Source organism: Schistocerca nitens, chromosome 12 (assembly GCF_023898315.1).
Source record: "Schistocerca nitens isolate TAMUIC-IGC-003100 chromosome 12, iqSchNite1.1, whole genome shotgun sequence".
Taxonomy (NCBI): Eukaryota; Metazoa; Arthropoda; class Insecta; order Orthoptera; family Acrididae; genus Schistocerca; species Schistocerca nitens.
Window position 1 is genome coordinate 140983506 of NC_064625.1, and position 543252 is coordinate 141526757.

The 543252-nt window shown below is 41.5% G+C and overlaps 1 protein-coding gene, 1 long non-coding RNA gene, 1 other non-coding gene and 1 pseudogene across 5 annotated transcripts; 2 read left to right on the forward strand and 2 right to left on the reverse strand.

The window, feature by feature from the left end:
* The first annotated feature begins 4798 nt into the window (after window positions 1-4798).
* Window positions 4799-43294, forward strand: LOC126215110 (uncharacterized). Of its 2 annotated transcripts, XR_007542087.1 has the most exons (5): window positions 4799-4859; window positions 10471-10974; window positions 19079-19518; window positions 35393-35905; window positions 42743-43294. It is a non-coding gene; the product is annotated as an uncharacterized LOC126215110 (long non-coding RNA). The 2 variants fall into 2 exon arrangements; XR_007542086.1 differs by lacking the exon at window positions 4799-4859 and having other exon boundaries at window positions 9152-10974.
* A 31477-nt stretch (window positions 43295-74771) lies between these two features.
* LOC126215215 (uncharacterized) lies at window positions 74772-449012 on the reverse strand. Of its 2 annotated transcripts, XM_049941881.1 has the most exons (12): window positions 448949-449012; window positions 408628-408675; window positions 342569-342674; window positions 283215-285196; window positions 249557-249607; window positions 188199-188399; window positions 177153-177344; window positions 157212-157403; window positions 133670-133843; window positions 131658-131703; window positions 107785-107857; window positions 74772-75608 (listed from the first exon to the last, which is right to left on the reverse strand). In XM_049941881.1, the coding sequence occupies exons 3-12, from the start codon at window positions 342626-342628 to the stop codon at window positions 75457-75459; spliced, it is 3123 nt and encodes a 1040-aa protein (XP_049797838.1). In that variant the 5' UTR covers window positions 342629-342674; window positions 408628-408675; window positions 448949-449012; the 3' UTR covers window positions 74772-75456. The 2 variants fall into 2 exon arrangements, with proteins under 2 accessions (XP_049797838.1, XP_049797839.1); XM_049941882.1 differs by lacking the exon at window positions 249557-249607.
* On the forward strand, window positions 405527-405644 carry LOC126215450 (5S ribosomal RNA; annotated as a pseudogene).
* Window positions 449013-492141: 43129 nt separating the features above from the next.
* Window positions 492142-492216, reverse strand: Trnas-uga (transfer RNA serine (anticodon UGA)). Its single transcript has one exon. It is a non-coding gene; the product is annotated as a tRNA-Ser (tRNA).
* Between the last annotated feature and the right edge of the window lie 51036 nt (window positions 492217-543252).

Consider the following 543252-nt stretch of genomic DNA (forward strand, 5'->3'; position numbering starts at 1 on the left):
TCCCTCTGGGATTTTTACCCACCACACTGCCCTCCAATACTAAATTAGTGATCCCTTGATGCCTCAGAATATGCCCTACCAACCGATCCCATCTCCTAGTCAAGTTGTGCCACAAATTTCTCTTCTCACCAATTCTATTCAATACCTCCTCACTAGTTATGTGATCTACCCATCTAACCTTCAGCATTCTTCTGTAGCACCACATTTCAAAAGCTTCTATTCTCTTCTTGTCTAAACTATTTATCGTCCATGTTTCACTTCCATACATGGCAACATTCCATACAAATACTTTCAGAAACAACTTTCTGACACTTAAATCTATACTCGATGGTAACAAATTTCTCTTCTTCAGAAACGCTTTCCTTGCCATTGGCAGTCTACATTTTATATCCTCTCTATTCCGACCATCATCAGTTATTTTGCTCACCAAATAGCAAAACTCATTTACTATTTTAAGTGTCTCATTTCCTAAACTTATTCCCTCAGCATCACTCGAGTTAACTCGACTACATTCCATTATCCTCATTTTGCTTTTGTTGATGTTCATCTTATAGCCTCCTTTCAAGACACTGTCCATTCCGTTCAGCTGCTCTTCCAGGTCCCTTGCTGACTCTGAGAGAATTACAGTGTCATCTGCAAACCTCAAAGTTTTAATTTCTTCTCCATGAATTTTAATTCCTACTCCGAATTTTTCTTTTGTTTCCTTCATTGCTTGCTCAATATACAGACTGAATAACACTGGGGAGAGGCTACAACCCCGTCTCACTCCCTTCCCAACCACTGCTTCCCTTTCATGCCCCTTGACTCTTATAACTGCCACTGGTTTCTGTACAAATTGTAAATAGCCTTTCTCTCCTTGAATTTTACGCCTGCCACATTCAGAATTTGAAAGAGAGTATTCCAGTCAACATTGTCAAAAGCTTTCTCTAAATCTACAAATGCTAGAAAAGTACCTTTGCCTTTCCTTAATCTATTTTCTAAGATAAGTCATAGGGTCAGTATTGCCTCACGTGTTCCAACATCTCTATGGAATCCAAACTGATCTTCCCCGATATCTGTTTCTACCAGATTTTCGATTCGTCTAAAGAATTCGTGTTAGTATTTTGCAGCCATGGCTTATTAAACTGATAGTTCGGTAGTTTTCACATCTGTCAACACCTGCTTTCTTTGGGATTGGAATTATTATATTCTTCTTGAAGTCTGAGAGTATTTCGCCTGTCTCATACATCTTGCTCACCAGATGGTAGAGTTTTGTTAGGCCTGGCTCTCCCAAGGCTGTCAGTCGTTCTACTGGAATGTTGTCTACTCCTGGGGCCTTGTTTCGACTTATGTGTTTCAGTGGTCTGTCAAACTCTTCATGCAGTATCATATCTCCTATTTCATCTTCATCTACATTCTCTTCCATTTCTATAATATTCTCTTCCAGAACATCGCCCTTGTATAGACCCTCTATATACTCCTTCCACCTTTCTGCTTTCCCTTCTTTGCTTTTTTAGTAAAATTTTTAGTAAAATTTTCAAAAACTGAAGTCACAGCCATCTGAGAAAACAGTTGACATGAACTAAATTCATATACAAAATGAAATATTTCATTCAGCTGTGAAGTGTGCATAGTTAAATTGCCAGGAAAGTGGAAATAATGTGAAAGGTTTAAGATAACATTCTTTGTAACACAGCTTGTCATTTACTCTTCCTTCTTCCTGCTGACAAAGCTGTGTACCCTGTAGCAAACTGCCTTGTAGCTTGTGCAGTCAAGTCATTTACCCATTCCTCTTAAATCTATATACAGTTTTTGTGTGACGACACTGTATTTCATTATTCAGGCACAACACACAAGTATTCTTACTAATTTGACTGTGATGGAATGAACACAGGAAGTAGTTTTTTAAAGAATTTTATGCTGCACTTGGAGGTTTCTTTAATGGCCCTTTAAAGCCGTTTTTTGTTGATCAAAGTTCATTTGTATGATCATAGAAAGATTCGAATCTGTCCTGTGTGTAGCCAAACAACCACCACTTAAATGTATAACAAAGGCTGCTTCTTCTGAAATATTGTTTAATAATTAACTGAGAAGACTGCAAAAGGCATTAACTTCCTGTGAGGTGTAACTAGAAAACATTTAATTTTTAACACAAGTAACAGCTCTTGGTAAACCAAAATTTCATAATAACTGTACAGGAATGTTATGTATCCCAGGAAATAAAAATTAATGGCCTTAGCACAACACAATTATTAACTGCTTGTTTTTTCCCCCCTAGTATGAGCTGCGTAATCAACAACAAATGCTATTTCTCGTAAGCAATGGCAATGTTTAGCTTCTCTCTATGGTTATACATGATGGTTTATGGAATGTGTTATGGAAGTACTGCATTTATTGTTTAGGTGTATACATGACAAACACCTTTTATGCTACGTATTTGGTCCTCGATGGAATAAACAGATCAATCACAGCAAGGTCAAGAAACATAAAATCCGATAAGGTGAGAATCTGTAAGATTTATTTACTTGTACATAATTTATAAATACATTTCCATTTCTCCGCTACAGTGTACATGTGATAACAGCCACATCTCTTTCACATTACGGTCACATATCAGCGGATCACACTCGTATCAAGATCATTCAGCAGACACACACCAACATGTTAACAACCACTCCAGTGTGGTCCTAAAAATTTCACCTAACTCGATTCTACCACGAATCTTGATCAGTCTACAAGTGTGCAGCGCGTTTGCGTGTACGTCATTTTGACGTCACTTGCGAGTGGTTCTGGACCGCAATGATGTAGTGATGGGTTAAACTGCGATTTTCCGATATCAGTGATTTCTGTGAATGGTACTTTTAGTATCTGTTATTCTTAACTGTGATTTCTCGCAGTTAAGAAATCCAGGTTGTATCCATCCGCACTCTACCACAGCAACCTCTGCGATTTCTGCTACTTCTGCGACTTCTGCTACTTTAGCGATTTCTGCTACTTCTGCGATTTCTGCTATTTCTGCGGCTCCTGAGATTTCTGCAACTTCTCACAGTATGAAAAAGTTACACTTGTTTACACAGAATATTGCATCTCAAGAAAACTGTCATTAGTATGTTTTACATTTGCTCTTCTGTTGGCATAACTTTTGTATTAAAGAAACAATTGTGAAAATCTTAATAGTGTAATTAATATGTAAGTAGCAATACAGTGCCGTAACAGTTTGTGTTTAGAAAACGAATTCTAACGTATTGTTATGTTCACAGGTACCCGAATTACATTTCAGTCACTCAGTAAAGCGATAATTCAAAATATCATTTTCAACAGATCTGGAGAAATTGCCACTGGTTTTGAGACTGTCTTCGTCAGACGAGAGGTTAGTTTCTAAGTGTTTCAATGAACTTAATTACCTAAATGAGATCGTTCTTGCAAATGTGAAACATCCCCCATTGAGTGTATTTCATTGCAGCAAATATTCGTAATACTATTCTGTCAATTACATTGCTTCTAATTAATGACAGCAAAGATGTTTCGTAATCCTTGTGATTTTGCACACGCAGTTCCGACTCTGATTACTGATTGCTCTACGTATCTATCCACATCAAGGCTCTTGAGAGAAAATCATGAAGAATCAAGACAGCTCTTAGCAGTTTCTATTTTGAAAGTACCTTCTTCTTCTTCAGTTGACCCCATGTTTAACGCCATGTTTGCAAATTCATAGACATAAGGTCGAAGAGGAAAACTGAAACAAATAATGTCTGCGACCAAAGTGGGTCTATGTTATATCTTCGAATTAAGGTCTTTGTAAAAGCAAATATTTGTGACTGTGGCATTGTATCTACTACAAACTATATCGTGAGATTGTTGATTTTTGTTATCAACTCTCTCACACTCGCAGTTTCTGTGCGCATGAGGTCAGTGTGAGTGAGCGAACGGTGCCTGGCAGGTATTCATTTTGTCGTGAGGTTTGCTCGGAATATATTGAATATAGGGGTAATTTGGGTGGGCCTGGGGTAGTTGTAGAGATTGACGAGTCGCAATTTGGGAGGAAAAAGTATGGGAGGGGTAAGCCTGTGGTTGGTTTATGGATGGGAAGGGAGGGGGGCGGCGGCTGGGTATTCAGAATGTGTTTCTAGGATTGTTGAAGGGAGGTCTAAGGCAGAATTAGTGGGGTTAATTGAGGAGTATATAGCACCGGGGTCCACAGTAGTTTCAGATGTATTTTCTTCATATAGGGGGTTGGGTGAGAGGGGATGCAATCATTTAGTAGTTAACCATAGCTTAGAGTTTAAAAATTATGAGACGGGGACTTGCACAAATACTATAGGATAGGCGGATGTGGGGGGGGGGGGGGGGGGCGGCTCGGCTCGGCTCGGCTCGGCTCTTAAGTCAGTTCTTGTCAGGGGGAAGAGGCGCTCTTCCAACCTTCAGTCTCATTTAGATTAGTACTGTTGGCGGAAGAGTGTCCCTCAGGGCTATTGTGTTTTTCGGGTTTTTTTAAGGGCTGATAGTAAAATGTATAGGCCAAAAGTGGTTGGTTAGGTGGCTGCAGCTCAGGGTGGGGTGGGTGGTTTATTTCGTGTTAGGGTGTTTGTGAGAGGGGGGGGGGAGTGTGTTGGTTTGTGTTTTAGTTATGGAGGATCTATTTTGTTGACGTTTTTGTTGAGTTGTAGTGTGTGATTGAGAATTTTTTTATGTTGCATTTGGTTTTTGTTTCGGGTTTTTTATTTTCGGGTGGGGGGGGGGGGGGGTGGGGGTGGATCAGGTCTTTCTTTTGGTTGAGTAATTTTTGTGTGTGTGTGTGTGTGTGTGTGTGATTTTTGGGGGGGGGGGGGGGGCGTGATTGTGGTGGCCAACCTAATTTGTGGCACCGGAACTTTTTTGTGGTAAGTTTTTATTTTTTTGTTATTAGTGTATGTGTTGGGGTCGAGGGAAGTGTTTTATTACAATGTGTGGTTGTGGCTGTTGGTGTTCTGATATCGGGAAATGTTTTTGAGCTATATATAAAGGAATTGTTCATTACGTCTTTTGAGGCTGGTTTGTTACGAGGTTGGAAATAGTTAAATCTATATTCAGCAAGTACTATAATGAAACAGTAAATAATATTAAGAGATTATTCTAAGAGTTGGGCATATTTTTTGCCCCTGTGCAGTGGTCTCTTTTTGTTTTGCAATTTTCTGGTTGGTGAGCCTCAAATCTTGGAGCAGTAGAGTACATTCCAGTTCACTGTCGCTCAAAACTGTGAGCACTGTCTGGATTCTGATGTAGGACAGTGCACGTAAACATCATATCAGCTGTGAAAGGTTTGAAATCACATATGCGGAGAACTTTTAGTTTCTGGTAATGGACCGAGCGAGGTGGCGCAGTGGTTAGCACACTGGACTCGCATTCGGGAGGACGACGGTTCAATCCCGTCTCCGGCCATCCTGATTTAGGTTTTCCGTGATTTCCCTAAATCGCTTCAGGCAAATGCCGGGATGGTTCCTTTGAAAGGGCACGGCCGATTTCCTTCCCCATCCTTCCATAATCCGAGCTTGCGCTCCGTCTCTAATGACCTCGTTGTCGACGGGACGTTAAACACTAATATCCTCCTCCTCCTCCTTCTGGTAATGATGAAGTAAAATAGTTTGATTCTCTAACTTTGGTTGTGGTCTTCCTCTGGTCCATTTCTATTGATAGAAGCCTCTCATGTCACATTGGATGACTGACAATCTGAACTGATTCACAATGGACCATAAATGCCTTCCCCGCTGATTTAAGGATTGTGTTATGTCGCCTTGTCATTACATTTGATTTTGAGACCGAGCTTGCAACACTGCCCTTTAAAACAGTCCAGTCTTTTCCTTTCCTCTGTCCCCAGGATCCAGGTCTCGTGCTCATACAATGAAACACTCAAAACATCTGCTTTTGCAATGTTTTTCCTGATTTTCCAGCTGTTAGTTTTGGAGGTTAACATTGTCCTTTCATTGAAGGCTGCTTTTTTTTTTTTAGCAGTTCTCGTTCTTATTTTGTCTTTGCTTCTACCTCCAGTGATGTTGCTTTCTAAATAAGTAAACAAGTCACCTTTGTTGCAGTAGCTTTCCATATGTATGTCCCTACTTACACTGGTTTCCAATATTTTGTCACAAATCAACACCTCGACTCCTTTCTGTTCAAGTTACAATCTTTCCCCACAGCTGTAACCACTTATTTAACATGGATTCGAGATATTGCTCACTTTCAGGTAGAATGTCTGTCGTGTGCATATCTTATCCTTTCTTCTACATTATTATACCTGCTTCTGTTCTCTCACTTTGAGCTTCCTCTCTTTATGGATCAAAATAGTTACTGGTAAGCACATTCTAGGTGGGCTCCTTTCTGAATATGTTCATGTATCTGTGTTGAGCACCCACCAGTAACATCAGTCTCATTTTTATGAAGCTTCCATCTAACTTAAGAGGCTCTGTGCTTTATTCCTTCTTTCTTCAGTATCTCTAACTTTATTTTGCATCTTATAGTGTCAAAAAGTTTCTGAATTTCTATGAAAGCTGTGATCTTTCCATACATTCCTCTGCTACTAATGTTGAAGCTGACATCCCTCCTCTATCAGCGGACAGTGGAGGTTATTATTTTGTGATAGTTTCACAACTAGTGCAAATGTTCCATAATGGTCACATTTTGAGACATTATATATAAAACAAAGATGATGTGACTTACCAAATGAAAGTGCTGGCAGGTCGACAGACACACAAACAAACACAAACACAAAATTCCAGCTTTCGCAACAAACCGCTGCCTCATCAGGAAAGAGAGAAGGAGAGGGAAAGACAAAAGGATGTGGGTTTTAGGGGAGAGGGCAAGGAGACATTCCAATCCCGGGAGCGGAAAGACTTACCTTAGGGGGAAAAAAGGACGGGTATACACTCGCACACACATACATATCCATCCACACATATACAGACACAAGCACACATATACAGACACAAGCACTGCTTGTGTCTGTATATGTGTGGATGGATATGTATGTGTGTGCGAGTGTATACCCGTCCTTTTTTCCCCCTAAGGTAAGTCTTTCCGCTCCCGGGATTGGAATGTCTCCTTGCCCTCTCCCCTAAAACCCACATCCTTTTGTCTTTCCCTCTCCTTCTCTCTTTCCTGATGAGGCAGCGGTTTGTTGCGAAAGCTTGAATTTTGTGTTTGTGTTTGTTTGTGTGTCTGTTGACCTGCCAGCACTTTCATTTGGTAAGTCACATCATCTTTGTTTTTAGATATATTTTTCCTACGTGGAATGTTTCCCTCTATTATAACCATATATACAGGGTGATTCAAAAATGCATGTAAATATTTTAAGGGTGTATTTGTGAGGTAAATATAAGACAAAAATGTTCTATAAATGTTTTTCCATAAACGTTTAATTCCAGAGTTATCGTTAAATACGAAAGTCATGTCCGTATCAAAACGACGGCAGTGCAAGCAGCAGGATGCCATATTCTGGTACGTAATTCACATACGTATCTCCCAACAGTTGATTCGAAACTGCATGAATAGTGTTTGTTTTTGTTTGCACGTGATGTTTACTCCTACTGTACGGAAGATGGCGCTGATGTTGTTGGTAACGGAAAAGTACGTCCTGTCGTTCATTCATCGTCGGAAGGCTAAAGGTTTCGTGCACATGATGTACTCAAACAGTGAGTATGCTGATATGCACCTTGTGTATGGTGCAGCAGATGGAAATGCACTTGCAGCAAGACGAAGGTACAGTGAGCTGTTTCCAGGAAGACGGTTACCAAGTCATCAGACGTTTGTATCTGTGGACAGACGTATGCGGGAGTATGGCATTCGTCCTGGGCCACATTCAGGTCGACCACTTGAGCATGCAGTGAACGTCGAGGAACATGTTTTGGACCTGGTAGACCAAGATCCATCTATCAGTACGAGACAAATTAGTGCAGCTGTACGACTTCCACAATCTACTGTATGGCGGCTGCTTCGGAGACAACAGTTGCATCCATTTCACCTGCAAAAAGTGCACGAATTGACACCTGAAGACTATCCTCGCCGTCAGCAATTCTGCCAGTGGTTACAAGAGCGTCATTTGAATGATCCAATGTTCATTCGGCGGATATTATTCACAGATGAGGCCATGTTTACTCGTGCGGGTGTAATCAATTCGCATAATATGCACCAGTGGGCTGTCGAGAATCCTGGCGCGAGAATTGTGCGTGGATATCAACATCAATTCTCCATAAACATTTGGTGTGGTATTGTGGGGAATTACTTACTCGGACCTCATGTTCTGCCTCCAAGGCTGAATGGGCACGCGTACTGCGAATTTTTGGAGGGAGAATTGCCTGGATTGTTACAGGATGTCCCTCTTGCAACACGAGCCACCATGTGGTTTATGCACGATGGTGCTCCCGCCCATTACAGCCGCAACGTAAGGGCGTACCTCAATTCTGCGTATCCACATCGATGGATAGGTCGCGGAGGACCAATTGCTTGGCCAGCCAGATCACCTGACCTGAACCCTTTAGACTTTTATTTATGGGGCCGACTAAAGACATTGGTGTATTCTTCTGCAGTACCGAACAGAGAAGTGCTACAACAAAGAATTGAAGGTGGTTGTGAAATTATTCGTGGAGAGTTGAACGGACTGTGTAATGTGCAGAGATCATTGATGCGACGAGCACGGGTCTGTCTGCAAGTTCAGGGACAGCATTTTGAACATGCATTGCATTAAGATTTGTGCAAATACAGTACAGTACAGTACAGTCTGTAAAATGCTTCAATTTTCCTTAGTTATTGTGCATTGCTGTAGTTCAATCAACAGGACCTAAATTAATACAGTGTTCGCGAGGAATTGTTTCAGTTTGTTACGTCACGTTTATTTATCAGTTTGCATTGTTAGTCCAAATGCACTGTAATTAAACTGTGAACTCTGGGAATTAAATACCTTACGTTGTATTGAATGTATTATCCTGTTTTGTTCATAACTCTGTAATAAGCCAAGTATGGAAAAAATTGTATAGAACATTTTTGTCTTATATTTACCTCACAAATACACCCTTGAAATATTTACATGCATTTTTGAATCACCCTGTATATATATATAAAGTGGGCATTATAAGCGTTTTTTGAAGACCTGTAGGTGGTTGAAACCTTTTCACGTATGTTACACATACAGTCTTACTCTGGTCTTCAATTTCCATTCCTCCCACTTTGAGAAGCTTTGCAGGAATATTGTCTGTTATCAAGGCTGTTTTGTTTATCAGATTTTTCAGTTACTTGAAATTCTTCTTTCAACATGAATGTACCTAAAATTGCTGTTGGTCGATCCAAGGCATTTTCAAATGAGAAGAATAGCCAGAACGTACATTGTGGATATTCAAGACACTGAGTAAGAAATGGAGCTGAGAATTTAGTCAGTATTAGACCTTGTATTTGAGAATTTATACCAATGACAATTCATACCATCTGCAACATTGGTGGCATGACATCAAGCACAAAATGGTAGCACATATGTTAGTTGAAGGGAAGCCGTATTCTGTGTGACCAGCTCTAAGACATCATCCTACAAATGTTTGGGTGTTGTGCTGTTGGATTCTGTCAAAAGTACTTTGTGAGTTGAAGTCTGATTACACCTAGTAGCCTGAAGCAACGTTTCCTAGAAAGACACCCCAGGCTTTTGTAACAGATGGTTCATCTACATGATTACTCCGCTGGAAAAACGAACACCTAAACCTTTCTGTTCGAGCTCTGATTTCTCTTATTTTATTTTGATGATCATTCCTACCTGCGTATGTTGGGCTCAACAAAATATTTTCGTTTTCGGAAGAGAATTTTGGTGACTGAAATTTCGTAAATAGATCTCGCCGCGACGAAAAACGTCTTTGTTTTAATGACTTCCATCCCAACTCGCGTATCATATCTGCCACACTCTCTCCCCTATTACGTGATAATACAAAACGAGCTGCCCTTATTTGCACCCTTTCGATGTCCTCCGTCAATCCCACCTGGTAAGGACCCCACACCGCACAGCAATATTCTAACAGAGGACGAACGAGTGTACTGTAAGCTGTCCTAGTTGAACAAACTCCAGCACAGCAAGATGCAGGACTAATGATTGTGCGCAAAATAATACAGGTTCCAGTTGTAAAAGTCATTGTTTTCTTAATTACATAGAGAAATCAGGAGGTTGACTTGTTGAATCAAGTACTACCATAGTTCCTTCTGGCTTTGTAATTTTCTAGATTTCCATTTTGAATGACTTCCAGGGTAAATAACTGCAGAATTAAGTTCTGGGGGTTGCTATGCAAATGAAATTTACCGAAACAATAAGCAATTCTTAATTTATCAGATATTTACAGCTATTTGCCTGTGGCATCAATTTGACACATCAAGGATATCATATTATTGCTTTCGACATACTCTTGACGGTTTTTACCATCTGTTGATATAGCTCTGCCAGTAGCTCATACAAGTATACACAAAGGTTTGTTCAGTGATGCCATGTTTCAGAATCATCTCCGATGGAAGGAGTTCGGAAGACTTCAAATGTGGACGCGGGCTCCCCATCAGACACTGGTGACAGCACCGTGATGACGTTGGTAGTAGGTGACGCGTGTCTGGTGACGCACTGGGCGATGCTGCAGCTGTGTTCCAGCTTGACGCATTGGAGAGGCAAGCAGCAGCCAGCTGACAACTCCCAGTGTGGAGGGCCCGGTGCTGCACCAGCTGCTGTCGTACATCTATACACTCCAGGTGCCCCCCCCCCCTCTCCCCGCCCCCCTCTCCCCCGCCGCCAAGCACAGTTCCCCAGCTATTGGTTGCTGCCGACAAGTATGGTGTGTCAGTCCTGAAGGAAGAGTGTGAGTGGCAGTTGGCGATGGTGATGCAGCAGCCACAGCTGTTCTAGTGGTTACGCACTCCTCTGTCAGATCCGCCTCCCGCATAAAGGCCCGTTTAGTTTGAGATGGGTATAATGCCTAAATGGCTGCCATCCAATCCTCCAACAAGAACCAGGTAAGCACGAGACATATCACTTGTCTGTATTGCTCAGTGCTATGTGTGTGTATTTCTAAGTCTACAATGTTTGCCTCTGGACTGTTCTGTGCCAAGTGATGTACTTTTGAAAATGTTGCCATATGATCAGATTCTGTGTGAATTTTTGTGTTCGTTCACAATGAATGATGGTAAAGTTTTACTTTGGTCCACATTATATTTACAGAGATATTCATTTGTTTGACTGTATGCTGCAGCTATCAGCAGTTCACCCATTAGTTTTTGGCAACTTTGAGACATGCCTCCAGCAATATTTTCTTAATAAAAAACTGGGTTACCTTGTACAAGTTTTGGGGGTAAACCGAAGTGTCCGATTCCACCCGTCGGCTTTGGCCCGTGAGGTCACAATGGCGCAGAGTTTAGTTTGTGAGAGTGGTGTGTTTGTAGGTGTCATTTTGATATGATCAGTGGTGCTCTCTGGTGGTGTGTTTATGTGTTGTGTGTTAGGTGATGTTTTTGGTTTAGTTTGCGTGTGTGGCGTGTTTACAGGTGGCGTATTATTGTGGTCGGCGGTTCTCCGTGGTGGTGTGTTTATGGTTTGCGTGTTGTGGTGTATGGGGTTCATTTGCGTGGTAGCATTTCAGTGGTGACTGTGCTTTCAGCAAAATATTTTTCAGTGTTAACAATTTTGGTTTTGTTATGTCGACATTATTGTAGTTTTTTCTGTTCGTCGTGTGTGAATTTTGGTAAATCTCTTTATGTCTTTGGTAGTTGTGGATATGACTGACAAGGTCAACAGTTTTCGATTGTCGGCGATGGTGGGGGGACAATGTGTTGTATCGGTAGTTGCTGTTGACCTATGTAGGTCAAGGGAAATGTTTGATTCCAGTGGATGTTGTTTTTAGTTGATTTTGGGAAGGTTGTGATCATTTTTTTATCTTTTTTGTCATTTGGTTTAGTGGTGTGTGTTTATTTTTAGTTTGTCCCCACCCAGAAAACCCCAATGTCCCTTTCTTGTCCCATTAGTTTCATTATATTTTTGGAGGAATATGTATTTGAGAGTTTTCGTGTTTGTTGTCATGTTTATCTTACGACGTCACAGTCGCAATATGGGAGTTGTTGCGAATGGTCGTTTCCGCCATATTGGTGACGTCATTGGTCAAAGCAGACGGGTCGAATCGGACATTTCCGTTAACCCAGTTTTGGTGCTCTTAAGCAAAATAATAATAAAAAAGATTTTCTGAGTGGTTTGCATATGGGTAATTTGAGGCTAAGTCGTCTGAAAAAATTATGCTCAAAAAAGTGTGAAGTTCAGTTTTTTATACCTGTGGAAGTAACAGATTAATATCATACATGCAAATGAAGTGAAACAACCTACTGCAAAGTGGCAGGAGATAGCGAGGTGGGGTAAGGGGTTGTTAGTTACATCTTGGAAGCCTGCTATGTTGTTAGACAGGGAATAGTTCTGCAGATATTCTGTAAGTTCTCTCATGACACAATAAATAACATTAATAGATTGTTCTAAGAGTTGAGCATATTTGTATATTTTTTTGCCATGTGCTGTGGTCTATTTGTTGCACAAGTTTCTGGTAGGTGATTGTTAGATCCTGGAGCAGGCCAGTACATACCCCTTCACTGCCCCCACAAAACTATCAGCACTGAGTCTGCCTTCTGATGTAAGACTGTGCACACACACATCGTATCAGCTGTGAGAATTTGATGCAGTAAGGAGGAGAGCATTAATCAGAGGCAGTGTGGCACATTGTGGCTGCTGTAATTACACTGAATGCCAGTGTTAACCTACCATGGCTGAAAAATTGAGAGCTGCTACAGGGAATTAAGAGGTTAAATATTGCAATATCAATTACTTACGTACCAAGTATAGTGTATGTGATGTTTTTCTGCCTCCTCCCCCTCCCCCTCCTCCTCTATTTCTGTTTTGGAGTAAGTCATCTTTTGTAGTTTGATCTACGTACTTAAGCTGTGGTCTTCCTCTGGTCCTTTTTGCATTGATACGTCTGTTTGATAACTAATACTCTGAACTCTGTTTCACAATAACATATCATAAACTCCTCCCCCACCCTCTTAAGGATTTTGTTATTTATCTGTTCAGTCCATTTGATCTCCAGGGTGTCCTCGTTACACCACCTTTCAAAGGAATTCAGTCTCTTCGTTTTCTCAGTCCCCGGAATCCGGGTCTCGCTCCCAGACAGTGCAACACTGAAAGCGTATAGTTTTGGAATATTTTTTTCTGATTTGTTGTTGAGCAGCTCATGTACTCGAACATTGATATGTAGTCTTATCTTGCAGACCATCACTTTTGATTTGCACATCCTTATTTTCATATTCTGTGTCATCAGCATATCTGTTCTTTTCTCATATATTACTGTACCTGTCTCTGTTCTCTCATTGTTTTAAGAGATTCCTCTTTATATTGATTAAAAAGAATTGCTGATGAACAAATTCCCACTGGACAGATTTCTGAATGTGAATATGTTCCTGTGTGTCAGTGTAGCACCCACTAGAAACATCTATCTCATTATCATGGTGCTTCAGTGATCTCTGTGCTTTATGCCTACTTTCTTCAGTATCTAAAACTCTATTTTGCCATTTCACATTAGGTATCAAAAAGTTTGAGTTTCTACGAAAGCTGGCATGCTTTTAAATTCATTTTAAAGCAGGCATTCATCCTGTGCATGCCAGAAAACAATGGACATTATTATTTTATGATTACCAAGTAGTGTAAGCATTTGGTAATGCTCGTGTTTAAAGATATTCTTTTTATGAGTAGACATTATAAGGTTTCTTTGAAAATCTGCTGTGGGCAATTGAAACTGTTTAAAATTAGTTTTCTAAAATGAATGCACCAAGAATTGGTCTTGGTTGATACAGAGGAATCTGTAATAGGTTAATAGTGTTAAAATTATATTATTTAATTAATCACCGTGACTATTGAATGTAGATATGCAAGGTGCTGAGTATGAAACAGAGCTGAGAATTTATTCAGTGAGTATAGACCTTGTAATTGACAATTTAACATGCAGGACTAGAGGTAGAGCGGAATAATAAAGATTTCAGTCGTAAAATATCATTTAGTAAATAACTAGAGAAATTGGGAGGATGACTCTTACATAAAATACTACTATTGTTCCTTCTGGCCTTTTAGTATTGTGCTAGATCTCCATTTTGAATGATTTCTTGAGCAGCAACTGCAGAAAGAAAATAAGGAAATAGGCTCTCAAACCATTCTGCGAGTTGTTATGCAAATGAAATGTACTGAAACAAATAAGCAATTCTTTAAATAGTATTATTAGATATTTGCAGCTATTTACATGTGACTTCAATTTGACACATCCTGGATATCATATTGTTCGATACAGCTCTGCATATAACCCATACAAATATAAAGTGCTTTGTAAGGACATAAGGGTGTATATGCCTATGGAAACCAAGAAAACCCCAGGAACTTTTTCATCTGGGACAGCTTTTCATTGTTTTAGGTTTTAGATATATTTTTGTGGTTTTGACTGACAAGAATTGATACTCTAACAAAGAATTTTATTTTAGTCCCCTAATCCAGAATAATACTGCAGCAGTAAACCATAAATGAGAGCAAATCATGAAAATTAAACATAAATTGCAAAGAAAATGAGCCATTTGCCACAAAACAGAGGGCACACAAAAGCTGTGTGCTGACAGAAAATGTGTCAAGTTGTTGTTGTTCTGGTCTTCAGTCCTGAGACTGGTTTGATGCAGCTCTCCATGCTACTCTATCCTGTGCAAGCTTCTTCATCTCCCAGTACCTACTGCAACCTACATCCTTCTGAATCTGCTTAGTGTATTGATCTCTTGGTCTCCCTCTACGATTTTTACCCTCCACGCTGCCCTCCAATGCTAAATTTGTGATCCCTTGATGCCTCAAAACATGTCCTACCAACCGATCCCTTCTTCTAGTAAAGTTGTGCCACAAACTTCTCTTCTCCCCAATCCTATTCAATACCTCCTCATTAGTTACGTGATCTACCCACCTTATCTTCAGCATTCTTCTGTAGCACCACATATCAAAAGCTTCTATTCTCTTCTTGTCCAAACTGGTTATTGTCCATGTTTCACTTCCATACATGGCTACACTCCATACAAATACTTTCAGAAACGACTTCCTGACACTTAAATCTATACTCGATGTTAACAAATTTCTCTTCTTCAGAAACGATTTCCTTGCCATTGCCAGTCTACATTTTATATCCTCTCTACTTCGACCATCATCAGTTATTTTACTCTCTAAATAGCAAAACTCCTTTACTACTTTAAGTGTCTCATTTCCTAATCTAATCCCCTCAGCATCACCCGATTTAATTTGACTGCATTCCATTATCCTCGTTTTGCTTTTGTTTTCCTTTACTGCTTGCTCAATATACAGAATGAATAACATCGGGGGGAGGCTACAACCCTGTCTCACACCTTTCCCAACCACTGCTTCCCTTTCATGCCCCTCGACTCTTATAACTGCCATCTGGTTTCTGTACAAATTGTAAATAGCCTTTCGCTCCCTGTATTTTACCCCTGCCACCTTCAGAACTTGAAAGAGAGTATTCCAGTTAACGTTGTCAAAAGCTTTCTCTAAGTCTACAAATGCTAGAAACGTAGTTTTGCCTTTTCTTAATCTTTCTTCTAAGATAAGTCATAAGGTTAGTATTGCCTCACGTGTTCCAACATTTCTACAGAATCCAAACTGTTCTTCCCCGAGGTCCGCTTCTACCAGTTTTTCCATTTGTCTGTAAAGAATTCGCGTTAGTATTTTGCAGCTGTGACTTATTAAACTGATAGTTCGGTAATTTTCACATCTGTCAACACCTGCTTTCTTTGGGATTGGAATTATTGTATTCTTCTTGAAGTCTGTGGGTATTTCGCCTGTCTCATACATCTTGCTCACCAGATGGTAGAGTTTTGTCATGACTGGCTCTCCCAAGGCCATCAGTAGTTCTAATGGAATGTTGTCTACTCCCGGGGCCTTGTTTCGACTCAGGTCTTTCAATGCTCTGTCAAACTCTTCACGCAGTATCTTATCTCCCATTTCATCTTCATCTACATCCTCTTCCATTTCCATAATATTGTCCTCAAATACATCGCCCTTGTATAAACCCTCTATATACTCCTTCCACCTTTCTGCCTTCCGTTCTTTGCTTAGAACTGGGTTGCCATCTGAGCTCTTGATATTCATACAAGTGGTTCTCTTCTCTCCAAAGTTCTCTTTAATTTTCCTGTAGGCAGTATCTATCTTACCCCTAGTGAGACAAGCCTCTACATCCTTACATTTGTCCTCTAGCCATCCCTGCTTAGCCATTTTGCACTTTCTGTCGATCTCATTTTTGAGACGTTTGTATTCCTTTTTGCCTGCTTCATTTAATGCATTTTTATATTTTCTCCTTTCATCAATTAAATTCAATATTTCTTCTGTTACCCAAGGATTTCTATTAGCCCTCGCCTTTTTACCTACTTGATCGTCTGCTGCCATCACTACTTCATCCCTCAGAGCTACCCATTCTTCTTCTACTGTATTTCTTTCCCCCATTCCTGTCAATTGTTCCCTTATGCTCTCCCTGAAACTCTCTACAACCTCTGGTTCTTTCAGTTTATCCAGGTCCCATCTCCTTAAATTCCCACCTTTTTGCAGTTTCTTCAGTTTCAATCTGCAGTTCATAACCAATATATTGTGGTCAGAATCCACATCTGCCCCTGGAAATGTCTTACAATTTAAAACCTGGTTCCTGAATCTCTGTCTTACCATTATATAATCTATCTGATACCTATTAGTATCTCCAGGACTCTTCCAGGTATACAACCTTCTTTTATGATTCTTGAACCACGTGTTAGCTATGATTAAGTTATGCTCTGTGCAAAATTCTACAAGGCGGCTTCCTCTTTCATTTCTTCTCCCCAATCCATATTCACCTACTATGTTTCCTTTTCTCCCTTTTCCTACTGACGAATTCCAGTCACCCATGACTATTAAATTTTCGTCTCCCTTCACTACCTGAATAATTTCTTTTATCTCGTCATACATTTCATCAATTTCTTCATCATCTGCAGAGCTAGTTGGCATATAAACTTGTACTACTGTAGTAGGCATGGGCTTTGTGTCTATCTTGGCCACAATAATGCGTTCACTATGCTGTTTGTAGTAGCTAACCCGCACTCCTATTTTTTAATTCATTATTAAACCTACTCCTGCATTACCCCTATTTGATTTTGTATTTATAACCCTGTAATCACCTGACCAAAAGTCTTGTTCCTCCTGCCACCGAATGTTTCAAAGGCTTTAGAATAAAATTTATGCTATACTAGGCAACAACAAACAGCTTTTGATGAGCATTACATCACAATTGTTTACATCAGTTTCATTTGATCAGTTTCCAAGGCTCTCAAGTGTGTGCGCAGAGCTGAAGTCGTGCATGAACACACTTCTGGCCATGTGAAGTGTGACTGTCAGCAGCTGAAAAAGATTTTCTAGCTTGCCCAGCTGCCAGACTTCTGCATGCTCAAAGCAGTCGGAGTTGTATTGGCATTCTCCATGTGAGGCGTTTACAGCTCCCACATCAAATGTGAACCAATTGCTAGTCTCAGTTTTCTGGTTTTATTTTATTTCTGTGTGATTGGCATTGTGCAGATCAGTGAAGTTATTCTTGTTGATTTGCTAAAGAAATGTGTTTTCATTAATGGTTCCACAGAGGCAGCCAGTTTATTTGAAACAAAGGGTTTCATTGCGCACTATTGTCTAGTTTAAATAGTTTACTGAATTACAATTGCACGTTTTCATCTTCTGCCATAATAAAGAACCAAATATGAGATAATACATGTTGGTACTCCGAGAAAATCGACATCCCTAAAATTACACTGAAAAAATTAATACCAAGGAGGCCCTTCTTCATTGTAAATCTGGATGCCCAAATGTGCACTTTAATGTGACTTGTGCACTTTAGTATGATGTACGAAATTCCAATGCTTATGGAGTATTCTGAAGTCCTGTGTCTTTTACGACATAATGTAAGATGTGTTACTGCCACATATGTACGAACATACGTAAATGTTCACTTGAATATGACTAAGCAGGCAAGTTGGGTCAGTAGTATTGAATAAAATGTTTTATTTCAGATATATCGAAAGCTTTTGCAGAATTTTACAAATATGCCTTCCGTGAAACATTTTTAAATTACAAGACATGTTTGGACACTTGTCTGGTATTCCTGTAGGCTTGACATTATTTCTTAGTTGTTGTTTACATCACTAATGTAAAGAATAGCATTCTTTGTTAAATTATACAGTGGCATCACACTGTGTTATGTCATTGTAACTCTCCGTACAGTTTTATTTGCTCCTGAGGTAGAATATAAACTGCCAGTTATATAGTTACTTGGCTTAACAGGTAACATTAATTTGTTATACCATTTGGAAAAGTCATGAACAACTTATTGTCCTTAGTTCTGGCACATACAAGCAACTTCTTTTTGCAAAAAAATTTGTATTCATTGTTACTAGCTTTTTGCAGTGCTGTGTGGATGTGAACCTGATTGGAAATGCTAGCACGAATGAAGAAAAGTATGCTAATGTCACCACATAGCAAAATATTAGGGTACTTGGAGGCATTCCTTATCTGGATAGGAAATGATAAAACAGTTGCCCTAAGTACAGTAACTCCATAAGTCCCCTCCAAACAACATGCCACAGTGCGCATCACAATCTCTATTGCGCTGCTTCAGAAGCTACCGCATTGTATTGGGTGGAATTCGTGTTTATACTTACGTAATTGGAAAACACACAGTGTATGTGTTGCTACGCTTCATAGATCTCTACAAATCAGGTTTTTTTGCTGTGTTCAGCTTCCTAAAGTGCCGGGAAGTTCTATGCCAGTGTATAAAGCCCTCACTATTCAAAGGATGGAAAATTTGTACAGTTCTGAAGGAACATATTCTGTCACTTGAAATGGAAAAGGTGTATTTTCACTCAGGAAAAAGTGTGTTTTCATCCAGAAAGTGTTTTTTGAACCTGGAAATTCTTGAAGAATAAGTCCCCCCTCCCCCCGTGTGTACACCTGGACAAAGACTTGCTAAGTGCTTGCGTATTTCAGGGTCATCCACAGTGGAACAAGTTCTGCAGACATCATCCGTGAACTTGGGTTCTCTGAACGTTGCGAACAGTGCCGTGGTGACACTGGTAGTGGGTGACACACGTTAGACGGTGCCTTGCGCCGTCCTGCAGCAGTGTTCAAGCACGACACACTGGATGCCAGCATCAGGTATCACAGCTGTTGGATATTGCCGATCAGTATGGGATGCCCACCCTGAAGGAAGAATGCGATACACAGTTGACCGTGGGGACTGTGGCAGCTGCAGCTGTACTAGCAGTTACGCACTCCTGTGTCAGTGTCTGGCATGACACAGTCTGCTGCATAAAGGCCCGCTTAGTCCCTGTGTTGGCCTCACAGGGCTCTGTAGATGTGGTGCGTAACCAGGCTGAACATTTCATCAAAAGGAGTCTGCTGCCATCTGTTCCACCAGCAACAACCAGGTAAGCACAAGACAAGCAATCGTCTTTGTTGTCCAGTCGTGTGTGTGTGTGTGTGTGTGTGTGTGTGTGTGTGTGTGTGTGTGTGTGTGTCCAAGCCTGTACTGTTTGACACTCTGTTTCCTTAGATACAGGGATAGGCAAAATAATGTGAACAGTATTAGTAATGGGATGGTTGTGTCTGACAGTATACAACGCAGGTAAGGCACATGTCGTGCTGGACTGTACTTATTCAGTACGGACTAGGCATCAGTGCAGGTCGTTTACGAGCAGTGCACCTTTCATATTTGCAATCAGAGACCGAGGTTGATGTGCCATTAAGGGGGGTACGATGTCAAACGGGCCATCTTTGAGCAGGAGACACACCACAGGACATTTTAATTTCCACTGTCTATACTTTTACAAATAAATTCATAAAACTTTGTCAGCATGACCAGGAAGAGTTAAGGATTCACAATCATAGCAGTAGAAGTTCAAAAAAATAATTTTTTTTTACATGTGAAAGTTCATCATTTTTTTAGCTTCTATTTGCTGTGTTAGTTGCTATAGGTACACGTTTCTTCATAAGTAAGAGAGATTCTTCGATGAATTTTGTACAGCATACAAACCATACTTACAGGTGTATGAAACTCTTAGAAATTATTTAATTTATGAAAAAATGAATGTGCTGTTACATTTTAAACTTCATGTTTAGAAAGAACTCAAATTTTATAGTTAAGTATCTCATTTTTTTACCACAGTTTTTAATAGATTTGGAAAATTCTAGAGTTTCATACACATGTACGTATGGTTTGTATGCTGTGCAAAATTCATCAAAGAATCTCACTTACTTATGAAGAAAAGTGTACCTATAGCAACAAATGCAGCCAATGGTAAGTCAAAGAAAGGTGAAATACAAATGTAAAAAAAAAAAAATATATATATATTATTTCCTTATATTTTGAACTTCCGCCACTATAAGTGTAAATCCTGAATCCTTTCTGGTCATTCTGACAAAGTTTTATAAATTTATTTTTAAAAGTATAGACTGTAGAAATTAAAAATTCCTGTGGTGTCTCTCCTGCTCCAAGTCATCCCGTTTGATGTCCTACCTCCCTTAAACACTTAAGAGTTCCAAAGAGGGGAGATTGTGGGGGCCCAGTTAGCTGGAGCATCAGTAACAAGGACAGCCAACTTATTGAATGTTTCAAGAACAACTGTGCCAACAGTCATGACAGCCTACACAAAGCAAGGAAAGAAATCATTGTGTAAACGTAATAGTGGGTGCAAATCAAAACTAAATGAGTCATCCTATGCTAACACACACTGTGTCAAAACACAAAACTACGGCGGCTAAAGTGACTGCAGAGCTCGAGAGCCATCTTAGATTTCCCATATCTATCGACTCTGTCGAGAACTCCATAAAACTGATATTTGTGGACGAGCTGCTATACCGAAACCATTAGTGACGACCGTAGGTGGCAGCACAGTGCACCTGATATGTTTTGGGGAGTGTGCGGATACTTTTGATCAAATAGTATACATTGGCTGGAGCCGTTCCAATGGTGAACTCGGTGACCTACTGCTCAAAACACAGTGTCATGTACTGTTTGCAGCCAGGCACACAAGTGTTTCTTTCTCTGTGTTGTGCAGGTCACTGTAAACCTATGTACAACCAAAGCAAATAAGGGTAAAACATGGTGTCAGGAGCATAAATCCTGAATGGTTGATCAGTGGAAACACTTCATATGGTCTGACTGAGCCAGCATTTTTGTTATTTCCAACATCAGGTTGGGTTTACATTTGGAGAAGGACAAAAGAAGTCTACAGTCCTGATTGCTTGATTCCAGCGGTTAAGAGTGGAAGTAAGATGGTGTAGGCAGCCATATCGTGGTATTCTGCCAGTCCCATCATTACTCTCAAAGGCCGTGTTACAGCCAACAATTATGTGAACAAATAGGTGATCAGGTGCATCCCACGATTTGAATGTTGTTCCCCAACAATGATGCCATATTTCAGGACAATAATGCACCCATTCACACAGCCAGGACAGTAGAATCGTGGTATGAGGAGCGTGCAACTGAACTGCAACATCTTCCCTAGTCAGCACAGTCCCTGGACTTGAACATTATCGAACCCTTGTGGGAGTTATTGGACTGCAGACTCGGAGCAGATTTCCACCTTCCTCATCACGACTGAAGTTACAAGAGATTCTGATCAAAAAGGGTCATAACATTCCACTGGAGATTATAAAATCATTATATACCAGTATTCCAATAAGAATCAGTTGTATTACGGGCAGATGGGGGGTCCAACCCCTTATTAATAAAAGCATTCCCAAGTAAGTACAGTTGTTCACATTATTTTGCCACTCCCCTGTCCATCCTGGATATTCATTGACTTCTCATGGCAGTTTCATCAAATCTGTATTAAACTGAGCTGTGTTTGTTTGCAGATAAGTAAGGTAATGAAAACAAAAGTCAAGTTGTTCATACCACATAAATGATTTTTACCTTTTTTGCAGTCATTAGTTCTGTTAAACTGCATATGTTGCAAGAAGCTGCTGTTTGGATTCTGGCTTAAAGCCTCTACACTATGTGATCAAAAGTACCGGGACACCTGGCTGAAAATGACTTAAAAGTTCACGGCGTCCTCCATCGGTAATGCTGGAATTGAATATGGTGTTGGCCCACCCTTAGCCTTGATGACAGCTACCACTCTAGCAGACATACGTTCAGTCAGGTGCTGGAAGGCTTCTTGGGGAATGGCAGCCCATTCATCACAGAGTGAGGCCCTGAGGAGAGGCATCGATGCACAAAGTTGGCATTCCAAAACATCCCAAAGGTGTTCTATAGGATTCAGGTCAGGACTCTGTGCAGGCCAGTCCATTACAGGGATGTTATTGTTGTGTAACCGCTCCGCCACAGACCGTGCATTATGAACAGGCGCTCAATCAAGTTGAAAGATGCAATCACCATCCCCAAATTGCTCTTCAACAGTGGGAAGCGAGAAGCTGCTTAAAACATCAGTGTAGGCCTGTGCTGTGATAGTGCCATCCAAAACAACAAGGGGTGCTAGCCCCCTCCATGAAAAACATGACCACACCACCGTCTCCGAATTTTACTGTTGGCACTACACACTCTGGCAGATGACGTTCACCTGGCATTCACCATACCCACACTGAGCCATCGGATTGCCACATTCTGTACCGCAATTCGTCACTCCACACTGTTTTTTTTTCACTGTTCAATTGTCCAGTGTTTACCTCCTTACACCACGTGAGGCATTGTTTGGCATTTACTGGCGTGATGTGTGGCTTATGAGCAGCTGTTCGACCATGAAATCCGTATCCTCACCTCCTGCCTAACTGTCATAGTACTTGCAGTGGATCCTGATGCAGTTTGGAATTCCTGTGTAATGGTATGGATAGATGTTTGCGTATTACACGTTATAACCCTCTTCAACTTTTGGCGGTCTGTCAGTCAACAGACGAGGTTGGCCTGTACGCTTTTGTGCTGTATGTATCCCTTCATGTTTCCACTTCACTATCACATCAGAAACAGTGGACCTAGGGATGTTTAGGAGTGGAAATGTCGCATACAGACGTGTGACAAAGTGACACCCAGTCACCTGACTTCGTTTGAAGTCCATGAGTTCAACGGATCGCCCCATTCTGCCTTCTCACAATGTTTAATGGCTATTGATGTCACTGATATTGAGTACCTGGCAGTAGGTTTCAGCACAATGCACCTAATATGGAAAACATATGTTTTTGGGTGTGTTCGGATATTTTGATCAAATAGTGTACATTTGTTGGAGCCATTCTAATAGTGGACACAGTAACCTGCTGCTCAAGACACACACACAGTTTTGTGTACTGTTTGCAGCCAGGGCACGCAAGTGTTTCTTTCTCTGTGTTTTGCAGGTCACTGTAAACCTATGCATGCAGAGTATCTTTTACACACTGGGGAAAAGAGCAGTGTTTGATTACAAAATTAGTCGTTTTTATTACAGCAGATCCAGATTTCGGTTATTGTATAGTCATCTTCAGTTCATGTAACAAGCAACATTAATCTAAACTATCACTTAATAAACAATACCAGTCGATGTAAAGCATACAGGAGTCTAACATTAACTGATCTGCTGTAATAAAAAGAATTTGCCATCGACTGGTGCTGTTTTCTCTGCCGACTATTCAGTAGAGATGGGGGATCCGCTCTTGAACTAATTCATAGAGTTTAATCTTTCAAAGGAATGAACAATCAGTGATTCAGAAAAAAAGAACGGTAGCTCCAAACGTTTCCCACGGCAGAGAGAGAGAGAGAGAGAGAGAGAGAGAGAGAGAGAGAGACGGAGCATATCAGCAGCGCCTCTGCTGGTCAGAGCACAGTGCACGTCACACAACACAGCCAGCGCCGGCCTCTGCCCTGCTTCTACCTTGGCTGCCTGCATTGTGCAGTGCCCCATTGGATTTTGTGTTTCACATATGCCGTGCCGTCTCTGTGCGTCGTCTGCCGTGTGCAGTGTCTGGCGCAGGTTAACTTCGCATCGCACTCTGTCGGCGATCGTTTCAGTCGCACGTCCTGCCCTCTGGGCAGTTGATGCGAGCAACAGGACAGAGAGCCACCTAGCGGATAACATAGGAACTACTTGCAAAAACCTGCTCGCAAGGGAACGGACGATTTGGCTCCGAGCGGGTGAGCTCCCCCCACCCTCGGAACTCGCCCGCTCAACGCTCACCCCACCGTCTCGACTCTAGCCAGAGCGTTGAGCAAAGCGACTCAGGTGTCACTCTGGTCTCTGCGGTCTCAGCTCATGCAGTAATACAGCTCGCGGCTCGACCTGCTCGACTCAGCGCCTCTGCATCGGAGTTCGTCCCCACTGGATATTGTTCTTCGTAGTAATACCGCTATGTATATTACATTATTATGTATACATCAATCGTTTTTATTTTATTTTTATTTGTTTAAACTGATTAGATTAGGTTCCTGATGACTCCTCTTACCATAGGATTTTTATTATGGACACTCGAATTTACGCTTTAATTACGAGCGAACCGATAAACGTATCGCAAAATGTGATACACCAATATTTTCCTTGTTTTATTCTGCGTAAGGCTATATGCAGCACTTTCGTTTTACAGTCAAATTTATATATTTTTTTCTTATTCTGGTACGGATTTTGCGATTTTAGGCGTCTTCGGAAGGAAATGTTCACTTTAAAAATATATGGCTTGCGATGTATTTGTATGAGGTTAATGAAATTTTAATACATTATAGCCAAATATATTGTTAATGTAAATCTCAAGTTACAACATTTTCCGATCACCCAAAAAACCACGATAGTGCAAAATGCATCAATAATCAAAAACTTTGTCATATCGTGGAAATTTCAATAAACAATACAAAATTCTTACTCATTATGTGTGTTACTTCAAAATAATATCAAATAAGATCAAAATACAGGTATAGTACTGGAATAAACCAAGTTTAAAGGGCAATGTGCCTTCCATTTATTTTCTATTGTAAATGAGTGGCGAGTCATGAAAAAGAGCTAATTCATTTCAGGGAGTGAACAGTTCTGATCCAATCTGTGAAAAGAACAGTTTTGCCCATCTTTACTATTCAGTGGTCACCTTCCACAGCACAAATATATGGATTTCAATATAACTAAAGTAGCTTCTATTGTTGTTTGCTGCTGCTGCTGCTGCCGCCGCCGACGACGACGTTGGGGTGCCTATAAATGGTGTCAGACTGGATAAATGGAAGGTTAATACCAACAATAAGTGTGTTGCTCATTACCAGGACTGGGAGCGTGGTTCAAAAAGGGCAGCAACATATTTAACAGTTTCTATTTGTGATGCTGCCATTACTGTGAATCCTATCCTGTTGAAACATCTATATGTGGTGAAGCGAGCACTCGTCAATGTTCCTACCTCTGCCCTCCTGTTGTGTACTAGTATAGGGTAGGGGAGAAAAGGGGCTACAGGACAGTCTGCTATTCCTGAGTGGTTAGGAGCAAATGCAGAAAGAGAATTTCCTGGTGAAGGGTGGTAATTGCCCAGAATAGTGCCAAACACTATCATTGGGCACGTACAATGGGGACTCGGTAAGGATACTCGAAGCAGGAGACTCGAGGGTCTGAATAATACTCTTTTATTGGATTCAGGCTAAGTTTCTACAGTGAAGGCTAATCTTGAACAATAGAAAAAGCAAAGGATTTGACTGTTGGCACAGTGCAAGTCAGTGTCAGAGTTCATTGGGTAAGAGCTAACAGAAGCGGCAGTTAGTAGCAGCACATAAAGTGCAAAACATTGAGAGTGGCACTCGGTGATAAAACAGGAGCTTAACCAGGGCTGGTGGCTAGTGACAGAGTAGGCATCCTATTGGTCTGACTGATCACTCTCTTGGACACGAAACTCCAGAGTTTTTAAAGGATCGTGGTGGTGCATGTTTCTATCTGTAGTCGCCCACCAGTCCATCGGATCTGCGCCTCCGTGGTGCCTCTTGCCAACCGTGTTGAGGTCCTTTTCCTTCTGCTATTCTGTAGGTCAGATGTCCCCATCCTTTACACTAACAAACTCCGTGGTTGGTGGCTAATCTGGCCAGCACCAACAGTGTTTTACATCACTGCTCTGCCCTAAGGGAGGAGACGTCTCTCTCGGGGAAGGGGACTGTTGTGCCAGCAAATTTACACAATTCCCACCTCAGTCTAACCTATATGAATCCATTGATAATGCTGTTCTCAGGAGTAAGTCTTGAGCATGCTTCTTATGCTAAGACGTACCACTATCTATTGGGACACCTTCTAACAGCGTCTGGACAGTTCATTCTTTGAACTCCTACCGTGGAACAGCCGCCTGGACTATCCGCAAGTTTGCATAAATCTCTTGTTACTCTTCACCTCGTGTAACCTAAACACTTCCATTTTTGCCTGCTCGCTGCATTGTCTCTGGTTTACTTTCTTGGAGTGCCCTCACAGACTTCAAACATCCTTAAGCTTAACAATTTAGAAGACAAGTTGTCAATACAAGACACTGGACTCATCTCTTACTTTTCACAAACATCCCACCAGATAGTGGCACAAGTAGACAGCTTTGGAATGACTGGAGAATACTGAAACCCATTACCTCAAAAGTGCGAGAATATAAAATGCATAGTTATATTCAGATTAAAATTAGTTTGTGATAGATTGCAGTGGTGAGGAGCAGAGTTGCTGGCTCACAAACAACATGCCACATACTCATTCAATCAATAGCTGCGTGCGCACAAAAAAAGAAACAAGGTGTCTATTTACCAACAGTTATCAATGTGTTTGTAGGCAGTGGGAATGACAGGGGTGGGGGCGGCTGCTGCTGTACCGACACTGATATTTTAAGATGCCATAATCCCACGTTATAGATGAATAACAGCAGTAAGCAGAGTATTAGGTCACACGTGTCGCAAAGTAATAATTTATCTAAATAAGTAGGGAAAAATTGTAAGGGATCAACACAAGTAAATTTTTGGTAGCACCCTCTACCGCTAATGGGTGCATGCAGTTATATCTGAATCAGTTTTGTAATCGTCTCTGTAGATACCAAAACTGCTGTTTGAAGTTAATGAAATAATAAGTTCGATGTGCTATTTTCCACTAAATATTTGTTCTTCCAAGCTTTCACTATTACTTCCTTATTGTGACTTACAACATTATGCTAATCTGGCTACAAACTTTGATTGTAGCATCCTTGGTCAGTCTCTCCACTTCTGCCAGAGGACAGATTTTGTTGTTTCTTCCCACACAACTCTTTAACTTAGGCCCATATCAGTGGAATTGAAGTGATATGATGGAAGTCTGATGATCCTATGGCCAAATCTTTCTGCTACTTCATCTGTAAGATACATAGATAAAGCTGGTGTATTCTGAGCCGTGAGATCCGGTAATTCGCACTTCCTACAGCCATCTGGTATGGGAACGTTTATTTGCTGTGGCCATTTGACAATGTATTGTTCTTGGGAAGTTCCTGTAGGCACTTACCAAAGATAGTAAAGGAAAATGGGATATTGTTCATAACTGTTACTAACGGTTCACTTAACTTGTTGATGGCATGCTTATATCGGGATGCAAATTGTTTCTCAGATTCCAGTTGCATATTAATACACCAGCAACTAAAACCAATTTATATAAATTCTCAACTTTTTATGTTGAGAATTTATATAAATTCTCAACTTTTTATGTTCACAGATGTAGAACTAAAATAACAAAACAGTTTATTACATTTACAAAATTATCACACTTACTAAAGTGATATATCTAAAAACAAAGATGATGAGACTTACCAAACAAAAGTGCTGGCAGGTCGATAGACACACAAACAAACACACACACAAAATTCAAGCTTTCGCAACAAACGGTTGCTTCATCAGGAAAGAGGGAAGGAGGGGGAAAGACGAAAGGATGTGGGTGTTAAGGGAGAGGGTAAGGAGTCATTCCAATCCCGGGAGCGGAAAGACTTACCTTAGGGGGAAAAAGGACAGGTATACACTCGCGCTCGCGCACGCCCACACACACACACACACACACACACACACACACAAGCAGACATTTGTAAAGGCAAATAGTTTGGGCAGAGATGTCAGTCGAGGCGGAAGTAAAGAGGCAAAGATCTTGTTGAAAGACAGGTGAGGTATGAGCGGCGGCAACTTGAAATTAGCGGAGGTTGAGGCCTGGCGGATAACGAGAAGAGAGGATATACTGAAGGGCAAGTTACCATCTCCGGAGTTCTGACAGGTTGGTGTTAGTGGGAAGTATCCAGATAACACGGACAGTGTAACACTGTGCCAAGATGTGCTGGCCGTGCATCAAGGCATGTTTAGCCACAGGGTGATCCTCATTACCAACAAACACTGTCTGCCTGTGTCCATTCATTCGAATGGACAGTTTGTTGCTGGTCATTCCCACATAGAAAGCTTCACAATGTAGGTAGGTCAGCTGGTAAATCATGTGGGTGCTTTCACATGTGGCTCTGCCTTTGATCGTGTACACCTCCCCTTCCGGGTTACAGGACTGGAGTAGGTGGTGGTGGGAGGGTGCATGGGACAGGTTTTACACCGGGGGCAGTTACAAGGGTAGGAGCCAGAGGCAACCACTTTCTCGAACGCCTAGAATCCTTACCCAGTCTGTTACCCTCGGAAACCATCCTTGTAACCATTGATGCCACTTCCTTATACACAAATATTCCGCACGTCCAGGGCCTCGCTGCGATGGAGCACTTTCTTTCATGCCGATCACCTGCCACCCTACCTAAAACCTCTTTCCTCATTACCTTAGCCAGCTTCCCACAACTTCTTCACTTTTGAAGGCCAGACATACCAACAATTAAAGGGAACAGCCACGGGTACCAGGATGGCCCCCTCGTACGCCAACCTATTCATGGGTCGCTTAGAGGAAGCCTTCTTGGTTACCCAGGCCTGCAAACCCATAGTTTGGTACAGATTTATTGATGACATCTTCATGATCTGGACTCACAGTGAAGAAGAACTCCAGAATTTCCTCTCCAACCTCAACTCCTTTGGTTCCATCAGATTCACCTGGTCCTACTCTAAATCCCATGCCACTTTCCTTGACGTTGACCTCCATCTGTCTAATGGCCAGCTTCACATGTCTGTCCACATCAAACCCACCAACAAGCAACAGTACCTCCATTATGACAGCTGCCACCCATTCCACATCAAACGGTCCCTTCCCTACAGCCTATGTCTTCGTGGCAAACGAATCTGCTCCAGTCCGGAATCCCTGAACCATTACACCAACAACCTGAAAACAGCTTTCTCATCCCTCAACTACCATCCCGACCTGGTACAGAAGCAAATAACCAGAGCCACTTCCTCATCCCCTCAAACCCAGAACCCCCCACAGAAGAACCCCAAAAGTGCCCCACTTGTGACAGGATACTTTCCGGGACTGGATCAGACTCTGAATGTGGCTCTCCAGCAGGGATACGACTTCCTCAAAGCCTGCACTGAAATGAGATCCATCCTTCACGAAATCCTCCCAACTCCACCAAGAGTGTCTTTCAGCCGTCCACCTAACCTTCGTAACCTCTTGGTTCATCCCTATGAAATCCCCAAACCACCTTCCCCACCCTCTGGCTCCTACCCTTGTAACCGCCCACGGTGTGAAACCTGTCCCATGCACACTTCCACCACCACCTACTCCAGTCCTGTAACCCGGAAGGCGTACACGATCAAAGGCAGGGCCATGTGTGAAAGCACCCACATGATTTACCAGCTGACCTGCCTACACTGTGAAGCTTTCTATGTGGGAATGACCAGCAACAAACTGTCCATTTGAATGAATGGACACAGGCAGACAGTGTTTGTTGGTAATGAGGATCACCCTGTGGCTAAACATGCCTCGGTGCACGGCCAGCACATCTTGGCACAGTGTTACACCGTCCGTGTTATCTGGATACTTCCCACTAACACCAACCTATCCGAACTCCGGAGATGGGAACTTGCTCTTCAGTATATCCTGTCTTCCCGTTATCCACCAGGCCTCAATCTCCGCTAATTTCAAGCTGCCGCCACTCATACCTCACCTGTCATTCAACAACATCTTTGCCTCTGCACTTCTGCCTCGACTGACATCTCTGCCCAAACTATTTGCCTTTACAAATGTCTGCTTGTGTCTGTATGTGCGGATGGATGTGTGTGTGTGTGTGTGCGCGAGTGTATACCTGTCCTTTTTTCCCCCTAAGGTAAGTCTTTCCGCTCCCGGGATTGGAATGACTCCTTACCCTCTCCCTTAACACCCACATCCTTTCGTCTTTCCCTCTCCTTCCCTCTTTCCTGATGAAGCAACTGTTTGTTGCGAAAGCTTGAATTTTGTGTGTATGTTTGTGTTTGTTTGTGTGTCTATCGACCTGCCAGCGCTTTTGTTTGGTAAGTCTCATCATCTTTGTTTTTAGATATATTTTTCCCACGTGGAATGTTTCCCTCTATTATTTTCATATTACTAAAGTGATAGCTATTTCATGACTAATTACTATGAGAACATAGTTTTCTTAGATGAAAATAACATTAAGCTTCAAATAGTTAATTTATGATTGTGTGACAAAGATTGCAAATCTGACATTTTTCAGATTTTGTGCATCAACTAAACTGTTTACCAAAGACTAGCAACAGATATCCTTTTGCCTTACTTGCATAAAAATATTTTTATAATGGCACAAGCAAAACTCGCTGTATATTTGGCCCTCCTGTCCTTCCCATCCCACTCTTGTAACCTGCCCTGCCCAGTCCCCTCCCGACCCCCTGCAGGCCACGTCATCTGGTGAGGCTTTGCTGCTCGTGCCCACGGAACAGGCAACACAGTGAGCAAGGAACAGCTGTGATAGGTTGATGCCAAGCTGCTACCACTCAGCTCACTGAAATCTCAATTGCAGAGTAATTTTAATAGGGGTGTAGGAGCTCAGTGCAACAATTGGCGTAATCAATAGCTGATGTTGTACACACCCTGCCACAGAGTATGTCTGTGATTGTACAGACTAGTACTACAGCTTTGAGTATTACGTAGTTTAACATTTTTGTGCTGTCTGCTGGCAATATGTGTAACAAAATTTGCCTCGAGCAATACAAAGGGAATATGATATAACTGCAAAAACACGTCAAACAGAATATACTTGGTCAAAGAAGAAAGGCATGATTGTTGGTAGGACAAAATCCATTAAACAAGGTGGCATAATCACATGAGTATCAGACTGTTGTTGCTACTTATTCCTCCTAAACCTTGTGATCACCTCAAAGGACCAACAACCAGTCATCAGGAGAACATGGCATTTTTATAACATACACTGTATTTACCCATGTGTAAGACAGCTCTGACTGTGATGGCTTGCCACCCGCGCCCTCCCCACTTTTTTTTTTTATAAAAAAAGTGGTTTCTTGAGAAAAATTAATTTTTAATATATTCTGACTAATAAAATTGCAAAATGTTTTATTGACATAAAGTATCTGCCTAAAAAGTTAATGTTACACCCATTCTAAAATTATGCAATTTGTGATGTTTACATTTTGATAACACAAGGAAATATAAAGTAAACGAAAAGAAATCAAACAATAGAAAATCCAGGATGGAATAATGACAATATTACAAAAAGAAATTGCTAATCAGCATATAGCAATGACGTTGAGTCACAGATAAGCACAGCAAAAGGCCTCCATTGGAATATTGGAAACACACACACACACACACACACACACACACACACACACACACACACACACACTGCAGCTCACATACAACCAGTGCCTATCTGTGACTCAACATCTCCACTATGTGGTGAATAGCAGTTTTATCCTTTTCGTAATATTGTCAAACAAAAAGAAATGGTTTACATTAATTTTAATCTTCACTGATTTTTTGCATACTAGCCTGTCATCTGCATTATCCTTGTTCTGAGTAACCATCATCATCATAATTGCACAACTGTGACATATCTTTGTTGTTACAAATATTTGGCTATTTCTTCCAAATATGTTCTGATTTCTGAGGTAGTATAGCAATAATGTCGTGTGACGAGGACCTCCCGACAGGTAGACCGATCGCCCGGTGCAAGTCTTTCGGTTTGACGCCACTTCGGCGACTTGCGCGTCGATGGGGATGAAATGATGATGATTAGGACAACACAACACCCAGTCCCTGAGCGGAGAAAATCTCCAACCCAGCCGGGAATCAAACCCAGGCCGTTAGGATTGACAGTCTGTCGCGCTGACCAATCAGCTACCAGGGGCGGACATTTCTGTGGTTGTAGTTATGGAGGGACCTGAGAACACAGCTGTTTCAGTTTCCGGACAAACAACGGATATTGCTTCTACACTGAGGTGAGACTGTTACAATGTCTGTTGTTTGCAAACATACTGTTGCCCGCCCTGCTCTCTCATTGGCTGCGTAGAAACAGCAGCTGACATGCCCTCTTTCGTTACCAACATACCTCACGTTAAGCATCAAAAATTTTGCTCCACAAAACACGTAAGTATGCCGCTGGCCCCCATCTAGACCTTTACTGTCTTGTGCAGAAATGTCTAGTATTGTTGATTATTTATCCAACTTTAAAGTCAGTTCCATTTCTTGGTCACCATAATCCAGGTCTTACACTCGTACAGTGCAATACTCCAAACATGTGCTTTTGGAATATTTTTTCTGATTTGTTGGCAGTTAGTTCAGGAGGTCAATATCTTCCTCTTATTAAAGGCATTCTTTTCTTGAGCAGCTCTGCTTCCTATTTCGTCTTTCCACCTCCAGTAATCTTGATTCCCAAATAAGTAAACAAGTCAACTTGTTGCAGTAGCTTTTCACATACCTATATTTGAACACTGATTTGTAGTCTTTCCTCACAAACCGTAAACTTTGATTTATGCTCACTTGTTTCAATGTTATACTGTTTCCTCACATTACTATCCTTTTATTTAACATAGGTTAGAGATATTGTTAACTTTAAGGTAAAACAGCTGTGTCATTAAAATCTCTCTTTCCTCATACATTCTCTCTTTCTCTTACTAAAATCTTTTGTTTCAAATATATTGAACAGCTTTAGTAGAATTTTACTGATCTGCTTTCTCTGAAACACAATGTTTTTCCATCACAAGACATGTTTCAACACTTGTATAGTACTTTTCATAGGCTTGATGTTATTTAGTAGTTGGTGTTGTTTACTTTACAAATGTATAGAATGGCGTTGTTTGGTAAAGTATAGATTGGCAGCTCACTGTGTTGTCATTGTGACTCCCCACAAAGTTTTATATTTACTCCAGAGGTAAAATATAAGCTGCCAGTTATTCAGTTTCTTGGCTTCACAGATAAACTTAAAAACTTGTTCGTAGTAATGATGTATACAGTCAACTTTGTTTTTTAATTTTTGCAAGAAATTTGTGTTCGTTGTTGCTAGCTTTTTGCAGCGTCATGTAGGTGTAAACCTGATTGGAATTGCTAGATGACAGTGTTGCAGAGTACAAATAAAAAACGTCACAACATAACAAAATATTAGGGTACTTCGAGTTGGCGAGTCTAGTTTTGAAATTAATATTATGCCAAGGAATGCTTTCTTATTTTACATTGCTCATCTGGATAGGATATGGTTAAACAATTTCCCAAAGTGCAATAACTCAGTATTTCCTTTCCAAACAACATGCTGCAGCACTTCATGTGGTCACTTGATACCCCACTAGGTACAAAAGTCCAAACAGAAATGCAGCAAAATATGTTTGAGTAGAGACGCAAATACAGAGCACGGGCTTCCTACATCATTGCAGCTGCACATGCGCAGTAACGCCTGTTTCCTGTCACTCTCTGGCAACTTTTAAAACGAACCTATTTCCAACAGGTCACGGGAAAATATTGCAAATGCTTCGTTTGAGAAGTATTACAGTAGGAAGTAAATTTTTTGGATCAGGGAGTGTTTGACTATCATTCAAAACTTAACACTTTGAGCATGAGCAAATCTGGGGCCCAGAAGACCAGCCATGTGCATCATTATTTAAAATTTTTGCGGCACATTGGTGTTTGATATATAATAGTTTTTTTGCTAGTGGCTGACATCACTTGTCTTATGCTCTGATTGGCTAATAAAAGTGCGTCACAATCTCGGTTTCAGTGCTTTGGAAACTAATGTGCTGTATTTGGTGGAATTTGTATTTATACTTTCAGATAAGAAAGTATACGGTGTATATTTGCTAGGCTTTGCAGATCTTTACAAAACAGATTTTTTTGCTGTTCTTCATTCTATAAAGTGCAAGGAAGTTCTTCACTGGTGTGTTAAACCTATATCATTCAAATGATTGAAGCGTGTCACATCTCCGAGGCAAAGTATTGTCACTTAAAGTGGAAAAACTGTGTTTAACCTGGGAAAGCTGTTTTTATCCAGAAAACAAGTCTTGAAGCTGTGCCGCAGGGGAGTGTCGTAGGACCGTTGCTATACACGATATACATAAATGACCTTGTGGATAACATCGTAAGTTCACTGAGGCCTTTTGCGGATGATGCTGCAGTATATCGAGAGGTCGTAACAGTGGAAAATTGTACTGAAATGCAGGAGGATCTGCAACGAATTGACGCATGATGCAGGGAATGGTAATTGAATCTCAATGTAGACAAGTGTAATGTGCTGCAAATATATAGAAAGAAAGATCCTTTATAATTTAGCTACAATATAGCAGGTCAGTAACTGGAAGCAGTTAATTCCATAAATTATCTGGGAGTACGCATTAGGAGTGTTTTAAAATGGAATGATCATATAAAGTTGATCATCGGTAAAGCAGATGCCAGACTGAGATTCATTGGAAGAATCCTAAGGAAATGCAATCCGAAAGCAAAGGAAGTAGGTTACAGTACACTTGTTCGCCCACTGCTTGAATATTGCTCGCCAGTGTGGGATCCGTACCAGATAGGGTTGATAGAAGAGATAGAGAAGATACAACAGAGAGTAGTGCGCTTCGTTACAGGATCATTTAGTAATCAGGAAACAGTTACGGAGATGATAGATAAACTCCAGAGGAAGACTCTGCAGGAGAGACGCTCAGTAGCTCGGTACGGGCTTTTGTCAAAGTTTTGAGAACATACCTTCACCGAGGAGTCGAGCAGTGTATTGCTCCCTCCTATGTATATCTCGTGAAGAGACAATGAGGATAAAATCAGAGAGATTAGAGCCCACACAGAGGCATACCGACAATCTTTCTTTCCACGAACAATACGAGACTGGAGTAGAAGGGAGAACCGATAGAGGTACTCAAGGTACCCTCTGCCACACACCGTCAGGTGGCTTGCGGAGTATGGATGTAGATGTAGAAATCTGGGAAGAATAAGTCCCCCCACCTGCAAGTGCACTCTGGACAAAGATTTGCTAAATGATTGCTTATTTCAGGATCATCCACAGTGGGACAAGTTCAGGAGACATCATCCGTCAATCTGGGTTCCCTGTTGGGAACGGTGCCACGGTGACTCTAGTGGTGGGTGACACACGTCCGACATTGCCTCGCGCCGTCCTGCGGCTGTGTTCCAGTACGACGCACTGGTGGACGGCTGGGGCCAGGTGACAATCCCCGAGTTGGGGTACCCGGTACTGCACCAGCTGCTGGCTTACTCCAGGCCTCCCAGCTGCCAAACAGCTTCCCAGTGTTTGGTCATTGCTGATAAGTGTGGGTATCTGCCCTCTACTAGTAGTGTGAGACAGTTGGCTGTGGGGACAGTGGCAGCCACAGCTGTTCTTGCAGTTATGCACTCCTATATCAGTCTCAGGCAGGCAATCAATCTCCTGCATAAAGGCCTACTTAGTCCCTGTGAAGGCTACACAGGGCTGGATGAATGTGAAGCTTTACCAGCCACAATGTTTGATGGCAGTGAGACTGCTGCCATTTGATCCACCAGAAACAACTAGGTAAGCAAAAGCAAGCCACTCGTCTGTGTTGCCCTGTGCTATGTGTGTCCGTTTCCAATCCTTTGCTGTTTGCTTCTGAGTTTCCTTAGATTCATGTAAGATACTCATTGACTTCTCATAGCAGTTTCTTCAAACCTTCATTATATTGAACTGTGTTTCTTTTCAGATAAGTAAGGTAACAAAAACTATGAATGAGTCAAGTTGTGCCTAGCACATAAATTGTTTTGACCTCATTTAAAGTCAATAGATCTGTTAAACTGTGTATGAGGGTAATCCCAAAAGTAAGGTCTTCTATTTTTTTTATAAGTACAGAACTCTGTGTGGCTGTTGGTCACACTGCTATGAAGAGTGCTTCACGCGCTGTGTGTAAACATGTGCACGCTGCGCTGAGGCGCTCAGTTATGGCTTGTGTAATGGATCTGGGAGATGTGTTATTTTCTACCGGATTTGTCTATACCAAATCTAATGAGGGAGGTTGTAAATGTTTTCTTATATTTTTGTCAGAATATTTTTTGTGAATTGTAATTTGCCTTATTTTATGCTAATTTGCTTACATGTTCGAGAGTGACAGCATATTGATTAATATTAGTAGATGTGACGAATAATATCAAAGAGACTGGTTACAAGTGGAAGCTTGTGTGTTGCGTGAAATGTCTGTGACGCTGGAGTCGTCTTTGACCGTCAGTCAGTCAGTCGGCAGTGAACACTCGGTGTATGTGATGGTGGAAAAATGTACAGGTCCCCGTTATAATAATTTGCAAGTGACCTGCAAAAATGAGTTATTCTAGTACTCTTTTTATATAAACATCAAGAAGGAAGCGCATTCGGAAAAAATGGTATTTGAAGCGCCAAAAATGAGGCAAACGCATTAAACCAGGACATTTCTGCAGCCGTCGAAACAGTATTATGGAATCATACTTTCTCTAGATGACTGAAGCCAACACAAAAAAGTCAAATATCATCTTATAAACATCCACGGAAAAGTGAGTACTGTCACGAAATATGCTAAATTCAAGTATATAAAAATAGTGAGCATATTTCACTTGGCAGCCGTTGAGAATGGAGCTCCCGTTGGAATTTACCGCGGAGTGCGAATTGCGCGCAGTTATTCTGTTTTTTAACGCAAAGGGAACTGCACCGATTGAAATCCATCGCCAATTGACGGAAGTGTATGGCGCGTCGTGCTTGGATGTCAAAAATGTTCATAAGTGGTGTAGAAAGTTCGCAGCTGGTCGGACCGAAATTCACGACGAACCAAGGAGTGGGAGACCATCAATTTCTGAGGAGACAGTGTTGAAGGTTGAACAAAGCATGCGTGAAGATTGGTGGATCACCCTGGATGATCTCTGCACATTGGTTCCTGAGGTTCCCCGAAGCACCGCTCACAGAATTTTAACGGAAACATTGAAACCGGAAGGTGTGCGCAAGATGGGTGCCACGCGTGCTGTTTGAGGACCACATGCGGCAACGAGTTGATGCTTCCCGCGCAGTTCTTCACCGCCTTGCATCCGAACAGGACAACTTTCTGGACTCAATTGTCACGGGTGACGAAACCTGGGCATACCACTTTACACTTGAGACCAAGCAACAATCACGCCAGTTCATAACTTTCTGAACAGCATGGTAACGAGTTAGTATGACATGGGCATACAAAAACTGCGACAGTGTCTACAAAAATGCATCAGTAGAAGTGGTGATTATGTCGAAAAATAGCTAAATGTTCAAGCTGTAAACTGATGTAAACCATTGTAGAAATAAACAGATTTATATATGTATAAAAAAATAGGAGACCTCACTTTTGGGATTACCCTCGTATGTTGCAAGAAGTTATTTGGGCTCTGGTTTCAAGTTTCTGAACAAAACATATGTAGAGTATCTGTAACTTCATCTTTATACAGGATGGTTGTGGGACTTTTTAATATAAAATGTCAAATCGAGACGTGCAGTAAGCCATCTATGTTTCCAATTCCATTTTATTTTGTTTCTGCCACCAATTTTGCCATTACACTACACTATCTTCAGGTCTCCTGACCGATTTGTACTTTGCAACTGGTAAACAAAAGGACTGTGTTGTTAAAAAGAAATCTAGAGTTACCAGTGAGTGTGTGCTGGCCCCTGTTTCAATTGTACGGGAGGTGGGATTCTTCCTAAAAACTGTTCAGGGGCCTGAAGATGGTGTAGTGTAATGCCAAAACTGGTTGAAAAATAAAATTGTAAATATAGATGGCTAAACATGTTTCTGATTTGACATTTTACAAGTTACATTGGCTGTAGACTCGGCAGGTGGACATAATGGTGTGTATAGTTTGTAGCCAATGCACACGTCTTTCTTTTCTCCTGTACAGTATAGTTCACTGTAAACCTATTTCTGGATAGTAGTTTTTAGACAATGGAGAAAAGAGCAGCATTTGATCACAAAATCCATCATTTTATTATAGCAGATCTAGATTTAAACTATTGCATAGTCATTGTATTAACACAATTCACGTTGTCCGTCGCACTTCACATAGTGTAGACCGGGAACTGTCTACTAGGCATGCCCGATGTAAAACTGACTGGGCACGGCCCATGCTGCCCGAGTTGTTGTTCCGCCGGCAGAGGGCACAGCTGAATTCTCGCTTGCCCTCTGGTGGACGGGACTTTACATACGGCCACTACTGTCCGTGACGCGCCGTGCCGATGTGCACCTCCCGCAATCTTTCTGGTGGCTACTGCAGTCATCTTCATCGCATATAGCTGGTGACATTAGTCCAAAGTGTCTCGTGGTAAACAATATTGGTTGGTGTCGAGTGTGCAGAAGTTTAACATTAACTGATCTGCTGTAATAAAATGACATTTTGCTATCAAATGTTGTTCTTTCCCCCATTTACTGTGTTCAGCGATCACCCCACACACATAATCTCTAGGATTCCAGTATAATTAAACTAGCTTTTATTGTTGTTTGCTGTCTCTGCTGCTGCTGACATTGACATGCCTATAAATGGAGTCAGGTTGCATAAAGAGAAGGTTAACATGAGGAGCAAAAGTGTCATTCACTAACAGGACAGGGAATGCTGCAGTAGCATGATTCAAGGAAGGCAACAATGTATTTGAAACTTAGTGGCAGATTAAAACTGTGTGCCAGAAGTATTTTTAGTTCCGTATTTGTGATGTTGCCAAACTGTAAATCCTGACCTGCAGTAAAGCAGACAGTCACGATTCGCTGTACCTGCCTCAGTCCTCGTTTTGTGTCCTAGTATAGGATAGAGGGAAGAAGGGGTTTATGGGTCGGTCTGCAATTCTTGATCAGTTAGGAGCAAATGCGGAAAGACATTTTTCCAGTGATGAGAGGTAATTGCATTTTTGTTGGCATAAAAGCAATTTTCACTGATTTTACTATCTCTCTGCTCATTAATGTCGCATTAAAGAATGTGCACTGTATGTGAAAGGTAATAACTTTGAGTGATGTTTTGCAGGCCTGGGTCAAAAATTAAACGGTGTAGCTTGTGGTGCTTATGATTAACGGACATACAGTTGAGACATCTCCCAAAAATATCCAAAATTGACACTCAAAATGTTTCCATCAGATTTGCAGGTGCATACTTCTACCTGTTTGCTAAATTGAAATTTTCACTGAAAGTGAAGCGATTTGCTAGACTGAAGACATCCAGGCAAGTACGGAGAGCGTTCTTAACACTCTTCAGGAAAAAAATGTCCAGAAATGTTTCCAAAAGTGGAAACACCGTTGTAATCGGTGTGTTTAGTCAGAAGGGGACTATTTTGAAGCAGATGAATCACAGTAGCTTGTAAAATTACAAGCCCATTCATAAAACTTTCCAATGACACCTCGTATATCTTGATGGAGGAGGACAGAGGCTGTTGTAAATACAAGATAGCAGCATGGCTGTGCCATACTATCAATTCTTGACTAAATCCATTCATAGAACTATGATTTATGAGCGATCGCAGGTGTGCTCTGTCACGCAATTAGTTTTCTGCTATTTTTTTAAATAAGTACGGAAGTATATGAAGAATACATTCCTAAAGGTTACCAAAAATTGGCACTGCATGCAAATTTGGGACTCCAATCTACAATAGGTTGTCGAAATGGAACCAAAAGAGATACTGAGCGCAAACTGTACGTACCAATCGGTGACTTCTTCGGATCTACTAAAAGTGGAAATGATAGAGTGGAGACCATATCTAGAGTGGGGGGCCCCATCTAAACTCCACTTAATGTAGAATGTGGCCCTATATGCATTTTTCTATAGATTTAACATAGTAACCACTATTCCCTACTTAAAGGGGTAATGTGGCGAGTGCCATCATGAGATCAGCTGTTTGTGTTCCGTTTGCTGGAGATCTTTTCTAGGCATCTTAGTGCCCTAGTATCTGTATGGTGGTTGCAGCAGACCATTTTCAGTCGGGTTTTCATATCACGTCAAATAGAACAGAGACAGTTTTCAACAATATAAATTAATTAAAACAAGCAACTCACTCATATTTGGTTGAACACCTTGGCCACTTTTCCTGACAAATAGTGCAATGGCCACTTTTCCGACTTGACACAAAGTTGCCACAAAGAGGCTCATAGATAAACTGTAGAACCAAAAGATACAGCAAGGAACTACATTTGTAGGCCAAAGGGCATTGTCTAAGACACTGATATTGTTAAAAAGTGTTACTCCATTTAGTGAGGTAACAAGAGTAATATTAGGGTCATTTCAAAAGTATTGCGTACGGCACATGTATGTCCACTGCAGTGGCATAGTAAAGTGGAAATTCATATCAATCGAGAGTAAAACTTTGTGTGTTTGCTGGTTCAGGTGGCTGTGTTGTTAGTAAATCAGTTTTAAAATGCAAGCTGAAACAAAGTTAAGTTGGCTTACACACAGTGACCGGTGTTCCTCCATCAGAATCAAATCCCTATGTGGAAAGAACTCAATGGAAATTTACAGTGCTTTGAGAGAGATGTATGGGAATAGTGTAATGGACCGTAGCACAGTATCACTGTGGTCTGCTCATTTCCGCAAAGGTCAGGCAAGCACTGAGGACAGACCAAGAAATGGAACGCCATCAGCTGCAACCGACTACATTGTGACTTGAGTTTACAGAATCATAACTGAAAAGTTAGACCAGAAAAGTTGCTGTTCGGTGGATTCTGCATCAGCTAAGTGAAGAGCAGAAAGTGTGTTTGAAGTGAATAACAGAAGTGCTTCAACATTACTGTAATAAAATAGAGGGAAACATTCCACGTGGGAAAAATATATCTAAACTAACAGTGAAGAAGAACTCCAGAATTTCCTCTCCAACCTCAACTCCTTTGGTTCCATCAGATTTATCTGGTCCTACCCCAAATCCCATGCCACTTTCCTTGACGCTGACCTCCATATGTCCAATGGCCAGCTTCACACGTCTGTCCACATCAAACCCACCAACAAGCAACAGTACCTCCATTATGACAGCTGCACCCATTCCACATCAAACGGTCCCTCCCCTACAGCCTAGGTCTTCGTGGCAAACGAATCTGCTCCAGTCCGGAATCCCTGAACCATTACACCAACAACCTGAAAACAGCTTTCTCATCCCTCAACTACCCTTCCGACCTGGTACAGAAGCAAATAACCAGAGCCACTTCCTCATCCCCTCAAACCCAGAACCTCCCACAGAAGAACCCCAAAAGTGCCCCACTTGTGACGGGATACTTTCCGGGACTGGATCAGACTCTGAATGTGGCTCTCCAGCAGGGATACGACTTCCTCAAAGCCTGCCCTGAAATGAGATCCATCCTTCACGAAATCCTCCCAACTCCACCAAGAGTGTCTTTCCGCCGTCCACCTAACCTTCGTAACCTCTTGGTTCATCCCTATGAAATCCCCAAACCACCTTCCCTACCCTCTGGCTCCTACCCTTGTAACCGCCCCCGGTGTAAAACCTGTCCCATGCACACTCCCACCACCACCTACTCCAGTCCTGTAACCCGGAAGGTGTACACGATCAAAGGCAGAGCCACGTGTGGAAGCACCCACGTGATTTACCAGCTGACCTGCCTACACTGTGAAGCTTTCTATGTGGGAATGACCAGCAAGAAACTGTACATTCGCATTAATGGACACAGGCAGACAGTGTTTGTTGGTAATGAGGATCACCCTGTGGCTAAACATGCCTTGGTGCATGGCCAGCACATCTTGGCACAGTGTTACACCGTCTGGGTTATCTGGATACTTCCCACTAACACCAACCTGTCAGAACTCCGGAGATGGGAACTTGTCCTTCAGTATATCCTCTCTTCTCATTACCCACCAGGCCTCAACCTCCGCTAATTTCAAGTTGCCGCCGCTCATACCTCACTTGTCATTCTCTCACTGCCTCTGTACTTCCGCTTCGACTGACATCTCTGCCCAAACTTTTTGCTTTTACAAATGTCTGCTTGTGTATGTGTGTGTGTATACCTGTCCTTTTTTTCCCCCTAAGGTAAGTCTTTCCGCTCCCGGGATTGGAATGACTCCTTACCCTCTCCCTTAAAACCCACATCCTTTCGTCTTTCCCTCTCCTTCCCTCTTTCCTGATGAAGCAACCGTTGGTTGCGAAAGCTTGAATTTTGTGTGTATGTTTGCGTTTGTTTGTGTGTGTATCGACATGCCAGCGCTTTCGTTTGGTAAGTCACATCATCTATATTAAAGATGCTTATTCAGAACTGGTTAGATTTGCATGTGATGTGTGGTGGTTTCCTTAATTTTGGTGTGTGTGTGTGTGTGTGTGTGTGTGTGTGTGTGTGTGTGTGTGTGCGCGTGCGTGCGTGCGTGCGTGCGTGGGTGTGTCTGTCTTAAAGGATAAGAATTTCTCTCTTTTCTCCAGGATCCTGTCTGGAGAGGAGAATGGAAGGAAGTTGATGTAGGCACCTGAAAGGGTGACGGTCGGCAAACTGTGGACGCTGTTTGTAGCGGGTGCAGACGTGATAGGACAGGTGGACTGCCCTGTGCTACGTAGCGATGAAGGGATACGTGAATGCAGCGAGGTCACCAGTGGAGAGCGGAGCTGAGGTGGATGCCGGGATAAGCAGCACACTCTGCACACTGCTGTGAGGAGTGAACACACCGCACTGGTGCAACCGCAGCTGGCATCCTCTGCTGACACCGAAACCAGGAATGTGGCGGGGAGAATGCTGCTCCACTGTGCGGCACTTCGAGATTGTGTGCATTGGCTACTGTGTTGGAGGTTGCAGGGACCAACAGATGGCCAGGAGTGATTTGAGAGAGACCCCTCTAAGCATGGCCCAAGATGAGGACAGATGGCAGCTGATGATTGCAGTACTATCATGAAATGTTCAGTCTGATAAACTTCTGTGGAATAAATGAGAAACATTTTCTCCATATACTTTTACTTTTAAAATAAACAATGCAAAACTTCTACAGTCATTTGTACCCATATGTATGAGGTTGGTTTGATAAGTCTGGTAAAAAAGGAAAAAATGTTTGTTTCATAAATAACTCACCTTACTTCTCGGCATAGCCTCCTTTGAGGGATATGGTTTTGCAGATCCTCCAGCTTTTTCATACCACTGGAAAAATAGCTTCGGTCAGCCTCCACAAAATACTCATTGACTGCAAATATCACTGCCTCATTTGATGAATACGTCTTGCCAGCAGACACACACATTCAGTTGAGTTGGCTAGTCTCAGAAATCTCAAGAATTTTTGTTTGGCGCTCTTACTGTTGTGACTCTCCGATCTTTCAAAGTGCCGCCGCGCAGTTGCACGCGTCCTCTACGTGCGGCGCTGTCTGCCAACCGTGCAGCAGCAGCGCCACCTAAGCGGCCGGCCAGCCAGCGGCCGCTAGACTTGGACTCGGTTCGGATTTGACTGTTAAAGTGTACACACGTCTTACTTTGTTTACTTGATCTGTGACTTACATGTATTGTGTCGTCCTTGAAATATATTTGTTAAACTTGACGTTATAACACTTACATTAACATCTTATGTATTTTATCAATAGTTTCCTCTGTGGTGACCTCAGTTGAATGGCCATAGTGTACTTTACCTTTTATGCTTGTCTGACCCTGTTTAAATTCATTAATCCAATAGTAAATGGTTTTCAATGACTGGGCAGAGTCCATCGAGCTTCATCCAGTTCTGTTTTGACTTGTGTGGCAGTCCCCGCCCATCAAATTTAAATGTTTATTAACAGCATGAAACGGTTTTCTCCATTTTCAATCACAGTTGACACATTGACCATTCAGACAGCTGTCAACAATAAACCGTATGCTGGATATTATTGAAACTCCGTATACAATCCATGGAATAATCAAGCTTACTAATCATGAAGGCATAAAAAAAAGTTCCAGTCGTCATGGAGATTCACCAGACTTATCAAACTACCCTTATTTGTACAACCTGAAAGTACTCGGGTAACATTATGGCAGAACTGAGATAAAGGTAAGATAGCTGTAAACTAATTTAAGGAACGAGAGTTAACCTTTTTGAGAAAAAGTCTGAAGTCCCTTTTTGAGCTTATCTCCGGAAAACTCCAGAACTGAAAAATGCACACTTCATTACTGATAAAGTTCTCAATAGTATCTGATTATTGAAAAATATTTCATTCAAGCCTACATGGTCTTGTGTCAAAAAACTAAACTGCAATATACCCTAATTACAACCTAGTAAGCTCCACTGTTTAAAATGTGTCTTCACGTCTGATCTTGCAATGCAGATGGGTTTCACGCCAGTACTCTCACATTATTATGTGCTCATCAGAAATTGTATAATCAGTTCACTTTCAATTAGAGAATCAGAAAAACAAACTTCAAACTCTACAGTTCCAACACAGCTGTAGTGCTACAGTTAAGATATATCATGTAACATGGGTCTCAACTCTCATATCACGGAGTACTACAACAATGTTTAACTCCCCACATTTTTCCTTATGTCACACTCAGGAAACAGTAGAAGTCCCTCAGCCCAGCAACAGAGCATCTGCAGGGGGTCACTGTCACTGAATCAGCCAGCAGTTGGTCAAACTCAACAACTGTTATCAGGAGGTCATATATTTCTGTAGCCAATAGTGTTACAAAACTGAACTGAACACACGATGCCCAGAAAGGAGAAAAAAAATGGTGCTTGTGATATTTAATAAAATGGCCATGCGAGTAGAAGTAATTGTTGTGACCAGGTGATAGAACAATCATCTGTCTACAACAGTGGTTTCTTGGAGTGCCCTGCCAGATGGTTCATTTTTAACTATAACAAATAAAACAGGTCACTGTATCACACGAATGAAGATTATTTACTTCAGTTTTTTTTGCCACGGGAAACTGTAGATATTTACAGCTTGTAACAAGTCATGTGAATGTTACTAAAGTTTCTTCTGCCTGGTCCATTGATGAATGAATGCTAAATGTTCATGCTTCACAAAATTTATTCACATTGACATCGGAACTGCACACTCGTCATGTAAACAAAACACGCACGGACTTCACTGATCTCTTTGACTTCCAAAAGTAACTTCAAAACTGACTTGCCGCAGCATTGCTTTATATAGAATTTTTAACATTAACTTCCAAAGTAAAGCATTATTAATTTTGTACAATTTTGATGTTACAGTTAAAATTTACAAAACATAAAGAAACTGATGTTACAGCCAAATAAGGTATAAAATACAATATTGAATGACAATCTTTTATAGTAATATCTTTAGTTTTCCATAAGAAAATCATTCTGAACTTTAATTACAATAATGTCTTGTATTATTTTAGTTATGTAATTAATTACAGTTAGCGTTTTGTTACTAACATTCAAAGGTACCACAAATAAGGCCTCAAATTCTGGAAATTGGAAAACTGTGAGATGTAAACAATTGGAGAGTTAATTAGAAAGGTAAATTCAAAGTATATTAATTGCAGAGGAAGACATAAAAATAAATAACAAATGAAAATACATCACTTCGTAATAACCTTTAAACTGTTTCTCAAAGATAGTGAGGTCTAAGTTTACTGGATTTTTAAATTATCATTTTGTTAATTAGAAGCATTGATGTTTCATGCAAACGTCTCTGCAGTCTCTTGTTATTTATTGCTGAGGACTTATTGCTTCAATTTCTTGATTAGTTACTTAATTTAGTATGTGTACATGATTTTATCAGTGACAACAATCCACCGACAATTACGACCGCACGTCCTTCCAGAACATTCCACATGCCTTCGCAATGAATATCACATTCTTTTATCAATTAGGACAGAATGATACATATACACACACATACAAGGCCTTAGGAAGCACTGAATTGTCCGATAACTATCCGGATGCATATAAAAAAAGGTGGTATCGTACATTTCCTGAGTCCTTGGGAGGCTGTACTGTTATAAGCTGTCACTGACTATGAAAGCGTCACTTGATGACACAGACTGCTCTCATGCAGTATAATGTGAAATGCTTCAGGATGTAACAATTAAGTAACTTCCTCAGTCCTTGCCAGTGTAGATAATGATTTGGTAGTGCCAAGAGAAGTTCCAAGAAATTCTGGCAGACACAGGGGTCCGAAAAATGTCATTAAGTGGTACAAAACGGAAATTTCACACACTATAAAAGCAGCTCGTGGAAGAGGAATCACCGGCCGTAGTGGTCTCGCGGCTCTAGGCGCGCAGTCCGGAACCGTGCGACTGCTACAGTCGCAGGTTCGAATCCTGCCTCGGGCATGGATGTGTGTGATGTCCTTAGGTTAGTTAGGTTTAATTAGTTCTAAGTTCTAGGGGACTTATGACCACAGCAGTTGAGTCCCATAGTGCTCAGAGCCATTTGAACCATTTTTGAAAATAGTGTCCTTTCACATCTACTGTCTTTTCCCATTTTTTTATAAGAAATGGATTCTGCGATCAGAAAACGCAGGGTCTTTTGAGGTAATTTCCTGATAGAGGCAGTTTTCTAAATCACTGTGCTGCTTCAGTCATACCAATGACATATCTAGGTGTAGCATTGCAAAGCAACATGAAATGGAATGAGCACGTAATGATTGTAGTTGGCAAGATGAGTAGTCTACTTTGGTTACTGGGAGAATTTTAGGAGACTACATATATAACTGTAGTACAACTCATTCTTGTGTACTGCTCAAGTGTCTGGGATCCCCACGAAGTCAGATTAAAGGAAGACATCAAAGCAATACAGAGGTGGTTTGCTAGACTATTACCATTAGGTTCAACCAACATGCAAGAATTATGGAGGTGCCTTATAAACTCAAATAGGAACTGCTGGAGGTAAGCTGATGATCATCTTGTGAAACAGTATTGAATAAATTTAAAGAACAGACACTTGAAGTTAATTCAGAATAATTCTACTGTCACCAATGTACATTTTACTTAAGGACAAGGAAGATAAGAGAAATTAGGGCTCATATGGAGTCATATACAGGGTCTCTCAATTGAAGGTATAAATGCATACAGTTGAAAGTAAACGGGGTACTAGAAGCAAAGCAGTTCCAGTAAAGACAGGTCTGCAAGTGAACTGTTTTCTGGATAATTCTAACTTTGTGGTTACCGGTCACTACTAACACGATTCTGCACGGTGACCTGTGGTGTGGACTTTGTTTCCATTTTCGAGACGTGGAACTGCAAACAGAATGGATACAACAGAGCAGTGTCCAGTCAGAGTGCACATATGTTACTTGTTTGCGGAGCATCAGTTGTATTGTACAAGTGTTGGTGGTAGCAGGGGACATAACAGTAATGAGGGATACATGGCGATTCATTTCGTGTATGATAGGACTCGAAGGGGCACCCTGGTAATTGGATGTTTACAAGTGTGCACAACGCTTCTGAGAGACTAGGAGCTGTGGACATGCTGCGGGAGCAGGTAGGCCTGCAATCATTACACGTGTTTGAAAATGTGGTGCTGGAAACAGTCGAACACAATTCAGGAATCTCAACATGGAGACTGGACGCAGTTGTATTTGGAGAATAATGCAATATCCTATAGCATCTCCAACTACTTCAGTGGGGTGGACTTTGGTCCTAGACTTATGTTCTGTCATTTGATGCAACAACAAGCTGTAGGTGAGCCCACTTTTGACACACATGTGAACAAAGAATTAATCGAGTAACACACACAATATAGTTGAAATTAACAAATCGCTTTGTTGTTAAATGATATCTATGGATTCTTCACAACCTGATTGTAAAGGCCCCCTAAACTATCAATTTGTCAAACCGATTGCCAAATATTTGACCGTGTACGGTGCTGTATGACGTGTTTGTCAAGCAAATATCGCGTTTGTGAGCAATTTTGATTCACGGAAAGTTTGACAAGATGGCGACGTCTGTGTCGATGTTTCACCGTATATATTTATTTATTCATCCGTAGACAACTTGTGTTGTATGGATGTCGTCAACTGTATACATGGAATGAGTATATACATAATAGTACTTCTGGTAGTACATATTTCTATTGTGCAACTTAATCGTTTGTACACAAAACAAATACACACCAATCTTAGTTACAAATAAATATAAATTTACAAATGTATTCTTGTATGGGTTACACAAAACAAATACACACCAATCTTAATTACAGATAAATATAAATTTACAAAGGTACTCTTGCATGAATTGAGGTGAACACATGTCATTTACAGTATTCTTTGACAGTATAGTAACATTTATCTGCTAAATAACTTTTTGCAGCTTTCCTAAAGGCATGTATTCCAGTTTCAGCTTTGATCTCCTCTGGACATCTATTATACATTTTTATTCCATTAAATAATAAACTATTTTGGGTTTTTGTTTTGTTTTTTCGTATGAGATGCAAATGGTGGCAGGATCTAGTCCAGTGTTGGTGTATAGATCTGTTTTGTGTGTACTGGTCAATGTGTTTCTTTATATATATCACAATCTGAAAGATGTATTCAGATGGTACTGTCAAGATTCCCATGGTTTTGAATAAATCAGTTATTATTCGTACAGCCCTCTTTTTGCAGCTTGAAAATTGCTTGTATGTTCTGCACATTTGCACCCCAGAAGGTTATGCCATAACTAATTATTGAATGCACATATGCAAAGTATGTAGTCTTAGCACATGAACTATTACATACTGACATAATTATCCGGAGTGCATAGCAAGCAGTAGCAATTTTCTTTTCTAGTGCTGCAATATGGTCAGTCCAGTTAAGCTGTGAGTCAACATGCATTCCTAGGAATTTTGTGTTTGTGACACAATCTATAAGTTCATCTTTAACTTTTAGGCATATGCTATTATGTTTTTTATTTATGTGGAAATTAATACTGTTTGTTTTTTTTAATATTGAGGGTTAATTTGTTGCTTACTACCCACTTGCATACATGATCGAGAGTTTCTTCAGCTTTGTCTCTCAATTTGTCTGCTGACTCATCACTGATAAGGATGCTGCTATCATCTGCAAATAGTATTGCTTCCCCGTATTTGACACTCTGGGGAAAATCATTGATATATATTAGGAAGAGTATTGGCCCTAACACACTTCTCTGAGGGACTCCTATGTTAATATGTTCTGGTTTGGAAATGTTTTTTGTCAATCTGCTGAACTTCGTTTGTGAGATCTCTACACACTGTACCATATTTTCCAAGTACGATTGAAACCAATTATTTACTGTTCCCCTTATTCCTAGTGCCTCCATTTTGTTTAGTAGTATTTTGTGGTCTACCGTGTCAAATGCTTTGCTAAGGTCAAGGAATATGCCTGTTACATGTTCACCTTCGTCAAGTGCTTCTAAGACAAAATTTGTGAAGTGAGCTACTGCTGAACCTGTGCTTCTTCCTGGCCTGAAACCAAACTGTTCTTTACACAGTAGGTTGTACTTGTTTAGGAAATCCATTAGTCTCTTTTTCATAATATTTTCTATTACCTTCGAAAAGGATGAGAGTAATGAGATGGGCCTATAGTTTTCTATATTTTCTGGATCGCCGTTCTTAAATAGAGGCAGGACTTTTGCACATTTTAAGTATTCTGGGAAGCAGCCTGCAGTGAAAGATTCATTTATGATGTGTGCCAAAGGATGTTGTATGCTGTCAATGCAGTCCTTCAGTAAGCACACTGGCACTTCATCTAAACGTGCTGATGTTTTATTCTTTAGATTCTTCACAACCATCCTTACTTTTTCTGTAGAAGTCGGTAACAGTAACATTGAGTTAGCCATATAGTTCAATTTTTGTTCAGGCTGTGTTCTGCCAAACTTTTGCTGTAGCTTGGTAGCAACACTGCTGAAGTACTCATTTACAGTATTTGCTAGTGTATTTGGGTTATGTATAATAGCACCATTATGTTTAATTCGAATGTTTACTGTTTTTAATTTATTACTGTTTGTTTCCTGTTTGGTAACAGTCCAGGCTGCTTTAATTTTATTTTCTGCCTTTTCTATAATACTGTCATTGTGGGCTTTTTTTGCATCTCGTAATACTCTTCTGTATATTCTTTTGTATGTGTGGTAGTAGTTTAGGAAACCAGGATCACTATGGTAGTTTTTTAACCTGTTCAGTTGTTTGAGTGTTGCAGAGGATTTCCTTATTCCTTTGGTCACCCATGTATTTCTTTTGTGTGAGTGTACTGCAGTTTGCACCTTTGGGAATGCTTCATCAAATCTGAGTTTAAATAGTGACATGAATTTAGAAAATTTCTTATTTACACTAGTTTCAGCATACACTTCTTCCCAAGTTATACTGTTTATTTGCTTGGCAAATTCTGATCTGTTTGGTTTGGAGAAAACCCTTCTGTATGTGTATGTTTTAGTTATATTGTCTATATTTATGTTTAATTTTAGGATTTGACAGGAGTGATCAGAAAGGCCAAGGTTATTTACAATAATTTCACAACTTTCTTTATCTATGTCTGTGATGATGTGATCAATTGTTGATGATGAGTTTTTGGCTATCCTCGTGGTTCTGTTAACTAATGGTGATAACTTATAACAGTGCAATATATTCAAGAATGAGTTACAGAATCTATCTGGGTTTTGTGTGTTTATATTTAAGTCTCCACAAATGAGAACCTTCCCTTTAGGATTCGAAGCCATGTCTAGAATCTGGATTAGTTTTGCAGTGAAAGTATCTATATCACCACTGGGTGAACGGTAAATACATATTATAGTTAACCTTTGTGCCTCATCTGTCTTGCTTATCTCTATGGCTGATATTTCTATGTGTTTTTCCTCACTTACAGAATTAATATCATTTCGAATTTTATAGGCAATTCCTTGCTTAACATATATACATGATCCACCACCTCTAATGGTGGTTCTACTATAATGACATGCTAGTATATATGAGTTTAAATTTATTAATGTTATTTCAGTTCCTCTACACCAATGTTCAGTAATGCATGTGACTGTACTGTTTAAAGTTTGTAGTTCCACTTCTAATTGTTGCACTTTGTTTCTGACAGATTGTATATTTTGATGAAAGACTGAGAAACGAGCACAGCTTACCTTGCCTGTATCTTTTGTTTGCATTTTGTTGACAGTGACTGATGCTTTGCGCCGGTTTGTCCCAGTTTTTTTCTCCTCTTGGTGCTGAACCATAAAAAATCCTCCTTTGGAGTGATGTACTTTCTTGTCCTCTGGCTCCTTCTGATAGCTGGTGGCTTCTCCATTGGTACTGTCGTTTCTGGTGCTACTGCTGTTGTTGGCTTTGCTGTTGTCTGTCCCACTGTTGCTGTGTCTCCTGTTCTTATTGTTGGTGGTGGTGGTAGTGGTGGTGAAGGTTCTGCTGATGTCAGTTCTGCTGCTGATGAGATGACTGCCTTTGTTGATTTTTCTTGTATTGTGGAATGTTCTGTTACTGATAGTGGTATAACAGTTGTTTTTGTGTTGAAGGTGTTTTGAAGTAGTTTTAATTCCTTCATTATCATGTTCGCCAGATATTCTTTCCCAATACTGTTTAAGTGTAGTCCATGTTGTGTATGGAATCTACGTCCTATATTATTTATATTAACACATTTAACATTTTTAAAACGTCTACAGATTTTGGCAAACTGATAGTTGGCTTTTTGTATTTCTGTATTTACACATGATTGGTTATCCAGATCGTGCCGATGTGGTGTATTCACGATTATCACGTTTGTATACGTGAGGTTCTTCAGACACTGTTTAAGATAACGTGTAGCATTTGCAGTTTCATTTTTATATACATCGTTTAAACCTCCGATGAGTATTACACAGTCTTTATCGTGTAGATTTTTAACCTCTCTAGATTCAGTCGTTTTTATTATTTCCGCTAGTGGGGCTCCCGGTTTTAGTGAAAAATTGTTTTATTGCAATTTATCTAACAGTATCGGGCGTTTTCACAACTATGGTGGCGCAGCTTTTCCAGCGATATATTACGCATGAAGAGGTTATGAACGAAATCAATATTTTATGCATAGACTGGGTTCGTTCAAGTGAACTACAGGTGGCAAAAAATAACGTACAAATAACCGGTTATTGAGAAGTAGCAGTTAGTGTTATAACGGCTCATCTGACACTAGCAGTTATTTCAGTAACTGCCTACAGTGCCTCGTGCCATCTGTCTGCCGAAGCTCGTACTAGGGTTTCGCATCAACTCGTGGGCTTTGGATACGATAGAGAGGGATTGATCATCTGGAAGGTGTTCTATACCGCATGGTGACACTGCGCGCCATGTGTTCGATACGACTGCATACTAATTCGTGCGCTCTCACTACTTTCAGGCACAAACGCCATCTTCTACAAGAGCGAAAAAAGCTCTAGTTCGCAGCAACATGAAGTCAGTGCCGATCGTTTTTTTTTTTCCGACATTCGGATATATGGATTTGGGGGAAGGAATGAAAGAGGAAGCCGCCTTGTAGAATTTTGCACAGATCATAACTTAATCATAGCTAACACTTGGTTCAAGAATCATAAAAGAAGGTTGTATACCTGGAAGAATCCTGGAGATACTAAAAGGTATCAGATAGATTATATAATGGTAAGACAGAGATTTAGGAACCAGGTTTTAAATTGTAAGACATTTCCTGGGGCAGATGTGGATTCTGACCACAATCTATTGGTTTATGAACTGCAGATTGAAACTGAAGAAATTGCAAAAAGGTGGGAATTTAAGGAGATGGGACCTGGATAAACTGAAAGAACCAGAGGTTGTAGAGAGTTTCAGGGAGAGCATAAGGGAACAATTGACAGGAATGGGGGAAAGAAATACAGTAGAAGAAGAATGGGTAGCTCTGAGGGATGAAGTAGAGAAGGCAGCAGACGATCAAGTAGGTAAAAAGATGAGGGCTAATACAAATCCTTGGGTAACAGAAGAAATATTGAATTTAATTGATGAAAGGAGAAAATATAAAAATGCAGTAAATGAAGCAGGCAAAAAGGAATACAAACGTCTCAAAAATGATATCGACAGGAAGTGCAAAATGGCTAAGCAGGGATGGCTAGAGGACAAATGTAAGGATGTAGAGGCTTGTCTCACTAGGGGTAAGATAGATACTGCCTACAGGAAAATTAAGAGACCTTTGGAGAGAAGAGAACCACTTGTATGAATATCAAGAGCTCAGATGGCAACCCAGTTCTAAGCAAAGAAGGGAAGGCAGAAAGGTGGAAGGAGTATACAGAGGGTTTATACAAGGGCGATGTACTTGAGGACAATATTATGGAAATGGAAGAGGATGTAGATGAAGACGAAATGGGAGATAAGATACTGCATGAAGAGTTTGACAGAGCACTGAAAGACCTGAGTCGAAACAAGGCCCCAGGAGTAGACAACATTCCATTAGAACTGCTGACGGCCTTGGGAGAGCCAGTCCTGATAAAACTCTACCATCTGGTGAGCACGATGTATGAGACAGGCGAAATTCCCTCAGACTTCAAGAAGAATATAATAATTCCAATCCCAAAGAAAGCAGGTGTTGACAGATGTGAAAATTACCGAACTATCAGTTTAATAAGTCACAGCTGCAAAATACTAACGCGAATTCTTTACAGACGAATGGAAAAACTGGTAGAAGCCGACCTCGGGGAAGATCAGTTTGGATTCCGTAGAAATGTTGGAACACGTGAGGCAATACTGACCTTACGACTTATCTTAGAAGAAAGATTAAGGAAAGGCAAACCTACGTTTCTAGCATTTGTAGACTTAGAGAAAGCTTTTGACAATGTTAACTGGAATACTCTCTTTCAAATTCTGAAGGTGGCTGGGGTAAAATACAAGGAGCGAAAGGCTATTTACAATTTGTACAGAAACCAGATGGCAGTTATAAGAGTCGAGGGGCATGAAAGGGAAGCAGTGGTTGGGAAAGGAGTGAGACAGGGTTGTAGCCTCTCCCCGATGTTATTCAATCTGTATATTGAGCAAGCAGTAAAGGAAACAAAAGAAAAATTCGGAGTAGGTATTAAAATCCATGGAGAAGAAGTAAAAACTTTGAGGTTCGCCGATGACATTGTAATTCTGTCAGAGACAGCAAAGGATTTGGAAGAGCAGTTGAACGGAATGGACAGTGTCTTGAAAGGACGATATAAGATGAACATCAACAAAAGCAAAACGAGGATAATGGAATGTAGTCAAATTAAGTCGGGTGATGCTGAGGGAATTAGATTAGAAAATGGGACACTTAAAGTAGTAAAGGAGTTTTGCTATTTAGGGAGTAAAATAACTGATGATGGTCGAAGTAGAGAGGATATAAAATGTAGACTGGCAATGGCAAGGAAAGCGTTTCTCAAGGAGAGAAATTTGTTAACATCGAGTATAGATTTAAGTGTCAGGAAGTCGTTTCTGAAAGTATTTGTATGGAGTGTAGCCATGTATGGAAGTGAAACATGGACGATAACTGGTTTGGACAAGAAGAGAATAGAAGCTTTCGAAATGTGATGCTACAGAAGAATGCTGAAGATAAGGTGGGTAGATCACGTAACTAATGAGGAGGTATTGAATAGGATTGGGGAGAAGAGAAGTTTGTGGCACAACTTTACTAGAAGAAGGGATCGGTTGGTAGGACATGTTTTGAGGCATCAAGGGATCACAAATTTAGCATTGGAGGGCACTGTGGAGGGTAAAAATCGCAGAGGGAGACCAAGAGATGAATACACTAAGCAGATTCAGAAGGATGTAGGTTGCAGTAGGTACTGGGAGATGAAGGAGCTTGCACAGGATAGAGTAGCATGGAGAGCTGCATCAAACCAGTCTCAGGACTGAAGACCACAACAAAAACAACATGACTTGTGGAAGAACAACAACAACATTCTGAGAACAGTGCACAAGGAGTTTGTTCCACCTGGCCAGACTGTCAACGGCCAGTTTTACTGTGAAGTTCTCAGGCGACTTAAGGAAAACATTCGACACTAACAGCCAGAGTTGTGGAAAAACAAAGACTGGAGAGTGCACCATGACAATGCATCCACACACACCTCGCTTGTTGTGAAGGAATTCCTGGCGGAAAAGAACATGACAAAAAGCCCCCAACCATCTCTACTAGCCAGACCAAGCCCTGTGCAACTTCTACCTATTACCAGAGATCAAAATCTTTTTGCCCATATTTCTTTGATCTTCCGGTTGTGATCTTGCTTGTGTTCTTTGGTCCATTTTACACCTGTTCGTTTGTCACAGCGTATCTCATGTAGTTTACTTTTCTTAATGATATTTCTGAATTCTGTTCTGTCGTATATTGTGTCTGCTGTTATATCGAGTTGGTTCAGGTCGTGTTTTACCTCTGCCACCCATTTGTTGTTTCTAGTGGTTACACAGTCAAAGATCTGTTTGGTCATCCTGTGTGGTGGCATTCTGTATATGTATCCATAGAATTGGTTTATAGGGTTCCATCCAGTCATCTGAAGCACAAGTTGGGCGGTTGATATCTAGTCATTCTATAGAAGTTTCTTGTATTGTTCTTCATGAAGTCCGATTCGATCTCCGTCAGTCGCCGTTAATCATACTGTCGTTTTTCACTGTGAATGATTTTGCTTGATTGTTTCTGTGTTTTCAGGAAGTTCATGCAATTCTCTTGGGATTTATGGCTATTAAATTTTTTCCATGCGCTGATTCGTTGGTCAATAGCTTGGTCACATGTGTGATTCCACCAACGGTGTTTCCTTGAGTATGGTGCTTGTGTTAGTTCCATGGCCTCTCAGATTCTTCCTGAAAGTTGTGTCCAGTCTGTCGTTTTCTCCATTTTAATTTTGTCTAATATTTGTGTCTGGTTTAAAGTAAGGTATTCTGGATCTGGTCCAACAATTTGGTTCTTCTGGAGCTTTTTCTTGGGCAAAAGACGAATCCTGATCTGTAGTAGGTGGTGGTCTGAGTCGAAGTAGCCTTTACGTGGGTCTATGTTCAAAATTCCTTTTTGTGAATCTTTCTGGACTATTAAGTGGTCAATTTGTAGTTCTTGCTTTCCGATGAGAAATTTCCATGTGGTAAGTTTCTGTGTTGGTTTCTTGAATTTTGTTGGCATAATGGTGAAGTCGTGGCTTTTGCAAAAGTCTATCAGGTGTTTTCCATTTTTGTTTGTGTCCTTGTGTGGAGTATGTTTTACTGTGGTATGTCTCTATATCTTTTCTTTTTCCTAGGTTAGCGTTGAAGTCTCCCAGTATTATTTTGATTCTATGTGCAGGAATTTTCCTGATAGTTTTTCCACTGTCGTCCATATAAACATCTGTATATATGATAGAGAATCGCTAATTCATGGGCGAGAAGAATTTCATTGACACTAAGGTCAATAAAACTTCGTTCATTTCAAAAAGGTACAGATTATTTCCACCAATGGCGTCTACTCAAGTGTGATCCATTAATGAATACCAGCCCAATAACAATTCCGACAGGAGCGTACAGTTCTAATTAAATAATTTTATGCTTTCTTCGGAAAACAAGTGATTTCACAGATCTTTCTTTTTTTTGCCACCAGTGATTCTAAGAACTGATGGCAAATCTGATTGCTATGTAACAGAGTCCCGACGAATATTTCTCCGCAACTTTGATTAACACTTTCAGCTTCAATACAACATCTGCAGCAGCTGGAACATATTGCCTTAACAACGGAAGCATATAGTGTGGAAGCAGTTTCACCCATCGCACTGTGTCCCACCAATGGTGTAAGTATTCACACACACAAACACACACACAACCACTCATACATACGTATAAAGCCACAACACAAGGTGGCGTGGGAAACATCTCAGTATAAAAGGCTCAGTATAGGCAAAATACAAATAAAAGTAAGTGAAAATAGCTGAGTGATTTTATAACACGTACCAAGAATGCTTATCAAATTAACCTTAGTTTTGAAGCAGGCACTTTTCGTGTATGCTATATTTTGGCACTTGCGGGAATAGCTACAAATGAAGAGAAAGCATTTCTAGTAGCATGGAGAACTACACTCCTGGAAATTGAAATAAGAACACCGTGAATTCATTGTCCCAGGAAGGGGAAACTTTATTGACACATTCCTGGGGTCAGATACATCACATGATCACGCTGAGAGAACCACAGGCACATAGACACAGGCAACAGAGCATGCACAATATCGGCACTAGTACAGTGTATATCCACCTTTCGCAGCAATGCAGGCTGCTATTCTCCCATGGAGACGATCGTAGAGATGCTGGATGTAGCCCTGTGGAACGGCTTGCCATGCCATTTCCACCTGGCGCCTCAGTTGGACCAGCGTTCGTGCTGGACGTGCAGACCGCGTGAGACGACGCTTCATCCAGTCCCAAACATGCTCAATGGGGGACAGATCCGGAGATCTTGCTGGCCAGGGTAGTTGACTTACACCTTCTAGAGCACGTTGGGTGGCACGGGATACATGCGGACGTGCATTGTCCTGTTGGAACAGCAAGTTCCCTTGCCGGTCTAGGAATGGTAGAACGATGGGTTCGATGACGGTTTGGATGTACCGTGCACTATTCAGTGTCCCCTCGACGATCACCAGTGGTGTACGGCCAGTGTAGGAGATCGCTCCCCACACCATGATGCCGGGTGTTGGCCCTGTGTGCCTCGGTCGTATGCAGTCCTGATTGTGGCGCTCACCTGCACGGCGCCAAACACGCATACGACCATCATTGGCACCAAGGCAGAAGCGACTCTCATCGCTGAAGACGACACGTCTCCATTCGTCCCTCCATTCACGCCTGTCGCGACACCACTGGAGGCGGGCTGCACGATGTTGGGGCGTGAGCGGAAGACGGCCTAACGGTGTGCGGGACCGTAGCCCAGCTTCGTGGAGACGGTTGCGAATGGTCCTCGCCGATACCCCAGGAGCAACAGTGTCCCTAATTTGTTGGGAAGTGGCGGTGCGGTCCCCTACGGCACTGCGTAGGATCCTACGGTCTTGGCGTGCATCCGTGCGTCGCTGCGGTCCGGTCCCAGGTCGACGGGCACGTGCACCTTCCGCCGACCACTGGCGACAACATCGATGTACTGTGGAGACCTCACGCCCCACGTGTTGAGCAATTCGGCGGTACGTCCACCCGGCCTCCCGCATGCCCACTATACGCCCTCGCTCAAAGTCCGTCAACTGCACATACGGTTCACGTCCACGCTGTCGCGGCATGCTACCAGTGTTAAAGACTGTGATGGAGCTCCGTATGCCACGGCAAACTGGCTGACACTGACGGCGGCGGTGCACAAATGCTGCGCAGCTAGCGCCATTCGACGGCCAACATCGCGGGTCCTGGTGTGTCCGCTGTGCCGTGCGTGTGATCATTGCTTGTACAGCCCTCTCGCAGTGTCCGGAGCAAGTATGGTGGGTCTGACACACCGGTGTCAATGTGTTCTTTTTTCCATTTCCAGGAGTGTATATTAGTCCAGCCTTCGGACCGAAGGCTGCAACAATAACATTGACTCTGGCGCGGTGTTTGAATAAGCAAACAAGACGCTGGTCCAGGGAATGGTTTAAAACAGGAGAGAAATATACAACTAAAAACCTGTTAATGTAAATGTTACACTCCTAACCTGGTGATTACGTCCATTTTATGTTGATGTACAGTGAAAAATTTATCATCTTGTTTAGCATTATTTAGCCCTCACATCGAAATGATTTCTCGTCTACTCGGTCCTCCAATGACAGTTGATTAAAATACCACAACTTGGGAACATATAGCCCACATCGTCCGTGGAAGAACAGGAAAACTTCGATTTCTTTTATTTCATCCCACTCCCGCTTGTATGTTACTATAAAAAAGCTAACACCGCAAATATAATAACTAAAAAACGTTCACTTTGTTCAAGCAGTGAAGAACAGTCAGTGTTGTGCAGTGAAAACTGTCCAGATCGCGGTATGTCAATAAATAGCATCACCCAAAAATGCCTATCTGTTTCAAACAATAAAAAATATACAGAAACATGCATTTCGGGTACCGCTATGATAAACAACACAGAACAAAACAATATAGACCAGCTGAGACTGTGCAAAGAAGATCCACAGGTCCTTATACTCGCCGACAGTCACGGTCGTCAAATTGCAGAAAGAGTGTCAAGCCTTTTATCAAGCTACAATGTCATGGGTGAAACCAGGAGCTCGTTTTTCGGAAGTAACAAAACGAGTTGAAAACTCTTGTAAAAACTTTGGACCATCAGATTACGTGGTAATTTTTGGAGGTGCGAACGCTGTTGCGAGGGTTCGAAATAAAAATAGCTCTTAAATGTGTACTGCAGCAGACAATCCACACGAATTGTGTTAGTTATTAACCAACCACAGAGGCATGACCTACCTTCCTGGTCATGTGTGAATCAATTAGTGATTAAGATAAACTCTGACATAAAGGATGTTTGTGGAAAATTTGAGCATGCAAATGTTCTAGATGTAAGCACTCTTGAAAAATCCATGCACACCAGACATGGACTTCATCTAAACTATGCTGGTAAAAAATACCTAACAGAGAAAATATATAATTTTGTAAAGCATTACACTAGAAAACGTAACAGTATGTTGGATAATTGGCTCATAACAGGCAATGAAAGCCCAAAGAACAAAGCAGAACATGTTAAAGGGGTCCAAATTGACTCACAAGGAAGGATGAAACCCAAGAATAGAACGAATAACGGAAAAACGGTCCAAAACACATTGGATAAATAGTTGGGAAGAAACACACACCAAGAGACAGGTAGACGTTTTTTAGAGTAGCTGAGGGTGCCACAGGGGAATGTGTTACAGAACAAACTTATACATACACTTGAAAAGTCGTTCACCAAAACGTACAGTCCCTACCAAACAAACCTGATGAAATAAATGTGCTTCTTAGAAATGAGTGGAAGGAGGTATCTGTTTTATGTTTTTGTGAGCACTGGCTAAAGAAGGACCAGTTACAGTATTCAAACATAACCGGTTTCACTCTGGCAAACTATTTTTGCAGATCAATATCAAAGCTTGGAGGAAGCTGCATTTATGTAAAAGAAAACATAGACTATAAGGTAATAGACTGTGTAAATCACTTAGGAAGCGAAACATACTTTGAAGCCTCACCTATTGAAATAACACCAGGAAAAGCTATAATAACGTGTGTTTACAGATCACCCAACAGCAATGTAAACATTTTCTTTAAAAAAACTTGACCTTGCTCTAGGGAAAATATTTGTAAAACTATAGTTCTGTGTAGCTATTTCAATATTGACCTCTTAACACACAGCTCCCAAAGAGAAAAATTCCTTAATATTATTCAAGAATATAACCTGTGCACTAAAATAAACTCCCCTACACACATAACAAAAACTAGTGCTACAGTTATTGATCAGATCTTTGTAAACACTGACATGCACACCTCAGAAAACTTTAATACTGGCTACAGTGACCACAATGCTCAGCTACTTGCCGTACGCGGAAGTATTGATTTGCCTAGGAATGGAAGTGTTATCTACAAGAGAAAATCCAGCATGCAAAATATTGAGCACTTCAAACATATGCTAAGTACCCACTTGTGGAATAAAATTTACAACAGTTACAACACAGATGAAAAGCTGGATAATTTCATGGAAATTTACAGGCATTGTTTTGAAATTGCATTTCCAAAACAGAAAATAATTTGTAAAGGCACCAACAAACCCAAAACTTGGATTACATCAGGGATCAAAGTATCATGTAGAAGAAAAAGAGAACTTTTTGCACTATCAAAAACAGATAGCAACCCTGAATTTGCTCACTACCTCAAAAAATACATGTTAAGTCTGAATCATGTAATAAGAGAAGCAAAATTAAGGGAAAATGACAAACTTATTATGGAATCATCAAACAAAGCTAAGACAATGTGGAACACAGTACAGAGACTTACTGGAAAGGTGGAAACACGCAAAAATATTGTATTGTCACCAGCGGGCAGCAAGATCACTGATCCAAAATTAATTGCTAACCATTTCAATACTTACTACACCAATATAGCTGGTCAGCTAGTGAAAGAACAAATGGGAAAAACATCAAACAAAATATTTCAGGAAATTTCTGGAAATAGTGTAACAAATACATCCATGTTTCTTCGACCAATAAGTAGGGTAGAGCTGTTAAACAGCATAAAGTCATTAAAAATAAATATTCAGCCGGAGTTGACGATGTGCCAGACTATATTATAAAAGTATCAGCTGAACAGATATTCACATCACTGCTAGATATATGCAATTCTTCACTGTCAAGTGGTATTTTCCCACAACAGTTAAAAACTGCAAAAGTTGTACCCCTTTACAAAAAGGGCGATCGGCAGCAGTCAAATATAGGCTTGTGTCACTCCTCTAAGGTTTTTCAAAAATCATTGAAAAACTAGTTCTGCTACAATTAACTGATTTCTTTAACAAAAAAAATATTATCTCAGGATGTCAGCATGCTTCAGGCCTCAGTGCAGTACTGAAACAGCCACTTTTAGCCTCATGAATCGTATTTTAAATTGAGTGTATAATCACAAAAATGTTTCGGGGATTTTCCTGGATTTAACAAAAGCATTTGATTTAATAGACCATGAAATTCTCCTAAGAAAGTTAGAGTGGTATGGTGTAAGAGGCCTGCCACATGAGTGGCTGAAATCACACCTAGAAAATCGCTCTCAGATAACAGAGGTAAAACACATGGGAAAAAACAAACTCCAAGCTTATCAATCGAAACCTTCCACATTAACCCACGGTGTACCACAAGGCTCAATTTTAGGTCCCTTCCTCTTCTTAATTTTCATAAACGACTTCCCCCTACACGTTCAACACTCTGAACCAGTGCTATTTGCAGATGACACAAGCATCTTAATTGAAGGTGAAAACGAAAAGGCTCTAAGTTTAAATGCTAAGGTCACAAATGAAAATATCACTGAGTGGTTTATGAGGAATAAATTACTGATAAACCTTCAAAAAACAGTCGTCATACACTTCCATACGAAACAAAATAAAAACCCACTAAAACCAAACATGTCCATGGAAAACCAAAGAATTAACAGTGTCACTGAAACAAATTTTTTTGGCATCTATTTACGAGACAATCTTAAATGGAATTCCCACATCACATCATAAAATTCTAAACTATCGAAAATGACTTATGCAATGAGGATTATATGGAACAACACAAGTCCTGAAACAGTTAGAGCAGTGTATTACGCTTGCATACAATCCCTATTGAGATATGGCATCATATTCTGGGGAAATTCTCCTCATAGCATAACCACATTCTGGAAACAAAAAAAAAAGATTGTGAGGATAATGAAAAATGCTAACAGCCAAAAATCATGCATACCATTCTTTAAAGAACTGGGGATTCTACCCCTACCATGTATCTGTATACTAGAAGTTGTCATGTACCTAAAAAAAGCATGCTAAAAAATGGAAATGTCTTTATTCAAAATAAATCTTTACATGAACACCATACAAGGGCATATAGTGACATACACAGACATCATTGTTATACCACACTGTGCAAGAAAGGTGTATATCACTCAGGTTCACATTTGTTTAATAAGCTGCCAAGTAACTTAAAGGCCATAAACTAAATCCATAGCTTTAAAAATTCTGTAACTTCATATCTCTCGGAAAGCTGTTTTTACTCAGTAACACAGTATATTAAAAAATAAGTTAATTTCGGTTGTAACAATATAAAAATGTAATGTAACAATATACCAATTTATAAATGTAATGTATACAATCAGTGTAACAGTATATTAATGTAATGTCATTTTGTCCAACATCTAAGGTATGGTATATGTACTTCAAAGATTCAGGACGTAAATAAATAAAAAATAAATAAAGTAAAGATACAGTATGCGTTCGACTAGGACATTCTCCCAAGTATTGTGGTCTGTGACTGGGTGAAAGCTGCTCCAGTTGCGGCCAATGGACGGTTGCACCCAGTTTCGACCAGTGATCTCTATACTAACTGGAGATCATTAGTTTCGACTGATCGGCGGAAATTCGTCGACTGGCTCCAAAGCCTTTAATAAGCCTGCCCCAAAGAGATAAACGCGCGCATGTTCATGATGTAATTGTTGTTATCGTAACATTCTCGTGGAAGATATGAACTTGTGTGTTCCTGTTAGCTTTTTAAAGGAATTGTATATGCCAAACTTGTGATCATTTAATACATCATAGTGGAATTTTATTCTCCTAACGGTTTTCTGTAGGAATATGTTGCATACACGTAGCCTGGAATATGAAAAGTAAAAGGATCTCACCAACCTTTAACGTCACTTTCAAAATGAGTAAATTGTCTGTTCCATACAATGATCCAGTCACAAGAGCCAATAAGGAAGGGGGTGGGGGGTGGGGGGAAGGTCACATACTACACTCATTGCTCACGAGCAAATCAAGTTGGCTCACTTGAGAGGCTAGGTGGCGTAGATAGAAATCAGTATGCTACGCAGTTACACATACAATAGTGAAATTTTTCTTCAAATTAGATAATTTCTGGTGTTTGTAATGTTTGGGTATTTACCATCTTGTTTTTTATTAACACTGGTATTAATCATTTGCAATGTATTGTCAGTCAGCAACAAAATCAGTGAGGCAGTCTGATCAATTTTTTTCATCATATGCAATTTATCAAAATATGTGAGAGGAAACATGATGCTGGTGAGGAAACAGGTGTCAGGAATAATTACAACGTCTTCAGCTAACATTTTGTATCACTGGTTCTTCAAGAAGTACCGACCACAAGTGGGAAGCAGAAGCGTTTGACACTATTTCATCCATCATAATCGATGCTTTTGGAAAGACAGCGACTGTTATTTATTCTTTAAATAATGAAACACTGCACCACGTACGTATATTTTCATGCTTCGCACGACGCATTTCGGGAATTTATCATCGTCATGATCAAATAATTACATTAGTATTTGTGTGTTGTGCTGCCTGCCTTGCATTGTAGCCGTCTTTTTGTGCTTATAAGATACTGCGTCTTCTCCATTATGGAGAAAATAAGACACACGGACATACTGTTTGTGAAATTTCAGTGTGTTTTTTTTCTGCATAATGCAGTAGGCACAGTACGGTTCCTTAACCTAAAACAGACGACACAGTACAGAGGAAGAGAGGCATAACACATAAAATACGTAAATATTTTGACTTGACAATAAGAATAAATTCTCGAAACGCATAGTGGAAAGTGTGAAAAAAAAATATACACCCGGTACACTTTTCTTACCTCCATGGTAGAGATTAGAGGTGGCAAAAAAATAACGAAACTGATAGAAATAACCGGTTACTGAGAAGTAAAGGTTACTGTGATAACCGCTCATCTGATACTGACTAGTGATGGGGAGCTCGTGAATGAGTCGTTCAAATGAACGCTTCACTCCAGTGAAGTGTGAACTAACCACTCAATTTCAATGAACTGGTACTTCAAACTCTTCACAGATAGCACACTCCACACATTTTTCTAGTTCACTCACTGTCTTCCCCTCTCCCACTACATCGGCTCTACATCACTCATCCTCCCTTCTCTTCAGTCCTCCCTCTACTGCCTGTCGACGAATCGCGCGGTGTTTGTGGGGAACGATAGGTTTAGGAGGGGTTGTGGAGGTGAGGGGCGAGGGGAAGGCGGCGTCAGCTGCTTCCTGCAATGCTGGCATCATTACCCGTGGCTATCTGTGCAGTTATACTTCGCGTCTAGGGTAGCCTACCGTTGGCAGCGCTTGCAGACAAATGAATATTAAAGATACAAACGAAGAGGCTGGTTGTGTGAGCATGCACAGCCAACATGAAAATAAAAGGTTTGTTAATAACACTGAAAGAGGGATTTAACCTGAAATCGTACCAATGACTACAGGTGACAGTTTACGTTTTGAATCTGGAGGGTTATTATTCTCAACAAAAATAAAATCTACAGGAAAAATTATGAATAATTACTTAACGTAGGTATATAGACTTTGTGACAGTGGTAAACATATTCATTCTATTTTGGATTAAATTTTAAAAGGAACATAAAATTGGACTGCATTTCGTTGGTAGCCCTAGTTTTCAGTCCATGAATACAACAAATAATGTTTCATTTGACAAATAAAGACTTTTTTGGGCGCTTCATGAGAAAATTTCGAGCAAGATTAAATGTAATACCTTCTTTGTACGTGACAGGCTTCTCTGTTTATCTTTCCTTTTGTCCCCTTCGACCATGCTCTATATACACTGCTGGCCACCGTAAATGCAACACCCTGAAGGAAGCATCCGAATCAAATGAAATTTACACCATGGGTTTTCAGCGATGAGATATGCAACTGATTAGAATTTCAGCGCAGACGCACATCACGCGCGCCTGTGGCGCCACCTCATATCGCCATTTAAGGCTTGGCGATTTCGACGAGTGTACGTTCGGCACGTGTGTTTACCTTGTGGTTGTTTCACAAGACGATCAGTTATGCCTCGTAGACAACAGCGAACATCTTTTGATCAAGTATCCGAGTTCGACAGAGGAAGGATAGTGGCTTACCGAGATTGTGGATTATCATACAGAGGAATCGCTAGTCGTGTTGGACGAAACCAAACAACTGTAATGCGGATATGTGACCGTTGGATGCAGAAGGGTACGACGGACCGACGTGGTCGATCGCATTCAACTCGGTGCACCACTGCACGTGCTGATAGGCAAATTGTGCGCATGGCAGTGACGGATCGCTCAGTGACATCCCGAACCATAGCACAGCACATTGCGTCTGTAACGCATCATCCAGTGTCTGCGCGTACCATTCGACGCCGTTTACAGCAGAATGGTCTGTCCGCAAGACGTCCATTGCTTCGTCTACCATTGACGCAGAACCACAGACGTCTCCGTCGCCAATGGTGTGATGACAGACGGATGTGGACGGCAGAATGGAATGACGTTGTCTTTACTGACGAGGCACGCTTCTGTCTGCAGCACCACGATGGTCGGATTCGAGTGTGGAGACACCGTGGAGAGAGGGTGCTGGACAGCTGCATTATGCACCGCCACACTGGTCTTGCACCGGGTATTATGGTATGGGGCGGTATTGGATATTACTCTCGCACGCCTCTAGTACGCATTGCCGGTACTTTAAATAGCCGGCGCTACATATCCAAGGTGCTGGAGCCAGTTGTCCTTCCTTACCTTCAGGGCTCGGCCACAGCCATATTTCAACAGGATAATACGCGACCACACGTGGCACGCATTGTCCAAAGGTTCTTCGTCAATAACCAGATTGAATTGCTTCCCTGGCCGGCTCGCTCTCCGGATCTTTCGCCGATAGAAAACATGTTGTCCATGGTTGCTCAACGAGTGACCCAGATTACATCCCCAGCTGCCACACCAGATGATCTTTGGCAACGTGTGGAAGCTGCTTGGGCTGCTGTACCCCAGGAACACATCCAACGTCTCTTTGACTCAATGCCGAGACGTGTGGCAGCGGTGATCTCCAACAATGGCGGCTACTCTGGCTACTGATTCTGGCAGGAACCACATGTCACAGACGTCTGTAAACGTAATCATTTGATACTTGGTCAACATGTTATCTACAAAATAAATCTTGTTGTGCTACCTCTTGTCTTTCTTGGTGTTGCATTTACGGTGGCCAGCAGTGTAAGTTAACTCAGAAGCTGTAAGAGCGTGAAACGTTGCGTGCACGTTACTGCATAGTTCGGCCATCTGTTGGTAAAATTATGAAGTATTACGAAGCTTTATTGTACGAGCGAGGCGAAGCGAGCGTAGCCGCGGCTGAGCGGCGAACTGGGCAACTTCGCCAGGCTTCCGTACTTCGTGAATGAACTACTTCATTTGAACGCTTCACGGCAAAGAGTGAAATGAATGAAGTAGTTCACGGGAAGGAACGAGTTCGACCCATCTCTAATACTGACAGTTATTTAAATAACTGCCAACAGTGCCTCGCGCCATCTGTGGGTAGCATTCATTTCACGCTAGGTGAGGAGAGCCCTACGTCAACGTGACGTAGGCACGCGTCATCATGAGTTTTACGAGTTGTCCTATCGACTGTTGTGTGCATTCTGTATACATCGACTGTTGCGTGCGTCTTGAATCTGCACTGTTCTTTGTTGATTTACAAGATTAAATGGAACTAGATGGTTTAATATTTCCAGCAACATTCGGAATTACTTCCAACTTCAGTTTCGCAGTTTAACGTTTCTGCCCACATGAATTATGTACAATGCATTGGCTTTTATAAAAATACGAAACACTTTAATTTCTCCCTATTTCACGTTTTTATCCACATGATTTATGCACGATTAATCAGACTAAAAAATTCCTAGACACTTTCGTTATAGTTATGATTTCTTCTTTCAGATATTCGTAATGTTCATGACACACACAATAACATCCCACATTCTTTGGATTGCAGCTTAATAATTAATTATTTCATGTTTCTATCCACAGGATTTAGACACGATTCATCGAATTTAAAAAAAAGGGGTAGCATTCATTTCAGGCTAGAAAAATAACAAGACACTTTCGTTATGGTTATGATTCCTTCATTCAGATATTCGTTATGTTCATGAAACACACAGTAACATCCCACATTCTTTGGATTGCAGCTTAGTAATTAATTATTTCACGTTTCTCTCCAAACGATTTATGCACGCTTCATCGGATTAAAAAAAAAAATGACTAAAAGCTTTTTTTTTTTTTTTAACTTTCGTTATGGTTCTTTCGTTCAGACATTCATTATGTTCCTGAAACACACAATACCATCCCAAATTGTTGGGATTACAGCTTAATAATTAGTTCAACTGGGATGAGCGTAACAGATGACTCCTGTCACTTCGTTTGTACACATGTATTTACATTTAGCTTTGACGTTATCGGTAAAACCGCAAAGATCGATATACGCACTCATGTAGTCGATTTAGGTTATTTACGTCACGATGACGTAGTGCTACGTCGCTATGACGTAGGGTTCTCCTCACCTACTACCTAGCGTGAGATGAATGCTACCCGCCATCTGTTGAACGAAGATCCGACTACACTTTCGCTTCAACTCATCGGGGATGTGGCTACGAAGGAGAGGAATAGACCATTTCGAGGGCGTTCTGGTGCTGGTTCTATAGGTCGTGGAAATAACTGCGAGACTGCGCGCCATCTGTGTACTATTTCGTGTGCCTTCGCTACTTTCAGCACAAACAATTAAATAAAGTCAATGTTGGAGCGGTGGCTGATAGGAGCTCCAGCACGGGCATTGACGTGTAAGGTCGTTCCTTAAAGCCACCGCCTTATTTGTCCATTTAGTTTGGGCGGGTAGTACAAATAGAGTTACCATAAGGAATTCGAGGGACTATGGAAATAACTGTCAGATGTCGGTATTTTTATCTGGCAGTTATCATTATTCGCAGTTTTTGTTCTCTGGCAGTTAACGGGCTACCACTGCAGGTCAACTGAAAGTTGGGAACTGAGTAACTGTGTTCCTGACTCCAGTTAAAGGTCGTAGATCCCGGTGATATTTCCAGGGATGGTAGTTACTGGAGTGAACAAATATTTCATACTGCTACAATGTCAGAAAGTGTAACATAAAACATTTGAATATAATGTTTGTTATTCTCATCATTTGTCAGGAGATAGTCAATATATGTGAATATATTATAGTAAAGTGGAGCTACTAATATTTACAGTATTAAAACACTGCCAGAATAAAGCATATTTATGCACTTTTAATAAATTTATCTTACACAGTATACCTGATCTTGAGTGCTGTCAAAACTGAAATATATTTTGGCCATGTTGTTTTCAGCAAGGAATTCCTTCACAAGAAGCAAGGTGTGTGCGGATGCATAGTCACGGTGCACTAACCAGTCTTCCTTTTTCCACAACTCTGGCTGTTTGTGCCGAATGTTTTCCTTAGTCTACTGAGAACTTCACAGTAAAAGTGACTTTTGACAGTCTGGCCACGTGGAAGAAACTCCATGTGAACTGTTCTCTGAATGTCGAAAACAAATGATCGGCACTGACTTCATGTTGCTGCGAACTTGTTGAGCCTTTTTCACTCTTGGAGATGATGGCGTTTCCATTGTGATGATTGCTGCTTCGTTTCAGGGTCATAGCTGTAGACTCAAGACTCATTACCTGTTATGACTCTGGATAACATTTTTGGACACTCAAACTCTTTTGTTACAGCCCAGTGCTCATCTGAATCCTAAGGTTTCTTGTCGGTCGATTCTGAGAAGGCGACGGACAAACTTCGCTGCAATTCATCTCGTGTTCATTTCATCAACTAGAACTCAGTGACATGTACTGTACGACAGCCCACGTCAGTTACAAACATTGCGAATTGTCTCGCTTCGGTCTTTGTGAATCACGTGATTCACTTTGATGATCATTTCTGGTGATGTGCATGTTGACTGTCAACCAGAATGTTTGTCACTTTCCACAGATTATCGGGCTTCCTCGAAGTGTCTGAACCACTCTAGTGTTCCTGCTTGACACAGCACTCTCTCACCAATGCCTCTGTCAGCTTGCAGTGGGCTTCAGCTGCAGTTTGCTTCAACTTGAAACAGAATTTTATGCAAATCCATTGCTCCTTCAAATTATCCGTTTCACAATTCCCGAAAGCACTTAAAAACCTGACATGCACAACTACAACTCATAACTGCATGCACTAAAGACGACGCAACTGTGTGCCGCAGTACCTAAGACGTGTACCGTGAGACATCTAGCGCTAAAATGTTGTGCTGTTACTGGTTTGACTGTTACAATGAAATTCTCAGATATTTCATGTAGTATCTTGTATTCTTATTACCTTGAGTTGCCCCAAAAAATAAAAGCACACAACAGAGTGTAGACATGCACAGTAAACACAATTAGCATTTCATTGTCCAGGGCAATAATGACTATTCATATAATAATGCTTTATCAGAGGTTGAAGATACTGCTACAGCTGTAAGCTTCTTCTATTTAGAACACAACCGGTTTCGAGCATTTATACATCCATTTTCAGGTGTTACTAGTTCGTGCTGTGACTCCGAGTACCGTGGTGGACTAGTACAGGATGCAGAACATGGAGAAGTACTCATCCACCACAATGCTCCAGGTCACGGCACAAACTATTAACATCTGAAGACCCCGAAACCGGTCGTGTTCTAAATAAATGAAGCTTACAACTGTAGTATTTTCAACCTCTGGTATAATGCTCAGTTGCTAACATTCCTCCGACAGGATTGCTTGTGGTAAAGCTTTAGTTCCTGGACAAGAGTGTAATGTGATACTTCCCACAGAGCTTTTGGTCTATCTTCTAACCGTTTAAAATGTGTGAGTCCATCAATGATTTAATTACCTTGTGATGGTAATTTTAGCTTATACAAGAGTTTCATGTCAGAAACTTTTGCCCATGTTTTGCTGGAGTTGTGTGTCAATCCATTTTTTGTAAGATAGCTTTTATCTAGAGCCATAGGGATGTTACATGCTTCTGGGGCAATGTGTGTCATTTATTGTCTGCTTTATTCCATTTATTTTCTATGGTCAAAACTTCATTTAACACACTGTCTCCCCTTCCCCTACTTAATAAAACTCTGCTGGCTGTGTGACTGTGTCATGATGTGATACATTTACCAATATTTTGACAACTATTGCAAACAGCCTTCACCAGGGTGGCTAATACAGGGTGTTTCAAAAATCACCGGTATATTTGAAACGGCGATACAAACTAAACGAGCAGCGATAGAAATACACCGTTTGTTGCAATATGCTTGGGACAACAGTACATTTTCAGGTAGACAAACTTTCGAAATTACAGTAGTTACAATTTTCAACAACAGATGGCGCTGCGGTCTGGGAAACTCTATAGTACGATATTTTCCACATATCCACCATGCGTAGCAATAATATGGAGTAGTCTCTGAATGAAATTACCCGAAACCTTTGACAACGTGTCTGGCGGAATCGCTTCACATGCAGATGAGATGTACTGCTTCAGCTGTTCAATTGTTTCTGGATTCTGGCGGTACACCTGGTCTTTCAAGTGTCCCCACAGAAAGAAGTCACAGGGGTTCATGTCTGACGAATAGGGAGGCCAATCCACGCCGCCTCCTGTATGTTTCGGATAGCCCAAAGCAATCACACGATCATCGAAATATTCATTCAGGAAATTAAAGACGTCGGCCGTGCGATGTGGCCGGGCACCATCTTGCATAAACCACGAGGTGTTCGCAGTGTCGTCTAAGGCAGTTTGTACCGCCACAAATTCACGAAGAATGTCCAGATAGCGTGATGCAGTAATCGTTTCGGATCTGAAAAATGGGCCAGTGATTCCTTTGGAAGAAATGGCGGCCCAGACCAGTACTTTTTGAGGATGCAGGGACGATGGGACTGCAACATGGGGCTTTTCGGTTGCCCATATGCGCCAGTTCTGTTTATTGACGAAGCCGTCCAGGTAAAAATAAGCTTCGTCAGTAAACCAAATGCTGCCCACATGCATATCGCCGTCATCAATCCTGTGCACTATATCGTTAGCGAATGTCTCTCGTGCAGCAATGGTAGCGGTGCTGAGGGGTTGCCGCGTTTGAATTTTGTGTGGATAGAGGTGTAAACTCTGGCGCATGAGACGATACGTGGACGTTGGCATCATATGGACCGCAGCTGCAACACGGCGAACGGAAACCCGAGGCCGCTGTTGGATCACCTGCTGCACTAGCTGCGCGTTGCCCTCTGTGGTTGCCGTACGCGGTCGCCCTACCATTCCAGCACGTTCATCCGTCACGTTCCCAGTCCGTTTAAATTTTTCAAACAGATCCTTTATTGTATCGCTTTTCGGTCCTTTGGTTACATTAAACCTCCGTTGAAAACTTCGTCTTGTTGCAACAACACTGTGTTCTAGGCGGTGGAATTCCAACACCAGAAAAATCCTCTGTTCTAAGGAATAAACCATGTTGTCTACAGCACACTTGCACGTTGTGAACAGCACACGCTTACAGCAGAAAGACGACGTACAGAATGGCGCACCCACAGACTGCGCTGTCTTCTATTTCTTTCACATCACTTGCAGCGCCATCTGTTGTTGAAAATTGTAACTACTGTAATTTCGAAAGTTTGTCCGCCTGAAAATGTACTGTTGTCCCAAGCATATTGCAACAAACGGTGTATTTCTATCGCTGCTCGTTTAGTTTTTATTGCCGTTTCAAATATAAAATCGCACCAGAGACCACAACTTCAGGAGTACATTCAGAGTGTCTAGCACACAGAGAAGTTGGTTACACGACCTTAACTGGCCGCCTCCTAACCAACAGACAGCTAACACTGGTACCAAGGCAGAACCAGCTTTCATGAGAAAACACAACAGGCCTCCATCTTACCTTCCCGTGAGCTCAGATTTGACACCACTAATGTCACAAATGGCGGTGGTTTGGGGTCAATGGAATGTGCACTACAGAGCATCTTGCTCGGAGCTGTCCTAGGAGTAATCAATTTATAACAGTTTGTTGTCTGACTGTGGTGACTACTGCTGCTCAAATTGCTGCTGCAGATGCAGTACAATGCACCAGAGTCATACGCCGAACACGATGGTCATTCCTCCCAGGAGAGCCACATGGCTGTCCGAAGCCTCGGATTCTTGTGACCGAGTATTCCCGTGACCATTGCTGCCAGCAATCCTGCACAGTGGCTACATTCCTACCAAGTCTTTCTGCAATATCGCAGAAGGAATGTCCAGCTTCTCGAAGCCCAACTATACGACCTCGTTCAGACTCAGTAAGTTGGTGTTTAGACATCTTCGTCACTTTAAAGGCATTTTTACTAACATCAACTCACCACATGCAGTCCCAAAGGTAACTAACTCCCACGATCTTTATGGCGCGTAGTTAAAGCAAACCTGAGTTGCATCCTCATACTAGCGCCACTCTTATGCGACTGACATGGAATTTGAATACACATTATCTTTCTGATGTAGAAACATGTGTACCAACTTTCTTCTATGCCCCACAACTACTTCTTGGGGTTGGGATTTTTTTTCTGTCAGTGTATTAATACACTACTGGCCATTAAAATTGCCATACCACAAAGATGATGTGCTACAGACGCGAAATTTAACTGACAGGAAGAAGATGCTGTGATATGCAAATGATTAACTTTTCAGAGCATTCACACAAGGTTGGCAACGGTGGCGACACCTACAATGTGCTGACATGAGGAAAGTTTCCAACCGATTTCTCATACACAAACAGCAGTTGACTGGCGTTGCCTGGTGAAAAGTTGTTGTGATGCCTCGTGTAAGGAGGAGAAATGCGAACCATCACGTCTCCAACTTTCATAAAGGTCAGATTGTAGCCTATCGCGATTGCGGTTTATCGTATCGGGACATTGCTGCTCACACTGGTCAAGATCTGATGACTGTTAGCAGAATATGGAATTGGTGGGTTCAGGAGTGTAATACGGAGCATCGTGCTGCATCCCAACGGCCTCGTATCACTAGCAGTTGAGATGACAGGCATCTTATCCACATGGCTGTAACGGATCGTGCAGCCACGACTCGATCCCTGAGTCAACAGATGGGGACATTTGCAAGACCACAACCATCTGCACGAACAGTTCGACGACGTTTGCAGCAGCGTGGACTATCAGCTCGGAGACCACGGCTGCGGTTACCCTCGACGCTGCATCACAGACAGGAGCGCCTGCGATGGTGTACTCGACGACAAACCTGGGTGCACGAATGGCAAAACGTCATTTTTTCGGATGAATCCAGGTTCTGTTTACAGCATCATGGAAGCGTGTATTCATCATCGCCACACTGGCGTATCACCCGACGTGATGGTATGGGGTGCCATTGGTTACACGTCTCGGTCACCTCTTGTTCGCATTGACGGCACTTTGAACAGTGGACGTTACATTTCAGATGTGTTACGACCCGTGGCTCTACCCTTCATTCGATCCCTGCGAAACCATACATTTCATCAGGATAACACACGACCGCATGTTGCAAGTCCTGTACGGGCCTTTCTGGATACAGAAAATGTTCGACTGCTGCCCTGGCCAGCACATTCTCTAGATCTCTCACCAATTGAAAACGTCTGGTCAATGGTGGCCGAGCAACTGGCTTGTCACAATACGCCAGTCACTGCTCTTGATGAACTGTGGTATCGTGTTGAAGCTGCATGGGCAGCTGTACCTGTACACGCCATCCAAGCTCTGTTTGACTCAATGCCCAGGCTTATCAAGGCCGTTATTATGGCCAGAGGTGGTTGTTCTGGGTACTGATTTCTCAGGATCTATGCACCCAAATTGTGTGAAAATGTAACCACATGTCAGTTCTAGTATAATATATTTGTCCAATGAATACCCGTCATCTGCATTTCTTCTTGGTGTAGCATTTTTAATGGCTATTAGTGTAGTTTTCTCTCATCATGATGCAAATACAGCTAATAACATGTTATTGAAATGGAATCTGGCCACGATGGCTACGCTTAGGCTCATTCCAAATAGCATGAGCAAAGGGGTACACAAACTACAGGATGTAGTATCTACACTTAATAGCAAACAAGTGAGAAGTAATACACTTAGAGACATGACATTTTATTCAGTTCACTGCACTTCCTCATAATGTTTTCTCTGAATATAAATACAATACCAGCACTAGAAAAATAGTATATGTATATTCACAGATCATTTCTTTGTACAGTTTATTACAAGTAATAATAAACACAAAAGTATTTCAAATGTCAGAACAGTAAGTTCTAAAAGTAAATTCCATTATGGAAAAAACTGTATATAGGTTCTGATACAGCACACAATAATCACATAAAAATTTACGTAACTCACAGGTTCTGATACAGCACATAAGTCACACACAATAATCACATAAAAATTTACAAAATGCATAGTTTCTGACACATCACATCTACATCTATATCTACATAATAGTCATATAAAAATTTACAAAAGCAGACACAAAATTTGATACTCACACAATAAATTATTTTTAAAAAAGAAAAAAGAAATAAGAGAGATGAATATGTGTAATGGTTGCACATATCTTGAGCATCCACATTCAACAAATATAACAGAGAAAATAAACTTAAAATAAATTAAGTACTGAAGGGAACAATGTGTAAGTACCTAACATTTCAAAAATAACTTATAATGGTAACTGATCAGAAAACAGTGATAAAACAGAACTGTAGCAATGGTAACAAAAACGATAAAAACACGCAATGAAGAGACTCCCCTTGCTGATCGGTATAAACAGAGTTCATTCTTCTTAAATATCCAGTTGCTTATCATTTCACCAATCAACAATTTTTATTTTGATACACATAAATATATCCTGTCTTCTGTCTCTTTGCACTAAATAATGTCGTTTCATATATTTCTTTAACCATTTTATCATTATATGAATACCATTTGCCTGTTGTCCTATGGTACACATCACAAACATAATGACCTGTGTTGAAGAAACATAACATTAGTAACAAGCTTATTATTTTCAGGAAGAATTATGTCTACTTTACTAGCTAAGCAGCATATCCTCTCTCTCTCTCTCTCTCTCTCTCTATATGTGTGTGTGTGTGTGTGTGTGAAATCTCAATTCAAAAATGATGAAATAAGAACACTACACACACACATACACACCCACAAAATGTTAGTGCATTATACTTAAGATGATGATGATTATGATGATGATCGATCTGCGGGGCGCTCAACTGCGCGGTTATCAGTGCCCGTACAAATTCCCAACCTTCGCTCAGTCCAATCTCGGCACTTTGAGGAATGGTGATGACAGCACAAACACCCAGTACCCAGTCAACTTGAGGCAGGTGAAAATCCCTGACCCCGCCGGGAATCGAACCTGGGTCCCCGTGCTTGGGAAGCGAGAATTCAACCGCGAGACCACGAGCTGCTGACTATACTTAAGAGAATGTACAAGGGAAAAAAGACAGCATTTAACTACAGGTTTGACAGTGAGGATAGTACTGGTCTCAAAATTTCAGCTGAAAGAACACAATTCACTACAAACATAAAAAAGCACCAGAACACATAGGAACATAAATAAGTAAAATAGAGCATCATAGTAAACTTAAATATCTTAGTGAAAATATACAGCAGAATGGACTAGAAAAATTTGCAATAGATGTAAAAGTTAAAAATATGGAAGGAGCGTATGGGATGGAAAAAAATATCTGCAGCAAGAAATGTATATATTGGGGGAAAAAACAAATAAAACACTATACCACAGTGGTGGGACACGAATGTTTACACACAAGTGAATGCTAAACAATGAACTATAAGCTGGACATAACAGACATACCTGGATGGGAGATTATTAGAAAAATAATGTTTGGAATACAAACTACAAATGGTTGGAAACTTGGAAGTAATGAAGATATCTAAAAAAATATAGAGAAAACATCAGAAGTAATGGCAAGGTGAAAATTCATCTTTTTTGGACACATCTACCTGAATGAGACCAGGCTAACAAAACAAATATTTCTGTATTTCTGGAAAAAGAACAAACAATAGCTGCATCACAGAAAAAGCAAAATAACTAGGAAGGAAAATCATCAAAGAATTGAAAATAACAGAAAGAAACATTTTCAAGAATAAAATACCATGTGTCCGCAAAGTCAGTCCATAGTGGATGCTTCGTATCTCTCGCATGCAAGTGTCCCATAATGCATAGATGCATTCCCTTCACGTGTTTAAGCCAAGTGTTATGCATATTTATGCGATCGGGAATGCTCCGTAGCAGCAAGGCTACACATACATTTGACAATTAAGCGTCAGCAAGGAGTATTAGTGATGAAATCATAGGAGGCAATGTTGTGCAAGCTTTGTAGGGACAGGATCCAACTATTTGGGAGTAGAATCTTACAATCTGAGACAGTGTTCGGAGACAAATTTCCGTCACAATGTCCGCAAATGTGATGTCAGATCTGCCTAGCAACAGTGATCTGAACGCCCATTGGCTGAAGATTTGGAGAATATATATATATATATATATATATATATATATATATATATATATATATATATATATATATATATATATATATATATATATATAAAGATGCTGTGACTTACCAAATGGGAAAGCGCTGGTAGATAGATACAATTAAAAACACACAAACACACACACAAATATCAAGCTTTCACAACCCACAGTTTCTTCATCAGGAAAGAGGGAAGGAGAGGGAAAGACAAAAGGATGTGGGTTTTAAGGGAGAGGGTAAGGAGTCATTCCAATACCGGAAGCGGAAAGACTTACCTTAGGGGGAAATAGGGACAGGTATACACTCGCGTGCACACACACGCACACACACACACACACATATCCATCTGCACATATACAGACACAAGCAGACATATTTTTCCTGTGTGGGATGTTTCTTTCTCCATTTTAGCGAGTTTTAACAGGTTCTTTTACTTTTTATTATTCTGATGATGGAAGCTTGACTTTCGAAACGCGTCAATCTTAGTGTTTTACACTATAAACAAGTGGTTGAGCCGATATATTTTTTAACATTCACAGCATCTTTAAACGAAGATGCTGTGAATGTTAAAAAATCCATCATCAGAATAATAAAAAGTAAAAGAACCTGTTAAAACTCGCTAAAATGGAACATGCACCAGGCACAATAAAATGCATTTACATATGTCTGCCTGTGTCTCTGTATATGTGCAGATGGATATATATATATATGTGTGTGTGTGTGTGTGTGTGTGTGTGTGTGTGTGTGTGTGTGTGTGTGTGTGTGTGTGTGTGCGTGCGCGCGAGTGTATACCTGTCCTTTTTTCCCCCTAAGGTAAGTCTTTCTGCTCCCGGGATTGGAATGACTCCTTACCCTCTCCCTTAAAACCCACATCCTTTTGTCTTTCCCTCTCCTTCCCTCTTTCCTGATGAAGCAACCTTGGGTTGCGAAAGCTCGAAATTTGTGTGTGTGTTTGTGTGGTTATTATTGTGTCTATCTACCAGAGAGAAGTGTCCTTCTTGGCTGAGGGAGAAAGGTGGGGTGGTCTCTCTCGTCCTTCGGGAAAGCTTGAAATTTCTGTGTGTGTTTGTGTGTTTTTTATTGTGTCTATCTACCAGAGATAAGTGTCCTTCTTGGCTGAGGGAGAAAGGTGGGGTGGTCTCTCTCGTCCTTCGGGAAGACAGGCCGAGTCAGTCACGAGGAGCCACACAAAATGCACGGTCGAGTAACCGGGGCGGCTCTAAAAGAACGGTCGCAAGTGCATATTTCAGATGTTAAACAAGATATAAAGTAAAGTTATTAGTTATAAGAATGCCACGTGTCGTGGGCAGTATCTATCATTATGTAAAGTCAGAAAACAGTGTTAATGTGTGTAAAGGGTCGAATATAACGGCGTAGTCCAGAGCCGCCGTATTGCAATTGCTGATTCTGTGATGTGTGTGACAAAGCAATTTCTGTATTAAAACAAGTATAGTACAAACGTTGTTGACAATTAACAACTGGCATCCTTAAACACTCCAATTCAGCAGGATCACCACCTACATGGAACCTGGCGACTGAGCGCTAGTACTGTGCTTCGATGGACTTACCGAAGCAGCAAGACACCATGTTAGTGATACCGCCCAGAGAAGTACTTCCTTCTCGCTACAATGCCACTGAGGGGGTTGTAGTCCCAAGGACTTGCAGTGATAAGGTGGGGATAGTAGTGTTCTGTATGCACTGCAGCTGTTAGCTGTATTATTGTCTAGTTCTTGTGTAAACTGTGTGTAATGAGAATTCTTACTGTAGCTAAGAGAGCATTTATAATGGAAGAGGTTTTCTGTGCAGGAGCAAACTTTACGGAGTATGTGAGGCAGCAAGTTATACTGCGTTTTGCTGTTTCGAGGCGCCCACATCGTGTGACACCGTACGTGATTTAATTCGCAAATTCCAGATAACAGGTTCAGTTCATGATGCTCCACAAACTGGCAGGCTCACAATTTTAATAGAATGGAAGCTTGACAACATTTCGGACACCATGTTGTGGAGTTCGAGAAAATCATTGAGGGGATCATTGCAAGAGGCTAAAGTCTCTTATACGACAGCACGTAAGGCTGTAACCAAAGAACTGGGGATGTATTCATAAAAAAATTACTGCTGTGTATTAATTACATTGTATGGACCATGTGAAACAAACAGCATACTGTGAATGGTTTCAGGGATTTGTTAACCGATGTGGAGTTCGCATTTTAGATTGAACCTTTTTCACTGATGAGGCTGGGTTTCACCTATCTGGCTACATTAATTCCCAAAATTCACGGATTTGGTCATCAGAAAATCCACATCCCATAAGAGGAACACCATTGCACGCAGAGAAATCAGAGTGTGGGCTGTCATAACACAAGCGCAAATTATACGGCCAATCTTTTTTGATACTACCATCATTTCTGATGCCAATTGTTGCCAAATAATTTATCCATTTATTGCTCTGCTGAATGAAAATGAGATCAGTCATTCATTTTTCCAAGAAGACAATGCTACTGCTTACACGGAACACCATCCCGTATAACTTTTACATGAAATCTTTTGAGACAGAGTAATTATGAAAGGTCTCTTACCAGACCTGTCTCTGCCCAACTATTTCCTTTGGGGTGCGATTAAAACATTTGTGTATCAGAATAACCCAAACACAATATATGAACAAAAGACAGAGGTAATTGATTATCTGAATTCGGCTACATGTGAAACATTGGTAAAGGTGTTCACAAATATATGTAAAGAGAATGAGATTTTCACTCTGCAGCGGAGTGTGCGCTGATATGAAACTTCCTGGCAGATTAAAACTGTGTGCCCGACCGAGACTCGAACTCAGGACCTTTGCCTTTCGCGGGCAAGTGCTCTACCATCTGAGCTACCGAAGCACGACTCACGCCCAGTACTCACAGCTTTACTTCTGCCAGTATCTCGTCTCCTACCTTCCAAACTTTACAGAAGCTCTCCTGCGAACCATGCAGAACTAGCACTCCTGAAAGAAAGGATATAGCGGAGATATGGCTTAGCCACAGCTTGGAGGACGTTTCCAGAATGAGATTTTCACTCTGCAGCGGAGTGTGCGCTGTGTGCGCTGATATGAAACTTCCTGGCAGATTAAAACTGTGTGCCCGACTGAGAATCGAACTCGGGACCTTTGCCTTTCGCGGGCAAGTGCTCTACCAACTGAGCTACCGAAGCACGACTCACGCCCGGTACTCGGAGCACTTGCCCGCGAAAGGCAAAGGTCCCGAGTTCGAGTCTCGGTCGGGCACACAGTTTTAATCTGCCAGGAAGTTTCATATGTAAACATGTTGAACTAAGCATTCAAGGAGGAGGAAAACGCTTACAGCACTGCTGTGATACTGGCGAGTATAGTGTATTTAAATGCAATTAATATAATTAATTAATTTCATTGTTTTAATTTAATAATACTGATCCCATCTCCAAACATAACTGCAGCCACTAGCAGTGCGTCCCAGCCCACTAGCTTATACAGCGACATGAGTGTGCTGCCAACCTTACACGCCCTGCAACGCGAGAAGTGGAGCCCACCGTTGCAGAGAGAATTTCTGGACGCACTGCATTAAATTTAGAAGGTTTACAAGGCAGAAGAGATAAGAAATTGTGAACAAAATGGACAGAAAAGGGAAAATATAACATGGAGAGAAGATGAACGAGTACTGGAAAAATAGGTACTGGCAATAAAGAAAGGAGAGGAACTGTGTTTGTGATCCAAGCATATCAATATGAAGATGAAAAAGTTGATGGTGACGCACCAGTTATAGAATTTCCAACATATGACATGTACAGTAGCACTCAAAAGTATTTTTTAGTTATGGTGTTATGTTTCCAGTATCATTTGAATGTATTCATAACAGAGCTACACACACACAACTGCGGCACTCCAACAAAAGTTTCCTGTCACTGTGGTTCTGTATCTAGTAAATGACCAAGATCATACAATAACAATGTAAGTATGTATTCCTTTAGCTGAAAGGCATTTTGTACAGTATTGATCAACTATTGTCAATTAAGCATTCAGACAGTATTTGTTTATTTGTAGAGATAACTAGAAGCATGCAAAAACACAAAGAATACTCAGCTGATATAAAACAAGCTGTTTTCCATGCTTTGAAGAAGGGAGATTGGCAATCTAGCATTGCTAGAGATCATTGCATACAACAATTAATATGTGGGTGTATTCGATGGCAAAACAGGAGCGAGGAAAAGCCAATTAGCTGAGGTCAGGGCTCCAGGAAAATCAGCTCGACAAATTAGGGATGATCTGGAGCAGCATCATGGACTGAACTCACATGTCTCAACTGTAGAACATCACCCAGAAGCAGGTGATTTAAATGGTAGACAACCATCACATAAACAATTCACAAATTAAAAAAAAAAAAATAGGGATGCCAGGGTAGAATTTGCAAAGAAACATCGAACATGGTCTAATGTTTTGTGGAGTTATGCAGTACGTACATCAATCAAAAACTAAAAGGACAGCATAAAGTACCAGATTCCAACCACTAAGCACGGTGGTGGCAGCGCATGGTGTGGAGATGCTTTTCTGAATCTGATGCTGATCCTCTAGGTCAAATACACGGCAAAATGGATAGTTTCCTGCACAGTGACATTTTAGAAAATACGATTTCATCTGGGAGAAAGAATATGCCACATGCGTATTTGGACATTTCAGCAGGACAGTGATTCAAAACACACCTCCGACCATTTAAAAAAATTCTTTTCGGATAAAAAGTCAAACTTTTGGAGTGGCCAAGCCAGAGCCTGGATAAATCCACTCAGGACGCATTGTGTATTGATGTGCTCATAATAGAAGCTGCTCAAACAAGGCTCAATTTGCTGCTGCCTTGTTGGACAAATGGTCAAAACTCCCAGTTTACAAAACCTTGTGGATTCAGAGCCAAATAGATCCGCAGCTGTGATCCAAGCCCATGGGCATGCAGTGAAATACTGATTTTTTTCTTCAGATTCTAAAATATCTCTGTTTTTTTTTCTTACATACTTAGACCTACAAATTACTTTTGAGTCAGAAGAATTGTTATTTCTGGTTCGATGCATAATAACTGTTTAAACTAAATGAGGTTTTGTACTGAATGGATTATAATTACACACATTTCAACTATCCACTGTTTTTTTTTCTATTACACACTTCTGCAAAATACTTTTGAGTGCTACTGCACCTCACTTCACAACATCCACAAAAACAGAAATCTACATCTATATAGCATAAGATACCTTATAGTGCACGGCGAAATGTATTTTATGTATCAAAGTCACTTCCCCCTTTTGCTGTTCCAGTCAATATGGTTTTCAGGAAGAAAAATTGTTATTAAGCCTTCGTGCGGTCTCAAATCTCTAATTTTACCTTCACGGTCTTTCCACGACATTTAAATAGGAGTAAGCAATATATTGCTTGACTCTTCTAGGAATGTAAATCCTTAGAACTTTAACAGTAGACCATAACATGATGCAGACCGCCTCTCTTGCGTCTGCCACTAGAATTGGCTGAGCATCTTTGTGATACTTTTGGTCTACATGCCTGGTGTAAAGGGTGAAGTTAATCTCATAGATCATACATGGCAGAAGTGAACCAGTTTGTGAAAACACACACACACACACACACATACACTCAGGCCAATTTGTCTTGAAGGGAAAAAGGAAAAAGAGGGACACCAGTGCTTGTTCGTCAGCTAAGAAGTATAAAAATCATTAGCCTAAAAAATTTGTTGCATAAATAAATGTCAGGTCATATTAGGCACCACCTGGACATTCACACATATACTCTTCTCTGTCATCACTATCTTCAATATTTTCTGTCTTTTCTTCATTGGTGTAATCTGAATTGAAATAGTTTAGGAGTGCTCACAGAATTTTAATTATCACCCCAGAAAAGTAAAGTTACGTAACTGATTTACTGTTTGTTAGTTTGTTACAAGAACATGTCACAAGCTCTGGTACACACCACTGGCCCATAGAATGATGCTAGAGAAGCCAGAGAAATCAAAAACCTCACTGGTAAGTGAAATACCATGTAGAATCTGTACTGAGTTGGTGGAAGCCTGTGCCAACAATGCACCATCATAATGAGACAAATTAGAAAATAAATACTTTATTAAGAATGCTCCAAGTGCTACGCTGGGAAACTGGCTGGTATTAAGTGCCAATAAAAAAGTTCTTATAAGGTGGTACTCAGCAAAGCAGAAAACACCAACCAGCCACTGTCATTAGTGCTCTTTATTTACACAAATAACTTCATTACTAGTTTGAATGGACAGGTTCATCTTCAGATGGCTGAACACATTCGTTATTGCTCACATTAGTTGTTGGCTGTTTTTTGTTCAACTACTGATGCAGACAATGATAAATTTAATACAAATGTGAAAAATCAGTCTGAAGATGAACCTGTCAGTTCAAAACTAGTAATGGAGCTATTTGTGTAAATAAATAGCATAATGACGGTGGTTGGTTGCTGTTTTCTTCTTTTAAAGAATCAGTTTGTACGAGGATGTGCTGAAAAGTAACACGTCCAAATTATTTATGTGAAAACTATTAAATCTCTTTTAAACCAACATTATAAACATTTTACATCTGTATTCTTCATTCTACGAGGAGGTTTTTTTTTTTTTTAAGTAAGTACCGTTTTGAAATTAAAAAAAGATGTGCTGAGATATCTCAATAATTTTATTTTTACATGAAAGCCTGTACCTTAATCTACGCACTGACGCCATTACAGTGATTCTTCCTTGTTTACGTTGTGTACTGAGTGTTTAAGATGCCTACGATAATTGTGAGTTCCGCCGACTGTGAAGCACAGGCTGTTATAAGATTTCTTAGTGCTAAAGGCCTAAAAGCGATCAATATTCTATTCATCATGAGATCTGTGCAGTTTATGGAGAAAACATTATGAGTGATGGAATGGTAAGAAAGTGGGTGAGAGTATTTAAAGATGGCCGCACAAATGTGCACGATGAACAACGGAGTGGATGTCCTTCGGTCGTTAATGAAAGTTTGGTGCAGGAAATGGACAATAAGGTGAGGCAAAACAGACGCTTTATGATCTCCTCCTTGCGGGATGACTTTCCTAATGTTTCTCATAGTGTTTTGTATGGCATTGTGACCGAGCACTTGAATTACCGAAAATTGTGCGCACGTTGGGTACTGAAAATATTGACGGATGTGCACAAATCCAAACGTTTAGTCAGTACATTGACTAATTGTTAAGGGTGACGAAACACGGGTGGCCTACGTCACACCAGAATCAAAGCAACAGTCCATGGAAATTGAGCAAGGGCATCGTTTTGCTGCAAGACAATGCCCGTCCACATGTGGCGAATCAGACCAAAGATCTCATCACATCTTTTCGATGGGAAACTCTAGATCATTCACCGTACAGCCCCAGTGACTACCATCTGTTCTTGCACTTGAAGAAGCACCTGGGCGGTCAGCGTCTTCGAGACGACGACGAAGTCGAAACAGTGGTGATGCAGTGGTTAACGAGTCAGGCGGCAGACTTATATGAGGAGGGTATTCAAAAACTGGTACAACGCTATGACAAGTGCCTCAATATTGACGGAAATTATGTAGAAAAGTAGATTCAGGTACAGGCTTTCATGTAAAAATGAAATTATTGAGATATCTTAGTACGTATTTTTTTAATTTCAAAACGGTACTTACTTGAAAAACACGCCTCGTATATACCTGCAGCTCTCTGCTGCTACAGGGCACCGAATTGTAGTGTGCAACACGGTTGTGTGGAAGATAAATATGTTGGTGTGTGCTAAACAGCATGCTGTAACTGAGTTTCTATCCACAGAAAATATTTGTCCACATATGGAAAATCCTCTCCTTTTACACAGTAACACCAGACCACAAATGAGTGCAGCGACATAATCCAATGCTTGGATCACTGTCATCAATCATTCTTCATACAGTGATGACTTCACCCCATCTGATTTTAATCTGTTTCCGAAATTTAAGGTTAGGTGGTTCCTCCGTCAACACAGTCTAATATTCTACGGTGATGGTATCAAGAAATTGGTCTCTTGTTGGGGCAAATACGTTCGTCGCCATGGTGACTATACTGAGGAAAAAATAGGTAGACGTGAAGAATAACAATGTAGAATGTCAATAACATTTGTTTTGTTGAAAAAGTTTAAGGAGTTTTCACATTAAAAATTCAGAGGCATTGCTTTTCAAACACACCATTATACAGGATGAGTCACTAACTATTGCCACTTAGATTAACTGTGAAAGTATGATAGTAGCTGAAAAGTTTGTGGGACAAATGTTACACGGGACAAGGGGGTCATAATATGACGGTGGTTTTTTGTTGCTAGGAGGGGTTACGTCAGAGATATGAAGGTCAACTTTGTTTTTTCAAATGGAATGGTATAGTTTGGTATTTATTTTCTGATAGCGGCTTTCGAGACAAATCCAATTATGTGTAACCGTAAGGTCTTTGTAGGTCAACGAAGGTCGAAAAGGTGGCACGAACATCAATTTACAGAAGGTGTTTGAAACAATGACCACTGGTACCAATCCAGTGCTGCAATCTTCTTATCATGGACTGAGTGGGATTCCTTATCATATCAGCACATGCTCTGACAATTCTCTCTCGTATATCGTGCTCGTGCAAATAGTAAAGATTTGCCAAATATGGCGTATCCATCTAACGTGCCTTTGACATGCAAACACCATTCGACAGTTTTGCAATATAACACTAACAGTAAGATTAGTATCGTCGAATCAATGATGTATTCCTTCGAAGAACAAGTCGATATGCTTCTCACTTACAGAGAATGCCAATGAAATTCAGTGAGAGCTAGAGACTTATACGCTGAAAGATATCCTCAACGTACTCACCCTACACATTGTACATTTAAATATGTGTATGACAAATTGAGAACCACTGGATCTTTGACACACTGCAAACATATCCGGCAAAGGAAAGTTACTAACGAGGAAACAGAAATTGGTTCTCTTGCCACTGTGATTCGAGATCCTTGTGTTAGTTTGCATCAAATCACAAGGGAACCTGGCATGAGCCACAATAGTGTTGTTCACGTTCTGCATCAGCATAAATATCACCCTTACTGTATTAACTGGTACGGATTGTATGCAAAGCATTCAATTATGCCGACGGGCTCAACTTCAGATTCAGAAGGCTGACACATTTATTAATTTGCATAACATGCATTATTGGGCAACTGAAAATCCGTGTTGGCTGTGGCAAACTGCACACCAAAAAGCGTGATCGGTGAATGTACGGTGTGGGATTCTGGAAGGCAGAATTACAGGCCCCTATTTCATCAAAGGAAATCTTAATGGTAAGAAGAACACCACATTCCTGCGAGAAACATTAGGTCTGTTATTGGAAGAAACACCTTTAGGAACAAGGAACAGTATGTGGTATCAACACGATGGGTGTCCGGCACATTTTTCGCTGATGGCTAGAAACCAGTTGCAGAGACAATTCCCAAATCATTGGATTGGACACGGAGGAGATGTTGTACATAATGTGAGTGCACTGCAAGCATTCCTCATAACAAACCCCATCTGCTTAGACAGCAGTTCCATATTGTGCAAGTTTCCATTGAGAGTAGCATATATGTTGCATGCCTATTGCCTTACTGGCACAAGTTTCATTGGAAAGCAGAGTACACTTCCAGATAATGAGCCATTTAATGGCTGCAATGGCAGCACAAAATTCCAGTATTCAATGTATTTTTATTCTGCGATTTTGTTTTGTTGTTATTGCTGTGGTGGTCAAGACTGATTTAATGGAGCTCTAAACGCTAGTCGATCCTGTGTGAGCTTCTACAACTCTGGGTAGCTACTGCAACCTACATCCACCTGAAGATGCTTAAAGTATTCAAGTGTTGGCCCCATTGTGCAAGTTTCCCCCCATACTTCCTTCAATTACCAAATTGACAATTCAATGGTGCCTCAAGGATGTGTTCTAGCAACTGGTCCCCTGTTTTTACTCAAGATATGTCATAAATTTCTCTTTTCCTCAATTTGATTCAGTACTAACCCATCTCTTATTCAATCTACCCTTAAAATCTTCAGCACTTTTCTGTAGCATCACATTTCACATGTTTCTATTCTCTTTTTGTGTGAACTGCTTATAATCTCTGTTTCACTTCCATTAAAGGCTACATTACAAATACCTTCAGGAAATATTTCCTAAAATTTAAATTGATATTAGATGTTAACAAAATTCCTAATTTTCAGAAATGAATTTGTTGCTATTGCCAATCTGCTTTTACGAGTGTATCTGCTCTGCTTCAGCCATCGTCAATGATTTTGCTAACCAAATAGCTCAACTACTTTACTGTCTTATTTCATGATCTAATTTCCTATGCATCATCAAATTTAATTAGACTACATTCTAATAGCCTTGTTGCTAATATTACACTGTCCAGTTACATTAATGGGACCAACTGTCAAAAACTCGTATAACCATCTTTTGCAGAGCAGACCGCTGCAAGATGTGCTGGAAGACACCAAGAGGGATGGCCAGCTGCACTACATTTCTCCATTGAGGATCCACGGTGCAAACAGCCTGATCGACATGTTCCCACAGATTCTCGACTGGGCTTACGTCTGGGGAGTTTGGTGACCAGAGGAGTACAATATACTCACCGTGCTTCTCATCGAAGCGAGCTGTGTGCCACATTGCATTGTCCTGCTAGTAGATGCCATAGTGGTGTGGAAAAACAAACTCCTTGCAGGGCAGGACATGGTGCCCAGGGATAGATGAATACTTGTGTTGATCATCGTGCCTCACAGAATGACAGGATTACTCAGGTAATGCCGTGAAAACATTCCCCAGGCTATAACACTCCAACGATTGTTGCAGGGTGTTTGCTTTCAGACATTTCATGACCAAAGGAGCATAAAATGTGGTTCAGCTGAAAAAGCCACCAGTCACCACTCACAATGTTCGATGAATGGTCATTGAAAAGACACTATCAGTCTTCACAATAAAAGGATGACAGCCACAACAGTTACAGGATAAAATTTTTTTATTAAAATTCTTGACCAAGGTTTCGGTACATATAAATATACCTTCATCAGAAGTAAAACTTCTAAAATTACATCATGCAATGGAGAATAATAAAACAATTATGCCAAAGGTGTCGTCAGTAACTAAGACATCATCTCCATTTGTACAACATGTGTAATGGGCGCAGGGTCAAAGCGAACAGTTTAGCACCATTACTTCGCCTATGAACTATTGAAACACACTCATGTTTCAATAGTTCATAGGCGAAGTAATGGTGCTAAACTGTTCGCTTTGACCCTGCGCCCATTACACATGTTGTACAAATGGAGATGATGTCTTAGTTACTGACGACGCCTTTGGCATAATTGTTTTATTATTCTCCATTGCATGATGTAATTTTAGAAGTTTTACTTCTGATGAAGGTATATTTATATGTACCGAAACCTTGGTCAAGAATTTTAATAAAAAAATTTTATCCTGCAACTGTTGTGGCTGTCATCCTTTTATTGTGAAGAATTTTAACAGTTGCTGCTGCAGCCATGTTTAAAATCTTGACACTATCAGTCGTGCCTCTTGGTTCATCTGGATGGTCAGCTGCCAAACAGCTGCACATCTATTCGCACCACGGTTGCCTCAGTGCTAGTTTTCGATTGCCACACATGGTATACTTTAACAATGGCATCATGCGAACTGTTTAAAAATTTAGCCATTTCAGAAATGCTTCCACCCTTGGTCCAAAAAGCCAATGACCATGCTCTTTTCAACATCAGATGAATTATTCCATTTCTGCATCACAACAAGACCTGCACTGTTTTTCACATCCCATAATGATGCCATTCGTTGGATTGGTATTTCAGTTTTGGCTCGTAAGATGTGGCCCACGTCTCATCCAGTGTTACGATATGGCGTAAGAAAGCCTCTCCTTTGCATTCGTAGCACTCCAAGTGCGTCCATTCATAGCACTCCAAGGTGTCTGAGCAGCGTCATAATGCATTCATTTCTGCATTTCCATCAAGTCATCGAGAACCCATCGTGGTGCAAGTTTTCTCATGCCCAGGCGTTCCTTCAGGAGGCGAAGCACAGTTGCATGTGCTAATCCAGTTTCTTGGAGGAGCTCACGAATCGTATGGCATCAATCACAGTCCACTAACGCACAACAGCATGCAGTTCTTCTTCAGAGATGCTGCCACAGTTTGCCGACCACTGTTGAAAGCTTTTACCCGACGTGCCACTGTTCTGTGCGGCAATGGCGATTCCCCGCGCGCCTCTTGCAGACCTTGATGACACTGTCGTGCTGTACGAACTCTGGTACATTCAATCTTAATCCAACTCCACTGCTCCTGTTTCGAAAACATAGTGACACCGTTATGTAAGACCCCTCGCTCACAAGTGACTGTGTGTCCCTCGATTGTGCGCACACTGGTGATGTGGGACGGGCGAGTCCATTTGCTCCGAGGTAAGGTAGCTATGTCAACAACGTGTGCTATCATCGACAATCATAGATTCCATTGCCTACTGTCTCCACAGCAGTGTTGCCACTATTTAAGTTCCAACCTACATACATACAATATAAGCCTACAGCACAGTAAACCTGACTCACCATACGATCAACAGACATCAGAAGCGTGAATAAATACTACAGTCTCACAATCGACGATGATATACTTTAGGGTTCGCAGCATCTCAAATGGATTACTGTGTGATAAAATCCTAAACTCAATATGCTATATCTCATTCAGAATCCCACAAAACAGGTTTTTCTATAGTGTAACTATAACATATGCTGATGTCCAATCTAATTTTACTACATAGCAAGGGAATTGGCATATCTGAGGAAAGCGCTACCATCTAGCGTGATTTATATCAAGCTGTGTGCTATCATGTGGTGGCATTGATGTAAACTTGTAGTTGAACGGTAAGGGCTAGTTGCACACACTGTGAACCGTACACATTGTTTATCTAGTCCATAAATATTTCACCCATAAGTCAATTACACCACATCAGTTGCGCAAGTGCAGAAGCTCCTTAAAACTTGCACAAGTGAAGGCGTGTTCGCGACCCTGATCCCAAGTTTCGACATGTCTAGAGGAGCAATATGTAGCACAGTGTGGTAGACTTAGTGCTGTGTATTTCAGTTTACGGCATCTACATTACATTTAACAGCATTGAAAGAAAAATAACCAATAAATCCACAAGGTGTCAAAAGTTAGGATGTTCATGTACTCTTGTGCTCTTACACAACAGCCGCCATTGTCTAAAGGCATTTCCTCAATATCTTGCAAACCTTGTGGAACAATTCTGTCATGACCAACTGTCCCAAGGATTTCAAAAATTCTGAGGGAATGTCATCCACTCCAGGGGCCTTATTTCTACTTAGCTCTTTCAGTGGTCAGTCAAATTCTTCTTACTGTATCATATCTCCCACCTCATTTTCATCTACCTCCTCTTCCTCTTCTATAATATTGCCTTCAAGTTTATTTACCCCGAATAGCCACTCTATATGTTGCTTTCACCATTCTACTTTCCCTTCTTTGCTTAGTATTGTGTAGCAATCTGAGCTCCTGATTTTTATACAGTTGATTCTCTCTTCTCCATTCACCTCTGCAGTTCACTCGTCAGTGTGGCTGCTATGTGGAGAACCTGGATTGATTCTCGTTACTGCCAGGGATTTTTCCTTGGTGACTGAAATGGGGTGTACTCAGCCTCTTGATGTCAATTGCGAAGTCAGTTGAGTGTAAAGTCGCAGTTCCGAGTTCTAGAAAACTGACAAGGACAGTGGTTTCATGAACTAGCGTCCCTCTATGCCACATTCAAATGATGCCATTGGAGGTGAATAACATGTCAGTTGGTAATTCCCAATTGGCCTGCCTGGGCCTGAATATGGAGCACTGCTTGCTCTCTCTTTGTAGGTTTCTGTGCTTCAATCACAAAAAACAAACCCCTTACAGGATCATTTTGTTATCCGCCCGTTCGTATGTCTGTCTGTCTGTCCATCCAACTGTTAAAAACCTGTTTTTTCACAAATGGTTAGACAATGATGTTGAAATTTACGTCACATACTACGGTCTATGGTCTCTATGTGGTATAAAACATTGGAGCTTCTAACTGAATGTAATCAAAATATACTGCCATTTATGTCACACTTTTTTATGCAAACTCACACATCAAAATGTATATAGTACTTCCTGTTGACCTAGAATCATGAAAATTTAACAGGCAAGGTTTTACAGTACAAGTAAAGGCAAAAATCTGAAAATTATTGCTTGGTAAATATACCACATGAATCCCCCCACAAAAAAGTCTTGCAGTTCCCAAGGTGATATCTTGCCAGTATTGATATCAACTGGCAAAAATTGTTGAGATTTTTTATTCTCATGCTGGATGAACTATCTATACACATAATTAAATTTGTGTTGAATCCACAGTGCATGAGTTCTACTCACACTAGTCCAATTTCTTTTCTTTTTTTCTGCTCCCCAAAGGTATCTCTCTAATTTTCCTATTAGCACCAACTATCTTTCCCCTAGTTATACAGGCTTATACAGTTTTGCATTTCTTCTTGAGCCATTCATGCTTAGGCATCTTGCACATCCTGTCAATCTCATTTTTAGAGTGCCATATCCACTTCTGACTGCTTCACTTGCGGCATTTTCTACTTTCATTAAATAATTCAGTATTTCCTGTATTATCCGGGGATTTCTTCTAGGACTTGTTTTTTTTTAGCTATATGATGATCTCCTGCCATCCCTATTTCATCCTTTAAAAATTACCCATTCATCTTCAGTTGTATTCCTTTGCTATGTTTCAGTCCAATGTTGCCTAATGCTCCCTCTAAAACTCTCAAGAACTTCTGGTTCCATCTATTTATGTAGATCCGATCCCCTTAATTTTCTATCTTTTCACAATTTCTTCAATGTTAATAGGCAGTCCTCATCTGCTCCTAGAAATTTCTTACAGTTTAAAATGTGGCTTCAAAATTTCTGTCTCACCACCACATTATCAATCTGAAACCTTCCAGGGTCTACAGGTCTCTTTCACATATACAGCCTTCTTTCATGATTCTTACACCAAGTGTTAAACAATGACTAAGTTATTCTCTATGCAAAATGCTACTGGGTAGCTCTCTCTTTCATTCCTTTCCCCCAGTCCATATTCACCTACTGTTTTGCATTCTCTTCCATTTCCAACCACTGGATTCCAGTCACCCATCACAATTAAATTTTTGTCCTCTGTTCTGCATAATTTCCTTTATCTCATCAAACATTTTTTCAATATCCATTTTGTGATAGATCTACAAAAAAGCTACATAACTGAACTTGTCTCATTGAGATTTGCAATTCTAGGAGCAAAAAATAACACAAGTCCATTTCAAAAAACCGCACTGATACCTTTATCTTAGTTATTAGTGAAGCTATGAGAACACACTGCTGTTTGTTTCATAAGTCCCTGGTTATTGTCCATGTGGAAATTAATGTCTTAAATGGGTCAACAGTAACTGTACACGAAAAAGTTAATGAGCATCACTAACTGCTACAGGTATATTTACAAATTTCTTTTTCTTTTTTTTATTTGTAGTTCACTGCTGCTATTTGAGTTTACGTATTGCCATTTTGTCATATGTAGATAGTGAGTGGAGCTGTGGATGCTAGACAATAAAGTGTCAAGTGGAGAAATCAGAGCATTTCAACATATTCTGGTTTAGTTCGAAAAAGGGTGGCAGTAGTGGAGGCGGCTACAAACATTTGCTTCGTGCATGGGGATAATTCCATTCAACAGAGAACATGGGAAGAAAGCAGTTTTCCCATTTTAAGGGGGATCGTTTGGCATCTCCACATTCAGAAAGACCTTTGGGGTTTGATGAAGATCGTTTAAGCAAATTAATCCACAATAATCCACATCAGTGCTTGAGAACTGGAAAATGTGATGAACTGCAATCATTCCACCATCACGTGACATTTGCATGTGATGCGATCCAAAAATCGGTTGTACGGATACCACATGCTCCGAGCCAAAATCACAAAAATCAGTGGGTGGCCATATGTGCATCTTTGCTTGCTGGCCATTAGTTGGCTCATGAACACCACCAATCATTTCTATTCCATATCGTTACTGGTGACAAGGAATGGTGTCTTGGTGCTAACATAAGGGAAACAAAGGAATGGTTGAGCCCAAACAAAGCAGCAACTCCCAGTACAAAGACATATACATATATATATATATATATATGATAGAGGGAAACATTCCACGTGGGAAAAATATATGTAAAAACAAAGATGATGTGACTTACCGAACATATACAGACACAAGCAGCACTTCGTTTGGTAAGTCACAGCATCTTTGTTTTTAGATATATTTTTCCCACGTGGAATGTTTCCCTCTATATATATATATATATATATATATATATATATATATATATATATATATATATATATATATATATATAGTTTCAATTCTTTGTCTTTAAATATGTCTGCTTGTGTCTGTATATGTGTGGATGGATATGTGTGTGTGTGCAAGTGTATACCCGTCCTTTTTTCCCCCTAAGGTAAGTCTTTCCGCTCCCGGGATTGGAATGACTCCTTACCCTCTCCCTTAAAACCCACATCCTTCCGTCTTTCCCTCTCCTACCCCTCTTTCCTGATGAGGCAACAGTTTGTTGCGAAAGTTTGAATTTTGTGTGTATGTTTGTGTTTGTTTGTGTGTCTGTCGACCTGCCAGCACTTTCATTTGGTAAGTCACATCTCTGCCCAAACTCTTTGTCTTTAAATATGTCTGCTTGTGTCTGTATATGTGTGGATGGATATGTGTGTGTGTGCGAGTGTATACCTGTCCTTTTTTCCCCCTAAGGTAAGTCTTTCCGCTCCCGGGATTGGAATGACTCCTTACCCTCTCCCTTAAAACCCACATCCTTCCGTCTTTCCCTCTCCTTCCCCTCTTTCCATGTGAGGCAACAGTTTGTTGCGAAAGCTTGAACTTTGTGTGTGTGTTTGTGTTTGTTTGTGTGTTGGTTTGGTTGGTTTGGGGAAGGAGACCAGACAGCGTGGTCATCGGTGGTGGTGGTGGTAAGTGTTTAACGTCCCGTCGACAACGAGGTCATTAGAGACGGAGCGCAAGCTCGGGTTAGGGAAGGATTGGGAAGGAAATCGGCCGTGCCCTTTCAAAGGAACCATCCCGGCATTTGCCTGAAACGATATAGGGAAATCACGGAAAACCTAAATCAGAATGGCCGGAGACGGGATTGAACTGTCGTCCTCCCGAATGCGAGTCCAGTGTGCTAACCACTGCGCCACCTCGCTCGGTGTGTTTGTGTGTGTCTATCGACCTGCCAGCGCTTTCGTTCGGTAAGTCACATCATCTTTGTTATGCATCTGGTGGAACAATGATGGTGTGGTCTACAATGAATTGCTTCCCCAAGGTGTAACCATCACTGCTGATATTTATTGTCAACAACTGAAACATCTTGTAGATGCAGTCTAAGAACAATGACAAGCAATCTGAGAACAATGACCAGGAAGACTGCATGAAGAGATGCTACTCCACGATAATGCACACCTGCATTCTGTTAGACTGACAAAAGACTCTATGCAGGAGTTGGGTTGGGAAGTCATTCTGCACCTGATCTACCACCCTCAGATTTTCACCTTTTCCTCCTTATCGAACAACCTTCAATGAACTTTCCTTCTGGATCAAAATGCTTTCCAAATATGGCTTGATGAGTTCTTCACCTCAAAACTACGTGATTTCTACAGTCGTGGAATCAAAAAGTTACCCCAAAATTGGTCGACTGCTGTAAATAGTGAAGGAGAATATATTATTGATAACTGAATTTACAGAAAAATGCTACAAACTTACGCACCAATGTAATAATTACGAAATTTATGGAAAAACAGGACCAACATCACACACAATGAGGAACAGAAAAGATGTATTCTATGGGTACCTAAAACAGCTAGATGAAAAGAGGACTCAAAAAGAATTTTTAACAATTTTGATAGAAACCAGAAACATCAATGATGTGGACCAAAGAAGTTAAAGCAGACCTGAGAGAAATGAAAGAACGGAGGTAGAAATAGGAGAAAGAGGAAAGTTCAGAGCAAAAGTAAAAAGTTTCAAGGGCTTCCATGAGGAAACAAAGAAAAATGCAGGTGCAGTATGGATGGAAGAAAGAAGAGAAAAATATTGGGAAAGAATGAAAAACTACTGGAAAGAGATATTCATGTAGTCATTAAGAGGCCAAACCAAATTTTATTTATTTATTTACTTACACACACACACACACACACACACACACACACACACACACACACAAACACACAGAGAGAGAGAGAGAGAGAGAGAGAGAGAGAGAGAGAGAGAGTTAGTTTCACAAGTCATGTTACATGCTTCTAGAGACTGTAGAGGGGACTTAGTAGACCATGTTTTACAGAGGAACCCACGTCTGGAAACGTCATCCCTTGACTCCACAGTGCATCAAAGTTTTAGGCGCCAATGCTTGTAAATGTATGTATACATAGGGTGATTCTGTGATGAAGTTATGAACTTTCAAGGATGATGGAGAAGGATAAATGTATCAATTTGAGATAAGGCTCCCTGTACTAGAAATGAACATGTCAAAAGTTACAAGCAAAAACTGTTCTGACACCTCTGACAGTGGAATGTGTGTACTGGTGCTCTTGTTGCTAAGAGTGTAGAGTAGACAACTTTCAGAGCTGGTAGTGTGAACGCAAAAAAAAAAGAAAAAATGCATACCTTAAGAGCTATGAGCACTTGTTCATCTTCACTACTGTGAAAAACGTCTATTGAACATCCACCCATAGCTCTTAATGTAAGCATTTTAGAGCCCATATTCGCTAGACCTTTTTTTCCTCGTTTTGGTATATACTACCACCTCTAAAAGTTGCCTATCCTACATTCTTAGCAACAGTAGTACCAGTACAAGTATTCCACTGTCAGAGGTATCAGAACAGTTTCTGCTTATAACTTTCAACTCCTTCATTTCTGGTACAGGGACACTCACCTCAAATACATTTATCTTTTATGGTATATTGATAACTTTTACTTATGGACCGTCTGACAGCAACTGAATTGAATACAATTTTAGTGACATACGCGTTTCGCCTTTATTTTCTGCAAGGCATCATCAGTGGCCTGGAATATGTACATATGTTAGCTATTTTATTTACATTTTTGTCACTGTGCCTATAGGTTATAAACAGTTCTGGTGGTTGGTATTTCCTATTAAGTAGTAATGTTTTGAACTGTACTTACAGGTTGCGCTCCTGTTGCATTTTTGGTGTTGTTGTTCTTGTTATGAACGCCAATTTGCGGTTTTTTCCACATTCCACAGCACTATGCACTGAACGCTTGTTTTAATGCAATGTTTTGGTTTCTGTTGCCGACTGTCAAATGTTTCTGCCAAAGATCAAATATTATTGCCAAACTTATGAGTGTAACTATTGAAGTATCTGTGGTCTGTTCGTGTATGCATTTGTGTGCGTGTGTGTGTGTGTGTGTTTTGGTGTGATATTAATTTTATTTTATTTTTTTTGTTTTTGTTTTTGTCCTGTGTGTGTGTGTGTGTGTGTGTGTGTGTGTGTGTGTGTGTGTGTGTGTGTATGTGTGTGTTTTGGTGTGATATATATATTTTTTGTGCTGTGTGTGTGTGTGTGTGTGTGTGTGTGTGTGTGTGTGTGTCTGTATTTTGGTGTTATATATATTTTTTTTTGGGGGGGGGGCTGTGTGTGTGTGTGTGTGTGTGTGTTTTCAGATGTTGTGGGGAAGAGTTTTTTTTTTTTGTTTATGTTATCATTTCCTTTATTAAGTGTAGTAGGGAGCCTGTGCTGATGTGTGTTTGTTCATTTATCACATGTTTGTTTTCTGCTATGGATTTCTGGATGTGGAAGTTTTCTTGCATTTGTATGTTTGTCATGGTTGCTTATTCTCATTATTTTCATTTCTTGTTCCATGTTTGTAGGATGATGGTTGTAGTGTTTTAAATGCTCTGCAAATGTGGAATGGTTTGTTTCATACTTCCAACATCTGATATGTTCTTTGTATCTTGTTTCAAAATTCCTGCATGTCATGCCTATGTATACTGCATCACAACTTTGACATTTATCTTTCTCCATCATCCTAGAAAGTTTGTAATTTCATCACAGAAACATCCTGTATATACATATGTTTACACCTATAACTTTAATGCTCTGTAGTGCCGTTCAATGTTGTTTCCAGACAAGGATACCTATGTAAAACTTGATCTACTAAGTCCCCTCTATGAGCATTATAAGTGGGTAAGATGAATCATAAAACACTCAGCGTGTGTGTTTATTTTCTCTGTCCACCCTGTACTAAATTGCTCTGTGAAAGTAGGGAATAACTACACAACCTACTGAATAGAATGAACTGTCTACTGAGTACACAATTTGGATTGAGAACACGTGAAAGAGCAGAAAAAAAAACTGAGATGGTGACACAGCAGATGAAGTGAAGGAATTCTGCTACCTCAGGAATGAAATAATCCATGACAGATGAAGAAAGGAGAGAACAATAATAGGACTACCAACTAGTATCAAATGTTTCAATAAGATTGTTCAAAGAATGGACATTTGGAGTACAACATTGTATGGAAGTAAGTCAAAAAGTGTGGTAAAAGCTGAAAAGAAGAGTGTGCAGCTGTTTGAGATGTGGTGCTATAGAAAGAGGTTGAAAATCAGGTGGACTCATAAGAAATGATGTGGTTCTCTATGAAATCAGGGAATATGTAGAAAAGAACACTACACAAGAAGGAATGGCTCAATGTGATGAGTCTTAAGACAACAGGGAAGAACTCCCACCACACTAGATGGAGCTGTAGAGGGTAAAAATTACAGGACAAGACAGAGACTGGAGTATATAGGGTAGGAGAAAAGTTTCTGTAAAGATACTCCCAGAAACCAGAATCTGTTGAGATATGGGCTGTTTTAACTTGTGAACAGTAATGTGCTCTATTTGGTGGTGTCAGTGGCACAGCTTACTATCACAGTATGTACATGTGGGCAGATGCAAGTTCTTGAGCAGTTGTGGACACGAGGCATCACAATCACTTCAGTACCAATGTATAGACAGGAAATGTCACTGACAGACACTTAGCGTCATACACTTTACCAAAAAGTGTAACAGACACTGTGTGGCACCAATTACTGAGCAATTAACTGCCACTGCTATTGCACAATATTTCTGCAAAGAAAGACAATTACTATGTTTTATGCACAACAGGGTAGCGCCCCATTTTCTAAGAATCATGCAACAGAATCTCGCAGCAATGTTTAGGAATAGCAGATCGATCGAGGTGGTTCGCTACGATGGCCTCTTCATCCACTGGACCTGAATCAGTTGAATTTCTTACTACGGGGACATTACATGCGTTCGTGCATACCTAACTGACCAACAAGGGCAAATGATGCCAGATGCACTTGAAAGAGTGCACAATTCAGTGCAGAGAAGGTTGAAGGATTGTCAGGATGCATGGTACTCATATGCACCACAGCCTGTGGTGTCCAACATCTACATACATACTCCACAAGCCACCATACTGTGTGCGGTGAAGGGTAATCTGTACCACTACTAATCATTTTCTTTCCGGAGGGGAAAAATGACTGTCTACAAGCCTCCATTGCACCATAATTTCTCATATCTTATCTTAATGCTGCTTATGCAAAATGCATGTCACTGACAGTGGAATTGTTCTGCAGACAGCTTCAAATGTTGATTCTTTAGATTTTATCAGTAGTGCTCCTAGAAAAGAATGCCGCCTCCTCTCCGGGGATTCCCATTTGAGCTCATGAAGCATCTCCCTAACACTTGCGTGTTGTTTGGACCTACCAGTAACAAACCTAACAGCCCTCCCCTGAATTGCTTCAATGTCTTCCTTTGATCCAACCTGGTATGGATGCCAAACACTTGAGCAGTAGTCAAGAAAAGGTCACATTTGCATCCTATATGCAGTCTCCTTTACAGATGAACTACAATTTTCTTAAACCGAAGTCAACGATTCAGCTTCCCTATCACAGTCCTCACATCCTTGTTCCATTTCATATCACATTCCAACGTTACGCCCAGATATTTAAGTGACTTGACTGTGCCAAGCAGAACACTGGTAATACTGTATCCGAATATTATGGGTTTATTTTTCCTGTTCATCCACATTAACTTACATTTTTCTACATTTGGAGCAAGCTGCCATTCATCACACCAACTAGAAATTTTGTCTAAGTCATCTTGCATGTTCCCACAGTCACCAAACTTTGACATCTTACCATACACCACAGTATGATTAGCAAACAACTCGGACTGCTGCTCACCCTATCCATCAGACCAATTATATATAAAGAAAATAATAGTGTTTCTGTCTCACTTCCCTGGGGCACTCCTAACAATGTCCTTGTCTCTGATGAACACTCGCTGTCAAGGGGAAAATTATGAACCAGGGACCTCCCCCCATGAACCATGGACCTTACCGTTGGTGGGGAGGCTTGCGTGTCTCAGCGATACAGATGGCCGTACCGTAGGTGCAACCACAACGGAGGGGTATCTGTTGAGAGGCCAGACAAACATGTGGTTCCTGAAGAGGGGCAGCAGCCTTTTCAGTAGTTGCAGGGGCAACAGTCTGGATGATTGACTGATCTGGCCTTGTAACATTAACCGAAACGGCCTTGCTGTGCTGGTACTGTGAACAGCTGAAAGCAAGGGGAAACTACAACCGTAATTTTTCCCGAGGACATGCAGCTTTTCTGTATGATTAAATGATGATGACGTCCCCTTGGGTAAAATATTCCGGAGGTAAAATAGTCCCCCATTCGGATCTCCGGGCGGGGACTACTCAAGAGGACGTCGTTATCAGGAGAAAGAAAACTGGCGTTCTACGGATCGGAGCGTGGAATGTCAGATCCCTTAATCGGGCAGGTAGGTTAGAAAATTTAAAAAGGGAAATGGATAGGTTAAAGTTAGATATAGTGGGAATTACTGAAGTTCGGTGGCAGGAGGAACAAGACTTTTGGTCAGGTGATTACAGGGATATAAATACAAAATCAAATAGGGGTAATGCAGGAGTAGGTTTAATAATGAATAAAAAAATAAGAGTGCGGGTTAGCTACTACAAACAGCATAGTGAACGCATTATTGTGGCCAAGATAGACACAAAGCCCATGTCTACTACAGTAGTACAAGTTTATATGCCAACTAGCTCTGCAGATGATGAAGAAATTGATGAAATGTATGACGAGATAAAAGAAATTATTCAGGCAGTGAAGGGAGACGAAAATTTAATAGTCATGGGTGACTGGAATTCGTCAGTAGGAAAAGGGAGAGAAGGAAACATAGTAGGTGAATATGGATTGGGGGAAAGAAATGAAAGAGGAAGCCGCCTTGTAGAATTTTGCACAGAGCATAACCTAATCATAGCTAACACTTGGTTCAAGAATCATAAAGATAATAAAAGGTATCAGATAGATTATATAATGGTAAGACAGAGATTTAGGAACCAGGTTTTAAATTGTAAGACATTTCCAGGGGCAGATGTGGATTCTGACCACAAGCTATTGGTTATGATCTGCAGATTGAAACTGAAGAAACTGCAAAAAGGTGGGAATTTAAGGATATGGGACCTGGATAAACTGAAAGAATGAGAAGTTGTAGAGAGTTTCAGGGAGAGCATAAGGGAACAATTGACAGGAATGGGGGAAAGAAATACAGTAGATGAAGAATGGGTAGCTCTGAGGGATGAAGTAGTGAAGGCAGCAGAGGATCAAGTAGGTAAAAAGACGAGGGCTAATAGAAATCCTTGGGTAACAGAAGAAATATTGAATTTAATTGATGAAAGGAGAAAATATAAAAATGCAGTAAATGAAACAGGCAAAAAGGAATACAAACGTCTCAAAAATGATATCGACAGGAAGTGCAAAATGGCTAAGCAGGGATGGCTAGAGGACAAATGTAAGGATGTAGAGGCTTGTCTCACTAGGGGTAAGATAGATACTGCCTACAGGAAAATTAAAGAGACCTTTGGAGAGAAGAGAACCACTTGTATGAATATCAAGAGCTCAGATGGAAACCCAGTTCTAAGCAAAGAAGGGAAGGCAGAAAGGTGGAAGGAGTATATAGAGGGTTTATACAAAGGTGAAGTACTTAAGGACAATATTATGGAACTGGAAGAGGATGTAGATGAAGACGAAATGGGAGATAAGATACTGCGTGAAGAGTTTGACAGAGCACTGAAAGACCTGAGTCGAAACACGGCCCCGGGAGTAGACAACATTCCATTAGAACTACTGATGGCCTTGGGAGAGCCAGTCATGACAAAACTCTACCATCTGGTGAGCAAGATGTATGAGACAGGCGAAATACCCTCAGACTTCAAGAAGAATATAATAATTCCAATCCCAAAGAAAGCAGGTGTTGACAGATGTGAAAATTACCGAACTATCAGTTTAATAAGTCACAGCTGCAAAATACTAACACGAATTCTTTACACAGATGAATGGAAAAACTGGTAGAAGCGGACCTCGGGAAAGATCAGTTTGGATTCTGTAGAAATGTTGGAACACGTGAGGCAATCCTAACCTTACGACTTATCTTAGAAGAAAGATTAAGAAAAGGCAAACCTACGTTTCTAGCATTTGTAGACTTAGAGAAAGCTTTTGACAATGTTAACTGGAATACTCTCTTTCAAATTCTGAAGGTGGCAGGGGTAAAATACAGGGAGCGAAAGGCTATTTACAATTTGTACAGAAACCAGATGGCAGTTATAAGAGTCGATGGGCATGAAATGGAAGCAGTGGTTGGGAAAGGAGTGAGACAGGGTTGTAGCCTCTCCCCGATGTTATTCAATCTGTATATTGAGCAAGCAGTAAAGGTAACAAAAGAAAAATTTGGAGTAGGCATTAAAATTCATGGAGAAGAAGTAAAAACTTTGAGGTTCGCCAATGACATTGTAATTCTGTCAGAGACAGCAAAAGACTTGGAATAGCAGTTGAACGGAATGGACAGTGTCTTGAAAGGAGGATATAAGATGAACCTTAACAAAAGCAAAACTAGGATAATGGAATGTAGTCAAATTAAATCGGGTGATGCTGAGGGAATTAGATTAGGAAATGAGACACTTAAAGTAGTAAAGGAGTTTTGCTATTTAGGGAGTAAAATAACTGATGATGGTCGAAGTAGAGAGGATATAAAATGTAGACTGGCAATGGCAAGGAAATCGTTTCTGGAGAAGAGAAATTTGTTAACATCGAGTAAAGATTTAAGTGTCAGGAAGTCGTTTCTGAAAGTATTTGCATGGAGTGTAGCCATGTATGGAAGTGAAACATGGACGATAACTAGTGTGGACAAGAAGAGAATAGAAGCTTTCAAAATGTGGTGCTACAGAAGAATGCTGAAGATAAGGTGGGTAGATCACGTAACTAATGAGGAGGTATTGAATAGGATTGGGGAGAAGAGAAGTTTGTGGCACAACTTGACTAGAAGACGGGATCGGTTGGTAGGACATGTTCTGAGGCATCAAGGGATCGCCAATTTAGTATTGGAGGGCAGCGTGGAGGGTAAAAATCGTAGAGGGAGACCAAGAGATGAATACACTAAGCAGATTCAGAAGGATGTAGGCTGCAGTAGGTACTGGGAGATGAAGAAGCTTGCAAAGGATAGAGTAGCATGGAGAGCTGCATCAAACCAGTCTCAGGACTGAAGACCACAACAACAACAACATACTTAAGAAGTCTTGAAGCCATTCACAAATCTGGGCATCTATTGTGTATGCTCATACTTTCGTTAACAGTCTGCACTGGGACACCATGTCAAACACTTCCCGGAAATTGAGAAACATGGAATTTACTTCCATGTAACACCGAGACGGGAAGGAGAGGGCAGATGAGCCCATACATCAATAGGTTTTCGTTTCCAGGTGTATCATTATGGGAACTTTTCTTATAGTGTCAACCAATACCGCCTCCCATAGTAACATAATTGAAGACATTGCATGTAAAAGCTATTCTGAAATGTGGAGGTTGGCAGAGGAGAGGAAGATATGGTAATGCTGGTTTTATAAACCAGTCAGAAGACTGATAATACAAAAATACTGCTTACAATAAAGGAAGAAAAATCTGAGTTTAAAATCATGCTGGTAATGAGGTAGGATGAGATGGAGCACAAGCTTAGACGTGGGAAGGAAATTGGCAGTACACTTATCAAAAGAATTACAAGGTCCAGTCACATTAATGTGACTTCCTCCAATGTTTGACATCAACCTGAAATAATCACTCACAGACGGCTGATACAGGAACAGCAGTCAAGTGTATACACTGCTGGCCATTAAAATTGCTACACCACGAAGATGACGTGCTACAGACAGTGAAATATAACCGACAGGAAGAAGATTCTGTGATACGCAAATGATTAGTTTTTCAGAATATTCACACAAGGTTGGCGCCGGTGACGACAGCTACACTGTGCCGACATGAGGAAAGTTTCCAACCGATTTCTCATACACAAACAGCAGTTGACCGGTGTTGCCTGGTGAAACGTTGTTGTGAAGCGTCGTGTATGGAGGAGAAATGCGTATCATCACGTTTCCAACTTTGATAAAGGTCGGATTGTAGCCTATCGCGATTGCGGTTTATCGTATTGTGACATTGCTGCTCGCGTTGGTCGAGATCCAATGACTGTTAGCAGAATATGGAATCAGGGGGTCAGGAGGGTAATACGGAATGCCGTGCTGGATCCCAATGGCCTCGTATCACTAGCAGACAAGATGACAGGCATCTTATCCATATGCCTGTAACCGATCGTGCAGCCACGTCTCGATCCCCGAGTCAACAGATGGGGATGTTTGCAAGACAACCACCATGGTGTACTCAACGACGAACCTGGGTGCACAAATGGCAAAACGTCATTTTTTCGGATGAATCCAGGTTCTGCGTACAGCATCATGATGGTCACATCCGTGTTTGGCACCATCATAGTGAACGCACATTGGAAGCGTGTATTCGTCGTCGCCATACTGGTGTATCACCCGGCATGATGGTATGGGGTGCCATTGGTTACACGTCTCGGTCTCCTCTTGTTCGCATTGACGGCACTTTGAACAGTGGACGTTACATTTTGGATGTGTTACTACCCATGGCTCTACCCTTCATTTGATCCCTGCGAAATCCTACATTTCAGCAGGATAATGCACCACCGCATGTTGCAGGTCCTGGACGGGCATTTCTAGATACAGAATATGTTCGACTGCTGCCCTGGCCAGCACATTCTCCAGATCTCTCATCAACTGAAAACGTCTGGTCAATGGTGGCCGAGCGACTGGCTCATCACAATATGCCAGTCACTACTCTTGATGAACTGTGGTATCGTGTTGAAGCTGCATGGGCAGCTGTACCTGTACATGCCATCCAAGCTCTGTTTGACTCAATGCCAAGGCGTATCACGGCTGTTATTATGGCCAGAGGTGGTTGTTCTGGGTAGTGATTTCTCAGGATCTATGCACCCAAATTGCGTGAAAATGTAATCACATGTCAGTTCTAGTATATTTTTCCAATGAATACCTGTTTATCATTTGCAGTTCTTCTTGGTGTAGCAATTTTAATGGCCAGTAGTGTATAAAGCACGTCACAGGAATGCAGAAAAACAGTGCAGTTGTCATCATAATGGGGAAACACAGTGATTTATATGATGTACAAAAGGGCAATGTCATTGCCTTTTGGGCAGAGGCTGGAAGCATTTCTGAAATGGCTGAATTTGTAAACTGTGTGTGTGCTGCTGTGTAAAGTATACCGTGTGGCAAAACGGCGCTATCCAAAAGTGACGCTGAGACATTTGTGGTGCACCACGTACCATAGATGACATGGGTGAACAACAGTAGCAGAGATTAGTATGGGCAGACAGATATGCAAATGCCAAACAACTGACTTCCTAGATGAACTAACGAGATACCAACAGTGTCACATCAATGACTGTTCAGCAAACGTTACTACGTACGGGCCTTCGTAGCAGGTACCTGGCTGATGCACCTCGGCTGACTGCTGTTCATTGGCAACGAACACAACTGGACGTCCACGGATTGTGGCGACAGGTGCCCTCTTCAGCTGTATCGTGTTTCATGCTCCACCAGACAGATGGCCACTGTGTACGGGGTGAAATATCTGCAGGCAAACACCCTTTAACCGTCATCAGAAGGGTCCGAGCCAGAGGAGGGCGCGTTACGGTCTGATAAATGTTTTTGCGGCATCTTCTGCTGGATGATCACACCATTCTGTACAGCACAATGGATCGACACAAGTGTGCTACTACCCTCGGCCAACTGTGTCGACCGGAACATGCACTTTTTCCCTGTCACGATGGCACCTACTAGAAGGACAATACAGCATGTCACACAGCTTGCAGTGTATGTGCGTGGTCTGAAGAGCACCAGTACGGGTACTGTACTCCCCTGGCTACTGAGCTCCCCAGATTTATTTCCAATTGAGACTCTCCCAACTGGGTTGTTTGCACCACAGATACTCAACCGAGAAACGAACAAGCTGGCTACATCCCTGGAGTCTGCACGGCACCACGTCTCTTTCTGTACCTTCCAGAACCTCACGGACGCCCTTCCTGCGTCTCTCACAGTGGTCAGTCCGTGCTGCAAAACTGGTTCGACACGCTCGTGACAGCTCGTCACATTAATGTGACTGGGCAGTGTGTAACGGCATTTACCTTTAGCGATTTAGGGAAACTGTGCAAAACCGAAATCTGGACAGCTCGTCAGGAATGATGCCGTCTGCCTGAATACGAGTGCACCACCTTACCGCCACTTTAACCACCTCGACCGATTCTAGTTCCTACGCTTTCTCGGTGACATCGTGGTGAGCTGGTACAAAGGGGGCATTCAAAAACTGTCCGAGAGTCTATGAAAACACACCTAGCAAAACGATGAATATACGCAAAAATAGATAAATATTCAAGCATTAAAATGATGTATCAATTAGTGAAAATAAATGTTTCTTTCTGTATTTAAAAAAAGCGGCTTTTTCCCAACAGTTTTGCTTGCGTATGTTTGACACATACAGGGTGTATAAAAAAGAATCATCCGATTTGGCAAGTGTATATTTCTGAAACTAATAAACATGTACAATGAATTTTGTTTTTTGATGAACGGGAAACTCATAGATGCACAGCATGTGCAGTATTCAAGTTGTTCCCACACTGCAGTATGTTTTGAGTCACACCACAGCTGCTGTTATGTAAAGTCTCAGTTCATTCATTGTTATTGGTAACGGAGGCACATAAACATAGTCTTTTATAAACCCCAACAAGAAATAATCACATGCAGTCGGGTCTGGTGACCCTGGAGGCCAGTAATGTAAGGCCGAATCATTCGGTACAGTGCGACCGATCCACTGTTGGATAATCCTTCGATTTAAAGCTTCCCCCACTTCCAGAGGTCAGTGCGACAGTACCCCACCCTGTTGGTAAATGAAGTCATTCGAATCAGTCTCCAACTGTGGGGAAAGGAAGTTCTCAAGCATATCAAGATACGTGCTTCCTGTAACAGTGTTCTCAGCAAAGAAGTGAGTGCACACTGCTGCTACATAGCATGTACCATATAAAACTCAAGAGTTTGCTCTTTCCAACAGTACATTGATCACGCACAAATCTCAAATAACATAATAGTCGTGATTTTTTTTTATAAATTGGATGATTCTTTTTGATAAACCCTGTATACTGAATATGCATCCTTCATCTCCTCCCTCTGTGTCCATCTCCCCCCCCCCCCAATCCACCTCATCCACCTCTATCTAACTCCTGGTACTCTCTCTATATCTCTTCACCTCCTTCTCCCCCTCTTTGTCCACTTCCTCTACCCCCTCTCTCTGACCATATCCTCCTCTTTCTCCTCTCTCTTTCCATTTCTGCATCCCCTCTTCCTTTTTCACCTGCCCACTACCCCTCTTCACCTTCCACCTGCCTCATGCAGCTCCCCTTCTCCCCCCCCCCCCTCTCTCCATTTCCTCCTCTTCCCCCCTCCCCCTTCCTCAGTCCATAACCTCCTCTACCCATTTCAACCAGTCCTCAGTCTTTCTAATCAGCACATGTAGCCCTTTGGAATGCTGTTCAATGAAGTAGTGCAACATACTCCCACAACACGCCTGTCATGCAGGGCAGCCTACGCACTGGAGTCCGGAAAAATCTTTTCTTGCCCCTGACATGTAGGCTGCCATGCAAAGCAGGTTGATTTGACAGCATGATACTGCTCTCTCACAACATGCCTGTTGTGCAGGGCAGCCTAAGTGCCAGGGGCTGGGGAAAAACATTTCTCCCCGTATCTCTACTCCTATTGGAGCTAGGAGGTTATAACCTCCCACAGTGCTGTTACTTGTGATGCCTGCTGTCCCAGTACCAAATTTGCTTGCATTTGATTCTGGCATTTCAGACGAGATCCCAGACATACACACTGCTTTTTAAGAGATAGGAAATCTTATTTAAGGGCTCACCCGAGGAGGGAAAGGGGAGCCGCAGAGTGAGTGAGTGAGAGAGAGAGAGAGAGAGAGAGAGAGAGAATCACTAAGACACTAAGAACTCTAATGAACCACAGTACTTACCACTGGAAACAGAAAAACCTGAATGGTGAATAATAGATATCAAATTGTAGTCTCCTACACCTCTTCTGAGACTCTGTAATAAACCAAAAGTCACGCTGATTAGTATTTTTTCAGTAAACGGCATTAAGTTACAAATGCAGAGAGTGCATCCACTCTGTTAACACAAGAAAGAACATTCCATATCCACATCTACATACATACTCTGCAAAACCACTGTGAAGTGCATGGCAGAGGATGGTTAGTTCTGTACCACAGTTTAGGTTTCTTCCCATTCCAATTGCATACAGGTCGCAGGAAGAATGTAGGGTGTCAAAAAAGTCAAAGTAGTTCTTCCGAATGCACATCCTCTTAATTTATTCACGCAATGTCAAAACTACTGTAAATAAAATTTCACACATGTAGGACCCAGCAACCCATGCCAACTTGTATTGAAACATATCAGTACCTGCTAAGGAAGACTAACATCTCTATGTGTTTGTATTCATTTGTAACATTGCTGGTAAACATACTGTGTTTTCAATACATGAACATGTTAGAGAACTATGTATACTAGTTCTAATACAGTTATATTTTTAATAGGTGGCATAAAACATCAAATTGAAGGTTAAAAACTACCCTCTAATGGATAAGCTCTGACAGTTTTATTTTATAATATCCGAGAAGTGATTTTAACTATCAACACAAGTGTAAATCTCACTATTTTCAAATGTATCATCTGTTGTGTATACCTACAAAATCTTCACCTAATTAGGCCATGTGGAGAAACTAGTGAACCTATATCAAGTGTAGAGGGAGTTACAAAAAATACACAAAAACCCAAAAGTATTTGAACAGCACTGACAAGAGTTTGTCAATAACTTAGATCATTTGTTTGACCTTACACACGCCAATTTGCTTCAATTATTGAAAATAAATGAAGGTAGGATCATCTTACAGTGACAAAGAGAGCCAGGTCGGTCTGTCACTTAGCTGGAGTGCACAAAACGCTGTCTAATGAACAGGAAAGGGCCCACAGCTCAGAACTATTGAGGAAGAAAAGTGACATGCTAAATATTTCCATGCCAACTTCTTTGATAACATATTACAAACTGTTACAAAAATGACTGATCATCTGATTTTCCAACTGTGATTGATAACATACAACCCGGACCCGGTAAAACAAATACTTGAAAATTAATAGCAGCACTAGATAGGTGTCAATTAAGTAGGAGAGACTCAGTGTTTATTCTTGAAGTGATCACTCAGGCACTTGGATACAATACTGATGGAGTTTCGTATGGAACAATGAATCGTATTTCTTGACAGCACAGGCAGTGAGATATCTTAATTTTTTTACATTGTGTAAAAGAACACTAGAAGATTTATCTTGTCTGTATCAAGAAAACTTTGGAATGAAAACATAAATAATAATGTTATTTTGATGTTAAACAATAAATAAATATGTTTTGGGTATATTAGTGTTTCATGTATCAAATAAACATTAAGTTCTAGAATGCTGACCTACTCCATGAGTACATATTTTTGCATCTCTTGTTTGGAATCGAGTTGGCAGTGTCATCATAATTAAATCACAATAATATTTATTATGTGAGTTATTGATGTTGCACAGAAAAAAATAGAGGGTATGCACATTTGATTTCGTGAAAGAAGAAAATCTCCTATATGCCTTGACATACAGCTCCATATTCTCACTTAATTCCAGCTTCTTCACTTAATGTTGGTTCTTGAAATTCTCTAAACAGGTTTTCATGGGGTAACTGGCATCTAAGTTCGAGCAAAATTTCAGAGATCCTCTTCTCTGAGTCAAACAAACAACCAAACCCATGCCCTGCTCTGTAATCAAGGTTATTACAAATAACTGAAGGAATTTCACAGATTTGCTTTAGCTATATAATTTGACATACTGTCACAGGGCTTTGCACACACATAGAAAAACTCAAAAAGGTGCTTTTCTTTTTGTTTTTTTTTTTATCAAGTGCCCCATATGCGCCCCCTAAAAATTCTGCAGATATCAAGTTAATAATCAAGAGCTTATGTTTGATGCAGCTTGCCACTATCAATTTGTTCAAAAGCACTGTTAATGCGAGCTCACAGTTCTGATAGGTTTCCTGGTAGAGGAGGTATATACACTGAATCTTTCACATAACCCAAACCAAAAAATTGCTTGGCATTTGGTTGGGAGACTGTGGAGTCCGTGACATGAATTGCTGATCACCGACCTCACCACAACCAAAAATCAGTTTCTCAATTTCCTGTTTAATAATTCACTAACATCGTGATGAAAACGGTGTGGAGCACCATTTGGTTGGTAGATAAGCCTGCACTGTCCGTCTACAGTTGTGGCATGAGCCTATTTTCCAGAAATTTCCTGTAACGGTCTTTTCACACAAGAAAAAGGTACCATTTTGAATGGCTTTTCTCGTGCTTAGACTGTCAATGCAATATTATCATTTAAATACAGGGTGATTCAAAAAGAATACCACAACTTTAGGAATTTAAAACTCTGCAACGACAAAAGGCAGAGCTAAGCACTATCTGTCGGCGAATTAAGTGAGCTATAAAGTTTCATTTAGTTGTACATTTGTTCGCTTGAGGCGCTGTCGACTAGGCGTCAGCGTCAGTTGATGCTAAGATGGCGACCGCTCAACAGAAAGCTTTTTGTGTTATTGAATACGGCAGAAGTGAATCGACGACAGTTGTTCAGCGTGCATTTCGAACGAAGTATGGTGTTAAACCTCCTGATAGGTGGTGTATTAAACGTTGGTATAAACAGTTTACAGAGAATGGGTGTTTGTGTAAAGGGAAAAGTTCTGGACGGCCGAGAACGAGTGATGAAAATGTAGCACGTTAGAGAATTGGCTGTTCCCTCAGCTCGAACAAGAAGCACAACAATTCATATTTCAGCAGGATGGAGCGCCACCACATTGGCACTTATCTGTCCGTAACTACCTGAACGTCAACTACCCGAGGCGATGGATCGGCCAGGCAGCCTGTGACAGAGCACTTCATCACTGGCCTCCAAGAAGCCCTGATCTTACCCCCTGCGATTTTTTCTTATGGGGGTATGTTAAGGATATGGTGTTTCGGCCACCTCTCCCAGCCACCATTGATGATTTGAAACGAGAAATAACAGCAGCTATCCAAACTGTTACGCCTGATATGCTACAGAGAGTGTGGAACGAGTTGGAGTATCGGGTTGATATTGCTCGTGTGTCTGGAGGGGGCCATATTGAACATCTCTGAACTTGTTTTTGAGTGAAAAAAAACTTTTTAAATACTCTTTGTAATGATGTATATGAAATGAAATGAAGTCCCATGCTTCTTTACAGAGCGTAGGGGAACGATGCGGGAAACCCGCACCGCCTTACTAGGCAAGGTCCTAATGGAGGTGGTTTGCCGTTGCCTTCCTCCGACCGTAATGGGGATGAATGATGATGATGAAGACGCCACAACAACACCCAGTCATCTCGAGGCAGGAAAAATCTGTGACCCCGCCGGGAATCGAACCCGGGACCCCGTGCTCGGGAAGCGAGAACGCTACCGCGAGACCACGAGGGGCGGACAATGATGTATAACAGAAGGTTATATTATGTTTCTTTCATTAAATACACATTTTTAAAGTTGTGGTATTCTTTTTGAATCACCCTGTATATTATCTGGACAAATGTTATGAAAAGGATAGTTGCTATTCACGATATAGCGGAGATGCTGAGTCACAGACACTCACAAAATAAGCTTTCAGCCAACAAGGTCTTTGTTAAAAATAGAACACACACACACACACACACGTCTGGCAGCTGAAGTCACGCTATGATGAGCAGCAGCAGCAGCAGCAGTGCATGATGGGAGAGGCAACTGGGCGGGGTTAAGGAGGACGCTGAGGTGGGGAAGCAGATGGATTTCAGGGTAGGGGTGGAGGATGGTGATATGCTGCTGGGGAGCATGCAGGGACAAGGTGGGGAGAGGGTAGGGCAGGTAGGTGCTGTCAGGAGGTCAGACAAAGGGCAGGGGAGAGGTGGGAAAGGCGCAGGGGGGGGGGGGGGGGGAGGGAGGAGGTATTAGTCATTGCCTCACCCATCTAGCCCCTTCCCTGTTTCCATTCCATAGCCCTCTATTCCACCAATGCACCCAGTCTTTTTACTTCTCTCCTTTTCCACCAACCCCCCACCTCTCTTCCCCACTCTCTGTCTAACCTCCGGATTGCACCTACCACTCTAGTCTCCCCTTAACCCCCCCCTCCCCGCCCCCCCCTCTCCCCTTAACCCCCCCCCCCCCAGTAACCTCTCCCATCCTGCACTGCTGCTGTTGCTGCTTCTTCTGCTGCTCATAGTGAGGCTTCAGCTGCCAGAGACTGTGGTCATGTGTGTGTAAGTTGCGTTTCTGTGTGTGTGCGTGTGTGTGTTCTATTTTTGACCAAGGCCTTGTTGGCCGAAAGCTTATTTTGTGACAGTCTTTTTGTTACGCCTATCTGTGACTCAGCATCTCCGCTATATGGTGAGTAGCAACTATTCTTTTCATAATATTGTTACATTCCATCCTGGGTTTTCCATTGTTCGATGTTATCTGGGCAATGTATTCCTGAAATTTCATTACTCTACATGAATTATTTCTTGATGTTTCGATTTTTTCCATCAGTATGTCTGTTCAGAAAGTTTTAAATATGTATGTGACATTAAGTGAAGGCCATTATCCACTATTTTGTATGTGGTGAAAAGGTAATGCCTGAGAATTGGTATTCTTGACACTGCGGATCTTTAGAATATTGAATTCCCTAACGATTTCCGAAACGGAATGTCCCATGTGTCTAGCCCCAACTACCAATCCATGTTCAAAGTCAGTTAATTCCCATCATGCATCCATAATCACGTTGGAAACCTTTTCACATGAATCACCTGCACTGCCATTTTATACCTTGTGTTCATGACACTACTGCACTCTGTATATTTGTGCTGTAGTCTGATCAATGAAAGTTAACTGATGTTTCCTGCTTCAATAAATGTTGTTAAGGATGAGACTCGATCAGCACAGCTCCATTCTGGTCCAAATCCAGCTTATTCAATAAGAAGGTTCTGCAAGATCCGTGGGCTAATCTGACTGTACAGAATTCCTTCAAGGAACTGGTAAATAGGCGACTGGACGACACTTCTTAGGCTTGTCTGATGCCTTCTAAGGCTTGAGTATTAGTATGATTTTTGATTGCTTCATATATATATATATATATATATATATATATATATATATATATATATATATATATATATATATATATTTTTTTTTTTTTTTTTGTGGGGTTGAACCAGTTATACTGTCAGAGGAGAAATCGACCAGCCATATTGTTGCATAGTTCCCACTGAGCAGAAGAAATTTTGGATGAATTTCACCATTTCCTGATGCCTTTCTAGGTTTTAGCATTTTAGAAGCATCAGAAATTTGAGATACAGAGAAAGTTTTTGAGAACTCAGATTGTTTGTTAGTGTTCTCTTTGAGCAGTTTAAGTTTGTGTATGATGTATGAGTTTTATCCCTTGGTGCTCTTGATGTGGACAGTAAATGTGACACAATCCTATTAGATGACGTATGGGTGTTGACCCATACTTTAATTTTGTTTCCACCCAGCTTCCTTAGTAATGACCATGCTTCTCTACTTGATGTTTGAAAATTGAGTGTCTCAACAGTCTCTATCCACCTAGTACATCTGGTTGTACAGAGGCTATGAAGTAGATTAATGCTATTCTGGGTCACTGCTTTTCAGAAACTCATCATTCTGTTTCTCTTACTGTCTTTCCAAGTTGGAACATATAACTTCTGGTAGCCCCTATGGATTGCATTCTTTACTGCATTCATCATAGCTCCAACAAGCCTCTCATAGGTTTTTGCTTTTAGGGGAATCTAACCACGACATTTTCCAGATTTTTAGCAAAACACCCCACTTTGCTTATTGTGTGTATAGGTAATGTCAATACTGCTTATTTCATATCTCTATTTTTCCAGACTGTTATTAAGTTACACACTCATCACTGGTGGCTGTTTATTTTGCTTTTATGTCATCATAGAATTTTTGCAGTCATGTATGGAGATGATGTATTTATTTTATCTGGTTTCCAACATGTCCTTGTATTGTTAAGAATGAAACTAAGTGTGCTGTACAAGGGCCGTTTGATGATTCTGGTAAATTTGCATCAAAGAAGGGAACATTTTTTGTGCGTCTTTATGGTTGGTAAGCTTGATTATACCTAAGATGACATACAGAATTTCAAAAATATACAGCATACAGTTCATTGTTGTCAGCTGTCTGAATTGGTCAGCGTGTCAAATGCGATTGAAAATGAAGGAAACAAAGTTTTGTGCTGTAATAAAGATTTTCATTTGAAGGGCTGGACTGCTGCATAAATCAAAACAAAGCTGGATGAAGTTCACACAGACTCTGCACCATCATTGAAAATCATTTACTTTTGAATTAATGAATTTAGATATGGTCGGACAAGCAGTGAAGCCAACACGTTCTGGCTGACCATTTGAAGTCACTGCAAAGGAAACCATCAACAAAAAATGGCTCTAAGCACTTTGGGACTTAACATCTGAGGTCATCAGTCCCCCAGACTTAGAACTACTTAAACCTAACTAACCCAAGGATATCACACACATCCGTGCCCGAGGCAGGATTCGAACCTGCGACCGCAGCAGCCGCACGGTTCCGGACTGAAGCACCTAGAACCATTCAGCCACAGCAGCCGGCCAAAACCATCGACAAAATCATGGTATGGTAATACAAGACTGCCAAATAAAAATTTGTGAGATTGCTGAGAATGTAGGAATCTTAATTCAGCAAAAGCAAAATATCCTGCCTGCAGAATTGGCTACGAAGGAGTGCCACGATTGCTCACAGTCGACCAGAAGAGCACACACAACATTTCAACACAATGTCTAGTGATGTATACTCGCAATCTGAAAGGCTTTTTGCACCAATTTGTGACTTTTGATGCAGCCTGTATCCATCAGGAGACACCACAGTCCAAACAGCAGTCAAAACAATGGAAAATGTACTGAAGAAGACAAAGACCATTTGTCTGCTGGTAAGTTGATGGCCAATGTTTTTTTGGGATTTCCAAGGAATAATACTCACACATTACTTGGAAAAAATGTGCTATTGTGCTTCACTGTTGTTAACGACTAAACTGCATGAACTAAGCTCTGAACTGGTTCCTTATCCACCCTATTCACCAGACTTCGTCCCAAGTGATTTTTGCCTGTCCTATAACTTGAAAATTTGGCTCACAGGGAAGAAATTTTCGTCAAATGAGGAAGTGCTAGCTGCAGAGTTTGACAGAACCTACTTCTCCAGTGGGGTGAAAAAGCTGAACAATTGCTGGACCAAGTGTATATTCCTCAAAAGAGACTATGTCAAGAAGCAAAATGAATTGTTTACAAAAAAATTCTTCCTTTTTTACCAGACTCATCAAACACTCAAACACATCACACTTAACACCATTCATAACAGTACATGGAGGCACTGGCAACCAGATACAATTAATACATCATCTTCATAAACGTCTACAAAAATTTTACAAGGGCATGAGAATAAAATAAATGGCTGCTTATAATGAGTGTGTAGCTTGATAGCAGCCCAGAAAAATAAAAATATAAAACAAGCAGCCTCATCCTTGACTATATATACATATATGTCATTTATATATCTAAAAACAAAGATGATGTGACTTACCAAACGAAAGCGCTGGCAGGTCGATAGACACACAAACAAACACAAACATACACACAAAATTCAAGCTTTCACAACAAACTGTTGCCTCATCAGGAAAGAGGGAAGGAGAGGGAAAGACGAAAGGATGTGGGTTTTAAGGGAGAGGGTAAGGAGTCATTCCAATCCCGGGAGCGGAAAGACTTACCTTAGGGGGGAAAAAGGACGGGTATAGGTGGTGGTGGTAGTTAGTGTTTAACGTTCCGTCGACAACGAGGTCATTAGAGATGGAGCGCAAGCTCGGGTTAGGGAAGGATTGGGAAGGAAATCAGCCGTGCCCTTTCAAAGGAACCATCCAGGCATTTGCCTGAAACGATTTAGGGAAATCACGGAAAACCTAAATCAGGATGGCCGGAGACGGGATTGAACCGTCGTCCTCCCGAATGCGAGTCCAGTGTGCTAACCACTGCGCCACCTCGCTCGGTAAGGACGGGTATACACTCGCACACACACACACACACACACACACACACACACACACACACACACACACACACACACACATATACAGACACAAGCAGACATATTCAAATATGTCTGCTTGTGTCTGTATATGTGTGGATGGATATGTGTGTGTGTGTGTGTGCGCGAGTGTATACCCGTCCTTTTTTCCCCCCTAAGGTAAGTCTTTCCGCTCCCGGGATTGGAATGACTCCTTACCCTCTCCCTTAAAACCCACATCCTTTCGTCTTTCCCTCTCCTTCCCTCTTTCCTGATGAGGCAACAGTTTGTTGTGAAAGCTTGAATTTTGTGTGTATGTTTGTGTTTGTTTGTGTGTCTATCGACCTGCCAGCGCTTTCGTTTGGTAAGTCACATCATCTTTGTTTTTAGATATATTTTTCCCACGTGGAATGTTTCCCTCTATCATAGTTATATGTCATTTATAAACTATGTGATATTTGTTTCCAATATCTTATTTTCATATAGCTTAGAATACTGTTGACAGGAAAGTGATTCACATGGAACTGCAAAGTCAGCAGCACTGTTACACACTGTTGATAAAACTGTCATGTGACGACAGGTGAATTTGATGACAAAAATGTAAGGAGTTACATTACGAAGAGCCAAACTAATATTAACAAACCTCTGTAGAGATGATCGTCACATAATGGGTAGTAAATTTTTCACTCCATTTGGACCCTGAATCTAGGGAATTTCATTTTTGCTGCCTGGAGTCTTGAAGACTGCCTCTTTGTGAGGGTGCATGCTTCCATATTATAGATCAATACTGGTATTAAGTAGCTACTGAACATGACAGATTTTGCTTTTTCTGGAATCATGTCCGATAAGAGAATGCTGGTAGAATTCAGAACCCTTTCAGACTCTGTCGATAATGATCTTTGTAAACACGAATTATCCCTCTAGATTATACTTTCGAGGTACTGAAAACTGTCCTCAGACTCCAGCTAGTGGACTCGTAGAGTCACGCTTACAGTATGCCCATCTGCGTAGACTGCCATCACCATTGTCTTGGTCTCACTGATATGGAGGTTGTATTCTTGGAACCAGTATTTCCACACAATGAGTCCAAACTACCTCTTCTATTTCACCACAGATCATGACATCATTATCAATGGCAACTGCAATAAGATAACCAAAATTTTCCATTACGTTCTTTATTATACACACATCAGAAAAAGTGTAGCATCACCTCATTTCCAGGAGTTACGTAACCTGTACAGAAAATTGGAACAGAGATCAACATGCACATCATTTCCGCCTTTTTAATGCTCACGAAAACCACACATTGCACGTTGTACCACCATAGAGCGAGACCTTAAGAGGTGGTGGTCCAGATTGCTGTACACAGTGGTACCTCTAATATCCAGTAGCACGTCATCTCGCATTGATGCATGCCTGTATTCATCGTAGCTTACTATCCACAAGTTTATCGAGGCACTGTCGGTCCAGATTGTGCCACTCCTCAACGGCGATTCAGTGTAGATCCCTCAGAGTGGTTAGTGGGTCAAGTCATCCATAAACAGCCATTTTCAATCTACCCCAGGCATGTTCGATAGGGTTCATGTCTGAAGCACATGCTAGCCACTCTAGTCGAGCAATGTCGTTATCTTGAAGGCAGTCATTCACAAGATGTGCACGATGGGGGTGCAACTTGTCATCCATGAGGACGAATGCCTGGCCAATAGACTGCCGATATGATTGCACTATCGGTCAGAGGATGGTAGTCACGTATCGTACAGCCATTACGGCGCCTACCACGACCACCAGCGGTGTACGTCGGCCCCACATAATGCCACTCCAAAACAGCAAGGAACCTCCACCTTGCTGCACTCGCTGGACAGTGTGTCTAAGGCGTTCAGCCCGACCGGGTTGCCTCCAAACACATCTCTGACGATTGTCTGGTTGAAGGTGAAGGCATATGCAACACTCATCGGTGAAGAGAATGTGATGTCAATCCTGAGTGGTCCATTTGGCTTGTTGTTGAGCCCATCTGCACTGCACTGTATGGTGTCATGGTTGCAAAGATGGACCTCGCCATGGGCGTTGGGATTGAAGTTGCACATCACGCAGCCTAATGCGCACAATTTGAGTCGTAACACGATGTCCTGTGGCTGCACGAAAAGCATTATTCAACTCGGTGGCGTTGCTGTCAGGGTTCCTCCCAGCCATAATCCGTAGGTAGCGGTCATCCACTGCAGTAGTAGTCCTCGGGCAGCCCGAGTGAGGCATGTCGTCGACAGTTGCCATCTCTCTGTATCTCCTCCATGTCTGAACAACATTGCTTTGGTTCACTCAGAGACGTCTGGACACTTCCCTTGTTGAGAGGCTTCCTGGCACAAAGCAACAATGTGAATGCAATGAAACTGCAGTATTGTCCGTCTAGGCACGGTTGAACTACAGACAACACAAGCCGCGTACCTCCTTCCTGGTGGAATGACTGGAACTGATCAGCCGTTGGACCCCCTCCGTCTAACAGGTGCTGCTCACGCACGGTTGTTTACATCTTTGGGCGAGTTTAGTGACATCTATGAGCAGTCAAAGGGACTGTGTCTGTGATACAATATCCACAGTCAATGTCTATCTTCAGGAGTTCTGTGAACCGGGGTGATGCAAAACCTTTTCTGATGTGTATAGAATCAGTAACAGTGATGAACAGTAGTCGGGACAGTTCACTGCCTCGCTAAGCTACATTCTTGATCTGAAACTGTGAAGATTGCCTGTCTCCAACTTGCACACAGTTAGAGCATTCCTTGTACAGCATCAGTATTTTGCTTGCAAGTTCTTTAGGTATATTTCTTTCCCTCAGGCACTTCCATTTCATCTCTTTTGCAACACTATCATTTTCCTGTTTTAGATCTATAAGGCACGTCCAAAAATTTTCCGTTCTCTTATGGCACGAAGTCAAGCACCGGCACACCAGTCGGAAATGAGACAGCAGAGAGGGCTGTGAAGAAGACGTCAGCCAACTGCATGCTAACTGACCCCTCTCCAGGATGAGAATACGATTGCAGTGTCCTTCGACAACACGATGGCGAAGAGGACACAAGCGCCATGCCGACTGGTCACAGTCCACTTTTACGGCAGCATCAAAATTAAGCACTTCGAGATCAGCGACAGGAATTGCATATCCAGAAGAACATTGTTTATTTGCACATCGCCTTTTGCTTGCATCACTTCTGTGTTATTGTAAAAGTTAAGTATTGTCACTGTCCATTTCATAATAAAACTCATTAATACGATTTGTTTCAATGTTGTCGAGCAATATGAGGAGGCAGGTTTCCTGGACACCCCATATTCAACGAGCAGGCAGGATTCGACACGTTCGATGGCCATACAGTCCAGAATTGATATGCCAACCGGGCAAAATCACTGTAAGCATTCAGGCAATCATTGCACCGATGCACCAAGTTGAAGAGACCCGTTCGGTAAAACGCTGTGTCCTGCTGCGTGAAGAAGTCCATAACAGCCTGTGGCACCTCCTCATCAAATAGGAATTGTTAACCTTTCGAGGCCCTTTTTAAGGGACCAATGGCGTGATAACTGCACGGGGGGAGATCAGGATTACAGGGCAGATAGTCTAGTGACTCCCATTTGAGTTGGCACAACTTCTGCATTACAACATTCCGGATACGGGGATTCTCGATATGAAGCACTAGAACCCCTTGTCACTGTTTTCATACCACAACGGCAGTCTCTGACAGATTTGCTGCTCCGTACATATTCTTCATTCTCTGATGGATATCTACCAGTGTTGGTCCATTGGCAGCCATGAAAAGAATAACAATACATTGGTCTTGTTTTGCCACATTTGGTAATAACATTGTCACAGTTCACATTTCCGTATTTACTGCATGTATCTAAGAGTGGCACGAATGCCGTGCAGGTCCATTGCTTACATATGCAGGTTGGAGTCATGCTGCATTGCATATACGCTGCAACAACACCCTAAATCTGAAACTTTTTGTGGCTCCTTATAGAAACACAAGTTCATGCCTTCCTCCCAGTATTTTTCCACCAGCATGTAGTACTAAAAATTAGGTGCACTGTTACTTCTGAAGCCATACTGTTCCTTTTCAAGCTGTGGTTACACCATCATTCTCAGTCTTCGCTCTATGATCTCCTCTAGAATTTTCTGTATAATTAGTGGGCTTTCAGTTACTGTCTTTCTTAAACAGAGGATTTATAACATCCTTGCTACACTCTGTCGCATCACCTTGTCTTCCTTTCGTAATGCACTGTCTTGTGCAGCCACTGTAGGCCCTGAACGCTCGTTGTCTTTATCGTGCCCACGTTCATTTCATCTGCACTGGGAGATTTTCCTTTAGGCACGGATTTTAAAACTGTCTCTGTTTCTGCCCAGGTGATTAGAGGCTCCTCATGGTAAGTCTGAATATGTGATTCTATGTTATATTAATGACATCCACCACCAACATCAACACGAAGTCAAGATATTTGTGGTCTAACATTCAATTTCAGTCAGCGTATTAGTGTTTTAATATTTCAACATATTTATGAAAATCAAATTTCAATATACCCTCAGAAATATGTTTCTTTCTTTGTTTATTATTAAGTTAGAGGAACTCCAACAACATAGTATCTTTTCTCTCTCTTGATGCAAGTCAGCTCAGTGCTGCATGTCACAATGTATGACGGACTGTCCAAAATGAATGAAGTTTCACCATTGTTTTCTACACGGACACTTCATTGCCCCCCTTAAAAATAAATAAATAAATAAAAACCATGGCATCATCAACTATACACTTTGAACTATTTTTCCAACATAGTTGCCACTGACATTGAGACATCTATTGTAGCATGCAAACAGTTTGAAGAAAACACTGTGGTAAAACTTGTTACCCTGCAGTGCAAGGAATTGTCACACACCCTGCTCCACCTTAGCATTGGTTTGCACCTGACATCTCAAGAGCGTGGCTTCCAAAGCAGGGAACAAATGATTGGAGCTGTAGGCTGGGCGATACAATCTTTCCCACCCAAAGCGACGAATCTGATCCCGTGTGAGTCTCACCGTCCACGGTTTTGCATTGTTGTCCAGAGTACAACACCTCCACTCGAGAGTCCCGATCTCTTTCGTCGAATGCCGGACCCGAGTTTGGCAGGTTATCGCAGTAGTATGCCGCACTGGTGGTCACTCGCTGGAGAAAATCGAGGAGAACCACACTTTTTGTGCCCAGAACACAGTGGCCGTAACCTTTCCCTAGGAGGGTGACACTGAATTTTTCCCTCACTGGCGAACTGGGATTCTTCTACACCGTTGAGCTGGCCTTGGACTCTGGTGTTAACTGGTGCACCTATGTCTCATCACTTGTGCTGTTTCTGAACAGAAAATCATCTCCCTCTCACTTGTACCACACTGAGTGATAAATGCTGATTCCAGTTCTTGCACTCTCGTGATCTGGGGTCAGGTTCCTCAGCACCCATCTCGCAGACACTTTTTGGTAATCCGACACATTGCGGTGCACGGGTTGGGCCAGAGCACTACCCGTAATCAGTGTGGACGCCGTGTCTGACACTGCTATGCATCTGTCTGCTGACACAGTGTCCTGTATTCTAGCAATGTTGTTTTCATTTCTGGATGTACACGGACGCCACTTACAACTTTCTATACTTTGCCTTCCTTTTCTGAAAATGTAGCACCAGGGAGCAACCACGTAATGAGACATGAGCTCTTCACCGTACACAAGCTGCAGGCATTTACGGATGACAGACATACCATTCCTGCGTGCTCTTTCATATCAGGTGATAGCAAGCAATAACACTGGCGACCACACAGTCCGCGATCGTGGTGTGTACTCAAATAACCTCAGGCACGTCACTCTGCTGCTGCTCTCTCTTCTTTGGAACTCTGTGCTCGCATCATTCCTCCTCTGCCGATTCCCCTTCCCTGTCGAACAGGTGTCCGCAGCTCGCGGTGTTGCAGTAGCGTTCTCATTTCCCGCGCACAGGGGCCCGGGTTCGATTCCCGGCGGGGTCAGGGATTTTTCCTGCCTCGAGATGACTGGGTGGTGTTGTCTTCATCATCATCATCATCATCATCATCATCATCATCATCATTCATCCCCATTACGGCCAGAGGAAGGCAATGGTAAACCACCTCCACTAGGACCTTGCCTAGTACGGCGGTGTGGGTCTCCTGCATCGTCCCCTACGCTCCTCGGAGTATGGGACTTCATCATCATCATCATTATCGTTGAACTGGAAAAGGGTGTGGATTTGCATGCCTTTTGTTCGCGTCACCTGATGCACCCTCTTCTCTTTCAAAATCCACGACGAAAGTTACTTTCAAAATGTCCCTCCTGTTAAACCCGACGGACAGCAACTGCAAGAAGACGTGAGTCGCAATGTCAAGAGCCTCAACATGCTTTATTAAAGAATGATAAAATAATTGCATTTTTTATTGTAAATAAACAGTAACTCAATTAAAGAAAATAATCAGTTTTGTTTGACTGTCATAGCACATGCACTACAGTGAAAAAAATAAAGGCATACCTTTTAATATCGTGTCAGATCTGTCACAGTGTAGAAACCTGATGTAGGATGGATTCAACGAGTCACTCAAAGTCCACTGCAGAAATATTGAGCCGTGCTGCCTTGATAGCTGCCCATAATTGCAAAAGTGTTGCTGGCACAGGATTTTGTGCACGAACAGACATCTCAATTACGTCCCATAAATACTCAATGGGATTCATGTCGGGCGAACTGGGTGGCCAAATCATTTGCTCAAATTGTCCCGAATGTTCTTCAATCCAATCACAAACAGTTGTGGCCTGATGTTATTGTGCATTGCCACCCATAAAAATCTTATTGTTGTTTAGGAACATGAAGTACATGGATGGGTGGAAGTGGTCTCCAAGTGGCCGAATATAACTACACTACTGGCCATTAAAATTGCTACACCACAAAGATGACTTGCTACAGACGTGAAATTTAACCGACAGGAAGAAGATGCTGTGATATGCAAATGATTAGCTTTTAGGGGCATTCACACAAGGTTGGCGCCAGTGGTGACACCTACAACGTGCTGACATGAGGAAAGTTTCCAACCGATTTCTCATACACAAACAGCAGTTGACCAGCGTTGCCTGATGAAACGTTGTTGTGATGCCTTGTCTAAGGAGGAGAAAAGCGTTGGTCGAGATCCAATGACTGTTAGCCGAATATGGAATCGGTGGGTTCAGGAGGGTAATAAAGAACGCCGTGCTGGATCCCAACGGCCTCGTATCATTAGCAGTCGAGATGACAGGCATCTTATCCGCATAGCTGTAACGGATCGTGCAGCCACGTCTCGATCCCTGAGTCAGCAGATGTGGATGTTTGCAAGACAACAACCATTTGCACGAACAGTTTGACGATGTTTGCAGCAGCACGGACTATCAGCTCGGAGACCGTGGCTGCGGTTACCCTTGACGCTGCATCACAGACAGGAGCGCCTGCGATGGTGTACTCAACCTGGGAGCACGAATGTGTTTGGCGACCTTGCGGTGAATGCAAATTGGAAGCGTGTATTTGTCATCGCCATACTGGCATATCACCCGGCGTGATGGTATGGGGTCCCATTGGTTACATGTCTCGGTCACCTCTTGTTCGCATTGACGGCACTTTGAACAGCGGACGTTACATTTCAGATTTGTTACGACTCGTGGCTCTACCCTTCATTTGATCCATGCAAAACCCTACATTTTGCAGGATAACGCACAACTGCATGTTGCAGGTCCCGTACGGGCCTTTCTGGATACAGAAAATGTTCGACTGCTGCCCTGGCCAGCACATTCTCCAGATCTCTCACCAACTGAAAACGTGTGGTCAATCGTGGCCGAGCAACTGGCTCATCACAATATGCCAGTCACTACTCATGATGAACTGTGGCATCGTGTTGAAGCTGCATGGGCAGCTGTACCTGTACACGCCATCCAAGCTCTGTTTGACTCAATGCCCAGGCGTATCGAGGCCGTTGTTACGGCCAGAGTTGGTTATTCTGGGAACTGATTTCTCAGGATCTATGCACCCAAGTTGTGTGAAGATGTAATCACATGTCAGTTCTAGTACAATATATTTGTCCAATGAATACCTGTTTATCATCTGCATTTCTTCTTGGTGTAGCAATTTTAATGGCCAGTAGTGTATGTAAAGTAAATAAGTGGTTCAGTTGGACCAAGGAGCCAGTCCATTCCATGTAAACACAGCCGACACTATTACAGAGCCACCACCAGCTCACACAGCACGTTGTTGACAACTCGTGTCCACACTCTAACCCTAGCATCAGCTCTTACCAACTGAAATCTCGAATCGTATCACCAGGGTACAGTATCCAGTCAACTAGCATCTAACCGATAAGGTCACGAGCCGAGGGGAGGTACTGCAGGCGATGCCGTGCTGTCGGCAAGCGTACTTGTGCCAATTATCTGCTGCCATAGCTCGTTAACACCGAATTTTGGCAGACTGTTCTAACAGATACGTTAGTATTACATCCGACATTAATTTCTGTGGTTATTTCAAGCAGTGTCGCTTCTCTGTTAGCACTGACAACACTACACAAACTCTGCTGCTCTCAGTCGTTAAGTGGAGGCCGTAGACCACTCCGTTGTCCCCTCGTGAGAGGTTATGCACGAAATTTAGTATTCTCCACACACTCTTGACACTGTGGATTGTAGAATATTGACTTCCCTATCTGTTTCTCAAATGGAATGCCGCATGTGTCTAGCTCAAACTACCATTCCATGTTCAAAGTCTGTTAATTCTCATATCGCAGCCATAATCGTATCAGATGATGCTGTCGGTTTGTGAGGCGCTCGACACTGAGGTCATCGGTGCCTGTACAAGTTCCCAATCTTGACAGTTCCAATCTCGCCATTTCCCGAATGATGAGATGATGAGGACAACACAAAAACGCAGTCCCCGGGTGGAAAAAATCCCCGACCCGGCTGCAAATTGAACCCGGGACTCCGTGATCTAGAGGTAGCAACACTAGCCACTAGACCGTGAGCTGTGGACATAACCATGTCAGAAACCATTTCACATGAGTCACTTGAGTACAAATGACAGCTGCTCCGATGCAGTGTTCTTTTATATCTTGTATATGCAATACTACCGCCATGTGCATATTGGTATTCCAAAACTTTTGTCATCCCAGTGCAGTTCACTCCAATAAAGAAAGGCAGCCATTATCACAGAGACTGAAACTTCCTGGCAGATTAAAACTGTGTGCCTGACCGAGACTCGAACTCGGGACCTTTGCCTTTCGCGGGCAAGTGCTCTACCATCTGAGCTACCGAAGCACGACTCACGCCCGGTCCTCACAGCTTTACTTCCGCCAGTATCTCGTCTCCTACCTTCCAAACTTTACAGAAGCTCTCCTGCAAACCATGCAGAACTAGCAGTCCTGAAAGAAAGGATATTGTGGAGACATGGCTTAGCCACAGCCTGGGGGATGTTTCCAGAATGAGATTTTCACTCTGCAGCGGAGTGTGCGCTGACATGAAACTTCCTGGCAGATTAAAACTGTGTGCCCGACCGAGACTCGAACTCGGGACCTTTGCCTTTCGCGGGCAAGTGCTCTACCATCTGAGCTACCGAAGCACGACTCACGCCCGGTCCTCACAGCTTTACTTCCGCCAGTATCTCGTCTCCTACCTTCCAAACTTTACAGAAGCTCTCCTGCAAACCATGCAGAACTAGCAGTCCTGAAAGAAAGGATATTGTGGAGACATGGCTTAGCCACAGCCTGGGGGATGTTTCCAGAATGAGATTTTCACTCTGCAGCGGAGTGTGCGCTGATATGAAACTTCCTGGCAGATTAAAACTGTGTGCCCGACCGAGACTTGAACTCGGGACCTTTGCCTTTCGCGGGCAAGTGCTCTACCATCTGAGCTACCAAAGCACGACTCACGCCCGGTCCTCACAGCTTTACTTCCGCCAGTATCTCGTCTCCTACCTTCCAAACTTTACAGAAGCTCTCCTGCAAACCATGCAGAACTAGCAGTCCTGAAAGAAAGGATATTGTGGAGACATGGCTTAGCCACAGCCTGGGGGATGTTTCCAGAATGAGATTTTCACTCTGCAGCGGAGTGTGCGCTGATATGAAACTTCCTGGCAGATTAAAACTGTGTGCCCGACAGAGACTCGAACTCGGGACCTTTGCCTTTCGCGGGCAAGTGCTCTACTATCTGAGCTACCGAAGCACAACTCACGCCTGGTTCTCACAGCTTTACTTCTGCAGAGTGAAAATCTCATTCTGGAAACATCCCCCAGGCTGTGGCTAAGCCATGTCTCCGCAGTATCCTTTCTTTCAGGAGTGCTAGTTCTGCATGGTTCGCAGGAGAGCTTCTGTAAAGTTTGGAAGGTAGGAGACGAGATACTGGCGGAAGTAAAGCTGTGAGGACCGGGCGTGAGTCGTGCTTCGGTAGCTCAGATGGTAGAGCACTTGCCCGCGAAGGGCAAAGGTCCCGAGTTCGAGTCTCGGTCGGGCACACAGTTTTAATCTGCCAGGAAGTTTCATATCAGCACACACTCCGCTGCAGAGTGAAAATCTCATTCTGATCACAGAGACTGTTTTGAATACCACAATGTGTTACTAGGCACGGTCCTGTTGGAGCCCGTATACAATTGTCTTCCTCTGAATTTACTCACCCAACCAATTAATGTGGGCTCTGAACCACAGTACAGAGACATTTAAAAGCCATAATACTGACTAGATATTGAAGCCCTAGCACATCTACATTGAGCCACCAATGTAATGTGCATTCGATTAGTGCTAGACAATGCACAACAGCCAATGTATACTGATACGTAAAAACAATATGACCGACAGCTTAATATCTTGTTGATCCATCTTTGAAACACAAGCAGCAATTATGCACAGATTTGAGACGTCCTCATTAGGTTTCAGGCGGTACATGACACCAGATGCCTATGCATAGGTCAGGGAATTCCCGTAAATTACAGGCCGTAAATCTGTCACCACAGTGCTGGCACCCAAAACTGTCCCAGATATATGAGGTTTCACTGAAAAATAATGGCAATTTTTGTTTTTCATAAAGACTCCTTATTTATTCATCAACATCAACTTTGTTCCTTTCAACGTAATCCCCCCCCCCCCCTCAGCTATAATACAGTTGTGCCAGTGCTTTTTCCAATCTTGGAAGCATCTCTGGAACTCATTTTTCATGATGATGTTCAGCTCCTTCAGTTATTCGGTTTTTATCTCACCAATCTTGGCAAAATGACATCGTTTCACCATTCTCTTCAGGCTCGGGAATAGAAGGAAGTCACAGGGGGCCACGTCTAGTGAATACGGGTGGCTCAGGAAAATCGTGAACAATTATTGAGGTGTGAGCAGGAGCATTATCATGATGCAATTTCAGTGAGTGGTTTTGCTGCAGTTCTGGTAATTTTCTTCAGACTGCTCCATGCAAACGGCGATTAACCTCTGGGAAGTGTTTCTTATTGACATACAACCATTAGGCAGGAACTCATGACAAGCCATCCCTTATTAAATGAAGAAAACTGTGAGTAGAAATTTCACACGTGATTTAAAATTTGAAACTTTTTCAGTCTTGGCTCTTCAGGCAGTTTCTATTGGGACAATTGTGCCTCAGTTTTGATATCCCATGTTTCGTCACCTGTTGTAACATTCTCTAGAAGTTCTGGATCACTGTTGACTTTATTCAGCAATTTCTGAACGATGTCTACATGATGTCCTTTTAGTTTGAAATTCAACAATTTTGGAACAAGTTTTGCTGTTATACATTTCATGCCCAAAACATCCAAAACATTGCTTAGTATGAGCCAAAGGATATGCCAACATTATCAGCAACCTCCACGATGGTGATTCATGGTTTTTGCAGAATTACCATCAGTAATTGATGTGCTAGGGTTTTTTGGGCGATAGCCATCTTCAACGACTTCTCAGCCCTCTTTGAAATGTTTATACCACTCATAAATGCTTGTGTTATTCACTATAGATTCGCAAAAAGCTACAGTCAACATTTCAGATGCGATGCTGTACTGTATTCCATTTTTCGAGCAAAATCTAATGCAAATTCTTTGATCCATTTTTTGAAAACAAAAAACTGGCTGATCACTTGAAAACACATGTAATCTTCTCAACTGTCAACAATAAACTAAATATTCAAAACAGCTGAAAATGCAGACGTACATCACAAAGATGTGTACAAAGAAAGGAAAAAAAAATGTTTGAAATTCAGATGTATAAAGCACGCAAAATTAAAAAAATTCCTGTTACTTATTGATCATACCTTGTATTCTGTTTTGTACCTGATACATCAACATCAGTTCACTATCATTCTTCTCAAACCACTGTAGCATTATTCTGGGCTTGTGACACAGGCAGTTATCATGCTCGAAGAAGCCTCATCATCGAGTAAGACATCAAGTGTAAACGACACAGGCAGTCTGCAATAATATTCACATAGTCGATGATGTCACGGTGTCTTCAATTATTACCACAGTTCTCACAGAAACTGAGACTAACATCTCGCACAGCATAATACTGCTAGCATTGGCCCATGCCAGAGGTGCAGAGCAGGTTCCGAGTAGCTGTTCGCTCACCTCGGATGGCAGTGTATCGGGACGCGATCACTAGTCTTGTGTAGCAAGAAATGCAGTTGATCTGACTGAGTGATACTTTTCCACTGATCCACCATCCAACCTTGATGATCCCTTGCCAACTGCAATCATAAATGGTGATGTCACAGAGTCAACTTGGGAAAACAGAGGGATCATCTGCAGAAAGACCCCACTCTCAATAATGTGTGGTAAATGGTGCAATCCGAAACACTCGTGCCAGCATCAGCTCTGTACTCTGTTGCCAGATAAGTCACAGATCACTGCCTACCCTGCTCTACAGGATAGGTGGGACTCCCAACTCGGCATTCTGTGACGAGGTGTGGATGTCTGACACTGTGTTGCCTACTCGTGGCTTCACCATTCTCGAACTACTTTTTGTAGACGTTCAGACAGTGTTACACAAATATCCAATCAGCTTTGCCATCTCCCAGATGTTAGCTCCCAGGCACAGCACTATAATGCCTGAAGCCTGCATCAGCTCTGTACTCTGTTGCCAGTTAAGCCATAGATCATTGCCTAACCTGCTCTACAGAACAGGTGAGCCTCTCAACTCAGCATGCTGTGGCAAGGTGCGGATGCCCGATACTGTGTTGCCTACTCGTGGTTTCACCATTCTCGAAGTACTTTTTGTAGACGCTCAGACAGTGGTACACAAATATCCAACCAGCTTTACCATCTCCCAGATGTTAGCTTCCAGGCAGAGCACTATAATAATCTGCTTTAGGACAAACTCACGTATGACACTGAATTGTCCCATTTGTTACTGGAATGATTCCCATTCTTCTTTGATCCACTCATACACTTTTTGTACCTGAAATGCCACTAGGTGGAATTTAATATCACACTGGGCAGTGGTCGTAAATGTGGTTCGAAAGGATGGGAGGTGTGGTGGGCCGAGAGGGGTGGTGGTCTGGGAGGGGACATGGTTGGGAGGTGATGTCTATGGGGAGGGGAAGAGGATAGGGTGGAGAGGTTGGTGGAGAGAAGTTGTGAGAGGTGGCGGGCAGGGAGGGATGATGGCAGGGAGGGGAAGTGGAGAGGGATGAAGATGTCAGGAAGAGGAGGGGAGGGGAGGTGGAGCTCGGGGGAGGGGACGTGGTGGGGAGAGAATGTAGAGGGAGAGGAGATCATCACAGATAGTTTTTATGGATGGAGGGGAGGTGGGCGGGTGGGTTGGTGAATGGGGAGGGGTTGGTGTGTGGGGAGAGGTGGTGAGCAGGGAGTGTTTGGTGGTTTGAGGGGGGTTGGTGTGTGGGGAGAGGTGGTAGGTAGTGATGGATGGGGGGCAGGTAGGAATTGGTTCTGGGGAAGAATGGTGGCCAAGGGTGGATGGTGTGTGGGGATGTGACACTGGTGGGAGAAGATGGATGGGGTGGGAGGTAAACTGGGCAGGTTGGTGGAGGAGGCAAGAAGGTGCAGGGGCAGAGGGAAGTGGAGGGGAAGAGGGAAGTGGGGGGGGGGGGGAAGAGGGAAGTGGGGGGGAAGAGGGAAGTGGGGGGGAAGAGGGAAGTGGGAGGGGAAGAGGAAGTGGAGGGGAAGAGGGAAGTGGAGGGGAAGAGGGAAGTGGGGGGGAAGAGGGAAGTGGGGGGGAAGAGGGAAGTGGGGGGGGGAAGAGGGAAGTGGGGGGAGAGGGAAGTGGGGGGGAGAGGGAAGTGGGGGGGGAGAGAGAAGTGGGAGGGGAAGAGGAAGTGGGAGGGGAAGAGGAAGTGGGAGGGGAAGAGGAAGTGGGAGGGGCAGAGGAAGTGGGAGGGGCAGAGGAAGTGGAGGGGCAGAGGAAGTGGAGGGGCAGAGGAAGTGGAGGGGCAGAGGAAGTGGAGGGGCAGAGGAAGTGGAGGGGCAGAGGAAGTGGAGGGGCAGGGGAAGAGGAGGGGCAGGGGAAGAGGAGGGGCAGGGGAAGAGGAGGGCCAGGGGAAGAGGAGGGCCAGGGGAAGAGGAGGGCCAGGGGAAGAGGAGGGCCAGGGGAAGAGGAGGGCCAGGGGAAGAGGAGGGCCAGGGGAAGAGGAGGGGCAGAGGAAGTGGAGGGGCAGAGGAAGTGGAGGGGCAGAGGAAGTGGAGGGGCAGAGGAAGTGGAGGGGCAGAGGAAGTGGAGGGCCAGGGGAAGTGGAGGGCCAGGGGAAGTGGAGGGCCAGGGGAAGTGGAGGGCCAGGGGAAGAGGAGGGCCAGGGGAAGAGGAGGGGCAGGGGAATTGGAGGGGCAGAGGAAGTGGAGGGGCAGAGGAAGTGGAGGGGCAGAGGAAGTGGAGGGGCAGAGGAAGTGGAGGGGCAGAGGAAGTGGAGGGGCAGAGGAAGTGGAGGGGCAGAGGAAGTGGAGGGGCAGAGGAAGTGGAGGGGCAGAGGAAGTGGAGGGGTAGAGGAAGTGGAGGGCCAGGGGAAGAGGAGGGGTAGGGGAAGAGGACTGGCAGAGAAGATGGAAGGGCAGAGGAGCTGGAGAAGAGAAGGTGTTATGGATGAAATGGAGAGGTGAGGCAGAGGAGAATGGAAGATATGGAAGGAGATGGTGAAACAAAGAAATAAAGATGGTGAGGGATATGATTGAGGGGGCGACCACATTTTGGTGACACAAGTTGTTTTATCAACTCCTTTCTTGAATGAAATTTTCACTCTACAGTGAAGTGTGCACTGATGCTAAAACTCGCTGGCAGATTAAAACTGTGTGCCAGACCGAGACTCAAACACGGGATCTTTGTCTTTTACGTGCAAGTGCTCTATCGACTGAGCTACCCAAGCACGACTCACGAGCCGTCCTTACAGCTTTACTTCGACCAGCACCTAGTCTCCTACCTTCCAAACCTCACAGAATCTCTCCTGTGAAACTAGCAAGACCAGCATTCCTGGAAGAAAGAATACTGCAGAGACATGGCTTTGCCACAGCCTAGGGGTGTTTCATTCTTGGGTAGCTCAGTCAGTAGAGCACTTGCCCGCAAAAGGCAAAACATCTTGAGTTCAAGTCTCAATCCGGCACGAAGTTTTAATCTGCCAGGAGGTTTCAACTCCTTTCTTCAAATTAACATACGATTAACTGAACTAGAAGTGATATTTTTAAATATTCCTCACCTTTCTACTGATGTTAAGTTTTGGAGGACTGGCAACTGCTGCACTTCTGCAACATGAATTATTCAGCAATTCAGTGTCATCATTATAGTGCATTTAGTTTTGTTATTAGTATCATAAACAACCATAAAAAATAACATCTAATATCTCAACAGAACATTTTTGGTAGAATACAAACAATAGTATGAGAAAAGCTTGTCCACTCTTTTTATACAGAACATTCTGAGCAATAGATTGACTCATTAATCAAGGTGACATACATTACAATAGGATGGATAAGATAGATGAGTGCTATAGGGGCAATTGAAAACACTATACACTGCTGTGTATAGCAGACTATACTTTGAAGACTATTTAGTGCAGTTCTTAATGCTAGTCTATCCTGTGGAAGTTGCTTCATCCATGCATTACTACTGCAACACATGTATATTTGGGCCTGCCTGCTTACTGCATTCAAGTTTTTGTTTTTTGTTTCCCTCTACAATTTTAACACCCCCATACTTCCCTGAATTACCAAATTAACTTATTATGTACACTGAAGGTGGGACACATCATTTAAGTGGAAAAGAATGGAAAGGGAAGGAACTGATGATATAAGCCGCATCGGGGCTTTCTGCAGAATCGGCGGTGATGAGTGAAAATCTCCTGCTTGCTAGTCGGTTACATTAACCACTGCACCATTCGGACACAGTGTTTATCACAAATGCACAGAGTATCTCGGCATGCTCCCCGGCTGACCCATATTCCCAGTTAGTGCCACCTATCCGCAATCCCTCTCCGTGTCCTCCATGCTCACTACTTTGGATTTCTGCTGGAGATCAAACGATATTATGTGCCCACACTGAAGGTTGTGGATTCATTGCCCAATGAGACAAATCAGTTATATGAACGTGTGGTGACTATTCATTGGACATACCCAAAAAAACAGACACCACACAAAATCCGCAGCTGTCACACATATTATGTAAATTTACATAACATGTATCACAGCCATGGGCTTTGCATGACGCCTGTTCTTTTGGACACATCAGAAGGAACAGACATGATGCATTCATACAATCATGTCATACAAATTAACTTTGCTGCCATGCCTCAGAATGTGGCCCACTGGCCCATCCTTCCTTTTGGTAAAAATGCACCATGGATCTCTTTCATCACCAATTCAATTTAGTGCTCTTCTACATGTCTAACTGTTAGCATTCTGCTGTAACACCACATGTGTAACTTCAATTCTCTTCTGATCCCGACAGTTTAGTGTACAAGTTTCACTTCCATATCAGGCTATACTCCATATAAACACCTTAAGGAAAGCATTCTTGGCATTAAAATTTATGTTCCTTGTTAATACATCTCTCTTTTTCAGAGAAACTTTTCTTGCTGTCACTACTCTGGTAATTTTGTGCCCTCTGCACTATGGCAACTCTCAGTCATTTTCTTGCGCAAATAGCAAAACTCATCTTCTACATTTCAGCATTGCATTTCTTAATCTAACTGTCCCACTGTCACCTAACTTAATTAGACTACACTCTATTATCCTACTTTCACTTTTATGTAATCTCTTTTCATAACACTATCCTTTCTCATAACACTATGCATTCTGTTCAACTAATCTTCCACCCCTTGACAGAATAATATTGTCAGTAATCCTTTATGTTTTTATTTCTTCTGTGTTAACTTCACCTCCATTTCAAAATCTCTTTTTGGCTCTCTTCATTGCTAGCTCTGTGTCAAACTGAACAAGCTGCACCACCTATCTGTACCAAATCCATAGCAGCCTCTACGTACCTTTCCGGAAAGATTTGCCAAGCAGCCAGTACTCACAAAGTCACAAAAAATGTTGCACCATCATTTTTTAAAAGTCTGTAAAGCTACTGCAACAACACATCAATGGCTAGACAAAAAAACTATAAAGGATTCTTAATCTCTGTAGGTTAATATAAAATTTCCTTCCTGCAGGTCTAACTGAACAGTTTGTTACATATTAAATGACAGTCTAAAAGCCTGGTGATACTTACCTCGCAGCCTTCGAGCAATTAGTCTCACTGTTAGGAACTGCACTCTTAGAAATCACGCTGTTAGGAACTGAATATTTTCCCAGAGAGAGTGTGCTGGTATGTCTGACTGGAGTTTCATCACGTATCACCTCTCCGTCCTTCACAGAATACCTCTTCAAATTTATTATTAAGTACCTAAAATATGATAGGAAGAAACATTAGATATTAATCGTGTGCAGATACTAGCAAGCTCAAGAACTAGATACAGACCTTATGTAAGAAAGCAGGAAGGAAAATTAGGATTCATCGTCCCATTAGCACCGAGTTCATTAGAAATGGTGCACGAGCACAAAGTTGGGCAAGATAGGAAAGGAAATCCATGGTGTCCTTTTTAAAGGTACCATCCTGACACTTGCCTTGTGAGGTTTAAGGAAACTTTGGAGAACCTAAATCTGGACGATGGACAGGGATTTGAACTGACATTCTACTGACAGAATTCAGTGTCCTACTACTGCGTAACCTCATTTGGCGACCATTTGCAAGTTGCCTATGAAATCGTAGAGTGGAGCAATGAATGAGAATTATCGTGGATTTAAACATGTAATTCCGTCTAACCTTGACCTTTGTTTCACAGATACTGTAAGTTTAATGACCGTTCAATTGCATTTGAGGTGTGACACATCATTTAAGGGGAAATTATAGGTCACACCCGTGCTCTTGTAGATGAGGAAAGGTGATGACATTAAATCATCATTTTATTTTAGAACTGAGGCAGCAATAACCCATTGTGCAGGAAAAGGCATGCTGTTATGTGCACATGTTGTCAGTTTCACGGGCGCAGCGTTTTGGTTCTAGTAAAGTGATCAGAAGATCAAAACAAATTGCAAAACAATTAAGAAAAAATTTTGTGAAAATTGGCAACAGAACCTAAATAATGAAAAGTATGAGGTCGTCCACATGAGTACTAAAAGGAATCCATTACACTTCAGCTCCACAATACATTAGTCAGATGTAAAGGCTTTAAATTCAAGTAAATACCTAGAAAATACAATTACAAACAAAATAAATTGGAAAGAACACACAGATAATGTTGTGGTGGAGACAAGCCAAAGACTGCATATTATTGGCAGAACACTTAGAAGATGCAACAGAACCGCTAGTGAGACTGTAAGCACTACGCTTGTCCGTCCTCTTTTGGAGCACTGCTGCACTGTGTGGGATTCTTACCAGATAGGATTAACAGAGTAAATTGAGAAGGCTCAAAGAAGAGTGGCATGTTTTGTATTATCATGAAATAAGGGAGAGAGTGTCACGGACATGCTGTAGGATTTGGGGTGGACATCATTAAAACAAAGGCACTTTTTGATACGGTGGAATCCTCTGATGAAATTTCAATCACCAACTTTCTCCTCCAAATACAAAAATATTTCATTAATGCTGACCCACATAGGGAGAAAAGTTCATCAAAGAAATCAGAGCTGCTGTTTGAGATTGGAATAATACAAGATTTATCACGAAGGTGGTTCGATGAACCGTCTGCCAGGCACTTAAGTGTGATTTACGGTGTACCGTGATGATGCAGATCTAGAAGTAGAATGTGGTTAAAATTTGGGTGTAGGGATGAAGGTGAGGCATTTGGATAGGAGTGAAACTTCTGCAGTTGGAGGATTTTGGTGGACAGGTTAACAACAGTGCTGTGGAATTGTTTCAGCTCTGGATTTAGTGGAGTGTTGGTAGGGAGTATACCACTGCCCAGTGAACCTATGCAATATCCTTGTCCGTCCCTACTCCACCCCTGCTCCCAACCGCTTGCCTCATGTTTCGTATCCCTGCAACAGACCTAGATGCGAGACCTGTCCCACATATCCTCCCACCACCACCTAATCCAGTGTGGTCACAAGCATCACCTATCCCATCAAAGGCATGACAACTCGTGAAAGCAGTCACGCGTTTTACAAACTAAACTGCAGCCACTGTACTGCATTTTACGTGGGCACGACAGCTGCTAAGCTGTCTGTCTGCACGATCGGCTACCGACACACTGAGGCCGCCAGACAACTGGAGCACTCAGTTATGCTGCCCAACATAACATTCTTCAATGACAGCTTCACAGCCCGCGCTGTCTAGTTCCTTTCTGCCAACGTCAGCTTTTCTCAACTGTGTAGGTGGGAAGTCTCCCTGCAGTATATCCTACACTTCCATAACCCCCTGGCCTCATTCTCTATTAGTCCCTGTCCTTCGCCCACCTATTCCCTTCCCTGTTCCCACTTGTAACGGTACTCGAATTACGCAACCATTACGGCACCTCAACTCAACCTCTCGATACCAGCAAGTAGAAGTAGTTAACATATTTATGAGACAACATTCAGATTTGATTTCATTTGTGATACATCGGTATGTTTATACTGCAATGATATTATTCTTATGTGTATTCTTTCTTTTGTCACTACGATCTTTGACATACTTCTAACTCTGATTTTTGGGCGCGTAAGCGATTATTAGTTAGATGCTAGAGTCGGACCTTGAAAAAGTCAAGTCTTGGACGTCATGTTGGAAAGACGCATATTGTAGTCAGCTTATAAAATCTGAACTTTAACAGTGACTGTGAGGAAGATGTTTTCAAGTATGTTTTGTATTGTGAAGTGATGTTTTGTGTGTTACGTGCCATTGCAACAAAAGCAATAAAAAAGAAGTGTAACTTAAATTCGGTGGTGGTGGTGGTGGTGGTGGTGGTGGTGGTGGTGGTGGTGGTGATGGTGGTGCGTTGGGGCTTATGGGCGCTCAACATCGAGGTCATCAGCGCCCTGACACACATTAAAAGGAACGAATGTGGACAGACCTAAGAAAACTAAAGCACACACTCAAAGAAAGCAGGAAAAGAAGGAAAATGCTACATAAGAAAGTAAAACCTAAGGAAAGGGGAAACACAGCAACAAGAATGTCACAGGAAATTGTCATTGGCTGGCCACTTACATAAAATATGGGCGAGCTTGTCACACAGTGGGCAAATTAAAATCCTCTCCCTAAAATCTTTGTGAAAACATTTGACATGGCACAGAACTTTAAAACTTTAACCACATTCGTCCGAGTGTTGCCTAAAAGAGACCGAGCGAGGTGGCACAGTGGTTAGACACTGGACTCACATTCGGGAGGACGACAGTTCAATCCCGCGTCCGGCCATCCTGATTTAGGTTTTCCGTGATTTCCCTAAATCACTTCAGACAAATGCCGGGATGGGTCCTCTGAAAGGGCACGGCCGACTTCCTTCCCCATCCTTCCCTAATCCGATGAGACCAATGACCACGCTGTCTGGTCTCCTTCCCCAAAAACAAGCAACCAACCTAAAAGAGATGGCAGGTCCGCTGGCAAGTCAGCCGCGGCCCGCTGGTCAGAAAATAAAATGCAATCCAATAAAACGTGGCGCACAGTGACCTGGACGCCGCAAGCACCACACATCGGAGGGTCCTCTCGCCGGAGAAGGAAGCCATGCGCCATAGGGCTGTGGCCTATTCGAAGCCGAGTGAGGAGAACCTCGTCCCGTCGACGGGGCCGAAAGGAAGTACACCACACACGCGGTGTGAGCTCGACTATACTGAGCTTATCGTCAGTCACTTCCAGCCACTCATCCTCCCACCGACGCATGACCCGTGAGCTCAACAGCGAGGTGAGTGCGTGCAGGGGGATAGCACACTGAGATACTTGTGGGGCGAGACACGCCTCCTTGGCTGTGAGATCTGCCCTTTCATTCCCATTGTGCTAACTTTGAAAGGTTTAATCTTCAAGAATGGTTTGTGAAGCGCATCTACAAAACTTTGGAATATAGCAGAATAAAACCTAGGCCTCTTTGCATCTGAGCTCGGAATCATCACCACCTAGATTTTCGACGATTGAGCCATAATTTTACAACGAGACCAGTGTGGGAAACACGAACAGATGAGTGCCTAGTTTATTCATTATTTCATGAAATGACTTTATTAACTGTGCTCTAATGACACCTGCCACATAATAACTTCGTTGTTGCCCGAAAATGCAGTATTCAGCAGCGTGAGCAACACCACAATCGTTACAAAATTTTGACCTTTGTTGTGGTAGGGTTGTTAGACACTCCAGCACCACACAGCCTCCTATTCCAAGAATACCCCGCAGTCTCCTCTTTCCGCTTCCCTATTTCTCTCTCCCTGCTCTCTCCCAGCCTCTGCCTAACCTTCTGACTGCACCTAGCTGCCTACCCCTCCCCATCTCGTCCCTGTATTATCTCACAAGCAGCACTTTACTGGCCCCAACTCCTACCCTGTTATTCTTCCACCTCCATGCCTCAGCCTCCCAATTACCTGCAGGTTGCTTCTCTCTTCAGGCACAGTTGCCGTACACAGTACGGTCTCAGGGGCTAGAGATGTGGTCGTGTGTGTGAGTTGCGCTTATGTGAAGGTATGTGTGTGTGTTTTCTACTTTAGAAGAACCCTTTTTGACTGAAAGCTCATATGTATAGCAGTCTTTTTATTGTGGCTGTTTGCGACTATGTCCTCTATATAGTGAGTAGCAATCTATCCTTTTCATAATATTGTTGTTATTTCATCCTGTATTTATTTATTTAGTTATCTCTTGTTCCGGTGATCCATGTTGTGACAGTATCACGGGATATGGAACATGTCAATTTTACAAGCTTTTGGCCAGAATTTATGGTAATACATAAAACAAAACAAAAACAGTAAACAGTAACTTAGGTCCCACTACAAAAAAAATACATTTTAGATAGAGATTACAAAACAAAAAACAGTGAACAGTAACTTAGGTCCCACTACAAAAATACATTTTAGAGAGAGATAAAGATTACAAAATAATAAGTGTTACAGAGAAATAAATATTGCAAAATATATGTTTACAATAAAAATATTCGGTATTACAAATACAAATTTGGGCATACATTTGCAATTTACAATACAAGAGATGTTAAACACTGTAGTTCAGGAACTCTTCTAATGTATAAAATGATCCTTGCAATACGAAATGCCTTAAGGTTTTTTTAAACAGGAGATCATCATCTACCAAACACTTAATTCTTGAAGGGAGGGCATTAAAAATCTTACAGCCACTGAAATGGACTCCTTTCTGCACCATACTTAGATTTGGCTGTTCATAGTGGATATCATGTTTCCTTCTAGTATTGTGACTGTGATATGCACTATTCAGCTTAAAGATGGATTTTTCTTTCCTTATGAAGCACATCAATGAGAATATATATTGCGCAGTGGATGTAAGTATTTCAAGCTTCTTAAAAAAGATTCCTACATGTGGCTCTAGGATGGACTCCACACATGATCCTTATGGCTCTTTTTTGTACACACAGTACTTTTTTAGCCAGTGGCTGATTTCCCCAAAATATAATTCCAAATGCCATAATTGCATGAAAGTAACCATAATACGCTGACTTCATGGTTTCCATATTTCTATAAGAAGAAACAATGCGCAATGCATATGTTGCTGAACTTAGTCTTTTGCACAGATCCACGATGTGGTTGGACCAATTCAGTTTGCTATCAATATGCAAGCCTAGGTATTTTAAGGAATATACCCTGGTTATTGTCTGCTCACCTACCTTTACAAATATTTCCTCATCTTTGGATGTTTTCCACTGTTTGATTCTATCTGTTTTATTTGTTTTATTAATTACCTGGTCAAAATGAACTTACAGTAAACAGACTTTCATAGGGGTATATTCTTGTATGTACAACACACAGAGTGTTATGTTGATCCAAAAAGACACAAAATGTTATGTACGCTAGTGTAATGAATAATCATAAAGAAAAAGATATACTGGACAACAGTCCAACACTTTTAATGTAAATAACTGAAGACGTTATCACATTCATATATTATTTATTAAACATGGTTAAGTAGTCTGACAGTTGTTCATTTACATGTGGCAGGCAAGAGATTTTCCGCTATTTTGTTGGCAAGAATTTCGAAAACAGAAACCATCTGATTAATGGGAAAATCCTGTATTGTTGTTGTTGTGGTCTTCAGTCCTGAGACTGGTTTGATGCAGCTCTCCATGCTACTCTATCCTGTGCAAGCTTCTTCATCTCCCAGTACCTACTGCAACCTACATCCTTCTGAATCTGCTTAGTGTATTCATCTCTTGGTCTCCCCCTACGATTTTTACCCTCCACGATGCCCTCCAATACTAAATTGGTGATCCCTTGATGCCTCAGAACATGTCCTACCAAACGATCCCTTCTTCTGGTCAAGTTGTGCCACAAACTCCTCTTCTCCCCAATCCTATTCAGTACCTCCTCATTAGTTATGTGATCTACCCATCTAATCTTCAGCATTCTTCTGTAGCACCACATTTCGAAAGCTTCTATTCTCTTCTTGTCCAAACTATTCACTGTCCATGTTTCACTTCCATACATGGCTACACTCCATACAAACACTTTGAGAAATGACTTCCTGACACTTAAATCTATACTCAATGTTAACAAATTTCTCTTCTTCAGAAACGCTTTCCTTGCCAGTGCCAGTCTAAATTTTATATCCTCTCTACCTCGACCATCATCAGTTATTTTGCTCCCCAAATAGCAAAACTCCTTTACTACTTTAAGTGTCTCATTTCCTAATCTAATACCCTCAACATCACCCGACTTAATTCGACTACATTCCATTATCATCGTTTTGCTTTTGTTGATGTTCATCTTCTATCCTCCCTTCAAGACACCATCCATTCCGTTCAACTGCTCTTCCAAGTCCTTTGCTGTCTCTGACAGAATTACAATGTCATCGGCGAACCTCAAAGTTTTTATTTCTTCTCCATGGATTTTAATACCTACTCTGAATTTTTCTTTTGTTTCCTTTACTGCTTGCTCAATATACAGATTGAATAACATCGGGGAGAGGCTACAACCCTGTCTTACTCCCTTCCCAACCGCTGCTTCCCTTTCATGTCCCTCGACTCTTATACCTGCCATCTGGTTTCTGTACAAATTGTAAATAGCCTTTCGCTCCCTGTATTTTACCCCTGCCACCTTTAGAATTTGAAAGAGAGTATTCCAGTCAACATTGTCAAAAGCTTTCTCTAAGTCTACAAATGCTAGAAACGTAGGTTTGCCTTTCCTTAATCTTTCTTCTAAGGCAAGTCGTAAGGTCAGTATTGCCTCACGTGTTCCAGTATTTCTACGGAATCCAAACTGATCTTCCCCGAGGCCGGCTTCTACTAGTTTTTCCATTCGTCTGTAAAGAATTCGTGTTAGTATTTTGCAGCTGTGGCTTATTAAACTGATTGTCCGGTAATTTTCACATCTGTCAACACCTGCTTTCTTTGGGATTGGAATTATTATATTCTTCTTGAAGTCTGAGGGTATTTCACCTGTTTCATACATCTTGCTCACCAGATGGTAGAGTTTTGTCAGGACTGGCTCTCCCAAGGCCGTCAGTAGTTCCAATGGAATGTTGTCTACTCCGCGGGCCTTGTTTCGACTCAGGTCTTTCAGTGCTCTGTCAAACTCTTCACGCAGTATCGTATCTCCCATTTCATCTTCATCTACATCCTCTTCCATTTCCATAATATTGTCCTCAAGTACATCGCCCTTGTATAGACCCTCTATATACTCCTTCCACCTTTCTGCTTTCCCTTCTTTGCTTAGAACTGGGTTTCCATCTGAGCTCTTGATGTTCATACAAGTGGTTCTCTTATCTCCAAAGGTCTCTTTTAATTTTCCTGTAGGCAGTATCTATCTTACCCCTAGTGAGAAAAGCCTCTACATCCTTACATTTGTCCTCTAGCCATCCCTGCTTAGCCATTTTGCACTTCCTGTCGATCTCGTTTTTGAGACGTTTGTATTCCTTTTTGCCTGCTTCATTTACTGCATTTTTATATTTTCTCCTTTCATCAATTAAATTCAATATTTCTTCTGTTACCCAAGGATTTCTACTAGCCCTCGTCTTTTTACCTATTTGATCGTCTGCTGCCTTCACTACTTCATCCCTCAAAGCTACCCATTCCTCTTCTACTGTATTTCTATCCCCCATTCCTGTCAATTGTTCCCTTATGCTCTCTCTGAAACTCTCTACAACCTCTGGTTCTTTCAGTTTATCCAGGTCCCATCTCCTTAAATTCCCACCTTTTTGCAGTTTCTTCAGTTTTAATCTACAGGTCATAACCAATAGATTGTGGTCAGAGTCCACATCTGCCCCTGGAAATGTCTTACAATTTAAAACCTGGTTCCTAAATCTCTGTCTTACCATTATATAATCTATCTGATACCATTTAGTATCTCCAGGGTTCTTCCATGTATACAACCTTCTATCACGATTCTTAAACCAAGTGTTAGCTATGATTAAGTTGTGTTCTGTGCAAAATTCTACCAGACAGCTTCCTCTTTCATTTCTTAGCCCCAATCCATATTCACCTACTACGTTTCCTTCTCTCCCTTTTCCTACACTCGAATTCCAGTCACCCATGACTATTAAATTTTCGTCTCCCTTCACTATCTGAATAATTTCTTTAATTTCATCATACATTTCTTCAATTTCTTCGTCATCTGCAGAGCTAGTTGGCATATAAACTTGTACTACTGTAGTAGGCATGGGCTTCGTATCTATCTTGGCCACAATAATGCGTTCACTATGCTGTTTGTAGTAGCTTACCCGCATTCCTATTTTCCTATTCATTATTAAACCTACTCTTGCATTACCCCTATTTGACTTTGTGTTGATAACCCTGTAGTCACCTGACCAGAAGTCTTGTTCCTCCTGCCACCGAACTTCACTAATTCCCACTATATCTAACTTTAACCTATCCATTTCCCTTTTTAAATTTTCTAACCTACCTGCCCGATTAAGGGATCTGACATTCCACGCTCCGATCCGTAGAATGCCAGTTTTCTTTCTCCTGATAATGACATCCTCTTGAGTAGTCCCCACCGGGAGATCCGAATGGGGGACTATTTTACCTCCGGAATATTTTACCCAAGAGGACGCCATCATCATTTAATCATACAGTAAAGCTGCATGTCCTCGGGAAAAATTACGGCCGTAGTTTCCCCTTGCTTTCAGCCGTTCGCAGTACCAGCACAGCAAGGCCGTTTTGGTTATTGTTATAAGGCCAGATCAGTCAATCATCCAGACTGTTGCCCTTGCAACTACTGAAAAGGCTGCTGCCCCTCTTCAGGAACCACATGTTTGTCTGGCCTCTCAACAGATACCCCTCCGTTGTGGTTGTAGCTACGGTACGGCTATCTGTATCGCTGAGGCACGCAAGCCTCCCCACCAATGGCAAGGTCCATGGTTCATGGGGGAGGAATCCTGTATTAGCTTTATGCATTTTCAAAGTTGTGAAGTCCTTTTTGTATAAATCCTGTATTAGCTTTATACAAAAAGGACTTCACAACTTTGAAAATGCATATAAATTAATTCAAAGTACCTACATAGGTGACTGTAGTATCAATTTGTAGGGAAACACATAAAGTTTTATCTCGCATAACTCACTAGTGCCGAATCGCACTGTAAAGGTCACTAGCAGCAGTTGCATTTAAGATGGCTGCCTTCACTGGACCCGAGCGTGCTAGTTGTGTTTCGGTTTGAAGAATCGAAGTCGGCGACAACAGTTCAGTGTAATTTGCATACCACGTATGACTGTTTGGCGTGTGTTGAATAACCATTTGCATTTGAAACCGTACAGGCTGATGATCGTACAAGTAATAAAAGACAGTGATAAAACTGCCTGCAAGAACTTCTGTGCAGATATGTTAAATCGATTACATGAGAATGAACATTTCTCGGATAAAGTCATCTTTTCTGACTAGTTGACTTTTCACTTAAGTTGCAAGGTTTACACACATAGCTGTAGAATTTGGGGCACTGAAAGTCCACACCAAACATTGCAACATGTTCATGAAAGCCCTAAACTGAACATTTTTTGTGCATCGACCAAGAACAAAGTGTACAGTCCCTTTTTTTCTGAGAGAGAACCACCAATGGGATAGTGTGCCTGGATACGTTACAACAATTTTTGACACCACAGAGTGATGAGGATGACCAAAAACGAAATGTTTACTTCATGCAATATGGTGCACCATCCCACTGCCTGACTGACACCCAGGGTTTTCTCAGTGATCGCTTTCCAGGTCAACTGATTGGCCATGATATGCCAACTGCATGGCCCCCACATTTCCCAGACTGACACCACACGATTTTTTTTTATGGATCAACAGTTAAAGTTATCGAGAGGGTTGTATATACAAGGTTACTGCAGCATTTAAATTCACATAATTTGCTGTCAAATGTACAGTTTGGTTTTACAAATGGCTTAACAACTGAAAATGCTATAGTCTCTTTTCTCTGTGAGGTTTTGGACGGATTAAATAAAAGGTTGCGAACGTTAGGTGTTTTCTTTGATTTAAGGAAGGCTTTTGACTGTGTTGACCACAAAATATTACTGCAGAAGTTGGAACATTATGGAGTAAGGGGAGTAGCTTACAATTGGTTCGCCTCCTACTTTAAGAACAGAAAGCAGAAGGTAATCCTCCGCAATATTGAGAGTGATAATGATGTTCAGTCCCAATGGGGCACTGTTAAATGGGGCGTTCCCCAAGGGTCGGTGCTGGGGCCACTGCTGTTTCTTATTTATATAAATGATATGCCTTCTAGTATTACAGGTGATTCAAAAATATTTCTGTTTGCTGATGACACCACCTTGGTAGTGAAGGATCTTGTGTGTAATATTGAAACATTATCAAATAATGTAGTTCATGATGTAAGTTCGTGGCTTGTGGAAAATAATTTGATGCTAAATCACAGTAAGACTCAGTTTTTACAGTTTCTAACTCACAATTCAACAAGAACTGACATTTTAATCAGACAGAATGGGCATGTTATAAGCGAGACGGAACAGTTCAAGTTCCTAGGCGTACGGATAGATAGTAAGCTGTTGTGGAAAGCCCATGTTCAGGATCTTGTTCAGAAACTAAATGCCGCTTTATTTACCATTAGAACAGTATCTGAAATAAGTGACATTTCAACACGAAAAGTAGTATACTTCGCATATTTTCATACGGTTATGTCATATGGTATTATTTTTTGGGGTAATTCTTCTGATTCAAAAAGGGTATTTTTGGCTCAAAAACGGGCTGTTCGAGCTATGTATGGTGTAAGTTCGAAAACCTCTTGTCGACCCCTATTCAATAGTCTGGGAATTTTGACATTGCCCTCACAGTATGTATTTTCTTTAATGTCGTTTGTTGTTAGCAATACTAGCTTATTCCCAAGAGTTAGCAGCTTTCACTCAGTTAATACTAGGCAGAAATCAGATCTGCATGTGGAATGCACTTCCTTGACTCTTGTGCAGAAAGGAGTGCAGTATTCTGCTGCATCCATTTTCAATAAGCTACCACAGGAACTCAAAAAGCTTAGCAGTACCCCAAACACTTTTAAGTCTAAACTGAAGAGTTTCCTCATGGCTCACTCCTTATATTCTGTCGAGGAGCTCCTGGAAGAGCTGGAAAATTAAGCGAATTCCAGTGTTACATTGTTGATTTTCTTTATTTAAACTAACGACTTTTCGCCTGAATATGTTTCTTATATTTCATTTTATCTGTTTCTACAATCGTGTTATAATTTCATGTATTGACTCGTTCCATGACCATGGAGACTTCTTCTAAATGTGGTCCCATGGAACAATAAATAAATAAATATCGTGTTTGTACCTCCTGTGCTGGCTGCTCTACCTGAACTTAGAGCAAGAATTTATACTGCCACTGAACAAGTTACGCTTGTATTGCTAGAGCGAGTTTGGGAAGAAATTGACTTACAACGGCATGCTCGAGATTCGAGATTCTTTTTTACGGTCTCTTTTTCTTCTGCGCAAAGATTGTTACAGGATACATGTATCTGGACACACTGGAAAATTGGCTTATGCCACAACTGGAGACTGACAGTGTTGACTTCGTCTATCACCAGGATGGTGCCCACCCCACTTCCATCATGATGTTGTGAATTCTTAAACAGCAAATTGAGAAACTGATGGCTGGGTCACGGTGTGGTTGATGACCAGCAATTCACGTTATGGCCTCCACACTATGCTGACGTAACCTTGTGTGATTTTTATGTGTGGGTCAAATAACACAGCAACAGCACAGCTGTGAAACGGCTTCAATAGTTTATAATAACCTTGTATGAGAATCCCTTGTATGGTATTCACTTAATAGTAGCTTCCCAATTTTATTTGCAATGTAGCATTGTTTGACAGCTCACTGGAAGATTGGATAGCAATTCTTCAGATTCATTATGACTAGAATTTTCAGCTCCCCACAAGCATACTGCAGTTTTTCTTTATACCTGGCACTCAGTATTTGTATTGTATTTGGTATTTCACATCTGATGTATTCATGGATGAAATGCATGTCTTTACCTGTTTCATATGACCATTAAGAGACTGACTCCATAACCGAATAGTCAGTGTAGATGATCACCACAGGTGGACCCAGGTTCGATTCACAGTTCTGCTGAGGATTTTTCATCAGTGAGAGGACTGGAATGAGGTGCACTCAGCCTCGTGATGCCAACTGAGAAGTTACTCAAATGCGAAGTAGCATTTTCACGATCTAAAAAGTTCACAAAATGGCCACTAGAGAAGTGCGCCGACCGTGTGTTCCTCCGTACTGTACCCGCACGACACTGCAATGCAATGGGTGACACAGTAGTTGCTCAACATTCCTTAGGCCACTGAGGCCTGCGCAACAAGTTCATTAAGACAGTGTTTGTTGTGTCGATTCCCTAAGGTCTCGACACAATGAGTGGCTAGGTGCACGCGAAACTAACGCAGACGGGCGTAAATTCTGAAACAGGAGACTGGATGAAAACTATAAAGAAAAGAAGAGAGATTTTAATATACTTAACTTTAATGTAGTCTTGTTCTTGTTGAAATACATCTCTTGCATAGTAGTAAGCAATTAGCAATGATACACATGGCGCCTTGCTAGGTAGTAGCGATGGACTAGCTGAAGGCTATTTAATCTGTCTCTCGGCAAATGAGAGGAATACTTGGTAGGTCTAGTCGCAAGCTATGTCGTCCGTACAACTGGGGCGAGGTCATGTCCGTCTTCTGACCTGCCATGTGGTGGCGCTAGGATTGCGATTACATAGTGGCGACACGCGGGTCCGACATGTACTACAGGACCGCGGCCGATTTAAGTTACCACCTAGCAAGTGTGGTGTCTAGCGGTGACACCACATTCCTCCCCCGCAAATCGGCGAACGGTCGTGAGATAAGGCTTCCGCCCGCCGTGGGGAGGACCCCATGTTGACGTATGCGATGAGGTGGGGAGCCTAACAACAGGCGAGGCTGTGCCACCCGCACCCGGCCATTCGGTCCGAGGGGAGCTAGGAAACGCCTGCAAACCTAGTCCAGGGTGCACGTCAACACGAGGTGTATGCGCACGTAATGAGACAGAAGGGTCGACCTCCATGTGGTCGGAGCACCCGACGGGCGAAGACGACATCTGGTCCGGAGCGGGCAAGAGGTCCATGGCGGAGGACGGCTGGTCACGGGAAGCAAGCGGCGGCGCGTGACCCAGGGAGGCGCCATGCGGTTGCAGCGAAGCGTCCGCTGCGGGCGGCGCCGGCGGCGGCTGCGGCGGCGCGACGCCATGAGGCAAAATGGAAGGCATCGTCGGTAACACCTGGGGATGAGGCGAGCCAGTAGATGGGTCCCCAAGGCGCTGACCGGACGGCTCCGTCGCTGAAAGCAGACGGGGAGCGGCAGAACCCAGGCGACGACAGAGGCGCAGCCGATTGAGATGCCGACGCACCTCACCAGAGGCCCCCAAAACCAAATACATCGCGCGGCCGAGGCAGCGAAGAATGCGCCCTGCGAGCCAACGCTGTGAACCGCGATAGTTGCGATAATAGACAACGTCGCCAGGAGCAAAAGCAGGAGACTGCCGCTGCACAGGAACCTGATGTGGCGGATGCAGCAAAGACATCAGAGTTCGATGAGGACGACCATGGAGCAATTCAGCCGGCGAGCGACCATCGCGAGGCTGAGAGCGATATGAAGACAAAAAGAGCAACAAAGCGTCCTCCCTAGAATGCGACTCTTTCAATTTCAACATCTGCGACTTGAAAGTCCGGACCAATCGTTCAGCGGCACCGTTTGACTGAGGCGAAAACGGCGCGGATGTCAGATGTTGAATACCATTGGCCTGGCAGAATGACTGAAATTCTGCGGACATGAATTGTGGGCCATTGTCGGAAACAATAGTCTGCGGAAGACCTTCAATGCAACAGATAGCAGACAAGGCTTGGATGGTGGCAGAAGACGTCGTGGAAGACATCCGGACAACAAAAGGAAAATTACTGAAAGCATCGACCACCACCTACCATCGAGCATTCCAGAATGGACCAGCAAAATCGATGTGCAAGCGTTGCCAAGGGGAAGTGGCTTTCGGCCATGCAAAGAATTTCCGCGGCGGTGCGGATTGTTGTTCGGCACACGCCACGCAAGAGGAGCACATAGTCGTAATCGCAGCATCGATTCCGAACCAAGTACAGTGCTGACGAGCAAGTGGTTTCGTACGCACTATACCCCAATGTCCTTGGTGAAGAAGCTTTAAGACAGAGGACTGTAACGAACGTGGGACTACGACTCGGGATTGATCATTATCGGAACGCAACAACAAAACACCACGTCGGACAAAAAGTCTCTCCTTGTGGGCAAAAAATCGGCGAACCAAAGGATCCTCGATCCGTGACTTTGCTAAGGGCCATTGCGTAGCAACAAAACGCAAAACAGGAGCAAGGACAGGGTCAGCAGCTGTGGCTGGAGCTACACGACGAAAATCAATCGGAAACGATTCGACCACGTCATCGGCTTCCGAATCAATGAACATGCAAGCAAGTTCGGAAGAATCGAATGCTTGATCCTCAGCAACAGGCAAACGGGACAACGCATCAGCGTTGCCGTGCTTAGCAGTGGACCGATACAAGATATCGTAGCGGTACTGCGAGAGAAAAAGTGACCAGCGAATGAATTTCTGCGCTGTACGTGGAGGTACAGGCTTGTTCGGATGAAAAAGTGATGTCAACGGTTTGTGGTCCGTGATGATGGTAAAGTGACGACCATACAAGAAATCGTGAAACTTTGTTACACCCAACACAAGAGCCAAAGCTTCCTTCTCTATTTGTGAATAATTTCTTTGCGCAGATGAGAGCAATTTGGACGCAAAGGCAATAGGGCGATCATGCGAGCCATCTTTGTGCGCAAGCACAGCACCGATCCCGAAATCCGAGGCATCTACCATCAACAAAAGGGGTTTTCGGGGATCGAATGGCGTAAGGCAAGTATTTGAAAGTAACGCCGATTTCAACTGGCGAAAGGCGCGTTCGCATTCCGTCGTCCAGACGAACGGAACACCTTTACGGCGTAAGCGATGAAGCGGAGCTGAAATGGAAGAAGCATTGCGCACAAATCGGTGATAATAATTTACCTTACCCAGCACACTCTGTAGCTGTTTTAAGTTCTGCGGTGACGGCAAGTCCTGAATGGCACGAAGGTGCTCTGGACTCGGATGTATACCTTGGGCATTTATGACATGCCCCAGGTACGGTAAGGCACGAGCAAAAAACACACATTTGTCCTTCCTCAAGCGAAGACCATTCTGACGCAATACCTGAAATAATGTCCGGAGATTCTGCAAATGTTCGGCTTCTGTCTTTCCTGAGATCACAATATCGTCCAGATAGTTCGCAGCAGTAGGGACCGACGCACAAATAGTTTGTAAATATTGCTGAAATAAAGCAGGGGCGGATGCACACCCGAATGGCAGTCTTTTGAAGCGATACAAGCCAAGATGCGTGTTAACCACTAAGACGCGCTGGGATTCTTCGTCCACAGGTAGTTGCAAGTACGCATCTGCTAGGTCCAATTTTGAAAAATATTTTCCCGGGCACAGTTTGTCAAAAAGATCTTCCGGGCGGGGCAAAGGAAAAGTAGCAGTCACAAGTTGTGGATTCACAGTTGCCTTGAAGTCCACGCAAAGTCTCAGTTTTCCGGAAGGTTTTGGCAAAATGACTAAGGGTGAGGCCCAGAGAGAAGCCTGCACACGTTCAATTACACCTTGAGATTCTAAATCGTGCAATGTTCTTGCGACCTCATCACGCAATGCGTGGGGAACATTGCGCGCTCTGAAAAATTTCGGTTGCGCGTTATCTTTCAGTTCCAAATGCGCTTCATAGTTCTTAGCGCAACCAAGGCCCGGTGCAAAAATGTCTGCAAATTCTTCACAAAGACGAGAAACACTGGCGGAAGGCACAGTCTGATTCACTGATAGGACCTGATTTACAATAGACATATTAAATAATTGAAACAAATCTAAACCAAACAAGTTCACTGCACTAGAGGAACGAAGAACATAAAATGACACAAGTTTTGTCTGTCCCTTGTATGTTGCAATAAGGCTGCACTGTCCTAACACAGGTATATGCTGTCCTGAGTAACTAGTTAACGTAACATTTGCGGCACGCAATGGCGGGGCGCCCAGTTGTTTGTACGTGTCGTGATTGAGCAATGAAACTGCAGCTCCGGTATCGAGCTGGAATGGTATCACTTTTCCTGCAAAGTCTAAGTCCACAAAAAGTTTATTGTCTTGTTGACGACAAGAGCGACTGTCTCGTGCAATTTGAACTGAGACAGGTACAGAAGCACTTGCAACTTTACGGGATTTCCGGCGACGTCGACGCACACTTTGGGTGGGACGAACACAGTCACTGATAGCTAAAGTGTCACTGGACGGGTGGGAATGAACTACATTAATGTCCATGGGCGAAGGTCCTCGAGCCTGATTGTCCTGGGTTCGATTCCGGCGCGAAGCAAAGGGCCTGGAATTTGTGTGATTGTCTGATCTTAACTTTGTCTGGCAAACACTTTGTACATGTCCTTTCTTTTGACAGTAAAAGCAAATAGCTTGGCGTGACGGGCAATTTTCACGCGAATGTCTAGTTGCACACCGCGGGCAAGATTTCACTGCATTTGCTTGCTTACGCGGCGCACGTGGTTGCAAGCTAGGCGGCCGCTGCGAAGTCGGGCGCGAGGGCCGCTTAGCGTCCCGTGCAGCGGGCCCGGCGGGCCGATTAACGTGACACACTGCTGGCGAAGTTTCAAATGATGCCTGAGCAAAGTCAAGTGTGTCTTGCCTGTCCAATATGTCTATCACTTGTTGCAGGGAGGGATTTACGAGTTTCAAAATCTGTTCCCGAATGCGAACATCAGAAACGTTCTGTGCAATTGCATCACGCACCATAGTATCTGAATATGGGAGGCCACATTCACAGGCAAACGCGCAGTCTCTAGTAAGTCCTTGCAAAGTTGCTACCCACTCCCTGTTAGTCTGACCGGCCGTACGTTTTGTACGAAAAAACGTATACCGTTTGGCAACTACATTTACTGTTTCTTTGAAATAGGCATCCAAAGCAGACAAAATTTCTTCGTAGGACAGAGTTGCTACGTCGCGTCGGGGAAACAATTTCACTATCACACGGTAGGTAGACACACCGACACAAGAAAGCAAAAACGGCTGCCGCTCTTTACCTTGAATTCCATAAGCAGTGAGGTGGAAGTTGAACTGATCGGCCCACTCAGTCCAGCTCTCGTTATGGGCCTCAAAGGGCCTAAATGGCGGTGCGACAGCGTTGTGTGGCTGCGGTAGCGATGAAGCGGCTGCCGCCGCATCGGTTTGCAGCGCACGTTGACCCTGGACGAGCTGTCCAAGGGCTTCCAATAACGCCTGCGTCTGCTGATTCTGCAAGCGAAAAAATTCGGACAGTACATCTGGAGAATGCGGCGAAGCCATGACACAAGCAAATTAGAGCAAGTATAACACAAAGACTGCAACGTGGGCGCGGCACCACTCCTCGGCGCCAAAATATTGTTGTGTCGATTCCCTAAGGTCTCGACACAATGAGTGGCTAGGTGCACGCGAAACTAACGCAGACGGGCGTAAATTCTGAAACAGGAGACTGGATGAAAACTATAAAGAAAAGAAGAGAGATTTTAATATACTTAACTTTAATGTAGTCTTGTTCTTGTTGAAATACATCTCTTGCATAGTAGTAAGCAATTAGCAATGATACACATGGCGCCTTGCTAGGTAGTAGCGATGGACTAGCTGAAGGCTATTTAATCTGTCTCTCGGCAAATGAGAGGAATACTTGGTAGGTCTAGTCGCAAGCTATGTCGTCCGTACAACTGGGGCGAGGTCATGTCCGTCTTCTGACCTGCCATGTGGTGGCGCTAGGATTGCGATTACATAGTGGCGACACGCGGGTCCGACATGTACTACAGGACCGCGGCCGATTTAAGTTACCACCTAGCAAGTGTGGTGTCTAGCGGTGACACCACAGTGTTTCCTTTTTTCTGGAACCTAGTAATCACATTTGAGAAGAGTTGGAGACTGACATGTTAATGTAGTTTATTCATATTCATTCCTGAAGAACTTCACGTATGCACTTCAAAGATGAATTATTGGATTGGTGCATAAGTTTGTAGTGTTTTTCGGTAAATTTATTAAACACAACAGAGACTTTAGTCATCAATAATATATTCTCCTTCACTATTTACAACGGTCTGCCAATGCTGGGGTAACTTTTTGATTCTGCAACTCTAGAAATCTCACGGTTTTGAGATGAAGAGCTTATCGAGCCATGTTTGGAGCACATTTTCATATGGATAGGAAATTCTTTGAAGGGTGTTTGAGAAGAGTGTGGAAAAGTTGGAAATCACAAAGTCAGATGAATACGGTGGTGCAGAATGGCCTCAGTTGTTGACAGTAAAGGTTAGCAGTGATGCTCACTGTGGTGTCACCGTCAGACACCACACTAGCTAGGTGGTAGCCTTTAAATCGGCCGCGGTCCGTTAGTATACGTCGGACCCGCATGTCGCCACTATCAGTGATTGCAGACCGAGCGCCGCCACACGGCAGGTCTAGAGAGACTTCCTAGCACTCGCCCCAGTTGGACAGCCGACTTTGCTAGCGATGGTTCACTGTCTACATACGCTTTCATTTGCTGAGACGACAGTTTAGCATAGCCTTCAGCTACGTCATTTGCTATGACCTAGCAAGGCGCCATATTCAGTTACTATGAATGTATACTGAACAGATAATATTGCGAATCATGTACCGTCAAGAGCGACGTTCATCATTAATGGATTAAAGTTAAGTGTCAAACTAATTACGTCCACTTTCTGAATTCTCATTCATTGTCATGTTCCAGACCTCATGTCAGTATAGTTCTTCCCTCTTCACGCCAGCCTGTGTCAGCTAAAACGCGTGTATTTCGGCCTCCATTCGTAACACGGTGTTGGCTCTTCTGCCAACACAACACTTGCACCTCAGGGGAGCAGTTCACAGTACATTACACCATCGCTGTTCCATCAGATTCAAAACATTATCTTTCGTTGATGCATTCAGGTTTTTGTAGGGGAGTTGCTGCTTTGTTTCGACGCGACCATTCCCCTCTTTTCCTTATGTTAGCATAAAGATTGGAACTGTGACCAGAAATGATACACTATAGAAATGGTCTGTGTTGTTCACGAAACAACTGAGGATGGGCAACCGGAGATGCACTTATGGTCAACCAAAGATTTTTTTGTGATTTTGGCATAGAGCATGTGGTACGGTACACTCGATTTTTGAACCTTCCTCATTGCGTGTAAATGTCATGCAATGATGGAAAGATCACAGTCCATCGCTTTTGCCAATTCTCGAGTACATTGACTTGGATCATTATCGACTGATGCGTTTAAATCTTCTTCATCAGATCCCTGAAGGTCTTCCTGAAATAATGTCAAAACGATGCTCCTTAAAATGAGAAAACCATTTTCTTGCCGTGCTCTATGCAGTGGCATTATCCCCATGTTGTTGTTGTTGTTGTGGTCTTCAGTCCTGAGACTGGTTTGATGCAGCTCTCCATGCTACTCTATCCTGTGCAAGCTTCTTCATCTCCCAGTACCTACTGCAACCTACATCGTTCTGAATCTGCTTAGTGTATTCATCTCTTGGTCTCCCTCTACGATTTTTACCCTCCGCGCTGCCCTCCAATGCTAAATTTGTGATACCTTGATGCCTCAGAACATGTCCTACCAACCGGTCCCTTCTTCTTGTCAAGTTGTGCCACAAACTCCTCTTCTCCCCTATTCTATTCAATACCTCCTCAGACATGGCACATATGTTTCTGCCTTAACACATACACGTCACAATACCAGAGGAGGAAAGTCGGTACTCACCATATAGCAGAAATGCTGAGTCGTGACAGGCACAATAAAAAGATTCACACAATTGAAGCTTTTGGCCATTAAGGCCTTTGTCAGCAGTAGACACCCCCCCCCCCCCCACACACACACACAAATGCAACTTGCACACAAATCTGCAGTCGCAGAGAGCTGAGACCTTACTGCGAACAGGACCACCAGTGCATAATGGGAGTGGTGACTTAGTGGGGGTAAAGAGGAGGCTGGGGCGGGGAGAGGGAGGGATAGTATGGTGGGAGTGGCAGACAGTCAAGTGTTGCAGTTTAGACAGAGAGCAGGAAAGAAGGTGCGGAGGAGGGAGGGGGTAAGTAGCGAAAAGGAGAGAAAAAAAAAAAAAAAGAAATTAAAAGACTGGGTGTGGCGGTGAAATGACGGCTGTGTTGTGCTGGAATGGGAACAGGGAGGGGGCTGGATGGGTGAGGAAAGTGACTAACGAAGGTTGAGGACAGGAGGGTTACGGGAACGTAGGATGTATTGTGCATATACGTCAAAATCATAATGTTTTGTTGGTGCACAAGTTTGTAGTGTTTTTGTTTTGCTTGCTAGTAATCCAGTTGCTACGGGTTTATTTACTGACTGTCATGTTTTATTTGTAGTTCACTGTTGCTATTTGAGTTTATATACAACCATTTTGTCATTTGGAGATAGCGAGAGGAAATGTGAATGCTAGAAAATGGAGTGCCAAGAGGAGAAATCGGAAAATTTCCGGTATATTCTTCTGTTTGAGTGCAATAGAGGGGGGACAGCAGTGGAGGCAGCCAGAAACATATGCGCCATGTATGGGGATAATGCCAATGGACAGAGCACAACAAGAAAATTGTTTTCTCATTTTAAGGAGGATCGTTTTGACATTAGTTCAGGAAGACCTTCAGGGATCTGATCAAGATGATTTAAACGCATCAGTCGATAATGATCCAAGTCACTGTACTCGAGAAATGGCAAAACCAATTAACTTTGATCTTTCCATCATTGCGTGACAATTACACGCAATGAGGAAGGTTCAAAAATCGGGTGTACCGTACCACATGCTCTAAGCCAAAATCACAAAAAAATCTGTGGTTGGCCATATTTGCATCTCCAGTTGCTCATCATCAATTGGGTCTTGAACAACACGGACCATTTCTATAGTGTATCATTACTGGTCACAATGTTGATTGGAATACTCTCTTTCAAATTCTAAAGGTGACAGGTGTAAAATACAGGGAGCGAAAGGCTATTTAGAATTTGTACAGAAACCAGATGGCAGTTATAAGAGTCGAGGGGCATGAAAGGGAAGCAGCGATTGGGAAGGGAGTGAAACAGGGTTGTGGCCTTTCCTTGATGTTATTCAATCTGTATATTGAGCAAGCAGTAAAGGAAACAAAAGAAAAATTCGGAGCAGGTATTAAAATCCATGGAGAAGAAATAAAAACTTTGAGGCTCGCCGATGACATTGTAATTCTGTCAGAGACAGCAAGGGACTTGGAAGAGCAGTTGAACGGAATGGACAGTGTCTCGAAAGGAGGATATAAGATGAACATCAACAAAAGCAAAACGAGGATAATGGAATGTAGTCAAATTAAGTCAGGTGATGCTGAGGGAATTAGATTAGGAAATGAGACACTTAAAGTACTAAAGGACTTTTGCTGTTTGGGGAGCAAAATAACTGACGATGGTCGAAGTAGAGAGGATATAAAATGTAGACTGGCAATGGCAAGGAAGGTGTTTCTGAAGAAGAGAAATCTGTTAACATGGAGTATAGATTTAAATGTCAGGACGTCGTTTCTGAAAGTATTTGTATGGAGTGTAGCCATGTATGGAAGTGAAACATGGACGATAAATAGTTTATACAAGAAGAGAATAGAAGCTTTCGAAATGTGGTGCTACAGAAGAATGCTGAAGATTAGATGGGTAGATCACATAACTAATGAGGAGGTATAGAATAGGATTGGGGAGAAGACGAGTTTGTGGCACAACTTGACTAGAAGAAGGGATCGGTTGGTAGGACATGTTCTGAGGCATCAACGGATCACCAATTTAGTATTGGAGGGCAGTGTGGAGGGTAAAAATCGTAGATGGAGACGAAGAGCTGAATACACTAAGCAGATTCAGAAGGATGTAGGTTGCAGTAGGTACTGGGAGATGAAGCAGCTTGCACAGGATAGAGTAGCGTGGAGAGCTGCATCAAACCAGTCTCAGGACTGAAGACCACCACAACAACAACAACAACAACAACAACATCATCATTACTGGTCACCGTTCCAATTTTTATGCTAACATAAGGAAAAGAAAGGGATGGTTGAGTCGAAACAAGGCAGCAACCCCCTACAAAAACCTGCATGCATCCACGAAATAATGTTTTGAATGTGATGGAACAGCGACAGTGTAGTGTACTACGAACTGCTTCCCTGAGGTGTAAGCATCACTGCTAACCTTTACTGTCAACAAGACGACTCCTTGATAATGCCTACCTGCATTTTGCTAGTCTGACAAAAGATACTAAGGGGAGTTAGGTTGGGAAGCCATTCTGCACCCACCTTATTCATCTGACTTCGTGCCCTAAGGTTTCCATCTTTTCCACACTCTTCTCAAACGCCCTTCAATGAACTTTCTATCCATATGAAAATGTGCTCCAAACATGGCTCGATGAGTTCTTCACCTCAAAACCACGAGTTTTCTAGAGTTGCAGAATCAAATAGTTACCTCAGCATTGGCAGACTGTTGTAAATAGTGACAGAGAATATATTATTGATGACTAAAGTCTCTGTTATGTTTATCTGTTGTGTTTAATACACTTACAGAAAAATGTTACAAACTTATGCACCAATCCAATAATTCATCTCTTGAAGTCCATATATCAACTTATTCAGCATTGAATACAAGTAAACTACATTAACACGTCAGTCTACAACCCTCGTCAAGGTTCCAGACAAAATATAGATACAAGGATTAGGTGCCTTCCTGAAAACTGTTTAAGTTCTCACGTCTCTTTACAAATGTAACTTTGGTAGTCATTACATTGTCTCCTGGAAACTGAACATTTGGACACAAAATCCAGATATTTGTGAGTAGTTTGACAATCATTGCAGAGAATGCATGGCAAACTAGTGTTCTTTAGATCACAACTGATTCATTCATTCATTCATTCGACAACTATAAGAATAGAAGTATCAGTTAGTAAACATAGTACTCAATATGACATGAAATGTGCAACAGACATAATTTCTTATTCTTCTAATTAAACTTCAAGAATATCTTAAAAGCAAAAAACTAGAATCTGTTAGTTACCTTGGAACTGATTTAAATGCTGTCTTCACAAGTGACTTATCTTCTCCACAATGAGAGCAAGTCCTCTTGATCGTTTTGGTGGAAGCATACGCATCTAACGCTTCGATAATGGACCGTATTTTTGATGTCCCGACAGAGATATCGAGCATTAAAATCAGGAAAGAGCTGATTTTTACATCATAATTCAGACAACTGCAAACAAATAAAAATGCATAAAGTCATTTTGCTTTAATTAAATAATTGGGTTTATTTGTGGCTTAAGCCAATGTTGCAATTTGACCATTGCTTTGGCTTCTTACAGTGTAACTATGTTTGGAGGGTCTCTCTCTCTCTCTCTCTCTCTCTCTCTCTCTCTCTCACACACACACACACACACACACACCTATCCTGAATTACACAGTGTCACAGAGAAGAAAACTCAAGCACTAGCTGCTTCTGACAGAGGTAGCTGCAATATGTATTGAACCACCACTCAACTTCCACAAATGACCTACCAGGTACAAAATAAACCCCTCACTATAAAATCAGCACACGTTCTAGAAACACCGATCATACAAAACTTGACTCTCAATCTTAACAAATAATATCCTCAGCCACATGGAGAGGAAACTGGTGATTCGGTGCTTCTGGATATTTTTAAAGCTCTCGATTCAGTACCACATACATGCCTTCTAAAAGTGTGGAGCAGAGGAAACACGTTTTTGCAAGTGAATAACTGAAACCTTGTTTTATTTAAAAAATGTTTCATTCAGTAATAGTACTTTTATGCATTTTTGAAATCTAGATACCTTAATTAGGTTCAGAAAATAATGTCACTCAGATTACGTCCTTGCTGGAAACAAATTTAGATCCTCTCCCGAACGTTATGCACGGCTCTGGCCAACATTTCCTTCAACCCAGCTTCAATTTCCTGTCTAATGAAACCTTGAGGTCATCAACTGTGCAGCACCCGTTCACGTACACTCGTGATTTCAAGTAGGCCCAAAAAGAGAAATCACAGATCGATAGATCGGTGAGTGTGGGGACCGATGCACTTCACCAAATAATGAAATGAAATGTCCTGGGAACATCTGCCGAACTACTTATACGGATGCTCTTGCCGTACGAGTTGCAGCACTATCCTGTTGGAACCACTTTTCTCTCATGTTCACTCAATGCCTTTCAAGTTCTGGATGAAGAAAGTTGTTACACATTTTGATGTAACACACTGATGGCACAGTAACTGTGGTTAACAGCTCTTTAAAATGGTAAGGTCCAGCAATCCCTATCTTGGAGATACTGCACCACAGTCTTACTTTTGAGCTGTGGAGAGACTTTTGGTGTAGTTCATGTGGGTTTGATGCCCATTACAGGCAGTTCTGTACATTAATATAACCAACTAGATGAAAATTGGTTTCATCACTCAAATACTGGGACATCTACATCTTCTGCAAAAATATCATCCATTATACCACAAAATTCTCTATGCTTGCACACAGTCTGTTTCACTTAACTGCTGGACAATCATTATTTTGTATGGGTGAAATTTGAGATCATCATGTGAGATCTGATGAGGCATAAGACGTGACATACCCAATACAGCCTGGCACCTAGTGGATAACTTCAGACTAGCAAGAACTGCTGTTCTCACTCTATCTACATTTTCCACAGTTTGAACTGCATCACGGATCCAGCACTTCTAAATGCTGCAACTGATCAGAGTATAGTGTTTCGATCTGGGACTGCATCTTAACATCTGACATCAAATTTTACATGGAAAAGACATTGAACCGTGACCACATAATCATTGTTCCTAAAGAACTGCTCAATCATGAACAAATTTAAGGGTGGCAGCTAGTCAAAAAGTACTTTAGGGAATTGGTTTAAAAAATTTATTTCAAAGGCACAGTCAAATCTTTACAAGTTTCCCCCCAGAACAAATTCTGCTGTGCCTATATGACACAAGTTGTCTGCCTGTCAGAACTGAGGCAGTTCTGTCCAGTTAAAACTGCTGAAGAGATGCCACGCGTCCTACGCTGAAACTGCTAGCAAATTCATGCCATCAGTTTTAGCCAATAGCTTACGTGGGATACAGGTCGTGTGTGAACGCTGGAAGATTCTGCAGTGCAGAGCACAGTTGCTTCGCACTCTTGTGAACAAGACATTCAGCAGAACAGACATCTGTTTGGGAAGCAGAGCCTCTGGCTCTGCACCCCATGGCCAGCCACCGACATCAATTAAAATGAAACACCTCCCCTTCCGTTGCTCATTTCAGTTAGTAATTCAACATCCTAGACTGGCCTAAACCTGGTAGCTTCTGACATTAGGCGCACCTCTTGTATACTGTACACTGAAATAATTCGCTTATTTTATCTAATTTCCTATTCTGTCTTACAAGTCCTGACTGTTTGACCTCCCGTACATTGTTATAATAAACCAAATGCTGCAACCTTCTTCCCCTTTCCCTGACCGTGTATACAAACAATGCTCTACCCTCTGATGGTCCGTAGCAACCGAAATGGCACTGTCTGGGCTGTTCACTAACAGTGCTTCAGATCAGTACCCCCATTTGTCACCAAGTACTAGCAGTTTAAAAAACACACATTCCTTCTGCTCCACCTTATATGTTCCAATGGCACATTTAACACTCTGAGTCCCAAGCCTGAGCACAGTTCACGTGGCAGGACTGCTGCGAGTGTCCCGTGTCCGAGCTCTGCTCACCTCCCACCGTTTGTCCGCGTTGTGGCACTTGCTGCAGCGAGCGATTAGCGTGTGCCCATTACATCCTGCCTAGGAGATACTTTCTGATCCACAGACCCCACAGAGTTGGAAACTTTGTTGTTGACATCTCTAAGAAAATAAGTCAGTCATTGGTTGACATCCAGAATATATGAGAGAAGTTGTACGAAGTAAATGTTTTGTAAATTGAAGTACAGACAACTGTACAAATGCAATGTATTTGTTTGTAATGTAAAGTGAACACGTGTATAGCAAAGACGCAGAGTCCAAAATCATTCAGCGAGCAATAGCCGGTATTTCAAGTAACTCTGCAGGCTGACACGGACATCGCGATGGAGGGAAAGGCGTCTGAAGCAAGATACCTGGACCACAGTATTTCTGCAACTACTTCCAAGTGCAAGAAGGTAAAATTTATAATCTACAGTGACGATAAAATGCACAGAAAATTATCGTTACAAATGCACGATACACCACAAGCCCCACCTCTTAATAGTTCCAGGATATTACCAAAAAATAACCAAGACCCTCCAACTTCATTGAAGTTTTGTATCTTTTATATGACTTTTCCAGATATTTATCGAATGGACCCTGCATATACCAATAAACTGACCTGTACGTTAGTGGTGAATACTGTTTTGTTTTCTAGTAAAAAAATTGAAAATGCTAAAAACATATAATTTGTTTGCACTTTGTATGTTTTCAGTCTGAAGTGTTGACTACAGCATCAAATTTTCTCAAAACATCACTCTTACTGTTGTGGAGCAAATTTACAGTTGTATATACATCGCACACTTAACTTTCATCTTACAACCTCCACACTCTCACAAAACACAGCATCATTAAAGGCCATCTAATCAGGAGAGTCGGTCTTTTTTTCCTCTACCAGTGTTAAAGTACAACAGCAAGATTGTGCATTTGACTCTCATGCTACATTACAGCTTTAAAATCCTGTGCACTTTAGTAAGAGAGAATGAGTCAATGGGTACAAAGCGACAGCAGTGACACCATTCTCAAACTCGTTACTCGTGGGGGCTACAGTGGGAAATGACAAAACTGCAGTGCCTCAATTTCTAATGTATGCAACCCCCAACAATGGACTCGTAATCATGTCACGTATGATCTCCACTGAGCACCCTATGTGCTGGTAACACATACATCTACAAACAGGGTGTATATATGGACAGCAAAAAAATAATTCCTGGATTTTCCCCAGATTTCTTGGTTATCAATTTACTTACTTCTGGGTGAAAATAAACTATACTATGGATGAAAATACACTGTACCGCAGGTGAAAGTACATTTTTTCCATGTTATGTGACGATATCCTTTCCCTCAAAGCTGTAAAACTTATCAACCCTTTGAATGGTAAAAGTTTTGTACACTGGTGTTGAACTTCCTGCATTTTAGGAAACGATATCCAGCAAAATAAATAAATAAATAAATAAATAAATTTGAAAAGATCTTTGACATGCGGCGACATGTACACTGCATATTTTTTTTTTATTACAAAAGTATAAATATGAATTTCATCAACTACGGCACATTAGTTTCCGAAGCACTTAAATCGAGGTTGTGCTGTGCGGTGTGCTTTTGTCAGTCAATCACAGGTCATGACACGTGATCTCACCAACCAATGACAGCAGATATTCAGAGCATAAGACGTGATGTAGTCAGCCAATAGCAGTGTGACTGTTAAGTAGTGTGAACACACAAATAGCAAAAGTTAATTGTTTAAATTAATTTACATACAGTATAGTTACAAGAAAAGCTAAGTTTTCATGTATAATATTGGTCATTTTTAGCATGTGTTACCTTTTAAGACACATAAATTTTTCTAAGTGGCTGGACTTCAAAGTGTTGAGTTTTGTATAAGAATCAAATGCTCCACGATTTAACAAATTCATCACTAACTCCCTCATGTAACATAATTCATCTTGCATAAAAGGAAATTTACTTTGAAGGTAAGGGTTCTCCAATCGTCATTCGTAATATTTTTCTGCGACCTGCTGCAAATGCAAACAGCTGTGAGAACATACTCATCAAAAGCAGTCTGTTGTTACAAAGTATTGCATAGTCTTCATGCTAAAGTTCTTGTCACATTTTGCTGTCAACAGACGCTTGTGTGTGCACTGTGTTTTGTTGTTGTAAATGGCGCATTTTCTTTGCAACTGAAATTTTATTTTGGTACTATTCTCTCATTTGTGTTTTATTGCTGCAGTATTATTCTGCATAGTGGGCTAAAGTAAAATTATTTGTTAAAGTATCAATTCTTACCAGCCAAAATTACAAAAATTTAACTGGGAATGAAAGGAATGAAAAATTCCCATAATTCTAAAAAATTCCTGGGTTTTTTCAATATTTTTTCTGGATGTAAAAAACTCCTGCATTTTTCCTGGACTTTCCGGTTGTCCAAGGGTGTACACACCTCGACATATTTCAAGTTTTGCTTCCTCAGTAAGAGTTGGTAGCACTTTGGTAAGAAATTGTGCACAACTTCCACAATTTAACGTTTCTTCAATGGAGTAATGTTCTACTATGTAGTCTCCAATAATCTCGCAAGAAAAGTTCAAATTCCACTGCTTCTGATGGTCAGTCTGCATCAGTCAACACGGGTTTTAAGCAGCCCAGTAATGCAAACTTCTTACGTTTATATTTCCACGATTTTTAAAGGTAGCTCTATCGACAAAGAGAACTCTCTGAAAATAATAGCTATTGTTCTGACATCACATCAGAACCGAGCAGCAGAATGCTCTGCATCTTCTGCAATAAGTCTGGTTAGCCCTTTCGCTACTACAGACACACTCTCTACCTACTGCACCGAGGGCGGCTTTTGTTATGGCTGAACTGCTCGCCAAATGCTTGGGCCTGTGCTGAGAGATGGGGTTCCAGCCGATAAGAAATACTCATCTGATTTTTCGAGAACTATTGGGTGAAGAAATCTGATTTTTGTGCATCTTACTGTCTGATAGCTTCAAACAATGGAAAATCCAGTATGGAATGTAACTATATTATGAAAAGGATAGTTGCTACTCAGCACATAAGCCGAGCTGCTGAGTCGCAGATAGGCACAACAACAAAAACTGTCACAAAATAAGCTTTCAACCATCAAGGCCTTTGTCAGAAATAGACCACACACACACAAAACTGCAGTCTCTGGCAGCTGAAGCCAGACCACCAGCCAAACCCTCTGGCTTCAGCTATCAGAGACCGCGATCATGTGTGTGTTGGTCGGTTGATTAGTTGGTTGGTTCGGGGGATGGGACCAAACAGTGAGGTCATTCGTCCCATAGGATTAGGTAAGGATGGCTGCCGTACCCGTTCAAAGAAACCATCCTGGCATTTGCCTGAAGCGATTTAGGGAAATCGTGGAAAACCTAAATCAGGATGGCCAGACATGGGTTTGAACCGTCATCCTCCCAAATGGGAGTTGGTTGAAAGATTATTTTGTGACAGTCTTTTTGTTGTGCCGAAATGCGACTCAGCATCTCGGCTTATGTGGTGAGTAGCAACTATCCTTTTCATAATACTGTGTGATATTTTCACCCGATAAAGAACAGAATTACTTTTCATTATCTGTCATCTTTACTGCACTGCATGACATTAAGTAAAACATTGCATGAAATTCTAAAGAGTTATCAGAGGTAAAAAGGCATGGCATAAAGTTTGCGCGTGGTTGATTTCACCTCATCCATTTCAGGGAACTAAATGCAGATCTTATATTGAAATTTTATTTACAATTGAAAGTAGAAGAGTATCTCATTTTGTTCTCGAGTTATAGGGTTTTATATCCAACGGGCAGCCGGGCATGAAATGCTCAGTTCTGTCCGTGCAGACAGGCCAGCTGCTATGAAATACTTATCATCCATTTGTAAGAAAACTGTTAGGCGAAAAAATTTGATGTTTGCGTATCGTACAGTATGATATCTTTGCATGATAAAGGACTGAACTTCTCTTCATTATATGACATAGTTATTGTGCTGCATCAAATTAAGTAAAACACTATCAAAATTTTAAAGATTTCACAGTGGTAAAAAGGCACTGTGTAAACTTTGCGTTTGGTTGATTTTAGTTAGTACACTGCAGTGAATGAAATGTACAGGGTTATTACAAATGATTGAAGCGATTTAACAGCTCTACAATAACTTTATTATTTGAGATATTTTCACAATGCTTTGCACACACATACAAAAACTCAAAAGGTTTTTTTAGGCATTCACAAATGTTCGATATGTGCGCCTTTAGTGATTCGGCAGTCATCAAGTCGATAATCAAGTTCTTCCCACACTCGGCGCAGCATGTCCCCATCCGAAAGCATCGTTGATGCGAGCTCGCAGTTCTGGCACGTTTCTTGGTAGAAGAGGTTTAAACACTTCACCATTAAGAAAAAATGTTGCTTCATAACTGAAAACAAGTTTCGCACTGAACGCATCCTCTTCCATGAGCTGTTGCAACCGCGCAGAAAATTCAAAGCGTTTGACTTTGTCATCGGGTGTCAGGGCTTGTAGCAATTGTAAACGGTAAGGCTTCTGCTTTAGCCTTTTCCGTAAGATTTTCCGAACCGTCGGCTGTGGTACGTTTAGCTCCCTGCTTGCTTTATTCGTCGACTTCCGCGGGCTACGCGTGAAACTTGCCCGCACGCGTTCAACCGTTTCTTCGCTCACTGCAGGCCGACCCGTTGATTTCCCCTTACAGAGGCATCCAGAAGCTTTAAACTGCGCATACCATCGCCGAATGGAGTTAGCAGTTGGTGGATCTTTGTCGAACTTCGTCCTGAAGTGTCGTTGCACTGTTATGACTGACTGATGTGAGTGCATTTCAAGCACGACATACGCTTTCTCGGCTCCTGTCGCCATTTTGTCTCACTGCACTCTCGAGCGCTCTGGCGGCAGAAACCTCAAGTGCGGCTTCAACTGAACAAAACTTTATGAGTTTTTCTACGTATCTGTAGTGTGTCGTGACCATATGTCAATGAATGGAGCTACAGTGAATTTATGAAATCGCTTCAATCATTTGTAATAGCCCTGTAGATAAGATGTTGAAACTTTTTAAAAACTGAGAGCAGAAAGATATCTCATTTCATTCTCAAGTTATCAGGTTTTATATCTGATAGATGGTCACAAATGACATGCCCTTCAGGTCATTGCACGCCACAAATCACGTGGTCACAACAATCGCCATAAACGATTCGAGATATTGAAACGGAGCTTTTGCAAATGCCAGCACACAATGAGGCACAATGTTGTATCATAAATACTTGAAACCTTTTTATTCACCGAGATACAGAAGAAACTCGTCCGCAGCAGTGAGAGTCCAGCAATTCAGGACACATTCAGACATCCATAGCACTGTAGGAAAACATTGGTGCACGTATACACGTCCACAACACAGGAGACTGTTGTAGCAGGACATGTATACATGCCCACAGCAGCAAAAGTGCTAGTGAAGTGACACACAGTATGGATGGAACATGTTTGTGTGGAAAGGTCAAAAAAGTTCAGTTAAATTATTCCCAAGGACTCGCAGTTTCTCTGAAGCCAATATGTTGTTTAGGAGCAACAGCTGCCATTAAATTTATTACATTCACTCCAGTCATTGCAGACTTGCTTCTCAGCCTCTGTACAGCATTCCAGTGTCCTTCCAGTTTTTTGCACATCTGCTGAAATCTTAATCCTGGTCAGTCACCGTCTGTCGTAGAGCTCAGGTGTTCTCTTCATATTCTTTCTGTTTTCTATCTCTCTTTAAGAAGCAGCATATCTATTTCCTCTATGGTTGAAGAAGGTACTTATTTTTCCAGTAGTTTTAACAACGGTTTGCTGCAGAATTCTTGAACACATTCAGAGTTCGAATGTAACAAATTTCCTTGAGATGGAGGTGCTTCTGTCCACTAATCAGCACAGATTTAGAAAGCATCGCTCGTGTGAAACTCAGCTCACCCTTTTCACATGATATCCTACAAATCATGTATGGAGGGCTACAGGCAGATTCCATATTCCTAGATTTTCACAAAGTGTTTGACATGGCGCCCCACTGCAGACTGTTGACAAACGTCTCAACATACGGAATAGGTTCCCAGATATACGAGTGGCTCAAAAACTTTTTAGGTAATGGAATTCAGTAGATTTTCCATGGCAGCACGTGTAAGAGAGAAAAGACATCATCCGGCGCGCCTCAGGGAAGTGTGGTAGGACCGCACTTATTCTCTATCTACACTACTGGCCATTAAAATTGCTACACCACGAAGATGATGTGCTACAGACGCGAAATTTAGCCGACAGGAAGAAGATGCTTTGATATGCAAATGATTAGCTTTTCAGAGCATTCACACAAGGTTGGCGCCAGTGGCGACACCTACAACGTGCTGACATGAGGAAAGTTTCCAACCGATTTCTCATACACAAACAGCAGTTGACCACCGTTGCCTGGTGAAACATTGTTATGATGCCTTGTGTAAGGAGGAGAAATGCGTACCATCACATTTCCAACTTTGATAAAGGTAGGACTGTAGCCTATTGCGACTGCAGTTTATTGTATCGTGACATTGTTGCTCGCGTGGTCGAGATCCAATGACTGTTAGCAGAATATAGAATCGGTGGGTTCAGGAGGGTAATACGGAACGCCGTGCTGGATCCCAATGGCCTCGTATCACTAGCAGTCGAGATGACAGGCATCTTATCCACATGGCTGTAATGGATCGTGCAGCCACGTCTTGGTCCCTGAATCAGCAGATGGGGACGTTTGCATGACAACAACCATCTGAACGAAAAGTTCGACGACATTTGCAGCAGCATGGACGCTGCATCACAGACAGGAGTGCCTGCGATGGTGTACTCAATGTCGAACGTGGGTGCATGAATGGCAATACATCATTTTTTGGGATGAATCCAGGTTCTGTTTACAGCAACATGATGGTCGCATCCGCGTTTGGCGACATTGTGGTGTACACACACTGGAAGCGTGTATTCGTCATCGCCATACTGGCGTATCACCCGGCGTGATGGTATGGGGTGCCACTGGTTACATATCTCGGTCACCTCTTGTTCGCATTGACAGCACTTTGAACAGTGGATGTTACATTTCAGATGTGTTACGACCCGTGGCTCTACCCTTCATTCGATCCCTACGAAACCCTACATTTCAGCAGGATAACGCACGACTGCACATTGCAGTTCCTGTACGGGCCTTTCTGGATACAGAAAATGTTCTCCAGATCTCTCTCCAACTGAAAACGTCTGGTCAATTATGGCCGAGCAACTGGCTCGTCACAATACGCCACTCACTACTCTTGATGAACTGTGGTATCATGTTGAAGCTGCATGGGCAGCTGTACCTGTACACACCATCCAAGCTCTGTTTGACTCAGTGCCCAGGCATCTCAAGGCCATTATTACGGCCAGATATGGTTGTTCTGGGTACTGATTTCTCAGGATCTATGCACCCAAATTGCGTGAAAAAGTAATCACATATCAGTTCGAGTATAATATATTTGTCCAAAGAATACCCGTTTATCATCTGCATTTCTTCTTGGTGTAGCAGTTTTAATGGCTAGTAGTGTATATAAATGACCTGACGGACAGGGTGACAAGCAACTTCCACCTCTTTGCTGCTGACGGAACTGTAGCTTACGGGAAGGTATCATCACTGAGCGATTGTTGAAGTAAATGAGATGACTTAGGCAGAGGTGAATGGCTGGTGGCCCTAAATGTAGAAAAATGTAACTTAATGCAAATGTAATACTAGAATACAGCATTATTAGGGAGTTGCTTGCCACAGTCACATCTATTAAATATCTAGGCGTAATGTCGTGAAGCAATATGAAATGGAATGAACACTTCAGATTGGTGGCAGGGAAGGTGAATGCTTGTATTATTGAGAGAAGTTTGGAAAAGTTTAGCCCACCTATACTGGAGATGCTGCATAGAATGCTACTGTGACCCAATTTTGAGTACTGCTCAAGTGTTTGGGATCCCCATCAGCAAGACATCAAAGCAACTGAGTGGCATGTGCTTGATGTGTGTTACCGGTAGGTTCGATAAGCATCCAATTATTACAGAGATGCTTTGTGAACTCAGATGGGAATCCCTGGGGGCAACACAAGACACCTCTCTTTTCGCAAGGCACTACAATGGACATTTAGAAAACTAGCGTTTGCGCCAACTGCAGAATGATTCTACTGCCGCCAGTGTATATTTTACCTAAGGTCCACAAAGATAGGATAAGAGAAATTTGGGCTCATACAGAGGCATATAGACAGACTTCTTCTCTTGCTCTATTTGTGAGTGGAACAGGAATGGTAATTATTATTATTATTATTTCTTTCCTTCCTCAGACGTTATGTCCGGTTAAAAATGGAAAGTGATGAGGACCTTGATCTAGCGTGACATACTTTTAACTGTACGGTATATGTTACATTGCATTTAGGAACTTTCGCGTAACTGAACATGTATCAATAATTACAGATTTCTGTAGTTGTACATATATATTTGGATGTAGCTGTATTGCATTGATGTACTGGTGGATATTGTGTGGTGTGACTCCTGTGGTTGATAGTGTAATTGGTATAATGTCAACTTTATCCTGATACCACATGTCCTTGACTTCCTCAGCCAGTTGGATGAATTTTTCAATTTTTTCTCCTATTTTCTTCTGTATATCTGTTGTATTGGGTATGGATATTTTGATTAGTTGTGGTAATTTCTTCTTTTTATTGGTGAGTATGATGTCCTGGCAAAACTCTACCATCTGGTGAGCAAGATGTATGAAACAGGTGAAATACCCTCAGACTTCAAGAATAATATAATAATTCCAGTCCCAAAGAAAGCAAGTGCTGACAGATGTGAAAATTACCGAACTATCAGTTTCATAAGTCACGGATGCAAAATACTAACGCGAATTCTTTACAGACGAATGGAAAAACTGGTAGAAGTCGACCTCGGGGAAGATCAGTTTGGATTCCGTAGAAATGTTGGAACACGTGAGGCAATACTCACCCTACGACTTATCTTAGAAGCTAGATTAAGGAAGGGCAAACCTACGTTTCTAGCATTTGTAGACTTAGAGAAAGCTTTTGACAATGTTGACTGGAATACTCTCTTCCAAATTCTGAAGGTGGCTGGAGTAAAATACAGAGATCGAAAGGCTATTTACAATTTGTACAGAAACCAGATGGCAGTTATAAGAGTCGAGGGACATGAAAGGGAACCAGTGGTTGGGAAGGGAGTGAGACAGGGTTGTAGTCTCTCCCCGATGTTATTCAATCTGTATATTGAGAAAGCAGTGAAGGAAACAAAAGAAAAATTCAGAGTAGGTATTAAAATCCATGGAGAAGAAATAAAAACTTTGAGGTTCGCTGATGACATTGTAATTCTGTCAGAGAGAGAGCAAAGGACTTGGAAGAGCAGTTGAACGGAATGGACAGTGTCTTGAAAGGAGGGTATAACATGAACATCAACAAAAGCAAAACAAGGATAATGGAATGCAGTCGAATTAAGTCAGGTGATGCTGAGGGAATTAGATTAGGAAATGAGACACTTAAAGTAGTAAAGGAGTTTTGCTATTTGGGGAGCAAAATAAATGATGATGGTCGAAGTAGAGAGGATATAAAATGTAGACTGGCAATGGCAAGGAAAGCGTTTCTGAAGAAGAGAAATTTGTTAACATTGAGTATAGATTTAAGCATCAGGAAGTCATTTCTGAAAGCATTTGTATGGAGTGTAGCCATGTACGGAAGTGAAACATGGGCGATAACTAGTTTGGACAAGAAGAGAATAGAAGCTTTCGAAATGTGGTGCTACAGAAGAATGCTGAAGATTAGATGGGTAGATCATATCACTAATGAGGAAGTATTGAATAGGATTGGGGAGAAGAGAAGTTTGTGGCACAACTTGACTAGAAGAAGGGATCAGTTGGTAGGACATGTTCTGAGGCATCAAGGGATCACCAATTTAGTACTGGAAGGCAGCGTGGAGGGTAAAAATCGTAGAGGGAGACCAAGAGATGAATACACTAAGCAGATTCAGAAGGATGTAGGTTGCAGTAAGTACTGGGAGATGAAAAAGCTCGCACAGGATAGAGTAGCATGGAAAGCTGCATCAAACCAGTCTCAACACTGAAGACCACAACAACAACATGAAGTCACGTTTGTTATGTGGTGTTGTTTTATCTGTTATAGCGGTTCTGTTCCAGTATAATTTGTATTCATCATTTTACAGTACATTTTGTGGTGCATACTTGTATGTGGGAACGTGTTGTTTTATTAGTTTATGTTGTATGGCAAGTTGTTGATGTATTATTTTTGCTACATTGTCATATCTTCTGGTGTATTCTGTATTTGCTAGTATTATACATCCGCTTGTGATATGATCTACTGTTTCTATTTGTTGTCTGCAAAATCTGCATTTATCTGTTGTGGTATTGGGATCTTAAATAATATGTTGCTGTAATATCTGGTGTTTATTGTTTGATCCTGTATTGCAATCATGAATCCTTCCGTCTCACTGTATATATTGCCTTTTCTTAGCCATGTGTTGGATGCGTCTTGATCAATGTGTGGCTGTGTTAGATGATACGGGGGCTTGCCATGTAGTGTTTCCTTTTTCCAATTTACTTTCTTCGTATCTGTTGATGTTATGTGATCTAAAGGGTTGTAGAAGTGGTTATGAAATTGCAGTGGTGTAGCCGATGTATTTATATGAGTGATTGCTTTGTGTATTTTGCTAGTTTCTGCTCGTCCATAATGTAGGTTTTTTATGTCGATAAATCCCCTTCCTCCTTCCTTTCTGCTTAATGTGAATCTTTCTGTTGCTGAATGTGTGGTGTCACCGCCAGACACCACACTTGCTAGGTGGTAGCTTTAAATCGGCCGCGGTCCATTAGTACATGTCAGACCCGCGTGTCGCCACTGTCAGTGATCGCAGACCGAGCGCCACCACACGGCAGGTCTCGAGAGACTTACTAGCACTCGCCCCATTTGTACGGACGACTTAGTTAGCGATGCACACTGACGAAGCCTCGCTCACTTGCAGAGCAGGTAGTTAGAATAGCCTTCAGCTAAGTCCATGGCTACGACCTAGCAAGGCGCCATTAGCCTTACATAGCTTGTATCTAAAGAGTCTCACTTGTATCGTCAAGAGCGATGTACAACAAGGATGGATTAAAGTTAAGTATTCCAGAAGCTACGTACTTTTCTTTATAGCATTCATTACGTATCCTGTTTCAGACCTCACGCCATCCTTCGTGAGCTTATAGCGTGCATTTCGGTCTCCTCAAACCACACTGTGTCGGCACTTCTGTCGACACATCAGAATGTATGTGATGTATTCTATATTTGTGTCAATGTGATCGTGTAAGTGTATTGTGTGCTTCTAGGTCTAAATGAGTAGGTCAATATTGGTATAGCATAAGTATTTATAGCTTTTGTCTTGTTTCTTGCTGTCAATTCTGTTTTCAGTATTTTTCTTAGTCTATGTCTATATTTTTCTTTTAGTTCTTCTTTAATATTTGTATTATCTATTCCTATTTTTTGTCTGTATCCTAGATATTTATAGGCATCTGTTTTTTCCATCGCTTCTATGCAGTCGCTGTGGCTATCCAATATGTAATCTTCTTGTTTAGTGTGTTTTCCCTTGACTATGCTATTTTTCTTACATTTGTCTGTTCCAAAAGCCATATTTCTATCATTGCTGAATACTTCTGTTATCTTTAGTAATTGGCTGAGTTGTTGATTTGTTGATGCCAGTAGTTTTAGATCATCCATGTACAGCAAATGTGTGATTTTGAGTTGGTATGTTCCAGTAATATTATATCCATAATTTGTATTATTTAGCATGCTGGATAGTGGATTCAGAGCAAGGCAGAACCAGAAACGACTTAATGAGTCTCCTTGGTATATTCCACACTTAATGTGTATTGGCTGTGATGTGATATTATTTTAATTTGTTTGGATATTAAGTGTGGTTTTCCAATTTTTCATTACTACGTTTAGGAACTGTATCAATTTAGGATCTACTTTGTATAGTTCAAATATTTGTAGTAACCATGAGTGGGGTACACTATCAAAAGCTTTTCGGTAATCAATGTATGCGTAGTGTAGCGACCTTTGTTTAGTTTTAGCTTGATATGTCACCTCTGCATCTATTATCAGTTGCTCTTTACATCCTCGTGCTCCTCTGCAGCAGCCTTTTTGTTCTTCATTTATAATTTTGTTCTGTGTTGTATGCGTCTTTAATTTCTGTGTAATGACTGAAGTTAATATTTTGTATATTGTTGGAAGGCATGTTACGGGGCGATATTTTGCTGGGTTTGCTGTGTCTGCTTCATCTTTAGGTTTCAGGTAAGTTATTCCCTGTGTAAGTGTATCAGGGACTGTGTATGGGTCTGCAATGTAACTGTTAAATAATTTAGTTAGATGCGAATGTGTTGAGGTGAACTTCTTTAGCCATAAATTTGCTATTTTATCTATTCCAGGGGCTTTCCAATTATGCATAGAATTAATTGCTCGGGTAACTTCATGTTGCAAAATTATCACTTCAGGCATTTGTGGTATCATCTTGTATGTGTCTGTTTCTGCTTGTATCCACTGTGCATGTCTTTTATGTTGTACCGGGTTTGACCATATGTTGCTCCAGAAGTGTTCCATGTTTGTTATGCTTGGTGGATTGTCTATTTTAATGTGTGTGTTATCTATTGTCTGGTAAAATTTCTTTTGGTTTGTGTTGAATGTTTGGTTTTGTTTCCTTCTATTTTCACTTTTTGTATCTTCTAAGTCGTTTGGCCAATGCTTGTAATTTCTGCTTCTTTTCGTCTAATTGCTCTATCGCTTCTTGTTGTGAGATTTTACATAACCTTTTTCATTTTTTGTCTGATATAAATTGTGTTAGCTGTCCGATGACATTTCTCAGTTTTTCTATTCTGATCTGTAGCCTGTGTTGACATGCTGGTTTTGTGGGTTTCTTCTGTGTGTTGGTTGGTTCTGATCTCTGCCTAGTGTGTATATTTAGTGTAGTGAGTGCTCCTATATAAACCAGTAGTTGCAACTCTTCCATAGTTGTATTTTCATTTATTTTGTTGTCTATGATTGTTTTGATAGTCGTTGTTGTTGTTGTTTCGACTTGTGGGTTATTTGGTGGTCTATTCTTCTATATCTAACATGTGCGTCACTTCGTGTTCTATTTGTGCTTGTTCTGGTGGCTGTCTTAAGATTTCGTTTTCCTTTGATTGTTTAATTGATGCGTGTTGCTCTTTGTTTGTTTGCTCTGGGATGTTTGAGTCCATTACTGTATTTTCTTCTTCATCTGATTGCACATTGTTTTGTTCCAGTATTTGTTGTACTTGTTGTTTGATGTTTTCTAATTCTGACTGGGGTATCCTGTTATTTTTTATTATTACCCGGATCTGATCAGCTAGTCGTTGTTCTGTTAAAAATTTTAATTCTGGGTATCTGGTAATAAATGTTCTGTATACTTGTGATCTGTATCCAGTTGTGTTGGTTCCTAAGTTTGTTGCTTGGTAATAACAGAACATGAGGTGTCAATTAACTTCATCTGACCATCCCATCCTCTGTCTTTGTTTTCCTTCTAGAGTGGTTGCAGGAAGCATATCCTGCAAAACACCTTTATTTGGATTTAAATCATTTTCCATGTGGCTATCTGTGTCGTTACTATTGTGGACGGGCATAGGGTTCAAGCGTCGTCCCCGACCATGACAGCGCTTGTCCGAGGCTTCATTAGTTCTGTCCTGGACCAACTAATCACACTAAAAGGGGGGTTAGCTCTATTAGTGGTTTGTTCTTTTCGTCGCCTTTTACGACTGGCAGAACATACCAGAGGCCTATTCTTTTCCCGGGCCTCCATGGGTTTTATTATTATTATTATTATTATTATTATTATTATTACTAGTAGTAGTAGTAGTAGTAGTCGTACACGGTACCCTCCATTGCACTCCATATGGTGGCTTGTGGAGTATGTATGTAGATGTAGACACAGATGTTTCCACTGATCCATGGAGCAATTATGACAATTCCATGCCCACTGCAATCATAACTGAAAATGTCAATGGGTCAACACGGGAGCACGCAGAGGTCTGCATTGAAAAACGTGCTGATCAGTGTGCTCTGAAACACTTGTGCCTGAACCAGCTCTGTACTTTGTCATCACATTTGACACAGATCACTGTCTGTCCTGCTTTAGCCAGCAGGCAAGTATCTGATGTCTGTGATGAGGTGTGGGCATACAGCACTCAGTTGCCCACTTGTGATTTTACTACTGCGCAACCACTTTCAATAGGTGAACAATGAGTCAGCACATGACATTAACATAGATGAAATAAAATGGAGAAAAATCCTAAGCACATGATAAGCTGTGACTATATATAACCGTAATCAACAATATAACACAGCAATTAGCTTTCCCAGAAATCCCTAACAGAATAGAAAGTGATCCACAATGGAATTGTTCTATTTAGAATTGAATGTGTGTGAAGATTATTGCTAAGATTTTTTAATTCTTGTCGTAGCTTAATGAGAAAGGATGCAGTAGAATACTGCATGCCTTTCTGCACAACAGTCAAGGAGGTGTGATCCAAACGCAGACTGGCCTTTCTGCCTAGTATTAACTGAGTGAAAGCTGCCAAGTCCTGGGAATAAGCTCAAATTTTTATGAACAAACAACATAAAAGAAAATAAATTTTTAGAGGCCATTGCCAGAATTCCTAGACTCTTGAAGAACAGGAGTGAAAAAATGTTCACAAACTTACACCACTTACTGATTGAACTGCTCTTTTATGAGCCAAAAATACCCTATGTGAATGGGCAGAGTATCACAGACTATAATGATGTATGCCAGAAGCGAATGAAAATAAGCTAAGAGGGCTAATTTTCACATTGGACCCTCACTTATTCCAGACACTGTTCTAATGGTACATAGAGCACCATCCAGTTTTTAAACAAGATCCTGAACATGGGCTTTCCATGATAGTTTACTATCTATCTGAACACCCAGATATTTGAATTGTTCAGATAGATAGTAGTACACTATCTGTCACAACAATTCAAATATTTGGGTGTTCAGATAGATGGGAAACTATTACGGAAAGTCCATGTTCTTAGAAATTTGAATTGTTCAGACTCAATAATCATATGCCCATTCTGTTTAATATAAATGCAGCCCACAACATTAGTCCCCGTTTGTCCCTGCCCCTTTTATATACATCTCCTCACCACATACCATGCATGCAACACTACCAAATAACATTCACTCTTGCAATGGGCAGCAGTCATTCAATTTCAGCCCATCAGCGTGTAACACATGGAGGAGAAATGGCTTACAGAATTCATCCTTAGTGTGGCACAGAAAGGTGTGACACATTCTGCCATACGAGGATTTACCTAGCAAACTGGAAAGAGAGAGAGAGAGAGAGAGAGAGAGAGAGAGAGAATTAAATATTAATTACCATGTGTATACAAAAAAGTAAAGCAACACAATAACTCAATCATGTAAATTGTCAGCCAGCATGTAGCCTATTTTTAACGGGTTTTCTTTAGGTCACTTTCTTCTCTATATGTCTGTTCAGTAGAGACTTTGAAATTGGTTTTAAAATAACTTCCCGGTGATTGAAACTTTCTGCACAGCTCAGAGCTGGATGACAATGCAATATTAACTCCCTCTTTTGTCTGATGTGTGATTGAGACACTTTGTCTCTCTCTCTCTCTCTCTCTCTCTCTCTCTCTCTCTCTCTCTCTCTCTCTTTTATGAAAATAACAAATGTATTGATATTTTATTAACAGGTAGGTGTAATACTGTTCTATTTAAGATATGATCACATATAAAGACAATTAAATAAACCTTCAATGTAACACATATCTCCTATATATCATCATCAAAATATTTATAATCCACTGAAAAATTTCATACTCACAAGACTAAAAAGCAGAAAATAATTATCTGATCAAAATCTTTTTAATACACAACATTTTAAAAATGAACTAAAAGCATAAAGTAATGTCTCTTAGCTCCATACAGCTTCTTAACCTCACACACTTAGTTCTGAAAATTGGGACTGTGAATTTTTAATAGCCTTGAAAATACTTGTAAGATTATACCAAAAAACATGGGGCACATGCAATAAATAACTGGTGCATTAATATTTTATTTCCGAACTACAAGTATTATCTATTGCATGCACTCCTCATTTTTCATTATAAATCTTACAAGTATTTTCATGGCTACTAAAAATTTGCAATCGCAAATTTTCAAAACTACATGTATGCTGTCAGTAATCTGTATGGGGCTAGGAGAAATTATTTTATACTTTTTAACCCATTATGAAAGTGTTTTATATTAATAAGTTTTGGATTTAAATAATTATTATCACTGAGATAGTATATTAAATTAAGTAATTGTCACTTTCTGCATCAACGCTCGATGCCACACTTGTTAGGGGTTGGAGTTATCGACCGCAGTCCGTATTAGTATTGTTGGACCCGCGAGTTGCAACCAGCGCCACTCCGCGGCTTGTATCAAGTTTCTAGCAAGCTCTCATCCACTCTTGCTCGGGACGTCCAGTAGTAAAGTAGCTTAGCCTTCAGCTGATAGGAAGTAACCTCTAACAAGGCACTTAGTAACGTGTGGCATAAGTGAGGCCTCAATAGCTATCTGTTTATAATTATATGTTTGCAGCCAAGAAGAATCCTGTACAACCAGTTAAGTACAATATATATTATTTTTTGCCAACGACTTCTAATTATGAAACTTCCTGGCAGATTAAAACTGTGTGCCAGACCGAGACTTGAACTCGGGACCCTAGTTCGAGTCTCGGTCCGGCACACAGTTTTAATCTGCCAGGAAGTTTCATATCAGCGCACACCCTACTGTAGAGTGGAGATTTCATTGTAGACTTCTAATTATTTTAGTCATTGCAGATCCAGACCATGCAGCCATCACCCTATCAATGTTACTGACAAACTTGCTGTGATTTATATGTTTCTATTTAGCATTGGCCACCAGTCAACATTGGTGACAATTCATTCATCGTCACCATCACACGGAGAGTTCGTGGAACGTGCTAACAACTAACGATCTTTTTCTTCACTAGTAACTAAGTGGCAAATCACTTCATCAAGGCAAATAATTACAAAATAAGAGAATCAAAGAGTTCAGAAATGCTTAAGTTCTGTAAAGCTAAGAACTCATATGACTGAAAAACAGTTATCTGTTGTGAAGCATATCTTACCCCATACAACAGGTCCTTTCCTCCATTTCAAATCGGAAATTCTCAGTTATCAAACCCGATGCCCAGCTGGGTCCGTATTTCTCCAGTGCTGGCTCAAATGCATTGAACAGCCAGAGAATGAATTCTGAAGGATCCTGCTGGTCGTTTACATTGTAGTCACTATTCAGTGTGCCAAGTACTTCTGCAAGTTTCCTGAAAAACACATTTAAAAATACAATTTGCAAGGAAGTCGCACAACAGTGTATAAAATGAAGGCAATTACTGAAACTTCCTGTAAGGTTAAAACTCTGTGCTGACCCAAAACTCGAATATGGGAACTTTGCCTTTCATAGGCAAGTGTTCTACCAACTGAGCTACCTGACAACAACTCGTGACCCTTCCTCACAGCTTTACTTCCATCATTACCTCTCTCCCACTTTTATTTCCTTAAAATAAATAAATAAAATTGGAATTGAGTCCCAGTCTGGAACACAGTTTTAATCTGCCAGGAGGTCTCAAATCAGTAAACACTCCACTGCATGCTGAAAATTCGATCTGGAGTGCAATTATTACTAAAACTGTATCTTCAAGGAGAAATGAATCCACTTACGAAATGTCAAAAATTAAATAGCTTAAGGAAGAAGGGCACAAATCTGGGCCATTCCATGTACCATGTCCTAATCAAACAGACTGATATCTGTATAAGCTATTGTAACATTAACACAATATGAAACTTCCTGGCAGATTAAAACTGTGTGCCCGACCAAGACTCGAACTCGGGACCTTTGCCTTTCGCGGGCAAGGTCCCGAGTTCGAGTCTCGGTCGGGCACACAGTTTTAATCTGCCAGGAAGTTTCATATCAGCGCACACTCCGCTGCAGAGTGAAAATCTCATTCTGGATTAACACAATATGTCATAAAGTCTGGGAACATTTTCAATTATTTATTGCACAAGAACCAAACATTGTACAGACATCATACATATGTCATTTTGAAGAGAAACTCTGAAAGTTGTTCCCCCCCCCGCACATTTACTGCCACAGCGTAGTTTGGTAATTTGCTGATAGTCAGCGCTAGTTGCAAACGTGGTGAGTTCAGGTGCAGAGTGAGCTTTCTGTGTGTTGGAGTTCATGAAATAGCCTCCCCAATCACCAGATCTCACTCCATGTGACATTTTTCTGTGGGGACACGTTAAAGATTTGATGTATGTACCGCCTCTATCACGTGATGTAGCAGAGCTCTGGGAGAGAGTATGGGAAGCAACTGCCACAGTCAACGATGCCACGCTGGGACAGGTATGGGAAGAATTCGATTACCGTACTGGCGTCTGCCGGGCCACTCGTGGTTCGCATATCGAAAGTTTGTAAAAAAAAAACTTTCAGAGTTTCTCTCCAAAATGCAATATGTATGAAATCTGTACCATGTTTAGTTCTTGTGCAATAAATAATTGGAAGTGTTCCCAGACTTGATGTACACCCTGTGTGTATATATAAAGAGAGAGATGTTGCTGGTCTATGTATAGTAGTGCACGTGGGAAGAGTGCACGCCAATTGAGAACATTCAAGAAGTCGTACAGCAATTGCCAAACCATGAGCAGCTTTTACCACAGCAAGGCATCACAGTTGCTACAAGTTGTGGAAAAGTCCTTCAGTAAGCAATGGTTCCAAGTCGTGGAAGATGGAAACAACAACATAAGCTCCATGCCATTTGGAAAATTTTGAGAAGTCATTTTTGAGCTGTTTCAGTCCTGGAACTATGCACATGATACAGCTGATGACTATGAAAAATTCCTCCTCCTCAGGCAAAGTACTGATTTAGTACTTTAATGTCTTTAAATGCTTCTTTTAATCAATATATATTGAATGATACATGAACAGTGAATTATCTGCAGCCCATGAGGCCTCTGAATTATCTGCAGCCCATGAGGCCTCTGCCAAAATAATGTCAACATAAAGAACAAAGCACATCAGCTCTTGTCACACACTGAGAAAAACAGCTCAGACATATCCTATAAATGTTGGTATTATAAAGGTTATTTTTATCTCAGTGCACAGTAGCCAGAAATGAGGCAATAAGCAGCATAATAAATCTACAACAATGCTACAGTCAAAAACTAGAAACAAATGATTTAGCTTGTATAAGTATACATCTGGTGACTTGACACTCGACACTACACACGCCATACATGCAGCGTCAGTGCTGATCCTTTCTCTCCCCCCCCCCCCCCCCCCTCCACCATACTGTACCTATACACTGATCAGCCAGAACACTATTGACACCTGTCTAACAGCCAGTATGTCCACCTTCGGCACGCATAACAGCAGTGATGTGTCATGGCACGAAAGCAATGAGGCCTCGGTAGATCCCTCTGCAAGTTGGCACCACATCTGCACGCGCATCACATAATTCCTGTAAATTCTGCAATGAGCTCTCACGCCACATTCAGCCACAACCCAGATGTGCCTGATTGGATTCAGACCTGGAGAGTTGGGGGGCCAGCACATCGACTGGAACACTCACCACAGTGTTCCTCGAACCGGTCCATCGCACTCCTGGCATTCTGACATGGAGCATTATCTTGCTAAAAAATGCTACTGCCTCCGGTAAACGTGACCGTCGTGAAGGGGTGTACGTGGTCTGCAACCAGTGTACGATACTCCTTGGCCATCACGGTGCCTTGTACACGCTCCACTGGACCTGTGGATGCCCACGTGAATGTTCCCCAGAGCATAACGGAACTGCCACCAGCTTGTCTTCGCCCCCCCAATACAGGTGTCAAGGAGCTGTTCACCTGGAAGATAGAGATGGGGGATCCGCTCCTGAACTGATTCATAGAGTTGAATCCTTCAATGGAGTGAACAATCAGTGATTCAGAAAAAAAGAATGGTAGCTCCAAACGTTTCCTACAGCAGAGAGAGAGAGAGAGAGAGAGAGAGAGAGAGAGAGAGACGGAGCATATCAGCGGGGCCTCTGCTGGTCAGAGCACGCTGCACGCCACACAACACAGCCGGCGCCGGCCTCTGCCCTGCTTCTGCCTCGGCTGCCTGCTTTGTGCAGTGCCCCATTGGATTTTGTGTTTCACATATGCCATGCCGTCTCTGTGCTTCCTCTTGCCGCGTGCCGTGTCTGGAGCACCTTAACTTAGCATCGCACTCCGTCGGCGATCGTTTCAGTCGCACGTCCTGCCCTCTGGGCGGTTGACGTGAGCAACAAGACAGAGAGCCTCCTAGCGGAGAACGTAAGAACTACTTGCAACAACCTGCTCGCAAGAGAACGGACGATTTGTCTCGGAGCGGGGGACTGGTGGCCGTTCACCGCTCCCCCCACCCTCGGAACTCGCCCGTCAACGCTCACCCCACCGTTCTCGACTCTAGCCAGAGCGTTGAGCAAAGCAACTCAGGTGTCACTCTGGTCTCTGCGGTCTTAGCTCACGCAGTAATACAGCTCATGGCTCGACCTACTTGACTCAGCGCCTCTGCATCGGAGTTCGTCTCTACTGGATATTGTTCTTCGTAGTAATACCGCTATGTATATTACATTTTTATGTTATGTATACATCATTTGTTTTTATTTTATTTTTATTTGTTTAAACTGATCAGATTAGGTTTCTGATGACTCCTCTTACTATAGGATTTTTATTACGGACACTCGACTTTACACTTTACTTATGAGCGAACCGATAAACGTATCACAAAATGTGATACACCAATATTTTCCTTGTTTTATTCTGCATAAGGCTATATGCAGCACTTTAGTCTTACAGTCAAATTTATATATTTTTTTTTCTTATTCTGGTACGGATTTTACGATTTTAGGCGTCTTCAGAAGGAAACGTTCACTTTAAAAATATATGGCTTGCGATGTATTTGTATGAGGTTAATGAAATTTTAATACATTATAGCCAAATATATTGTTAATTTAAATCTCAAGTTACAACATTTTCCGATCACCCAAAAAACCACGATAGTGCAAAATAAATCAAAAACTTTGTCATATCGTAAATAGGATCAAATAAGATCAAAATACAGGTATAGTACTGGAATAAATCAAGTTTAAAGGGCAATGTGCCTTCCATTTATTTTCTATTGTGAATGAGTGGTGAGTCATGAAAAAGGGCTAGTTCATTTCAGGGAGTGAACAGTTCTGATCCGATCTCTGAAAAGTTTTGCCCATCTCTACTGGAAGATAATGGATTCGCACCCTGCCATCGGCATGATGAAGAAGGTGTGTTGGGATTCATCAGACTGCACAATTCTCTGCCACTGGACCAACGCCCAGTACTGATGGTCACATAACCATTTCAGTCATAGTTGACGATGTCTGGTGTTAACATTGACACAAGTGTGGGTCATCGGCTACAGAGGCCCACCATTAGGCGTGTTCAGTGCACTGTGTGTTCAGACACACTTGTACTCAGTCCAACATTAAAGTCTGATGTTAGTTCCACCACAGTTTGCTGCCTGTCCTGTTTTACCAGTCTGATATTTGCAGTAAGAGGTGGCCGCCCAGATCCCCAATGTCTGGAAGTGGTTTCATCTTGGTTTCACTATGTGTTGAAAACACTCACCACAGCACTGAGTCAAACACCCAACCAGTTGTGCAGTTTCTGAAATGCTCATGCCGAGCCTCTGGATCGCCACAATCTGCCCTCGGTCAAACTCAGATAGATCGCACCATTCTACACACAGACAGCACCCTCACTGATATTACGTGCATCGTGCGTGTGTGTGACTAGCAGGCATTCCTCGACAGGTGACACTGCTATCACTTGGATGGGTTTTTAGTGATAGTAGGTTGGTGGTCATAATGCTCCGGCTGATCAGTCTACATTCCACGAACATTCCACTATGAGCTCTCCATCTCACTCTCATCCACAAACACGTCAAACCAACTCAAAGAATTTTGTCATCACTTGCGCTACAAAAACCTGTGGCATGCAGCACAGAACAGTTCCTACTCAAGTTTGCAATTGCAACATGTACAGGGCTATTACAAATGATTGAAGCGATTTCATAAATTCACTGTAGCTCCACTCATTGACATATGGTCACAACACACTACAGATACCTAGAAAAACTCATAAAGTTTTGTTCGGCTGAAGCCGCACTTCAGGTTTCTGCCGCCAGAGCGCTCGAGAGCGCAGTGAGACAAAATGGCGACAGGAGCCGAGAAAGCGTATGTCGTGCTTGAAATGCACTCACATCAGTCAGTCATAACAGTGCAACGACACTTCAGGACAAAGTTCAACAAAGATCCACCAACTGCTAACTCCATTCGGCGATGGTATGCGCAGTTTAAAGCTTCTGGATGCCTCTGTAAGGGGAAACCAACGGGTCGGCCTGCAGTGAGCGAAGAAATGGTTGAACGCGTGCGGGCAAGTTTCACGCGTAGCACGCAGAAATTGGCTCATGCCACAACTGGAGACCGACAGCGCCGACTTCATCTTTCAACAGGATGGTGCTCCACCGCACTTCCATCATGATGTTCGGCATTTCTTAAACAGGAGATTGGAAAACCGATGGATCGGTCATGGTGGGGATCATGATCAGCAATTCATGTCATGGCCTCCACGCTCTCCCGACTTAACCCCATGCGATTTCTTTCTGTGGGGTTATGTGAAAGATTCAGTGTTTAAACCTCCTCTACCAAGAAATGTGCCAGAACTGCGAACTCGCATCAACGATGCTTTCGAACTCATTGATGGGGACATGCTGCGCAGAGTGTGGGAGGAACTTGATTATCGGCTTGATGTCTGCCGAATCACTAAAGCGGCACATATCGAACATTTTTGAATGCCTAAAAAAACGTTTTGAGCTTTTGTGTGTGTGTGCAAAGCATTGTGAAAATATCTCAAATAATAAAGTTATTGTAGAGCTGTGAAATCGCTTCAATCATTTGTAATAACCCTGTAGTTCAATTCAGCATAGCGAATCCAAACACTGTTCATGGACTGCAGTAGATACGATTTGTATTTGTTACTGACTACAGTAGCAAAATCCAACATACTGTGGCAATTTTACTGTGCATCCTTTTTTGTACTAATGACAATCTTAATATAATGAATGTCATTTTTCTTTCTGGTATTGTAATTATGTACATCATTGTTCCTTGTTTGTCTACAAGATGATCATGCATGAGCACCAGATATTATGAGTTATTCCAGAGCATTATTCCACATGACATTACTGAAAGGAAATATGTAAAACATTTCAAGTTACTGATTTGTTTCTCCCCACGATTTGCAATGAATCTAAGTGCAAATCTGGTTGAACTAAGTCGATTTAGGTATTCAAAAATGTGTTTTGTCTAACTTAAATCCTCAGCAATATGGACACACAAAAATTTTGAGTTTCCACCCTATTTATTATTTCCTCAGCATGTGTTACACATATCACTGATGTAGCACCCCTAGATGTGGAGAACTCAATATGTTGTGTCTTTTTAAAATTCAGAGTGAGACCTCACACAGAAACTGGTCAATGATAATTTTAAGAACATTATTTACCATTTCTTCAGTTGCTGTATGTGTGCTTACATTGATTACAGTATTATAATACTAGTGTCATCTGCTAAAAGGACTAACTCTGCTTTTTGTATATTAGACGGAAGATTGTTTACATATATGAGGAACACTATCAGACCTAAGGTTGAGGCTTGGGGAACCTCTTATGTGATTTTTCTCCAATCAGAATAATGCCCCCCAACATTGGTTAAATTATTAAATATAACTTCCTGTATTCTTTTTGTTGGATATAAAATTATCCATTGGTTGGTTACACCACCAATCCCATAAAACTTCGTTTTATCTATAAGAATATTGTGATTCACACCGTCAAATGCCTTTGATAGGTTGCAGAAAACACCAGCCAGTGCTTTTAAAATTTGGTGAGAGACCATGCAAACAGAATTTTCAGTAGAGCTACTCTTCTCAAATCCAAACTGTGATTTGCTGAGGATATTATTGTGAGATACTATTCTAGAATAAATCACCTTCTCAAAAAGTCTGTAAATTGGATCTTAAGGTAAGCATTTAACAGCCCAAGTTTACTAGATTTATTTGCTTTGACTGATTGTTCCTTTCATATCTCTGAATACTAATCATTCCTTCTGGGACAGCTTGCATGTTCATGAAAGTAGCAAGTGGGCAGCTGGCCAGCTCCACTGCTTCTGAGAAGTTTGTTCCTACTCACAGGACATTACAATGTGATCTTGTCAAAGTTGCTAATGTCAGTAGATCCATATACTTTCCTTACCATATCACATATCATCATCATCATCATCATCATCATCTTCCTTTCAAGTATTAGGCACTTGCCTGTTCCCAACTCACTATCAAAATCATTCCCAGGCCATTGCCTATTCCAAACTCACTAACAAAATCATTCTCATCTTTTCTGATGTCTTCCAATATCTCTTTTCTCATTCGGCTTGTTCGGGATCTTCTGGGAAATTCTGTGTACAATCTTCACAATATTTGTGAATGTTTTCATCCATGTTCAAAATATTTAATTCTAATTGTGTCTCTTCTTTTGCAGCCCTTCATCTTTCTTGGGAACCGCATCTCTGCTGTTTGAATTTTTTGTGTCAACCCAGCTTTGCTTTCACAGGAACCATCATTACTTTATAGATTTTCATGATGGTCTCTTTTTGTACTTTATGGCCCAATGTTCTGCTAATGACACCACAGACAGCTTGGAATTTGTATATTTTATTATCAATATCAGAGTCAAAATCAAAACTTATAGTACGAGCTAAATAAGAGATTTGAGACACTTGCTCCAGAACTGAATTATCCCAACCAATTTTCGATCAGACTGGATATATTCCTCAGAATGCTACTATTTTTGTTTTATTATTAGAAATTTTGAAGTCGTATTTCTTGAAAATTTTGTTCAGCTGGTATACTCATCTTTGGAGGCCATCTTCATTCTTTTGCATAATAATGATGTCATCAGCAAACAAAAGCACATTCATAACTGAGAAACTCATGTCACATATTGTGATGCCATAAAGTGGCATTCAGTCTCATGGTGGGCAAAGGTCATATTGGTTCATCAGTGTATATATTAATGAAACAACTGCACTACGCATTTGATGTTGTCTACAGCTGAAATAGCCTAATAAATATAAAATTAATAATATTAAATAGGATACACTTCACTTCATAACATTCTGCAAAATTATATTTATTTGATCAAAAGCCAGCTTTTGGCTTCGTAGGTCACTGCCAGGTGACAGCAATGTCACAAACACAGGTAAAACGATGTGCGAGTTACATGAATATTAATATAATAGAGTGAAACATTCCACGTGGGAAAAATATATCTAAAAACACAGATGATGTGACTTACCGAACGAAAGTGCTGGCAGGTCGATAGACACACGAACAAACACAAACATACACACGAAATTCAAGCTTTTGCAACAAGCTGTTGCCTCATCAGGAAAGAGGGAAGGAGAGGGAAAGACGAAAGGATGTGGGTTTTAAGGGAGAGGGTAAGGAGTCATTCCAATCCCGGGAGCGGAAAGACTTACCTTAGGGGGAAAAAAGGACAGGCATTCACTCGCACACACACACATATCCATCCGCACATACACTGTGTATTTGGGAATGGATATGTGTGTGTGTGTGTGCGAGTGAATACCTGTCCTTTTTTCCCCCTAAGGTAAGTCTTTCCGCTCCCAGGATTGGAATGACTCCTTACCCTCTCCCTTAAAACCCACATCCTTTCGTCTTTCCCTCTCCTTCCCTCTTTCCTGATGAGGCAACAGCTTGTTGCAAAAGCTTGAATTTCGTGTGTATGTTTGTGTTTGTTCGTGTGTCTATCGACCTGCCAGCACTTTCGTTCGGTAAGTCACATCATCTGTGTTTTTAGATATATTACATGAATATTATTTATACAGAATATACAAAAGATTTAAAAAATGAAATTTAGAGTGCTTACATAGGAAATATTACTTTATTATTTCACACAGAAAGAGCTGTGTTAACTAAACAGGAAAAATTAAGTTTTTAACACGGGGATACATTTGATGCCAGATGAAAAATAAAGCCAAATTTACAATTTTAAGGTAGTATTTGAGGATAAAAGTTAATTTAATATAGATGGAAAAAGGATACCAAGTTTCATCATTTAGAACTAAGCTGGCATTCAGTGTCATATGTTTGTTGATTTCAACATGGAGGGTCATCTTGCTGCTGTTCTTAACACAGTGAAAAACTTATTCTATATAATATCATATTATGACTCAAATTTAAGTTTTACATTCTGTTACGAAAAGCTGAAAGACGACCTTTTTTCTGAATGCCAGCTTAGTGTTAAATGACCAGACACAGTTTCCATTTCCACCCTGTTCAATTTAGTCTTAATTACAAATACCAGATTAAAATAGTAGATTTAACACTACTTTTCAGCAGTTGTTAGATGTAACTCCACATATAAAACTGTGTGTTTCCTTTCTTAGTTAACAGAACTAGTCCTGCATGATATAAAAAAATGTAATACTTCACTATGTAAACACTCAACGTGTTATCATATTTGTATCTTTGGTAGAAGTAATATCTATGTGGGTGGCACATCATTTTATCTGTGTTTGCAACATACAGTTGTCACCTGGTGACGGCAAAAGAAGCTGGAAGCTGGTTTGTGGCCAAATCTAATTTTGCTCATTAGAAAGTGTTCTCTATTCAATAATGTTTATCGTGTTCTATCTAACACCGACAGAAAATTCAGTTAGTGAAATTAAAAATGAAACTACTACTACTACTACTACTGCTACTACCTCTACCATCACCACTAACACTACCACCACCACCACCACCACCACCACCATCACAACTGAATGGTTACTTCTGTCTTTTACTTAAACAAATGGTACCAATACCACAATATACACAAGATGACACAAGGCATAGGATACCTCATAATACTATGTTGGATCTCCTTTTGTCCAGTGTAATGCAGCAACTCGATGTTCCATGGACTCGACAACTAATTGGAAGTCCCCTGCAGAAATTCTGAGCCTGTAACTGTCCATAATTACGAAAGAGTTGCCAACACAGGATTTTGTGCACGAACTGACCTCTCGAGTATGTGCCATAAATGTTCGATGGGATTCACGTGGGTTATATGACTGACCTACCATTTACTCGAATTCTCTATAAAATGCCCTGTGGCCCACTGACATGGTGCATCATCATCCACAAATTTCCATTGTTGTTTCAGAACATGAAATCCATGAATGGGTGCAAATAGTCTCCACATGGCTGTATATAACTAATTCCAGTAAATGATTGGTTCAGTTGAACCAGAGGACACACACCATTCCATGTAAACACAGCTCATGTTGTTATGTAGCCATCACCAGCTTGCACAGTGCCTTGTTGAAAAGAATGGGTCCACGGCTTTGTGGCGTCTGCGTCACACGTCAACCGTAACAACAGCAGTTACCAACTGAAATCGGAACTCATCTGACCGGGCCAGCCCCTTCCAGTCATCTAGAGTCCAACCGATAGGGTCAGGATCCCAGGAGAGACTCTGCAGACGATTTCGTTCTGATAGCAAAGGCACTCGCGTCGGTCACCTGCTGCGATAGCCCATCGACACCAAATTTTGCCGCACTGTGCTAACAGTTGTTTTGCACAGTGTTGCTCGTTTGTTAGCACTGACAACTCCACGGAAATACTGCTGTTCTCGGTTGTTAAGTGAAAGCTGTTGGCCACTGCAATGGCTAAGATGAGAGGTAATGCCTGAAATTTGATATTCTTGGCACACTCTTTATACTGTGGATCTCAGAATACTGAATACCCTAATGATTTCTAAAATGGCATGTCCCATGCATTAGTTCCAACTACCATTCCACACTCAAAGTCTGCTAATTCTCGTTGTGTGGCCACAATCACATTGGAAACCTATTCACATGAAACACCCAAATACAAATGGCAACTCTGCCCTTTTATATCTTGTCTAAGCAGTGCTACCACCCTCTGGTTATGCTCATATCGCTATTTCGTGAAGTCTATCACCTCCGTGCAAAGTGATGAATGTTAAATTTAATGTCTCTTACCTTGCTTGTTCGTAGACACACTCTTGATGCCCGAGAGATCTCGCATAGTGCACTGTTAGTATGCACGAGATCAGTGAATTGTTCTCCACATTCACATTCTCAAATGCTTTTATCATGCTCTGCATGAAATTTTCCATGGAGAACAGTGTCTGTAATGTAACATTCATCCAGCATCTGTTGGATGTCATTGGATTTTCCAGCCTATAAAGAAATTTCATTCATTACAAAAAAAGAAATAAAATTTCTATACAGCTTAAAATTTAAATTGTGATGAAGAAGGCCAGGCTGTAAAACAGCTCAAGAATTAAATACATTGAAAAAAGCAGCAGCACCCAGAATGAGAGAAGGAAATGAAATGAAACCATCTACATCTACAGCTATACTCTGCAAATAAACATGAAGTGCATGGCAGAGGGTATGTCCCATTGTACCAGTTGTTATGGCTTCTTCCTGTTCCATTCGTGTACGGAGTGCGGGAAGAATGATTGTTTCAATGCCTCTGTGCATTCAGTAATTATTCTAATCTTATCTTCATGATACCTATGTAAGAGATACATAGGAAGCTGCAGTATATCCCTAGAGTGATAATTTAAAGCCAGTTAATGAAACTTTGCTCATAGCCCATCTCTGGATAGTTTCCCTCTGTCTTCAAGAGTCTTGTCAGTTCAGTTCCTTCAGTACCTATGTGACACACTCCCATGGATTAAACAAACCTGTCACCATTTGTGCTGCCCTTCTTTGTATTCGTTCAGTATCCCCTGCTAGTCCTATACGATACGGATCCCACACACTCAAGCAATATTCTAGACGTGGTCACATGAGTGATTTGTAAGCAATCTCGTTTGTAGATTGATTGCACTTCCCCAGTATTCTACCAACAAACCGAAGTCTACAACTTGCTTTACCCACGACTGAACTTAGGAAATCATTCCATTTCATTACCCTACAAAGTGTTACATGCAGGTATTTGTATGATGGTGGTGGTGGTTAGTGTTTAACGTCCCGTCGACAACGAGGTCATTAGAGACGGAGCGCAAGCTCGGGTTAGGGAAGGATCGGGAAGGAAATCGGCCGTGCCCTTTCAAAGGAACCATCCCGGCATTTGCCTGAAACAATTTTAGGGAAATCACGGAAAACCTAAATCAGGATGGCTGGAGACGGGATTGAACCGTCGTCCTCCTGAATGCGAGTCCAGTGTGCTAACCACTGCGCCACCTCGCTCGGTGTATTTGTATGAGTTGGTCGATTTCAACAGTTACTCACTGATATTATAGTCATAGAATACTACGTTTTTTCATTTTGTGAAGTGCAAAATTTTACATTTCTTAACATTCAGAGCAAGTTGTCAATCTCTGAACCACTTTGAAATCTTATCAAAATCTGACTCAATATTTATGCAGCTTCTCTCAGTTAGTACTTCATTAAAGATAACTGCATCATCTGCAAAAAGTCTGATTTTACTATTAATATAGTCCGCAAGGTCACTAGACACAACCATGACAGCCAGGGTCCCAACACATTTCCCTGGGGCACACACAAAGTTACTACTACAACTCACAATGACTCTCCATCCAAGATAACATGCTGTGTCCTCCCTACCAAAAAGTACTCAACGCAGTCACAAATTTCACTTGATATGATTGTACTTTTGACAATAAACATAGGTGTGGTACCAAGTCAAATGCTCTTTGGAAATCAAGAAACACTACATCTACCTACCTGGATGTCTTGATCCAAAGCTTTCAGTGTGTCATGTGAGAAAAGGGCGAGTTGGGTTTCGCACTATAAACGTTCTCGGAATCCGTGTTGATTGCCATTGAGGAGGTTATTCTATTCAAGATCCCTCACGATGTTTAAGCTCAGAATATGTTCTAATATTCCACAACAAATAGATGTCAAGGATACTAGATGGTAGTTCTGTGGATCACTTTTACTACCCTTCTCATAGATGAGAGTGACCTGTGCGCCGGCCAGTGTGGCCGTGCGGTTCTAGGCGCTTCAGTCGGGAACCGCGTGACCGCTACGGTCGCAGGTTCGAATCCTGCCTCGGGCATGGATGTGTGTGATGTCCTTAGGTTAGTTAGGTTTAAGTAGTTCTAAGTTCTAGGGGACTGATGACCATAGAAGTTAAGTCCCATAGTGCTCAGAGCCATTTGAACCATTTAGAGTGACCTGTGCCTTTTTCCAAGAGCTGGGCACAGTTTTTACTAATGGATCTACGACAGATTATAGTTAGAAGACGGGCTAACTCGGCAGCAAATCCAGTATAGAATCTGACAAGGATTCCATCGGGGCCTCTCCATATGGGGCCTCAACCATATTCGTTGATTGGGTATGTGTGTTGTTTCAGTGATCACAAAACCCATTTAAATCTACAAGGAATTTGGCGGCATGAGCCCACTTATTGGCATGACAATGCACCCTTTCTGACCTCAAGGCATGAAAGATTTGGTTAGAAAGGGTGTCATTAAGCCATAGTATCCTATCCAGATGCAAGCTGGCCAACAACTGTAGTAACTGGTCCTCGATAACCAGCATACTGACGATTGGACGCAGTTGACATCTGAACTGGTCCCAAACGCGTTCTGTGGTGGACAGATCTAGGGACCTTGCTGGCCACAGGAAAACCTAGGCTTCACACAGACAGTTCATAGATATACATACCATGTGTGGTTTAGCATTGCTCTGTCGAAAAATGGTACCCCAATTCTACTGTGTGAGAGGTAACATGTGAGGATGCTGGATGTCCATGATGTACCACTGTGCTGTCAGGGTTCCATCAATCACTGCCAGCCATGCACTGAAGTCACACCCAATGGGTCCCTGCACTTACGCCAGGAATAACATCACTGTGATTCTCCACAACATTGAAAGAATTGGACCTCTCCCAGGTTACCACCATATTGACTGGTGATGATGGTCGTCTGGGGTAGAGCAGAACCACAATTCATCACTGAACTCTATGTTACATTATTCATCAGCAGACCATTGTCCCTGGTCTCAAAACCACTCCAAACACAGCAGTCTGCATTACGGTATTAACACTCTGCCGTCCGCAAGTCTCGTACAAATTTATTAATTTGGCGCCGGCAGCACTAATTCAGATTACAAGGCTTGTCACCAGCACCTTTCCATTGATGACGAGCTTCAAACACACTGACTTTTGCGCACTTTAATTTTTCTGGAAATCCCATTTTGGCATATCATTCCACAAACTCGAATTTTCTTTTCAAGTAACTTCTCTGCAAGTTCTGCACTGTTATAATAATGATCCATGTAGAGGTGATGCCACTTTCCCATAAGAAGGTGTCAATAGTTCCATCACTGTTTTTTTCTAAAGGTTGTCCGGCGCCGGAATATAACTTGAATGAAGAAATGTATCCTGTACTCAAATCACATGGCATCCGAATGAGTATGCCATATTTCATAATTTTCGATGGACTGTAAACTTTAAAATGTAACTGTCCATGCCACAGTATCATTCCTTCATAAACTGAGATGTTTTGACTTGAATTAAACATTTCTTTAAACTTTTTGGAAAAATAATCAATTACGAATTGCACTTTGAAATGCCAGTCAGCATTATCCAGTTTATTGTTGTTAGAAAAATGTAAAAATGATAATATTTGTCTGAATCAGTTGCAGGACATCGTTTTGCGAAATATCGGTGTGTCTATGAATGGATTCGTTGACCAGTAATCATCAATCCTTGCTTTTTTTACAAATCTCATAAGGATAGTATGCCCAAAACATTTTCTAAGTTCGGGTCCTGTAACGTTGACAAATTTGGCATTTGTTTAAAATCCAGTTTCCTTCTATTGCAATTTTGACTGTAATATTTGTTGGTTTCGTTGCTAATATATTCAAACAGATCGTTCCCAATATACAATTCTACGATATCCACGACGCTCTGTGTATCTTTGGGAAATATGTGTGGACCCCGAGATCCTTCAAATTTATAATTGGTCCTCAGTAAATCATCGTCTGTCTCCTTCATCTGATTCATCCGAATCGGCTGGCAACCATAGCGTTCGCCGAATTCTTCTCGGACATATTTCACTATTTTCTGATGATTCTCCTTCACTTTCATTTTCTTGATATCCAATGTCTTCTTCCCAATCGGCAAAGTCATCTGGAACATCAGACAAGATGCCCGTGTGTTCATCGTAAATAATCGTATCGTCTCTTTCGTCTGCTATGATGAAAGTGCACAAGTACTTATAAAAACAAAAAACTTGTTGACGTATGTAACTTACTGTTACCTAAATAAAACACTAACAGAATGAAAAAGATATTTAAGTGCTGTCACCGGCCACTGCATGATGCTACGTTCACAACACCACTGTGATATCGCCGGCCGCTGAGCGGTACTACGCACATAACACCACTGAAGTGTCGCCGGACGGCAAAGTGTTAACAGTAGCCTATGCATGCGATGGCAATTTCCTAATGTGGCTGCTGATATGTGGGATGACACAGAATGTAGCAGGTAATCCATTACTTGTTCTCGAAAGTTGACTGAACTTATTGATACAAAGTCTGACAAGTTTTGTTGCTGAACTACCAATCTGATTACAAAGTGCAGGGATTTATATCGTGCAAACGGTGTTGCAGATGGCAGGTCATGAGGTTATGATGTGCTCAGAGAACAATACGGTTATTTTCCCATGTGGTTCTCAACCAGAATGTCGATAATGAGTACACCTGTCCTCATATTCCCATGAAGTCCAACATCGGGCCAGTGTCACATCCATATGGACCAGAAATCTCGATACTGAAAGATTTGACTCGTCAGTCCAATCTAGACCCACAGTGAGTCCCATTTCAAACTATGACAACTGGCATTAACAGTGTCTCATTCAACTATGCTGAATGTCTGTGACCTTCACAGTAAACACTCAATATCTAATGCTGTTCACACCTCTTATCTACACTACTGTGCCTAGCACCAACCATAAACATAAACAACAGTGACACACTCTGCTGGCCTCTACACCTGTCAGAGAGGAGTGCAGCTCTATCATTTACATACCTCCCGGTAATGCGTAGATGTACAATGTTATACTGGCATACGACAGTGTTTTCCAGGTGCTTTTTTTTTTTATTTGGTCATGTGCTGTGTCTGAAAATCTACAACTTTTCTCAAACAGTCCAATTCAAAGCTGTCTCACAAAAGAAAAGCTTGCATCATCAACAGTGTACTACTATGCGGAGAAGTAGTCTGATATGTGTAGAGTGAATATGCAAAGACTAAGCAAACAGATGCTGAGCCATCGCTGGAAAGAAATAACAATATGAATTACAAAAGTTAGGAAGTATTTACAAAAGTTGGAAGTTTGAACATTGGAGTCCTTAATGTTATGTCCATATTACACTGTAAAAAATATCTGCCAAAGATCTTTTGTAAAAGACATTCTTTTAAAATATTTCAAGCTTCACTAGGATACTTTTCCATCAACATCTGTAGTCTGCAAACCACTATAAAGCCATACCACAGGATTCTTGCCACTGTATCTTATATTAGGGTTTCTTTTCATTCTATTTGCCTACTGAGAATCAGAAGAAATACTCCTCTGTGCACACTGTAATTACTTTATTCACAGCTTCTCTGTGATACAGGAGAGGCCGTAGTCTATTCCTAGATTCTACACCTAATGCTGGTACTTGAGACTTCATAAGTAAGATTTCTTGGGAGACTTCAGGTGGTGGAGGAGGAGGAGGAGATTAGTGTTTAACATCCCATCGACAATGAGGTCATTAGAGACGAAGCAAACAGTGAGGTCATCGGTCTCATTGGGTTAGGGAAGGATGGGGAAGCAAGTCGGCCGTGCCCTTTTAAAGGAACCGTCCTGGCATTTGCCTGGAGCGATTTAGGGAAATCACGGAAAACATAAATCGGGATGGCCGGACGTGGGATCGAACCGTCGTCCTCCCGAATGCGAGTCCTGTGTGCTAACCACTGCACCACCTCGCTCGGTGATGAGCGAAAGATAGGGAAGGCAATCGGCTGTGCCTTGTCGCAGGAACCATCCTGGCATTTGCCTGAAACGATTTAGGGAAATTACAGAAAACCAGAAATCGGGATGACCGGACGCGAGTTTGAACTGTCGTCCTCCCGAACGCGAGTCCAGTGTGCTAACCACTTTGCGAGACTTTGTATCTGTCCTTTGCCACTGCTGCTTCAGGCTTTTCAATATCCCTGTGACACTCTCCCTTCAATCAAATATGTGATCATTCTAGCACGCAACACAGATGTGTATTACAGGCTGCTACCTCTCCAGGCCACTGGTGACTTCACTGCAGAATAAACAGTACGACCACAAACATAAGCGTACCGTGTTTGTTGTCAGCTGCATCTCCCGCAATTACCAAGGTAACACGTGGTGCCAATGTGCACTGCTAGAGGCAGGAGGGTCACTGCAATTAGTGCTGCTACCACTGGCATCAATTGTTCCTCTGACAGTCTTTGCAGCAGTATTTGACTACCAGGCAGCTATATAGGAAGCAAACCAGAGCCAGTTTGCACTGGGAAGTGCTCCGGCCCGAGAGCCGACCGCCATTGCCGGTCCATCAATTGGAGCTCCTATTGCCCGCACTTGAGTCTGGTACAGGTCCCACACGAGCCAGGAATATTCGTTGTATGAGTCGATTGGTTTCAGTTATGACTGACTGAAATTATAGTCACAGTATATTACATTTTTGTCTTTTATGACATGCACAATTTTACATTTCCAAAAATTTAAAGCAAGTTCCCAATCCTTAAATCACTTTGAAATCTGATCAAATTTCATTTTTCTTTTTTCACAGAGAGTAATTTGTCATATACAAATGCACCATCTGCAAAAAGTCTTAATATTGTCTACCACGTCATTAACACACAATATGAAAAACAAACTTGCCAACACACCTCCCCAGGGTACGCTTGAAGTTAATTTTACTTCTGTCGATGATACTCCATCTGAGACAATGTGCTGCAGTCTCCCTACCAAGAAATTTTCAATCCAGTCACTAGTGATTGTTCTTTCATTAACAGGTATTTTTGTGGTGCCGACTCAATTACTTTGCAGGAGTGAGGAAACATTGAATCTGCACGACTGCCTTGATGCAGTTTTGAGGATGTCATGCGAGAGAAGTTTGAGTTTCTTATGGCCCATGTTTTTGGAATCCAAACTGGACAATAAGGAGGTTACTCTGTTAAAGAGTTAACACATTACTTTTGAACTCCTAGTGTACTCTGAAATGCTCCGGCAGTCGGATGTCAATGATACCGCCAGACTCTTTTGTGAATCACTTCTCATATTATTCTCATAGATGGTACAAACTGTGCTTCTTTGACGTTGTGAACCGAGCAAGAAGCTGCCACCACACAGGCACAACTACTCGCCCGGTGCCTCTCTGTTCCGAGCGGCAGACTCCAGATGGCACTCACAAACCCAAATCTCTTGCTGCTTCCACACCGTTTCCTTCAACACATCGCATATGTCCGTCATAGAGCACATTGTCAACCGTGGACTACATTGCTTCTGCCTAATACTGGTGGACACGGAAAGTCTTCCACCGACAGGCACAAAACACTTAGACAGCTCAGTTCACTGTCTGCACCTCAGTGAAGTATTCTGAAGACTACCTTCAGACTTAGCAGTCACTCGTTACAGACGACTAGGTGCAACACTATTAGAGTGACAATATCATGCACTGCCAAGAGACAGCGAAGTTATTTAGATATCTTTGTATTAGGCTCAGCACATCAGGTGCCACACATGAAACTGTACCAAAGTTAAGTACTGTTTTGTAACACACTCTTCAGAAATGATATTGGCAGTTTCTTATTTTGTTGCCCTATTTCTGTTAAAATGGTGCCCTGCCAGACATACGAGGGGGGATCCAAAAGTAAGTGGGACCGTAATGCTGCACGTCGTGTACTTGTAGTAGCAGGTTGCACCGCCAGAGGTTTGTAGTAGGAGCTCTGCTGAGTCAATCTGCTACGTGGCGTCACCCAACAGTGAGAAGTGTGGTTTCTTTGGCAGTTCTTTGAGTGTGGGTATAGTGCAGACGTGACACGAGGAAACGACTAGTTCTTACGAACAACGTGCGGCAGTGAAGTTTTGTTTCTTGCTCGGCAAGAACGCAGCAGAAACTGTTGCAATGATTCAGACAGCCTACAAAGAGCGTGCTCTTAGTAAAAAGCAAGTGTACGAATGGTTTTCTCAGTTTAAAAAGGGAGAAATAGTGGTTTAAGATCAGACCCGTTCCAGTCGACCTCGAACTGCTCGAAGCGAAGACAACATCGACAAAATCCGTGATCTCATCAGTGAAGATCGACGCAGGACAATCGACCGACTCGAGAACTTGTCCGGGTTGTCCTGGAGCTCAATTCAGCGCATCTTGACATCGATTTGGAGAGGCGAAGAGTGGCAGTAAAATTCGTGCCGAAGCTTCTTACTGGAGATCAAATGGATCGTCGTGTTCAAGCCTGTCTCGAAATGAAGGACGTGTTCAAAGTTGATCCACATTTTTTCAACAAAATCGTTATAGGTGATGAGTCATGATGCTATGAGTACAATCCAGAAAGTAAACAACAGTCATCACAATGGAAGTCACTTGGCTCACCTCGACCAAAAAAAAGCTCGAAAAGTGAAATCAAATGTGAAAACGATGTTGATCTGGTTTTTTTTTTTTTTTTTTTTTTTTTTTTTTTTTTTTTTTTTTTAAATCAAAGGTATCGTACACTCTGTATTTGTCCCTGAAAACCAGACAGTAAACCAACAATTCTATTTGGAGATTATGAAATGGCTTCGCAGAAGTTTTGTCGTGAAAATGTCTGGCTTTGTGGGTTCTGGCGTGTAGTTCCTGCATCACAACAACACTCCCGCACACACGGCTCTCAGCGTTCGCCAGTTTTTGGCCTCAACAAAGACGACTACCTCGACCCACGCGCCCTATTCGCCGGATTTAGCACCATCGGACTTCTTCCTATTTCCGAGAATGAAAAGAGACTTGAAAGGGAAGCGTTTTGCGGATGTGGAAGACGTAAAACGCAATGTCATGAAAGTGCTAGCAGGTATCAAAGAGGACAAATTTAAAAGGTGCTTCAAACATTGGAATGAAAATTTGGACAAGTGTATTACTGCTAATGGAGAGTACTTCGAAGGAGATTAAGGTTGTATTTGAAAACAATAAAGTATATGCTTTCTAGAAAGAAATTTCGGTTATTTTTGGGTCCCCCTCATATGTTTCACTATAACGCATTCAATCAACCACCTTTAAGGAATTATAGGAGGGGAAACACTTTTCTGCTACTGTGGCTGTTGGGAACTGAATTACTGATAGCACTCAGTTACTACATTCACAACATTTGAACCACTGCTAACTTAACTTCAACCTCACAAGAATGGCCACCAAAAAGTGAACTATACACTGGTACAGGAAGTGTCCCAATCTCTTATCTCATGACAGTTCGGGATGTGTGCTATTGATTAAAACTTTTGCATAATTACCAGCACACAGACTGCATCAAAGGGCCGGAGTGCAAATCCATAGTGAGTTTCAAAATCACTTCCACACTTATGTACACAAAGGATATAGATATCCTGGAATTATCTTAGACAGGTAGAAAAGTGAAGGCTTAGAGTTTAATGTCCCAATGACAATGATATTGTTGGAGATGAAGCACGAACTTGAATCTTGATGGACTGGGAATGATATTTGTTGTGTCCTTGTGAACTGAATCATCTCAGCACTAACATAAAGAATTTTATAGATGTTAAGGGAAACATAAATAAATCTGAATGGCTGGATGGGGATCTGAACCACTACCCTCCCAAATACAAGGATTGTACCAAAAGTAAGGTTCCCATATTTTTTACAAATAAAAACATTGTTTATTGTTATTAATTTATACATTGTTGAAAACCTTACACTTTTGTCTATTTTCTAACAAAGTCTCCATTTTTTACACACTTTTGAAGACTGTGCCCCCGCTTTTGTATTCCTAAATTGAGAAGTCTCCCGCCAACCCGTTGAGGAAGCATGTGACCTCTGCTCGGACTTCATCGTCACTCTTGAAGAGTTTGCCACCTACAGGGTGTTTCAAAAATGACCGGTATATTTGAAACGGCAATAAAAACTAAACGAGCAGCGATAGAAATACACCGTTTGTTGCAATATGCTTGGGACAACAGTACATTTTCAGGCAGACAAACTTTCGAAATTACAGTAGTTACAATTTTCAACAACAGATGGCGCTGCGGTCTGGGAAACTCTATAGTACGATATTTTCCACATATCCACCATGCGTAGCAATAACATGGCGTAGTCTCTGAATGAAATTACCCGAAACCTTTGACAACGTGTCTGGCGGAATGGCTTCACATGCAGATGAGATGTACTGCTTCAGCTGTTCAATTGTTTCTGGATTCTGGCGGTACACCTGGTCTTTCAAGTGTCCCCACAGAAAGAAGTCACAGGGGTTCATGTCTGGCGAATAGGGAGGCCAATCCACGCCGCCTCCTGTATGTTTCGGATAGCCCAAAGCAATCACACGATCATCGAAATATTCATTCAGGAAATTAAAGACGTCGGCCGTGCGATGTGGCCGGGCACCATCTTGCATAAACCACGAGGTGTTCGCAGTGTCGTCTAAGGCAGTTTGTACCGCCACAAATTGACGAAGAATGTCCAGATAGCGTGATGCAGTAATCGTTTCGGATCTGAAAAATGGGCCAATGATTCCTTTGGAAGAAATGGCTGCCCAGACCAGTACTTTTTGAGGATGCAGGGACGATGGGACTGCAACATGGGGCTTTTCGGTTCCCCATATGCGCCAGTTCTGTTTATTGACGAAGCCGTCCAGGTAAAAATAAGCTTCCTCAGTAAACCAAATGCTGCCCACACGCATATCGCTGTCATCAATCCTGTGCACTATATCGTTAGCGAATGTCTCTCGTGCAGCAATGGTAGCGGCGCTGAGGGGTTGCCGCGTTTGAATTTTGTATGGATAGAGGTGTAAACTCTGGCGCATGAGACGATACGTGGACGTTGGCGTCATTTGGACTGCAGCTGCAACACGGCGAACGGAAACCCGAGGCCGCTGTCGGATCACCTGCTGCACTAACTGCGCGTTGCCCTCTGCGGTTGCCGTACGCGGTCGCCCTACCTTTCCAGCACGTTCATCCGTCACGTTCCCAGTCCGTTGAAATTTTTCAAACAGATCCTTTATTGTATCGCTTTTCAGTCCTTTGGTTACATTAAACCTCCGTTGAAAACTTCGTCTTGTTGCAACAACACTGTGTTCTAGGCAGTGGAATTCTAACACCAGAAAAATCCTCTGTTCTAAGGAATAAACCATGTTGTCTACAGCACACTTGCACGTTGTGAACAGCACACGCTTACAGCAGAAAGACGACGTACAGAATGGCGCACCCACAGACTGCGTTGTCTTCTATATCTGTCACATCACTTGCAGCGCCATCTGTTGTTGAAAATTGTAACTACTGTAATTTCGAAAGTTTGTCCGCCTGAAAATGTACTGTTGTCCCAAGCATATTGCAACAAACGGTGTATTTCTATCGCTGCTCGTTTAGTTTTTATTGCCGTTTCAAATATACTGGTCTTTTTTGAAACACCCTGTAAGTGTTCCTTGAGCTTGGGGAAGAGGTGATAATCGCTGGGGGCTAAGTCCGGTACATCACCACCAAAGAAATTTGAACAAACACAGTCGGCAGGAAAGGTTATGGCGGCTGTGTTTTGGGATCAGAAGGGGGTACTCCTCATCAATTTCATGTAACCTGGGATGACAATAAACTGAGACAGATATTATGAAACATTGACCAAACTCCGGCGAGCAATCCAGAATCGCCGGAGAGGACGACTGAAGGAGGGAGTGGTGCTTCTTCACGACAATGCTCGACCCCACGTCGCTCGTCAAACACAGGAGCTTTTGAAGAAATTTGGGTGGAGTGTTATGCCCCATCCCCTATACAGCCCGGACTTAGCCCTCAGTGTTTATCACCACTTCCCCAAGCTGAAGGAACACTTAGGTAGCAAACTCTTTAAGAGCAACAATGAAGTCCGAGCAGAGGTCACACACTTCCGTCACACACTTCCTCAATGGGTTGGCGGGAGACTTCTCGACTTAAGAATACAAAAGCTGGAGCACTGTCTTCAAAATCGTGTCAAAAAAAATTGAGACTATGTTGAAAAATAGACAAAAGTGTAAACTTGTCAACGATGTATAAATTCTACATCTAAATATATACTCAGCTATCCACCAAGCAGTGTGTGGCGGAGGGCACAATTTGCACCGAAGTCATATTTCCCCCCCTCTGTTCCCCTCACGGATCGCGCGAGGGAAAAATGAAGTCTGAACGACTCAGTACGAGCTCTAATTTCCTTTATGTATGAATGGTGATTGTTGCACAATTTGAAAGTTGGTGGTAATAATATAACCTTTACATCCTCAGTGAAGATTTTGGAATTTAATGAGCAAACCCTTCCATTTAGCACGTCGTCTATCTGCAAGTGTGTCCCACTTCGAACTTTCTGTGAGATTTGTAATGCCCTCACGATGGCTAAATGTACCAGTCATGAATCTTGCTGCTCTTCTTTGGACCTTCTCAATCTCTTGAATCAGACCCAACTGGTAAGGATCCCATACAGACGAACGATACTCTAATTCTGGACAATTAATAACAATAAACAATGTTTTCTATTTGTAAAAAATATGGGAACCTTACTTTTGGTACAATCCTCGTACAAGTCCAACCACTTACTACTGCACCACTTGTGCAGTTCTGAGTTCGGTCACTCACCTACAAGAATCGCAGACAATATACAGCCTACAGTATCTGCCTGGGACCATCATGCTTCACATACAAGACACCTATTGCAGGCTGCTGCCTCTCCAGAAGGATGCAGTAAACAATTCACATAAACATAACTTACTGAGCTGTTTGCATACCTGGCCTCACACAGGTCAGGCTGTTCACAGTGTAGCTACACACAGCCTCCACACTATTCGCCGGTGACAACCTCATCGACAGTAGCGTGCCTGTCACAGCAGAGATCGTCACTTCTTACGCCACATCACACTCTCACTCAGTGCCACACAGGTATTGCTCCGTCAGAGAGTACTTATGCTATCACCTGGCCTTGCTGCGAACAGTAAACTCCGGGAGTCACGCCAGCCACACTGGCTACTCACTGATCGGAGTCATCACTCTCGCCACGAGCACCTGTCACCGACGCTATGCGAGACCACCTTCCTCCTCTCATTGGTGCCACAACTCGCCACATGTCGTACCGACAGCAGTCGCCGTCATCGAGCCGTCAACTCTGACAACTGCCGACATCCGACATTCCAAAAGCACCACTGACCCACCGGCAGCTATTGACTCTGAGCCCTCACCTCCAACATCGACCAACACCCGACACCCCTGAAGCCTCACCATGCACCGGTAACTATCATCATCGAGCCGTGCTCTGACAACCACCGACATCCCAGAAGCACCACTGTCCTCGAGGACACGCTCTCACATGTCATGTTGGATCGTATCACTTATGTCCATCCCTGGTAGCTGAGTGGTCAGCACAACAGAATGTCAATCCTAACTGCCTGGGTTCGATTCCCAGCTGGGTCGGATATTTTCTCTGCACAGGGACTGGGTGTCGTGTTGTCCTAATCGTCATTATTTCATCCCCGTCGACACGCAAATCGCCGAAGAAGTGTCAAATCGAAAGACCTGCACCCGGCGAATGGTCTACCCGACGGGAGGGCCTCGACACACGACATTTACATTGTATATTACTGATCATCCTCTGTGCCCTTCTCCTCTTATGCCCACTACGACTCAAGATACTTCATCATGTAGGCACATCCCAGTTGGCATCTAGGAGTGATATTTCTGTTTGTACTTTAGTAGTATGGACACCTGTAAATGGATACTGTATTTGAGTTCTGTTTCTTATATCAATAACAAACAGTTGTCTGCATTTCACCGACAGTCCATAGCACTCCTCAGGCAAGGATACAAAACAGCCAAAATGTTGGAGCAGGAAATAGGTGTGCACCAGATGGAGTAAGGCCTTCTGTTCTTAAAAGAACAACCAGTTGTTGTTGCTGTATCTCTGCAGATGAACATTGCTAGTCGGTGAGGAAGAGAGCTGCTCACTGAATAAAGTATGTGTCACTGCTGATGAAATGTGGAGCTTAACTAGCTACATAAAGGCTACATTTTTCGCAAGAAGCAGAAAGCAGCAAGCATTTAGGCTCTTACATTGTGACAGGTAAACTCACTGGACAAAACATTAGTTGCCCCTAAAGAAATCACAACAAGCATCATTTGTTACCGCATAATTCCATCACTGGACTTCCAGGATTCCACTAGTGAGGCAGTCCAAGAGGTTGTGCAGGTATGTCATATCCAGGTTAAGCCACTCACTGAGGATTTGATTGTGCAATTCCACCAAATTGCAGGGACGCTGATATCGGCATCTTGCCTGGTGTTCCATCACGTCCCACAGATTTTCTGTGCAGTTCAACTCAGGTGATTTTGCTGGCCAGTCAAGATGAAACAGTTGGGTGAGTTTCCAGAAACCCAGTCACAATTCCTCCAGCCCAATCAAGTTTCCTGTTGTCATCTCTATAAACGAGTGTAAGCAATAGCCTGTTACTAGATGACCGATTCCAAACGTTCACTGTCATGCAGTGTCCGTCACAATGTTCTCTCACTAACAAGTTGGGATGGACCTTCGTTCACTGCCTGTACCAATTCCTGTTGGATTTGGAATCGATTTTGATTCACAAGCCACAAAACGCATCTCCAGTCCCTCTCAGTCGGGATCTTTTTCCAATCATACTTCTGACATTGTGTTTCGTGGCCAAATGTGTTATGCCACTGCCTGTAGACACATTGAACAGTCCGCCACAAAACATGAACAAATCCAATAACTTCACAGCCATATGACCATGGGCACGGCCAAACACAATTGCCCCCTTTTGCCACTCTGTCACGTCCTTACATTTACCCACATTTACATAAAATGTCAGCATCAAACATAAATGTCTCACTGACCAATAATTCATTATGCTCATGTAGAAGCAGTATGCAGACATTTAGAGCACGTGACTTGATCACTGTGCCATTTGTAACACAGTAACTGTTCATCTGTCCATGCAGACGGAGTGGCTAATTTTTGGCCTGGTGATCTTATGTCATGAATACAATGAGAAGTTCTAGGAAATGTTTTTGGTGATGGACCCACCTGGGTAGCCACATGTGTTAGCAAACCACTTCCAGAATTCAAAGATTCGTACCAGCCCCAAATCAAATCCGTCCACTGGATTAACAATGAAGACCACTGTGCTGTCCAGCCTGGATGTGGCTTTTAGGCAGTTTCCCACATCCGCCTAGGTGAACATCAGGTTGGTATCCGTGCCCCATCTCAGTTACAAGATTTGCAAACATTTCAAAAATGTTTGCACACTTTGAGATGGGATAACACTAGTGCAAACAGATATGGGCATACCAGTTTTGCGTTAGAAGAGTTCCTTGCAATTAGAACACAGCTTGTCATTTTTAATCAACAGACATGTTAAGAAGTAAAAATAATTTCAGTATTAGAAGGCCATTAATATTCCTACCTCCATGAGAATTCTTACAATGAATCTGCCTGGCATCTGCTTTTTTAACAATTACTTTTGTACTTGTTTACTTTGAACTGCTCTGTACTCTCACATATTTAATGGGCATGACTGCTTCCAGTGTCTGTTCAGCAATTATATAATCATTCTAACCATTTATGCACAGTACCTTACATTTGTTTATGTTGAATGTCTACCACTAATCACTGCACAATCATCTGCTGGTTTTGCTGTACTTCACTACAATTTTCAAGCACTTTGACTCCTCTGTTCTGTAACAGCATCATCTATGAACAGCATCACGAAGCTTCTACCCAACCGTGAAATGGTAGTTGGTACTGACAGTGAGGACAGGCATGAGCAGATGCATGAATATTACAACAGAGTAAGGTCAACAACAATTTCAGTCTTCCAAACACCAGGATTCCATAAGCACAGACTACCTCAAATCCAGATTCCATTTCCGGCAGATGTTCAAAGCATTGTGCAAAGCTGTGGAAAGACCTGGGACACATCCAGACCTCCAGATCTAGTGATGATACTCATATATGACTGACCCAGGAAGTAAATTGAAAGATTTCAACCTCACAAAGAATCTGCTAGTGGTGGCAACTGAGTGAGGAAAAGAGTAGGCATGCAGATATAGGAGGATTAAGACAGCTGAAGTTTTACAAGATCAGAACATTAACATGAACAACAATTTCAATCTTATCTTACAGCAGGATTTAACAGGAAGTGGCGACCCCACATCCAGATCCCCACTTTGGCAAATGTGTGGAGCACTGGAGAGCTTTGATGTACATGACTAATGGAAGATCTCAGGCGTATCCAAACCTAGCAATCATACCCTTGTGACTGAACTCGTAAGATGGAAAATTCCACTCACACTCAAAAACTATCAGTAGTGCTAATTGACTGGGGATGGGAGTGTACAGATGCAGAAAGATTGTAACATACTAAGATGTTTGCAAAGAGTACATTATAATCAAAAAATGTCCACTTGCCTAGCTGGGTGGCAATGTGCTTGCCTCCCATGCAAGCGGGCCTGGGTTCGATTCCAGGCCGGGTTGGAGATTTTCTCCACTCGTGAACTGGGTGTTGTGTTGTCCTCGTCATCATTTCATCCACATAACCAGCACACAAGTCGCCCAATGTTGCGTCAAATGAAATAAGACTTGCACTTCCCCGAATGGGGCCTCCCGGCCAACGATGCCATACGCTCATTTCATTTCAATCAAAAAATAATTTCAGTTTTCCTATACAGCAGAATTCCACAGGCACTGCCCATCTCAAATGGACCTAACCACTGTGGCAGACGTGCGAAGTAACCTCCAAGTCACGTACTACAAGGAGCGTTCAGTAAGTAATGCAACAATTATTTTTCTCAGCTACAGGGTGGAGCACGAAATGTGTTACCAATTGTTTCTTTCACAATTTACGACGCACATTAGATAAAGAGCTGGGATCTCTACAGCAGTACCAGCAGAGCTTGGAAAAACAAATGAGTTATGAAATGACATGTAATTCACGATACTGCCACAAGGAGACTAGTAAGCAGCAATGGCTGACAGTGGAAGACTGACGACACAGCAACCATCGGCAATTGTGTTACTTTTTCGTGAAACGAAAAGCCTTGTTGTGACTCAGAGGCGTTTTCGACAACAGTTTAACACATGATGGGTCCCTTGCAAGAAGACCATCCACAGGTTGTACAATACATTTGTTCAGGAAGGAACAGTATTGGAAGCGAAGCGACCTCGGCCTAACCCTGTTTGTTCGCCGGACAATACTGAAGCGGTACGAGTTGCTGTACAGAGAAGTCCCGGGAAATCGTGTAGAAAGGCAGCTGTGCAACTGGGAATATCCAGATGCTCCGTTCAATGCATTCTTAAAAGTGACCTCCATATGTACCCATACAAGATGACCTGTGCACAGAAGCTCACAGAAGAACACAAGCAGCAGAGACTACTGTTTGCTCAGTGGGTGGAGGATAGGGAAGAAACTCTCAACAACGTTCGGTTTTCAGACGAGGTGCATTTTGGTTTAGAAGGTGTGGTTAACAAACAAAATGTACGCTTTTGGGCCACTGAAAATCCACAAGTGCTTCATTAACGACAACATTATGCTCCGAGGACTACAGCGTGGGCAGCAATTTCCAGTTACGGACTTATTGGACCCTTTTTCTTTGAAGAAACTGTGAACAGCGAGCGTTATTTAAGCATGCTTCGCAATAGCTTCATTCTGCAGCTTCTTGCTACTGCCTTGCCCTTCAACACACAGTGGTTCATGCAAGATGGAGCAAGGCCACATACTGCAAACGCTGTATTGGAGTTTTTACACGAGCATTTCGACATGCGGATCATTTCACTCAGGTTTCCAGGTCGCTTCAATGACAGACAAAATTGGCCCGCCAATAGTCTAGACCTCAATCCATGTGACTTTCTTCTTTGGGGGGTACCCAAAGGAAAAAATTTTCCCGAAACGTCCACGTGATTTAATGGAGCTCAGAAGACTTATTCTTCAAGCTTGCAGTGAAATTGCGGAAGACATGTGCATAGGGTAATCACTAACTTCAGTGTTCGATTGAAGGAAGTTGAGAAATGAAATGGTGGACATATTGAGCATGTGCTGAGTTAGAACAAATCTCCGTGGACAGCTCTTAATTGTAGTATATGTTCCTTTCAGATTGTATTGACAATAAAATTTATATTCAAAAACAAAATAGTAACAAATTTCATGCGCCACCCTGTAATTTCAGTTTACAAAATGTAGAATTTGTCACGGGACATTGTGGAATACTCCCAATCAGCACCTACGGTTTCATGAAGTTCCAATAGGTGGCAGTGCTGTATGTAGTCTTCAAAATGGCATACGTAATGGAGATGCGTACCAAGCACAGAGTTGTCATTGGGTTTCTTTAGGTGGAAAACCACAGCATCACAGATATTCATAGGTGCTTGCAGAATATCTACAGAGATATGGTAGTAAACAAAAGCACAATGAGTTGTTGGGCAAGGCGCCTGTCATCATCACAAAGAGGTCGCACGAACCTGTCTGATTTCTCACATGCCAGCCAGCTGCATGGAGCTGTGACTCCACAATGTGTTTGCCACCACAAAAATGCAAACAAACTTATTCTTCTCCATGACGACACAAGGCCTCTCACAAGTCTGCAGAGCTGAGAGGAGCTCACAACACTTCATTGGACTTTTCTTCCTCACCCACACTACAGACCAGATCTCACACCTTCCGACTTCCATCTATTTGGCCCAATGAAAGATGCGCTATGCAGAAAACAGTATGTGGATGATGGGGAGGTTATCAATGCAGCAAGACAGCTCCGACATCAACTATTACGGTGGTACTACTCGGGCATACAGGGCCTCGTAGTAAGATGGAGAAAGGCCATCGTGTTGAATGGAGATTATGTAGAAAAACAGGGTTCTACATCTACATCTACATTTATACTCTGCAAGCCACCTAACGGTGTGTGGCGGAGGGCACTTTACGTGCCACTGACATTACCTCCCTTTCCTGTTCGAGTCGCGTATGGCTTGCGGGAAGAATGACTGCCGGAAAGCCTCCGTGCGTGCTCGAATCTCTCTAATTTTACATTTGTGATCTCCTCGGGAGGTATAAGTAGGCGGAAGCGATATCTTCGATACCTCATCCAGAAACACACCCTCTCGAAACCTGGACACCAAGCTACACCCCGATGCAGAGCGCTTCTCTTGCAGAGTCTGCCACTTTGCTAAACATCTCCGTAACACTATCATGATTACCAAATAACCCTGTGACGAAATGTGCCACTCTTCTTTGGATCTTCTCTATCTCCTCTGAAAACCCGACCTGGTACAGATCCCCAGTATTAAAGTATAGGTCAAACGATTGTTTTGTAAGCCACCTCCTTTGTTGATGGACTACATTTTCTAAGGACTCTCCTAATGGCACCCGCCTTACCAACAATTAATTTTATATGATCATTCCACTTCAAATCGCTCCCTACGCATAATCCCAGATATTTTACAGAAGTAACTGCTACCAGTGTTTGTTCCGCTATCATATAATCATACAACAAAGGATCCTTCTTTCTATGTATTCGCAATACATTACATTTGTCTACGTTAAGGGTCAGTTGCCACTCCCTGCACCAAGTGCCTATCCGCTGCAGATCTTCCTGCATTTCGCTACAATTTTCTAATGCTGCAACTTCTCTGTATACTACAGCATCATCTGCGAAAAACCGCATATATATTGTCAAAAGCAATGGTTCCATAACACTCCCCTGTGGCACGCCAGAGGTTATTTTAATGTCTGTACACGTCTCTCCATTGAGAACAACACGCTGTGTTCTGTTTGCTAAAAACTCTTCAATCGAGCCACACAGCTGGTCTGATATTCCGTAGGCTCTTACTTTGTTTATCAGGCGACAGTACAGAACTGTATCGAACGCCTTCCGGAAGTCAAGGAAAATGGCATCTACCTGAGAGCCTGTATCTAATATTTTCTGGGTCTCATGAACAAATAAAGCGAGTTGGGTCTCACACGATTGTTGTTTCTGGTATCCATGTTGATTCCTACAGAGTAGATTCTGGGTTTCCAGAAACGACATGATAAGCGAGCAAAGAACATGTTCTAAAATTCTACAACAGATTGATGCCAGAGATATAGGGTAACGAGGTTTGGATTGTGGAAAGGGGATGAAAGAAGGTATGTTATGTCTTGACTACACAAAATCTTAGGAAAGTGGACATTTTGAGCAACTAAATATGTTTAGTTGGAGAAGAGCTATACTGTCTGGTCACATTAATTGGACCACCTGTCAAAAAGCAGAATAACCTTGTTTTGCAGTGTGGACTGCTTCAAAATGTACACGAATAGTGCCAGTGAGGTTCTTCAAGGTACCAATAGGTATGTGGAGCCATGCCAATTCCAGTGCTTTGGCCAGCTCCACCAGGTTTCTTGCTCAAGGATCCTGGGCACATACAGCTCGATCCAGGTGGTCCCACAGGTTCTTGATTGGGTTTAAATCTGGGGAGTTTGGTGGCCAGGGGAGTAGATTATACTCTTCCTGGTGCTCTTCATACCATGCACACACCCTGCGAGCTGTGTTACACATTGCATTGTCCTGCAGTAGAGGTAGAAGTGGTCCCCAAAGATAGATGCATACTTGAAACTTCCTGGCAGATTAAAATTGTGTGTCGGATCGAGACTCGAACTCGGGACCTTTGCCTTTTGCGGGCAAATGCTCTACCAACTGAGCTACCCAAGCAAGACTCACACCCCATCCTCACAGCTTTACTTCTGCCAGTACCTAGTCTCCTACCTTCCAAACTTTGCAGAAGCTCTCCTGCGAACCTTGCAGAACTAGCACTCCTGAAAGAAAGGATATAGCGGAGACATGGCTTAGCCACAGCCTGGGGGATGTTTCCAGAATGGGATTTTCACTCTGCAGTGGAGTGTGCGCTGATATGAAACTTCCTGGCAGAGTGAAAATCTCATTCTGGAAACATCCCCCAGACTGTGGCTAAGCCACGTCTCCACAATATCCTTTCTGTCAGGAGTGCTAGTTCTGCAAGGTTCGCAGGAGAGCTTCTGCAAAGTTTGGAAGGCAGGAGACGAGGTACTGGCAGAAATAAACCTGTGAGGACCTGCACGTAGATGTTGCACATAGGTAGTTGTCACATTAATGTGACTGGACTGTGTAATATTTAGCTTTCCAGAATAATTAGTTTCGTCGACTATGCAGAGTGTATTGCAGTGGAGGAAGTGCAGGAGTGGAGGTTGGATATGAGGGAGAGGGGGTAAGCGAATACAGGTGAAAGACCGTGGGATTTGAAGAAGCTTTGATTCACTAACGTATCATGTTTCAAGTATCCGATTCTGAATAAGGGACACATAACTAATGTTGAACAATACCAGTCAGAAGTAATCATTACACGGTAAGAACCAATTATGACTAGTGATAATCAACTCCTGCTGATACTTATGAGAATTACTTCTAAATTAGTTGAGACATGTACATAAAATAAAAGGAAGTACTTTGAAAAAGTCAATGCTCCACTCTTGCATGACTCAGCCGCTGTGTGTATTTACTACTTCACATTATACTAGTTTCAGAGACTACTACAAGCTCACTTTATAGTGCTAAAGTCCCAAACCTACTTGATATGAACATTTGTGTAAACCAGAATTTACTTCTGCAAGTCAAATATTTTGATAAATTATACAAGGTCTGGCTAATAAGATAGCCTTTTCCTTTGGTTTTGAATATTTTCAGATTTCAAATGTCCACCAGCAATCTGCCAGACATTTTTCTCCAGGATATGAAACTCCATTCCAAACCCTAGATAGGGACCTGTAATCTGTACGGAAATTACTTTTCTTTCTGGTATTGTGATTATGAGTTTCACAGTTCATCTTAAATTCACTCATTATTTACCACTGATATCATTAGGGTGTAAATGTATTGCAAACAATTGTAAGAATGGTTGGGGCTTGACAAGTCTTCTCCAAGATGTTTGGTTATCAACTTTACACAATGTTCCTGCTTGATATTTCTGTAGAATAATTACTTTGCTGAGCTCAGATGCATTTTCCTAGATGATTATGCCAAATGACACTATAGTATGAAAGTATGCTACCAATGCTGTCTGTAGATCAACACAGTGAGAGCGGTTTTAAGAGGAAAGTGGCTCGAACTGAGCTTCTTGGTTAGTTTATTTGCATGCTGGTACCAAACAAGTTTGTTATCCACCTGAATACCCAGAAATTTCACATATGGATCCTCATCCAGTGTGTTCCCATTGATCTCTATTTCTGGTATCCGTATCCATTTCTTTATTTCTTTATAGCTACATGATTTGACTTTCTGAAACATTAACGGTAAGTTGTTTTCTATGAGCCTATTGTAAGCCAGTACCATCAGTTGCCTGGTGATGCATGGCATGGGTGTGACAGGGTCCTTATCAGTATATGCCTGTCACCAGTAAACATCACCATTTTTGGAAAGTCTTTCAATGTCTTTGATAGATCATTTATACAGCTGAAGGATAAGAGTGGGCCAAGTATTAAACCTTATGGGACTCCACTTTGAATATGGTTTTATTCTTGCTCTATCATTTTCAATGAAACCCTCTGTCTTCTACTAGTAAAATATGACATCCAATGTGCAATTGGAACAGTCTTAACACTAAGGCACTTTAGTTTGCCTAGGATAATCTTATAATTTACATACATTAAGGACAGTGGTTGATTGACATCCCCTTGCGTCTTCATAGCTCAGATGAGAAGCTCATTACATACATGAAGGCCTTCAGATGATCATAGGAGCAGGGTCTTGTTTTTAGGTCTAAAAGAAGTGAGTTTGTAAGATCATGTACTGCTTTCTTAGTACTGATGTCTTTAAAAAGGCTGAACTGAGTGAGTTGGAAAAAGAATGAAGGGTTAGGTTTCATTGTCCCATCTACAAAGATATCATTAAAGACAAAGTACAGTCTCAGACTGTGGAAGGACAGGGAAGGAAACTGGCTATTCAGCATTAGCCTCAAGTGATTATTTCAGGGAATCGCAGAAAACCTAAATTGGGATGGCCAGACAGGGACTCGAACTGTCAGTCTTAGTACAGTGCCACCTTGCTTGCTTACTGTCACTAGGCCCTAAGGTTGTTTTCTGAAAGGTGGCTCAATACTCTGTTGTAACATTTCTGAGGACTTGGGAAGGCTTGGCGATCTAGAACTTCCGGATGGGGGTTAGGTGACAGACAGCCGAATCTGATCAAAAGTACCTGATCAGAAACCTATTGGTGGACGTTAAAATGGGTGTGCCCACTCTTCACATTTACGACTGCTGGGGACACCATCAGTGAGGCGTCTGAAAGCCTGTGGAGGAATGGCACCCCATACTACCTCAACAGCTGAAACCAGAGAAGGCATTGATGTCAGACACTGGGGACTAGAGCAAGTCAACATTCTGACTCGCCCGAAATGTGTTTCATTGGGTTCAGGTTGATACTCTGGGCATATTGTCCACAAACCATTGCCTCACAGATGTTGATTTATGACAGGGTACACTGTCTTATCATGATGAAACAATCATCATTTCCGTACTGTTCCTCTGCTGCACGCGGTACACAATGCTGTAAAATGTTTTTGTACCCTCCTGCATTTGGTGTTTTCTTAAGCTCTGTAAGGGGATCACATTCTATCCATGAAAAACTCCTGCATGCCATACCACCATCTCCTCCATACTTCACTGATCACACTACAGATACTGTACTCTAGGAATTTGCCAACTACAAATACTTCCATCAGACTGCACAAGCATATATTGTGATTCATCACTCCTCACCTCTCATTTCCAGTCATCCACTGTCCAGAAGCATAGCTTTTTGCACCACCTGAAGTATCACTTAGTGTAGACTACAGAAATGTGTTGCCTACGTGCTGCTCAAGCATTCTACCTCGTTTTTAACTCCCTCAGCACAGTTACTGTGCTACTTGGACTGCTGGTAGCACTTTGGAACCCTCAAGTGATTCTTTCTACTTATTTTGTGCAATTTCTTTACAACAACACTCTGCAATGCTGAACGGTCTTTGTCTGTCAGTACGTGAAGTCTGCCTGATCTCTGTTTCTCTATCGTCATTCCTTTGTACTTCCACTTTGTAATCACTTCACTAACAGTTGTCTTGGCCAGCTTTAGAAGGGTTGAAATGTCCCCAACAGATTTGTCACTCAGGTGACAGCCAATGAAAAATCCATGTTTGAAGCCAGGGAGCTCTCCTAGCTGATCCACTCCCCTGTTACAGCTTATCTCCTGACAACACAATACTCGCTACCTCCTTTTATACTGGCAGATCTGCCTCTCGTGCCATATAGTGCTCAATTTTGCATTATGGGGGGGGGGGGGGTCCCAACACTTCTGATCACACAGTGTCGATGAACATTCTGCTGTGCAATGATGGGAGGTTCAATGTGTCAGGGTTTACAGTCTTTGTCGGCATGGAGAAGTCAAATCAGGATACAGTCTAGTATCACGTTACATTTCCATTCACTTCCATATCAGAAATGCTGTTTATTCTTTTCCTTTATGGCTTCTGCACTTCCTTACCGACAGCACTATATACCACATTCTGTTCTCAGATTTTATGTAAAGCATGTTTCCCCCTTTTTGCTTGTAACCTCTTGATGATATCCTGCTACAGTAGTTCTTTATTCTCAACACATATTTGTAATTAACTGTTTTATTCATTTTTGCTTCATATTGTCATACTCATTTTCATAAAAATTATTTTATTCCTTTAGTACATTTTATACCTTCTTTCTTTTTACTATATACAATTTACTTCATTTAAAACATCTAAATATGTACCATACTGATGTATTACTGTAACAGCTGCATACAGTTTAGCATTTATTGTGTTACTAGTGCCCAGTAAGTGGCACGTTCCACACTGTGCTTATCTGACATTGTAACTAGTCACATGTTCAGTTCAATGTCTGTTCTTTTATGAGGGTGGTTTGAAAAGTTCTCGGAACAGAAAAAAAAAAAAAAAAAAAAAAAAAAAAAGTACTTACATCACTGAAACTGAATTTTTCAATGTAGTCTCCTTGTTGATTAATGCACTTAGTCCAACGATGTTCCAGTGCCTTGATCCCATTTCAGAAATGAGTTTCCTCGAGGACTGCAAAATAGTTGTCAACTCCAGCTATCAATTCTTCATTTGAAGTGAATCTTTGTCCACCAAGAAAAATTTTCAGTTTTGGGAAGAGATGGAAGTCTGACAGAGCCATATCAGGTGAATAAGGCAGGTGTGGCAACAATTCATACCACAGTTTGTGTAATTCTGCCATGGTGACGGCACATGTGTGCGAGCGCACATTGTCTTGATGGAAGATGACTTTCTGTTTTGCTAAACCTGGCCTTTTTTTGCAATATGTATAGGAGGTTAGCATAGTATTTTCCTGTAATTGTATGCCCAGTGGGGAGATAATCTACAAACAGAATCCCTTTCGCATCCCAGAACTCTGATGTCATGACCTTTCCCGTCGGAGGAATTGTCTTTGCTTTCTTTGGTGGCAGAGAATCAGCATGTTTCCGCTGCTTTGACTGTTGTTTTGTCTCTGGGATAGAGTAGTGAACTCAAGTTTCTCCTAAAATGGGCCAAACATTGTTCCAATATGTCCATTGTCATCCGTTTCTGATCCAGCGTCAACAGTCATGGCGCCCATCTCGGAGATAATTTTTTTCATTTCTAATTCTTCAGTTAAAATGTGATATACCATTTCAGATGACATTTCACAAGTGTGAGCAATTTCACGTACTTTCAATCGGTGATCCTCTGTGACCATTTTGTGCACTTTTGCAATGATTTCTGGAGTAGTGACACATCTTGGCCGACCACTGCACGGATAATCATCTAAGCTCTCTCGACCAAATTTAAATTCATTTGTCCACTTGGCAACAGCTGAATATGAAGGAGCAGAGTCCCTGAGTGTGTTCTAAAAATCAGCATGAATGTCCTTTGCTTTCATACCTTTCTTTACGTAGTACTTAATCACTGCTCTAATCTCGATTTTTTCCATCTTCACAAATAACTACATGGGAACAACAACAGTGTCACATCACCGCCACAGCTCTCTTCCATGAGCACTGACATGGAACATGTTTACAGGCAACAGTCCAATGAATATCACATACACAACTTGTTGCGCTGGCGCTGACCTTTCTTGGTGATTCCAAGAACTTTTCAAATCACTCTCGTAACAAGCTGTACCTTTGTAACTTTATTCCATGTTTTCTACTATTTGACTTGAACTCCTTAGTTTGCTGTACCTTTGTAACTTTATTCCATGTTTTCTACTATTTGACTTGAGCTCCTTAGTTTATCATGTATGTTTACAATTTCAACGTCATGTAATTTACATAACTATCTGTTTTATTCCATGTACTCCATTTTAACATTCTCAAGTATTAAATATTTTACACGCTTATTTCACAATATGTTTAAAACATTATAGGTGACTTTCCTTCTGTAGAAGATACCCTTAGTTGTACTGAAACCTGGTCAAGGTTTTTGCATTAAGCTTGTGCAACCAGTTGGTAATATACTTTTACAGGGTGTATCAAAAAGAATCATCCAATTTGGCAGGTCTAATTTCTGAAACTAATAAACATATACAATGAATTTTGTTTTTTGATGAGCGGGAAACTCAAAAATTTTTTCATACCTTTTCATGTAAAATCTTATAATATTGGGGATCAAGCAATGAATCTCCTAACCACATACCTGCTGAATCATAAGCAAAGCACTAAATTGTCATACAAGCTAGATAATAAAATCATGAACTCCCAGTCCACCATTGAACCTGTATTACAAGGTGTACCACAGGGCTCAATCCTTGGACCCTTTCTCTTCCTTATTTATATTAATGACATTGCACAACCCACTAACTCCCATTTTGTAAGCTATGCTGATGATACATCAATCTTATTCTATGGGAGTGAATCTAATGAGCTTGAATCTCTTGTTACTAGTGGTGTAACAGAAGTAACAAAATAATTCAATGATCAGGGACTCCAGGTGAATTTCACCAAATCTCAACTACTGACATTTAAAACAGGCAGTTCTCACCACAACAATATGAATAGTGTAATATCTCTGCAACAGAAAATGGTGGCTGTAAATTCCTGGGTGTGTGTGTAGATGAAAATTTGCGGTGGACATACCGCATTAATTTCGTATGCAGAAATGTCGGTAGTGCCATATATCTCCTCAGTCAGCTCGCAAAGATAGTTCCTAACCAAGCACTGAAATTAGTATATTATGGAACACTTTACCCCTTTCTCAATTACGGAATTGAACTATGGGGCTATGCACCTGATGTACATTTAAAAAGAAGACTACTACTACTACTACTACTACTACTACTACTACTACTACAGAACAGAGCAATAAGACATATACATGGGATGGGACATAGAGATTCATGTCGTGAAGTGTTTGTGCAGCACAAATATCTGACAATATATTCTCTGTACATCTTCAAAATAGTTGTATTTTTTATAAGTCAACCAACAGAAGCTATCAAGGGCAGTGATGTACATGATCACAACACTAGAACAAAGTGTCCGTAACAGAACAATGTTAAAAATGACTGATAGAAGTCCATATATCAGTGGTTTGATTTGGTATAACAAGCTACCAAACTCTCTAACAACGTACACGGGAAATGTTTTTAAAACAAAATTAAAATCTTTTCTAATAGAAAACAAATTTCAACAAATTTTAAGATAGTGATTGTAAAATGAGGCATTAGCATATCAGCTGTAATTTGTTAAATGTAAAAAATAGACATAAGAAGCAACAGCTACAGAATATAGTGTATTTTATAAGTGTAAATATAACCTTAGTATTAAGTCTGATGTTTGCAAAAGCCATCATCACGATGGCTCCATGCAAAGAAAATGTAAATAAATAAATAAATGTGTGTTCTACAGACCCTCCTTTATGTGGATGGCATTTGTCAATGCGGTATTCAAATTTTTCTCACACTGCAGTGACCATGTCATGAGTTACACCTTGCACAGTTGTTGTTATGAGATGTTCAGTCCATCCATTGTTGTTGGTAGCGGAAACACACAAACAGAATCTTTCGTAAATGCCCACAAGAAATAACCACAAACAATCAGGTCCGGTGACCTCGGAGGCCAGTAATGTAAGGCTGAATCATTTGGTTCTGTGAAACCGATCCAGTGTTCGACAACTCCACACACTGTTGTTTGTCACCTTCACAAAGAGCTTGCAGTAGCTGAACTACGTACGGTTTCACGTGTAAACATCGACGCAACACATGCCAGATGGACATCGGGGGCACATTGAGCTGCTAAGGTGCAGGAAAAACAGATTTCTGCAGACTCCTTGTGAAACTATAGCGGATTCATTTGATGTCTGTGTCAGAGACTCAGGCACGGCCCAATAATTTGTCTTTACACAAACAACGTGTTTCTCAGAATTGTTCATGTCATCATCTAATGGTCTATGCTGTAGGAGGATATACACCATACCCAGTATGAAAGTCATGCTGAAGAGTTGTTACTGACCTGCACTGCACAAAATGTAGAAAACAACACACATTCTGTTGTCCCGACACTATTTTTACTAGAACTGAAATGGGCACACATTGCTGCTACCCAGTGGGAACCCTGAAAACTTGAGAGTTTACTCTTTCCAACAGTACATTGTTTACGCACATATCTCAAAATAACATACTAGTTACGATGTTTTTTTACAATCAGGCGATTCTTTTTGACACACCCTACATAGAAAATTTATTTACAGTTGCCACTGTCTGCCATGTTTAGAACTGTGACATAATTATGATTTTAATTAGCAACATTTTTTTGCTCAAATATTGTAAACTTGATGTCTAAGATCACTTCATCAATACTGGCATTGGACTGCAGAACAATATTTTTCACGAGTGAGGATTATTGTTGCAGAATACTGTCAGCATTATGTTCAAAAGATGAAAGATTTACAGTATTCAGCTTAGTGTGCACGCGCGCACGTGCCCACACACGTGCGCACGCGCACACACACACGCACACACACACACGCACACTTATGTGAATTTGTAACATCCATTTAGCTAGATGTTACCGAGTATCATCTACGTGATCATCACACACTGACAGCTTGTACCTCCATCACCATCATCCACAACCACTCCAACGATCTCTGGTAGCCTTTAGGAATTTCTCACCTCTAATACCATGCCTGTCTGCCTTCCCTAGCGCCCCCCTCCCAATGACAATGTAGATCCTATAATTTCCTGAAGAGCTGTCATTTGCGATTTCAAAATTGATCTTAACCTAATGACATACTTGGCAAACAAGGGATGAAATACAATAACTACAACCTTTTGATGGAAAGTATTCACCTGCAGTCAGATAATTCATCCTACAAAGCATGCTGCAGCACTGTATTTCAGGAATACAGTATGATCTTAACTGCTTACTTAAATTCTCATTATCATCCCTAATCCCAATATCTGAGTTAATCTACCTTTTCATCTGTAATAGTACTTACGATTACTGACAAACTTATCATGATCATCACACAAAATAATGCAGGATGATGTAAGAAGCAGACTATGACAGGAAAAAGAGAGAGCCTTTCTCACCAAAAATAACCAACTAGTATGCACATCTACAACTATACAAGTACTCCACAAGCCACCAGATGCCACATGGCATAGGGTACCCTGGACAATTGTTTCACATCTACTGAAACTGCCACTTCCCTAAAGTTACTCAACACCTTTCTGCAAATAGGAAGTTTTATTCTCTCCAGTGATTTCTATATTATTTCATGGAGCATTTCCGTAATACTCCAGTGTTAATTGAACTTACCAGCAAGAAATCTAGCAGCAGGCCTCTGAATTCTTTCGATGTCTTTCTTTAATCTGACCTGTTCGGGACCCCGCACACATGAACAGTACCCAAAGATGGACTGCATTAGTGTTCTGTACATGTTTTACTTAGTGAATGAACTACAGTTCTCTAGATTCTCCCAACAAGCCAAAGTCAACCATTCACCTTACCTGCAACTGATTTTATGTGACCATTCTATTTCATGTTGCTATGTTGCTTTGGAATGTTATGTTTAGATATTTAAAAGGTGTGACAGTGTGGAGCATCAAACACAGACCTCAATTTGGTGGATGGTTTAGGGATGAAAGGGACCAAACCTCAATTTGAGGAAGAAATTTCTCACAATGTATGTCTGCAGCACAGCAGTGTATGAAAATGAACTGTGGGATATTGGGGAAATAAAAGAATCATGGTGTGAGATGTTGGGTTTCACAAGGATGGTTAAAACTAAGTGGGTTAGTAAAGATAAGAAATGATGTGGACATGAGGAAAAAGTAATATTTGGAAAACACTAGCTACGAGAAGGGACGGGACGGTAGGACATGTGTTAGAACATCAGGGAATATTTTCCACGCTGCTGGAGGGAGGCTGAGAGGTCTAAACGTGGAGGCAAATATAGAGACTGAAGTACATACAACCAATAACTAAGGATGTTGGGCAACATGCTCCTCTGAGATGAAGAGGTTGGTACACGAGAGGAATCGTGGTGGGCCAACTGAACACTCCTTGTTTTTCAATATCCACAAGCACATTGACCCCTGTTGTGGAATTTTATGATGATACTGCACTCAATAAAGGCATTTATGACCTGAACCTGCAGTTTTAAGCCACTGTATGCAGGCTACTCCTCTGTCTCACAGAATCCTACACATTCCTCCACTAACTTTGTAGCTCTTATTATACAGTACACAGTCCATCACCTATGATTGTCATCAATGTGCAGTAATTTCTCACAGATGGCATGTGGCAGCACTAGCAGTGGAGGCTATATAAGGCGTGTCAGGATGACGCAGAAAACAATGCAGTCGTCATAATTTGGAAATGGAGCAAGTTATCTGATGTCTGAAAGGGTACAATCATTGGCTTTCAGGCCGAGGGTGGAAGCATTTCTGAAACAGGTACGTATGACAGCTCTTTGTGTGCCACTGTTGTTAAAGTGTGCCATGCATGATAAAATGGTGCTACCCAAAATCGAGCTGAGGCAATCGTGATGCAGGCCATAGATAACGGGTGAACAAAAGCTGCAGAGATGTGTACAGCCAAACAGACATGCAACTGTTGAGGAACTGACCACCCAGATGAATCAAGGAGCTACCAACAGTACCTCCTCAACAACCGTTTAGTGACCATTGCAGTATTTGGGCATCCACAGCACATGTCTAGTTCATGCACCTATGCTGGTGATGCAGGCTGGAATTTGCAGGCCAATACTGTAACTGGACATCAATTTGGTGACAACAGGTGTCATTTTCAGATTAATCATCTTTTATGCTCCAGTCGATAAATGGTTGTTGACATACATGGCATGAAACCTCTGAAGGCAAACAGCCTGCAACAAGCACTGGAAGATTCTGTGCCGGAGGAGGGAGTGCTATGTTCTACAGAACATTTTTGAGGCATTCCCTGGGTGATGTCATTCTGGAAGACACAATTATGTGTATATCCCTGAGGACCATACCTCACCCCTACACACAGTTTGTTTTTCCTCACCACAATGGCATCTAGCAGCACGACAATGCAGGGTGTCACACAGCTGGCAGTGTACATGTGTGGTTCAAAAAGCACCAGAATGATTTCATCATAGTCCTCCGGCCACCAAACTCCTTGGATTTAAATCCAATCGAGAATCTCTGGGACCACTTTGATCGCGCTGTGCACGTCACACTGAGAAACCTACCACAACTGCCTCCATGGTCTACTAAACTGATAATTGGATATTATTCGTAGCTGTCAGTACCTGCTTTCTTTGCATTTGGAATTGTTACATTTTCTTTTCAGTCTGAGGGTATTTCAGCAGTCTCTAACATCTTGCACACCAGGTGGAAGAGTTCAGTCAAGATTGGCTCTCACAAAGCTATCAGTAGTCTTAACAGAATGCCATCTTTCTGGGCCTTGTCTCAGATAATTCAGTGCTCTCTCAAACTCTTCTCACAGTATCATATCCCCCATCTCACCTTCATCTATGCCCTCTTCCCTTTGTATAATATTCTATAATACACTACTGGCCTTTAAAATTGCTACACCAAGAGGAAATGCAGATGATAAACTGGTATTCATTGGACAAATGTATTATACTAGAACTGACATGTGATTACATTTTCACGCAATTTGGGTGCATAGATCCTGAGAAATCAGTACCCAGAACAACCACCTCTGGCCGTAATAACGGCCTTGATACGCCCGGGCATTGAGTCAAACAGAGCTTGGATGGCGTGTACAGGTACAGCTGCCCATGCAGCTTCAAAACGATACCACAGTTCATCAAGAGTAGTGACTGGCATATTGTGATGAGCCAGTTGCTCGGCCACCATTGAACAGGTGTTTTCAATCGGTGAGAGATCTGGAGAATGTGCTGGCCAGAGCAGTAGTCGAACATTTCCTGTATCCAGAAAGGCCCGTACAGGACCTGCAACATGCCGTCATGCATTATCCTGCTGAAATGTAGGGTTTCGCAGGGGTCGAATGAATGGAAGAGCCACGGGTCGTAACACATCTGAAATGTAACGTCCACTGTTCAAAGTGCCGTCAATGCGAACAAGAGGTGACCAAGACGTGTAACGAATGGCACCCCATACCATCACACAGGGTGATACGCCAGTATGGCGATGACGAATACACGCTTCCAATGTGCGTTCACCGCGATGTCGCCAAACACGGATGCGGCCATCATGATGCTGTAAACAGAACCTGGATTCATCCGAAAAAATGACGTTTTGCCATCCGTGCAGCTAGGTTCATCGTTGAGTACACCATCGCAGGTGCTCCTGTCTGTGATGCAGCGTCAAGGGTAACCGCAGCCATGGGCTCCAAGCTGATAGTCCACGCTACTGCAAATGTTGTCAAACTGTTCATGCAGATGGTTGCTGTCTTGCAAACGTCCCCATCTGTAACTCAGGGATCAAGACATGGTTGCACAATCCGTTACAGCAGTGCGGATAAGATGCCTGTCATCTCGACTGCTAGTGATACGAGGCCATTGGGATCCAGCACAGCGTTCCATATTACCCTCTTGAACCCACCGATTCCATATTCTGCTAACAGTCATTGGATTTCGACCAACGCGAGTAGCAATGTCGCGATACAATAAACTGCAACCACGATAGCCTACAATCTGACCTTTATCAAAGTCGGAAACAAGATGGTACGCATTTCTCCCCCTTACACGAGGCATCACAACAACGTTTCACCAGGCAACGCCGATCAACTGCTGTTTGTGTACGACAAATCGGTTGGAAACTTTCCTCATGTCAGCACGTTATAGATGTCGCCAACGGCACCAACCTTGTGTGAATGCTCTGTAAAGCTAATCATTTGCATATCACAGCATCTTCTTCCTGTCAGTTAAATTTTGCATCTGTAGCACATCATCTTCGTGGTGTAGCAATTTTAATGGCCAGTAGTGTATTACCTTCCCTTGAATATCCCTTCTATATACTCCTTCCACCTTTAATGCTTCCCTTCTTTGCTAAGTGCTGGTTTTCCTTCTGAGCTCTTGATATTTACACCACTTCTATGTCACTGAAAATTGACAATCTCATCACTAGTCCAGCTAAAAAACTACTGTTTCCTTCTCATATACATGACAAAACTCAACCTTTTATACAACCTTTCCTTCATACATTCTATACACAAACAACTCTTTGTTACATCTATGATGCAGCTCTAAGTTAACCTATTTATGGATCCTAAGTTAACCTATCTATGGACCAGACTATAACTACTCAGAATTCTATCCTAGATCACAGTCTCTTGCAAAACTTTGTGATATGTCTCTGGCCAAGATGTCTTATACTCAGTCCTCAAAACCCTCAGCACCAGACTTCCAGCTGATTTGTCTCCTGGCGGTTGTCTCTTCTTAGACTCCTCTTAGATGGCCCCGTAACTATTTATTTGCAAGTCATCAGTATTTTGAGTAGTTTTATTGTACCATTTATCTTTTCCTTCTTGTGGTAATCTATCCTATGTAACTATTAGCCTGCACTTACTATGCTCCACTCCTTCCTACTCCTCCCTTCCTGTGTCAAGTTGTTGATTCCTGAATGTTGCTGCAGATATCCCACTAAGCTGTCCTTTCTACCAGTAAGGGTCTACTGCAGTATTCTTTACTCTCCTATTCTTTCTAGAAATTAATTTATTTGCTCATATATTCTTTTTATAACTACTTTATTTTACACTTTATTTGCCCTCATATTTTTTAAAACTTTCTTTGTTCAAATCACATTTCACATGATTTCAGTGTTTCCTTCTTGTTTTTAAGGCCCATGTTTGACATCCAAGCAATGGTGTGATCTGAACACACACTTCGGGAACTTTTTCATTTTCATTTTAATATCTGATACAAGGAAAGATTTCTTCACCTCATAATGCAACTGACTGAGAAACAACACACTGAAATTACTAATAGCAGGATTAATTACTAACACGATCTTTCTGACACACATTTTTTCACATTTGAATATAAACTTTATATCTACCTCCATGAACCATGGACCTTGCCATTGGTGGGGAGGCTTGCGTGCCTCAACGATACAGATAGCCGTACCGTAGGTGCAACCACAACGGAGGGGTATCTGTTGAGAGGCCAGACAAACGTGTGGTTCCTGAAGAGGGGCAGCAGCCATTTCAGTAGTTGCAGGGGCAACAGTCTGGATGATTGACTGATCTGGCCTTGTAACATTAACCAAAACAGCCTTGCTGTGCTGGTACTACGAACGGTTGAAAGCAAGGGGAAACTACAGCCGTAATTTTTCCCGAGGGCATGCAGCTTTACTGTATGATTAAATGATGACGGCGTCCTCTTGGGTAAAATATTCCGGAGGTAAAATAGTCCCCCATTCGGATCTCTGGGTGGGGACTACTCAAGAGGACGTCTTTATCAGGAGAAAGAAAAATGGCGTTCTACGGATCGGAACGTTCGGTGGCAGGACAAACAAGACTTCTGGTCAGGTGAATACAGGGTTATAAATACAAAATCAAATAGGGGTAATGCAGGAGTAGGTTTAATAATGAATAAAAAAAATAGGTGTACGGGTAAGCTACTACAAACAGCATAGTGAACGCATTATTGTGGCCAAGATAGACATGAAGCCCACGCCTACTACAGTAGTACAAGTTTATATGCCAACTAGCTCTGCAGATGACGAAGAAATTGATGAAATGTATGATGAGATAAAAGAAATTATTGAGGTAGTGAAGGGAGACGAAAATTTAATAGTCATGGGTGACTGGAATTCGTCATTAGGAAAAGAAAGAGAAGGAAACATAGTAGGAGAATATGGATTGGGGCTAAGAAATGAAAGAGGAAGCCGCCTGGTAGAATTTTGTGCAGAGTATAACTTAATCATAGCTAATACTTGGTTTAAGAATCATGAAAGAAGGTTGTATACATGGAAGAACCCTGGAGATACTAAAAGGTATCGGATAGATTATATAATGGTAAGACAGAGATTTAGGAACCAGGTTTTAAATTGTAAGACATTTCCAGGGGCAGATGTGGACTCTGACCACAATCTATTGGTTATGAACTGTAGATTAAAACTGAAGAAACTGCAAAAAGGAGGGAATTTAAGGAGATGGGACCTGAATAAACTGAAAGAACCAGAGATTGTACAGAGTTTTGGGGAGAGCATAAGGGAACAATTGACAGGAATGGGGGAAAGAAATACAGTAGAAGAAGAATGGGTAGCTTTGAGGGATGAAATAGTGAAGGCAGCAGAGGATCAAATAGGTAAAAAGACAAGGGCTGGTAGAAACCCTTGGGTAACAGAAGAAATAGAAATATTGAATTTAATTGATGAAAGGAGAAAATATAAAAATGCAGTAATTGAAGCAGGCAAAAAGGAATACAAACATCTCAAAAATGATATCGACAGGAAGTGCAAAATGGCTAAGCAGGGATGGCTAGAGGACAAATGTAAGGATGTAGAGGTTTATCTCACGAGGGGTAAGATAGATACTGCCTACAGGAAAATTAAAGAGATCTTTGGAGAAAGGAGAACCACTTGCATGAATATCAAGAGCTCAGATGGAAACCCAGTTCTAAGCAAAGAAGGGAAAGCAGAAAGGTGGAAGCAGTATATAGAGGGCCTATACAAGGGTGATGTACTTGAGGACAATATTATGGAAATGGAAGAGGATGTAGACGAAGATGAAATGGGAGATATGATATTGCGTGAAGAGTTTGACAGAGCACTGAAAGACCTGGGTCGAAACAAGGCCCCCGGAGTAGACAAAATTCCATTAGAACTACTGACAACCTTGGGAGAGCCAGTCCTGACAAAACTCTACCATCTGGTGAGCAAGATCTATGAGACAGGCGAAATACCCTCAGACTTCAAGAAGAATATAATAATCCCAATCCCAAAGAAAGCAGGTGTTGACAGATGTGAAAATTACCGAACTATCAGTTTAATAAGTCACAACTGCAAAATACTAACGCGAATTCTTTACAGACGAACGGAAAATCTGATGGAAGCCGACCTCGGGGAAGATCAGTTTGGATTCCATAGAAATGTTGGAACACGTGAGGCAATACTGACCTTACGACTTATCTTAGAAGAAAGATTAAGGAAAGGCAAACCTCCGTTTCTAGCATTTGTAGACTTAGAGAAAGCTTTTCACAATCTTGACTGGAATACTCTCTTCCAAATTTTAAAGGTGGCAGGGGTAAAATACAGAGATCGAAAGGCTATTTACAATTTGTACAGAAAGCAGATGGCAGTTATAAGAGTCGAGGGGCATGAAAGGGAAGCAGTGGTTGGGAAGGGAGTGAGACAGGGTTGTAGCCTATCCCCGATGTTATTCAATCTGTATATTGAGCAAGCAATAAAGGAAACAAAAGAAAAGTTCGGAGCAGGTATTAAAATTCATGGAGAAGAAATAAAAACTTTGAGGTTCACCGATGACATTGTAATTCTGTCAGAGACAGCAAAGGACTTGGAAGAGCAGTTGAATGGAATGAACAGTGTCTTGAAAGGAGGGTATGAGATGAACATCAACAAAAGCAAAACGAGGATAATGGAATGTAGTCGAATTAAGTCGGGTGATGCTGAGGGAATTAGATTAGGAAATGACACACTTAACGTAGTAAAAGAGTTTTGCTATTTGGGGAGCAAAATAACTGATGATGGTCGAAGTAGAGAGGTTTTAAAATGTAGACTGGCAATGGCAAGGAAAGCGTTTCTTAAGAAGAGAAATTTTCCTCCTTCTTCTTCTTCAGAGGGATAACAATGATGATTCATTGTGCAAAGATTTTTGAGAAAATTTTGAAAACACAAATTCGGGAAAAATTAGAAGGACGTATGAGAGAAGAGCGACATGGCTTCAGAACAGGTAGGTCCATGGTGGATCTAATTTTTGTTGTAAGACAACTGCAGGAAAAGCACTTTGAATATGGAACAGATTTACTAATAACCTTCCTGGACATTGAAAAAGTGTATGATAGTGCATGTAGAAGCAAAGTGTGGAAAGCCCTGGAGAACAGAGTAGCAGCAAAACAGATTATTTGGAGGATAAGGGAAATGTACCATGGAAGTGTGAGCTGTGTGAAAGTAGGAAGGGAGAGATCAGCTTGGATTGAACAGAAGAATGGCTTGAGGCAGGGAAGTGCACTTTCACCATTACTCTTCATTGTAGGGATGGATGATATAATGAGTACAGTAGCACAAGTAACTGGTGAAAGGAAGATGAAAGCTATGGTGTTTGCAGATGATCTGATGATCTGGGGGAAGTACAAGGGCAGTTGGACGTATGGGAACAAACAGTACAACAATATGGGATGAAATTTAGTATAAGTAAGAGTGAGATGATAATCACAACAAGAAAGGAGGAGAGAGGAACAACTGCAATAATAATTGGTGAGGAACGATTGAGGAGAGTGGAGAGTTTCAAGTACCTAGGAAGCCTGATACAGGAAGATGGAAAAAACGACAGAGAAATAAACGAGCGGGGAAGAAAAGCAGAAGCATTTCGAAAGAGTGTCAGAAGCCTGATATGGTGCACGGATGTACCCCAAATGAGTAAAAATTATATATACCGGTCATTCTATATCCCAATCCTGACATATGCATCAGAAACCTGGGTTATGAAAGGAAGAGAGAAAAGCAAAGTACAAGCTTGTGAGATGAAATTCTTGAGAAACAGTATTGGAAAGACAAAGACAGACAGGTTACTTTTGGTGAAATGTACTGCATACCTTGGTGTAATTATAATATTTTATCACAAAGTTCTCCAGAACTTGATTACATCTTTTTATTTTATAGTATAGTTGCAGCCTTTGCATCCACAACAGAAACTGATACAAAATTTTAATTAATTCCAGATGCAGATTTTAGGTATCATCTAGCATTTAGTGCTTAGTTTCAATGGCAGTTTTTTACACCAAGGTGACAAAAGTCATGGGATACCTCCTAATATTATGTCAGACCTCCTTTTTCCCAGCACAGTGCACTACCTCGACGTAGCGTGGCCTCAAAAAGTTGTCAGAAGTCCCCTGCAGAAATACTGAGCCATGCTGCCTGTATAGCTGTCCACGACTGCAAAAGTGTTGGCAATGCACAAACTGACCTCTCAATTATGTCAGTGGGATTCATGTGGGGTGGTCTGGGTGGCCAAACCACTCACTCAAATCATCCAGGATGTTCTTCAAACCAATTGTGGACCAGTGTAGGGTTGCCATAATCTCGGAATCCAAAACCAGGACAAACCTTACGGTCACCGTACCCGATCGAAGGAGATAAGAGGAATAAGGAGTCCTCATGCCCATAAGCTAAGGGAAATGTGCATTTAATTAATGATCCAGAGTTTAGGAAGGACGGCTTCATTAAGAAAGCATTTATTACAAAAAATAAGAATATGCATTACATTATTCAGTACACGAAGTTCTATTGTCATCATTTGAGCTTTTCTTATACCAATCGTATTTCTCAGAACCTTGAATAGAGCCTGACTGCCCATTGTTTCCATATCTCGAAAGCTGTTCTGTTCTGTTTGGATTTTATATAATGTGAAGGCAAAGAGATAACATATTGATGCTTCTTTGACAGCAATTTTTGAAATTACCGGAAGTTGACTTCAAATCCAGCAAATATCGCGGACATTTGCCTTTTCGGCCCGGACGTTTTCATTTACCCTAAAATCGCGGACTGTCCGTGAAATCCATGGCGTATGGCAACCCTAGACCAGTGACATGGGGCATTGTCATCCATAAAAGTTCCATTGCTATTTGGGAACATGAAGTCCTCGAATGGCTGCAAATGGTCTCCAATGAAGCCATGCATTGCTAACAAGATTTTACGGTTTCAGGAACAACTGAGCCATCATCGACAGTGATTTTTGTGCCAAGGTACTTGAAGATATTTGTTTTTCATCTGTTGACTTATTATATGGAGGCTGCTGAAACTTTGCAATTGACATACGCATTTCAGGTTGTTCGCTTAACTGTTTAACAAGTGAAGGATGAAAAGTGCTAGACAGCAGGCGTGCACCGTAAACCGATCCTAGAACAACAGTTGCTTCTGGTCGTGATAGCAGTTGCTTCTGGTCGTGATGTCAAAGCTCGTGCATTGTCGGCTTTGTTTCGTGTGCACATAAACAAAGTGACTGTGGTCGATTACTACAACGTGCTCGCATTGTTCAGTGCTTTAGAAAATTCTGATATGTGAGAAATGGTACAGAAAAGAGTTTCATCACCTAGTGACGACGCTTTGCGTCGAGATGTGGCGGTCGACAGTCGGGCACCGCAGTTACTACGGAGAACTCGGGAGTTTTACGAGCGGCGGAAAGAATACGCGAGTATTCACGGACAGCCATCAGTTCCTGCCAATAAAGTAGTGGAACACACATCAAAAACTCTTAGAATTAGTGCAGGAACAGTAGTATGGAAGGGAGTGTTACTGTAAAAGTTGAGAGATGCAGACGTGAGCCGTAAAGATTCCGAGGCATCTGGATCAGATAATGTACAAGGGGTGTTCAAAAAGAAACGAGTCCGAGTCTGGAGTGTGCAAACCAGTGACAGGAAGGTAATATTGTGGCACGTGTAATGAGGGGCGGTTTCAACCAGTGTGGAAGTTCACACCCTGTCACTACAGGGTGCGTGTACACGTCACGTAACTATACAGAGCTAGCAGCAGCACGCATCGGTCATCCGACACTGCCAGTTACATTGCAAACAGTGACACGGAGGTGTCAAAAGAAGAGGTGCTGTTCATTTTCTGACAGTAGAAGGAGTAGGAGGAACACACATTCGTCAACGAATGTCACAAGTGTACGGCAAACACTGCACATCCCTTGCAAGGGACAAGGCGTAGCACAAGCGCTTCAGGGAAGGACGGGTGTAGTTAGCCAATGATGCGTGGTCTGGAGCACTACACTGCATTACTGATGACATTGTCTGGCCGGTGGATGAACTCGTTACCCAGGACCGCCGTGTGACAGTGAAAGCCATCGCTGCCTCGGTCGGATCGACTGGCGGAAGTGTTCGCACCACCGTGAAGAAAAGACTGCACGTGCGCAAAGTGTGTGCCCGATGGGTGCACCACAGCCTTCGACCACACCAGAAAGCGTGTCAAATGGCCCACTGTCTTGCTCATCTGCAGTGCTATGCTCAGGAAGGGAATGCGATCCTGGCACGAGTGGTGGCTGGAGACGAGTCACGGTGTCATCACTTCGAACCAGAATCAAAACGACAAAGTCTCCAGGTCTCCAGTGGAAGCATCTGGGGTCACCACCACCAAAAAAAAAAGGCCGAGGCCATCCACAGGAGTGCAGGAAAGGTTATGCTGACATTCTTCTATGATCAAGATTGCCCCCTTATGATTCACTTCCTGCAGCACAGGAGAACAGTGAATGCCCAGTGTTACTCACGAACCTCGACCACCCTTCACCGAGCGATCAAATTAAAACGTCACGGCAATCTCACCTGTGGGGTCGTCCTGCTCCACAACCGTGCAAACCCTCACACAGTCGACACAGTCGCAGCACTCCTGCATAAATTCAAATGGGATGTTCTCGGCCACCCTCCGTACAGTACGGACCTCTCCCCATGTTATTACACCAGTTTTGGTCCCCTTTAAAAGGATCCGAGGGGCAAACGATTCACTCGGACGACAACGTCCGGCTGTACGTGCGAAACTGGTTAACATCGCAGCCCCGGGAATTTTACGAGACAGCCATTCACCGCTTGGGTCACAGTGGGACAAGTGTCTCAACAGCCGGGGTCAATACTTCTAACATACAGGTACTGGTTTCTGTAGTTATGCCTCCGGCTCGTTTCTTTTTGAATGCCCCTTATATTTTTAGTAGCTCCCGGACAGGAGAAGTAGCAGCCTCACCCTGTCATCGACTTAAGATTCTTTCCAGTCTTTCACGATATTGGTCATCGTCAAATGCTTATTTTCTGCATTTCTTTGTACCGTTATCAAAAACGCGTGCTTTGTTATACTTATATCTACAGTAATATGTGGCCGTTTCTTTGCTGTCATTGTGGCAGCAACTCAAAAACTAACTGTTATTGCCCAGTAGCTTACATTTACAAGGTGAAACAGAAACCTGTATTGTCTGCTATGCGTACAGAGGCTGCTGTTGCAACATTGCTATTGCAGTACAGCCATCCTAATTAGACATAACACAAACAGTCGAGTGCAATGTTTCACCAGTGCAGGTATAAATCTTCTTAATGCTGAGGTGTAGTATGGACTGTTCCAGGTGGTTCTCCCATCCTCGGACATGTCAAAGGTGGTTCTCGTCCTCGGCAGGCAGCAGAACACCGTCGGCACACAATCGTGTCTGAGGTGCTAATTCTTGAAGATTTTGATGACTGGTCTATTATTATGGTATAGAGAAGCTGATAAAGAGCCGATTCAGGATGGGCACCCACAAAAGCAGGCAAGACACCTCATACCCTAGCAGCAGGTAGCACCAACTTCTGGGGTTGTGATAGAGCACCTGGACAGATTCCATTACCTTATTGCTGTCTGGTTAGGTGGCACACCTGCCACAAAAGACTTCGCCTCCCATCTAAGTTGTTTTATACTTTTGCTCATTAAACCAATAAAAAAATTCAGTAGAAAAATCTGTAAAGATACTAAAAGGCAATATGGCTCAACTGTACTTACCTTAAGGAGTTGAAATTTCAAGAACTGCCAATAGACAAAATTTAGCAGTCATTATACATTATGACCACATGCCTACTAGCTTGTTTGTCCACCATTGGAACTAAATACATCAATGATTCTGCAGATCAGAGATCCAACAGTTTGTTGGTAAGTTTGTGGAAATATATAGCATTAGATGTCTATGCAAAAATCATGTAATTCACATAAATAACTGGCTGCTTATCTGCATACGCAGTGATGGCGCCCGATAGCGACATAGGCGGGTTCCACAGGATTTACATCATGAAAATTTGGTCGCCGGGACATCAACACGAGTTCACCATAACGCTCCTCAAACTACTGTAGCACGGTTACGGCTCTGGCACACGGACAACTATACTGCTGAAAGGTGACATCACTGCTGGGGTAGACATTGAGCATGAAGGGATGTAGGTGGTTTGCAGTTATCAGCATGTCTTTGATTACTACCACAGTTCCCACACAAGCATAACATTGCTCCCACCACCCCGTGTCTGTGGCAAACTGCATATTTCGAGATGCCGTTCACCTCGCCGATGGCATTTGTGGAGATGACCGTCGACCTAGTGCAGCAAAATGTGATTCACCCGAAAAGCTGACACATTTCCACTGATTGACGGTCGAATCCTTCTGGTCCTGTGCCGTTGCAATTGTAACGGACGATGTCATTGGGTCGGCATGTGAACACATACGGATGGCCTGCCGTAGGGGTTCACGTTTGACACCGTACGATGAATGGTGTGCTTCAAAACACTTGTGAAAGGACTAGCATTGTGCTCTTTCAGCAAAGATGTCACAGATCACCATCTATTCTACTTTACAAAGCAGACAATCCTCTGAACCCCATGCTATGTGAAGAGTCACGGATTAAATCATCTAGCGCCTAGTGGTAGTTTCACTGTCCTCCTGTACCTTTCCGTAGATGCCCACGACAGTAGCATGTGAACATTCAAGCAGCTTCACCATTTTTGAGATATTTGTTCACAGGCTCTACGTAATAATCATCTGTCCTTAGTCAAAGTCATTTATCTCAATAGATTTCCCCACTTGCAGCCCACATCTGCACTGGGGTGATTCCCGTTCTGTGTCTGCTCTGCTTACTTTTGTTACCACATTACGTGTCCACAATGCCACCAGCCGGCATCCAATGTCACAGTGGGCAGTGGTCATAAAGTTTTGGCTTAAAAGTGTGTACATCATCATCTTGACCTACATATTACCTCTGCCAACCGTCATCTACATCCATACTCTGCAAACCACTGAGAAGTGCACGGTAAGAGTTGTTGCTTTCCATCACACCAACATTAGGGCTTCTGCTCCATTCACAGTAGCATGAACAACAGCTTGAACACCTGTGTGTCTGATCTTGTCTTGGTGATCCCTATGAGTGTGATGTAGAGGGGGATATAGTTGTTGTTGTTGTTGTTGTGGTCTTCAGTCCTGAGACTGGTTTGATGCAGCTCTCCATGCTACTCTATCCTGTGCAAGCTTTTTCATCTCCCAGTACCTACTGCAACCTACATCCTTCTGAATCTGCTTAGTGTATTCATCTCTTGGCCTCCCTCTACGATTTTTACCCTCCACGCTGCCCTCCAATACTAAATTGGTGATCCCTTGATGCCTCAGAACATGTCCTACCAACCGATCCCTTCTTCTGGTCAAGTTGTGGCACAAACTTCTCTTCTCCCCAATTCTATTCAATACTTCCTCATTAGTTATGTGGTCTACCCATCTAATCTTCAGCAGTCTTCTGTAGCACCACATTTCTAAAGCTTCTATTCTCTTCTTGTCCAAACTATTTATCGTCCATGTTTCACTTCCATACATGGCTACACTCCATACAAATACTTTCGGAAACGACTTCCTGACACTTAAATCTATACTCGATGTTAACAAATTTCTCTTCTTCAGAAACGCTTTCCTTGCCATTGCCAGTCTACATTTTATATCCTCTCTACTTCGACCATCATCAGTTATTTTGCTCCCTAAATAGCAAAACTCCTTTACCACTCGAAGTGTCTCATCTCCTAATCTAATTCCCTCAGCATCACCCGACTTAACTCGACCACATTCCATTATCCTCGTTTTGCTTTTGTTGATGTTCATCTTATATCCTCCTTTTAAGACACTGTCCATTCCATTCAACTGCTCTTCCAAGTCCTTTGCTGTCTCTGACAGAATTACAATGTCATCGGCGAACCTCAAAGTTTTTATTTCTTCTCCATGGATTTTAATACCTACTCCGAATTTTTCTTTTGTTTCCTTTACTGCTTGCTCAATATACAGATTGAATAACATCGGGGAGAGGCTACAACCCTGTCTTACTCCGCCAGCCAAAGTGGCCGTGCGGTTAAAGGCGCTGCAGTCTGGAACCGCAAGACCGCTACGGTCGCAGGTTCGAATCCTGCCTCGGGCATGGATGTTTGTGATGTCCTTAGGTTACTTAGGTTTAAGTAGTTCTAAGTTCTAGGGGACTAATGACCTCAGAAGTTGAGTCCCATAGTGCTCAGAGCCATTTGAACCTGTCTTACTCCCTTCCCAACCACTGCTTCCCTTTCATGTCCCTCGACTCTTATAACTGCCATCTGGTTTCTGTACAAATTGTAAATAGCCTTTCGCTCCCTGTATTTTACCACTGCCACCTTTAGAATTTGAAAGAGAGTATTCTATTCAACATTGTCAAAAGGTTTCTCTAAGTCTACAAATGCTAGAAATGTAGGTTTGCCTTTCCTTAATCTTTCTTCTAAGATAAGTCGTAAGGTCAGTATTGCCTCACGTGTTCCAGTGTTTCTACGGAATCCAAACTGATCTTCCCCGAGGTCAGCTTCTACTAGTTTTTCCATTCGTCTGTAAAGAATTCGTGTTAGTATTTTGCAGCTGTGGCTTATTAAACTGATTGTTCGGTAATTTTCACATCTGTCACAACACCTGCTTTCTTCGGGATTGGAATTATTATATTCTTCTTAAAGTCTGAGGGTATTTCGCCTGTTTCATACATCTTGCTCACCAGATGGTAGGGGTTATAGTATGTTCCCAGATTTCTTGGTTAAAGCTGAGTCTTTAAACTCTGTACATAGGTTTTTGCTGGATAATCTGCAACTATTCTGAAGCAGTATTTCTGTGATGCTTTCCCATGGGTCACGCAAATCTGTAGTCATTCATGCTGCCATTCTTTGCATACATTCAACTATTTACTATGGGTCCCACAAACTTGAGTATGAATGTCTTGTAACCAACATCTTTCATAAACCCATTGCATTTTCCTAGTACACTACCAATCAAGCAAGGTCTGCCACTTACTTGAGATGATATGACTGAGCCTATATGATGATCATTCCATTTCTTAACTCTAAAGACTGTTACACAAATGTAGCTGTTTGAGTTCACTAATACGAATAGCGTTACAATGATATGGTAGTCATAGCATACTACTTTTTCCCACCAGTTAGTTTTATGTTCCATGGATCACTTTACATGATAAATCATAATGATGTGGAACAAGTCATTTTACATAGACATCACAAATTAATTTATAAACATGCCTATATGCTGAATTTTTATAAGTTGTTTACATATTTTACTTTGTTAGCTGTCAGGTATTTTATAACGGAAACGTTAGTTGTGACACTGTGCCCCTGTTTTTGTGCTAAAGACAAGCTAAATATGGAGCAATGACTGTCATTTTTCCTTCTGGTATTGTAATTATGTACACCATTGTTCCTTTTGGACTGAAGTGGATTATTTACAACAAACATCATGACGTAATATACTGTGAAGCAGTAGTCAAAATGGCTAGCTTCTTAAACAGATGTCTACAAGATGATCATAGATGAGCACTACATACTATTCTTACAACACATTTTTGATCGGTGAAGACTTACTTTCTTAAAGATGAGTTACCCCAGGACATTATTGCATAAGACATTACTGAATGAAAACATGCAAAATATGTCAGCTTACTAATTTGTCTCTCCCCAAGATTTGTAATGATTCTAAATGCAAATGTATCTGAACTAAGTTGTTTTATGAGCTCCAAAATGTGTTTTTTCCAGTTTAGATTTTCATCAATATGGGCAGAATCTTTACGTTTCCAATCTAGTTGTTATTTCCTCATAATGTGTTACACTAATCATTGGTGTAACATCCCTAGATGAGCAGAGCAGACTATGTTGTGTCTTTTTAACACTGAGGGTGATACCATTTACAGAAAGCCAGTCAATGGCACTTTTAAGGACTTTTGTACCACTTCTTTTTTTTTTACAATGTGGTTATAACACTAGTGTTACCTGCAAAAAGAAATAATTTCATTTGTCGTATATTAGATGCTAGCTCCTTTAAATATATGAAGAACAATAGTGGATCTAAGATTGAGCTTTGGGGAAACTCGTACGTGATTTCTCCCCGGTCAAAGTAATTTCCCTGCACTACACTGGTTGGATTATTAAGTGCAACTTTCTGTATTATTTTGGTTAGATATGGCATTATCCAATGTTTGGCTATACCATCAATCTAGTCAGCCTTCACATTATCTAGCAGAATACTGTGATTCACAGAGTCAAAGGCCTTAGGCAGGTGGCAGAAAATACTGAACTACACTCTTTCATTATTTAATGTTTGTAAAATTTGGTGAATGAACAAGTAAATGGCATTCTCAGCAGAGCAACTCTTCTGAAAACTAAACTGCGATTTGCTGAGGATATTATTGTTGTTGCCCTTGTGAGATACTATCCTAGAATACATTACCTTCCCAAAAATTTTGGAAAATGATGCCAGAGGTGAAAAGTATCCATAGTTATTGACAGCTCATTTCGTGAAAAGCACAGTTTTATATTTCTGGACATTTAAAGCACAAAGTACCAATTATTGCACCATTTTGAAATCTTATGAAGATTCAACAACATTTCACTACAGACATCTGCATCACGTACAATACTTTCTAGATTACTATTGTCTACATCATTAATAAACAATGAAAATAGAAAGGGTCTCAATACACTTCCCTGTGGCACAAAGGAAGTCACTCCTACTTTTGTCGACGACCCTCCATTCACGATATTATGCTATAACCTAATCCCCAATCTGGACACAAATTTCATTTTATACTCAGTAAGTCATGCTTTTTATAATAAACATACATACAGTATCATGTCAAATGATACTCCTAGCAGCTTCTGCAAAATTACAAAAGCACAGAAAGTGTCTACTGACAGTACTGAGGGTTCTGCCTCCTGAATGAAAAGTACGAGTCATTCATTCTGTCTGCTTGTAATTTTACAACAGCTCCTATTACTCACCTTCAAATTAATAAGAATGTTCTGTAGGTTGCAGAAATATGCCACTACTATTCAACATTAACTTAATACATTGTTGTTGTTGTGGTCTTCAGTCTTGAGACTGGTTTGATGCAGCTCTCCATGCTACTCTATCCTGTGCAAGCTTCTTCATCTCCCAGTACATACTGCAACCTACATCCTTCTGCATCTGCTTAGTGTATTCATCTCTTGGTCTCCCTCTACGATTTTTACCCTCCACGCTGCCCTCCAATACTTAATACATGTGTTCAAAATTTATTGCTGTGTAAATGGATACAATGCTGAAATGGAGTCAGCAGACTGAACATGTATCAAGAAGCATTTCAAACGTAGTAATAATTCACACTGTATCATCCTACTGACAATAGCAGTACCTTACTTTACATACTTCCATTCCATGTTGTCTTGTGGAAATATCTTCTGGAATCATTCAGCAGACAAGCTTCATTTTTCAAAACAGGACATTAAGAATACTGGGTGGTTGGTCGATTTGGTGTAGGGGACCAAACAGCGAGGTCATCGTTCTATCGAATTAGGGAAGGAAGTTGGTTGTGCCCTTTCCGAAGGAACCGTATTGGCATTTGCCTGAAATGATTTAAGGAAATCACGGAAAACCTAAATCAGGATCGCCGGGCATGGGTCTGAACTGTCGTCCTCCTGAATGCGAGCCCAGTGTGCTAACTACTGTGCCAACTCGTTCGGTTGTGTAAAGCACACAAGTAGGCATCTCGGAAGAATCTTCTCTAAAGACTCTCGAGTTCTAAAATCCTCTCGTCAGTCCTTTATACTTTTGTAATATTTGCAATTACTAAATAAAAATTGGTTTCAGATGAACTGTGATTTACACAGTTGTCAGATAAAAAAATAACAGACTTTCTCAATGGTTCAGCGTGATTTTGCATTCTGGTACATTGGATTTAAAAGAAAACTGCCTATGGGTGTAAAGCAATAAAGTGAAAATCTTCTTTGTTGGATACTCCGTAGCTATATTGTCCAGTCACATTAATGTGACGAAGCCCGAATAATCACCATTTGCAGCACAGGCCACAGTGAGATGTGCAGGAAGAGAGTCAGCGAGGTACTGGAAGGTACTGACAGGAATGTGGAGTCAGGCAAACTCCAGTGCTGTGGCCAGCTGAGCTAGGTTTCCCAGTTGGAGATCCACGGCACGAACAGCCCGATCGAGACGGTCCCACAGATTATTGACTGGATTTAAATATGGGGTGTTTGGTGACCAGGAGAGTGTGGTAAACTCATGCTGGTGCTCTGCAAACCACGCATGTACAATGCAAGCTCTGAGACAGCATGCATTATCCTGCTGGTAAATGCCATTGAGCCAGGGAAAAACAAACAGCATGCAGGGGTGGAGAAGATCGCCAAGGGTGGACGCATGCTTGTGTTCACCCAGTTTGCATTCAAGGGTGATGAGATCACCCAGGGAATGCGCTCTGGCCTGGACCTTTCTGATGATACAGGGTGGCGCACGAAATGTGTTATCAATTGTTTCTTTCACAATTTACGACGCACATTAGATATCCCGCTGGGATCTCTACAGCAGTACCAGCAGAGCTTGGAAAAACAAATGAGTTACAAGGTGACGTGTAATTCACGATACTGCTGCTATGAGACTAGTAAGAAGCAATGGCTGACAATGGAAAACTGACGAAAAAGCAACGATCGGCAATTGTGTTACTTTTCCATGAAATGAAAAGCCTTGTTGTGACCCAGAGGCGTTTTCGACAACAGTTTAACACACGATGGATCCCTTGCAAGAAGACCATCCACAGGTTGTATGATAAATTTGTACAGGAAGGAACAGTATTGGAAGTGAAGCGACCTCGGCCTTAACCTGTTTGCTCGCCGGAGAATATTGAAGCGGTACGAGTTGCTGTACACAGAAGTCCCGGGAAATCGTGTAGAAAGGCAGCAGTGCAACAGGGAATATCCAGACGCTCCGTTCAATGCATTCTTAAAAGTGACCTCCATATGTACCCATACAAGATGACCTGTGCACAGAAGCTCACTGAAGAACACAAGCAGCAGAGACTACTGTTTGCTCAGTGGGCGGAGGATAGGGAAGAAACTCTCAACAACGTTTGGTTTTCAGACGAGGCGCATTTTAATTAGACGGGTGGTTAACAAACAAAATGTACGCTTTTGGGCCACTGAAAACCCACAAGTGCTTCACGAACGACAACATTATGCTCCAAGGATTACAGCGTGGGAAGCAATTTCCACTCACGGACTTATTGGACCATTTCTCTTTGAATAAACTGTGAACAGCGAGCGTTATTTGAGCATGCTTCGCAATAGCTTCATTCCACAGCTTCTTGCTACTGCCTTGCCCTTCAACACGCAGTGGTTCATGTAAGATGGAGCAAGACCTCATACTGCAAACACTGTGTTGGAGTTTTTAAACGAGCATTTCGACATGCAGATTATTTCACTCAAGTTTCCAGGTTGCAGGTAAAAACTGTAGTGGCGGACCCAGGGTTGACAACAGTAAATGGATTCAAATGGATATACATGGTCAAATTTTAAATGTTGCTGGTGCAGAGCATCAGGGAGCATAGTGCATTTGACTACAGAGGATACCATCAATGCTCACATATACTGTTTATTGGCTAAACAGGTTTTGACATAGAGAGGACTGTATGAGGAGAGTTGAGGAGGTGCACTCCTTAACTACACACTGATGTGGCCATTGGCTAAGAAGTAATATGGGCTAATGAGGGCGTCATAAATGTTGGAATGAATAAACAAAATACATGAGCATTGACTTCTAACATCTGTAATAAACTGGATTTAGACTGAACTAGCTGAGACAGATGAAGAGGCTTTTTTAAATTGAGGCTTCAACATTAATTTCCATTGTTTCATTTTTGTTTCACATATTTCCATATTGTATTCTTTGGTAACATGGTTTAATTTATGTAATGCCTTGGGTAGTTTATCCTATGGGGCTACCTTTGACAAACTAACAACCTGCAAATAATTGCGATGTTTTTGTCACAGACTGCGAAGAGTTTGCCACACCACAATAAATTCAGCTAATGACAGGTAGCACCCTTGTCGGACTAATTCAAATCTTTATTCAAGTACTTATAATATGTACACTCACAACATAGATTTCTTCACAACAGACAATGGAAAAGCCCTCTATGTGCTGCAATTGTGGGGCTGTTATTTTTTGGATGGTCGTCACATGCAGAATATTTCAACTTTGATGTCGCGTTTCAGTTGGTCAATTGTGTTAGAGCTGTTCTTATAGATGTTAACCTTTGAAAGGTTGAAGTCAGGGGGAGATACATCTGGGGATATAGGTGGCAAAACGTCATATGAAACAATATGTCTCCCAAAGAAGTCACGCAATATTATCATTTTGCTGTTGCACCATCTTGCTGCAGCCAACAGTGTTGCTTCTCAGCGTCTAACAATGTTACGAACTGCACTAAGATGTTTGCATAACATTCGGCTGTTATCATTTCTAAGAAAAAAAATTGACTCAACAATTCTTTTGCACATAATATGACACCAATCTCCAATCTTCACTGAATGTAATAGGGTCTTGTGGAAAACGTGAGAGTTTTCTGAACTTCAATATCTGTTGTTCTGGCTGGTTACATAGCCACTTAGACTGCACTATGCCTCATCAGAGTAGAACACACAATCCACCACCTAAACACTGCCGCAAATAAATCGCAGTTTTGGAAGTTTTGACTTTTGAATGACTTTGTAATTCACACGTGTTTACTTATTCTTACCACATGACTCGTATTCTATAACCAGTGTATGGTATGACAACTGCCAAGACTACAGAAGAAGAAGAGATGTGTCTGTAACTGGATGGAAAATTCATAACATTGTGAAAAAAAGAGGCATACGGAAAATACACTGTGGTCCTCACAATTTGCTTCACGACGTACATCTTGAGCTCGGATCACTGTTTCTATTTTTCACAGTTCCGCACACATTCTTCTTGATTTCATCCTTAATCTGTGTTCAGATTTTGACATGCTATCCACTGTGCTGTTTCACCCCTAATTCTGGGGGTGGGAAGGGGCTCAGAGTGGAGGGGGGAGGAGGGTGGAGCTTCCCTTGTGAGAAGTATTGTCAACCTTTTAATTAGCAACATGGCTCTCTAGTAACAGTGGTTTTGAACAGCCATCTTAAAGCACTGTGAGTCCAATAACCCATTTTGAGTGACAGTGTTGCTTTCAGGCACCTACGGCTACATATATATACTTGTCAGCATCTAACTCTGGTGTTCCAATATTTTGTCGTCAGGTGACACATACGTGCCGTGTTGCACACAAGTCACAAACTGGCACACCCCACGTGTTGTAATGATGCATTTATCCTGGCTTTCTCAGTTCACTTTTACAAAACATACACTGATACATTTGCATTAAAATAAATTAATATTTACATACTGGAGATATTTAATTGCTAAAGTGTAACAATCTGTTTTCAAAATAAATAAAAATAAGATGCTGTAACTTACCAAACAAGAAAGCCTGGCATGTTGATAGACACAACAAAAAACACACATATTTCAAGCACGCGCTCTCTCTCTCTCTCTCTCTCTCTCTCTCTCTCTCTCTCTCTCTCTCTCTCTCTCTCACACACACACACACACACACACACACACACACACACACACACACACACACACACACACACACACACGTGAGGTACGAGGGGCGGCAACTTGAAATTAGCGGAGGTTGAGGCCTGGTGGGTAACGGGAAAAGAGATTATATTGAAGGGCAAGTTCCCATCTCCGGAGTTCTGATAGGTTGGTGTCAGTGGGAAGTATCCAAATAACCTGGACAGTGTAACACTGTGCCAAGATGTGCTGGCCGTGCACCAAGGCATGTTTAGCCACCGGGTGATCCTCATTACCAACAAAAGCTGTCTGCCTGTGTCCGTTCATGCGAATGGACAGTTTGTTGCTGGTCATTCCCACATAGAATGCGTCACAGTGTAGGCAGGTCAGTTGGTAAATCACGTGGGTGCTTTCACACGTGGCTCTGCCTTTGACTCTTCAATATATTCTCTCTTCCCGTTACCCACCAGGCCTCAACCTCTGCTAATTTCAAGTTGCCGCCCCTCGTACCTCACCTGTCATTCAATAACATCTTTGCCTCTGTACTTCCGCCTCAACTGACATCTCTGCCCAACCTCTTTGCATTTACATACGTCTGTATATGTGCGGATGGACGAGTCCTTTTTTCCCACTAAGGTAAGTCTTTCCGCTCCCGGGATTGGAATGACTCCTTATCCTCTCCCTTAAAACCCACATCCTTTTCTCTTTCCCTGTCCTTCCCTCTTTCCTGATAAAGCAACCTTGGGTTGCGAAAGCTTGAAACTTGTGTGTGTGTTTTTTGTTGTATCTCTCAACATACCAATGCTTTCTCATTTGGTAAGTTACAGCATCTTTGTTTTTATGTATATTTTTCCCACATGGAATGTTTCCCTCTATTATATTCATATAAATAAAAATAAGTTTTTATAACTATGGTCCAGTCATATTAATGTGACCACCACTTATTTTTGATGTCAATGTGCAATAACGACTCACATACAGTGTGTCGGGAGAGAGTGCGGAACGTGGACAACGGTGTAGTTGTTGTCATAATGTGGAAGCACAGCAATTTATCTGGCATCCAAAAGAGCATGATCATAGGCTTTCAGGGCAAGGGTGGAAGCATTTTTGTATGCGTGCTGCCGTATTTAAAGTATACAGTGTATGGCAAAAAAAAACACTACACCATTGTATGGGCAACTGTTGTGCAACACAGGACATAGATGGCGGGGTCAACAACAGCTGCAGACACACATATGGGTGAACAGACATGCAACTGTTGAGTAACTGATTGCCCAGACGGACTGAGGTGTACCAACACTGTGTCCTCAACAACCAGTGAGCAAATGATGTTGTGTACGGGTTTCTGTAGCAGGCACCTGGTTCATGGACCGATGCTGACTGTTGTTCATTGGTGACAGAAGCTGGAATTCGTAACCAGTACCACAGTTGGACATCTGAGTGGCGACAATCGACCTTCTCAGATAAATCACGTTTTATTCTCCATTGTACAGATGGCCGGTGGCAGGTACAGCGTGAAACGTCTGAAAGCAAACATCATGCATGCGTTATGGTATAGGGAATGTTTTCGTGGCATTGCTTAGGTGATCTGGTCATTCTTCATGGCACAATGGATCAACATGTATGCATCTATTGTTGGGGACCATCCGTGTCCATCCATACATGCAGTTTGTTTTTTCTCGGCACAATGGCACTACCAGCAAGACAATACAATGTGTCACATGGCTTGCAGTGTACATGCATAGTACAAAGTGCACAAGGATGAGTTTATCATACTCCCCTGGACACAAAACTCCCAGATTAAAACCCAATCAAGAATATGTGGGACCACCCAATCAGGCTGTTTGTGCCATGGATCCTCAACTGCTGGACACGGCACTGGAGTCGGCGTGACTCCACATCCTTGTTAGTACCTTCCAGAACCTCACTGACTCTCTTTGTGCATTTGTCGCAGTGGGTCCGTGCTGCAAAAGATGGTTATTCAGGCTTTTGACATGTGGTCACTTTAATGAGACTGGACAGTGTAAATACTTTACCATATTCAGAAATCAGCATTACTCAGGAGTAGGAGAAAAACTATAAAATAATTTATTTCTCAAAATTTTTTAATGTGCAAAAAATAGAGGATTAGAAGGCCTTATTTGGAACATAAATCACAAAAGTGCAAGCAAATCATCTACCACTCTTATTCTATGTCCATTTTGATGTCTTGCATTTGAAATACTAACCCTGAAAGAAAATGATAGAAAAAGAATCAAAGTGGCTGATGTGAAGTTAAGTTTTTTAACATGATAGGGGAAGACAAAAAGAGATAGGTATGGAAAGAAACTTTGAAGAACATCAACAAAATTAATAAATGACAGGATTTAGTAGTACTAAAGTATCACTACTGTGGACATGCAAGACATATGCATGCTGATCATTTTTCTGGAAGAGAGAAAAAGAAGAAGGATGTGCAGTAAGTCAAGCAAAAACCTAACAGAGATTTGGAGAGCTGACGGCAAAAGGCATAATAAGCCGAGAACACAACTAGAACACCATATAAAAACAAGAAAAGTACAAGGATAAAAGCTGGTGGAAGTGTTTTCTCTACTGACCTAATATACCGTGTGATCAAAAATTCAGTATAAATTTGAAAACTGAATAAATCACGGAATAATCTAGATAGAGAGGTACAAATTGACACACATTTAGTTTTATTAGAACCAAAAAAATACAAACGTTCAAAAAATGTCCGACAGATGGCGCTTCATCTGATCAGAATAGCAATAATTAGCATAACAAAGTAAGACAAAGCAAAGATGATGTTCTTTACAGGAAATGCTCAATATGTCCACCATCATTCCTCAACAATAGCTGTAGTCGAGGAATAACGTTGTGAACAGCACTGTTAAGCATGTCCGGAGTTATGGTGAGGCATTGGCGTCGGATGTTGTCTTTCAGCATCCCTAGAGATGTTGGTCGATCACGATACACTTGCGACTTCAGGTAACGCCAAAGCCAATAATCACATGGACTGAGGTCTGGGGACCTGGGAGGCCAAGCATGACGAAAGTGACGGCTGAGCACACGATCATCACCAAACGACGCACGCAAGAGATCTTTCACACGTCTAACAATACCCCTTTTTTTTTTTTGTTCTAATAAAACCCCATGTCATTCCAAGCACGTGTGTCAATTTTTACCTCTCTATCTACATTATTCCGTGGTTTATTAAGTTTTCAAATTTATACTGACTTTTTTATCACCCGGTATATTAATGAAATGAGTTTGGGTAGTTAAACATACATCTGATGAACCAAAACATTACGATCACTGCTCACCTTGAGACTGAATGCCCCCTCGTGTGGCACTGCGACTGTATCAAAAGTCTACATATGGAGCAGAGAGGAATAGGGAATCAGTCTAGTGATGAAACAGATCACAAATGGAAAATTCATAGACATAAGCGACTTTGATGAAAGGCAGATTGTTGTGGCCCAACACCTGGAAGTGAGCAACTCAGAAACAGCAGAGCTGGTCACCTGTTCCATGCTATGGCCTGACCATTTATAGAAAGTGGTCGAAGGACTGTGAGACCACAAGTAGGCGACAAGGTGTCGGGCATTCACAGCATATCACAGAATAAGGAGGTCGGAGGCTCATCCACTCGGTAAAGCAGGATAGGTGGCAATCTGTGTCAGATCTGCCAACAGAGTACAGAACTGATGCAGTCAGAAATGAGCATACCATTCAGAATATGCAATAGACAAGCCCTGCTTGTTCCCATGCTGACCCAACAATATCATCAATATTACAATTGCAGTCAGCACAAGACCATTAAGACTGGATCTTGGATCAGTGGAAATGTGTTGCCTGATTGGATGAACCATATTTCTGGTTACACAAAGTCGACTGTCATGTCTGGATATGCAATCATCCAGCCAAATGGCTGCTCTCAAAATACGTTTCACACCACAGGTGCACACCAGTGGGTGCAGTGTTATACTATGGGGTAGATTCACCTGGGTTCTGTGGCTCCTGTGGTAGTAATTGAAGGCACCGTGACAGATGTGGACTATATGATAATTAGAAGGGTGGCTTGATAAGTCTGCTAAAAAAGCAAGAAAAATGTTTGTTTCATAAACAACTCACTATTCTTCTCAACATACGAGAGTTGTTTTTTAAGTAACGGCCGTTTTTATTTTTTAAAAAAGATACAAATACTTTTGTAAAAAACTTTTATTTTCTGATTCTACACACTTTTACCTATTTTTCTACATAGTTGTCTTGTGTATTTAAGCACTTGTCATACCGTACAACAAAGTTTTTAATTCCCTCTTCAAAGAATTCGGTCGCCTGCTCCGACAGCCAAGAGTTCACGGCCGCTTTCACTTCATCGTCGTCATTGAAGCGCTGCCCGCCAAGATGGTGTTTCAGGTACCGGAAAAGGTGAAAATCGCTAGGAGCAAGGTCGGGGCTGTATGGTGCATAGTCCAAAACTTCCCAGCCAAAAGAATCAATCAAATCCCGAGTCTTTTGAGAGGTGTGAGGCCTAGCGTTATCGTGCAGGAACAAAACTCCTTTTGTCAGCATGCCACACCTTTTGTTTTGAATTGCTCTGCAGAGTTTCTTTAGAGTTGCACAGTAGGCATCCGAGTTGGTTGTCGTTCCTCGTGGCATAAAGTCCACTAGCAAAACACCGCGCCGTTCCCAGAACACAGTTGCCATAATCTTGCGCTTTGACAGCATCTGTTTGGCTTTGACCTTGACAGGTGAGGTTGTGTGTTGCCATTCCATCGATTGTCGCTTGTTTTCGGGAGTGATATGGGATACCCATGTTTCATCTCCAGTGACAATTTGAATCAACATCCTCGTAACGAATCAAAAAGTCCAATGAAGTGGCAAATCTCTTCCTTTGTGGTCCTCTGTAAGGAGTCTGGGTACCCACCGAGAACACATGTAGCGGGACTTTGAATTTCGCCGTGCTACGCTCGTTCCCTCGGATAAAAAATATCCCGTCGCAGCGGTATGAGCGCTCGACGGCAGAGAAAATACCAAAATTGTAACCTTTTTTGTTTTTCTATCCGTTTTCAATTGTCTCTTGTTAGCCGAAGCTTAAGGCAGGCGTGATCGGATGCTGACGTAAAAACTTAATGGCTAATCTTGATCTGATTGTAATGTGTAGACATTTTTGGAAGTTATTAAGAAATTCGGTGGATGGAAGTAGCAAAGTGAATTAAATTGCATACAGTATCAAGATGATTTTAATTGGTATAAATTAGTGATCCCTGGACTATTGCAAGATTTCGGAGCAGATTTTTTCACGCTGAAATGAAGGAGATTTTTGAAGACGTGGACGCCGCCTGGTAAAGGATGATCTCTCGTCTACGCCACTTCCCCCTGTCAGTTACATTCTGTTATTCTCTGTTTCTTTTCAATAACTTTTGTAGTGAAAATTGGTTTAACTTTTGCTCAAAAACGCCACAGGGACCACCCCAACAATAGCTTTTCCGAATAACGAAGTCCGATAGATTTTCTGTTATTAATACAAAGTCCGATTTGCTTTTCATTCTTTCCCTTTTTCACGGTCTATCTTCTCCCATTTTTTGTTTATTAACCACTACACACAGTTTCTTAAAGTTTAGGTTTTCAGACACAATTTTGTACAAAACCGATCTTGAAACTTGTGGAAATTCCAAAGAAAGAGTGGAAATTGTGAATCTTCTGTCCTCACGAATCTTTGTTTCGACTGCAGCCACCAAATCATCAGTGATCACAGAGGGCCGGCCTGAGCGTTCTTCGTCATGGACGTTTTGACGGCCATTTTTAAACTCTCTAACCCATTGACGCACTTTACCTTCACTCATTGCATTCGAGCCATAAACTTCTGTAAACTGACGATGAATTTCTGCAGCTGATAGGCTTCTCACAGTCAAAAAACGTATCACTGACCGTATCTCACACGCGGCGGGCGATTCAATAATCGTAAAAATTATAAATGCGTACACGTCAGCTACAGAGCTGCAACTTGCATCAGTGTGAACGGGAAGGATGCCGGCAAGTGGCGCGGTGGCTTGTTGCGGCGTCCGCGCGAACTACGGGACTATACGCGCGAACGGCCCTTACTTAAAAAACAACCCTCGTAGTCTCCTTTGAGGGATATACACTTGGTCGAGTAATCCTCTCGCTTTTTTCATTCCGCTGGAAAAATGGGTTCTGTCAAACTCAGCAAAATACACCTGATTGCAATTATCAGTTCCTCATTTCATGACAATTTCTTCCCAGCTAGCCAAAGTTTTAAGTTAGAGAATAGGAAGAAGTCACTTGGGGGTAAGTCTGGTCAACGGGATGGATCAACAACCAAGCCAAAGACTAACTCATCCATTTTTACCACTGTTATTGCTGATGTTTGGGATGGTGCATCATTCTGGTGAAAGAGAACTTTTTTCCATGCCAACCTAGGTCTCTTTTTTGGCCAATTCAAGTTTCAAATGATCCAGCAATGAAGCACAGCAGGACCAAGTTATGATTCTGCCTTTTTCGAAGCCATCTATGAGAGTTATCCGAGAGAATTCCAAAAAACCTTACTAGCTGATAAAATGGCCTTTGCCTTCTTCTGTGTGCTTTCACCAGCCTTTGTCCATTTTTCTGGCTGCCATTTAGACTATGGTGTGTAATGATGGATCCAGGTTTCATCACCAGTCACAAATTGGTGCAAAAAGTATTGCAGATTGTGATTAAACATTACCACACACTGTGTTGAAATGTTGTGCCAGATGCACTTTTGGTTGACTGTGAGCAACCTCACACACAGCTCCCTTATAGCAAATTCTCGGTGCAGGATATTATGCACTCACTCAGTTGAGATGCCTGCAGTCTCAGCAATCTCACGAATTTTTATTTTGCAGTCTTGCGTTACCATATCATGGATATTGTCATTGGTTTCCTTTGCGGTCACCTCAATTGGACGGCCAAGGCATACTTTGTCTTCGGTGTTCATCTGCCCACCCTTTGATTCATTAATACAAAAGTAAATGGTCTTCAATGATGGTACAGAGTCCGTACGAACTTCATCCAATTGTTGATTTGTAAGGCAGTCCAACCCTTCAAATTAAAATGTTTAATAACAGCATGAAACACTGCTTCTTCCATTTTCAATTGCAACAGACAAACTGACCAATTCAGACAGCTGTCGACAATGATCTGTGTGACGTACATTGTTCAAATTCTTATGAAATCTTCAGACTAATCAGGCTTACTAACCTTGAAGGCTCAATGAAAATTTCCATTCTTTCACAGCAATTCACCAAATTATCAAACCACCATTGCGGACCATGTATACTCCTACAAGTTTCGTGTCTTCCCCGATAGTGATGACCTTTTCCAGCAGGAAAACTGTCTGTGTTATAAGACCATAATTGTGCATAATACCATATTAGCTTGATGTTTTGGCCACCAAAATGCCTGATCTGAACCCAATGGAACACAAACCACTAGCCCATAATTTACAAGCACAGACACTATAGTGCCTCACACCTCTGGAAACCTACCAAACGTTATGTAAAACTTTCTCAGACTTCCTGCTGTGTAAATTCAGTGTAAAACCTCGAGCTTTCAATGACTTCCTCCATCATCATCATCATCATCATCAGGGACAACAGACTGTCGAAACTGCTATTGTGGTGGCCTTAAACAGGCCCAAGATTGCTTCTGATTGGTCGGTAATTGCGTCGTGCTATTGCAGATGCTGTCAACATCTGCATGGGTGGCACCATCGATCCCACCACAGTGTAAACATTACGATGAATATCTCTGGCTCCTCTCTGCATTGAGAGCTCACTTCCATGCATCCCTAAGATTATATCCGCCATCATGGTTGAAGGTTTTTATCACACATTCTTAATTCTAAAACTTTACTAATTATAGAGTCCAAGTATGTCGGAGCCTGAGACAAAACTTTTGTTTCATCAAACAGTATTTTATGTTTGTTTGTGAGGCTGTGCTCAGTAACTGCAGATTTCTCCAGTTCTCGAGTTTTAAAATGTTGTTGATGTTCTGCACAGTGGTTGAGAACAGTGCGGGTGGACTGACCAATGTAATTGCTTCAGCACTCACATGGGGTGTTGCAAATCCTAGGAATCCTGAACCCAAGACCGTCCTTAACAGAGCATAGCATCTGCTTTATCTTCTTAGGAGGTCAGAAAATAGATCTGAACCTTGTTTTCCCAGGACTCTGCCTATTTCACTGGATTTAGTGCCACAGCAGGGAAGAAATGCAATTGGTGGCTCATCATGTGCATGTTCAACACTTTCACATTTCGTTTTCTTGCAAAACGCTGACTTCATATCATGTGATACATAGCCTTTCTTTCAGAACTGATACCTCAGATGATTATGTACCAGTGTATTTAAAGCTGCTCTCCTCTGAACTGGATGGCAAAACTCTGGACACTAGAATATATAAATTAGTGTGTGTTGGCTTGCAGTACACTGAGTGGCTGAGACATCCATCCGACTTTTGTTGTGCCAGAACATCTAAAAACAGCAGCCTTCCCTCTTTCTCTGTCTCGATGGTGAACTGGATGTTTGGGTTCATGCTCTTCATATGTTTCAGGAAGTGCTCAAGAGGTTCTACGCCTTGTGGCCACACCATAAATGTATCGACAGCATAACGATAAAAGGAAGATGGATGAAGTGGAACCGAATTTAATGCACATTCCTCAAAATGTTCCATAAAAAAGTTGGCCACTGCTGGAGACAATTGGGAATCCACAGCCATTCTGTTTGTCATTTCATAAAATTTACCGCCATACAAGAAGTAGGTAAGGTGATCATCATAACACGTCAAAACAACTTCATCGTTTCAGAGGAAACTGAATCCATACCCAAGAAAAATCTGCTGTATTGCATTCCAAAGCTATTAAGCAAGTGGTCATAATGTTTTGGCTCCTCTGAGTATGCACTTACGTACCCATGTAAGTACGGATTTACTCTCCTTCTGACACTGACTGCAGCAGTGTTCTATACTTACCCTATCAGTTCTGGAGTGGCAACTCGGCACATTTCATTTCTGCAACACTTCCTATGACAAACAACAGGTAGAAGTATCAGTAACCAGGTCACAGAAACATCATTTACAAAGGACACATTACAAATCATACTCTCAACTGTAAACTTATGTCCTGCTACTTTTCTAGGTGATTATGTTGAAAATTTGTTGAACAGCTACTACGAGGTGGTTAAGTCAAGAAGAAACCTGCACAACATTTTTCTAATTTACTTGTAACAACATTACAAAATTTATGACATCATTTTTGAACGTATGACACCCTGCTTCTCAGGAAAAAAGTTTTTCAATTGAGCAGCTTCATCTCTTCACTGACGGTAAATCAATAGCATGTTAAACCATACTTCAGTGGGCCAAATATAAGGGGGTACTCAAGAAAACCGGAATTTTTTAAAAGCTACATATTTTCAAATTGTTTACAAAACAATCTTATTCCCTTCAAAACACTCTCCACATCACAACTAATACATTTATCCTACCAATGGTTCCACTGTTTGAAACATTTTTTTTTTTTGCGGTCATCTTTAGAAATATCTCTTCCTTCATTTTTTTCTTGGCTTATTCATTGTTGCCAAATCGCTGTCCTTTTGTGCCCCTTTTCATGTGTAGAAACAAGAAAAAGTCGCAAGGAGTCAGGTCAGGCGAGTAACGTGCGTGAGGTAGCGGGACCATGCCATTTTTAGCCAAAAACTGTCTGACAGAGATGGCTGTGTGTGCAGGTGCGTTGTTGTGGTGGAATAGCCGGTCTCCTGTCTGTCACAAACCAGGTCTTTTTTGATGAACACTGTTGCGCAATCTTCTTAAAACTTTCAAATAAAAGATTTGACTGACCGTCTAACCTGGGAGAACAAACCCTGAATGAACTACACCCTTGCCATCAGAAAACAAATCAGCATTGTTTTGATGTTTGATGTTTTTCTGGATAACATTTCCCATTGGTTTCACTGTTACTTTGTTTCTGTGGCGTAACAACAACACTATGACTCATCACCTGTAATGATTTTCGACAGAAAATATGGATCAGTTTCAAGCTGTTGTTACAAAGCATAACATGTTCCAAATCGATGATCCTTTTGAACGTCAGTAAGAACCTGAGGAACAAACTTGGCAGGGACCCTTTTCATTCCCAAACCTTCCATTAAAATTCGCTGAACCAAGCTCCAAGATAACCAACTAATCTCTGAAGCTGATCAAGTGTCTGTTGGCGGCGTGTGAGCACAGCAAGCTCTCCAATTTTTTCAATATTTCCATCGATTCGGGCAGTTGACGGACGTCCAGAACAAGGTTTGTCATCAATCAACAGATCGCCATTTTTAAATCGAGCAAACCACTCGTGTAGGGTGAAAAATATTTAAATCAACAAACTCTGGGAGGTTGTAGAGGACATCAAAACAAATATTTTTCCTTAATGTCATTTCTTCCTATGAGAAGTATTTAAACTGGTAGCGAAAGATTTCTCTGGTGGCAAATTAATTAAACCAACACTTTCCCATTTTTTTATCTATTTTTTTTTTTTACCAAGAGACGACACATTAACACAACCCAATTTCAGTTACAGTAGATTTTAAAAAATGCCTCCATTGACACAAAAACAAAGGTTACACCGTCGGATCACGTTCTGTCTGACACAGGCAAAAACCCCAGGAGTATCCTGAATTGTTCCTGCTGTTGCTACTATCCGGGCAACCAGATCCTCTTCTGATGCAACAGGAGTTGCGTAAACAAGGTTGTGCATCTCTCCCCACACAAAAAAGTCCAGAGGGGCATATCTGGGGATCGAGCAGGCCATGGTATAGGACCACCTCTGCCAATCCATGTTTCTGGAAACCATCGGTTCAGGAATCGACGCACACGACGACTGAAATCTGCCAGCGCCCCGTCATGTTGGAACCACATTCGTTGTCTTGTAGGGAGCGAGACATCTTCCGGAAATTCTGGCAATGCTCTGGCGAGAAAACTGTAATATTGCCTGCCATTTAATGGCCTAGGTAGCAGGTCCGGCCAAATTAAACAGTCCCCAACAACACCGACCCACACATTAACGAAGAACCGCACTGGTGAGCGCTAGTAACTGTGGCATGTGGGTTATCCTCACTCCTGACGTGCGAATTGTGCATGTTCAAGACTACATCAAGCTCGAACATTGCTTCATCGGTAAACAACACAGAGGACGGAAATGTAGGATGCATTTCCCTCTGTTCCAGGTACCACTGCGAAAACTGTGCTCTGGGTGGATAATCAACTGGTTCCAGGTTGTGGACACACTGTACGTGAAATGGATGTAACAATTGCTCTCGAAGCACAGTTATTACATTCATCTGATTCGTCCCCATGTTATGTGTAATTGCACGTGTGCTGATTGAAGGATCCCACTCCACATGCTGCAAGATAGCTTCCTCGAATTGCAGCATTACTACCGTACGATGGCGCCCTGTCCAGTTAATCTGCTAAATGACCCCGTCTCACTCAGACGTTGGTACACAGCAGCAAAGTTCGTATGATGCGGGATACGGCGATTAGGATATTGTTGTTGATAAACCCGCTGTGCAACTCGTCCGTTGTGGTGCGCTACGTAGTACGCACCAACCATATCAGTGTAGTCACTCCAGGTGTGTCGCTCCATTAGTAAACAGAGACAATGCACTACTACACTGGTGGACAGCAGTTGCCTGCAACTGAAGAGCGTAATACGCCCTCTAAGAACTGAAGATCGTAATACGGCCTCTAACAACGGAAGAGCGTAATACGGCCTCCACCGGTTTAAATAATCCTCATACGAAAAAATGACATTTGGGAAAAATATTTGTTTTGATGTCCCCTACAACCTCACAGAGTTTGCCGGTTTAAATACTTTTCACCCTGTACTTGAGTTTTTCCTATAGTGTCATCTTGCTAAGATGTTTTCAACATTAAAACAGTTCAAGCAACATTCTTACTCAATAGAAAACAAAATTTCACAGCTACATGTTGTTCACTTAAATTTGCCATCATACAAAATGAAACAAGGACAAACCAGCGTTGGCAAAAACAACTACTGTGCATATGGACAGAACAAGGCAGGTTGACAACACAGGCGGCACAGAACTGGCAATGAGTTGCGCTACACATGCCTAGCGGCATAAATGCGTACTAGACAAGCTCCGCACTTGGCAATGTTATTCTGGTTTCTTTCAGTGTCCCCTCATAAATCGAAATCCATGGGCTGAGGCAACTGTAGCGGGATGCACATTCTGAAGAATCTGAATGATCTGGATGGCCTTATGCAAACAAATGTTGTCACGCAAAAAAAGGCTGCCGTTTGACATTAGGCCTCGGCATTAGTTTCCAATTGCAAGCTTCATGTCGTTGCAAAGGATATCGCACTGACTCTTTTCCAGGCAATATTATGGAATAGCCACATGTGCACCCTGGGGACCTGAAGAATCACATTTCCCTGCAGAGTTCAGCCTGGAATTTCATTGTGGTTGGAGATCTGGGGCATTCCCATTCCAGGTTCTAGTGTTTGCTCCCTGGTTTAAAGTAATGACTCCATTTTTTATCTCCACAGATGATCTACTTTAAAACATTTCACCCTCATAAGCATTACAGTCCAGCAGCTGCTGACAGATGCTCATGCAAGTGTTCTTCACTGAGTCACTTTGGCACCTGGATTGCACTGACAATGCGAAAGATGAGCGAGTTAGGGACGAGCAATAATCTCTCTCTCCACTACTGATTCTTTAAGAATCAAGCTATCATGTTTAAAAGTGCTTCGCACATTTAATCACTTTAAAAATGAGTTAATGAAACAATGGAAAATCCAGGATGGAATGTAACAATATTATGAAAGGGATAGTTGCCACTCACTATATAGCGGAGATGTGGAGTAGCAGACAGGCACAACAAAAAAAAAGTGTCACAAATAAGCTTCCAGCCAGCAAGGCTTTCGTCAAAAAACACACACACACACAAACAGTCTCTGGCAACTGAAGCCACACTGTGAGAACCAGCACCAGTGCCTTTTGGTGTGTAACATGGTGGTGTGTAACGTAACTACGTTGGTGCGCGAAAAGCACCGTGCTGTGATCTACAGGGTGGCGCACGAAATGTGTTACCAATTGTTTCTTTCACAATTTACGACGCACATTAGATATCCCGCTGGGATCTCTACAGCAGTACCAGCAGAGCTTGGAAAAACAAATGAGTTGTGAAATGGCGTGTAATTCACGATACTGCCGCTAGGAGACTAGTAAGCAGCAATAGCTGACAATGGAAGACTGACGACACAGCTACGATCGGCAGTTGTGTTACTTTTACGTGAAACGAAAAGCCTTGTTGTGACTCAGAGGCGTTTTCGACAACAGTTTAACACATGATGGGTCCCTTGCAAGAAGACCATCCACAGGTTGTACGACAAATTTGTGCAGGAAGGAACAGTATTGAAAGCGAAGCGATCTCGGCCTAAGCCTGTTTGTTCGCCGGAGAATATGGAAGCGGTACGTGTTGCTGTACAGAGAAGTCCCGGGAAATCGTGTAGAATGGCAGCAGTGCAACTGGGAATATCCAGACGCTCCGTTCAACGCATTCTTAAAAGTGACCTCCATATGTACTCTTACAAGATGACTTGTGCACAGAAGCTCACTGAAGAACACAAGCAGCAGAGACTACTGGTTGCTCAGTGGGTGGAGGATAGGGAAGAAACTCTCAACAACGTTTGGATTTCAGACGAGGCGCATTTTCATTTAGACAGTGTGGTTAACAAACAAAACGTACACTTTTGGGCCACTGAAAACCTACAAGTGCTTCAGGAACGACAACATTATGCTCCAAGGATTACAGCGTGGCCAGCAATTTCCAGTCACGGACTTATTGGACCGTTTCTCTTTGAAGAAACTGTGAACAGCGAGCATTATTTGAGCATGCTTCGCAATAGCTTGATTCCACAGCTTCTTGCTACTGCCTTGCCCTTCAACACGCAGTCGTTCATGCAACATGGAGCAAGGTCACATACTGCAAACACTGTGTTGGAGTTTTTACACGAGCATTTCGACATGCAGATCATTTCACTCGGGTTTCCAGGTCGCTTCAATGACGGACAAAATGGGCCCCCCAAAAGTCCAGACCTCAATCCGTGTGACTTTTTTCTTTGGGGGTACCTAAAGGAAAAAAATTTTCCCGAAACGTCCATGTGATTTAATGGAGCTCAGAAGACTTATTCTTCAAGCTTGCAGTGAAATTATGGAAGACATGTGCCGTAGGGTAATCACTAACTTCAGTGTTCGTTTGAAAGAAGTTAGGAAACGAAATGGTGGACATATTGAGCATGTGCTGAGTTAGACCAAATCTCGATGGACGGCTCTTCATTGTAGTATATGTTCCTTTCCGATTGTATTGACAATAAAGTTTATATTCAAAAACAAAATGGTAACACCTTTCATGCACCACCCTGTAGTTTCTGACCACAGAAAATGTGCCTCCAACTGAAGGATGAAAGATTTGCACGGTGATAATTGTACTGACATCAGCAATGTGCGATGTTTGGTTGTTTGTGCTCATACTGAAGGAAGCGGTGGTGCTAACCTCAACGTTTGTGACAGAGCTCGGAATGGCAATCGCGTACGGGAACCGATGAGACTCATTGGAATCAGTTCATGAACTCATTGGAAAAAAATCATCAGATAACACAGACCCAGCCCTGAATTAAGTGGGGCATATCGAGAGAGCATGTACAGACCATCACTGCAGAACAGAAAACTGTGTGCACGGTGGGTGCCTCGAATCCTCACTCCCGACATGAAACAGAGGATACTGGAAATCTGTCAACAATTTCTTTTGCATTTAGAGCGTAAAGATGATCGGTTCCTTAACAACATTGTGACAGCTGATGACAGAGGATGACAGACTAAAGGCTGAAATACTAAATGTCTTTTTCCAAAGCTGTTTCACAGAGGAAGACTGCACTGTAGTCCCCTCTCTAGATTGTCGCACGGATGACAAAATGGTAGATAACAAAATAGATGACAGAGGGATAGAGATACAATTAAAATTGCTCAAAAGAGGAAAGGCCGCTGGACCTGATGGGATAACAGCTCGATTTTACACAGAGTATGCGAAAGAACTTGCCCCCCTTCTTGCAGCAGTGTACCGCAGAACTCCAGAAGAGCGTAGCGTTCCAAAGGATTGGAAAAGGGCACAGGTCATCCCCGTTTTCAAGAAGGGACGTCGAACAGATGTGCAGAGCTATAGACCTATATCTCTAACGTCGATCATTTGTAGAATTTTGGATCACGTATTATGTTCGAGTATAATGACTTTTCTGGAGACTAGAAATCTACTCTGTAAGTATCAGCATGGGTTTCGAAGAAGACGATCGTATGAAACCCAGCTCGAGCTATTCGTCCATGAGACTCAGAGGGCCATAAACACAGGTTCCCAGGTAGATGCCGTGTTACTTGACTTCCGCAAGGCGTTTGATACAGTTCCCCACAGTCGTTTAATGAACAAAGTGAGAGCTTATGGACCAATTGTGTGATTCGACTGAAGAGTTCCTAGATAACAGAACGCAGCATGTAATTCTCAATGGAGAGAAGTCTTCCGAAGTAAGAGTGATTTCAGGTGTGCCGCAGGGGAGTGTCGTAGGACCGTTGCTATTCACAATATAGATAAATGACCTTGTGGATAACATCGGAAATTCACTGGGGTTTTTTTGCGGATGATGCTGCAGTATATCGAGAGGTTGTAACAATGGATAATTGTACTGAAACGCAGGAGGATCTGCAGCGAATTGATGCATGGTGCAGGGAATGGCAATTGAATCTCGATGTAGACACGTGTAATGTGCTGTGAATACATAGAAAGATATATCCCTTATCATTTAGCTACAATATAGTAGGTCAGCAACTGGAAGCAGTTAATTCCGTGAATTATCTGGGAGTAGGCATTAGGAGTGTTTTAAAATGGAATGATCATATGAAGTTGATAGTCGGTAAAGCAGATGCCAGACTTAGATTCATTGGAAGAATCCTAAGGAAATGCAACTCAAAAACAAAGGAAGTAGGTTACAGTACACTTGTTCGCCCACTGCTTGAATACTGCTCACCAGTGTGGGATCCGTACCAGATAGGGTTGATAGAAGAGATAGAGAAGATCCAACGGAGAGCAGCGCGCTTCGTTACAGGATCACTTAGTAATCGCGAAAGCATTACGGAGATGGTAGATAAACTCCAGTGGAAGACTCTGCAAGAGAGTCCCTCAGTAGCTTGGTACGGGCTTTTGTTGAAGTTTCGAGAACATACCTTCACCGAGGAGTCAAGCAGTATATTGCTCCCTCCTACGTATATCTCGCGAAGAGACCACGAGGATAAAATCAGAGAGATTAGAGCCCACACAGAGGTATACCGACAATCCTTCTTTCCACGAACAGTACGAGACTGGAATAGAAGGGAGAACCGATAGAGGTACTCAAGATACCCTCCGCCACACACCGTAAGGTGGCCTGCAGAGTATGGATGTAGATGTATATGAAAGCCGGGTTCACAATTTTGACCCCAGAAACGCGAGAACATCAATGGAGTTCCACCACAAAGGATCACCAACGCCAAAATAAGTTCAAGATCATGCCCTCAATGTCATGCTTACAGTGTTCTGAAATGTTCGAGGTGCGGTGCATTTGCATTTCATGGTTAAAGGCACCAACAAAGTCTGCACGCTATCCTGGGACCCTCAAACAGGAAGCACGAATTTGAAGAGTCCGTCCACACATGGAGCACCCTGTCCTTCAGCATGACAATGTGAGACCACGTGCATGTACTGTGACATTTGCAGCAATCCGATGCTTTGGGTTCACTGTCATCTGTAGTGTTGCGAAACAGTAAAGAGTTGGAAACGTGGAATACTGTCAAATTTTCGTTGCCTATGCCGAGAGACAGAGGCAGTAGGTTAGCCAAGAGGTGAGAGGATTGCACATGTATCGGAATGTGTTGTCACGCAGGGGCAATGGCCAGGTTACACACAACAGGCGAGAGAGAATTGCTTATCACACGGGTTTGTCTTAGACGGAGACTTTCGTAGAGTGCAAGACAGAGGTATAGCGTCAGCTGTACGGCATTTCATAACTTAGCGTGAGTCTGCCGTAACAACACACAACTCTGTCGCAAGAATACCTAAGGGGCGAGTACGACAGATGAATCAGCAGTGTAAGTGGAATGAACGCGTTCACTACAAACGAGCATGACGTCAGGACGTCGCTCGTGCTTCCTTTAAATACGCTAGCTTTGATGGCAACAAGGCACTCGCAGTTAGACTTGCAGTTAGATGTGTACTGGGTCGCTGCATAGCGCTCAGCTCGGTGATCGACATGTTAATCTTTATTAAGGAGATGTTGCAGTACGAGGTGCATTCAAGTTCTAAGGTCTCCGATTTTTTTCTCCGGACTGGAAAGAGATAGAAACATGCGCATTGTTTTAAAATGAGGCCGCGTTCATTGTCAATACGTCCCAGAGATGGCAGCACCGTACGGCAGATGGAATTTTACCGCCAGCGGCGAGAATGAGAACTGTTTTAAATACTTAAAATGGCGATGTTTTCCTTACTTGAACAGCGTGCAATCATTCGTTTTCTGAATTTGCGTGGTGTGAAACCAATTGAAATTCATCGACAGTTGAAGGAGACATGTGGTGATGGAGTTATGGATGTGTCGAAAGTGCGTTCGTGGGTGCGACAGTTTAATGAAGGCAGAACATCGTGTGACAACAAACCGAAACAACCTCGGGCTCGCACAAGCCGGTCTGACGACACGATCGAGAAAGTGGAGAGAATTGTTTTGGGGGATCGCCGAATGACTGTTGAACAGATCGCCTCCAGAGTTGGCATTTCTGTGGGTTCTGTGCACACAATCCTGCATGACGGCCTGAAAATGCGAAAAGTGTCATCCAGGTGGGTGCCACGAATGCTGACGGACGACCACACGGCTGCCCGTGTGGCATGTTGCCGAGCAATGTTGACGCGCAACAACAGCACGAATGGGACTTTCTTTTCATCGGTTGTGACAATGGATGAGACGTGGATGCCATTTTTCAATCCAGAAACATAGCGCCAGTCAGCTCAATGGAAGCGCACAGATTCACCGCCACCAAGAAAATTTCGGGTAACTGCCAGTGCTGAAAAAATGGTGTCCATGTTCTGGCACAGCGAGGGCGTAATCCTTACTCATTGCGTTCCAAATGGCACTACGGTAACAGGTGCATCCTACGAAAATGTTTTGAAGAACAAATTCCTTCCTGCACTGCAACAAAAACGTCCGGGAAGGGCTGCGCGTGTGCTGTTTCACCAACACAACACACCCGCACATCAAGCTAACGTTACGCAACAGTTTCTTCGTGATAACAACTTTGAAGTGATTCCTCGTGCTCCCTACTCACCTGACCTGGCTCCTAGTGACTTTTGGCTTTTTCCAACAATGAAAGACAGTCTCCGTGGCCGCACATTCACCAGCCGTGCTACTATTGCCTCAGCGATTTTCCAGTGGTCAAAACAGACTCCTAAAGAAGCCTTCGCCGCTGCCATGGAATCATGGCGTCAGCGCTGTGAAAAATGTGAACGTCTGCAGGGCGATTACGTCGAGAAGTAACGCCAGTTTCATCGACTTCGGGTGAGTAGTTAATTAGAAAAAAAATCGGAGGCCTTAGAACTTGAATGCACCTCGTAAAGGCGGCCCATCCAGCAGCAGGTGTGAGGGGACAATACCAGCTCTGGTCCCCTCTGCTGCCGCTGTCAATCATCAACCCAGGATAAGCAGACATTGCGGCAGACTCGTTCGCCGCCAATGCTGACCACATCAGTGAGCCGTCGTCGAGTTCGTGCGGGGCCTAGGCCCTGTGCATCTACCGTCACAACCGGTTGAGCTGATGACACTGGGGGACTGCAGCCCGTTCCACCCGTCCTCTGCGGACAAGCCACCAGGAGGAGTAGGGAAGAAGATGGGGTGAGATAGAGTACACTCCGCACTACGAGAACGCTTTTTGTGCCGACAGCGCCGGGACTCCAACCCGGAGCCTCCAACACGCAGCGGCCTGCTGTCCGCAGCCGAGCCGCCGCTCAGCTGGGCGCTGCCAGCCACGCGCGGCCGAAGTAAGGGTGTTCCACTGCTACATCACAGCACGCGGCGCTGCGCTAGCAAGACTGGTGCAGCCAGGAGCTGGTGTCATCGCTCCGAGTCAGCGAGGACTCGGGGAAGGTCGTTGATATCACCAAGTCACATTGTACTCGGCAGGAATAAAGGCGCTATGAATTAATAATGTTTCTTTGGCGTTTCTGCCGCGTCCACAGTCATTTCCTAGCATCCTGTCAACTGGAGTGGTCACCGCTCGGCTTCCAGTCCACCGTAGGCGACCGGGACCACCGGGGCGCCTACACATCTATCATCCTCCATACAGTCCCAACTTGGCCACAACTGATTTTCGTCTGTTTCCAAAAATAAAGAAAATCTTCCAGTACAGGATGTCCACAATGAGACTCCAATATTTTAATATCCTATATCTTTCTCATTCCAGATGGTGGACCTGAGAATCCTGAAGGGGGCAGACAGAGCAGCTCAACAAGTTTGTGGTGTGCAAATTTGGTACACCAAGTGGCCATAGTGGAGCTGCAATCAATTGTTTTAGCAAAGTGGAGGATATGAAGGAGCGTGCACAAGTGGTCTGGTGGTATGCAGAGACAAAATCGGCGACCCAAGTGCAAAGAAACTTTCGTCGAGTTTCCAACAAAGCGCCCCCGTCGTTCAAGACTATAAAGAAGTGGTGTGATCAGTTTTTGGCTCCTGGGAATGTTGCGAAAGAGCACGGTGGTGGTAAGCCTGGGGTCAGCGAACATCGTGTGGAACAAGTGTGGCGGTCATTCGAACATAGTCCACAGAAGTCAGTGCGACAGGCAGCACGAGAACTTCGTATGAAACGTTCAACAGTGCACAAAGTGCGTCATCAGCGATTATGTTTGTACACATATAAAGTGCAGGTTGTGCAAGAAATCAAGCCTGATGATCGACCAAAGCGAGAAGAATCTGCACGTGTCATGTTAGATAGCACTGCCGCGGACGAGACATTTTTATCGCGCGTGACATTTACTGACGAGACAACCTTTCAGGTGTCAGGGGCTGTCAATCGTCACAATGTGCGCATTTGGGGGTCCGAAAATCCACATGCACCTAGGGAACACATGCGCGACAGTCCGAAAGTTAATGTGTGGTGTGGTTTGATGATAAATCGCATTGCTGGGTCGTTTTTCTTTCAGGAGCCGACTGCGGATGGAGCCATCTACCTGGACATGTTGGAACAATTTGCCGTGCCACAGATAAAAGACCTGCAGCCAAATGTGATGTTTCAACAGGACGGTGCACCACCCCATTGGAGCCTCGATGTCCAAAAATTTTTAAATGACACATTTCCGCAACGATGGATTGGCCGTGGAAGTCCAATTCCTCGGCCGCCACGTTCGCCCGACATAACCCCCCTCGATTTTTTCTTGTGGGGTTCTGTGAAAGACCGGGTATACGCTACACCAGTAAAGGACCTGCAAGACTTGAAACAGCGCATACGAATTGTCATCAACTGTCACAAAACAGATGCTCCGCAAAACATGGCACGAAATCGATTATAGACTTGATATTCTTCGCGCTACCCATGGCGCCCATGTTCAAGTGTACTGAACCGTTCACCTGTGTACGAAAAGTTGATGAGCTGCTGTATGATTTCCCTGTATTTGTTCGTCAATAAATTGTGTTTCTCCTCAGATTTTATGACTTCAAATGTTGGAGTCCCATTGCGGACACCCTGTATTTCAATTTGATAGTGATAACGTGGTGCAAGCAGAGGTAAGATTGTTGCTCCGTCAATGATGTGAAATATTCCACAATAACGATATCAACTAACTGGTCTCCCGTTGGCAGGAATGTTTGTCGCCATTGCTGATTTGGGGGAGGGGACCAAACAGCGAGGTCATAGGCACCGTCAGACTAGAGAAAGATGGGGAAGGAAGTCACTGTGCACTTTCATAGGAACTATCCTGGCATTTGCGTGAAGCAATTTAGGAAAATCACGGAAAACCTAAATCAGGGTGTCCGGACGTCGGTTTGAACAGTCGTCCTCCCAAATGCGAGTCCAGTGTGCTAACCACTGCGCCACATCGCTCGGTCGTCACCATGGTGACTATAATGAGAAATAAATAAACAGTCATGAAGAATACAGATGTAGGATGTTTAACGAAGTTTATTTTGAAATTTCCTGACAAAGTAAAAACTATGCGCTGGATCGAGACTCGAACTCGGGACCTTTGCTTTTCACAGGTACATGCTGTGATGGTGGGTCATGAGTCGTGCATGAGTATCTGCGGTGGTAGAGCAATTGCCTGCGAAAAGGGAAGGTCCTGAGTTCAAGTCGTGGTCGAGCACACAGTTTTAATCTGCCAAGAAATTTCATACCGGCACGCACTACGCTACAGCGTGAAAATTTCATTCTGGAAAGTTTGTTTTATTTAAAAAGCTTTAAAAGTTTCAACATTTCGCAGCCCTGTCAGTAACTGTATAAATATTAATTTTAAAAATCAACAGCCTCAGTTGCACAGATTACCTAGACTTACCTAGGTTTCAGTCGGGATAACCCAACCTCCTTCAGAATAAAAGTAACTACCGTTTGTCCATAGTGGACAAATGGTACTCGTGGCTGCCGCACCGCGGTCACGAAGTGGGGCCGAGGCAGTTTCAGGTAAGTTTTTACAGTATGACGATAATTTATGGATTTGCAGTTTTAGCTTGACGATGTCCACTATGGACAAACGGTAGTTACTTTTATTCTGAAGAAGGTTGGGTTATCCCGGCTGAAACCTAGGTAAGTCTAGGTAATCTGTGTAACTGAGGCTGCTGATTATTAAAAGTTTCACATGAAAAATTCAGTGGCATTACTTTTCGCCACGCCCTCGTGTGGGTTTGTGTGTGTGTACACATTTGTGCGTATTAGGCATATTTCTTGTCATCACGTGGAAAAAACTAAGTACCAATGAAAGACACATAAAAGTACATACACAATCTGATCGAAAGTATCCAGACACCAATCATCGGAGATAAATTATGACTGGAACTCTGCTGGGAACACTTTCAATGAGATGTCTGTGGAGGAAGATCTGAAACGAGAGAAGGTACCGATGTTGGACGCTGGAGTCTGCAGCAAATTCTATGTTCTAAATCGTCCCAAAGATGGCTGCGCGGGGTAGTCGCGCGGTCTTAAACGCCTTGCCACAGTTTGCGCAGATGCCCCCATTGGAGGTTCAAGTCCTCCCTCGGGCATGGGTGGGTGTGTTGTCCTTAGTGTAAGTTAGGTTAAGTAGTGTGTAAGCCTAGGAACCGATGACCTCAGCAGTTTGGTCCCATAGGAACTTACCACAAATTTCCAAAATTTCCCAAAGAGGTTCCATTCCGTTCAGGTAGGAACTGTGAGCAGGCCAGCCAGTTTCAGGAATGTTGTCCACAAACCATTGCCTCACTGATGTTGCTTTATAACAGGGCGTACCGTCATGCCGATACAGTCATCGTCTTGTGACTGTTCCTCTACTGCATGCAGCACAAAATGTTATTAAATGTGTTCATATCCTTCTGCATTTATCGTTTTCTTAAGCACAATAAGGAAACCATACTCTTAACAACAAGACCTACAACCTCTTTCGTACTTCACTGTTGGCACAACACACAATGGCAGGTAACGCTCTCCAGACATACGTCAAACCGAAACCCTCCCAACAGATTCCATTGGAAGCATCATTCATAACTCCTAACCACTCATTTCCAGTCATCCGCTGTCCAGTGGCGTCGTTGTTTACATCTCTTCAGGTGCCGCTTAGCACTGACTACACGAGTGTGCAGCTTACGAGGAGGTCTACAACCATTGTACTCCATTCTTTTCAACTCCCTAGGCACACTCGCCACACTAGCTGGACTGCTGGCAGTACTCTGTAGCTCACGAATGATTCCGTTTGCTGATTTCACGCTATTTTCTACAACCACCCTATGCAATGCTCGACTGTCTGTTGCGAGTGCACAAGGTGTGTGTCTTCGTGGTTTAGCTGTGGTCGTTCCTTTGCGTTTCGACTCCACGATCCCATCAGCGACAGTCGACTCGGGCAGCTTTAGAAGGGTTCAAATGTCCACGATGGACTTGTTAGTCGTTTGACATCCAGCAATTAGTCCACGATCGAAGTAACTCACCTCAACTTACCAAATGGTTCAAATGGCTCTGAGCACTATGGGACTTAACAGCTGAGGTCATCAGTCCCCTAGAACTACTTAAACCAAGGACATCACACACATCCATGCCCAAGGCAGGATTCTAACCTGCGACCGTAGTGGTCGCGCGGTTCCACACTCAAGCGCCTAGAACTGCTCGGCCACTCCGGCCGGCTTCTCCTGAGCAGCCACTTCTACTGCGACTGCTACTGTACTGACAACACGATGCTGCCCGCCTCCTTTCGTGGTGGTGGGTCTGCCTCTCGTGACATTTAGTGGTCCATTCTGCATTGCACAGAGATGTGTGGATACATTTGATCAGATAGTGTATATTATGGTGTTAAATTTACCTGTAGTATTCAGCCATGCAGCATTATAGAGGGCTATTCTAAATGATTTTCGAAACTTCATATTTATTCAAGTACAAATCCAAAATGAACAAGCTTTATACCAATGAAAAGAACTTTCAGAGTTTTTTTTTCCATAATGCTTGATATCAATTTAATAAATTTAATAATTTGTTATAATTTGCAATTAATTATTTTTAACAATTATTTAATAACTAGAAATGTTATAAATGTTCAATGTGGCCACCGCTGGCTGCATGGCAAACATCGACGTGGTAGCCAAACTCGACCCACACACACGAAAGAGCATCTGCTGTTACTAAGTGCACGGCAGCAGCGATCCAGTTCTCCAGATCGTTCAGAGTGGTTGGTAGAGGCGGGACGTAAACAGCTTCCTTCACATAACCCCATAGGAAATAGTCACAGGTTGTGAGATCAGGAGGTCTCAGAGGCCGGAAGTGCAGAGCCAGGTTCTCAAGTCCCCTGCAAGCAATCCAGCGCTGAGGAAGAGAGTCATTTAAAGAGCCTCGTACATCACGGTGCCAATGGGGCGGAGCTCCATCCTGCTGGAAAATGAAGTCCTGGAAATCTTCGATAACTTGAGGGAACAGATATTGTTCCAACATGTCCAGGTATGTGAGTCCTATTACAGTTCTTTCCACTCAGGAAAATGGACAGTAAACCTTTGTACGGAATACGGCACAGAAAACGTTGATCTTCAGTGAGTCTCTTTGGTGTTGCAATGGTGAATGTTGATTTTCCAAACCCCATATGTGAACACTGGGTCTTTCGACTTTTTCACTAAGGTGGAACGTCGCTTCATCGCCAAAAATTACACGCTGAAACGCGTCATCCTCCATCTTTGCTAGCACATAACCACAAAATGCGACACGCTTCTCTTTGTCATTGGGGTTGAGAGCCTGCACAAGTTCTAATCGGTGGAGCTTCTACAGCAAACGCCGTCTCAGAAGTTTCCATACAGTTGGTTGGGATATTCCAAGTTCTCGACTGGCTCTATTGGTGAACTTAATGGGACTGCGCACAGAACTTTCTCTAATCCGTCGGACATCACCCTCTGACACACGCGGCCTGTACTTTTTCCTTTGCACACACTCCCAGTCTGTTTCAATTGCTTAAACCGGCGGCTAATGCTTTCGTGAGTTGGTGGTCGAATACCGAATTTGGTACGAAATGTCCGCTGCACTGAAATTTGCGACTCACTTTCTGCAAACTCAAGAATGCACATAACCTTGTGCTCCACACTCGCCATCCCACTCACAACTGACAGAGAAACGGAATGACGGCCATATTGCCGCGCGAACTCTAGCGGCCGCTTCTGAAACCATCACCGCCCGCCCGCCGCCGCCAGCCAAAAACTTTGAAAATTCCTCGTTTCATTGGTATAAATGTTGTTCATTTTGGATCTGTACTTCAATACATACGAAATTTTGAAAACGACTCCATCATTTAGAACAGCCCTGTGTTTGGCCAAGAAGCGCTGGGATGACTGTTTCTGATAATGATCAATGACCTCCCCTTGTTTATTAGATCCACCACTGTATTGTATGCAGATGATGCGACTTTTCTTCATTGCAGTAACAATCTTAATGATCTTAAAACCTGTGCTGAAAATACACTCACTCACGCAGCATATTGGTTCAGAGCTAATGGTTTCCTGCTAAATGAAAATAAAACTCAGCAGATAATCTTCATTCTAAGAGACAAGCCACTATCTGATGACTCTAGTTCTGTTAAATTCCTGGGAGTTTATTTAGACGAAAAGTTATCCTGGGGCCAACATGTAAACTATATTAGCAGTAAGCTATCTAGAGTAATTTATTTATTAAGACAACTCAGAAATTGTGTACCTGAAACATACATCAGATCATCTTATTTTGCGTTTCTCCAAAGTATAATTCCCATGGCATTATCTTGTGGGGTAACAGTAGTCATATACATGACATCCTATTATTGCAGAAGAAAGCCGTTAGGATAATTACAAATTCTTCACATAAGGCTCACTGCAAACCCTTATTTACTAAACAAAAAATTATGACAGTAACAAACCCCTATATATACAATGTCTTAATCTTTACGAAGAAGAACCTACGAGATGTGAAACGTAGAGAAAATGCACATTGTTACAACACAAGAAGCATCAAACACATATACCCGCCTTACCACAGATTATCAAAATCAATAAATAGCTATGAAGTCACAGGGCACAAACTACTTAATAAGCTGCCACATGCTATACAGGATCTTCCTGAAAGCCATTCAGAGAAAGACTGCACGAATGGTTTATTGCCCACTCGTTCTATGATATCAATGAATTCTTCAACTGTAAAATGCAGTAATCCAACAGATGACCCACTGTACATTTATTGAAATATAAGCTAAAATATTTCACTAGTCAATACCTTATCACACTGTATTATAAATTGTATCTTCATTTGACGTTGTCAACTGCTGTAATGGCCTAATAATAATAATAATTATTATTATTATAGTGCTCATTCTCCTGACTTGGATGACGCTTCGAACAACACACTTAACCCTTTCGTTGTTGTGGGCGTGTATATATGTCCTGCTATGCCGTTCCTCAGGTGCTGCGGATGTGTCTACACACGCTACATGGGTTTCCCTACATTGCTATGGACATCTGAATGCGTCCTGAGCCACCTACATGTCTGTGCTGCGGACGTCATTCCCATACACCGGTGAATAAACTTTTTTTCAATATTTATCATACAACATACGTGTCTCATTGCGTGCTATGATTTGCAAAAAGCTTCGTGTCATTACCTTAAACTGTTTATGAGATGACTATGTGCCAAACAAGATTGTAACAGATGGTACAACAACCGAGTTAGAAAACTGCTGCGGGAGCAAAGGGAACTTCACAGCAAACATAAATATAGTGTGAGGAGGGCTATGCGAGAGGCGTTCAACGAATTTGAAAGTAAAGTTCTATGTACTGACTTGGCGGAAAATCCTAAGAAATTTTGGTCTTATGTCAAAGTGGTAGGTGGATCAAAACAAAATGTCCAGACACTCTATGACCAAAATCGTACTGAAACAGAAGATGACAGACTGAAGGTTCAAATGGCTCTGAGCACTATGGGACTGAACATCTGAGGTCATCAGTCCCCTAGAACTTAGAACTACTTAAACCTAACTAACCTAAGGACATCACTCACATCCATGCCCGAAGCAGGATTCGAACCTGCGACCGTAGCGGTCACGCGGTTCCAGACTGAAGCGCCTAGAACCGCACGGCCACACCGGCCGGCTAGACAGACTGAAGGCCGAAATACTAAATGTCTTTTTCCAAAGCTGTTTCACAGAGGAAGACTGCACTGTAGTTACTTCTCTAGATTGTCGCACAGATGACAAAATGGTAGATATCGAAATATATGACAGAGGGATAGACAAAAAATTACAATCACTCAAAAGAGGAAAGGCCGCTGGACCTGATGGGATACCAGTTCGATTTTACACAGAGTACGCGAAGGAACTTGCCCACCTTCTTGCAGCGGTGTACTGTAGGTCTCTAGAAGAGCGTAGAGTTCCAAAAGATTGGAAAAGGGCACAGGTCATCCTCACAGATGTGAAGAACTATAGACCTATATCTCTAAAGTCGATCAGTTGTAGAATTTTGGAACACGTATTATGTTCGAGCATAGTGACTTTTCTGGAGACTAGAAATCTACTCTGTAGGAATCAGCATGGATTTCGAAAAAGACGATCGTGTGAAACGCAGCTCGCGCTATTCGTCCACGAGACTCAGATGGCCATAGACACGGGTTCCCAGGTAGATGCCGTGTTTCTTGACTTCCGCAAGGCGTTTGATACAGTTCCCCACAGTCGTTTAATGAACAAAGTAAGATCATATGGACTATCAGACCAATTGTATGATTGTACTGAAGAGTTCCTAGATAACAGAACGCAGCATGTAATTCTCAATGGAGAGAAGTCTTCCGAAGTAAGAGTGATTTCAGGTGTGCCGCAGGGGAGTGTCGTAGGACCGTTGCTATTCACAATATAGATAAATGACCTTGTGGATAACATCGGAAGTTCACTGGGGTTTTTTGCGGATGATGCTGCAGTATATCGAGAGGTTGTAACAATGGAAAATTGTACTGAAACGCAGGAGGATCTGCAACGAATTGACGCATGGTGCAGGGAACGGCAATTGAATCTCAATGTAGAGAAGTGTAATAATGAGCTGTGAATACATATAAAGATAGATCCTTTATCATTTAGCTACATCTACAATATAGCAGGTTAGCAACTGAAAGCAGTTAATTCCATAAATTATTTGGGAGTAGGCATTAGGAGTGATTTAAAATGGAATGAAGATATAAAATTAATCGTCGGTAAAGCAGATGCCAGACTGAGATTCATTGGAAGAATCCTAAGGAAATGCAGTCCGAAAACAAAGGAAGTAGGTTACGGTACACTTGTTCGCCCACTGCTTGAATACTGCTCAGCGGTGTGGGATCCGTACCAGATAGGGTTGATAGAAGAGATAGAGAAGATCCAACGGAGAGCAGCGCGCTTCGTTACAGGATCACTTAGCAATCGCGAAAGCGTTACGGAGATGATTGATAGACTCCATTGGAAGACTCTGCAAGAGAGACGCTCAGTAGCTCGGTACAGGCCTTTGTTGAAGTTTCGAGAACATACCTTCACCGAGGAGTCAAGCAGTATATTGCTCCCTCGTACGTATATCTCGCGAAGAGACCACTAGGATAAAATCAGAGAGATTAGAGCCCACACAGAGGCATACCGACAATCTTTCTTTCCACGAACAATACGAGACTGGAATAGAAGGGAGAACCGATAGAGGTACTCAAGATACCCTCCGCCACACACCGTAAGGTGGCCTGCAGAGTATGGATGTAGATATGACGATTGCTATGACCACGATTCGCAATTTGCACGGACGTGAATGAGCGCGTCATATGTGACCATCCTTCGAATATAAAACCCAATTACCCGTGACTGATATGAGATATTCTTCTGTTCTCTGTTTTAAATAAAATTTTGATGTCTTACCTACATTCCACTGTCTACAATGTGTGAAATCAACCACAAGCAATGCGCTTTTATCTCTACAAAATCTTTGAAATTTCGCGCATTGTTTGAACTTAATTTGATGCAGCAAAGTAACTATAGTATACCGAAAAGAAAATCAGTCCTTTCTCAAGCGAAGATATCATACAGTAAGGTGCAAAAATTAATTTTTTCGTCGAATATTCTCGAAAAATCGGATGATAAATATTTTATACTGGCTGGAATATCATCTCTCAACACAGGCACCAGTGTTAGGCGAGCAGTACAGCCACAACAAAAGTCGCTTCAGCACAGAATACAAAGAGTATGCATGTACCAACGAAAGGGTTAAGAGACAGATTTTGCTTTGCAGTTTAAAAAGTGCATACAAGATACAACATCCAGTAATTTTTATGTTTTACATGTGACCTAGAGGTGTCTTACCCCCACAGACAAGTAATGAGTCGTGTACATACCAAATTTGGTTGAAATTTATTGATCAGGCCTTCCTGAGTTTTTATGTAATACCTTTTCATGCCCAGCTTGAGCCATTGTGTTTGCTACGGGTATCTTACCGTCAAAGTTAATTTTTTCCAGATAGCAAAACCTATTTCTTCCAGGTTTGGCAGAAACGGTTTCAGAAGTTTCATGGGTATGCTGACAGGTTAAAGTCAACTTACCCCCCCTCTTTCCCATGATAAGACATCCTCGGGACTATCACGAATGAAGCTAGTGATCCAGAAAATCATAGATTTGATGCTAAATCGGTTGTTATCGAATAATTTTATAATTTCACATGCCATGGCTTCTCAATCGCACATTCACCTCATCGGGTGGTAGGGGTAAATATTACCTCCACAGGATTTTAATACAGTTGCACAGGTTACGAGTCATGTATATACTGACTGGGTCGTTATAATTGCAGTGCAGCTACTCACAGAGGTTCATGTGGACTGTAATTATTGTATGGAACAAACTTAGTAGATATGCTAATGTGTTAATAAGGTGCCAATTTCGTCGGCGGCGGCTGATGCTCGTATCCGAGTTTTCGTTTCTCTCCTGAGATTTCCTTTGTCACGGTTCAGGCGTGGAAGTGTCGTCGATGGCTTAGCAAGCCAATACTAGCGTGGAACAGGCGGCCACAGACATTACAGCTGATGGAAGGTGCAGGACGTGGCTGAGCCTGAGGTTTGTCACTCTCCATTCTTCGACGTTCCAGCTCAAAGTTTTGAAGAGCATTTGAGGTAACTGAGCGCCAGCGACTTCGGTCCTCTGCTATTGTGGGCCAGTTACTCGGATCGATGTTAAAGTTTCTCAGATTTTTCTTGTACTGATCCTTACAACGTTTGGGAGGGGCACCTCGTGGCCTTTTACCTGAGCTCACTTCGCTGTACAGCATTTGGCGTGGAAGTCTGTCATTTTTCATCCGCTGGACATGTCCGACCCATCTGAGTTGATGCCCAATGATAAGAGCTTCCATGCTATACATTTTTGCTTTCTCAAGAACAGCCGTGTTGGATATGAGGTGTCATCCCATTTCAGGTTCATGATATACCTTAACTTCTGTTGGTTGAAGCGTTCTAGTGTCTTCAGATCACAGCAATATAACGTCCAGGTTTCGCAACCATACAGCAGGGTGGAAATGACTACAGCTTTATACACCATCACTTTGGTGTACAGTGTTAGGTCTTTATTCAGGAAGACACGCTTTGTAAGACGTCCAAATGCTATATGGACTGCACGTAATCTATTCTCCACATCTTTTCCAGATAAGCAGTTAGATCGGATCGGTACCAAATTATACAGCAAAAAAGACAGTTCCAATTTTGGCCGCCAGGTGAAAGTCTGGCACTGTACACTTTTTGTATGCCTATGACCTCCAAGCTGTCATTTGACAACCCATAACGTGTACGGCTATCAAGAACAGATATTGTGTTCTGTTAATGAAACTGTATTATGTGAACAGCAGCAATTAGTGTTGTATTGAGAGAGTATCGCCGTCTGAAAGGTCTGACGAGAGGCCCGATGTCATTAAATGATGAAGATGATGATGCAATTCGAAAACATGGATGATCTTGGTGGCACTTGGAAGAGGAAAGCACCATAACCTGGTTAAAGTTACTAACAAGGTTGCTGTTGTTATAACTGGCCATGCAGAAAAAGGCCCAGGTAGTACCAGTGCCCATGCAGTCACAAGAATTGTCTACATTTACATCCATACTCCGCATGCCACCTGACGGTTGTGTGGCGGAGGGTACCTTGAGTACCTCTATCGGTTCTCCCTTCTATTCCAGTCTCGTATTGTTCGTGGAAAGAAGGATTGTCGGTATGCCTCATTTTGGGCTCTAATCTCTCTAATTTTATACTCATGGCCTCTTCGCGTACGAGGAAGGAATATACTGCTTGACTCCTCGGTGAAGGTATGTTCTCGAAACTTCAACAAAAGCTACTGAGCGTCTCTCTTGCAGAGTCTTCCACTGGAGTTTATCTATCATCTCTGTACCGCTTTCGCGATTACTAAATGATCCTGTAACGAAGCGCGCTGCTCTCCGTTGGATCTTCTCTATCTCTTCTATCAACCCTATCTGGTACGGATCCCACACTGGTGAGCAGTATTCAAGCAGTGGGCGAACAAGCGTACTGTATCCTACTTCATTTGTCTTCGGATTGCATTGAATCTCAGTCTGGCATCTGCTTTACCGACGATCAACTTTATATGATCATTCCATTTTAAATCACTCCTAATGCCTACTCCCAGATAATTTATGGAATTAACTGCTTCCACTAGCTGAGCTGCTATATTGTAGCTAAATGATAAGGGATCTTTCTTTCTATGTATTCGCAGCACATTACACTTGCCTACACTGAGATTCAATTGCCATTTCCTGCACCATACGTCAATTCGTTGCAGATTCTCCTGCATTTCAGTACAATTTTCCGTTGTTACAACCTCTCGATATGCTACAGCATCATCCGCAAAAAGCCTCAGTGAACTTACGATGTTATCCACAAGGTCATTTATATACACTCCTGGAAATGGAAAAAAGAACACATTGAAACCGGTGTGTCAGACCCACCATACTTGCTCCGGACACTGCGAGAGGGCTGTACAAGCAATGATCACACGCACGGCACAGCGGACACACCAGGAACCGCGGTGTTGGCCGTCGAATGGCGCTAGCTAAGCAGCATTTGTGCACCGCCGCCGTCGGTGTCAGCCAGTTTGCCGTGGCATACGGAGCTCCATCGCAGTCTTTAACACTGGTAGCATGCCGCGACAGCGTGGACGTGAACCGTATGTGCAGTTGACGGACTTTGAGCGAGGACGTATAGTGGGCATGCGGGAGGCCGGGTGGACGTACCGCCGAATTGCTCAACACGTGGGGCGTGAGGTCTCCACAGTACATCGATGTTGTCGCCAGTGGTCGGCGGAAGGTGCACGTGCCCGTCGACCTGGGACCGGACCGCAGCGACGCACGGATGCACGCCAAGACCGTAGGATCCTACGCAGTGCCGTACGGGACCGCACCGCCACTTCCCAGCAAATTAGGGACACTGTTGCTCCTGGGGTATCGGCGAGGACCATTCGCAACCGTCTCCATGAAGCTGGGCTACGGTCCCGCACACCGTTAGGCCGTCTTCCGCTCACGCCCCAACATCGTGCAGCCCGCCTCCAGTGGTGTCGCGACAGGCGTGAATGGAGGGACGAATGGAGACGTGTCGTCTTCAGCGATGAGAGTCGCTTCTGCCTTGGTGCCAATGATGGTCGTATGCGTGTTTGGCGCCGTGCAGGTGAGCGCCACAATTAGGACTGCACACGACCGAGGCACACAGGGCCAACACCCGGCATCATGGTGTGGGGAGCGATCTCCTACACTGGCCGTACACCACTGGTGATCGTCGAGGGGACACTGAATAGTGCACGGTACATCCAAACCGTCATCGAACCCATCGTTCTACCATTCCTAGACCGAAAAGGGAACTTGCTGTTCCAACAGGACAATGCACGTCCGCATGTATCCCGTGCCACCCAACGTGCTCTAGAAGGTGTAAGTCAACTACCCTGGCCAGCAAGATCTCCGGATCTGTCCCCCATTGAGCATGTTTGGGACTGGATGAAGCGTCGTCTCACGCGGTCTGCACGTCCAGCACGAACGCTGGTACAACTGAGGCGCCAGGTGGAAATGGCATGGCAAGCCGTTCCACAGGACTACATCCAGCATCTCTACGATCGTCTCCATGGGAGAATAGCAGCCTGCATTGCTGCGAAAGGTGGATATACACTGTACTAGTGCCGACATTGTGCATGCTCTGTTGCCTGTGTCTATGTGCCTGTGGTTCTGTCAGTGTGATCATGTGATGTATCTGACCCCAGGAATGTGTCAATAAAGTTTCCCCTTCCTGGGACAATGAATTCACGGTGTTCTTATTTCAATTTCCAGGAGTGTATATTGTGAATAGCAATGGTCCTACGCCACTCCCCTGCGGCACACCTGGAACCACTTTTACTTCGGAAGACTTCTCTCCATTGAGAATGACATGCTGCGTTCTGTTATCTAGGAACTCTTCAATCCAATCACACAATTGGTCTGATAGTCCATATGATCTTACTTTGTTCACTAAACGACTGTATGGAACTGTATCGAACGCCTTGCGGAAATGAAGAAACACAGCATCTACCTGTGAACCCGTGTCTATAGCCCTCTGAGTCTCGTGGACGAATAGCGCGAGCTGGGTTTCACACGATCGTCTTTTTCGAAACCCACGCTGATTCCTACAGAGTAGATTTCTAGTTTCCAGAAAAGTCATTATACCCGAACATAATACGTGTTCCAAAATTCTACAACTGATCGACCTTAGAGATATAGGTATATAGTTCTGCACATCCGTTCGACGTCCCTTCTTGAAAATGGGGATGACCTGTGTCCTTTTCCAATCCTTTGGAACGCTACGCCCTTCTAGAGACCTACGGTACACCGCTGCAAGGGGGGGGGGGGGGGGGGGGGCAAGTTCCTTCGCGTACTCTCTGTAAAATCGAACTGGTATCCCATCAGGTCCAGCGGCCTTTCCTCTTTTGAGCGAATTTAATTGTTTCTCTATCACTCTGTCGTCTATTTCGATATCTACCATTTTGTCATCTGTGCGACAATCTAGAGAAGGAACTACAGTGCAGTCTTCCTCTCTGAAACAGTTTTGGAAAAAGACATTTAGTATTTCGGCCTTTAATCTGTCATCCTCTGTTTCACATGATGATGCAATTCGAAAACATGGGTGACCTTGGTGGCACTTGGAAGAGGAAAGCATCCTAACCTGGTTAAACTTGTCCATCCAATGGTAAACATTACGAATAGTTTTTCCGTCTATTTTTCAATGACATCCACAAAATATTCCAACAGTGCAGCAACTGAAACCTCATCAGCCACAGCAACATTCCGAACTTGCTCTTCACTTAATGACACGTGGCTGGGCAATACTTTATGGACTGTCGAGGCACATTTTACATTACAGGGTGCAGTGAATGCACAGAACTGCCGATTTTGGCATACTATTAAACTGCATGTTATCCACAAAGAGTTAATGCATTCGTCGTATGTGGCTGTGTGGTGTGGATTCACAAGCAACTTAATTCTCGGTCCATTCTTCTTTGAAGGGAATACACCTAGAGGGTCTGTCAGGTCGACCATGACATCTGCACATTATTGAGACCTCCTTGCACAGCATGTGATTCCTGCTTTGGAAGAGTGCAGCTTTGTGGACACTACTGTTTTCATGCAAGATGGGACATCATCTCATGTCACTCACCCAGTTCAGGATCTGCTCAATGCAACATTCCACAAACATGTTATCTCCAGGGGTATTCCAGATGCATGGCCTGCAACATCGTCTTATCTGAATCCATGTGACTTTTGTTCTGGGAAGATCTACAAGTATTTACCTGGGACACGTTCTATGTCTCTGAGTGCCAGTATACATTATGCCTTTCTCGTTTGTTAGACCTTTTCTGCCCACATCCTATTCCTAATCCATTACATATGGAAATATTTCAATGGATGTTGGAAGAAGAAGAAGGAGGAGGAGTATTCCCAAAGACTGGAAAATAGCTAGAGTGATATCAGTTTTTAAAAAGGAGATAAAAGCCTATGCAGTTAATTACAGAGGAACAAGTTTACTGGACTCAGCATACAAGGTGTATGCTAAGATTTTAAATACTACACTTAAAAACATAGCAGAAGCAGTTCTGCATGAGGAACACATGGGTTTTTGGAAAGGACACTCCACAACAGGTGCACTTTTTATTCTACAGCAAATAATAGAAAAACGGAGTGAGTATAATAAAGAAACACACATTGCTTTTATTGACTTTAAAAAAAGCTTTTGACAATGTCAATAGACAGAAACTTTGGGAAATAATGACGAATCGCGGATATCCAAAGCAACTAGTAAATGCGACAAAAAGCATATATCAAGACACAAATATCACTCTAGATCTCAATGGGAAAACAGCTAATGAGGTACCAACTAACAGAGGGGTAAAACAAGGCTGCTGCATCTCTCCAACTATGTTCAACATCTACATTAATGAAATAATATATATAAGGAAATCAGAATTTCAGAAAGGCATCTAACTAGATAGGAACATTCTTTTAAATAATTTACTGCATGCTGATGATGCAGTGATCTTAGCAGATAAGGAAGATGACGTTCAGAAAGGAATCTACTTGCTAAAACAAATGAGTGAAAAATGTAACAGGGAAATTTCAAAAGAAAAACCTAAGACAATGGCTTTCATGGGGAAAGAACCAATCAGAACCAAAAGAGTGATAGACCAAAAGATTTTACAGCAAGTAAACCATTTCTCTTACCTCGGATGTGAAATGACATATGGCTACAGCAGAGATATTGAAATTAAGCTTAGTCAATTCAGTCGGGTATGTGGAACAATCAACAGGAACCTAAAAAACAAACTCAGGAAAGACATTCAAACTAAATTTTACAAAACTGTTGCAGTTCCAACACTGCTCTATGGAAGTGAGACATGGGTGATTGCCAAGAAGAGAGAAAGCCGGGTTCAGGCAAGGTTGCACAAGAGAAGACAGGCTAATCAAGATATTAGAGAAGAACTGCAAATCTTTAGCCTCAATGATAAAATTCGAGATTACAGAAGAAAATGGAATGAACATCTACAAAGAATGGAGAGTGAGAGACTTCCCTTAAAAAGCAAGAAATTATAAGTGCCATGGGAGAAGAGACAGAGTAAGACCCCGACAGAGATGGGTACCCAGTTCCTGCCTAATACCTGAAGAAAAGACGAACATTTCTAAAGGGTGGTCCATTGATCGTGACAGGGCCAAATATCTCACGAAATAAGCGTCAAAGTTAACGAAACTTGTCTAGCTTGAAGGGGGAAACCAGATGGCGCTATGGTTGGCCCGCCAGATGGCGCTGCCATAGGTGAAACGGATATCAACTGCGTTTTTTTAAATAGGAACCACCATTTTTTATTACATATTCCTGTAGTACGTAATGAAATATGAATGTTTTAGTTGGACCACTTTTTTCGCTTTGTGATAGATGACGCTGTAATAGTCACAAATATATGGCTCACAATTTTAGACGAACAGTTGGTAACAGGTAGGTTTTTTAAATTAAAATACAGAACGTACGTACGTTTGAACATTTTATTTCGGTTGTTCCAATGTGATACATGTACCTTTGTGAACTTATCATTTCTGAGATCGCATGCTGTTACAGCGTGATTACCTGTAAATATCACATTAATGCAATAAATGCTCAAAATGATGTCCGGAAACCTCAATGCATTTGGCAATACGTGTAACGACATTCCTCTCAACAGCTAGTAGTTCGCCTTCCGTGATGTTCGCACACGCATTGACAATGCGCTGACGCATGTTGTCAGGCGTTGTCGGTGGATCACGATAGCAAATATCCTTCACCTTTCGCCACAGAAAGAAATCCGGGGACGTCAGATCCGGTGAACGTGCGGGGCATGGTATGGTGCTTCGACGACCAATCCACCTGTCATGACATGTGCTATTCAAATACCTCTCCAACCGCACGCAAGCTATGTGCCGGACATCCATCATGTTGGAAGTATACTACTTGGGCATTATCATTTGTTGCAGGTCGTGGTTGACGTTTCACATGTGGCTGAACACTTCCTGTTTCCTTAAATAACGTAACTATCCGACGAACGGTCCGGACACTTGGGTGATGTCCAGGATACCGATCAGCATACACAGCACACGCCCGTTGGGCATTTTGATCACAATAGCCATACATAAACACGATATCGACCTTTTCCGCAATTGGTAAAGGGTCCATTTTCACACGGGTAATGTATCACGAAGCAAATACCGTCCGCACTGGCGGAATGTTACGCGATACCACATACGTTTGTGACTATTACAGCGCCATCTATCACAAAGCGAAAAAAGTGGTCCAACTAAAACAATCATATTTCTTTACGTACTATACGAGTATGTAATAAAAAATGGGGGTTCCTATTTAAAAAAAAAAACGCAGTTGATATACGTTTGACATATGGCAGCGCCATCTAGCGGGCCAACCATAGCGCCATCTGGATTCCCCCTTCAAGCTTGACGAGCTTCGTTCTTTGTAGTTTTTTCGTTTGATGCTTATTTCGAGAGATATTTGGCCCGGTCACATCTTTATTGCATTCACAGCGCCAGATTTGCACCTAGCAGGCAAGATGGGAACTACTTTTTTCCAATTTAAATTAGTTCCTCATTAAACACATCAGAATATCTACCACGTTCCGCTGTCATACAGTAATTACAGCCAACACTGGACTTCTGTGGGTAGCTGCACTTTAATTATAACCACCTGGTACAACATTTGTTTGAAATTGCTCAGGCATTCCCATGAATTCCACTTCGTCACTCCCTTTTCATACCCACCCTTTTGGGAGATACGTAATTTACCACCTATGCAGCGTTTCTTTCCAGATAGTGAGATTTAGTACCAAGTCTGTAATCCACCTATACCAAACACAGCATATCAAGAGTGTCTGTAACAACAGCTGTTTCAATGAGTTGTCACAAATGTTCGAGGTTATGTGACAGAAGTGGAATATATACACCTTTCTTCGTGTAGCTGCATAAGATAAAACCGCAACTTTTCAGGAAAGCTCATGGTGCAATTTGGCATCATGGTTTATGACTTGCAGAAGCTGCTATCTGAACAGTTTCTCTCTTAACCACATTCTTAAGGGATGTTCAGTTCTGCACTAGCTTGATAGGTCAACTTTGTGGAGCTCTGCAGTATCATGTCCCTCACACACCCAGTCTTCTGAACATTTCAATTGCACAAACAACCCTTCCCTTCGAATTTTCTTGTAACGCTTCACTATATGAACTGGTAGTGTCTTATGAAACTTGCCACGGATAGCTCTTTACACACTCCCTACTGATTGACAAAGGGCAAATTTTTGCGCACACACAATGCTTTGTCTGCGTGTTTCGCCACAATTTTCAGCAACTTAAGTCAACAGGGCCTCTATAGCCTGTTTTTCAAACTAACTTGGCAGTATCTTGTAAAAAAAAAAGGAAAGAAAACTTTGAGAGTCTCTTTCGCATACTCTGTAATTGTTTACATTATGTTTAATACCACATTTTAAAAATACACTCCTGAAAATGGAAAAAAGAACACATTGACACCGGTGTGTCAGACCCACCATACTTGCTCCGGACACTGCGAGAGGGCTGTACAAGCAATGATCACACGCACGGCACAGCGGACACACCAGGAACCGCGGTGTTGGCCGTCGAATGGCGCTAGCTGCGCAGCATTTGTGCACCGCCGCCGTCAGTGTCAGCCGGTTTGCCGTGGCATACGGAGCTCCATCGCAGTCTTTAACACTGGTAGCATGCCGCGACAGCGTGGACGTGAACCGTATGTGCAGTTGACGGACTTTGAGCGAGGGCGTATAGTGGGCATGCGGGAGGCCGGGTGGACGTACCGCCGAATTGCTCAACACGTGGGGCGTGAGGTCTCCACAGTACATCGATGTTGTCGCCAGTGGTCGGCGGAAGGTGCACGTGCCCGTCGACCTGGGACCGGACCGCAGCGACGCCCGGATGCACGCCAAGACCGTAGGATCCTACGCAGTGCCGTAGGGGACCGCACCGCCACTTCCCAGCAAATTAGGGACACTGTTGCTCCTGGGGTATCGGCGAGGACCATTCGCAACCGCCTCCATGAAGCTGGGCTACGGTCCCGCACACCGTTAGGCCGTCTTCCGCTCACGCCCCAACATCGTGTAGCCCGCCTCCAGTGGTGTCGCGACAGGCGTGAATGGAGGGACGAATGGAGACGTGTCGTCTTCAGCGATGAGAGTCGCTTCTGCCTTGGTGCCAATGATGGTCGTATGCGTGTTTGGCGCCGTGCAGGTGAGCGCCACAATCAGGACTGCATACGACCGAGGCACACAGGGCCAACACCCGGCATCATGGTGTGGGGAGCGATCTCCTACACTGGCCGTACACCACTGGTGATCGTCGAGGGGACACTGAATAGTGCACGGTACATCCAAACCGTCATCGAACCCATCGTTCTACCATTCCTAGACCGGCAAGGGAACTTGCTGTTCCAACAGGACAATGCACGTCCGCATGTATCCCGTGCCACCCAACGTGCTCTAGAAGGTGAAGTCAACTACCCTGGCCAGCAAGATCTCCGGATCTGTCCCCCATTGAGCATGTTTGGGACTGGATGAAGCGTCGTCTCACGCGGTCTGCACGTCCAGCACGAACGCTGGTCCAACTGAGGCGCCAGGTGGAAATGGCATGGCAAGCCGTTCCACAGGACTACATCCAGCATCTCTACGATCGTCTCCATGGGAGAATAGCAGCCTGCATTGCTGCGAAAGGTGAATATACACTGTACTAGTGCCGACATTGTGCATGCTCTGTTGCCTGTGTCTATGTGCCTGTGGTTCTGTCAGTGTGATCATGTGATGTATCTGACCCCAGGAATGTGTCAATAAAGTTTCCCCTTCCTGGGACAATGAATTCACGATGTTCTTATTTCAATTTCCAGGAGTGTATTTCTTGGACTTAATAATTACCCTGTATAATTATTTCACATAATGACTGTTATGGTAAAGAATTGATTGACACACCATATCGAAAATTCTTCAAACATTATGAATTATCGTTCTGACCTCAAAAGTTCATACAGTCAGTTCATCATAGGTATTGACTTTCAGGCATTAGTCACTAATTGCCTGCTATTTTGTGGCTGTAGCTACACAATGGTGCACCCCTGACCATTGGTTAATTGGCAAATTTTCTTCATTTCAATATACACTGACTGAACTGATGTTCATACCAGGTTTTTAGTCTGCATCCAGTACATACACATCGCCACAGAATGTGTGGTGGCTGGTAGAGAGTACAAATGGACCTTAATATTGGTCTGGCGTTCAGTTCGAAGACTGATATGAGGCTTCCCAAATACACTATGTGATCAAACGTATCCGTACACCCCTAAAAACATACGTTATTCACATTGGGGTATTGTGCAGACACCTACTGCCAGGTACTACATATCACCCACCTCAGTAGCCATTTGACATCGTGAGAGAGCAGTATGGGGTGCTCTGCGGGACTCACGGACTTCGAATGTGGCCAGCTGATTGGGTGTCACTTGCGTCATACGTCTGTACGCGAGATTTCCACACTCCTAAACATCCCTAGGTCCACTGTTTCTGATGTGATAGTGAAGTGAAGTGAAAACGTTAAGGGACACGTACAGCACAAAAGCGTACAGGCCGACCTCGTCTGCTGATTGACAGAGACCGCCGACAGTTGAAGAGGGTCATAATGTGTAATAGGAGACACCTATCCAGACCATCACACAGGAATTCCAAACTGCATTAGGATCCACTGCAAGTACTAAGACAGTTAGGCGGGATGTGAGAAAACTTGGATTTCATGGCCGAGCGGCTGCTAATAAGTCAAACATCACGCCGGCAAATGCCAGAAGATGCCCGCTTGGCATCTTGGCAAGTAGGGAGCGTAAACATTGGACGATTGCACAGTGGAAAAACGTTGTGTTGAGTGACGAATCACGGTACACAATGTAGCGATCCGATGACAGAGTGTGGGTATGGCGAATGCTCAGTGAACATTAACTGCCAGCGTGTGTAGTGCCAACAGTAAAATTCGGAGGCGGTGGTGTTGTGGTGTGGTTGTGTTTTTCATGGAGGGAGCTTGCACACCTTCTTGTTTTGCGTGGCACTATCACAGCACAGGTCTACATTGGTGTTTTGAGCACCTTCTTGCTTCCCACTGTTGAAGAGCAATTCGGGGATGCCGATTGCATCTTTCAACACGATCGAGCACCTGTTCATAATGCACAACCTGTGGCGGAGTGGTTACGCGATAACATCCCTGTAATGGACTGGCATGCACAGAGTCCTGACCTGAATCCTATGTAACACCTTTGGGATGTTTTTGAACGCCGACTTCGTGCCAGGCCTCACCGACAGACATCGATACCTCTCCTCAGTGCAGCACTCCGTGAAGAACGGGCTGCCATTCCCCAAGAAACCTTCCAGCACCTGATTGAGCATATGCCTGCGAGAGTGGAAGCTGTCATCAAGGCTAAGGGTGGGCTAACACCATACAGAATTCCAGCATTACCTATGGACGGCGCCACGAACTTTTAGGTCATTTTCAGCCAGGTGTCCTGATACTTTTGATCACATAGTGTAGCTCTACTACCTTTCGGGCCTCATTTCTAATCAATTCCCTCAGAAACGCCTGACTGAATTCGACTACACTCTATTACTCTGATTTCACACTTATTGAAGTTCATTTTATGATCCCTTCTCAAAACATTAACCTTCCAAGTTCAACTACTCTCTCAAATCCGTTTCAGTTTCAGAGAGAATTACATCACCAACAAACCTTCAAGTTTTTATTTTCTCTTCCTGAACTTTGATTCCCTCCAATCGTCTCCATGGTTTCCTTCACAGCTTCCTGAATATAGATATTGAATAAGTCATGTCTTGGCTAAATAAAAGCCTGTCGCACTCCTTTCTCAGCCACTGTTTCCCTGTGATGTCCTTTGACTCTTGTAACTGTAGACTCGTTTCTGCACAATTTGCAAATAACCTCTCTCTTTCTCCATTTTATCTCTGCCACTTTCATAATTTCAGAGATTGCAGTTCAATCCGCATCGTCAAAATCTTCCTGTAAATTAAAAATGCTCCAATGTAGGTTCGCCTTTCTTCAACCTGTCTCCTAAGACAAGTCGTAGGATCAGTATTGAATCACATGTTCCTACATTTCTTCAGTACTCAAACTGATCGTCCCAGAGGTCAGCCTCTACCAGTTTTTTCCATTCCTACGTAAATAGTTTGTTTCAATACTTTGCAACCATGACTTATTACTCAATTACACTTACACCTGGCAACACTGCCTACTTTCGAACTCGAATTATTTCATTCTTCCTCGAGTCTGAGGGTATTTCACCTGTCTCATCTCTCTTGCTCACCAGGCGAAATAATTTTGTCTTGGATGGCTTACCCAAGGATCACAGTAGTTCTGAGGAATGTCATCTGCTACAGAGATCTTGTTCCCACGTTTATATACATTTCTGAATTCATTCAATCTCTTCCATCACACTTAGTATCGATCCTCGGCAAATGGTTCAAATGGCTCTGAGCACTATGGGACTTAACATCTGAGGTCATCAGTCCCCTAGAACTTAGAACTACTTAAACCTAACTAACCTAAGGACATCACACACATCCATGCCCGAGGCAGGATTCGAACCTGCGACCGTAGCGGTCGCGCGGTTCCAGACTGAAGCGCCTAGAACCGCTCGGCCACACTGTCCGGCGATCCTCGACACATTGATAACTTACAACATATTTAAAAATAACTATGTTGTTGTAGTAATAGCAAAATTATATTTTACTTACCTGTTATCAGAGGCTGACATTTTAAATGGCGGAACTGCTTCGGCTGAAGAGATATCTGGTCCTACAACTTCTCCGTTGCTGAAACCAGAATTTGGGGACACTTTATCGTTCCCGCGTTTGGAGACAAAGTTCTCTGCATCAGCGCATCCAACAATTTTGTCCAATGGATTTTCTCTCACACCATTACAACTGTAATTCGGTAGGCTGTTGGCCACACTGTTTCGCTCCACATCTGGGAGGCGCAACTCTGTTGCAGGCTTTGGCCATATTGCCCTGCACAGTCTTTCTTCAGTTTCAGATTCTGGACTTTCTTGCTCACATGATTTCCCATTACCTTGGTCTCCAAGTGATGCCGCATCACCTTTGAAAAACTTGCTTTTCTTACCATACGACTTCCTGTAGCCTTTCGTGCAGCCACCGGAAAACATTCTGTTCTCAAAGGAAAGCAGAGACGGTTCACTTGATATCTCCAAATTATCTATGCTTCCGCATTGTTCAACACACTTCTGGGAAGTTTCCTCTCGCGGTGTGAGCCTTTCCGAGGTATAATGTCTGATTTCGTCGCAGGTTAACTTTCTGAGCACAACCACTGGTTGCAAAGAGGAAGACACGGCATATGAAGAGCTCTGACAATCGTCACTACTTGTTTTATTTTCACAACCTGGTACATTTAATTCTCCTGTGCTCTCTACCGTGTTACAGTCTGCAGTGGAAGAATCACAGTCACCATTCGCTACATTCCCAGACAAATGACCGCTAACACCAACTTCTAGTGCGGATGTTACACATTTCCTATTACTGTAAACAGAACTCTCTTGCTCACACTGTACAGCCTCCCTGGTTGGACCAGACTGATTAACAATAGCGCCATTCTGAGAACGTTGCAGTTCATTTACATCTGCGAGTATTTTTTCGCATTCTTCTGACTGATCTTCAAACAAACCACGTACACAACTTCGCGTACCTCTTTCATATTCTTCTGAACGTTCATCTGCCCTCCTAACTTTAACAATGCTGTTGTCTTTAGTGGGAGAAGTCTTTCTCTTTGCACAGCCACCCGGTCCAGTTTTCCTCGAGGGCAAGGTTTCTTTCCAAATGCTGCTCCCTTCGTGTACTCCATTCACTTGGATAGGTGTTGACAGCTCGGCTCTTTTTTCATCTAGCTCCGCACTGCAGTCAGCCACTTGCTTCGAGCCACGTCTTCCACTGCTGGACAACCTAGATTCACCAAGTACAGTTTCCTCGGACCCACTTCCTTTCTCCTGCAAAGCGGCACCTTTCGTTTCTTCATATTGTATAGTATGACCGTTCCGATCAGCTACAAAAAAATTTCTTCTCTCTGCAGGTGTAGACGTAGTTAATGGATTGCCGTTCAGAGCATGAGATCCATTTCTTTTCCCCTGCAAAGTGGAATCTTTCTTTCTTCCAAATTTCGTACGAGGTGAGCTAGGCAAATACCTCCCATTGCATACTCCATTGACTCTCCCATTTAAACCGCTGCTGCGAGTCGGCCACTTTGGTTCAGTTACAAAAAATTTTCTCCTCTCACCGGGTTTGGATGTAGCTACGGTAGTACCATTGACGGCACGATGTGCTGGTAACTCTGTAGATTCATCATGTAATTTATCTACCATCACAACAGGTTGTAATGAAGGCAAAGTATAATGATTTGCACTGTAGAACAGATTAGATAGTTTCAATGATGCCGCCGCTTTCATTAGCAAATGCTCTCTTCCTTTACCTATTTGGGCATCAACAGGTAGTCTGGCACTGGTGGAAGGCCTATTGGTCAAATTCTTTACATTCCCAGAACGAATTCTCTTTTCTGAGTCACTGTTACACTTCCTCCAAAAGTCTTCCTGCCAAGAGTCCGTAATACATTTCCTGTCGGGTTCACCTAACTCCCGGGGGACCTCTGACCTGTCCAGTTCCTTCATCAAAATGTCTATCGTTCTCCGGGTACGACCCTTTTTATGGCTCTCCTGGAATAGAAAAGAAAATAAATTATATGTCAAAAACTCTTGCCATTTTTAATTAACATGCAGAGTGGAAGTGGAAAATGTTGAAGTGTAAAATGTTATGTGCGTGTGTGTGTGTTGTGTGTGTGTTTTTTTGGTGGTCAAAGGAGAGGTTATCAGTGCCTTACAAATATTAGTAAGAATCGAAGTGGTAAACAAAAGGGGAAGAATAAGTCTAACACAAATACATCCATTCTCTCCCAACCTCGTGCATGGTCATCCACACAAGCAATATAAGAAAAAATCAAAAATACACTACTGGCCATTAAAATTGCTACACCAAGAAGAAATGCAGTTGTAAATGGGTATTCATTGGACAAAAATATTATACTAGAACTGACATGTGATTACATTTTCACGCAATTTGGGTGCAAACATCCTGAGGAATCAGTACCCAGAACAACCACCTCTGGCCATAATAACGGCCTTGATACGCCTGAGCATTGAGTCAGACAGAGCTTGGATGGCGTGTACAGGTACAGCTGCCCATGCAGCTTCAACACGATACCACAGTTCATCAAGAGTAGTGACTGGTGTATTGTGACGTGCCAGTTGGTCGGCCACCAGACGTTTTCAATTCGTGAGAGATCTGGAGAATGTGCTGGCCAGGGCAGCAGTCGAGCATTTTCTGTATCCACAAAGGCCCGTACAGGACCTGCAACATGCGGTCGTGCATTATCCTGCTGAAATGTAGGGTTTCGCAGGGATCGAATGAAGGGTAGAGCCACGGGTCGTAACACATCTGAAATGTAACGTCCACTGTTCAAAGTGCCGTCAATGGGAACAAGAGGTGACCGAGACGTGTAACCGATGGCACTCCATACCATCACGCCGGGTGATACGCCAGTATGGCGATGACGAATACAAGCTTCCAATGTGCGTTCACCGCGGTGTCGCCAAACACGGATGCGACCATCGTGATGCTGTAAACAGAACCTGGATTCATCCGAAAAAATGACGTTTTGCCATTCGTGCATCCAGGTTCGTCGTTGAGTACACCATCGCAGGCGCTCCTATCTGTGTTGCAGCGTCAAGGATAACCGCAGCCACGGTCTTCGAGCCGATAGTCCGTGCTGCTGCAAACGTCGTCGAACTGTTCGTGCAGGTGGTTGTTGTCTTGGAAACGTCCCCATCTGTTGACCCAGGGATCGAGACGTGGCTGCACGATCCGTTACAGCCATGCGGGTAAGATGCCTGTCATCTCGACTGCTAGTGATACGAGGCCGTTGGGATCCAGCACGGCGTTCCGTATTACCCTCCCGAACCCACCGATTCCTAATTCTGCTAACAGTCATTGGATCTCGAACGACGCGAGCAGCAATGTCGCGATACGATAAACTGCAATGGCGATAGGCTACAATCCGACCTTTATCAAAGTCGGAAACGTGATGTTATGTATGCATTTCTCCTCCTTACACGAGGCATCACAACAACGTTTCACCAGGCAACGCAGGTCAACTGCTGTTTGTGTATGAGAAATCGGTTGGAAACTTTCCTCATGTCAGCACGTTGTAGGTGTCGCCACCGGCGCCAACCTTGTGTGAATGCTCTGAAAAGCTAATCATTTCCATACCACAGCATATTCTTCCTGTCGGTGAAATTTCGCGTCTGTAGCACGTCATCTTCGTGGTGTAGCAATTTTAATGGCCAGTAGTGTATGTACAGAAAGAGCCATACACGCTATCAGCGCACTGTTACAAGGCTGCATCGCTTCCATGCCACGACACGTCACTGCTGTTATCTCTGCCAAAGGTGGACATACTGGTATATACCAGTTACTAGTTACGTGGTCGTGATGTTCTGGCTAATTAATGCATTTCAACAACTATCATTGCGTCGATTTAAAGGAGGAACTACAATGCGATATCCCTCTGTAGAAGAGTTTTAGAAAAAGACGTTTAGTATTTCCGGTATTTCTGTGTCATCCTCTGTTTCAATGCCATTACAGTCACAGTGTGTCTGGACAGACAGCTTTGACCCAATTACTGATTTAACACAAAACTAGGACTTTCTGTCATTAGAATTAGAATCAATCGGAAAATTTAGAAATTCTGAAGGGTCTTTTTCTCCATGTACCCACACAACGAAAGTGTCATCAACATAGCAAAACCAACACGATGGTTTCTCTTCTTTGCCATCTGAAGAACTGCTCCTTCAGATTTTTGCACACAGAAATTTCCTACAACTGCGCTGAGTAGGCGTCCCATAGCCCCATCATCAGTTCGCTATAAGAATTTGTTGTCCCACTGAAAGTAAGTTGGTGTGAAACTATGTTTAAACAGGTCTGCCACATTCTTTGCGAAAATAGCTCCCAACTTTGACATCACATAATTAAGAGGAACCGTACTAAGCAGTGATACAATTACTAAATGACCATAATTCACCCAAGGACTCAACATGAGGGGTTTAACAAAATGACTAGAATTTCTAATGTGTCAGTTTTTTTCCAGCAAACAACTGTAGGAGAGTGGCGATGTGTTTGGCAATGCCATAGGTCGAACAGTTAATAGCACTAACAATAAACAATAGATCTTAATGAAATGGCAGTGCATTTTAGGCAAAAATATGCTATTATCAGCTTTAAAGAGGTTTAAGTTTTCAGGTAGTTTCGTATACAACATGTTGGAAAATTCAGGACATCTACTGAGATACGAGGCTCTGAAAATCTGCAACAATATCAAGAAATTGCCAACAATTACGTATATCAGTCGTTTCGTACTACCGACTTTTTTCAATGCAGTTTTGTACACAATGTTGTACAGGATTTAATTTCCTTCGAGATGCACACAAAATATTTGTAATTGCTCCACATCCACGCTGAGGAAGGTTTCTTTAACAATTTCAGTGAATGTGGACTGGAAACTGAAAATACCATCCTCAGTCAAAAACAATATTCCTGAATATATCTTTAAGCCATTATGTATGCAATATATTGTATGCACTGAGGTGACAAAAGTCATGAGATACCTGCCTGTATCGTGTCGGCCATCCATTTTCCCGGCGTAGTCCAGCATCTCCATGTGGCATGGACTCAACAAGTCGTTGGAAGCCCCCTGTAGAAACATTGAGCCATGCTGCCTCTACACCCGTCAATAATTGCAGAAGTGTTACCGGTGCAGGATGTTGTACACCAACTGACCTCTCGATTACGTCCTGTAAATGTTCGATGAATTCATGTTGGGAAGTCTGGGTGGAAAAAACATTCGCTCGAGTTGTCCAGTATGTTCCTCAAACCAATAGTGAATCACTGTGGTTCGACGACGTGGCGCGTTGTCGTCCATAAAAATTCCATCGTTCTTTGGGAACGTGGAGTCCATGAATGGCTGAAAATGGTCTCCAAGTAGACAAGCATAACCATTACCAGTCAAAGATCGGTTCAGCTGGAGCAGAGGACTCAGTCGATTTCATGTAAACACTGTCCATGCAATTGCAGAGCTGTACCACTTTACACAGTGCCTTGTTGACGACTTCGGCCCGTACAAACCCTATCATCATCTCTTACCAGCTGAAATCGCAACTCATCCGACCAGGCCACGATTTTCCAGTCGTCTAGGGTCCAACCGATATGGACACGAGCCCCAGGACAGGCGCTGCAATCGCATCGGTCGTCTGCTGCCACAGCCCGTTAACGACAAACTTCGTCGTACGTCCAACATTACTTTCCGCGGTTATTTCACACAGTGCTGCTTGTCTCCTAGTGTTGACAACTCCACGTGAACGCCGGTGTTCTCGGTCGTTAAGTGAAAGACGCTGGCCACTGTGTTGTCCGTTGTGAGAGGTAATGCCTGCAATTTGGTATTCTCAGCAAAATCTCGACGCTGTGGCTCCCGGAATACTGAATTCCCCAACTAATTCCGAAATGGAATGTCCATGCTTCTAGCTCCAACTACCATTCGGCGTTCAAAGTCTGTTAATTGCCGTCGTGCGGCAATAATCACGTGGGAAACCCTTTCATATGAATCACCTGCGTACAAACGACCACCCCGTTAATGCTCTGCCCTTGTATACCTTGTGTACGCAATACTATCGCCATTTGTATATGTGCATATCGATATCACATGACTTTTGTCACCTCGCTGTACATGTAGTTCATTACATTCGTGTAATTGGGGGCAGTACGTAGATTTGAAAAAAGAAAAACTCATATTTTCAACTCTTTTACACGTACTTATATATCAACAAAATACAGTTTAAAATAAATCTCATTTTATTTTCATAGCTGGTCCAATGTTCCCTATCTTCCCTCACTCCCTTCGCTCCACAGGATTCACCCTTCCACTGGACAGCCGTTTGAGTTCGCAAAGTTTCCATCAGTCGACTATTAACTGCAATGAATGCGCGTTGTTGCTGTATTGTAGTAGGCGTTCGTTCGTTCAAAATGTCGGATTCACATTGGGCTGTGTGCTATATCTGTCCTGAAAGTCTTGAGTGATGGTGAAACGCCGCTAGTGAAAGAAAATGCTGTAAAGAGACTACATGAGTCGTGTGCAAAGCGTAAACTTACAGCAGGTGCGAGCTTAATGTGCACACAATTTAATTGGAGAACGCTAATTGTTAATGGCCCAAGCTGTAAATCGTAAAGTGGGCATTTACATAAAGAATAATTAATTTGAGGGGAAAGCGTCTAACAAAAACACGTTGATTTATTCTCTAAAAACATCAATTACCGTATTTTACGGACTATAAGACGCCTTTTTTTTCGAAAAATTGCCTCCAAAATTCAGGTGCGTCTTACACTCGAAATTAACATAAAGATGTCGATATCCACTGTTTGATTTAAAATTCCCGCCAGTATTTAAAATGACCTTATATTCGACGTAGCTTTTAAGGGTGGGGTTGGTTAACGCTACAGTTTTATGAAACGTCATGGACATAGCATGCTAACCAATACCAAAGTATCTCAGAAAATGCCACAACAGTACGAACAGAAAATATTGTATTTTCATCGCTCCATTATTCAAAATAAAAGAAAACCAGTGTGGAACTAAGCCAAATAGTGAATACGGACGAAACTCCTCTGACATTTGATGTCCCGAGTAACAGAACTGTTGTAAGGATAGGTGCTAAAACTGTAACTATAAAAACAAGCGGACATGCAAAAAAGCACTACACTGATGTCCTTCCATGTTGTGCTGACGGTACTAAAAGTAATCCAATGATCATTTCCAAGCGCAAAACAGTGCCAAAAACCTTCTGAAATATCGCCTGGTGGTGTTCACGTACCGACAAGGGTTGGATGGACGAGGCTGGTATAAATTATGGATCAACAGAGTGTTGGAGAGAAGGGAAGCTGCTTTGTTGAAGAAGAGTTCTCCTCTTTTGGTAGATCAGTTTAGTACTAATTTGAAAAATCTTGTGCAAGAGAAACTGAGACACGAAAATACAAAGCATTCTGTCATTCCGGAAGAACTTCCTTCACAATTGCAACCTCCTGATCCCGTCGGGAAGTAAACCATTTAAAATGTATATGAGAGAGGAATGTAACAAACGGATGATAGAGGGAACCCAACATGAATTCACGCCGAAGGGCGCTTTAAAACGACCTACAATCAAACAAGTCCGTCAGTGGATACAACAGTCATGTAGAGTGAGAGAAGACATTACTGTTAAATCTTTCAGGAAGTGCGCCAACGCTCTAGAAGGCAGTGAAGACCATCTTACGTATGAAGGAGGCAACGATGATGGAGAAGAAGAACGTTCAGATGACTATTTTCAGGGGTTTTTAAAGGTAAATCCACAATACATGTGAAAGAAACACAGTAGAAGAAGAATGGGTAGCTTTGAGAGAATACTGAAGGCAGCACAGGATCAAGTAGGTAAAAAGACGAGGGCTAGTAGAAATCCTTCGGTAACAGAAGATATATTGAATTTAACTGAGGAAAGGAGAAAATACAAAAATGCAGTAAATGAAGCAGGCGAAAAGAAATACAAACGTCGCAAAAATGAGATCAACAGGAAGTGCAAAATGGCTAAGCAAGCAAGGCTAGAGGACAGATATAAGGTTTTAGAGGCATGTATCCCTAGCGGTAAGATAGATACTGCCTACAGGAAAATTAAAGAGACTTTTGCAGAAAAGAGAACCACCTGCGTGGATATCAAGAGCTCAGATCGAAACCCAGTGCTAAGCAAAGAAGGGAAAGCAGAAAGGTGGAAGGAGTATACACAGGGTCTATGCAGGGGCGATGTTAGGTGGAAGGAGTATATACAGGGTCTATGCAGGGGCGATGTTCTTGAGAACAATATTATGGAAATGGAAGAGAATGTAGATGAAGATGAAATGGGAGATATGATACTGCATGAAGAGTTTGACAGAACACTGAAAGACTTGAGCCGAAACAACGCCCCGGGAGTAGACAACATTCCATTAGAACTACTGATAGCCTTGAGAGAGGCAGTCCTGACAAAACTCTAGAAGCTTTCGTAATGTGGTGCTACAGAAAAATGCTGAAGATTAGATGGGTAGATCACGTAACTAATGAGGAGGTACTGTATAGAATTGTGGAGAAGAGGAGTTTGTGGCACAACCTCATTAAAAGATGGGATCGGTTGGTAGGACACGTTCTGAGGCATCAAGGGATCACCAATTCGGTATTGGAGGGAAGCGCGGAGGGTAAAAATCGTAGACGGAGACCAAGAAATGAATTTCAGAAGGATGTAGGTTGCTGTAGTTACTCGGAGATGAAGAAGCTTGCACAGGATAGAGAAGCATGGAGAGCTGCATCAAGCCAGTCTCAGCGCTGAAGACGACGACGACGACACAAATTCGGTTTTATCAATAAAGAGCTTTTTTAGTCTGGGTTTGTAATCTAATAACGAAAATAATTAAAATGTTCCTTTAGAAAAACTGCTTAAAAATTAAGGGGCGCCTAATAGTCCGCAATATACGATATATGCATGAATTATCAATAAATGTGCAATGATACGCAAACATAGATTTTAGAAATCTAATTACTGGCTTTAGTTGATTAGCAGTGCTACTCGACTGAACGAGAAAGTAGGCTATACACATCGTAGTATCGAGCAAAAAGTGAATGGCAAAGCTTGTGAATTCTATACGAAAAAACTGTGACTGTGAACCAAGTGACTAACTGCAAAACGGGCACATGCAACACGCCGGTGTTGAATCTGAAACAGGTTCTCGTACAGATGCGCACGTGCGGTCCAAGAATGCCCTAATATGCCGGTGCTGCTGTTTTATGCTCATCGTAATGATGCACGAGCGCCGTGGCAAAGACCACCGTCGTGTGATTGCCTCTCAGCTGGGGTTTCGTCTGCGTACGAAAATCTCTGTGCGAACTCTACCGTGTCTTCCAAAAAATCTTTTATGTCCGAACACTACTGCGTCTTCCGAAGAAGTCCTTCTACATGCAAACACTTGCATGTCGGCCGGCCGTGGTGGCCGAGCGGTTCTAGGCGCTACAGTCTGGAACCGGTCGACCGTTACGGTCGCAGGTTCGAATCCTGCTTCGGGCATGGATGTATCTGGTGTCCTTAGTTTAGTTACGTTTAAGTAGTTCTAAGTTCTAGGGGACTGATGACCTCAGAAGTTAAGTCCCACAGTGCTCAGAGCCATTTGAACTTGTGTGGTCACAGGCGCCTTGTCACGGTTCGCGCGGCTTCCCCCGTCGGAGGTTCGAGTCGTCCTTCGGGCATGGGCGTGTGTGTCGTCCTTAGCATAAGTTAGTTTTAGTATTGTGTAAGCCTATGGATCGATGACTTCAGCAGTTTGGTTCCATATGAACTTACCACCACCACCATCTTACGAAGAAATCCCAACTTTTTGGTAGATTCTAAAGTCAAGCTATCCTTTCCGCTGAACCGTGTCTGCTCGCCAATAGAGAAATATGCAGAAAACAACGGTCCAATAGCGAGCCTTTTCCTACATATGGAATCCCGTCAAAAATAAAACGTTACTTGGTTCAAATGGCTCTGAGCACTATGGGACTTAACTTCTGAGGTCATTAGTCCCCTAGAACTTAGAACTAGTTAAACGTAACTAACCTAAGAACATCACGCACATCCATGCCCGAGGCAGGATTCGAACCTGCGACCGTAGCGGTCTCGCGGTACCAGACTGCAGCGCCTAGAACCGCACGGCCACTTCGGCCGGCTAAAACGTTACTATCTGATGCCAATTGTATATATATATATATATATATATATATATATATATATATATATATGTGTGTGTGTGTGTGTGTGTGTTATTTCTATGAGTTTAGAGTAACACATCTCTCCCTCTAAGGACATCATGAACCATTGCAGCAAATCTTCGGGTGCATGGAAATAATTTTCAAAAACACGACCGCCACGCCGCGCGGGATTAGCGGAGAGGTCTAGGGCGCTGCAGTCATGGACTGTGCGGCTGGTCCCGGCGGAGGTTCGAGTCCCTCGGGCATGGGTGTGTGTGTTTGTCCTTAGGATAATTTACGTTCAGTAGTGTATAAGCTTAGGGAATGATGACATTAACAGTTGAGTCCTATAAGATTTCACACACATTGGAACATTTTTGAACGACCGCCGCATCGTCGTCAGCATTGTCTTACTACGACAGAGAAGAGGTGAAAGGTGGCTACACTGAGCCACAGCGCCAGAGATCGCGCTAGAGAGTATTGTTCCGCCGCCTCCACTGGCAGTGATTATTGAGATGTCGTAGTGGGCAGTGCTTTGGGAGAACTCGTGGTAGTCAGTGCTGAGATGTCGTAGTGAGGAGTGTTTGTTGAGATGAGCTAGTAGGCAGTGCTTGTTTTTCTCTGTTGGCGAGTTCGCCATGTTAACAATCTCGTCATTCTCACTATCCATCATTTTTGCCTTTTTCATTGATCGCGTAATCATTCACAAAATATACAAAACTCGTCACTATAAAAAATTACACACAATGACACTATATCTCCAACAATATCATTCACACGAAATGCTTCCCTCAATCACGATCATCGAACAATTGAAATAATTGCACTAATTGTCAAACCCGTAGACAAGACAACAGAAATGAAATTTTGCAAAAAAAAAAAAAAAAAAAAAAATACCATTAGAAGAATGACAATTACCAAATCTACACATGCAATATAGACTACAATTACTAAACTACAAATTACTACAACAATCCTACTGTCTACTATTTCTACAATCAGAAGAATTCCAAGGGACGATCCGAAGCAGCGGTCGCCACGTGCATGGGGGCTTAATTAAAATAGAATGCAAATAATTTTAATTTTTTGATTCATAGCTGTCTGTTCGGTTACGAAGTCTCGTAACGGTTGGCCCTGACTAGTATTATTACGCTATCTGACTGCAAAGAACAACAACAAAGAATGAAATGGAAATTTTCATTAACACAATTAATTAATTAAGTCCCCAGCAACTATAAAACCTACGAAACCAAAGCACAAGTGTAACTGTTCTGTGTGTGGAAGTATGACTCAACGTACGCATCTGGCACGGTTCTTTTTCAACAACACAAGAAATTTTAAATATCATTTATACTGAATTAATTAAAGAAAATAGAAATACCATAATTACTCAAGAAAACCAGAATTACACTCTAATAGAAGAACACAAGCCAGATGCTTTGTTGACTGAACCTGTAATGACGCATTATTCAGGACATTGAAATAATGAGAAAGAAAAGAAAAGTAGTTTGTTACCTTAATTTATATTGATGAAAAGCACTCTAGACATTACCATCTCTCCACACCGACTCGCTACTATCACATCTCAACAAGAACTTTTCAGTATCACATCTCAGCAAGCACTGCCTACTAGCTCATCTCAACAAACACTCCTCACTACGACATCTCAGCACTGACTACCACGAGTTCTCCCAAAGCACTGCCCACTACGACATCTCAATAATCACTGCCAGTGGAGGCGGCCGAACAATACTCTCTAGCGCGATCTCTGGCGCTGTGGCTCAGTGTAGCCACCTTTCAGAGGTAATCATCATTTATACGAAAATAAGTTTCAAAACTGTTTCTAGTCCACGTTGCAGAAGCCTGAAAGCAGTACCTATCGTCCTCTCCTGTGTGGTGTCTCTATATAATAGAAAACTGTACCAATCGATAGGTGCAGCTTATTATGACACCATCGTCAAACCTTTCTCTCTCGCGAAATTAATTGTACTTTTATACAATCACACTACAAAATTTCCTCATACTATTAAAAACAGCTGCACCTGCCAGTTCTCTCGCCAAAGAACCTTTTTTTGCTGCGTTCCCTGTCCGACCCACCTCACATCCAACGCGCTGTGCCTTCTCTCGCACTCAAAAAATCACCAGCACACAAGAGAGCCTAGCACCACATTAAATGAAAAAGGAAATGCGGTTATTAAAGCTCAGAATTTAAAGTTACTGTTTCTCAGGTATACGTGAATAAGGACGTTTCCCTGTGGAATTCGGTCCGATATCGTCCTCTTAACTACAGAAACAATCTTATTTTCGATGAAACTGGCATGCAAAGTTGACTGCTGCGTTTCAAGCTTACCTCTGAAGAAGGGCTTCCCAGTCTGTCCCTTAGCTCATTGAATGCATATGTCTTCAATTTCAAAGATCACTGGTTTTGAATTTATCTTTTGAACATCACACGTGCCCTGAATCCACAGGATGATCGTCTCTAAGCAGTCTGATAATGACCTGAAAAAATACTTCAAGTACGAACTTGCTCCCTCTCCATTGCCACTTTATGTGAGGAAGGCATTTGCAAAGGGACAAAATTCACATTTTACTCTGCCTTAACGCCCTTACCAAGTGACACAGCAGTTGGAAAGAGCAAAACTGATGTAGCAGTTAGTGCCTTCATCCTGAGCGAATATTTTTGTGCTATTTTTAAAAAGTGTGTGACCTACGTAGAGCGGCGACATAATCGAAACGCTGTGGTAGTATTCGATGGGCACAACACAGAAGGAAATAAAGGAGCACTAAAAGAACCGGAAGGACTACTCGTTCCAGACTACAGTCTCCTGCAGAAGTTTACGGTCAAGAAATCGTTCACACAACAGAATCGTACAAACATACCGTCATTTGACCATCAACAACTTCCGTGTGCATGACACAGTAACAAGCATCCCCAGCGTAGAGAAATAATTGAAAGATGATAAATCTCCAGGTCCGCATGGAACCCCAATTCAGTTTTACAAAGCATACTGTACCACATTGGCCCCTTACCCTAGCCTGCATTTATCATGAATCTCTCGCCCAGCACAAACTCCGAAGCAACTGGAAAAAAATCACAGGTGGCACCAGTATACATGAAGGGTAAGAGAACAGATCCGGAAAATTAAAGGCCAATATCCGTAACTTCGGTTTGCTGCAGAATCCTTGAACATATTCTCAGTTCGAATATAATAAACTTCCTTGACACTGAGAAGCTCATGTTCACGAATCAGCATGGTTTTAGGAAGCATCGCTCTGGCAAAACTCAGCTTCCCCTTTTCTCACTTGATATACTGCGAACAACGGATGAAGGGCAATAGGCTGATTCCACACTTCTAGATTTCCGGAAAGCATGTGACACGGTGCCCCATTGCAGGCTGTTAAAGAAGGTACGAGCGTACGGAATAAGTTCGCAGATATGAGTGTAACTCGACGATTTCTTAAATGCACTACTGGCAATTAAAATTGTTACACCACGAAGATGACGCGCTACAGACGCGAAATTTAACCGACAGGAAGAAGATGCTGTGATATGCAAATGATTAGCTTTTCAGAGGATTCACACAAGCTTGGCGCCGGTGGCGACACCTACAACGAGCTGGCATAAGGAAAGTTTCCAATCGACTTCTCATACACAAACAGCAGTTGACGGGCGTTGTCTGGTGAAACGTTGTTGTGATGCCTCGTGTAAGGAGGAGAAATGCGTACCATCACGTTTCCGACTTTGATAAAGGTCGGATTGTAGCCTATCGCGATTGCGGCTTATCGTATCGCGACATAGCTGCTCGCGTTGGTAGAGATCCAATGACTGTTAGCAGAATACGGAATCGCTGGGTTCAGCAGGATAATACGGAACGCCGTGCTGGATCCCAACGGCCTCGTATCACTAGCAGTCGAGGTGACAGGCATCTTATCCGCATGGCTGTAACGGATCGTGCAGCCACGTCTCGATCCCTGAGTCAACAGATGGGGACGTTTGCAAGACAACAACCGTCTGCACGAACAGTTCGACGACGTTTGCAGCAGCACGGACTATCAGCTCGGAGACCGTGGCTGGGGTTACCCTTGACGCTGCATCACAGACAGGGGCGCCAGCGATGGTGTACTCGACGACGAACTTGGGTGCACGAATGGCAAAACGTCATTTTTTTTCGGATGAATCCGGGTTCTGTTTACAGCATCACGATGGTCGCATCCGTGTTTGGCGACATCGCGGTGAACGCACATTGGAAGTGTGTATTCGTCATCGCCATACTGGCGTATCACTCGGCGTGATGGTGTGGGGTGCCACTGGTTACACTTCTCGCTCACCTCTTGTTCGCATTGACGGCACTTTGAACAGTGGACGTTACATTTCAGATGTGTTACGACCCGTGGGTCTGCCCTGCGAAACCCTACATTTCAGCAGGATAATGCACGACCGCATGTTGCAGGTCCTGTACGGGCCTTTCTGGATACAGAAAATGTTCGACTGCTGCCCTGGCCATCACATTCTCCAGATCTCTCACCAATTGAAAACGTCTGGTCAATGGTGGCCGAGCAACTGGCTCGCACAATACGCCATTCACTACTCTTGATGAACTGTGGTATCGTGTTGAAGCTGGATGGGCAGCTGTACCTGTACACGCCATCCAAGCTCCGTTTGAATCAATGCCCAGGCGTATCGAGGCCGTTATTACGGCCAGAGGTGGTTGTACTGGGTACTGATTTCTTATGATCTATGCACCCAAATCACATGTCAGTTCTAGTATAATATATTTGTCCAATGAATACCCGTTTATCATCTGCATTTCTTCTTGGTGTAGCAATTTTAATGGCCAGTAGTGTAATAGAACCCAGTATGTTGTGCTCGACGGCGAGTGTTCACCAGAGACTAGGGTACCGTCAGGAGTGCCCCAGGGAAGTGTGATAGGACCGCTGTTGTTCTCTGTATACATAAATGATTTGGCGGACAGGGTGGGCAGCAATCTGTCGTTGTCTGCTGGTGATGTTGTGCAGTGCGGTGAAGTGTCGAAGTTGAGTGACTGTAGGGAGATACAAGGTGACTTACACAAAATTTCTAATTGGTGTGATGAATGGCAGCTAGCTCTGAATGTGGAAAAAATAAGTTAATGAGGATGAGTGGAAAGAGCAAACCTATGATGTTCGGATTCAGTATTACTAGTGTCCTGCTAGACACAGTCAAGTCGTTTAAATACACTCATGGAAATGGAAACAAGAACACATTGACACCGGTGTGTCAGACCCACCATACTTGCTCCGGACACTGCGAGAGGGCTGTACAAGCAATGATCACACGCACGGCACAGCGGACACACCAGGAACCGCGGTGTTGGCCGTCGAATGGCGCTAGCTGCGCAGCATTTGTGCACCGCCGCCGTCAGTGTCAGCCAGTTTGCCGTGGCATACGGAGCTCCATCGCAGTCTTTAACACTGGTAGCATGCCGCGACAGCGTGGACGTGAACCGTATGTGCAGTTGACGGACTTTGAGCGAGGGCGTATAATGGGCATGCGGGAGGCCGGGTGGACGTACCGCCGAATTGCTCAACACGTGGTGCGTGAGGTCTCCACAGTACATCGATGTTGTCGCCAGTGGTCGACCATTCGCAACCGTCTCCATGAAGCTGGGCTACGGTCCCGCACACCGTTAGGCCGTCTTCCGCTCACGCCCCAACATCGTGCAGCCCGCCTCCAGTGGTGTCGCGACAGGCGTGAATGGAGGGACGAATGGAGACGTGTCGTCTTCAGCGATGAGAGTCGCTTCTGCCTTGGTGCCAATGATGGTCGTATGCGGGTTTGGCGCCGTGCAGGTGAGCGCCACAATCAGGACTGCATACGACCGAGGCACACAGGGCCAACACCCGGCATCATGGTGTGGGGAGCGATCTCCTACACTGGCCGTACACCACTGGTGATCGTCGAGGGGACACTGAATAGTGCACGGTACATCCAAACCGTCATCGAACCCATCGTTCTACCATTCCTAGACCGGCAAGGGAACTTGCTGTTCCAACAGGACAATGCACGTCCGCATGTATCCCGTGCCACCCAACGTGCTCTAGAAGGTGTAAGTCAACTACCCTGGCCAGCAAGATCTCCGGATCTGTCCCCCATTGAGCATGTTTGGGACTGGATGAAGCGTCGTCTCACGCGGTCTGCACGTCCAGCACGAACGCTGGTCCAACTGAGGCGCCAGGTGGAAATGGCATGGCAAGCCGTTCCACAGGACTACATCCAGCATCTCTACGATCGTCTCCATGGGAGAATAGCAGCCTGCATTGCTGCGAAAGGTGGATATACACTGTACTAGTGCCGACATTGTGCATGCTCTGTTGCCTGTGTCTATGTGCCTGTGGTTCTGTCAGTGTGATCATGTGATGTATCTGACCCCAGGAATGTGTCAATAAAGTTTCCCCTTCCTGGGACAATGAATTCACGGTGTTCTTATTTCAATTTCCAGGAGTGTATCTGGGCGTAACGCTGCCGAGTGTTATGAGGTGGAACGATCGTGTGAGAAATGTAGTAGGAAGAGAACTTTAGGAAAGAGTGGTTCACCTGTAAAGGATATCGCATATGGGACGCTGGTGCGATCTATTGTTGAGTACTGCTGGAGCGTTTGGGGTCCGTACCAAGTCGGATTGAAGGAAGACATCGAAGCCATTCACGGGCGAGCTTCTAGATTTGTTACCTGCAGGTTCGAACAACACGTGTACGGAGATGTTTCAGGAACTCAAATGGGAATCCCTGGATGGATGGCGACGTTCTTTTCGAGAAACGCTTCTGAGAAAATTTAGAGAACCGGCCTTTGAAGCTGACTGACGAACGATTCTACTGCCGCCAACATACACGGCGTATAAGGACCACGAAGATACGATACGAGAAATTAGGAGTCATACGGACAGTCGTTTTCCCCTCACTGTTTGCGAGTGGAAAAGGAAAAAAAAAAAAAAAGACAAGTAGTGGTATAGGATACCCTCCGCAAGGCATAGTAAGGTAGCTTTTGGAATATCGATGTAGATGTAGAAAGTCTCTTTGATGTTACCACGTTTCCACAGATGCCAAAGGATAAATTGTTATCCAATGAAGAAAAAAAAGCAGCTAACAGAAGATGCAGATGTGTTAACTGTGAAAACTGCCATTTCATTGTCTTCCGGACATGGTTCTGTTGTTGTTATTGCAGAAGAACTGATCTTTTGGTTCTGGTAATGGCTTTAGTGCAAGATAATGTGTTCTTTTGCAAATCTGGAAGAGGTAACAGAGACGATGTGCTGTATCCGACATCCTTCAGATTTAAGTATATTGTGAAAAGCATTGTATTTCTCCATGTGATAAGTGGTTGCGAAACCACCTCCATTCTGGAGAAGAGGAAACCAAATTTTGCATGACAACTGAGAGTGATTCTTCCCACAGTATATGTGTTTTTATTTTCAAAGATCCACCGGCAGGAAAAGAGGAGTTCGTGGGAGGGATTGAAAATTTCCTTGTGGCACTTTATAGAGGTGTATCGAACACTTCTATAGGTAGGTTATATTCGCTTTTATAAAGCTGACACAAATACCAAATCAATTTGACTCGCCTGCAGCCAACAAGGGATGCCGATCAATATCATGCATATACAACTTATCTCCAAGTCCAAAAGTGGATGGGGTGTGAAAAAGACGCTCTCAAGTGGTATTGGAAGAAAGATATTTGTAGTCTAACTCCGCCAATGAACAAAGAGTCAGCTCCACAGGCATTGCTGAACACGATTTCACACCAATGCAAAAAGACTTGTGGCAACAAATGCAACTGCAAAAAACCAGCACTTCGAGGCTCCATTGTATGTGTTCATCGTGTATTCGAACCATACGGTAATGCACCAGAAGTTGAATTCAGCATGGAACCGGACGAGTTACACTATTCGTGGTGTACAATTCATATCAATCACATCTGAACCAAAACAACATAAATTAATGAATTTTTAACTTAAAATTCTGTATATATGTCATTAAAATAAAATTTAAGATCTATTTCAAAACTGCATTTTGTTGAAATATAAGTCTATGTAAAAGTGTTAACAATTAGTGTTTCTCTTTCTCAAAAATACTTATTCCCAAAATTTACATGGCTCTCATGAACTAAATGTACAAATTTGTATATGTAATAGCTTAAAGATGATGTTGCAATCAGAAATACCGGTTTTGACTCAGGACAGTACTTTCAGTTTGGTGTACACTTTCACTATAATCACTATAATGCAGCATTTCTCGGCGTGCATATGGAGTAATCAGAAATATTTTGTATGAATCTTGAGGATCCTCTACAACACTAGTTATTACCCATTGTGCACAAAACTGCACTAAAACCACTGACATATTTAAATTTTTGAGATGTAATTTTGCTGATTTTTCAGTAGCACTTCCGTATTTTCCAATATCTTGCCTATGAAACTTTCAGGAAATTTAACGCTCTTTAACACTCCTAATGATATATTTTTGCCTAAAATGCACTGGAAGCGAGATGCTGTGAAAAAACTGAAAGAAGTGCCATTTCTAACGGTTTTTTTTTTCAAGATAGTTAACAACGCACAAGGGGAGAAGAGGTATAAAACTACGATTTTTTCAGGAAAGGCGTAATACATACAACGTATCTGACAATCAAAATTACTCCACCTTCCGCAATGTAAGATGCTATCTCTGCTGGCTTAGTGGTGCAATGGCTTCAGAAGAAGTGACTGACAATGAGATATACTTATGTTGTGACTTGGCAAGACAGCCAAGCCACTAGGAGATGAAGCCGAAAGGCACGGGTTTAAGCTCACGCAGGCTGGCGTGAGGTCTGGAACAGTTAAAGGATTTGCGTCTAGCAAATAAAGTACGTATCTGTTGGAATACTTAACTTTAATCCATAATTGGTGAACATCGGTCTGACGGTACATGCATCACAAGATAAATAGCAATTGATAATGGCGCCTTGCTAGGTCGTAGCAAATGACGTAGCTGAAAGCTATGCTAACTATCGTCTCGGCAAATGAGAGCGTAATTTGTCAGTGAACCATCGCTAGCAAAGTCGGCTGTACAACTGGGGCGAGTGCTAGGACGTCTCTCTAGACCTGCCGTGTGGCGGCGCTCGGTCTGCAATCACTGATAGTGGCGACACGTGGGTCCGACGTATACTAACGGACCGCGGCCGATTTAAAGGCTACCACCTAGCAAGTGTGGTGTCTGGCGGTGACACCACACTTAGCACAACAGCGTTTTGTCGGCGGGAGTACTTCCAGAAGGATTACACGGAGAAGATCGTAAAAATGCCCGACGAACTCTTTGTAAACTGATTTGTAAACCATAAATAAGGGGGGGGGGGGAATATTTTATTTTATGGCCAGATTCGTTGTTATTTTTGCCAAATTAGCTGCCACTTCTGCCAAATGAGTTACCGCTTCTGCCAAATTAGATGTCACTCGTGCCAAATTAGTTGCTATTAGTCAAATTTGGGTTTATTTTTAGTCAAATACATTGTTACTTTTTTGCCAAATTCGGTGTATTTTTGCTAAAATTAGTGATTTTTTGCCAAATTCTGTGCACTGTTTTTATCATTTTCGTGTTTTTCCAAATTTGGTGATCTTTGCCAATAGCGACGTTATTTTGTTGCTATATTCGGTGTTATTTGTGCAAAATTGGGTGCATTCATTTGCTACATTCGGTATTATGCCACATTAGGTGTGTATTGTTTGCAAAAATAAAATACACTCCTGGAAATTGAAATAAGAACACCGTGAATTCATTGTCCCAGGAAGGGGAAACTTTATTGACACATTCCTGGGGTCAGATACATCACATTATCACACTGACAGAACCACAGGCACATACACACAGGCAACAGAGCATGCACAATGTCGGCCTAGTACAGTGTATATCCACCTTTCACAGCAATGCAGGCTGCTATTCTCCCATGGAGACGATCGTAGAGATGCTGGATGTAGTCCTGTGGAACGGCTTGCCATGCCATTTCCACCTGGCGCCTCAGTTGGACCAGCGTTCGTGCTGGACGTGCAGACCGCGTGAGACGACGCTTCATCCACTCCCAAACATGCTCAATGGTGGACAGATCCGGAGATCTTGCTGGCCAGGGTAGTTGACGTACACCTTCTAGAGCACGTTGGGTGGCACGGGATACATGCGGACGTGCATAGTCCTGTTGGAACAGCAAGTTCCCTTGCCGGTCTAGGAATGGTAGAACGATGGGTTCGATGACGGTTTGGATGTACCGTGCACTATTCAGTGTCCCCTCGACGATCACCAGTGGTGTACGGCCAGTGTAGGAGATCGCTCCCCACACCATGATGCCGGGTGTTGGCCCTGTGTGCCTCGGTCGTATGCAGTCCTGATTGTGGCGCTCACCTGCACGGCGCCAAACACGCATACGACCATCATTGGCACCAAGGCAGAAGCGACTCTCATGGCTGAAGGCGACACGTCTCCATTCGTCCCTCCATTCACGTCTGTCGCGACACCACTGGAGGCGGGCTGCACGATGTTGGGGCGTGAGCGGAAGACGGCCTAACGGTGTGCGGGACCGTAGCCCAGCTTCATGGAGACGGTTGCGAATGGTCCTCGCCGATACCCCAGGAGCAACAGTGTCCCTAATTTGCTGGGAGGTGGCGGTGCGGTCCCCTACGGCACTGCGTAGGATCCTACGGTCTTGGCGTGCATCCGTGCGTCGCTGCGGTCCGGTCCCAGGTCGACGGGCACGTGCACCTTCCGCCGACCACTGGCGACAACATCGATGTACTGTGGAGACCTCACGCCCCACGTGTTGAGCAATTCGGCGGTACGTCCACCCGGCCTCCCGCATGCCCACTATACGCCCTCGCTCAAAGTCCGTCAACTGCACATACGGTTCACGTCCACGCTGTCGCGGCATGCTACCAGTGTTAAAGACTGCGATGGAGCTCCGTATGCCACGGCAAACTGGCTGACACTGACGGCGGCGGTGCACAAATGCTGCGCAGCTAGCGCCATTCGACGGCCAACACCGCGGTTCCTGGTGTGTCCGCTGTGCCGTGCGTGTGATCATTGCTTGTACAGCCCTCTCGCAGTGTCCGGAGCAAGTATGGTGGGTCTGACACACCGGTGTCAATGTGTTCTTTTTTCCATTTCCAGGAGTGTATGTACAGTAGTTTACATTAAGATGACAATAGTCATGGTATAGTGATATGCACATATGTAGATGGCGGTAGTGTCGCGTGCACAAGCTATAAACGGGCAGTGCATTGACGGAGCTGTAACTTGTACTCAAGCAATCCATGTAAAAAGGTTTCCAACGTGATTATGGCCGCACGACGAAAATTAACAGACTTTGAAGGTGGGTTGGTCATTGAACCTAGATGCATGGAACATTCTACACACATCAAAAAAAGTTTTGCATCACCCCGATTCCCAGAACTCCTGAAGATAGGCGTTGACTGTGGACATTGTATCACAGACACAGTCCATTTGCCTGCTCAAAGATGTCACTAAACCCGCCCAGAGACGTAAACAACCATGCACGAGCAGCGCCTATTAGACGGAGGGGGTCCGACAGCCGATCAGTTCAAGTCATTGCACCAGGAAGGAGGTACACGGCTCGTGTTGTCTGTAGTTCAACCATGACTAGACGGTCAATACCGCGGTTCGGTTAAATCGCGTCCGCATTGTTACTTTGTACCAGGAAGGGCTGTCAACAAGACAACTGTCCGGGCGTCTCGGAGTGAAAAAAAGCGATGTTGTTCGGACATGGAGGAGATACAGAGAGACAGGAACTGTCGATGACAAGGGCTACTACTGCAGTGGATGACCGCTACCTACGGATTATGGCTCGGAGGAACCCTGAAAGCAACGGCACGATGTTGAATAATGCTTTTCGTGCAGCCACAGGATGTCGTGTTACGACTCAAACTGTGCGCAGTAGGCTACATGATACTCAACTTCACTCCCGACGTCCATGGTTAAATCCATCTTTGCAACTACGACACCATGCAGCGCGGTAGATATGGGCCCAACAACATGCCGAATGGAGCGCTCAGGATTGGCATTACGTTCTCTTCACCGATGAGTGTCGCATTTTCCCCTCAACCAGAAAATTGTCGGCGATGTGTTTGGAGGCAACCCGGCGGTCAGGCTGAACGCCTTAGACACACTGTCCAACGAGTACAGGAAGGTAGAGGTTCCCTGCTGTTTTGGTGCTGCATTATGTGAGGACAACGCACGCCGCTGGTGGTCATGGAAAACGCCGTAACGGCTGTACGATACGTGAATGCCATCCTCCGACCGATAGTGCAACCATATAGCCAGAATACTGGCGAGGCATTCGTCTTCATTGGCAATGACGTTCACCGGGCATTCGCCATACTCACACCATGCCATCGAATCGCCACACTGTGTACCGTGATTTGTCACTCCACCCAACGTTTCTCCACTCTTGAATCGTCCAATGTTTACGCACCTTACACCAAGCGAGCCGTAGTTTGGTATTTACCGGCGTGATGTGTGGCTTATGAGCAGCCGCTCGACCATGAAATCCAAGTTTTCTCTCCTCCCACCTAACGGTCATAGTACTTACAGAGGATCCTGATCCAATTTGGAATTCCTGTATGATAGTCTGGAGAGATGTCTGCCTATTACATATTACGACCCTCTTCAACTGTCGGCAGTCTCTGTCAGTCAACAGACGAGGTCGGTCTGTACGCTTTTGTGTTGCACGTGTCCTTTCACGTTTCCAATTCGCTATCACTTCGGAAACAGTGGACCTAGGGATGTTTGGGAGTGTGGAAATCTCGCGTACAGACGTATGACACACGTGACACCCAGTCACCTGACCACGTTCGAAGACCGTGAGTTCCACAGTGTGCCCAGTTCTGCTCTCTCACGATGTCTAATGACTGCTGAGGTCGCTGTAGGTTGCAGCATAACACACCTAATATGGAAAACGTATGTTTTTGAGGGTGTCCGGATACTTTTGATGACATAGTGTATTTCCTTTGTTGACTTCGTAAAAACCGCGCTTCCTAACAACCGGTCAGATCCAACAACGTTGATATTAGGCGACAATATACGTGATGCGATGCACCGAAGCATCGGCAGAGCACGTAAAAACTTAGTGGAAGGGACTTAACTGGTTCATACTGGGATGACAGTCACGCAATACTGGCAGGCCAAATTTCTTCTGCAATGGTCAACTGACCATTGCCGCTCGCTGAATATGGAAGTTAATAGGAATATAAAAAAAGGGAGGAAGGTTTATCTGTTTAGCAAGAGTAATAGAAGGCAGATTTCAGACCACCTAACAGATCAAAACGAAAATTTCTGTTCCGACACTGATAATGTTGAGTGTTTATGGAAAAAGTTCAAGGCAATCGTAAAATGCGTTTTAGACAGGTACGTGCCGAGTAAAACTGTGAGGGACGGGAAAAACCCACCGTGGTACAACAACAAAGTTAGGAAACTACTGCGAAAGCAAAGAGAGCTTCACTCCAAGTTTAAACGCAGCCAAAACCTCTCAGACAATCAGAAGCTAAGCGATGTCAAAGTTAGCGTAAGGAGGGCTATGCGAGAAGCGTTCAGTGAATTCGAAAGTAAAATTTTATGTACAGACTTGACAGAAAATCCTAGAAGTTCTGGTCTTACGTTAAATCAGTAAGTGGCTCGAAACAGCATATCCAGACACTCCGGGATGATGATGGCATTGAAACAGAGGATGACACGCGTAAAGCTGAAATACTAAACACCTTTTTCCAAAGCTGTTTCACAGAGGAAGACCGCACTGCAGTTCCTTCTCTAAATCCTCGCACAAACGAAAAAATGGCTGACATCGAAATAAGTGTCCAAGGAATAGAAAAGCAACTGGAATCACTCAACAGAGGAAAGTCCACTGGACCTGACGGGATACCAATTCGATTCTACACAGAGTACGCGAAAGAACTTGCCCCCCTTCTAACAGCCGTGTACCGCAAGTCTCTAGAGGAACTGAGGGTTCCAAATGATTGGAAAAGAGCACAGGTAGTCCCAGTCTTCAAGAAGGGTCGTCGAGCAGATGCGCGAAACTATAGACCTATATCTTTGACGTCGATCTGTTGTAGAATTTTAGAACATGTTTTTTGCTCGAGTATCATGTCGTTTTTGGAAACCCAGAATCTACTATGTAGGAATCAACATGGATTCCGGAAACAGCGATCGTGTGAGACCCAACTCGCGTTATTTGTTCATGAGACCCAGAAAATATTAGATACAGGCTCCCAGGTAGATGCTATTTCTCTTGACTTCCGGAAGGCGTTCGATACAGTTCCGCACTGTCGCCTGATAAAGTAAGAGCCTACGGAATATCAGACCAGCTGTGTGGCTGGATTGAAGATTTTTTAGCAAACAGAACACAGCATGTTGTTATCAATGGAGAGACGTCTACAGACGTTAAGGTAACCTCTGGCGTGCCACAGGGAAGTGTTATGGGACCATTGCTTTTCACAATATATATAAATGACCTAGTAGATAGTGTCGGAAGTTCCATGCGGCTTTTCGCGGATGATGCTGTAGTATACAGAGAAGTTGCAGCATTAGAAAATTGTAGCGAAATGCAGGAGTGGAATGATCATATAAAATTAATTGTTGGTAAGACGGGTACCAGGTTGAGATTCATTGGGAGAGTGCTTAGAAAATGTAGTCCAGCAACAAAGGAGGTGGCTTACAAAACACTCGTTCGACCTATACTTGAGTATTGCTCATCAGTGTGGGATCCGTACCAGATCGGGTTGACGGAGGAGATAGAGAAGATCCAAAGAAGAGCGGCGCGTTTCGTCACAGGGTTATTTGGTAACCGTGATAGCGTTACGGAGATGTTTAATAAACTCAAGTGGCAGACTCTGCAAGAGAGGCGCTCTGCATCGCGGTGTAGCTTGCTCGCCAGGTTTCGAGAGGGTGCGTTTCTGGATGAGGTATCGAGTATATTGCTTCCCCCTACTTATACCTCCCGAGGAGATCACGAATGTAAAATTAGAGAGATTAGAGCGCGCACGGAGGCTTTCAGACAGTCGTTCTTCCCGCGAACCATACGCGACTGGAACAGGAAAGGGAGGTAATGACAGTGGCACGTAAAGTGCCCTCCGCCACACACCGTTGGGTGGCTTGCGGAGTATGAATGTAGATGTAGATGTAGATAAGTCACATAGACACATGGAGGTAAAATCTGCTGCCGTCGTTAGAGCCAGCCGATTGCCCCAGTATTTTCATCATCAAGCCAGGTAACCAAATTTTTTCTTCTTACTTAAATTATTTACTGCTTTTAAGCGCGCAGTGTTGTTTGCAATAAGCAGATAGTAGTTTATATGTTTATTGTTATTACTAATGAAAATGGTTTCGTCCAATTAATGAAAGAAGGAAGGCTGGAGTTTTCTACAAGTTGTTTGAAGAGCTGAGACAGGATGACAAGAAATTTCTCAGTGACTTCAGAATGTCAGCGACTTCCTTTGACAGATCCATGAGCAGTTGAAAGATACCATTCAACGGAAAAACATCAAAATAAGGAATTGTATCTGTAGAAAAGCTGGCAGTAACACTAAGGTAAGTGTGGGATAATCATTTTTACACTAATTTTAAACGTAACAGGATTTATTGATTCAATTCTGTAAAAACATACAAAATGCCCACATATATATTACCAGATCTTGATATAAACAAAATGATTTTAATACACACTATACAATAACAAACTGATGTCCATTGGTCTAGATGAATTGAGGGAATTTACTGAAGAACTTCTGTCAGCCTTGTTCGTCAAAATATTTGTAATGTTCAGCTGCTGTACTTTTTTCTATTTTGTCCCACATGAATTGGGAGAGTGGTGTAAGACAATTCATTTAGGGTAGAAACTGAGGGAATCGATGGTGGATCATAAAGTGGGAGATGCGGAGGTTGTGTAGGATACAAAACCAGAGTTTTTAATTTTGGATGGGATGCTTGAGTAATCAACGCATTTTGAGTTTCAACTCAAGGAAACATTGGTGGGACATAAGGAGGGAGGTATGGGGTTTGTGAGTAGTGTGAAGTAATAGGAATTGTGAAAAGTTGTTGAGGTGGCTGTGCATAGGTCTCTGGTTGGGAATGGTATGGCGTTGATTGGCTCTGTTGCTGTTATTAGGAAGCATTGTTTAGTGTAGCCTAGATAGAGAAAAGATGCATCATTTTGGTTCTTAATAGTGGACATTACTCGAAAAACCTCCAACTGAAATTAAAGCCATTCATTACGATCAAAATTCTCTGTATGAGACAACTGACTGTGGTAGAAAAACATTTGTATGTTTGGTTTCTCGAGTGCAGTTTCTTCCAAAGCCTTTAAAATCCACATATCTACTTCGTCTATTTTTTTATGCTTCCTCCATGACTGAGTACTGAAAAGAGGTATCCCCTTTGTTCCAGTTGTTAGGCTTACTTTACATTCTGTGTTCTGAGGCGATTTTTGTCCAGAGCCATCGGTTCCATCTTTGTTCTCTTCTTCTACGCTGAAACTTTCTCTAGTCTCTGTTGTTCGTATAATTTTTACTTATGAATGCTTTAGTCTTTTTACAGCCTCATCGAAGGTCTCAAACAACTGTTTTCCTTACCTAAAAAAGAAAATAAAGTAAAATCTATATCAGCTACGTAAAAATAGAAAATAATAATTGTTTTCGTTCAGAAATTACCCATGTTTTTTTTCGTTTTTCAGGTAGCTAGTAACGTACTTTCCCCTACCTTCATTATTCCTTCTGAGTAGGAATCTCAAGAGCGAGAGTCATAGTTAAGAGATGTTTGTCAAGCACTGCCAAAGGTTATGAAACGCGAGTGTAAATCTCCCTTTACAAGAGCAATGTGGCAATCAGTTGCAAATGGATTTGAAAATGTAGCAAATTTTCCTCATTTGCAGAGGAACAGTAGTCTGCAAACATTTCCGCAACATAATTCCAGTAGAAAGTGAATGTATGTATTTCAATTATAAGAACTACAGAAGTTGATCAGTGCACGGTCAAGGGTCAAATTCAAGGCCACGATGAAATTTTATAGCCCTTCCACACCTACAGGGCAATTTCGTCTTGTCGTACTCGGAAGTCTGGAGTAACCTGATACCAGTCACATGTCAAGATAACCTTCCGCACTCGTTTCTCAGGCAATAGTGCGACAGAAAAAGTAGTCCATTCATCGACAGTGTCGACTCAAGTGCCAAATTCAAGATCACCCATCCACTGTAACAGGACAGGAACTGAAACTAAGGTCACCCTCCCACCCCCTCTCTCTCGGCCAACAGGACAATTTAAAGTCCCTGCCACTAACACCTTGTGTGGTTCACCTATTCAGTACTTATATCCCGGTTAGACATGACTGTGTATCATCATGTACGCTTGTTCTGCTCCAAAGTATATAGCAGCCTTCAACTTCTTGGTAGAGGATGAGTCCAAAGTGACTAACACTTCCAACAGCTGTCTACCTGACAAAGAAGGAAATGATCCAAAGAATTTCAGAACATTTGCACTACTTTGTCATCTTTAAAAATTGCTGGAAAGACTGATTTTAAATCGTCTATCACCTGCAACTGACCTCAGTCATCTGGATTTAGTCCAGGTAAAAGCTGTACTGGACTACTGCTAAATCTCACACAGTTTATAGAAGATGGCTTTGAAGCCAATAACCTAAATTGGAACGATCACATGGGTAATATTGTGGGTAAAGCAAACCAAAGACTGCGATTCATTGGCAGAACACTTAGAAGGTGCAACAGGTCTACCAAAGAGACTGCTTACACTACGCTTGTCCGCCCTATTCTGGAGTATTGCTGTGCGGTGTGGGATCCTCATCAGGTGGGACTGACGGATGAAATCGAAAAAGTACAAAGAAGGGCAGCTCGTTTTGGATTATCGCGAAATAGGGAAGATAGTGTCACAGACATGATATGTGAATTGGAGTGGCAATCATTAAAACAAAGGCGTTTTTCGTTGCGACGGGATCTTCTCATGAAATTTCATTCACCAGTTTTCTCCTCCGATTGCGAAAACATTCTGTTGGCACCCACCTACATAGGGAGAAATGATCATCACGATAAAATAAGAGAATAAGAGAAATCAGGGCTCGCACTGAAAAATTTAAGTGCACGTTTTTCCCGCGTGCCGTTTGAGAGTGTAACGGTAGAGAGACAGCATGAAGATGGTTCATTGAACCCTCTGCCAGGCACTTTATTGTGAATAATAATCACATAGATGTAGAAGCTCGGAAGGTGACAGGAGTGGGATTTGTCGACTTATCAGCGGCATATGATTCGGTCAATCACCAGCTACTACTAGTCAAGGTCTACAATCTGACCAAAGATTTAGGTCTAACCAGACTAATCACCTCTCTTCTGCAGGATCGCAGGTTCTTAGTCGACTTTCAAGGACAGTGCAGTCGATGGAGACTACAGAAGTTCCTCCCACACTCGGCGCAGCATTTTGGTGAATTGCGAATTTGCTGCACGAATGCGTGAGGATTCTCTACCGCCCAGATTCGCACATTGTGTCTGTTCACTTCACCATTAAGAAAAAATGTTGCTTCATCTCTGAACACAAGTTTCGCACTGAACGCATCCTCTTCCATGAGCTGCTGCAACCGCGCCGAAAATTCAAAGCGTTTGACTTTGTCATCGGCTGTCAGGGCTTGTAGCAATGGTAAACGGTAAGGCTTCTGCTTTAGCCTTTTCCGTAAGATTTTCCAAACCGTCGGCTGTGGTAAGTTTAGCCCCCTGCTTGCTTTATTCGTCGACTTCCGCGGGCTACGCGTGAAACTTGGCAGCACGCGTTCAACCGTTTCTTCTCTCGCTGCAGGCCGACCCGTTGATTTCCCCTTACAGAGGCATCCAGAAGCTATAAACTGCGCATACCATCGCCGAATGGAGTTAGCAGTTGGTGGATCTTTGTTGAACTTCGTCCTGAAGTGTCGTTGCACTGTTATGACTGACTGATGTGAGTGCATTTCAAGCACGACATGCGCTTTCTCGGCTCCTGTCGCCATTTTGTCTCACTGCGCTCTCGAGCGCTCTAGCGGCAGAAACCTGAAGTGCGGCTTCAGCCGAACAAGACTTTATGAGTTTTTCTACGTATCTGTAGTGTGTCGTGACCATATGTCAATGAATGGAGCTACAGTGAATTTATGAAATCGCTCCAATCATGTGTAATAGCCCTGTACTTGTACCTGTACGTTTGTGACATGAGAATAATAATATCTCCAACTCTCTCACGGCTGAAAAACCATGTCTACTACTGGGGATGACAACATGATAGTAGAAGGAATGCTGGGTAAAATTAGCAAAAAAGCAACTAAAAGACCTGTGAACAAACCCTATAAGTTGGAGCTGTCTCACAAAATTGGTGCTCTAATGGAACTGCTGTCTGGAAAATCGCAGTAGCTGCAAGCTGTTCTTTGATGTACACGATCAACTGTAGATTTGTCTTACCAACTGTCAATCCAACCATCTCACTCTTCACATTACATTCGAATAGGTTCTTCTAGATGTTGTTTTACTACAATTCTATATGCTACAGCCTAATCTTATTTTCTTAGAATTTCAAGCATCTATTCACACCTCATTGGAAATGTACCTTTCTGAAGTTTAATGTCTCACAGACTCTTCCCAGTGCTGTAAGAATGTGATCAGAAGGCACCTGATAATGGTCACATGTTGGAAGAAACTGTGAGAGTACCAGAAAGCTTAACTCTGCGTTTCAAGATAAAAATTTCATTTACGGAAAAATATGCTAAGTCTTTCGGTTATAGTAGCAACTGTACTGTGAAGTGTCTGATATTCCATATGTATGAGCTACTAAACTCTCTCTCCAACATCCGATCTGTCAAGTCACATGGAATATACGTATGATGGAATAAAACGTAATGCAAATTGTAAAAATATATTTATTCTATTGCACACACTTTTAATGTACATTCTGTACTTCATGATCTGAAGAAAATAAATAACCATCATAAATAACAATGTCGTTCTCTGTTATCTACATCAACCCTATTCACAATCACTCTGTAATACTTTCCAAATAAATGTTTTTTTTTTTTTCGTTTTAAATTCAGCATGTATTTCACGCAAATAAATTTGAGCACTGATAGGCTTAGGAGTGCCATCTGTAAACTCCTCTTGTGTGGAATTTCTGTTAACAGAATTAATATTAGCAGAGACAGGGATACCACACATACACACATTTAACTCCTCATACTCTTTGTGCACTTCCTGTTCCAAAAAGATACTTGACAATATCACTCAAGAGTGGTTTACATACTTCTGTCAGAGATTGAGTCTCTCCTTTGTGGTCTATATTGCATCGTACAGGCCATCCACGTTCGTGATACTTGGACGCTTTAAATATGTACATTGTGCTGAATCTTGACATATTAACTTCATTCTATCAACCCCAAGGTTGTTTACAATGGATGTGTTGGTGCTGTTCAAGATATTGATGTGTCAAGTGAATGGTCTGTAGTCAATTCTTCTAAAATACTCGATATATTTCAGCTTGCTGCACAGTAGTTCCAACTCCGCCTCATCGAACTGCACCTTTGTACCCTGCTGGACATTCTCTATTTTCCCTGTAAGTTCGAAGTCTCTGTCAGGTGCTAAACCAACATGACATGCTGTCAGGTGCAGCAGCAGCACCCTCAGTTCCGCATGAGGGTTCCATACTTTATAATGCTAGTTGGTAGTCTACAAGTTTCGCCAGTGCAATGGAATCTTATATCAGGGTGGTCATGTTAACCAATATATTCTTGATGGGTGGTAAGCTGGGACACTACAGATGAGTAGTGGGCACAGATCTGCTCAAAATGTTATATGTCCTATGTACAACACTTACAATTTATGTGAGTAATGACTGTAAAATACAGTGTTAGCCTGGACAGTAGATCACATGCTGTTTATAGGAATGATGGTAGGAGTTTAATGTTTTGTGAACATCATATTTGCATCACACCGAGGTATGTCTACAGTGAAAATTGGCGTCAGTTCATTAAGTTTTACTGGCACCCATCAATGTTGGGGTCACTATAGTACAGCTGGCTGAGAATCCTACAGTTAGTTGGGGACCTATTTCAGTCGAATTCGAAATGGGGCCTACTATTTGAATGTATTGAATCTACTACTACAAATGTTAGTATGGTACTATACCAACTGACCCAATGCGACTCACAGGTCTGTATGAACTATTATAGCCCATGTTCTTGTACAAACACCATTACAATTCATCAGAAATGAGACCTGTGGTTTGCAGTTTGTGGTGAGTGTTGTGTGTGGTCTTTCATACTTTGATGTTGCCTCGCTCCAGTATATTCTCCATGGGTAGTAAGTCTGCAAACAACACACTGTGGAGAATAACTTTTATCGCTGCTAGTCTCTAGAGGAACGGAGGGTTCCAAATGATTGGAAAAGAACACAGGTAGTCCCAGTCTTCAAGAAGGGTCGTCGAGCAGATGCGCGAAACTATAGACCTATATCTCTGACGTCGATCTGTTGTAGAATTTTAAAACATGTTTTTTGCTCGAGTATCATGTCGTTCTTGGAAACCCAGAATCTACTCTGTAGGAATCAACATGGATTCCGGAAACAGCGATCGTGTGAGACCCAACTCGCTTTATTTGTCCATGAGACCCAGAAAATATTAGATACAGGCTCCCAGGTAGATGCTATTTTTCTTGACTTCCGGAAGGCGTTCGATACAGTTCCGCACTGTCGCCTGATAAACAAAGTAAGAGCCTACGGAATATCAGACCAGCTGTGTGGCTGGATTGAAGATTTTTTAGCAAACAGAACACAGCATGTTGTTATCAATGGAGAGACGTCTACAGACGTTAAGGTAACCTCTGGCGTGCCACAGGGGAGTGTTATGGGACCATTGCTTTTCACAATATATATAAATGACCTAGTAGATAGTGTCGGAAGTTCCATGCGGCTTTTCGCGGATGATGCTGTAGTATACAGAGAAGTTGCAGCATTAGAAAATTGTAGCGAAATGCAGGAAGATCTGCAGCGGATAGGCACTTGGTGCAGGGAGTGGCAACTGTCCATTAACATAGACAAATGTAATGTATTGCGAATACACAGAAAGAAGGATCCTTTATTGTATGATTATATGATAGCGGAACAAACACTGGTAGCAGTTACTTCTGTAAAATATCTGGGAGTATGCGTGCGGAACGATTTGAAGTGGAATGATCATATAAAATTAATTGTTGGTAAGGCGGGTACCAGGTTGAGATTCATTGGGAGAGTGCTTAGAAAATGTAGTCCAGCAACAAAGGAGGTGGCCTACAAAACACTCGTTCGACCTATACTTGAGTATTGCTCATCAGTGTGGGATCCGTACCAGATCGGGTTGACGGAGGAGATAGAGAAGATCCAAAGAAGAGCGGCGCGTTTCGTCACAGGGTTATTTGGTAACCGTGATAGCGTTACGGAGATGTTTAACAAACTCAAGTGGCAGACTCTGCAAGAGAGGCGCTCTGCATCGCGGTGTAGCTTGCTCGCCAGGTTTCGAGAGGGTGCGTTTCTGGATGAGGTATCGAGTATATTGCTTCCCCCTACTTATACCTCCCGAGGAGATCACGAATGTAAAATTAGAGAGATTAGAGCACGCACGGAGGCTTTCAGACAGTCGTTCTTCCCGCGAACCATAAGCGACTGGAACAGGAAAGGGAGGTAATGACAGTGGCTCGTAAAGTGCCCTCCGCCACACACCGTTGGGTGGCTTGCGGAGTATGAATGTAGATGTAGATGTAGTCTGTCTCTTTTGCTGTTCCGCTTGCATCTGGAGCAAATGAAGGACGAATAAATGCCTCTGACAAGTAACTTTAAGCATACAAGTGTGATGAACATTTGCGACTTGTACTCTCCATATGGAGGCTATCTATGGTGGACATAACTGCTCTCAGATTACGTTGTCAAGTATTGGCTGGAACTCAAAGTTACCGTTCTTGACTTGTGGTTGGTGTTAAATTCAAGGTGCACTGTGGTCTAGTGTCTGGCACTGACGACGGCTGTTTTTCGTGTTAAAATGTTGTGGATAAGAAGGGAACAGTCCACCATTAGGTGGATAAATGTGCATCTCTCGATTTTCTCGACACACGGTGTTTGTTTGGATAAATACACACACACACACACACACACACACACACACACACACACACAGGTAAGGACATGTTTTGCAAAGAAAGACACTAATACAATCAATTCTAGAATGCGTGACAAACAGGTATCGAACGAAACTGTAGACATTCTGCTAGGATCACGACATTTATCTAAAATCCAAAGTGTAGCATTATGACGTGAAATTCACTTCTTTCGTCGATTTAAGCACAAAGTTCGGTGATTTGGCTTGGCTGTGTGCTGGATGAGCAAAAGAGGTCTGTGTCATGAGCTGTGCACTGTGTTACTGCTTCCTGCATCAATGCTATTTGTCAATTCGTAATCAAAGCAGATGTGAGCTAGCATTACTTGTGTGCAGCTTCGATGGTGATTATTTAATACCTAATTGTCCTCATTAACGTCTCATGAAAAGAATGCCTGCACACTTCCAAATTGATGCGAACTGGGGTACTGCTGTGTACTATGAAGGGAATAGCATAGAAAACGCTACTACGAACAATTCTAGACATTTTTAAATTATACTTGCGAGGGTTATACATCATATCGAACACTTGCCGCCTTTTTTCAACGCAGTTTGAAGCATATGTGTGATGCTTGTATTCTGATATTCCCCTGCCATTTTAACTTAGGTTACATTGTACTATGGTTGCGGCACCCTAACAAACTTTATAAAGTGGCATACGGATGGTGTGACCGTATCATAATTTCCCCACCACATTTGGACACTAATTTTGTAAACAATTAACCTTATACACCTTCAGAAACCTACAAATGTTTAGCGTCAGAGAAATTCGATGTCGTATTTCACGTACAAATTAGCAGCTTCATTCGCATACAGTTTGCGACCACTGCATTTGGTGCTCAATCACACAGTCATCCCCATAGTGGAGAAATGGTTTGCAGCCATGACACTGTCTCTCACACATGCATGTCAGTGTAAAATTGAATGTTTTTAGTACAATAGACCACACATGTTAATTTGTAGTATTTCGCTGATTGTAATGTGTTATATACAATTCTGAGATGTTACAACATGAGCAAAATTTGGAATGTTTATGCAGGAATTATGAATGAATTGATGAGTTCCTAGCAAATAGAATGTTGTCTCATAATGAGGGTCTCACTATTCAGTCAAGACCGTGAATAGCATAATGTTTTGTCTACATCAATATCAAATTCCCATCACACCAAGGAATATCTACGGTGTAAATCAGTTTGTCTAAGGAACATGTGAAATTATTATGTTATCCCAAGGTACAGGCTTTCACGCTGTTTCCGCTAAGCTATGAGACTCAGAAAAAGAGACTGTGTATATTCTGGAAATCTTTATGCAGCTGCAACTCGTGACAGGAGTCTGTGAGCGCAGCCTAGCAGTGACAGCTCTACACCACAGTGAGCTGGAGAGCAGCCTGTGCTGCTCGCGCGCATGAATCAACCGTGATGCTATGCGGTTTCTTCATCCTTCACGTCTTTCCCGTAAGCCCAAAGCTGCACTCTCAAGGGACACCAGTGATATTCATTCTACCAGACGGCTGTAGTGGTCTCTCATGTGTCGCTAGCGTAAATAGTCATCTGCCATCAGTTACTGCCGCACTCAGTCGTGAAGATAGTCCAGTTTTTCGTCTGGAAATGTGGTGTAGAAGTTCGGTATTGAACGCTATTCTCGAAGAAAATATTATACTTTCCGACCATATGTATTTGTCACGTTTTGGTTGCTACAGTTTTACTCGTAAATAAGAATGCGCCTAAGTGTGTTTCATTCTCAACTGTTGCTGCTACATGTGTAGTTCACATAAGATCACATGTTCGAACACTCTGCTATGGTTGGTTGCGCAACCGTCGGTAAACGGCCACACACTTTTTTTGTGGTGAATCTTACAAATAGCACCTCATTTTTCTTTTTGCTTCAGAGCCACTGCACAAGTGTCCATCACCAGCAGCATGAATGTGCATCTCTAGATATTTCAACTTCCATGCAGGATGGATGTGTGGCTTACAAGTTATTTTATTTTCAACTTAGTGAATTTTGACTGCCTGTCACTCGGGTTAAAGTACAAGTGTTGTTTTGTTATATCAAAACGGTTAGTTTCGATGTTAAACAATATATGTACTTACACTGTTTTATTGTGCTTCATGTGCGCATGTACTCTTCTTAACCCTGCATGTTGCAATTTGTAAGTTTTAAGGACTTATTATGTTTCATTTTCTGTAATGCCAAGTGGTATTCCTTGACATATACATTGAAGAGGCAAAGAAACTGGTACACCTGCCTAACATTGTGTAAGGCCCCGCCGGCCGCGGTGGTCTAGCGGTTCTAGGCGCTCAGTCCGGAACCGCGCGACTGCTACGGTCGCAGGTTCGAATCCTGCCTCGGGCATGGATGTGTGTGATGTCCTTAGGTTAGTTAGGTTTAAGTAGTTCTAAGTTCTAGGAGACTGATGACCTCAGATGTTAAGTCCCATAGTGCTCAGAGCCATTTGAACCATTTTGTAAGGCCCCCGTAAGCATCCAGGTCGCAACACCATGTCGCATGGACTCGACTAAGGTCTGAAGTAGTGCTGGAGGGAACTGAAACCACGAATCCTGCAGGGCTATCAATAAACCTGTAAGAGTACGAGGGGGTGGAGATCTCTTCTGAATAGCACGTTGCAACGCAACCCAGATATGTTCAATAATATTCATATCTGGGGAGTCTGGTGGTCAGCGGAAGTGTTTAAACTCAGAAGAGTGTTCCTGGAGCCATTCTGTAGCAATTCAGGACGTGTACGTTGTCGCTATTATCCTGCTGGAATTGCCCATGTCTGTCGGAATGCACAATGGACGTGAATGGATGCAGATGATCAGACACGATGCTTACGTACCTGTCACCTGTCAGAATCGATCCAGAGGTATCAGGGGTCCCATATCACTCCAACTGCTCACGCCCAACACCAATACAGAGCCCCCATCAGCTTAACAGTTCCGTGCTGACATGCAGGGCCCATAGATTCATGAGGTTGTCTTCAGACGTGAACACGTCCAGCCGCCCGATGCAATTTGAAACGTGACTCGTCTAACCAGGCAACATGTTTTCAGTCAACAACAGTCCAATGTCAGTGTTGAGGGGCCCAGGCGAGGCGTAAAGCTTTGTGTCGTGCAGTCATCAAGGGTACACGGAGTGGGCCTTCGGCTCCGAAAGCCCGTATCAATGATGCTTCGTTGGATGGTCCGCTTGCTGACACTTTTTGATAGCCTAGCATTGAAATCTGCAGCAATTTGCGGAGGGTTGCACTTCTGTCACGTTGAACGATTCTCTTCAGTCGTCGTTGGTTCCGTTCTTGCAGGACCTTTTTCCGGCAGCAGCGATGTCGGAGATTTGATGTTTTATCGGATTCCTGATATTCACGGTACACTCGTGAAATGGTCCCGCTTCATCGCTACCTCGGCAGATGGTGTGAGAATCTTGATAACCTGCCATTGTAGCAGCAGTAACCGAGCTAACAACTGTACCAGACACTTTTTGTCTTATATAGGCCTTGCTGACCGCAGCGCAATATTCTGCCTGTTTACATATCCCTGTATTTGAATACGCTTGCCTGTACCAGTTTCTTTGGTGCTTCAGTGTAGTGTGTGTGTATACTTGATGTTTTTAAATACACGGCTGCGAAGATGGCATTAATGAGATGCTGAAACACGTTTTGTAAATAACATACAGCTTCTTTGGTAAAAACTACAATATTTGTTCTAAGCAGACCCCGGAAATCACAGAAAACCAAAATATGGGTAGCCGGGCGCGGACCTGCACTGCTGCTATTTCGAATAAATGGCCAGAGGGGCGTCTTGCCCAAATCCTAGCATTTGCTAATGATCATGTTTCTAATAGAACTTGTGAGATATGCTTTCTGGTAACAAGTTTCAAGACACTCATTTATGGACATTTTAATATGGAGTGTGTCCATCCGTCACCTTAGTGGTGGCTTGAACTTTGTTAGGGGCTTTCAATGAGATATCAATGTCTGTGGAGAAATGGCAGCCTATTCTACCTCAAGAGCTGAAACCAGAGAAGCTATTGACGTTTGGATGCTGGGGTCTGGAGTGAAGTCGACATTATAACTCAGCGCTTGTGTGTTCCATTGGGTTCAAGTCGGGACTCTGGACAGGTCAGTACATTTCAGGAATGTTGTCCACAGACCACTGCCTCACACATGCTGCTTAATGACACTGTGCATTGTCATGCTGAAACAATCAACATCTCCGAACTGTTCCTCTACCGTCCACAGTACACAATGCTGTAAAAAGTGTTTTTATCCTCTTGCATTTAGCGTTTTCTTCGGTGCAGTAAGGAGACCACTCATGATAAGCACCCTCATTCTGTAACACCTTAGTTCACTGCTGGCACAGCACACGATAGTGGGTAACGTTCTCCAGGCATTCACAAAATGCAAATCCTTGCCCTGGACTGATGCAGGGTAAATCGTGATTCATCACCGGAAATCACTAACTTCCAGTCAACCACTGCCCAGTGGCGTCTCTCGTCACACCACCTCAACCGCTGATTAGCACTGACTACTGGACAGCTTGATCATTGTACCCCGTTCTTTTTAACTCTGTATGGGCAGCCACTGAGCTCGCTGGACTGCCTGTAGCACCTTTAAGCTCATGAATGATTCCTTGCCCAGATTTCACGCTACTTTTTACTACCGCCCTCTGCAATATTCGCTGGTCCCTGTCTGTCAGTACGTGAGGACTACATCGTCTCGTTTTAGCTGTGGTGGTTCCTTCGCACTTCACAGTCACATTACCGACAGTCGACTTATGCCGCTTTAGAAGGGATGTCGCCTGTTCTGCTATTACTGCTTCTCTGCTGACAGCAAAATATTCGCCCATCTTCATTGACGATGAAGTGCCAAAGAAACTGGTATAGGCATGCGTATTCAAATACAGAGATATGTAAACAGGTAGAATACGGCGCGGCGTTCGGCAACGCCTAGATCGGTTACTGCTACTACAACGGTAGGTTACCCAGATTAAAGTCAAATCGAACGTGGTGTTATAGTCGGTGCACGAGCGAGGGCACACACCATCTTCTAGGTAGCGATGAAGTGGGGATTTTCCCGTACGACCTTTTCACGAGTGTACTGTGAATATCAGGAATCCGGTAAAACATCAAATCCCCGACGTCACTGCAACTGGAGAAAGATCCTGCAAGAACGGGACCAACGACGACTGAAGAAAATCGTTCGTGACAGAAGTGCAACCCTTCCGCAAACTGCTGCAGATTTCAATGCTGGGCCATCAAGTGTCAGCGTGCGAACCATTCAACGAAACATCATCAGTATGGGCTTACGGAGCCGAAGGTCTACTCGTGTACCCTTGATGACCGTGCAACGCAAAGCTTTATGCCTCGCCTGGGCCCGTTAACACCGACATTGGACCGTTGATATCTGGAAACATGTTGCCTGGTCGGAGGAGTCTCGTTTCAAAATGTATCAAGCGGATGGATATGTACGGGTATGGAGACAATATAATGAATCCATGTACCCTGCATGTCAGCAGGGGACTCTTCAAGCTGGTGCAGGCTCTATAATGGTGTGGGGCGTGCGCAGTTGGAGTGATATCGGGTCCCTGATACATGAAGGTACAACTGTGACAGGTGACACGTACGTAAGCATCCTGTCTGGTCTCCTGCATCCATGCATGTCTGTTGTGCATGCCGAAGGACTTGGGACATTCCAGCAGGACAATGCGACACCCTACACGCCCAGAATTGCTACAGAGCGGCCCCAGGTGTACTATTCTGAATTTAAGCACTTCCGCTCGCCACCAAACTCCCCAGACGAACATTACTGAGCGTAGCTGGGGTGCCTTGCAAAGTGCTGTTCAGAAGAGATCTCCACCCCCTAGTACTCTTAAGGGATTTACAGACAGCCCTGTAGGACTCACTCAAGGTGCAAGGTGTCTGTTTCCTCCAGCACTACTTCAGACATTAATCGAGTCCAAGCCCCGTTGTGTTGCGGCACTTCTGCGTGCTCTTCATTGGTATTGGCGGCCCACCTCTTATTCAAGGAGGAACGAGCAAACAGTTGGGAGAAGATTGACACAGACGGTTTATTAGAGGCGTCTGATACGTCGCTACAGCGTAATTTAAATTAGTTGGCACCTGGTTGTAACGTCTGCTAATGCTTGGGATGTTTAAGAATTTTTCATAACATGTATTACCAAGGAAGGAGGGTACTTTATGCGCACCTGAAAAAACTGAAAAAAAAATAAAATCGTTACAACAGATACTCATGTCTTCACAGGGTTGTGAACTTTAAAAATATATTTTCACACTTAACAATATCAACGCACTTTCAGAAATGTACCAGGGGAAGAGGGGGGGTTACATATACCCACCCTAAAAAATTATTTATAAAACGCAAATTTTGTTAACTGTTGCTGACTTTTACTCAGAACATAGATTTTAAAGAGAGACTGATGTGTACGCGAGGTCCCGAAACTGAAAATATTGACTATGTCATCCATTGGGAAAAGCGACATCTACTACTAGGACTTAAAATTTTTGGGTTAGGTTGAACTGAAAAGTTCAAAACGTATATGGAATCTGGTAGAAGAATTAATTGAAAACAATATTTTTTCGAAATTTTAAAATATAAATTAAATGACTAGATCACAGTCTTTTCAAAGACGGGCTTAACGTAAGTCCACTCCACCCCTACGTATTGCGAAGGTTAAATCGCGACCGTTTAATGCGCCAAGCGCTGGCTGTTGTCACAAAATCTGTCTATTCGTTCATGCCGCAACAATTTTCCGCTTATCGGACTTAGCTTTATCCGCTGCTTCGCTCGTGTACACTGTATGGCGTGCAGAGATGCTGTTTTTGTTTTTATTTAATCGAATTTTCATGTTGTTCACGAATTACAGCACCTTCTAAGATTTTCATGCTAATTTAGCCCATATTAGCATGGTCTTTTCCGAATGTACTTCTAACGAAAAACGAATCTGGTAGCTGAAGTCCAAACTTTTTGTTAATCATGCCTTTTGGGTTCTTATGCAGGTACTTCCATAGCAACTTTCAAGCCCTAACAAATATGTATTTATATCTAACCGAGAAGTAAAATACTAATTTTCATAAATTTAGCTTTAAAATTTCTTTAATGTACGAAATACTTTCTTAAAAATATTCTTCATCTATTGCACTCCTTTAGGGGTTGAATTTCCAGAAACACTGAAACACGTTTTTTTTTTTATGTCCAACCGAGGAGTCAAATATCAACTGTCGTAGATGTAGTCTTAAAAATCCTTTAGTAGTTCTTTACAAATTATTTATTTTCAATAAAAGCTTTGACCCCATATTTTACCCCCTTAGTGGCTGAATTTCCATAAATGCTGAGACACGGACTTTTTATTTTGACAGAGAAATCAAATACCAGTTATCGTAGCTCTAGCTTCAAAATTCCCTTAATATCAACATACTTCCAAAAAGTCTTTCGTCCCCTGTTACACACCCTTAGAAGTAGAATTTCGGACAATCCCTTCCTAAGCGATACCTACAGTATAAGGTTCACATCCTGTACAATTCCAAGTTTCAATCCCTAGCGATTTGGGCTGGGCGATGTTGATTCAGTGAATCATTCTCGCCCTCTTTCAACCCCTTAGAGGTTGAATTTCAAAAACAGTGACAAGCGTATGTTTTATTTTTAACAGAGAATCCAATTACAAATTTTCATAGATTTAGCTTCAAAAATGCTTGTACGATGAAATATTTTCATAAAAACTTTCATCCCCCGTTTCACCCCCATAAGAGCTGGATTTTCAAAAACCGTGAAACACGTATATTTTTTATTCCTAACTGAGACGCCAAATTTAAATTTTCATAGATTTAGCTTTAAAACTGTTTTCCTGACAAAGTATTTTCATAAACGATCTAATCCCCTCTTTCACCTCCTTAGGGGTACAATTTCCAAAAACAATGAAACACGCATTTTTTTTATTTGTAACCGAGAAGTCAAATACCAATTGTCACAGACGTAGCCTTAAGAATCCTTTCGTAGTTCTTTAGTAATTATTTTCAAAAAAAAACTTTCACCCACTATTTTACCCGTTGGTGGTTGAATTTCCCAAAATGCTGAAAACGTATTGTTTATTTTCTGACAGAGAAATCAAGTTGCAGTTTTCGTAGTTCTCGCCTCGAAATTCCCTTAACGACATACTTTCAAAAAGCCTTTCATTCCCTATTTCACTCTCTTCGGAGTGGAATTTCGGGCAATTTCTTCTTAAACGACGCGCACAGCATGAGATTGACACCCTCTCCTTATGGGTTTGGACTGGGCAATCATGAGTCAGTCAGTCAGAACACTGCCTTTTAGATACAGAGATTCGTCTGTGTGATCAAAGCAAAAGCTACTGAAACGCTCTTCCCCGTAGACAGCTGCTGCACTCTGTTACCCACTACGCTGAGCTCGTGAACGACGTACCAAAAACCCTCTGCCCTTGGCAATAGGCTGGGCTGCAACTACCGCTACGACCACCACCACCACACTTACCTCCTTCAGCTTCCTGCTCTACACAAAACACAAATCGTAGGCCTTAGGACAACATCTCATAAAGGCGACCCAAGAATCTTTGCACGAATCAGACAAGCACAAAAGTTAAGTATAGTCCGATTTGAACTAGTGAATTGACGGGTGTAGCGATCTAGACTGCTCCCACCATCGGCACACCAGGTGAAAGTGTACTGACACTGTTGTAGACCTTCTTTCACCATGTATCCGTATATTGATATGGATGTCCGAAACAACAGACACCATATCCATATAAGTACACTACTGGCCATTAAAATTGCTACACACCACGAAGATGACGTGCTACAGACGCGAAATTTAACCGACGGGAAGTAGATGCTGTGATATGCAAATGATTAGCTTTTCAGAGCATTCACACAAGGTTGGCGCCGGTGGCGACACCTACAACGTGCTGACATCTACATCTACATCCATACTCCGGAAGCCACCTGACGGTGTGTGGCGGAGGGTACCCTGAGTACCTCTATCGGTTCTCCCTTCTATTCCGGTCTCGTATTGTTCGCGGAAAGAAGGATTGTCGGTATGCTTCTGTGTAGGCTCTAATCTCTCTGATTTTATCCTCATGGTCTCTTCGCGAGATATACGTAGGAGGGAGCAATATACTGCTTGACTCTTCGAAGAAGGTATGTTCTCGAAAGTTTAACAAAAGCCCGTACAGAGCTACTGAGCGTCTCTCCTGCAGAGCCTTCCACTGGAGTTTATCTATCATCTCCGTAACGCTTTCGAGATTACTAAATGATCCTGTAACGAAGCGCCCTGCTCTCCGTTGGATCTTCTCTATCTCTTCTATCAACCCTATCTGGTACGGATCCCACACTGCTGAGCAGTATTCAAGCAATGGGCGAACAAGCGTACTGTAACCTACTTCCTCTGTTTTCAGATTGCATTTCCTGAGGATTCTTCCAATGAATCTCAGTCTGGCATCTGCTTTACCGACGATCAACTTTATATGATCATTCCATTTTAAATCACTCCTAATGCGTACTCCCAGATAATTTATGGAATTAACTGCTTCCATTTGCTGACCTGCTATTTTGTAGCTAAATGACAACGGATCTATCTTTCTATGTATTCGCAGCACATTACACTTGTCTACATTGAGATTCAATTGCCATTCCCTGCACCATGCGTCAATTCGCTACAGATCCTCCTGCATTTCAGTACAATTTTCCATTGTTACAACCTCTCGATACACCACAGCATCATCTGCAAAAAGCCTCAGTGAACTTCCGATGTCATCCACCAGGTCATATATGTACACTCCTGGAAATGGAAAAAAGAACACATTGACACCGGTGTGTCAGACCCACCATACTTGCTCCGGACACTGCGAGAGGGCTGTACAAGCAATGATCACACGCACGGCACAGCGGACACACCAGGAACCGCGGTGCTAGCCGTCGAATGGCGCTAGCTGCGCAGCATTTGTGCACCGCCGCCGTCAGTGTCAGCCAGTTTGCCGTGGCATACGGAGCTCCATCGCAGTCTTTAACACTGGTAGCATGCCGCGACAGCGTGGACGTGACTTTGAGCGACTTTGAGGGAGGGCGTATAGTGGGCATGCGGGAGGCCGGGTGGACGTACCGCCAAATTGCTCAACACGTGGGGCGTGAGGTCTCCACAGTACATCGATGTTGTCGCCAGTGGTCGGCGGAAGGTGCACGTGCCCGTCGACCTGGGACCGGACCGCAGCGACGCACGGATGCACGCCAAGACCGTAGGATCCTACGCAGTGCCGTAGGGGACCGCACCGCCACTTCCCAGCAAATTAGGGACACTGTTGCTCCTGGGGTATCGGCGAGGACCATTCGCAACAGTCTCCATGAAGCTGGGCTACGGTCCCGCACACCGTTAGGCCGTCTTCCGCTCACGCCCCAACATCGTGCAGCCCGCCTCCAGTGGTGTCGCGACAGGCGTGAATGGAGGGACGAATGGAGACGTGTCGTCTTCAGCGATGAGAGTCGCTTCTGCCTTGGTGCCAATGATGGTCGTATGCGTGTTTGGCGCCGTGCAGGTGAGCGCCACAATCAGGACTGCATACGACCGAGGCACACAGGGCCAACACCCGGCATCATGGTGTGGGGAGCGATCTCCTACACTGGCCGTACACCACTGGTGATCGTCGAGGGGACACTAAATAGTGCACGGTACATCCAAACCGTCATCGAACCCATCGTTCTACCATTCCTAGACCGGCAAGGGAACTTGCTGTTCCAACAGGACAATGCACGTCCGCATGTATCCCGTGCCACCCAACGTGCTCTAGAAGGTGTAAGTCAACTACCCTGGCCAGCAAGATCTCCGGATCTGTCCCCCATTGAGCATGTTTGGGACTGGATGAAGCGTCGTCTCACGCGGTCTGCACGTCCAGCACGAACGCTGGTCCAGCTGAGGCGCCAGGTGGAAATGGCATGGCAAGCCGTTCCACAGGACTACATCCAGCATCTCTACGATCGTCTCCATGGGAGAATAGCAGCCTGCATTGCTGCGAAAGGTGGATATACACTGTACTAGTGCCGACATTGTGCATGCTCTGTTGCCTGTGTCTATGTGCCTGTGGTTCTGTCAGTGTGATCATGTGATGTATCTGACCCCAGGAATGTGTCAATAAAGTTTCCCCTTCCTGGGACAATGAATTCACGGTGTTCTTATTTCAATTTCCAGGAGTGTATATTGTGCATAGCAACGGTCCTATGACACTCCCCTGCGGCACACCTGAAATCACTCTTACTTCGGAAGACTTCTCTCTATTGAGAATGACATGCTGCGTTCTGTTATCTAGGAACTCCTCAATCCAATCATCCAATCACACAATTGGTCTGATAGTCCATATGCTCTTACTTTGTTCATTAAACAACTGTGGGAAACTGTATCGAACGCCTTGCGGAAGTCAAGAAACACAGCATCTACCTGGGAACCCGTGTCTATGGCTCTCTGAGTCTCGTGGACGAAAAGCGCGAGCTGGGTTTCACACGATAGTCTGTTTCGAAACCCATGCTGATTCCTACAGAGTAGATTTCTAGTCTCCGGAAAAGTCATTGTACTCGAACATAATACGAATTCCAAAATTCTACAACTGATCGACGTTAGAGATATAGGTCTATAGTTCTGCACATCTGTTCGACGTCCCTTCTTGAAAACTGGGATGACCTGTGCCCTTTTCCAATCCTTTGGTACGCTACGCTCTTCTAGAGACCTACGGTACACCGCTGCAAGAAGGGGGGCAAGTTCCTTCGCATACTCTGTGTAAAATCGAACTGGTATCCCATCAGGTCCAGCGGCCTTTCCTCTTTTGAGCGATTTTAATTGTTTCTCTGTCCCTCTGTCGTCTATTTCGATATCTACCATTTTGTCATCTGTGCGACAATCTAGAGAAGTAACTACAGTGCAGTCTTCCTCTGTGAAACAGCTTTGGAAAAAGACATTTAGTATTTCGGCCTTTAGTCTGTCATCCTCTGTTTCAGAACCATTTTGGTCACAGAGTGTCTGCACATTTTGTTTTGATCCACCTACCGCTTTGACATAAGAGCAAAATTTCTTAGGATTTTCTGCCAAGTCAGTACATAGAACTTTACTTTCGAATTCGTTGAACGCCTCTCGCATAGCTCTCCTCACACTACATTTCGCTTCGTGTAATTTCTGTTTGTCTGTAAGGCTTTGGCTATGTTTATGTTTGCTGTGAAGTTTCCTTTGCCTCCGTAGCCGTTTTCTAGCTCGGTTGTTGTACCACAGTGGCTCTTTTCCATCTCTTACGATCTTGCTTGGCACATACTCACCTAATGCATATTGTACGATGGTTTTGAACTTTGTCCACTGATCCTCAACACTACCTGTACTTGAGATAAAACTTTTGTGTTGAGCCATCAAGTACTCTGAAATCTTGTTTTTGTCACTTTTGCTAAACAGAAAAATCTTCCTACCTTTTTTAATATTTCTATTTACGGCTGAAATCATCGATGCCGTAACCGCTTTATGATCGCTGATTCCCTGTTCTGCGTTAACGTTTCAAATAGTTCGGGTCTGTTTGTCACCAGAAGGTCTAATATGTTATCGCAACGAGTCGGTTCTCTGTTTAGCTGCTCAAGGTAGTTTTTAGATAAAGCACTTGAAAAAATTTCACTGGATTCTTTGTCCCTGCCACCCGTTATGAACGTTTGAGTCTCCCAGTCTATATCCGGCAAATTAAAATCTCCTCCCAGAACTATAACATGGTGGGGAAATCCACTCGAAATATTTTCCAAATTATCCTTCAGGTGGTCAGCCACAACAGCTGCTGAGCCAGGGGGCCTACAGAGACATCCAATTACCATGTCTGAGCCTGGTTTAACCGTGACCTTCACCCAAATCATTTCACATTTCTGATCTCCGTCAATTTCCTTCGATACTTTTGCACTTCTTATCGCTATAAACACGCCTCCCCCCTCACTGTCCAGCCTGTCTCTGCGGTATACATTCCAATCTGAGTTTAGGATTTCATTACTGTTTACGTCTGGTTTCAGCCAACTTTCTGTCCCTAGTACTATATGGGCGTTGTGACCGTTTATTAATGAGAGCAGTTCTGGGACCTTTCTATAGACGCTCCTGCAGTTTACTATTAGCATATTAATATTGTTATTCCCTGTTGCATTTTGCCTACTCCTAGCTTGCCGCGTCTCAGGAGGCGTCTTGTCGGGCCTAGGGAGGGAATTCTCTAACCTAAAAAACCCCCATGTGCACTCCACACGTACTCCGCTACCCTTGTAGCCGCTTCCGGCGTGTAGTGCACGCCTGACCTATTCAGGGGGACCCTACATTTCTCCACCCGATAGCGGAGGTCGAGAAATTTGCACCCCAGATCTCCGCAGAATCGTCTGAGCCTCTGGTTTGAGCCTTCCACTCGGCTCCAAACCAGAGGACCGCGATCGGTTCTGGGAACGATACTACAAATAGTTAGCTCTGATTCCACCCCGCGAGCGAGGCTTTCCTCCTTCACCAATTCCGCCAACCGCCTGTACGAACTGAGGATGACCTCTGAACCCAGACGGCATGAAGAAAGTTTCCAACCGATTTCTCACACACAAACAGCTGTTGACCGGCGTTACCTGGTGAAACGTCGTTGTGATGCCTCGTGTAAGGAGGAGAAATGCGTACCATCACGTTTCCGACTTTGATAGAGGTCGGATTGTAGCCTATCGGGATTGCGGTTTATCATATCGCGACATTGCTGCTCGCGTTGGTCGAGATCCAATGACTGTTAGCAGAATATGGAATCAGTGGGTTCAGGACGGTAATACGGAATTGGATCCCAACGGCCCTGTTTATCACTAGCAGTCGAGATTACAGGCATCTTATCTGCATGGATGTAACGGATCGTGCAGCCACGTCTCGCTTCCTGAGTCAACAGATGGGGACGTTTGCAAGACAACAACCGTCTGCACGAACAGTTCGACGACGTTTGCAGCAGCACGGACTATCAGCTAGGAGACCGTGGCTGCGGTTACCCTTGACGCTGCATCACAGACAGGGGCGCCAGCGATGGTGTACTCGACGACGAACCTGGGTGCACGAATTGCAAAACGTCATTTTTTCGGATGAATCCACGTTCTGTTTACAGCATCACGATGGTCGCATCCGTGTTTGGCGACATCGCGGTGAACGCACATTGGCAACGCGTCTATTCGTCATCGCCATACTGGCGTATCACTCGGCGTGATGGTATGGGGTGCCATTGGTTACACGTTTTGTCACCTCTTGTTAAATTCGGGGAAGTTCGGCCGCCGAGGGCAAGTACTTACTGCAATCGACGCCACATTGGGCGACTTGCGCTTCGGAAATGGTGATGAAATGACCATGAGGCCATCACAACACCCAGTCCATGAGCGGAGAAAATCTCCTGCCCCAGCCGGGAATCGAACCCGGGCCCCTTGGCGTCGCATTCCGCCGCGCTGACCACTCAGCTAACGGGGGCGGACTCGAAAACTGCTATTCCCTTGTTACAAAATTTTTACTGATGTTTTATTACAGCACAGCAATCATAAAATAGTAATACAACCAGGGGAAAAAATTCCTATTCATTTGGTCGCTCCTCAAACAAACTTTGTCCTCGGTAGATTCAGTGGCAGTTTCGTTGCACAATAACTCCGGATTACCAACTGTTAGACGTGTTCTATTGGCGACTCCATCACGAATAAGACACAGAGGAAAATTGCCCAGTCGGAATAGCATGTTCGCAATCGGGAGTTATGGCGGAACTTAACTGCCACCAAATTTACCCGTGAAAAGTGTCAGAGGCGACCAAGTCAGAAAGAATCTTTTCCTAAGCTACTTTTATGATAGCTGTGCCGAAATAAAACAGCAGTAAATACTTCATAACTGGAGGACTAGCAGGTTTTCAGAAAGAAAACTTTTTAATCGGGACGACTGGGTCTTTCAGCCCAGTTTATACACTCCTGGAAATTGAAATAAGAACACCGTGAATTCATTGTCCCAGGAAGGGGAAACTTTATTGACACATTCCTGGGGTCAGATACATCACATGATCACACTGACAGAACCACAGGCACATAGACACAGGCAACAGAGCATGCACAATGTCGGCACTAGTACAGTGTATATCCACCTTTCGCAGCAATGCAGGCTGCTATTCTCCCATGGAGACGATCGTAGAGATGCTGGATGTAGTCCTGTGGAACGGCTTGCCATGCCATTTCCACCTGGCGCCTCAGTTGGACCAGCGTTCGTGCTGGACGTGCAGACCGCGTGAGACGACGCTTCATCCAGTCCCAAACATGCTCAATGGGGGACAGATCCGGAGATCTTGCTGGCCAGGGTAGTTGACTTACACCTTCTAGAGCACGTTGGGTGGCACGGGATACATGCGGACGTGCATTGTCCTGTTGGAACAGCAAGTTCCCTTGCCGGTCTAGGAATGGTAGAACGATGGGTTCGATGACGGTTTGGATGTACCGTGCACTATTCAGTGTCCCCTCGACGATCACCAGTGGTGTACGGCCAGTGTAGGAGATCGCTCCCCACACCATGATGCCGGGTGTTGGCCCTGTGTGCCTCGGTCGTATGCAGTCCTGATTGTGGCGCTCACCTGCACGGCGCCAAACACGCATACGACCATCATTGGCACCGAGGCAGAAGCGACTCTCATCGCTGAAGACGACACGTCTCCATTCGTCCCTCCATTCACGCCTGTCGCGACACCACTGGAGGCGGGAGGCGGGCTGCACGATGTTGGGGCGTGAGCGGAAGACGGCCTAACGGTGTGCGGGACCGTAGCCCAGCTTCATGGAGACGGTTGCGAATGGTGCTCGCCGATACCCCAGGAGCAACAGTGTCCCTAATTTGCTGGGAAGTGGCGGTGCGGTCCCCTACGGCACTGCGTAGGATCCTACGGTCTTGGCGTGCATCCGTGCGTCGCTGCGGTCCGGTCCCAGGTCGACGGGCACGTGCACCTTCCGCCGACCACTGGCGACAACATCGATGTACTGTGGAGACCTCACGCCCCACGTGTTGAGCAATTCGGCGGTACGTCCACCCGGCCTCCCGCATGCCCACTATACGCCCTCGCTCAAAGTCCGTCAACTGCACATACGGTTCACGTCCACGCTGTCGCGGCATGCTACCAGTGTTAAAGACTGCGATGGAGCTCCGTATGCCACGGCAAACTGGCTGACACTGACGGCGGCTGTGCACAAATGCTGCACAGCTAGCGCCATTCGACGGCCAACACCGCGTTTCCTGGTGTGTCCGCTGTGCCGTGCGTGTGATCATTGCTTGTACAGCCCTTTCGCAGTGTCCGGAGCAAGTATGGTGGGTCTGACACACCGGTGTCAATGTGTTCTTTTTTCCATTTCCAGGAGTGTATATTGGGAAATTATTCCATCTTTAACTTAAACCAGACGCGGTTCCCACTGAGGCGATACGATACGCGACATGATAACGTTGGTGGAGTGCATAGCGATTTAACAGGTTCACAGTCGAACGACAGCCAAACGACACAAATACGTATCTCTATTGCATTGCCCGGCGCAACAGGGAACAATGTTGCCGGGGAACATTGCTGGACTATATTGTCGGCAATACGCAATTTTTATTGTCTGTGTAAACAAATCTTAAGGGAGACGTTCAACAGACTCCAGTGGCAGTCGCTACGGAAGACCAACTGTACCACTGAGAACTTCGCTGTTGAAATTCTTGGAGCCAATGTTCGATGAAGCGTCGGGCAATGTATTACTTCCTACCACATGTCTTACAATATGGGCACGACCAGGAAGTCAGAGGAATTAGAGATTATGCGGAAGTTTAGGATGCTAGCTCTTCCCTCGTGCCATTCTTGAATGGAACAGAAACGAAGGATCAGATAACGGTACCTGGTGTACCCTGCGCCACACATCGTTTGGTGGCTTGCAAAGTACTGGTGTAGCCGTATTATTACTGTTTCACAAGCACGTCGACAGATTAAGTATTATCGGATTCTTTTGCAAAGAGTTTCAACCTCCAAAAACAAGTATTTTATCATTGCACTCGTCTTTTCATGAGCTTTCGGATGCCAATAAAAAAGTAAAGCAATCCATTTTTAAAACGGCACTTGTTTCAGTATCATGATCCACACAACAGTTAGGACTCTTTATCAAATACCGAAGTAAGTATCTCTTCGCTTACTATCGATTCCTATATATGGAACCTTTTACTGAGTAAAAGAGGTGATAACGTCTTACGTGACCATGTATACAGGATGGTCCATTGATCGTGACCGGGCCACATATCTCACGAAAGAAGCGTCAAGCGAAAAAACTACAAAGGACGAAACTTGTCTAGCTTGAAGGGGGAAACCAGATGGCGCTATGGTTGGCCCACTAGATGGCGCTGCCATAGATCAAACGGATATCAACTGCGTTTTTTTAAATGGGAACCCAATTTTTTATTACATATTCGTGTAGTACGTAAAGAAATATGAATGTTTTAGTTGGACCACTTTTTTCGCTTTGTGATAGATGGCGCTGTAATAGTCACAAACATGTGGCTCACAATTTTAGACGAAGTAGGTACGTTTGAACATTTTATTTCGGTTGTTCCAATGTGATACATGTACCTTTGTGAACTTATCATTTCTGAGAACGCATGCTGTTACAGCATGATTACCTGTAAATACCATATTAATGCAATTTATGCTCAAAATGATGTCCGTCAACCTCAACGCAATTGGCAATACGTGTAACGACATTCCTCTCAACAGCGAGTAGTTCGCCTTCCGTAATGTTCGCACATGCATTGACAATGCCCTAACGCATGTTGCCAGGCGTTGTCGGTGGATCACGACAGCAAATATCCTTCAACTTTCCCACAGCAAGAAATCCGGGGACTTCAGATCCGGTGAACGTGCGGGCCACGGTATGGTGCTTCGACGACCAATCCACCTGTCATGAAATATGCTATTCAATACCGCTTCAACCGCACGCGAGCTATGTGCCGGACATCCATCATGTTGGAAGTACATCGCCATTCTGTCATGCAGTGAAACATCTTGTAGTAACATCGGTAGAACATTACGTAGGAAATCAGCATACACTGCACCATTTAGATTGCCATCGATAAAATTGGGGCCAATTATCCTTCCTCCCATAATGCCGCACCATACATTAACCCGCCAAGGTCGCTGATGTTCCACTTGTCGCAGCCATCGTGGATTTTCCGTTGCCCAATAGTGCATATAATGCCGGTTTACGTTACCGCTGTTGGTGAATGACGCTTCGTCGCTAAAAAGAACGCGTGCAATAAATCTGCCATCGTCCCGTGATTTCTCTCGTGCCCAGTGGCAGAACTGTACACGGCGTTCAAAGTCGTTGCTATGCAATTCATGGTGCATAGAAATATGGTACGGGTGCAATCGATGTTGATGTAGCATTCTCAATACCGACGTTTTTGAGATTCCCGATTCTCGCGCAATTTGTCTGCTACTGATGTGCGGATTAGACGCGACAGCAGTTAAAAACCTACTTGGGCATCATCATTTGTTGCAGGTCGTGGTTGACGTTTCACATGTGGGTGAACACTTCCTGTTTCCTTAAATAACGTAACTATCCGGGGAATGGTCCGGACACTTGGATGATGTCGTCCAGGATACCGAGCAGCATACATAGCACACGCCCGTTGGGCATTTCGATCACAATAGCCATACATCAACACGATATCTACCTTCTCCCCAATTGGTAAACGGTCCATTTTAACACGGGTAATGTATCACGAAGCAAATACCGTCGGCACTGGCGGAATGTTACGTGATACCACGTACTTATACATTTGTGACTACTACAGCGCCATCTATCACAAAGCGAAAAAAGTGGTCGAACTAAAACATTCATATTTCTTTACGTACTACACGAATACGCAATAAAAAAAATGGGGGTTCTTATTTTGAAAAAACGCAGTTGATATCCGTTTGACCTATGGCAGCGCCATCTAGTGGGCCAACCATAGCGCCATCTGGTTTCCCTCTTCAAGCTAGACGAGTTTCGTTCTCAGTAGTTTTTTCTTTTGATGCTTATTTCGTGGGATATTTGGCCCGGTCACTATCAATGGACCACCCTGTATATGAGAAGAAGAGAGAAACGGTCATTTCATACTCGAAATTATTCACGGCGACACTGGAAAGCAAGACTGCAAATACACTGCAGCACCTTAAAGTGCCTTCAGCAAAATAGACATACGTCAGTTAGCCTTCACTGCCGGCCTTTTCAGCATACATGTGAAAGACAAATACAAAATATAGAATAAGACTACCTGAACACGTACAGCACTGGAAAGTAGAAACACACACATTACATTTACAAACAAACTCACACAACAGACTTACCAGTTCACTGCCATAAAAACGCTTGTAAGCAGTAATAATAACGCCTAGACAGCTAATGCCCACCTATGACAACCCAAAAAAAGATCCTGCACATAAACTTTAAACACCAGAATTGACATACGGCACCTCTGACTCTTGAGCATACAATTTTCTGACGCTATAATCTAGACTTAAAATTTCCAATACAGATTTTGCCTGTGTTGCAGTTGGCACGCAAAGAGCAGAGGCTAAATTGGCTAGATAGGCACAGAACATGCTTAACGTAATGTACGGTAACTTTCAATTAATTATTACTGATTTTTTAAGTTGTTCGAGGATTGTGGTTTCCAATAAAGTACGATTTCAGACCATAGATTCACAGATATATCCCTGTTATTACATTTCTCACTCTTAGGACGCCACAAAGCACTCCTTTCTTGTCCTGAACTTTAAAATTTCTCCCAATCCATTTTTAACGTTCTTGAATGTTCCCCCAGTTCCAACGAAGAAAACAGACTGATCTGAATTCCACATACCATCCTCCGAAGTCTGCACGTTCGGGCGTGGCACAGAGACCGCACACTTGCTGGCGTATTGATTTGGAAAGATCGGTCGCCTTCGACCGATGTCTGTCGACGGCGGAATCTCCCGATGTCTCCGCCACTGTGACCGTAGCCGTGAGAGGCTTACAAATGTACAATAATATTGTGAAACCGTCTATATATTAACCGTCTGACGGCACCTATCGACTTATTTTCAGTACTAGAAGTACTGGCCCGCAGTACTGATAGTCCTCAAAATATTCACAGTATTGTCAACACATACTGAAAGTCTGAAGTCAAGTACTGTTTGAGAATATTCTCCATTCGGATGTTGATAGAGCGTCATGTACCAGACACATGGCGTTCTTCATTGTTGTGGCGTAACAAGACAGCCACGCCACTCGGAAGTAGCCGAAAGGCACGCGTTAACTCACGCAGGCTAGTAGATAGGTCTGAAACGGGATACGTAATGAATGCTATAAAGAAAAGTACGTAGCTCCTGGAATACTTAACTTTAATCCATCCTTGTGGTACATCGCTCTTGATGAGACATGCTTCATACGATAACTATCAATTGCTATGTAATGCTAATGGCGCCTTGCTAGGTCGTAGCCATTGACTTAGCTGAAGGCTATTCTAACTATCGGCTCTGCAAATGAGCGAGGCTTCGTCAGTGTGCATCGCTAGCTAAGTCGTCCGTACAACTGGGGCGAGTGCTAGTAAGTCTCTCGAGACCTGTCGTGTGGTGGCGCTCGGTCTGCGATCACTGACAGTGGTGACACGAGGGTCCGACATGTACTAATGGACCGCGGCCGATTTAAAGCTACCACCTAGCAAGTGTGGCGGTGACACCACATTCATGTACCAGACACATGGCGTTACTGCGCACTTTTTCTTTCTTTTTCTTTAATTCGCCTTAGTTCATACCTCATATCAAATTCATTTTTCAAGTAGCCTTAACACAAAACAATTTCAATAGGCCTATGCTAGGGTAAGTTCGAGGTGTATGAGAAAGATATTGAGAGTGATTTTTTTTATCTACCAAAGATTTCACTTCTTTTTCAAATAACACTATTATACCCTTCAAAGTACAGGGTACAACGCGGGAACTAAACTTCCTGGCAGATTAAAACTGTGTGCAGGACCGAGACTCGAACTCGAGACCTTTGCCTTTCGCGGGCAAGTGCTCTACCATCTGAGCTACCCAAGCACGACTCAAGCCCCGTCCTCACAGCTTTACTTCTGCCAGTATCTCGCGTTCTAACTTCCAAACTTTACAGAAGCTAGGTTCGCAGGAGAGCTTCTGTAAAGTTTGGAAGGTATGAGGCGAGATACTGGCAGAAGTAAAGCTGTGAAGACGGGGCGTGAGTCATACTTGGGTAGCTCAGATGGTATAGCACGTGCCCGCGAAAGACAAAGGTCTCGAGTTCGAGTCTCTGTCCGGCACACAGTATTAATCGGCCGGGAAGTTTTATTAGAGACATCAGTTTAATTTTTTTCTTTACAAAGAGAAACATCTAAAGTTTTCATTAAGTTTTGAAAACGGTATCTTGAAGGTGGCCTCCGTTCCGCTCAATGCATTTGGAGATTCAAAATCGGAAGTTTCGGTCCACTTTTTCCAACACTTCTCTGTCGATGTTGGCAACAGCAACACGAATATTATTCCGTAGCTCCACCAGGGTCTGGCTCAGAGCACTATGGGACTTAACATCTGAGGTCATCAGTCCCCTAGAACTTAGAACTACTTAAACCTAACTAACCTAAGGACATCACACACATCCACGCCCGAGGCAGGATTCGAACCTGCGACCGTAGCGGTCGTGCGGTTCCAGACTGAAGCCCCTAGAACCGCTCGGCCACAGAAGTCGGCCCGCCAGGGTCTGCGGACGATTGGTATACACCAAGGATTTGAGATGGCCCCATAAGAAAAGTCGCATGGCGCTAAATCTGTCGAGCGCGCTGGCCACTGGATGTTTACGTTTAGTTTGGGGGGTGCTTAACTGCGCGGTCATTAGCGCCCGTACAAAGTCCCAATTTTTACACAGTCCAATTTTTAACTCATTGCAATCTAGCAACTGTCACGAATAATGATAATGATGATGGTGATGAAATGATGAGGACAACAAAAACACCCAGTCATCGCGCAGAGAAAATCCCCAACACGGTCGGGAATTGAAACCGGGACCCCGTTATCCACAGACAGCAACGCTACTGTCCACTGGAGATCGCCGCTCAAATGGATGAGACGATCGGGGACGTGTTCGCGCAACATGGTCATCGACGTTCGTGCCGTGTGAGCTGTGGCGCCATCTTGTTGGAACCAAACATCACCCACATCCATTTCTTCAAGTTCTGAAAGAAAAAACTATTCAATCATCTGAACATAACGCTCAGAAGTGACCGTCACCGCCTTATCGTTCTGTTCGAAAAACCGTGGGCCAATAATGCCAATTTTAGATAGTGTACACTAAACAGTCACACGTTCTGTATGCAGGGGCTGTTCATGAAGTTCTCGGGGTTTCGTGTCACTCCAGGACCGCATACTTTGTTTATTCACGCAGCCACACAAATGAAAATGCGCCCCGTCGCTGAAAAACACTATGGCGTCATGAGGCAGCTCAACGATCGTGGCTTCACACGCATTTTTTCGTGAAACAAAATCACATGGTGAAGTGTGCGCACCACTGACAGTTTATACGGATGAAATTTCAACTCTTCGTGAAAAATTCGTCTCACTGTGCGTTCAGAAATTGCAAGAGCTACTCGTGTTCGCTTGCAGATAGGTTGGGGGAATTCAAAATCAACATTCTCGCCCTCTCGATGTTTTCGGGCGTTCCGGTGGTTCTTCAAAGGTTCTGGTTTCTTTTTCTGCACACTTCCAGTATCCATAACGGTGTCTACCCACATAGCAATTTATTTCCCATGAGGAACACGACCTGCAAGCGCGATGTTGAACTGTTTCCTGAATGCACGCTGAGTTCTGATGACCGAACGTGCTTTAACTTGTTACCACAATTGTGCATTGGTGTTCACAGGCTTTATACACTGAAGAAACTGCTACACCTGCCTAACATCGTGTAGACCCCCCCGTGAGCACGTAGAAGTGCCGCAACGTGATATGGCATGGGCTCCACTAATGTCTAAAGTGGTGCTGGAGGGAACTGACACCATGAATCCTGCACGGCTGTCCATAAATCCGCAAGAGTAACAAGGGGGTGGAGATCTCTTCTGATCAACACGTTGCAAGGCATCCCAGATATGTTCATTAATGTTCATGTCTGGGGACTTTCCTGGCCAGCGGAAGTGTTTAAACTCAGAAGGGTGTTCCTGGAGCCACTCTGTGGCATTTCTGGACATTTGGGGTGTCGCTTCTGCTGGAACTGCCCAAGTCCGTCGGAATGAACAATGGACATGAATGAATGCAGGTGATCAGACAGGATGCTTACGTACGTGTCACCTGTCAAGAGTCGTATCTAGACGTATCAGGGGCCCCATATCTCTCCAACTGCGAACGCTCCACACCATTACAGAGCCTCCACCAGCTTGAACAGTCCCCTACTGACAAGCAGGGTCCATGGATTCATAAGGTTGTCTCCATACCCGTACATAGCCATCCGCTCGATACAATTTGAAACGAGACCCCTCCGAGCAAGCAACATGTTTCCAGATATCAACGGTCCAATGTCGGTGTTGACGGGCCCAGGCGAAACGTAAACCTTTGTGCCGTGCAGCCATCAAGGGTACACGTGTGGGCGTTTGCCTCCGAAAGCCCATATCGATGTTTCGTAGAAGGGTTCGCACGCTGACACTTGTTGATGGCCCAGCATTGAAATCTCCAGCCATTTGCGGAAGGGCTGCACTTCTATGATGTTGATCTTGAAATGGTCGTACGGGAAAATCCCCACTTCATCGCCACCTCGGAGATGCTGTGTCCCATCGCCCGTGCGCCGACTCATTTAAATCTTGATAACTGCCATTGTACCAGCAGTAAGCGATTTAACAACTGCGCCAGACACTTGTTGTCTTATGCAGGCGTTGCCGACCGCAGCGCCGTATTCTGCCTGTTTACACATCTCTGTATTTGAAAACGCATGCCTAAACCACTTTCTATCGCGCTTCTGTATATATATATACGGTAGTGACACATTGATCTATAGCTGAGCCCCCTTTCAATATTAGGTTGGTTGTGAGTTGGCGAAGGCAACGAAAAAAATTTTCAAATGTGTGTGAATTCTTAAGTGACCAAACTGCCGAGGTCATCCGTCCTAACTTACGCTAAGTACAACACACACACACACACACACACACACACACACACACACACACATGCCCGAGGGAGGAGTTGACCCTCCAACGGGGGGAGGCCGCCCGCACCGTGATACGGCGCCTTAGACCGCGCGGCTAAAGTATACGTAAGTTAGATAAAAAATTGTAGTAACTAACAGCTATATAGCGTATCCCGATGTCTACGTTCGTCGATGCAAACAGCTACTCCACTCGGAATTTGCCGCAGTTTCCGAGGATGTGGGAAACTTGGGACCTAACAGCACGAAATAGCAGCCACCTTCATTTATGAAGCACAAGAAGTAATGACAGAGCAATGTGATTGGCTACCTACAGACGACTTAACGATTCGTCATCTTCACTTGCGAGTGTTCGTCACAGGAAATCGTTACCAACAGCAGTATGAAATGTAAGAGCTGAATGTACCCTGAAGTAAACTTTTGCCTCCTGTTTATGTAGCTTACCACTTGTTTCCCCCCTGCAAGGGCTTTTGTAAGGTGAAAAGTTTCAGAGCCTAATTTAAATTGCAGGTCCCCCCCCCCCCGTAAAAGGTACGCTAAGTCGCTTCAAAGGCTCAGACAAGGGGAAGGAATATGACATCCAATATGGTCGTTTCTACTTATTAATTAAACGGCCTGCATCTATGATACGAACAAAAATTGCTCGCAGGCATAATAGTCCTATGCTATAGTTGATCAAAAAGAAACATTTACGTAAGAACGACGATGAGGTACAAGATGATATGATGTGCAGTCACTGCTCACAAGCCAGTGGACTGTCTAAAAGTTGCATTTTCACAGCCTACTTCTTCAACAGATCCACAATAGTTTAGATGGTAGTCAAGAGAATAACACCTTCACAATTCACTGAGTTGGCGATAGAATGCTCATCCATCAAAAATTCATCTTTTTTATGAAAGTAGAGGCGTTGCAATTATCAAATCCACTGTTCAAGTGTCACAATTAACTATTTGAAGTATCCCGTATGAATTCATACCTGTAACATCAAATTATATAGGTCTTCATTCGATAAGGGGCTCGGAAGACACTAATTCAATAAAAGATATTTGCTGTATTAGTCGTGTAGGAGTGTGTAGTTTTCGTGAAGCGTCCTTGTTGCAATTACATGTAATTTGAAATGCGAGGGCTATTCGGAAAGTAAGGAACTATAGGTCGCGAAATGGAAACCACAGTGAAAATCAAAACTGTTTTAATTGCAACAGTTAGCTACACCTTCCAGCTACATCTCTACACAGTCGTCGTTCAGACATCTGTCATAGCGTTGTACCAACTTTTCAATTCCCTCGTTATAGAAGACAGCCGCGAGGGCTTTTCGACAATTTTCTACTCTGGACTGCAGCTCATTGTCTGTGTCAAAATATTGTCTTCATAGCCAGCGGTTCAGTTGAGCAGAGATGAACCTCAGTTGTAGCCAATTACGGGCTGTATTGTGGGCGATCAAATACTTCCCATCGAAATCGCTGCAGGAGCATCTTCATTGCCCCTGCAGAGTGCGGCCGAGAATTGTGTAGAACGAACCACCTGACAGTTATGTTATGTGGATTGCATAGTTTCAGGCGAAATCTTTCGCCAGGCCCTCATACTTGGCGGGAGGCGCTAATTTCTAGCCATCCTTACGTTCTCACAGTGAGCTCAGAACTAAAAAGAGAGACATGATGCCATCGATGGGCGTACTGGAAAAAGTGCCCAATGCATCTGTGCAAAGCTTCATCACATTTTCACTGTATTTTCCATTTTGCGACAGATCGTTCCTTACTTTCCGAATAACCCTCGTAGAAAATTAAATATATTTACTAAGAGCTTACCTTTTCCCCCATATCGGTCGAATCTAGCCTATCAGGCCGCAACTTCTTTGATCCCGGCATCTTTAATACCAGGAGTGGATCCAGCAGAATACTGCAGCAAACATATCTACAAAGAAAAAGAAAGATCTCTAAATAAAGATAAAATGAAGTTCCTATTACACAGCCAATAGCAAATTGACATAAGAAAAAATAAAGTAATATTTGGCGAAGAGTTCTCGGGCCTCCAGCCGGGTGGCGGTGTCTGGAAGCCCGAGAACTCTTCACCAGCTGTATACGCCAGGAAAGCATACATTCACAAAGTAATATTTGTTTTCAAGATAGGAGTTCATATGACTATTAGTGGTTCAAACGGCTCTGAGCACTATGGGACTTAAAATCTGAGGTCTTTAGTCCCCTACAACTTAGAACTAATTAAACCTAACTAACCTAAGGACATCACACACATCCATGCCCGAGGCAGGATTTGAACGTGCGACCGTAGCGGTCGCGCGGTTCCAGACTGAAGCGCCTAGAACCGCTCGGCCACTCCGGTCGGCTGAATATTAGTGTTTAAATATTTTGTATCGGGGAAGCACAACACACTGGATACAACTAATATCTTGAATTCGTTGTGACATGGAATTAAACAGCCTCGGAATTTCTTGCCGTGTCTGCCACACATCCTGCGTCAGCTCATGAAGGTTGCGGGGTACAGGCTGGTATGAACTTGTGTGTTTTCCCACCGCTTACCTGGCATCGTCATTCTTCTAACAGTGGTTGTCAAATTGCGGCTCGCAAGCCTAATGCGGCCCAAATGAAACACTTGTCCGGTCATAGTGCCCCGTGGCGGGTAAAAATATAAACATTAAGTTTATCATTCACTATTATAAGTTGAAATGTTTGGTAGTGTTGTGCGATTTTTTGGATACCACAGCCTTTTACAAAGGCCTGAAAATTATTTGTGCGAACAGCCAGAAAGTGCTGGAGAACTTGATGGTCAATAATCTTCTGTCAACAAATCAGCTCGCTAAACTGAAATTAAATGTTCTAACTCTAACAATAATTACGGAGGAGCCAGCAACCACACTTACGGTGACCACACTGTGGGTCAGGTCGAAAAAAATCGATTTTCGGTTTTCATCATATTTCGATAGATTAAGGTTTCATTTAAGTACTCTGAAAAGGATTTAGATGAAAAAAATTTTTTCGAGCATTTAAAGAGCATTTTCCTACCATGTGTGTTTATGTGCTACGCTCACTTTGCTGTACCCACATTTCTGCATATATTTTAGATCTTCATATCCCCTACATTGCACATTAGGGATTTTTTTTTTTTTACTCCCGAGTGTGTTGGCTATCCTTGGAATGCAACGATCGGTATTCTTTTGTTTCTGCAGTTTGTAAACTACACGCTTTCAAACGCGCGGTTAATTTTGTTCAAGTGCGATTACGAGTAGTTGTTATAGAAAACTTCCAGGTACACTATGGGCAGGCAATTGGGAGAAATAAAGAAAATATGGAGGCAATGAAAAGAGATGTTTGGGCCATATTCTTCCATAAGTCCTCTACTGATGATAAGCCATGTCATGGATTGTGTCCACCAGGAGAAAATTCGTGGTGCAAATACAATAGGGCTCAGGCAACTGGAGAATCTTATTCCCACCAGCATTCTCTTCCTGCTGCCGTTATTACAGCAATTAAACCTATTTTCAGACACTTGGCTCATCCTGTCCTTCTCAGGAAATGTCTGCATGGGCAGACACAGAACCCAAATGAATGTTTCAACAGCATAATTTAGAACCACCTTCCTAAAACTGTATTTGTAGGCATGCATACAATCAAACTACGAGTTCATGATGCTGTTATTGGATTCAATTGTGGTAATATTGGAAAGTGTTGGGTACTGAAGAAGCTGGGAATTAATGCTGATGAAGATATTATCACTGGGCTGTAATATTGCGATAAAATGGGGATAGCCGATGCAGACAGGTCTGCATCTAATATGGCCAAGAAAGCAAGACAAACATCCTGGAAGGTGAAAAAGAAGCTGGAAGGCCTACTAGAGGCCAAAGAAGGGCCATCATATGCAGCAGGACAGTTTTAATTAACTGTAAGTAACAAATTTAAAAAGTTTTTTCTTTAAAGTCAATTTCCGGCAAACTAAAATTTTCAGTACATATCAGAAACTATCATAGGTAAAGGAATGAAATTTTCAGAGACTCTGCATAAGATAAAAAGCCACCTGTGATACTACATTCATTAATATTCCCCATTAGGAAGTTCACAAAAAATATTTTCTGCAGAATAAACATAATATTTTTTTAATAAATTTAAAAATATTTCTTAAAAACTATAAAATGGATAAAGTAGATTTTAGTACAGTTGCCTCTATTAGCATCATGTAACATACAGCAAAAATATTAAGGTCCTGCATAAAATAGTTTTTCATAAATGGGTCAAATACTTGCTTAAATTAAAATGGGTTAGATAGGCAGGGTGTGGTCCCCTTAAGAAAGCCGACAGTCTGCCTGCCGACTCGCATCGCTGTCCAGGGCAGCTAAACGCGCCTACGGGTGCAGACAGAGAACGCTGGTTAGCCTGCTACACTCTGTTCATCACAAGAAAAAACCTGATGTAAACAAACACAACCGCGAAGATAGGTCACAAATTATAGCGCGCGCACACACACACACACACACACACACACACACACACACACACGTGTTGTTACGCTCTTGGAAGTAGGCCCTACTTACAGGGGCAGTGTCAAAGAGAGGGGGGGGGGGTAGGAAGGCTATGGGGTTTTAGCCCTCCACCAACCCACCCAATGGGGTTTTATTTTACACTGGATAAAATTACTTCAGAAATCAGCTAATGTATTCCTTCCAACAGATTCAGGAGAGCTGAAACTACGAAAGAAAAAGTGGGTTGATGAAAGTAAAGGATCTGAAACACCGACTGAAGATTTAAAGAACTGTGACAAGCAGTTTTTCCTAAATGTACACTACTGGCCATTAAAATTGCTACACCACGAAGATGACGTGCTACAGACGCGAAATTTAACCGACAGGAAGAAGATGCTGTGATATGCAAATGATTAGCTTTTCAGAGCATTCACACAAGGTTGGCGCCGGTGGCGACACCTACAACGTGCTGACTTGAGGAAAGTTTCCAACCCATTTCTCATACACCAACAGCAATTGACCGGCGTTGCCAGGTGAAACGTTGTTGTGATGCCTCGTGTAAGGAGGAGAAATGCGTACCATCACGTTTCCGACTTTGATAAAGGTCGGATTGTAGCCTATCGCCATTACGGTTTATCGTATCGCGACACTGCTGCTCGCGTTGGTCGAGATCCGATGACTGTTAGCAGAATATGGAATCGCTGGGTTCAGGAGGGTAATACGGAACACCGTGCTGGATCCCAACGGCCTCGTATCACTAGCAGTCGAGATGACAGGCATCTTATCCGCACGGCTGTAACGGACCATGCAGCCACGTCTCGATCCCTGAGTCAACAGATGGGGACGTTTACAAGACAACAACCATCTGCACGAACAGTTCGACGACGTTTGCAGCAGCGTGAATTATCAGTTCATAGACCATGACTGCGTTTAACCTTGACGCTGCATCACAGACAGGAGCGCCTGCGATGGTGTACTCAACGATGAACCTGGGTGCACGAATTGCAAAACGTATTTTTTTCGGATGAGTCCAGGTTCTGTTACAGTATCATGATGGCTGCAGCGCGGTGAACGCACATTGGAATCGTGTATTTGTCATCGCCATACTGGCGTATCACCCGGCGTGACGGTATGGGGTGCCATTGGTTACACGTCTCGGTCACCTCTCGTTCGCATTGACGGCACTTATAACAGTGGACGTTACATTTCATATGTGTTACGACCCGTGGCTCTACCCTACATTTCAGCAGGATAATGCAAGACCGCATGTTGCAGGTCCAGTACAGGCCTTTCTGGATACAGAAAATGTTCTACTGCTGCCCTGGCCAGCACATTCTCCAGATCTCTCAACAATTAAAAACGTCTGGTCAATGGTGGCCGAGCAACTGGCTCGTCACAATACGCCGGTCACTACTCTTGATGAACTGTGGTATCGTGTTGAAGCTGCATGGGCAACTGTACCTGTACACGCCATCCAAGCTCTCTTTGATTCAATGCCCAGGCGTATCAAGGCCGTTATTACGGCCAGAGGTGGTTGTTCTGGATACTGATCTCTCAGGATCAATGCACCCAAATTGCGTGAAACTGTAATCACATGTCAGTTCTAGTATAATATATTTGTCCAATGAATAACCGATCATCATATGCATTTCTTCTTGGTGTAGCAATTTTAATGACCACTGGTGTAAGAATAGGAAGCTTAGACTTTATGCAGATATTGCAGTTATCTACATTAAAGAGCCAAAGAAACTGGTACACTCGCCTAATATCGTGTAGGGCCCCCGCGAGCACGAAGAAACGACGCAACCAGACGTGGCATGGACTCGACTAATGTCTGAAGTAGTGCTGGAGGGAACTGACGCCATAAATTTGCTGGGCTGTCCATAAATCCGAAAGGGAACGAGGGGGTGGAGATCTCTTCTGAACAGCACGTTGCAAGGCATCCCAGGTACGCTCAATAATGTCCATGTCTGGGGAGTTTGGTGGCCAGTGGAAGTATTTAAACTCAGAAGGGTGTTCCTGGAGCCACTCTGTAGCAGTTCTGGACGTGTGGGAAGTCGCATTGTCCTGCTGGAATTGGCCAAATCCATCGGAAAATAGTCGTACGGAAACATTCCCAATTCCACGCTACCTCGGAGTAGTTGCGTCCCATCGCTCGTGCACCGATTATAACACCGCGTTCAGACTCACTCAAATCTTGATAACCTGCCATTTTAGCATCAGTAAGCGATCTAACAACTGCACCAGACACATGTCTTACATAGGCGTTGCCGATCGCAGCACCGTATTCTGCCTGTTTACATATTTCTATACTTTGAATACGCATGTCGTTGACGCTTCAGTGTACAACCGAGGCCTTCTAAAGCGGACATTGGTGCATCGTTGGCTGAAATGGTTTATGGCAGTGGTTCCCAACCTGGGGTAATTACCTCCTGAGGGGTTGGTTGGTTGGTTGGTTGGTTTGGGGGATTAAAGGGACCAGACTGCTACGGTCATCGGTCCCTTTTTTCCAAATACAAAGAACACCCACAGAGAATAAAAACGAGGAACAGAATAGATCACAGACGATACAGAACAAGAGAAACTGAGACAAAGACAAGACAAAACGAACTAAAACCACACAGAGTGTGACGGTGGTTGGCCGACCATAGAAATAAAAAAGGAAAAGCCAACCACTGAGAAACACATTAAAAATGTGAGGGGTAAAATGAAATTTTCTGAAGATAAAAACTAAACAATTCGGTTCACCTTCAGTACGAAACTAAATTATCTTGGAAAGATCATTACTACTATCATAATTTTGAAACACTGCAATTTTCATTATATAAGTTACCAATAATTCTTTTTCTGAATTAGCAGCATTAATGCGGCGGAGGTTACAAGTCTCTCACATAGTTCAGTCACCACGCACGCACGTTGTGCTTTGTCCTGTACATCGCTGATGATAAAAGTGAGACATATACGTATTAAATGCCAGTTCAGAAGTAGCAAATGCAGCAATCAAGTGATTTACGAACACTATAGTGCACACATTTTAACTTGTTTGTTTTTAAATGGGGTTGCAGTGTGCAAGTCAAGCAAGTGCTGCACTGGAGAAGAACAATGCAGGAGAAGTATGTTTCTTAACATGAGTCTGTCCTCACTGTGGATAGTTAGCCATCTTATCTGAGAAAGAGTTGTGGGTAGAACCTGCGATGCACCACCAATTCCTTTGTCATTCATTCTAACCCCACACCCACACACAACCTAAAATATATTCCTCTTTCGTCATTTTAAAAATAATAATGTTCCAAGGAAAGTCTTTCATTCTACAGTATAGCTAGGTGCTAAAGCCGGTGATAATGTGGGAGAGAAGGAGGGGAGGGGGAGGGGGAGGGGACGAACGGCAGGGGTAAAGGCGGGAATAGTAGCTAATGTCTAATTGCACTCAGGGGTAATGGTCTAAGAAAGGTTGGGAACCACTGATTTATGGGGACTCATTGAGGATACCGGCAAACTACCTCTCAACCTGCACCACTACCTGACCAGACGAACCTACCACTTCTGGTACAGCAAATTCAGGAACATGTCGCAAGATACGATGGCCACCTGCTTCGAGCCATGACGAACATCCGAATTTTGTGCACATGGAGGACTGCTCTCATGTCATGACTTGCACTGATTTAGTTCGAATGCCTTTTCAGCTTCCTTACACACAGACCATTGCAAGTGTTGCAAGGTGGGGGCGTCTTGCAAAATGACATATATTAAGTCAATTGTGCTGCTACCTACTGCCAGGTACTGCGTATAAGCGACCTCGTAGTCTTTAGACATCGTGAGAGAGCAGAATGGGGCGCTCCGCGGAACTCACGGACTTCGAAAGTGTTCAAGTGACTGGATGTCACTTGCGTCATATGTCTGTACGCAAGATTTCCACAAACATCCCTAGGTCCACTGTTTCCGATGTGACAGGGAAGTGGAAACGTCAAGGGACACGTATAGCACAAAAGCGTACAGGCCGACCTCGTCTGTTGACTGACAGAGACCGTAGACAGTTGGAGAGGGTCGTAATGTGTAATAGGCAGTCATCTATCCAGACCACACAGCAATTCCAAACTGCATCAGGATCTACTGCAAGTACTATGAAAGTTAGGCGGCAGTTGAGAAAATTTGGATTTGGCGGTCGACACATGTCGCCGGTAAATGCCAAACGACGCCTCGCTTGTGCTCCTCTATCTACATTATTCCGTGATTTATTCAGTTTTCAAATTTATACTGACTTTTTGATCACCCCGCGTATTAGGTCAATTGTGCTGCCACCTACTGCCAGGTACTGCGTATAAGCGACCTCGTAGTCTTTAGACATCGTGAGAGAGCAGAATGGGGCGCCCCGCGGAACTCTCGAACTTCGAAAGTGCCTACTGCCAGGTGTAAGGAGCGTGAACATTGGACGACTGAACAGTGGAAAAACGGTGTGTGGAGTGACGAATCACGGTACACAATGTGGCGATCCGATGGCAGGGTGTGGGTATGGCGAATGCCCGGTCAACGTCATCTGCCAGCGTGTGTAGCGCCAACAGTATAATTCGGAGGCGATGGTGTTATGGTGTGGTCGTCTTTTTCACGGACGGGGGTTGCACCCCTTGTTGTTTTGTGTGGCACTATCACATCACAGGCTTACATTAATGTTTTAAACATTTTCTTGCTTCCAACTGTTGAAGAGCAATTCGGAGATGGCGATTGCATCTTTCAACACGATCGAGCACCTGTTCATAATTCACGGCCTGTAGCGGAGAGGTTACACGACAATAACATCCCTGTAGTGGACTGGCCTGTACAGAGTCCTGACCTAATCCTATAGAACACCTTTGGGATGTTTTGGAGCGCCGACTTCGTTCCAGGCCTCACCGACCGACAGCGATCTCTCTCCTCAGTGCAGCACTCCGTGAAGAAGGGCTGCCACTCCCCCCAAAAAATCTTCCAGCACCTGACTGAACGTATGCCTGCAAGAGTGTAAGCCAGGGCTTCACAACATACGTGCTCGCGGAGCAGGCTGTGAGCAGCAAGGTGCGAGCACGGAGCAGCGCGAGCACGCTACCCCCACTACCGGACCAGAGTGGAGAGTGGGGAAAGTCACGTGGGGCACACAACAGCTGCCGCCAGTCAATGTAAATCCGCGGCCACCTGCAGGGATATCACTCACGAATTATTACTGCAACAAATGAAACAAATAAAGGAGAATGTACACGTGCCTCATAATTTTATTAGCTTAGTGTATGCCTCTACATTCGCATTAATTTGTGAACTGTTACACAACAAAAGGTGTCACTGAACTGTGGGATTCTCGGTTATCTTGTACTTTTTGCCCTTTACAATTGCGTCTATGTTCGGAGTAATTGTTCTTGTGCATTTTAGGCGCAGCGTGCAGTTTAAATTTCGATCAGACAATGCGTTTCTAAGCGCGTCTTGTTACATTTCACTGCAGAGAACAGTTGTTCACAAACATACGTGGAACCGAACATTGATATTATTGTAGCCGCCAGTTTGTGCAAACGAGGAAATCTGTCCTGAGGGAAGTGTCTGTAGAATTCCAAAATGTTTTTCTTGTTCTGATATTTGTCTATGTATTCTCTGTCACACTGCAGGTCAATAATTTCCTGCTGCAGCTCAGGACGAATCTCTTAAATATTCGCTGAATATGGAGAGAACAGATCAAAATCACTGTCTAGTGCTGTCAGATCTGGAAAGCGCTGATCAACTAAACTATGTGAATAACGTTCACAGTCTTTGTGAACATCTTGCATGGATGATAATTTAGGAAAATGAGCTAGGTTTCCTGTTTCCAGCTGACTCACCGAAAGTGTCAATTTCTTTTTAAAAGCTCGTATTCGATCTATGAAATGAGTAATTAGCAGATATTTACCTTGTAGTAAAATGTTCAACGCATTCAGATGGCTAGTTAAATCTGCTAAGAACGCGAGATCACATTCAACCGTGCGCGCGCATTTCCCCTCCCTCCCCTCCCACCCTACTCCGCGACCTTGCACCTGCTCGCGAGCAGGTGCCTGAGCAGACGCGAGTACTCGCGCTCAAAACCGGCCAGTTGTTAAGCCCTGGTGTAAGCTGTCATCAAGGCTAAGGGTCGGCCAACACCATATTGAATTCCAGCATTAACGATGGAGGGCGCGACGAACTTGTAATTCATTTTCAGTCAGGTGTCCGGATACTTTAGATCACATAGTGTACGCAGCACCTTAGTGGGCGCGAGTAATTAGTGGATGGGCAAAGTATCTATTAAGAACATTACGTATGTAGATTGTGGACAGTTGAGAATGTGGGTTTCACGGGAAGCGTGCATGGGATAAGTCAAAGCAGTCGCGCTATTATCTGTGTCCTCGGTGGCTCAGATGGACAGAGCGTCTGCCATGTAAGCAGGAGATCCCGGGGTCGAGTCCCGGTCGGGGCACACATTTTCACCTGTCCCCATCAATGTACGTCAACAACACCTGTCGGTAGTTGAGGGTTTCAATTAATTATCATTAATTTTGATGGTAAAATCTACGACCAGAATGTAGGCCTCACAGTGGGCAACAGTATGGCCGGGACACTGGAAGAAATACGAGGTCTATATTAAAAAAAACGGAACTTCGTCCACAAAATTTTTCTACGAATACCAGCTACTTATTGTGATGGTCTACTTCGAAATACACTCCTCCACAACTGATACACCGCTCCAAATGCCGTTTCCGCTTCCGAAAGCAGTCTTGGTAGGCCGGATCGCGCGAAGCGCCGTATGCGACTTTCTTTTATCTCGTATATTCTTGCATATCTTCCGTCCTTTCAACGGATTTTTCAACTCTAGAAATAAAAAAGTCCGCAGGGGCCACGTCTGGAGAGTACGGAGTATGGGGCACCGCAGTGATTTCGTTTTTGGGCAATAGTCAAGCACCAACAGGGATGAATGTGTGGGTGCGTTATCGTGATGCAAGAGCCATGAATCGTCGCGCCACGTTTCAGCCCGTTTCCTTCTCACATTCCCCCGCAGGCGTCGCAACATGTCCCAATAGTACCATCGCTTAACAGTTTGTCCCTGTGGCGCGAACTCATGATCGCTATTACTTCAAAGTCAAAGAAAACTACACTACTGGCCTTTAAAATTGCTACACCAAGAAGAAATGCAGATGATAAACGGGTATTCATTGGACAAATATATTATACTACAAATGACGTGATTACATTTTCACGTATTTTGGGTGCACAGATCCTGAAAACATCAGTACCCACAACAACCACCTCTGGCCGTAATAACGACCTTGATAGGCCTGGGCATTGAGTCAAACAGAGCTTGGACGGCGTGTACAGGTACAGCTACCCATGCAGCTTCAACACGATACCACAGTTCATCAAGAGTAGTGACTGACGTATTGTGACGAGCCAGTTGCTTGGCCACCATTGACCAGACGTGTTCAATTGGTGAGAGATCTGGGGAGTGTGCTGGACAGGGCAGTAGTCGAACATTTTCTGTATCCAGTAAGGCCCGTACAGAACCTGAAACATGCGGTCGTGCGTTATCCTGCTGAAATGTAGGGTTCGCAGGGATCGAATGAAGGGTAGAGCCACGGGTCGTAACACATTTGAAATGTAGCGTTCACTGTTCAAAGTGCCGTCAATGCGAACAAGAGGTGACGGAGACGTGTAACCAATGGCACCCCATACCATCACGCCAGGTGATACGCCAGTATGCAGATGACGAATACACGCTTCCAATGTGCGTTCACCATGATGTCGCCAAATACGGATGCGACCATCATGATGCTGAAAACAGAACCTAGATTGATCCGAAAAAATGACGTTTTGCTATTAGTGCACCCAGGTTCGTCGTCGAGTGCACCATCGCAGGCGCTTCTGTCTGTGATGCAGCGTCAAGGGTATCCGAAGTCGTTGTCTCCAAGCTGATAGCCCATGCTGCTGCAAACGTCGTCGAACTGTTCGTGCAGATGGTGCTTGTCTCGCAAACGTCCCCATCTGTTGACTCAGGGATCGAGACGTGGCTGCACGATCCGTTACAGCCGTGCGGATAAGATGCCTGTCATCTCGACTGCTAGTGATACGAGGCCGTTGGGATCCAGCACGGCGTTCCGTATTACCCTCCTGAACCCAGCGATTCCATATTCTGCTAACAGTCATCGGATCTCGACCAACGCGAGCAGCAATGTCGCGATACGATAAACCGCAATCGCGATAGGCTACAACCCGACCTTTATCAAAGTCGGAAACGTGTTGGTACGCATTTCTCCTCCTTACACGAGGCATCACAACAACGTTTCACCAGGCAACGGCGGTCAACTGCTGTTTGTGTATGAGAAATCGGTTGGAAACTCTCCTCGTGTCATCACGTTGTAGGTGTCGCCATCGGCGCCAACCTTGTGTGAATGCTCTGAAAAGCTAATCATTTGCATATCACAGCATCTTCTTCCTGTCGGTTAAATTTCGCGTCTGTAGCACGTCATCTTCGTGGTGTAGCAATTGTAATGGCCAGTAGTTTATTAGCACGGCTTTGGCATTTTACCTGACCTCACGAGCTATTTTTGGTCCTGAAGAATCTTCCCCGACCCATTGTGAAGATTGAACCTTGGTGTCAACATCATAACCGTAGACCCATGTCTCATCAGCAGTCATGAGTCTCGTAAGTAACATAGTTCTTATTTGCGCAATCATTTAGGCAATCCAAAAGCTCTTCACAGATTGCGAGGCGAAAGTTTTTCTGGTCTCTATTCATGATTAGTGGGACGAACTTGACGGCAACACTATGCATTCCAAGACGCTGTGTCAGGATTTCATGACATGATCCAACTGAAATGCTACATTCTTCTGCAGTCTTTCAGTCAGTCAGTCTGCGAATGGCAAGCACAATTTCGTTGACGTCCCTGAACGGGGATCACCTTTAACTCCCGTCCGGCCATTTTTAAACCGCGCCAACTATTCGTAACACCAAGTACGGTTTAAGCACTCATCACCGTCGGCTTACTGCATCATTTGGAGTCTCTCTGTAAAGATTTTATTGAGTTTAACGCGAAGTTTAATGCAGAGGCGTTGCTCCTCTAAGTCTGTCATCCCGAAATTCGCAAACTGTGCGACACAACGTTCTACTCAATACAGCACCGAACACAAACTAACAGACATACAGCAATTAAACTTCCGGCAATTACACATTCAACAGAGTTGTGTGCAGGGATGGCAACCGCATATCGCTCCAACTCAATTGGCGCGAAATTACGAATGTACCGCAATTTTTTGAACACATCTCGTAATCGTCAATGAGCTGGAGAGAAAGGTTTTTGTGAAATTTAAACCAGAAAATCGTTCATTAGAAACGGTACGTAGATAATACAAATCTCCTCTTTCACTCCTTAAATCTGGGCATCGGGAATTCGCATCATACCAGTGGCATTCGGTTAACTGTCTTTGAGCGCTATTGCCGGTAGGTGCAGATTCTACACAAAGCTACCAACGCTTCTGGCATGTGATGCCACGTCCTTGGTGTTTCAGGTACTTCTACAGCGACGTATTTTTTTTTTCATGAACAAATTTATTGAAGCATTAAACGGCAATAGATAACGTGAACAAACTATGAGTTCATGCACCCTAAAATCAACTTCATTCCTTAATTAGAGCATATCAACTGCGTAATTTCCTAAGCTTAGTTGTAACCATAAAAGATAAACATGTTTTCGGAATCTACAGAAAATCAACTTGGACAGATCTGATGATAAAGGCCCATTCATGTCATTGTCATCGTTACAGAAGAGATTCTTTTATACTCCATGATTCACTATCTAGTACGCCTTCCATTGTAACAAAGTGAAAGAAATGAAGAAGATGGTACACTGATCTAAAATGCTGTAACTAACAGTTACAAAACCACCAACGTTATTAACACTTATAGACAAATCAAGAAACAATTTGAATTACATATGGGTCAATCAGTCACGAATAAGGCCCAGAAAACAAATTAGACATGTTGCCATGGGATATAATAGTAAAAATCACAAACAATAGAACATGCTTAAAAATGTCATACGCTGCAATAGGTTTTCGAACAAATAATACTTCGAAGTTACATCCCTGGCATAAAATCGGACCTATTGTTGTTGTTGTCTTCAGTCCAGAGACTGGTTTGATGCAGCTCTCCATGCTAACCTATCCTGTGCAACCTTCTTCATCTCCCAGTACTTACTACAACCTACATCCTTCTGAATCTGCTTAGTGTATTCATCTCTTTGTCTCCCTCTACGATTTTTACCCTCCACGCTGCCCTCCAATGCTAAATTTGTGATCCCTTGATGCCTCAGAACGTGTCCTACCAACCGGTCCCTTCTTCTTGTCAAGTTGTGCCACAAACTACTCTTCTCTCCAATTCTATTCAATACCTCCTCATTAGTTATCTGATCTACCCATCTAATCTTCAGCATTCTTCTGTAGCACCACATTTCGAAAGCTTCTTTCTCTTCTTGTCCAAACTATTTATCGTCCATGTTTCACTTCCATACATAGCCACATTCCATACAAATACTTTCAGAAACGACTTCCTGACACTTGAAATCTATACTCGATGTTAACAAATTTCTCTTCTTCAGAAACGCTTTCCTTGCCATTGCCAGTCTACATTTTATATCCTCTCTACTTCGACCATCATCAGTTATTTTGCTCCCCAAATAGCAAAACTCCTTTACTACTTTAAGTGTCTCATTTCTTAACCTAATTCCCTCAGCATCACCCGATTTAATTTGACTACATTACTTTATCCTCGTTTTGCTTCTGTTAATGTTCATCTTATATCCTCCTTTCAAGACACTATCCATTCCATTCAACTGCTCTTCCTAGTCCTTTGCTGTCTCTGACAGAATTACAATGTCATCGGCGAACCTCAAAGTTTTTATGTCTTCTCCATGGATTTTAATTCCTACTCTGAATTTTTCTTTTGTTTCTTTACTGCTTGCTCAATATACGGATTGAATAACATCGGAGAGAGGCTACAATCATGTCTCACTCCCTTCCCACCCATTGCTTCCCTTCGATGCCCCTCGACTCTTATTAACTGCCATCTGGTTTCTGTACAAATTGTAAATAGCCTTTCGCTCCCTGTATTTTACCCCTGTCAAAAGCTTTGTCTAAGTCTACAAATGCTAGAAACGTAGGTTTGCCTTTCCTTAATCTTTCTTCTAAGGTAAGTCGTAAGGTCAGTATTGCCTCACGTGTTCCAACATTTCTACGGAATCCAAACTGATCTTCCCCGAGGTCAGCTTCTACCAGTTTTTCCATTCGTCTGTAAAGAATTCGTGTTAGTATTTTGCAGCTGTAATTTATTAAACTGATAGTTCGGTAATTTGCGATTGGGATTATTATATTCTTCTTGAAGTCTGAGGGTATTTCGCCTGTCTGATAAATCTTGCTCACCAGATGGTACAGTTTTGTCAGGACTGGCTCTCCCAAGGCCGTCAGTAGTTCTAATGGAATGTTGTCTACTCCCGGGGCCTCGTTTCGACGCAGGTCTTTCAGTGCTCTGTCAAACTCTTCACGCTGTATCGTATCTCCCATTTCATCTTCATCTACATTCTCTTCTATTTCCATAATACTGTCCTCAAGTACATCGCCCTTGTATAGACCCTCTATATACTCCTTCCACCTTTCTGCTTTCCCTTCTTTGCTTAGAACTGGGTTTCCATCTGAGCTCTTGATATTCATGCAAGTGGTTCTCTTTTCTCCAAAGGTCTCTTTAATTTTCCTGTAGGCAGTATCTATCTTACCCCTAGTGAGATACGCCTCTACATCCTTACATATGTCCTCTAGCCATCCTGCTTAGCCATTTTGCACTTCCTGTCGATCTCATTTTTGAGACGTTTGTATTCCTTTTTGCCTGCTTCATTTACTGCATTTTTATATTTTCTCCTTTCATCAATTGAATTCAATATTTCTTCTGTTACCCAAGGATTTCTACTAGCCCTCTACTTGATCCTCTGCTGCCTTCACTACTACATCCCTCAAAGCTACCCATTCTTCTTCTACTGTATTTCTTTCCCCCATTCCTGTCAATTGTTTCCTTATGCTCTCCCTGAATCTCTGTACAACCTCTGGTTTAGTCAGTTCATCCAGGTCCCATCTCCTTAAATTCCCACCTTTTTGCAGTTTATTTAGTTTTAATCTACAGTTCATAACCAATAGATTGTGGTCAGAGTTCACATCTGCCCCTGGAAATGACGTACAATTTAAAACCTGGTTCCTAAATCTCTGTCTTACCATTATATAATCTATCTGATACCTTCTAGTATCTCCAGGATTCTTCCACGGAGCTATAGGAGCAAATTCCTGACCCAGGTGTGCAGTGACTTTAATCAGCGTTACATGGGTCAAACAGAACTGCTTTTTAAACCATGTTACAAAGAGCACGCGATTTCACAAAATTGCTTTTGGTACAAACATTGTTGTAAATAAACACTTGACAAAATAGAAAAGAGAACGTAAGCGCTACATACAGCAAGTAAAGAAAGACTGATAATCTTATCATGACTGGCTCTACCGTTCACATTCTTTGACTTTCTCCCTAATGCTACCGGTTCACTCGCCCTCCCCCTTCCTCCGTTCTATGCCTATACATGACTGTAATAATTTGTTGTATGCGTAACAGTTGTGGCTTTAGTATGTTATATGGAATACGGGATTTGTACCTTTTCTTAGTCTGTATAAAGCAATCCCTTCACGAACTATGTAACTTGTGTAATCAGTAGTTTGAATATCGTAAGTTTAATTCCTTTACTTATGCCTTCAGTGACTGTACAATGGGGTCTAGTGAAGCAGGGGATACAACCCGTCGGCGTTGACCAATGACGTCGGAATTGGCCAGAGAGCATTTATTACACAAATGAAACAGCCGACAAGAATATTCAGAAACAAAGGAATACGAGAGACGAACAATATAGTTGACATATATAAAGGCCAGTAGAATTTTCAAGTGAAGGATATCGCGTGTTTGTATCGTATTATTTCTCTGGAAAATGAAATGGAAAAATGGATGGAAAATATTGATAGCACAGAATACATCACGTCACATATGTTGTTGTTGTTGTTGTTGTGGTCTTCAGTCCTGAGACTGGTTTGATGCAGCTCTCCATGCTACTCTATCCTGTGCAAGTTTCTTCATCTCCCAGTACCTACTGCAACCTACATCCCTCTGAATCTGCTTAGTGTATTCATCTCTTGGTCTCCCTCTACGATTTCTACCCTCCACACTGCCCTCCAATACTAAATTGGTGATCCCTTGATGCCTCAGAACATGTCCTACCAACCGATCCCTTCTAGTCAAGTTGTGCCACAAACTTCTAAAAAAATGGCTCTGAGCACTATGGGACTCAACTGCTGAGGTCCCCTAGAACTTAGAACTAGTTAAACCTAACTAACCTAAGGACATCACAAACATCCATGCCAGAGGCAGGATTCGAACCTGCGACCGTAGCGGTCTTGCGGTTCCAGACTGCAGCGCCTTTAACCGCACGGCCACTTCGGCCGGCCACAAACTTCTCCCCAATCCTATTCAACACCTCCTCATTAGTTATGTGATCTACCCACCTAATCTTCAGCATTCTTCTGTAGCACCATATTTCGAAAGCTTCTTTCTCTTCTTGTCTACACTGTTTATCGTCCATGTTTCACTTCCATACATGGCTATACTCCATACAAATACTTTCAGAAACGACTTCCTAACACTTAAATCTATACTCGATGTTAACAAACTCCTCTTCTTCAGAAACGCTTTCCTTGCCATTGCCAGTCTACATTTTATATCCTCTCTACTTCTACCATCATCATCAGTTATTTTGCTCCCCAAATAGCAAAACTCCTTTACTACTTTAAGTGTCTCATTTCCTAATCTAATTCCCGCAGCATCACCCGACTTAATTCGACTACATTCCATTATCCTCGTTTTGCTTTTGTTGATGCTCATCTTATATCCTCCCTTCAAGACACCATCCATTCCGTTCAACTGCTCTTCCAAGTCCTTTGCTGTCTCTGACAGAATTACAATGTCATCGGCGAACCTCAAAGTTTTTATTTCTTCTCCATGGATTTTAATACCTACTCCGAATTTTTCTTTTGTTTCCTTCACTGCTTGCTCAATATACAGATTGAATAACATCGGGGAGAGGCTACAACCCTGTCTCACGAGTTGTATCTCGAACCTCATTCGAACTGTACTGCTTAAGTGCAGTACGGGATACAAGTTTGGCGTACGTCGATTCCTTCGTTTTCACTAGCATTAGTGTCCTGTTGTTCAGTTGAACTATGTATCCCCTGCTTCCCTAAACCCTAAATGAAGCACGGCATACAAATTTTACATATGTTGTTTATTTCGCCTCCGCTATTACTAACAGTCTGTTCTTAGATATTAGTGCTGCCGATGGCAGAACGATCTACGTACATAATATTCGTATCCCATAATCCGTTAACCTCTATACAGGGTGAAAAGTATTTAAACCGACAAACTCTGGGAGGTTGTAGGGAACATCAAAACAAATATTTTTCCCTAAAGTCATTTTTTCCTATGAGGAGTATTTAAACCAGTAGAGGAAGATTTCTCTGGCGGCAAATTAATTAAACCAACAAACACTTTTCCATTTTTTTCTGACCAAGAGACAACACATTAACAAAATCCAATTTCAGTTACAGTAGATTTTCAAAAATGCCTCCATTGACACGTAAACAAAGGTTACACCATCGGATCACGTTCTGTCTGACATGGGCAAAAACCCCAGGAGTATCCTGAATTGTTCCTGTTGCTGCTACTATCCGGGCAACCAGAACCTCTTCTGATGCAACAGGAGTTGCGTAAACAGGGTTGCGCATCTCTTCTCACACAAAAAAGTCCAGAGGGGACATATCTGGGGATCGAGCAGGCCATGGTACAGAACCACCTCTGCCAGTCCACATTTCTGGGAACCGTCGGTCCAGGAATCGACGCACACGGCGACTGAAATGTGCCGGCGCCCCGTCATGTTGGAACCACAAGCGTTGTCTTGTAGGGAGCGGAACGTCTTCCAGCAATTCTGGCAATGCTCTGGCGAGAAAATTGTAATAGTGCCTGTCATTTAATGGCCTAGATAGCAGATACGGCCCGATTAAACAGTCCCCAACAACACCGACCCACAAATTAACAAAGAACCGCACTGGTGAGCGCTAGTAACTGTGGCATGTGGGTTATCCTCACTCCTAACGTGCGAATTGTGCATTTTCAAGACTACATCGGTAAACAACACAGAGGACGGAAATGTAGGATGCATTTCCCTCTGTTCCAGGTACCACTGCGAAAACTGTGCTCTGGGTGGATAATCAACTGGTTCCAGGTTGTGGACACACTGTACGTGAAATGGATGTAACAATTGCTCTCGAAGCACAGTTATTACATTCATCTGATTCGTCCCCATGTTATGTGTAATTGCACGTGTGCTGATTGAAGGATCCCGCTCCACATGCTGCAAGTCAGCTTCCTCGAATTGCAGCGTTACTACCGTATGATGGCGCCCTGTCCAGGTAATCTGCTAAATGACCCGGTCTCACTCAGACGTTGGTACACAGCAGCAAAGTTCGTATGATGCGGGATACGGCGATTAGGATATTGTTGTTGATAAACCCGCTGTGCAACTCGTCCGTTGTGGTGCGCTACGTATTACGCACCAACCATATCAGTGTAGTCACTCCAGGTGTATCACTCCATTAGTAAACAGAGACAATGCACTACTACACTGGTGGACAGCAGTTGCCTACAACTGAAGAGTGTAATACGCCCTCTAACAACTGAAGATCGTAATACGGCCTCCACTGGTTTAAATACTCCTCATAGGAAAAAATGACATTAGGGAAAAATATTTGTTTTGATGTCCCCTACAACCTCACAGAGTTCGTCGGTTTAAATACTTTTCACCCTGTATATGTACACAGCTAACGAAAACGTGGAAATGGACGAGCGTTACCTGTACCTCAGTTGAACTACGCGTAGAGACAATAAGACGACACATATACAATTTGTGTCCCGTACTTCACTATGAGGTACAGTTTCTTTTCGCCTTCGGTGCTAATAGTATCCATTCTTTACTTGGGCTATATAGCTAAACGCAACATTTTTATCCTGCTCTCCAGTTGACATATATAGGTAAATCTCATCAATGTTACACATGTCGTTCTTTTCGAATACGTAGTGTCAGTGTAAAGGTCAACTGAAGGACGGGATACAAATTTTAGTTGTGTCGGGCGTTTCGCCTTCAATATTGCCAGTACTGATTCGAAAAACTCTTACTGATACTAGTGATGGGAAACTACAGAAGAACGACAGCTGCGAAATTTCTATTACGTACTGGACTACACGAAATCATACGTATTGGTGTAATACAACAATGAAATACGTCAAAATAGTCAAAAGCAGAAAAGAAGAAAATGGAAAAGTGAACTTACCAGACGGGAACTTCCTAAAAGAAACGAAGCTCGCCAAGAAAGACATCAACAAAAATCACATACCCACATACACAACAAACACAACATTACGAAAACACACACACACACACACACACACACACACATTCACCCCTCCACCCCCCATCGTAATGTGAAATTAGATGGCATATTTCGGACGATACATTTGCCCAACATGTTTAATAAAACATTTAAACGGGCAATATGTTTGGGGAATACTATTTCTCCATGAATATTCGTCTAGGTGAGTTTGAAGCGTCGAAATCTGGCGTTTCCCTTTCCCTACAAGAGATTCCACAGCTGACCAATAACCCTCTATGTTATTTGTGCAAGCCCCTGTGGATAACGATCTGAACTCAATATTGTGATTTATTACGAGATGCTGATAACCCCTTTCCCCTAAATCCCTATATGAAGAAAACCCGTCTGAAATTACAATGGAGCCCTCTGCAACGTGATCTTCAATTAAGCTGACCAAAATTTCTTCCTTCGGCTGGATACTACTTTAAACACATTACCATACTCCTGACCTGAAACTACAGCCCCCCAAACCCATAATCCCACCGGAGGTTCCCCGTGTTGTACTTCCTTTTACCAAAATGTGATTCGCCAATTTCGACCATAACACCCCCCCCCCCCTCCAACGGCCCCCTATATTTCATGTACTCCCTACACACTTCCCTATAAAAAGAATAGCAACCCACAACTGTACGTTTACTCACACGACATTCATGCACACACAGGATATCTCAAACACCAACAGTACGTGATTTTCATGATGTCTCTCAAAGGCGAGCTTGGATTTTTCGAACCAACGTTCCTCTTTTAACGGATCGCCACAACCTATCTCTGCTGCAGCGCCATACGAATAAGTCGTGAGTACGGCGATGAGGTAAACTTGTGAGGCGCATTATGTTCGCCGGACTCACGACATCGAACATGAGGCCACACATTTGCAAAAAAACAAATCGTGGCCAACATGTCTTCGCGCTCGTAAATCATCAAGGTTCATCGTAACAGATAAATCCACACCTACAAACGAAAATGAGATACTAAAAATTGTTCTAAAACAATAAACTAATAGTCCAAATTACCTCAATATCACTAAGAATGAAATTAAGTACCGAATGAATTAGAAACAACCAATTAATTTAATAAATGCACGCGAAGAATATTTACAGCAATATGTAACGATCTCTCTTAAAACCACATTCAATTACTTTAATGTACAATGATAGCGCTTATCCGGAACACAGAACTGTTTTATTATCTATGGCTGGAAGTGAAGACATTACTATCTATGAGTAATGTATGACGTCCTTGGTCAAAGCCGAGGGGTCGTATCCTCTGCTTCACTAGACCCGTACAATGTAACCAAAGAGACTGAGTATTCACTACGTCCTCTGTAACATGGCATTTGCTATATATTTGTTTATAAACATGCACACTTGATTGCCTGAAGTTACTTCCTTTGCGTTTCTGCACCCCCCCCCCCCCCCCCCCACTTTCCTCTCCCACACTTCCATTGGCCGGTGCTAATTTTACATCCCGAATAGAACGTTCTGCTTATCCTATAGTTCCACCTCCTATAATTACTACCCTCCTTCCAGCTCACCCAGTCTTTGGCTTCGGGTCTAGTGAAGCAGGGGATACAACACGTCGGCTTTGACCAATGACGTCATACATTAGTCATAGATAGCAATGTCTTCACTTCGAGGCATAGGTAATAAAACAGTTCGGTGTTCCTGATAAGCGCTATCATTGTCCGTTAAAATAATTGAATGTGAATCTAAAAGCGATTGCTTGCTATTCCTTAAATTATTCATTGTGTGATTTACTTAAATTAATTGTTTGTTTCTTATTCAAACGGTACTTAATTTTATTCGTAATGATATTGAGGTAATTTGGAGTATTCGGTTGTTATTGTAGAACAATTTTTAGTGTCTTATTTTCGTTTAATTGAGGTACAGGTTGCAAATTTAATGTACGTCTATTTCCACCTTTTCGTTACCAGTGCACATATACAGAGGTCAACGGAAGTCTGGTATACATATATTACATACGTAGGTCCTTCTGTCATCAGTAGTGCTGATATATACTTAAGAATAGACTGTTAGTAATAGCGGAGACAAATAAACAACACATCTACAATTTGTATCCCATGTTCCATTTAGGGTTTACTGAAGCGGAGGATACATAGTTCAAGTCAAGAACAGGACAGTAATGCTACTGAAAACGAAGAAATCGACTTACGACAAACTCGTATTCCGTACTGTACTTAAGCAACACACCTCGAATGGGCTTTTAATTCGTATCCTGTGTCTCATTTAAGGTTTAGTGAAGCAGGGGCTACATAGTTCAAGTAAACAACAGGACAACAATGCTAGTTAAAACTAAGAAATCGACGTATGCCAAACTTGTATCCCGTACTGCACTTAAGCAATACAGTTCGAAAGAGTTTCGAGATACAACGTTAGACTGTGATACAACTGAGATACATGTAACGTGATGTATTCTTTGCTAGTAATATATTTCATTTCTTTCCATTGTATTTTGCGGAAATCACTATGATACAAACACGCGATAACGTTAACGTGAAAATACTACTGGCCCTTATATATGTGAAGTACAGTTTTTCTCTCTTGCATTCCTTTGTTTCTGAACATTCTTCTCAGCTCTTTCATCTTTGTAATACATGCTCTCTGGTCAATTCTGACGTCATTGGTCAAAGCCGACTGGTTGTATCCCCTGCTGAACTAGACCCTTGGCTTCCACTTCGTTGACACGTTTTCTATCACTTGCCTGATACTTCCCCACCCATTTCATCCCTTAACTCCATGTCATGCCACCCCCCACCGGCCCCTTCTAATAGTTGTACTTTCATCCCATCGAGAAATCTGCCATCACCTCCCTAACACCCATCCCATATGCTTTAATCCCGACTCTGTTCCAGCTCCTCACTACATTTTTATAAGCGTCCGATCATTATATGAATTATGCTTTTAAAACCTTATATTTCATGCATTATATCTCTTCAACATATTGGTTACAACACACAACATTTTAATGGCTAACTTCCGTAATTTTCTGTATCCAATTTATGTATGATACATAGACCCACCTTATAAGAAGATTCGACGGAGAGTTGTGTCCTGTCACGGTTATAATTGTTCTACACTGCACTGATGGACGGCTGTTTCTCCTTTAAATCAGTATATGATGTAGGGTACTCCTTTCTGCATGCTGTCATATTTTTGTGCTATAAGCATATTATTTAAATCTCGTATTCACGGATAATATAGTTCTTCCAAAGATATATTGACAGATTTATTCATAGATAACACAGTTCTTCCAAAGATGTACGATTTTATATACCTATGATCTATCCATAATCTTGGATTATGCAGTATAGACTGACAACCTACGTTGTTCATATTTGACCAGCAGTCAACCTATAACTTCCATGGTATATTTTTAGACCATGTTGATTGCACGTGTAACTACTGTCTTGATGTTAATTCTGGGGCTCAATTGTTTTATGGCTGGAAAACACGTTTACTAACTGGCAGATGTACATTTCGGTGGTTTTATACTTCCCTACACGCTCGTAAACCCAGTTCAACATATCCTGCCGATGACTTCACTTAAAGACTGATTATACCCAGCATATAAGTAGTATTATTTCGATAATTTTTAATCTGACATCGGTTTTGTGGGGCGCTCATCTTCGCGGTCATCAGCGCCCGTAAAAGTCCCAATCTTTTCATACTCCAATGTTCTACTCAGTCCAATCTAGCGGGCCGGGAATCGAGCCCGGGACCCCGTGATCCAGAGGCAGCAACGCTATCCACTAGACAACGAGCTGCGGACACTGACATCAGAATGGCATATTGATGTTGGGTCAACTGAAGCATGGATATTAATGTCTTTATTTTCGAGCCATAGATAATAAATTGGTTATCCTCTTCGGCGCAGCATCATCATTGTAAATGGAATTAAATGAATGTGTTTTTAGAAGTCAGGGCTACACATCTGTATGGTTTTTGTCGCTTGTTTTAATTTACATCATTTTTTCGCTCCTGTTCGTTCGGTACTTATTTTCATTCTCAGTGACTTTGAGATATTTTGGAAGAATTATTTTTCATTCAGGACAAGTTTTACTTTTCAATTTTCGTTTGTATGTATGAAGTTATCGATTCCTACGAATATGGAAGGCTTTAAGGTAGGTTCGTCAACGGGGCAATACAGAATGCAAATTTTACAGCTGACACTTTTTTTTTCGACTTCGCTAACACTAGTACTACTACTACGTTTTTCAGTCGATACTATTACTATCGAAGGCGAAAAGACCGACATACCAAAAATTTGTATCCCATACTTCAGTTGACATATATAGGTCAACTGAAGAAAAGGATACTAGCGCTAGCAAAAACGAAAAATGCGACATATGGAACATTGGTATCCTGTGCCTCAATTGAATTACGAAGGTTAGTATCCTATGTAGGTCAACTGAAGTATGGGATACAAATTTATTGTTTCTTTCGCCGTCGCTAGTACTACTATGATAATTTTCAATCGATATTATTAGTATCGAAGGCGAGAAAATACTGTATCCCATACTTCATTTGCCCTATATAAGTCAAATGAAGTATGGGATACAAATTTTGTTCAAAATGGTTCAAATGGCTCTGAGCACTATGGGACTTAACTTCTGAGATCATCAGTTACTTAGAACTACTTAAACCTAATTACCTAAGGACATCACACACATCCATGCCCGAGACAGGATTCGAACCTGCGCCCGTAGCGGTCGCGCGGTTCCAGACTGAAGCGCCTAGAACCGCTCGGCCACTGCGGCCGGCCACAAATTTTGTGTATGTCGCTTGTTTTCGCCTTCGTGTAATTCAAATGAGGTACAGGACACCAATGCTACATACGTCGGTTCTTTTGTATTTGGTAACATTAGTATCTCATTCTTCACTTGACCTATATAGGTCAAATGGAGAATGGGATACAAATTGTACGTATGTCGCTCTTTCCGCCTTCGCTAGTAGTGGTATCAAGTGAAGAAAAGGATGGTAGTAGTAGCAACGGAGGCGAAAAAAGCAACACCTGTAAAATTTCTATCCCGTACTTCAGTTGACATATATAGGTTAAGTGAAGAACAGGATACTAATGCTAGTGAACGCGAAAAAGTCGACATACATTAAATTTATATCCCATCCTGCAGTTAGCTATACAGATCAACTGAAGTTCGAGATTGTTGTTGTTGTTGTGGTCTTCAGTCCTGAGACTGGTTTGATGCAGCTCTCCATGCTACTCTATCCTGTGCAAGCTTCTTCATCTCCCAGTACCTACTGCAACCTACATCCTTCTGAATCTGCTTAGTGTATTCATCCCTTGGTCTCCCTCAACGATTTTTACCCTTCACGCTGCCCTCCAATACAAAATTGGTGATCCCTTGATGCCTCAGAACATGTCCTACCAACCGATCCCTTCTTCTGGTCAAGTTGTGCAACAAACTTCTCTTCTCCCCAATTCTATTCAATACTTCATTAGTTATGTGATCTACCCATCTAATCTTCAGCATTCTTCTGTAGCACCACATTTCGAAAGCTTCTATTCTCTTCGTGTCCAAACTATTAATCGTCCATGTTTCACTTCCATACATGGCTACACTCCATACAAATACTTTCAGAAATGACTTCTTGACACTTAAATCTATACTCGATGTTAACAAATTTCTCTTCTTCAGAAACGCTTTCCTCGCCATGGCCAGTCTACATTTTATATCCTATCTACTTCGAGCATCATCAGTTATTTTGCTCCCCAAATAGCAAAACTCCTTTACTACTTTAAGTGTCTCATTTCCTAATCTAATTCCCTCAGCATCACGTGATTTAATTCGACTACATTCCATTATCCTCGTTTTGCTTTTGTTGATGTTCATCTTATATCCTCCTTTCAAGACGCTATCCATTCCGTTCAACTGCTCTTCCAAGTCCTTTGCTGTCTCTGACAGAATTACAATGTCATCGGCGAACCTCAAAGTTTTTATTTCTTTTCCATGGATTTAATACCTACTCCGAATTTTTCTTTTGTTTCCTTTACTGCTTGCTCAATATAGAGATTGAATAGCATCGGGGAGAGGCTACAACCCTGTCTTACTCCCTTCCCAACCACTGCTTCCCTTTCATGCCCCTCGACTGTTGTAACTGCCATCTGGTTTCTGTACAAATTGTAAATAGCCTTTCGCTCCCTGTATTTTACCCCTGCCACCTTCAGAATTTGAAAGAGAGTATTCCAGTCAACATTGTCAAAAGCTTTCCCTAAGTCTACAAATGCTAGAAGCGTAGGTTTGCCTTTCCTTAATCTTTCTTCTAAGATAAGTCGTAAGGTCAGTATTGCCTCACGTGTTCGAGATACAACTCATAATATATGTCAACTGAGGTATTCCATGCTAACGTTACTTCTGTCACTTTTTGTTTCTTTCTTGTTTGTACTAGTACCCCATTCTTCAGTTGAGCTATATAGGTTATCTGAAGAATAGGACTCAAAGAAGTGATATACTTAACGTTATGTTCGAAATATGAATGTATGTGATATGTGTCTGCCATCTGTTTTCTCTGTCTTGCACTCCTTTGTTTCTCAACATTCGTCTTTGCCGTTAAATCTTTGCGATACATCATCTCTGGTAACTTCTGACGTCATTGGTGGAAGCCGACGTGTTGTATCCCATTCCTCAGCGATCCCTTGATGTTAATTTTCAACTGAAGAGATGCTGGTATTGAACAGAGAGGAGTTTAATAAGTCTATTACCTGCAAGCATACAGCTGAGGACTGATCTATCGCTGTTTTTGACGCCAGAGTTTGTTACAGACACGTCCTGATGTTTTGGTTGACAATCACTGTGCAACCCTGGTAATCGAAGGCAATAAACGCTACTACAACAGGTGGAAAATGCTTCACTGTTCTAATTACAAATCTAAATTGTCACGAAAAAGGAAAAAACCAGCGTTCATAATGAATGGGTCATAATGCAACACATGTTCTGGAGAAAATCGTGTCCTACTCTATAGGAATTAGCATGGTTTTCGAAAAAGACGATCGTGTGAAACCCAGCTCGCGCTATTCGTCCACGAGACTCAGAGGGCCATAGACACGGCTTCCTAGGTAGATGCCGTGTTTCTTGACTTCCGCAAGGCGTTCGATACGGTTCCTCACAGTCGTTTAATGAACGAAGTAAGAGCATATGGACTATCAGGACAATTGTGTGATTGGATTGAAGAGTTCCTAGATAACAGAACGCAGCATGTCATTCTCAATGGAGAGAAGTCTTCCGAAGTAAGAGTGATTTCAGGTGTGCCGCAGGGGAGTGTCGTAGGACCTTTGCTATTCACAATATACATAAATGACCTTGTGGATAACATTGGAAGTTCACTGAGGCTTTTTGCGCATGATGCTGTGGTATATCGAGAGGTTGTAACAATGGAAAATTGTACTGAAATGCAAGAGGATCTGCAGCGAATTGACGCATGGTGCAGTGAATGGCAATTGAATCTCAATGTAGACAAGCTTATGTGCCGCGAATACATAGAAAGAAAGATCCCTTACCATTTAGCTACAGTATAGCAGGTCAGCAACTGGAAGCAGTTGATTCCATAAATTATCTGGGAGTAGGCATTAGGCGTGATTTAAAATGGAATGATCATATAAAGTTGATCGTCGGTAAAGCAGATGCCAGACTGCTCAGAAGTGTGGGATCCGTACCAAATAGGATTGATAAAAGAGATAGAGAAGATCCAACGGAGAGCAGCGCGCTTCGTTACAGGACTCTCACTGAATTTTGATAAGACACAGTACATCCTGTTCTGTACAGTAAATGGTATGAAGCCATTAATAAATATAGACCTTAATCAGAAGCATATAGCTGTGTCCATTGATGAGAGATGGAAGAAACACACTGATGATCTGCTAAAACGTTTGAGTTCAGCTACTTATGCAATAAGGGTCACTGCAAATTTTAGTGATAAACATCTTAGTAAATTAGCTTACTACGCCTATTTTCACTCATTGCTTGCATATGGCATCATATTTTGGGGTAATTCATCACTGACGAATAAAGTATTTATTGCACAAAAGCGTGTAATCACAATAATAGCTGGAGTCCACCCAAGATCATCTTGCAGACATTTATTTAAGGATCTAGGGATATTCACAGTAGCTTCTCAGTATATATCCTCTCTCATGAAATTTGTTATTAACAACCAAAGCCAATTCAAAAGCAATAGCAGTGTGCATAACTACAATACTAGGAGAAAGGATGATCTTCACTATTCAAGATTAAATCTAACTTTGGAAGAGAAAGGGGTGAATTATACTGCCACTAAAGTCTTACCAAATAGTATCAAAAGTCTGACAGATAACCAACAAGTATTTAAGAAGAAATTAAAAGAATTTCTGAATGACAACTCCTTCTACTCGATAGAGGAATTTTTAGGTATAAATTAAGAAAAAAAGAAAACCAAACAAAAATTTTAAAAAACAAAAAAATTAAAAAGTTGTTATATTAACTTAATTATGTTGTTAAATTAACTTAATTATGTCATGTATTGGAAAATTTGACTCGTTCCACATCATTACGAAATATCGTATTCATGATCCATGGAACTAGTATTAATCTAATCTAAACCATTTAGTAATCGCGAAACTGTTGCGGAGATGATAAACCCCAGTGGAAGACTCTGCAGGAGAGACGCTCAGCAGCTCGGTACGGGCTTTTGTTGAGGTTTCGAGAACATACCTTCAACCGAGGAGTCAAGCAGTATATTGCTCCTGTTGTGTCTAGACAAGACAGCCTAGAAACTTTACTGACGCAATTCGATCTCTGCCTCCTAAATACTGGGCCCACCACACATTTGAGTGTGGTTAGAGTTAGTTACTTGACCATTGATTTATCAATTTGCAGCCCAGGACTTTTCCCATTTATCCACTGGAGATCACGTGACGACCTATGTGGTAGTGACAACTTCCCCATCTTCCTGTCACTGCCCCAGCGTCAGGCCCACAGATGCCTGCCCAGATGGGCTTTAAACAAGGTGGATTGGGAAACTTTAACCTCTGATGTCACTGTTGACTCTCCCTGACATGGTAACATCGATGTGATGGTTGAGCAGGTGATCCCTCACACGGGAAGAGGTTTCCAGGCCCGAAGTTTGTTGTCCGTAAGTGCAGTCCAATCGGCATGCCACAGCGATAAAATGCGCCGACAAATGACCCTGCTACAATCTGATGAAGGGACACGACAAGAAGCTGTCCGAGGCTGCAGGACCGCAGCCTTGGCCGCGGCATCTGCAGATTCGTTCCCAGGGATACCGACACGGCCAGGAACCCACATAAAGGTAACCGGAGAACTGTCGTCCACGAGCTGCTGAAGAGAGCGTTGGATCCGGTGCACGAAAGGGTGAACCGGATACGGATCACTGAGGCTCTGGATGGCGCTCAGGGAATCGGAGCAGATGACATGAGCAGAATGTCGGTGGCGGCAGATGTAAAGAACAGCCTGGTAGAGGGCAAATAGCTCAGCTGTGAAGACCGAACAATAGCCATGGAGCCGGTATTTGAAACTTTGTGCCCCGACAATAAAAGAACACCCGACCCCGTCATTGGTCTTTGAGCCATCTGTATAAATGAAGGTCATATTAATGAACTTCGAACGAAGTTCGACAAAACGGGAGCGGTATACCGAAGCTGGGGTAACCTCCTTTGGGAGCGAGCTGAGGTCAAGGTGAACGCGAACCTGAGCCTGGAGCCAAGGTGGCGTTTGGCTCTCGCCCACTCGAAAGGTTGCAGGGAGTGAAAAATCAAGGTGCTGAAGGAGGCGACGAAAGCGAACTCCAGGGGGTAGCAGGGCAGAGACATACAACCCGTATTGACGGTCGAGAGAGTCGCCAAAAAAGGAATGATAAGACGGGTGGTCGGGCATTGACAATAGCCGACAGGCATACCGACAAAGCAGTATATCGCGCCGGTAGGTTAGTGGCAATTCACCGGCTTCAGCATGAAGACTCTCGATGGGACTAGTATAGAACGCTCCGATCGCAAGACGTAAATCCCAATGTTGCACACTTCAGTAGGCCGGAGTGCTAGGATGGCTGAGTTCAGGCAGGGAGCCAATCCCGTGGGGTATAACACGGAACCCATGCCCAGGTTTACGGGTGAAGACCTTAAAGGCAGCAACGGCGGAGAAGGAAGACTTCGGAACGGCGTAGCTGCCAGATGAGGCAACCCTCCTTTCTGGGGATTAAATGAGAAGGGAACCACTGCCTTGTAGGGGAGGAGAAACTCCAAAGGCTACGGGAGACAACCCCAACAGAAAATCCTTTCTTGCGTTAGGCCTAGCAAGCCAGTAGGAAAGTCTTCATATATTGCTTTCAAAACACAGAAACACCATTGGAGAACTCTGAATACTTCGAAATAAGACAAAGACTTAAGCAAGGAAGTATTCTATCACCTGCACTTTTTAATGTTGTGATGGAGGGAATGTACAGGTCAGTTAAAGATATAGTAAAAGAAAAAGACAAAAAGATGATTTTTGCAGATGATATGGTAATATGGGGTGATAAAGAGGTAGATGTACAGTTACAGCTTGATGTGTGGAAGGAAATAATGAAAAGGTATGGATTAAAAATAAAGAAAGATAAGAGTGAAGTAATGGTATTTGGAAGAGAGAAAGGGATCAACGGAAATTTTACCTTGAATGGACAACCCCTCAAGTGGTAGAAAGTTTCACTTATTTAGGGACTCAAATATCTAGGGATGGAAGAATAAATAACGAAATTAATAGGAGGCTAAAGAAGGGAGGCAATTCCTACTGTTGTGTACATAGTTATGCGTAGTCAGCGCGTACACAACTTTCCCAATAGAGCGTGCCCTGCTAAGCACAATAGCGCAGGCGCAGCACTCGTCCGTCTCCACACTACGAGATGGCGCTGCCTTAGAGACGGACCAAATTCTGCTTCCGCCGATCCGCGTATTAATATGTAATGCAGCCAATGAGATTGCTGCTTACGTAGAACCTTTTCTCCTCACGGATCACACTCGCGCAGTGATACATGAACGCGCGAGGTATTATAATGTGTGTACAGACCTCCGATTAGTCAGTCTGCATTTGTCTGTACCAGTCTGGATTAGTCTGTACCAGTCTGTACAAGTTCTACATTTGTCTGTATCAGTCTATAGTCAAGTTTCAGTCTGCGCCCAATCAGATTACCATATTCCTGTACATAGCCATGAAGATAAATGTATAGACACTTTTGTCAAGTATCAGGATTAACGTACCAATACCAAAGGAACTTCCGACTGTTAATCGTAAATACAGATCCAGAACCAAGTTAAGTAATTTTTATGCTTGTTATTATTTTAATAAATGTGTGTGAAAATTAATCATGTTCTGTTTAAAGTTGGTCGCCATCAATCTGCTACTCTAACCGTGGAAGTGGCATTTCTATCGTCTGACCTAACGGCAGAAGATAAACACGCCAAGATAAGACCACGAGACATATTGCTGACACTCGCTTACTTCAATAGAGCGACAAGTCAAATAATCTGATGGTGTGTGTACCGAAAGTCTTACAGTACGCACACCACACCTACCAAACAATAAAACAACTGGTTTGGAATAAGGAAGTTTCAGAAAAAGAAAAACTCCTTATGTATAAGAACTATTACTTCCCTATTGTGACCTATGGTGGAGAAACATGGACAATGACAGAAAGGGACTGGAGTAGACTGCAAGCTGGGGAAATGAAATTTCTCAGGGCAGTCAAGGGAAAAACAAAAATGGACAGAGTAAGGATTGTAGAGATTAGAAAGGACCTTAAACAACAAAATATGAGAGAAGACATTGAAAAAAAGAGATTAAGATGGTATGGGCATGTTAAGAAGATGCATGGGCAGAGACTCCCCAAAATTATGGAAGAACTAAAGATGGATGGGAAAAGACCTAGAGGGCGCCCAAGAACACGGTGGAAAATGGGAGTGAGAATATCTGTGGAAAGGAGAGGTGTGACCTGGCAAGCAAGTGGAGGAAGAAAAGTGGTGGGAGGTCCGAGCCAAATGGAGAGGACTCGTCAGCACCCAGACCCGGCAGCAGCTGGAGCGGGATTCAGATATAGATAGATAGATAATAGATATAGTTGGTTCTTACAAGCAATGTGATTCCTTAACTATTAAGGAGAAGAATCCATGTGTTTATCACTACAGTGCTCTGTAGGAGAGTGGACCGATGCCACGTATATCACCCTTAATAGTGTGATGGGCGTACTTGACAGAGGTGGTGTTAGGATGAAATTGCTATATTATCCTACACATGAGCAAAACTATCTAAATGAGACCAGGACCTCTTTGTGCAAAACAAATGATAGCAGAGCCGTGGTGATGCTACAGTAATAAGACTGTTACATCATCTTTGGCTGCTTGTCGTGGTGCTTACTCCCTCGTAATAAGTTGCTGCTTCTTCGTGTTAATTTTTGTGCAGCCGGGTGTGGGTGGTACCTTCGAGTATCAGCTATTGAAAATGTTCGTGTCGGTTTTTCCTCACTCTATTTCCTAGTGATATGTAACAGCATCAGTCAAAACCGATACTGCTACTACTAAGCACGACTAACACGCGAAGTGTGATTGAGGGTACAATACGTTTCCAACTTTAAAAGATATATAAAATTCATTAATTTCCTAAGACATGCAGCAGCAGTCTCCTGACTTTGTTCTGGTTGGTTTATAAGCAGCTTGAGGAGAAGGTATACACTGACGATGCCTCCCTAGGGCACCGGAATAGTATAGATGGAAGTAGTTTCGTCATTTTAAAGTTTGTCACCCTGGTGGTTGAGGTAGGAAACTTGCAGGATGGTTGTATGTCTATGTCTAATGTTGGATTAATATATCCCGCATTAGAGTATTAAAAGTGTTGCATGGCTAATACTTCGGAAACCATATGGCTTTAACAATACAGCATTTTTAGGTGCAGAACCGTGCAGCCACACGAGTTTGTGTTTATGATCTACAATTATTTCTCTCATGCCAGTACCTTCCTGGTGGTGACTCCAGACAATGGAATAATACTTAAGAACTGATAGCACAGTTGATTTACGTGAAATGTTTCAAACTCCATGCCACTGGAGCTCCATCATGTATAAACCACGTATTTCTTATTAACCATCTGATCTATCACTGCAACACTTTCATGCCTACTACACTACTGCTACACCAAGAAGAAATGCAGATGATAAACGGGTATTCATTGGACAAATATATTATACTAGAACTGACATGTGATTACATTTTCACGCAATTTGGGTGCATAGATCCTGAGAAATCAGTACCCAGAACAACCGCCTCTGGCCGTAATAACGGCCTTTATACGCCTGGGCATTGAGTCAAACAGAGCTTGCATGGCGTGTACATGTACAGCTACCCATGCAGCTTCAACACGATACCACAGTTCATCAAGAGTAGTGACTGGCGTATTGTGACGAGCCAGTTGCTCGACCACCATTGACCAGACGTTTTCAATTGGTGAGAAATCTGGAGAATGTGCTGGCCAGGGAAGCAGTCGAACATTTTCTGTATCCAGAAAGGCCTGTACAGGTCCTGCAACATGCGGTCGTGCATTATCCTACTGAAATGTAGGGTTTCGCAGGGATCGAATGAAGGGAAGAGCCACGGGTCGTAACACATCTGAAATGTAACGTCCACTGTTCAAAGTGCCGTCAATGCGAACAAGAGGTGACCGAGACGTGTAACCAATGGCAACCCATACCATCACGCCAGGTGATACGTCAGTATGGCGATGACGAATACACGCTTCCCGTGTGCGTTCACCGCGATATCGCCAAACACGGATGCGAACATCTTGATGCTGTAAACAGAACCTGGATTCATTCGAAAAAGTGACGTCTTGCCATTCGTGCACCCAGGTTCGTCGTCGAGAACACCATCGTAGGCGCTCCTGTTTGTGATGCAGCGTCAACGGTAACCGCAGCCACGGTCTCCGAGCTTATAGTCGATGCTGCTGCAAACGTCGTCGAACTATTCGTGCAGATGGTTGTTGTCTTGCAAACGTCCCCATCTGCTGACTCAGGGATCGAGACGTGGCTGCACGATCCGTTACAGCCATGCGCATAAGATTCCTGTCATCACGATTGCTAGTGATACGAGGCCATTGGGATCCAGCACGGCGTTCCGTATTACCCTCCTGAACCCAGCGATTCCATATTCTGCTAACAGTCATTGGATCTCGACCAACGCGAGCAGCAATGTCGCAATACGATAAACCGCAATCGCGATAGGCTACAATCCGACCTTTATCAAAGTCGGAAACGTGATGGTAGGCATTTCTCCTCCTTACTCGAGGCATCACAACAACGTTTCACCAGGCAACGCCAGTCAACTGCTGTTCGTGTATGAGAAATCGGTTGGAAACTTTCCTCATGCCAGCACGTTGTAGGTGTCGCCACCGGCGCCAACCTTGTGCGAATGCTCTGAAAAGCTAATAATCATTTGCATATCACAGCATCATCTTCCTGTCGGTTAAATTTCGCGTCTGTAGCACGTCATCTTCGTGGTGTAGCAATTTTAATGGCCAGTAGTGTATATACCAATAGGGGGAGCTACCTTCCTCAACATGCACACATCTGGAGACATCTTTTGAGTTTGGATGTGTGCCGTAGGTAAGATTGTTGCGGACCAATCTCAGCTGAAACACAGTTACGAACACCGCTCGTCTTGTTCGTTCACGAGACGTGGAATGTATTGGGTGAAGACTCCCATAATTCTGCTCAGCTGCAGATTAAACTGGGACAGTGTTGCAGAGAGGCTTGATGAAGGATAATGTGGGAGGAATGTCAGTCTCCCACTTTATCCTACGAATGCGAGAATACTCTGAAACCGATCCACACATAAAAAGATGGTCAGTTGTAATCATAAATTCTGCACTATGGCCGAAGTGCTGAAAATATGTAGGTGACCTAATTGCAACAGTATAGGACGCTGTCTGGCAAACTTTGATGTACGAGGGCAGTTCAATAAGTAATGCAACACATTTTTTTTCTGAAACAGGGGTTGTTTTATTCAGCATTGAAATACACCAGGTTATTCCCCAATCTTTTAGCTACACAACACTATTTTTCAACGTAATCTCCATTCAATGCTACGGCCTTACGCCACCTTGAAATGAGGGCCTGTATGCCTGCACGGTACCATTCCACTGGTCGATGTCGGAGCCAACGTCGTACTGCATCAATAACTTCTTCATCATCCGCGTAGTGCGTCCCACGGATTGCGTCCTTCATTGGGCCAAACATATGGAAATCCGACGGTGCGAGATCGGGGCTGTAGGGTGCATGAGGAAGAACAGTCCACTGAAGTTTTGTGAGCTCCTCTCGGGTGCGAAGACTTGTGTGAGGTCCTGCGTTGTCATGAAGAAGGAGAAGTTCGTTCAGATTTTTGTGCCTACGAACACGATGAAGTCGTTTCTTCAATTTCTGAAGAGTAGCACAATACACTTCAGAGTTGATCGTTTGACCGTGGGGAAGGACATCGAACAGAATAATCCCTTCAGCGTCCCAGAAGACTGTAACCGTGACTTTACCGGCTGAGGGTATGGCTTTAAACTTTTTCTTGGTAGGGGAGTGGGTGTGGCGCCACTCCATTGATTGCCGTTTTGTTTCAGGTTCGAAGTGATGAACCCATGTTTCATCGCCTGTAACAATCTTTGACAAGACATTGTCACCCTCAGCCACATGACGAGCAAGCAATTCCGCACAGATGGTTCTCCTTTGCTCTTTATGGTGTTCGGTTAGACAACGAGGGACCCAGCGGGAACAAACCTTTGAATATCCCAACTGGTGAACAATTGTGACAGCACTACCAACAGAGATGTCAAGTTGAGCACTGAGTTGTTTGATGGTGATCCGTCGATCATCTCGAACGAGTGTGTTCGCACGCTCCGCCATTGCAGGAGTCACAGCTGTGCACGGCCGGCCCGCACGCGGGAGATCAGACAGTCTCGCTTGACCTTGCGGCGATGATGACACACGCTTTGCCCAACGACTCACCGTGCTTTTGTCCACTGCCAGATCACCGTAGACATTCTGCAAGCGCCTATGAATATCTGAGATGCCCTGGTTTTCCGCCAAAAGAAACTCGATCACTGCCCGTTGTTTGCAACGCACATCCGTTACAGACGCCATTTTAACAGCTCCGTACAGCGCTGCCACCTGTCGGAAGTCAATGAAACTATACGAGACGAAGCGGGAATGTTTGAAAATATTCCACAAGAAATTTCCGGTTTTTTTCAACCAAAATTGGCCGAGAAAAAAAAATGTGTTGCATTACTTATTGAACTGCCCTCGTATATGACCGAACGTACATACTGTACTGTCATCTATCTGCAGTCACAATTAGTATATGGTACTTCCAAACCAGTGGAAGGGTGATTTAGCGATGATACAGAAATTAGGAAGCAATCTGCTGTGACATTGCCTGGCGCTGAAACTACAAAACAACTGGTAAAATTGATAAGACTGATCATGCTATCAACTGCGGTGCGCATTACGGTACATTGTCCCATATCAATGGTGTCTTTCTCATCCCATCTGTCGGCTGGTTAGCTTTTGATTACCACATAATGATTGACTGACACCACTTGGTTGAGATGGAGAGAGCCTTGGCGGAACACTGGATATCTGCTACTTGTCACTGTGGAGCATGGGATTACATCTACATCTACATGACTACTCTGCAATTCACATTTAATTGCTTGGCAGAGGGTTGATCGAACCACAATCATACTATCTCTCTACCATTCCACTCCTGAACAGCGCGGGAAAAACGAACACCTAAACCTTTCTGTTCGAGCTCTGATTTCTCTTATTTTATTTTGATGATCATTCCTACCTATGTAGGTTGGGCTCAACAAAATATTTTCGCATTCGGAAGAGAAAGTTGGTGACTGAAATTTCGTAAATAGATCTCGCCGCGACGTAAAACGTCTTTACTTTAATGACTTCCATCCCAACTCGCGTAAAAATGTAATTAAATGTAGAGGTCATCAACTTCATACAGTTGTTTGGAAGTGTTTGTCAATGTTGCAGACTCATCCTATTTCCATATGCTGCGATGCCCTCCACATGCTTTTATTTATTTTTTTTTCAACAATAAGATAACAGTACCTGTGGTAAAAAGACCAGGGCTAATAGAAATCCTTGAGTAACAGCAGAGATATTGAATTTAATTGATGAAAGGAGAAAATATGAAAATGCAGTCAATGAAGCAGGCAAAAAGGAATACAAACGTCTCAAAAATGAGTGACAGGAAGTGTAAAATGGCTAAGCAGGGATGGCTAGAGCACAAATGTAGGGATATAGAGGCGTATATCACTAGGGGTAAGATAGATACTGCCTACAGGAAAATTAAAGAGACCTTTGGAGGAAAGAGAACCACTTGTATGAATATCAAGAGCTCTGACGGAAACCCAGTTCTAAGCAAAGAAGGGAAAGCAGAAAGGTGGAAGGAGTATATAGAGGGTCTATACAAGGGCGATGTACTTGAGGACAATATTATGGAAATGGAAGAGGATGTAGATGAAGATGAAATGGGAGATACGATACTGCGTGAAGAGTTTGACAGACACTGAAAGACCTGAGTCGAAACAAGGCCCCGGGAGTAGACAACATTCCACTAGAACTACTGATGGCCTTGGGAGAGCCAGTCCTGACAAAACTCTACCATCTGGTGAGCAAGATGTATGAGACAGGCGAAATACCCTCAGACTTCAAGAAGAATATAATAATTCCAATCCCAAAGAAAGCAGGTGTTGACACATGTGAAAATTGCCGAATTATCAGTTTAATAAGTCACAGCCGCAAAATACTAACGCGAATTCTTTACAGACGAATGGAAAAACTGGTAGAAGCCGACCTCGGGGAAGATCAGTTTGGATTCCATAGAAATGTTGGAACACGTGAGGCAATACTGACCTTACGACTTATCTTAGAAGAAAGATTAAGGAATGGCAAACTTACGTTTCTAGCATTTGTAGACTTAGAGAAAGCTTTTGACAATGTTGACTGGAATATTCTCTTTCAAATTCTGAAGGTGGCAGGGGTAAAATACAGGGAGCGAAAGGCTATCTACAATTTGTACAGAAACCAGATGGCAGTTATAAGAGTCGAGGGGCATGAAAGGGAAGCAGTGGTTGGGAAGGGAGTGAGACAGGGTTGTAGCGTCGCCCCAATGTTATTCAATCTGTATATTTAGCAAGCAGTAAAGGAAACATAAGAAAAATTCGTAGTATGAATTAAATTCCATGGAGAAGAAATAAAAACTTTGAGGTTAGCTGATGACATTGTAATTCTGTCAGAGACAGCAAAGGACCTGGAAGAGCAGCTGAAAGGATTGGACAGTGTCTTGAAAGGAGGATTTAAGATGAACATCAACAAAAGCAAAACGAGGATAATGGAATGTAGTCAAATTAAATCGGGTGATGCTGAGGGGATTAGATTAGGAAATGAGACTCTTAAAGTAGTAAAGGAGTTTTGCTATTTAGGGAGTAAAATAACTGATGATGGTCGAAGTAGAGAGGATATAAAATGTAGACTGGCAATGGCAAGGAAATCGTTTCTGAAGAAGAGAAATTTGTTAACTTCGAGTATAGATTTAAGTGTCAGGAAGTCGTTTCTGAAAGTATTTGTATGGAATGTAGCCACGTATGGAAGTGAAACATGGACGATAGGTAGTTTAGACAAGAAGAGAATAGAAGCTTTCGAAATGTGGTGCTACAGAAGAATGCTGAAGATTAGATGCGTAGATCACATAACTAATGAGGAGGTATTGAATAGGATTGGGGAGAAGAGACGTTTGTGGCACAACTTGACTAGAAGAAGGGATCGGTTGGTAGGACATGTTCTGAGGCATCAAGGGATCACCATTTAGTATTGGAGGGCAGCGTGAAGGGTAAAAATCGTTGAGGGAGACCAAGAGATGAATACACTAAACAGATTCAGAAGGATGTAGGTTGCAGTAGGTATTGGGAGATGAAGAAGCTTGCACAGGATAGGGTAGCATGGAGAGCTGCATCAAACCAGTCTCTGAACTGAAGACAACGACAACAACAACAACAACAACAACCTCTTTTTATTTGTACTAGTGAACGGCACCTTCCAGCGATGGTCAACAATGGAACAGTAATCATGTACATGACTGCAACATGAAGGAACACTGTTTTTCAAAGTGGAACACTGAGACATCCGCTACCCTGTCGATGGGGAAGATGAGATAGAATACCAGAAAGTCTTCGACTTTCCACAATTTTTGCGATGTCTTCCACATTTTTGTCAATATGGAACATCTGTGTTTTATTTTTACCAGCCTGTGTTGTGGTAGGTGTACAGTTTATGCTATGGAATGTTCAGCTTCTGTGAGAACCAAGGGATCGAAATGTGTTAATGTCAGTTAAGCACCTGACAGAGACCTGAAAGTCATAGAAGAAAAATAAAGTGTATGGCGGTGCACCAAGCTGTAGTCGTACAGTGCTTGGATGTGTTACAGCCGAAAAAACAATATGTGACCCTGCTTATGAGGGAACAGTACAGGAACCCTCTCTTGTGACTGATTGACCGTTGGGTGTGGTCTTCCTCCAGTAGTCGACAAAACTTTACGCAGACCTGTGCAAGTGACTTCGACCACTGGCCACATGCTTCAATAGAGAAATACGTGTATATGTAATATGTTCAATGTCAACACGCAGACGGTTTTTGTTTTTTGATGTACTGGAAGAGAGAGTCCAAGTAAAATATTATGTGAGGTTCTATTACAAGGAGTGGTATACTGGTTAAAATTTGAATCCATATAGTTCCCTCAAAACTACACCCATTTTGGTCATGAAACTAACAGAAAGCAGCTGTATCTATTCTTGTGGAATCACGACTCTCTTTGTTTTTATCGCACAATTGTGTGTTTAAAAATACGTGTTACCACAAGTCCTATGTTATTTCATACTTCATAACCTCTAATTATAAAGTAGACATCACTTGAACTAATAGCTCATTATGGAACCTCAAAATAATAGGGTTTTTCTCGACATGTGAGTAGATTGCGTGAAACAGGCTGTGATGATTAAATTGCATACAAAATTACAAGGTGTACAACCTTGCTTCCGCCGTTTGCCGATTTGTGGAGACAGTAAGTAGCGGTCGACAGAAACAAATCGCAGACGTCAGGCAGTTAGCTTGGACCTCAGTCAACATAACCCCATTCAAATATTAGTCAACTTGTGTCTCCATCATATAGTTGTTCTAGATTGAAAATGTCGGTTTACAAGCCTAATTCTTGTAATTTGCGGGAGGTGTTACTGTTTTGTTTCAATATGAAGAAAACAGCGGCTGAGTCTAATCGAATGCTCTCAGGTACGTACGGTAAGGACGCTGTTAGTGAAAGAACGTGGTTTCAAGAATGGTGATTTTAACGTCGTAGTCTGGCATAGTGGTGGAAGAGAGAATGTTTTCGAAGATGCAGAACTGCAGACATAGCTGAGTGAAGACTCGCATCCAACTCAAGAAGAATTGGCACAACCAATGGGAGTGGCTTGGCTCTGAGCACTATGGGACTCAACTGCTGTGGTCATAAGTCCCCTAGAACTTAGAACTACTTAAACCTTACTAACCTAAGGACAGCACACAACACCCAGCCATCACGAGGCAGAGAAAATGGGAGTGGCATAACAAGCCATTTCATTATGTCTCAAGGCCATGGGCATGATTCAGAAAGAAGGAACTTGGGTCCCGTGTGAGCTGAAACCAAGAGACCCTGAACAGTTGCTTCAGAGGCAAAAACGGAAGGGACTTCTGCATAGCCCGGGGGCGAAAAATTGATTCATTACGATAACTCTAAACGCAAAAAATCATCGGGATATCCCGGCCATGCTTCCACGTCGACGGCCAAACCGAACGTTCACGGCTCCAAGATCATGCTCTGCATTTGGTGACACCAGCTCAGTGTCCTGTACTATGAGGTGTTAAAACCAAGTGAAACAATCACAGGCGCTCATTATCGAACGCAATTAATGCGTTTGAGCAGAGCATTAAAAGACAAACTGCCGCAATACAGCGAGAGGTACGATACAGTGATTTTGCAGCACGATAACGCTCGACCCCACGTTGCAAAAGAGGTCAAAACGTACTTGGAAAGTTAAAATGGGAAGTCATTGCTACCTCTGACTATCACCTGTTTAGATCAATGGCGCATGGCCTGGCTGACCAACACTTCCGATCTAATGAAGGAGTCACAAATGGGATAGATTCGTGGATTGCTTCAAAAGATGAACAATTTTTTCGACGCAGGATTCGTTTTTTTTTTTTTTCATCAGTCTACTGACTGGTTTGATGCGGCCCGCCACGAATTCCTTTCCTGTGCTAACCTCTTCATCTCAGAGTAGCACTTGCAACCTACGTCCTCAATTATTTGCTTGACGTATTCCAATCTCTGTCTTCCTCTACAGTTTTTGCCCTCTACAGCTCCCTCTAGTACCATGAAAGTCATTCCCTCATGTCTTAGAAGATGTCCTATCATCCTGTCCCTTCTCCTTATCAGTGTTTTCCACATATTCCTTTCCTCTCCGATTCTGCGTAGAACCTCCTCATTCCTTACCTTATCAGTCCACCTAATTTTCAACATTCGTCTATAGCACCACATCTCAAATGCTTCGATTCTCTTCTGTTCCGATTTTCCCACAGTCCATGTTTCACTACCATACAATGCTGTACTCCAGACGTACATCCTCAGAAATTTCTTCCTCAAATTAAGGTCGGTATTTGATATTAGTAGACTTCTCTTGGCCAGAAATGCCTTTTTTGCCATAGCGAGTCTGCTTTTGATGTCCTCCTTGCTCCGTCCGTCATTGGATATTTTACTGCCTAGGTAGCAGAATTCCTTAACTTCACTGACTTCGTGACCATCAATCCTGATGTTAAGTTTCTCGCTGTTCTCATTTCTACTACTTCTCATTACCTTCGTCTTTCTCCGAATTACTCTCAAACCATATTGTGTACTCATTAGACTGTTCATTCCGTTCAGCATATCATTTAATTCTTCTTCACTTTCACTCAGGGATTCGTATACTGCCCGAAAGATGGGAGAAAGTAGTGGCCAGCCATTGAAAATATTTTGAATGATATATGTGTAACCAATTTGTTTCATTGAAGCCTCAAATGTTGGGGAAAAAAAGAGGCTGAAGCAAAGTTGTACACCTTGTAGAACGCAAGAATCCGCTACTATCGCGAATGGTTGTTTGCTGTATGATACAAACCTTACAGGCAGGCTGGTTAGAGGAGAATTATGGAGCAAAAACGTCAAATGTAAACACGCAGATGGTAATTGGTTTCGATGTATCAGAAGAGAAAGATGCAGTAAAATCTTATCTTACAAGACAGGCTCTCACAATTTGTTTCGTAAATGTCAGTGTGATACAACATCGCATTGGTGAAACAGGACCTGCTGTAGTGTATAAAACAGCATCATTATATTGAATTACAGCTACTTGTCGAATGTCAAATCATTGTGTTTTTTCCGACATGTGAGCAAATGGCATGAAAGGCTGTATTCTGTAATGATATTTCACAATTCTGAAATGTTTATAATCCACATGTGCACGACAGTTTATTTACAGTAACTGATTTGAATGCAAGTGATGCCCTCAAGTCGTGTAATTTGTCCATCAAGCTGAAACAAATTGCTTAACATAGATGTTTTTTTCTTCGGAGTTGAAATTCTCTCTTTTTTTCTTACTCCAATGATGGTTTCGAAACAACAAGGACATTCTGTGGCGACCGGTAGTTTTCACAGCAAAATAGTGGAAGTTATTTATAGGTGATGTATAGCCCGACATCAGCCTGATCATTGTAATCGATAATGGTCCTGTAGGTCTTTTTTTTCACTTTGTTGGATTTTGTAAAATAATGAGAAGCGAATTGTATCCTGCAACAAAATATAAAAACTATACCAATTTTGCTCATAAAACTAAAAGAAAATGGACTGCGTTATTTGCATGAAAAGAGCACATTTATTATCGTCACGATTGTGTTTTCCTTTTTAATGGATACTCGATTATAAGAGATAGCTTGACGTTAAATAAAAGTGTCTCCCTCGCAGAATGGTTGGTGTCGGGTGCATGCCTACTCTGGTACATGCCAATACAGCTGCACACCGACCAAAGGGTGGCGTATGGGGCAATGCAGTGCCACTACATTTTAGACGAACAAACAAGTTGTACTTGGGGTGACCCTCATTTATCACCTACTGTTTAGTTGGCTTTAAATCCTTTTGTGTCAGTAAAGGGGCTGATATGTAGACAGTTGTCTCAAGGCAGGCCGGGTGTGGCCAGCAACCACAGAGGAATGGCAGAAGGCCCGCAGAGAAACAACGAGGCATTCAGTTGCACTGACCATTTGAAAAAGCCGTGTCCCCAGCGTAGTTGGAGGGAGGGGGGGGGGATGAGGGGAGGTAGGACTGATAATTTCTCTAGTTCCTGGCCCACATTGAGGAGAATGCGCATTCAATGCCACCCATTTGCAACCTTTTGGGTCGACGACTTTCCGCAGTAAATGTGTTGCATTATGACCCATTCTTTACAAGTGCTTTTTTTTTCTTTTTCAAGACAATTTCGATGTATAATTAGAACAGTGAAGCAGTTTCCATCAGTTGTGGTAGGCTGCAGGGTGATTGCCGTGCAAAGTATGAGGAGGCACCTGTAAAGAACTCTGATGACAAACAGAGGTAGATACAGTTCTCAGCTGTATGCTACACTTATTGAACTCCTCTCTGTCCAAAACACCAGCATCTCTTCAGTTGAAGATATTTCCCACACAAAAAATAAAGATAGTACTTCTCACACCAGCCTTTTGTGCCTGCCAGCTAGTAGGTGAAGGGTAGAGTTTGAATACGTCAGCCTCAAGTTTCGAGTGGTATTGCGAAATTTTCTCCCAGCAGCCAGCAGGATAACACTAGTTGCCTGGCATTGCCAGTTTTTTAGCTATTTTGTAATTTTAGGTACTCCTTGTGTAGTTCTATGCATATAGTTGTGTAATTAGGCTCAATCTTTATGATTAATTACATAATTAAGACTGATCTTGGGTTCCCAAATCAAAATAAATAAAGTACCCTAATCTAACCCTCCTGCATCTGGGCAGTTTCCATGTGTTAGGATATGCAGTTGGGCTTTCGGTCCAGAAGGACCAGGGTTGGAGTCCCAGAAAGGCCACTGTCATTTTTAATTTCCTGCCAATTCTAACGTCGGGGTGGGGTACGACACCAGCACAGCCCTGGGGCAAAGAAATTCCCACCAAAATTCGAAATTCTCCTAAAATTCGAAATTCTCACCAAAATTCGAAATTCCCATCAATAGACTAAGTGGAGGGGAATGGGATGGAGAGGGGACCCATGTGACTGTCAAGGCAGACAAATGACATTATCTGGGGATAGAAGTGGACCTGGGTGAGGGTGGGGTTAATTAACTGATCAGTTTAATATATTTGCATATCAATTTGATATCAAAAGTGGGCTGATACCGCCACCTCCCCACTACTTAGGTATTTCTAACTGAACGAAAAAAAGATGACCAACGCGAGACTTGGAGCAGCAAGCCATGAACTGCACCAGGATATCAATGTACTATGCTACTGATTCTGCTACCTGTCCAGTCTGTATCTCTGTCGTAACTGGCGAGTGGCAGAGCGGTTCTAGGCGCTACAGTCTGGAGCCGCGCGATCGCTACGGTAGCAGGTTCGAATCCTGCCTCGGGCATGGATGTGTGTGATGTCCTTAGGTTAGTTAGGTTTAAGTAGTTCTAAGTTCTAGGGGACTGATGACCTCAGATGTTAAGTCCCATAGTGCTCAGAGCCATTTGAATCATTAAGAACAACCAGTTTCTTGGCACTTTTTAATCATGTTCCACACGCATATTTCACTATGGAGCAGCAAGCAGTCTCAGCCATTTTCATACTGCATATTAATAGCGCTATCATCAGAGCACAACAGTACAGAGCCTGTGACTGTACACGATTTTTAAAACAAAAACTATACGGCTGAAACGTGTTTCAGAAAAACGTTGATGGCTGTTGATATCAAGAACATCTTAAAGTTTCATTTAATGTAACTTAATGACAAGTAGGGGCACAAAACAGGCATCAACGCGCATTGCAGGTTGCCCACATCAGGGACAAGTATACATTCAGGGGCAAACCTATTGTTGTGTTTTGATTGACATGTCCTTAACCAATTGTTCTGTTAAGAGGATTATGACTCCCTAGGGATAATCCTTCCTTCTAGAATGAGATTTTTCACTCTGCAGCGAAGTGTGCGCTGCCCGCGAAAGCAAAGGTCCCGAGTTCGAGTCACGGTCCGGTGCACAGTTTTAATCTGCCAGGAAGTCTCCTATCAGTGCGCACACAATGCACTGCGGAGTGAAAATCTCAGTCTGGAAACATTCCCCAGACTGTGGCTAAGCCATGCCTCCACAATATCCTTTCTTCCAGAAGTGCTAGTTCTGCAAGTTTCGCAGGAGAGCTTCTCGGAAAGTTGGAAGGTAGGAGACGAGGTACTGGCGGAAGTAAAGCTGTGAGAACGGGGCGTGAGTCGTGCTTGGGTAGCTCAGTTGGTAGAGCACTTGCCCGCGAAAGGCAAAGGTCCCGAGTTCGAGTCTCGGTTCGACACACAGTTTTAATGTGCCACTAAGTTTCAGTCCTTCCTTCTGACTGACAGGTCCTTAACCTAATGTTCCTCCACCTCTCTCCCTCCTTCTCCTCTCCATCCCTCTGGAACCCCCTTGCTGATACAAGCACATTTTCGATATCAATTTGATTGACTAATTAATTACATTGATGGATTAATTAGCCCCCCACTGGGATACCTCCCAATCCACCACCTCCCCCACCCGGAAATTGGAGGGTTGGTTCAAATGGTCTGGGCACTATGGGACTTAACTTCTGAAGTGGTTCAAATGGTTCAAATGGCTCTGAGCACTATGGGACTCAACTGCTGAGGTCATTAGTCCCCTAGAACTTAGAACTAGTTAAACCTAACTAACCTAAGGACATCACAAACATCCATGCCCGAGGCAGGATTCGAACCTGCGACCGTAGCGGTCTTGCGGTTCCAGACTGCAGCGCCTTTAACCGCACGGCCACTTCGGCCGGCTAACTTCTGAAGTCATCAGTCCCCTAGAACTTAGAGCTACTTAAACCTAACTAACCTAAGGACATCACACACATCCATGCCCGTGGTAGGATTCGAACCTGCGACCGTTGCGGTTGCGCGGTTCCAGACTATAGCGCCTAGAACCACTTGGCCACTCCGGCCAGTGAAATTGGAGGGAAAAAGATGCAGCTGACTGGCCAGTTAGTGGGAAATTGATTGCAGCACATGGAATATTGTTTAAACAATTTAGGCAGTGTGTGAAATATCGTTTATTTATGGCAGTGTATGGAATATACACTCCTGGAAATTGAAATAAGAACACCGTGAATTCATTGTCCCAGGAAGGGGAAACTTTATTGACACATTCCTGGGGTCAGATACATCACATGATCACACTGACAGAACCACAGGCACATAGACACAGGCAACAGAGCATGCACAATGTCGGCACTAGTATAGTGTATATCCACCTTTCGCAGCAATGCAGGCTGCTATTCTCCCATGGAGACGATCGTAGACATGCTGGATGTAGTCCTGTGGAACGGCTTGCCATGCCATTTCCACCTGGCGCCTCAGTTGGACCAGCGTTCGTGCTGGACGTGCAGACCGCGTGAGACGACGCTTCATCCAGTCCCAAACATGCTCAATGGGGGACAGATCCGGAGATCTTGCTGGCCAGGGTAGTTGACTTACACCTTCTGGAGCACGTTGGGTGGCACGGGATACATGCGGACGTGCATTGTCCTGTTGGAACAGCAAGTTCCCTTGCCGGTCTAGGAATGGTAGAACGATGGGTTCGATGACGGTTTGGATGTACCGTGCACTATTCAGTGTCCCCTCGACGATCACCAGTGGTGTACGGCCAGTGTAGGAGATCGCTCCCCACACCATGATGCCGGGTGTTGGCCCTGTGTGCCTCGGTCGTATGCAGTCCTGATTGTGGCGCTCACCTGCACGGCGCCAAACACGCATACGACCATCATTGGCACCGAGGCAGAAGCGACTCTCATCGCTGAAGACGACACGTCTCCATTCGTCCCTCCATTCACGCCTGTCGCGACACCACTGGAGGCGGGCTGCACGATGTTGGGGCGTGAGCGGAAGACGGCCTAACGGTGTGCGGGACCGTAGCCCAGCTTCATGGAGACGGTTGCGAATGGTCCTCGCCGATACCCCAGGAGCAACAGTGTCCCTAATTTGCTGGGAAGTGGCGGTGCGGTCCCCTACGGCACTGCGTAGGATCCTACGGTCTTGGCGTGCATCCGTGCGTCGCTGCGGTCCGGTCCCAGGTCGACGGGCACGTGCACCTTCCGCCGACCACTGGCGACAACATCGATGTACTGTGGAGACCTCACGCCCCACGTGTTGAGCAATTCGGCGGTACGTCCACCCGGCCTCCCGCATGCCCACTATACGCCCTCGCTCAAAGTCCGTCAACTGCACATACGGTTCACGTCCACGCTGTCGCGGCATGCTACCAGTGTTAAAGACTGCGATGGAGCTCCGTATGCCACGGCAAACTGGCTGACACTGACGGCGGCGGTGCACAAATGCTGCGCAGCTAGCGCCATTCGACGGCCAACACCGCGGTTCCTGGTGTGTCCGCTGTGCCGTGCGTGTGATCATTGCTTGTACAGCCCTCTCGCAGTGTCCGGAGCAAGTATGGTGGGTCTGACACACCGGTGTCAATGTGTTCTTTTTTCCATTTCCAGGAGTGTAGTTTATTTATTTAAAGAATTTTGTGGGAAATCGACTGCAGTGTATTTTATTTTTTTCTTTACACATCAAGTTCCGTTGGACCAAATTGAGGAGCAAATCTCCAAGGTCATGGTACGTGTCAGTACATGAAATTACAACATAATAGTAATAACAGATAAAGTAAAATGTTTACGAACCAAAAAAAATCTCCATAAGTTGAAGTAAATGCAATAAACAACACAAGAATCAGCGTAATGTTTCAAGGAACTCTTCGACAGAATAGGAGTTACCCATGAGGAAGCTCCAGTTTCGATTTGAAAGCGCGTGGATTACTGCTAAGATTTTTGAATTCTTGTGGTAGCTTATTGAAATAGATGAATCAGTATACTGCACAAGTGTTAAGGAAGTCCGATACAAATGAATGTTTGATTTCTGCCAACTATTAACTGAGTGAAAGCTGCTTATTCTTGGGAATAAGCTAATATTGTTAACAAGAAATGACAGTAAGGAATATATATATATATATATATATATATATAGTGAGGCCAATGTCAAAATACCCAGACTCGTGAATAGAGGTCGACAAGAGGTTCGTGAACTTGCGCCACTTACTGCCCGAACAACCCGTTTCTGAGCCAGAATATCCTTTTAGAAAGTGGAAGTTACCCCAAAAATGTAATACCATATGACATAAAAGAATAAAAATAAGCAAAGGAGACAAACTTTCGTGTAGAACGCTCACTTACTTCAGATACCATTCGAATAGTAAGAATGGCAGCATTAAGATCCTGAACGTGGGGTTTCCACGACAGTTTACTATCTATCTGAACAACTATAAATTTGAACCGTTCAGTTTCACTAATCATATGCCCATTCTGTGAAATTAAAACGACAGGTTATGTTCAATGGCGTGTTAGAAACCGTAAAAACTGAGTCTTTCTGTGATTTAGCTTTAGTTTATTTTCTACGAGCCATGAAGTTATATCATGAACTGCACTATCTGAAACTGAGCCAATGTTGCACACAACATCCTTTACTACCAAGCTAGTGTCATCAGCAAACAGAAATATTTTAGAGTTATCCGTAACGGTAAGAGGGCATATCATTTATATAAATAACGAACAGGAGTGGCCCCAACAGTGATCCCTGTGGCATCCCCCATTTGACCGTACCCCACCCAGAACCCACGTCACATCCATTCTCAACACTGTCAATAATGAAACTTCCTGGCAGATTAAAACTGTGTGCCGGACCGAGACTCGAACTCGGAACAGTTCGAGTATCGGTCCGGCACGCAGTTTTAATCTGCCACGAAGTTTCGTATCAGCGCACACTCCGCTGAAGAGTGAAAATCTCACACTGTGTTAATAATGACCTATTGCTGTCTGTTGCTAAAGCAAGACGTGAACCAGTTGTGAGCTACTCCATGTATTCTGTAATGGTCCTAGAGCAATATTTTGTGATCAACACAATCAAACGCCTTAGTTAAACCAAAAAATATGTCTAGCGTTCGAAACCTTTTGTTTAACCCATCCAGTACCTCACAGAGAGAAGAGAATATAGCATTTTCAGTTGTTAAATGACTTTTGAAGCCGAATTGTACTTTTGATAGCAAATCGTGATGTTGTTGTTGTTGTGGTCTTCAGTCCTGAGACTGGTTTGATGCAGCTCTCCATGCTACTCTATCCTGTGCAAACTTCTTCATCTCCCAGTACCTACTGCAACCTACATCCTTCTGAATCTGCTTAGTGTATGCATCTCTTGGTCTCCCCCTACGATTTTTACCCTCCACGCTGCCCTCCAATACTAAATTGGTGATCCCTTGATGCCTCAGAACATGTCCTACCAACCGATCCCTTCTTCTGGTCAAGTTGTGCCACAAACTCCTCTTCTCCCCAATCCTATTCAGTACCTCCTCATTAGTTATGTGATCTACCCATCTAATCTTCAGCATTCTTCTGTAGCACCACATTTCGAAAGCTTCTATTCTCTTCTTGTCCAAACTATTTATCGTCCATGTTTCACTTCCATACATGGCTACACTCCATACAAATACTTTCAGAAAAGACTTCCAGACACTTAAATCTATACTCGATGTTAACAAATTTCTCTTCTTCAGAAACGCTTTCCTTGCCATTGCCAGTCTACATTTTATATCCTCTCTACTTCGACCATCATCAGTTATTTTGCTGCCCAAATAGCAAAACTCCTTTACTACTTTAAGTGTCTCATTTCCTAATCTAATACCTTCAACATCACCCGACTTAATTCGACTACATTCCATTATCCTCGTTTTGCTTTTGTTGATGTTCATCTTATACCCTCCTTTCAAGACACTGTCCATTCCGTTCAACTGCTCTTCCAAGTCCTTTGCTGTCTCTGACAGAATTACAATGTCATCGGCGAACCTCAAAGTTTTTATTTCTTCTCCATGGATTTTAATACCTACTCCGAATTTTTCTTTTGTTTCCTTTACTGCTTGCTCAATATACAGATTGAATAACATCGGGGAGAGGCTACAACCCTGTCTTACTCCCTTCCCAACCACTGCTTCCCTTTCATGCCCCTCGACTCTTATAACTGCCATCTGGTTTCTGTACAAATTGTAAATAGCCTTTCGCTCCCTGTATTTTACCCCTGCCACCTTTAGAATTTGAAAGAGAATATTCCAGTCAACATTGTCAAAAGCTTTCTCTAAGTCTACAAATGCTAGAAACGTAGGTTTGCCTTTCCTTAATCTTTCTTCTAAGATAAGTCGTAAGGTCAGTATTGCCTCACGTGTTCCAGTATTTCTACGGAATCCAAACTGATCTTCCCCGAGGTCGGCTTCTACTAGTTTTTCCATTCGTCTGTAAAGAATTCGTGTTAGTATTTTGCAGCTGTGGCTTATTAAACTGATTGTCCGGTAATTCTCACATCTGTCAACACCTGCTTTCTTTGGAATTGGAATTATTATATTCTTCTTGAAGTCTGAGGGTATTTCGCCTGTTTCATACATCTTGCTTACCAGATGGTAGAGTTTCGTCAGGGCTGGCTCTCCCAAAGCCGTCAGTAGTTCCAATGGAATGTTGTCTACTCCGGGGGCCTTGTTTCGACTCAGGTCTTTCAGTGCTCTGTCAAATTCTTCACGCAGTATCGTATCTCCCATTTCATCTTCATCTACATCCTCTTCCATTTCCATAATATTGTCCTCAAGTACATCGCCCTTGTATAGACCCTCTATATACTCCTTCCACCTTTCTGCTTTCCCTTCTTTGCTTAGAACTGGGTTTCCATCTGAGCTCTTGATGTTCATACAAGTGGTTCTCTTATCTCCAAAGGTCTCTTTAATTTTCCTGTAGGCAGTATCTATCTTACCCCTAGTGAGATAAGCCTCTACATCCTTACATTTGTCCTCTAGCCATCCCTGCTTAGCCATTTTGCACTTCCTGTCGATCTCATTTTTGAGACGTTTGTATTCCTTTTTGCCTGCTTCATTTACTGCATTTTTATATTTTCTCCTTTCATCAAATCGTGATATAAAATGATTAATTATCCTTACATATACAGTTTTCCCAATAACTTTATTAAACACTGATGTCATGGAACTGGGTCTAAAATTCTCTTCGTTATCCCTTTCTCCCTTGTTATAAAGCGGCTTTACCACTGAGTACTTTAATCGTTCAGGAAACTGACAATTCCTAAAGTAAAAATTACAAATATGACTAAATAAATACAGGGCTGACATGTACACCACAGTACTGTAATATTCTGCACTCCATCATATCCATGAGAGTCCTTAGTCTTTAGTGATTTAATTACTGACTCAATCTTCCCCTTGTCTGTATCACAGAGGAGTATTTCAGACATCAATCTTGGAAAGGCATTTACCAAGAGAGTTATATGATTCCCCAAGGAAACTAAATTTTTATTTAATGCACCAGCAATGTTCAGAAAATGATTGTTAAATACTGTACATATGTCTAATTTATCAATAACAGAAATATTTTTACTACGAACTGACTTTACGTCGACCTTCTGCTGCTGACCATCCACTTCCTTCACAACTGACCATATGGTTTTAATTTTATCATGTGAATTAGCTATTCTATTTGCATATCACTTATTCTTTGCTTCCTAATAACATTTTCAAGTACCTTACAGTACTGTTTGTAATGGGCTACTGTAGCTTGATTGTGACTACTTATAACATTTTGATATAATTCCTGCTTTGTTCTTTGTGATATTCTTACCCCACTAGTCAGCCACCCAGGCTGCCTTTTACTGCAACTACCCTGTTTAGAACGTTCTAATGAAAAGCAACTCTCAAAGAGCATGATAAATGTGTTAAGGAAAGCATTATATTTGCATCTATGAGGTGCGACAATAATGTAATAAGACTGATTTTCTTTGCAAGACGTGGCAACCCTGCAGGCTTACGTAGGCACAGTATCTTTGACCTTGGTCTATAAGCGGCACATCGATGCAACTGCTTAGTCGTGAGTTGTGCTCTAATAAGTTAACACGTGTTTGTGTCTCTTGTCGTGGAAATGGAACTGCATAATATTGCGCAATGGTGGTTGCTGTAGTCTTCAGTCGTGAGACTGGTTTGATGCAGCTCTCCATGTTACTCTTTCCTGTGCAAGCCTCTTCATCTCCCAGTACCTGCTGCAGCCTACATCCTTCTGAATCTGCCTAGTGTATTCATCTCTTGGTCTCCCTCTACGATTTTTACCCTCCACGCTGCCTTCCAGTACTAAATTGGTGATCCCTTGATGCCTCAGAACATGTCCTACCAACCGATCCCTTCTTCTAGTCAAGTTGTGCCACAAACTCCTCTTCTCCCCAATTCTATTCAATACCTCCGCATTAGTTATGTGATCTACCCATCTAATCTTCAGCATTCTTCTGTAGCACCACATTTCCAAAGCTTCTTTCTCTTCTTGTCTAAACTATTTATCGTCCATGTTTCACTTCCATACATGGCTACACTCCATACAAATACTTTCAGAAATGACTTCCTGACACTTAAATCTATACTCGATGTTAACAAATTTCTCTTCTTCAGAAACGATTTCCTTCCCATTGCCAGTCTACATTTTATATCCTCTCTACTTCGACAATCATCAGTTATTTTGATTCCCAAATAGCAAAACTCCTTTACTACTTTAAGTGTCTCATTTCCTAATCTAATTCCCGCAACATCACCCGACTTAATTCGACTACATTCCATTATTCTCGTTTTGCTTTTGTTGATGTTCATCTTATACACTCCTTTCAAGACACTGTCAATTCCTTTCAACTGCTCTTCCGAGTCCTTTGCTGTATCTGATAGAATTATGATGTCATCGGCGAACCTCAAAGCTTTTATTTCTTCCCCATGGATTTTAATACCTATTCATTGTAAATTTGTTAGTGTTCATAGTTTAACGCCTTTGTTCTTTGAGAATATATTGATGCTTCACTGTACAGAAAATCTATGCTTATTCTTTTCTTTAAATTAACCACAAATAATGTTTATGTTTAAATGAACTTTTTTACAGGTTCGCTCTTTATCGCGTTGTCTCGATTGTATTTGGGAGACCATTAATGTGTTCAATTTCCGATCTGACAACTTTTTTTACAAAGTTTCACTGTTTTGCATTCATTTCCATTTTTTTTTATTATTCAAATAGGTCCCTTAGGTAATTTCATTGAAGAGTCTGATTGCGTGAAAGCAATCCGGGTTAAGAGGTCATTTGAGAAACTATTTTCAGGCAATCAATCTGTACGTCTCCTGAACACAATCGAGAACCGACGCATCGGCGATCATTCATTAATTTTTCTCTCTTTCCAAGTCGTACCAAAAAACGGCCAAGGAGAACTGCCGTGAGTACGCAATCTAGTGTTAAAGGTTGCATTCTTTATCTTGTCGGCAAACATTGCCATAAATTATGATCATCAATGTTATATTTGGTTAAATGTGAAAAGCAAAACCTTTTTTAACGCTAGAACATACAGGAGAACGTTGCCATACAGTAACTGTTACTGACACCGCAAGGTTTTGATTGACGGAGAGTACAGAGAAGCACACTGTAAATATTGCTTGTTAGGGTTTAAAACGCCTAAACAGTCCTGCACAGGGTCAAACACACGATCCATTCTGTAGTTGTATACTGTAGTTACACCAGACGGTAATACAACGCTCTTTTGCGAAGGACACTTCATAAAAATTTATAAAGTGGTTGTTGATAACTTCGGGGTCACTCATGTGCTGGTGATCCGACATATATAAATTTATTACTCTACATTTGGTTGTCATCCACGTTAAGCATTCTATTCCAAACGTCTTATCGCTGTCGACGAAAAATGACTGTTTCCCTGGTTCCCGGTGCTTCCATGTCAACGTTCTCTCGTATTCCTCTTGCTATAGCATACTCATTCCCATGTACAAGAATTGTCCTGCACCAAGCAAAAGACATGCAAGTACTCCCACAATTTCCCCCTCCCCCTCCATATCGGCGTATTTTCCCTCGATTTATACGTATTTTCCGTCATTTTCCCGATTTTATGTTGCTTCTACCCATGCGATCATCACATCAGCTCCTGTTCCATACTCCAAAATTGCTTCTAAATGTACAGGGGTCACTCCAAAAGAAATGCACACTATTTTTTTGTAAAAATACAGTTTTCATTCTGCATGTGTGAAAGTTTTACAATGTGTAGATACGTTCTTCCCGCTTGTTTTCAAACTTAGTTCAACCTGTTTCCGTGAGTGGCGCCGTCACAGCATGTCTTCAAGATGGCTGCTAAACTTGACGTTCGTCAGAAGCAACGTGCTGTCATAGAATTCCTGTGCTGTGAAAACGAGACAGTGGAGAACATCCACAAGAGGTTGAAAAAGGGTGTACGGGGATGCTGCTGTCGATCGCAGTACAGTTAGTCGGTGGGCAAGCAGGTTACGTGATGAAAGCGGGCACGGCAATATTGAGGATTGTCCTCGCAGCGGCAGGCCTCGTACTGCACACACTCCAGACTGCTGACAGACGCATCACAGTGAACGAATTGTCATGCTACGTTGGGATAGAGGAAGGAAATGTTTGCAGAATAATGAAAGTGTTGGCGTTAAAAAAGGTTTGTGTCAGGTGGGTTCCCAGGATGTTGACAGTGGCTCAAAAAGAAACAAGAAAAACGGTATGCAGCGAACTTTTGGAACAGTACGAGAATGGTGGAGATGAATTTCTTGGAAGAATTGTGACAGGTAATGAAACGTGGCTCCATTTTTCACCAGAGATGAAAAGGCAATCAATTGAGTGCCATCATGAAAATTCACACAAGAAAAAAAAATTCAAAACCACACCTTCTGCTGAAAAAGTTATGGCTACAGTGTTTTTCGATTCCGAAGGACTCTTGCTTGTGGACATCGTGCCAAGTGGTTCAAATGGCTCTGAGCACTATGGGACTCAACTGCTGTGGTCATAAGTCCCCTAGAACTTAGAACTACTTAAACCTAACTAACCTAAGGAAATCACACACATCCATGCCCGAGGCAGGATTCGAACCTGCGACCGTAGCGGTTCCAGACTGTAGCGCCTTTAACCGCTCGGCCACTCCGACCGGCATCGTGCCAAGTGGAACCACAATAAATTCTGATGCATATGTGACGACACTGAAGAAACTTCAAGCTTGGCTGAGTCGCGTTCGACCAAATCGGCAAAAGCAGGATGTTTTGCTGTTGCACGACAATGCACGGCCACGTGTCAGTCAAAAAACCGTGGAAGCGATCACAAAACTCGAATGGACAACACTGAAACACCCGCCTTACAGTCCTGACCTGGCTCCGTGTGACTATCATCTCTCTGTGAAACTGAAAGAGGTTTGAAGATGATGACTCCCTTGTGCACGCTGCCAAACAGTGACTCCAACAGGTTGGTCCAGAATTGCACCGTGCGGGTATACAGGCGCTGGTTCCAAGATGGGGTAAGGCAGTTGAGAGGGATGGAAATTATCTGGAGAAATGACAATATTGTTCCTAAACGATGTGTCTACACACTGTAAAACTTTCAAACATGTAGAATAAAAGATGGATTAAAAAAATAGTGTGCATTTCTTTTGGAGTGACCCGTGTAGTACAGTTGCCAACACATAGCGCAAATGCACTACTTTTCTGGTCAGCGGCATAGTACAGCACTGTACTCGAAACCATCCAACCACATATTCTACAGTTGCAGTGTGTTTGCTCCGTTTTCTGCATGTCTGTGTCTGTGCATGTGCCACGGACTGAAACCCACAATTCTTCCCACACTTCTCAGGAGTGTACCATAAAAACAATATGTATAGTTTCATAAAAATAACTTTTTTGAGAGCTAATTTCTTGTAGTTGAATTGTTAAAAGCTATAGTGGAGCATAATAGGACCTATCCAGTGCACACACTCCTAACGACGAAAGGAAGTTAGTTTTACGTCAGGTCGACAGCTAAGGTCATTAGAAACATATTGCGCATACATAGGAAAAGAAATCCAGTACCGTATAGTTACACTATTGGTGACAAACAGCTGGAAAGAGCGTCTGCCGTGAAATATCTAGGCGTAACTATCCAGAGCGACCTTAAGTGGAATGGCCACATAAAACAGATAGTGGGAAAGGCAGAGTCATCGGAAGAAGATAACAACTCATAAGTCGACGCCGTTGAAATCATGTCTGGGTTTCCATAAACAGACAAATGTCACCGCTCCGACCACTATCTCCAAGGTACAAAAATCGATACCGAGTATTTCTAAAGATGATCCTGGAGCCTGACCTGCAGTTTTAAATTAAGGAAATGTAATTCATCCACGAAAGAAGTGGCTTATAAGGCGCTTGTTCGGCCGAATCTTGAGTATCGTTCATCTATCTGGGATCGCCATCGGGCAGGACTGATAGAGAAGATCCAACGAAAGCGGTATGTTTCGTCACGGGATCGTTTAGCTTGCGAGAGAGCATTCCGGAGATGGCAAACTAACTCCACTGGCAGACGTTACAAGATAGGCGTTGTGCATCACGGAGAGATTTACTATTGAAATTTCGGGACAGCACTTTCCAGTAAGAGTCGGACAACATATTTCCACCACGTACATCTCGCATACTGATCAAGAGGAGAAAATTCGAGAAATTAGAGTCAATACAGAAGAGGCTTACCGACAATCATTCTTCCCACGCACGATTCCCGAGTGGAACAAGGTTGGAGGGATCAGATAGTGGTACCGAAAGTACCCTCCGCCACACACCATTAGGTGGCTTGCGCAGTATGATGTAGATGTTTCCGGGCGGAAAGGAGCGCCTGGTCCCCGGCACGAATCCGCCCGGCGGACTTGTGTCGAGGTCCGGTGAGCCAGCCAGTCTGTGGATGGTTTTTAGGCAGTTTTCCATCTCCCTCGGCGAATGCGGGCTGTTTCCCCTTATTCCGTCTCGGTTACACTATGTCGGCGATTGCTGCGCAAACAAGTTCTCCACATACGCGTACACCACCATTTACCACGCAAACATAGGGGTTACACTCGTCTGGTGTGAGACGTACCCTAGGGGGTCCACCGGGGGCCGAACCGCACAATAACCCTGGGTTCGGTGTGGGGCGGCGGAGGGGTGAAGTGGACTGCGGTAGTCGTCGTGGGGTTGTGGACCACTGCGGCTGCGGCGGGGACGGAGCCTCTCCGTCGTTTCTAGGTCTTTGGTTAACATACAATACAATACATAAAATGATGTAGATGTAGAAACGGAGTTTTGTTCACTGGAAGAGATGTGAGTGTGCGTAGCCATTTCATTCGCTCACCCCGACATTTGCTTCAAACGGTATTGACAACCACGGAAAATCCGAATCTGGTGACTAACAGGGCGACTGAAATGTGAATCGAGCCCCTTTGCCATAATTTCAACCTCGGTCTGTGACGCATACGTTTTCTTTGTCTTTCTTGAAATATTCACTAACAATAATTTATACCGCTGTATTAAATTTCAAATACGAGGGAGAGTGGTTTTGTCGTAAATTGTACCAGAATATTTTGTGCCACTTGGTACCGGGGCACGCTTTTCTCGTCCTATCAATTTATTTGAGAAGTAACAGAATTTTTTTTCTAATATTTCAGATTTCTTGAGTGCTAACGAAGATAACAACTCATAAGTCGACGCCGTTGAAATCATGTCTGGGTTTCCATAAACATACAAATGTCACCGCTCCGACCACTATCTCCAAGGTACAAAAATCGATACCGAGTATTTCTAAAGATGATCCTGGAGCCTGACCTGCAGTTTTAAATTCTGGAGTGGTGCGGAATTTGATAGAAAGTGCACCCCAAACAAATCAGAAAGCATGATTATTCGCGTCGCGTGACTCTTCAGATCGAAGGGTCTCAACTTACTATCATGAAAGGCTTTTAAGAAACGGCGAGAAATATTGCAGAGAATGGCTACTGTATTCAGATGCGAAAAATGCTGTGTTCTGGTTATGTTGTAAGCTTTCAGAAACAAAACATCACGAATTTTGTGGGGGAATCAGTGACTGGAAACATTTAACTTTATATTCAAATAGAAACGAAGAAAGTTCAGTACATTTCAATATTTATAAAAAAATGGACTAAGCTGAATAAGTCTTTAATAAAAAAACTGTCGACAGTGCGTATCAAAACCGTGTAGACGCTGGAAAGGAGCGCTGGTACACTGTTATTAAAAGGATTACACATGTTGGTTGGTTAGTTGGTTAGGTGTTCCATTGATCAATCGCACGGTACGGTAGCCGTTATGATGTGGAACGTGTCAAGTGCACAAGAAAGGCACATATGAAACAAGATTTTATATATATATATATATATATATATATATATATATATATATATATATATATAACAATACAGAGTTAAGGATTTATATTTCAACATTTACCCCATTCCCTTAAATGGCACAAAATGCATATACTATATTTATAGATTTATTTATTCCTATTCAAGAATTCATCTATGGTATAGAAGGAGTTGTCAAGGAGATATGATTTCAATTTATTTTTTAAGCTATTAGTGCTGTCTGTCAGACATTTTATTTCATCTGGTAATTTGTTGAAAATTTTTAAAGCAGCATATTTTACCCCTTTCTGTGCCAAAGATAGGTTGAGTAAAGGATAGTGTAAGTCTTTCTTTTTTTTGGTATTATAATCATGAATGCCACTGTTGTTTTTAAATTGGTCAATGTTGCTGAGAACAAATTTCATTTGTGAGTAAATGTACTGTGAGGCTGTTATAAGAATTCCCAACCTTTTAAAAAGATGCCTACAAGATGTGCGTCTATGAACTCCACACATTATTCTAACGACTTTCTTTTGAGCTGTGAATACCTTTTGTCTAAATGTTGAGTTACCCCAAAATATTATTCTGTATGACATCAGAGAGTGAAAGTATGCGAAGTGCTTACTAATTTCTATATCCTCAAAATTGGCAATTATTCTGATTGCAAAAGTTGCTGAACCTAGTCGCTTTAGAAAATCCAAAATATGAATTTTCCTATTAAGATTCTCGTCTATGTGTACAACCACAAACTTAGTAATCTCTACGCTGTCTACTGACTTCTGTTGATGTGCTATATTTATTGAAGTAACTGTACTTTTTGCAGCAGAAAATTGGATGTACTGTGTTTTTTCTAAGTTTAGAGCAAGCCCATTTGCAGAAAACCAATTAATGACTTTTCCAAATACCTTATTTGTATCATTTTCAATTGGAGTTTCTTTTACTGAATTAATAATGATGCTTGTATCATCAGCAAACAGTTCAGCTTCCTGTTTCAGATACGAAGGGAGGTCGTTCACATATATCAAGAACAGAAGGGGACCCATGATTGAACCCTATGGAACACCTAATGTGATTTCACCCCTGTTAGATGAAGTGGCAAACTTATTTAAATCACTTGACCCATATTAGGAAACTTTTTGCTTCCTGTTCTGTAGGTACGACTTAAACCACTCATATGCTATTTCATTTATACCATAGACCTATAATTTCTGTAACATAATGTCATGCTTTTTGTCTAAATACTTTGGACAAGTCACAGATAATTCCTATTGGTGACATTTTACTAGTTAAAGAATCTATTATGTGGATTGTGAAATTGTATATTGCTGTCTCAGTGGAAGAGCATTTTTGAAATCCGAACTGTGATTTACTAAGTATCCCATTACTGTTGAGATGGCTAACCACTCTAGTACATCACTTTCTCGAAGATATTTGAAAATGCTGTAAGCAAGGATACTCGATGATAATTATTGACATCTGTGTTGTCCCCCTTTTTGTACAGCGTCCTGACACTTTAACCTGTCTGGGAAAATACCCTGAGTTAATGATGCATTACATATGTGATTCAAAACATCAGCTGTTATTGTTACACATTGTTTTAATATGTTATTAGAGATGTCATCTACTCCAACAGAACATTTAATTTTCAAAGATTTAATAATTTTACTTATTTCAGAAGCAGTTGTTAGGTGAAACTTAATGTGACTAATTTGTTTTCAAAACAGGCTCTTCCATGTACTGCCGGGCTTTTTCTTTTGAACTGTTCTCACCAATTTTTCTCCTACAGTTAAGAAATGGTTGTTAAATACATTAGCTACTTGTGTACTGTTGGTTAGGACAGTCTTGTTCTCCTTAATAGTAATACTACCTACCCCCAGTGCTTACTTTTCCTGTCTCCCTTCTAACAACATTCCATAATGATTTGATTTTATTGCTGGAGTTGTTAATTTCTTCTCTAACATGTGTATTTCTTGACTTCCTTACAACTTTTCTCAGTATGTTACAATAATTTTTATAGTGTAAAACTACTTCTGGATATTTACTAGTTCTTGCTGTCTTATAAAGTTTTCTCTTTCTTTCTGAAGACACTTTAATATCTGTAGTAATCCAAGGCTTCTTTGAAAAGTGTATGGTGTTACATTTAGTAATTTTCTTTGGGAAACAATGTTCAAAAAGGGATATAAATTTATTAAGAAATATGTTGCATTTATCATTAGCATTTGGCTCATTATATACATCTCCCCCAATTAACATTTCTTAAGCTTTCTTTGAAGTGCTCTGTCACACCGGGTTGAGCGACCTTACACTTTTACACCGGGTTGAGCGACCTTACACTTTTACTTAATGGTTTCCGAACTGTACACCCTGTTACATTTTGTAAGTTAATCAGCTGTGCATCATGGTCTGACAATCCATTTACCACAGGGAAAGCATGTGTTTGTTTTACATCCTCTTTCTGTAGAAATACATTATCTATCAGTGTGCTACTGTCTTGAGCTATACATGTAGGGAAATTGATCACTGATTCTAAGTTATTTGTAGTTAATAACACTTCTAGTTCACTCTTCCTCTCAGCATTATTTAGAAAGTTTACATTGAAATCACCACAGATTAATAATTTCTTCTCTTTTTCTGACAGACAGCATAATATGGAATCTAAGTTTTTTATGAATAGCTCCCAGTCTCCTAATGCGAACCTGTACACTGTTGCTAATATCAACACTACATTATCTAGCTGAAGTTCACATGCTTGCTTACTTCTACAGTTTTGCATTTATACCCTTGTTTTATGAACATTGCAACTCCTCCTTTATCCATCCTAGATCTACAAGTGTAAGATGCTAAATTATACCCACTTATTTTGACACTATCCATGCCCACAGTTACATGGTGTTCAGACAGAGTATATCAATCTCATTCTTATTTTTGAGATCATCTAAACACACTAATAGCTCATCTACTTTATGTTTTATTCCACTGATATTTTGAGGAAGTAAGTTGATATTGCCCTTAGCTTTACCCCTATTTACTGTACATGAAGTTTCTTTTATTCTATTTATCTTGATTGTCATCTGTCTGGACCTTGGCTTTAACCTAAAAAATCTGTCTGCCTGGACCCATTAACCACAGGGATCAGCCCTTGTGCGACTGTGGACCCCCTTAGAGTTTCTGCTAATAGAGAAGCTAACTTATTTTTCCCCATCCCGTTCAGGTGCAGGCCATGTATAGCGTATCCCCACATGCCAATAGCATTTACTGGAACAATACTTATGTGATTCATTTGGAGTTCTCAAAACATGGCGTTTCGTGGAAAGAGCACAAAATTATATGGCCAAAAGAATGGTAATTTTTTGAACAAAAGAATGGTAATTTTTTGAAATGTACTGAAGTGTCAGAAAAATCTGAATCAAATATTACTGAGCACACAAGACGCATGATGAATGATACAAGTCGAAGTACCTACAAGACAAATCTCAAAATGAAACGATGTTTGATATTATCAAATCGGGAGGTTTTTGATCTGTTATGCTGAAATATGTGGATAAAAAGTCTTGGTCAAGATCGTTAAAACCTACTTGGTAACTAGTTTCATCTCCCTGACGAGCCATCTTTAAGATCAATAAACATTTTATTGATTCTGTGTATACCAGTCAAAAGCCTGGTGGTTAGTACCCAAGGTGGTTACAAAAGTCGTGGGATACCTCCTCATATTATGTAGGACTCCTGTTGCCCGGCTAGTGCAACAAATCGACGTGACATGGGTTCAAAACGTCGTTGGAAGTCCTCTGCAGAAATATTTAGCCACGCTGCCTCTATACCCGTCCATAATTGCAGAAATGTTGTCGGTGCACGAAATGACCTCTCGATTACATTCCATAAATGTTCGATAGGATTCATGTCGGGCGACCTGGGTGGCCATATCATTCGCTCGAACTGTCCACAATTTTCTTCAAACCAGTCGCGAACAACTGTGGCCTGGTGACATGACGCATTGTCACCCGTAAAAATCCCATTGTTGTTTGGGAACATGAGGTTCATGAAGGCTACAGCAATGGGGCCGAAAATATTCATTCCCAGTCAATGAAAGGTTAAGCTGCACCAAAGGACCCAGTCAATTCCACGTAAACACAGCTCACATCATTACGAAGCCGCCATCAACTTGCATAGTGCCTTGTTGGCAACTTGAGCCCATGACTTCGTGGGGTCTGACCCACACTTGAACCCTACAATCAGCTCTTACCAACTAAAATCGGGACTCATATGACTAGCCACGGTTTCCCAGTCACCTAGGCTCCAACCAATATCGTCACGAGCCCAGGAGAGGCGCTGCAGGCGCTGTCATGTTAGCAAAGGCAATGGCGTCGGCCGTCTGCTGACAGAGCCCGTTAACGCCAAATTTCGCCGCACTGTCCTAACGGATACGTTTACCGTACGTCCGACATTCATTTCCGCAGCTGTTTCACGCAGTACAGCTTGTCTGTCAGCAATGACAACTCTACGCAAACGCCGTTGCTCTCGGTCACGTGCAACTGTCGGTCACTGCACTATCAATGCCTAAAATTTGGTATTCTCTGCTGACTTTTGACACGAAGGATAGCGGAAAGCTGAATTAAGTAACGATTTTCGAAATGGGAATGTAACATGCGTCTAGCTCCAACTACCATTTCCCGTTCAGAGTCTTAATTCCCGTCGTGCGGCCGTAATCACTATGGAAATCTTATCACATGAATCATCTCAGTGCAAACAACAGCTTCACCAATGTGTGTGTGTGTGTGTGTGTGTGTGTGTGTGTGTGTGTGTGTGTGTGTGTGAAATCTTACGGGACTTAACTGCTAAGGTCATCAGTCCCTAAGCTTGCACACTACTTAACCTAAATTATCCTACGGACAAACACACACACCCATGTCCGAGGGAGGACTCGAACGTCCGCCGGGACCAGCCGCACAGTCCGTGATTGCAGCGCCTCAGACCGCTCGGCTAATCCCTTGCGGCAGCTCCACCAATGCACTGCCCTTTTATACCTTGGAGTATGCGATACTACCGCCACCTGCAATGTGCATATCGCCATCCCATGACCTATAAAGGCAACGGCCTTGCCGCAGTGGATACACCGGTTCCCGTGAGATCACCGAAGTTAAGCGCTGTCGGGCGTGGTCGGCCCTTGGATGGGTGACCATCCAGGCCGCCATGCGCTGTTGCCATTTTTCTGGGTTCACTCAGCCTCGTGATGCCAACTGAGGAGCTACTCGACCGAATAGTAGCGGCTTCGGTCAAGAATACCATCATAACGACCGGGAGAGCGGTGTGCTGACTACACGCCCCTCTTATCTGCATCCTCCATGAGGATGACACGGCGGTCGGATGGTCCCGGTAGGCCACTCGTGGCCTGACGACGGAGTGCTAAGGCGGTACGGACACTTACAGAGAAAAGGGGAAGACTATATCGGAAACAGAGTTGAAGATATAAAGATTGAAGGAGCGAGAATGAGAGGAAGACCGATGATGGGGTGGAAGGATAAGATATCCGGGGACCTAAGGGAGAAAGGATGGAAGAAGGAAGAGGGAATGGATAGAGTACTATGGAGGAGAAGGAATCAGAAGAGCAACGTGACGTGGGACAAGGCGATGATAAAGAAGAAGAAAGAGAGATTAGATTCGTTTATTTGAACACACACACTAACGACAGAGCGATATAAAAGGGCAGTTGTAACATTTTTGTCGATCTTTTTGTGTTACTTGCGCTCGTTTGATTTCTCTTATTAAAGATTTTTTATGTACCGTGTGCCATCCACAGTGTAAATTTAATTGTTAACGACGAATAATTTAAATTGCTACACTAAAGGTTTTTTTCAGTGTAGTGCAAGTGTTGCATAGATATTTTTCATATTCTACGAAAAAATGGGAATTATTTAAAAACACATTAGTATTTTAGCTTTAAAAGTTTTGTCTGGGACAAAATGGTCAAGTAAAACAGATGCCGTGAGACCATTGCTAATAATTTACCAGAGATTTATGGTGCTTTATACGAAATAATCCACGCTTCCTGTAACAGAGAAGTAAAACATGAAGCACAATGTCTAGCAGACAAAATATGTATGTTTTCATTTATTTGCTCGATTAACGTTACGGCGTGATGTATTGACAAGAGCAAACTTTGTTGGTCAAACTCTTCAGCCTATTAGACACTTTAGCAAATTTTAAAAAAAAATTCTGATTGGCTGTCGAAGTGACGAAAAATTTGAAACACCTGTAAACAATGCCAAAGAAATTGCTGCAAATTGAAACTCAGGTTGGAAACTTACACATCCCTAACGGCGGCGAAAAACTCCGAAAACTTTTGATGATGAATATGAAGACCAGGTGTCCAGATGTACTCGATAACCTATTTCAACGTTAATGTCTACTTTCACATTTGGACCAGACTCTAGTGTCAGTAAAAGAAGATTTCATACGTTATTTAGTAACAACATATTTAGTTTAAACTCAGCGATGTTCAGGATAAAATCCTATTTATGATTAATTCTGATCATTCCAATCTGGAAGCGATGGTTTGTGTGATAAAGACGCTGAAGATTTCTGCGAAGAATTTATGTCATATGAGTCCCTTTTTAAAGATTTGGACAATAACATAACAAAAATTATGGAATTTATATTTTTAGTCTATTCAACAGCTATATGCTCTAATCTCACAATTTCATCGCGAATTTTAATAACGATCCTAGTCACAGTAGCAAGTGCCGAAACAGCCTTCTCAAAATTAAAATTAGTAAAAAAATTACTTGCGCCCAAAAATGATTCGATAAAGATTGTCCACAACTTGGCCGTGATATCGATAGAAGTGAACATTTTAGATAAGACATACTCGCAACATTATTAACGGCTTTGTAAATAGAAAAGCTAGAAGAGTTGATGTAACTTCGCGTTCAGATTTTCTAACAGCACGAGATTTTTCAATCTTATTTTTTACTCATGCTAAATATTAAAACCCAGATATACGACGATAACCAAACGAGTAAGAACGCGAGAAAAATAGCAAGAAATATTTTGCTATTTACACATAAGAACATAACTTTATTTTTCTATTAAAAAGCAATCGAAAGGTGTAATATTTGTTAATTCCTATAAATATAGTATTTAACAAAGTAATTATGCAAACAGTTCGTATGGACAGTGAACGTTTTCCAAGCAGTGTAAAAGGGCGCCTAAAAAGATAAAACGAATACACGTGAGGCTGACAATCCACGTGGAACTGGGCATGAAAGAGGACTTGAAAAAGGTGAGAATCGAAACAATATGAATGAATTTTGTATCTAATTTTCCAACCACATACAATATAACAAAAACAGCAGCTTAAAAAAATTATGACACAATCTGCTTAAGTTAATATGTACAAGTTAGGTAAACTCTAAAAAAACCTAAGCTGGAGATTAAGTTTTGTGTAAGAGGTTTAGTGCAAAGATAGCAAAGGGAAAGACCACCAAAAGTGTGGCTTCATAATTTCAAAATTGAAAAGGGCAAATTTTTTCGTGAGGAATTAGATCTGCCAACAGATGTGCTTTCATTCTCGAAAGGGCAGCTTCATAATTTCAAAATTCTTCATGGTATCCGTAAAGTAAACGTTTCTGGTGAAATTAAATCCGCTGGTGAGGCTGCTGCTAATGAGTAGAAAACAACGTTTCAGAAGCTGGCTGATGATAAGTTACCCCAACACCAAATTTACCACACTGATGAGACTGGTGTGTTATGGCGGTGTTCGCCATATTCAACCCTGGCGGAAGCTGAGTAGTCTAGCGCAAGGGGTTTTAAAAAATTAAAGACAGAACCACTGTCGTAGTGTGTAGAAACGTTTCAGGCGGTTATAAACTGTGTTTGTTTATGAGTGGGAAACATCAGAAACCAAGACCTCTAAAAAATGTGATTCACACTTTGATCATGGATGTAAAAACCCAATTGGCTTAAATGATAAATGCGTGCTATTCACTGAATTGCTCAAATACCGGAGGTACACAGCGGCCAACTGAAATCCAACACTGTAATCAGAAATGTGAAACATTTTATCTTCTAATAATTACACCCAAATTACGCACAATCCTTGTTATATGAATATGTATCATTACTATTCTTATATGTCTTTTTTACTAATTTTTTTATCCAAAGAAAAAAAACAGAGAAACACCCACTTACCCATCAGCCACGGACTCTTATGCAGTCAAATCCGGAGTGTTCCGCCATCTGAAATGAGGAGAAAATATTCATTCTTTTCACTTTCTCATCATTGACAGTTTTATATAGACTGGCGTATGCCTTTGCAGTTTGAGCCAGTTTTCACAAATTCCCTGGAATGGTTTCTTCACTTAAAACTTCCGGGCTGATAGGCCGTGGTCGAAGTATAAAACTGTCTCCTAACATTTCGTCTCCGACTGCGGGAGACATCATCGGAGGTAAAACGGCGAACTGCGAAGAGGACTCGAGGAGGCGTTGATTATATGGGCAGTACAGAGGGCGCCACTGTCGATCACGTGGCGTCGGCTATGAGATTGTCTCTGGTAATGCCAACATTCTCGATTGAAAGTAATCGATCGTCACGCTTGCGGTGCAACGCTGACATCCAAATTTTATCCAGTTTAACACCTTCGTCTTTCCTGTTAAAATTATTACGATGTTTATCAATCTCGATAGCCTCTCTATACAAGCGTGCATAATAATGCGAGGTTTTTGATATGACGCTCGTCTCGCTGAATTTTATTTCATGATCACCCTCCTGGTAAACATGTTCCGCTACGGCCGATTTATCCGTGTGACCTAGGCGGCAATTCCTCTCATGTTCGACAAGACGGGTGTTCACACTTCTCTTTGTGGTACCGATGTAAACCTGTCCACAACTACAAGGAATTTTATATACCCCCGGTGTAGCCAAAGGGTGCCGTGCATCTTTTGCCGACCTCAAGAATTCTTTTATTTTCCTAGTAGGTCTGAAAATAGTTTCCACCCCATACTTGCCTAAAACTTTCCCAATGCGATCTGTGACCTTGCTAATGAACGGAAGAAAAACTTTGCCCATTGACGACTGTTGTTCGTCGTTACTCCTGATTCTCTGCCTAGAGCGAAGTGCTCTATCTATATCCTTGCTAGAAAAGCCATTCTTCGCGAAAGCTGGCTTTTCTAGCAAGGATATAGATCGAGCACTTCGCTCTAGGCAGAGAATCAGGAGTAACGACGAACAACAGTCGTCAATGGGCAAAGTTTTTCTTCCGTTCATTAGCAAGGTCACAGATCGCATTGGGAAAGTTTTAGGCAAGTATGGGGTGGAAACTATTTTCAGACCTACTAGGAAAATAAAAGAATTCTTGAGGTCGGCAAAAGATGCACGGCACCCTTTGGCTACACCGGGGGTATATAAAATTCCTTGTAGTTGTGGACAGGTTTACATCGGTACCACAAAGAGAAGTGTGAACACCCGTCTTGTCGAACATGAGAGGAATTGCCGCCTAGGTCACACGGATAAATCGGCCGTAGCGGAACATGTTTACCAGGAGGGTGATCATGAAATAAAATTCAGCGAGACGAGCGTCATATCAAAAACCTCGCATTATTATGCACACTTGTATAGAGAGGCTACCGAGATTGATAAACATCGTAATAATTTTAACAGGAAAGACGAAGGTGTTAAACTGGATAAAATTTGGATGTCAGCGTTGCACCGCAAGCGTGACGATCGATTACTTTCAATCGAGAATGTTGGCATTACCAGAGACAATCTCATAGCCGACGCCACGTGATCGACAGTGGCGCCCTCTGTACTGCCCATATAATCAACGCCTCCTCGAGTCCTCTTCGCAGTTCGCTGTTTTACCTCCGATGATGTCTCCCGCAGTCGGAGACGAAACGTTAGGAGACAGTTTTATACTTCGACCACGGCCTATCAGCCCGGAAGTTTTAAGTGAAGTCAATACCGGCCGTGAAAGTTTACATTGTATGTTCCCTGGAATGGTGTCTTTGATGCAAAACTACATTGTCCGACAACAAAAGTGAAGCACCTGGAATATAGAACCTGACGTCAATGTAGCTCAGCAGACATGTATACCATCAGCAAGTATGCAAATGATCAGAGTTACAGGTACAACAGTGCATTAGCATTGTTCATGTTTATTGTTGTTACAAGGCCTGGTAGGGTGTACAAGTTGCACGAACAGCATCAGGCATTGAATGATGCTGTATACTCATGAGAGACAGCATTATCATCACCTGAAAAAGTTTGAAAGATGCCTCATTCTGGGTCGCCATTTGACTGGATGGTAAAGTCATGCAACATCCAAGTTTCTGGGGCATTTGGATGTGACAGTAGCACAATGTTGGGCTGCACAGGAATGCATGGGCAGGCATACTCATGCCAATGTACCGACTGACCACAACAACAGAGTGTCGTCATATTGTGCACCAAGCAGATTAGAGGGGGCACCCAAAAAAAGCAATCATTTTTTAAAAGCTATATATTTTCAAATTCTTCGCAAAACAACCTTATCCCCTCGAAAATACACTCCGTTGCAACTAATACATTTGTCCCACTGGTGCTTCCAATGTTCGAAATATTTTTGTAGTCATCTTTAGGAATGGCTGACAGCTCCTCCCTAGTTTTCTTCTTCGACTTCTTCAGTGTTGTTAAATTTGTGTCCTTTCATGGCCCTTTTCATGCATAGAAATAAGAAAAAGTTGCACGGAGTAAGGTGTGTGGGGGCAGCGAAACTGTGGGATTTTTAGCCAAACACTGTGTAACAGAGATGGCTGTGTTTGCAGGTGCATTGTCCTCATGGAAGAACCAGTCTCCTGTCTTTTTTTACGATCACCATAGTGCAACCTTCTTAAACTTCCAAATAATAGGTTTGATTGATGGTGACTGTTGCCTTTTTTCTGGGTTGTAACTATAGCATCATGAATCATCAACAGACCTCTGACAGAAAATCTGGATCAGTTTCAAGCTGTTGTTTCCAAGCACGACACGTTTCAGTTCGACGTTCCTTTTGATTGTCATTCTGAACCCAACGAGAAAACTTGGCAGCAACCCTTTTCATTCCCAAATCTTCCATTAAAATTCGCTAAACCGAGCTCGTAAATAACCCAATCATCTCTGACAGTTGATCAGTTGTTTGTCGACGGTCTGCGAGCACATGCTCTCGAATTTTTTCAATATTTTCGTTGATTCGGGCAGCTGATGGACATCCAGAACGAATTTTGTCATCAATCGACATATCGGCATTTTGAAATCGAGCAAACCATTAGTACACTCGAGTTTTTCACATAGGGTCATCTTGGTAAGCTGTTTTCAACATTAAAACAGTTTCAGCAGCATTTTTCAATTAAACTTCCTATTAAAAAAAGGTAACAAGAACAAAATGGCGCTAGCAAAACAATCAGTGCAGATGAACAGAACAAGCCAGGTAGACAACACATGGCACTGAAATGGCCATAAGTTGTGCTATACATGCCTAGTGGCAGAAATGCATACTGCTCAAGCTCCTCCCACGGCAATATTATTGCGTTTTTAACCCCCTCGTTTAACCAGGTTACAACTGGACCTCCGATCTAAGAATGAGTTACAGGCTCCCTGGAACATTCTGTGTCATTTGGAGCCCTCATCAGAGACCAGCAGGAATCATAATGTGGAATTACTGTTACTGCAATTAACACCACAACACAAACAACTGCATCTGCTGTGTGTCACGACTGGGAAGTATAGACTGCTGACGAAAAGCATAGCAGTACGCTCCGTGATGAATAATAGTTCTGCTCTACTCTGGATGACCATTGCTGGTAAGTAGACCAGCGGCTTGGAAAAAGGTCCAACTCTTCTGAAGTATTTGATAGGTGGAGTGGAGTTACTCCTGGAATCGGTGTGGGGAGTGATTGGTCTGACTTCATGTCGTGGCTCTTAGTGACTGAGAAAACTGTTGGCACAGAGGTATGTCACAAACTTCCTACCTCACATGTGATGGCACTAAGTGCCATTATTCGACAGGACAGGTCTTGTCCACATATGGCATGATTAGATTAGATTGGATTAATACTTGTTCCATAGATCATGAATACGACACTTCGTTATGATGTGGAACATGTCGGTTAGTAAAAGATGTCTGTACAAGATATTACATTACACAAAATATTGCATGACACTAATGTTTAAGTTGGTTTTTTTTCCCCCTTAATTTATATCTAAAAATTCAGCCAAGGAGTAGAAGGAGTTGTCATGTAGAAATTCTTTTAACTTATTTTTAAATGTTAGTTGGCTATCTGTCAGGCTTTTGATGCTGTTTGGTAGGTGAACAAAGACTTTTGTGGCAGCATAATTTACCCCTTTCTGTGCCAAAGTCAGATTTAACCCTGCGTTTTGACGATCATCCTTTCTCCTGGTGTTATAGCTATGCACACTGCTATTACTTTTGAACTGGGCTGGATTATTAACAACAAATTTCATAAGTGAATATATATACTGTGAGGTTACTGTGAGGATCACTAGATCCTTAAATAGATGTCTGCAGGATGACCGTGGGTGGGCTCCAGAAATTATTCTGATTACGCGTTTTTGAGCAATGAATACTTTTCTACTCAACGATGAATTACCCCAGAATATGATTCCATACGAAAGCAGTGAATGAAAGTAGGCTTAGTAAGCTAATTTACTGAGATTCTTATCACCAAAATTTGCAATAACCATAATAGCATATGTAGCTGAACTCAGACGTTTCAGCAGACCATCAATGTGTTGCTTCCAGTTTAACCTCTCATCAATGGACACACCTTAAAATTTTTGAAAATTCTACCTTAGCTACAGACTTCTGTTCAAAGTCTATATTTATTACTGGAGTTGTGCCATTTACTGTACGGAACTGTATATACTGTGTTTTATCAAAATTTAAAGAGTCCGTTTGCTGAGAACCACTGAATAATTTTGTGAGAAACATCATTTACAATTACATCACTTAGTTCTTGGTTTTTGGATGTTATTACTATACTTGTATCATCAGCAAAAAGAACTAACTTTGCATCTTCATCAATGTGGAATGGTAAGTCATTAATGTATATCAAGAACAGTAAAGGACCTAAGACCGAACCCTGTGAGACCCCGTACTTGATAGCCCCCCCAGTTTAAGGAATCAGCTGTTGTTTTAACATTACATGAACCACTTATTTCAACTTTCTGCATTCTTTCAGTTAAGTATGAATTAAACCATTTGTGCACTGCCCCCCTCAAACCATAATGATTTAGCTTATCTAAAAGAATTCCATGATTTACACAATCAAAGGCCTTTGAGAGATCACAAAAAATACCAATGGGTGATGTCCGGTTATTCAGAGCATTTAATATTTGATCAGTGAAAGCGTATATAGCATTTTCTGTTGAAAAGCCTTTCTGAAAACCGAACTGACATTTTGTTAGTATTTTATTTTTACAAATATGGGAGGCTACTCTTGAATACATTAATTTCTCAAAAATTTGTGATAGAGCTGTCAGAAGAGAGATTGGGCGGTAGTTGTTCACATTCGACGTATCCCCCTTTTTATGCAATGGTTTTACAATGGCATATTTCAGTCATGTGTCATGTGTCTTTATGAACTGATTGTGTTATGTTGAGGTACCTCTACTGTCATTAGGATCCTCAGATCTGCCCTCACTGGGTGTCAAGACTCAATATCCAGGATATCAAGGTCCAGTTCCAACAATTCTGAGCCGGAATGCAACAAGAGATAATAGAACAGCTTTACAACATCCTTCATGTTCAAATCAGTGCATACACCCAGGCCACAAGGGTTGCATCAGCATACTGTACTGTCAAGTTCTTTGTAAATTTGATGTGATACTGTAATCACTGACCTGGTAGTGCAAACATGGGTACTTGTATAGACAATATTGTTACAACTTTCCATTCTTCAAAATACGACACAAATGTGATTGACACTCTTCTTTCTGATCATCATGGAATTATTATTCATGTAAACATGGATGCAATGATTCTTAATGTCACCAAGCCTTCTGTGATTTATAAGACACAATGTACAATTAGTGACTGTAATATATCTGTTTTTCTAAAATGTCTCAGAGAAATTACTTGGTTGTGTGTGTATGGTAACACTGGAGCAGAAAACCAGTTCAACAACTTTCTTGAATTATTCATGTTGGCAGTTAACATTGGCCTGCCACTAAAGAACAAATGTGTCCAAATGAGCAGGGTATCGAATATCAATAAAAATAAGTGGTACACACAGGAACTATGAAAACTTGAAGATCAATGCAACAATTTCTACTACCTAGCAAAAAATTCATCTTGTCTGCATGCCAAAGTAAGATATAAAGAATGCAAATATCAGTACAGAATGGGTATTGAGAAAGTTAAATTAGAATATAATTGCAAATTGGTTGCACAAGCTATTAATAAACCAAAAGAAATGTGGAAAATCATTAATGGCAATCTAGCATTGGGTAGCAAAGAATTTGTATCTAGATCCAAAATTAGTGCTGATAGTTTTAATAGATATTTTGTAAACAGTGAAGATAGTGTAGTTACTAAGATACCTGATAGTAAACATGAACCTAGCTACTATTTGGATGTTGGCTATAAAAACCAAAATGCTATGGAAAATGTGTTTAATTTTGAACACATGTGTGTAGAAGATGTACACTGTCATTCTTTCTCTTAGCAAAAGTGATTCACTGGATATTTACAATATCAGCTCTAAAATAGTGAAACTTAGTAATCATAATATAGCAGAGGTTCTCTGTCACATCATAAACTACTGCTTTGATGAAAGTTGTTTCCTTGAAAAATTAAAAGTACCTAAAGTAATCCCAGTCCACAAAAAAAGGTGGCAATAATATGCCTAGCAATTATAGGCCAGTTTCTCTTGTAGTACTTTTATCCAAGGTCATTGAGAAACTAATGAGTATTCAAATAATCAATTTTCTAAATTCTCATCAATTACTTTCAAATAGCCAGTTTGGGTTTCAGAAAAATCTATCAACATGTGATGCTGTTATGAGCTACATATGTAACTGTCTTGAAGCAAAAGGAAAAAATTATTGTAAATAAAAAGTTTTCTGATTTATCAAAAGCGTTTGACACTGTGTGCCACAACACTCTGCTGCTGAAATTAAAAACTGTAGGTTTCTCAGTCTCTACTGTTAAAATTATTCAGTCATACTTATCTAATAGATCTCAAATTGTTTACTTCAATAACCAATATTCTAGTTTCTTGCCCGTTAACCATGGTGTTCCTCAAGGGTCAATCTTGGGCCCTCTCTTGTTCATATTATATATGAATGACCTACCTAGCAATGTAATAGATGATACTACAAACTGTTACGTGTATGCAGATGATATCAGTTTAAGTGTTACAGTGCCTACGAACAATAATGTAAGTAACTCTACCTCACTCAAAGTAGATATACTTTCTGACTGGTGCAATGCCAATAGCCTGTCTATGAACATAAATAAAACACAGGAATTAAACATTTCTTATAACAATAGAATCACCTTAGAGACAGTTCCTGTAAAGTATCTTGACATTGTTCTGCAAAATAATTTGGGCTGTCAGGCACATGTGAATTATTTAACACCAAAAATTTCTAAAGGAATATTTATGCTCAGAAAATTACAAGCAACAGTAGATGAGAAAATTTTGCTTTCTGTTTATCATAGTTATATTCACTCTCATTTGACGTATGGGACATTCTTGTGGGGAAATAATTGCTACTCAAAATGCTTATTTACAGCCCAGGAAAAAGCTGTAAGACTGATATGTAAAGTACCACCTAGAACTCACTGTAGAGAATTATTTATTAAACTTAGTATTATGACCTTGCCATGTATGTACATATTTCAATGTCTCTTGTACATTAAAAAGAACTTGTCTAGTTTTGATCTGAATTCTGATGTACATAGTTATAACACATGACACTGTAATGATATACCAAAACTCTAAACAGCTTCAAACACACATCTGAAAACTATTTAATAAACTACCAGAGCCAGTTAAGAGTCTGGAGCTGAAAAAATTTAAGATATTTGTAAGAACTTTATTAATTCAAAATTGTTTTTATACAATGGAAGATTTCTGTGAGCATAATTTCTAACATAGATTAATTATTTATGTATTTATTGTCATTGTTGTTTGTACATTTATTGATGTTGCTTATACAAGCTTTACATCCTTGTAAATGTTTTGTTTTTGGGCAATAAAAATCAATCAATCATGCGAACCCTATCCTCGCAACCTTGTAAAAGTTTTGTTTTATTTTCCCCTCGCCCTCTGGATACTTCACCTTTTTTGTCAGATCCTTAGAGGCAATGGAGCAGATTACATACAATCAATGGAGTTATTTATTCATTTACCCACACACACACTAAATATGCTTCAGATAGACAAAGAGATGTATTCAGCAGACAAAATGGTACATAACATAGAAGACACACACATGTCAACAAAATTTTTCAACACCCATACGTGTCATGCAGGCGTGCATTGACTGTTCCTGTACCAATTGGAAGGTCACGCCTAACTTTGTTAACATACACACTTGTACATGAGTGCTACCTATAGGTAGAATGCTCCAATCAAATGGATTACAGCATTTCGGGTGAAATTAAAATACCAGTAGGGACGCATAAGAGATGTCTGTGAAGGAGTATAGTGAACATCCACGACTGAAAATCCATCCCGCCATGACTGAAAATCAGAACCAATAATCAAATTCACATCATCATGTTATGTGCAGAAGGCTTGTCAACCAGGGAAGTTGCTCGATGTGCACACCGGAGTCAAAGTGATGCATATCAAACGAATTCGCAGTTGTGAGTAATGACAACCATCAGCTGTAGAATGGAATGACGACAATGAAAATTTGTGCCAGACCAGGAAAGTCACTTGCCCGGTATCGGTAGATAAATACAATATTCTTCATTTAAAACTTCCGGGCTGATAGGCCGTGGTCGAAGTATAAAACTCTCCCCTGACGTTTCGTCTCCGACTGCGGGAGACATCCTCGGAGGTAAAGCGGCGCTTTACCTCCGAGGATGTCTCCCGCAGTCGGAGACGAAACGTCAGGGGAGAGTTTTGTACTTCGACCACGTCCTATCAGCCCAGAAGTTTTAAGTGAAGACAATACCGGCAGTGAAACGTTACATTGTATGATCAAATACAATATTGCAGTGCTTGTGTTATTCTGATCACGATGCAAAGTTCCTTGGGCATGCGTGCATGTCCATGTACCAATACCGGGTAAGTGACTTTCACATACAACGTCCGACCTGTACGGGAATATACACGATGGACGTACGAGTACAGGTCATAAACACATGGTTGATGACATATGGAAGTTTGGATCAGGCCGTTGAGTCATGCACGGATAGCCAAATGATCATGGTAAATTCATCGTAAGGGGGAAATCTGGGCTAGAGTCCCAGTCCGACACAAATTTTCATTGTCATCATTCCATTCTACAACTGACAGTTCTCCTTATTCCATAATGGCTGTAGTCACCATAGCGCTTGTTCCTTAGAACTTTTCTTCGTATTCAGAATAACACAAGCATTGCAATATCGTATCAAAGTGATGTGGTGTGATGCGTACATGGAACTGGGTCCAGTCGATAGTTAGTGTTGAGGACTTCGATCGATATCTGCAATTTTTGAGTCAAAGGAACTGTGGGATGAGTGCTACACAGAACTGAATTTGGCATTTGAAGAGGCTACAGGACGTCATGATCGAATCAAATGGAGATGATTGCATGGTGCAAATCTCCATTCCTGAGGACCATACACCACAACACCATGGGCTCAGATGGGCAATAAATCATGTAAAATGGATGCCACAGGATTGGTGACGACACCAATCCTTGTTTATAGACGAAAGTGGGATCTGTTTCTGTCTGATAATCGCAGACAATGTGTTTGGAGACAACACGCTAATATCAAACTTCAGCACTGTGTCCCACATGTGCACCAAGGTGGTGGTGGTGGTGGTGGTGGTGGTGGTGGTACAGGGAGGACTTTCTGCAACCAATAGTAGATCTGTATCACCAAAATTTTTGCGATGATTTACCCATGATTGATGATAACTCACTTGCTCATTGTGCTGTTCTCGTTAACACATTCCTTCAGTATGCCAGGCCTGTCTGCCCTCAGGCATAAACCATATGGAGGATTGATTGAAACAAGCCGTTTTTGTATGTCAACAATGACGATGTACTTTGTGCAACTTACACAGAAGCGTCATTGTTGAGTGGGACAATTTGATGATATTATTGACGGTATGCCATGATGTATTCAAGCTTGCATCAATGTAGGGGGGACTTCAAGCCTATACTGACATTGCTCAGAAGTGCTGTGAAAAGATTTCCACAGGAAACAGACAATTTTGTCACTGTGTTGTGGTGTTCTTCAGTCCAAAGACTGGTTAAATGCATCTCTCCATGCTACTCTATCCTCTGCAAACCTCTTCATCTCCAAATAACTATTGCAACCTACATCCTTCGGAATATGTTTACTGTACTCATCTCTTTGTCTCCCTCTATGATTTTACTACCCCTCACACTTCCCTCCAGAACGAAACTGGTGATCCCTAGATATCTCAGAATATCTATTATCAGCTGATCCCTTCTTCTAGTTGGGCTGTGGCACAAATTTCTGTCCTCCCCAATTCTGTTCTATTCCTCCTCACTAGTTACAGGATCTACTCCACTGATATTCAGCATTTTCACTTTCACACATGGCGACACTTCACATAAATACTTTAATAAAATGCTTCCTGGCACTTAAATCTCTATTCAGTATTAACAAATTTCTCTTCTACAGTAACGCTTTTCTTGCCACTGCCAATCTACAGTTTATATCCTCTCTATTTCCGCCATCATCAGTTATTTTGCTGCCCAAATAACAAAACTCACTTCTAAATCTAATTCCCTCAACACCACCAGATTTAATCTGACTACATTCCATTATCCTCATTTTGCTTTTGTTGGCGTTCATCTAGTATTCTCTTTTCACAACACTGTCAATTCTGTTCAACTGAGCGGTCCATTCGGCATGTTGTTGGGCCCATCTGTACTGCACTGCATGGTGTCATGGTTGCAAAGATGGACCTCGCCACGGATGTTGGGAGTGAAGTTGCGCATCATGCAGCCTCTTGCGCACAGTTTGAGTCTTAACACGACGTCCTGTGGCTGCACGAAAAGCATTATTCAACATGGTAGCATTGCTGTCAGGGTTCCTCTGAGCCATAATCCGTAGGTAGCGATCATCCACTGCAGTAGTTGCCCTTGGGCGGCCTGAGCGAGGCATTTCATTTACAGTGCCTGTCTCTCTGTATCTCCTCCATGTCCGAACAACATCGCTTCGGATCACTCCGAGATGCCTGGACACTTCCCTTGTTGAGAGCCCTTCCTGGCACAAAGTAACAATGGGGATGCGATCAAACTGCAGTATTGACCGTCTAGGCATTGTTGAACTACAGACAACACAAGCCGTGTACCTTGTTCTTGGTGGAATGACTGGAACTGATTGGCTGTCGGACCCCCTCAATCTAATAGGTGCTGCTCATGTATGGTTGTTTACATCTTTGGGCGGGTTTAGTGACATCTCTGAACAGTCATAGGGACTGTGTCTGTGATATAATATCAACAGTCAATGTCTATCTTCAGGATTTCTGAGAACCGGGGTGATGAAAAACTTTTTTTTTGTGTGTGTATGTGTGATATAAGCATCACAATTAACACAATTGGTTAGTTCAGAAAACCCCACAGTCAGAAGTTACACGGATTAAGATCATATGATCTTGACAGCCGAGCTGTAGGGAAATGATGGCTGAAAATTCTAGCGTTTCAGAAATGCTTCTGTAGCAGCCACTTCACTGTGTGTGAAATGTGCAGAGGAGCACCGTCTTCTATAAAAGTTATCCTACCCCCACATTTAGGCTGGTGAAGGGATGGCATGATGCTAGTGCGCAAAAGACTTTCATACCATTCACCAAAGCCCTGATGAAGGATGTGTTTCAGTTGTTCCAGTCCAGGGTGGTACCAGGTGATGAAAGGTGCACTCCTTTGTATCTGGTTCTTGGGGTCAGTGGGAAGGTTGAGGGTATGTGGGGATATGACACAAGAAATCATGTGAATGCCTTTGTGAGACCCTCAGCATACATTGATACAAAATTAAACATATTCAGATAGATGTACTCATTAAACAGATATACGTAACATCAGGCATACATGAAGTCGAACTGGCGGTTTCATTTGGGTGGAACTACTGAATTTTGTGGGTTTGGCAAGTCAGTTCTCAATTTTGAAAATACAGGATCGTGCAGATAAAAGTAGTCCATGTAAGTATAATGTATAATGAAATGCAGTGAAATTACAGAAATGAAGAGTTGTAATCAACTTACTATTTATTTACAATGAAAAATACAGGGAAAATACATTTACAGAAAATACATTTACAGAAGATGCTGAAAGTGCCCCCCTGTAACATCAATAGACAGCTGTTTACATCTAAGTGTATTCAGACACACCAGGCATTGAGTTCAGATATCAATGGTGGCAACTTCATGGCTGTTTTTGTTTCATTTCCTTTATTGTGTATGGATTTGTTTCATAGACCTTGCTCTTCAAGTGTCTCCACAGGAAAAAAATCACGTGTTGTTAGATCCAGGAAATATGATAGCCATAAATGTTTTTCGTTCCTAAGGAAAGACATCATGGACTTGTCCCAGGGATACTTTAGACATGTGGCATGTTTCCACATCTTGTTGGAAGAAGCAACATTGTCTTTCATATTCAGTGAGCTGAACACAAAATGTATCAAAAATTTTCATATATGCAATCATTGTTGAGGGTAGTTTCAATAAATGTGGGTCCAATGATGCACATTCCCATTTCACTGCACTAAATGCTGATTTTTCATCATGGAGTGCAGAACTCCAGGCTCTACGTTCCCGGCAAACAAAGGATCTACCACTGTAGTACTTGACCGAAAGGAATATGTTAATGAAGGTCTACGACAGCTGTCTGACACCTCTATGTACAGTCCTTTTCCTTCACCCTTCTTCCTTCCCCTTCAACCCTTCTGCCTGAAGGGTTTCTTGGGAGCTGTTGAACAATTTGTTTGATTCACTGATATCTTTCATGCCATTGATAAAGATTATGGTATCATCTACATATCCGCAACAGTAAATGATGTTTTGGAGGGGGTGATTGCTGAAATTCAGAACTTTGTCTTCTAATTTTTTTATGAATATTTCAGCTAACAATCCAGAATGATTTGATCCCATTCCTAGACCATCTGTTTGTAGAGTTTATTGTCTAATTTGAGATAGTTGTGTGAGAATGTGAATTCCAATATGTCCAGTAGTTCAGTAGAACTTAGTGGAAGAGATTTTTTTGTGTGTTTTTGTTGGTTTGTATTAATTGTCTGTAGTGTAGGATCCACTGGTTCATAGGAATAAATGTTTGCATGTCAACAAGGCACATGTGGCTCCAATGGGAACTTTTATGTTTTTGACAGCCTGTGTGAATTCTGCCGTGTTTCTAACTGTTGTTCTACTATTATTGAATGTGTGTGTTTCTTTAATAAAGTCACACAGAAGAAGAAACTAACTAATCTTATCAAACAACAGTTACCTTCCAAATTGTAAGAAAACAGCTGAAGAAACATACATTTTACACAACTTACCTCATCAATACCGTCATAATATACACTACAGAAGAAGAGACTCTTTGTGCAATTTTGTCATATGATGACATGATGGAGACCGTGGCTGTTGTTTGAAGACAAATGTTGATGGTGTTAGGACAGCAACCAGCCTCAAATTTACTTTCAATTCCTTTATTCAAAGGAAACTTATCGGTTTCGAATCATTGTGATTCATTCTCAGACGGTTTACACGCTTTCTCTATGACTCTACTCAGCAAAAGATTAAAACACAACATTCAAGCTCCGATGGACCAAGAGAAGCTCATCACACAGATTGCAGCCATCACCTTTGAGAGCAAACAAATTACAACCATCACCTTCGAGAAGCAACATGACAGAATAGCAAACTGCCACAAAATATCCCAGCGTACAAGAAAAGAGAATGGGGCCTCACATATACCTTAAAGACTAATACCTAAAGATACAACAGCCAGGATACATAAAGAGATTAAACACCTCTCAAATAACAATTAAACATCTCTCAAATAACATAAACTTCCTACTCACCATTCATGATGCTAGAAATGTTGTAGCAATAAGCATACAGGCATGTTGCATTAAGTCAGAACCAAAATGAGACTCCAATCAGCCCTGTAACGAACTGTAGGAGCAGCCCAGCATTCAAATTCAACAAAAGGTTCTTCACAAATCTTGAAGAAACGTACACATTCAATAATATCAGAACACGTAGAAACACAGCAGAATTCACACAACATGTTAAAAAAATACAAGTTCCTGAAGAAGCCACACTTGCCTCATTTGACAAACAAAACATTTGTTTCTCTGAACCGATACATCCTACACCACAGACAATGTCAACCTACAAAAGCACAAAAAAAGAAATCGTTTCTACTCACGTTACGGAATTAATGGACCTGATGGCATAGGAATGAGATCAAACTATTACTACTGCTACTAGATACAGGGTGACAATTATTCACCTATATGAAATAAAACCGTCATAACTTCTAAATTGTTTGCATTAGACATTCAAACTGCACGGTTGGGCAAGATGGGAATTTGTATGCGCATAGATGGTTTGGTTTAGTGACAGAGCCCACTTTCATTTGGGCGCATCGGTGTGGGGGGGACTGACAATCCTCATTTCGTGATCGAGAGGTTTCTTCACCCTCAGCCGGTGACCGTGTGGTGTGCAACATCCAGTCATGAAATAATTGGTGTGATGCTCCTTGATGGCACGGTGACTGCTGAACAGTACATGAAGATTTGTAAGATGATTTCATCCCCATTATTCAAAGTGACCCTGATTTTGACGTGTCGTTCATGTAAGATGGAGCTCAACCCCATTGAAGCAGGAGAGTGATGTCCTGGAGGAGTACTTTAGGTACCCAGAAGTCACTAGCATGGGCCTCGATTGGCAGCCATATTCTCCAGATCTGAACACATTGACTCCTTTTCTTGGGGTTGTATTACAGACAATGTGTACAGCAATAACCCCAAAACCATTGGTAAGCTGAAAACAGTCATAGAGGTGGTCACTCATAGTATCAATGTTTTGACACTTCAGTGGGTCATGCAGAATTTCACTATTCATCTGTGTCACACCATCACTGTGGGGTGCGTACAGTAAGACCTTCGGTACACACACCATCAGATTATTTGACTTGTCGCTCTAACGAAGTAGGCAAGTGTCAGCAATATGTCTCGTGGTCTTATCGTGGCGTGTTTATCTTATGCCGTTAGGTCAGACGATAGAAATGCCACTTGCACGCTTAGAGTAGCAGATTGACGGTGACCAACTTTAAACAAAACTTGATTAATTTTCACACACATTTATTAAAATAATAAAAAGCATAGATAGTACGTAACTTGATTCTGGATGCTGTTTACAATTGACAATCTGAAGTTCCTTTGGTCTTGGTACGTTAATGTTATTCTCACATATCTCTGATACTTGACAAAGTGTCTATACATTTATCTTCATGGCTACGTACAGGAATATGGTAATCTTATTAGGCGCAGACTGGAACTTGACTACAGACTAATGCAGACTGACTAATCGGAGGTCTGTACACTTGTTATAATACCTCGCACGTTCAGGTATCACTGTGCGAGTGTGATCTACGTTCTACGTTAGCAGCAATCTCATTGGCTGCATTACATATTAATACGCAGATCGGCGGAAGCAGAATTTGGTCCGTCTCTAAGACAGCGCCATCTCGTATTGCGGAGACAGACGAGTGCTGCGCCTGTGCTGTTGTGCTTAGGGGGGCGCGCTCTATAGGGAAAGTTGTGTACACGCTGACTACGCGGAACTATGTACACAAAAATCACCAATGATGGCAGACTGATCGAACATGTCATAACCTACATGCGAATATCCTTAGCGACATTTGCATGTTGAATAAAGCGTGTGTACACCATAGTGTGTAACTAATTTATGGTTTTCTCATATAGTTCAATAATTGTCATCCTGTATGTACAGGGTGTATAGCCTACGTGGACGAGGAAAAAAAAATCGCGAATTTCCCGGTTAGAAATACACTTTCTCCCAGATTAAAATACACTTTTTCCATGTTCAGTAACAGTATACTTCCTCGGAACCGTAAAACTTATCAATCCTTTCGATGGTTGGGGTTTTATACACCGGCGTAGAATTTCCTAGCACTTTAGAAAACAACGCTCAGGGGAAAAAACACGTTTTGGAAAGACGTCTGATGTGCAGCAACATGTATACTGCATATTTTCGAATTACGAAAGTATAACTTTGAATTCCTCCAAACACCGCACGTTATTTTCCGAAGGATTGAAATCGAGTTTGCGATGCAGTTTTGTAAGCCAGTCGTGGCTCATGTCAAGCGATAGCTCCAGCCGATGACAGCGGATATTCAGAGCATATGGCATGTGACAGTCAGCCAATACCAACATCACTGTTAAGCAGCGCGACCACACAAATAGGTAAAGGTAATGGTTTAAATTAATATACACAGTGTTGCTACAAGAAAAGAAAAGAAAAGCTTTCACGTATATATTGGTCTCTAAGATCTATAAGCTGCAAGAGAAGCTAAGCTTTCACACATAATGTTGATCTTTTTTGCGCGTGTTACACTTCAAGATACATCACACAAATGTTCCACTAAAATTTTTAACAACGAAATAAATGTCTGCTCTGCTGGGCTCGAAAATAATGTAAATGGTCGTCCTCAAAGATCAGATTTTTGAATGAGAGTCAAACACTATGATTTAAGAAATTCATCGGACATTTGCGAAGAGAGTTCTTTTTGTTTATAAGGAAATTTACTTTGAAAGTAACGCTTTTCAAACAACCATTCGGAATCATACAATGAAGGCTTTCGCGACCGGATGGTACTGTTGTGCGCCGGAACATCTGGATACGGATCTGGATCATCTGAAACAGGCCTTCGAAAAGAATGGGTACTCAAACAAAGAAATTAATAGTTTTAAGATCTAATTACAGCAGGCCAAAGGACAAGAATGGTACACATCAATGGAAGAACACGGTGTCTTTACCTTTCATTAGTAAGGTTACAGATCGAATCGGCAAAATTTTGCTGAAACATAAAGTGAAACCGGTATTCAGACCTACCAGAAAAATAGGACAAGTACTTCGTTCTGTTGAAGATAGAAGGCACACCGTTATCATCTAGCGGTTTGTATCAAATTCCGTGTACCTGTGGCAAGGTCTATCTTGGTACTACGAAAAGAAGTGTGAATACGAGGGTAAAGAAGCATAAAAGTCTTTGTCGACTCGGTAAAATAGATAAATCGGCCGTTGCGGAACATGCACTTCAGTACGGTGACCACGTAATTAAGCTTTCTGAAACTACAGTTTTCAGTGCTACCACGAACTATTATCCACGACTGTATAGGGAGGCTACTGAAATTGATAAACATGAAGATAATTTTAATAGAAAAGAAGAGGCCTTGAAATTAAGCGAGATATGGACAGTGGCGTTACAGAATCGACAATTGATTTTTATCTATGACGGACTATTATCGATAGTTACATTTTATCTTTGACTAGTTTACTCTCTGCTGTTATGTGAAAGCTAGACCACGCCCACTTTCCTCGGTATTTAGGCCGCTCTCCGACGTCCGACTCGTGCACGGCAAAAAATCGACACGACATGGTATCCAGGCAGGAGTACCCCAAGGAAGCATCCTAGGGCTCTTACTGTTTAACCTCTACATTAACGACCTCCCAGCTACACACAGCACGACGGTAGCAAACTACGCGGATGACACCGCCATCCTTGCGCAAGATTGGAAGCCGTCTAACATTAACTCACGACTACAGACTGCACTCAGAACGGCGGAGCCTTGGCTGGTGAAATGGCATGTTAGAGTAAACGTCGACAAGTGCGAGGCCGTTCTGTTCACTAAAACACCGAAGCAGCTGCGCAAACATCAGCACTGCAACCCAATAACACTACATGCACGCCCAATACGTTTCCACGAGAAGGTCAAATACCTCGCTGTCTGGCTGGACAGGAAACTACTCTGGGGGGACCACATTCAACACGTGACCAACAAAGCTAACGCGAGGCTCAAACAACTCTACCCTATGCTTAACAGGCGTAGCACACTGAACAGGAGGGTGTCTAGGTCCATGTACATGACACTTATTCGACCCCTGATGACGTACGCAGCCCCTGTCTGGGGATACGCTGCGCCAACTCGCATGCGCCGTCTGCAACTCATAGAGAACAAAGTACTCACAATCATAAGCAACGCTCCGCGCTACACACGCATCGCGGACCTTCACCGGGAATACCGGCTAGATACTATCTCGCAGGTACTCCAAAAACTCTCCACACGACTGTACAATAACACGAGACACTCGCGCAACCCGTTTATCCTTTCTCTGGGTAACACCGACCACAACCATAGATGGAAGCATAACAGGCCAAAGACTCTACTGGCTAGGAACTAAACATCTATGGTCCACAGAACGCTAACACGACAGTACTGGCGAGCCCCTGCAACACAGCTATTACTGGCAACCCCAGATGTTCAACCAGCCGAAAAACAGGCAACCGCATTGAAACCGCACTGTACACAGCACGCAAACCAACCACACACACCCCCTACACCGTCGGTGAGCCGATCTATGACCGATCGGCCACTAATGTACAACGACCTTGAACTGTTGCAGGGACGCAGCAACTGCAGCAAGCACTGCAACGAGCTCCAACAACGACAAAGGTAACGATGCACGATACATCGAACATAACCACGCCTTGCATGCACTGTCGCAGATAGCAAGCCGCTACTGCCCTTACTACCCGTCCTACTGTCGCAGAGGTTTTTTTCCCTTGGCGCCTGCCTTGGCACTTTTTTTCCTCTGCTCTTACAACCGCTACCCTTCGATCGCTTTCGTCCACTTTCTATCTCCTGATGGACCATGTTAATGAGTAATCTTACCCAGACGCATGGATAACACCACAGCCCGCATCCTGTGACTCCTGATTCAGAAACTAACATGTTATACGGAGGTGACAGTGGAATTTTTGGTTTGGTCACCACGTTGGTGTGGGCGTGGAGGGGCCCCATCCTTTGCCTGACACGTCAGTCGGCAGGAGTCAACAGGACCAGCCATACCTCTGAGGATGTCCAACGTAGTATAGGACGAAACGTTAGGAATAGAAGTATTCCATGGACCACGGCCATAGAACCCGGAACAATTATCAACAACCATTCGGAATATTTTCCCGCGACCTGTTAGAAATAGATTCGTTTCAGTAGTTGCCAGAAAGCACCAGATAACAGGCCCGCAGGAAGACATTAGAGGATATTCCAAGAGCACGGGAATTTTGTGAACCAAACTAAAATGCATAATTCGGTTTAAAGTGCACATTCGTATGTCCAGATATAGGTATAAATTTTCTTGCAGTACCAGTATTGTATTATCTCATGTTTGCTTCTTTATTATGGCATAATGCCATACGTGCTAGAAGATGAAAACGTGAACTTGAAAGGCATCAAACACTTGAAACTAGCCAATAGTGTGGAATTAAACACTTGATTTCAAATAAATTGACTGCCTCAGCAGAAAAGATTAATAAAAACAAAATTTCTTTAACAAACCGACAAAATAACTTCATTGTTCTGCAAGGTGATTAACGTTTGACTGTCAGAAAGGTGGAAACAAAATAAAATCTGAAACTAATAACATATTTTAGCCTTCCGTAATTACGTGAATGTATGTTAATTCACTTGATAGCTCCCGGCCACAGAGATCCGTTTCATTTTCATTTGACGTGAGAGCAATAAACGAAGAGGAAACAGCAAAACGGTAACATGGGTCACGTGGAGACTACCACCTCCCCACTACAACTCAGACTGCTCCGTGCATGAGGTCCGGATCTACCATATTTCCGAACCTGGACAATATTAGATAGTGGCACTCCCTCGAGCGATTGACGTAGGACGCCAAAAATTTAAAAAAATCTACTTTTCAAAAATATCTTCATTTTGTAGCGCGCATCTTTCTGAAGAGTCTGATACATAAAACATATATGTTCGAGGCAATGTAAGACAGGTCATTTGGTCTTAAGTGTGCCAAAGTGCAGTGCCACGCGTCTTCACACAGCATTCTTCCGTCGCATGTCTCTCTATTTCGCTCTGTGGAATTCAAACGTGTAATATTTTGTAATGGGAGCCATCAAACTATATTCAAGCCAGTGGAAATTAAAATGTCCTGTGGTGCCTCTCCTGCACCCAGTCGGCAGGCTTGACACCCTGCCCTCTTAAAAAAAATAATAAAAAAATAAATAAATAAATATCTCGCAATTAATACTGGATGGGATTATTTGTAACCGGCAGAACAAGAACTCTTCAGAAAATTTGCAGTCTTTACTGCATATTAGCTAATAACTTGCTGTTTTGTACGACATAAAATTAAATATAGGATACATAAAACGCGTAAAGTCAAGAGACAAGCAAGACAGAACACATTTCTTCAATCCTTATGTCCTAGCCTTTTTTTTTTTCCTTTCCCTCTCTAATCTTGCCACAGCTTTATATGGCGTACTTTCCTTCCTGGCAAAGAATCTATTACTTCACCCAAGTTCGTCATTGTTTTGCTACATGGAAAAACGAAATATCGTTGTCTAATACTAGAAAGGCTGTTAGTAAATTAGTACCCAAGACTAGTGTGGTTTCTCGATCTGATTACGTGTACTTTGTCACTGTCTGCTAGATTAAACGAAATAGGCCTGCCTAATATTGCAGCAATTGTTACACACACCAAATAAACGAGACTGTTTTGGCACAAATGGTCATTTTCATAACACGACAGAATATAATTCACGAAGTACCAATATCAAATGTCTATTAGGCCTACTACTAGAAAAAAGTTTTATGTTAGGACATAGTTTCACATTTCATTCATACTCTATAGCTTCTGAAGCATGAGATCGAAAAGAAGTAGTACGAAATTTTTATATACATTTGGAATCGTCATATTCTTCCGTAATTTGTGTGAGGCCCCGTTTCTTGTCCTTCTTCGTTCCAACAAATAATCTTGTCGTCACTAATTCTGTAACTATTCCTGACAGTGTCAAAACTTATCCTCTGGTTAACTTCACTAACCCTGCCACAGTCACCGGTTTAGTTACCACGCATTTATTCCCCGGTTAGGCGTTATTACGTGTTCGTACAACGCGTTTTCCACGCTACTCCCAGAATAGAACTTTAGCGGCTGTTAGCCTGAGACTGTATAACTGGCCCTTTTTAATAGTGTACCGGTCTCGCCAAAAATTTTCTGTCAAAATTTCATTTTCTTATATGTTCAAATGTGTGTGAAATCTAATCGGACTTAACTGCTAAGGTCATCAGTCCCTAATCTTACACACTACTTAACCTAAATTATCCTAAGGACAAACACACACACCCGCGCCCGAGGGAGGACTCGAACCCCCGCCGCATTTTCTTAGATACACGAAGAGGACAATACGTAAACTTTGTTGCCTGTTATTCCTGTTAGTCGTTTATTTCCACTCTCAGTCTGACTCTATGGAATTCGCTAGTAATTATAACAACACTGACTATTTTCAAACCCAGTCAACCACATAAACAGCGATTGACATTCACCCGTTCAGCTTTATTCCTGTTGTCTTCAGTCCTGAGACTGGTTTGATGCAGCTTTCCATGCTACTCTATCCTGTGCAAGCATCTTCATCTCCCAGTACCTACTGCAACCTACATCCTTCTGTATCTGTTTAGTGTATTCATCTCTTGGTCTCCCTCTACGATTTTTACCCTCCACGCTGCCTTCCAATACTAAATTGGTGATCCCTTGATGCCTCAGAACATGTCCTACCAACCGATCCCTTCTTCTAGTCAAGTTGTGCCACAAGCTCCTCTTCTCCCCAATTCTATTCAATACCTCCTCATTAGTTATATGATCTACCCATCTAATCTTCAGCATTCTTCTGTAGCACCACATTTCGAAAGCTTCTATTCTCTTCTCCTCTAAACTATTTATCGTCCACGTTACACTTGCATACATGGCTACACTCCATACAATTACTTTCAGAAACGACTTCCTTACACTTAAATCTATACTCGAAGTTAACAAATTTCTCTTCTTCAGAAACGCTTTCCTTGCCATTGCCAGTCTACATTTTATATCCTCTCTACTTCGGCCATCATCAGTTATTATGCTCCCCAAATAGCAAAGCTCCTTTACTACTTTAAGTGTCTCATTTCCTAATTTAATTCCCTCAGCATCACCCAACTTAATTCGACTACATTCCATTATCCTCGTTTTGCTTCTGTTAATGTTCATCTTATATCCTCCTTTCAAGACACTATCCATTCCATTCAACTGCTCTTCCAAGTCCTTTGCTGTCTCTGACAGAATTACAATGTCATCGGCGAACCTCAAAGTTTTTATTTCTTCTCCATGGATTTTAATGTCTACTCTGAATTTTTCTTTTGTTTCCTTCGTTACTTTACTCCTATCAGCTGTATAGCCCCGTTCCCTTTTGGCTACAGGAAAGTTTATTTCTAGATGCGACTGGGATTCCCCTGGCAGAGGCATCACGTACACTATGCACGCATTCAAAAATCAACTTATAATACATTCAGAAATTAACTTAGAATTTGTTCAAAAACCAACAGGGGTGCGTTCAAAATCATATGAGCAATGGATAGACCAACGTGCGCTGGCTGCTAAGCGCTTTGTGAAACAAGGTCTTTTTCCTCAATAAAATGGAGTTGCCCCCTCCCCCGCCACCGGTTTGCCACGCCCCCTAGTTCCGGGCCTGTTGCGCACCAATAAAAATTTTCCGGATAGCATCTGGCTACTTGCTGCTGTTTCTTATACAGCTGACTGCCACACTTCTGTAGCCAGAAGCGATTCAACTGCGCATGAGCTCGCTCGCAACCGCTCAAACGAGTTGTGACGTCACGCTCATCGGAGGCAATTTGTTATGAAAGACTGCATAGTCTTCCTAAAGCCTTTGACACATTTTGCTGTTGGCAGACGCTTGTATGACCACTGTGTTTTTTTGTTGTATATGGTGCATTTCCTTTGCAACGTAAGTTTTATTTTCATTTTTTTCTTTCGTTTGTGTTTTATTGCTGCAGCATTATTCTGCAGTAGCGAGATACAGTAATATTCTTTGTTAGATTACTGGTTCTTACCAGTCAAAGTTACAAAATTTTAACTGAAAACTAAAATAATGTAAAATTCCCGGAATTCTAAGAAATTCCCGGGTTTTTCCCGGTTTTCTCCCGGGTGAAAAGATACCCGGTTTTTTTTCCGGATCTCCTGGTTGCCGCGGGTCGTATACACCCTGAATGTAGATGACACAATCATTTTAATCAATGGGACAACAGATGATATCAGTGAGGCAAACCAACTGTTGAACAGCTCCCATGCAACAAATGAAGTTCACAGATGAACTTTAAGCAGGTGACTAAACTTTTCACACATCATCATTAGAATAATGAATAACAGACACCAATTGAAATTTATCAGAAGCCCACCACAACTCCACAGCCCCTCCTGTTGACCCTCGACCCACAACCCACAACATGGCAGCATTGCCATATTGCTCTGTTGACAAAACAAAGTAATTCAACTGCCGCTCTGAAGATAAATGTAAAGAAGAAACTGAAATAATAAAGCAAACAACCATTGCAAATGACTATAACAACTCCATGGCAGACACCCAAGACACTCAATAGTGACAAAACAATCACAGCACAAAAATTGAACACAAAATCCATTAATCCATGAAATTCCATTTCTGGGTAATACTTCTAATCAGACTGCCAATGCCTTCAAATGAAAAGCCATAGTTATATCTTTCACCACTGACAATACAGAAGTTACCTCATAACAGCATACATGAAATTTAATGCACCATAATGGTAAGTAGAAAATTCGATGTTTGGACTGGGGGCATTTCCTTGTAGGCCAGACAGGCAGATCGTATGAGATTAAATTCAAAGAACACATGACAGCAGTAAAAAACAAAACAATACCACACATCATGTCAGCTATAGCCACACAATTGCACGAAACAAAACATCATGCCAACAACACAAGTATCAGCATCCTACATATCCAACACAAAGGCAAAAATCTTGATGTTCTTGAAAAACACTAAATATACAACCACCAAAAAAAACAACCTGAGTCCATCATAAATGAAAAAAGAATAATTACATTTACAATAGTGTAATCTCCATTTTAACAGCCAGCCTATTATTATTAAATTTGCAATGCATTTGTGTGTGTGTACGTGCATGCCCCATTCCCCCACCCCCAACATGAACACAACCTTCACCCTCTCATTCATATTTACTGTAAATAATTTATTTTACTGTGACAGTCCCCAAATGAACAATGGTATGGCCTTATTCACAAAAATACCAAAAGTTTCTGGCCTCCAACAGCTTGAGAATATATGTATCAGTAAAAATTATATCTATCTGCGTAGGATTTTAAAGCATAATTAAAGTATTCCTTCAACTTTCACTTAGTTGTAATGAGTAGGCATAATATAAACAACAACTCACATCTTTGGAAAACTTTGCTCTCCTTCAGTTGCTCCTTTCACCCTCTATATCTCCCCCCCCCCCCCCCCACACACACACACACACACAAATATTCTCTCTCTCTCTCTCTCTCTGTGTGAGAGAGAGAGAGCGCACGCCAGTTAGCTCCATTGTCTGAAAGCTCAGCAGCATTTTCAATCTTGTCTATGTGCCCGTTGATCACTTGATCTAAACTAAATGGTGACAGGTCAGTGTCACTCTTTCCAGTATATTTAACATGTGAGATATGCTTCTATACATATTCCATGACAAACTGAGCATAAACACGATTCAATGTAAGGACACAATATTATTATTTGTTTGAAATTACATAATATAAGCTTTTGTATGGTTTCAACTGTTTGCCTCAAACTAGTCACATATCTGTTCAGCTCTGTCTGTGGTGAACAAGTTTTGACACTATACTAATATGTTTCTGTCATCAAGAAATACTGGAGATTCTGCTTATCAAGCAGAAGACTAGACCCAACATACAACCTTATGGGACATCATGTTTTATGTTTGCAAACTTTAAACAGATTAGATTCACCTGGTGTAGTTTGGAAACGTGACACTTTCTTTGCAGAATGTACCACTACAGCCATGCAACATAACATAAACATAATACTATTTGGAAATGACCTATTTCACTTTTTTTATGAACTGGAAGAAAATGTGCACTTATTTATCTTATTCATTTAGCTTCTAGCTTATTGAAAGTATACTACTGTGAACTACATTTCATGTTTTGATTTCGGGTGTACAGATGTGCAAGGTTCGTAGTTGCCCAATTTGCAAACATGCTACTTAAAGGTGTCTGTGCAAGAAACACGGTTCTTCTAATTCCACATCACAAAACTGAACTGTTAGCTCTTGTGCTGTAAAGACAGTCATACTGTACACTAATGTTACAGTAAACTGGAGCATCCTAAAAGTGAAAGTTGAGTAAGCTGGAATGAGTGGAATTAGTGGTATGAATACTGACTTGCCTTTTTCTTTTCCATTTAATATCTCCATTTCTACAATGTTACAACCTTTTTTGCAAGGGTATACGAAGAACATCACATATTCATGAATTCTGTTAGAAAGTTTACACTTTTTTCTTTGCGCATCATTTACCAATGGGTTGAAATATTTTTCTACCCCCAGGTGTCATATTGTATATGTTACGGTGTAAAGTCAAGTGCCAGCATGCCAGTCGGGAATGATAGAGAAGAGATGGCTGTGAGAAGACATCAGCCAATCGCACGCTGACCGACCTCTCCCCAGCACAATAATGTAACAGCAACGGCCCCTATCTGAAGAGGACATAAGTTCTGCGGCCGACTGGTGACGGCCCAGTTCAATAGTAGCATCAACTCTAGTTACTTCGCTTGTACTCCCTATGCAGCACAAACTTGGAATTGCTTATACTGAAGAAGATTTATTATTTCATATGTCGCCCTTTGCTTGTGATACGTCTGTGCAATTGTAAAGGTTTAGTACTGTAACTTTCTCATTGTAAAAATAAGTCATTAGTACGACTTGTTTGGATGTTTGTCTCGTGAACCGTGCAAGCAGGCTTCCTACACACCACATATTTGGCGACAAGGCATATGAAGAACCAACACAACAACCTGTTCACGTTTCGCACCCAGAACCTGGCTGCAATAACTTTGTTTTTCACGGGCTTTTCTGTTTTGCTGGTGCCTTAATTCTACTTTGTCTTTTCTTTGCACGGGTGTGTTTACACGTTTTAACAGTGTCTTACAGTGTTTTTTTGTAATCAGTGTTTTCAGGTGGAAGTTGCAGAAATTTTCTTTGCTTGTGTGCTTAATTCTATTGCTTACATTTTCTGTTTATTGCATTTGCCTATTCCAAAATGAGCACCCCACCTCTCCCACCCATTGCTAATGCACCTGAGTTGCAAGCGGTAGATGCAACGAAGCTAACCCAAGTGTTTCAGGTTCAGATGCAGCAGATCTCAACTCTACTAAATAGGGTACAGCAGTTACTGGCACATGCTGTGCACCCAACAGAACAAGCAATACCTGTAGCTCCAAGTACTATACCACCTTTTTGGCAGTTTAACGAAAAAGAAGAGGGACGGCTCGAGTGGTTGCAACAGTATGAAGTGCACATAATCGCTCATGAAGTATCAGATACTGTGAAACTACATTACTTTTTGTCAACTGTAGGAAGTGCAGCCTTTCGCCTCATTCAGAAATTGTTCCCTAACGCAACTCCGAGTGATCTTTCCTATGATCAGGTTGTAGATTCGCTAACTAACTATTTTGACCAACAAGGGAATGTGGTGCCAGATGTAACTGATGTCAGACTTAGAGAACAGATTCTGAAACAGTCATATCCAACATTTCATCATGTAGTGCAAATTCTAGACCAGTATGATTTAGGTGCCGTAGAGGCTGATAAATTTGACCAGCCACCAATTTGTCACATTCAGTCATCACTTACTCATGACTGCTCCAACAGATAGCAACACCACACACGTGCCAAGCCGGGTAAATAGAATTAAGTCATGCTCTTGGTGCTATTCATAGCACAAATGTCAAGACTGCCCATCCAGACAAGCACAATGTTACACTTGTGGCAAGAAAGGTCACGTAAAATCCGTATGTTTGCAATGGATCAAACATAAGAATTATGTCCATTCACAAAAATCTAGTCACACGGTCCACGTAATCAATGCAGTGTCTTCAAAGCCTGCTGCAGGGATTAGCAAAACTAGCAAGTGAAGTTTCCTCAGTGCTATGCCAACACGACAATCTTTTCGCTTATTTGCATATTAGTGGAAAATGAGTGAAATTTCAGTTGCAAACGGGTGTCCGTGTTACATTGCTGAATCATAACACATATGAACTGTTGTGCTCTCCACGCCTGTCTAAAACTAACACACACCTGATAGCTTAGAATGGACAACACATTCCCATTCTCAGAAAATGTACTTTGCCTGCCATGTATTGCTCGCATACGCAAACTGTGACTTTCACTGTGCTACAATCATGCGAATGTGTGAACATATTTGGCCTTGATTCATTTGGTTTTCAAATTAAGGACAATGTGTCAGTGACTGAAGTCAGTGCCAAAGACAGTGTAGCTAGCTTGCTGAAAGAATTCCCTGAACTGAAGTTTAGGCAAGACTAACAATTTTGTTGCACATATTACCGTAAAAGACAATGCTCAGCTGAAATTTTTCCGGGCCAGAACTGTTCCCATTGCATTACAAAACAAAGTGGCTGCTGGACAACTTTAACTGCAAGATAGTGGAGCTATTGCCGCCCATACAAGCTAGTCAATGGGCACGTCTTCTGGTTTTACTCCCCAAAACTTCAGGTCATTCGCCTCTGTGTTGACTTGAAGTCCACAGTCAACCCACAAACTGTGATTGATACTTACCCCTTGCCACACCCAGAGGATCTCATAGACAGATTAAGCACTGGTCGCTACTTTTCAGAAATTGATTTCTGCGATGCATATCTTCAAATAGATGAAGAATCTCAAACTGTGTATGTTGTGAACACTCATTTGGGCTTGTTTAAATATCTGTGTTTGCCTTTTGGCAGTGCTTCTGCACCCACCATTTTCTGATGGTATTTGGAACAGCTGATTGCTCAAATACCAAACTGTTCAAACTATTTGTACGATATTGTCATAGCAGGTCATACACCTGAAGAACACATTGCAAATTTGCGTGCTTTATTTCATGTGTTATCTGAAGCAGAACTAAAGTGCAGACTCGACAAGTGTGATTTTTTTAAACCTGAGTTGCAGTATCTTGGTCATGTCAAACAGTCTAGGTGTACATCCTCTTCAGTCACATTTATTAGCGATATGTGACCTGCCAATTCCTTGCAATATCATAGAATTGCAGTCAGTCTTAGGAAAAATTAACTATTATATTCGGTTCATACAGAATGTTGCACAAATTGCAGCTCCATTGCATCGCAAGAATGTCCCCTTTGTTTGGACAGATGAGTGCCACGAAACTTTTCAAAAACTTAAAAATGCATTGCTCAGTGATCAATGCTTGGTTCACTTTGATCCTGACAATCCAGTTTTGTTGCAAGCCTCTTACAGAATCGCTGAAGCACCTTTGCACAGAATTAGTGATAAAGACAGGCCTATTGCTTTTGCATCAAAAGTGTTGTCCACAGCTCTATTTAACTATCCACAAACAGAGAAAGAGGCACTGGCTATTGGGTATGGTGTCACCAAATTCCACCACTATTCGTATTGCAGAAAACTCTACTTAGTAATGGATCACAAGACATTACAGTCCACGTTTCATCTGATGAAGCTAGTTCCTGTATGAACTGCCCAAAAATTGCAAATGTGGGCTTTGTTGTTGTCTCAATACTGTGTATTGTCCGACAGCTCAACACGGTAATGCAGATGCACTTTCACGTCTTCCAATTGGCCCTGATACAGACTTTGACGCATCTGCTGCATCTTGTCACATCAATGCTAGGGATTCTGAATTGCTTCAATCCTTTCCTCTAAACTTTAGGAAAATTCCACAGATGATGATTCAGATTTGAACATTTTGTTAACCTACATTTGCACTAATTGGCCCCGTTCCTCACATAGCATAAAGAATGTAGTGCACCGATATTTGCACATCAGCATAGCCTTGCTATATAGCATGGTGTGATTCTTGTTCAAAATGACAGTGGACAGTCACGTGTGTTGATGCTCCAAGCTTTGGAAAGAGAATTGTTGCAGTTACTTCACCAAGGACACTGGGAGATTGTTCACACAAAACAATTAGCGCATCGACACTGTACTTGGTAGGGAATGGACACCCAAACAGAACAGACGATATCACAGTATGATACACATGCGGAAAATCAGACCGCTCTGCCACAAAAATTCTCTGCTTGACCCAAGTCACAATCACCACGGCAATGTGTGGACACAGACTTTGTGGGACCTTTTTGGAACACTCAGTAGTGGATTGTGGTAGACTCTTACAGCAAGTTTCCTTATGCTGTGCCAATGAACTCGACAACGTCACGTAGCACAGTTCAGGCATTGTCCTCTATTTTTTGCCTCGAAGGTTTGCCCGAAGTCATAATGTCGGGCTACGGCTCTCAGTTCAGTCAAATGAATTTGAAACATTCTGGCATACAGCATCTAACTAGTGCACCGTTCCATCCACAGTCAATCAGCAAAGAGAAACGTTTTGTCAGAACCTTCAAGTAGCAGATGGCCAAACTTCGTACCACACACACCAGGGATCAAGCACGGCAACTGTTTCTTGCCTCCTATCATTCACATCCACAAGGTGGACCACTGCCAGTGGAATTGCTTCACAGCCACTGCCGCCGGACACTGCTCCACCCTCCTCAGCATCCAGAGCTGAAGGAAGGCCACAAGTATCGCTTCGCGCTGCACGGCGCATGCGTGAATCTCATTTCAGACCCAGGCGGATTGCAGCACCGACATCACAATCAAATTCGCCGTAGTCAATCCTTCTGTATCTCTTCCCCCAGATTCACGGATCCCAGGACAGTGAGGCCACGACAGCTGCCAGAGGGTGTCACGACAACACCACGGGACAACCTCACGGAGACGGAGCCTTCACCTCCTCTCCTCCTGCCGACGGAGCTGGACCCGCCCACGCCGCAGCAGCTGATGCCTTCTATATCTGGGTATGCACCTCAGGAGGTGGAAACATACCCTTCTGACAGTTTTCTGGGGGACGTTTTTACCAGAGCGAAGGCCAGATGGTGGGGTACGACCAGAAGTCTGACATCTCCTGCAGCCACAGCTTCCGGTCCCTCAGAGTGTCCGCGCTCCTGCCTCCCCTCCCGTTGTCGTGCTTCTTATATAACGACAGTCCGTCACATTGGGGGGGCAGGAATGTTACGGCATAAAGTCAAGTGCCCGTGTACCTGTTGGGAACAGTAAAGAAGAGATGGCTGTGAGAAGATGTCAGCCAATAGCACGTCGACCGACCCCTCTCCAGGACGACAACGCGACAGCACCAGAACGACAACGTGACAGCATCGGCCCCTATGTGAAGAGGACATAATTACTGCGACTGACTGCTGACGGCCCAGTTCAAAAGCAGCATCAACTCTAGTTACTTTGCTTGTACTCTGCAAGTGTCACAGACTTGGAATTTCTTATACTGAATAAGAGTTATTATTTCAAATGTTGCTCTTCACTTGCGACAAATCTGTATAATTGCAAAAGTTAAGTACTGTAATTTTCTTAATGTAATAAAACTAATTAATACGACTTGTTTGTATATTGGTCTAGCAAACTGAGTAAGTAGCCTTCCTAGGCACCACACTGTATTCACTGATAGATGAAATACATCATTTTTTGATCTTAAAATTGTTTGCACGCACAACCACTCCTTGTTCATGTAGTTTCCCTTCATAAGTGGATACACATTTTTTATTTGTTCCTCTGTCTTTACTACAATGCACAACCCATTGGTTAAGATGATCGTGTCAGGCTGAGGATGAATGCGATATGTGCCGTTACCAAATTTTATTCTTGAAAATTCAAGAATATTCATAAAGGCTTGAGAATATTATAGAATAAGCTCAATTTTCCCCCTTGAAAAATACAGTGATTAGATAGATGAGGTCTTGGTGACTAGCACAATATGATACAACCAGTTCAAACAGTCATATCTCCACAACAACAACTGCACCGACACAACTACTACAGTGTAAAATAAGGGAACCTAGGGTAACACTCTATACAAATACCAGTGATTGGGGGTGGGTGGTTTTGGAGGTATTGTTAGCTTCACCCACAAACACTCTAACTTGACTTAAAACTGTCAAGTATCATTTTGTGACCTATACACACATCCAGAGACATGGATAATGTTATGGGAAATGCAATATAGATGATTTTATTTATCAGTTTTGCAATAGGTTTGTTAATGAAATCATACACCACTTTCTCTGTAAGTAAGTGACAGCAAAAGGGCTGAACGAATAGGTGGAAGTCGGTAAAGGTCATTTCTGCCTGTTGCCAAACTTAGCAACTAAGCAACACACCAAAGTACTGAAGTAGGCACTTTGAATGCAATATTGATTCCAGTGTGTTGGCTCTACTGTGAGAAACAGGCACTGAGAGACGACTTTCAAATCAGTACATGGCTTTAAGATTTAAAACAGCAGCACAGATAATACTTCAGTCACTGATCCTTAAATACCATGCTCACAGCAACAAGAGAGCAGCTGATATTGGAACAAATAATAAACGATCACATATAAACTTGCTTTTTTGTCTTTCAGACATAACATTCAATTCTAACACATCACTTTTTACACACTGCTTTCAAAAATACCTTAGTCAGAAGAACTACTGCTTCTTAGCAATCTATTTTTGACGGCAGTATGTAAAAGTAATGTGTTAGAACTGAATATCATGTCTGGAAGACAAAGAGTTTATATCTGATCCTACCCCTCTTACTGATGCGAGCATGGATTCTGATGATCAGTGAATAAAAAAATTATCTGTGCTGCTGTCTCCATTCGTTTTATTTCATATATTGTAGTCATGTTATGCCCTAGGCAGCAACAGTAGTTTCGCTTAGTGTTAGCCCCTAAGCTGATCTTGGGAGTTATATACCTAGGCTTCAAAGAGGATTCCAACATTTTTCCACACTATCTAAACAATGTCAGTACCACACTAAAGCTGTTGTGTGATGCTGCAGATGTATACAAGGATCCATCATATGAATATTGTTAGCAAATCCTGATACAGAGTTGCAGGTGATTAAAGCTCGACCTTCAGCACACAGAGAAGCACGAGACTCTTCTGAGTAATTAATTTGGTAATGGGTGTAAGTACTGGAGGAGAGGAAGGGAGTGGGGAATAAACAGTAAAGGGGCTTGAACACAGTTGGCAGACTGAAAATGTAGACTGGGAGAGTGGCATCAAAACTATCTTCAGACTGAAGATTATGACATGCATAAACTGGTGAAAAGATTCAGTACTGTTTGATTATACCATCATAGAGCACCACCACTAGAATAGTAATAACAAACAAATATGTAAGCTGTGCTTTTACATATCAATCCAGAAGGGTGATCTGTATCTCAACACATTCTCACCTACGAATAATATTTGTGGACGAAAAAATGATAAAACAATTTATTACGTGGGCAGCACAACTACTGCGTGGAATTATTGTTTTATTTGCATGTGGAGAACAAGACCAAGAGACATTGTGCATCTTCAAGATGGGTCAGCAATCAAAGTAACTTCACAAGGGAATTACCAGGGTGTGCACAATATGATACCTCTGTGAACTGCCAGTCTACACTGAAGAAGCCTGCATTCCAAACGCAGGAAAAGATTACAGTGGCTGTATTGATACTGACAAGGGGACCGCATCTACTCATCATCAGCAATGTTATCCAAATTTTTTGTGTATGTGGGGGCTTGGCCAGAAATTGAAGTGACAGAAATGGGAGTTCCAGATGACTAAGCATTTAGAAAAAATAAAATTTTGGCACAGGTCAAGAGAGACACGAGCCATTTGATGTTGGGGTAGTAACCAGCCAGCAGTTGGTGCAACAGAAAGATTACTGAATGGTAATCTGAGATTCACGGGGACAAGCCGCTGTGTGGAAACATTTTTTCTTTTTAATTTAATTTTTTATGTTACACGAAGAGCCACCCTCCACTTTTTCATACCTCCCGCAAGTCTACTTCTTCGGATCAAATCAACTCATTGTCGAACACACACTGATAAAACTTACACTACTTTCTCTTGTATTTTACTTCCAATTTAAATATGTTCTTCAGTTAATACTGCGGAACTTTCTGGTGTGATCAGATTGTTTTCAACCATAAGATGTAAACTGCAATCCAGTGCCGTTTTCAATCACATCAGTGCTTCGCTATGAATGTTATTGCCAGTACATTTTCAGTCCTCCATATTTTCACCATATTCACACTGTGTTCTCAGAATTCTCTCAAAAAATTCACACTGTATGGCCATAGCTAGCCTTGTCACCAGGCCAAAGCTAGCCTTGTCACCAACGCCTCTGATATCATCTGCACTGGGAACATAAAAGTTCATATGCAGCTGCTCGAAGATCAAAATGAAACTAATGGAATACAAATTTCAATCCTTTCTTGGAAAGTTATTTGAAGAGTACTCCTGAACACTGTAAGCACAATCCTCAGTCTCAAATATTACTTTGCCTTTTCTTTTCAGGCCTTTTATAAAAATATTAATAAATAACACACTGAGCATTATTCTGGTTTAATATCAGTATAAGTGAAGTAATAGTTGAAAATTATAAATGGAAAAAAAATAGTTTTCGTGTGAGGATCTTTTTCCAATGATAATTTTGATGTCCTGTTTTGTGGCCACGTGTTACACCACTGCCTGTTAATGCATTGAACCATCTGCTGCGAAACACCAACAAATCCGGCAGCTTCACACACTGGCCATGGCCAAACATGAATGCCTCTTTTACCCTCTCTGTCACAGCCTTACATACAATGTCCTCTTGAAACATAAATGTCTCACTCATCGCTACTTCCTTATGCTCACATAGAGGCAGTGGGCACACAGTCAAGCACACAATTTGTTAGTTGTGCCATCTGTAAAGCTTAATGAACCACCTATGCATGCACCCTGGTGTGATCCATTTTTTCCCCCTTATGAGATTATTACAAAGGCAAGTACAGTACGAATGTATTTAGTACAGCTTAGTAAACAAAAAAAAAATATATGTATTGATCTGTGTAAGCAAGCCTACTGCTTACCAGCAGCTGAGTCGCACCCTTTTTGTTGGACAGATATCTAATACAGATTGTTTTCATCTCGAGCTTCTGACCATCGCGAAGCAGTACCTAAACATGTAAATGCCTCCAAAGCAGCCAGCATATTTTCATCTTCATTTTCTGGACCACTAGTTGAAATGCTGGAGGCATCAGTGATGAGGTTAACCATTTTGCTACCCTACACGATTTGGTGCCCTGGATGTACAGTGTCAACACTCATCCATCCTTGATGGATGTTGTGTTCATTGTATTCTTGGCTATTGAGTTCTTTTAGCGTATTGGGCATTTCAAACATACCACCTCACCTCTCACCACGGATAACGCAGTAGGCGACAGGCTTCATTTTATGACAAAGGGCAGGTGTGTTTGCTTAGAGTTGTCATCGCTAACAGAGAAAGCGACAATGCATGAAAAACTGAAGACATCAATGTGGAATGTACGAATAATGTATCTGTTAGGACAGTGCGGTGCAACATGACGTTAATGGGCTACGGGAGTAACGACCGACGTGATTGCCTTTGCTAACTGCGTGACATTGCTTGCAGCCCCTCTCCTCAGCTCGTGACCGTATCGGTTGGATGCTAGGCGACTGGAAAACTGTGGCTGATGGTAGTGTTCAGGCGTGGTGCAGACCCCACAAAGCTATTGACTCAAGTTGTCAACAAGGCAATGTGCAAGCTGTTGGTGGCTCCATATTGTTGTGGGTTGTGTTTACAAGGAATGGACGGAGTCCTCTGGTCCAACTGAACTAATGATTCACAGGAAATGGTTATGTTCAGCTACTTGGAGATCATTTTCAGCCATTCTTGGACTTCATGTCCCCGAACAACAACTGAATTTTTATGGATGGCAATGTGCCAAGTCACGGGCCACAACTGATACCAATAGGTCTAAGGAATATTCTTGAGAGGTCAAGAAAATGATTTGGCCACTCAAATTGGCCAACATTGATAGGACATAATCGAGAAGTCACTAGTTCCTGAGCAAAATCCTGTACCAGCAACACTTTTGAAATTACAGATGGCTATACAGCAGCACAGCTCAATATCTCTACACAGGATTTCCAGCGACTTGAGTTCATGCCACGTCAAATTGCTACACTATGTCAGGCAAAAGGAGATCCAACATGATATTACGAGGTACCCCACGATTTTTGTCACCTTAGTGTACTCGTGTTGTATACTGAATGTCACTTACCTGTATTGTACTGAATGTACAGCAAAATATGTAGATTGATTGGTTAGATGGAAGAGGGAGCCTCTTGGTCCTAATATTGCCAGGCTCAATTAACGATTCTGCAAAACTTCTAAGATGAATCAAGAACACATTGAGGCTTAAATCATACGACATATCTCTTGTACAAAACATTACAGGATATCAGAAAGTTAGCCATATATGAAAGCAAATCAACAATCATTTTTCTTATGCTGCATCTGCTAAGGGATAGGTGGTAGAGCGCAGTGGTAAAATGATACTATAGTGCAAAAGACATCACGAGTAGGATCAGAGAAAGATATATGTGGAAACATGAAGAGCCAGGGATCTGCTTATGTGTGGTGGTAGAAAGTAAGTAGGTGTCTTCCACATTACATATCCAGATTAACTGAAGTATTTGATACTGCTTTGTCACCTCACAACCTAACTGTAACCTAGGCCTCTGACTATGCTGCAGATCAGTATGTCACTGCATCTATGACGTTCTGTGAATTCATTGGCTATGCTAACTCTCAACCAAACTACCGCCTTCCAACCTTGATTAGACCTCAGGCTACACTATGGAACAGAGTGACAGCACAACATACAGACCCAGAGAAAATACTGTCAGAGTTCTGCCCAGTTTCTGTTTTCGAATTTATGACATCATAAGCCACATAATCATCATGCTACTTGACAAACCCACCAATTGACAATGGTGGGTTCAGCTGACCCACATACTCTTACAATGCCTGACTTTGGGCAAAAATTAATGACACTGCAATGGCACTGAAGGATTACCACACTGCAGTCATCTACTGCATTGATGAACACAACAACTATGATGTCAGTATAAATATAAATAAGAAGAAACTCAAGACTGGCGCAGTGAAGGTATACCTGCAAAGAGATATTAAAATTGTGAAAAAGAAATTACAAACTAATTCCTATGAACCTACTTCATCACAATACAAATGTAACATGTGTCTAATTGTCACAGAATTTCAATTCCGAGACTAACCTGGGAAACAGTAAACAGTTGAATATTTTAAATGAAACCAGTAAATTCATCAAACCTAAGAGCAGTGGGTAGTAAATGCACTACTGCACAATGTTTAACTGAATTTCCTTTTGGACTGATCATGGAAAACATCCAGATGAAGGTTTTACAGCATGTAGTTTGTGTCGGTACACTGAAGTCAAATTTTAAATAACACTGTCATCAAGATTTTATACAATCCTCAAGATGCTGCTCTATGGCAGTTTCACCACCAACAATTCATTAGACCCCCAGGATACTTGCAATAAAACCGCATATAATGTTGGGAACATGATAAACTTACTCAGCAATGGGTAAAAGTTATGTAGTGGAGCATTTTCCATTTTTTGTAGGTCATGCACAACATGTGTAAACAATATGAATAAAATTTTGCTGGTTTTCTGAATTTACCTTACACTTTTAGTTTTTGTAACAAAAGGTGCAGTAAACAGGGCAAAGTATGGTAAATAGGGTGCAAATTTAACATTTAGGTGTGCTATAGGTCAATCTGTAACCACAACCTTTATTAGGCACTCATGTTAATTGAGCTTTGCCAACTCGCATCACCATCTTCCAACCTAGCCTAGACATAGTTCTACACTACATATCTGTCACTGTAACCAATATTTCAGGGGGGAGGGGGGCTATAACACCTCACACTAGCCCAATCATGATATGATACAGTGCTAAATGTAAGATGGCGCAGGCAACATGCAGAAAATGATTTCTGGAGTTTCCAGATTTATTATACGTCAATCATTCTACATACAACGGTGTTATTTATGTTTTTATCTTAAAGACACATGGATGATCTTTATTTACTACAAATACCTGTAGATCTTACTGAAATACTAAGTTACCCATCAGCCAAGTCATTATGGTTTGGGGGGGGGGGGGGGGGGCAGTGCACAAATGGTTTAATTCACACTTAACTGGAAGAATGCAGAAAGTTGAAATAAGTGGTTCATGTAATGTTAAAACATCAGCTGATTCCTCAAACTGGGGGGGCTATCAAGTACGGGGTCCCACAGGGTTCGGTCTTAGGTCCTTTACTGTTCTTGATATACATTAATGACTTACCATTCCACATTGATGAAGATGCAAAGTTAGTTCTTTTTGCTGATGGTACAAGTATAGTAATAACATCCAAAAACCAAGAACTAAGTGATGTAATTGTAAATGATGTTTTTCACAAAATTATTCAGTGGTTCTCAGCAAACGGACTCTCTTTAAATTTTGATAAAACACAGTATATACAGTTCCGTACAGTAAATGGCACAACTCCAGTAATAAATATAGACTTTGAACAGAAGTCTGTAGCTAAGGTAGAATTTTCAAAATTTTTAGGTGTGTCCATTGATGAGAGGTTAAACTGGAAGCAACACATTGATGGTCTACTGAAACGTCTGAGTTCAGCTACATATGCTATTAGGGTTATTGCAAATTTTGGTGATAAGAATCTCAGTAAATTAGCTTACTATGCCTACTTTCATTCACTGCTTTCGTATGGCATCATATTCTGGGGTAATTCATCGTTGAGTAGAAAAGTATTCATTGCTCAAAAACGTGTAATCAGAATAATTGCTGGAGCCCACCCACGCTCATCCTGCAGACATCTATTTAAGGATCTAGGCGGTGGTGGTGGTGGTGGTGGTGGTGGTGGTTAGTGTTTAACATCCCGTCGACAACGAGGTCATTAGAGACGGAGCGCAAGCTCGGGTTAGGGAAGGATTGGGAAGGAAATCGGCCGTGCCCTTTCAAAGGAACCATCCCGGCATTGGCCTGAAACGATTTAGGGAAATCACGGAAAACCTAAATCAGGATGTCCTCCCGAATGCGAGTCCAGTGTGCTAACCACTGCGCCACCTCGCTCGGTAAGGATCTAGGGATCCTCACAGTAACCTCACAGTATATGTATTCACTTATGAAATTTGTTGTTAATAATCCAGCCCACTTCAAACGTAATAGCAGTGTGCATAGCTATAACACCAGGAGAAAGGATGATCTTCACTATGCAGGGTTAAATCTGACTTTGGCACAGAAAGGGGTAAATTATGCTGCCACAAAAGTCTTTGGTCACCTACCAAACAGCATCAAAAGCCTGACAGATAGCCAACTAACATTTAAAAATAAATTAAAGGAATTTCTAGATGACAACTCCTTCTACTCATTGGCTGAACTTCTAGATATAAAAAAACTTAAACATTAGTGTCATGCAATATTTTGTGTAATGTAATATCTTGTACAGACATCTTTTATTAACCTGACACGTTCCACATCATTACGAAGTGTCGTATTCATGATCTATGGAACAAGTATTAATCTAATCTAATCTAGTACAGCTACTGGAACAACAGTGTATTAGAGGTACACTTCAAGGAAGAAGAAGTGGAGCTACAATTTGCTCAGCCTAATGATACCTCAATGGTAAATCAGGCTTACATAGGTGGCATACATCTTTGGTACAGTGTGTAAGATATACATGTATGGACAATATATTAAAAGAAATACAGTTCCAGTTTACTCAAATACAGAAACTGTACACTGGAAATAATAAACGCTAAAGTCCAAAATGTCAAAAAACACAAAGAAGCCACAAGAGATACATGTTACATAACAGTCTTACACATTCTGTAATGTCTGATAGAAAAAGTGTAATAAGTTGAGAAATTAAATATATCTATAAACTGATATTTGGGTAAAGACGTGTCATGCCTCACTTCCATGGAAGCAATAACAAAATATATAGTATTGACATCACTTACACAATAAGAAAGAAAAGTCCCCGAGTTACTCTTAAAAAAATCGACCACGGCTAATGGATGCCTTTTTTTTCAGCACTTAATATGTTGGTCAATGAATGGTGAGGATTATATGCTAAGGTGAGAAAATCATGCAGTTTGAATCCCAAAATCACATATTTGTTTTTATCTCATTCTACTACACAATACCCAATAAATAATCAAACGATTTTATCTTACATTATGCCGTTTCTTTCAGAGCAACAACCGCCCACTTGTTTGCTGGATACGGCTTCTCTTGCGTTCTTAGCTGAGTATTTTTCTGTGTGTTCCCCTTCTCACCTTTCCATCATAAAGCAGGGCACAAAGCATTCACGTCTAAGATAACTGAAATGATGTAAAAAGTACTATTCCTTGTTGCCTCTACGTAAGGGGGCGAGGAACAGGTTACAGCATGTTTACCACCGCGATAACACACGCTCGCCACATTTAGCATTCATGTCAGGAACAAATGAATTTGCACATGGCTAACTCTATTGTAGGTACTTTTAAGTATAAGGAGGCTTCTCTGGGCCCTTCAACGTATCCCAAGGTTTTAGTCATGGTACATTCAAGCAGTTTATTCGCGAAAAACTAAAATATCCAATTTTGACACTTCCAGCGTTTCACATTCCGTCTTCAGTTGAAAACTAGTAATGGGTAGTGTATGAGAAGACATAACAGTATCCACTATTAAGCGATCTAATGCAATCATACAGAAAACATCAACTACAAATATCACTAGTCGTCGAAATTGGTTGAAACTACTATGCATAACATGCATTCATGAACACTTCACTTCTGTTTAGTCGTATACACATAATGACATAAGCCATGCCATGATATACTGAGACTCATGCGCTATTCGCAGATCGTTTCCGTAAAATAAGCGTTCTTGTTTAATGCTGATATCACTGTGTAGAAGTGATTTAAAAATAATCGGAACAAACACTTACTTAGTATAAAATCCCTTCCGCTAAACATTCAAAAAACAAAACACTTACACACCCCAAGATGCTTTTCAAAGATTACAACCTACATAGCTACGCGATATTCAAAGACGGCGAAATTGTATAACTATGTTTTTGGTACTCGATTTCTGTGATTGTTTGCATCTTATTAGTAGGGCTATTAGTAGATGCTGTTCGAGCAGTTAACGTCACAGTTTGGGAAATCTCGGGCTCTATTCGAACTTTTGATCGCTCTGCGATGTAGTGACTTTCCTTGTTACTATCACAACGACTTGTCTTAGGCGGCACCTACATTGCATCCGGAAGTCGTCCCATCCGAACCTGTCTGGTGAAGAGCGATAAACGCGCTCCAGCGACGACCGACTTGAATGCCTACACAGTGCACTACTACACTGGATCCGAGCCATTCGGAAATGGCGCGCAGCTGACGCACGTGGGACGCTGGCTGCCAGCTGCCCTCACATAGACAATGGAAGAGATTACACCGAGCGTCAACCCAGTGTACTGTCGTCATTCATGAGTTTCCGCACTGGACTTAGTTACACGCTATAGGTCAGCAGTTGCAGTTGTTGAGAAGCGATCATGAGTGATTCGAATGATCATTTTTTGTGTTGGCTGCTGCTGGACGAGAACGTTCGCCTTAAAAGACGGAGGAAAAGGAGTTGGGTGCATCGTTTTATTGAAGAGAGATCTGCAGGGGAATTTTTTTACAATTTGCCAGTCACTGCGAAATTTTCCAGACAAGTTCAAAGATTATTACACCATGTTTATAGAAACGTTTGACTATATACTTGAACGCATAAGAGACGATATAACTGGCCAATCCAACTTCAGGGACTGTATCGCTCCATAAGAAAAACTATCACAATCAGATAAGCAGTTAAAAACAGCTGATAGCCTTTTAGTTATTGTGAGTGGCATAACTGGTCAAATAATGTTAGAGTATTATAAATAAATTCTAGCATCCGTTACAATAAAATATATTTAGTAACATTAACAAATATATGTCTACATTCCTTCACGGTAATAGATGTTATCAGCAAATAAACAACTGTTAACAAGTATCCATGAATAATCTGAAAATCAGAACGAAACAATTGTTTGGTTCAAGACTGACAAATATCAGCACTGAATGTGATGAGGAAAATTGTGGATAATAAACACTTAGATTATACATAAAGACATATTGACAGTACATTAGGGATAGCCCATTAAATGAGTTGCAAACAGGTTGATGGGCAGCGTGACACATTTGAGCTACGCTCACAAAGGAAGACGAATCTGAGGTATAATTAGATGCACTTTGTCATGGGTAAGTTGACAGCTGTAATGATGGTAGAGGACACGCAGTGTGTGTTTGTATTAAACTTAACGACCTCTTATCACTTTTGAAGTTGTGAGCTTGTAAGGCTTCAGTGACGTCCCCCAAGATTTTCATACATAGTCTCATTTTCTCCAGTTGATCCAGTTCTTTGACTGATGGCAGTAAACGCATGAAGGAGTAGTCGTCATCATCCTGATATTTCTGTTTTCGAGAAACATGTTGCTCAAATAGGTCGATCTTTCTTTTCTTGATGTCCAGAGCCTATGAAACAATCATATTTTTTTTTTACATGACGTTTTGGTCTGTTTCTGCCTGCTTTCACAGAAGACGACATAGAAGCAGACGCCTCTCGTTCTTCTGAAGAGAGACACATTTCACCATTATTTGTACTTTTCTCACTTGCTTGTACAAGGACTTTGATCACGTGTAGAAGGCCATTCTTTCTCTACGGCAGACAAGTTTCCCGAGCTGTCGTTCAACAACAGCTTGCTTTTTAGATAGGGCCATTTATCAGATGCAGCAGCTTCCTGAGCGCTCTTTAAGTCACGTTGTATTTTATATTTTTTCCTAAAAGGGTCTCGCAAGTTCTGCCACATTATTAGAGCCTGTTCACCAGAAAAAGGAAACATAAATCTCACAAAATCAGCACATAAGGTGTACTCTGCTCTTGGAACAAATTTTCTGTTATTGTTTATGTATGTTTAATATTCCTAAAATATCACTAACAAAGGCTACCAACATCATTTGAGTAATATTCCAATATCATTTCACTGTTTCAGGTACTTAGCAACAGGCGCCTGCGCCACGTCTGCTGTGCAGCGAGCTATGTTAATTTAAGTATTAACTGTATTTTTCTTACTTGTCACTTCTTCTTCCGTGTGTTTTTGCTTTTAGGAAGCTTTAATTGTAGAGTTGTAGTAATAGTGTTCCATAGATTTCGTGTTTGTTTTGAATACAGTCAGAGAGAGCCCCTTTAGTCAGCCATAGTGCCAGTAGTGCTAGTGTTTGTTTTGAATACAGTCCAGAGACAGGTAGTGCTATTTTCATTGTTTTCTACAAGAAGTGTCTAGTAACCACAGTTTAGTCAACTATCAGCCGCCTTTAGTGAATTAGCAGTCTAGTTAAAAGTTGATTAACTCTCTACAGTAACTCTTAGGATGGATAGGATGTGTGACTGCTGGTGTACAGACGCAGGAAGAGCTGGCCACTGTTCGCAAACAGCTGAACGTGTTGATGGCCGCTGTCAGCCGTCTTCAGGCTGCTGCCTCTGAGTGTAGCGGCAGTGGGGAGTCGGGTGCGTCGCATGGTACACCCCAGGTGTTACATGCTTCACACACTGACCTTGCTGTCGAGACATCTTCACGGGTACCGGGCGCAGTTGGGCCACCCTTTCCCCAAGGAGAGTGGCGGATTCAGCGGCGTTCGCGGCGCACGAGGCGGAGGGTCAATGTGGAGGCTGGCCGTGTGGTATCGCCTGCTCTGCCTGTGAGTGGACATGTGGCCGCTCCTTCAGCGAGGTCCGAGCAGGCACACGGTGGGAGGGGTTTATTAGTGATTGGGAGCTCCAACGTTAGGCAGGTGATGGAGCCCCTTAGGGAAATAGCGGAAAGGTAGGGAAAGAAGGCCAATGTTCACTCTGTCTGCTTGCTGGGGGGCCTCATCCGAGATGTGGAGGCCCTGCCGGCGGCGATAGAGAGCACTGGGTGCACCCGACTGAAAATTGTTGCTCATATCGGCACCAATGACTCGTGCCGTCTGGGTTCAGAGGTCATCCTCAGTTCATACAGGCGGTTGGCGGAGTTGGTGAAGGCGGAAAGCCTCGCTTGTGGGGTGGAATCTAACTATTTGTAGTATCGTCCCCAGAACCGATCGCGGTCTTCTGGTTTGGAGCTGAGTGGAAGGCTTAAATAAGAGGCTCAGACGATTCTGCAGAGATCTCGGATGCAAATTTCTCGACCTCCGCTATGGGGTGGAGAAATGTAGGGTCCCCCTGAATAGGTCAGGCGTGTGTTACACGCAGGAAGCGGCACAAGGGTAGCGGAGTACGTGTGAAGTGCACATGTGGGTTTTTTAGGTTAGAGAATTCCCTCCGTAGGCCCGACAAGATGCCTCCTGAGATGCGGCAAGGTAGGAGTAGGTAAAATGCAACAGGGAATAACAATATTAATGTGCTAATAGTTAACTGCAGGAGCGTCTATAGAAACGTCCCAGAACTGCTCTCATTAATAAACGGTCACAATGCCCCCATAGTACTAGGGACAGAAAGTTCGCTGAAACCAGATGTAAACAGTAACGAAATTCTAAACTCAGATTGGAATGTATACCGCAGAGACAGGCTGGACAGTGAAGGGGGAGGCGTGTTTATAGCGATAAGAAGTGCAATAGTATCGAAGGAAATTGACGGAGATCCGAAATGTGAAATAATTTGGGTGAAGGTCATAGTTAAAGCAGGCTCAGACATGGTAATTGGATGTCTCTATAGGCCCCCTGGCTCAGCAGCTGTTGTGGCTGAGCACCTGAAGGATAATTTGGAAAATATTTCGAGTAGATTTCCCCACCATGTTATAGTTCTGGGTGGAGATTTTAATTTGCCGGATATAGACTGGGAGACTCAAACGTTCATAACGGGTGGCAGGGACAAAGAATCCAGTGAAATTTTTTTAAGTGCCCTATCTGAAAACTACCTTGAGCAGTTAAACAGAGAACCGACTCGTGGCGATAACATATTACACCTTCTGGTAACAAACAGACCCAAACTATCTGAAACAGTTAACGCAGAACAGGGAATCAGCGATCATAAAGCGGTTACTGCATCGATGATTTCAGCCGTAAATAGAAATATTAAAAAAGGTAGAAAGATTTTTCTGTTTAGCAAAAGCGACAAAAAGCAGACTTCAGAGTACCTGATGGCTCAACACAAAAGTTTTGTCTCAAGTACAGATAGTGTTGAGGATCAGTGGACAAAGTTCAAAACCATTGTACAATATGCGTTACATGAGTCTGTGCCAAGCAAGATCGTAAGAGATGGAAAAGAGCCACCATGGCTCAACAACCAAGTTAGAAAACTGCTGAGGAAGCAAAGGGAACTTCACAGCAAATATAAACATAGCCAAAGCATTGCAGACAAACAAAAATTACGTGAAGCGAAATGTAGTGTGAGGAGGGCTATGCGAGAGGCGTTCAATGAATTCGAAAGTAAAGTTCTATGTACTGATTTGGCATAAAATCCTAAGAAATTTTGGTATTATGTCAAAGCGGTAGGTGGATCAAAACAAAATGTGCAGACACTCTGTGACCAAAATGGTTCTGAAACAGAGGATGACAGACTAAAGGCCGAAATACTAATGTCTTTTTCCAAAGCTGTTTCACAGAGGAAGACTGCACTGTAGTTTCTTCTCTAGATTGTCACACAGATGACAAAATGGTAGATATCGAAATAGACGACAGAGGGCTAGAGAAACAATTAAAATCGCTCAAAAGAGGAAAGGCCGCTGGACCTGATGGGATACCAGTTCGATTTTACACAGAGTACGCGAAGGAACTTGCCCCCCTTCTTGCAGCGGTGTACTGTAGGTCTCTAGAAGAGCGTAGCGTACCAAAGGATTGGAAAAGGGCACAGGTCATCCCCGTTTTCAAGAAGGGACGTCGAACAGATGTGCAGAGCTATAGACCTATATCTCTAACGTCTATCAGTTATAGAATTTTGGAACACGTATTATGTTCGAGTACAATGACTTTTCTGGAGACTAGAAATCTACTCTGTAGGAATCAGCATGGGTTTCGAAAACGACGATCGTGTGAAACCCAGCTCGCGCTATTCGTCCACGAGACTCAGAGGGCCATAGACACAGGTTCTCATGTAGATGCCGTGTTTCTTGACTTCCGCAAGGCGTTCGATACGGTTCCCCACAGTCGTTTAATGAACAAAGTAAGAGCATATGGACTATCAGACCAATTGTGTGATTCTATTGAAGAGTTCCGAGATAACAGAACGCAGCATGTCATTCTCAATGGAGACAAGTCTTCCGAAGTAAGAGTGATTTCAGGTGTGCCGCAGGGGAGAGTCGTAGGACCATTGCTATTCACAATATACATAAATGACCTTGTGGATGACATCGGAAATTCACTGAGGGTTTTTGCGGATGATGCTGTGGTATATCGAGAGGTTGTAACACGTGAAAATTTTACTGAAATGCAGGAGGATCTGCAGCGAATTGACGCATCCTTTATCATTTAGCTACAATATAGCAGGTCAGCAACTGGAAGCAGTTGATTCCATAAATTATCTGGGAGTACGCACTAGGAGTGATTTAAAATGGAATGATCATATAAAGTTGATCGTCGGTAAAGCAGATGCCAGACTGAGCTTCATTGGAAGAATCCTAAGGAAATGCAACCCGAAAACAAACGAAGCGGGTTACAGTAAGCTTGTTCGCCCACTGCTTGAATACTGCTCAGCAGCCTGGGATCCATACCAGATAGGGTTGATAGAAGAGATAGAGAAGCTCCAACGGAGAGCAGCACGCTTCGTTGCAGGATCATTTAGTAATCGCAAAAGCGTTACGGAGATGATAGATAAAATCCAGTGGAAGACTCTGCAGGAGAGACGCTCAGTAGCTCGGTACGGGCTTTTGTTGAAGTTTCGAGAACATACCTTCACCGAGGAGTCAAGCAGTATATTGCTCCCTCCTATGTATATCTCGCGAAGAGACCATGAGGATAAAATCAGAGAGATTAGAGCCCACACAGATGCACACCGACAATCCTTCTTTCCACGAACAAAACGAGACTGGAATAGAAGGGAGAACCGATAGAGGTACTCAAGGTACCCTCCGCCACACACCGTCAGGTGGCTTGCGGAGTATGGATGTAGATGTAGATGTCTTTTCGGTCCTAGGACTAACATTTCGACTGAGTGCTTAAGCAATAGGTAAGTGCAATTGTGGGTGCGATATGGAGGAATTTCTGTGAGTGTTATCTGCCCGTTCCTGGTACGAAAAATTTTGAAGAAGTATCGAGAGCAGTGGAATTTTGTTCATGCAGTTGGATGCATTCATGGCAAGCAAATCCGAATTAAATGTCCAAAACAAAGCGGAACTACGTTTTTTAACTACAAAAAGCTTTTTTCAGTAGTTTTACAAGCTGTGACAGACTACTGTCGTCGATTTATTTTTAAAAATGTGGTAAATTATGGAAAACAGAGTGACGGAGGAACGTTTTCCGCTTCTACTTTCTCTGCATTCTTGGAGAACTGTCATTCTACGCTACCTCACCCTTCGCCTGTCGAATGAATTACTACAGATATGCCGTTTGTTTTGCTTGGAGATGATACATATCCTTTGAAAACTTCCCATGAAACGTTATTCCAAACGATATCTCTCACACTAAGAAAAAGTTTTCAATTACAGGCTAGAAGATGCGCGGAGTGTGCTTTTGGTATCATGATGGCCAAGTGGCGTTTACTGGGAAAATGTATTGAAACAGAACCTGGCAAAGCAGAGAGGATAGTGAAATGTATCAGCTTACTGCACAATATAAATAGTGACTGTGAATGTTGTGACTTCTTCAACTCTGCAAATTTAGAAAAAGACTAAGTGCATCACCAAGTCAAGAAAGTGGTTCATCATGAACATTCAACAGATCGTGCATCACCAAGTCAAGAAAGTGTTTCATCAGGAACATTCAACAGACCATCACAACAGGTTCACATTATCAGAGACAAATTCAAGTCGTACTTCAATGGGATAAGCGCCGTTCCATGGCAAAACGAACGTATGGACTGGTACTTTAGCAATAAAAAACTTATTTCTTTTGGATAGTTTGATAACAAAATTATATGTTAAAAGCAATATGATTGAAATTAGTACTGATTTGTAGTAATATGTAGTGATTTGAAAGCAAGCATTAAAACTACTGCAGCGTAATTTCGATATTTACCTTTGACTGATAGTTGCTTCCCAACAGATTCCCACAGTTCTCACTTAATATCTTGGTTATGGTAACCTTTAATCCGCTGGTCCCACCAGCGAGGCTCATTCCTCACGAGATGAATAGAAATTCCAGTTTGATCATCCCACTCATGGTGCATCACCGGATTGCACTGCCAAACAGGAAACAAACATGTTTGGTGGGCCAAACCGGCGTATTGCGTATTGCGCGTCTCCCTCCAATGTACGCAAGTGCATTAGCCACCTGGTGTTCGTTTTTTACTCCGTCGTTAGCTGGCGCCAGATCGGATCGGAACGGACGCCTTTCGGATGCAAAGTACGTGCAGCCTAGCGTTTCTAATGAACTGTGGACTTTAACAATAAAAATAACCGTGAAACACAGACTGAAATGTCTTCCAGTGTGCAGGTAATTCTGCCCAATTATCGAGGTTTCACTCGTCCCACGATCAAGTGACTTCTCATGGTACTGTTTCCAAGATGGGTCTTGCCATTGTAATTCATTCTCACGATAAAAATGACTGTCACTTTATTATGACTTATTTCGTTTGTTTGGCTATTAATTCTTGATTAATTGGCTTGATTGTTTCATTGAATGTTGCCATCTTGTTTTCAAACTGCTTAAAATCTGGTAACATTTTTATCTATTATTTTGATATGCGAACAGAGAGTGCATTGCTCGTTTGTAACAATTCAATGTCTCATAAAAAAATATATTATACTGGGTTCAGTCAAATAATATTTTTGGGAGGACGAAATGTTCGTCTTTGTCTGTTACCTTTACCTACAAATCAGCACAAATATTTATATATCCATACATACTGGTATTGTATGTGTACTCGTATCGTAAAATCGTTCAAACACAATAGGACATTGTACAGTGGTAGGATTTAATGTTATTTCCTCCAGTGTTTCATGAAATTTTTAAATTTTAAGCAGAGACATAGCATATTGTTGTGGCAAGTCTACATCTACATCTACATTCATACTCCGCAAGCCACCCAACGGTGTGTGGCGGAGGGCACTTTACGTGCCACTGTCATTACCTCCCTTTCCTGTTCCAGTCGCGTATGGTTCGCGGGAAGAACGACTGTCTGAAAGCCTCCGTGCGCGCTCTAATCTCTCTAATTTTACATTCGTGATCTCCTCGGGAGGTATAAGTAGGGGGAAGCAATATACTCGATACCTCATCCAGAAACGCATCCTCTCGAAACCTGGCGAGCAAGCTACACCGCGATGCAGAGCGCCTCTCTTGCAGAGTCTGCCACTTGAGTTTATTAAACATCTCCGTAACGCTATCACGGTTACCAAATAACCCTGTGACGAAACGCGCCGCTCTTCTTTGGATCTTCTCTATCTCCTCCGTCAACCCGATCTGGTACGGATCCCACACTGATGAGCAATACTCAAGTATAGGTCGAACGAGTGTTTTGTAAGCCACCTCCTTTGTTGCTGGACTACATTTTCTAAGCACTCTCCCAATGAATCTCAACCTGGTACCCGCCTTACCAACAATTAATTTTATATGATCATTCCACTTCAAATCGTTCCGCACGCATACTCCCAGATATTTTACAGAAGTAACTGCTACCAGTGTTTGTTCCGCTATCATATAATCATACAATAAAGGATCCTTCTTTCTATGTATTCGCAACACATTACATTTGTCTATGTTAAGGGACAGTTGCCACTCCCTGCACCAAGTGCCTATCCGCTGCAGATCTTCCTGCATTTCGCTACAATTTTCTAATGCTGCAACTTCTCTGTATACTACAGCATCATCCGCGAAAAGCCGCATGGAACTTCCGACACTATCTACTAGCTCATTTATATATATTGTGAAAAGCAATGGTCCCATAACACTCCCCTGTGGCACGCCAGAGGTTACCTTAACGTCTGTAGACGTCTCTCCATTGATAACAACATGCTGTGTTCTGTTTGCTAAAAAATCTTCAATCCAGCCACACAGCTGGTAGTTTGTTTCATATTCCCTGCATCCACGCTGTGGGAGCGAAAGGCCATGTGATTGTTCAAACAAGCTCGATGCTGTGTCGAACGCTGTGGCATCTCGGGAAACCTTGAGCTCATTCGAACCCAAGTATCATTTGCCAAGCCCTACTTATCGTTGTTTCCCAGAAATTCTCAACTGCAGGAACTGTCCAGAAAGGAAGGAAGATCACAATATCTACATATTTGTCCATATTCTACAAACCACCTTGAAGTGGTAATACACAGACATACGTCATTTTGAAGAGAAACCCTGATAGTTATTTTTTTTTATGTTTACCGCCACAACGTTGTTTGGTAATTTGCCGATAGTCAGCGCTAGTCGCAAACATGGCGAGTTCAGGTGCGGAGCGAGCTTTCTGTATGTTGGAGTTCGACAAAAACAAGTGCGCTACAGCTGTTCAATGGGTGTTTAGAACCAAGTACGGTAAGAAGTACCAACAAGGAAGGCCATTTACCACTGGCACAACAAATTCGTTATGACGGGATGCTTGTGCCTGGCAAAGAGAAGCGGACGTCCCAGTGTGTGTGAGCTGAATGAGGAGTGCATAAGAGAGACATTCATAAGGAGTCCAAAGAATTTGGTTCGTTGTGCATCGAATGTTTGTAAAAAAATTATCACAGTTTCTCTTCAAAATGCAATTTGTGTGACATCTGTACAATGTTCAGTTCTTGTACAACAAATAATTGCAAGTGTTCCTGGACTTTATGTAAACCCTGTAGTGACGTTCATGAAGGCCAGTTCATGCTGTCCATCATGTCGCATCACATCAAAACATTCTGCAATGCATTGCAAAGGGCGGCATCCACACAGTCATGTCATAGCGCCATCAAGGTTCCTCAGGAAAATAGTTTTAATGGATGATGGCATCTGTCTTTCATGTGACCCCTAAGCTCATTTCCTCCTGATAAATGGCCATGCACACATCTCCATATTTCATTCAATTGCAGTTCTCATGTTTGATATCAGTTATATGTTGTTTATTATTTTCGTTATTTGTTATTTCTCTAGTACTAGGCGCCGCGGAATTTGAATTCGCACCAGACGTCATGGACGTCGAAGACCCATAGAGGTCGCTGCACTGTAAGCTGTGGCGGTGCGCGCCTCCTGGCCGGCTTTTAGTGTGGGGGCGCCACAGTGGAACACGTGGTCCCAGCGGCCAATAGCGGCGCCCCCGAGAGTGTACTTAAGCGCCAGCCACTCGCTCGTCCAGTCAGTCTAATCTCGCTTACGTCGGTTTACACCTCGCTTGCGCTAGACTGCTTTCTTCCTGGTTAGTGTACGAGTTCGTTTCCTTGTGACTCTGTTGTTCGGTCTTGTCATATTCGTTCTGTCCTACGTTGGTCGTGTCCGTCCTTTTCCATTGTTGTTCGTGGGCCACTCCGCAGCTCCTGCCGCGCCTTCCGTCAGTGCTACCCCACAACCGTCCTGGTCGCAGTTACAACAATTACTTTTGTTAAAATTTATAATTTTATGATGAGTGTCAAAAGAGTAATTGAAGCATAGATGCAGCACTCTAGATGGTATGACATGAGTGTACTAAATTACTTGCCTACTAATATATTCTTATACATACTGGTACTGTGTTTAATATTTGACAATGAAATGGATTGCAGTATGGCTGCAACTTGAAGTGAAAAAAGTACTGTGGGTGGATCAAACTGATTAGTAAGTCCATTTTATATGCATGCTGTCAGGCATTTGTAATGTTTCATAAAAAATGGACTGACACCTTCAGGCACTGCAACAATGACAATATGAGGTTTTTTAAATAGGTATCAAGTAATGTATTAAAGTTGCTTGTTTAAATTAATGTGTTTGTGGCACCATTATTTATTTTCAAGTAGCTCTCTGAATTGTGTGTGAAACAGTTCTGCAAGCATCAGTGGTCATCATTCATGTGGTTTCACTAGCTAATCGTAGTACAAATAAGGCGCTTCATCATTAAAAGCCAAATACAAGATGTGAAAAAAACCTGCAAATTTTGAAGGGAAAGGTACTGTGGGACAAATGGCTATTGCATAAAAATTTGCCCTGGAGTGGCAACTGAACTTAAACAAATCCATTCTCCACAGGAAGTGATTGCAGCTCTTATCACTGTGTTTCTTTAAGTATTTGTGGGTGTAATTTGATGTAACAAATGAAAACAAACAAGTGCTTCAACTTTCTAAAATACTTATTAAATGCAGATTCTTCTTCCTCAGGCTCCTTGGTTGATTTGGAGGGAGGGGATCAAACAGCATGGTCAGTGGTCCCATTGGGTTAGGGAAGGATGGAGAAGAAAGTCAGTCATTTGCCTGAAGCGACTTAAAGAAATCATGGAAACCTTAAATCAGGGTGGCTGGACACAGCTTTGAACCGTCGTCCTCCCGAGTGCAAATCTAGTGTGCTAACAACTGCACCACCTCACTCGGTTAAGCACCTTGTATAGTATGTGAACCTTCTGTACCACATAGTGACATTTTTCGGCCCCACAGCCTTTTTTGCATTGCTTTGCACTTCTATCTCCCTTCTCTAATTTAGAGCTATTACAAGCTTTACAAGCTTTGAACCATTCTGTTGTTGTTGTTGTTGTTGTTGTTGTTGTGGTCTTCAGTCCTGAGACTGGTTTGATGCAGCTCTCCATGCCACTCTATCCTGTGCAAGCCTCTTCATCTCCCAGTACCTACTGCAACCTACATCCTTCTGAATCTGCTTAGTGTATTGATCTCTTGGTCTCCCTCTACGATTTTTACCCTCCACGCTGCCCTCCAATGCTAAATTTGTGATCCCTTGATGCCTCAAAACATGTCCTACCAACCGATCCCTTCTTCTAGTCAAGTTGTGCCACAAACTTCTCTTCTCCCCAATCCTATTCAATACCTCCTCATTAGTTACGTGATCTACCCACCTTATCTTCAGTATTCTTCTGTAGCACCACATTTCAAAAGCTTCTATTCTCTTCTTGTCCAAACTGGTTATCGTCCATGTTTCACTTCCATACATGGCTACACTCCATACAAATACTTTCAGAAACTTATTCCTAACACTTAAATCTATACTCGATGTTAACAAATTTCTCTTCTTCAGAAACGATTTCCTTGCCATTGCCAGTCTACATTTTATATCCTCTCTACTTCGACCATCATCAGTTATTTTACTCCCTAAATAGCAAAACTCCTTTACTACGTGTCTCATTTCCTAATCTAATCCCCTCAGCATCACCCGATTTAATTTGACTACATTCCATTATCCTCGTTTTGCTTTTGTTGATGTTCATCTTATATCCTCCTTTCAAGACACTGTCCATTCCGTTCAACTGCTCTTCCAAGTCCTTTGCTGTCTCTGACAGAATTACAATGTCATCGGCAAACCTCGAAGTTTTTACTTTTTCTCCATGAATTTTAATACCTACTCCGAATTTTTCTTTTGTTTCCTTTACTGCTTGCTCAATATACAGATTGAATAACATCGGGGAGAGGCTACAACCCTGTCTCACTCCTTTCCCAACCACCGCTTCCCTTTCATGCCCCTCGACTCTTATAACTGCCATCTGGTTTCTGTACAAATTGTAAATAGGCTTTCGCTTCTTGTATTTTACCCCTGCCACTTTCAGAATTTGAAAGAGGGTATTCCAGTTAACGTTGTCAAAAGCTTTCTCTAAGTCTACAAATGCTAGAAACGTAGGTTTGCATTTTCTTAATCTTTCTTCTAAGATAAGTCGTAAGGTTAGTATTGCCTCATTTGTTCCAACATTTCTACGGAATCCAAACTGATCTTCCCCAAGGTCCGCTTCTACCACTTTTTCCATTCGTCTGTAAAGAATTCGCGTTAGTATTTTGCAGCTGTGACTTATTAAACTGATAGTTCGGTAATTCTCACATCTGTCAACACCCGCTTTCTTTGGGATTGGAATTATTATATTCTTCTTGAAGTCTGTGGGTATTTCGCCTGTCTCATACATCTTGCTCACCAGATGGTAGAGTTTTGTCATGACTGGCTCTCCCAAGGCCATCAGTAGTTCTAACGGAATGTTGTCTACTCCCGGGGCCTTGTTTCGACTCAGGTCTTTCAGTGCTCTGTCAAACTCTTCACGCAGTATCTTATCTCCCATTTCATCTTCATCTACATCCTCTTCCATTTCCATAATATTGTCCTCAAGTGCATCGTCCTTGTATAAACCCTCTATATACTCCTTCCACCTTTCTGCCGTCCCTTCTTTGCTTAGAACTGGGTTGCCATCTGAGCTCTTGATATTCATACAAGTGGTTCTCTTCTCTCCAAAGGTCTCTTTAATTTTCCTGTAGGCAGTATCTATCTTACCCCTAGTGAGACAAGCCTCTACATCCTTACATTTGTCCTCTAGCCATCCCTGCTCAGCCATTTTGCACTTCCTGTCGATATCATTTTTGAGACGTATGTATTCCTTTTTGCCTGCTTCATTTACTGCATTTTTATATTTTCTCCATTCATCAATTAAATTCAATATTTCTTCTGTTACCCAAGGATTTCTATTAGCCCTCGTCTTTTTACCTACTTGATCCTCTGCTGCCTTCACTACTTCATCCCTCAGAGCTACCCATTCTTCTTCTACTGTATTTCTTTCCCCCATTCCTGTCAATTGTTCCCTTATGCTCTCCCTGAAACTCTCTACAACCTCTGGTTCTTTCAGTTTATCCAGGTCCCATCTCCTTAAATTCACACCTTTTTGCAGTTTCTTCAGTTTCAATCTGCAGTTCATAACCAATAGATTGTGGTCAGAATCCACATCTGCCACTGGAAATGTCTTAAAATTTAAAACCTGGTTCCTAAATCTCTGTCTTACCATTATATAAACTATCTGATACCTTTTAGTGTCTCCAGGATTCTTCCAGGTATACAACCTTCTTTTATGATTCTTGAACCAAGTGTTAGCTATGATTAAGTTATGCTCTGTGCAAAATTCTACAAGGCGGCTTCCTCTTTCATTTCTTCCCCCCAATCCATATTCACCTACTATGTTTCCTTCTCTCCCTTTTCCTACTGACGAATTCCAGTGACCCATGACTATTAAATTTTCGTCTCCCTTCATTACCTGAATAATTTCTTTTATCTCGTCATACATTTCATCAATTTCTTCATCATCTGCAGAGCTAGTTGGCATATAAACTTGTACTACTGTAGTAGGCATGGGCTTTGTGTCTATCTTGGCCACAATAATGCGTTCACTATGCTGTTTGTAGTAGCTAACCCGCACTCCTATTTGTTTATTCATTTTTTTGATTGGCGACTCCATGTTGTCTTGTGCACAACGACCAGATAACAGGTATACTTGAAAAAAGAGACAGCATTGGTCGTATATTTTTACTATTGCAGAATCGATTTTCTGTCACTGAGTGACCATCTTCAGTGCTATATTGTATAACTTAAATTGGGATGCACTGTTGACACTATGCATTACGGCGATCACATAGAGTCTATGTGATCGCCGTAATGCATAGTGTCAACAGTGCATCCCAATTTAAGTTATACAATATAGCACTGAAGATGGTCACTCAGTGACAGAAAATCGATTCTGCAATAGTAAAAATATACGACCAATGCTGTCTCTTTTTTCAAGTATATATGTTTATTCATTATTAAACCTACTCCTGCATTACCCCTATTTGATTTTGTATTTATAACCCTGTAATCACCTGACCAAAAGTCTTGTTCCTCCTGCCACCGAACTTCACTAATTCCCACTATATCTAACTTTAACCTATCCATTTCCCTTTTTAAATTTTCTAACCTACCTGCCCGATTAAGGGATCTGACATTCCACGCTCCGATCCGTAGAATGCCAGTTTTCTTTCTCCTGATAACGACGTCCTCTTGAGTAGTCCCCACCCGGAGATCCGAATGGGGGACTATTTTACCTCCGGAATATTTTACCCAAGAGGTCGCCATCATCATTTAATCATACAGTAAAGCTGCATGTCCTCGGGAAAAATTACGGCTGTAGTTTCCCCTTGCTTTCAGCCATTCGCAGTACCAGCACAGCAAGGCCGTTTTGGTTAATGTTACAAGGCCAGATCAGTCAATCATCCAGACTGTTGCCCCTGCAACTACTGAAAAGGCTGCTGCCCCTCTTCAGGAACCACATGTTTGTCTGGCCTCTCAACAGATACCCCTCCGTTGTGTTGCACCTACAGTACGGCCATCTGTATCGCTGAGGCACGCAAGCCTCCCCACCAACGGCAAGGTCCATGGTTCATTAGGAGGTCCAATAAATGTAATTTTCATATCCATGTGGACTCCAGCATCGCTGTATATAAGCTACTGGATTGTGTATCTGCATTTTGCATGTAAAAACAGTCAAAAATCGTCTTACAAAGACTCCAATTCCCACGAAAAAACAGCCGAGAAGAGCAATGAAAGTTGAAATCACGTGACATGAATTGACTTGATGTGCAGTGTTGTGACAGACAGTGTAAGTACACCCTGACATAATGATGCCATGATGTGATGGTGCTGAATGGCCAACATGATTTTGTCAATAGATTATCTATATAGAAATTAGTGAGTTAGTTGTAGCAACAATAATTGCCAAAGTTTTAATGCCAAATAGAACAAAGATAATGATTTATATGTTCAGCAAACTTGTAAGGTTACGGGGATTTGGTTTTTGCTTGCTTATTCTTGAATTGAGAGCAACTGTGTGAGGTGAAATGACAAGTTTAATGCCACAGTATTTCTCACCAAATTACAGCTTTTCCCAGTTTTCAACTCGCCAACATAAAAACAGCGCAATGGATAACTCATCTTACCAACACCAAAAAGTCAAATACGTTTATACACAACAATGTTAAATATTAACGCTCTGAAAGAACATTAATCTTAAGCACAACATTATGAAAGTTTAATTTGACGTTTCTTTACAAAATTGCTCCTGCACATACGTTATGATGTTGGTTAGTACTACGAAAATCGTCCAATTCCGGTTCAAAGTTCGGTACTATTTAGGATGACAATCGAGTCTACGGTGGATGGTTAGTCAAGTGGCAAATTTGAGCGCAAGATTACCCAAGGCCGCTCGAGTTTACAGTGGACGCAAGCTGGTGAACCAACAAAGTTTACGCCTCTGCACGCGGTTTTTACCTTAAGCTGCGACGTGTTGCTGTTTGCAAGGCCGCTCTCTCCCACTGGAATTCCTACAAAACTTATCTGGCCTTTGCAGAAACTTTCCCTATGTTTCTCGTTATTCGAGAAAACGTACTTAGCCCTAGTCTTGTTATGTGGCGATATACACGCGCATTGGTGGAGCAGCGCGCATATTTTAGTGCCTTCTCAGTTCTCGCAAGAACAAATTAACTAATTTGGCTGATTAGTTTCTCTACAGTTGGAGCTAAACGTTGTTACAGCTAATTTTAACTGGAGTGCAGCCGCTGTGAACGCAATGTCCACACTAATTTCTTCTCTGCGTCGTATGGAGCGTTAAGCGCTCCATTCTGCACTTGACGCCAGTTCAGAGAATAGCCCCCAGAAAATTTCTCTCTTGTCCTACTCATAGCAGAACTGCCTCCCTCCACTTGGGTTCCTTTTTCATGTCACGGCTTTTTTCGAGCAATAGGTGTGATCCTCTTATTTTGTAGAAACACCCTCTACCAATCACAACGTCCCATCTATCAAACTGCGTCGAAACTTCAGTAGTTTTCTCCTTACAAGTGAGTTTCCGCCAATCGGACGTTTTGTGCCCGTTCTAGACGCCTGAAGTACATTGACCTCTCTGTGTGTCGCACTCGCTGGACAAAAATGAGCCACTTGCTTTTGTTCATATCCCGTTGGATTTCGAAACGCAGTTTTCTAAAGCTTCTTCTGTGCTCTTGTACCGACGTTCTCGCTACAGGCGGCCTTCCAGCGTGAATCACCTGGCCCGTGGTCGCTGTCCTCTTTCCTGCCACCCCTTTAAGTGGTTGCCGGTGTAACTCTTGCAGCGCGGTTTCGCTACGCCGTTGGCTTTTCAAAACTAAAAGTGACTCTACTCGAGTTCCCTGTTCTACCTTCCGCTCAATGACTTGCATTGTATAGGAATGGTGTGTTAATTACCGCCGATTGACTGTCATCCCTTTTTGCATTACATATTGATATGCAAATGTTCTAATAACTGTCGATTTACGTTAAGTGTCACCTTCACCTTCTCATTGCGATTTGTAAAGGTCTCATGTAAGGTGCGAATCTGACCATTAATTCTGACACCTTACATATCTTCCTCCTTCCATCTTCAATTTTGTACTGGGTCAATAAATCGTTGAGTAATTGTTTGAAGACAGTGTAAAACTGGTTCAACTGCTGATTGTAGCAATGGAGATGTTTAGTGACCATCTTCCTATCTTAATATTTAGTATAATTTATGCAGTGGTTCTATTCCATCTCCTTCATTTACCTTGCACTTGACTTTCTGATCTTTTGTACTGTTTTATTGAACTAATTTAAGGAATTATTTTCTTTCAAATATAGTTGTCTACATTGAAATTCAAACAATGTCCGTATCTTTATAAATTTGTATCATTTTAAAATTATCTTGTTTATTTTGAGACTTCTATTTTATTCAGTTAATTTACGTTGAATGATGATGGATATGTATTTTAGTTGAGGAAACCTTCATTAAATATTATCTTCCCCATTTTATCAAAAAAATGTTACTTTTTTCTTTTGGATTACTCATAATCGAAAACATGTTTAATTCTTAAAATTAAACTTTACAAGGTATATCTCAACCTATCTCATGATTTCACAGCTATAATCCTATTTATTATTCTGTTTACACTCTCCAGAAATATTAATTCTATGCATCATGACATTACAAAAACTGTCAACATTGACTTTCACAAACACTGAATTTCTAAACCTAATTTTTACATTACAAACTATACACTGACATCCTGCAAGAGCTAAATCCATTCACATTTATCTATCCTATGTATTTTTGTGAACACATTACACTAAAAAATTGTTAATAGTTGTCTTTTATTTACTTATACAAGTTAAAAAAAACTGCAATATAAGAAAATATTATTTACATGTCAAAATGAGCAACCAAACATCGTTAATACAGATTTATCACTAACACAGGAAAAGTTTACATTAACATGTCTTTAAATACAATAAGAATTTAAATTGTTGTCCCTTTTTTTTTTTAGATAGAAGTCTTTCTCCTACCTGTGCCATAGTTCACTTTTTCTTCAACTGTTTCGACGTGTTTCCGTCGAGCGTGGAATGACGGTCGGCTGTGTGCCTCATCGTGACTCCTTTGAGACGCTTGGTATGCGTCTAGCCGCATTTCCATTGAGTGTGGCATGACGGTTGCCCATGCCTTGCTGTGTTCTCATCGACAACGGAATGACAGTCGGCAGAGAGAAATGTCTAAAGGTCTGAGTGTGTCGTGAATGTCTGGTAGCCGTTGTTCCATTATGCATATGCCTGTGGTGCAGTTGAATTGGAGATCCATTTTTGGCAGCCAAAACTTTTCTGCTTCCACATTCGTCGAATCCTTATGCCGATTCACCGTGGGTTATTTCGTCGGTAGATTTCCATACGAGTTGTTCTTTTCCATCTTTCTGCTATGCCCTCTGAAAGCGTTCAATCTGCCGTAAAGAACATCGAATATATATGCTGTTAGAACAGTTACATTATATTCTCGCTGGTGGCTAAACGTAATAATGCTCCCCACATAAAAATTTACAAATTGTTTTGGGCAGTGGCCAATACAGATTTAAAAAATTTTTTCATAATTACAATAACAAAGAAATCAAATGCACACACTTATTGATGCAGTGTTGGTCAAAAGCTAAAATTTTCTCACAGTCCATAAAGACAGTCCTGATCGTTCATCACAGTAAAATAGCAGTGTTTTTCTCAAAGTCTGAGCAGTAGAAAAAAATGCACACGGAAGTAGTGGATTTCCATGCAGTCTTGAAGAAGTAGTATTGTCCTTCCTATGAAAAGACAGTGCTGACTCTTGACATGCAGACAGGTAATGGGCCACAACAGAGCAAACCCACCGCAGAGTCAGTCGAAGTTGTGAAGAATATCGGTAGGCAGGTCATCACAGAGTAGACCCACCGTAGTCCTGGTAGAGATTACGGTATTGGTGGGCGACCAGAGGTGCAGACCCACTGCAGTCCTTGTAGAAATAATGGTATTGATGGATCATCAAAGGTGTAGACCCACTGTAGTCCTTGTAGAGATAGCCAGCAGCCATCTGCTGCGACTGTGCAGGTGCACAATCACCATTGAAGAGTCTTGCGGAGAATATAGCAAGTCCATAAACCACCACTTGTGCACTCACACAGTTTTTGGAATTGTCCTTAGAACCAGCAATGCTGTTATCCAGTCCCTTGCTGAATTATTAACACACGTGCAAGAACTAACAGTCCCTACTTCTCACATATTGTCCATATACTATGACCAACAGAAACGTGTGCAGTGAAATGTAACTTAAAAGTTACTTAATTTGATGAACTGGTGTCAATTACAATTTTATAACATAAGAATACAATAACAAAGGTACAAAACACATCATTAACGAACATAATAGCACAGATAACATTTGTAGTAAAACAGGCTTTACAAAAGAATAGAAATAAACATGCACATCAGTGTTACAAGAATTATGACATTAGTACATACATAAAGATCAGAATAACTTTTGAAACATCAACTTCACATATGAGCAACAAAACAAAACAGATAAATAATGTCTAAACATCTTTACAAAGTAAATAACATAGTATTAGAAAAATTCTACAACGTAACTCATATTAGCTAAACACATAAAGACAGGAAAAACACAAATATACAAGAGTACACAAACACATAGCAGAATAACACAAGAGGAAAGGGCAGGGTTTGTTTTCAGTGTAACATTTGGTACTGCAGTCCAACCTAAAACTTCATTCCATAGATCTTTCGTCTTATTTCAACATTTGGTTCCACCAAAAAAATCCTATCCAAGCATGCTTTCTGTATTTATATGTTCACATATTTCTTACCTCATTATTTATTTTCCATTATCTTACCTCATCATTTATTTCCAAGAAAATCCTACGTAAACCTGTTGTCCCTAAACCCTACTTTTTTGCTCATATCCTCTTCCAAAATACTTTTTTGGCCAAACCATTTTCTTATAGCTTCTCAATGCATTTCTTCCAATTCATCACAACTCGTTCTGTCATATAGCCTACCCCATCTTAAGCTAACTTAAATCTACTGAGCTCAGATGCTAAACTAAGGAATGAGGCAATGCAGCAGCACAAAACAATTAACACAAACAGCAGTGATAAAAAATACAAATGGCAAAGCAAGCAGCATAAATTAGCAAAGCAAATGCAATATTACAAATAATATAAGGCAATGCGCAGCAAACAAGAAAAATAAATCAGTAGTAAAACTAGATTAACAGAGTAATACAAAGTGAAATTTAATAACACTATGCCTGGCAAACAGCAGCAGCAAATGCAATAACTTATATCTAATCATGAAAAAGCTCAAGCAGAAAAAATATTACAGTAAAGATGGCCATGTCTAATACCTATGTCACATCTTAACACTAGAGTGATGCATCACTGTAACTTGCTCTAGCAGACAAGTTACCAAGTCACTGACAAAAATTATGTATGCAATTCCTGTGAAGTGGAAATGTCTTTTTGTGCTCCCTCATTTTTTTGGAGTACATCCATCATAAAGTTATTTTTTACTGGATCTGTAGGCATAAAATATTTATATTAGTACATCTATAAAATTTTATTTTAACCAATGCTGCAGTGCAGCTAGGAACTAGATATTAAACAAAATAGGCAAAGCAAGGCATGAAACATCATTCACTAGCCATATGGCATTTCATAATGCAGTAAACAATCTTTCAACTAGCAAGAAAATAGACATGAAATGTTTCTCATCATTTCATTTCAGTAAATATCATAAATTAAGAACTCTACAATGTAATCATGTTTTCAAGTTTGAGGGTGTCGTATTTACGATGCTTTCTACAAAGGAATGTCAATAGCGAGGATAATGGCCCCCCTCTTTTTTTTACCTGTGCCTCTGAAAAGGCACCACTAATGGCTTTTTCTCCAGACATCTGACACAGCTGGCCGCTCAAGAAGCATTACGTCAAGGTCACTTGGCTTTCTTACCGAAACATTTACGACACCAGTTTGCACTACTGTGACAGTCTCATATAAAAATCTCACAGTTCGAGAATTTGCATTGCAAATCTACAGAAACAAAATCCTATAACTATAACAGTGTACAAAAAATATTCGTCGGCATTGTGATACATTCATGCATTTAGACACATTTCATAACTCTTAAAGTACGATTCTTGGTTTCCAGCATACTTTTTCACAAGTCAGAGTCCCTAACCACTACTCATTATTCCTTACCTTATTACACATATACATATTCGTCGACACTTCTTCAATATTTCATCATAATAAATATGTAGTATAATCAAATTCCTCATATAGCATCAGCTTATTGATCATAAACATACCACAACAGCATAATACACATCGTCATCATAACATCATAAAACCTCAGCCAAATCTCAAAAAAGGCATAGCTTTCTGCAATAATGTCAAAACCTAAAAAAATTCTCTGCTCATTTCAATAGTGTCATCTACCTCAAATGTACTTTAAAAATCATGCTCCCTTACCAAATACATCATTCAAATCTCTCATAGTATCACAATGGTTCCAAAAAAATATGAACAGTTCACAAAGTACAGACAAATACAGTTTCATAAGTGTGAAATTATCCAACTGTGTAATTGCGTAAACATGTGTCACTGACATAGTAAAAAAAAAGTTTATCTCTCAGTTAAATGATCAGATAGCTGTGTAATTTGTGTGTTAGAGAAATATGGTACCGATGTGTAAAGTTGTATAAGCAAATACCATATTAGCTAGGGCTCCTTGTGCTTGCCAAACACATGGTACACAAAGTAAACGTGTACCCCCCTGAGGATTAATGTAATTATACCCTCAGGTGTTACAGATTACAGCAATGGAATGAAATGTATCACAGAAAACTTTCTTTGTAATTCAAAAATCTTTAAAAATAAATGTTTTAAGTACAAAATTAATCACTGAAATGCGTGTCCTGTAGTGCTAAATGTGCATCTTGCTGTAAGATAATTCTGTTGAAGTGTCGTAGTTATCGTCCTCTGTAAGCAAAGTTCTGCTGAAGTCAATGTACTCACCTCATCATAAACAAAAGTGAGATGCTTTGCGTGTAGATATCGTAGTTATTATGCTTATTGCCGTGATGAAGAAAGTACTATAATGTAACGTATTGTTGTGCTACGAAAAAGGCTGTCTCATTGTAGCTGTACCTCAAAAGTTACTACTAAAACATGTTTTACTTTCCAGAAGAATTCAGAAAAACTGTGCAGATATAAAACAGATACAGCGCAAAAGCAACAATGTAAATTGTGTCACACATTAGTAGCGTCATGATATAGTCGTGTAGCTGTCAAAGAAACCAAATACTAACTCATCTTTAATCTCACAGAAAGTACTTCAAATAAAGAATGTCTTTTCAAGTAAACCAAAATGTTGCATTAAAATCTTATTAGCAGTACTGGTAAATGTTCTAAGTATGTGAGCCTTATAGTCGTTACGTAATTGTGCAACTAACAAGCAAGAATGTACACACACAATAACACTGTGTCGTCTGTTCACAATAACAATGCATTCGTAATTTCTGTTTAAATAAGTTCTCTTGGTTGTTGACTGGATATTTAACTTCAAACATTGTTGCATATTAACAGATTCTAAGTCTGACAAAGCATACTAGTAATGTAAAGTGAAAAGTTATATGGCAAAGACAAAGTTAAAAAGCAGATTATCTTTCAATAAATGGTTTTACATGTGAAATGTGGTGTAAACCTTTACTCTTCCTAGTACACAGAGTTTCAACTTCAACAGAATTATCATGTGATATACGTCGGATTTTGTAAGGTCCAATGTAAACTAGAAAGAATTTGTGACTCAAATGTTTCTTCTTATGTGACAATGAATGAGCTTTAATGAGAACTTTCTGGCCAATATATAATTTCTTTGCATTTGCTTTACCGTGTAGTTTTCTCCTTTTGTCTGCTGCAGAGTTTATATTTATAATAGCCAAATCAATTATGTCTTTGTGTCGAAGTTTACGTGTATTCGGGAAAGGTACAAGCTCTCTGATTCTGTTCGGTGGTTCTTCATTCTTCAGTACAAGAGTAGGTGGTAAAGCAGTGGAGTCATGAGGCATTTCATTCAGCACGTTTTGAAATAAGTGTAAATATGTGTCCCAATGCTGATGCTTTCTGTGACAATAAAGTCTGCAAAGCTTATTGATTTCTTTCATAATCCGTTCGGAGGGGTTACAATGTGGTGAGTACAATGAAATAAAAACAGGTTTGATTTTATGTTTCCGAAGCATGCGTGACCAAACAGCAGATCTGAATTGCGGTCCGTTATCTGAAATGACTTTACTAACGTGTCCAACTTCACGTAAGAAATTTTTAACAAAGGCATTGGATACAGACCTTCCAGTGGCTTTACGTAACAGAGTGAAAGAAACAAATTTTGAAGTAAGTTCAACAGCGACTAGAACGTACGAAAATCCATTAGATGTTCTGACAAGTGGTCCCAAGAGATCAACAGCAGCAAATTCTATTAATTTAGAAGGAATGATAGGAAACAGCAGAGCACGATGGGAGATAGTAGATGGTTTCGCCTTTTGACAAAGTTTACAAATAGACAAGACTCTTCGAATTCTCTTTTGCATATTGTTAAAATAACAAGTCGTCCGAAGAATATGATAACATTTTCGTGGACCAAAATGTGCGTAGCTGAAATGAATGTACCAAATGAGCTTATTAACAAAATCATCTGGAATGCAAAGTACCCATAGTTTGTCATCAACAGTGCAGTGTTTGAACAGTATGTTGTTTCTAACCAGATAATAATGCCGAATCTGGGTGTGTGTCTTTTCATGCCATTTACTTTTGATGTCTTTCCAAATCGGATCTTTATCTTGTTCATGAACAATGTCCTTTAAAGATGTGGTGATGAAGTTTTCAAAGGCGACTTTCTGAATGTAAAGAATACTGAAATTTTACTCGAGATTGCCTTCTGTGTTACTTTTCTCAAGCCCAGCCGGTGCGCGTGACAGTGCGTCCGCAACAATGTTCTCCTTGCCGGGAATGTAGACTACTGTGAAGTGGAATTCTTGCAGAAACAATGCCCAACGTTTTAACCTGTCATGATTTAATTTTGAAGACATAAGAAATTGTAATGCACGATGACCACTGTATACTTTTACGTGCTTACCAGAAAGAAAAGAAACGGAATTTGTTAAATGCCCAAACGATAGCTAAAGCTTCTAATTCAGTAATGGAATAATTTTTTTCAGATTTTGTTAGCACTCGGCTAGCAAAAGCAATGGTTTTCTGAACAGTAGTGTCATTTTCTATGGCTTCTTGAAATAAATGGGCACCAAGACCGACTTTAGAAGAATCTGTGCTAAGGCAGAAATCTTGTGACAGATCTGGATGAGCTAGTATTGGCGCGTTAAGTAACGCTTCATTCAAAGAATTGAATTCCAACTGTAATTGTTCGTCCCAGTTCCAAATAGTATTTTTTCCAGTGAGAGAACAAATTTTTGGTGTAACAAGAATTTGCATATTCAGAAAACGACGGTAAAAATTTACGAGACCTAGAAAACTGCGGACTTGTTTTTTTTTTGTGGATGGAACTGGAATGCCTCTGATTGCTTCTAACTTTTCAGGATCCGGCTGAATGCCTTCAGAAGAAATAATATGTCCCAAAAACTTCACCTTTGTCCTACCAAATTCAGACTTTTCCAAGTTAACTGTAATTCCAGATTCTGCAAAAATATGTAACACGCTGTTGAGGATGCGATTGTGTTGTTCCCATGAGGCTTCTGCTATCAGAATATCGTCCACATATAAGGTGATGTGACGTTTTAAGAACTCAGGTAATATGGAATTTAGCCCGCAAATGAATGCTGCTGAAGAAATGTTCAAACCAAAAGGAAGTTTCCGAAACTGATAATAAACGCCGAAACAAAGGAAAGCTGTGTATTTTCTACATTCTGGATGAAGTTCGATCTGATAAAAGCTGGATCTGAGATCAGTAGAGGACAACACTTTTACACCATTAAAATTTTGAAGAAGTTCTTCCAACGGTTGCGGCCTGTCTGTTTCAGGAATGACAGAGTATTGATTTGTCTCGAATCTAAGACAAGCCCGATCGATCCATTTTTCTTCTCAACAACATGTAATGGATTGTTGTATGAGCTTACTGCAGGCTCAATAATGCCCTCGTCAAGCATAGATTGTATTTCTGTTCTAACACGGTCCCTATAATGTGCCGGAATTACGTATGGTCTAACACAAAATTTAGTATGCTCCGAACACGAAATTGGTATTGAAATCCCTTGATTGATCCTGTTTTGTGAGTAAAAACTGTGGAATATGCTTGTAAAATCTCAAAAAGGTCTTGCCTATCAGTGTCATTACAATTCTCAATTGTTTGAATTTTATTCTGAATTAACTCATTAGTTTCAAATATGCCGTCAACATCATCCCTGTCAGTACTTGCACAGTGATTGTTAGTGTCTAGTTCCGTAGAAAATTCCGAACTGTTGTCTAACAGAAGGTAAAGCCGATTAATTTCCTCGACATGGTTTGAGAGCCAATCTTCAAATTTCGAAGCTATTGACTTACCTTCTTTCTCTAAACTTATTTCAGCATCGTGAAAGATTAAGATTGCTTTGTATTCATTAAAAAAGTCTACTCGCAATATAGTTTCCGTCGACAATAATGGGACAATAAGAAAGTTCATAGAAATGCTGTGGCTTTGACAACAGAATTCTAAGTTGGTTTGTTGGCGTACATCTACACTTTTTTCAAAGATTGCACCTTGTAATTTAATCTTACGTAATGGAAGTGTGGGGCAATCGTTCGATTTGTTGCATTTGCTAAAGGCTGTTTCACTAATCACTGAAATGGGACTGCCAGAGTCAAGTACTGCCGTAAATTTTACGACATTTACTGTAATGTGAATCACAGGATATGCAATGTTGTTATGTTTTACGTCGTATTCCTGGAGTAAGATGTCCCTAATGTCTTCCATTTTTACGTAATTACTAGCTACGACAGCTGCGTCATCAGTTTCGTAAGTATGTTTTGTGGCTGCCAGCGGTTATGAGTCATTGCCTATTGTGTCTTTGTTATTGGGATTTGGAGACCTAACTTCTACAAATTCACGTTGTCGAGAGGGCCCTGCTCTGTTTGAATCCCGCCAGTTCTGATGCAATTCAGGTCTGTCGTTACGATCATATCGTCTGTCGTCATGTCGGTAGATTCCATAGTTTCTTTCTTGTCGGTCACGTGGTGGAGAATTTCTCCCTGAATCATAACTGCGCACTGGACCGTTGCATCTAAAGTTATTCTTTCCCCCTTGATAATAATTATTTTGGTTCCCATATTGTCTGTTTCTCTGATTGTCTCTGTGATAGTCATTACTGCGGAGAGGTGATCTTTCCCTGTAATTATTACTACTCTGCCAACGGTTGTCATATGGGTGGTGTCTGTTTTGGTCACGATTTATGTTGTAAGAATAGCCTTGTCGTGTATTATTTCTGTCATCGCGGAATTGTGACAGATGTGACCTGTAATTGTTGTGCTCCTGTTTTCGCGTTCCGCGATTGTCAGTGTCAATTTCCAGTTCTTGTAACAGTCCCTGAAAAGCTTCAATGTCGTCTTTGCAACGTCCTGCTAAAATAATATGTCGTAAATGTTCAGGCAATTTGATTAAGCAAATGCGGATGAGTTCTGAGGGGCTGTATTGGTTTGAAAGATACTGATTCTTATGCAACATGTCTTCAAAATATTTCATAAGACTGGAAAATTCAGATTGTTCGAAACGTTTCATCATTATGATGCTAAGTTTAACTCGGTCTTGTGTAGCTTGAGACCAATATGCTGAGAGGAAGGCATGATAAAATTGTCCTTCACTGTGGCAATCGTGAATGACCAATCGCATTCTTACAGCTGGTTCATTCTCTAAATAGCCACACATAAATTCTAACCTGTGCTCCAATGACCAGTTGGGAGGAAAACAATGAGAGAATTGATGAAGCCATGCTTGTGGATGAATGTCGTTGTCAGAATTCTTAAATGTTTTGAATTTATGTGTAGTAATGAACAGCTTATAGTCAAAATCATGGTGTCGGTGAGTCGCACATCGCTCATTGTTACTTCGTTTCGGCGGTTCCATCTCAGCCAATTTCTTTCATAATTTCCGAAGTGTCCTGTGTTATTATTTTGTGGTTGTTCCGTATTTCTATGTCCCTCTTCCCGTACTGGAGCGCGAGTGTCCTCTGAAATATGTAATTCTTGTATTACTTGTGACAACTGACCTTGTACTTCCCAGATTTCTCTTTTATACTGTGTATTGATCTGATTTTGATTTTGTTTGAACTTTGTAATTTGTTCATACTCTTCAGTGTCTGTGAAGGCTACAGGTCTTGTGTCATTCAGATCATCATCTACCTTTGTAGATAAGTTAGTGAACTGATCTGAAAGTTCGGCTACTTTATCCGTTAGTGAAATTATTTCCTCTGTGTGTTTTTCTGAACCAAGTTTCAGAGTGTCCATTTGTGTTGAAATCGTATCTACTGTGTCTTTTAAGTTTTTCTGAGTTTTTGCAAGCTGCATAACCGAATCGGTAGATGCAGCTGAGTCAATTTTAGCTTGCAAGATGTCGTGATTTTCATGAACAATAGTTTGCAGTTCCTTTATGGCTGCTTCGAGATTCTGTAATGCATTTTCATGACGCGAAAAAATAGGTTGGAAATGCTCACAAATTTGTGTTTTTACATCGTTACAGACTTTTTGACATTTCGATTCGATTTTATGTAACTCAGTAGTTAAATCTTCACGTGTTTGTTCAAGTGTGGTGTGAAGATTTTGTTCCATTGCGTCTAACTTTTGAAGATTTTGTCCCATTTGTTTCTGATTTTTGTTCAAGCGTTGTGTCTAACTTTTGAAGATTTTGTTCCATTGTGTCTAACTTTTGAAGATTTTGTTCCATTGTGTCTAACTTTTGTAGCCTTTGTCCCATTTGTTGCATTAACTGTAATAACAATGCACTGGTGTCTGAAACATGTTCTTCAGTGCTTTTCGGCAGTGAATTTGCACCGGCAACATTCACATTTTGACAATCGGAAAATGTGTCTTGACTCATTTGAGAAAACGGTGAGAACCCAAAACCTGAGTCTACAGTATTTGCAATATTGTGTCCTGTCATTTCGGAATCCTGAGGCGAGCTGTTGCCGACTGATCGATCGATAATGCTTCCCTGTTCACTAATTGTTTCACTGTCTACACCATTATTTGCCGCCCGCTCCATTTCCCTATGTACAATTACCAAATTACTACTTTGAACGTCTGTTAATTCATTACACAGTGGTGCTGATAAGCTACACTCGTCGTCACTATTATTTCTCAGTTTACTTTGGAGTCTAGTGTTACGTTTTTCACACGCCATTATTGTCACAATATTTCACACGATAACACAGAAAAGCACAATTTGAAGAGCAAAAATAAGAGAACACATTAACATAGCACCGAAAAAAATATCTAGTTAATTGCAAGCGCAGCTGCGAAATACTTGGTGCAAATTTACATGGATGCCACAACTGTTTTACTGTACAAAAATGAAAGACTGCAACTACAAAGGAGATTCTCTCTACAATTACGCGCTAGCAATAAACTAAAGCTACACTAATTACACAAACTACAAGAAAAGATCAGAAGATTCCAGTGAGGTATCCTCGGCTAAGGGTCGACATATGAAACGTCCCCTTAGAACAATTATACATGACTGTGCTTAAACTGACACACAATATTTTTTTAGTGCAACGCAATCTGACTTTCAGTAATCCCTACAAGAGAATGGCCCTGACTAAATTAACCTATACGTTTCACAAATCACTTACCTCACAAAAATCTTTGTTACTCGAACTACTGCAATACAGCGAGTACTACTACTGCTAGCTAAATAAAAGATTCAATCTATGGACGTCACTAACTACTGATAGGCATAGTTAGAAAATGAAAGATTTTAATAGAGAACAAACAATGTATTTACCTTAATAGTCATAATATATATAGCAGTTCATGACATCCAGTCTTACAAATTTCAAAACTCCGCCATCTCTCTCCCCACATCCACCACTGCTGGCGGTTCACTTCCAACTGCGCAACGCTACGTGCTGTTCACATCCAGCTGCCAAACACTACAATGGCAGACAACAATGCAAACAGTCAGTGATTTTCATACAGAGCGCTACGTAACGTTGCCAATAAGAAAACATAAACAACCTACTTACACTTTCTGTAGTGTCCGTTCTTGTCACACAACTGAATATTAGCGTCCCAGCAGAGCTTGTTCTTGAAAAGACTTGGTCTTTAGTTGAGGTCCCGATAATCGCGACATAACCCGAAATTTTGCATGACATAAACACAAAAAATTATTTTCAAGTTTTGTTGATAGTGAAAAATTCGTTTAAAAAAGACAACTACTAGTTTCATCAGTGCCTACTGTTGCAATAGAAGTGTAATTAAACGTTTCTAAATCGTATTTAACCAACACATTTCGTATTGTTTACTAGTTAGATAGACGCGATCTAGGCCTAAAATTTCCGAGTTATAAACGTTTGAAAAGATGACGAAACACGCCTGATAATGTAAATTCTCTAAAAACAAAGTAATTACAAATTCATTCCTCTGTCATTGTATCTCTAAATCAGTATAAAAACAACGACCACCGCATGTAAGACCTTTGTGTTGTTTTATGTTTACACACAGCCTCGCGTCCTTGACAAATTTAAAACATTCTTTAAACTTAATTCGAAACTGACCAAGAGTGAGAAATGTGGGAGCTGTTATAGGTTAGTGAGTAAAGGGATTTGTTTCCAAACTTGTAGGAAATATTTTCACTGGGATGGGATGCAGTGGGGAGAATGTTGGGAGAACAGAAGGGGCTCTCTCCTGGAACTGCAGAGTATGCAGTAGGAACATTTTGATTGGGGAACAGGAAAGAAAAATCTGTGCCCTTCAGGCACAGTTTGAGGAAGCAAGGAAGGAACTCATAATGATCAAGAGAGATATGGGGGAGGAGGTTGGTTGGAAACTGGCAGCTGGTAGGAGGATAGGAAGAAAGAGAATGCGATCTGACAGTTTTATCATCAACACCAAAACCAGGTATCTACCACTGCCAGAGTTAAGTGGAGAAGAGCCTCAGGTAGTACGAGGAGCAGGAAAAGTGCAGCACACTTCAACCAAGGCCAAGAAGCATAGGAATGTACCACGTGTTAGGAAGAAGGAAGTGCTGCTGCTAGGTAGTAGCCATGGGCGAGGTGTAGGCCCTCAGTTGCAGTAAAGTTTAGGGGCAGCGTACCCGGCCACAAATATCTTCAAGCAAAATGCAGGGCTAAGTCAGATGACCGAGGGTCTTTATGTAAGGACTTTACAAAAGAGGATAATGTAGTGGTAGTGGGTGGGGCAGGAAACAGTTTGGACAGGGATGGGGCATATGACATAGGTAGGAACCTGGACAAATAGCTTCCCTAACTCATGGCACCAACGTACACTTTGTTGAGCTGTTCTGGAGTCATGATCGACCACAACTTGATGGAGCTGTGAGGCGAATCAGTGTGGGGATAGGGATGGCTCTGAGGATAGCCAACATTGCACATGTTTCTGTGGTGCCTGTAGGGACTATCAACTGATGGGGTTTCACTAGGCATGGCCTACACTTAAACAGGACTGGGAAGAGAGGATTAGTACAGCTGATTCATGAAAGTATAAGGGGTGGATCTCAGTTCACACATGGTCAAATACCTGTTGTCTTAGGTAGGAAAAGTAGGTCTTTTTAGGATAAATCCAGACAACAGGTTCCCCTGCCTAAAGATTATCTCCAGCAGTTTAAAAAATACTGCAACAATCACTCACAAGACAGATTTTAACACTTCAAATATCACACATACCAGATGTCACAAAGAAAAACAAGCTATTGGAAAGAGTAACATGGGGCATTTCACAGACCTAACAATCCTCCATCAAAACATGCAATCGATAAAAAATAAAATACAACTATTAGAAGATGAGCTCCAATCTTTGAACTGCTCAGTAGTTTGTATTACTGAGCACTGGTGTAGAGACACAGAAATCCAACACGTAGTATTATCATTATGTGAGAGGACAAACTCTTACTGCAGAACTACTTCAAGAGGTGGGGGATAATTAATTTACATCAGAAAAGGAACATAGTTCAAATCAAGACATGACCTCAGTACAGTAAGTGAAGACAAACTCTTTGAAATATCAGCTATTGAATCAACAGTGCTTGATACCACCAAGAATTTAATAATTTGTGTGTGTATAGATCTCCCAGTGGTAGTGTGGACACTTTTTTCAATAAATTAACGAGAGTTCTAGGTAAAGTCCCAAGTACAAAGGTCAACATAATTTTGTGTGGGGACATTAACATCAACATTAATATAATAAATGAATCCAGCAGCACCTTCATAAACATCCTTCAAAGTTCTGGCATGTCCCTATTGGTCAATAGTGCAACAATGGTTACTACAATGACTGTATCAGTAACTGACCATGTGGCCACAAATATGGACAGGGAAAAATGTGATGTAGCTTTAAAAGATCTCGGACTATCAGACCATCTCTGTCAAATAACAACAGTAAAGTCAGGCATCAAATCATTCCCTATTATTATTCTTATGGTTCTTTTCTGGAGTTTGAAAACTGTGTTCATATTTTGTGCATTCCGCTGGGATGAAGTGTATCAGGAAACCAATGTGAATATGAAATCTCTAAGTTCTCCACATTGTTTAAATTGAACTTTGAAAAGGCATTTCCAAAAGTATGCAAGTCTGTATCAACATCTCACAAAAACAGATGGATAACAGCAGCTATTAAAAGGTCCTCCCAAGCACTTAAACAGGTAAGTTACATGAAAAAGGTTTGCATGATCCTTAAATTTCTATCATATCTATAGGAAGGTGATGATTGCTGCAAAAAAGTCATTTAATGACAAAATAATAAATAATGCAGAGAATAAATGAGAAGCTGTCTGGGATTTTATAAAAAAGGACATGGGGAGTGGCAAACAAATGCAGAAAAACATATAGAAAGACAGTAAGCTTAGATAAAGTACCAATGTGTGTACTGAAACAACGCATAGGGATTATACAAGGCCTCTTAAGAAATATAATAAATGAATCCTTCACGTCAGGGACATTTCCAGAGCAGTTAAAACAGGTAAGAGTTGTACCTTTGCTTAAGAAAGGTAATACAGAGGACATAGACAATTACTTTCCCATTTCCCTACATGGATACTCTGCAAATCACATTTAAGTGCCTGGCAGAGGGTTCATCGAACAGCCTTCACAGTTCTCTATTATTCCAATCTTGTATAGCGCGCATTTGTTCTCTCTATGTCTCACAGATTTGGAATTGTTTAAACTGAAGGAGATTTATTATTTCAAATGTCGCTCTTCACTTGCGACAAATCTGTATAATTGCAAAAGTTATTCCTAATGCTTCTAATTTATTTAATAGAATCTTGTGATCAACGATATCAAAGTCCTTAGAAACATCCAAAAATATGCCTGTGACACTCATCTTTACCAAGAGCATCAAGTACAACTTCTATGAATTCTACTATAGCTGACTTTGTATTTTTTCCACATGGGAAACTGAACTGTGATTCGCTTAAATGATTGTATTTATTCAGGTAATTCATTAATCTCTCTTTCATAATTGCTTCTATTGTTTTTGAGAATGGTGACAGTAGATGCAGATGATTTTACCTTATTAAGAAAGATGAGATCAGTGCTTTAGAAACTATGAGTCATTCGCGAAGTTAGTCCAATATTTCGTTTTTTGTTCATTAGGTAATAGTGACGAATTGTACCGAATGTCTTCTGTAACTCAAGGAACACCTCAGCACTGTCATCTGCTCTGCAAAGGTCAATGACAGCGAGTCGCGTTTCACAATATCGGAATCCATGTTGACTCCTACACAGGAACTTCCCCAAAAAGGGAATATGACCAATGCTTTTTTTCTGATCGCTTTAAATCTGCCTTTGTTTAAAAGAGGAGACATCCCATCCAAGTAACCTATGTAGTGTTACGCAGCTGTAGCAACATGTCGAAATGCCATTCCTCTCTTGAGCGAGTTGAACAGATTTTCTATTCCCCTAGCATTTGCCTCAACATATATGGTATCTTTTTGAGGTTCTTGTTATGACTGAAATAAGAAATCTATTCATGATATTAATATAATCTTCAAATTCTAAATTATGTTAGACACTAGATTCATTAGAGACAAGATAACTGTAATCATCAATAAGGGTGTCCTGATCCCTGTCCGACAAAACCAGATCTATATCGTTATGCTTCAATGGAGTTAGAATTTGCCCTGTCTCAGGTCGACCATCTGACGTATCAAGATTGTGGTCAACTGACGCTCTTTGGCTACCTTCCGACCGGAATATACACTGTATGCAAAAATATCTTTGTACAGCTATTTACATCCACTTTATACAGGTTCCTTTGATGACTGCCTATTGAATCTCCTCAGTAGAGTTTGCTGTATCAGTGAGCCCTGCTTCATAACTTGGCTCAAATCAGCACAATGGTCAAAAAACTTGGGAGATGTCTCGATAACACAGTGTAATGCCTTCCTAATAACCGCAATTTGACAAGGGAGAGAGTCCACTACACTCCATAGCAAACAGTGTGTTCTTTTAAGGAGGCAAGTAATATTTTGACCAGTGAGCTTACATTGCTATAAGGCACAGCCACACGTGGAAATCACATGGTGCATGGCAGACGTCAAGCAGCATACATCTGTATCCGCACTACAGTACAAATGCTGAGTGTAATCGAGAAATGACAAGAAATGAGTGAGAAAATTTGATAGCGCACTGTAAGCGATCGCAAAAATTTATTGAATAAACCAAGTGGTGTGTGTTATCTGTGTTGAGAAGTACTCCTTACTTCAAATAAGAAAGTAAATCAAAGATAACAAAATGGAAGTTATTAGAGTGATATGACTTCATTCATCAGTTCATATGTATTTTTAGCGAATTTTGAACTTTTGGTAAAGTTTACGTTGTTAATGAAACAAAAACACGATTTAGACCCTGCTTTGATTGGTAAAACCGTCAGACCCATCACTGCAAGTTAGTCATTTTTACTTACATTATTTCTGCAACATCTTTGTATGCTGTGGCCTAGATACCATCACAGTTCACAAATTCCATTAATAAGACACAATCACAACCTTTGTTTCAATAATAACTTCACGTAGAGTAATGACATAGATTCATAGTTTGTGTATATGCAATGTGGCCATGCCGATTCAAGCCCACTTTAGCTCGTGCCCTTCGGGTTTTTAACATGAAGGAGCAGGGAATTGTCTGCATGCAGAGGCAATGATATTACCAAGATGATGGGGAAATAAAAAAATGTGAGATGGCTGCGGCAGGAAATTAAATAATACAGCAATATTATAGTCACTGAGAAAACAAGAGAACTCCCTGCAGAAAAAGCAAATAAAACTCTCAAGGAAGATTATGATTGGTCAATAAGCAATAAAGTGACATTGAACATAAAGAAAACTAATGCCATTAATTTCAGTTTGAAGAGGAAAAATGACAATGTTAAATTAAGTGTAGATGGCACCTCTGTAGACTGTGTAACAAATGCAAAATTTCTAGGAATGAATATTGATTCTCAGTTGAAGTGGTGTCATCACACAAAGGTACTTGCAAACAGAATGTCATCAGCATGTTATGCCGTTAGAATTCTATCAACAGTGTTTAACATGCACTGTCTTTTAGTTACATATTATTCATATGTACACTCAAGTCTTAGCTATGGCATTCTTCTTTGGGGAACAAACACACAAAATATGAACACAGTTTTCAAACTCCAAAAAAGAACCATAAGAATAACAACCAAAAATACTAGTAGAGCTAATTGTAAAGATCTGTTCAAAACACTAGGGATTTTAACTGCTCCATGTGAATACATTTCCAGTCAGTTGTACACATCAAAAATAATGTTGTTAATTACTGCACAAACAGCTCTGACCATGACCATGACCATGCAACAAGGGATAGACTCAACTTACATTTACCAAGAAAAAATAAACATAAAACTCAAAACAGCATTTTCTACCAAGGAATAAAGCTGTACAATAAATTAACAAAAGAGATTAAAGAAATTGCAAAAATACACTTATTTAAAAACGATAAAACAGAGTAGGTGTTTGATAAAAAATGTTATACAAATAAATAATAATAATAATTATAAAACATCCAACATTCTACATAATATCTTCACTTTATATTTTTTCCATGTTTTTTCCTTTCTGGAAATACTTAACCCCAAGCTATGGATAGCACAATACTATCACCTCTTCCACTTTCTGAGCTCAACATCTCACTCATTATGGAGGGATGCTGACTCAATTTTTCAGTGTGTGTGTGTGCGTGTGTGTGTGTGTGTGTGTGTGTGTGTGTGTGTGTGTGTGTGTGTGTGTGTGTGTGTGTGTGTGTGTGTGCGTGTGCGTGTGTGCGTGCTTGTGTGTGTGTGCCTTCTACTTTACTACAAGCAAATCAATCATTTGATGTTTTCATCACTGATATCTGCAATTACAAAAAGACCACATGTTACTGCATTCAGCCAGAAATTTTGATCATACAGATGATCATTTTTCCTTCCTTCGTGCTCTAATTTTACTGATGAAGATATGAAGCCAACTCACACTATCATATCATGTCATGTCAAAACATTAGCATTTACACAGGTCTTCAACATTATGTGACACATATGATATCACATCACATCCCTGTCAAGATTTCTTAGGAAGAAAGTTTTGATAGTGATGTTGATGAAGCAAACAGTATTGTCATCTGCTGGCATCAGTCAGTCAATTAATCTCGTTATTCGCCCATTGCTGAGATACATTGTATGGATACAGTCATCAGTAGTTAACCAATCTCCCCTGTCTTCACCCAGTAGCTGAATGGTCAGCGTGATGGATTGTAATTTCCTCTGGGACAGGGTTCGATTCCTGGCTGGGTCAGGGAATTTTCTCCACCCAGGGACTGGGAGCTGTGCTGTCTTCATCATAATCCTACCATCCTTTTTGACTGCAGGTCACTGAAGTGGCGACAAACTGAAAGACCAGCACCCGGCGAATGGCCTGCTCAACGGGGAGCCCTGAGAGTATGGTTAAATAAATGGAACCAATCTCCCCTGTACTCACCTTAGTTCTGTAAGTTATTTTGAGTTTTATCTCTTCTTAATCTTTATTTTATTATTTTGCTTTATTTATGTGGAAAATTACAAATGTTGCATGACAACTTGGATTTTTTTCCATTGAGTTTTTTTTAAAGCGAGGATAGATATATGAAAATGAAAAATGATCTAGATTTTTCAGTAACAGAGAAGAACTGACACCTACACTGCATGTAAGAGACGACATAAATTGATGAAGTAGTTTTCACAATATATCATTTTATTTAATGGAGAAGTCAGTTCTATTGAGCAAACTGCAGTTGTTTATGACTTTATTTGCCAAAAATGTCACAACAACATAGGTTGATGAAGTTTCATTGAATGAAGAAGTCAGCTCTATTGAGCAAAATACAGTTGTTTATGATGTTATTTGTCAAAATGTAATAGGTAGGGTAGAAATATATTATGTATTTCTTATAAATATTGTTTGGTGTGTTTCTATGTATATATTTTTACTAGGAAATAAATGTCGACGTTTTGTAATGTTTTTTTCCATTTCTCAGCATCTCATCTAGAATATTCATTACATAATTTGCTTTGCCCATTAATAAACTTTGTAGTTATTAGTTTCCCATTTTCAGCACTATACTCCGACTTTTTGTATCGTCAAGTGTAACTCATCAACTCATTTTCAATGTTTGGTACTAGCATAGCCTAATATCCAGTTCATAGAAACCATCAATAGACTGTCACATCACGAACGTAACGTCAAGGTCTAGGTGTATTCATACTGGATATCATGTCATGTCATGTCATTTTGTTTAGGCCAGTACCAAACAGTGAAATTATGTTCAGAGACGCCATCCATTATACAAAAAGTGTGAGTACACTATCGAAATTGAGAAAATAAGAACGAAATAGTTTATTAATGACCAAAGCAAACTTCATAACATATATACTAATTATTTTGTTTGGTAAACTGCTTAGAAGTGAAACATCATTTCAAAACAATGACTTGTATTTGTCTTAGAATATGTATACTTATATACACATCAAACAATATATATAAGAGATAACTAGAACCTGTGTACCTTATGCATCATTTTTTCAAGAGCACCTAATACCATCATAAACAATTGTATTTTTTCTTCCATTAGAGCTGACATTTTCACTTTGAAATTTTTTTTTCTAAATTGCTTCATCAACTTATGTGGTTATTTATGAATAGTGCAGGGGTTATCTCAGGATTTGTATTTGTATTTCTTTATTTATCCTGTAAATTGTGATTTAGTATATACTTTGTACAAACAACACAGGGTAAGTGAGGTTTGATACAAGTTTTATTTTGAAAAATCATTCAATAGATGTTGAATATTGGTAGCATAATTATAAAAACAATAAGATGATTGAAAGAATACTAATGTTAATGATATGTGATCAGTTACATTATATTTTCTTGGTATTCCAAAAAGTCAGAAATAGCATAGAATCAGTTATCCAACACATATTCTTTCCGTTTCACTTTAAACTTACATAAATTCTATATCTGTTTCAGATAGGATGGCATATAGTTATACAACATAATGCCAGTATGATACACTCCTCTCGTATAAATGTTTGTACTTATTTTATTGAGATGCGGGTAATGCTTCTGCCTAGCATCGTTAGAATACAGTCCACAGTTATGCTTGAAGGTATTTTCTCATTTTAATGTGCTTTCTTTTATGAAGATCAGTACTTCATGAATAATAAAGCCAATTCACACTGCCGTCATGGTTTGTCACCTTGTGGTACTATCACATCAGAGTGTATTCACATTGTCCATCACATCACGGCACAACAATTCAATTACAGTAGTGTAACTTCTGGCATTTTTAGATTTTTTTGGAATATGCCATTCATGACTGATGAGTTGAAAATATCTGTTAATTGTTCTATGATAAATACTACACTTGATTTCAAGATAATATCTGGTATGTCATCAGATTCAGCTGAATATTTATTGGGTAGTCTATTTATTACTATAGATAATGTCTCAGGTGTTGTAGGAGATATCAATAGTGTTCTCCTATAAATTATTGAAATGGAATGTAGTGCATTGCTGTTGGTTGTGAGTTGTGATGTTTGGTAATCATGTGTTGTGCTATGTGTGAAAAGTACTTGTTGAATCTACTAGCCACTACTGTAGGTTCAGTTATTTTAGTATATTTTCATGAAGTTTTATGTTGTTGTTGTCTAATTATAGAGTATCTGTTTCTGTTGTGATGATATTCCAGGTTGTTTTGATCTTGGTCCTGGCCCTGGAATTTGCTATTTATTTGTAATTTTTCATCTCCTTTGCTTTTTATATAACTTGTCTAAGTATTAGTTTGTATTGTTTAAACTAGTAAAAAAAATTTGTGGCTTGCTTTGAAGTTTCATGTAATTTCCTTTTATTCTAGCATGATATTTCTATTCCTGTTGTGATTCAATTAATTCGACTGCCCACAGAATCTATTACTGATGTTTGTTTAGAAAAGGCTATTTAAAAAAATGTTTGTATGTGGCCCTAAAATTTAGCAAACTTGTCATTTGTGTTGTTTGAAGTGTAAACATCGTTCCAGTTTGTTCTTATCAAGAAAGAACACAAATAATCTACTCATTTATCATCGAAATTCCTGACATTACCTCTAGTTTTCTGGAGTCCATTACTGTAAAAACTAAATAATTTTTTGCTTTTATATATCTGAACTTGTTAATGAAAGAATTCACAATCCAAAAATTCCAAATCATCACAGAACATTAGTAGTTTGCGACTAAAGCAAAGCAAAGTAACAAAATGAATAAATTAAAATCAATAAATACAAATAAAACTAATAGAAATAATTAATAAATCTTTTGAAGAAGACCACTTTCTAGATGCCCTAAACTATGTAGATGTAAAACATTTGTTTGAAAAAGCTGAAGAGAAGAAATGGTAATGCAAGAAATGGTTATTGCACAGTTTCATGATTAACTATGAAATTTGAAGTATCAGTAACAGATTTACATTTATTAGTTTAATAACCATATTTTCAACAGGAATTTAAAGTCTGTGTTCAAATGTTCTCCACCAACATCCAAGCAAAGATGTGCACATCGAAGCATGTTAAGGAAAACACTTTTCAGTACTCTTTGAAAAATGTTCGAAATTTCTTCACATATGTCGTTTTTTAATGTGTCAAGTGTTCTGGGATTGTTGCGGTAGACTTTAGCCTTTAGAAATCCCCAGAGGTAAAAGCCACTTGGTGAGAAGTTGGGAGAGCAGGGTGGCCACAAGCCCTTACTAATGGTCCTCTCTTATGTAAAATCAGTATGTATATGAGCTAAGGACATATCCAATGTATGAGAAGTTGCCCCATCTTGCTGGAAACATGCACAACATTTTTCGTTCAGAGTTAATGGAGCAGAAAATTCATCATAGAGGTGCAGGTAAACATGTGTGTTGACAGTTTCATTGAAGAACAATGGCACGATAATTCTGTTACCAGATACAGCACATCATGCACCAATTTTTAAATTGTGTAACAGAGTTGCAGTATGCTATGGGGATTCTCTGTAGCCCACTTTTTTTTGTTTTGTGAATAAACTTAACCCGACAGATGAAAGCAAGCTTCAACTATCGAAAAAATGAGGAACGGATCAAGATGCCCGTTAGCGACATTTCCAGCAACCAATTACAGTAATGTGCATGCTTACCCTTGTCCGCTTCTTTACTCACATGGTAAGGTTTCATTTTTAAGCCATGAAACACGCGTTGACATTACCTGTGTGATATTCCACATTGCTATGATAATCGTCATGTTGACTTGTAGGGACTTCTTTCAGTGTGTGCAATCACCTTTGCCACAACTTCTGGTGTATGTACAGTTGGTGCCTTATTTCTCTTTGAACTAAGAACACTGCCTGTCAAACACCATTTTCTCACTAGATCCTGAATCGTCGATTTTGCAGGAATATTACATTCAGGAATCTTTTCATGACAAGTGTATGAACAACTTGATTGGATTTAGATTGCACATTTTCTTTGACAATGAACACTTGTTCTTCAATGGAGTAGGGCATGACAGTGAAGTAATGTTTATAAAGACTACTTTCCATATGAACTACTTACCATAATTATCACCTTAACATGGTGGGTCATTATTATATCAACATTAATTATCCTAGACATAACAATATTTTTGAAAATGGAAATGAAGTCCCATGCTTCTTTACAGAGCATAGGGGAACGATGTGGGAGACCCACACTGCCTTACTAGGCAAGGTCCTAATGGAGGTGGTTTGCCGTTGCCTTCCTCCTACCGTAATGGGGATGAATGATGATGATGAAGACGACACAACAACACCCAGTCATCTCGAGGCAGGAAAAATCCCTGACCGCGCCGGGAATCGAACCCGGGACCCTGTGCTTGGGAAGTGAGAACGCTACCGCGAGACCACGAGGGGCGGACTAACAATATTTATAGACTTCTTCAAAAATACCGAAACTATAATTCAAGCAATTACCAAGAAATAACAATATCCTTAGAAAAATTATATAATTGACCAACATTCAATATTACAATAATAATAATTATTATTTATTTATTTTTAGCACTATTAGCAGTAATTAAAATTACTATTATTAACCAGGGGCCTTTTCGTAAAATAAGATAATTTACTAATGAATAAACCCTTATGATTAAGACATCCTTTAATTAAAATTATTAACAACTCTTTAGTTGATTTACCCGCTCCAACAAATATTTAATTTTGATGAAGTTTTGGGTCCCTACTAGGATTGTGTTTGGTAATTCATATCGTAACTGGACTATTTTTAGCTATACATTATACATCAGATATTGAAATGGGATTCAGTAGTGTAGTACACATCTGCCAGGACATAAATAACGGTTGAATTATTCGAACTTTACATGCAAATGGAGCATCTATATTTTTTATTTGCATTTATTTGCATGTAGGATGAGGAATTTACTATGGATCTTATATATATATATATATATATATATATATATATGAACACATGAATAATGGGTACAGTAATTCTATTCTTAGTTATAGCAACTGCATTTGTAGGATACTTTTTACCTTGAGGCCAAATATCATTCTGAGGTGCAACAGTAATTACTATTTTATGATCAGCAATTCCATACTCAGGAACATATTTAATTCAATGAGTGTGAGGAGGATTTGCTGTTGATATCGCAACATTAAATCGATTCTTTACATTTCATTTTGTATTATCATTTATTATTGCAGCTATGGCAGCAATTAACTTATTCTTCCTCGATCAAACAGGATCTAATAACCCATTAGGGCTAAACGAAGATATCGAAAAAATTCCATTTCACCCATACTTCACTTTCAAGGATTCTATCACATCTGAAATAATAACATCGTTATTAATTATATTATGTATAATTAACCCCTAACTTCTAGGAGACCCAGATAATTTGGTACCTGCCAATCCATTAGCAACCAACACCAGAATGATATTTCCCATTTGCATATGCAATTCTATGATCAATTCCTAAGAAGTTAGGAGATGTTATTACACTATTCTTATCAATTAGAATATTAATAATTTTACCATTCTATAACAAAACACCTCTCTGAGGTATCCAATTTTATTCTATCAATCAGATCCTATTCTGAATTATAGTAGTTGTTGTATGTTTATTAACATGAATTGGTAAACGACCAGTTGAAGAACTTTATGCCATAACAGGACAAAACTTAACAATTATCTACTTTACATACTTCTTAATTAATGTCCATGTTGCAAATGCATGAGATAAGCTAACTAAGGAATAAATAAGTTAATTAGCTTGGGAAAAGCATATGGTTTGAAAACATAAAACTGAAAGATTAACTCTTCTATTAACTTCTCTTAAAAAATTACACTATATAAATGAGATATTTAAAATCTTTACACCAACAAAGAAAATAAAAAATTTAAAGATAAAAGTAAAAAACTTTTTCAAGCTAAGTATATCAACTTATCATAATGCAACTGTGGTAAAGTACCTTTAACTCAAATAAAACCAAAAGATATAATAGCAAGGTTAATAAAAAATATAAAAGAAAAAAATCAGCTCCTAAAAAATTAAAGCTAACAATATTCTTATAAAAACAAGTGTAGTACACTCAGCTAAAAAAATTAAAGTAACACCACCTGCACCATATTCGAAATTAAAGCCTGAAACTAACTCAGATTCACCTTCAGCAATATCAAAGGGGGTACGATTAGTCTTGGCGAAACAAGAAGCAAAACAAGCTAAAGCTAAGAGAAAAGAAATAATAATAAATCAGCAATAAAGCTCATAATTTATAAAATCAAACATGTTAAAACTACCAATTAAAATAATTAAAGACAATAAAATCGAAGCTAAACTAACTTCATATGAAATTGTTTGAGCAACAGAACGGAGGGAGCCTAATAACGAATAATTCAATTAGAAGATCATCCAGCAATTATAACAGTATAAACACCTAATCTAGTATGAAACTTCCTGGCAGATTAAAACTGTGTGCCCGACCGAGACTCGAACTCGGGACCTTTGCCTTTCACGGGCAAGTGCTCTACCAACTGAGCTACCGAAGCACGACTCACGCCCGGTACTCACAGCTTTACTTCTGCCAGTACCTCGTCAAAGGTCCCGAGTTTGAGTCTCGGTTGGGCACACAGTTTTAATCTGCCAGGAAGTTTCATATCAGCGCACACTCTGCTGCAGAGTGAAAATCTCATTCTGGAAACATCCCCCAGGCTGTGGCTAAGCCATGTCTCCGCAATATCCTTTCTTTCAGGAGTGCTAGTTCTGCAAGGTTCACAGGAGAGCTTCTGTAAAGTTTGGAAGGCAGGAGACGAGGTACTTGCAGAAGTAAAGCTGTGAGTACTGGGCGTGAGTCATGCTTCGGTAGCTCAGTTGGTAGAGCACTTGCCCCCGAAAGGCAAAGGTCCCGAGTTCTAATCTCGGTCGGGCACACAGTTTTGATCTGCCACGAAGTTTCATATCAGCGCACACTCCGCTGCAGAGTGAAAATCTCATTCTGGACCTAATCTAGTACACCATAAAAAAACAAAACCCCTAAGAAAAAAACATATATGGGTAAAATAAGGGAAAATTACTCGAACAGCCAAAGAAATCATTAAATTAAAAACAGGAGAAAAATAATAAAGTAAATAATTAGATATCATAGGAATAGGCTGCTCCTTACTTAATAGCATCACTAAAGGGCTGTGGAATCCCTACAAATCCTACTTTATTTGGATCCTTACGAATCTGAATATAACCTAAAACCTTTCATTCCAACAAAGTTAAAAAAGCAACACTAATTAAAACACTAATAAGTAATAAAAGAAAATTTAAAATAAACATAAATAAATCAAAGTATCAATGCTATTTGTAGAAAAATCTACATAAATTAATTCTAAATTGAACACAATAACCTGTCAAAATAGTAAATTAATTAATATTAAAAATATATTTGAAAATATTTTAACCATATGGTCTTTTTGTACTAATATGGATTAATAGTCTTAGGATAGAAACCGACCTGGCTCAAGCCTGTCTAAACTCAGATCATGTAAGAATTAAAAGTCGAACAGACCTAATCACTGGGCTCATACACCCAAAATTTTTCTTAATCCAACATCGAGGTCGCAATCTGCTTTGTCGATATGAGCTCTCAAAAACAAGTACGCTGTTATCTGTAAGGTAACATAACATTATGATCATAAATTGTGGATCAAAACAACAAACATATATTATGAAACGTCCCCTTAGAACAATTATACAAGACTGTGCTTAAACTGACACACAATATTTTCAGCGCAACGCAATCTGACTTTCAATAATCCCTACAAAAGAATGGCCCTGACTAACATTAACCTATACCTTTCACAAATCTCTTAGCTCACAAAAATCTTCGTTACTCGAACTACTGCAATACAGCGAGCACCACTACTGCCAGCTAAATAAAAGATTCAGACTACGGAAGGCACTAACTACTGATAGGCATAGATAGCAAATGAAAGATTTTAATAGAGAACAAACAATGTATTTACCTTAATAGTCATAATATATATAGCAGTTCATGACATCCAGTCTTACAAATTTCAAAACTCCGCCATCTCTCTCCCCACATCCACCACTGCTGGCGGCTCACCTCCAACTGCGCAACGCTACGCGCTGTTAACATCCAGCTGCCAAACACTACAATGTAGTAAAAAAGTATGTAAGCCTGATAGTCGTTACATAATCGTGCAACATGTTGCACGAATGTACAGCACTGTGTCGTCTGTTCACTATAACAATGCATTCGTAATTACTGTCTGAATAAGTTGCCCAGGTTCTTGACTGGATATTTAGCTTCAAACATTGTTGCATGGTAACAGTTTCTTAAGTCTGACAAAGCATACTAGAAATGTGAAGTGAAAAGTTTTATGGCAAAGACAAAGTTAAAAAGCAGATTATCTTTCAATAAACGGTTTTACATGTGAAATGTGGTGTAAACCTTTACGCTTCCTAGTAGGCAGAGTTTCAGCTTCAGTGGAATTATCATGTGGTATAGGTAAAGAATGCTAAAATTTTTCTCAACGTTAGCGTCTATGTAATTTTTCCCTGAGCCAGCTGGCGCACGTGGCTGCCTGTGGTGCGAGTCATTGTCTGTCTCTTTGTTGGCGTGCGTCGTTATTGGGATTAGGAGGCCTAACTTCTAGAAATTAAGTTTGTCGAGAGTGCCCTGCACTGTTTGAATCCCCCCAGTTCTGATGGAATTCAGGTCTGTCGTTTTGTCGGTAGTTTACATAGTTTCTTGTTTGTCGGTCATGTGGTGGAGAATTTCTCCCGGAATCGTAACTGCGCGCTGAACTGTTGCGTCTGAAGTTATTCTGTCTCCCTTGATAATAATTGTTTTGGTTCCCAAATTGTCTGTTTCTCTGATTGTCTCGGTGATAGTTACTACCGTGGAGAGGTGATCTTTCCCTGTAATTATTACTACTCTGCCAACGGTTGTCATACGGGGTGGTGTCTGTTTTGGTGACGATTTACGTTGTAAGAATAGCCTTGTCGTGTATTATTTCTGTCATCACGGAATTGTGACAGATGTGACCTGTAATTGTTGTGTTCCTGTTTTCGCATTCCGCGATTGTCAGTGTCAATTTCTAATTCTTGTAAGAGTCCCTGAAAAGCTTCAATGTCGTCTTTGCAACGTCCTGCCAACATAATATTTCTTAAATGTTCAGGCAATTTCATTAAGCAAATGCGGATGAGTTCTGAAGGGCTGTATGGGTTTGAAAGATATTGATTCTTATGCAACATGTCTTCAAAATATTTCACAAGACTGGAAAATTCAGATTGTTCGAAATGTTTCATCATTATGATGCTATGTTTTACTCGGTCTTGTGTAGCTTGAGACCAATATGCTGAGAGGAAGTCATGATAAAATTCTCCTTCACTGTGACAATCGTGAATGACCGATCGCATTCTTACAGCTGGTTCATTCTCGAAGTAGCCACACATAAATTCTAATCCGTGTTCTAACGACCAGTTGGGAGGAAAACAATGAGAGAATTGATGGAGCCATGCTTGTGGATGAATGTCGTTGCGGAATTCTTAAATGTTTTGAATTTACATGTAGTAATGAACAGCTTATAGTCAAAATCATCATGTCGGCGAGTCGCATCTCGGTCATTTCGGTGGTTCCATCTCAAAATTCGGTGTACATTGCCAATTTCTATCATAATTTCCGAAGTGCCCTGTGTTATTATTTTATGGCTGTTCAGTATTTCTATGTCCCTCTTCCCGTATTGGAGCGCGAGTTTCCACTGAAATACGTAATTCTTGTATTACCTGTATCAGCTGATCTTGTACTTCCCAGATTTCTCTTTGGTGTTGCGTATTAATTTGATTCTGATTTTGTTTGAATTTCCTAATTTGTTTGCACTCTCTTGTGTCATTAAAGACTACCGGTTTTGTGTCATTCAGATTATCATCTACATTCGTAGATAAATTATTTAGCTGATACAAAAGTTCAACTACTTTATCTGAGAATGAACTAATTTCCTCCATGTGTCTTTCTGAACCAATTTTCAGAGAATCTACTGTGTCCTTTAAGTTTTCCTGAGTTTTTGCAAGTTGCGTAACTGAATCGGTAGATGCAACTGAGTCACTTTTAGCTTGCAAAGTCTCATGATTTTCACGAACAATAGTTTGCAGTTCTTTTATGGCTCCGTGATTCTGTAATGCATTTTCATGCCGCGAAAAAATAGGATGAAAATGCTCACAAATTTGTGTTTTTACGTCATTACAGACTTTTTGACATTTCGATTCAATGTTGTCTAACTCAGTAGTTAAATCTTCATGTGTTTGTTCGAGAGTTTGTTCCAATGAGTCTAACTTTTGAAGCTTTTGCTGTGTTTGTCTCTGATTTTGTTCCATTGTGTCTAACTGTTGCTGTGTTTGTCTCTGGTGTTGTTCCATTGTGTCTAACTTTTGAAGATTTAGTTCCATTGTGTCTAACTTTTGAAGCTTTTGTCCCATTTGTTGCATTAATTGTAATAACACTGCACTGGTGTCTGAAACATGTTCCTCAGTGCTATTCGGCAATGCATTTGAACCGCCAATATTCGCATTTTGAAAAGCAGAAAATGTGTCTTGACTTATTTGAGAAAACGGCGAGGACGAAAAACCTGAATCTACAGTATTTGCAAGATTGTGTCCTGTCATTTCGGATTCCTGAGGCAAGCTGTTGCCGACCGATCGATCGATAATGTTTCCCTGTTCACTAATTGTTTCACTGCCTGCACCATTATTTGCAGCCCGCTGCATTTCCCTATGTACAATTACCAAATTACTACTTTGAACATTAGTTAATTCATTACACGGTGGCGCTAACACACTGCTTTCGTCTTCACTGTCATTTCTCAGATTACTTTGGAGCCTAGTATTACGTTTTTCACACGCCATTATTGTCACAATATTTCACACGATAACACAGAAAATAAGAGAACAAATTAACATAGCGCTGAAAATAATATCTAGTTAATTGCAAGCTGCAAAATACTTGGTACAAATTTACATGCGTGCCACACCTGTTTTACTGTACAACAATGAAAGACTGCAACTACAAAGGAGATTCTCTCTACAATTACGCGCTAGCAATAAACAAAATCTACACTAATTACACATACCACAAGAAAAAAATCAGAAGATTCCAGTGAGGTATCCTCGGCTAAGGTTCGACATATGAAACGTCCCGTTAAAACAATTATACAAGAGTGTGCTTAAACTGACACACAATATTTTTTGCGCAACGCAATCTGACTTTCAATAATCCCTACAAAAGAATGGCCCTGACTAACGTTAACCTATACCTTTAACAAATCGCTTAGCTCACAAAAATCTTCGTTACTCGAACTACTGCAATACAGCGAGCGCCACTACTGCCAGCTAAATAAAAGATTCAGACTACGGAAGGCACTAACTACTGATAGGCATAGATAGCAAATGAAAGATTTTAATAGAGAACAAACACTGTATTTACCTTAATAGTCATAATATATATAGCAGTTCATGACATCCAGTCTTACAAATTTCAAAACTCCACCATCTCTCTCCTCACATCCACCACTGCTGGCGGCTCACCTCCAACTGCGCAATGCTACGCGTTGTTAACATCCAGCTGCCCAACATTACAATGGCAGACAACAATGCAAACTAGCCACAGACTGCACACAGCACAGCCAGTGATTTTCATACAGAGTGCTACGTGGTGTTACCAATAAGAAAACCTAAACAGCCTACTTACAATATCAATGATATAATAATGAAGAGTTTATTTATTCTTCATATCACCCCAACAAAACATCATAAAATATAGAAAGGTAAACAAAAAACCATATAAAAGTCGAATGTTAAGCTCTATAGAATCTTCCCGTCCTAAAGAAGAATTTAAGCCTTATGACTCAAAAGTTAAATTCAAAAATTTATTAAGAGACAGTTGATTTCTCGTGAAGTCATCCATTCCAGCCACTAATTAAGAGCCTAATAATTATGGTATCTTCACACGATCAAAATACCAGGGCTCTTTAAAAATGCACTCAGTGAGCAGGCCTGACCTCAAAATATTTTCAAGAGGACATGTTTTTGATAAACAGGCGGAAATCAGTTTTGCCTAGTACCTTATAATAAATTTACAAGTTAAAAATTTTATGCAAATAAATATACTAATTCTATCATTATTACAATTATTTAAAAATTAAATCAAGAATCTCAATAAAAAAACCTAAAACAGTTATAAAATTAAAATATAAAGTAATGAACTATAATGTAATCTTGAAGATAGCTGGTTTAAAGCTTACTATTATATTTTTAAAAAATAAATTATAGGTTAATAACTCCAAAGCTTATCCCTTAAAAAATAAATAAGTTAATATTTATAGTGAAAAAATTAAATAAAAGCAACTAACTAAAAAAACTTCAATTTTTTAAAGAAACGAGATATCTTAAGAAACGATTAACATCTCAGTTCTATAAATAATTTAATAATAATTATGATATATTAACAATAAATTATTTACAAATCAATCCAAATCAAGACAAGTAAAATAAATACTAAAATTTTGATAAAGCCTGATACAAAAGGTACAATAATTAAAATCGACTTTAAAAAATTTAAAATAATATTTCATAAAACATTTACATCGCCAATATACTATAATTTTAAAAATCAATTCTATATAATGTACTAAGACAAAACCAACAAAATTATTTATATTAACTAATTAAATAAACAAAAAATTAATATAATAAAATAAGTAATCAAGACATCCTGTTTTGCACAGAAAAATTTTCTGTGTAAGTGAAACACTTTACTAGTAAGTTATATCTTGAACCTCTTCCTAGATACACTTTCCAGTATATCTACTATGTTACGAATTATCTCATCTACATTGAAGCTACTTTAAAATAATCAATACAGAATAATCAATACTGAGAGCGATGGGTGAAGTGTAAACACCTCAGAGCCAATATCACTTAAATTAAATAAATCAAACTACTATCAACTCCACCTTCATCAACAGTATTTCACCATCAAATCCATTATAAACAAAAATCAATTGTAACCCACCTCCTCTTAACTATAATCTGCACCTTGACCTGAAATTTTTATAATTATAAATCTTAAGAATTATAACTCTAAAAAGATTCTCTGATAACGGAGATAAACAAACAAATAAATTAAGTAGAGTAAATCGTGAATTATCAATCGTGGTGTAGGTTTCTCTGAATGGAATGAGAAACTGCCAAATTCTTTGGGTTTAAAGACCTTAACTAATAGTACCCTGTTAAATATAATTAACATTTAAAATAATAGGGTATCTAATCATAGTTTATTATTTAAATTTCACATACTTATAAAAAGAACGACAAATAAATTTTAACATTTCATCTTAAAAATTTATAATTCGACCCTAATAATATAAACAACTCTTTAAACCAATAATATTCACTTGTATTAATCATATACCCACGGCTGCTGGCACGAATTATGCCGATACTAAATCAATTGCTAAATCAAAAATCACTTGATAATTAAATCAAATTACTGAAAAAAGAACAGAACTTACATATAATACAAAGAAAAAGTACATAAAGAAACAAGAATAAAACCTTTAGGAACAAAAAATAATCAAGTTAAAAATTAACCAAAATAGGAAAAAAGAAAAGGTACAAAATATTTAAAGAAAAAGAAAGAAGAAACTTACAAATAATAGCAAAAGAAGAGAAACAGACCCCCTTTCATGACCACAACAACTTCTCTATTATATATGTATGAAGAAAGATATGGAACACATATCCCAATAAATGTATTGTATTCTTTCTTATTTAATCTTTCTTTTCACTAATATTAAAGAAAGGTTCAATAATAAAAAAATATATATTTGATACAAGTATGTAAATTAACGTAATATGTTGTTAAAATAAAATTAACAATATTAAGTTAACTTAAATATTAATTAATTAATTAATCCAATTATAGATAATTATGTAATTATTTTATGATAATGAATATAATTATTAATATTCACATAAGATATTATACTTAATATTATTCAACCTATGTATTATATCCAATTTTAATAATATTTATTATTAATTTATATTATTATTATATACTTATAATACAATAATTTATTTTAAGGTAAAAAGATAAGTATCTATAATCCCCTGTAAATAAATGTATTAAAATAATCACTTAATAATAATAAAATAAACTAATAGGTTTTTATATTTAATTAGATGTAATATATTAAATTAAATTATTTTGTTATACATATTTATATGTACTAAACGAAGAAAATATGCCTAAATCGAAACAAGTAAATTCAAAATAACCAAAACAATACACAACCTAATTTTTTAAAAAAACTTTTAATTTATATATTAAATAAATGAAATGCCTGATTAAAGAGTTATCTTGGTATGGTAAAATAAGTAAATAAGAATTTCCTTCATTAAACAAATTACATAAGTAAACTACCTCTTATAGTATCAAAAACTAACGTGCATCATACACCTTAATTTAACATGGTAAGCTAATCAAGCTAATGGGTTCATACCCATTTACAGGGGTATCAATCCTCTACTTTTTAATGACCAACAACTCTACAAAACTTCACTTCATATCAACATTAATGATAGGAACGATCCTGTCCATTTAATCAAATTTCTGTTTTGGGGTTTGAATAGGACTTGGGATCAACTTATTTTCACTTATTCCACTTATAACGAGAAATAAAACTATAAATATAAATATTTTACTGTCCAAGCAATAGATCCGACAATAATATTATTTTCAATTTTGTTGATTCAAATAAAGTACCCAGCAGGATGGGAAACAGAATTTATCCCCTCAAAAACAATCAGATCTAGATTATTATTAAAGACTGGAGCTGCACCCTTTCATTTCTGATTTCCAGAAGTGATAGGCGCTTCAAGCTGAACTAACTGTTTAACATTAATAACATGACAAAAAATTGCCCCAATAATGGTACCATCACATTGTATTCAACTAAGAACCTTTATTTGAATCATTATCATTTTAAGAATTGTTATTGGGGCAATAGGAGGTTTAAATCAAACATCTTAACGACAACGTCTTGCATAATCTTCAATTAGACATTTAGGGCAAATAATCAGATCCTTAACAGTCATAGAAAACATCTGGGAACTATACTTTATTATTTTTCTCTACTAAGACTAATCATAGTATTATTATTGAAGCAAATAAATTTATTGTTTATAAATGAGATTTAGTCAGTTAGAAACATAAAAACTGAAATTAAATTCATAATATTTTATCCCTACTATCTCTAGGTGGTTCACCACCATTTCTTGGATTCCTACCAAAATGAATTGTAATACAATCATTAATAGAAAAGAACACAACAACGATTATAACTATTATAGTGGTATTAACTACAATTACACTTTATTATTACATACATATTAGATTCTTGGCTCTAATTATGTCATATACCGAAAATTCATGATCTACAAAGATAAAGTCTCAAAAATAGAGAATTATTCTTTCTATAACAGTAAGATTTTCAACAATAGGATTGATTTCAACATCAACCCTAATCTCATTGTACGAAGGACTTAAGTATATCAAACTAATAACCTTCAAAGTTATAATTAAAAGATTAATCTTTTAGGTCTTAGTAAAACTTAACACCTCTAGAATTGCAGTCTAGAATGATAATTGAATATAAGACCAGAATATGGTTAGAGTGCAAATGTCTCATAAGTAGATTTACAGTCTACCATCTAAAATTCAGCCATCTTACTGCAAAAATGATTATTCTCAACTAACCATAAGGACATTGGTACTTTATACTTTCTATTTGCAGCATGAGCAGGAATAGTAGGAACATCAATAACAATACTTATTCGTGCTGAACTAGGTCAACCAGGATCTCTAATTAGAGATGACCAGAATTATAATGTTATTATTACAGCCCTCACATTTGTAATAATTTTCTTCATAGTAATGCCTATTATAATTTGTGGATTTGGTAATTGACTTGTACCATTAATAATTGGTGCACCAGCTATAGCATTCCCACGAATAAATAATATAAGGTTTTGATTAATACCTCCCTCATTAACCCCTCTTCTTACATCTTCTATAGTAGATAACAGCTGGTACAGTATGAAAAGTTTACCGCCTCTAGCACAAGCTATTGCACACGGAGGTGCATCTGTAGATCTATCCATTTTTTCACTACACTTAGCAAGTGTATCATCAATTCTTGGCACAGTAAAATTTATTACAACAGCTATTAACATACGATCAGAAAGTATAACTTTAGACCAAACACCTTTATTTGTTTGGTCTGTAGCTATTATTGCCCTTCTTCTTCTTTCACTTCCAGTTTTTGCAGGAGCTATTTCTATATTATTAACAGACCGAAACCTAAATACATCATTCTTTGACCCTGTGGGAGGAGGAGATCCGATTCATATATCAACACCTATTCTGATTCTTTTGGCAACCAGAATTTGGTATTATTTCACACATTATATGTCAAGAAAGAGGAAAAATTGAATCATTTCGAAGGTTAGGTATAATCTATGCCATGTTATCAATTGGATTAATAGGATTTATTGTATGAGCACACCATATATTTACAGAAGGAATGGATGTTGACACACGAGCATACTTCACATCAGCAACAATAATTATTGCTGTACCTAGAGGAATTATGGTATTTAGATGATTACCTACATTGTATGGGACTACATTCAAGTTTAATCCACCATTATTATGAGCTCTAGGGTTTATTTTCCTATTTACAATTGGTGGACTAACAGGGTTAGTACTAGCAAACTCATCACTTGACATTGTATCACATGACACATATTATGTAGTAGCCTACTTCCATTATGTCCTATCTATAGGAGCAGTATTCGATGATACCCACTATTTACAGTATTAACTACAAACAATACATGATTAAAAAGTCAGTTCACAATCTTATTTATTGGAGTAAACTTCACATTCTTCCCTCAACACTTCTTAGGATTAGCAGGAATACCACGGCGATATTCACACTACGCAGATGCTTATACATCATGAAATGTAGTATCAAGAATTGGATCTACAATTTCTATTGCAGGAATTATTATATTCATTGTAATTATATGAGAAAGAATGATTACAAATCGAGCAATTATATTTAGAGCTAATATAAGAAGATCAACGGAATGACTACAAAATAACCCACCTGGAGAACATAGTTACTCAGAATTACCATTTATCTCTAGATTCTAATATGGCACATTACTGCAGTAGATTGAAGCTCTACAAATAAAGGTTTGACCTTTTATTAGAAAAAGCATTAATAGCAACATGATCAAATTTATCCCTTCAAGATGGAGCTTCACCATTAATGGAGCAACTATCATTCTTCCATGATCATACTATGGTCGTATTATTATTAATTACAGTAAATCTAGGTTATGCCCTAAGTTATATGGTATTTATTGCCTATAAAAACCGAAACATACTTCATGGACATTTAATTGAAACCATCTGAACAGCATTACCAGTAATTTCCCTAATTTTCATTGCTCTCCCATCACTACGACTACTTTATTTACTTGATGATTCAGTAGATGCAATAATCACAATCAAAACAATTGGACAACAATGATACTGAAGAAATGAATATTCAGACTTTATAGACTTAGAATTCGACACCTACATAAGAACAAGATCAAGATTTAGAAAACGACAGCTTTCGACTTTTACATGTAGATAACCGAACCATTCTGCCAATAAATACAGAAGTATGAGTATTAAGAAGAGCATCACATGTTCTTCATTCATGAGCAGTACCCGCTTTAGGGGTTAAAATTGATGCCACAACAGGTCGACTACATCAAGGAACATTTACAATAAACCGACCTGGACTATTTTTCGGCCAATGCTCAGAAATTTGTGGAGCAAATCACAGATTTATATCAGCTGTAATTCAAAAAAGTTCAGTAAATTTATTTATCAAGTGATTATCTAAGGAGTTAGTTAAAATGTATAACAATAGAGTGTCAATCTAAAATAACTAAACAATTAGTAAACCTTGAAACATCAGATGACTGAAAGTAAGTAATGGTCTCTTAAACCAAACAATAGTAAATTAACTACTACTTCTGATGGGGAAATTTAAATCTAAATTCCTCAAATATCTCCTCTCATATGATTCTCCCTATTCATTATATTTTCAGCTACCTTATTCCTACTCAAGAAAATAAACTTTTTCTCATTTAAACCTAACCTCATTAAAAGAGCAGAAAAAAAGATGAATTGAGATAAAAAACCTGAATTGAAAATGATAACAAACTTATTCTCAACATTTGATCCACCAACTAATATCATCAACTTGTCATTAAATTGAACTAGAACATTCTTAGGACTATTATTAATCCCATCAAAGTTCTGACTTACCTCATCACGGATTAATATTATCTGAAATAAATTAAACTTAGCTTCACACAACGAATTTAAAACATTACTAGGACCAAAATTATTTAATGGTACAACATTCATCTTCATCTTCTTTATTATAATATTATTTAATAATTTTATAGGACTATTCCCTTACATTTTTACTAGAACAAGCCATTTAGCATTAACATTTGCAATCGCTCTGCCTATATGATTAATATTTATATTATTTGGATAAATTAATCATACTAACCATATATTTACACACCTTGTACCACAAGGAACACCACCTGCATCAATATCAATTATAGTATTAATTGAAACAATTAGAAACCTCATTCGACCACGTATACTAGCAGTACAACTAGCAGCAAACATAATTGCAGGACACTTATTATTAACATAATTAGAAGACACAGGACCATCTATAGCAATAAATTTAATTTCACTACTAATTATTGGACAAATACTTCTATTAATTCTAGAATCAGCAGAAGCTATAATTCAAGCATGTTTTCTCAATTTTAAGAACTTTATATTCTAGAGAAGTATACTAAACCTATGTCAACAACTCACTCAAATCAGCTATTCCTTGACCACTAACAGGAGCAATTGGAGCAATAGTCCTAGTATCAGGATTAAAAAATGATTCCACCTATTTAACATTAATTTATTTATGATTGGATTCGTCATTACCTTATTAAATATAATTCGATGATGACAAGATGTAGTACGGGAAGGAACCTATCAAGGATTACATACAGGAATTGTATCAATTGGATTATGATGAGATATAATCCTATTTATTGCATCAGAAATATTGCTCTTTGTACCATTCTTCTGAGCCTTCTTTAGAAGAACACTAGCACCAACAATTGAGCTAGGAATATTATGACCCGCAATAGAAATTCAACCTTTTAATCCTATACAAATTCCATTACTAAATACAGCTATATTTTTAGCCTCAGGAGTAACCGTAACATGAGCACATCACAGTTTAATAGAATGTAACCACACTCAAGCATTACAAGGATTATTCTTCACATTACTATTAGGATTATATTTCACAATACTTCAAGCATATGAGTATTGAGAAGCACCTTACACTACTGCAGACGCAGTATATGGATCAACATTCTTTGTTGCAACAGGGTTCCACGTAATTATTGCACCAATCTTCTTAACAACATGTCTACTTCGACGCTCAATAAACCAATTCTCACCAAGACACCACTTTGGATTTGAAGCAGCAACATGATATTGACACTTTGTAGATATAGTATGACTATTCTTATATATTTGTATTTATTGAGGAGGTAGATAATTGTTTTTCTAGTATAAATAGTACATTTGACTTCCAATCAGAAAGCTTGATATAAATCAAGAAAAGCAATCTTAATCCTATCTACAAGAGTTTTTATTAGATTTATTATTCCAATAATTGTTACAATCCTTGCAACAACGTTATAAAAAAATTAATCTATGACCAGGAAAAAAATCAACTATCGAATCTGGGTTCAATCCTAAAAGATGAGCACGAATACCGTTATCCCTTCGATTCTTCTTAATTGCAGTAATTTTTCCAATCTTTGATGTAGAAATTGCATTAATTCTACCAATTGTAATTATTTACAAAACTTCAGACATTATAATCTGAACAGTACCAACAATGTTTTTCATTTTACTCCTATTAGGCGGACTATACCACGAATTATATCAAGAAGCCTTACAATGAGCAGAATAAAGGGTTGTAGTTAACTATAACATTTGGGTTGCTTAAAAAAGTATTGATATAATCAACCAACCTTAAGCAGAATAAGAAGCAAAATATTGCAGTCAGTTTCGACCTGTAAGTTTGGTAAATAATATGCCTTTATTCTTATTAATTGAAGCCAAAAAGAGGCATAATACTGTTAATAACTATTAAGTTCCAATTAAGGAAATGTATAGCCAATATGAAAGCTGCTAACTTATATTAGCGGTTAAACTCCATTAACATTTCTAAAATTTATATAGAGTAAATAAAACATCATATTTTCACTGTAAAAATAATATATTCATATTTATAAATACCTAAAAGTAAATATACTTCCTTAACATCTTCAGTGTCATGCTCTAATTATAAGCTATTAAAGTATAAGAAAAGTAACATCACTAAAACAAACACTCAAAAAATAAAAGTTAAAGCATTAATCTTAAAGTTAGAATCATATCAACCCTAGATATAACCAATTAAATAAATAAATAATCTATATAAACCCTGGCAACAAATAACACCTCAACCATAGTCACATGATTTTGATGAATAATAATGCAACTTTAAAGGAAAAAATCAAACAAACTTAGTTGAAAGGAAATGTATAAATCATATAGAACCAGCAAATCTAACAAATGAAAGCATACTTAAAGAAAATAAATTAGGAGAAAAATCAAACTTAGACATAAGGTAACCTAAATAAGCACCTAAAACAACAACTGTAATCGTCAAAAACTTTAAATAAGAAGGCAAAGCATTCACATGAGGAATATGGAATATCAACCAACATAAAAGACTACCACCGAAAACAGCAACAAATAATAAACCAATCACACCAAATGAAATATAATAACTCTCATCATCAAAAGAAAATCTAGAATAATAATTATTATCCCCAGATATTGAATAATAAAGAAAACGAAAAGAATAAGAAGCAGTTAAACCAGGAGAAAAAAATTAAACAATTAAATCATCTTAAACAAACCATTTTAAGAAAGAAATCCTTTGAATAAAATCCTGAAAAAAGGTATACCACACAAAGACAAACTAGAAACATTAAAACAAACATAAGTTAAAGGCATAAAATTAACAATTGAGCCCATAAAACGAATATCCTGAGAATCCTTTAAATTATGAACTATTGAACGTGCACATATAAATAATAATGTCTTAAACAAAGCATGAGCCAATAAATGAAAGAACGCAAGCTTTGGATAAGCTATAGCCAAAATTTTTATTATTAAACCAAATTGTCTTAAAGTAGAAAGAGCAATAATTATCTGTAAATCAAATTCAAAATTAGCACCCAATGCAGCCGTAAATATAGTTACAGATTCAATTTAAAGTAAAACTCAACCACAATTATAAGTATCTAATATTGGTCTAAAACGAATCAATAAATAAACTCCAGCAGTAACAATAGTGGAAGAATGGATTGAAGCAGAAACAGGAGTAGGAGCAGCCATAGCAGCAGGAAGTCAAGAAGAAAAAGTAATTTGAGCTTTTTTAGTTATAGCCGCCATAACAATTAATATAGTAATAAGCTTTATTTCAAAAAATTAGAAATAAAATCATAATAATAAATATAATTTCAACCACCAAAAATTTAATATTCAAGCAATAGAAACTGAAATAGCAACATGACCAATACGATTAGAAAGAGCAGTCAATATACCAGCACTATAAGATTTTACATTTTGATAATAAATAACTAAACAATAAGAAACCAAACCAAAACCATCCCATCCTAACAAAATTCTAATCAAATTAGGACTAATAATTAAAAACCATATAGAAAGAATAAATATTGAAACAATAATAATAAAACAATTTATATTTTTTTCCTGATATATAATTCTCTCTATAGTAAATCACCAAAGAAGAAATATGCATAACAAAAGACTTAAAAAAGAGATATTCAGTCCAAAATTATAGTTATAACAACTATAGAGCCATTCAACACAAACTCTATAATAAATTATTAAATAATAAATACCTAAATTAAAAATTACAGTTCTCGGAAAAACAAAAAATCTCAAAGAACAAACAGAAAATAAATTCATGGCCTAAGATGAAAAACTTCTAATCATTGATTCCACACAATAATATTTTAAATTAAAATGTTTAAACTATTTATACAAAGAAATATTCACCTGTCAAACAAAGAATAATTAAAGGCAATCAATAAAAAAGTAAAAGATGATATTTCTAAAAATAGCCAAGAGAACAAGTATAAACACTAGAATAATAATTTCCATGCTGAAAATAAGACTATATATACAAAATATAAACAGCTCTAAAAAAGATAAAAAGATTAAAGCAAAAATTCTAAAACAAGATCAAGAGAAAATTCTATTTAATAATCTAAGTTCGCCTGGCAAATTAAATGATGGAGGAGCAGCTATATTCGATAATAATATTAGATAAATAAAACAATCCAGAAGAACATAAACCATGACCAACCAGTAAAGAAAGTGAACCTATACAACCCCATCAATTTATAGTTATCAATCCACCAATAACCATTCTTATATGAGCACCAGAAGAATATGCAATTAGAGACTTCAAATCAACCTGACGAAAACAAATAAATCCAAGCAGAAAAACCTAAAGACAATCAAAAGTAATTAAACTTTAAACCAAAATAAGAAACAACCTTTATAACACGAAAAATTCCATAACTTTAATAAAACATCAGTAAGAATTATTCTACCTGAAATAGGAGCCTCTACATGAGGCTTAGGAAGTCATAAATGAACCAAAAATATTGGCATGTTAACTAAAAAGGCCAGAATTATAAACACACATAATATAAAATAATAAGATCCAAAATCAACCAATAAAGGGAAATATAAAATCATAAACCTTAATAAAACCAACAATTAAGGTAATCTAGCAACAAAAGTATAAACAATTAAATAAACAACAGGCTGCAAACACTCTGGTTGATAAGCTCAATCTAAAATCAAAAGCAAAGTAGGAACTAATCCAGCTTAAAAATAATACAAAAAGAAAGAAGACTTAATCTAGCAAATGAACAATAGAGCATAATTATTAAAATTAAAACCATAAAAACAAAAAAATTTGAATGATAAGAACTTGAGATAAATTGAACCTCTATCAGCAATTATTAAAGAGCCAACTCAAAAACTCAACAAAATTAAACTAAAAGAAAAATAATCAATACCAAAATAATATCTAATTATATTTAAATCAGCATATGTATATACACAAATTATAAAAACAAAACTCGACAAAAACATTAAAGAATGAACCAAACACCATCAATTAGTTAATAAACAAAGAGGGATCAAAAATAGTTATAAATAAATTATTTAGCATAAAGATAAACCAAAGGAATTAGAAAATCATTACCATGAGACCGAATTATTGAAACCGAAATAGAAAGAAACAAAACACCTTCACAAACAGAAAAAACTAAAAAAGTAACAGAAAAGAAATAATCATAATCAAATTCAATAAGAAAAACAATAATTAATATAAATAAAGAAAGAACAATATACTCCAATCTCAGAAGAACCATTAACAAATGCTTATGTTTAGAAGAAAAAACATTTACACCTGAAAAATATACCAACAAAGACGTAAAAACAGGGAAATAAACAATAGTTTTAATGGTAAAAAAACAGTCTTGTAAACCGGAAATAAGTCTAGCCCCCACTTTTAAAACTTCAGAGGTGGAAAGGTTCCATCGTCAGTCCCCAAAACCGATATTTTTAAATAGACTAACCCCTGAAATGATTAAAATAATAATTATATCATTATCAAATGTAATAAATATTAATTTTATTAAATTAAGACTCCCAATATCAATAATACTTTTCGTTATCCTTCAAACTTTCTTAGTTGGATTAATAACAGGAACAATAGTGGAAAGCTTTTGACTATCATATATTTCATTCTTAACATTTCTTGGTGGTATATTAATTCTATTTATTTATATTACAAGAATTGCATCAAACGAAATATTTCAACCTAAATCAATTACCATGATTATCACCTTAACAATATGGGACTTTATTATATCAACATTAATTATCTTAGACATAACAATATTTATAGACTTCTTCAAAAATACCTAAACTATAAATATTGATAATTCAATCAATTACCAAGAAATAACAATATCCTTAGAAAAATTATATAATAGACCAACAACCATTTATACAATATTAAAAATATATTATTTATTTTTGGCACTATATGCAGTAGTTAAAATTACTAATATTAACCAGGTGCCTATTCGTAAAATAAGATAATTTACTAATGAATAAACCCTTACGATTAAGACATCCTTTAATTAAAATTATTAACAACTCCTTAGTTGATTTACCTGCACCAACAAATATTTCATTTTAATGAAATTTTGGGTCCCTACTAGGATTGTGTTTGGTAATTCAAATCGTAACTGGACTATATTTAGCTATACATTATATATCAAATGTTGAAATAGCATTCAGTAGTGTAGTACACATCTTCCGGGACATAAATAACGGTTGAATTATTCGAACTTTACATGCAAATGGAAAATGGACCATCTATATTTTTTATTTGCATTTATTTGCATGTAGGACGAGTTATTTACTATCGATCTTATATATATATGCACACCTGAATCATTGATACAGTAATTCTATTCTGTTGAGTGGTACTTAAGATAAGTAAATAAATTAGTGAAATCAAAGTGAAGTAGCAATTAGAAAATAAATGAAAAACTTAGTTTAGTTTAGAAGAATTACACACTGGCAAACAGCGGGCAGAACAGCAGAGCAGAAAGAGACAATGACCGTGAAGTCAGCAAGTTCAGAAGAAGCCATCACCCTCCCCACATAAGCAGACGCTGTCGATTCAGCCATCAGGGCATCGCCCGACCGGCTCACGTGTTTCTCAGTTGTCGCATGTGATCAAAGGCCCTTGCCTACATTCCAAGAGCCAATGACCGACGTTAAGAAGATTCTTCGAGAAGGTTTTCAATGTGACAGAAGAGGCAAAGACCGTGAAGTCGTTCACCTCCATTGAACTGAAGTGAATAAGTACGCGAGACACAGTGGACCCGAAAAAGAAGTGAAGAAGAGTAGCAGTAGTTTTCAGTCAGTTTCGGTGCTGAAGACCGTCATGCAAGAAGAGACTACATCATGCACAGACGAACCAAGTCCTCCGCTGTAATGGAATAGCAAGCAGCAGCCTCGGCGCCAGAAGACAGAAGTTAAAAGGTATTTGAAGACGGATTTTTACATACCCGGGTGACTCGTGACGACGGGAAGGAGACGGCCTCACATCAGCAGTCACCTGTGAGCTGGAATGAAGATCTGACAGCCGAAGACTGGCAAGCAGGAGTCCGTTGTTCGAGTCCGGGACACTGGCCTTCCCCCGCCGCGCCGCTCCGCTGGCCGACGCACAACACACGCGGCCGCTTAGAGAAGAGAAACACTGGGACGCCACATCCAAGGTCTCACCATCCGATGCACGACTTCGCTCGCAATAATTAAACGGGCCACCTCGCGCTGCATGTCTCCAGTCAACTGGGCGAGACGACGACACGAGATACGCACTACCACGCGTAATCAGACACTGCCGCTGCCGCAGCAGAAGGCTTCACCAACGACACAGCTGCCGTTCTCTGGGCCAGAACATCGAATAAGGAAACAGTTGTACAAATCTTCAATAAAAGTTATCTTATGTAAAAATGCTGTTTCATTCTACCTCATACCCGAGCCAAGGAAGAACCCACCCTGCCCACATGTTGTTAAGAGAGAAAAAGTAATTAATTTAGTATTTTCACCCTGACAGAATGCTTTAGTATCAAATGCCCTTTGCAGTAATGCTCATCCTGGCAATTGACTAGCATCAAAAGGGAAAACCCAGTTACTTTTAGTGACAGAAGTGTTACAATTCTTAGTTATAGCAACTGCATTTATAGGATACGTTTTACCTAGAGGCGAAATATCATTCTGAGGTGCAACAGTAATTACTAATTTATAATCAGCAATTCCATACTTAGGAACAGATTTAATTCAATGAGTGTGAGGAGGATTTGCTGTTGATAACGCAACATTAAATCGATTCTTTACGTTTCATTTTGTATTATCAGTTATTATTGCATCTATGGCAGCGATTCACTTATTCTTCCTCTATCAAACAGGATCTAATAACCCATTAGGGCTAAATGGAGATATCGAAAAAATTCCATTTCGCCCATACTTCACTTTCAAGGATTCTATCACATCTGAAATAATAACATCGTTATTAATCATATTATGTTTAATTAACCCCTAACTTCTAGGAGACCCAGATAATTTTGTTCCTGCCAATCCATTAGCAACACCAGTTGACATTCAACCAGAATTATATTTCCCATTTGCATATGCAATTCTACGATCAATTCCTAAGAAGTTAGGAGGTGTTATTGCACTATTCTTATCAATTAGAATCTTAATAATTTTACCATTCTATAACAAAAGACCATTCCGAGTATCCAATTTTATTATATCAATCAGATTTTATTCTGAATTATAGCAGTAGTTGTATGTTTATTAACATGAATTGGTAAACAACCAGTTGAAGAACCTTATATCATAACAGGACAAATCTTAACAATTATCTACTTTACAAACTTCTTAATTAATGTCCATGTTGCAAATGCATGAGATAAGCTAATTAAGTAATAAGTATGTTAATCAGCTTAGGAAAAGAATATGTTTTGAAAACATAAAACTAGAAGTTTAACTCTTCTATTAACTTTTCTTAAAAAATTTCACTAAATAAATGAGATAAATAAAATCTAAACCAACAAAGAAAATAAAAAAATTAAAGATAAAAGTAAAAAACTTTTTCAAGCTAAGTATGTCAACTTATCATAACGGAACCATGATAAAGTACCTCTAATCCAAATAAAACCAAAAGATATAATAGCAAGGTTAATAAAAAATATAAAAGAATAAAAATCACCTCCTAAAAAAATTAAAGCTAACAATATTCTTATAAAACCAATTCTAGTATACTGAGCTAAAAAAATTAAAGTAAAACCATCTGCACTATATTCGATATTAAAGCCTGAAACTAACTCAGAGTCACCTTCAGAAAAATCAAGAGGGGTACGATTAGTCTCAGCCAAACAAGAAGCAAAACAAGCTAAAGCTAAGAGAAAAGAAATAATAATAAATTGCTGCTGTTTGAAGGTAGCAAAGAGACTGACAAGCTAGTAATGCTACTCACACGTTGTAAGGTAAGAGGGGATAATATGGAACTCTTTCAAGTAATTTAAAATTTAAAGCACAGCAGCAGAGATAATATGCTGGGCAAAATAGACCGGAAAATACTTGTTTGTGTTTTGATGGACGTTGTAGTTCCGTGGGATAGTGTTTTGGTTTTCTTTTAATTGCAACGAATTATATAAGTGTGGTGATAATTTGTAAAATTATATAATGTATTTCGATTTAAGTATTTAAATATTATAAAATATTGTAAACGAATTGTGGCCATGTTAAGCAATTGTTTTGACTACTGTGGTGTCATGTGACCCGACTCAGGACTGTGGATGTGAGCGGGAAAATCGGGGTCTTTTGTCGTTGGCCGTTGTGGTGGTGAGTTGGGAGCGGGAAAGTGCCGCGAGTGCAAGCATGGACGCCAGGGTATGCGAAGGAACAAAGTGAAAGTGTGTGGGTGTGAGACGAACAGTGTACAAATTGCACCGATTATTATTTGTGAACTTAAAAATGCATGGCCACAACGTTAAAGTGTTTCTTTTGAATAAATAAGTTACAATCTGAACGTGTATAGTTCAATTCACTGCTCTTCAAAAGCCAGCCAATATCAGGCTCAATAATAGGGGCGCAAATGCAACCGTTTACTACCAACCCCCTTTACAGATGAGCCACGTGAAAAATAGGTAGTAAACGAGCCCGAGTACAGTTGCAATTGGGGGCTCGTCCGGGATAGGACTTTCTTCCATATTCCATAGTATTTCGGAATCGAATGTCCGTCTGATGTTAGGCTTTTGAACAGTCAGTGTGGGGGCTCTGAGCTAAATCGGTGCATTAGGAGTACCGGAGTGTTTGTGCTGGACAAGATAGCGCTGCCCCGTGGTTACGCCGATATAAGGCCACCACGATTGTGAAGCAGTCAGTTACACAGTCTAATGAGTCGACCACGTGTTGCCGCGGGTAAAAACCGCCGTGCTTGCCGTATCCACGTGTTGCCGCGGGTAAAACAGTCGTCCGTGCCGCGACACGTACTGCCGCGAGAAGAAACCGTCGTCCGTGCCACGTCCATGTGTTGCTACGGGTAAAGCAGTCGAAGCTGTATCCGCTTGCTGCCGACGATCGACGCCGTCGTCCGTGCCACCGACCAACACGACTACATGCTGCCAGGGGCCTACGCAACGTGTTCTCGCTCCTGATTGAGTTTGCTGTGTGTCCACGCCGCCGATTAAGATTCATTGCATAGCTGTGCCACGGAGCTCACTGCAGACGTCGCGTCACACGGGGATTTAAAAGATAAGTACAGTCAGCAGCTACATTGCAAAATTGTGTCCTTTCATTAGCCATGGCCGATGAGACGCGTGAATCTCAAAGTGAAGGCGAGTCAGTGGATGCTAGGAGTACCTGTAGTAGCCCTAGCATGCCAAAAGAAATAGGCTGGATACCAGGAAGTGACCTCAGCACATTTTTTGTAAAACTTACTAGTAAATTAGGAGAAATAGACTCGAAAATAGGGAATATAAAAACTGCAATAGTTGGAGAAATGGATTCGAAAATAGGGGATATGGAATTAAGGCTTAGTGATAAAATAAAGACAGTGAGTGAAAAATTTGATCAGCTAGATCTCAAATTCACTCAAATTACAGATAAAGTTGAAAACACAGTTAAAATTGTTGAGGGAATTATTGAGAGAGTTGATGAGGTTGAAAGAGGCCTAGTAGCCAAGGTGGACACTGTGCAAAGTAATCTTGTGGGGCAGATTCAGGTACAGGAACAGAAATGCACATTATTTCAAAGACAAACAGAGGCAGACATTGAATCCATTAAGATAGGAGTGCTGGATTGCCATAAGGGAATTACTGACAATAAGAAGGAGTTAGAAGGGGAAATAAATGTCTTGAGGGAAACAGTTAATACTGTGGCAGCAGGGAATGGAAATTTATTGTTGGGATATCCTCTGGGGCATGGATTTCAGTCAAAACCTTTTAATGGGGAGAATAAATACCATGCAGTTGACTTCCTAGCTGCATGTAAGGATAACTTTGTGACAGGGATGAGTGAGCAGGCAAAAATTAAATATGTTAAGAGGCAGTTGGAAGGGGGAGCTCAAACATGGGCAAACCAAAATGATGATAAATTTTGTGATTTTAAAACTTTCGAAAACCTGTTCTTGAACAAATACTGGGGCCAAGCAAAACAATTAAGATTGCAAAACGATTTTTTGAATGGATCCAGTTACAAGAGTGGAAAGGAAAGTATGAGAGAGTTCTGTGTTAGAGAACTGAATAAATTAAATCATCTGGATAGGCCACTGGGCGTATTAACAGAAATATCTACACTAAAGAGAAGATTACCAGAGCATTTGCAATGGGATTTGATTCACAGTGCAACAGATTCAGTGGAAGAATTTCTTAATTTTGTGGATAATATGGACAGGGCATTGTGCTACAGACCTAAATACATGGAACATAGGGAGAGTGGAAGGTATCATGAAAGGGGAAACAGTATTAATTATGAATACAGTAATAACCATAACAGGTGGAGAGAAGATAGAAGTAATCAGAATAATCAGGATAGAGATTGGAGAAGCACGCCACAAAGGTATAACAGAAATTTTGGAGGGAGAAGAGACAATTTTGATCAGATGAGGAGTGATAGAGAAGGTATGAGAGTAGGAATGCCAGATGCAAATGGACAGGGTAGGCAATCAAAAAACTAATTGATGCCTCACTTAAGGTCCGCAGGGGGGCTGGTAATTATGTGAACAGGGCCAGACAAGGACATGATGGGATGAGTAATAAAGTCAGCAAGGAGAATAGGGAAATTGGGATATGTCATATGGATGCTGTCTTAGGAAATGAAAATCTATGGGGGGGGGGGTTTAACAATTATAGAAATACAGATAAAAGGTATAAGAGGTAAAAAGGGAACAAGGCTAATATCAGCAATGAACAGTGTGAGTTTTACATTGATGACATGTTTAAAAGGGAAGAGAAATTACAAGCAGAGGAGGACAATATTGGTTTGTGTGCAGCAAAATTCATTGAAAGATCAGAGACAGAGGTAGTTTCATCAAAAGGGGGAACAGAAGTGGATATGGAATTAAGGGGCAATGTTCACAGTAATAATGGGTGTGATGAATGGGTAGAGATGTCTATTGGAAATAGTATGGAGAATTGTGGAAAAGGTGAGGAGAGGGTTATTCAGTGTGATGTAAAGGCTAATATGAGTGGTGTATTTGACAATGTGGAAAATGCTGGTAAATTACCTACTGGTAAGGTTACTGTGCTTTTGGGTGCAGGTGTTAACTGTGGTAGTGATAATGACTTCAGTGTGGATATGGAAATGCGTAATGATATGGAGAATGTTGCTGTAGGTTGCCCAGAAGATAAAATTGAAACCTATGTTTTCTTAACTGATGATGCAAGCCTCAAAGATGTTAATTGTGGATGGTTAGGAAAGGAGGAGGCTGATTATGATTTGAGTGATTGGGTGTCCTATGCAAAATTACATAAAGCTTTGATGCCTGAAGAATGGGGTAAAATAAAATTTAAAATTGCCAGAAAATTGGAAGAATTAAGTGAAGAAGAGAATGTTGAGTTTGCTATTAAGGATCTGTTTGAAGGGGATACTGATGTATGTTTTGGAGAAAGACCTAAAGATATTTGCATTATGCAAGAGGAAAGCAGGAGTGAAGTAGAAAGAGATTTATTACAGGAATCAGGACTGAACAGAGTAGAAATAGAGGTGATACAGCCAATAATTGATATCAGTGTGGGAGGAGTTGCAGATGTAGCATTATTAGACTCTGGCTCAAGTTTATCTGCAATCTCTGAATCTTTCTGGCAGCAAATTAAAGGTTTAGGATTAATAGAATTACCAGTTACAGGAGTCAAAATTAAGACAGCAACTGGGACATGTAGCAAGCCCATCAGCAGGGAAGTATTACTGGAATTTAATAGTAATGAGTATTGTTTTGATATTAGTTGCTTTGTGGTGAAGGGTTTGGCGTTGAATGTAATTTTGGGTATGGACTTCTTGTACAAGTATGACTGTAGCATTTTTGTAAAGGACAGAGTGGTAGAATTTGATGCTGGTGGAAATAGACGAAGAATAAAATTTAAAGGGGAATTAAAAGGAGGTGAGACAATTACTCATTTACAAAGGCTAGAAGAGGTAGGTGATGAGATCTGCACTGAACAGCAGATACATGACAAAGTAAATGAAATGGGACATTTAAATGAGGAACAAAAGGTGCAGCTTACAGGTTTATTGTGTAAGCATAAGCACGTGTTCTCTGACAGACCTGGAAAAGTCGTAGATTTCAGTTACGTTTTGAGGGTATTGCCACATGAAGTGATAAGGGCCAAACCTTATCCTATAGCAATAGCTAATAGAGAGGCTGTAAGGGCAAGGATACAGATGATGTTGAAGTGGGGCATACTGGAAATGGGGAGGAGTGAGTATTGTAATCCAATAGTAGTGGTGAAAAAGAGGGATGGTTCTATAAGAATAGTACTGGATGCAAGAAAGCTAAATAAAATAATAGTCAAAGAAAATGATCAGCCAGAGAACATGGATGAGCTGTTGCAAAAATTTTATAATGTTAAAATTCTGTCAAGTGTTGATTTGACTTCAGGGTTCTGGCAGGTGCAATTGGCTGAAGAGAGCAGAAAGTACACTGCTTTCTTATTTGAGGGCAGGACTTATATGTTTACAGTTGTGCCATTTGGTTTATCAATATCTGTAGCAGTCTTCGTAAGGGCTTTAAGTCATGTGTTGGGTGATGAACTAATGAGAAAATTGACAGTGTTCGTAGATGACATTTTGATTACGAGTAGCAATTGGCAAGAGCACTGTCAGCTGTTGGAGGATGTATTCAAGGCTATATCTAAAGGGGGGATGACCCTAAAGTTAAGTAAGTGTGAATTTTTTCAAGCAACATTACTATTTCTCGGTCATCAGTTAACTCCTGATGGCATTCTGCCCAATAAAGAGAAAATCAAGGCTATTGTTGACTGCAAGGTGCCAACGAACAGGAAACAATTGAAATCATTTATAGGACTATGTTCATTCTATAGGAAGTACATAAGTGATTATAGCCTGAATTCACCTAACTTTTGTAGACTATTAAAGAAAAGTGTAACCTGGTGCTGGACATCTGACTGTGACCAGGAATTTAAAGCCATCAAGAATAGCTTAAAAAACAGCAAAATTTTGTTCTATCCAGATTTGTCTTTGCCTTTCTGTATTGGGGCAGACAGCTCAGATTGTGGGATAGGGGCAGTGCTATTTCAGGAGAGGGTAGTAGATGGGAAGACCGAGCACATGAATTGATGTATGGTATCTCAGAGAAGGAACTGTTAGCCATAGTTTTTGGATTTCAGAAGTTCAGGATATATGTGGAAGGTAGGAAAGTGATTGTTTACACAGACCATAAGGCTCTGAGCTATTTGCAAGAATGTAAGCTGTTAAATAATAGACTCATGAGATGGGCCATGTTTTTGCAGCAGTTTAACTATGAGATAAGATATATTAAGGGCACAGACAACAATGTGGCTGATGCCTTATCAAGATTACCTTTCATTGGAGAAGAACATGAAGCGAATGGAGACGAGAAAGAACTACAGATATTGTATATGAAAGGAGTGGGTGGAGAGAAGGAAATCAGATCCATCTGTAAGGACATGAGGAGACTTCAGAATGGGGACCAAACCTTGAAGTTTATCAAAACAAACTTTGGAAGTAAAGAACATGAAAAAATAGCTAAATATTGTAGAATTTATAAAGGTATTTTATTTAGACGAAGAAATTTGGACAAAGAGGAGTGGAAGGTATGTTTTCCAGATGAGCATGTGGAAAAATTAATAAATTACATCCACCTTAGCCATGGGCATTATGGGGCTCAAAAATGTTTGGAAATACTGCAGGACTATGTTAGTTTTAACAACATGGCCAGGAGAGTAAAGAGACAGTTGGCTTCTTGTGACAAATGTCAAAAAGTGAAGTATAATACTATTGCAGTACAAGGAGAGATGCAGAATATTGTTCCTAAAAGAAATGGTGAACTGCTGGCTATTGATTTATTTGGGAGGCTGCCAACAGGCCGAGGGGGTGTAAAGTATGTTCTTTTAGCTGTTGATGTATTCTCAAAGTTTGTAAGGCTGTATCCACTGAAAAAGGCCACTAGCCAGAATATAATTAACAAGCTAGAGAAAGATTACTTTGTGAATGTTATAAAACCAGAGAATGTTCTGTCTGATAATGGAGCACAATTTGTATCTAGTGTGTGGGGGAAGTTTATGCAAAGATCTGGGATGAAGCATATAAGGATTTCAGTGTATCACCCTGCGGGAAACCCTGCTGAGAGGTATATGAGGGAGCTGGGTAGGCTATGTAGGACATATTGCAGTAAAAAGCATAGTACTTGGGCAGAATATATAACTGTGTTTGAGGATCTTATGAACACAGTGAAGAGTTGTGCAACAGGATTCTCACCCTATGAGCTCATGAAAGATATCAAGCCTGACAATCTAATAGCAGAAAACATAGATTTTCCTCCATCTCAAGACTTGACAAGTCAAGAGAAGATGCAGGCGGCCAGACAGCAAATGTTAAAGAAAGGACATTAGAGACAGAGGAGGCATGGAGAAAGGTATAAGACAACAAAGTTCAAGGAGGAAGATACGGTGCTGGTGAGGAACAAGAAAAAATCCAGTGACATTGATGGCGAAATCAAAAAGTTATTTGAATTATACCAAGGACCTTTTGAGATAATGGGTTGTCCACACCCTAATGCATATAGGTTGGTATATCCAGTGTCCAAAAAGCCATTTGGACTGAGAAATGTAACGGAGTTGAAAAAATATGTGGTAAAAGAATAAAGATTAAGGAAGTGAGATTCCCATGTACACTATTGTCGAGTTAAAAAAAATTATTGGGGGCTATGTATACGTGTATTTATAATTGGAGTATTATTTGTGTTACTGTGTATGTTGCGATGCCATTGTTGGTGGTCAACAAACTTCATTATACTGTATATATTTTCAATAAGGGAATCTGTTGTCCAATGGATTTGCACAACTGGTGTGGGTGTGATAAAAGCCTTGTTGAAAGTCATACGGGAACTGAAACCTACTGTGCATATAGTCTATTTCTGTATAAATATGTGGAGAATATAGGAGGGAGGAAATCTGCAAATAGTTTGTTAAAAAATAGTTGATATTTTTATTAAACTTTCTAATGTATCTGTGGCACCTGGAGTTGATACTGGTGCGTGGGGGTAGAAGTGTCGGAGGTCCTGATCTGGGAACATTTGAAGGGTGAAATAGAATATATTTAACTATGCCATGTTTGTGTTTGATTTGTGTGCATGTTTGTCAATTGTACAAACCTCAATAAGAACTGATCAGTGAAAACAGGATGTTCCAGCGAGGATTTGGATAGCCTGATTCCTGGGAAATGTGGGTCTGCATGTCTAGGCAAGATTTATGAGGATTTGATTAAATTTTGATAGGATGACTTGGCTAATGAGAGGAAGCACAGTGCTGTTGGCTGACAAGTTTGGAAAGACTGTATTCCAATGCATAAACCTGTGAACAGAAGGATCTGGTTACAACAACTTCGTGCAACTTACAGAAACAACTGTGTAAAAAGTGGAAGTGTTAATGTGCAGTGAGTGGGCAACCTACATATAGACTAACATGGGCATTTATTTTGCCTGCCCAGTCGCTCAATAGGATACTATCTAATTGTATATTTGAGTTGGATACATTGTTGGATTATGTATGTATGTTTTCCTAATGACAGTACATACACTGATTAACTCACCACTATAACACTGTTCTACGTGTTTTGGTGCCATTATAGTTATAATTAAAATGTTTAATATATAAAGTAATATGGGTTCACTCCATTTAGTGCTACTTCATGTTGCCGTTACTAAGGTAATGTCACCATGAAGTGGGGGTATGTAAGGTAACAGGGGATAATATGGAACTCTTTCAAGTAATTTAAAATTTAAAGCACGGCAGCAGAGATAATATGCTGGGAAAAATAGACCGGAAAATACTTGTTTGTGTTTTGATGGACGTTGTAGTTCCGTGGGATAGTGTTTTGGTTTTCTTTTAATTGCAACGAATTATATAAGTGTGGTGATAATTTGTAAAATTATATAATGTATTTAGATTTAAGTATTTAAATATTATAAAATATTGTAAACGAATTGCGGCCATGTTTAGCAATTGTTTTGACTACTGTGGTGTCATGTGACCCGACTCAGGACTGTGGATGTGAGCGGGAAAATCGGGGTCTTTTGTCGTTGGCCGTTGTGGTGGTGAGTTGGGAGCGGGAAAGTGCCGCGAGTGCAAGCATGGACGCCAGGGTATGCGAAGGAACAAAGTGAAAGTGTGTGGGTGTGAGACGAACAGTGTACGAATTGCACCGATTATTATTTGTGAACTTAAAAATGCATGGCCACAACGTTAAAGTGTTTCTTTTGAATAAATAAGTTACAATCTGAACATGTATAGTTCAATTCACTGCTCTTCAAAAGCCAGCCAATATCAGGCTCAATAATAGGGGCGCAAATGCAACCGTTTACTACCAACCCCCTTTACAGACGAGCCAGTGAAAAATAGGTAGTAAACGAGCCCGAGTACAGTTGCAACGTTCGCAGTCTGGTTTGGGCCAGTTTTATGTGCAACACTCTGTATATTCAAAAATGTACAGCATATGCCTGCCCTAATTTTTGTGACATTTATGTAACAAAGAAATTAAAATCGTCAGAAAGTTTTCGAGATTTTTGCTAAAAACACTTCCCTATTATGTACGATATACATTAAAAATGTGTACTCTATCTGAACTTTCATACGAGTATTGTGTAAACATCTGAAGTAAATAGGTCAAGAAACATTCAAGATTTTTGGTAACAGTGTCAAACTGCAACTTGCCTCTATACATGCATCAAAGAAAGTTTTGCATTCCCGATTCCCCAAACTCCTGCAGACGTTGACTGTGGATTTTGTATCACAGACATAGTCCATTTCACCTTCCTGAGATGTCACTATACCCGCCCAAAGATGTAAACTACTCTGCATGAGTAGTACCTATTAGACAAAGGGGGTCCGACAGCCGATCAGTTCCTGTCATTCCACCAGGAAGGAGGTACAAGGCTCATGTTGTCTGTAGTTCAACCATGCCTGTACGGTCAATACCGCGGTTCGATCGCGTCCGCGTCCTTACTTTGTGCCAGAAAAGGCTCTCAACAAGGGAAGTGTCCAGGCGTCTCGGAGTGAACCAAACCGATGTTGTTCAGATGTGGAGGAGATAGAGAGAGACAGGAACTGTCGATGACATACCTCGCTGCCTCTGCTGCAGTGGATGACCGCTACCTACAGATTATGGCTCGGATAATCCCTGACAGCAACGCCACATTGTTGAATAATGCGTTTTGTGCAGCCACAGAACATCGTGTTACGACTCAAACTGTGCACAATAGACTGCATGATGCGATACTTCACTCCCGATGTCCAAGGCGAGGTCCATCTTTGCAACCACGACACCATGCAGTGCGGTACAGATGGGTCCACCAACATGCCGAATGGACAGCTCAGTATTGGCATCACGTTCTCTCCACTGATGAGTGTCACATGTTCCTTCAACAAGACAATCTTCGAAGATGTGTTTGGAGGCAACCTAGTCAGGCTGAATACCTTAGACACACTGTCCAGCAAGTGCAGCAAGGTGGAGGTTCCCTGCTGTTTTCGGCTGGCATTATGTGGGACCAACGTACGCTGCTGGTGGTCACGGAGGGCGCCGTAACGTCTGTGCGATACGTGAATGCCCTCCTCCGACCGATAGTGCGACCCTATTGGCAGCATATTGGCGAGGCATTCGTCTTCATGGACGACAATTCAGGCCCCCTCATGCACATCTTGTGAATGACTTCCTTCAGGATAATGACATCGCTTGACTAGAGTGGCCAGCATGTTCTCCAGACATGAATCCTATCGAACATGCCTGCGATAGATTGAAAAGGGCTGTTTATGGATGACATGACCCACCAGCCACTCTGAAGGTTCTACATCGAATCACCATTGACGAGTGGGACAATCTGAACAAACAGTGCCTTGATGAACTTGTGGATAGTATGACACGACGAATACAGGATGCATCAATGCAAGAGGACGCGCTACAGGGCATTAGAGGTACCAGTGTGTACAGCAATCTGGACCATCACCTCCGTAGGTCTCGCTGTATGGTGGTACAACATGCAATGTGTGGTTTTCATGAGCAATAAAAAGGGCGAAAATGTTTATGATGATCTCTATTCCAATTTTCGGTACATGTTCCGCAACTCTCGGAACCGAGGTGATGGAAATTTCTTTTTGAGGTGTGTATAATAGAATACATTACTTATTCCATAATTTAATGGCAGCTTATACAAAAATTGCGCTAAAAAGTGTCGAACAGTTACCAGTCAGCAAAATTATGCGAGACCATAAAAAAAAGCGAAAAATAAATACACAAATATAATGTAATGGATGGTATAGTCACTAAAATTTGGCAAACTATGTTTTCCAGGACACTTTCAAAGGCAGTGGGCTACCATCTACTCGTTTTACAACGCCTACAAAGCTATAGATTATTAGGACAGCTTCGGCAACAGGAAAATGATGCCATATAAATCTGAAAATTAGCACTGACTGTAACACAAATAAAAAAAACAGGTAAATTGAGCTATGACACTTGTCTGAAAAACAAAAAAAATGGGCCTAATTTTTTATACCCAAAGTGAAGAGTCTAGTTTTTCTGGGTATCGAATACAAATTTTTATGGTGTCTACAACATGCCTGTACCAAATATCATCACTTACGAAGGGAATCAGTCTGTACTAGTGATGTAATGATATTCTAAATGTACTGGGCGCTTTACAGGCAAACTAACACTGTTCCAAAACCACATGAACATGGTACCAACGTATGTTGACAACACAATATTGGCCTGTGCCTCTGAATGCTCACTCCAGAAATATTTCTACTGTATGGTCGATTCCATGGAAGATGACACTACAGACTTATACGGTACTTTGCTTTGAAGCCAGCCCTGCAATGTTAACTATCCCAAAACATTAGCAGACAGTTGCTTCCCGCTATTAATTCCTATCATATGCATGCAACAGCTGTTTTAAACAGAAAATGGTAAAGTGCTTTTGTGAATAAAAGTGTCAGAAAGGTATTTTGTGACGTTTCTCTGGATTGAAGTGCATATTTGATTCAGTAATAAGATGTATTTCGCGTCGTTTTTGTTATATATTTCGGATAACCAATAAGAGAAGTGTGTGATGCTTAAATGAGTCCACTTAAGGGAGGATGTTCATGAAAAACACAAACTATGTTAATATGCATCAAATCCACAATTTTCAAGATATGGTACTTAAATTTTGTACCATGCTTCTCATGAAATTAATATATTTACTGTTAAGTTGTTTGGATTATATATTATTAACATTTTTATAGGATTTAAAAATTTTATTTTCAGTAAATAATGTTCCTCACACCATTCAAGAGATTTCTACAAAATTTTAGCAGCTTAATCGCTTTGAGGTTTTTTTAATGTATCAAACAGGAGAATTTTAATAATTAGTGAGTATTATATAACAGCCAATGGTCTTGTGGCATCAGTAACGGTGGTTCCCATCAGATCACAGAGGTTAAGCAATATCAGATTTGGCTAGAATTTGATTGGCTGTCTGGCCAGGTCTGTCGAGCACTCTTGGATGACACAGCGGCCAGTCGGTGCCATCTGGCCTTCCGAGGTCTGTTCGGATGGAGTCAATTGTAAACAACATTTAGTGGATTTGTAGAAATAAGTGTACAAAATTTCATAATTGTAACCATATATTCAGAGGAAAAGGTATGTAAACACTAAAAAATTAATTTTCTGGAAATGCAATATGTACTTTTTTCTTAGGTCAGCTCTTCAGACGGACGCCAATTTGAACTCAGGATCCTCTTTCCCTTCAAGACCTCTGTTTTGATTTATTTTCTGTTTTCTTTGCCTTACCAGATCTCATCTACTTTTTAGCTACAGAGTGGCGCTGTAAATGTTTTTTTCAATATGTCTTGATTGAAATTTCCTATCTTAAAGCACATTCTCTCTAATACCTTCAAATTCTTTATTTGTGTGGCCATAGTTGTTTAAAATTCTTGATGGTATTTTTTTCTGTCATTGCAACTACAAAAATGCATGATTTTTTTCACCAGAAACGTTTCGCTTTATTGAGGTAAAAAAAGATCATGCATTCTTGTGGTTACAATTGCAGAACAAAAATACCTTCAAGAACTAATACCTTCAGCTTCCCTACATTCCCACCATTAAAAACAAGAGCTCCATCATAAATTGCAATTCTGGATGAAATCCATCAGTAGCGTAGCCAAAACAGGAATTTCTTCTTCATAAACAAAGCAGCTGGTTTGTTATTATTCCTAAGATGAAGGAAAGAGTCATGCATGATTTATAAAACCAAAGAATATTATCACAGCAACTAGATAGCCATACAATGCTTGAAGGTAGTCTTTGGAATTATTGTTCACTGAGCTAGTATTAAAGTGTTGCTTCAAAAAGCGAGTGTGGCATGAAGGTCGCATCACACAATTGTTTTTCAGGTACTTCAGATGCGATTTCATTACTGAAATTTTGAGATCTTCTAGTCCATTATATTTTCGGTCAGTTTTATGAATGTCCTCTCTTAAGAATTAAATGTGAGACCTTTACAGTTTAGACTATAATTAGAACAATTAGTACATTCATAAACGACGCAGTCTGGCATTTTTGATCGAAACACTTCCACCAGAACCTAATGTTCAAAACAACTGACATGGCAGATGTCACCTTCAGGTTTGTGACACGACAACTCATATTATACCTCCACGGTCGATTCCATAGAGTAGAAATGACTTTGGAGTGAGCATTTCGAACAGATTACACAACACCATGATGAAAAAAGTATGTGACATTTGAAAGAGTTCTCTTAAGTGAGGACACTCATTGAAAGCACATATTATTTAAAAGATGCATCTTATCCACACTTTTGAAGATACAGCAGTGAAATTTTGTACTATGCTCTACATGACGACACATTTACTGTTAAGTTCCTGTAATTATATAATTTAACTTTATGGAAGTTAAAATTTTATTTTCAACAGAAATTTAACACCATTTGTTCGAAAGCAAGGCTGCGAAAAAGCTGGAAACACCCATAATCTCTCTTAATTTCGAATTGAGAATGAAGCTTAATTAAATTGTATGTATTTGTATTCTATAGAAGTACGATATTCTAGTTGCAGTCATTTATTTGAACAACGTATCTCACATAGCTTTACTTGTACAGCGCAATTCCATTTCTCTTTAGAACAATTTTGCAACCATTTCGCGTTCCTGTTTTCCTCATTTAAACTTCTATATAGCTTGATGCCTTTTGCTGAGTTGGTACAACAGTTTGGTGCAACATGTAGGAATCTTGGTGAAAACAGTAACGAACACAGACCTTGATAACCGCCAAAAATTTCATTTTCGAAGATAATACCCAAATACCCACAATACCTTCGACTTGATGTGCTAACGATTGTGTATTATGTCACTTCCTGTGTTTTGTTGCAGGAACAGTCTTGTTCAGTGGCCTGGATATTAGAGATCCATGAAGATATAATAAGGAATATTGTAGATATGTCAAAAAGTTTAAGCTGACATCCACCATGGTAGTCACCCAAACATTAGCTCTTTGGGGAAATGTGTTGATTGAAAATGCCAGCTTGCGGCATTTACTGTTGTACTAATAATTCTCGTTGTAGTCTAAAGTGCAAATTAATTACATTTCAATAGTGGGTGGACTTTTTCCAAGCGTTATTTGCTATTATATACATGAAATTTGGCTGCACTGTGTCGTTTTAATGTAGCAGTTTTGTTCTTGTCATTTGGCTTTAGACTTAAAATCAGTTCATCTCGAAAAGCTCCCTTGATGAACTCTGTGAGAAGGGAAGATTGGAAACTGGCCAAATAAAGCGAAATACGATCTCACCACTTTTGGCAAGAGGGCATAAACTGAGCATCAGCTTTGCTAAAACGTATCAAGGAAAATGCTGGATTGTGGAAGTAAACTTCTCGTATCACATACTTCTCTTCCTTGTTATTCGACACTTATAACGAAAAGAAAGTTACATTAACGAAGCGAAATGTGTCTTAGTGCAGGATCAAATATGGATTTAAGACTAGAAAAAGTCTTAAAATTTCTTTCTGGATTTTTATTATTCACAATAGCACTATTAAATTTTCTAGTCAAAATATTTAGCATGTACAAGGGAACCTCCCCATCGCACCCCCCTCAGATTTAGTTATAAGTTGGCACAGTGGATAGGCCTTGAAAAACTGAACACAGATCAATCGAAAAAACAGGAAAAAGTTGTTTGGAGCTATGAAATAAAATAACCAAAATATACAAACTGAGTAGTCCATTCGCAAGATAGGCAATATCAAGGATAGTGTGAGCTCAGGAGCGCCGTGGTCCCGTGGTTAGCGTGAGCAGCTGCCGAACGAGAGGTCCTTGGTTCAAATCTTCCCTCGAGTGGGAAGTTTATTTTTTTATTTTCAGACAATAATTATTTGTCCGTCCGTCCGGTGCGAGGTAACTGCGCTGTAGTATGGGGACACTACACCTAAAGAAACATCGAAACACACAACGCACATGCCGTCACCAGTGTCGTATAGAATATATCAGAAGTGTTTTCCTGTGGAGCAATCGGTTGACCTATGACCTTGCGATCAAATGTTTTCGTTTCCCATTGGAGAGGCACGTCCTTTCGTCTACTAATCGCACGGTTTTGCGGTGCGGTCGCAAAACACAGACACTAAACGTATTACAGTGAACAGAGAGAGACGTCAATGAATGAACGGACAGATAATAACTTTGCGAAAATAAATAAAGTGAACTTTTCACTCGACGGGAACGACGATGAACCTCTCGTTCCGCAGCTACTCACGCTAACCACGGGACCACGGCGCTCCTCAGCTCACACTATCCATGATGTTGCCTATCTTGCACATGGACTACCCAGTTTGTATATTTTGGTTATTTTTTTTCATAGTTCCACACAACTTCTTCCTGTTTTCTCGATTGATCTGTGTTCAGTTTTTCAAGGCCTATCCACTGTGCCAACTTATAACTAAATCTGAGGGGGGTGCGATGGGGAGGTTCCCTTGTTAGGAACAAGAAGTACTCGTAAATTGTCTGCTAAGGGAGGAAACCACATTAGGAGGTTCATAAAAACCTACTTTTTACTGCATTAATCGTTAGCTTAACTACCCAAGAATATGCTGTCAAAATTCCAAATTGAAATTCGCATTCGTTTAGATTTTATGAGCATAGAACCGAGCACACGTTGGGTACGGGGTCGAGCCCAGATAGGGCAGAGCACTACCTCATCCCTTCCGACGGTCATGAACGAGGCAGGAATTGTAATAGGCACTCAAAGCTCCAGTTATATCGGACAAATGGATAACCAGTGCATGGGCCGGCAGAATCGACACAGTTCATTGGAATCGAAGGAAGGTCAGAAAGCTCTGCTACAAGCGCAAAACGAAGCCTATGAGGAAGAATGGTTAAAATGGCTATGAGCACTATGGGACTCAACTTCTGAGGTCATTAGTCCCCTAGAGCTTAGAACTAGTTAAACCTAACCAACCTAAGGACATCACACACATCCATGCCCGAGGCAGAATTCGAACCTGCGACGTAGCGGTCTTGCGGTTCCAGACTGCAGTACCTAGAACCGCTCGGCTACTTCGGCCGGCTATGAGGAAGAAGGATTACTATATGGTGCTGGAATCTCAGATTAATCGGTAAGAATTTTATGTTATTGTTAATTTCCTTGAATTTCCAGTTTGCTAGAATGTATTTTTCAAATGCGTTTGTCTCGAAATGACTTCACATTTGCGTGCAGTCTAACTCAAAGTATAGAAGCGATCATTATGAAAATTTATAGTATGATTCTTTATAAAATTACGTATTATATAAATCAACTTGTCAGATGATATCATGATTTAAGGGTATTTTTCTTTGCATAATTAGAGGTGAAAATCGAAGTAAATTGTTCCAACTCCAGCAAAATTTTTAATTTTCATTATGTTCACCTGTATTGAGGTTCATATTCATAGAAAATAAGTTATTAATGTAAAATCAAAACCTTTTCGGTTTCAGATGAAAATTGGAATGGCTTATTTTTAGCTGAAATTATTCAAAAAAATTCACAAAAACTGTTCGAAATATAAATTAAATGTCAAAATTTGATTAAATTCTAATTAATTCTTCCCACCCAAAAAATCAGTGTCCAACTGCCTCCTGATGTGGTTTCCCCCATTAAAGTAATGTACAGCATGTAGCCGCATTTACACGCTCAAGAAAACCATTGCAGTTGCCAGTTGGAGCTCCCAGTTTTTAGTGGCGCAACTTCAGCCACACAACTTTTGTCACGCCACAAGAAGTTCAGCTTGGATATACTTTTTTGCGCCACTTTTCTACTACCACTGCTCCCTGGCGGCAGTGTTTCGAAACACGAGCCTTCTGTCACAGTTATCGTGTAGTAATTGCTGTTTTACTCCATTCGATTTTCGCTTGTTTTATTTTGTTTCTGTAAAAAATGGAAAGTATAAACCAATATTTGAGTGATACACTTTCGAGAGAGAGAGAGAGAGAGAGAGAGAGAGAGAGAGAGAGAGAGAGAGAGAACATGTAGCCAGAAAAGCGAGTCACAAAAACTTCGTAATTTGTAAAGCCAGACATTGGGTAAATTGTGAATTATATGGAGGAAAAAGCTGTAGTGTGTCATGTCGCAGCTGTTAAACCAAAAATTAGTTATTCGAATTACCTATATCAACGAATAAATAGAGTGTAAAATCCTGGAAAATTTGCGTGTCTGCAAATTATATTTACATGTCAGCTGTGATGTTGTCACTGCAGACAGTATTTAAATCTATGAGAATTATTTCTTTTATAAATGTCTTTTTGTTTCCCCTCGATTTATTCCTGTGCGGAATCTATTTTCAGATCCAGCATTCGGATTTCATCTTCCTTTTATTTAACTCTTGTCGCAGCGCTAAGGCACTATAACGTTCATACCCGGACGTATGATTTTAGTTGATGTCGCTTTGCAAGCTGTGCAACCACTTAGAATTTGTGGCGTCCTGTGTGAACGGTAACTCACGATGCCACTACACCAAGCTACAAGCTGTGGCGCCACATTAGATGCGTGCGTGAATCTGGCTCATGTCTGTAGCACAGTGCACCATTATTATATCTCCATTAAACATCACATCTGCATCTCGCAGATAATTCGTTACTCATTGGCTAACGTTTTTGACGTCAGAAGAAAGGAAAGGAAGAAGGGGGGAAGGGGGGAAAAGCATAAAGCAAAAAGCAAAAAGCATAAAGCATAAAGCAAAAAGCAAAAAGCAAATAGCAAAAAGCAAATAGCAAAAAGCAAATAGCAAATAGCAAATAGCATAAAGCATAAAGCAAAAAGCATAAAGGAAAAAGCATAAAGGAAAGAAAGAAAAGGAAGAAAGAAAGAAAGAAAGAAAGAAAGAAAGGTAGGTGTGCTCTGCGCCACCTGTTGAGTTAGGTGAAAAGAGCTCCACTGGCATGTAAACTGTTAACTGTCCTCTTAGCTTCTGGCTTAACTGCACCTTCATAACTCGCAACAACCAAATATTCTTAAAAGCCTTTGCAGTTTCACGTTTTATTAGTTCATTCCTAAGAGAGCACAAATCTAATATTTCAGAACATATTCATACTACAATAACAAAGTCCCAGAATCTATTACAAATGTGAAGACAGAAAACATGTATTAGCAGGACGTGAAACTACCATCGGCCCACAGCTCTAAGCCTATTCATTGCTTTGTGATGAACACACGATATTTTCTTTCACCTTACGTTGTCCTGAAGGTTTTTACTATCGCTATGTCATTAACTGACATGTGAGTAAAACAAATCGTACTAAGAGTTGCCTTAAAATGGCATTATAATACGAAAACAGCAAAATACATGAAACTAATATCTCTTCATCACATTTCGTGGTCCCACTAAGTTGCAGTACAGCATCACTCACTTATGACAGAATATGATCACATAATATTACCCAGTTTTGGCTTTCCTAAACTGTTTCTCGCAGTAATTGCGCACCTTGGGGCGGTTGTACAACGCCCAGTTAGCAGCCGGTTAAGCTCTAACCCCGGAATAGCGCGAGAAACGCGTTGTACGAACCCGGGCTAACGCCTAACCTGAGAATAAACTCGGGGAGGGCTTAGGCGGTGATTTCTGGCCGGTTAGTGAGCTTAACCACGGAATAAGTTTTAAAGAGGGCAGGAATACCCATAGATTCAGACAGCGGTGACGAGTTTTTGGCTGAAGAGTTCATAACAATGAGGAAGGAGAAGAAAGTGAGACGCCGCCCGAATTATTTTGATGAATTCGACGACTCAGAATTTATATGCAGATTTCGCTTGTCAAAGGAAGCCATGCTTCGTCTTTTCAATCTTGTACGTCAGAAACTGGAAACATGGGGTGGACAGGTGAAACTATTTCTCTGTTTTCGAAGATAATACTGTTAAATTGTGTAAAATGTATTTCCTTTCCGTACTTCGTGAATTCCATTGTGTTATTTCTCTAAATTAGGCACATTAAAACGACTATTCGTGCCAAAACAGTCTTGCATATCTGGCGTGTTACAGTTGTGGCAGTAGTAGAAAGGATTGACTCGTTTTATTTAGAAGACAGTCCCATAATAGACTTAACGAAATCGAAAATCCACACCACTTATGGGTACTATTTGTATGGCAGTTTTAACAAAAACGTAAATTCTCATGTTGCAAAACGCTTTGATAAAACGGTAGTGTCCCAATTTCAGACACATGACGTCAATATTGATACACAATGTTTTCTATTGGAAATGATACTTTTTGTAAACACCACAGCAGTCACAGAACAACTTTATTTTTTTTATTTATTTATAAGTTAATAAGAACAACTTCAGCCTTTAGTGAATATATTTGGACGAGAGGCCCAGTTTTGCTTCAGAGCAACAACATTGAATACCACCATTCTTCACTGAAGTCTGAACTATTTGCACTTAAGCCAAGTTGAACACAGTAATATTATCAGGAAACTATGGAACATAGCTGTTGTGTTTCTCAACATTAGTATTATCCACACCAGCCCATCTGAAAACATCTCGACCTCTCTTTCAGTTTATCTGTATATGCTTTATATGACTTCCAGATGTATTGAGATAAGGTAGCTGTCAACAGCTGTTACGTATTTGAAACAATGTATTTTCTTGCCACCAGCTGTACATTGTACCTTTATTCTCTACTAGATTCGGTTTTTTCAACCATCATCAAGGAAGAAAAGTAATACACACAGATGGTTGAAAAATACGTTGTGTAATTACTGTGTTATTACAAAATCTGCAGTGGTCAAACAGCTGATCATCAAGAGTAACAAACATTGCAGATTTTATAACATCACAGTAATTACACAATGTATTTAAAAAATTCCATTCCAGATGTTAATTTCTAAATTAAACTCCGTGACGCCTGTGTTGTTGGTCGCTATTGCAGTCTCTGAAAAGATGACATGACGTTCATTATTTCAAAAAGCTGCTTGCCTTTCAAAATAGTTACTACATTATCTGCCTATGAAAAATTCATCATCTACCATATTGGACGGAATATTCTTACCTAGAAACGTTGCGTCAAAATCAAAATGACTAGTGCGGCCATCTGAAGAAAGTTTAAATTGTGTATTTTTGTATACACAATTACAAATTTATGTTCGACAAAAGGTCCACCGTCAATCTGGAGCCTATGCTGCCCTAATGCAGCACAATATTTTCTGGTCTCTTTCTTTAGCGTGTCATATTTCTGTCGTAGCTGATAACTGGTTCTGCATGACGATCGTTAATTATAGAGATCGCATACTTTCTCCCATGCTTTGTTCTGAAATTTGGAAAGATATCTTATTGGTCAAACAATGAAAACTTAATCATTTAACCAGTTTCAAGAGATATTTCATTATACACACATCACAAGCTTAGTTAAATGTTTTGACTGACCTTTTCACTACAAGATACTGCTTGCGTTTTCTTGTTCTCTATTATGCTTCTCAAATCGTGAACGATATCGACAAGCTTTAATATATCTTCCAGGGAATAGTTTTGGGCTCTCGATCATTTTTCACTCATTTTAATCGAGCTCTTTTTGCAGATGACTAGGCGTAAATAAACTTCAAAAACGCGCGAAAATACCCAGAGTGTTCTCCCGCTGTTGCCAACTTAACTGAACGAGATCGCTATTCCAGGGTTAACTAACCAGAGAATAAAAAGGCATCGTACAACCATGGAGGTAAAAATAAGAGATGTCATGACGTCGCAAACTTGAAGCCAACCCAAGTGAAGATCTGCCATGTTAGCTACCCCAAAGCATTTGCTTCTGGTGGTTTGATTCCGTGTAGTCGTGAAGTGTTTTGATAAAAAAAATGACGGCTACATCGCTTACGGGTGTACTAATCGTTCTAATTGCAGTCTAAAGTTTAAACAAATCACATTTCATTCGTAAGTGGACATATTTAAGCGTTATTTTCTTATATGCAGTACTTGAAATTCTGATGCACTGTAAATTTGTACAGTATGGTTTTATTTCTATGATTTGACTTTAGATTTCCTATCAATCCTACGCAAAGAGCTCTCTGGAGGTGAGCTTGGTTTTCATTATTTGGTTATTCCCAAGTAACTGAAAAGTCCTGGCAAGAAATATCCTGGAAATGGGGACTAATGTTTTAAAATGTGATAATTTAATATAAATGTAATGTAACTACATGTAGTTAATTGAATCTTCAGTAAAATGTGTGGAACACCTGTTACAGTGGTTAAATTATAAGTACTTAAAGGGTTATATATTTGTTAAAGCAAAGTTCCCTATCTAAGTCCAGGCAATTTAGATAATGACATTAATCAGTGTGTTGTCGTGTTACCCTGTAAATTGCTGTTATTTGCCACACTGAATGTCACTTGGTATGTACAATTTAAAAACCATGCAGATGTGTAAACTACAATGGGCCTGACAATCTTAATTTCCGTTCTTTTCCATCGTAATTTAACGAATCTTTCACTTTGTTGACGCGACCGCTGGCTTGTTTATATCATCCCTGCATACATCCATGGGACTTCAATGGAAATAAGATAAGTTTCTTGCAAATTTGGACATTTAAAATTTGCATTTGACTTGAAAATGCAACGATTACAAATCGGTGCCTCTAAATTATCAATCATTGCTTTTGGAGTTCTGGCTTTATCAATCATCGACACAAACACAATGAAAGTGAATTCAAATGGATTACGAAAGCACGCTTTCCATAGCTCATATTTCTCTTCTCGGTTATTCTAAGTGTATAAACAAAAAGGAATTACAGTACTGAGGACAGAAGAGTCATATTTTCGTGTCGTATTACTGTATCGAATACGCATTTAAGACCAGAAAAAGTTTAAAGTTGCGTTCCTTATGCTGTGTTATTCACTAAAACAGGTGTAACATTTACTATATAAAATAAATATCGCGTGCACACGACAGAAATAACGAACAAGAAGCAATTGTAAACACTCGTCTGAAAACGTTTTGGGGGATCCAAGATGGCGGCAGGCCCCGCCCAATGGCTTCACAACAACGTACAGCGTAAGTCTGTAGCGCCATCTCCCCTTATTCCACCTCCATGCGTACAACGCGCTGTCAAAGTTATACAGTGGTTAGCTAACCTTGGATTTAACCGGGCGTTGTACAACCGGCCCCTTACAAGATATTTCTCAACCGTTATAACATACGAAGCACACAGAAAATTTAATTTACACAGAGTGAATTATATAAAACTTGGACCGCAAACATTGCAGAAATGGAAAGTGCTATTGATGTGCGATTTCCACAGAACGGATTGCTAGTCAGAGGCTTGTATTGTTAGCCCGTAGAGTGTCTGTAATAATTCTTGGAAGTGTATTTTTCGTGCAAACACACACTTTTTTTGAATGGAACAACGAACATTGACACCAACAAACTAAAAGTAGGGTAAATTGGAATTTCAGTGGTGTTTGTTGAAGGATTCTAGTGCGAGTCATTTACGAGATACCGTATTTTGAAAAGTTCCCACTCCAACACTTACCTAGGATAACCAGCGTATTTTGAGTGAGGATTTGCACACGCGACATGTTGCCACTAAATTTGTCGCGCCTTCCCAGTTCCCACACGACAGGAAAAAATAAAAAATCGCGCATGAATGTGTCAGGACTTGAAAACAGTGAAAGTAATTAAAACTTTTTGAACAAAGCCATTACAGGTGATGAGAGTTGGTGTTACGGATATGACACGAAAACCCAGCAAGCGACAGTTGCGGTCGAATGTGCAGACGATGGTCGTAGTACTTTTTATGTACATGAAATTGTGCATCGAAAATTTGTACTTCCTGGCAGTGTCAGACTTAAGTATTTTTTTCGAAGTTTTAAAACATCTGTAAGAGGATTTGTGGAGGAATGCCTGGAACTTTGGCTATCAAGTGTCAGGTTCATTTATCATGACAATAATACAACTCTGCAAAGATATCATACACAACCATAGGAGCTGCCTTTATTATTTATAACTTTATTCCAATTGGCCCCAGTGCTTTCCCATTTTTCACAGGCTTCACAGCTTTACAAATTTCTTGCGAGGTTATCTGTCGTGGACATGGATATTTATCTCCTTCCATCAAGTTTAACATGTCTTGTATAAATTGGTTTCTTTTCTCTGTGAGCAGCGCTTGGTAATACTTAACCCACTCCTAAGCTTATCAGAGGAATCTCAGCACTTTTCGAACCACCACCACCTTTCACACTCTGCTTGCTCTACTACCATCTCAGTTTTTGTTTATATCCTCTCTGACTTTCAGCACACCTCATTTTCTGCTTTAGTAATGGCCCTTTGTGCTTCTTTCTATTTAGCTTCATATGTTTTATGGACTTCATCAAGCCAAGTGCTGAGCTATTTATTATAAGCCTCCTTTTTCATTTTCACCAATTTCTCTCCTATATGCCACCACTGATTCCTCCTTTCCCATCCCCCCCCCCCCACCTTTACCAGTGCTTCAAAGGCCACCTCAGGTATAATTACTTTGGCAGACCAATACATACTTTCTACAGCATCATCCTTGATGTGTAATACCCTGGCTGCCAATCTAGGTTGATAGAGGAAATGTGTTGATCTTGATCAGGCAGATTCTTCACAGTGTCAAGTTGCTAACATTCTACACCTAGTTACTGAATTAAAAGTAGTAAATTACCTGGCTCAGCTTGAAAAATAAGAGCCTCATTAAGTGTCATGTTTCATTTTTAGAAAAAATGTGAAAATTGCAAGTTTTATGTAAACATTTTTACATTACAGTTAAAAAAAATTATTAAAGTTATCTTAAAAACTAGTTGCCAAATCAAACAAGCGAAAGAACATACGAAATAAAAAGAAATGGAATGAGTGACTATACAAAAAAAGAGCAAAACCAGTCAAGTGAGATCAAGGGAGAGAACGAGACTAGCTGAAGTGAACTGTGAACAATGTTCCACGGAATGAGACTAGACATGACAGAAGTGAACCACGAAAGACCATCTCCTTAGTTGTTCCTTTGGACCCATTTGTTCGACTCTACTGGATGCCTTTAGACATTGCGTGCTACAGGAAATTTATTCCTGTGCTTAACAGAAATTTAAATTTCGCGATCCAAAGCTCAGATAATAATGCAATTTGCACCAAACTACACTCATACATATTATGTTTCAACCTCCTTTGTCATCACGGCAAACTACTATGTTCCCAGAACTGTTAGATACTACAAATAATCTTGCTGAGACACCATTTGAACTTTGTGTCTACAATTGGAAGGTAAAAGTATGTTACATGCCGCACAGAAATGTTCCTTTTATTTTTCTTTCTTCACATTTTTAGACATAACGCATATCAACAATCCCATGCCTCACAAAAGAGGCTGAAAAAATGGTTTTAATTTCCAAGGACAAAACACTGAGGACCATCAAGAACCAAATTGACTGCTTAAGATGAAAGAAAAAGATGAAAACATTGAAAGTTTTGTTAAGCACGCTTGCTTTAATTTTAATAAGCAGGTTGATAGGGGGGAATTTTGTCTGCTATTCAATTATGAATATGCTCAGTACTTGCAATTCGTAACTGAGCAGAACTCTATTCTTTTGAGAAAACAATTTCTGCCATGTCACTGACAAATACTGAAATGAAATAACACACTTCCAACCAAACAGTATCCAAGAAGTCTTTAATACTGATTACAAAATAGGAGATCCTGATTTCGACTCAATGTACCAATATATCAACAGCAGAAGAAGAATACAATTCATTTGGAGACCACGGTGACAATAAAAGGATGCACAGCAGACTAAAATCACTGAGCTCCTATCAAGATTCCACTGAAAAGAACAGAATGCATGAAGTTTTTTTTTTTTTACTTCTGAGCATCCACTATTGAAAGAGAACTGTCACATGGATTGTGATCAACTTTTCGTTCCAACTAGTATCAATGATGACAAAAACTGGGCCGCCATATATTATGTAAACACTAAGGGAAAGAAGAAAACCATCCTTCCAAACATAAGCATAAATGAAGTTCATTAAATATTTCAGACCAAGAGTTCTTGTATACAAAAAGTATTAAGCGAACCATGTAAAACTGTATTCAAAATTGTTTACAGAAGAGGGCAGGATATTGATGGTTTCTAATTACTGGAAGACAGAGGATTTGTCTAAGCAAACATGAATATATCGTAGGCCCTACTGTTGAAATAAAACATCAGTAGAAGTATCCTAAGAAAGACAAAGGATAACCCTTGTTTATATTTTTGAAATAATGGACAACAACTGAGTGAAAGTTTTTATTACATGCATGCTTTGATATTAACTGACAATTCAACTTTGAAAAACTTAAAGGTGAATCTGCAGTAGATCTTCAGGACAAACAAGATAATTCTTTCTCAGTTGGCGGCAATGCTAAAAATTACATGCACACACCAATTAAATCAGTCCCATGCATTGAAAATCGTTATCTACCAACACAGAAGTCCCACAAATTTATAGGAGGAAGAACTATAGCAATTATCTATGGAGACAATGCTAATCTCTCTACATTTTCAAATATATTGAAAACTAAATTCAATAAATCTTTGTGGCCAACACAGATTCAAGCAAGTTCGCAGAACTTACAATATCACAATATTTGACTATAAAGTGAAACAAGGAACTTGCTGTATGTGGAAGATGGAAGTGAAGGGAAATTTCAACACCCATGTACAAATTTATTGTAAAGATGGTCAATTCACATGTAGGAGATTCTGCAGACTATATTTTACTCAGACAATTCTCATCCTTTAAAAAACTAAATACTTCATGAAAGAGCATACAAGAAATGGAGATGAGTATATTTGCCAAATGAAATGGACATGAAGTGAGGAAGCAATGTCTGTTTCACATTACTGTTCAGTAGATTACAAGCATGAAGAAAAATCCACAATTTCATGATGTCTTTGCATCATCATTCGATTTCACTGATTTTAAAAACCTTTTGAGTGAACTAGAGAAGCATTTCATGATGAACAGAGATCTTAAAAAAAATCCCGTTGAAAATTTAAAACAGTTCATAATTCATGAAGACCACTTCAAGTTATTGTAAAATTTTTTTAGTGAAGATTATCAAGCCGCAAAAATATTCCAAAGAGAAGTCGACAGAAAGAAAATTGAGTCAAACCATGAAACGCAGAGTAAACTGAGGAGATAGTCATGAAATACAAAAATATAATCTGCTGGAAAATAGAAAATCATTTGTTACTGGAAAGTTGTGCAAGCCTCCAAAATACCAACAGAAATATCTAACAAAAATAATGACTTAATTTCTCTAGTCAATGGAAAATATGTTCCAACTCTTCATTTTAACTTTTCTGGTCCTCTCAGTGTCAACAAAAACTAATTTTTCTTATTAATTGTACAAGCAAGGTCACCAAAGTGTTCAAAAATTTTGTTGAATTTATAACATTTAAAATGTGCTGTAATAGTAAGGAAGTTTTCAGTTTTTATACTATAAAAATTTTGTATTTCAAACATTATCTGTTTTCATTTTTGTGCTGGCATATGCTGTCACCAGCACACCAGGCAGCAGAGGTTGCGAGATCGATCGATAGGGGCAAAACACAGACTCAAGAAATGCGCCGCCTGTGTAGATCATCGCCACGCCTCAGTCAGTTCCAGTCTGTCATCCAGTGAGTCACCTAGCCAACAGTCGCAGCCCAGGGGGAGTCACAGTTGAATAGATTAGTACTTGTTTCATAGATCATGAATATGACACTTCGTAATGATGTGGAACATGTCAGGTTAATAAAAGGTGTCTATACAAGATGTTTCATTACACAAAAAATTACATGACACTTAATATTTTTAATTTTTTTGTGGGGGTTGGGGAAATTACCCACTTGCTATATCCAAAAATTCATCTAATGAATAGAAAATGTTGCCATTAAGAAATTCTATTAATTTCCTTTTAAATGCTATATGGTTATCTGTCAGATTTTTGATGCTATTAGGTAAGTGACCAAAGACTTTTCTGGTAGCATAATTTACCCCATGCTGAGCATATATATATAAAAAATGATGAGACTTACCAAACGAAAGTGCTGGCAGGTCGATAAACACACAAACGAACACAAACATACACACAAAATTCAAGCTTTCGCAACAAACTGTTGCCTCATCAGGAAAGAGGGAAGGAGAGGGAAAGACGAAAGGATGTGGGTTTTAAGGGAGAGGGTAAGGAGTCATTCCAATCCCGGGAGCGGAAAGACTTACCTTAGGGGGAAAAAAGACAGGTATACACTCGCGCGCGCGTGTTGTCTGCTTGTGTCTGTGTACGTGCGGATGGATATGGATATATATGTGCGCACACACACACACACACACACACACACACACACACACACACACACACACACATATATATATATCCATATCCATCCGCACGCACACAGACACAAGCAGACATCTGTAAAGGCAAATTTGCCTTTACAAATGCCCGCCTGCGTCCGCGCATGTGCGGACGGACATGCGCGCGTGCATACCTGTCCCCCCCCGAAAGACGAAAGGATGTGGGTTTTAGGGGAGAAGGCAAGGAGCCACTCCAATCCCGGGAGCGGAAAGACCCAGCCCAGGGGGAAAAAAGGACAGGTACACACCCGCCCGCACGCACGCGCACAGAGACACAAGCAGACACTTGTAAAGGCAAAGAGTTTGGGCAGAGATGTCAGTCAAGGTGGAAGTACAGAGGCAAAGATGTTGTTGAAAGACAGGTGAGGTATGAGCAGCAGCAAATTGAAATTAGCGGAGATTGAGGCCTGGCGGATAACGAGAAGAGAGGATATACTGAAGGACAAGTTCCCATCTCTGGAGTTCTGACAGGTTGGTGTTAGTGGGAAGTATCCAGATAACCTGGACGGTGTAACACTGTGCCAAGATGTGCTGGCCGTGCACCAAGGCATGTTTAGCCACAGGGTGATCCTCATTACCAACAAACACTGTCTGCCTGTGTCCATTCATGCGAATGGACAGTTTGTTGCTGGTCATTCCCACATAGAAAGCTTCACAGTGTAGGCAGGTCAGTTGGTAAATCACGTGGGTGCTTTCACACGTGGCTCTGCCTTTGATCGTGTACACCTTCCGGGTTACAGGACTGGAGTGGGTGGTGGTGGGAGGGTGCATGGGACAGGTTTTACATCGGGGGCGGTTGCAAGGGTAGAAGCCAGAGGGTAGGGAAGGTGGTTTGGGGATTTCATAGGGATGAACTGACAGGTTACGAAGGTTAGGTGGACGGCGGAAAGACACTCTTGGTGGAGTGGGGAGGATTTCGTGAAGGATGGATCTCATTTCAGGGCAGGATTTGAGGAAGTCTTATCCCTGCTGGAGAGCCACATTCAGAGTCTGATCCAGTCCCGGAAAGTATCCAGTCACAAGTGGGGCACTTTTGTGGTTCTTCTGTGGGAGGTTCTGAGTTTGAGGGGATGAGCAAGTGGCTATGGTTATTTGCTTCTGTACCAGGTCGGGAAGGTAGTTGCGGGATGCGAAAGCTGTTGTCAGGTTGTTGGTGTAATGGTTCAGGGATTCCAGACTGGAGCAGATTCGTTTGCCACGAAGACCTAGGCTGTAGGGAAGGGACCGTTTGATATGGAATGGATGGCAGCTGTCATAATGGAGGTACTGTTGCTTGTTGGTGGGTTTGATGTGGACGGACGTGTGAAGCTGGCCATTGGACAGATGGAGGTCAACATCAAGGTAAGTGGCATGGGATTTGGAGTAGGACCAGGTGAATCTGATGGAACCAAAGGAGTTGAGGTTGGAGAGGAAATTCTGGAGTTCTTCTTCACTGTGAGTCCAGATCATGAAGATGTCATCAATAAATCTGTACCAAACTGAGTTGGCAGGCCTGGGTAACCAAGAAGGCTTCCTCTAAGCGCCCCCTTTTTTTTTGTGGTTTTAGGGCGCACAACTTCAATGGTCATTAGCGCCCTGACTACGTTAAGAATGCAACGCGAGGCACAAGTTTAAAACAACTAAAAGGGAAAACACGATAAAAGACAGACTGACAGGCAAAGGATTAAAAAACAGCATCATCAAATGTCCTTAGAGAGGTTTGTCAAATTGATAAAACTAAGAACGCGAGCAGCTGCTCGTGGGTCATCCGCTAAAATGGCTTCTACAGTACATGGCAGGCCAAGATCGAGACGCAGGGTGTTAAAATCCGGACACGACGTTAAAATGTGGCGGACCGTCAGCAATTGCCCACATGGGCAGAACGGCGCCGGCGCAGCCGTCAGCAGATGGCGATGGCTGAACCGGCAGTGGCCAATTCGCAACCGGGCCAAAACTACCTCCTCCTGCCGAGAAGGGCGTGAGGAGGACGTCCAAGCCACGGGAAGAGCTTTCAAGGCCCGAAGCTTGTTGCCTGGAAGTGCAGCCCAATCGGCATGCCACAGCGATACAATGCGCCGACAAATTACCCTGCTACAATCTGACGAAGGGACACAACAAGAAGCTGTCCGAGGCTGGAGGACCGCAGCCTTGGCCGCGGCATCTGCAGCTTCGTTCCCAGGGATACCGACATGGCCAGGAACCCACATAAAGATAACCGGAGAACCGACGTCCACCAGCTGCTGAAGAGAGCGTTGGATCCGGTGCACGAAAGGGTGAACCGGGTACGGATCACCGAGGCTCTGGATAGCGCTCAGGGAATCGGAGCAGATGACATATGCAGAATGTCGGTGGCGGCAGATGTAAAGGACAGCCTGGTAGAGGGCAAAGAGCTCAGCTGTGAAGATCGAACAATGGCCATGGAGCCGATATTGGAAACTTTGTGCCCCGACAATAAAAGAACACCCGACCCCGTCATTGGTCTTAGAGCCATCTGTATAAATGAAGGTCATATTAATGAACTTCGAACGAAGTTCGACAAAACGGGAGTGGTAGACTGAACCGGGGGTAACCTCCTTCGGGAGCGAGCAGAGGTCAAGGTGGACGCGAACCTGAGCCTGGAGCCAAGGTGGCGTGTGGCTCTCGCCCACTCGAAAGGTGGCAGGGAGTGAAAAATTAAGGTGTTGAAGGAGGCGACGAAAGCGAACTCCAGGGGGTAGCAGGGCGGAGACATACAACCCGTATTGACTGTCGAGAGAGTCATCAAAAACGGAACGATAAGACGGGTGGTCGGGCATTGCCAGTAGCCGACAGGCATACCGACAAAGCAGTATATCGCGCCGGTAGGTGAGTGGCAACTCACCAGCGTCAGCATGAAGACTCTCGACGGGACTAGTATAAAACGCTCCGATCGCAAGTCGTAAACCCCGATGTTGTATGGAGTTGAGGCGGCGTAAGATGGATGGCCGTGCAGAGGAGTATACGAAGCTCCCATAATCCAGCTTGGAGCGGACGATCGACCGATATAGGCGAAGTAAGACGGTTCGACCCGCT

Bases quoted from the DNA above. Each gene is read 5' to 3' on its own strand.
- LOC126215215 (XM_049941881.1), bottom strand. From the start codon at position 342,628: ATGCCGGGATCAAAGAAGTTGCGGCCTGATAGGCTAGATTCGACCGAT. The intron at 188,400-249,556 runs GTAAGTATAGAA...ATTTCTTTATAG, and splicing joins GCCACTCCAGAACTGATAGG to GCTGGAAAATCCAATGACAT. The intron at 75,609-107,784 runs GTAAGTACTGTG...TCTTCAACACAG, and splicing joins AGGTTTTTCTGTTTCCAGTG to GTCATTATGTTTGTGATGTG.